The sequence below is a fragment of the Molothrus aeneus genome, chromosome 8 (genome assembly GCF_037042795.1).
Source record: "Molothrus aeneus isolate 106 chromosome 8, BPBGC_Maene_1.0, whole genome shotgun sequence".
Classification (NCBI taxonomy): domain Eukaryota; kingdom Metazoa; phylum Chordata; class Aves; order Passeriformes; family Icteridae; genus Molothrus; species Molothrus aeneus.
Genome location: NC_089653.1, coordinates 32,978,737 through 33,466,323, shown reverse-complemented (window position 1 = coordinate 33,466,323; position 487,587 = coordinate 32,978,737). Strand labels below are relative to the sequence as shown.

The 487,587-nt window shown below is 43.2% G+C and overlaps 7 protein-coding genes across 9 annotated transcripts; 5 read left to right on the top strand and 2 right to left on the bottom strand.

Annotated features, from left to right (window-relative positions):
• The first annotated feature begins 651 nt into the window (after positions 1–651).
• On the top strand, positions 652–77,141 carry C8H10orf90 (chromosome 8 C10orf90 homolog). Of its 3 annotated transcripts, none has more exons than XM_066554546.1 (9): positions 652–669; positions 44,887–44,981; positions 47,739–48,789; positions 62,380–62,652; positions 64,542–64,771; positions 65,753–65,948; positions 74,348–74,411; positions 75,924–76,023; positions 76,177–77,141. In XM_066554546.1, exons 1-9 carry the CDS (start codon positions 660–662, stop codon positions 76,213–76,215), a joined length of 2,058 nt encoding a protein of 685 aa, XP_066410643.1. In that variant the 5' UTR covers positions 652–659; the 3' UTR covers positions 76,216–77,141. The 3 variants fall into 3 exon arrangements, with proteins under 3 accessions (XP_066410643.1, XP_066410642.1, XP_066410644.1); XM_066554545.1 differs by lacking the exon at positions 652–669 and adding an exon at positions 14,200–14,275; XM_066554547.1 differs by lacking the exon at positions 652–669 and adding an exon at positions 39,774–39,864.
• A 13,252-nt stretch (positions 77,142–90,393) lies between these two features.
• Positions 90,394–274,586, top strand: ADAM12 (ADAM metallopeptidase domain 12). The gene is made up of 23 exons (XM_066555175.1): positions 90,394–90,523; positions 108,793–108,926; positions 138,368–138,441; positions 193,289–193,367; positions 196,865–196,941; positions 208,182–208,365; positions 212,226–212,291; positions 213,099–213,170; positions 214,659–214,828; positions 216,718–216,802; positions 221,540–221,688; positions 242,396–242,573; positions 247,827–247,916; positions 249,280–249,475; positions 257,200–257,308; positions 257,413–257,611; positions 260,125–260,202; positions 263,842–263,950; positions 264,438–264,573; positions 265,190–265,298; positions 266,347–266,529; positions 271,725–271,837; positions 273,286–274,586. Exons 1-23 carry the CDS (start codon positions 90,394–90,396, stop codon positions 273,344–273,346), a joined length of 2,781 nt encoding a protein of 926 aa, XP_066411272.1. The 3' UTR covers positions 273,347–274,586.
• Positions 274,587–301,176: 26,590 nt separating this feature from the next.
• DHX32 (DEAH-box helicase 32 (putative)) lies at positions 301,177–323,620 on the top strand. Its single transcript, XM_066554461.1, has 11 exons — positions 301,177–301,446; positions 304,622–304,812; positions 305,983–306,355; positions 308,845–309,090; positions 311,222–311,321; positions 311,438–311,596; positions 318,632–318,823; positions 320,334–320,483; positions 321,467–321,657; positions 322,478–322,659; positions 323,387–323,620. Exons 1-11 carry the CDS (start codon positions 301,177–301,179, stop codon positions 323,577–323,579), a joined length of 2,247 nt encoding a protein of 748 aa, XP_066410558.1. The 3' UTR covers positions 323,580–323,620.
• Positions 323,621–323,807: 187 nt separating this feature from the next.
• Positions 323,808–332,065, bottom strand: BCCIP (BRCA2 and CDKN1A interacting protein). Its single transcript, XM_066554462.1, has 7 exons — positions 331,796–332,065; positions 329,686–329,760; positions 329,106–329,186; positions 328,295–328,387; positions 327,624–327,811; positions 326,280–326,457; positions 323,808–324,173 (listed from the first exon to the last, which is right to left on the bottom strand). The coding sequence occupies exons 1-7, from the start codon at positions 331,934–331,936 to the stop codon at positions 324,003–324,005; spliced, it is 927 nt and encodes a 308-aa protein (XP_066410559.1). The 5' UTR covers positions 331,937–332,065; the 3' UTR covers positions 323,808–324,002.
• A 74-nt stretch (positions 332,066–332,139) lies between these two features.
• Positions 332,140–341,890, top strand: UROS (uroporphyrinogen III synthase). The gene is made up of 10 exons (XM_066554988.1): positions 332,140–332,362; positions 333,659–333,749; positions 334,491–334,574; positions 334,925–335,021; positions 336,245–336,319; positions 336,850–336,924; positions 339,392–339,475; positions 339,776–339,861; positions 340,428–340,526; positions 341,141–341,890. Exons 2-10 carry the CDS (start codon positions 333,687–333,689, stop codon positions 341,279–341,281), a joined length of 804 nt encoding a protein of 267 aa, XP_066411085.1. The 5' UTR covers positions 332,140–332,362; positions 333,659–333,686; the 3' UTR covers positions 341,282–341,890.
• Positions 341,891–342,731: 841 nt separating this feature from the next.
• On the bottom strand, positions 342,732–364,446 carry EDRF1 (erythroid differentiation regulatory factor 1). The gene is made up of 25 exons (XM_066554693.1): positions 364,292–364,446; positions 362,811–363,019; positions 361,368–361,434; positions 360,104–360,229; positions 359,490–359,614; positions 358,998–359,157; positions 357,655–357,756; positions 357,265–357,386; positions 356,426–356,537; positions 355,597–355,744; positions 355,414–355,522; positions 355,000–355,111; positions 354,124–354,384; positions 353,754–353,825; positions 353,489–353,639; positions 351,498–351,686; positions 350,293–350,493; positions 349,731–349,949; positions 349,187–349,410; positions 348,688–348,846; positions 347,722–347,871; positions 347,344–347,497; positions 346,965–347,080; positions 346,219–346,382; positions 342,732–343,851 (listed from the first exon to the last, which is right to left on the bottom strand). The coding sequence occupies exons 1-25, from the start codon at positions 364,355–364,357 to the stop codon at positions 343,692–343,694; spliced, it is 3,678 nt and encodes a 1,225-aa protein (XP_066410790.1). The 5' UTR covers positions 364,358–364,446; the 3' UTR covers positions 342,732–343,691.
• Positions 364,447–365,906: 1,460 nt separating this feature from the next.
• Positions 365,907–371,587, top strand: TEX36 (testis expressed 36). The gene is made up of 4 exons (XM_066554810.1): positions 365,907–366,008; positions 366,889–367,020; positions 368,679–368,759; positions 370,075–371,587. The coding sequence occupies exons 1-4, from the start codon at positions 365,961–365,963 to the stop codon at positions 370,345–370,347; spliced, it is 534 nt and encodes a 177-aa protein (XP_066410907.1). The 5' UTR covers positions 365,907–365,960; the 3' UTR covers positions 370,348–371,587.
• Positions 371,588–487,587: the final 116,000 nt, after the last annotated feature.

The following is a 487,587-nucleotide window of genomic DNA, read 5'->3' as shown; positions in this document are numbered from 1 at the left end:
TGTGTGTTTCACCAGGTTTATTTTCTTTGAGAACTGGGGATGATTTTGCATTTTGACCGGTTCAGAACAGTTTCATGCTGTGCTGGGGGAGCAGAGAGATGTGAACCAGAAAAACTGTGCTCAAAGGTTCCCAGTATCAGACCTGGAGACCCTCACACAGCAAACCATAAACACAGGTAATTCTGAATGATTTGATTCCTCAAATTTTCCTTCAAAACTGACAAATTATCCTCATTTAATTTTGCATTTAATTGCAACTGCAGCACTGGACTCATGTTAGTGATCTTAGATTGAAAAGGCTTCTATCTACACAAATTGGGTAGCACATCCTGCCACCCTATTTGCATCCAGAAGCAGGCAAAGATTTGAGATCTTATTAAACACACTTGAAGTGAAGTTTGAAGTGGTGAATCTGTGACAGGGATTTGTGAAGTTGGGAGCCCCGAGTGGAAAAAAGTATCTGGGTAGATAAAATAATTAGGGAAAAAGTGTCAGCACACGAAGCAGGGGAGGGACAGAATAAGAGAGGCAAAGCAAAAAAGCAGCTTGGCTGGGCTAGGAACACACAGCAGGTGTTTGGATAGCAAACAGGCATTAGTGGATGATTTTATGGCAAGCCTACAGTGAAATGAGGGAATGTTGCAGATGGAGGTGAGCTGATGGACAGAGGTAGGTGCCTTTAAAAATTAACATGCACAGGAAGAGGGAATTGGAGGCAGAGCTGCCATGAAACTGCAGAGATGGATGCAGAGGCATCGGCCAAGAGAAGGAGGGGACGTGGATCCCGGGCTCCCCGCGGAGACAGCGATTATCACTTCCAGATAGCTTTAATAGAGCGAGTCCTTGAGATGCTGTTATCAGGAGAAGGAGGTTGAAACGCAGTCCGAGATAAGGGGAGCGGGAGTTGTCGGGAGGGGTGTGAGAGCATCCAAGGCTCGGGCTGGGTCTGCTGCTCCTGGGTGCCATCCCCAGCATCCCCCCAAGGCTCGGGCTGGGTCTGCTGCTCCTGGGTGCCATCCCCAGCATCCCCCCAAGGCTCGGGCTGGGTCTGCTGCTCCTGGGTGCCATCCCCAGCATCCCCCCAAGGCTCGGGCTGGGTCTGCTGCTCCTGGGTGCCATCCCCAGCCTCAGCACCCAGCTCAGGCTGAGCTTGTGGCAGATTTTCTTTGTGTTCTCTGACTAAACTTGCCGGGTTTGCAGTTTCCCTCTGAAAAATGGGATTCGAGCAGGTGACCTGGAAGTGGTTCGAGGACAGAAATGTCCTGGGTTTGTTCTGTGCTTCTTATTTTACCTGTTTAGGAATTAAAATCCAAACTCTGCGAAGGTCTCTCCAAAACTCTTTGCCTTGCTTTACATAGGTGATTTATGTATCTATACACTTATATATACATATCTATACATATATATATATACACACACATATATATACATATATATAATTTTTATATATATATAATTTATATATATTCATATTGACATTTCTATATACATTTCTATATACATATATTTTATAACGGATATATAATTTTATAAATAAAAATTATATACTATAACATAATTTATACTATAAATACAATATATTTGTATTATAGAATATAATTTATTATATTAATATATTATATAACAATATAATCTATCATATAAATACAATATATTTGTATAATGTCACAGATTTTAGTATATTAATATATTCTATAATATCATCCATTATAATATAACTATTATATATTATATTATTTATAATATAAATAATATACTACTATAAACTGTGTTCTGGAACCTCTGCCCTACCATTTAATCCTCTGATGGATTTATTGCCTGTTTATGGTTTATTATGTTGCCTGTGGTGCATGTACTGCTTACTTCCCCATTCTTTTCTCATGGATATGATGAGCCCAGCTATTTTCTCACCTGTTGCAGCATTCATTTCTCCTCTCCAACCTGATGCATCAGAAATCAAAATCGTGGTTGGGAAGCAATCAGAGAGAAAGCCCCCTGTGAGCTGAAGGCAGGGCTCAGCCTGATCAGTGTGCTGTCCTCCCGTTCCTGGGGTTTGGTGTCCTGCAGGCTGTCCCCATTAGGAGCAGACAGTGCTGACAGAGCTGTGCCACCCTCTGATGAGCCCCTCTTTGTTCCCAGGGAATGCCCCCACTCCCATTTCCCCAGGCAGAGCAGGGCTGTGGGAGCCCCCTCACCCCCTGACTCAGTGCTCAGCACCAGGAACGTTTTCCTCCCTCTGTCTTTTCTGTGGCCCTGGGTGATGCCTCTTTGCTGCCTTTTCTTGCTGTTCCTTCCTTTTTGTCTTTCTTTCCCTCCCAAGACGCCTCAGAACTCTCTGCCCCTGTGTGTGCAGGGAGGCTGCTGCTCATGGATTGCTGACACAGCTTCCTGTGTTATTGCTCTAGAAGAGACTGTGGTTTTTTCAACGAAGGACATACCCAGAGTTAATCCAAGTGACGGGAATAACCTCTCTGATTTGGTACCTGATCATTGCACCTTGTTACAGGTGAGCTCCTAATGAGAGCAGAAGGGTTTTAGTGCTTCTTTCTTGAATTTCATACAACCCCAGACTGGTTTGGGTTGGAAGAGACCTTCAAGCCCATCCAGCCCCACCCCTTGCCATGGGCAAGGCCACCTTCCACTGTCCCAGGTGTTCAGCTGGAACAACAGCTCTGTCTCTCCCTCCTCCCCAGGTTCTGCCTGAAATGGCTTGATTATTTTGTATTTCTTTCTGCTCTTTCTTTGTGTGAGAGTTTGACAGTTGTATTAAGGAAAAAACAGCTCAAGGGTTTAGGTGTTGCAGCCAGTTCTGAATGTGATGAAGTCAAGGATCAGATGATCCTCACCTGGTGGTGATGTGTGCCAGGCTCCTGCCATGCTTTCTGCTGGGAAAAAAAATTAAAATAAAGAGGAAAAAAAAAGGAAAAGAAATGGTTGAAAATAAGCAGGCCTAAGCAGCTAGGAAGTTAAAATGCTCATTTTAAAGAGTGGCTCTCTGTTTATTGTATAACAAAGAGGAAGAACTCCTTTAATTAATATTAACAATTGAGAGCAGATTAGACAAAAAATGCCCTATTACCACTTCCTCTAATCCACCTCTAATTGTGTACCAAGCTATCAAGGAGCACTTAAACCCCAAAAAGCCTCAGTAAGAAGCAGAAGGCAATTGTCTGCTTCAGCATCTCCACAGTTGGACGTGGAAGTCATCCAGCTCCAATTGTCTTTCATTTCATCCTTCCAGTGCCTTCGCAGCCCTGCAACAGTTTGGGGAATTAAATGGGGTCTGTGGGTGCAGCCAAACACCCAAAACGCAGGAGCTGCCTCTGAGGAGGAAATGTATTCCAGGGGGGGAGGACTGAGTCGGTCCTTCCCTGGATTTGTGCAGAACCAGAACATCTTCCGAGGGTATTCAAACACTTGGCCTGAAAAAAAATGTGGATCTGATTACTGCTCGTTTGCATTCCTTTTTCCTTAAGTTTGGAGAAGGCAAAGCTCTCCAGTGAATTAATTAATTTCACTCCATTTTGACAGAGTGCTTAAATCAGCTCAGAAGTGCCACAGCTGAGTAAACCCAGCTCGCAGGCAGTGATTGCTTCTTTTGGAAGGCCCTGCTCAGCAGCAGCAGCAGCTGGAGCAGAGCAGCCAGGAGAAGCACTTCATTAGAGCTGTAACAACACTGCTGCAGCCTGGGCTGCTCCTACCAGAGACTGAGCCTTTCAAGAGTGATCAGGAATTTTTTTCTTTGTGTTTGTGCTTTCATGATCTGAGGGAAGATGTTCCACTGTGTCCCAGATCTGATCCCTCTTTAATTCCCCAGCCCTGTGTGCATCCACAGCAGGTTTGCGTCCCACAGACAGAAGTCTGCAGCTGTCTTTTCCCAAGGCTGGAAGTAATTTTGTTGGTGTGGAATTAAATTGAGATGTTTCATTAACCTGAAATGTTCAGAACTTGTGTGATTGAGGTCTCTCTCTCTCACACTTTGTATATTGATAGAACTATATCTTGTAATTATATATAATTTTTATATATCTTACACTTAGCCCTCCATGGTAGATTTCCCTCTTGAAGGTCCATCAGCCTTTCTTGTGACAGCCTGGCATGAACTTTGTCCCAAAGAAAATGTTGAAAACCTTCATTACAAATGTACATATCTGTGAGGTGACCTGACAGGGGTCTAGAACAAAAGTGTTTTCCCATATTGATCCAAGTGGACACTGCTCCTGTAAAATCTGGATTCCTTCCTTGCTTGCCATTTAATTTTTGTTTTTTAAGTGCAGCAGGATTTTAAGATGGAATCACAGATCCTTCTGCCTTTAATTCCTGCACCAGGTATTTTCATGCTTCATCGTGAGACAAAAATTCAAATGCAGTCCCCTACAGCTTAGAGATGGGAATTCTGTCATCCTTATCACTGCTGTGTTTTCCCAAATTCCAGCTCATAACCACAGCCATCAACCTGTTTAAGTTTTGATCTTCTAGAGACCTGCCCTCATTGTGACCTCTTCAGAAACAACACCCTCCCCTCTGCAGCCAGATAAACTCCTGTGGTCTCCCAGCTCCCTCTTCCCTCTTGAATTATTTACTGAGGTCATGAATTTCTTAGAAAATCAGGCAACAAGACACAGAGAAGTGAAGAGAGCCCTTTCAGGCTGGTGTTTGGGAATTAATTTACTGCCTTAGATTAGGAAATGGCCAGAGGGAAGACGTGAAACCCCATACACGACACGATGAAATTGCTTGTTGTTTCTCCTTGTTCCAGGTCAGGCAGGTTATTGTGCCTGGAAATTTCTTTTATACAAGACCTGGTTGCTGCAGAGCATAAAGTAATCAAAACCTTGGGAGCCTCAGCAATTTCCATGGAAAAGCAGAGATGATGTGGGGTCAGTGCCTCACACCTGCTCCACTCAGGCCAAGGCTGCACCCAGGATGGCTTTGAAGAGGTTCTGTCTAAAACAGACCCAAAGAAAGAGTTTAGCAGCAGGAAATTGTGATCAGAGGGGAGAGTGCACGGTGCAGTCCTGAGGCTTTGTGGCACCATCTGCATGTTCATAATCTTATTTGGAAAAAAAGAATAATCATTTCTGGGTTGAAGTTGTAATGGGGGAACTGAACAGCACAGGTAATTCTAAGGTTGTGATCCAATGCTATTCCATTACCTAGGCAATTCCAAAGTTCTAGGGGGCAAACAGCACATTTTAGCTCTTCTTCTTTTAATAAAATCAGATAGATTTGTGTTAGAGTTCAGTGCAGCCTCTCCTGCTGGGAAACTGAGGATTTCTGAGCAAAGCAGCTGGATGTGTGGATTTGCCAGGATGCAGGGCAGAGGAGCCGTGGGATGGGCTGCCTGGGAGCTTCTGCCATCCCTAACTTTGGGATTTCAAGGGAATTTCTGGGGGAAAATCCTGAGCCAATGTGTAGGGGTTGAATCTGAACCCTCTCAAGTCCTTCCCACTGGGGAGTCTTGGGATCCTGTGAACCATTTTATAGATATTATAAAGGCTTGCTGTTAATTCATGTGCGAAATTCATTCAACAATTCATGGGGTTTTTTCTGACCTCTGTGAGCCCTGAATGAACCCGTGAAAACGTGAAAGGGGAAAAAAAAATCCAATTTCTCCTGTCTGAAATGATCTATTTCTTTTGCTGTGGCTGCCAAAGTGAGAGGCACAGTCCCATCTGTCCTGCAGCCCTGGCCAGCCTTCCCAGCTCATCGGGGCAGGCACTGGGCACAGACTGCAATGGAGCAGTGCCAGAGAATTTATGGCTGAGGTAAAAGCTGGGAAAACGTGGGTGACTCTCAAAAAAGCTGAGGGAAGCACAAGGTCACTGTGAGGATCACAGGAGCTGTCCCAGGACTTCAGCTCCTGCACCATTATTGAGGTGTTTGGTGTTTTAGTCTCTGCAGGAGTGGCAGCAGAGGTGACCTCAGAGGAAAATCAGGTCTCCTTTTCGACTCCTTTCAGAGAGGGGAACGGTTTCAGTCCATTAAGCCTGGCATGGAATGCAATCCCAAGCAGGGAGGGCTGACCTGGCAGCAGCCAGGGCTGGGCAGGATGGGAGCAGGGCTGGGATCAGCCTCTCTGGGATGGTTTGTGTTGGAAGGAACACGGAAGAGCAGGGAAGGGATTCTGCTGGAGCAGGGAGCCAGAAAAATGACCTGTGAAGAAGGATGGCTGTCAGTGAGGAGGGCTGGGATCTGTCAGGGCCAGAGAGACATTTCTAACAGCCCAAGACAGAGGTTAATCAAGAGCAAGATGAGCACTTTGCAGTGTGCAGTGAAAAAGCAAAACCTGCCTAAGAATGGCCTTGGAAATGTGCAGGCAAATGCACAGAATTTGCTGCAACTCCAGCAGAACTTAAATAACATAAGAGATGGTGGGACCTGTCTCTCCTTTGGGGGCTGGAATGAGATGGTCTTTAATGTCCTTTCCAACCCAAACATTCTGTGATAAATCCAGATAACAGAGCTCCTGTGAAGCAAAGGCATTGTTAAATGATTACATCTATCTAAGAGATCAAAACTTCATCTCCCTCTCTTTATTCCCATTAAAATATTTGGAATAAACTGGTGGTGAGACAATACTGAGGATACAATCCCAGCACTACTAATCAGGATCCATGGACAGCACAGCCAGGCACAGAATCCATCTCTATTTTACTCCTTGAACCCAATTAATACCAAATGGTTTATTAGCAATTAAATAGCTGATGTTTAAATATTAAAAATGTTTGGGAGATAAATATTTGAGGAAAAAGAGGCCATTACAGGCACTTTCTCTTGGCACAAAATTTATTAATCTCTTTATTGGGAGAAACAAAAGTGAGGGAAGAAAGCAAAAGCTTTTTCTTAGTGCAAATTGGCCACAAAGTGAATCTTTAAAAGGAGGATGGAGCTGAGGTACAGAAGAGCCAATTGCTGCTGTCCAGGCTGGGCAATACAGACAAATCTTCACAAAAATCCCTGCTGCAATAACAAAACCCACAGTGAAGAATTCAGGTGTTGCAGCAGACATTTGGGAAAGAAACCCTTACCTGCAGTAAAATACTCCCCCAAGGCTTGGAGTTTTAAAATTCATGCAAAAAGTGTCTGAAGTTACCAATGGCTATTTATGTTCTTAAAATAAGGGATTTCACAGAACCATTTCACAGGACTTCATTTAGAAGTTTGGAGAAGCAGCTCAGTGATGAATAATGATGAGAAGAAACCATTGTGGGAAAAAGAATTCTAGAACAATTCCTGTCACTGTGGGAATGTTTTTTTAGGGAGACATTCACCACCCACATTTTCTTGATGATTGTGCAAAAATTGCAATGCCTTCTTTGGCCACAAATCCAATTTTTGCATTGTTTATTGAAGGTTAAAGAAATTAAAGAAGTTTCATTGAGATTAAAATAAGTTTATGGAAAGTTAAAGAGATTTTATCAGTCTGCTCAGGTGGGAGGTGTCCCTGCCTATGGTCTTTCAGGTCATTTCCAACCCAAGCCATCCTGTGACTCTGTGGCTGGAAAAGGGTTTGGAATTTGTGATCCTCAGTTGGGTCCACTGGTGGGAATTCATCTCTGGAAAACCCCTGCCTGTGACAAAAGGAATTTTTTAGAAATCCAGTGCTGGATTGCAGCCCAAAGGGCTCTGATATGTGTTGAAAACAATGCTGGGGCCCTGCATTTCTCTCTGATTTTGGTGTACTTGAATGTGCTCAGTATTTTTAGTGCTGTGTTCTACCACAGGGTGGGAAATCCTAATTAAACTCTATGCAGATATTTAGTCACTCGTGTAAAACATCTGAAATGTGAGACAGCAAACTGTCCCCCCCCCCCCAGTCAGACTTTTCCCCCTGACTTTCTAACTTCAATTATTCCCTCCTCATTGCACTGTTCTTCCTTAATTCATGGATTACATGATGGGACAGAAAAGAAGTTCTGGTTTATTTGAGAGAAAAAGCCCACAAGTGCTTTTATTGCATGTCTTTACAAGAAAAGCAGCTTCCATTCCAAGGTGTCTTCATACCCACTCTCAACATAGTTTTTTTTAATACAAAAACAGGGGTATTTATTAACATAACATTTTCTTTTCCTTGATCCAGTGCTGATGCAAAAAAACCCCATTTGCTCTTGGATTTAAATCATGCTTTAATTAGGTTGTTCTAAAATCATCTGTGACTTTATTAATCTGCACAAATAATAGTTGCTTCCTGTACCTGGTGGCTGGAGAATAGGGGTTTATATTTGTTCTAAACTGCTTGTTTTGTTAAATGAAGTGCTTGAGCTAATTAAAGACTTTTTTGGGGATGTCTCAGCTTTAACCTAATAAAGGAGAGGCATGAGAAGGTGCACACAGACACTTCTTATTGCCCATAAATCTGTTCTTATTGCAACTGTAAACTCTGGAATGGAGTTTTATGGCTCCCATTCCATCGAAAACTGTAGAGGCTGTTACTGATGCTGGATATTGGAATAAAAGCAATTTTGAATTTTGGGTTTGATTGCTTTTACTTGTGAATTACGCCAAAACTGCTGTAGTCATTATCTTAAAAACTATTTAATTAAATGTAAGTATGCAGCTGTGTGTATTTTCAAAGAGCCAAAGTGCTCTAAGATCTCCAGCAGAAGAGCAATATATGTATTTATGTATCACAGAGTTTGCAAAACCCTTCCCTCCTCAGTTTTCCTCGAATTTCCTTACTTTGGGATATTTCATTTGCAGCCTTAATGATTGGTTTAGTGTCTGTTTCTCGTGTGCAATTTGAATTTTTGAGATAATGAGCAGAAATGAAGGCCAGGGCTCAGCTAGCACGATCAATGTGCCTTGGGCAGAGGGAGGGGTGGGAGCTCAACCCTGCTCTGCCTTCAGAGGAGGGAGCCTAAAATGCCCTGACTCTTCTGCCCACCAAACCTGAGCATTTTTTCCTCTTGATTTTTCTTCTTTGGCCTCTCCCAGCCCTAATTGCATGTCTCCCTCTCTGAGAGACCATTGTTCTCCTGCCCCTTTCACTGCAGTCCCAGCTTTGTGCCAGCTCCATCCCAGATCCCCGGCCAAGCCTCTCTCCTCTCACTCCCTTTTGCTTTTGCCTTTGTCACAATTACCCCCTATTTTTCCTGTTTAAGTATCTGCCTTTCCCTGCTCACCTTTGAATTCATGTCTTGGCTCCTTCATCTGTCAGTGTCCTTAATCTTATTCTCCTCTGGGATGAGCTTATCTCTTCTCTCACCTCCCTTCCCCCACCTGATTTTTCAGGAAATCTCTTGATTTCCCCTCCTTTTTTTTTTTTATTTTTTTTTTCCCATTCCAGTGGCACCCAGCCCCTTCACCCAGCCAGTCCCAGTTCCCCTCCTGTATCCACACAGGAATCTGTGCTCCCTTGGATGTGCAAATGCTCAGCCTGTTCCAAACCCCAGCAGAGTTCAGCTCAGGCTGCTGCCCAGACTTCAGCCGTGCCTCCGAGTTAATGATGTGAATTAAGGAGTCAGCATTAACTTGGAATTTTCTGGCTTTTGACTTTTCTTCTCACAGCTTGACGTTTTTGTAATGCTCTGTTTTTCTGAGACTTCAAAAAAAAAAAAAAAAAAAAAAAGCCAACCCAGATGGGGAATAAAGTGCCAGCAGGACGTGTTTTGGCAGTTCTGCCACAGCTCCCTGGGACTGTCCTGGAGTGCTGCCCCTCTTGGTGCCACGGGCCAGAAGAGCCACATTTGGTGTCTCAGAATCCCAGGATTATTTTGGGTGGAAATGACCTCCAAAATGATTGAGTCCAAGCTGTGCCCAATCCCCATTTTGTCCCCAGCCCAGAGCAGAATGCCACAGCCAGGAATGCCTTGGACACCTCCATGGTTGGGGATCCCACCACCTCCTGAGCAGCCTGTTCCTATGCTTCCAGTCCTCTCCAGGAAGAAATTGCTCCAGGTGCCCACCCTGAGCTGCCCTGGCCCAGCCTGAGGCCGTTCCCTCTGCTCCTGTCCCTGTGCCCTGGAGCAGAGCCCGACCCCCCCGGCTGTGCCCTCCTGGCAGGAGCTGTGCAGAGCCACAAGGGCCCCTGAGCCTCCTTTGCTCCAGGCTGAGCCCCTGCCCAGCTCCTCAGCCCCTCACTGGAGCTCCAAACCCTTCCCAGCTCCGTTCCCTTCCCTGGACCAGTTCCAGCCCCTTAATTCCTTTCTTGAGTGAGGGACTCCTAAGTGGGGACAGGATTCAAGGTGCTCCTCAGCAGTGCTGAGTACAGAAGGAAAATGCTGAGGGTTTCACCCCAAAGTCAGCTCAGCCACCTGGGGCAGGTGCCACCATGGGGAGGTGGCAGTTGTAGGCAGGTGTCCCAGAAGGGAACACATTCCCTGCCAATGGTGCCAAGGAACAGTGGAAAAAAAAGGGAAATAAGTGAGGTGACAAGCTGGGAAACAGCCAGCAGGGAAGGGTGAGCCCCCAGGCAGAGCACGGAATTGATTCACTCTGCTCCCAGATGCATCTCACTGATTTCCTGCAGCACCTTGACAGAAAGCAGATACTACAGTGATAGCTAATTTAAAGGTATCAATAGAGAGTCACACTCCAATCTGCTGAATCCCAAACCTTTCCTGTGGCCACACCATCACACCACACCTCCCCAGCCACAGGATATGCTGAGGCTGGGTGATATGACACAAATCTGCTCTGAACTGTCACAGACTGGGGCCCTGCAAGCCATTTCCAAGGTGTGGCACAGCTCTGTACACCCCAGGAATGATTTCAGGCAGTCACATCCATGGATCCAGCTTTGCACACTGCATTTTCTCAGGAGCAGTATCCCACACTGTATCCTGCAGATCAGAGCAGGATATATCCATGTCCATGTCCATATCCATATCCATATCCATATCCATATCCACATCCACATCCACATCCACATCCACATCCCACCTCAGCTGCCTGGAGGAGACAAATGGCACCAAAAATGTTTGATTTGAACAGAATTCCATCACCTGGATTTTGAAAATGGAATGGAGCTTGGCCCTGGGATGTGCTTAGGGATGTGGTTTAGTGGTGGATGTGGCAGGGCTGGGTTAGTGGTTGGATTTGATGGTTTTGGAGTCTTTTCCAACATGAATGATTCTGTGATCTCAGGAAATAAATGATAACGTAATCAGGGGTTAAAGAGTTACTGGATCCCCCTGAGATGCAGACAGAGAGATACAATTCCTGTTGTGACCAGCACACCTTTAATCTAAAACTGTTTCAGAAGTTCCATTTGTGTGGATTTTCGCTCTGATCTGCAGGGAAGCTCCAGCCTGGGTTAATAATACAGTGGCAACACTTCACAATGCTCTCCACCATCCAGAAGTAGCTATTAAACTGTCAACAGCACTAAAAGATGATATTTTGATGGCAATGGATAGGAACCCCATCTCCCTGCCCGTGCTACTCAACATTTCTGCAGCTTTCAAGTGCAGTCAAGCATAATTTGTCACTGCCTTGCATATGTGACACTGTCTGAACAGGGACTCTCAGCTACAACTCTGTCAATCAATTTTTTTTTTCCCAGGCAAAACTCATGTAGCACCAACAGACAGCAATTCCCCTTCCCCACACCCCTTGCACTTTTTGGTGTTCAGCATCCACCTGCAGACCCCTGGAGGGGTGGCAGGAGATGACAGCTCTGGGGCTGGAGCTGATCTGGACCTGTACAATCCTCTGGAGGGGTGGCAGGAGGTGCCAGCTCTGGGGCTGGAGCTGATCTGGACCTGTACAATCCTCTGGAGGGGTGGCAGGACGTTCCAGTTTTGGGGCAGGACCTGATCTGGACCTGCACAATGCCCTGCCCAGCTGCAGCCAGAGATATCATTTAATGCTCACAATCAGGGCTGGGTTTGGGCTCAGAGTGTCCTGCTGGGAAACATTTCCAAGGGCTGGCTTGGCCAATATCTGTCTGGCTATCTTCCTCCTTGCAGCCTGACCTTTCCTTTCATGCTGCACACATCCTAAAGGACATTTCCAGCATTCAGTTCAGGTGAAAACACATTATTTTTTTTTTTTTGCCGTTGTCACAAGTCTGCCATAGGAGGGGGTGACCTCAGCAGTGATCTCTGTAATCAGCACCTCCAAAGTGCACCTGCAATCTGGAAGGAACAGCAGATCCTGGTTGGTGCCAAAATCCAGCAGATAATCACAAACCCTTCTGTCCCTGCTGCAGTTTTAAGCTGGTGATCAAAGTCTTAAAAGTCATTCAATCCTATCTACATCAAACACTGAATAAAGTTGTGTTTTTCTCACTCTAAACCTGTCTAGAGCTGGAATATTAGAGGCAGAAATAAGCTTCATTTATAATTCTCAAGCAAAATCAAATTATTTCATGTCCTTGTGCCCCAAGTTGTTTTTCTTTCTTATCCTAACTGGAATAATGAGAAAAAGGTGGGAGGAGAAGTGCATCCACCTGGGCTGCTCTAGAAAGGCTCAGCAGCAAACGTTTTGAAGTCTGCCATGAAACATTCATCAGCCTCATTTGCATTACAATGTCATGGTTCTCTGGGTGAAATCCTGAAATCATTGCAATTTTTCTTTTTTATTTATTTAAAGATTGCTAAAATCACCACATGCAGCTGATAGGAAGGTACTGGAGATCCAAGGAACAACATGAGCACGATGCAGCTCTAAAAGGATTTAAAGGAATCTGCTCTTACGTTCTCTGCATTTTAAGTTCTGTAAATTTTGTTGTTTGTTTGGCAAAAGCATATTTTCTAGAAAGGTATCTAAGAAATGCAGAGGTCACTGGTGTACTCAGAACATTTTTGCAGTATGTAATCACTGTCTCCAAAGAAATGTCTACCTCAGAAGTACTTCAAGGTATTTTCTCCTTGAAAAACCCTTGGTGCACTGTAATCAAATTAACTCTCAGTATCCTTTTGGACAGCAAACCAGGCTGAGTCACATGTTTTTCATTCTCCTTAGTGAGTTCAAATAATTTCTGAGCAGTTTTTTCTATAGTTCTATTTAGAATATGGATACTGAAATTAATGCAATATTCCAGTGCTGCTCTTAGCAGTATCAGAGAAAATGATGTCAATCTCTGTTTACCCCATTAAGGCATTACATAACTACACAGGTAAATGATTAAAAATCCTTCATTGTGTTCCATCATTAGTCTTGTGATCAATTATCAGAAGGATGATTATTAAATTGTTGTTATATTCAGTTACTAATGATTTCTAAATGGCAAACATCGAGGAGAAAAATGGTGCTACCACTGATTAATTTAAAAACTTGCAATAAAAATTAAAACACCCCGGTGGAAAATATCACCTTCAAAACATAATTTCAAAAACAACACTGCAATGGATTTTGGAGTGAATTAGGAATTTGCTGTGCTTTCCCCTCCCCCCTTTCATGCTTAGAAATGGAACATTTTGGCAAACGGGAACATTTTGGGAACGGGAACATTTTGGTGAACGGGAACATTTTGGCAAACAGGAACATTTTGGCGAATGGGAACATTTTGGTGGACAGGAACATTTTGGTGGACAGGAACATTTTGGTGAATGGGAACATTTTATGAACAGGAACATTTTGGCGAACGGGAACATTTTATGAACAGGAACATTTTGGTGAACAGGAACATTTTGGTGAATAGGAACATTTTATGAACAGGAACATTTTGGCGAACGGGAACATTTTGGTGGACAGGAACATTTTGGTGAACAGGAACATTTTGGTGAACAGGAACATTTTGTTGGACAGGAACATTTTGGTGAACAGGAACATTTTGGCGAACAGGAACATTTTATGAACAGGAACATTTTGGTGGACAGGAACATTTTGGTGAATGGGAACATTTTATGAACAGGAACATTTTGGTGGACAGGAACATTTTGGTGAACAGGTGTTCGCTATTTAAAAATCCGGGAGGTCATTACAGAAATACGTGCAAGCAGCAGATTTGAACATTTCCTCTTAACTTTGCTCCAGAACACTCAGAAGGAGGGACACAACTTCAATATTTAAATCAAGAACTGCTCCCAGCACCCAAGGGTGAGCGAGAGGGCACAGGTGCGACGCGGGCTGTCCCCAGCCAGCGCACCCAGCTTTTCTCTCCCCGGGGTTGTTAAATCCGATTTTCGCGGGACACAAAGCCGGCAGTGAGCGGCTGCCGGAGCAGAGCAGCTGCAGCGGCGCTGGAGGGTGAATAATTGATGTGCTGGCAGCTCCGGGCTGGTCCTGTCGCTGTCACCCGGCCGGGAGCGCATCCCGGGGATGCCCCGGCCAGCGCAGCCCTCGGGCATCTTCTGCACCCCGGGCTGGAGGGAAACGCGGCTTTGGGGTGAGTTTGGGGTGAGTTTGGGCAACTTCGGGGGGGTTCTGAGCGTCCTGCCAGCTCCTTTCGCTCCTGTGCCGGTCTTTCTGAAACCAGACTCTGTTCTTTTGGAGTCTGAAGTGAGTTTTAAAAAGCCTAAAAAGGCAGGAAGTACTTTTCTTTTTAACTCTAGGGAATATGTAAACAGCACCTACAGAACTGGCACTGAAGTTGTGATGAAGCTGACTGAAATTAGCTGGTGGTATCTAAGTTTTCAACCCCCCCCTCCCTCCCTGTAGCTAGCCCTGGACAAGCTACTAAAACAAAAGATACTTATGTTCCCTTTATGATTTTCCCAAACTAAGATTAATGTAATTTGGTGTGAAACGTGAGAGCTTGAAAGAAGTTTTGTTTTCCATAGAAAAAAAAGTTGGTTCCCTGTCGGAAGTTTAACTTGTGCTGTTGTTTTTATTCAGTTAGAGACATTTCTCAATGTCATTTCTCAGTGACCTGAGACCTGCATCAAGTTCTTAATTAATAACTCTGCATTCAATGCTCTATTTTACCTTAAAGTAGTGGAAAAGTAACCTAATTTTCCTAAGGATAGTGAGGAGATATATTTTATATATAAAGCACATGGTAGTGACGAACTAAAGCAACTCTCACCCCTTCTTTATAAGGCGAAAAACATCAAAGTATTTTTGTTCTGTTAATCATTAACAGCACCTACCTATAACACTTGTTCAACTGTCTGAGTTATTTTCCAGCAGCTCTCCTGCCAGCAGTGCCTGGGAGCTCTCAGGTAACTCAGTCCTTGGCACAGTTAAAAATTGATACAAAAGCAATCAGCTCCCGAGAGCAGAGGCCAGGGGTAGGAGCAGGGATGTGAGATGAATCATGAATAAGCCTTGATTGTGAATAACAAGTTCCCTCTCTTTTTATTTGTTTTTAATTGCATAGTGCACATTCTGCTGCTCCTGCTTTATTTCCTTTGTTTTGATCACAAAAGCATTTCTTCTTTGGCATCTCAAACCCAGCCAAATTTTGAAGGGATACAAGTCCAGCACAATGATATCTGGTGCTAACAGTAATTAAATGCCCATGTTAAAAAAAAAAAAAAAGAAAACAACAAAAAACCAAGAGGTGAAAAGAGGGATGTGTAAACACCAGGAGATATGCAAAGAATGGATGTAATCCTGCACTCCTTAACCATGGGAGTCATCCTTATTCAGGAAAATAATCTTGCTGCTTTCAATAGACATCAGTGGGTGCTGGAGCACCAGGCCCAGCTTTTCCAAGGAGATAACAGTGTTTTACCTGGGTTTTTTCTGCACTGCAATTTTAGCAACACAGCTCTTGCTGATGTGTTTGAATGCATTAGTGATAATATTAAATTAGGCTTTACCTGATGTCTGTTTTGCCTCTGCAAGTGTGAAAGAGAAAATGGGATAATGGATGAGATGTGGCAGGGAGAAGGTACAAACCCCACGTGTTTTATTGGCTACCCCTGTTCCCTGTGTTTGCAAATCACTTTTTGGTCCATGGGATGTATCAAATTTGCTTTTTTTGGTTTTTGGTTTTTTTTAGGATAGGATGCAACTTTAGCACCAAAAAACTTCCTGCTGTCCCTTAAAGTGTATTTGGATCTTCCTAAAATTGATGTTAATAAATATTGTCCATCAGATTTAAATACAAGGGGACTGTAATAATGTCCAGGGAGTGTTTTTTACTGCTGTGATGCTCTGTGATCTTGCAGGAATGACACATTTTTATATAAATGTGGTGGTTTTGTTGCCCTTTTCACCAGCCCAGCTCAGCATTTCTGAGCTTTGCCCTCCCAGGCAGCGTGGTGCTGCCCTGTAATCCAGGAGGGGGCTTGGGAGCACCTGAGTGCCCTTCCCCAGGCAGAGCAGCTGTTAATGAGGAAAACTAATTACCTAAAAGCTTTCAGCAGGATGGGGTTGTGAAGTATAAATAGTCATGAACTGCTCCTGGTGCTCTGTGTTTGTGCTGCTGCCAGCACTGGTGGGGTGGAGGGGAGTGACCCTTTGCAGTCACTGCTCTGTGGGGGAAAATTAGAAAAAAAAATATAAGTGAAAAGTTGAAATAGAAAAAATTGCAAGTGAAAATGCACTGGATGATGATCCCAGGTGATATTAAAAGCTTACTCTGAAGTGAGGTTGGCATTAAGTCTCCATTGGCTTTTTGTTGTTGCATTGAGCTATCAAGAACGAGCTGGTTTTCTTCCCTCAGCTTTCTTACATGGTGGTTTCTATTTAAACGTGAGGTTTAGTAGATTAACAGCATTTATTTGCTGCAGAAGCAGTTTAGGGCTGAGGTTACATCACTCTCAGAGAGCTGGAAGCCATAAAATGACCCCGGTGCCAAGGGCTGGGGGGACAAAGTGGTGGCTGCAGGAGGCTGCAGTGGCCCTGGGCAGAATTTCCCTTCTCTTACTCCATGCAGAGTCCCAGCAGCAGCATCAGCTCCCTCCAGGGAAGTCCCTTTCTGTCCCTGAACCCTGCCCATGGAGAGTTCCCAGTCCTTGGAGAACCCCACAAGCACTGGTTGTGTGTTAATTTGAACTTTATGAGTTTTGAAGGTGCATTTCTTGCATCTGCTCTTTTTTATTGAATTCTACCTATCAAAATCCAAACCACACATGCAGCAATTGTTATTTGAGGATCTCCTTCTGGCATTGGGCACAGGTTAAGTGCCCGTTTTAGTTTTTATTACTTTTTGAGAATTCCAGAGGTGGCTGTTCAAGCAAATTTCTTGGAAAGTTTTTCAATCTTGGCCAAAATATGCTCTGGAATGGTTCAGCCTGTTTTGTATCAAAAATTGTGTGTGCAGTGATGTAAAATGGCTGGGTTTGGGGTGCTTTTTTTGGTATAAATTTTGTATAGAAAAGCTGTTTTCTGTGATTATTGATGTGTCATTCTTATGTCTCTCGTTGTCATGGCTGGTACTTGTTCAGAGGTTGGACTTGATGATCTTGGAGGTAATTTCCAGCCTTAATGATGCTGTGATCCTGTGACTTTGAGGTCCTTTACAACCTCAGTTATTCTGTGATCTTGTGATTTTAAGTGGAAAAGCTGAGCTGGTGTGAGTGTACATGTTGTATTTCATGGATGACTACAGGCAGATGATAAATCTGCAATGCATATTTTTAAAATGAAGGTTTTCCCTTGTCCTCCACGAGTTCCTCTGCTGCAAATCCCAGCCTGGGAGCAGAGTTCCCAACCCCAATGTCCCCCCAGGGCATTTTCAAGGGCGTTCTTGTCTCCTGCGCTGCTGCTCCTGATCCATGAGACATTTCTGCATCCCTGGGAGAGCAGGGGACAGCCCCATTCCCACCTCTGTGTGTGGTCCCACCCCAAACCTGTCCCAGATTGCCATCAGTGCTGTGCATTAATCACTGAGTTAATTGGTGATGCTGTAACTCCTCAGTCACACACCTGGCAATCCACTGAGCAAACTCCTCTGGGGAATAAGCCCTGACCAATGCCTGTGACAAGGGATTCTCTTCCTCCCCTCCCTGCAAAGTACAAACAGCTCTAAGTGTTGGGTCCCCACTTGTTGATAGTGTGCTGCCATTAATAGTTATTAGGGTCCTGCACAGGCTTGTATCACAAGCAGCTAAAAATGTCTTTAGTGCCCATGGCAGGAGGTGGAACGAGGTATAGAAACCTTTGGTGGTGATTAAAGCCCATCAGTGCAGGGTTTATGAGGGGCAGAGGACAAAACAGTGCAGGAAACACACAATAGCCAGTGACAAAATCAGCTAATCACAATTACCTTGGCTGTCTTTTGGAAGAAGAATGGAATCAAGAGAATATGGACATATTTTCCCTTGTGCCTGTAGGATAAATAAAATGGAAAAAAGAAGTGTTTTGGCAGCAGAAGGTAACTCTGGCCACATGGCCATGGGTGCTCTGGGACACCTCTGGGACTGGGTTTCAGATCTCTTTGGGTTTAACTGATTGCATTTAGTTTTCTGCTTCTATTGCTCTGGATTCCTAGTGCCATGTGAAGCTGCCAGTATGGAAAATGGATTTGGGAGGTTGGGCAGCTTGGGGAGATACCTGGCAAGGCTTGGCCCTGCAATTCCCATGAGAAACAGGGCAAGGCAGAGCCCAGGGCCACACATGGAGAGCTTCTGCCTCTTCTGAAACCAGCTGCTGCTCTTTGGAGCATTTAAAATTATTTTTAAATTCCCTTTCTGGATAAAATCAAACTTTAACAGGCAAAGTTCCTGTGCAGAACAAGAGAACATTGTTTTTAATGTAATTTTGGTTAACAGGACACCTGTAAGAACAGATTATACTGAAAGCAAGGTTTCATCAACATTAGGTGGCTGGGGCTCACTTTGCTTAATTTTCTGGGGCTGAGCTGCCCATGAGATCCCTCACCTGCATGAATTGTCAGCTTTGCAAAGGCAGAGGAGCAGCCTGCAGGTGACTGCACCAAATCCCTCTGTTTTTCAAAGAACAATTGAAGCAATGTGGGTTTATTCCCATTTTCCATGCCTGGAGCTGGTTGAGATCCCACAAAGGGCATTGTCCCAGCGCGTGACACGCAGGGAGGGCACTGTGGGAGGATGCCCTGGCCGTGCACAATGAAATGCCCTCTCCATGGAAAATGAGAGAGTTGATGTCAGCCTTTGCCTGCTGGGCCCAGAGCTGAGCCACCCAAACTCTCCTTTCCCTGTTTTATCCTCTCAGTGTTACCTCAGCCTGACTTTCTCACTGCTGAATTTCCTAGCAGGCAAACACTGCTCACTCTGGGTTTTTCCCTTTCTTTCCTTGCCTGCACATTGCCTTGAACAACAGCTCCTGACCTACTTCTGTCTTTTAATTGCTGCTGCAATATGAATTTTAATTCCAGCCAGAGTCCAGATGTACTGAGGATGCACAGCACATGCCAGGGCCAGGCCATTTATCTCCCAGGCCAGTCTTTCCCAGCCCTTTGAATCCAGGGGCCCCTTAACCTTTCTGAAAAAATATCTGAAGCCATCATCACGTATTTCCCTGTTGTCTGCTGATGGGAAATGCAGATAATAACTGCTAATCTAAATGCTAATATGTATTTTCTCTGACAGCTTAGTTGGTTTTACTGTTCTTTAACCTTTGGCTGAAAATATTAATGGAGATGGATGTGAGCCTGGTGCTTCCATCCCCCAGTGCCCAAATGAACCTGGGCAGTGACAATTTATAGGTCAATTTATATTTTTATTGTTATACTGAGTACTTTTTGCTTCTTTTCATGGCTCTTTTTGGGGAATTATGGACATTAGAGGATGAGTGGGTCACTGAAAACTCAGAATTCTGGATCTGGGGAGATCACAGTTGATGAACAAGGAATTAAGTTTAGCATTTTCCAGAAGGGTTCTGTGAACTTTGTTCCCCCCAAAAAATATCCTTATTTACTTCTCTACACTTGAGAAGAAACACTGGCTACAGGTGCTGCATTTTGAGCATCTCAAGAATTTCCTCTCCTGGGGACAATGTTTTGCTTAGCTAAGATCTCCCTCTTTTTATTCCACAGAAATGGGAAATGAGGACAAGTTATCAATGTGCCTTCTCCTCAATTAAATTAACTCACAGAATTAAAACTGAACTCAAGAAAAGCTTTAATCTTAATCATTCTGTGGTTGTAGCTTGTGAAGGACTCGGGAATCCTTTGGGAGGGGGAAAAAATGTATTTAAAAACATAAGCTGGTTTAGCTCAGGTTTTTCTGGGATATACTAGATTTTAATTAAACAGGAGTTCAATTAATTATAATTAATAAGTAGAATACAGAAAAGGAGAGCTGCTCATACTCTGGAGAGTCAGAAAATGAGGAGAAAATTGGGGATACAGCCTCACACAAGCCCTGGGAATGCGGCTGGGAGGAGAAGTCCAGGGAAGGACGGCACACAGAGGAGGATGCTTCCCTCCACCATTCCAGAATCCTCTTTCCCATAAATATTTTCCAGCCCTTTGCTTGCTGGTCACTCTGCCAAGGGAGGATTTAACAGCACAGATGCATCAAATCATTATCCCAGTGATGTATTACAGGTACAATGTGTATTGCAACCTGTTCTCACAGCAGCCAGAACGTTAGTGCCTGATATTATTACTGATATTTGATGTACAATCCAACTCTATTTAATTAGTTCACTAAAATGCATTTTCTGCCAGAGATACAGTGAACAGGAAGGAAAATCACCTTCCTGGAGAAATGCCTGGTAGCAGGATGACTGAAAAAAGCTGATAGTAGAGTCTGAGAGGCAGAAATTGAGCACATCAATCCTGCAGATCCCCCAAAATGTGTGGAACCTCGTAGCTGAGATTTTGGAATACAAGCTGGCAATTTAGCTGTAAAATAAAACTCTTTAAAAGGAAACTCCCATGATGTTACCTATAAACACTTTAGAACAGCAGATTAATCTGGAGTTTATGGGTAAGATAGCAGAGAGATGCTTCTGTGCTCAAGGAAGTATTTTTATGTTTGCCTAAATGACCTCTTCTTCATCCAAAGAGCTGCAGCTTTGCCTTAGACACGAAATTGAGCTGTGGCCTGGGGAGTCATCCCTACCACAGCCACACTTGTGTTGTCTCCTTGGTACCCACGGTCACAGTGGCACCAGGGGATCATTAAGAAAGGTTTCATCTTCTTTTTGCATCCTCTGAGGAGGCAGGAGAGCAGGATTTTGGCATGAGCTGTGAGTTGGGCTCTGGGCTCCTCTGCGTGCTGGATGGCAATTTGTGCACTGCTGTGCTGCCCAAAGCCACAGCCTCCCTGAGCAGCACAGAGCCCTTCCCTGAGCACCTGAGGGGGCAGAAACAGCCTCCTCCTCCTTCTGTCCTGTGGGAAACTATTGTGAAACAGGGCCCCCGACAAACGAGGGAATGATGCATCTGACTCCATGTTCTCAGAAGGCTAATTTATTACTTTATGATACTATATTATATTAAAGAATATTATACTATACTAAAAAATACAGCAAGGATACTTACAGAAGGCTAAAAAGATAATAATGAAAACTTGTGACTCTTTCCAGAGTCTTCACACAGCTTGGCTCTGATTGGCCAAAGAGTGAAAACAACTCACAGCAGAGTCCAATGAAACAATCTCCAAACACATTCCACATGAGCACAACACAGGAGAAGCAAATGAGATAAGAATCGTTTTTCTTTTCTCTGAGGCCTCTCAGCTTCCCAGGAGAAAATCCCTGGGCCAAGGAATTTTTTCAGAGAATGTGAATGCCACAGGAAACCTGGGCTGGCTTGGTTGCTGTACGTGGGTGGAGGGTGCAGGAGCCAAACACCACTGCAGGTCCTGTTCTCCTGTAGGTGGGAAGATAAAAGGGCTTGGAAATGGATCTCTGAGCCCTCTTCCATGAAACCAGGAGGAAACCAGGGGATCTCCTCCTGCTCAGGGCTCACTGGGGGCTGTGAAAAGGGCTCCACTCGTGTTGCTGCTGCTGCTCTCCCCCTGTGGGGTTGGCACTGGGGTGGAATCGCAGCTCCTGGACCACTGGATTAGGGAAGGTGTCCCTGCAATGGCAGGAGCTGGAATCAGGTGACCTTCAAGGTCCTTTCCAACCCAAACCTGATTCCCACAGTGCCTGGTTGGGAATGGTCCCACTTCTAAACTGTCATTCCCTGCAAACCTCTCCGTAATCAGTGAGCTCTGGGAAGGGCCGTGGAAGCCTCCAAGGGAAGAGGGCTGGATGTGGGGTTCGTGGCTTGTGCAGAGTGAAAGAGCTGCTTTGGTGGCTCCTTCCACCAGACAGGCCAGAGAGATCCAGAGGGGAGAAACCTGAACAGTGAGCTGCAAGGAAACCTCTGCTGCTGCCTGTGTTCCTGTCTTGGTTTGAAAAGCCAGGTGTCTGCTAAGGAAAGGAGGAGCCTCTCTTGGAACGGAAAATGTAAACCCCCTCCCTCTGAATTATTGCAATTTTGTTTCTGCTCTCAGGCAAAGATATGGGAGCAGGAATAACAGTTCTTTATTAGGAAAACTAAAAATACAAATGTAATAGTACAAAAAAAATCAACAAACCACCGAGAGAGTCAGACCATGCCCTGCCCCCTGTGTGTCAGGGGGTGGCACAGCCCCATCCCATGGGGGCTCAGCCCTCCTGCAGTGCCAGCTGTGGTTCTGCTGGAGCAGGGATCCTGCACAAGGGGGGAGTTTTCCTCTGCAGCTCCAGGGCTGCTGGAGATGGGCCTGGGCTCCCTCTGGCAATGCAGGGCAGCAGAAGCTGCTCCTCTGGCAATGCACTGGGCAAAGGCTGCTGGGCTGTCCCAAACCTCAGATTGTACCCAGGTAGGAATGCTTGGCTCCTCCCCTGGGCGGAGCATCTCCCCATGGGATGATGGAATTGGACCAGCCATGCAGGGACACTCACTGGCCATGGACAGAAAATAATTAATAATTAATGACCCATGAACAGAAGATATCTCCTGGAGGGAGGATTGGTTGTGGGAGAGATAAAGAAAACTGCTCAATGAACAGCAGACAACTGCCCCAGCTCTGACAGATGGAAATAGAATACTCCCCTCCATTTCCAACCTAAGGCAGTTCCCAGGCTGGTAAATGGAGCCTTGCCCTGGGTCTGGCAGCTGAGGGAGGAGGGAGGGAGGCAGGAAGGGGTGTTTTCCCCTCATCCCAGGCCTGCCTTTCCGACCCTTCCAGCCTGGATAGGAATGGCAGGACACCATGGAATGATTCAGTCTTAATCACCTGTGCTCATTTCCTGTGTGGATCTGCAGCGAGCTGCTCTGCCACATCCAAATTCCACTTTATTGCTTCTCTTGTTCTTTCTCTTTCCCTTTGTACTCCTTAGGTAGCAACTGCATTTTAGCTTGTTTTCAGGAACCAGCAGTAATATTTCCTGAGCCAATTCCTTTCTTTAATTTGTTGTTGTTTTGGTGTCTGACACATCCAGAGCTCTCCCTGGACTCCAGAGTCTCTGTACAGTACAAGTGTCTTAAGCACAGTTTATTTTAATCAGGCCTCCCAGAATTCAGTAAATACTTCAGGCCAATTCCTCCAGTAAATCTGAACACATTCAGCAAAAACATGTGCAGCCAGTGCTCAGACATAATTGCCAACAATTTCACACCCACAGAATCCTCGCTTGCCTCTGACATTCCCAGAGCCCCATCTTCCCCATCGCTGTTTCCAGCAGGAACCCCCCAGTTGCTAAGGGGATAGAGGTTCTGATGCAGCCCTAAATGAAATATTTTGGGCACAGAGTGCAGAATTACGCATGTAGTTTTCTGGTTAATGTTCTCTGTGTCAGAGAGGAAGGAGCACGCTGCAGAGAGAAGCAGCTCTCCAGAGGTCTGGAGGCCAGGTTTGATCCAGGCACTACCCAGGCATTCAAAATATGAATTGAATCCGTGTCTGCTGCATTTAACTGGAACTCTGACAATTACAGGCTGTCACAGGAGACTTCCACTCCTCTTCCTGACTCAATTACCCAGGCTCACGCTTCTCCTAAGATTGAGCTTGACTTTATGTACCATTGCTGTAAATAAAGTCAAGCTCGTTTTCTTTTTTCTTTGCTATTCTAAGGAAAAGGGAGAGGCTGATTTTAGCACCCAGCATCCAACTGAGCCCAAGCCTCAGGGGGAGCTTTTGGCTGAATTGCAATTAAGTATTTATTTTTTTAGCCAAGTTGTGGTTATTGATGCACTGAATTTTAACAAACCAAAAAAACCCCACTTCCCATGTTTATTGCCCACTCCCAAATCTTTGCTATAGGAGTATCTATCATAAAGTCTTAAAATAACAAATATACATAATCAACTCAGGTCCCCTTAAAATTTTACAGACACCAATCATTACTAGGCAAAATACTGCAGCATTCCACTGAGTTATGTTATTTCCATTGTATTTTCCATAATATCCTGCTCCTTATGCAGCCTTGTTTTCCTTATTCCCCATTTTTTTTTGTGCTGAAAAGTTGTTTGCATTAATCTGTTCACAAATCCTGGTTCCTTTTGTGAGTGATCTGTTGATTGCAGCTCAATAATGTTTGAGAATATCGAATTATTTCTTGCATTTTGGTGGTGATCTGAGTGTGTCCCTGTACAATTCCTGACTTGTGTCCTGCTCTGGAGTTCATTAACTCTGCATGAGTCAGGCAGGCTGCACTTCCCACTTCCCCATGGAAGTGCTCCCCTTCTTCTGCTTCTCCCCTTTTCCCACTGGGATGGCACAGCAGCATTATGGGAATAAATCACACAGGATTATTTTGTTCATGGTGGTGGAAAAAAGGCCATTCTTTATTCACAGAACTCCTTTTTATACAGTTTCACAGACCTCGTGTGGGACTCCAATTGGTCAGGAGCTTTCTTGCCAATTACTTTATTGGTCAGTAACAAGTTGGTATTGATTGTATCAAACTCTCAGTGTATAAGTGCTGAAAAGTTGTTTGTGAGAGATAGTTTTCATTTTTCTATCTAAGGTGTAAAAGCAATTTATACAGGTGTTAGTTGTTTTTCACCCAGGAATATTTTGTTATGTTAATGGGCTGCTCACACCAGAATTGCTTTCACATGGGAACCTGTAAAATGCCAGCTTGACTAAGAAGAAATGACAGGCCAGCCAGAGCAGGCCTGGTTTTATGAGGCTTTTTCAAATAGTTTTTCTACCTTACTGCAACAAAGGATGAGCAGATGATCATCCATGGAAGTGCTGTCCCACAGAAATGAAATCCCTCTAAAGCTGGGAAGTGCCCACCACAGTGCTGTGGAACTTTGGATGAATTGCTCCCAGATGTTGTGTGGAAGTGTTTAACTGAGCTGAATGGGATAAATGCCTGAAAAAAATTCCATATCTTGTGGAAATTCCTGCTGTGCTCCCATGGTTTGAGTTGGAACGGGCCTTAAATCCCACCCAGTGCCACCCCTGCCATGGCAGGGACACCTCCCACTGTCCCAGGCTGCTCCCAGCTCCAATGTCCAGCCTGGCCTTGGGCACTGCCAGGGATCCAGGGCAGCCAGAAATGACAAATTGTGCCATTGCTGATGCTCTCATTAACTCCCCAGAGCTGCTTCAGGAGATGAAAAGTCTCCTTTTCACAGTGCAGGAGTTTTAACTGTGCCCTGGCTAAAGATTACCTCAACCTGCTATAAATTGAGATGTTTCACTAATTGCTTTCTTGGTTCATTAGCCAAATTGTGAGTCTGAGGGAAATGGAAAAGGCTCAGAATGAATTTCCCTTGCTATCCTTAATTTAAATGGTGAATAATAATTTAATGTTGAACAAAACATTTTGGGTGATTTGCTGTGCTGGAGCTCATTTTTTACCTTGGGATCATTTGCCACCTTTGAAGCTTTGTGGGGAAATGATGCTCAGCTCTGCTTCTTTCTGATGTGACACCAGGCAGCAAGGAATAATCATTATAGAATAATTGTAATAATCTCAAAATTTATTCAGAAGCACTTTTGTCATGGGAGGTCCCTCCTCAGATATTGTTTTAGGCAGTGAGATAAGAGAGATAAAAGGCAAAAATCTGTAAAAGTTTTGCTTCTGTGGATGCTGTGGCTCTATTTCCATTTCAGCCATGAAGGTGTCAAAACTACAACATGTCCCTGGTTTACTCCTTCCAACACTCAGCTGAAAATCAAAGATTAACTCTGAGCAGCTGCAGGTAACAAATTCTACTAATTCATCAAAGCCAACGCTGTAGAATTTAATCTGTTTTATGAAATTCCTCCCATGGATTGTTATGGCAGGGCTGTGGCACAGGAGGTCATTTGTGAGCTCTCAATTGCTGGTTGTGTGACAGTGAAAAAAGGAGGCCAAAAGAAAGGTTAAATTAAAGAAGCTCCTAGAAGCTATTTATGTGAGATGAATGTATATTATCTAAATTAATGACAGCAAACCTCCAATTAGCTGAACACTGATGCACAATTTGAGCTTTATAAGGTAAATGCATGTATTGTGCAGCCAAAGGATTGGGTGAGGAAGGTTTCACTGGGGTGGGGTTACAGGTAAATGAACATTTTCCTTTCTTGGGGCACAGTGACCTCACTGCTGCTGCTGACAAATCTTTACAATAAATCTGTCACTGTTTCCCAACATCAATAAGGAGTGTGAAACTTAGGACCTTTCCTTCTAAAATATCCTCCTATAACATGGGATGAGCAAAAACCTTGAATGTGCTGCTTTGTGTTTCAATAAACAACTTAATTTTTATTTTAGAGCAGAGATTTCCTCCTCAGACCAGTGCATGTTGGTTTGGCTGAAATAAACTTGTTTCTGTTTTGTTCATTTAGAGAATTCCTCTGTAAAAATACAACAAAGAGGGCTGCAGCTATCAACTCCTTCAAGGGATTCAAAGGAAATTTCTAATGGTTTTTGCAGTTTATACATGCTAAAATAATGGTGTAATGGAGTGATTTGATCAATTTACTCTTTGGGGAGGTCAGGATTTTGTTGTAGATCATCAGTTACTTCATTATCCTGATTATGGTCATTGAGAGTCAAGATTTAATTACATTTTGTGCAGAAAAACTCTATTTTAATGTACCCAGGAGCTTCACATCTCCTCATACCTCTTCCTATGCATCTTCTGAATTTTGTGATTTTAGGGAATCTCTACCCTATTACTTCTTTTTTTGACTTGCTAATGATTCCCAACTCATTTAGTGTCAGTATTTTGCAGTAATGTGCCCCTTTCAGGGTCATTCTGGGAAAATATCAATTCCTAGAGTACTTCTGCTCATTTAGAATGAGTTGAGGGAGATGTGGAAGCCCTACTCTATACTATTTGTTTATATTTTCTTTGATTTCTGGCTCTGTTGTTTTGTCACCCTGGTCTTCAGTCTTGTCAAGGTAATTTACGCTGGCTTTATATATTTTTTTCATATTATCATCTGATGTATCCTAATCCTATCCTAATTTTGAGATGCCTGAGATATCAAGATCCCTTTTTAAAATTTAAGCAGCACTCTGGGTTGCTCAGCACTTTTGTGCTGTGTGCTTATATTCAAACTCACACACTTTGTATTGCTTCAGTTGCTATTTTTAAGCTCCACGTACAAATTCAGCTTTCCTTGTTTTCACTGTTCTTTGTAAATTTTTTTGTTGTTTTTTTTTTGTTGTTGTTGTTTTTTGTTTTTTGTTTTTTTTTTTTAAGCTGAGATTTTCTCTGTCCATTCTGTCCAAAAATACAGAGGCTTTTATAAACAACTTTCCTTCAGCTTTTAGCTGGGGAGAAAAAAACCAATTCAAAAAAAATCCATAAAAACTCTCTCAACTTTAAAAGCATTAACTGCTGTTCTCTTCTGGAGAGGATGGAGCCAGGCTTTCTTTTCAGCCTCCTCCTCAGTCCCCAGGGTTTTCCCAGTAAAATTCCCTATTTTCCTTCTCTCCAGTGCCTTTTTCTGTGCCATTAGAGTGGGACTATTTTTCATGTGAGGGATTTTCTTTTGTTCCCTGTGTCCCACTCATGTTTCCCACTTTGTCTAAGTGGGATTGCTCTCTTTCTGAAAGCTGAGGGACATTTCTAACACACAGAATTGCAGAAAATTATTACATGTGTGCTTGACCCAGGTCACCAGCTGGTCACCACCCACCTTTTCCTTCATTTTTATTCCCCTACCTTTGATCCCAACTGCTGTTTATTCTGCATTTCTAGCAGGAGACATTTAGCAAAGGCTTTGGCTATAAGATGAATCCCCAAATCCACAGAGTTTCCCCATATTGTATTTTCACACTGAAATCCCCTTGAAAGGTCACTTGAAAGTTTGAAATACCAGAGCACTTTGATTGCTGTTGATTTTTCTCATGGTGATTGAGGAGCCATCGAGCTCATCAAGCTTTACTAAAAACACAGTCACTGGTTAAATTTCTGTTCTTGTAAAGAAAGAGCCCACTGAGCTTTCCCACACAGCTGCTGCTGGAACTGCATTCTTCAGGGATGGATATCCCCAGGAATGACACCAGGATCTGCCCAAATGGGGCAGAGAAGAAACTATTCCATGTACCTGCTGGAATTAAGGGAGAGCACAGCTCCACTTAGCCATGATTATGATGAGAAATTAATTTCCACAGCTCAGCAGTGGTTGAGGTACTCAGTGCATGGCCCAGAGCATTTGTGGCTGCCCCTGCATCCCTGCAAGTGTCCAAGGCCAGGCTGGACATTGGGGCTGGGAGCATCTGGGATATTGGAAGGTGTCCTTGCCCATGTGTCTTGGTTTGAAGAGACAGGTGTCTGCTGAGGAAGGAAGGAGCCTCCCCTGAAATGGAAACTGCAAATCCCCTCCCTCTGAATTGTTATAATTTTGACATTAAGGGGCTCTCAGGCAAAGATATGGGAGAAGGAATAACAGTTCTTTATTAGGAGAAAAAAAAAGAAAATATAAAAATAAAAAACCAGTAATACAAAACAACACTGAGAGAGTCAGACCATGCCCTGTCCCCCTGTGTGTCAGGGTGGTGGCACAGCCCCATCCCATGGGGGCTCAGCCCTCCTGCAGTGCCAGCTGTGGCTCTGCTGGAGCAGGGATCCTGCACAAGGGGGGAGTTTTCCTCTGCAGCTCCAGCGCTGCTGGAGATGGGCCTGGGCTCCCTCTGGCCATGCAGGGCAGCAGAAGCTGCTCCTCTGGCAATGCACTGGGCAAAGGCTGCTGTGCTGTCCCAAAGCTCAGATTGGATCCAGGTAGGAATGCTTGGCTCCTCCCCTGGGCGGAGCATCTCCCCATGGGATGGTGGGATTGGATCAGCCATGCAGGGACACTCACTGGCCATGGACAGAAGATAATTAATAATTAATGGCCCATGAACAGCAGAGATCTCCTGGGGGGAGGATTGGTTGTGGGAGAGATAAAGAAAACTGCCCCATGAACAGAGATAAGTGTCCCAGCTCTGACAGATGGGAATTTTGAATTGAATACGCACCCAGCTAAACCTGAGACACCATGGCAGGGGGTGGGATGGGGTGGGATTTAGGTCCCTTCCAACCCAAACCATTCCATGATCAAAATTCCTCTAAAATTAACTCAGAACTACACCCCCAGGGAGGTGTCCTCTTTATTTTTGGGGCTGGTTTGTAAGGGGTTTGTTGAGTGAATCATTTTTGGGATCATGCTAATAACAGGCTTTCAGTCACCCCATAGGCTGTAGATGTGTTCTATGAGATAATGTATTTATGGGTTTGTTCACCAAGTTTGGCTCAAATAAAGATTACTGACTTCACAGGTTTATAGGCAGTCCAAACAATGGGTAATGTCAGTATAAGTAGCAATGGATAATTTCAGTATAATAACAATGCATAATTTCAGTATAAATAACCCTGAATTCCCTCAGGAATGGCTGAATATGGTTCTTTTGTAAAAGCAGTAACTATAGCCCTACCACCATCAAAAATGCAAAGATCTAATTGCTTCTGAGACTTTAGAAAAATAATATTGAAGATTTTTGCCTAAATGGTGATTTCTCTCAGCATTGACCTGCCTGCCCATGAGTTTGATGCTGTTGTAGTTAATCTTTTTTAGGCAGAATGATGAAGTGTCTAAACTTCCCTGTGTCATCCCAGTGCCCTTTTCTCTTTGCCATCAGGATGTTTCTGTTGTCCCACTCTGAGTTCATGCCCTTAAAACACTTTTCCACTCACCTTCCAGGCTTTGAGGATCCAGCTCTGCACTGACAAAGGCAGAGGGCTGAATTATGCTAGAAAAATATTAATATTATACAGTGAAATTTTTTTTATCCTTGGGAGAAGATAAGATCATATAAATGAGGCAATCACTGCTGAGAAGAGAACTTAACAATCTTTCCTTTTTCCAGTACAAAATGCCAAGCCTTATTAAGGAAAAGGAAGATGGGAAGTGCTGTGTAGAGCTCAGTAGCAGAAATATAATAGCCCTGTGTACCCCTCTTTGAAAAGCTGCAAGTTGGTTTTTTTAATGAGTGAAAAAGTAAATTGTATATTATTTTTTACAAGGAAATTAGCTTTTATTTATGTAAGGCAATCAGTGTTTATTATAAGTTAAGCATTTGGAGAAACAGATTTAAAAAATCCCTACATTCTCTTGGATTTACAATGAGGGTTATGTGCTTGGTTTTCACCACAGCTGAATAAAACCTCATCCTTCCAAAAATCCTGTTAAATATTCTTCAATTCTTGTAAGTATCCCTGAATTCTTATTAAATGCTCTTCAATTCTGTATAATCCTGTATCATCTTCTCTTTGGCAGCCGCACAGCAGCTGTTGGCTCGCTGTCCCTTGATTAATTCTCTCCCTGTTCCAGGGTGGAATACACCTAGTTTGTTTAGTGAAAAGGAATATGGCTCATATTTAAAAATCCCTTTTAATGCAGTTACAGCATCTTTGCAGATTTAATTAGGTCTCAGCCCCTTCCAAATCGCTCAAGTCAAAGGTCCCATCTTACTTGTCCCTGAGGCACCGTTACACCGAGTCCCCAGACGGCGCCGAGTTCCTGAGCGATGACTTTGCCATATAGGGGCTAATTACTTCTAATCTTACACATTGATGAGCCTGGATTTTATGTCTCTGAGCCACTGGGACTGGAACTGCCAAATTATCCTCTCCATAGCACGGGGGTTGTTTCTGCATTAAAGGGACTGGCTCCACAAATGACAATCCCTTCCCACCAGGCGCTCGCGTTTGAAACCCTAATTATTGCTGGCACTGGCTGCATCCATGAGCTCCTGGTAATCCCTGTCAGGATCTCAGGCAAGCTGCTGAGCCTGGCTCAGCTAAGCCAGGGAAGGGTGAGCAGAGCAGCAGAGGGGAGCAGGAGCTGAGTCATGAGGGGACATGGAAGCTGCAGCTGGATATGAAACATCCTTGAGCTGGGCCTGGAGCAGCATCCCCGAGCCAGGCCTGGGAGAGCATCCCTGAGCTCAGCCTGGAGCAGCATCCCTGAGCCCAGCCTGGGAGAGCATCCCTAAGCCTAGTCTGGCAGAGCAGCTCTGAGCCCTGCCTTGAGCACTAGCTCTTTCATTTAATGAACAATAACTTCTACCAGGTCTTTAAAAGAAATGACTCAACACTTTCACCTTCTCAGAGCGGGAGGAAAAAATGTCTTTGGAGTCTATAATGCATGAAGGTGTTGGAAGCCTAATCTAGTATAAGCTGCCTTCAGCCAGGCCTTTTCAGCACCAGGGAAGAGAAATGAATGTCTAAAAAGCAGCAAATAGCTCCAATTGCACTCTGATTTCGTGGCAGTGTGTGCTGGAGGTCAGGAACATAAAGCTGTTTATTTCTCCCCACAAAGCAGAGGCTGTTATCATAACCTGCTGTAGGTGCAGGTATTGCAAACTTCTTCAGGGAAATATTGGATTTTATTACAGCATTACTTCACACCATGTAAGCTCCTTTCCCTGCTTCTTTCTGTTGTAGTCTTGACCTAGCCTTGGAGTTGTGTCCAAAAAGGAGGAGTTTTTTCCAGGAATCTGAGTGGAGTTACAGTAATTTGGGTTGAGCATTTACCAGATCTTTCCAGCTCTATTTACCAGATCTTTCCAGCTCTATTTACCAGATTTATCCAGCTCATTTACCATATTTATCCAGCTCATTTACCATATTTATCCAGCTCTGCCAATGGACAACCATGACATGGAAGCTTTGTTAGGAAAGGAGAGGGTTGGGAAGAGTAAGGTTTGGAGCTGGTGAAACTTTTAGTTGTCTATATGCAAGGAAATAAATAACACCTTGATTTAGCTATTGCTTTTTAAAAGGGAACAGGGAACTAAGTGGAAAAAACCCAAAACACCAAAAATCCCCCAAACCCCATGTTCTCAACCTTGGAAATCCTGGGAAAATCCTAATATTATCACAATACACAGCCAGAAACACCAATGTACACCCAAGGCACAGAAACATCTTGTGCTCATTTCAGTATTTTATTGAAATATAAAAAGACCATTATAAATTAGAGAAATCCACATAATTTTGACTTAATAAACTTCCGTTAACTGTTGAATGAAGTATATAAATCTACATTTATACATCGATCAGCATTAAATTTCTGGCCAAGGTGTTAATCCCAACATTCTTTTAACTAAGGCTAACTACATTTAGAGTAATAAGATGGTTTTAAGTCAATATGACATAGACAAGACACATCCTCCAAAATCATGCTTTCAGTTTAGGTTGTAAGAAATATTTTTGCCTTTTTATTTAAATAATGAGTGACTTGCTGGAATTATTGGGATTTTTTTTTAACATCATAGATGACCTTTATCCCACTAAGCACCAAAAAGTGCATAAAGTGCATGTACTTCTGAGAGTATTTGAAATTTTTTTTTTTGAAAAAAAATTTTAAAGGAAAAAATTTAAAAGCTTGGGTTTTAATCTGTTTAAAGAGGACTAACCTTTAACCCAATGCCCTTGCAGGTATCCCTGCAGTGTTTGTCTGTCCTGTTGGCTGCTGTTGGTTGGGTTTAATTTACAGTAAATTCTCCTGTTGTAAATATTGGCCGTTTTGCCTCCCTTGACTAATGCAGTGCTCTCTAGAGTGAATCCCTGTGTGTGCACATCTGTTTAGCATTCCCACCATCCAGATTGCATGGGTGGGTTTGAGGAGAGAAAATTCAGGATCACTGAGCTCCGTGGTGCAGAGTTGGAAATAAAACTGGCCTGTTTACTTCCTCAGGGTGGGACAGCTGCTGGAGTGCTCCCAGCACACATTTTTACCTGTCCTAGCAAAGACCAGGCTTTTCTCCATTTTCCCTTTGGATATAAGAGCCACCAAGGGACCTTTTTGGAGCGGATGTAAAAACACATCCATTACAAACCAAAAAAAAAAAAAAAAGCAAACAAAACAGACAAAGCCATGTCTCATCCTTAAAACCAAAAACCAAAAAACCAAAACTACACAAACCAAAAAACCCATCAAATTAAAATTGCAAATTAACTCTGTGGAACTAAGCCAATAGAGATATCTACCTGAGCCTATTGGTCCAAGAAAACCAGGATAAAAAGAAGATATGGGTGCAGAAAGGGTGCACTCAGTTTGCTGAGGGCTGCAGCCATGTGGGTTGGCTGTACAGTTTCATATCCACATTTCCAGCAGCAGCTTTCCCAGAATAAACTGAACCTTTCACCTGAGCTTTGCTGCCCTTGGCTTTGGGCAGATCCTGACCTGGTCACGTCCCAGCACAGGGCTGGGAGCTCAGGGTGCTCCTTGTTGAGCCTGAAAGGGCTCAGCCATGTCCTGCAGGTCATTCCCAGGGTTTGATGGAACAGGGAGTATTAATAGTGACCAAAGAGGTTTCTGAAAGCACATCCAGCAAAGTCTTATTACAGCATTACTTCACACCATGCAAGCTCCTTTCCCTGCTTCTTTCTCTAGTAGTCTTGACCTAACCTTGGAGTTGTGTCCCAAAAGCAGGAGAGATGTTTGGGATCAATTCCATCCCAAAGCACCCAATGGAAAGGCTGGATGTGGAGGGTTTGGCTGGGGGAAGAGTGCAGCTGAGTTATTTAATGGTTTGTGTGTTGGCTCTGGATCAGAGATTGTTGTGGAAAGGAACAACTGCAGGACAAACAAAGTGGTGCTGGTGGCAACTGTCCCCAGCCACCTCATTTGCCTTGGAGAGAGAATTGTTTCAGCATTTGGTTGTTCTGAGCTGCTCAGCTATCACTTCACATGGCATTATTCCAAGCATTCTCTGCAGTAAAATCTGGGAATCTGATGCTGAGTCTGTCACATTTAGGAGGGTGACTGCTCCAGCAGTGCTTTGCTCTGTGACTTCTAACAGTACAGATGGTTATGTCTGAGGTACCCCACTACCAGAGTCAAGCAGCTGTGGCATTATTTGATTTTCTCCAAGCCCCTCAATTTCCATAATCTTACCAGGAGATTTCCATATATTTTTAGAGAATGAAAACAAGAATGTGAAATGGAAAATGCAGGCTGACAAAAAGAGGCCATTCCATGAGAGCTGACAGAGCCCATGAGCCCAGACCCAAATATTGTTCCTCACTCCTCCTCATGTCTCCTTTCCCTTCCCCTCTTCCATCTGCCCCTGTGCCTGCTCCCATGACAAGGGAAGTGTCCTGCCTGAGTGGGAAACGTGTCCATGGATCCAACAGGGATTACCTGGTCAGCTTCTGTCTGTGGCATCCTCTCGTTCCCACAAATCCACTGATTTTCGTGGTCAGCTTGTTGGGACATCAGCTATCAACCCTTCTGTCAACTTGCTTGGAAGAGACCACAACTTCAAAAATCTCTGGTTGGGCATAAAGAAGGATAGGGCATTAATCAAATTCCTTTTGGAAATCAGGCTAAAAATGTGATCTAAGTAGAGGGCACAGTGCAAAAGTTGTTGGGTTTTTTTGTTGTTTTGGTTGGTTTTTCTTTTCCTTACTTGTTTCACATGCAGTGAATAATTAGGAGAAATAATAATTAGGAGAAAAATCAGGACTTCTAAACCACAGGGTCAGTTTTTTTCCAGGGAAATTTGTGTAATGCCCAAGAGAATGCAACAAGTTTTAAGTTTGTTCCTATATCACCCTTAGTGACATCATCATCATTAAAATGTAAAGCTATATGAATGACTTTATCCATGCAAGTAGCTCTTAAAGGATAACTATTACAAAAAAAAAAAACTATTCACATATTGAAATATTTTTCTGATTGGCCTGGCATTGGATTTGTTGGGGGGAGGTGTGTGTATTTTACAAACACAGCCTTGAAGAATGAGGAATTACAGGACAATGCTCTTTCTTACCCATCTGATGCAGCTCTGGTGTTGAATGCAATTATTGTTGAATGCAATAATTTGATATCTGAGCTTATTTTTGCACAAGAACTGGAATACACAAACAGGTTTGGGTGGTTGCTAGGCAGCAGCTCTTTCCCTCTCGGAAAAGCAGTCAGGGCTGCCTGGGCTGGGTGCTGACAGCCCAGCCCTGCTCCTTCCCATCCAGGTGACATCCACAGCCAAAAGAAAGCTGGAGAGAACTCCACGTTTCACCCCAAAAAGCTGCCAGGAGTTACAGGTTTGAGGGCTTTAACATTTAATCATCGATTCCGGACTTTTCTGCACCATTTCAGAGCTCAAAGCCTGAGTGATTAGAAAAGAAAAAAAAGGCAATGGCAAAGGCCAATTGTTTTCTGCTGAATCTGGTGATAAAACCAACAGCCCCCATGCCCTGTTTCATGGTCATATGACAACATTTTTGGTTTAATCTCGATTATTTAATCTCTATCTGGGTTTCTCCACCTGTTGCAATGGAATCCAAAAAGGGTAATTTCAAGATGAAACAAATGTGGGTGTGTAGTAAAAGCACGTTATGAATAGAGATTTGGTTTTCTGCTTTCCCTTCCAAAGGCAAATTCAGGTAATAATTCAACAACTGGAAAGTTTTACGTGGTGGAATAACTGCAAAGTTCAGCTGTTAGATTTCAAATAGGGGCAAGTCCATGGCAACTGAAATAAATTAGAGGGAGCTGCAAAATATTCTTAAATTTTGCAAAACAAAACTATTTGTCATCACACCAGCGACTTAGAAACTGAACTTTTGAGGCCTCATAGTTATTTAAATCTTGCCTATTGTGTTTTTATCCTGTGAAAGCTGATTTTTTTTTATCTTGGTTTTAGCCTCCTGCATCCCCTCTTATCAAGCAGTTTGTGATGTCTGTAATCACAGCAGTTAATGTGAGAGGTTTCCCAGAAAGAAAGAATAATCCCAAGTATAACACAAAAAATGAATGCTTCTATTGTACAAAAGCAACATGAAAAGTCTGTATTCAATCTGGCATGGCTGGAAATCTAGCAAGTTTTGTTTTGTTGTACAAATCGTTCAGTGTCAAATTTGGCTCCTGAACATCCCATTTCTTTGTTTTGGAAACAAAATGGGAGTGATAGAGATATGGGCTGGAGTCACTCCTTTGATACTTCCACAAAAACATCTGTACCCACGGCACACATCATTTTCTGGAGTCACTGCTGTTTTAAGAGTATTAAAAGAAAAAAAAAATCAATAAATACCATTGTTATGCCAAAGCATCTCAAAAAAACCCTGCAGCAGGACATAAATTGAGTCATGAAATGCATAACAGGCAGCACACTTGTCCTCTCTGAATTTCTCTTTCAAAAGCAGGTAAATGTAAGAAATATTGAATTGGGAGGCTACACAAAAACCTCGAGCTCTTATTATGCACAAGCAGCTCTGGGCAAATGTGTACATTTTGTAATTGCTACCAGTTCTGAGCAACACAGGCAGAATTTTTATTTACAGAATCCATTTGTGCCATCAAACTCTATGCATGTTGTGACCTTTACATAAATACTCATAATAACACTAAAATCACTCTTCATAAATATAATTTTTGGCTGCAGAACTGCTTTGCCTTTGTTTGATTATGCACTGTATTTGTCATGTTTACAGTCACTTAAGAATTTTCTGGCTGTCTCAGGCATTCCTGGACTTCCAGAAATGGATGTGGTCTCTAAAATGGGGTTGTTTTAATGCCAGGTTGGGAAGGGGATTCTGAGAGGGGTGAAGGAAACCTTCCATCAGCTCTTTATGGAATGTTTCTGCTAATTACCTCTTTGTTCTGAGAGGATATTGGGTGCTCAGGGTCAATAAACCAAATAATATGACAGTAGGTACTAATGAATCTCAGTGCAAGGCTCTGAACCAGGAATTGTCTTCAGAATTCCCTAAAATTAGAAAAAAATTGGTGTTGATGTTGCCTGGACACACATCCTTTCTTTGTTTCTGTCTCCTGGTTACTTTATTTTCTGTACAAATTTCTGGCACATCCAGTGTTCATATTGAAATATTGAATATTTTTATTCAGGTTGGTCTAATCCAAAAGTCAGCACTACAAATTTCTGACATAAAACAGCCTCCAGTGAGTGCCTTGCTTGAGGTTTTTCCCCTCTCTTGCTTCCCATGCCAGGCCAGTGACACCTCCAGGGCAAAACCCCTCCCTGGGATCCCTGACCCCACTGAAGGGTTTGGTTAAAGAGATATCAGCAGTTTCCCAAAAGAATAAAATGGTCACCAGACAGGAATTTGGCAAGGAACCTCCTTTGGTGTGAGCACCTCATACAGGAACCAGAATTTCCCAGGATCTCCTAAGGAGGATTCCTTTTCTCTGAGCAGAATTTGGGGGTTTTTTGTTGTTCCTGCTCCTCTCACTGCTTTGCTAAATCCTTTAGAAAAATGTGTCCAAACTATAGAAACGTATCTAAGTCCCAGGATCATGGTGAGATGTATGGATAATATTGGATTGCCCAACAGCACATCACTGAAAATTAAAAAAAAAAAAAAAAAAAAAAAAAAGGAATAAAGAAAGAAAACTTGAAGGAGAAAGGGAAAAGGGAGAAAGTGAAGAATTTTCTTAATTTTGTCTGTGTAATGGATGTGCTGGGGGTGATCCCTGTCTTTATATTATTAATTGGAGATAAAGAGTAACAGCAATGCATCATGAAAACACCATTTTTTTTCACTTATGCATGGGTTTGAAGATCTAATTCCTGTGCTCTTTCCAGCCCCCCCCGATGAGCACCTTGCTTCTAATAGCACAGATAATGAGACATTCATGACTTGTGGCTTTTTGATAGCAGACCAGAACCCATTTGTCCCTTCCATGGTGGATCCTGTAATCATCTCTGCAGGCAGCCAGCACAGCTCCAAGGTGTGCAAGCAGGGAGAGATAATTCACTTATCAAATCTCACTTGTAACAGAAGAAAATCCATCCTGACATGTTAAAAAAAAACAACAACAAAGAAAACTTTTCTATTTTGTTTACACAATGACTCCTTTTCAGGCTGCAATGATTTCAGGCTGTTAGGCTGGCTCTGATTTGAAAGCCTTCCCCACCAAGCTGCCTTAAAACACCATCATTTGGTGTTCAAGTGCTTTCTTTTGTGGCAGAGTGCTTGTTTGTGTTGGTTTGGCTTTTTTCATGACAAGAGAGGTTTCAAGGAAAGGGCTGGAGCTGCTTTCCCTGCTTTGAGCCCGTGTTGCTGTTTGACCCCTGCTGTCAGGATGTGCAGGTGACACAGGAATTAGATCTTCAAACCCATGCATAAGTGAAAAAAAAAGGTGTTTTCATGATGCATTGCTGTTATTCTTTATCTCCAATTAATAATATAAAGACAGAGATCACCCCCAGCACATCCATCACATAGACAAAATTAAGAAAATTCTTCATTTTCTCCCTTTTCCCTTTCTCCTCCAAGTTTTCTTTCTTTATTCCCTTTGTAAATTCAGCAAAGATGCTCTGAGAGGACTGAGGGACTGTCCCTCTGTCGGACTCTCTTGAGGAGCACATCCTGTGTGGTTTTTAGTGTGTTTGAGCTCTCAGGATGACTCCCTGTTCCCCTTTAGCATCCTGGTGAAAATTCCTTACACCAAGGCTGCTAAATGTGAAATCCTGCAGAGATTATCAGTGTAGCCCCTCCCCTCTTCCTTGAATTTAACATCACTCGGGAGGCTCAGGAGAATGTCTGGGAAGAACAACAAGAGAAGCTTCCTGGATCCCTGCAAGTGTCCAAGGCCAGGTTGGAAGGGGCTTGGAGCAGCCTGGGATAGTTGAAGGTGTCCCTGCCCTTGATCTTAAGGTCCCTTCCAACCCAAACCATTCCATGTGCCTGTGTCAAGGCTTGCTGGAGACACAGCACTCTCTCCTCTAGCAACTAAACACATTTTTTGGTAAATTCCCTATAAATCAATTTGACACCAGCAAGGACTCTGACAAAAGGTGGAATTTTCAGCATTCGTGTCTCTACTTTTCATACCAGGAATGTGAACTTTAGCTTTGCTGCTCAGTTTTATTTCAGGTGACACCAGGCTCTGCAGTTTTATGATATCCTCTCTTTATGACACATGAAGAAGAGCAGAAGACACAGGTTTGGTTCCGGTGCTCATTCCAGCTTGGCTTTCATCTCTGATGCATCCACCACGTCTGGGAGGATTTTTTGGATGACTCACCTCAGATCTGAAGGTGTAAACCATGATCACTCCCAGCCCTTACTGAGCAGGGAGCCTGATGAATCTTTAACCACGACACTTCTTTTTCCTCCAGGCTTCCACAGGTATTTGAATTTTAAAAAGCCACGAGGAAATTTAAACAGTTCTAATGTTTTAAACAGAGTCGAGTATAAATTACTTCCTCCAGTAAGAGTAATACAAAGGAAGAAAAGGCCTTAAAAAAAATGTTTAAGTGAGACACTGTGTTAGCAGAGTGATTGCTCTGATACCCCACCCTGCAGCTAAGCCATCCCTGTCCTTTAGCTCCCAGGTGCTAAGTGGGGAATTTGAGGAATTTTTGGGAATTTTTGAGTGCTGTAGGGATCCTGCTGCCATGGACATGAGTGGGAGCCCAACTCCTCTCACCAGTCTCATGGATGTTGAACTAAGATCAACAAAAAAAGTAATTTTTTTGTAAAGTGGAGAAGTTTCCTCTTTTCATAGCAGTGTGTGTGTTCTGCAATGCTGTTTGATGGTGTTTTCAGGGAAGCACTGGAGGTTCCTGGAGGCTCCAGAGTTCACTGTGAGGTGATGCTGATGGCTCAGAGGGGACAGGGGACGTGGTCAGTGCAGAGCAAGCAGGGCTTGGAGCAGAACAAGGGAGACCAGAAGTGCTGACACACATTTGAGATTTGTCAGCATGTGAACAGTAAGTGACTAAAATATGCCACTTTCCTGACAAAAACTGGGGATGAGGCCAGGGCCAGTGGTCTAAAGTCATTCCAGCTCTGCCTGGTGTCACTCTGGGTGTCAATCACAGAATGCTTGAAGTTGGAAAAGCTCTGAAATCATCGAGTCCAACCATTCCCCCTGCACTGCCAATGTCACCACTAAGCAATGTCCCCAGCTGCCACCTCCACAAGATTTCTGAACATCTCCAGGGGTGGTGATACTGCTGCTTGCCCAGGCAGACTGTTCCAATTCTTGAAAACCCTTTTGGTGAAGGAATTTTCCCCAATATCCCACCCTGAGCTGCCCTGGCCCAGCCTGAGGCCATTCCCTCTGCTCCTGTCCCTGTGCCCTGGAGCAGAGCCCGACCCCCCCGGCTGTGCCCTCCTGGCAGGAGCTGTGCAGAGCCACAAGGGCCCCTGAGCCTCCTTTGCTCCAGGCCCAGCCCCTGCCCAGCTCCCTCAGGGATTCTGCAGCCCCTGCCCGGCTCCCTCAGGGATTCTGCAGGCCCTGCCCGGCTCCCTCAGGGATTCTGCAGCCCCTGCCCGGCTCCCTCAGGGATTCTGCAGCCCCTGCCCGGCTCCTCAGGGATTCTGCAGCCCCTGCCCAGCTCCCTCAGGGATTCTGCAGCCCCTGCCCGGCTCCCTCAGGGATTCTGCAGCCCCTGCCCGGCTCCCTCAGGGATTCTGCAGCCCCTGCCCAGCTCCTCAGGGATTCTGCAGCCCCTGCCCGGCTCCCTCAGGGATTCTCCAGCCCCTGCCCGGCTCCCTCAGGGATTCTGCAGCCCCTGCCCAGCTCCTCAGGGATTCTGCAGCCCCTGCCCGGCTCCCTCAGGGATTCTCCAGGCCCTTCCCAGTTCCATTCCCTTCCCTGGACACCCTCCAGCCCCTCAATGTCCTTCTCACTCGTGGTTTGTCATCAAACAGTGTCCTCCAGCCTGGCAAAGACCTGAACCACTGGGAAATCAGCATTTTCCATGGTTTTTATGTGAGTCCCAGGTTTTGCACAAAACCTGAGCTGGCTCCGTGTGGGGCTGTCCTGGGCCTGCCAAACATTCCCAGGCCGTGATTCCTCAGCAGCTCCCTCACCTTTGTGATTCCTCAGCAGCTCCCTCACCTTTGCCATCGATCTGGGCTTCAGCAGCTGATTTACAAGCACATCTTTGCTGAGCCATTATCTGAGGCAGCTGCCAGTTGGCCCGAGGCAGGATCCAGGCACTCCAGACGAGGGGGGAGAATCGGTTCCAGCTGCACTCTGTAATTAGGAAAACCCTGGGCTGCAGCCGGATGTCCAGATGCCTCACAGAATTCACAGAATTCACAGAATCACTGGGTTGGAAGAGACCTTCAAGATCATCGAGTCCAGCCCAGCCCCAACAGCTCAACTCAACCCTGGCACCCAGGGCCACATCCAGGCTTTGTTAAACACACCCAGGGATGGGGACTCCAGCACCTCCCTGGGCAGCCATTCCAGAACTTTATCACCCTTTCTGTAAAAAACTTTTTGCTGATATCCAACCTGTATTTCCCTTGAGGCTGAGTGCTCTGGTTGTGTCAGTGCTGCTGGAGAAAGAGCCCAGCCCCAGCTGAGCACAGGCACCTTTCAGGAGCTGTGAGAGCGATGAGGGCAGCCCTGAGTCTCCTTTCCTCCAGGCTGAGCACCCCCAGCTCCCTCGCCAAGGAATGCAGCATTTGGTTCAACAAACAGGATTTGTGAGGGGAGAAAATTAAGAAGAGTGAAGATGTCACAGGACAGAGGTCATGTGCAAGCAGTTGCTCCTCTGTTCCTCATGGCATCTCCCATTTTTAATTGACTGTGGTGGGAAGGGAAGGTCTGGGGAGGTTAAACCAATCCTCAGGATTTCAGCTTGGAGTGAAATAAGTTTCTCCTGCTCCCCACAGAGACAGAAAGTACTTGAAATGCCATTTCTTTCATGTTTTCACACCAGGGAAAAAGTGAACTTTGCATTTTGTTGTGTAACAAGGGTTCCAGGGCAATGTGTTTTGTCAGCAGTGAGCATTTGAACGCTCAGTGTGGGACATGTCTCAGCTAAAGCCTTGTACTCCCTGTAGTGCCTTCATTGCAAACACAGATTCAAGCTATTTTTAAAGGTTTGGGGTTTTTGGGTTTTTTTGCTTGTTCTCTTAACATGAATTAACAAACGTGAAACTTCCAACGATAGATTTAATAATACTGTGATAAATGCCTGTGCTTTTGCCACCAATGCCATTTAATCTGCCTCAGCAAATACATTCAATGAGTTGCCAAAAGTTTGAGTGTTTTCCAGCTGTAGGATTCATATAGCAATATGAGAATGTCCTTGCACAGGATAGGGTACAAAACGCAATGCAAAACTCCACTGTGGATGATTTAGCTAAAGAAATAAATATTTCCTCTTCTTCTTCTCATCTCAATTCTTCCTGCCTCTTCTCCTCCAGAAACAGCTACTTTTTAAAGTTAGGCATAAATTTACCAATCTGTTCCAAGGGATCTGTGGGATATTGGAAGGTTGTACCCACAGATTATTGCTAATCATCGGAGGTTACTTGGATAAGAATAATTTGCCTGTTCTGTGGACTTTGACAACTTGTTCTTCTTCAACCCTGTAGTCCTCAGTCTTTCTCTGGTGCTGGAAATGCATTTGAATGAAATTCATGGAAGAATGAGACAATGGGATCTGATTTATCCCTGGACTGCCTCTGGATTTCCTTGTGCACCAGTTGAGATTCAGAAGTTGATGATCTCCTGTTGTAGTTTCCTCCTTAATCTGAGAACTGTGGGGTTTTTACTGCAAAGCATTTCAGGAAAATATTGATAACTTAGTGGAAGTTGTTGCTTTAATTACATAGGAGTTTTTATCAAATTTCTATTAATGTCCTACTCAATCCAAGATTTTCTTCTTTACCCCTCTCTGCAGGTTATTCCCCATTTAATTGCTTTAAAAAATAAATAAGAGCACGCATGGCTGTTCTTCACCATGAAGGTGCCCACGTGTGATTCACCACAGGTGATACACTGAAAATAACCTTTCCATGAGGCTTCCCCAGCAGCAGAGGAGGATTTTGTCCTTGGATCCTGTGCTCCTCACTGTGCACCATGGCAGGGTGAGGAGCTGGCTCCAAGGCATCTCACCTGTGTTTGGTGCCAGCAGTTTCCAGTGCTAGACCAGGTTCCCTGCCTTTGCACTGATGGCAACCCAGCATTATTCCTTTGCCAAAAACCATGGAGTGAGCCCTCTGCTCTGGCTGTTTGCTGGATTCTGGTTTTGCCCACACTGTGGCTAATGAGTCCAGCTGCTTGCTCTGTGGCTCTGGACTCTGTTGCTCAATGACAAAAACAAACCTCTTCCTTCATGCCAGCTAAGGACATACATGGTGGCATCTTGGAGATATGCTAGGGAAGCGTTAAAGTATATTTTAGTGTACCTTATTAAAACAAAAACTCATCAAACACCTTCTAAATGTTGTGGTGGGACTAAAGATTTCTTGAGGGATAGATATGATATTTTCTTCCTCTTGCCCTTCACCCAAGGAGATGAATTCTGTTGTGGTGGGTATGGTTTAATAAACAGTTCCTAAAGTGGAGATGATTTATATTCCTTTGTTAATATAATGTAACACATAAACTGAAATTCTGCTTAGCAAAAAATTTTCTCCTGTGGCAGCCTGCCTGGGTGGAAGAAAAATAATACAAAAGGTCTTACCAGTGGTGTGACATGTTGCTGTAAAACAACAGCCAGGAACGTCAAGAGATTTCAGTCCAAATGGAGAATTTCTGAAAATTAATTTTGGATGCTTAATACAAACTAGAAAGTAACGTAATTTCTGGCAAAACAGTTGACAACAGACGTAATGCATCAGTGCAATAGCCCAGACTGTGTTAAATGGAAATTAGCTCCATGCAAAAAGCTGCAGAGAGGGAATAGTGCTTGCAGAAAACAGCCCGTGACAAAAGCAGAGGTTGAGGTGCTGATGGAACAGTTGTCACTGAACTGGGAATGTTGTGATGTAATAGAATTTGTGGAAATGGTTTGGAATCACTGCAGATCTTTAAATGTGAAGGTTACTCAGTGCCAGTGAAATCCAGCTCATTGCTGGGCTGTCTGTGCTCCCCATTCTGCAGAGGGCACAGAAAGGGTGTTTGTTGAAATCTGTGGGAAATGGAAAGATAGAAACTTCCACAGACACTGAAGGGTTTGATCTGCAGCCTTGGAAGAAGCTTGGATTGATGTAAAAATACAATACACAGATATTAAGCAGAAAAATCATAAACTCATATTTCTATAGTTGTAAGTAAGAATATGCCTGAAGTAAGGGAGAAACTGCACTGATAAGGTGGTGAAGGGTTTATAATGTAGGGGTGGGGTTGTGTGGAATAAACTGAGAGTTCAGAAGTTAGAACAGAAGCAGATGTGTGCCTGTGAGACAGGAGCCCATTGGACAAAAGTATCCTCAGTGCAGCAGAAGTGAGTAAAGGTGATGGGTCAGAAAAGCAAAATAAACCCTGTGGCACCTGTCCATTGGCTTAGAAAGTTCTAGAGTGCCTTGTAACAAAGAACTTGTGACTGCTCTTGAGCTATGGCTGAATGCTTGCTCCTCTGAAATCTCAGGGACTCTGAGACTGATGTTTGTCTGAGCAATAAATCCTTCTTAGCCCAACTGTGGTCCCATCCCTTAATTAATGCAGGATTATAATAGAAATCCACATTTCCCAGCTTCCCCAGTCCCTCCACAGTCATGCCCAAAGCCATGAAAATCAAAAGCAGAGATAATGCAGCTTTGGATCAGCCCTGGACACAGTGTGGGACTGTCCAAGTCCCAGCAATAGAATCCCAGGGTTTTTCCAGAGCCTCTTCTATGCAGGGGGAGAAACAGATCCCAGGGCAATCAGATCATTTCCAGGACTCCTTCCCTCCTGCTGCACTCCATTTAAAAGCACATTTTCTAACTCATCTCCTCCAAAACACTGACAATAATGTTCTTTTCTCTGTGTTTTTCCCCAGGGGTGACACAAAAGCGCTGGGGCCCTGATGGTCAGAGGACATGCACAGGCCTTCAACGGGAGAGTGGTGTGTGGAGAAAATCCAGCCCTTCCAAGGTAAAATAAATAAATTCTGTTTGGGGAGCAGTCAGCAGAATGCAGGAGGGTTTAAAAAACAATCACTGATTGCTGAGCAGTATGTTTGGACTTGGTTTTGTTTAGCTAAGCTTAGCTTAGGCAGCAGAAAAGCCAAATATAACGATGGCTAAGTGTTGTGATTCTGTGTGCTCTTGGTGACAGGGAAAAATGGCATGTTTTGTTGAGGAAAAGAAGTTGTAAAAAACCCCCCACGAGGCTAAATCAAGCAATATCCCAAATATCAGTACAGTCTGCCTGATATGTCCTCAGGACAAAGCCTGAGGTTTTCAGCTCACCACAATTACTTTGTGTACGTGTGGATATTTTTTTCACAAGATGCAGTGAAGCTTGAAAGCTCCCAACGAGCACAGGATCAGCTGGGCAAGCTTTAAAGACCCAATTCTTTGCTAAAGATTGAGAGGAGGAAATAATACATATTTTCAACAGAAAAAAAGGAAAAGTAAATTATTTAAAATATTGGCACAGGAGTTTGTAGCTAATCAGGAGCGTTTCTGACATGCCTTTGGACTCTTGCAGGATGTCTCCATCTGTGCAGCCCTCAACAAAAGAAATAAATGTCAAATTAACTACTGGAGCATGAGAGATGCATCCAAAATAAAGTCTCTCAAGGAACATTCTTCTTTGGTGCCCTGTAGAAATCTGGGGGAAGCTTGAGAGTTTTGGAAGGCATGTAAAGGTCTTAAACCTGTAGGTAGAAGTAAATGAAGTGAAGAAAATATGAGGCAAATGTTGTTAGAAACCATGAAAGAAACAGAGGAGGAAGAAAATGCTTTCCCTGAGGCTGTGAAATTATTGAATTGTCCAAACCACAGGCAGCTGGTTTAAAGAGTTGATAAAATTTATCTGGATTTCACCTCGTTAATAAACTCTTGATCTACCTCTGCCCATTTGGGTTCCCAAGAGGCTCCTTCCCAAGGGATACAAAGGAGCTGTTTCTGGTGGTGTTTTCCCGCATGGAGGAAGAATAGAGGGGTGGTTTAATAGGAGCTCAGATCATGAAATGGTTTGAATTGGAAGAGCCCTTAAAGATCATCTCCCCATAGGCTCCAGTGTGGTGTCACTCTGATGCCTTGTGCAGGCTGCCCTAGGACAGAGGCTGGACAGAGCTCCAGAATAAAGCAGGGATTTATTAAAAGCATCTCCTCCATGGATCCACCTTGGGCAGCACCAGAGCCCAGCCAGGGCTGCACCCAAGATGAACCAAAATGGCCCCAAAATGCACGGCCGGGCACGGGCTCTGTCCCTGGGATCAGTTCTGCTCCATTTGCACCTTGCAGTTCATTGTCCCATTCCAGCTTTAGCCCCTGCAGTCCCACCCTGCTTGTTTTTCTCTCTCCAGCCCACGGGGTTTGTGCTCTGGGGCTGAGATTTGGGTCATTTGTCCTTGGTGCCCAGCTGGAGCAGGAATTGTTTTGTCTCCCTGCTCTGTGCACAGAGCTCACCAACCCTTAATATGAAGCTCAAAAGTGCACATTAAAGCAGCACAGAATCTGAAACATAGAAAAGCTAAAACCTGAGGCATCATTTTCCCCTTCCTGAGCAGGGTGACCAAGGCACCAGGAAGGTCGTAGCGCTGTCACCCTCACAATCCTCCTGGAGGAAGAACAGTATCGTATTTTGTGAAGCCCTAGTTGAGTCCTGGCATTGATTATCAGGTGATAGAGACACTCAGCTAGGATTGGGGTGAATTCCCAATAAGCAGGAGTTGATGGCACCTAAACACAGAATGGGCTTTCTTTAGGAAGCTAATCCTCAGATCCTGCATGCCAATTCAATGTTGTATTTGGATTTTTTTTTTGTTTTCTATTAGGATCAAGGGATCTGGGAACACAGGGCAGGAACAATCTAATCAGCCAATTTACAGCAGCAATGAGATTAGGCCAGATGCTTTATTGCATGGGACTTATGTGCCCAATGGGGTAGATAATAACAACAGGAGGCTTTAAACTCAGGTTTACTCTGTCAGAGAGCTGGAACATAAAAGCACCTCCTTTGTCACCTCAGGGGAAGTAAGGTGCGGTCTATCAAGATGGATGTTTCCTCTCATGGATGGAAAAATTAATCTGGGCCACCCTCGGTCTCTGGGCCACTGTCAATCAATCTTGTACATATGTGTTTGTACATTGTTGGCAGGTGTCACCAGGGAATCATAAGCAAGAGAGAACTAATTAATTAAAATAGTGCTCAGAGCCCTTGTGAGTAACTGTATCAGTTTTTTGGGAGTTTTTCATGCCTATAACTGGTGAGGTTGTAAAGCTGTCATGCCCATGGTGCCCACATGTCTTTTGCAGCATGTGATGTCACAGGGCAGTGATCCATAATATACTTAAATGCTTTCTAAATTCCAGCAGATCATCATGAAAGATGAATTTATAGTCTGCAACTGGCAACTGTCTTTGCCATGTCCATTTTTAAACAGCCTCCAATCCCATCCATGGTCATGAGTTAAGTACTCAAAATAATACTATGGAATACAGGTTTTAAATTTTAATATTTTTCCCTTCACCAGAGTGATAAAGTTTTCATTGAAGCCTCCCAGACAATTCAGAGCTGATTTCAAGAGCGTGCATTTTTAAATGACAAAAAAGTTATTATGAATAGAAAGGTAACAAGAGATCTTGAACAAAACTGTCTGCTGTGATAGATGGTGGACAAGAAACAGTTGCACACAGGATATTGGAGTATGGTGATAACTGGGAATCTTTTCATTTGCAGGAATCTCTGCCTTCCCAAAACACGACATTGGTTTCACCAGTAATCATTGCACAGATTGATGAGGAGAAGCCCTCTGTGCCTATGCAGGCCCTGCTCCCCCAGCCCAGAGCTCATCACACAGAACCATCCTTGCCTAACCAGGGGCCAGCCATCGTTAGCAGAACATTTCTGGTGCTTCCCAGCCGCTTAGTGATCCAGGCATCCTTAGAAGACACCATGTCACCGTCGGACTCTCCCAGCCCAAAGCAGTGTCCAGGCCAGCAGAGAGGCTTTGCCTCCATCACTGTCACAGCCAGGCGTGTTCCTGTGGGCTCTGGGGAGCTGGCAGGTGGCCCTGGGGCTGGCCAGGAGCCCAGCACCGTGTCCCCCGCGCCCAGCACAGTCCCCGCTCTCCTCGAGCGCTGGCCTCCCCCAGCCCACGCAAACCAACCTCCTTTAAAGGCTCCCAAGTCTTGCTCAAGATTAGGTGAAGAACCCCAAAAGCAGCTTTTTGACCCTGGAATCAAGGAGGATGGCGTGGGTCTCCAAAGCAGTGATGGGAGGGAGAAAATTCCACCTTCATTCATCTCCTGTGTCCAGCTGCAGGTGTGTGAGCCCTGTCCAAACACCATTTATTATCTGGACAGGTCACTCAGCGTGTGCATTGACCAACCTCGAGTTAAATGCCAAAAATTGTACAGATCCACGTTGTCCTTGAGCCTGAAGTGCAGTTTGTCCGGATTAACAGTAGATGGAGTAGATGGCATAGCTAATGGAGAGCCCATGGAGGAGAGCGCTCCAGGGAAGCTCCCAGGAGCGCACGGGGCTCTGCTCAGATCCCACCTGAGCACAGACTTCACGGGAAATAAGGTAATTAAGGAGGAGAAAACAAAGGAAGGACATTTGGGTCGTAAATACCCTTTGCAAAGTGTCTTTGCCTCGGGACTTCCAGCATTTGTGGATATTCCCAGAGGACCTCACAAGGCAGCAGCATCAGAGGAAGAGGATGAGCAGCCTGGCAGCCACCACACTGTGTTTTCCCTCCAAATTCCTCATTCAAGCAATGAGGCAGGTAAGCCATTTCCAAAAACCTCAGGCTGGTGGAGCAGAGGTTCAGGCTGGAGCAGCCCCACCACAGTGATCCTGTGAGAGCAGATAAGAGCAATTCTCACTTCTGCAGAGGCTCAGGGAGCTAGAGCACAACCCAGAGGTTTCCAGCTCCAGCACTGCCATGAATATTCACCATGGTAGTGATGTGTGCTGCTCATCAGCTGAAAGAGAGAAATCCCCCTGTGTTTTCTGCATTAAACCTCTTTTTTTAACCATTTATAACAGTATTTTTTTTTATTTTTCTCCCAGCAACCTGCAAGTGCTTATCCCCTGAAAATAATTAGGTTTATCTTTGAATAAGGGCTGAATTTCAAGGTGTGAATTTTAAGAAGGAGATAACTGCACTGAGCTTGGTTTTGTGCTCCTTGCAATTAAAAATGATCTTGTTTTCAGCTTTTATTTAGAAGGCTACAGTAATAAGCCCAGGCTTTTGTACTTAATGGAACCAGGTAAAAGGTTTGCAAATCTTGAACAAGTTTGTTTCCAACCTTTCCAAGCATTTTACAAACATAAAATGTTCTTTGCAGCATTGCTCCTTGGGGAAGGGAGAGAGGCCCTGGGGATTGCTTCCTGCCCAGAGTGGTGCAGTTCCTGCTGCACTGGGATTTCCCAGCACATTTGGATAACCACAGCTGAGTTTATTGCCTTTCCAGGAAGGGAAGGTGGATGGGAAGATTGTCAATGAGTGGAGTCTGTTTTTTACCAAAAGCACAAAGATTAAACTCACCCCCTCTGTATTCTGCAGCCTTGGGCTACATTTAATTGCAATTACCCTGTTCTTACATGGCCTTTTTGAGCTAAGGGTCAGTGCATGAACACGAGCCACTTCCTAAAGCTCCTTTGTAGCTTCATCCTCCCAGTGTGCCAGTGGAAGGAAACAGAGAGATGAGAAGGCTCACGCTGCCTCGAGGGCTGGGCAAGGTGCAAACTCCCCCGAGTCTCTGCTGCTCTCCCTTTTCCATGCCTGAAATCAGTGGGATTGTTCCTGCAGGGGCAGAGCCTGAGATAAAATATTCCTCTGTTTTCCTAAGCATAATCCAGGCTGTGTGGTGTTGGAGAGGAGAAGAACAATGGGGAACAGGAGAGGGAAGATGCCAACCAGTGGCACCAGCAAAGGGATGGCACCAGCAAATGCAACACTTCATTGTATACATCCTAATTTTAAATATTAAGGAATATCACTCCATGGGGAGTGTTTTGTATTCAAGGCTTTGTTCAACACCACCTAAGGTTTCTCTGTGATAAAGCAGATTTAAAACTGAGCATTCCCTGGACGTAGTGATGCCATGGTGGCATGGAAGAACCACTTTTACTAGAAATAATTAGAAAGTGAATTGAGAGGCTGCTCATGGTTCCATAGTTTTACTGAAAGGAGGAAATCAGTGAAGTAAGGAGCTGAGAAATACTGGTTTGTGATAAAGGACTTCCACCATTTGTGTACACAAGACTATAGGTGTAAATAAACATGGGAAGTGTTACCTTTTAACTGCTTCCACCTTTTGTGTGTGCCATAATGTAGAATGCAAAGATATACATTTCTCCTGCTCAGACCCTTTGTAATGTGTAAGGAGGTGTTTATCAGCTTACTACAACTTTCCTGTGTGAAATTTGAATAAACAACCAGAATAATGCTCCAAAACAACAGCAGGATAATCCAAGTAACGAGCTCGTCAACCATTAAACGGGACAAACCAGGAGAAACCTGGTGAAATGCATGGGACATCCACACTGGTCCTCAAAATGAGAGGGAATGGTGTAGTTTTAACCTGGGACACATTAAGAGCTGAGTCCTTTTTACTTCTGGACTGGGTGAAGTGAGGAGGAGAAGTATTGCTATGAGATTATCAATCATGGAATCATTTATGTTTGAAAAGACCTTTAAGATCATCCAGTCAAACCAGCCCCCAGCACTGCCAAGGCCACCACTGACCCATGTCCCCAAGTGCCACATCCAAAGGGCTTTTAAATCCCTCTAGAACTGAACAACCTTTTTGGAGAAGAACTTCTATCCCATTCTAGATTCTCAGTTATTTTGGATAGTTTTTTTTTCCTCTGCTGTTTACTAATTCAAACCTGTTCCTGTTAGGCTTTGCTCTGCTCCATGTTTATGCAATGAAATGTTTGTGAAATGAAGTGTTTAAAAAGAAAGGAAACCCAGCAAAGAAGGGACAGTGAACAAGTTTTGCCACAGTGTTCGTGCTTTAACTCAGTTATCTTATGGATGAGGTAACTGCAGAGAGCACTTTGTCCATTACATTTCTGATGACCCAGAAAGTTGGAGTTTATATTGGTTTGCAGCTGTAGGCAAGAGCTTCCTGCCAGCAGAAATACAAGTGGTAATAACATCACTATGCTGAGAAAAAAAAAAAAAAAAAAAAAGGAAAAATTACTTTCAAGGCTACACTTCTCTGTATGAAATCTGTAAATGCAGTTTGCAGGATGTATAGGTTGCTTTATTAGGATCTGAGTTGGAAGGAGCACCCAAATACTTCTCTGCTTTACAGGTGCTGGGGCTGGGTTTGCTGTTTCCTCTAGGCCCAGTTGTCTTTTTCCTAATCTTTTGTGTGACTTCACTGCAGTAATGATGACTCTACTTACTGTATTACTCATATTATTTCATGTCCAAATCCAACTGTTCAGGACTTGGCTTTACATAGACCTGGATAACTTAATCTAAGGCCCTTCTTTCAGCAGGAGGCTGGGCCAGGTAATCTCCAGAGTTATATATTTCCACCATGTGCCACATATGAAAAGGATGCTTTAGGATTATTAATGAAATGTAAATCTTGGGCTCTGCTTTTGGATGGGAATTACACTTGGAAATCCAAATCTCTGGGACTCAGAGTTCAAAGCCATGGTTCATGCTAGAGCACCCCAAGGATGGAATATGATATTTCCCCACTGTGGACTCTATCTTCTATTGGCTGCACTGCTTTGGGCCTTTACTTCCATTATCTGGCAAGAAATGGGATTGTAAGGGCTGGAAAATCCATGTTATACATGAAGTCAGACTTGAACCGTGGGAGGACAGAGCCGTGGGACAGAATTGGGTTTATTTTTAGTGAGTGGCCGACATTCCCATCCCCATCCCTTGGGCAGCTGCAGGAACGTGTGAAGGGTCCCACTGGGGGCCACACGAGCCACCCACCTCAGAGATGTGGCCAAGGGCCAGCCCAGGCCAAGCTCCACGAGGTGCCTGCCACGGGTGATGGATGTGCATCACCCTGCCTTTGGTCATGGCTTTTAACAAGCTGTCAGGACTTGCTAACGCTGCTCTTAGGCAATGCTGCAATTTCCTTTCCTGTCTGCAGCTGATGTCTCATAAATACAAGGTAAGTTAGAAATGAAAAGATTAGTCTTGTTTCTGCTGAAGACAGGAACATTTTTAATATTAATTTCTCACCTAGCTTTCATGAAGAATGTATTCCCCATGAATATCTAGTTCTCCATCCATCTTTCACTATCCATTACCCTACCGGGCACTGGGCTGAATTATTAAAAAGGAGAAAAAAGAAGAAAATGGGACAATTTTAAAATCTTTTTGACCTCTTGATTAAACAATATCATCACTTTTCTAGGGAAGATTATGAATGCCAACATCTAAATTTATCCATTTGAGCTTAGATAGCAGGAAACTTCACGCCTGAGCACCTTCACACATCTCAGCTATTTTCTAAACCAAAATATTTCCTGCTTATCTCTACACTTATGTTCATGTTTTGTTGTCATACCCAAAACTGATGTGGAGAGATATTAAGGAATAACAACTGAGCCGCAGAGTGAATCCAGTCTGGATGGTGGGTGCTGTGCTGGATCCCTCAGCCCTGAGCTGAGGTGCAGGTGTGCAAAGAGGGTGGGGGGAGATGACAAAAGGGAAAACCATTAATTACATTCCCATGTAAGCCACCCAAAATTAGGGACATCAGGGTTATAAGATAATCATCAGCCCTAGTGTGGCCATAGGACCAGGGCAGTGACAATATCTGTGCTGGGCACTGCTGAGGGACCTCAGATCCTGGGGTCAGCCTTGGACAAGAGAGACATGGAGGGGCTGGAGGGTGTGCAGGGAAGGGAACAGAGCTGGGGAAGGGTCTGGAGGCTCTGAGAGAGCTGGGCAGGGGCTGGGCCTGGAGCAAAGGAGGCTCAGGGGCCCTTGTGGCTCTGCACAGCTCCTGCCAGGAGGGCACAGCCGGGGGGTCGGGCTGTGCTCCAGGGCACAGGGACAGGAGCAGAGGGAACGGCCTCAGGCTGGGCCAGGGCAGGTTTGCGTTGGGTATTGGGGAAAATTCCTTCATGCAAAGGTTTTTCCAGTGGTGGAGTCCCCATCCTGGTGGGATTCAAAAGCCATGTGGAGGTGGCACTTGGGGACGTGGTGGCTGTGGCAGTGCTGGGAATGGCTGGAGCCAAGGCACAGAAGGTTCCAGAGTTCCATCTGGAAGGGTTCCATGGTTCCACACTGCAGTCAGCAGCAGGAGGGGATGGCACACAATGGGTGGCTGTGATGAACGTGCTCAGCAGAGCCCTGGGAGCTCCCCTGCCTCCGGGGTGTCCAGGGCAGCACTCCCAACGTTCCTCTTGGAGAATTCAGGGATGAAATGCTCGGGAGGGGAGGGACGTGGTCACAGCAGTGAACGAGACACCCCGGACACTCGGTAATGCCAATGCTTGCACCTTTGCCCAAAGAGCATGGCAGGTGACTCAAAAGCATAATTTGCTTAATTAAAACAACCCAAGGCAGTGAGTGAGGAAAACTGAGATGGGATCTGGGCTTTGGGTTTGTTGAATGGCCCCAGAGGATTACAGACTTCTGTTTCCTTCTTGAACTTACTCATAACAAGTGCTGAAGTCAGCAGCGTGTTTTTAAGGGGTAAATAACTAGACTTAAATTTGTTTCAAGATCTATTTTAATTTTTTGATGCATGTATGTATATTCCTCCTCATACTGGGGTAAAATCAGAACAGCTGGTGCTGTGGGACTTTGATAAGCTGCTACCTGCAAAGCAAAAATATATTTTTGTTTTAAATACACACTGAAGAGCTCCAGGTATTTGAGACATTTATGTATCAAGAAAATCTTGCGGGTCACCTTTAAACTAATTTATCAACCTGGTAACAGAATGTGATAATTAGGAAATCTGAAGGCTATGAGTAATATTTACTTTCATTAGTGAAATAGTCTTTGAAATGCTATGATGAACGAATGTGGCCCGTTGTTCTCACCTCATCTTCTGTTTATGGGAAAGTCACCATGCAATAAGCCAGAGTACAAGATTTGTACGTGTGTAAAAAATAAATAAATAAATAAATATATATATATATATATATATATATATATATATATACATGAACAAGATATAATTAGAGGAAAGCAGTTCCTGACAATATGGAATTTATTGTATAGAAACTTGAGCAGCTCCAGCTGATGCTAATTAACTCTCCACCCTGCAAATGTGTGCAGCAGAACTGGTGGTGAAGACAGGAGAAATATGAAATATGGCACAGGAGATTTTACTTATCTTGCACCTGCTAAGCACAAGGAGCCAAATCTTCAGCTGATGTCAACCAAGTGAAATCTCTGCCTGCAGAGGAGTGACACTGATTTACACCAGCCAGGAATCTGGCTGGGGATGTTACTGACTTGGCATTATGGACACAGCAGCTGGTGCTGACTTGTTAAGAACAAAGGACCACATGCCAAAAAGCCCATTAAAAGGAGCTCCTTTGATGTTTCACTTCATCTGGGATAAATTTAAAATGGAGGAGGCTGTCAATTTTCCTTAGTCTAGACATTCTGTGTCACTGGGTCCGTGTTACGCTGAGGTGTGACCTTCACGTGCTGCATCCCCAGAAAATGAGGATTCAATCATTGCAGGTGTTGAAAACTCGAGTGAGGAACTGCAAATCCTGTTACTCTGGAAGATGCTGCCAGCCTTTGAGACAGACCCCAGCCTGTGTGATGGGCCAGAGCAGTTGCCTCTCTTTGTCTTGGATCTTTTAATTTCATTTGTAGAAAGAAGGGGATGCCTTGTATTTTCTGGAGGGTCCTTTTGCATTTTTTAGAGTAGCAGCTCTTCAGCTTTGCTCTGTCTCAAAGGCCTGCTGCCTTCCCCATCATCTGGTGGGACAAAGGCTGTAGGAGAAGGAAGGGATCAGCAGGAGGGGTGTTCTTTGATATTACACTCCTTTAAACTACCTATTTATGAAATCAAAAGACAGATGTGGTGACCTCCTGTCCTGCCATATGGAGGCAAGGCTACCCCTGGAGATTGTGGGCAGTGATGTCAGCAGGGGAGAAGGGTGATGCTCAGGGCTGTGAGAGCCAAATCTGGCTTTCAGTGACAACGTTGTGATGTCACAGTGACCCTGGCTGAGATCATTTTCCTGTGGAACCAATTGTTCTTTATCAGTTTCTCTGTGGTTTAAGGCAACGAGCAGCCAGAGATGGTTGGCTCTTCTTGGGGTTTGTTTCTTTGCAATTTTCTTGTGGATTTTTTTGTTTGGTTTTGTGTGATCATAAAATGATTTGACTGGAGTTGAAGTTTCCTTCAGGAAATGCCCTTTGAGGATTAAAGGCTCAATTTTCTGTAATGGGACATAGCAATGAAGCTGTTGGGTAGGAAGGCCATTGTTTCTCTGGAAGACAGAAGGATGTCTGCCCTGTTAATGATGATACAGAATGTGTTTTTATGAGTGAAACTTGTAAATTAGATTTTCCCAAAGATTTTCGCGTTGTCTGAAGATCCAAGTTAAAGTTCAACATATGAAAACTGAGGGTTTGTTTCTTCCTCTCTTTTCCATTTTGGATTCCATGATTTAAAGGTCTTTTCCAACCTACACCATTCTATGATTCTGTGATTCTGTGACATTTCTGAGCTGTCAGCGTTGGTAAGAATGTGAGACAGTTTGAAGTGAAAGACTGGAGGGTACAAGTCACTCGTTAGCACTCCGGGCCAGCAGCAGGGCTGGAATACCAGAATCATTAAAATAATGATTAGAAGAGATGGGCTCTGTGGATTCAGCGACTGCATTATGCCACTGGAGTAAAGAGCCTCATTTTCCCCTAATTCACACTTGGTTTAAACTAGGAACGACTCTTGTACAGTCTGTGAAATGAATACTTGGCTCAGCCTGGCTGCGGTAAATTATCAGAAGGAGCTGAACTAGGTGCCTCGGACATGATGAGAATTCCAAGTGGCCCAAGCCTTTCTTACCCTGAAAATCACCATTTAAATGTTCTGAATCATCCTGAACACTTTTTTTTTCAAGTCACACTGCATCAGATTACTCCTTGAGTCACTACAATAGCGTCTGATAGCTTCTAGTATGACGTCCTGGAAATGCAAACATGGATTTTTAACTCGGAGGTTTTGGGTCTGTGGCTGTTACAGGGAATGTCTCGAAAGTACAGCAGTAAATATTTTTTTCCTTTCATCCTCTCCCAGCTCATAGGAGGAGAAAGGGAAAAATGCTAGTAAAATATACAAACACTGTAGTTGAGCAGCTGGATACTGGGAGCTCCCTGGTGTGAGCAGTCACCTCAGATTGTGTGGGTGGGTTATTAGCTGTCCACTCAAATATCCTGCTGCAATTATACCTTCTCACAATCCCAGGTGTAAGGTGATGTCCTGCAGGTGCCAGGCAGGAATGTTGCCTTATCATTAAGGTTGGAAAAAGTCCTCAAAGATCACCAAGTCCAACACCACCATGTCAACTAAACCAAATCATCAAGTGCCACATCTGCTACTTTTTGGAACACTTCCAGGGATGCTGACTCCACCTGGGAAGTCTGTTTTGGGGTTAACCACTCTGTCAGTGAAGAGATCTTTCCTGCTGCCCAACCTGGACCTGCTCTGGTGCAACTGGAGGCTGTCAAATTGCAGGATTTTCCTGCTGCAGCCACTGCAAATCCTCCTTCCACCAAAATTCTCCATGGCAGCCAGACTGGGTGCAGCACATTGGTCCCCATTCCCTCCCTGGAATAAGTGATGTTCCCTTGTTTAACACCACGGGAGAAGGTCAGTTAATTATTTGCAAAGTGCTTGGAGAAAATAAATTGGCCTTCAGCAGGGAGAGGCTGATTGTTAGGGGCTGGTGATTAGCTGGGTTTGGGATTGTTTGCTCTGAAGCCACTACAATAATTTTGCCCAAAGCCTTCTGTAAACAAGCTGTTTCTTGACATTAAGAAGCTTTTCCTACTTAGGACTGATTATAGGTTTGAAGCCTAACGGCTCTTAGGTACACTTTCTGTTTTAAATGATTACAACTTTCTACAGTCAAATATTAGCTTTTGCCAAAAGAAAGCCTCTTCCTTCTGAGAAATATGGGCACAGCTGTCAACATGGTTTAAAAAAACAACCAGAAAGAGGTAGCTAGGAAAAAGAAAAGGTTTTTTGCTAGAGATAACTTTTTAATCTAGACTCTTAGCTTGAGGTGTTATTATATAGCTGAGATAATTAAGCTTTATCCCCATCAGGCAAGGCTGTTTGAAGAAGCATTAATACAGGTGCAATGACACATTCATTGGGAACAATGGGCTGGCTGAGCCTCTCTCCTCAAGCCAGCAAAGTTACCTTGACTTTGGATCTTGACATTTCTGGGAATGGAGCTGAGGACAGGGCCCAGCCCTGCTTCTCAGGATCCAGCCCCAGGTTTTTATTGAAAGGTGAATCAAGACCTTGTTAAACATCACATTTTGAACAGGGAGTGTGGGCAGAGCCACATTACCAGGAATTCAGGTAGTTTCCATGGATGTTAATGCTGAGCAGCAGCTGATGCTGCCTCTTTCAAATGAATCATTTGAGAAGCATCAGGAGGCAGTTTGGGACAAAAGTCTCATTGCTGGTCAGCAGGAATTTTAGTCAAAACATGAATTTTGTGGCACCCCTGGCCAACTGCAGCTCAGTGACTGATCACAAGTGATGCCTTTTCTGAAAAATAAATCCTCCATCCTACCTTGCATCCCTTGACAAACCCTGGCATAACTAATAACGCTGTCATGGCTCTCAGTGTTTCCATTTCTCTGGGTTACCAGGCTGTTGAGATGATGTGCTCTGTTTGCTCACATCTAAGACTGCGTGGCTCAGCTGTGCCAACCCTTGATTCATGATAAGGCCTGGGCCATCAGTCTCTGTCAGACACAGGCTGGAGTCTTGCCTGGGATTATGGATGGCTGCTTGAGGCACGTGTGGGTCTCTACAACTACTGGGTCTAAATCTTGAAGGAGGCAGAAGTTTGTTATATTTGAGGAATGTTCATTCCTGCTCCTCTCTGCTTGGGATATTGGCAGCATCAGCTCCCAGCACAGAGGTCCGAGAGAGCTCAGCAGCTCAGGATGTGGGGATTTTATTAAATTAAAACAAACCCCCCAGCAGGTGGTCTGCAATGTACAGCTACCTCCAATGCTGATGTCTGATCTCATTAGGGACACACAGGGAATCAGCTCAGTGTCCCCTCCCCAGCCACCTCTCGGGCTGACTTGGTGGCCGGGGAGGATTTGCAGCCCTGCTTCTGCTAAAATGAACTTTGGCCAGTTTCAAAGGAGCACTTTGTCACAAATCATCAAAAATCCACACTGGAACTCTGGGAAGAGTGCTATATTCAAGGATGAAAAGCTGAATTATCCTGCTGTAAAGTGAAATGGGGGAAAAAAGCAGTAACAATGGAACAGGGGATGTTTGCCTGGATTGTGTGTGTCTCAAATTTAACCTGCTGTAAAGCAGGGTCACTTCCCGTTAGCAAAACCCCCTGAAGGGAGAGAGGGGGAAATGTAAAAAGATACTTTACAGTAAAACAATATACTTATTTTACTCCAAGATCAAGGATTCTTTTTTTTTTTTTTTAAAGGAGCTTTTGAAAACCTACCCTTGGTTTGACAGAATATTTTAAACTCCTCCTATATGGTATGGTTTTCACTAAGTCATTATTTAAAAATTGAGCTCTTGTCATCTTTCTTGCACAGGGCAAAAATGACTCTTCTCTAGATGTAATTATGACTTTATTCCTTAAATTTGCTTCTATAAGCAGCTGAACTTTTCCAACTACAACCTATACTGGCTGAATTTTATTAATGGAGTCATTCTGCTTTCTGTTTCTTTGAGTTTTGCTCTCCCATATCTCCCAAAGCATTACACTTGCATGTCTTTGTTCATTGGTTTTAAAGGCTTTCCTCAGCTGGGATAATAGAAAAAACATCTATTTCTGGTCATCCAGTTGCAATTCTGGCTATTCTCAGTGGGGCATATATATTTCAAGCTGGGTTGGTGGAGGGATTTAGATACACAATTCCAGATAGTCTTAATGAGAGTAACAGTCCTAATTCCCCACACAGAATATTAAAAACGGGTCCAGGGTGTACAGAGTGAAACGCTGTGATCTTACCTTTAAGTACCTTTGCCTTGTTCTTTTTTTTTTTTTTTTTTTTTAATTCCTAAATATCATTTGCATCTGTGTTCATTAAAGTAACTGAGAGCTGCTTTGAGGATGAGGGAGTTGATTTTTGGAGCCCCTGTCTGGTTTGCTTTGCTCTGTTTTCCTGGGGATTTGGCTCTACCTGGGTGCACCTTTGGAAGAGAAAGATTAATTCAAGAGGGAGCTGGAAGAAAGAATTTAGCAAATTGACTCTGTTATTATTCTGATTGCCTTCAGTGTTAGACAAGAAGAAGATGCACATTTTTTTATTGCCTTAATTAACTACCACCAAAAAAAAGATCCCCACCATACTGTGAATCTAATAAGGATTAAGATTCAGTCAGAATATTAGAACCAGATCCACAAGGAAGAAGCTTTTCATGCAGGAAGGACGTGTTGATTTTATTCCTGAATTTCATCAGGAATCATGGGGGGTTTTGAAATTCTTCCTCAAGGCAACCTTTTATCATAAAATGCTAAGAAGCATCCATCCCCTTTTTCTAATTTTTGGCCCCATTCTTAGTTTTGTTCATGCATTTCTTTTCCTTCTCTCCTAATCCTCATCTTCATAGGGATCCCCCAGGCCTTGTTGGGAGGATGCCACTGGTGGAGTTTCTTTCAGCAGGGAAGTGGTGCAGAGAGGAGAGAAGGTTTTCTCCATTTGCACAACGTGTAAGAAATTTCCTGGAGCTTAATTGTCCATTCTTGAAGGTTGCTGTACTTACACTTGGAAGCCAATATCCATGGAGAGCTAGTCTGGTAGTTAGGAGTAAATGGGGTGTGAATACTCCAGGCAGCTCTTCTTTCTTGTGTTCAGATCAATATTCTGAGTTAGAGAGATGTGTCTTGGAGCCTCCTCCTTCCCTCACTCTGGTCTCCACTGTTTTACCCTTCTCCCTTACATCCCATTCTGACCCCCCTGATGACTCCTGCTGATTTTGGGGAGCCCAGCAGCAGCAAACAGCCCCTCCTGTGGACACAGCATTGCCTGGAGCAATTTGACAGTGAAGCTGTTTGGCTTCACAACACACATTTGCTGCACAGACCATTTCTTGATATGAAGGCAAATTATCTCCCACTGTGATGCTGCCATGGATGAGCAGAAACTCTTTCCTCCTTTCCTCTTTCTTCTCTTCTCTGTTTACTGCTGGCCAGTAAACTATTTTAATTTAAAAGGTGATTTAATGAGATAATCTGTTTTCCATTCAGGTCCTTCCTGTGGCTTAGCTCCCCTCCTTTTTTCCCCTCTATCCATCTGATTTCTTGGCTGCCTGAGTGAAAGGGTTTCCTCCCCTGCTGCTCTGCAGTTACTCAGTGCTACCTGCTGCTTTCTTCATCTTCTCCTACCCCACTGCTTGTTCCTACCTCCTCCCACAGCCACCCTTTGAGCCCATGACCCCATTAATCTGTCCCAGTGGTTTTTTCCCCCCTCTTTGTGCTATAAGACATTTTTGTGTGACTGCAGGAATGGGATTGATCGGTGAACAGGTCCATGGATATGCAAGAGCTCTGAGGGGATGCACAGAAATGAGTCTGTCCAGTTTCTTGAGAGCATTTGCATCAAAACTATTTCCATCTGAGAAAAGAGCTTAGTTGTGACAAAAGATAAGGGAGATATTTGCAATGTATGAAAAGCACAGAGAAAAATAAGTTCTGTCAGAGAGCAGGAGAGCTTGGATGCTACCCCAGAGTTTGGGAGCTCTGTGTGCACCTCCTTGCTTTGACCAGATTTTCTGTAAGGCTCTGAAACTTTGGATGGGGTTCATCTCAATGAATTTAATTAAAAACAAGGTTTGTTTTTTTTCTGTTTGTGCTGATCTTCAGGGATCCCTCACTGGAGGATCCCCTGAGGAGCTGACTCCTTCTCACTGTATGGGCAGTGACAGGAAAGAGCTCAAGATGTTGTGGTTGGAGTCAATGATCTCAGAGGGCTTTGCCAACCTAAACAATTCTGTGGTTCTGAGCTCCAAGCTCTGATCTGCAGGGAAAGGGAAAACCAGTAAATGCTGTATCTTAATGCCTCTGATTTTCTCAGAAATACTGCAGAGTCAAAAAGATACATGAGTCAGTCAGGTCACTAAATTGCATAGGAGATCATCATTTTGTGGAAAAGAATATTTCTTATCTACTGTGAGTGGATTAAGGATTGGGAAAGTGAACTGCAAACTCCCCACAAGGCAGGATCTGATTTTAGTGAGTGACTCTGAGATAGGGAAGTGTCAAACACAGAAACACAGAATTATTTAGGTTGGAAAAACCCTTCAAGATCATCGAGTCCAACCATCACCCCAGCACTGCCCATCACTAACCCATGTCCCCAAGTGCCACATCCACAAATTCTTTACAAATTCTTTAAATCCCTGCAGTGCCATCTCACCCTTTGCCATGAATTGGCTCAAAGGAGAAAAACACTTCTAATCCTCACTCTGTCCTCAACCTGGACATGGCAAAGAGTCAGCAGAGAAAGAATTGTGTTAAATCTGCTTTTAAAAAGACAACAAGAAAGGTGAAGGAATCGTTACAATGGCCTGGAAGGACAGGACAAGAGGAATGGCTTTTCACTGCCAGAGGACAGGGAGAGATGGGTTTTGGGAAGGAATTGTTCCCTAGGAGGGTGGGGAGAAGCTGTGGCTGCCCCTGGATCCCTGGCAGTGCCCAAGGCCAGGCTGGACAGGCCTTGGAGCAGCCTGGGACAGTGGAAGGTGTCCCTGCCCATGGCAGGGGGTGGCACTGGATGTTCTTTAAGATACATTTCAACTGGAAGTGTTCCAGGATCCTAGGATTTGAAATTGTTTAAACCTCATCAAAATCATTGTTATGGGTTCAGTGGTGGCTCTGATGAAAACCAAGGCCTAGCAAGTTTTGGGATCATGGTTTTGACCCCTCTCCAGTGGAGTGGTTGCCTCAGAAGCATCTCCCACCCCCAACATTTCCAGTGCCCCATTCTGGCTCAAAGCCACAGCAGGAACCAGCACCCAAAAGGTCCAACTTGTACAACGCTTTGCCATTGCAGTTTTTGATGAGAAGAGCATTGCTCAGCCCCTAAAACTCCAGGATCCTGCCATGCCAATAAAAATCACACGGATTGGAGGGCTGAGGAAAAAAAAAATTCCACGTTATAGGATTGTTTTTCTGTTTTTCTCAGGAACACCAATGCTGTTGGGAAGCAGGAAGAGGAGCGGCACAACAACCCCTGGCTCCCTTCCAGTTGCAGCCTCCAGAGAAACCATTGCTGCTGCTCCTGATGGCTCATCCAACAGGGCAGATCCCTCCAAAGACACCTCCAAACCCAAAGAGATCCAAGCACAGGCTGTCCTGAAACCAAAAATGTCTGTCTCCAGCAGCATATGCAACATAAAGGCATCATCAGGAATCCTCTGGGAAGAAAATGTTCACAGGCAAAAGCAGCTCCTAAAAAGTAAGGTACAAATCCTACTGTGGTTGTCAGGAATATGGTTTCAATAATAAGATGAGATCAGTCTCAGAGAAAAAAAAGTGAAATAATGGAAAGTCAGGCCATTTTTGTCCAGCTTTAAGTGCTGAGCGTGAGTCATCTGGTGAGAGATCAATCAGCTGATCTGACTGTATACATTGCTATGGTTCATAGAAAACAAGATTAAAATTACCAAGATAGGCTTAGACTCCCAAGAAAATCTTGAAAATGCATTAAAATAGCAAAGTCAAGCAGCCCCAGCCTAACCAAGTAATACCAGTAGTGAGGTTATTTTTACAACCTTGTTCTGATACCTTTCTTTCACTCCTTCAACCTTCTTTTTTTTTTTGACACAACAACCTGAACTATGAGTATTAATAAGATTTCAGAGTGTAAAACATAATTTCTTTGGGTTCAGCTGTGTGTGGGATGTCTTACTTCCAACAATAATTCTCACAGCTAAAATGCAGATGACACCAGCAGCTGTATTCATGCACCAGGTATTTTTGCAAAAGACAACTGAGATTAATTTGGGTTTAGTATCCATATGTTTGTGAGAAACTTATTCCTGAAAAATGTTGTAATGGTGATAGAACCTTTTTTTCTTACAGCTGTGTTTTCTGAAGAGAATTTTTTGCAGGCAGGTAGGCAAAATTTGTCATCACTGGGCACAAAGCTACTGAATGTCACACATTTGGAAGCCCAAATGCTGTTTTCAGTGCCTGAAGTTAAATCATGGCATTCCCCTAACTGAAAGCAACTTTGTTTTACAAAAGTGAAGCATCCACTGAGATCTGGCAAAGCCCAACTTAATCCACACCTCTAAACCTGGCTTAGGGAGGAATTTAATTTCATGTTCACAGGTTTCAAGGTTTATTCCAAAATGTTGGTGAGAACAGTGTTAGGGAGGAAATACAGTTCAGGCTTTTATAAGGCAAATGTACCCAACACAGATCTTTTTAATATGTTTTTTTAAGTACAATATAATATGTACAATATGTCATAAAGAGGAAAATATTTTAAGTTTATTGTAACCAAAAATTGAAATGAAACAGTAACGGGCTTTATTCCCAGATATTTAGTTCTAGAAATCAAATTATTTGGCAAGGAAGGAGCACTCCATCCAGTGTGACTTTTCAAACAGTTCATATGGAGCCCTTCCGAAGTTCCTTTGTTATTTTGGATTCGTTCTGTCCTCTGAATGAGAATCTGATTTTTGAGCACACAACCTCTTTTGGTCCTAATTTGTGCAGGGAGTATCAGTCAGTGAGCATTAAAACTTAATTATAAGCATAGAAAATAATCTCTTTTTCTCAATGTGAATTGACAGCTTTCATAATAATGCCCTATAATGCACAATAACCTTTTATTGATTTTTTTTTTTAATGGAGCTTTTCCACTGGCTAATGGATCTGTAGGAATGACAGAAAGCAAACTGGATTAAAAACAAAGGAAAAAAACCAAAACCAGTGGTGCTGATGAAAGGCTCAGTGTGGTGAAAGGGAAATGATTTGTGGTTAAAGCCCATAACAATCTGGTATTTTCTGCAATAAATTGGAATGAACTCTAACTGCAGGTCACAGCAAGATATCCCTGGCTTTCCATGGTGCAGATTTTGGGAAGCACCAGCAAAGAGAGCTGAGTGTCCCAGAGTTTTAATTGTGATTTCCTTCCCTGTGAGGTCTGGATAATGTGAGAGACACTCTGGGTGTCACAGGGCAGCCACCATTAGAGCTGACCTCTTCTGCCTAATGAGGCCTATTAATAACAGCCTGGCTTTCTTATTTCAGGAATTGCCCTCTCTGTCTAATGAGGTGGAGAACCCAATAAAAAATTAGCCACGCGCTCCTAACGAACTTTTAAATCTCTCCAAGGCAATTACGAATTCCCTGCTCCGAGGGACAGAGCAGAGGAGCCCGAGGCACAGGACAAGCAAGGCTGGAGGGTGCCCCTGTCCAGGGTGCCACTGTCCAGGGTGCCCCTGTCCAGGGTGACACTACCCAGGGCTCACTCTCCAGGTGTGGCCTGGGAGAAAAACCTGCTCACCTGGCCAGAACCCCATTCCGAGCAGGAGAAAACTCCAGCAGCTCCATGGACACTGCGAGTAAAGCATCATTTTTTCCCCTTTTTCTCTTTTGTCCTGCTTATTTTTCTTTTCTTTTCCCTTTTTCCCTTTTCTCCCCTTTCCCGCCATGGATGGTGTTTGCTTCCTGGGAACTTGTTAAGGGCAGAAGTTCACATTCCTTGATTTTTCCCTTTCCAGTGAAGTTTTGGCAGTTTGTATCCACTGCCAGAACTTGCTTGGTTGTCCAGGCTCCTTGTTTTGAGCTGCAGCTGCTGTTCCTGTGGGGGAACTTGTTAAGAGTTTGGGAATTTACAAATTCGCAGTTTCCCAAGTACCTGGCACTTCCAGCACCAGCTGTAGGTGTGGACATGGCCCAGGTGGTACCTGCCTGATGGACTTCCCTGCCATTTCCTCCTGCACATGTTGCAGACCCATCTCTGCTCCTTTCCTCTGTCCTAAGACATTCCTAAATGTTGAAGCAGCCTTTGACTGGGAAGTGTTTTCTTTCTGGATCAGCCATGGCGAGATCTGACAATCTAAATAAACAGGAAAGTTTGTGAACTGCCAGTGACGAGTTGCTTCGGTGATGGGGTGAGAAAAGGAAACAGGCAAAACATCAAGAACTTGAATTTGGATGTAGAAATATGTAATTTGAAACATAGAAATGAGTAAGCTTGACAGGACAAGGGGGAATGGCTTCCCAGTGCCCGAGGGCAGGGACGGAGGGGATATTGGGAAGGAATTCCTGGCTTGGAGGGTAGAAGCTGTGAAGAGCCGCTGTGGCTGCCCCTGGATCCCTGGCAGTGCCCAGGCCCAGGCTGGACAGGGCTTGGAGCAGCCTGGGACACTGGAAGGTGTCCCATGGCTGGGGTGGGATGAGCTTTAAAGTCCCTCCCAACCCAAACCCAGACTCATTTTCACCACTTTAGCAACCTCTAACCAAACTCAGCCCTACGCCCACGACACATTTTCCTCCCTTTGAATCACGAGGGCATAACGCAGCTTCTCTGTCTCCTGCAGGAAGCCCTGGAGCTCCACAACCCCCAGTTCATCTCCCGCTCCCAGCAGAGGCTGAAGAGGCTGGAGCTCATGGTGCAGCTGAGGAGGGCCCAGCACAGGGAGGCTCCCCCAGGCACACCCCGAGCTCGGGCTCGCAAGTTCTCCACCTCCACCTCCAGCAAGAAGAGGCAATTCACCATCCCTGACCCTCTCAGTGGTGAGTTGGGAGCAGCAGCAGGTCCTTGGCTGCCTTTGGAAGTCCTGGATGGAATTTCCAAATTGAATTTGGGGAGGAACGGGAGAGCTGCTGTTCCTGGTTCACTCTCCAGTGTGGTATTTTCAGGGTCCCCCATGGCAGGAAGGAAATGATGAATCTGACTCCATGTTCTTAGAAGGCTAATTTATTATTTTATGTACTTATACTATATTAAAGAATGCTATACTAAAACTATACTAAAGAATAGGAAATGGATACTTAGAGAAGGCTTAACAAGATACTAATTAAAAACTCATGACTTCTTCCAGAGTCCTGATACAGCTGGACTTTGATTAGTCATTGAATAAAAACAATTCCCATGAACACAATCAAATAATCACCTGTTGGATAAACAATCTCCAAACCACATTCCAAAGGAGTAAAACACAGGAGAAGCAAGCAGACAATTATTGTTTTCATTTTTCTCTGAGCCTTCTCAGCTTCCCAGGAGAAGAAATCCTGGTGAAGGGATTTTCCAGAAAATATGTCAGTGACACTCCAGCATCTGTGCAGATGCTCCTGGCAGGAATTCCCAGCAGCTCAGAGAAGGGTTAGTGGGGATGAGGAGTTTCCTGTGCTCTGTGGCAGCTCCTTGGGGACTTTTTGTCCCTGTCACATGCAGCTGTGTTCTTCAGCACGGTGCAGCTGCTGCTGGTTGTGGGGTGATGGCAAAAATGACATTTCATCCTCTCCCAGCTCACAGAATGATCAGTCTGGGGACAGAGGTGACAGCAGGGAGGCAGGAGGGATTTGGGACAGGAGTCCCAGTTGCAGGTGTGGATTTGCCACTTCTGTCAGAAATCCCAGAGCTGGGGAAGAGCTCTGGTCTGCCCTGCCCTGCTAAATCAAGGCATGCAAACTCTGTGATTTCCTAATTTAACATGATTAGGTTGTGGCAAACAGCCTCAGCACCCAGTGAGGGAAACCCTTCTCTCCCTCACAGCCCGCACAGCACCTCTGTAAATGTTATCTAAGCTCAAGATGTTAAACAAATTGCTTTTCTTTTTCTTTTATTTTCTTTTTAATTGCCATCTGGATGTTAATTAACTCAGTTGACTAAAGAACAAAGATTTATTTGATTGATAGGCATTCATCTTTACATCTTGGTTTTAAATCTGTGGCTGCTTGAAGATACATTATTCTAGTGAAAAGTAAATTAATTGAAAGGATTAAACAAGCTAACAAAGACACCTGGAGGATGCAGGAAAGGGAATATTTGATGTCCTCAACCTGGGGAAACACAAACAGGTTTATGGCTCCCTGGTGAATGAGGGCAAGTGCAGGAGAGGTGGGTGCAGCCCCATTTCAGGGCTCTTGGAGTTTCCTGGAGAATTCCAGTTTCCAGTGGTCTGTCCTAATCAGAGCCCTACTGGCTTTTTATAGTGAGAGCTAAATACACATAAAGGAAACATGGCACAAAGCATGAATTCTATCTTAAAGGCTCAACAGAATTAATCCACCATTTCCACGATCCAAGTTAATTTACCTGGAATCAGATCTCTCGGGGCTGTGCAGTGGGAGGATTCTGTGAGCTCTGCCAGCAGACCATGAGTTTGTCATCTTTCTTAGAGGAAGTGGCAAAAATCTCCCACTTCTGTCTGAACATGGTTGAAAATCCCCCAAACCACTCTGAAAATAATTTATGAAACAAAATATGAAAGGCTAAACCTATTTCTCCTCAAATTATAATGAAATTTTAATCTTTATGCTTGTTTAATGAGTAATAAAATCATAATATTGAAATATATTCATTAATTATTGAAGTTAATGACTATTTCCATCTTTTAGTGGTTGGTCATTAATGGTAAATTTGTCTAGAGAGAATCTTTGGTTTCTGTAACTCATCTGCCTACGTGTAGTGTGGTTTTCTGTTTGTGAGACCTTAATATTTTTATAATGACAGAATGTCACATGTGTGTAATTGAAGCAGAACTGGAGTTATGCTGGAAATCCAAATCTCTGGGTGAAGCACAGCCCTGTAGGCTGCACTACAGAGGGCTCTTGTTGGAGCCCTGGCTGCTGAGAATTCCAGACTTTCTGTGCTGGCAGGCACTGACCCCCAGGAGAGCTCTGCATTGACCTGAGGCCGTGGAGAAGCTTCCAAAAGGGAATGATGGAACTGGGATTGTGGGTGTGGAGTTTGGAGAGAAGTGTGTGATATCACAGGTGTGTGATCTCAAACTACGCACTCAGAATCTCAGTTCTATCATTCCATTTTGGAAGCCTTCTCCACGGCCTCAGGTCAAATGCAGTGTTCTCCTGGGGGTCAGTACAGAAAGTCTGAAATTCTCAGTACCCAGGCTGGGGAGGGGTGGGTGCCTGCTTTTATTCAGGTGGAAATGGGGCTTTAACTGCAGCCCAAGGTGTTTTGAGCAGTTTGCTGCACTCACCTCTCTCTGAAATAAGTTTGGTGCATGTGCTTCTCTCTGCTCTTGCAACTTGGATTCCAATAAAATAATTTACACCCAAAGCAAAGAGCTGCAGAGATTTTTATCTCTCCCAGAGAAATTATTCTATCAGCCTAAAACATCTTTATTGATAACATGAAATTATTGACTAGCAGGGTTTCCCTGTGTTTTGACAGTGTTGTTGCAACTTCAGTTTCTTATAGGAGAAAGAAATAATTGGCATTCAGCATAATTTCCATATAAATACCAACATATGTGCAGTTCCCATTTACCTTCCCATCCTGCAAACCCCAAGTTGTTTACCAGTTTTTAATTGTCCTTCACGAGCGGAGGTTTTACAAAACGCTGAAAGTAATCTGAGGAAAATGAAAATGTTTATCCTGCACGAGATTTTATCATCACCAGAGCTCTTTGAAGGCACAGAACCTGCTCAGAACTCCCAGGCAGCCTTTGTGCTGGGTAATGGGCACTGCTAAATTTTGAGAGTGCTAATTAGTCCAAGATAGACAACTCTGCTGTTGACTGTGTCGAACAAATTAGGGATCCCACTGTGACGAGCTGAATAGAAACAATGTTCAAATAACTGCATTTAAATCTCCAAAACTGTAATGTAATTACTGCAGTGACAGGACTACCAGCTGTTTATGGGCCTTTAAATCTGCAGAATGAACAGCCCTGTGATCTTGGTGTGCACAGGGACCTGGGGAGGTTTCACACAATTTCTCAGGCACCTTTGGGGTTTTTTCCCACCTTTCCTTTTCCTGTCCTTTAAGGGGTTGGTTGTTCTTTGGGATTGGCCATAGGAGTTGAAGGTTACCCTTCAACCCCGCTGTGGAGCCTGCTGAGCTCCTCTGGGTTTGCACCCAAACCCTCAATATTTAATAATATCTTAGAAACAATTCAAATCCCCTCAGTCCTACTTCTAAACCTTCCCCAAAAGTTTTTTTTGATTGCTGTTTGTTTGGGTTTTCCGGGGGTGGGTTTCTCCAGCAGCCCTGTGCCAGGGAGGTTTTTATTTGGAGTGAGGGAGGGGAAGGTGGCAATCAGAGAATTTGCAATAATCCTGCAGCCACTCAGGTGTACTCCTGTGCCTTCACATTGGTGCTCAGCTGGGACTTTGTTTGAGTCATTTGTCACAGACACATTTTATGAAAAATCCTTTTGTTAGGATTTTTTCTCCTGAGAAGCTGAGAGGCCTCAGGAACAAAATGTAAACAATGATTATCTGCTGCTGTGGAATGCAACAGGTGCATCTTTGATTAGTCCTTGTTAGTTTTTTTCTAATTAATGGCCAATCACAGCCCAGCTGTCTCGGACTCTCTGCTCAGTCACAAGATTTTATTATCATTCCATTCATTTCCTTCCTAGCCTTCTGATGAAATCCTTTCTTCTATTCTTTTACTATAGTTTTAATATATAATTTTCTTTTAATATAATATATATCATAAAATAATAAATCAGACTTCTGAAACACAGAGTCAAAATCCTCGTCTCTTCTCTTGTCCTGAGACTCGGAAAACACCACCACAGTAATTTATTTTAGGTCATTTCCCAGTTCTCTTTTCCCCATTCAAACTTCTAAGAGTGCCACCCATTCTTTTGGCTTTTTTGGCTTGCAGCTCTGAATAAAGTCCAAGCTGCAGTCAGGTAATGGAATTAGGAAGAGGAATGATCTGTTTTGAAAATATCATTCAACTAATATTAACTCTGCCACACCTTATTCAAAAGCTGCTATTTTTGGGAACAAAAATGCTTTTTAGGATTATATGCGCTAATGATATTGGAAAGATTTAGGAAAGCCAGGTGAGATGTTAATATTTTTGTTTTTCTGGATAAAATCCATGAATATTTAAGTATCATTTGGATAAAGAGGACTGAAATCTCCAGCAACATCCCCAAAATTATTCTAATATGAAAATGTTTACGTATACCTCTCAACTTTACAGCTTTTTAGAGATATTAGTACTGTTTTCCAGAAAAACTAAAATATTGAGGAGGGTCAGAAGTCTCAGTAGTAGCAGGAGAGACCTGAACAGCTGGAAAACCTGGGAACCACCTTGTCACAGACATATTTTCTAAAAAAATCCTTTCACTAGGATCTTCTCTCCTGAGAAGCTGGGAAGCTTCAGCTTCTCCATGTTTTGCTACTTGGGAATGTGATATGGAGAACTGTTTACCCAGTGTGTGAATTGGTTTTAATTAATGACCAATCACAGGTCCAGCTGTGTTGAGGCTATGAGCAATCACAAGATTTTATTATTCATTCCTTTCCTTTCTAGACTTCTGATGTCTCCTTTTTCTTTCTTTAGTACAGTTTTAATATATCAATATATAATATAATATAATATAATATAATATAATATAATATAATATAATATAATATAATATAATATATGTTATTATATAAAATAATAATATAATATCATACTATATATAATATTATATAATATTATACTATACTATAATATATAATATAATATTAGATTATATTATAGTATTATTCATATATAATATATAATATAAATTATATTATATTATATTATATTATGTAATATAGTATAATGTACTATAATGTACTATAATATAATATAATATAATATAATATAATATAATATAATATATATTAATATATAAAATAATAATATACTATTATACTATATATATAATATTATATAATATTATACTATACTATAATATATAATATAATATATATTATATTATATTATATTATATTATATTATATTATATTATATTATATTATATTATATTATATTATATTATATTATATTATATTATATTATATTATATTATATTATATTATATTAATAAATCAGCCAGACTTCTGAAACATGGAGTCAGGATTCTCATCTCTTCCCTTGTTGAGCTTGCCTGCAAATTCCACGCCACCTCCCTATGGGTGCCCTTGGGGCAAGGAGCATTTCTGAGCTTTAGGATTTCTGTGGGCTGAGCAGGAGCCCAGGCAGCCTCACCCTGAACCCTTAAACTCAGGGATTATTGCATTTTGTGTAAATAACACCAGAACCTCCTGTGCTGGCTGCAGCTGGAGCAGCTCAGTGCAGGAAGGCACTGCCAGGGTATGTGCAAAGTTTGGGCAGCACCCCTGGGTGTTTGCTTTACACACCCTGGATGAATTCCCAGGAAAATGTGATCCAGAGCTCAACATCACATCCACATCTACCTTAGATTCAAGGCTAATTTATTTTCTAGGGGACTGCTGATTTTAAAAACCCCAGTGTTTAAAAAATGCTCTGTATCCTAGGATTTCTCTGGGCAAATGGGTTTTTGGTGCATTATTTTTTCAGTTCAGTAAAAGAGCAGTTTTTCAGTGAAATCAGAGATCCCCCAGCAGCAGTGTTTTGCTTTTCACACATCCTCAAAGTCACATTTTACCTCCTACCAAACTTTAAGAATTCACATTCATGTTAGAAGGAAATGTATCTATATTGTGTATACTTTGATAAATTTTGCCACTGTTTTTCTCTTTTAAGTGCTCCAGTGATTTAGTGGTAAATAGGAAGTCAGGGGCTGGTTCCAACACAATCATTTCATCTGTTCTCTGTCTAAATATTTACTGACTTCCCAAGCAGGAGAGTTACTCATCCTCTTGGAGGTGCAGTTTAGCATTAATTAAAATATATTACAGAGACAACCCATTTACCTTCATTTACAGCTTGCTTTAGTGCAGATGTGAGACCAGTTGTAAATGCCAGAAAGTCAGGAGTTTCACAAGGTGTGAATAAAACAAGGAGGGGACTCAGCCCTCTCTGTCTGAACCTTTATTTAACTGTGGTGCATCCCTGGCAATGCTGAAGGTCTGCTCTGAAATCCCTGCTCCAAAAGCCATCCAAGGCTATGAAATCTGATAAGGGGCTTTGATAAGGAACAGATAAAACACAATGTAGAGGCCTATCAGCTTGGGGAATGGTCTACATTTGATCTTTGCTTGGTAGGAAAGAGCTTTAAGTCTCCAGGATGAGCTCGAGGTTATTTCAGCTCTGAATGTTTGCTGCTTTTCCCCTTTTAAATGCTCATTCTTCTCAATGTCAAGGATTAACAACTATTTAAATCCACTCATGACTTTATTTTCTCATTTCTAGCAAATTTTTTTATTTATTTCTCTTTTAACTTTTGAATCCTAATCCTACAGTCCATCAAGGATTAGCCTCTATGATTGCATGTGATTTTTCTTCTGGTAAATAGCAAGCTGGGAAGTGCTGCAGCAATGTTTGGCCATGAGAATTAACCTCATGGCTCCATGGGGAAGTGGATTTATTTTCTTGGAGGATTTCCCCCAGAGTCTCTTTTGAGTCCATCCCTTCAAAGCCCTGCACAGCCACATATCTTGTTCCAGGGCAGGGATGGGTCTGATGCCCTTCTGTGCCAGCAGGACAGGATTGTTCTGGAGCAACAGCACCAGCACAGCTCCCAGCCTCCGTGGTGCTTCCCAGAAATTGAAAATAGAGGCCACTCTGACTTAAAGATTTACAGGAAAAATACATTTTATCAGTTTATCATGCTGCACATGGAATAGGAGGTGGGTCTGTAAATCCCTGGATGGGTTTTTCCTGTTCTGGTGGCTACACAAAGGTCTGGAATGTTCATGTGTCAGCATGCCCCATTCCTGGAGGATTCAAAGCCAGGCTGAAGGGGCTTGGAGCAACCTGGGAGAGTGGAAGGTGTCCCTGGGTCACAGACAAGCTGCTCCCTGCACTTTCAGAGTTATTTGGACAGCAGTAGCATCCAAGTGTTTATTCCTTTTAAGTGAATCAACATGCAAATGAGCGTTAGAACACTAATAAATAAAAGAGAAATGATGTTTTCCTAGCAAATCGAGCATGTGGCTGGTGTGTACTGAAGATTTAACAAGGATGATTAAGTGTAGACAACTGCTGAGGGGGGAAAGTCTGTCCTGAGGCAGAGGAGGCTTCAGAGCCTCTCTCCTTTCTGAGTTTGTGCTTTGGAAACTGCACCAGTTCAGAACTGAAACCACTGCAAAGCTCCCTTTGACTTTTGATTGGAAGGATGGAACATCTCTGCTATGGGGAATGGCTGAGAGACTTGGGATTGTTCAGCCTGGAGAAGGCTCCAGGGAGAGCTCAGAGCCCCTGGCAGGGCCTGCAGGGGCTCCAGGAGAGCTGCAGAGGGACTGGGGACAAGGATGGAGGGACAGGACACAGGGAATGGCTTTAAGCTGACAAAAGGCAGGGATGGATGGGACATTGGGATGGAATTCCTGGCTGGGATGGAATTGCCAGAGCAGCTGGGGCTGTCCCTGGATCCCTGGCAGTGCCCAAGACCAGGCTGGACAGGGCTTGGAGCAGCCTGGGACAGTGGGAGGTGTCTCTGCCATGGCAGGGATGGGAACAGGATGAGCTTTATGGTCCCTCCCAACCAAACAATTTTGTGATTCCATGAATTTTATACAGAGATACAGCAGTAATCTCATTTATTTCTTGGCTTCCCACCTTGTACAAATATCCCCCCTTCCCATTCAGGACTCATTTTTGCAAGGAAGGTGTTAAAAATCACCTTTTCCTGAGAACCACTAACTGCTCAGATCAGAAATTATTTTCCTCTATCCAGGGAAATGCTGATTGGAATTATCACAGATCTCTTTATACTTGATCAGGAAAGAGTAATATGATTTTCCTCCTTCTAAAGCTCAGATAATTGTCCACAGCCCTGGAAATCTGGTGTAAATTGAATCAGAAATGGCTGTACCAGGGCAGGCTCCTGACACACTGAGGAGCAGCCAGGAGCAGCCTGCAGGAAACTGTGAGGAACTTTTGGAGAGATTTGGGCATTTGGATCTGGCCTTAAGCCTTCAAAACTTTAACCAGAAATGGCAAATTGTGTCTCAGTAAAATATGACATTTGAGATTTCAGTAAAAGCAGACCCCTCCAGTATTAACTTTATTTTCTCTCTGCCAGATAACCTCTTCAAACCAAAGGAGAGAGTCATTCCCGAGAAGGAGATGCACATGAGATCTAAAAGGTACAAATCCCTCTGCTTTCAGTTTGTCTATGGGGTTTTTTTCTGCTCTATCAGTTTAGATTTGGGCAGCCCTGCCCTTTCAACACCATGGGGCACCCATGGCATGAAAAACAAACCCTCAGCAGGTCCCTCATGTTGAACACCCCAAAATGGAAGCATTGAGGTCACTTTGGGTTTTTTCCCCCCCCGATTATGGCACAGAGGATGGGAATTGCAGCAAATTATGAGGATTGTGGTATCTGATCCTTAACTGCATTGTACTTCATGCAAGGGAAGCTGCAGAAGCCACTGTGGGGAATTAATCTTTGTTTTCAGATGTGTCCCATTCCTCTTCTCCAAAATCCAATCATCCAAAACAGGCTGCTTCAAGAACTGGGAACTGCAAAATATTATGAAGAGAACCCAGAACTAAACAGGCTTTGTGCTCATGCTGATGCCTCAGGTTTCAGCTTTTCTATTTTCCCATTCTGTGCTGCTTTAGTGGGTGGGTCTGGGCTCACATCAGGGGATGCTGAGCTCTGTGCACAGAGCAGGGAGACAAAACAATTCCTGCTCCAGCTGGGCACCAAGGACAAATGATCCAAATCTCAGCCCAGGAGCACAAACCCCGTGGGCTGGAGAGAGAAAAACAAGCAGGGTGGGACTGCAGGGGCTAAAGCTGGAATGGGACAATGAACTGCAAGATGCAAATGGAGCAGAACTGATCCCAGGGACAGAGCCCGTGCCCGGCCGTGCATTTTGGGGCCATTTTGGTTCATCTTGGGTGCAGCCCTGGCTGGGCTCTGGTGCTGCCCAAGGTGGATCCATGGAGGAGATGCTTTGAATAAATCCCTGCTTTATTCTGGAGCTCTGTCCAGCCTCTGCTCTAGGGCAGCCTTCACAAGGCATCAATGCAAAACCAAGACTGTGCAGCCTTCTCTTCCAAATCCTTGGAGTTTATCACTGATTTTAATGGGAAAAGATCAGAAATCACCTTTTAAATGGCAACTCCTGTTACTTTTAGAATGGAAAGATTGTGTTGTCCTTGGTGGAACATGTTCCTAATGACAGTGAAAAAGTGTAAACAGTTTGCAGGCTTATTATGATGGTTTTCTTATATTTTAGAAAAATTACTTGAAAATGATTGCTTGATAATAATTGTGTGACATAAATACAAAAATAAAACCCAACAAAGTGTACAGCCCAGATTCTGATTTGAATTTTGTTGCCAGAAATTGGAACCAATTTCACTGAGCTCATTAGAATCTACTGTATTGAAATCACCTGATCCCATCACTTTCTTAATTTTTTTTACTCCAGAATTAGAATTTTCAGCAAGATTTGAAACCAGCCAGATTTCGTATCAAACCATGACTGTTAATAATTTATCACTCCCATGCCATAAATCAAATTTAAATACTCAGAGATGCCCATTAAAAGCATTGCATGGAAGGCAGCTATTCCCTACAGGAAAAATTAATTATTTGTGAGCCCCAGGGATGACATGAACTCTGCTTTCTGAATTCCTGACAGGATTTATGACAATTTACCTGAGGTGAAAAAGAAACAAGAAGAGAAGCAGAAGCGGATCATCATCCAGAGTAACAGGCTGCGTGTGGAGATGTTTAAAAAGGTGAGGATTTCCTGTTATTTCTGGAGCAAATGCAGCCAGTAAATTTGAAGTCTGGGATGCCAACTCCACCCCACCTCCTGTATCACTAAACATTTCTATCACCTCATGGATTTTAACAGCATTTTAAAGCATTTTTGCATTTTGTTTTTCTAGCAATTACTGGACCAGCTCCTCCACAGAAACACAGAGTGACAAAGGAGTCTCTTGCTCATCATCCTAATTGGATCTTGAATGCCTTTGACTTCTAGATAAGCCATAAAATTAACTGTTATCTCAATTACCTGGAGGTATTTTTCTTATCATTGGCTCTTTGTATAAAGAAAGATCATTTATGTTTCAATTGAAATTTTAAGGCAACTTTCATGTAATCAAAAACAGCCTAAAAGGGAGCACAGCTGTTCCAGAGCATCACCTTTTGGTCAGTTTACCCAGAGGAAATAATTTTAAGAATTTTTAATGCAAATACTGAATTACAGGGGTATTATTTATCTTAATCTTTTTTTAAAAAGCACACTTCTCTGTAGCAATAGCCCAGTGTTTATAATACATGGAAAACTTATTTCTCTGAAGTATTTTATTAATTGATTTCCTGTGAGTTAAATCCTTGAAGAAAACTGTTATTTGTTATGTTTAGGAACCAGTTGAAATAGCATTACCACATCATCAGAGCAACAGCAGTTTCACATTAATACTTAACATTCCAAAAGGGACCAATATTTCAGCTTTCTGAAGAGCTCCATTCCTGTTCATAGAGTGAAACTACCTAGCAAGCTCTCCCATTAAAAAAACAATATTTAAATATTTGTTTATAACACTTTTCCACGTTTTTGATTGTGACATACGTTTCACTCCACTTCTGTGAGCACAAAGTGTTTCTAGAAATGGCAGATGAAGGAGTGGTGCCAAGAAGGATGTTTGCATCAAAAACTTGCAGAACTCAAACCAGCTGTCATGTTTCCTCCAAAAAAATATTTAAATCTTTATTTGTACATGTTGGAAGTAAAAACAAGCAGCTCACAAACCAATGGAGTTTATTTATGGAATAAAGCATGAGGATAATATTGATCCAAGCGCTGTGTTTCTATTTGGTGCTGTTAAATAAAACAAAATTATTGAAACTGCCTGAGAAGTCGTGCCTTTGTACCCACAAATCCCATGGGGGAAAAAACCACTGCCCCTAAAAATCACTGCAAGTGTTAAATTCTGCTGCACAAAGTTTGAGCAGGGGTATGAATGCGGCTGGAATTTGGCCTTTGATGGTTCTGCTTTGTTTTCCTAATCCAGCCTGGGATGCAAGGTCAGGATTTTTTGGAAGAGGGATGTTTGTGAGCCACTGGGATAACCTCCAGCTGGGTGACCTGTGCTGGACACAGGGACCTGGGGTGTTTTGTGCTCTGTTTCTGTTGGATTATTTTGCCTTTTTGTGTTTCAGCTTCCCAGTTAATGTGGAATAATGATGGGAATTTTTGCTCACAGAGGAGACAGAGATCTGTTGAACAAATATATTCCAGATAGATTTCCTCAAAAACTCATCAACAGTTCAATCCACTGGGAGAAGATGCGGAAGGTAAGGTAGTGAGGAAGGACCTGCCAGCGTTTTTCCCTGAAAAACACCTTTATAACCAAGGAAGTCATTCTGTACTGGAAACCCAGGCCAAGGCTGGACCACAGATGACTCCAAGAAGAACTGAGAAAAGGGACACCAAGAAGGATTCTCTTTCAAGCTTTCATCCTGTCCTAGCTCACTATGGCCAGAGACATTTCCCATGGATCAGTGCCCGGATTCTCTTTTATTTCAGTAGAAACTGAACATTTTTCCCCCTTGAGTCCTCACTCTGATTTTTTGCCTTCAGGAAAATGCAGCTTTGGTTCATCAGGGTCTGCACCCTCAGGTGCATTATTTCCTGACCATCTGGGAAGTAGAAGAATGTTATTTACATTTCACCCTGCTTTAGTGTATGCCCTTAGGCCTGCCTGGAGTCTCACCCTAAAGCCACAGCAAGATATTCTGGCATGGGGAGAAAACATTTGGGGTTTGGTATCCATGGAGGACACAGCAAAATAATCACTCCCTGGGCTGGCACTGACACCAGAAGGGAGCCCCAAAACCTTTCCCACTTTTCTGACAGAGAGGAAGAGACAGGATCTTCCTCATTGGGAATGAGAGTGTTTTCCATGGAAATCAGGCATTTCTCCTGCAGGATACCCAGGAATTCAAGGGAGATTGATTCATCTACATAGTCACTTGATGAACTGTCGAAGACATATTTTATGAAAAATCCTTCTGCCAGGATTTTTTCTCCTGAGAAGCTGAGAAGCCTCAGATGAAAAGAAAAACAATAATTATCTGCTGCTGTGGAATGCCACAGGTGCATCTTTGATTGGTCCATGTTAATTGTTTCTAATTAATGGCCAATCATAGCCCAGCTGGCTTGGACCGTCTGAGAGTCATGAGCTTTTGTTCATTCTTTTCTATTCCTTTCAAGCCTTCTGATGAAATATTTTTTTCTATTCTTTTAATATAGTTTTAATATATCATTTTCTTTTAATATAATATATATCTTTTAATATAATATAAATATAAGATAATATATATCTTTTAATATAATATAAAATAATAAATCAGCCTTCTGAAACATGGGGTCAAGATTCTCATCTCTTCCCTCGTCCTGGGACCCCTGTGAAGACCCCCACAATGAACCAAAGCTGCATTTTCCTGAAGTCAAAAAATCAGAGAATGAGGACTCAAGGAGGAGAAACGTTCATCCACCAGCCATGGCATGTCCCTACTCCATGCATACATAGATTTACATTTATATGTAAATCAATGTAAATAAATATGTGTTTTTGACATGCTTCCCTCTCTCTGGCTGGGAATATCAAGCAGAGGAGCTGATCCTCCCTGGGAACCATGGCAGCCAGGTGAGGAAATTCCTTGTGAGGAAATGCATGATGTGAGCATTTCCTGGGAAGAGCAGCACAGGCTTCAGGTGGGATTTCACCCCTTGGCACCATCATGGATCACATGGAGCAGGGAATGACACCTCCACTGACCTGGTTTCCTCTCCCTCCTTGAGGACAGGGTACAACATTCACCTGCTGCATCCTCCCCTCCTCTGGCTCACAGCAAGAAGGTTTATTTCCAAATGTTTTTATTCTCTCTAAACATGATTTTTAAAACCTGCAGGGCAAATCTGTGGCAGTCCGAGGTGGAATTTCTTGTGTACAAATAAGCTAGTGAGGAAAATGCATGATGCAAATCACTGTCTGGGAATGTTTTACATGGTACAAAACCTGTGCTTCAGAAAACCAAAAATTATCTCTGTTGTAAACCTAATTTCTCTTTCTGGGCTTGAGGAAAAAAAGCTATCTGGTAATATATCCAGCAAACAATTCTGGCATTCATTTCAGCTCCACAATCCCATCATTGTGACAGAAAATGAACTGTGCAGGAAAATGTCATTTCAGGAAAACAGGAGCCACCCAGGAATAGCCCTGGACAAAGAGGCATCAGCTTTAGGAAGTTCAGGGTTAGGGAAAAAATGGTGGGATCTCCCTTTGGCCTTGCAGGCTCTTCAAAGAGCCCATTTTCCAGCAGATACCAGGAAAGTTGGAGGTCACCCACCCTTGTCAAGCTGGAATTTTCCTTCTTGTTGGAGAAATTTTACAGACTTGAGTTCAAGTTCTGTGGGTGTTGGTGCTGTGCCTTTGGGAGGGACACGTGAGGATTTCTAACAATGCTGGTTTGGGGGAGATTTGGGAGGGTTTGGGGGCATTATAGCACACAGCCTGTGTGGACTTGTCAGCACATGGCCTTGGCATTGTCCTTCCCAAGCACAAAGGGTTGGAATCCTGCAGGAGTGGAAATGGAGCACACATGGGGTGTTGGAGGTGTGCAGGACGTGGTGTTTGTTTGTTTGCCGCCATCATTAATCTCATCTGACAGAAAAACCTCCTTAAGGGCTGGAAGTCATTGTAATGTAAAGGACTGAGGGTTCCAATGTTCTGGGGATTTATTTAAACCCAAATATTTTCCTGTGTATGTGTATGCAAGCCATTAGTTACATCTTGGAGTTTACTCAGCTGCTCTGAGGGATGAGGAGAATGTCTGGGTAGGACTTTGGAGGGGTTTTATTGTTGGATATCTGGGACTGGTCCCGTTAGTGTAATGTTTTCTGGGACAGAAATCCTGATTTACAAGGAAAACAACACACAAAAGCAGGGATAAAGTTCCTGGCAGCCCTCTGCAGAGGAAACCATTGCCTGACACAGTGAGAGCTCCAGGGCTGCAAACCCAGCTTGCCTCATGTGCAGGGGTGTTTGCCCCTTTGGCTGCGGGCACAGAAGTGCCTGTGTGCTCTGAGGGGTGGCTGATTTCCCCCCCAGGAGCTCTGAGTGGCCACTTGTCCCTGCTGGAGCCCAGCAGGGCGCAGGGGTGTCCCCAGGGTCACATTTCTCCAGGCACTGTGACTGCAGCCTGTGTAGTTCGCTGCTGCTTTGGGATGTGGCGGATCCTGTGGGATCCCCCTGTCCTGGCCAGAGGTCAGCACCAGGAAATGGGGCTTGGAGAAATCCCAGCCCCAGCTGGGACCATTCCCCATCTGCAGCCCCTTGAATAAAAGGGCATTCATTTCAACTGAAATGCAAATTTACCTGAGCATAAAACCAGATCAGAATGAAAGAAGCTACAGGAAATGCATCCAATTTACTGTTGGTGGAGGAGAACAGTGCATGCATGGAAATATTTATTAAGATTTGGTTTAAATATGTGTTTACTTATGCCAAAATCACAAAAATCCTGGCCCAAAATCCTCATCAGAGAGAGAGGAGCCTGTGCTGCTCATTGTGTGGTGCCCCTCTGCCCATGGAGAATGAGGCTGGGTCCTGGAAGGGAACTTGTCTCCCACCTGGAGGTGTTTTGGGAGGTTATGGTTTTATCTCTTGCAATTTCGGTTTAGCTGTGAGAAAACCGTTGGAATAATCTTGTCATGTGAATTAGGAAGGAATTGTTCCCTGGTACAGCTGGGGCTGCCCCTGGATCCCTGGCAGTGCCCAAGGCCAGCCTGGAGCACCAGGGACAGTGGAAGGTGTCTCTGCCCATGGCTGGGGTAGCACTGGCTGGGATTTAAGGTCCCTTCCAACCCAAACCATTCCATAGTTCTGCATTAAACCTCATTTTTATGTTGAGAATATAAAGCATCCTCCCTTTTTTTAGGTCAGGAATTTTACTTTTCTGAGTTCTCCTTGGCTCTGTACCAAAGCTGTGGGAGGTAGAATGACTTAATACTCATTTTAGATGACCCAAAGAATAAGATAATGAGGTGTATCATCTCCCTACCAGCTGCAGAGTGATGAAAAAGTAAAAAGAAAAAGAAAAAAGGAGAAGAAACTGCACCCATTTTCTCATGGTACACAGAGTTACACAAAATGGCATAAAATAGGAGCAGTGCAATGAACTGCTTGAGGATGGTATTACCTAGATAGGAATTTGTAAAAGAGCTCTTAATTGCAGAAATTTGGTGGATATTTAAAAAAATATTATCACAGGATGTATTTTTAGACTTCATGTTTAAAATACTTTTATTTTCTGCAGTATCTTACCATGACTAGATTCAGTTACTATATAATAGATTAGTTAATATATAATTATAAGGTACAAACACCTATCACAGAGAGGCTGCTCCATGGTTCTGGAGTTATTTCAAGTCTGCAACTGGCTTGAAAAATTGGTATAAAATAGCAAAAAACTTTTTGGAAACAACTTTATCTTCAACTTTTTGCTTGAGCCATCTGCTGTTTCACCATCTGATGGGCTCTTGCAGCTGTGCTTGAATGGAGAGACATCCATTCCTATTTCATGTTTCTGTGGTTTTCCAGAACTTTTTGTGCCCTAAAGTGAGCACTTTGTATCCATGATGTGGGGAAGATTAATAAAAATCCTGACCAAAGGGTGGTCAGGGGAATTGTGTCCAGTCTGAATGTGGGCTAATTTTCTGATTGCCTGATAATGGTGTCTGGAAGGAAGGTCCCTCAGCAGTCATTTAATTTATTGTGATATATAACTGTGGCCAGGGAGTCAAACAAAAACCATATTGAGGACAGGAGTCTGGTTTTGTAACTGGGCTGTCCTCTGAAATTGTGTCACTGCAGAGGGAGGCAGGGAAATGGGCCGGAGACAGATTTTGCCTTGATTTGGGGGAGAAATGATGAGAAAAGAGCAAAGTTCTGGTTAAACCCCAGGGTGGGGTGGAAGGGACCTTAAAGCGCACCCAGTGCCACCCCAGCCATGGCAGGGACACCTCCCACTGTCCCAGTGCTCCCAGCCCCAGTGTCCAGCCTGGCCTTGGGCACTGCCAGGGATCCAGGGGCAGCCCCAGCTGCTCTGGGCACCTGTGCCAGGGCCTGCCCACCCTGCCAGGGAACAATTCCCAGTTCCCAATCTCCCATCCATCCCTGCCCCCTGGCCCTGGGAGCCATTCCCTGGGTCCTGTCCCTCCAGGCCTTGTCCCCAGTCCCTCTGCAGCTCTCCTGGAGCCCCTTCAGGCCCTGGCAGGATTTTAAGTTTTCCCTGGATCCTTCTCCAGGTGAGCACCCCCAGCTCTCCCAGCCAGAGCAGAGGGGCTCCTCCAAGCCCTGTTCCTGGAATTATTGGGGTTGGAAAGGCCCTCAAAGGCCATCCAGCCTCTGAGCCCAGCAGTGCCACTGAAGCCACCACCGAGCCACGTCCCCAAGTGCCGCCTCCTGCTCCCCACAGCCCCTGGTGACAGGGGCAGACTTTTTTTGGTAGATTTCCAATTTTTGGGGAGTAACCCAGAGCTTGGATGTCCCATCCACGCGAGTTGCCCGTGGGTAATGCTGTTCCAGTGAATTCCAGAGGAATTAATAACAAATCCCCACTGAGTGGTGCCAAACCTGGACTTGTGATGTTGCTGGGAGCTCATCTCTAATTTTGGGGTTTGTCATGAGGTGAAAAAATACAACTCTGAGGGCTCTAAATGGAATTATCTAATGGCCGAAGTCAAACTGTGTGAAAGATGGATAATTATGGGCTGCCTGCTCTACCTAACACCATCAGCTGCTGTTACAAAACCAACACTTGACTCCCATTTGTTTTACTTTTGAGAGGTTTTTGCTGTGTTTGGGGCTCAAAGTTGTGCAACAGAACCTAACAGAAAATGCCTGTAATAAAGAAACTCTGTTTCATTCTTCCCTTCATAAATAACAGGAGATTAAGACCTAATTGATTTCATTCTCCTGTGATAGATACCACAGTAATTTTTAATGATTTCTCTCAAGTTTCCCATTAGGAATATTTATTTTTCTTTAAAAAATGCCCCCAAATATGCTGTCTTCCTAATTTACTGCCCCAGCTTTTATGATGATGGATGTTGCATTGTTCTGTGGTTTGCAGAGGGCTAGACAGGAATATTAAAAATATACGACTTCATAATTTTTAGTCTGAGTTGAATGCTGTCCTCTTGTGAGACATGTAAAAATTTGTGGCTTTTTTTCTTTCTTTTGTTTTCAGAGAGACAGTGAAATTTGAGGCAACAGATCAAAGCACTTATTGTCTAGTCTGGAGTAAAAAAACCCAGACCCCCTCACATATTTAATGGGTTATTTGTTGGATTTAAAGGGATTTTAGCACAGGACACCTTCCTGACATCTTGTCAGGAATGTCCTGTTTGATATAAGGATCTTGCTGGAAAATCTTCACTTCTCAGTACTGAAATTTGTGGGAAAGCCTAAAATGATGTTTCTTCCCCCATGGAGGTTTAGGGCTGTGCAGACATCCCAAAGATTGTGTGTTTGCTAACTTGTTTGGTTTTATGGAGGTATTTGCTCGTGTGGTACTAAAGCAGAGCAATGTTCAGCTCATGGGGTTTTTTCCTCTTCCTGGAGGAAGGCTGGAAGAGGAAAATGGTGATGGGAAATCTCCTGTGGGGTAAAGCCAGGAGCCAGGGAATCACAGAAAATCCCAAATTGGAAGGGTCCCACAGGGATCATTGAGTCCAGCTCAGTGATCACCCCAACAACCCCACCCTGGGAATGATGCCCAAACCCTCCTGTGGCTCTGGCAGCCTCGGGGCAGTGCCCAGCACCCTCTGGAGGAAGCAGAACCTTCTCCTGATCCCCACTTTAAACCCCCCAGCCCAGCTCCAGCCCTTCCCTGGGTCCTGTTCCCATCACAGCCTGGAGCTGCAGACCCCCACGAGTTCTCCTCCAGCTGAGCAAACCCAGATGTTCCTCCTGTGGCCCCTCCAATCCCTTCCCCACCTTCATGACTCTCCTTTGGACCCTCTGGTAGATTCACAGCCTGAGCCCTACATCCCTGGGGTGCTGGGGCTGTGGGGTTTGGGGGTTTTGGGGTGCAGGGGTGGGGAGGGTGCTGGTGGTGTCCCTGCTCATGGAGAGCTCCGTGCTCTGACCCAGGGTTTGTGCTGCAGGAGAAGAACGTGTGAGCTTTGGGGCTTTGTGTTTCAACTGCTGAAGAATTTCAGGGTTGCTGTTGTTGCTGTTAAGGTCCTGGATCCTTGCAGGGGTGGATTTCTTTGTTTGCTCTTCCCTGAGCTCCTCTTGGCTTTTTCACCCCTGGCCCTGTGACAGCCGCCTGCAACGGGCTCTGTGCAGCCTCCCCACAAGGAACTGCATGAGCTTAATCAGCACTAAAGCACAGCTCACTCCCCTGCCTTGCTGGGGAAAAGGAGCTGCTTTCCAAAATTCTATTGCTCATGGAGGAGCAGGACAAACTGGGCAGGGCAAACAGGAGAAGGGGAATGTGATGAGCCCGTGGCACTCAGCATCAGCCCTGCTGTCCTTGTTCCAGCTACAAGCAATGCTGGCAGGGAGTGCTCTCCAAGCACAGCTGAATGGAAGGGGTTTGCTCTGTCTGAGTGTGTTTTATCCCTGAGACAGACTGAAAATCCTGCATCTCATTCATTAAATGCATCAAGAAATTCAGGATGGCTTTGTCAGTTTTGTTTATGCTTGGATTTATTGTTACAGTGCTTTGTCACTCAGACAAGGTAGGAGTTGGTTTAGTTGTTTTCTTTGTTAAAAGAAAAACTCAGTTTCAGTGTTTAACTGGATGTTATGTTCTGTTGATCTGCCATGGCAGTTCAAGGCTCTCTACAAAAGACCCTCTTATTCCAAACAGCTCCACAAAATCCCAGCTTCATAAGTGTGTCCTTTTTATTTGTGCAGCAAGGGAGAAACTTGAGTAAACCCTTGGTTCTCAAAGTCAGAAAATCCCAGAATGGTTTGGGTTGGAAGGGACCTTGAACATCATCCAGTGCCACCCCTGCCATGGGCAGGGCCACCTTCCACCATCCCAGTGTGCTCCAAACCCTGTCCAACCTGGCTTTGGACACTTCCAGGGATGGAGCAGCCACAGGAAGAGCCTGTCCCTGTCCCTGAGCTCTGCTGGATCCCAGCTGGGCACTGGGATGCTGTTCACCCTTTGTTTTGGATGAGCACCATGGCCTCGTGGCCAGTGAGGAACCAGCCCTGGCTGCTCTGCCCCCTCTTGCTGTTCCCAGCTGCATTGGCCAACTCACAGTTTTGGGACAGAAATTCCAGATGGATCCAATATTATGGGACCTTTAGGACAGGAAGGGAAAATCATAACCAGAGGAGGGGAAGGCAGGGATGAATTTTTGGGTAAGAGAACAGTGAGATTGCTGATCTTGCATTGCATATCCTGGGTGTCCCAGCGTGCTGCAGACTCATTGTGCTGCCCAGGGCAGATCAGCAGCTCCTCAAGGCATGCACAGAGGGTGGAAACCTGCCCTTGGAGACTGGGAAATCCACAGGATCCATCCCTCAAGCATGTGCAGCAAGCAGGATTTACAGCCAGGGTTTGATGTCAGAGCTCAGCCCTGGTGGATGCTGCTCCATGTCTGGAGGCTGGGACAGAGGTCTGCAGAGCAGAGCTCTGTGGCTAAAGGTCAGGCTGAATTATACTCTATCTATGCCTGTTAATTATAGAGGACTGTAATCTGCCACTGCAGTCACAATTCAGCAGGATCTTGATTGTACAGAGAGTTAATGAAGTGAGGGAGGACTGGAGACACAAAGTCTCAGCAGCTGGCTGGGGGACACACAGATTTCAAAGGGAAAAGCTTTTTTGTTTTGTTTTGTTTATTCTGAGAAGGAAAAACTTTAGCCTGGAGGCCCCAAAACTGTAGATCCCTGTAGCTAAGCCCAGACACGTCCTCATGCATTTTGGCACATAGGGGAATAATAAAAAAAAAATCTGGATACTACTCAATGCTGTGATTACAGTGAGGTTTCCTGGATATCCAAGAGGGGATCACAGCTGATCTGGGAAGATGTGAGAGCAGGGTTACAGAGGTGCTTTCTGCCCAGCTGAACCTCTTATCTTGAAATTGTTCAGCTCTCTGAAGTGGCTTAACCTCTCTTCATTTAACTCTGGCTGTAACAGAGGGATGCAAATCCTGCAGCAGACAGCTTTCCTTTTCCACCTTTTTTTCTTTTTCTTCCTTTTCCTTTCCTCATACTCCACACCCCACAGCATACCATAACCCATCTGACAATTAATATTAATTATTTACATTGCCTTGGAGCTAATGTTACCAAAGCATCACATTATCATAGCCTGAAGGATTTATTTACACTTAATCTATTATCCCTCCACTCCATATTTTTTTCCCTGTTGTCTCCATCAGTCACTAATTCCTTCTCAAAACTGCTTTAACCAAGTGGAAACAAATGGAAATTCATGTTTCCCTCGGTGCATCCTCCTCCTTGCTGGTGTCTGTGTGTTAAGCTTGTTTCCAGGTAAGTTATTCCACACTGCTCCCTTCCTCACTGCTCTCCTCCAGACTGACCTTTCCAGTGCCAAGCGAACTAAAGCTCCTCATGAATCCCTAATTCGATGAGCAGAGGCCCAGCCTGTGTTGCCACACAGACAAATATTCATGGTTTCAAATCACAAGTGCCCTTTACATCAGATTATTTCCATACCTAAATGTGAGCTGCTTTGCTGTGACCTGCGACAGTGACACGGTGACAGTCGGGGCAGGGGGAGGCAGGAGGGTCCTGGCCATGGAATGACAACAGGTAGTGATGAATGCAGGGCTCATTCCTGCAAGCATCCCCAGTTCTCACGTCCCCAGCCTCCAAAAGGCCTGAGAAGTGTTTCTGTGGTGGTGTTCACAGGGGTCCCAGGACAAGAGAGGAGACCAGAATCTTGACTCCATGTTTCAGGAGGCTGATTTATTATTTTATGATATATATTATATTAAAAATATACTAAAAGAATAAAGGATTTCATCAGAAGGCTAGCAAGGAATAGAAAAGAATGGAATGATAATAAAATCTTGTGACTGACCAGAGAGTCTGAGCCAGCTGGACTGTGATTGGCCATGAATTAGAAACAACCACATGAGACCAATCCCAGATGCACCTGTTGCATTCCACAGCAGCAGATAACCATTGGTTACAATTTGTTCCTGAGGCCTCTCAGCTTCTCAGAAGAAAAGATCCTAAGGAAAGGGTTTTTCATAAAACATGTCTGTGACATCCCCAAGGATTTTTCATAAAACATGTCAGTGACATGTTTCCAAAGCCCGCCAGGGGAAGCGAGCACTGCACAGTCCAGAGGTGACCCTGGCAGATCAGGGAGATCCTTGTCACCTTGTCACTTCATTCCTTGGACATTCCCCAGCCACAGGTGACACGGAGCTGCTCCTGCACACACCTCCAAGCACACAGGTGCTGGAGAGCCCCGAGAGTGCTGAAGAACAAAGCTTGGATGGATGGATGGATGGATGGATGGATGGATGGATGGATGGATGGATGGATGGATGGATGGATGGATGGATGGAAAAAAAGAAAAAAGGAATAGTGAAAGCCAGAAAGGTAAAAACACCCCCAAAAGCAGTGAGACACCTCCACACCCCCATCCCTCCATTTCTCTTCCCCCAAGAGTGCTGAAGAGCAAAGGATGGATGGATGGATGGATGGATGGATGGATGGATGGATGGATGGATGGATGGATGGATGGATGGATGGATGGATGGATGGATGGATGGATGGAGATCCATGGCCCATGGGAATAACCTGGACAATCAGGACTGTGGCCCCCTTTGAAGCAGCCACACAACCTGGATGCAATTTTCATTTCCTGCAGGGAAACTCGGCCTCGTTCTTCTGAGGTGGATAAACCAAGCCTTGTAAAACTGACCGTGGGAGGTGTTTTGACATGAGGAATTAAAAGGCCAGGCCTGGCCTCTCCCTGCACATCCCAGTGAAGCAGGGACACTTCCCATTACCTGCCCTGTGCCTGGAGGGTCCCTTTTTTCCAAGAGAATTTTGAAACGGAGGTGAAATTGTGTTATTCTCCCGTAGTAGCTGTAATTCAGTAGCATTCCTATGTGGATGTTGTTAATAAAATATTTGGGGCTCTTTTGTCATAAATTATTGATCTATCAACTTCAAGCCCATAAAATCAGTATGGTAAAAGGCAACAATTCCTTTTGGGGGGAGGAGGAGAAACTCTGATAATATCTACTTGATTCATGCTAATGAATGACCAAGATATAATTGGCTCCACATTCTCTGCTAGCAAATATTGTTACTCAGATAAAAGTACTACCACTGTAAAGAAAAGCCTTGTGGGATTACCAAAACCCTATTTAGAAGTCTTTAGCTCCCTTTAACTGATTTTCTTTTCATTTTAATGGGAAAAGTACCTTCAAAGACTAAAGATGTCTACATGGCTTTAATGGTGGCCTTCCACAAAGGATTCTTCTGTTTGAATTTTAATGTTTTTAACCAATGTTCTGTGTGGAGCACATATGTCCTTAATGAGAGAGTTGATGCAGTTCATTAGTTTATATTTGAGGGATGAAACATCACTGAGTGTAGCTGTTAAACTGTAATTGATAATGGCTGAGTTGGGAAAATTTAGCATTTGGCTATTTAAAGTTACACACAGGCTAATCCCTGACTGCTCCCAAGGAGAGGGGATGCACACAATGAGGAAAATGTGAGGTGAGGCAGAATTGTAGACAAAATTCAAATTTCAGAGCAACGTGAGGCGAGTCCGTGGGTCTGGTTTGGGCAGAGGGGTTAGAGGTGAAAGGTGCTTTTTAAGTGTGAAGCACAGCAGTTGATGAGAGCCCTCTGTGCACATTGTTCGTGATCCCAGCCCTTTTCCAGGTTTGTTTGTGCTGGGCTGACCTGGCATTACCACAGCTAGCCCTGGATGGCTCAGTGATGCTGCCAGGGCACCGTGCCAGGCTCCAGTTTGGGAGCCACAGAGGTTGCACCCCTGGAATTTCTGGCTCGTTTATCCCCAGAGCTGCTGAAAAGTACAGTCTGGATCACTGGGAATAATCAGCATCCTCTGCTCCAGAACAGCCTCAAATCTGTGCTTTCCAAACACCATTTTTCAGTGGGATTGCATGGCTCTTGTGCCTGCTGGCCTACAGACACATCTCAGAACACTTCTGCCAACTGTTTCGTGCACAAGGAACATGGAGCCAAGCTGCAGAACTCAGTATCAACATCCAAACTGTGAGATTTGGGAAGAATTTTAGTAAATTAAAGCTAAAAACTGCACAATAAAAGTCTGTGAGGATCTTCAGGATTGGATTCTTTTTTTTCCTGCTGCTCCACAGCAACATGTGGGCATTACATGTGTTTTGGTGGTACATTAAGGAGTAGATAATCTGCATTTGGTTATTCTCCCAGACAGTCAGTAATAATAATTTGAATGAGGGAGATTTTAAAAAATGCATCTGGCAACTCTGTGGGTGTGTTTTGTTGTTTGTTTTCTTTTTTTCTTTTTTCCCCCTTCTTTTAAAACCCCCACAATATAAAATAAGAACCAACACCAGAAACAACTCTGAAATAATTATGAAACCAATAAATAACCCCTGAGCTGTAACGTACACAGATGACTTTCCAGAGGAGGCAGGCAGGAAAAAAAAAAGGAAAACTCAGGGATGAGAGGGACGGGGGAATCCAGAGCCCCCCGGGGCTGGGACCCTGTGGAGGGGCTCAGATGTTCCAGGGGCGCAGGATTAAGTTTGGTCCTTGCCAAAACAACAACAACAACAAAAATACGAAATAACCGACACAAACCTATTTGAATAAGGGAGGAAAAAAAAATAAAGAGGAAAGAAAAAAAACCCCAACTCCTCTATTTTTTTTTTCCCCTAAGCAGCCGAGCCCAGCTCATCAGCAGCTGAGGCAGGAGCAGGAGGGGTTTTGGAGTTAACTGCATGCAGGAAATCTCTCACATCCTGAGTCCCAGCTCGCTCCTCTCGGTAACTGTATATTATGGGGCTGCTCTCCAGCCCCAGCTGATGAAAGTTTGTCTCTCCCTCAGTCTGGGCTGCGATGTCAAAGCGCCTCCAGGCAGCGCAGCCGCGCTCCCCCCGTGCGCTGCCCCCGGCCCGGCTCCCCGCGCTGCTGCTGCTGCTGCTGCTGCTGCTGGGCCCGGGCTGCCTGCTCTCCGCATCGCCCCGCGGTAAGTCTCACACAGCCCCGGGGCTTCCCCCGAAAGGATCCCGCTCCATTTTAGCCGGACGAGGAGCAGGGAGATGGATTCGGAGCGCCGCTCCCCCCCCCCCCCCGCCCCGCTGAGGGCATGGGGCGGGAGGTCCCGGCCGGGCACACGCGGAGCTCCCGCTCCTCGCGGCGGCTCCGCGGAGATTCCCCCGGAAAACTCCGCTGTGGGACCCCTGGCACCCTCAGACCCACCACGGCACCCCCAAACCTGCTGCTCCCTTCTCTGCACCCCCAAACCTGCTGCTCGTTTCTTTGCACCCCTAAACCTGCTGCTCCCTCCTCTGCACCCCCAGACCCGCTGGGTGCCATCCCCCGGCCCCCCCAAACTTGCTGCTCCCTTCTCTGCACCCCCAGACCCGCTGGGTGCCATCTCCCGGCCCCCCCAAACTTGCTGCTCCCTTCTCTGCACCCCCAGACCCGCTGAGTGCCATCCCCCGGCACCCCCAAACCTTTCCAAACCTGCTGCTCCCTCCTCTGCACCCCCAAACCCGCCGGATTCTACCCCATTCACCCCCAAATCTTTCCAGAGGTGCTGCTCCTTTCTTTGCACTCCCATCCTCCTGCACCCCCAAACCTGCTGCTCCCTTCTCGGCACCCTCAGTCCCCGGCACCCCCAAACCTGCTGCTCCCTTCTCTGCACCCCCATCCCCTGGCAGCCCAAACCTCCTGCTCCCTTTTCTGCTCCCCCAAATCCACGAAGAGTCATTCCCGGGCACCCTCAAAACTGCTGCTCCCTTCTCCGCACCCCATCCCCGGCACCCCAAACCTGCTGCTCCCTCCTCTGCACCCCCAAACCCGCTGGATTCTATATCCCATGGCACCCCCAAACCTTTCCAAAGGTGCTGCTCCTTTCTTTGCACCCCCGTCCCCCTGCACCCCCAAACCTGCTGCCCCCTCCTCGGCACCCCCATCCCCACCGCTCCCATCCCGGGGATCCATTGCCCCCGTTGTGTTCATTCGGGGGTGCCCCGCAGGGTCCCGGGCACAGGGTTAGGGGGTGTTGGAAATTCTCCTCCCACGCATCCCCTCCAAACAGCCCCCGGGGCTGGATTCAAAGGTCTGGGAGTCTTGTCAGAGTTCGGGCTCTGTTTCCAGCTGGGGAAAATTGCGCGGAAAAGCCAAATAGTGATGGTAAAAGCGTCCTGGCTGGGTAGAAGTTTTCTCGCCGCCGCTGTGTTCATTCAAAGTGAGCTCCGGGCGGGGATTCAGCTGTGGAGCGCTGTGCTGTCCGTGTTATACGGATGGGAACAGCCTAGGACGGGATTGTCCCTCCCTACAGCAAGTTTGGGGTTTATTCCGGAATCCTCAGAGCGCCCAGGTCTTCTTGTCTTTGCTAAGCAGCAGCTGACTGTATATTTATGTGAGAGAGGAAAAGAGATTCTCCTCTATGAATACATTTAACAGCACCGAGGGGTGCTGTGTCCCTGAGTGTTACTACAAACTCGTGTGTTTGGTCCTTTTTTGTCTTTTTTTTTTTTTTGTCCTTTTTTTTTTTTTTTCCCAATTGTAACTTGAAGCTTTGTAAATACTTGCTTATCTTCAAATGTATTGACAGCGACTTTCACTGGGACTTTGGCTCTGAACTTGCTAAGAGAAAAGATGGGGACATAGTTTAACACATGGAAATCCCAGGGGGGGAAAGGACAAGGTGTTGCCTTTGATCATGGAATTTATCTTAATGGATTAACAGGAGTTGAAGCTTTGCCTTTGGGAGGGGTCTTGGTTTCTTTTTTCCAACACTTGGATTTGCACCAAATCAGTGGGTTTGGGGTAAAGGCTGCAGAAGTTGCCTGGCAGATGAAGGGAAATAGGTGCCCTGTGGTTATTCCCTTTTTGTGGGGAAAGGAAGGGTTCCTTTGGGTGGGAGGATGGCTCCTTTCTCTGAGTGTGGGACCCACTGGCTGGCCAGCCCTCCATGGTTTGGAAGTTCACTTGCAGTTTGGAAAATCTGAGGTAAAACACTTCAAAGTGTTCATCCCTACAGTACCAGGAGGGCAAACTGTGGGTGACTTGGCTCTGGCACACAGAGGAGTGAGCAGAATGGGAAGAGGGGGTGGAAATCCGGTTCCTGGTGCTCAGAATTCCCTCAGAGCCAAGCTGAAGCTCTAAGGTTACACTCACACCGATGATTTAAGCTCTGTGTAAAGTTTGTGCCAGCTGCTCATCTCTATGGTGTCTTTATGGGTTTTAGGTGTCTACATTTGGGCAGCTGTGGTGGTTGTTCGCCCCTGGATTTGCCTCCCTGTATCTTTCTGCTCCTCTTCTTTCTGTACCATGTCTGTAATTTGCATTTTTCCACCCAGAATATTCAGTGAGCACCCCCTGCCTTAATTCCACCTTTTCCTGTGGAAGCAGAGCACAGCTTCAGCCCTGCCAGAGCTTGTGCTGCTTTCTTGGGCACGGAGGTGCTGAAAGTTCCAGGCACTCCTTTCCACACTCCCAGTGACACCAGGTGCTCCTGGCTGGGCTGGAATGGCTCTCACTGGGCATTCTGGAGCCCTGCAGGACATCCCAGTGCTGCCAGGACATCCTGATTTTTACATTAACTCCTGCTTAGTGATTAAGATAAGTTGGATTATGATATGTCTTGAGACCTGGGTTTGAAATGTGGCAATAATGTGTGTCTGCCTGAGTGACAGCTCTGTTATTAAACAGAAATTATCAGCTTGTGGGCTAGACAACTTCAAAGTAGCCTTGTTGCTTGCTTTTAGTATGTTTTCTTTCCATTTTTTTGTGGTTTTACAATTGCCCTCTTAGTTTTCAGTCTTGTGCTGGGTTTCTGCTTAAAGGAACTCGTGGACAAAAAGGAAAACTCAACCAGGCCAAATTAACTTTGTTGTCCTTGTGGAGTGGGTATAAAGTAGGATAAGATCTGATCTTCGAGTCTCAGTCAAATACCTCAAAATCTACACCTGTACAAGGTTTCTGTGCTCAAGGCTGTCCTGTTCCTGCAGGGCAGACAAAGTGATGCTGTGGTGAAGTCCAAATTAGACATTGTGTGTGTGTGCACAAACTTTAAAAATTCTTTTAAATACTGTTAGCTGTGTTAACTTTAAAATTCTTTTAAATACTGTGTTAGCTGGGAAAACAGAAGGGGAAAAAAAAGACTCTTGGAATGACAGAATGCTTTGGGTTGGAAGGGACCTTAAAAACCATTTTATTCCACCCCCTGCCATGGGCAGGGACGCCTTCCACCATCCCAGGTGGCTCCAAGTCCTGTCCAACCTGGCCTTGGACACTCCCAGGATAGAAGAGCCACAGCTTGTCTGGGCATGAAAAAATGCAAATCCTAAAACTGCAACCCAAAATTCTTTACCTTCAGTTAAAACCACTTTTATCTCTATTTTAATTTGCTACTGATTGCAGCTTCCTTGGGTCTAATGGAAATAAATTGCAGGAGAAGAAATGTTGCTTTGTCTTGTGCTCTAAACCTGATTTCTCCATCACCCTCTGTGTTCTGGAGCTCATTTATAAATCCTGTCTTCTCTCAAACTGCTCCAGCATTTGTGGCAGATATTTCTGGTGTGTGGATAATCACCTCCTCCTGGTCTGATGATTATCCCCTTCAGACAGCCTGGCATGAGCTGTCTCTGGCCATGGGGCTCCAGAGATCCATGCCAAAATCCCCCGGCAGAGGAATTTTACTGCCACTCTTCAGCAGTGTTTGCATCCTTCACCTCCAGCTCTCTGGGGAGCTGCCAGGTTCTTCACTGCTGCTTCCTTGGGGGCCTCATCTCCTGATCTGCTTGGGATTTTTGGAGAGGTCCTGATCCAGATGCATAGAGCATCCCTGAACCCATGGTTGCCAGGCTGTGTTTTGGGTGGTTTTGCATCCTGCTGGGAGCCCCAGGGGGATTTCTCTGGTGGCCTGAGGGTGACTGCGGCAGCCCAGGGCTGTGTTTATCTGTTTATCCCACTGAGGACACCCATTTATCTGTTATTCACTCCAAGGCCCTCACTCACCACCCATGATCATGAAATTCTGTTCTGAAAAGGCTCAGCTCATGTTGTGGGGGTTCCAGTCATTGGTTTCTCTGGGTCTGGACTGAAGGCACTTGAGAGGGCAGTTCATGTTCAGACTCAGGTGTTTGTTATTTCTTATCAGTAAAACAGTCTCACTACTGTGAGTTCAGCAGCTTTTCATGGAAGGCACAAAATGACCAACAATCTCTTGGTACAAGGCCTTTTAAGACTAAACTATCCAATTAAGAGCTGACACCTGGATTATTTCCCTTTTAACCCAATAACTGATCCCACAGAGCCCCCAGTGCAGACTTTTCTGCCCAATTACAAAATGCCACCCAAACCCATAGAGAAGAAGGAAGAAGAAGCATGGAGCAGAAACCCAGGAGGGCACCCTGGGCCCTCCATCTTGCTTCCTATCCACAACACACTAAAAATCCCAAAACCTCAATTTCTCACCCAGTGATCCACCTACACTGCTCTCTATAATCTATTTCACACTTTTGTGGATTCCAGTCTATCTTGAAGTCTGGGAAACTTTCTCCATGAATGAGGGTCAGAGTCAGTGCTGCCCTGGGGTCAGGGCACCCCAGAGCAGACACAGAAATATTCCCTGTGGTGCCCTGGGTTTCTCTATCATGTAAAGGTTTATTTATTCCTCCCCCAGCCTTCTCCATACCTCACATCTCCTCCTCCTGACACATTTATGCCTGATGCTTTCAGCTGATCTGACACTGCCAGGGCAACCTGGCCAAGGAGTCCAGCTGGGCTCTGGATTTTTTGTGTTCCTGAGCCTCCCTTTGTGCTGTGGCAGAGAGAAGGGTGAGCCCTGAGCTGCCTTGCTGGGCTCTTGGGGTGGGTTTCTCTTCACTTGTGCTGGGAGAGCTGCAGTAATGCAGGAATGGACATTTTCAAGGTGTTTGAAAATCTGGAATGCTGTCAGGTTGTCCAGCCAGGCTCTGCCACACCAGCAGGCTGCCCCAGCTCTGCCTCACACCATCCATCCTGCTGAGGATGCCAGGCTGCCCATATTGCAGGGATTTTTATATTTAATCCCTTTTTCTGGTGATTTTCCTTCCTCTACAACCTCTAATGCTTTACTGCACATGACTCTGGATCTCGCTCTCCCCACTGCCTGCACTTTGCACTTTTATTTCAAGCAGCTCCTCAAATTTCTCCCTGGACAAAAGCACATCATCTGCACAGTCCTGGAGTGCTCCATCCCTGAATCACACCTGCAGAGGCTTCTCTTAGGTCCTGCTGAGTCTCCAGGGCAGATCTATGACCCAGTAAATTAAAACCCCACAGTTTGAGGGCAGCAGTTGATTCCTCATAGGGCAGTGCAGTCCAAGAGCTCAATCCCTTTTGTTTCTGGTTAACACAGAGCAAAGTGCTTCAAATGTATTCAGTTTTTATCTTTTTGCCACCCCACTAACTGAGAGAAGGGATTGTTTCTTAGTAAAGCCCTGCTCCAGCATGTTGACCGTTCTCTTTTTAGGGTTCAGGCTGGATTTTGAGACTAATTTGGTATCAAGTGACTTGAACTGCATAATCTAATCAGAAATTAATCTGTTTAATCCCTTCAGGTTGTTCCACTAATACTTTACACCCCATACAAATGAATTTGCTGTTTTCCATGACCTGGAGCTAGGATAAGCAAGAGTTTGGAGGCAGGAAATTGTCCTTTCACAAGGTCAACTTGCTAAAAGCAGTGATTAGAAGAACAAATTCTTTCTTGTCCCAAATCTATGATGTAATAAGGCAAGAAGTGAAATGTGTCATGGCCTGTTAGCCATGCTGGATAATGCACATCAAGGCAGAAAGAGCTGGAAGCAGAATTTGGCACAAAAGTTTCTTTTACTCATTTATTTTGGGGTATTCTTTAAGAGGAACTGTGTCAGCCCATGGAAATTTAGTTTAATAGTATATATCATATGCATTAAGTGAAAAACCTTCTTCTGACAATGGTGGAAGTTTGCTGTTTTCTTGCTTCTTTTAAATGTTCTAATCTTGCAAGCAGCTGAAAGATAAACCTCATGTGTGACTGCTTACCTCTGAAAGAATACATGAAGATAGAAGCTTCAATAAAATCAAGTATTTATGGGATTGTTTTGCTACAGTTATGCAAAAAAGAATTTAAAAATTACAAAATCTGGACTTTATCATTTAGTAAAGGGATCATATGGGCTGCTCAGGAATGGAGCTGAGCATGAGCAGTTTTTATCCAGCAGCACTGAATGCAGTGATGGTCTGTGCTGGGGATCCCCTGCTACTTCAACAGTTAGAAGATGTGAGGAGGATAGTTCAGTCCATTTTATTGAAGTTTATATTCCATCCCTTTTCTGCCACTGAGAGCACTGTGATGATAGAGGGAGCTGGGAACAAATTCACTAAATCCCTCTGGAGCACACAGGGATGGACACAGCTCCTCAGCCATGTTCCTTTTGGAGCTGGAGATCACTAAAGGATCTCCAGGTTAAAATCTGCTCTTGCATTTTGATGTGTGCATTGATGCTTGAGGTGAGCATCCCAAAGGAATGAGGATTTATGTCTTCATCCCTTGCCTCCTCAGTAAGGCACAGAGACACTTTGGGTGAACACCAAGGTGAAAGTGTGGGATTGTTGCAGAAGAAATCCCACAATGGTTTGGGTTAGAAGGGACCTTAAATCTCATCCAGTGCCACCCCTGCCATGGCAGGGACACCTCCCACTGTCCCAGGTGCTCCCAGCCCTGTCCAGCCTGGCCTTGGGCACTGCCAGGGATCCAGGGGCAGCCCCAGCTGCTCTGGGAATTCCATCCCAGCCCCTCTCCACCCTTACAGAGAGGAAATTCTTCCTGATATCCAACCTAAATCTCTCTCTTCTCTTTGAGTTTAAATCTTGACACTTTAGGAAGAAGGAGCTATTTACTCTGCATGCTGTGTTTTCCTTGTTTCTATACCTGACCCTCCTTTGGGATAAATTCCCTCCTCTCCATGGACCTGACTCCTTTGTACAGCCTGGTGCTCATGTCCTGTGCTGGCATTTAAAATCCTTTCTGCAGCACCAGAGCAGATGAGCAGAGCTGTTGTAGTGACCTGGGGAGATATCCTGCCCTGAAGAAACCATAAAAATAAATGTTCTTTGCTCCTGTAGCTCATCTGCTGCAGGAATGTGAGAAAGTCAGGAGTTACAGAGCGACCCAGAGCTCATGGTGACACTTTCTGCAAGGTCACACTCATAAACCTAAGCAGCAGAGGTGGCTTCAAGAACATTAACTAACTCCAAGTTATCTTTTCATTCATGTTTTAAAAACCAGAAGAGAGATTCAGTGACAGCTTGTGCTGGAGCAGGTGCAGCTCATTTTCCTCTGCCTGCTGTTGTGTGATGTGAGGATCAGGTATTCCCCACCCAAACAGGAACTCCTGATGGATGTAGAAACCTGGACATAAACTCCTCAGCCCAGCAGCTCCTTTTCTAGGCTTGGGGAAGAGCTACAAATCACATCCCCTGCCTGCTCAGCTAAATTAACACTGCAGTTCACCCCAGCTGGGTGTGCTGTGTTTCCCAGAGAAATCTGAAAGAATAATCTGTTGTATTTGTGGGGCTCCCCAGATGAGGAAGGAATGATGAATCTTGACTCCATGTTCTCAGAAGGCCAATTTATTATTTTATGATACTATATTATATTAAAGAATGCTATACTAAACTATACTAAAGAATAGAGCAAGGATACAGACAGAAAGCTAAAAAGATAATAACAAAAACTTGTGACTCCTTCCAGAGTCTTGACACAGCTTGGCACTGATTGGCCAATGAGTCAAAACAATTCACATGAAACCAATGAAACAATCACCTGTGGGTAAACAATCTCCAACCACATTCCAAAGCAGCAAAACACAGGAGAAGCAAATCAGATAATTATTGTTTTCCTTTTTCTCTGAGGCTTCTCAGCTTCCCAGGAGCAAAATCCTGGGTGAAGGGATTTTTCCAGACAATATGAAAGGCACAGATCATTGTGGCAGTGAGGAGCTTGGTGCTTCTCTGTGCTGGTTGTACACAGCAAGGAACATCCCTCATTTCACTGTGCGAGGGTTCCTTGCACTCGCCGAGGCAGGTTAGTAAATCACTGCAGAGAGGGATTGCACTGCACCTTTTGAAAGAGCAAGAGGAAATTGTATTTTGGAGAGTAATTTGAACTTCACTCAGTGAAAGTAGCCTTTCATGAGGCTTTGGAGGGGAGGAGTTGGAGAGGAGCACTGGACCTGGATTTTCACGTAATTATGTGGACTCATTGCTGAGAAGTGAAGATATATTTAGTACCTTTTTCTCTGCCCTTGGAGCTGGGTGGATTCCTTGTGCTTGTAAAGCACAGGTTATTATTTCTCTGCCTCAGTAAGTGTTTTTGGCTGGTACAGAAGGGTGCAAGGCTGAGTTCATAATCAAAAACAAAGATCTGTGGGGCTCTTTGGGGAAGAAGCAGCAATTTAGGAACAAGCATATGTGTCCCAGAGTGGAGATGGGCCATCCTTCACTCTGGCAGCGTGGAGATACCTGTGGGAAAGGCACTGTCCAACTCTTGAGGATTTTCATCCATTATGAGCCCTGTCCTGCCTGTTTTTACAAGGGGGAAGGACTGGGCCAATTGATACAGTGTGGATCAGGGCTTGGAAAAGAAGCAGCTGAAAACAGGATTTGCAGCAGGGGGACAGAAGTTCTCCTAAGCTGCTGTGTCATGGACTTTCCAAAGCTCCTTTGGGTTGCAATCTTGCATTTCTGGCTTGCCCTCTTCTGTGAACTCCAAGTCCTGAGCTCTTCCATGGGGGGAGCCTCTCGATCCTCCCCCATGACCCACTCTGCTGCAATGCCCTTTCCTTCACTGCTTTATTCCTCTATATTTTGAAATGTTCTCTTCTAGGGAAAAAAAAAAAGACAGAACTCTGTCTTTGGACTGGTCCTGAATAGTAATTCCTCAGTCAAACATAACAGCATCCCAAATGAGGCTGGACAGCTGTTTCCCAAATATATCCCTGTACATATTCTATACACATCATAAAGCTGGGTTTGGGTTATTTGAAACGTTCTGCAGGCTCCCTGCCCCCTCCTGCAGTCAATGGCAAATGTTGTTCTCCCAACTCCACTTGTCACATTTTGTTCTGGAGAACAGGGAGGATATTGAGATATACTGGCTTCTCTCCTTGACTGCATTTCAATATGTATTTTGTATAATGAGGGCCCAAATCCTTCTGCCATTACTTATGCTTTAATCACACTGTGCTCTGCCCAGATTGCTTTAATCGCATTTGCATCAGCAGGAGCTGCTCTGTGATGAGCAATATTTCATCTGCAAACAGGGCAGACACATCTCAGGCACTTGAGGAGGAAGGAGCTGCCTGGCCAGGGTTTGTTGCAGCACAGCTCTCCACTGAGGGATGGTGCAGCATCCTGATTGGAGAAATAGATTTTCAGGAATTAGAAGGAACAAAGCTATTTTTATAGGTTGCTGGGTTTTTGTTTTGGTTTTTTTTTGTGATTATTATTATTTTTTTTATTGTGGCTTTTTTTGTTGTTGCTGTTTGGGGGTTTGTTTGGTTTTTTTTCATTTGTTTGGGTTTTTTTCTTTTTTTGGGGTTTTTTTGGTGGTTTTTCTGTTTTTTTTGTTGTTGTTGTTGTTTTGTTTTTAGTTTGGTTGGGTTGTTTTTTCTTTTTGTTTGGTTTTATTTTGGTTTTTTTTTTTGGTTTTTAGGGGTTTTTTTTTGGACCTGTCAAGTGTGATAGCTCCCTTTTAATTTTCTACTAAATGGCTTTTTGGCATGTGTTATCTGCTGAGAAACGCCCGGTGCAGAGCCATCATTTTGTACTTCAGCCATGACATTACTCTAGATGAGAACTGATAAGTTATATAGATATTACACCAATATATAAACCATGTGTGTTAGGAAGACAAGTTCAGTTTTGAAATATTTGCCTTAGCTATGCTTTTCACTTTCAATCTGTGCCAAACATGTGCTTGAATGACTGATGGAGTCATATGGTTCCCTGAATAAAGCACTTTATTGTGCTCAGACTTGGAGCCTTCCAACAGTTGTATTACAGAAGCTTGAAGATTAAGATGATCCAACTGCTTAGGGGGTATGTCCCACAAGGAACATTTTAGTTTTCCTTTTCTTGTCCCCCCCACTTCTCTATTTTTTGTCTTTCTCTGTGTCATCAGTTTGTTCAGCTGCTGGGGCAGTGACATTGACCACAGAGAGTTTGGTGCAGGAGAGCAGCAAAGTCACCTCCAGATTTCAGCTTTCCCTTCCGTGTCCACATTGAAATGCTGAACACATGACATATTCCAGGCATTTTATGGGATTTCTTGGGGGAGGGGGCAGAGGGCTGTTCCCTGTCACTGATTATTTCATCAGCAGAATCAGATTCAGGAAAGGAGTAACTGTGCATGAGCAAGTGATGACAGGAGGTAGATCTGAGAATTATAAACCCCAAATATTGAAAGCCATGTTTTTAATGCTGTTCAGTTAATGGGGATCAGGGAATCTCAACCCTCCATTCCTCATCCTGGAGCTGCCTGGTGATGCTGCAGAGCTCCATCTGCACAGACCTATCAAGCTGGAGGCAGGCTCTTTTTCCATTAGGAGCCAGAAGAACAGAAAATTAAATTCAGAAATGCATGGAGTCATCTTCCTACTGCCTCCTCTCAGGCTCATCAAAGACCTTTGCTGACTTTTCATGTTTGAAAAATTTTTGTACATGAGTTGTAATTTTTGCAGTGTGAGAAAAAAGGCAAAATTCCAGCTCAAGAAGATCCATGGAATTAGTTGCTTTCCAAGGGTTACTTGTGCTTAAATGCCTGAGGTCTTGGGTTTGGGAATTTGGGAGAAGGGAGAAAACAAGTAAAACTTTGTTTGTAGTTTTTCCTTTTTTTAAAATGGCTTATTTTCCAAGCAGGCCATGAAAGGACTAGTTTTCCTGGGTTTTGTAGAAATAATCAATGTACTTTTTAGAGGAGCAAAGGTTAGCTGGGAAAATAATTAATGATTTTGAACGAATAAAAACTTTACTGCAAGAGATAAGGGTTTTACTTATGCACAGTCACATCTTGCCCAGGCTTTTTGTGCTTATAAATAAAGGAGGGCAGAGTCTGGTGTTGTGCTGCCTTTTATGAGGGTGTGGAAGTGCTGGAAGTGGGATAATGGGAAGCACCTTATCAATGTGCTGATTTTTGTCCTTTCTTTTGAGAAGGGTGTCTGTGTCCTCAGCTGGTGGATGTAAAATTACATCAAAATTTTGATGTAAAATTTAAGCTGTTGCTTCTTTGACCCCGTGCAAGTCTCAGGGATGGCTTTGTTTAACCATTATGCACTGGAAATCTGGTACTGGTTTATTTTCTAGCATTTGCACATTTAGTATGAGATATAATTACAGTTTGTATATTTTTTTTCTATAGTAGTGCCCAGGGAGGTTGTGGATTCCCATCCCTGGAAGTGCCCAAGGCCAGGTTGGAGCAGCCTGGGGCAGGGGAAGGTTCCCTGTCCGTGGCAGGGATGGAATGGGCTGAGCTTTACGGCCCCTGCCAACCCAAACCACTCTGCAATTCTGTGATTTTATGAAGTACCAATTTGTTTCTCCTGTCTCAGGCACAACAGGCACCATTTTAGGTGGTTTCAGCCACATCTGTGCCTGGGTAATGTTTAACTTGGGTAATGTTTTGGCTTTTGCTGGAAGGTGGAGTGAAATAGAGGACTGGAATCACACATCCCCAGACCTTGGCCACAGAGTTGGATAATTGACACTTTTTTTTGGCATTATATGATTGACCCCTAATGTTGACAATTTCCATTTTAAGCAAGTTGGTTTTTCTTTTCTTTTTGCTTTCCTTGATGGACAAGAGCTGTCTGTGATCCTCTGTCCAATTCCATATTGGAATCCTACCCCACTTTATGTATAGGCACTTTATACTCCTGCCATCTCTAAATGTATCAGCACTGGCAAGAAAAATACCAAAAGGCATGGGGAGCTAAGGGACAATCATGGGTCCTGTCACCTTTGGTTTTCTACATTATATAAAATAATTCTTCTAGTTGCCTTCTTGTAATTCAGCCTTTCCACTTCCCTGCTCTCCCTGGCAGCCTCTCCAAGCCACCAGATCCAGGCTCAATTCATCTTTTGTGAGTGCAGGTGAGGAGAAATGCCCCCAGCATTCCAGATGTGCTTCTCACACCAGCTCTCAGGATTAACTTGGATCTCTGGTGCTCCCTGGAAACACCTCTTTTGAAGCAGCATTATCAGTGTTATTTATCCCCAGTACCATGTGTGGGTCATTCTGGTGTCACCTGCTTTGAAGAGCAGTGGTAGGAGCAGAAATCCTAATGATCCCTAAGGCTACAACTCTCCTGGGTTTAACCCCTTGCTCCAGCCTGCAAGTTATTGTGTTCTTTGTAATATTCCTGTCCTTCTCTGTGCAGTCATGTCTCACCTCTGAGCACTGGATTTCAGGAGGACTCTTGAGTAAGGGTTGCTGAGAAAAAGACCAACTGATCCCAATATCTTCTCTTACTGAACTGTGGTAAAATCCTTCCCTTGCCTGGTTGTGGGTGCTGTGTTTGTGGGAAGCTTCCAGTTCTTACCCTGTTTCATTTCCATAAATTTCCATAAACTTACCCTGTTTCACCTCCATAACTTCCTAAAGTTCTGAAGTTCACTTCCATCTTGAAGGACAAGGCTTGGTCCTCCCCTCTCAGTGTGTAAGTGTGGGATTCACATTCTCTGAACCTGAGAGAAGCAATGAGAGAAGCAGAGAAGAGAATGATCAAAACAGTCCTTATCTCATTGGCTGTGCCTGTGTTTGTGCACAAGTGGAATGCATTGTGGAAGATTGTTTACCTGAAGGAATTTGCTTGATTGGATTGGGCTGTGAGTGTTTTGTTTTCTTGACCAGTCTCTGAAAGCTGTTGGTCAGGAGACGGTCACAAATTTTGTTCAGTTGAGTGCTTGTGCAGTTTCAGTTTAGATGTAGTGTAATGTAGTGTAATATAGTATAATAAAGTAATTGATTAACCTTCTGATATCATGGAGTCCTCCTCATTATTCCTCCTGCCCGTTGGGGGCCCTGCTAATACAATTTGTAAGCTTGGGAGTTTTGGATTAAAAAATTCTGGTTGGAATTTTTCTGGAGGTGGCAGAAGAATGACCCCAAAGGAGAGAGAAGTCCCTGCTGGGGGGGATAAATCTCTTTACACCTGCTGGGCCCCCAGGCAGCAGTGCAGGCTCTGGGGGTGCCTCAGGAACTGGCCACAGCCCCAGTGAGGGAGAGCTGGGTGCAGCCAGGTGTAAATGCCTCCCTCCACACCCAGGTCATGGATGCCACAAACTGAGAGCTAAACTGAGGAAACTGAAGAAAATGAGGAGGGAAATGGATAAAGGATGTCCTTCCTGGCTTCCAGGGCATTGCCTGTGGCACGGAGCACTGCCATTAGCTGATTTCAGTTTGCAGAAAGATTACTCTGTTCCATTGTTCTTTCCAATCCAAAGATTATTCCAGTGCTTTGGGTGTTTTCCTGCAGAGAAAAACGAGGACAGGCTGTGACTTATGATTTAGAGTTGGTTTTTAGTAGGAAAGGTAACACAGGGATAATTTAATGTAATCTTTTTTTATTCCCCCACTTCTATAATTTTCATAGCTCAGCAGTAAGTGCAGGGGGGGACATGAGGGGTGTTTGGGGACAGTGTGAGGAGACAGAGCTCCAGTCTGGGATGGAAAAGGACACCCCACAGCATCACTGGGACTTTGGCTGGGCTGGGCTTTTGTGGGGCTCTGGGGCTGTGTCAGTCCTGGAGCACCTCGTGACTGATGGAATCCTGGAGCCTCTCCTGTGAGGACAGCCTGGGACACCTGGGGGGGCTCACCTGGACAGGAGCAGCTCCAGGGAGAGCTCAGAGCCCCTGCCAGGGCCTGAAGGGGCTCCAGGAGAGCTGGAGAGGGACTGGGGACAAGGCATGGAGGGACAGGACACAGGGAATGGCTGTAAGCTGAAAGTGGGTGGATTTAGATGGGATATTGGGAAGGGATTCTGGGCTGTGAGGGTGGGGAGGGGCTGGGATGGAATTCCCAGAGCAGCTGGGGCTGCCCCTGGATCCCTGGCAGTGCCCAAGGCCAGGCTGGACACTGGGCCTGGGAGCACCTGGGACAGTGGGAGGTGTCCCTGCCATGGCTGGGGTGGCCTGGGATGATTTGAAGTCCCTTCTCACCCAAACCATTGTGGGATTTTCTGGCCCATGTTATTCTGGGTACCCCTGTTGCTGTGTGGGATCAGAACAGGCCCATCCCCAAGGGAAGGAAGCTCAGCAGCACATTTGGCTCTTCTGTAAATTCTGTAAATTTACAGAAGAGAGATGTGTGTTAGAGATGGATGTTGTTTATAAACCAGCCCAGGTCTGACTCCTGTCCTGCTCTGTTCTGGGGGGCACTGGCAGCAGGGTTGGGCTGTGCATTGAGTGGGACATGCTCTATTTTCCTTGCACTTAATCCCATTTTATCCAGAGCTACTCAGCATTGGGTGTATTCACCTCTTTGTTTGTCATGAGCACAAATAAATGGCCCTGCCTCCCTAAAAGCTTATTAATTTTAAGTAAATGCAAATCTGGAGAGGGTCTGGGTTGTTTCAGGAGGCAGTGGCCGCTAAGCAAAGATGTCACTTTACATGCTCGGAGTTTATTTTGCACCCAGCTTGGAGGAACTGAAATAAAAAGCAAAAAGATGAAAACCATTCTTAACTCCTTTGCCAACAGGCCCTTGTATGATACTGTGCAAAGCAGAAAAGTTGTAGAAGTACATGGCAGATGAAAAATACTTAAGGCACACAAAAGTCACTGACAGGTAACATCTACTCATCTCACTATTTGTACAAAGTAGCTTTTATATTACTGGGGGGGGGAAAAAAGAGAATAAAGGGCGCTGCATCAGCTTGTGGGCTGCTTGTGGATCAAAAGCATTACCTTCAGTGCAGGCTGAAAATAGAAAACAGACACAACTTGTGAAGGTTTTCATGTGAAAAAGTGGGAGACGAGCTTGCGTCAGGAAGAGCTGGACAGAATTTCACTGAAATGGAAAATAAGTAGGTGAGTAAGGAGGTGCATGTGACACAAAAGATAGGAAACCTGGGTCTAATCTAACTTTCTGCTGTTGCAGATGGCCTGATTTTCTTCTCCTCTCGTGACACATTACCGAAATTTCAATTCTCTGATTTCAATTATTACACTATTTATACTGCTGTAGTTCCAGGAGTCCCTGTAGGGAAGAGGCCTCATTATTAATGGAACACAACTCTAATGGTTCAGCTTCAAAGAAACCCTCCTGAAAGTGGGGAAGGGAGGTGCAGAGTGGCAGAGAGGAAATTCCAGCAGGTCTGTGAGCATGAGGAGCTGCAGCCCTGGGAGCTGGGGGAGGTTTTTGGGCGATGCAAACCCTTCCTTGGTGCAGGTGTTGGGCCCATCCCACAGCTCCTCTCCTGGTGCCCCTGGGATGTTCTTTGGGAGGCTGGGTTTGTGCTCAGGGATGGGTCCCAGAACCAGCAGAGGGAAGCTGGGGATGGGTTTTGTTCAGATACTGTGCTGGGACTGGGTGAAGTGTCCCTGACTGGGATGGATTCCTTGGTGACTCCAACCCAGGTGAGGGCCAAAGGCTCTCCAGGGTACCAGGAACTATCCCACCTGTGTACCCACCTGCTTTTATCCCATTTCCCCCCAGGTTTCCTGCACTGTTTCTGCTTGATTTTTTTGGCCTGGCTCTCTCCTTATATTTTTTGTGGGGTTTTTTTCCTCCTGGTGTAGAATATTCCTCTCCCCATGTCCATGTGCCATTGCTCAGTGGCCTTTCAGAGCTCTCCTTCTCAGGATAAGTGTGGGTTGCTCTTCCAGGCTTCCCTTATTTTCTTATTTTCATAGATAAGATTATGATCCCTTATTTTCTGCCCCCTGTTCTTTGAATCAGGCTGCAGAAACCTATTTAAAGGATTTACCTATTTATCTTCCCCATCCTTTTTTTTTTTTTAATTTAAAGACTGGGTTAGAGTTTGTTTATCGGCTATACAGGTTTCTTTATTTTGCAGTCTTTCAGAAATGCACCCAGTCCATAAATATAATGAAATTTCATGAGAAAAACATTATTTGATATACAAAAGGCACCGTGCTGTGCTTATATCACACAGAGGGCAGCTGGGAGTTAAGCAAGTGCACAATGCATGTGCCCAAATTATCTCCAGAAAGAGGCCCAAAATTGGGCTGCACTGCTTCCTCTGCCTTCCACAGGAAGCTGTGATTTTTATCACACCCAATAATTTAAATAAAAACATTCAGATAAGCAGCCAAGTATCTGGCTCAGGGAAAGCAACTAGACAGAAATTGATCTTGTGTTTTATAAATGCTGTGGCTTCAGAAGATTTGCAAACCCTGAAGCTTGTCTGCTTTGTTTCCCCCCAAATAAATTATCTTTTCCAATAAAGATATAACTGCTGCCTATAAACCTGTCTTGATGTCTGTCTCCAGACTATCAACACTTCTGCACAATGAGCTTTTTCAGCAGATAAATAAGCACGTGTGGCAGATTAAATTTGCTCGTTGTAACCTTGCTTTGTTATGCACCACGAGCATCACTTCATTGGGATGGAAGAGAAGGAGGAGTGGCAAAACTGAACCACACTTTGTGTGGATTTTCCTCCCTTCTCCCGTTGTGTTTTTATAGCTGCTGCACTTCCAGAGCAGGCTATCTGTTTAGGGAATAACCCATCTGTGCAAAATGCTGATCCCCTCCCTTTTTTCTGCTGTTTTGGGTAATGCTGGGAAGTTCATGCTCTGCAGAATGGTCAGGGAAGGCCCATGGAGGAGTATCAGAGAGGCTTTGATGTTTCCTGAAATGACCATGGCAGCTCCATGGTGCAGACAGCACATCCATGGGAGGATAAGGATCCTCCAAGGGGCTCTGAAAACCTGGATCTCATGACACTTCCAGAATGCAAATCCTACAAAATAATAGAAGGGCCTGAGCCATTTAATCTGTGTGGTTGAGATTGCTCAAGTGGGCCAAGGAGAAAGGAGAGCAGGGCTGGAGCCAAACTTTTCTCATTTTGCTGAGATACGCTTCATAAATTCCTGTTCTGAGCAGGGAGCTTCCTGCCTGATAATGAGAATAAAGGCTTGGAGTTCTGTCTAGACCCTCCCAGGCTGATGAGATGGTGTCTCATGTGCCTCCCCAGGGGACAACCAAGTCTTGGGCCAGCTTTGGATCATCTCTTCTAAGGGCTGACACTGTGTCCTCCCAGCCCTCAGTCACTTGGGCTGCATTAAAGGGATGTAAGAACTCTGTATAACAAACAACTTTACTCTCTCCAATATATTTTATCTTTTTATCTTGTGAGGTAGGGTTTATTTTTGTTTGTTTTTTGGGGGGTTTTGGTTTGGTTTGGGTTTTTTTTTTGTTGTTTGTTTTTTTGGTGTGTTTTAGGTCAAGTGTGGTATTTTTAAAAACACATTGAAAAAGACCAGATTTTATTTCTGCTCACGTTGGCTTAGCCATAATGACAGCAAAGATGTTTTTAAGCTAATCCTAACAGTGATTAAATGGGGCTAATTCTGCTCAGAAAATGACTCTTCATCCTTCATGAGAGCATTAGGTGAGCACAGAGAGTGTGACAAACCCCAGCAGCGTTTTGACTGTCCTGTGGCACCTGGAGGCCATCCCTGTCTTCTCTTTGATTTATTCTCAGTTATTTTTCCAGCTCTTGTCCTGTGATATTGGTTTTAGGGCTCTGCCTGGACAGGCACCATGCCATTAATGTGTTTAGTGAGAGCAAAACCTCTTGCTAAATGCTGCATGCAAACAGCTTTTTGACCTGGTGGTATGAATGGAAGTCATCTGCCTGTGGAGAGTAGAGTGTTATTTCAATGAGTTTACATTCTCTTTCTCTTCCAGACCTTTTTTCCCCCACTAATGAGACTGTTCATCCTCTATGATGATATCCTTGCATCCTGATCTCCACTCTTAATGTGCAGTCTTTGCCTTCTGCTGCCACCATCTAATCCTCTCCAGCTCTTCCCCCTGAGCCCCTCTGATTTCACAGGTTCCCTCTGAAATTCCTGTGTGTTTTGACTCTGACATTACAAGTTTCGTGTTTAATCCTTTTCCTGAATGATTTCCTTTTGAATGTGCTGCCAAGTCCCTCAAGTACCAATGTTCCCCTTGCCAGATGCTCTTCCCAGCTAACCTGAAGTGCCTCTCCCTGTCCTTAGGTGAGAATGTGGGCAGCAAAGTGGAGTCCCCGAGGCTGCAGCTGTCCAAGGACCACTCCAAAGATTATGAGATAACAATTCCCTTCCTTCTGACTGGAGAGCAGTGGAGACCAGTGAATGGCATTTATTCAGAGGTCAGTCTTCATTTTGCCTATTTGTTTATTCTGAGGTGTGTAACAGTTTAAAGGCTGTTGGGGGAATTTAATGCACTTTCACCCTGCAGGTTATAAGAGTGTTTTTATATCGTTGTTGCCACGTGTCTGAAATTGCTGCTTATTTCATTTAAGGAATGGATAAGGGTTTTGGTTGAAATGATTACCTTTTTCCTGCAGAGATGCTTTCTTCTTTCTGATGGCAGAAATGAAAGTTTAAAGTGAAATAATAGCAATTTAATTGCTTGAGATTTTGTCATGCAACAGTAGAATGAAAATTAAGGAGGGGGGGAGGCAAGCACACCAAACAGGTTTGTTTGGTAAATACAGTCTGACAGCAAGGAATTTAGGGACCAGTGGAAATAATGGAATAAACCAGTGCTGGCTGCAGCCTGAGGCATTATCTGGGCTTAATTATCCCATGGGAGACCCCCAAATTCCATCCCTGTGCTGGATTGGGACTGAGGCTCTCCCTTCGCACTCTGCTTCCCCTTCCCTAACAAGGGCAGGATCTGCCCCTGGCTCTGGGATTGTTTCCCCCTCTTGACAGGCCCTGATAAGCTTTGCTCCTTTTTTCCCCCAGACGTTTGTGAATGATATAGGAAGCTGCACTTAGGAAAAAAAGGCTGGGTTTTATCTCCTTCTTGAAGTATGAGGACAGTTTGTTGTTTATTGTCACCAAATGTATCCTGGGAATCTCTTACCCAGCCTTTTAACTCAGATCTAGTTTGATTCCAGCTCACTTTTTATGTCATTCTTTAAATTATCTGAATGAGGAACGGAAAAAGTAAAGTTTTTAAATAGTTAAAAAAAAAAAAAAAGAGAGGTAGGAAAAAAACCAAGCAAAAACAATTCAAAAAGTCCAGAGAGCCAATTAGAAACAGCTTTTCTTGCTGGATTGGGAAAGAATTCCATGGAGAAATCCTGCTTGACTACTGCCACTGCTTGCAGGACGTGGCTTTGGATCACGTTGCTGATTGACACAAGTAGGTGTGAAAAGATATTCCCAAACAAGGGCTCTGACTTTCAAAAAAAGCTTGTCCAGATTAAAATTGTTCCTTCTTCTCCTCTGTCCCTTCCTAAATAGGAGAGAAGGGCCAGGCCCAGTTCTGAATCTGTGCAGTGATGAAAGGGATATCAGAGTGGGTGTAGAATGGCTTATCTTGGAGAGATAACACAGATGGCTTGGTCCTAGATGTATGTGCAACTCTATTTTTAGATTATTTAATTAGAAACAGGCATTCTCCATATAGAGAAAGGCCTTTTAGCTACTCACTGGAGCTCTCTGAGAGAGTTACAACCCAGCATCACTCTGTGAGTAATGATAATGTGATTTATATCGTTAATTTGTTTCCCAGAATTACTTTCAGTTTAAGATGAACACTAGAAAAGATTTGTGGCTTGGTAGAAAGATCCACGTGCTGTATCAGCACTTTTTTTTTTTCCCTTTGAATACTTCTTTTCCATGGAAACTTATAAATTAAATACACAAAAGTGCACATCAGGCTGTGGGAAGAACAACAGCTTCAGTGGTAGAGGAGAAGAGTAATGAATAGCTTGTCACATAAATATTGATCAAAAGCACAAAAGTTAAATACTGCTGTATTTGATGGCTAAATGAGATCTATTGTTCTTCAACTCGTTTCAAAGTGTTCCTCTGTTTTTTTTAATTGTATATGAAGTCAAAAAAAGTATGTACTTGTAAGAGGGGAATGGTATTGCAATAGGATATATGGTAAAATAAATAATGGAGTGGCTATAAAAATGCCAAGGGATTAAAGTTATTTGTGTACAGATAATTGCCTGGCAATGATGGCCCCATTCCCCAATCCTTTAACTGTAAATACTCCTGCTTAACAATTAGTCCCTGGGAAAGCACACTCATCATTTAGTGCAGCCTTCTCTCCCATCTTGGAGATAAAACTGTCCTTTTATTTACCCCAGGAGTCGCTGCAGTATCTGTTGGAATCTCTCACTTGGAATCTGTCAGCAATGATTATTAAGCTAATGACTTTCTCGTTGAGAGCCCATACACTGTGCAAAAAATGTGAGATAATTCACACAGTCTAATGGCACAAACACACAGGACTGCTCAGCAGCAGTGAGGAAATTCCATTTACTGAGGGGAAAAAAAGAAAATTTGCTTATCTTTAACCAGATTTTATTTTAATACACTTGGGATGTGCTTTTTCAAGTACATCTCGTGATTTAGGTGTTTAGGTGTAAACTTATGAAAGTTTAAATTAGTGACAGGCAAACCCCAATTTTAAATACAGATATGTAATTAAATTATATTTAAAGATTTTGGGGGTTCCCAAGTGTAAATTAAGGGGTTTGATCATTTACTGGGCAGGTCAGTTTTTCTCTCCACCTTCCCCAGCTCAAGTCAAAGCTCTGTGAAACCAAGGTCAGGATTTCATGGTGGCACCATTTCAGAAATGTTGTTGCTTTTTGCCTGTTTAAAAGATGCCTGTGCTGATGCCAACACTTTGTGTGGAATTATGAAATCCTTTAGGCTGGAAAATGCCCCCAGGGTCATTGGGTCCAACCTTTGGGCACCACCTTATCCATTAAACCACAGCCCTGGGTGCCCCATCAGTCATTTCTTTAGGGCTCAGGGATGGAGACTCCAGCACTGCCCTGGGGAAGCCTCATCCAATTCCTATCCACTCTTTCAGTGAAAAACTTTTTCCTAATATTCAACCTGAGCACAACTTGGAGCCTTTTCCCCTTGGCCTATCAGCATCCTAGATAGGGAAGAACATTTAAAAAATAAAATATAGACACTTAAGAGAAGCTACTGTGGAAATACCTCAATTTGTACAACTGTGTGATACTGTTTATTTAGTCAGGGTTGTTAACATTTCTCCTGGCATCTATTTTTTTTGTTTTTCAATTCAGAAAATGTATCATTTTCAGTGGGAGTATTTTACTGGTACCTAATTCTTCTATTTACTGCATATAATATTCACTTGCCAACCTTAGTGGCTGCTATTTTGAGTGCCCAGTTGTTGCTGTTGAGGAGAAAATGCTGCATTTGGGGCTGTGTGGCAGCAGGATCAGGCCCTGAAGGGTTGTGCAACATCACCCTGGGCTCCAAACAATGGCTGCCCATATTCCCTGCAGATGTGATTTCCTCCTTCCCTGAAATTTTGTGTGCATTACAGCATGTGTTGATAGGTCATTATACATTAGAGCTCCAGTTGTCCTTCCACTTCTCTTTTTTCATGTGCTCAGCACTTTGAGTTCTGTGTTGATTACCACCCCCCACCTCAGCGCTTGCTTTAAACACACAAGGGTTGGGTTCTATTTTCCTTAAATATTTCTAAGGTTTGAACAAAGTGGTTTCATTTTATATTATTTAAGTGCAGCAAAAAGAAAAAAAACAACCTTCTTTCCCCCCCCCCCCCCATATTTCCAGCTGAATATTTTTCTTCCAAACTTGGCTCGCGATCGACAAATCAAGCCAAGTTTGATGAGAGTTTGGGTAAGTGATGTTTTAGTACACAGAACACTTTAGGGAAGATTTTTTTTGAAGACCATCTGTTTGGCTTCAGCTTTTATCCTCACACCCTGTTAGGGACACAGAGGGCTTGGTGTGTGCCAGATGCCTGCAGCACAGGAGCTCTGGGTCAGGTAATATCAGCGGTGTTGTTCCAGAGCCTCATCCCTCCTCCTGGGGAGACAAGAGCCAGGCAGGAGATGTTTCACGTGGGCATTGAGGGCCTTTTGGCTCCATTTCTGTGCTCTAAAGGAATTTAGGAACCAGTGGAAATAACGTGGGGAAATGCTGCCAGCCATGGAAAAGCTGCAGTGCCCAGTGTTGCATTGCCCTGGGCTGGCACTCGTGTTCCCAGAGGGACACAGATTAGTGGAGCTGGCTTTGGACTCAGCCAAGGCTGAGTTCATGAAGTTCCTGAGAAATGGAAAGCGTTTTATGAGGGTTTGGTGTGATCAGCTATGCAGGTAGACCCAGAGGGCTCAGGGTGTGGCAGCAGTCACTCAGGTGTGGGGTTTTCTCTGCCCCTGTCTGTGTAGGACCTGCCATGCCGTTGCTGGCGCCTGCAAGGACTCAAAGAGAATCAGGACCAAGTGCTTTGAAAGATTTAATGCTCTCAAATTTCTAAAATCACATGGGCAGGTTAGGTGCAGCATTCCTTTCTGGGGGATATTTTGGACGTTTGATGGATCTTTTGTAATCCTGATCTCTGTACCTGTCCAAGTGCAGTATTAACCTGTTGGGTGCTCCAGTCAGGTTACAGCTGCCATTCACAAAAATAAATGGGCAGGTATTTGAGGACCTGCAGCCTGGAGCTGAGTGTTGTTCCTAAAAAACCCTATGACAAGCTGGAAAGCCCTGAGATGCTTGAACTTTGTTTGAGTTTGCAAGTTGCCAGCCCTGGTTGCTTCCAAATGATGGAATTTCAAACAGGGAATTTGATTTTTGACGTTAAATTTGGGGGATATGTGAATCAATGAGTAAATTTTGCTGTGTGACTTGTTTAAAATAATTAACTGTGGGGAAGTAGCTGTGCACAATCTACCTGACCCTGGGTTAGACCCTTAATCCACCTGGGTCACTGTGAGCATCACAGGGCTCTTTTAAAATACTGTCACTGACCTCAGTATATAAACATAGATTGGAAAATCCTCCTCTCCCCACCTTGCAGAGAGTGAGGCCTCTTGTTCTGTGGCTCCCCACACCGCAAGAGATTGGGGTTGTGTTGGAGTTAGGGACGAGCAGAGGAGAACAAAGAAAGGTGCCCATGGTGGGCAGAGAGGATGGAAAGACCTGCAGGATATTTCCAGCTCTCACTCCCCCAACACCAGCGACTTGGAAGTGCAAATAAATCAGAAATTCTTCTCCCCTCTAGGCAAGGGGCAGTGGATTCAGGGATCAGCAACACTGCTTTGCCAAGCTGGAGTGTTCAAGGCCAGATTCTGAGCTCTGAGTGTGAATCTGTTTCCTTCCCTTGCCCAGGCTGGAATAAATCAGGGCTGCAAATTGAAATCTTAAAGAAGGGTTTTTAAAAAAAGGGAGAAAGAAAGATGAGAAGGCAGAGTTCCTTTTCTTGTAGCAACACTCTTTTTTTCTTTCTTGGTGTTATGTTATGCTTTGAATATAAACTCTAGCAATGAAATGTGAAGATAAAGATGAAAGCCAGCTATAAAATATATATTTAGACCATATTTCTTGTGGTTTTTAAGTGTGCACTTGTCACAGCTCTAAGAGTGTGCATGTGAAGTGGCAGAGGATTACCATTTCCTGCTGCTTAGCATGCATTGCATCTCCCTTTGCTCCTGAAGAAGAAGCTTTTGCATCCCTGCCTGCCCCATTCCTGAGCATTGTGCCATGGATTGTATTCAGGAGCAAACATCAGAATCTTGGTTATTTGTGTGGAATTTTGGGCACTGATTACGTGAATCTCAGTGTGAAAATCTCTGCTACCTATAAAAGTATCATCAGCTCTGACAGTTGTTGGTTATCTTTATGATTCTCCAGATTTATCACATCCCTTGGGTGTTACACTGATGCTTTTCACCTTTTTGCATTTTTTAATGCCTTCACTCTAAGGTCCTAGTTCAACACCTACTAAAATTGGGATTTTTTTTTTTTGCCATTGAGATAAAATACTATTGGCAGGAAGAGAAGATAACTTTAAATTTGTTAAAAAGCCACTGTAATAATGCTGGAGATGGAAGAACACACTGGGAGCTGCAAAGTGGCAGAAGGGGCAAAGGCAGTGATAGCCAGGGTGTTATTCAGAGTTTTGGTCTCCACGTGAGTTCCAGATTTATTAGGAACTTATTGGGGCATCACACAGATTCCCAGAATCCTGGAATGGTTTGGGTTGGAAAGGACCCTGAAGTTTGTGTTTTTCCTCCCTCTGCCATGGGCAGGGACACCTTCCACCATCCCAGGCTGCTCCAGCCTGGCCCTGGGCACTGCCAGGGGTCCAGGGGCAGCCCCAGCTCCCAGGGCAGGTCTCTGTGCTGGTTCCCATTTCCCCTCTTTGCTGCACCCCCTGTGTGGCTCTCCCAGGCTTTGATACACGGCTGAGGGGCTCACTCTGTCAGATAATTAATTTAGAGCTCAGAGTTTTCAAGAGCAAACCCATTCAAGTTTATTTCATAACTGGCATAGCCTTCGTGCAAGTGATAATTGTTTATATTCCCTTCAACCGAGCCTCCTGCTGTTCCTTTTCATTTGAAATAATTACCAAAGTTTAGACTTCCAGACAATTGTATTAAGGGGAATCATACAGTGCTGCTTAAACAAGGCTTTGAAGGCTGAGAGGACAACTTTCATAGCTCTTTTACATGGTTGTTTTACATATCTTGAGAGAGAGAGGCATAACCAGAATTTATAGTGCTCTCCATATTTTTTATGACTCATGAGCATCGACTATAAGAGGCAGAGCTGTGCTCTCTCCACAAGCTGTGTCATCAGCTGGGAATGCAGCTTGGCACAGGCAGAGGAACAGCACTAATCCTCCACAACCTTCCCTGGGAGATCCTCTCCTTGAGCCTTTAATTAATAACCTGGAAGTCATTAATTTAATAGCCTGGTAAACAATCTGATATTTCTTTTGCTTTTCCTTATGCACGTACTCCTGCCTTGTAGGGCCACTCTGAGGAGTAATTAGTGCAAATATGCTCTATTAGTTAATAACTCTTGTGTGTTTGTTTCATTTGGAAGCAGCAGAAGTTTTGCAGGGACGCAGTCAGGGGAGGGAGCGTGGCACCTCCTCTGGCAGTCAGGGAATTTCTGTGTCCCAGGAAGCCAAAGCAGCTCAAAGCCACCCCTCTCAGCTCACCTCGTCCAAGAGGAGGAAAGCAGGTTCCCTTCCTCCCATCCAACCCCGTTTAACCATTGATCCATCTGATAATTTAATTCATGCCATTTTTCAGAAATGCTGGTGGGTGTGTCCTGGCTCCAGGGACTTGCTGGAGCTCAAACAGCAGCTCCGGGGCTGAGAAACTCCTGGAGCTGGGACCACCAATGAAAACTTGGTGCTGGTGATTGAGTGGGGAAAGTTCTTTTCTCTGTCTGCACTGCATCAGTGCCCTGGTTCCAGCTAGATACATGAGGATTCATTTCCTGCCCGAGCCACTTGGGCAAACTGGGATTGATCCCAGAAAAGTCCATTGCACCTTTAGCCCAAGTGATACAGCGTGTTCAGCTTGCAGAGCTCTGTGTGAGTGTTTTTGCTCAGGTATTGTTGGAAGTGCTGGGTGTTTTAAAGAACAGAAAATGGAGAGCTTTGTAGGAGCAAACCACCAGACACCTCCTGCTCTCCCTGGGGGTTTGCAGCTTTCCATAGGGTGAAATTCCCCTTCATCAGCTTCTGTCAGGCTGGGCTGCTGGAGGAATTCTGTCATACTTGGCCAGGGGAGATCTGAAGTGATATCATGGTGGGGAGCTCTGCCTCTCCCCCAGTACCAGGGGCTCTGCAGAGGGTGTGCTGGGGACCCACCAGCTATGAGGTAGTGTCTCAGATCCCAGCTCCAGCAATCCTTCAAAAGCTGATGGGGCTGGAGCAATCCACTTTAACTTGAGTTTTCAGGCTGGCATTTCAAAGGAGAAAAACAACCCCTCAAACAAACAGATTGTGCTTTCTGCAATTAAAAGGGAGGAAGGGGGGAATATTTTGATTTTAATGATGGAGTTCACATTAGCGACCCTTTAATGTGGGATTAAAATCTAAACCTAAGTTCCTGCTTTGTGCTGGGTTTGTAAAGTGCTTGTACTGAGGCATTTTCATATTGAATTAATTTAGCTTATACTTGGCTATTTCACGTCTCTTGCAACAGATCTTGCGAGTGTAAGGTATGAATTTCAGTGTTGGATTAAAAGAATGCTTTGCTTTCCAGCTCTGAGCATGTGATCAGTTTTGGGGGTTTTTTTACAGGCAGGAGGAGAATCTCCCTTGTTCTCAATTCCTATGGTGAGTGCCTTGGGTCAGGCTGAAGCCTAGACCAGAGCAGGCTCTGTCCCACCGAGCACCCCTGGTACCAGGAATGTGCAGCTCCTGCAAGGAGCCCTTTGTGGACTTGGAACAGCAGCAAAACCTGGGGCTTTTCCAAGGACTCCAATCCTCTGAGCAGGGGAAACCATGAGCTGCTGACATCTTTTGTGATGAGGACCCTTATTTCAGAAAGCCACAGTAAATTGAGTTGTTCTCAGTGTATATTTGAAGGGTGAAGAAGTAAATTGAGCTGGTCAATCCACTGAGTCCTACAGCTAACAAGCCCAGTGCCTTTGTTGTTGAATTATAATTCTATTTCAATGTGATTTACTCAAGCCCCAGTTGATTTGCCTCTTCTATAGGAATATTTCTCATTTTTCAGAATTGTAATGAGGAGTCATAGAGGTTATATGCAGTTTAAAGCCTGATAAAAAAATAATTAGGATTGATAATAAGGCTTTTTAAAATGCAGCAGGAATATCTTGACAATAAAAGGCTTTCAAGGTGTTGGTATTTTTCTAGAAATAAAATGACTGCCAAAAAACTCTGCCAGCTGCTTTCAAAAAGCTTGTGTAGATGAGTTAAAAATTATCTGTATCATTTTGGTATTGCAGCAGAAAGTTCATGTTCAGTTTTCATCTCGTGGAAATTGTGCGTCCCATTTGTGTGGTTGTCTTTCCTCAAGGACACAGCTCTAAAGCAAGATGGAGCTTTTGGAGCTGAACATGGCAATTTCCAGCCTGGCAGAGGTGCTGGGGTGGAATCCTTGTGAGATGCATTTCCACTGAATATTGTGTGAGGGGTGGGGCTGCTGCCAGAGCCTGCAGGGTGTTCTGGGCTGGATTGGGGTGTGCTGGGGCTGTTTCTGCCCAGTGTCACTGTAGCTCTGTTGGTGACACTGAATGGGGCTGTTTGTGTCCCCATAACTCTGTTGGTGACACTGGTATGGGGCTGTTTGTGTCCCCACAGCTGTGCTGGTGACACTGTCAGGGGCTGTTTGTGTGTCCCCACAGCTGTGCTGGTGACACTGTCAGGGGCTGTTTGTGTGTCCCCACGGCTGTGCTGGTGACACTGTATGGGGCTGTTTGTGTGTCCCCACGGCTGTGCTGGTGACACTGTCAGGGGCTGTTTGTGTCCCCATAGCTGTGCTGGTGGCCCTGGCTGCTCTGAGGTGTGTGTGTCTCTCCCTGCCCCAGCAGCTGCTCTCACTGGTGGTGGCTCTGTCCCTGGAGCCAGGGAGGGCTGCTGTCCCTCTCCCATGTCCCACCAGGATGTGTCCATGTATGTCACCAGCTCTGTCCCTGCCCTTGGATGCTGTGCCCAGCTCTGAGATGAAAATGTTTTGTTCCCCTGGAGCTGCAGTCAGGCTCAGGAAAGGAGGAGCTCCTCAGTCCTGCCCTCATTCCTCCTCAAGGATCAACTTCATTTGGCTTCTGCTGCGTGACCTTGTTCCCCCTTCCTCTTCTGGCCTCTCCTCCACCAGGGTGGTTCCTTGGCAGGTTCTTCTCCTCTTTTGTTCCTCCTCTCTCCACTGACCACATCCTTTGAGGAGCATTCCCTGCATAAAAATGGTCTTTTTTGGGGTGAACCTGCCAAGCCCTTCCCAGCCAGTCATCGTTGTCTGGAGCGATTCCTGGAATCACAGAATGGTTTGGCTTGGAAGGGATCTCAAAGCTCATCTCATTGCATCCCCTGCCATGGGCAGGGACACCTTCCACTGTCCCAGGGTGCTCCAAACTGGCCTTGAACTCCTCTAGGGATGGGGCAGCCACGCCTCTGCCTCCTTCTGAGGTGGCAGCATTTTGCCTTCTGAGTTAAAATGAAACCAACCTATAAATAATTTTAATATTTATAAGAATTTTACTAGCTGAGACCACCTCGTTGAGCACAGGAGCAAAGATTTTTAGCCAGAGCTGCTGCATGGGGCCAGGAGGGTCAAATCTTCCCAGAGCTGCCCATTTTTGGCAGATTTTTTGGTGGATGTTATTTTCTGCCAGTGCTGGGCATGGCAGGCTCCTCTGGGCAGCAACCCTGGGTGCAATCCCACCCTGGTGTCCTCCATTATTCACTTTATCTCCTCTCTGCTGTTTCCCTGTGAGGTACAGCCTGTCCTGGGACAGAAACGCTGCTGGCCAGGGAGACAAAAGCTCGGAGATGTGAGAACTGGGACAGCCAAGAGCCTCCCTGCCCCAAAAAAGGGCCCTTGCCCTGGCAGGGCTGAACCTGCCTTGCAAAGGAAGTTCTGGACATGGATCTGCTGCAGGAAAAGTCAACAAGAGGAATTCTGTCCTCAAAACAACTGCAAGCCTGTTCCTGTGTTAGCATTGCCCACTCCCTCCAGGAGAAAGAGTGGGATCCCTAAATTCAGTGTATCCAACAGAAACTGCCTCTCTCTTGGTTTCAGCAGACAGAAACGTTGTTGAAACCAGACTTTTTTTGGCATTTACTGGCATTACTAAGAAAGAGTTGGCCAGGAAAGCTGGCAGAAGGAGATGAGTTGGAGAAGCTTTAAAGATTTTTTTTTTCCTATAAAATGAATATCCAGAAGCTGTGTAAATGTAATTTTTTTCACTCTGAAAAGTGTATAGAAAGACAACATATACACATTTCTGACTGAAATACCATCTAAGCTGGCTGTACCCTCCAAATTCTTTTCCCTCGATTAAAAAGATGGGGGGGAAAAAAAAATAAAAAGAAACGACAAAACAAAACAACACCTCAGGAAATCCCTAGAATGTTTATTCAGGAACAGAGCAGCCTGTTACAATCATTAGCTTGCAAAGGTATTTCTGTTATAGTCAGAGGGCAAAGTGAATTTTAACCTTTTATTGCCAAGAGATGTCATGTTTTTTGTGGAGGAGTTATTGAGGTGTGTAAATCCCTGTGAATGAGTGAGTGGCATCTGTAAAAACCCCAAGCAAAGCCCCAAAGCACTCCCTGCAGTGGGAAACTAAAATCAATTTCAATGCCCACAGTTAAAACATAAAGTACTACATTTCATGCTTTATTGAGTTTCTATTTATTGCTTAATTTCTGCTTGTAAAAAAGGCTTCAATTGAAGCAAAAAGATGTTTCAAAATATTTGACTCCCTTTTTCCTTACGAGCTCAGTGTGGAATTGCCAACTGCTATGGGGTTTTGATTATAAAGGGAAAAAGAAGGGCTGGATTGGTTTAAAATGTGATCTGTGGGAACCTTCCAGAGCAGGATCTTTCCCAGGAACCCCAGAGGAGAGAGAAAAGAAAGGAAAAAGCAGCTCCAGGGAGACCCAGGGTCAGGAGCCTGGGAACACTGCTTGTCACAGGGGCAGAGTTAGGAAATGGATGGAAACTCTTGGGATTTTAAAGATGGGAACCTGGATTGTTTGCTCTGTGCAGTCAAACATCTCCCCTTTATTGTCCTGCCCCTTCCCATCTATCAAATGGGAATAAAGTTTAGCCCAGGCAATGGGGCATCGATTTGATTTTTGTAATTTTTCAGAGTAGAAGTGTTATTTGTGTTCCTGCTTTGGCTGTGCAACCTTTAGGAGCCAAGAATTTGCTGTTCTGGAAGAAAGAGGGATGTCTTGCACGTGTGGAAAAACCCAAATGTGCTGCTTGAACAAGGGAATAGATATTTTCAAGATTTTAGGTCTCAAGCAATGAAAGAGGAGGAGTGGTTGCAGTGCTGAGCATGAGGATTGTCACTGTTGCAAACTTGGAGGCAATTTGGAAACATCTTGTAAATATTGTGAAGAACATTAACTGAGATTTTTATAGGGTATGATGAGCCTATAACTCAGTCCAAGTTTAGACAATCACCTTTCTTTGATGGAGATCAGGAGGGACATGAAAACACTTGAAATTAAGAAATATTTTGATTATTAATATTTTGGTTTATTATGTATCTCTCATTTATATGTATATCTTTACTTCTTTCAACCACGCAATTTAATCACCAAGCACCCATTTGTTTTTAAAATTGCATTTATCAATATTATCCCACTTCCACACACACCTATTAACTAATTTAAAAAGAAACCTCAATGTGTAGAATGGAGATCAGCTCCAATTTCAGAACCTTCATGGAATTAGTATTTAGCAGTTTCCCTAAATCTGTGTGAGATGGAGACAACAACAGCTGGATTTGAGTAAATTCTTTTGCAGGGAGAACCACAGGGCTGAATTTTCCTGTATTTGTATTAATGGAGTGGATATATCTATATAGATCTATATATATAGATAGTTATCAATGTATGTCCAAATGTATATCTATATATATTGAGATTTCTATCTATACTTACACAGCTGCTCTGTTTCCAACCTTATCTCAGGATTCAGCTCTCAAACCAGGTTTTGAATTTGTTTTTGCAAAACTCTGTGAGGAAAAAGCAGCTGAGTAAGGCTACAGCAAGATGTGGCATTGAAATCAAATCAGAAAATCGAGCAGCGGAGAGGGAGGATGCACAGCATGGAGGGCAGCTCTTATCAGAGCTCTGCTTTTCTGGGACAGGTTATTAGGGAGGAATCTCATTTAGGAGCAGAGGGTTTATCAGCGTGCCCTTGTGGTGATGGACTCAGCAATGCTATAAACTTCATATACGGAGATGGAGTCATTCTAATTTTAGGATAAGGCAATGAGGGGGTGAACAAAAAGCATAATGTGAAAGAAATAAAGGCTATTCCAAGTGTGGATGTTATCTGTGCCATCACTGCACAGCCTCACATTGCAGGGGGATCAGCTGCTGCTGATATTTTGGCTGATGTGGATGAAATCAGTGTTTTCTGGAGATGCCCATTATTGTGTGCAATATTTCCTTTAATTCAGTTACTTTGAGGCAGGTATCAAAGGGAACTTTGATATTTCTGTGCAAAAAAATAAAAAAAATAGCATTTGAAAATTCTTCACAGCCTTATTTACTAAACAATTTAGACAAAGAGTCCAGTCTCTGTTTGAAGGCTTCAAAGGCAATGTTGGCTTGTTTTTCCAGCAAAATCTTTATTTTTCTCAGTGCAAGAAAAATCAATACAACCCTGGTAACACAAAGCTGTGGCTTACCAAGGTATCTTCCTTAAGCTCGGTTTGAATTCTGACATTGGCCATCATACTCAAGCCAAATTATTTGGTAATATCAAGATGTGCTTGGTTTTTTCCCAGCAGCCATGGTGTAGTTTTTATGGTTTTGCGTTCTATATTTTTATATGATATACAAAGATTTCCTTGCCAGAGCAATGAGAGTTTCAAAAGTTCCTCATGAACCACAGTGAAGTTGTTTTCATGTTCTGTCCTTTTAGTGTGCTGGCTGGCACCTGAGCTAGTGAGAAATTTGTTCAGTATAAAATAATGATAAATAAATAAAATAAATATAATAAATTAAATTTAAAAATATTCTATATTTTTACATTATATACAAATACTTCCTTGCCAGAGCAATGAGAGTTTTAAGAGTTCCACATGAACCAAAGTGAAGTTGTTCTCATGCTCTGTCCTTTTGGTGTGCTGGCACCTGAGCTAGTGAGAAATTTATTCAGCATAAAATAAAAATAAAAAAATATAAAATAATAAATAAATACACATAAAAATAAGACAATCTATATTTTTATATTATATTAAAAGGTTTCCTTGCCAGAGAAATGAGGGTTTCAAAAGTTTCTCATGAACCACAGTGAAGTTGTTTTCATGCTGTCCTCCATCCTCTGTGCTGGCTGGCACCTGAGCTAGTGAGAAATTTATTCAGTATAAAATAATTATAAATAAAAAAAATAAATAAATAAAAATAAAATATTCTATATTTTTATGTTACATAAAATATTTCCTTTCCAGAGCAATGATAGTTTCAAAAGTTCCTCATGAGCCACAGTGCAGTTGTTTTCATGCTCTGTCCTTTTAGTGTGCTGGCTGGCACCTGAGCTAGTGAGAAATTTATTCAGCATAAAATAAAGTCGCAGCGATTTATTGCTGTTGTTGCCTATCCCACAAAATCACTCCTCTGCATCCCTTGGAATGCACAAATTTGCTCCTTCAATTTTAGGGAGCTGGTTTATTGATGCAATGTCACCGTCACAGCCTTGCTGCAGGCAGAGGAAATAACTTGTATTTAGCCTCAGGCAAAGTTTGCGTGTTCAAGGTGTTCTTATCTGTGAATTTTGATTTGCAAACTGCAATTTGATGGAGTTGTTTGGGGGGGGTGCAGCTGCTGTAACTGCTTTATCAAATGCAGAATGAAAAGGATGTTTACTTAAAAACATGCTGGATGTAAAAACAAGTGTTTGTTGTCTGAGGGGAATACTGCAGCATCTCTCAGCTCAGGAATCCCTTGGGATGAGTGCACACAGGGCATCTCTGCTCTTCCTGATTCTTCCCCTAACTGTAACCAATTTAGTCAATCCTCAAATGTTTTTTTTTTTGTGCCCCTGGAGAGGTTGTTGGAGTTCCTCTCTGAAATTCCTCAGTCTCCTGGTGATCAAGGTTTCTCATTTAGCCTGGGATGTGGCCCTAAAACGCTCCTTCCCTCATCGCCTCAGGAAATCAGCAGTGGGGGAGCCCCTGCAGAGCCCTGCTCTATTGATATGCTGATGAGTCTAAGATTTCCAGAAATGCTGGATATACTTTTAAACCTTCCAGAAGGCTCTGCCTGGCTCCTGCGCTTCAGAGCCCTGCTCTGAGCACACCATGCTCGCTGATATTTGGGATACAACCCAAATTGGGATACAACCCAATGGCATCCCTGTCTGGGAACCACTTCCTACTTACAGGGACGCTCCTGAAGCTTTCCAGGAGCCTTTCTCTTTTTATTCTGCTAAAAAATATGCCTTGGCTGTATAAAAACCACCAATATGTCAACAATATGTTATTCATAACAGCAAACTTTTAGACACTCGTGTAGTTGGATGTTATTTAAATATGTAAGAAGTGCAACATTGATGCTTTTTTCGGTAAAGGAGTGGTAATTCAGTAGTTTAGGTGCATATCTCAGTGAAAAGCTGGAGTTGTTGCTGTTTGGAAGAACAAAGAGCTGTGTTAAATGGCTCAGGAGCAGCAGTGGGGTGAGACTTGTTCATTCCTTGAGAAGTGGTGGAGTCGCCATCCCTGGAGGGATTTAAACTTGAGTGGATGTGGCACTTGGGGACATGGGTCAGTGGTGGCCTTGGAAGTGCTGGATGAAGGGCTGGACTCCATAATCTGAGAAGTCTTTTCCACCCTAAAGGATTCCATGATCAGAGGGGTAATTTCCAACCTAACCCATCCCAAGGTTCAGTGGTTGATACTGGAGGACTCAGGAGTGCAGGCGGGAGGCTGAGGATCTCACAGGAGACTCAGCCCCAGGGACTGGAGATGTCTCATAACCTCCTCCTTGGATAATTCCTGGGAAGGAAAGCAGTCATTAAAATAAATGAGGGAGATAACTCACCTGGGAGGACACGGGAAGGAGAGGCAGGAATGGCTGGAGAAACCATGGCTGTGGTGAGGAGTGAGGAGCATGGAGTGTGGAGAGGAGGAGGCTGAGCAGGGCCCTGGTGGATCCTGCAGGCAGAGAAGAGGCAGTAATTAGTCTGTGTGACACTGTTAGATGTGCTCCTGTCTAGCAGGGACAAGAAGAATGGCCTTACAAGGCAGCAAGAGAGAGCTCAGTAATAAAGATAATGAGAAAAGGATGTATTTACATGCATATCATGAGGGAGGGAGGATAAAGGTCTCTGAGTGCGCTGGAGTTTCAGAAAAGCCAGAGAAAAGCTGCTAATGAGAATGGTGCAGTTGATCCTGACATGGGGCAGGAGCCTCTGAGGTCCCAAAAGCCACATTTCCTGTGATTGGGTGCAAAGTGGAGACGGCTCCTTCTGCTTCATGGGAACCTCCTTTGGGAGCTTTGACATCTCCGCTATACAAGAGGTAAAATTCGTATTTTTCTGGAGTTTTAGATACATGAAACTTCATAGGGAACACTTTTCCTCTGAGGTTCCTGGGCAGGAACTTCTGAGGTCCCAAAGTCTACGTTTTCTATGACTGGATGCAAGTGGAGGCCATTCCTTCTGCTTCATGGAAACCTCCTTTGGGAGCTTTGCCATCTCTGCTTAAACAAGGGATACAATTTGAATTTTTCTGGATCTTTAAATATCTGAAGCTTCATAGGGAGCACTTTTCTGCTGAAGGTGGGAAATGGGTGCCCAACAGCGTTTCTTTCTCTTGTATTTATTGGTTTTGTACAACTTGGACCCAGACTAAATAACACCTGAACAACGAAAACATTAACTCCTTTCTCAGATGGGTGAAGAGAAAGAGAATTCATTAGCAGAAGTTCAGCCTTTTGTTCTATTAAATTTCGGTTTTAATTCAAAGATAGATGCTGAAATCAGAGAGGTGGATCAGGATGCCATGGAGGTTGGGATATTTAATATTCCAACCCAGCTGGTTTAGGGTGGAAGCTGTGGCTCTGTAAGGTCTTGGTAAATTTTGTGTTGTGCTGCAGCTCTCTCCTACCTGTGCCAAGTCATTGGCTTCTGGTTTTGGGGATGGGAGCAGAAGTAGAGTAGGATTATACAAATAATGGAGTAAAAAGCAGGGGAAACAGCATAAATACAGGACTGAAGGGTGTGTTAGCAACCTGGAGCTGCCCATGAGGGTGGGTAAAGAGTCCTCTCTCAGGATGGGATGCTCTGGCAGCCCAGGTCTTGCATAGAAGGATCTTGGGAGCAGATCTGATTCCATAAAGAACAATTGAAATGAAGTTTTTAGTTTATAATCTACTTGCTCCTCATCTCAGCTGCAGGGCTGCTGCTGCTTTCTCCCATTATTCCCAGGTTCCTAAAAGTCAATTTTCCCTCATCCCTATGGACACTGGACACCAGCACCTGCTGAGCTGCAGAGTTCTGCTCCTGCTGGTTCTTTCTGGGATGCTCTGCTCCATGGGGCTGAGGGTGGGAAATGGAGATGTTCCCTGAGCCTTCTGCAGGGCTTTTCCCTCTTTCCCACCCCCGTGCAGTCAGCCCAGAGCAGACTCAGGAATATTCCTGTTCATTTGCACTCTGAAGGTGAGAGCAGACTTTTCTTTGTGCTTTTATCACGTGTTGCAAATGCCTTTGAGATGTTTCTTTCTTTGTTATCTCAAAATTCTGTGCTCTATTGATTTTTGGGTTTTCTCTAAGGGGCTGAAAATTTCATCAGTAACCCTGAAACCAACTGAAATAATTGATTATCTGTTTGTACCTCCTCTTCAGTTATTTACCTCGTGCCCTTCGATGGAGAAAGGCTGTCCTATTTCTCGATGATTTACTGTAAAGCAGATCTTTGCTGAGCTTTAATATCAATTTATATAACCTTGATCCAGGGGTTATTTTTTGAGAGCCACGGGTTTATCTAATATGTCATGGAAGAACTTGTTCTAGAAATATTTCTTTATAGCTTATATTTATGTAACAGATGGGTAATGTGAAAAGAAACATATTTTCTATAAGCTCAGATTGCAATTGAAAATACTTAAATTATCTCCAAGAGTAGCTAGATGCCTAATGAACTTTATAACAAATTTAGATATCTTAAAATACACATTATCCTGAATTGATACTTTTGAATACAGGGTTTGTTTTTTTTTTCCTTGTGTGGATATTAATGGTAACAACGTTTTTATCTGTGTTTTGTCTTTGCCTTTGTGGCAAGAAATATATTGGTCCTTAATACTTTAAACCTGGGGGTATCAGTCAGAAGACCACATGTGTTTTTGTTCCAGGATGAGCTTTCTGAGATATATTTACTGTGCTTTCCACACTCCTTCGTGCCATTTGTTTTCTCCAAGAATGTCACTGTAGAGGTGTGGTATCTCTGGGCAAAGTCTCTTTCTAATTAAGCAGAAAAATGTGAGATGCTGCCCCCAGGTTCCAGGATAATTTACTTTACTAGGAAATCTTCGGCTCCTTCTTTCTCTTAGGGCACATTCCAGGATATAAAAATGATTCATGTGTCTTGGAAGTACAGCTTTGGGAAGTTTGTCAAGTTATCTTGAGTAGCCCAAGAGTGGGGTGAAATCGCCCTTTACATTAGTTTAAAAAATAAGAATATTTTATCTGCCTTTGTATAAGGCATTCATCACCTTGGAAAGACCATCAGAGACAAATAGTGGTTTGAAAGAGTGGAAATCAGACCCCAACCCCTCAGTCCTGTTCTGCATTCCAGTGCTGGGGATGCAGAAGGGAACTGGAATCCAGAAGCAGATCGGCGAGCGCAATAACAAATTAGCGCAGCAGATTTAATCAGAGCCACAAAGAGGGAGAGATGTTTAGGGAGAGCAAAGCCTGAGCTCGCAGATCTTGGCACAGGCCTGGTGCAGTGCAACTCTGTGATGGGGGGGAGAGGGAGGCTCTGAAAGTGAAGAACAGCATATAAATTAAGCCAAATAAATTAAGTAATTCAAGCATTAATCTAGCCAACCCTCCGACTTCATTCAGAGAGGCAAAACATCTATCATTGCTTCTCTGGAGATTGTAGCATTGTTGAGAATTCAGTTTAGCCAGGACATTTAGACCAACCCTTGCATTAAAAAAAAAATCCTTAATTTTCTCATTGTCTGAAACTGATTGTATCTTTCTGCCTTTCAGTAAGTTTCACTTAGTTGCAATTACTTTGGCTTCAAAATCTTGAAATCGAATGAATTAATGAAAATGGAAAATCAGAACTCTTTCCTAATTAAGAACTGAGCTTTTCAAGGAATATGAAAGGATTTAATTTAGAGAGAGATGTTTGGAAAGCATGAAATGTGGCTTGAAGGAGATACATGTGCATTCAATAGAACTCACTGAGCCCAGCCAGATTTGTATTGACGGGAAACAAAAAGCATCTGAAACCCTCTTTCAGTGACAGGAAAATTTATGGGATTTCTTGAAGCTCTCCAAGTTGACTTCCAGTTCAGGGAAATGGGTGGCCACCTCTGTTTGTCTCAGTGGACACAATTCCTACTGAATTCCTCATTATTTCTCCCTGTGGCAGTTTGCTGAACCTTTGGAATGGGATTTTGGGGTTGATTTTCCATGGCTTTGTAACCCCTCCAGGTGGATGGAGGGAAACCTCTGTCCTGGCACTGCTGCAGGTGACAGTGAGGGGTGAAAGGAGTGGCTCAGGTAAAGACTCTGACATTTCAGAATGGATTTTATCTTGTATTATCCCTGAAATCCCATTCTGTTCTGCTGCTCCCTCAGCGGACACGCACACCTTGTGTCACAGCCCCTGTGACACCCGGGGCTCACCTGCTGCTGCCCTCCCCAGGCAGAGGAACAGAGCAGAGAGCACCTGGAGGCCAGGCCATTTCTTATCTTTGTAAATTCAGTAGTAATTATCACCATAATTCTCCTTCCCCACAGTGCACAGCATGTCCTGGGCTCCCTACAAGTGATGGCTGCAATAATTCTGTGTGGAAGGGGAGATGTTTCCAAGGAAGGTCAGGCTGGCTGCTCAGTTCCAGCTTTGTTCTGGAACAGTGGATGTGTGGGTGGGAAAATGCAGAGCTATTAGCTGGGAATACCCTCAGGAAGCATGGTGGGACAAAGGGAGTAAGGTGCAGAAAATATAATTACACTGGGTAATGAGCTGATGAAGCCTTTGACATGGTCCATGCTTGACCTTGGCTTTTTGAGCACATGGGGAAAATGTGATGTTGTAATCAAACTTCTGGTAAAAGGAGGTCACAGCCCCCAGTGTCCTGACAAGGAGGAGGAATTCTACTTTTCCAGACAGGAACAACCCAAACAGGATCCACTACATTTGCACTGCATGGTCCTCAAAGAACTCCACGTCCATTTCAAACTGGCAAATCTCAACAGCTGCTCACTCCCATCACAATTACCCAAATTGCAAAGGACTGTCTGCAGCGAGCTCTGCTCCATAACTAAGGCAGCCCAGCCCCAGTGAATTGCTTCCTGCCTGCCAGCACTATTAACTTGTGTTTTGTGACAATTTTCTCCAGCCCAGGCATGTTTGTTTTCTTTGCACAGCCTTGCACCAAGCATTGTTTAAGCAGCACATAATGGATTCCAACCAAGAGGTGCTTTCTGCTCCCATCTGTTTGATAGCACAGCAACAGTTGTGATTCATACGTGCAGTGTAAATACTGGGTAATGACTGTGCCTTTCCTTTCAGCCAATTCCAGGTTCTTTCATTCCTGGGCCAGCTTCTGGGCTGCTTTTGAGGCAGGGGAAAAAATGTCTGAACCCAGGCTTGAAATTTTCAGGTGTTAAATGTCTCTCTAACAGAGTGACCCATCGTGGTGCAGAGCTGACAGTAAAAACTGCCACGAGCAGGAGCTGCCATGAGCTTCTCAAATCTCTAAGGCTGTGTGGTGTTCAGTTGCCTTTTCTGAATATAAGGACACCCAAACACTCCCCCAGAAACTTACAGGGTATTTCCACTTCAAGCTTTTGGGGCAACATTCCTGGAATGTCCAAGGCCAGGTTGGACACTGGGGCTTGGAGCACCCTGAGACAGTGGAAGGTGCCCCTGCCCATGGCAGGGCTGGCACTGGATGAGCTTTAAGGTCCTTTTCCACCCAATCCAAGCTGTGATTCTGTGAATACAATAAGGAAAAGAAATATAGGGGATGATTCATTTTTTAGCCCATTTTTTTACCAGACTCTTCAACGAATTTTGTTTCGCTTTTTCCCCCCCTCTATTAAAAAGATTGTTTTTATTTCCAGGTCTTTCAAAAACTCAAATTTCTATTGGTGCAATCAGTCAACTTCCTGGCCACCCCCTCAGGATGTCAGAGGACAGGCAGGGCTCTGGCCAGTTTAGGGGATGGGATGGGATGGGATGGGATGGGGTGGGATGGGATGGGATGGGGTGGGATGGGATGGGATGGGATGGGATGGGATGGGATGGGATGGGATGGGATGGGATGGGATGGGATGGGATGGGGTGGGATGGGATGGGATGGGATGGGATGGGATGGGGTGGGATGGGATGGGATGGGGTGGGATGGGATGGGATGGGATGGGATGGGGTGGGATGGATAGCAAACACACCCTTCTATCAGGCTGGGATTCAACAGCTCTGCTGCTCTTGTCCTGCTTCCAAGCTGAGATCCTGCTGCTGGTCCTGCTGGGCAGGATGGGAAGTCCCTGCACTCTGTGGAGTCACTTCAGTACCTGGATGAGCAAATTTGGGGATCTTGGATAGATTTGTGGAAATGACCCTTGACAGAGATGGTGTGTTTGGGATACACTGCAGTAAATGAGGGCTGGCTAAAAGCACACGTATTTTATTATTATTTTTATTGCTTGTTCTTACTACAAAGTCAAGTTCACACTTCAGTGCAGTCATTTCCATTCAGTCAAAACCATATGCTGTTGCATCTTCCTTTCTTCACTTTTTTTTTGGCCCAAGGAATCCCCTCCCCCAGGTGCAGAGCAGGCTCCTCACAGGTCAGCAGGCATTAGGAAGGACAATAAATCCCCACCAAAGGCTGCCCTGGGCTGCTTTGCACCCAGGCTGCTGCAAAGCTCCAGGAAAGGCTCCCCTGCCTCCCCTGGCTGCTTTGTGTTCCAGCTCCATCCCTCTCCCAGCCCACATCCTGAGCTGGAGGATCCCAGAGCTCACTCCCCATCAGCTCTTTCAAAGTGTTGGCAGCACCAGTTCCCCTTTTCATAATTCACCCGTGTTTGTTCTCTCAGAGTTTGTTTTTGAAAATCTTTCAAAGATCTTTTTTTCTTGTTGCAAGGTTTGTACTGAAAAGGGAATACTGATTTTTGACCTGTTTTTAACTGACATAGTTCAGAGGATAATTGGAGGGCTGCTGTAAAAACCAAGGCTGCCCTATTTGCACTGCTTAGATTCAATAAAAAAAAAGAATTTATTTTACTTCGTTTTTTAAAGTATAAAGCTGAAAATTTTCTGCTAATCCCTTTTTAGCTGGTTAAATGCACCTTAATATATTTTAGTGTAACCTCAGTGCTTGATAATGAAAATGTGGTGTAAAGGCTGAATTCAGGTTTTATGCCTGACTTTTTATTGATACTGAATAAATTCACAACATAACTCAGCCTGACAAGGTGCAGATTTCTTTCAAACATCAAACCAATTATTTTGGATCTGCTCCTAAAATATTTGCTGCTTGGTGTTATGACATTTTAAACATGTTTTAGCCTGGTTAGCCTTTGATTTTTAAAAAAATGTAAATCAGGACTAGCTCACAGAAAGGATGTAGCTAAGTTGTAAGCATGTTTTCCCTTTCCAGGAGCAGTCATTAGCTTTGTATTCCTGCATGGAAAGCAGGAAATGGGGAGCTGGAGCTCTGTAATTTTATTGATTTTGGTCTGGCACAATGAACTTCTGGGTTTCCTCTTTCTCGAGCGTTGTTTGCTTGGATTTTTAACTCTGGATAGGGATCCTGGGGCACCAGTAGTGAGCAAGGAGCTGGGAATTTAAACACAGATGTTGGAGATTCACAGGGCCTTCAGCAGATGCTGCCAAACAACCTGATGGGCAGAGGCTGGCACTGGCACTGCTGCAGAGGCAGCACACAGAAATGTTGAGATTTTTCATTTTAATTGAAAGTGGTTTCAGCTTATGAAGAGAACTTTCCCAAATTAGGGTCATTCCCAAGAGCTCCTGTTTTATCTGCACCTCGTGAGCTCCATGGTGGGGTTTCTTGCCAGCTGGTGGAAGGTTTTCCTGCTCATTGCAGGGGGATTGGACTGGTCATCCTTAAAGATTCCTTTAAATTCCTTCCAACTGAAATCCATTGAATCATTCCATGATTCCTGTAAAGAAGCCAGGGATGGAGCAGAAAAGTTGCTTTAGGATCTCATCTGCCGTGGGTTCTGCCACATTGTGTGGGACAGAAGGTTTTAAACAATACGTATTTTTTCTATGTTTATATATTTATATTATATATATAAAATATATGTGATATATAATAAATATGTATAATATAACTATATACATACATATATATTTATAAATCTTCCATCAGTTTATAATATGACAGTATGGGGAGCAGGAAAAGGAGAGGGTGGAAAAGCCTGACTATCCCCAAGCTGCAGTTAAAATTTGCTGTAGGAGTTAAGAAAAGGAAGACAAAAATAAAATTTAAAAACCCCGAATTTAGCTATTGTGTCCTCCAGATAGAGGAATCTTGCATTTCTCTGTACAGCCAGCATGAAAGCAAAAATCTGATCATTCTGCTTTTACATAATCTCTTTAAAATAAACTTGGGGACAAACTTGCAAGTTCTTTGGTTTCCTACATTATTGGACTGGCTCAGCCAATTTGTTAAGGGCTTGGGAGTCATTGGTAAGCCATTAAAGAAAATAAAAAAACAACTGCAAAAGGCTCTGTTTGCTTAGTTGGTGCTCATTATAAGCAGCCACAGGGATACATCCTTCTCATCTGAGAGCAGGCAAAGCACAGCTGAATTTGCTGCCCCCAGGAACCTGCAAAAACAGAAGAATTAAATGTTTATGCTTTTCATGTCCTGCACATGAAATATTGCTTAGTCTTGGAGGTGTTTGCAGAAAACGTTGCACTTTGTGTTCACTCCTAAACTGAAGCCAAAAGAAAACCAGGAAATATTTATGGATTTAAAAGCATTGCATACAATTTACAGCATTTGTTGCAGGTTGTAATTATCTTAAATGTATATTTTTTGTAGACAGCTTGCATTTGTTGGATTGAGTTCCAGTTTCCATGGTAAGATTCCCTGAGTGACTTTATTTCTTACACATTTCCCAGCTTCTCCCTTTTTGTGTCTTATAGATAGTAGAGGAATAATATCAGCCCAAAGATCTGATACTGTAAATACACCTTTTAGCACTACTGCAGAACGTCAGTGTGTGATAAACGAGGGAAATAAAAGGTATTTTCATATAGATGGCAAAAAATGGCATGGAATTTTTCCCTGCTGGAAATAATGGAATCTTTCCCCAGTTATGCAATTTCTAATTCCTGGTGTTAACTCTTCTGATCCAAAAAAAAACCTGTATGTGTGTGTGCAATGTGACTACCTGATAAATCTCAAAGGTCCTTAATTTCCAGAGCTGTGTTTAGGAGATAATGATCTCACAACCTTTATTTTTTGTGCTGGAATTTCTGGTTTTAAGAGCATAGAGGAGAAAGTCAATAGGATCATGGAATCACAGGAAGGTTTGGGCTGGAAAAGACCTTGAAGGTCATATGGGGACCTTAAAGCTCATCCAGTGCCACCCCTGCCATGGCAGGGACACCTCCCACTGTCCCAGGTGCTCCCAGCCCCAATGTCCAGCCTGGCCTTGGGCACTGCCAGGGATCCAGGGACAGCCCCAGCTGCTCTGGGCACCTGTGCCAGGGCTGCCCACCCTCACAGGGAAGATTTTTCTCCCCCAAATCCCATCCATCCCTGCCCTCTGGCAGTGGAAGCCATTCCCTGTGTCCTGTCCTATCATTGTCACCACTAATAATGAAGGGATGGGACTATTTTCAGGCTAAGAAGGATTTATTGCTCAGACAAACATCAGTCTCAGAGTCCCTGAGATTTCAGAGGAGCAAGCATTCAGCCATAGCTCAAGAGCAGTCACAAGTTCTTTGTTACAAGGCACTCTAGAACTTTCTAACCCAATGGACAGGTGCCACAGGGTTTATTTTGCTTTTCTGACCCATCACTTTTACTCACTTCTGCTGCACTGAGGATACTTTTGTCCAATGGGCTCCTGTCTCACAGGCACACATCTGCTTCTGTTCTAACTTCTGAACTCTCAGTTTATTCCACACAACCCCACCCCTACATTATAAACCCTTCACCACCTTATCAGTGCAGTTTCTCCCTTACTTCAGGCATATTCTTACTTACAACTATAGAAATATGAGTTTATGATTTTTCTGCTTAATATCTGTGTATTGTATTTTTACATCAATCCAAGCTTCTTCCAAGGCTGCAGATCAAACCCTTCAGTGTCTGTGGGAGTTTCTGTTTTTCTGTTTCCCACATTGTCCCTCCATCCCTTGTCCCCAGTCCCTCTCCAGCTCTCCTGGAGCCCCTTTAGGCTCTGGAAGGGCTCTGAGCTCTCCCTGGAGCCTTCTCTGGGTGAACACCCCCAGATTTCCCAGCCTGTCCCAGAGCAGAGGGGCTCCATCTCCCTCATCACCTTTGTGATGGTTCTGAGGACTTTCTCCAGCAGCTCCATGGCCATGCCCTGCCCCAGAGCTGGACTCGCTGCTCCATGTGGGCTGTCTCCAAAGTGGGCCTTGCTCAGACAGCAAACATCTGTGGTTTTAGCACAATTTAAAACTGTGGATGAAAAAATACTCCCAGATGACCCCTTGGTAGAATCCTTTGTCCATCCAGTCATTGACTCTGGTTGGACTCAATGTAGTTTCTGTGTCCTCAAACTGAAGGCCAGGCAGGTAATTATGAAATGTGATCCCCTGTGAGGGGAGGGTTTTTATTTAGCTCCCTGTGGAATGTCAGGAGCCACGTTGCATACTACTAATTACAAGCTATAATTCTGCTCTTAATTAACATTTTTTCCTTCCTGTCTTACCAATTTTTGCCCATTTCAGCACTGCATAGGCCAAGGTGACCTTGGGCCCAGGCAAAGCTGGGCCTGCTGCAGGGCTGGCTTTAGCAAAGTTAATACCAGCTCTGGAGGGCCTGGAAACCACTTTGCTGGATTAAACAAACCTGCCTATTTCAGTCTGGCCCTGTCAGGATATAATTTAGAACTCGGAAACCAGAGAAGCAAAATGACCCCTTTTTGTTCTATTTCTTGTGCTGATCTCTATCCTCAAACAGTGAATTTAGACACTGGATACAGCTGAAAATGCATTTCTGTTTCCAAATGAATTAATGCTGCTGCTTTGAGTTCATTTTTACTCTTTTCCTTATCTGTAGATATTTCCCTTTATTTCTATTATATAATTGCTAGAATTTATTTAAAGTTGTGTGTGCTGATCTAACTCATGCATCTCAATCCAATAAAATATTATATTTTTATAGAGTGGGAGCTGCAAAGACAGATGTGTTAGGACTCTCCATTCCATCAGTTTTCTGCTTTTCAAATGTAATAAGAAATTACTTGGAGTCTTCTCTCCCAGTCCCAGGAGGGAAAAGCTCACAGCCCTGCAGTGGGATAACAGCCCAAAGGAAAGGGGGATCCAGCAATAATTAAGGTTTTGCCCAGTGACAAATCCTTTGCATTCAAATTTCAGAATGGGCATCCCACCAAGGTGAACAAATCTCCAAATGTATCTTCTCCACAAGTATTTCAGGAGTAGAAATGGGTTATTTTGTGGCTAGATATCATTATTATTAGACGGTATTCCAAACACCACCCCCACGTTCACAGGGGAAGCCCTTAATCCCTAAACTGTCCTTTCTTTTCTCTTTCTCAGTGAGGATCAATGTGATTTTAAAAGCAGAAAAAAAAGCAGTACTTATGAAACATGTACTAGTTAAAGTAGTTTTACTGCAAAACTTTTCTGACTCAGAAATAGGCTGCTGTCCCTTCATCTTCTAGTTAATCAAGTACTGATTTATTATTTTTTTAATCTGCTTAATCAGTGAGAATTCTTGCTTGACCTTGACTTAATGTTTCACTAATTTCCTTCAAAATATTGAGTTTATCTAACATCAATTCAGACCAAAGCCCCTCAGCTCCAAGCAAGGAAGAAGCAAATTAAGGGGCGGAAATGCTCTTCCTGTTTTTTTTTTTTTTTTATACATTTTGATGCAGATTTTGGATGCAAATCTTCTAAATAAGAGGGGAAAGTTATGGAGATTCCTACTTCAATCATCCTGAAGTTTGGCCTCTTAGGATATCAGGGAAAAGCTTGTGTGCACTGATGAAATCTTCTCTTATGCCACAAAAAAAATTACCAAAAAGGAAAAGAGATAACTGCAGTTTTAGGAGAGAAGTAGAAAACTTGAGTCTGTGGAGGAAAGAAACTAGAACCCTAAAAAATTCTTGATTATGGTTTAAATAATGCCACTCTCATCAGGTCCACTTGGCTTCCACAGTCAATAATTTTAAAGGGATCAATGTGGGAATAATTTGTGGCACCAGCATGGAAATATGTTTGTGGTTCTTAAGGAAGACTTAGAACAAGTGACTCTCAAACATTCTGAGCAGGAGGCTCTGTACCCCCACAAGGTGCTTTTTGATTATTCTCTGTGGAAAATAAAAGCTGTGCTCTAATATCTGTACTTATCATCAGTTCCATTTCACCCTGCTGACTCAGGTTTGAAAATATTGATTGTAAGGGGAGGGTATCACAGAGTTTCATGGGATTTAAAATGAACTTCTAGGGGATTGTGGCAAAAATGTGCAAAAACTTTAGGAAAGACTCCACAGCCCCTGCAAGAAAACCCCCCAGAAAAAGCCCCAACAAACAAAAAATCTGAATTAATTTCACAGGAGTATGGATTAAAAAAAGAGGAGGAAAAACCAAAGCACAAACCTCAAATGCCCTTTCTGAAAGAGACTCATTTTTTCTTTACCATTAGAAATTTATAATTTCAAGTGTTTCTGTTTGCAGTCACCCTAACACCTGTGCAGTGGGTAATTTTTGCTGTATTTGTGCTTATGAATTCCAGTCAGACTAAGAAAAAATATAGTCTCATCTCCTTGCAGATGGAAAAGAAGGAAATGAGCCATTTGTTTGAAAGAAAAATTGATGGTGAAGCAAGATTCTGAACCTGGGTCTGGTGCACAGCAATGCAGCATCCATAACTGGGGCCATTATTGTGCTCCATGAGAAGAAGCTTCAGCTTTAGGAATTCTCTGAGAGATGATTTTGTCTTGTAACAGCCTGTTCTATTCTGCAGCTGCTTTTTTAACTTTGCAACTTTACCAACATCCATTGACTGTCAAATAAGTACCACTGTGAACTCATGAATAAACATAGTTGTCATTTCCATATTAAGAGGGCCTTCAGCTGAAAAGAATCCATTTGTGCCACTGCAATATCTTAATTATTTACTGTGTTATATTGTAATTAATTGTGGTTTGCTCTCTCAAAACTCCATATTCTGTAGATCTCACGGGTTTTGGAAGCAATGCACTAATATTGAAGTCATAATCAACACTGCTTCTAAATATTCATGCCAAAAAATGACTCCCATGTGTTTGCTGAGTGCCAAGGATAGTCTGAAGCATTTATTTAGCATTCTAGTGGGATCTGGTTTCTGCAGAGTTCACAGAGATGCAGAATTTCAATGCTGTTGCTGAGAAAGCACGTTTGGATTCTCACGAGCAGGACACTTTGGATAGAGCAATGGTATCTCACTCCCAGCCTGGGCTCAATAAAGCCTCAGAGCACTGGGGAGTTCTCAGCTATTTCTCATTTGAACAATTTTGTTTAGTCTATGACAGCCTCCCAATAATTTTGCTTTTTAACAAACATCTCTAATTTTTCAAACAATTTGAAAATCACTGCATTCCAAGGACGGGGATGCTCTGTCTGTCACAGAGGCTCCACTGGGGCTCTGCTGCAGCAATCACAAATCCAGACACATTTCTCAATAAATCAATTAAACACTAGAATCCTAAAATGATTCTAGCTGCAATTGGCTGACACAAATCTCCAGAAAAGCATCTTGAGTGTACAGGGGAACAGCTGATTTATGGAGCTACTGCTGGAATTTCAAACAAGGAAATGCTGTCGCGCAATCCAGTGAGTTTGTTTAATGAAATGTAAGTTAAATGTAAACAGTTTTAAAAGATATTTGAGCTGAGTCTTTTGAATCAAGAGTAGCCAGCATATTGCAAACTGTGCTTTCTCCTTGGGAGTGCAGTTTCCAGAGCCTGTGTAGGTGCATTACCCCTTCCTGCAAGTCTTTAGGCCTCCATTGCTCCAGATCCCCTCTCACAGCTCACCCCAAAATTATTGGGTTTACCTTTGGATGCTTGAGATGAAAAAGAACTGGGGTTTTATAACCAGGGGAAAGGCAGTATGAAGATTGCACACAGCCATGATGGTGCTTGAAAATGCAATCCAGATGTCCTGATCCATGCTGGAGTGCAACTGGGATTTCTGTGGGCTCTGGTGCTGGTGTTCTGTTTAGAAAGTTCTCTTAAATACTTGGATATGCATAAATAACTTGTCTGTTGTTGTCACAGAAATACTTGATAATACTGTTGACCATATTTTTATTGATATTTCACATTTTTTGCGCTTGACAATCCTTATGTGTCCCTATCAACTCAGGATGTTTTATGCCCTTAATTCTGCAGCACCACTTTTTCTTTCTTTTAAGATAAAACTTAATTACGCCTTATGAAAAGCTTGAAATACATCTTAAAAATTTGAAATACATCTTGGATATTAGGAAGGAATTGTTCTCTGTGAGGATGCTGAGGGACAGTGGAAGGTGTCCCTGCCCATGAGAACTAAATGGTTCTCAAAACCCCTTCCAAGCCAAACCTTCCTTTGATTCCATGATGTGTCCATTTCCCTGGCAGAGCTGGGTGCAGGATGATGGGCTCTGGGTTTGGACTCAGCCAACTCTGTTTTCCATTTTCAGAACCACCCAGCAGTGCTGCAGTTTGTAATTCAAGCTGAAAATAAACATCTGGTCATCGATCTGGAGAGGAATGAGTAAGTACCCTGCTGCATGGTCACTTTGTACTCTTGGAGGAGGGTAATAATTTTAAAATTGATGGTTTAAAATTAACCTGGGGCCAGTTTTGCTACTGGTCCCCTATACAGAGTCCCCTAACAAGAGAGTTTTGTTTCAGTTTGGGTTATGGGTATTTGTGCATTGCTGATAGAGCAAGAATCTCTATGGTTGTGTGCATTTATGTGGGGATGAAAATGGACATGTTGCCTCTCAGGGTTTTCCTGTGTATTTCTTTTGGATATTTCCTCCTTTCCTGTGGTAAGACCTTTTATTTATAGTAATCTGGAATATCCTACAGACTCTCGAATTTTTTGGGGAGGACTCATCCCTCCTAATGCTGTCTGCACCCATGATCTGCTCCATGCAGTGTCCATCAGGGGTGAAGAGTCAAGGCTTGGGGATTAGCCCCTGCTGGAATGTTAAATGGAGCCCTCTGGGTCTGCTGGCAAGGGGCTGATGATGGGATGGTTGTGCTGTTCCTGCAGCCCAGGACCAACACTGGGCTTGAGCATCTTGAGCACAGTTTCTGTGCATCTTTTTCCATGTGCTCTTGGCAAATCCTGCTCATGTCCATGAGATTTCAGAGAGGGATCAGGGACTGCTGTAGATGTGATCCTATGGGCAGAGCTGTTAAAAACCAAAACAAGAATGAAATCACTGCTCTGGAAGTCCATGACAAATGGAAAAAGTCATCAAAGTCTTTGTCTACTATGCAAGTGTTCTGTTTTCCTCTAAGAGAATCTCAAGGATATATGGTGGGAATCCAGATGAGGACAACTGCATGCTGTTTGTCAAAGGCAAACCAAAGATCACTCTCAACCCAGGGAAAAGCTTTTATAACAGTTCCCAAGGATTTGTGAGTTCTGCAGGTTCCCCTGCTGCGGAATCAAAGCCACAAAGGTATTTTTTTCAGTTTAATAGAGAGAGCGTGGACGTGAGTGATGCAGTTGGATGCGTTAGGAGGAAGGAATGTGCTTGTGAAAGCAAATGTCCAGGGGAGGCTGGGGATGGACAACATCAATGGAAAACCATGGGGCACCTCTTTAGTCCTCTGGAGTAAAACAGTGCAAGATGCTTTTTATTCCCACTCATTTGGATGAACCCCAACATTTCCCAGCTGTGATGAATTCCAGTTCACTTTATTATTCAACATCAAGCCCAGATCTTAAGCTTCCTTTCTGTTATTTTTAATGCCCTTTAGCTGTTGGAAACCTGTCCTTGAAGGGTGTGTAGATCCCCCATGCACAGGTTGCTGTGTTCCAGTAACTAGAGGAGAATTTAATTCCTTTAGTAAACAGGGATTTCACTTTATATTCTCTTAATCTTTGTCGAAGGGTGTGCCTTCCTGCAGGAATGGGAAGTATGCAGCAATTGAGGAAACTATTTACATTCCATGTCAGTGATTAAAAGAACATAAAAACATAAAAAAACCATAAAACTGCTAATACAGGCTTTGCTGAACATACCAAACTCTCTTGTACCTGTAATAAAGTCAGATTTAGGAGATTGTAAGATGCAATCTCCACCTCTTTTAGAAGCAGGACAGGAAAATGCAATAAATTACCTTCACAGGCGTCTGTGTGACTGTGTGGATTTGGAGATGTTGAGATCTGCTCCTGAAAAAATACATTTATCAGTGATTATTTTTCAGCTGGGGTAAACTGGGATTATTTTTTTAGTGTGGTGGGGTGTCCAGCTGAAGGTTTGCCTTCTGGAAGAGCTGTGTGTGGTGTTGACAACATGAGGTTCCTCATCCCAGCAGGAGCTTTGAGGCAGTGTTAGGGAATGGAACAATCAGCCTTGCCTGGGTTTGGCATTTGTCACACAAGAGGCAGTTCACAGATCCCAAACCACCAGAAAAAATTGGTCAGGGTCTTGCAAAATCATTTTGCTCTTTTCTTCACAATTTCTGACTTTGATTTTCCTAAGAGATTATGGTCTGGGTGTTGCAAGTCCATGCAGAAGTTTTCTCAGTGTGTGCTTGTGTAGGTCAATTTTTGTTTCTGTAAATCACACCAGGCACTGGTCTGCAGGACTGGGCTGTGCTTCCCAGGGAAAACAGTGCCAAGCTCTTTGTGCTTGTCTGTGGAAGTTGTGGTTGTGTTTCTTCTGCCTGTAATGCTGGTGTTGTCTCTGGCACAAGAGGTGAAAGGAGCATCCTGCTCCTTCCAGGGACTCTGCAGGGACATGGAGTGGGAAATAATGACCAGGAGAGAAATGAGAGCGTGCATTTCTGCAGAGCAAACATCTGACGGCAGCAGGCCAGGCTGCACCTGTGGGTTCTGGACTCCAGAGGTGGGAAAAGCTCATCAAAAACCTGGGGAAGGGAGCAGCATTCCCATCCCTGTGTCCTGGGAATCTCCAAGGATGCAGATGAGCCCCTGCTCCCTCTTTCTGATATTCATGTGGAACATGGAGCTCAAATGCAAGCATTGAGACATTACTCACCTGCTGTAGGTAGGAGTGGAGAGAGAAACACAAACACCTTGTCTGGAGTAGAAAGGGGCAGCACAGGAAGCTCTGAGACGTGTGCTGTTATCTTTCTGTGGTTTCATGTAAGCATTGGAGAATGGTGGGGGTGGAGGTGCATGGGACCCCTAAATTACATAATTTCTGCATTGGGTCATGCAAAAAAAACCTGGATGTGATTTTCCTTGATTAGGAGGAACAGCTGCTTTGAGTAGTCTTGACATTAAACTCCATTTATTGAAAACCTTAGAGATTTTCCAAACCTTGAGTTAACTTTCAAAACACGATTCAGATACATTAGACAACCCCAAGTGGGGAGCAACGTGTGAAACCATCTGTTATCTGTGGAAATACTGAATGTCAGTTTGGTGTTTTCTGATATTTAGACCCATCAAAATGTGTTCATATGTACTGGGCAAGATGTTCTGAGTGACTTCTGGAAGAGTTACTGGTACCTGACTTGGCAGCCTAGGGTTTGAAATCTCGATGGCTTGCAGCTGTTGAGATTCCTTCTGTGGATATTCATTAAATACTTTGGTGATTAATTTCAAGGCACTGCCCATTTGTAATTGCAACCCCAAAATTATTTTGTGCTGGATTCAATTTGTCACAGGCAGTAAACCTGCGAGCGAGCTCACATTGCAAGTACATTCCTTACCATGATTTAGCTGCAAAAGATGATTGCACTCTTGAGAACCTTCAGCTCTGTAGTACCTTAAATGTTTTAGAAACACTTGTCATATGGAGAGATTTCCAGAATCAGCAAAGCATCCATCAGCTGCAAAATAAACCACTTTTTGGAGCAGCTGGCCAGGCTGGGGTGCATTACATGTGTAATACTGATGCTCTGCTGGTCTGCAAGGGACAGTAATGTATGCACTCAGAAATCCCTTGGAAGTTGATTGCAGCATGTGGGTCTTAGAGGGAAGCACTTAACGGCTGTGTCAGTGAAACAGAGCCCCTGTAAGATTAAATCTGAGCTGGAGAGTGGAACAGTCTGTGGCTACTGGCTGTTTGTCTGTGACTGGAAACGTTTTGCACTCTGTCAGGGCTAGGTCTGTACACAGCAAAGCTCCTCAGTGTTCTTTTAACTTCAAACATGTGAGTGACCCAGGTGAAGTCAGAGGAATTACTGATTTTCAAAGCTAATTTCATGCTTACATGATCTGCTGACAAAGGTCATAATTATGAATGTCAGAGCAATGTAACTGTGAACAGATGCTGGGGAACTTTCCCAGTGCTGACTCCTGTGGGTACCTGAGGCTGGGGATGTCACAGAAGGATAAAAAGCTGAGATAAGTTGAGGGCATATGAAGGTGAGGATGGAGGGAGGACATCAAGAACACCCCAGGTGTGTCCTGGACAGTTTCCTTCTGCCAGGATTTCATTGTCTAGCTTTGCAGAGGGAGCAGTGAGGGTGACATCAGTGTGCTTGTGGCTGGTGGGCCACTGGCAGTGTCCATTGGAACGTGGAAATGGAAAGAAAAAGCTGGAATATTTTAGAGGAGCTGGGTTCACTCTTCATTTTCCCATCATTTTATGCTCCTTTTTGTCAGGTTTATAGCCCAGCCTTAACAAAGCAATATAAAAAAGGCAATATATGAGGTTACATTGCTGCCTTTTATTCCCTCTGTAAAAATTTTTCCATTTTATCAGGAGACAAAATCCAGCTCAGGCCACGGTATAAGCCTCCATCTTATCTATAAATCCCTTAAGGTCCCAGAGGTCTCCAGAGGTTTAGGTCATCTCTGATTGTCCCCCCTGCACATTTTCCACATCTTCATGGAGACCCAGTACCCAGGGTGGGTTGGGATGTGTTGGAGGTCACTCTGAAAACTTTTCCCCAGCATTGAGGAGGCTCCAACAGAATTCCCTGGGCTGGAAATCAGGCAATAGCCATCTTCATGCACAGTGCTGCCATGACCAGCTCCAGTGAGGCTTCAGAGTTCAGCAATGTTTTGTTTCCTCTTTTTGGTTAAAAGAAAAGAAGTCGTTCTCTCCACTTTGTGCCCGACCTCCCTGAATGGGAGCACTGATTGGTGTGCAAGTGACATTGGAGCTGGATTAATTTAGCAGGGAAACAACCCATTCCCAGTGCCAAAGGAAATAGCTGACAGGATTTGATAATGAACTGACATGCTTCTATAGAATCAATGGCTTGAAATACAGAGAGAGAAACACATCTAAACAAACAAACCTCAAACAGAGAGCTGGGACCTGTCAGAATATACTTGCTATTGTAATTCTGTGCTGTGTCTTAGCCAAAAAACTGTGACCTCAGCCTGGTTTATCTGCAAGTGCTGGAGCTGGCAGCTGTACTGCAGCATTTCAGCCTCAGCTGACAGTTGGGATTCCACCAGAATTGAAGTAAAAAGTTTCACTTTCCTGGAAGGAGCAGATTTTCCCCTTCTGCAGTGGCACCATGGCAGTCAGGTGGTCTAACCCATACCAAAATATGGCAATTCAGCTACCAGAGCTACAGTAAATTTGGATCAGTCTGTGGCTCAAAGCTACAGGTATTTCCCACAGGTTTGTGGTTTAAAAATGCAATATTAGCATGGGGATTGAGAAACAAAGGTTTGTTCTATGTTTTTTAGCAATGGTAGTTGAAGTTGTGTGGTCAGTGCTACCTCTGGCTGTGTCATTTTGGAGTGAAAGGGTTCAGCCCCATCAGGAGAGAAACTGCTGCTTTCTTGGTCCATTTTTTTATCTTATAATCATGGAAAGTCTTGGGTTGAAAGGGACCTTAGAGATCACCTAGTTCCAACCCCCACAAACACGAGGAGTTCCCCAGAAGGAGTTCCACTCCTCGCATGAATACTCCAAAAAAAAAGGAAGAGTGAAAGAAGATATTTATATGCTGATATAACATGAGGATAAAAAGACTCAGAAATACAAATTCTGAGACATTTTTGTGGCTGTCATAAAGTCTATCAAGGTCAATCTTCTCTTCCAGTGCCTACAAATCAGCAGGATAATGGGGCTATGCCAAATCCCTGTAGAGAAGAGAGGGCTGTGTCCTACTCATATCCCAAACCCTGGTTTTGGGGGCACACTTGGGGTCAGGGGAGTCAGTGCTGCCCTGTCCCCACCCTGCAGCCTGGGCACAAGGGAAGGACTGAGGGATCAAACCCTTTTCTCTGGGAAAAATGAGATGTGGGAAGCTTCACACACAGTTGTGCGTGTTCTGCAGAACTACAGACCTCATTCACACAGCAAAAAGGATCAGTCTGGTGGGTGGGACAGGTGCAGGTTTCTCTGCACAAGTGTTTTCCTGAGCTCCCAGAGTGTCAGCCTGCTTTACTCTCTCAGAATACATTGCAGCAGTAGACTCCAATATTTTCTGAGCTGTGTTTTGACCTCCCTTTGGTGTGCAGAATGTGAGGTTTTCAGCACATCCCTTTGCTGTGGCTCAGCAGAGAGGTGGGGAGGAGAGCTGGCTGTGGGGAAGGAGCAGGAATGCTGTTCCCTCCCTCAGCCCCAGCGCAGTGACAGCGAGCACGGGCAACGTGCAATCCTCCAGGAGAGAAAATTCATAACAGGGGGGGAGACAGGAGATAAAAACCTTCTGGAAAGCTGGTGATCTGCTGCTGATAGTGCAGCCCACGTGGCGAGGAGCGCTGGTGTCCCAGCTCCCTGTGCAGGCTGGCAGGGAGGGGATGGGAGCGTCCCGCTGGAGCCAGCCTTGCCTCACAAACCTCCCAAGGCCTCCTCTCCTCACGTGGCTTTTCTATCTGCTCCTTGGGCAGGTTTCAGAATCCTTCTGCTTGTTGGGTTGTTTTTTGTGGTTTGTTTTTTTTTTTTTTAAATTTGTTCCTGACAAGAGTGAGCAGTGAGGGATAAATGCTGAGCTCTGCTCTGCAGCCTCAGTGCCCCGGCAGGCCCGGGCTGTTTGAGCTCCTCCTCACAACACCTGCACAGAGACCAGGTCAGATCCAGGAGGGTTCTCCTGACTTTCAGAAGCACTTGTGGATATTGTTTTCTGGCTTCTGAACCACAGGGAGGGCTTAAATAAGTTTTAAAAGCACAGTTGAGGGTGGGCAGGCCCTGGGTCCCTGGCAGTGCCCAAGGCCAGGTTGGACACTGGGGCTTGGAGCACCTGGGATGGTGGAAGGTGTCCCTGCCATGGCTGGGTTGGAATGAGGTGATCTTTAAGATTTCTTCCAACCCAAACCGTTCCATGTTTTTATGATTCATGGAATTTTCCCTTCCCTGAGTTTGCCCCCTGGGATTTTAGCTGGAGGTTGGATGTAGCAGAAGGGAGATAATAAGAGCAGGAGGAGGAAGACCTGGCAATGTGTGTCCATGTCAGAACAAACTGGGAAGAGATATCACAAGAGAAAAAAAATTCAAAAAGCAAGATGCAAGATTTAAGATTCTTTTTATGATGTCTTTCATTCTAATATTTAAGATTCATGTCCTCAAGTTTTTTCTGCTTTGCCACAAGTTTTTTAAAAAAACCAACAAACCAACCAAAAGCAAATCCCTGATAGTATTGTCACAGTCATGCTTAAATCCTAAGGTTTGGCAGCTTTGCTATGCTGTGGTCGTGGAGTTTAGATAAAAGCCTTCCCCTCACATCTGCCCCACATGATTTGTGTTTTGAGGTCCTGGGATATGGTTCTTCTAAGGCTGCATCCCTGCAGGGTTAGAAGAAGTAATTTGTATCACAAACTTAGTGTAGGGATTTTTTTTAAGGGGCTAAGGAGACACTGGTCATGCTGTTCTCATAGGATTTCATACCTCACTTTCCTTTAAAGATCTCAGTCAGGAACTGAGTGCAGGAGCTCCCATCTGAATGTTCATCTAGCCTGCCTCTCTTTTATATTTTTTTCTTTCTTCCTTCTTTCATTTCTTCTTCTTTATTTTCTCTTTTTTTTCCCCCGTTTCCAAGCTCCCTTACGAGGGATTTCCAGGTGTGTATGAATTTCCATAGGCACAGTAGGGCAGCCTTCAGCATTTCAAGCATTTCTTCCCTGCCAGGGCTGCAGGGAAGGTGGCCAAAGTGCACAGACCCCTCTCTAAAAACCTCAGGGTCCTCCTCTGCCACAAAATCCATGGAAAGAGGAGGGAAAGCAGGGGAAGGGAATTGAATGTGTGTCCACAGCAGAGTGTGATTCCTGGATGTTTCTCTGGGCAGGATCCGATTCAACATCCCTGATGTAAGAGCTCCTTTTCCATTTCTCGTGTGTGACTCAGGCTGCAGGCATGTCTGCAGAGCTGCTGCTGCTACAGCTGCCTCTCTGCACCTACCTCTGCCTCTTCAAAATGAAAAAGGGCAAGGAAAAGATAGAATTAAAAAAAAAAATTAGGGAAGAAAGAGAGAAAAAGGCAGGTGAAAGGGATTTGAGGACAAGATTTTTCTGAGTATGGGGCCGAATTCAGAGGGGAAGCAGACGCTTTGCTGGATGCTGAATTTGAGACTCTTTCCAGAAAATGTCAGTTCCTTTCCAAGTGACAGAGCAGTTTCTCATGGCTCCAAGGATGGCAGGAGGTGCTGCTGGAGGAATCCAAACCCATCCCTGCCTGCAGAGCGTGTGGGTCCAGGAGGTGCTTGTGCCCTGTCCCAGCCAACCCACCGCCCAGAGCCCCGCCGGGAAGGAGGGATCCCCACATTTATTTGTCTCATTTCCTCCCAGCAGAGTCTCAGGGAGGAATTTGTTCACATTTTGAGAGCCTCGAGGATGAGTCTGTTCACATTTTGAAGATGAAAAGCAGCGAAGTGTTGCGATATCAGCCAAGAGGGCTGATGCAAAAAGCAGAGTCTATATGAACAGTGGGGAGGAAATACATATATGGAAACATAAGCTTGGCAAGAAGGTGCTTTTTTCCCCCCTTCTTTGATGTCTGGCCTCAGTAATCCAGACAGATTCCTTCAAGAAATGGGTCCAATTTATTCCTCTGCTTTTATCTTTCTACCTGCTCCTCATTCATTTGAAGTAGCTGTGAAAAGTGCCTGGCTGTGTGTGGAAGGGTGCCTTTTGTAGGAATGAGGGAATTTGAGAACACTGGAATGATCCCACAGCATGGGACTATTTTTGGCAATTTGTGCTTCCCAGTCCTCCCAGAGCTTGCCTGTTCATCTGCCCCACATATTTGCAGCCTCTTGGTGTTGCTCAGTCCAGCAAAAGCTCTGTGTCCCCTTCCTATCTGATGCTTTTCCTTTCCCTAAGGGAAACAAGAGTTATGTTCAGTTTCAGCCCCAGTCAGGGTTTAGTTTCAATGCAGTCTTTCTCATGTTACATATTTTATCTGCCCAGCATACTCTGTTACAGATTATGTATTAAAAGGTCATGTTTTATTACAGTTTTTTCCCTGTGAAAGGAAAGAATAAGATGTATCTCCTGTGCTCTGATAATAAAACACGTAAACTTTTGGCTTCAGAAAAGCTGCATGTGACATTTAGGAATAAAAAAGCAAGCTCCATCACCAAATTAATCAGGAATACTTGCATACAGCCCACTCTGACTTCAGGGGAATGGCTTCCCATTCACATCAGAAATGAGTTTGATACATTTGAATGTTAGTTTTACTCTGGATGGTAGATAAAGAAAAAAAAATACACAACTGGATGGGAATTAGGAAATGGAAGTAGAAATATTTTTTCAACCTGGCCTGAAAACCATGGAAATGACAGTTTTCTTTACATTGCACACAGCCCTTCAGATGCAGCTTAGAACCTGTCAGCTGTGCCTCGTACTGACGTGGTTTGCAGACAGCTTCTGCCTTTTCTCCTCAGCACTGGGCCTTGCTTGCACTTTTTGACCTCCATCCCTCTCCCCCTCCCAAGCCACTGGTGAAGCAAACTCCACATCCCACCCCCAACCCAAACCCATTTATTCCTGCTCTAATTCAACACCAAGGCAGTAAATGCCTTATCAGTTTTGAAAAAAGCGGGCTGGATAATTCCAAGCAGATGTCTCCTTCTCCTCAATCACAACATCAGCTCTGTCTTGGTCACTCTTGATTAGCTGATTCTTACATAATGAGGAGCTGCAGTTAATGGCCACTTCTCTGTGGGCTGAACTTGCTGAAAAGAGCAGCTTTGGCCCTGGAGAACAAGAGGCTGATGAGGCAGTGAAATCAAGCTCAATGGAATGAGGCTGCATTATGAGTCATTAGGAGGGATGACGCTCTGGGAACAGATGAAATATCCCTGATGGAGACCAGTTGTAAAAGCACAACTCAGTGCTCAATAAATGTGTTGGGGTGACTCAGAAATCCAGGGGCCACATTTGTCTCTGGGCAGTGTTTCCTGTGCTGGATGTGTCTGGCCTTTGGAAGGGACACCCTTACACTCACTGCATGAAAGATGACTCTACCATTAATATGAAGAGTGATCAGACCCCTTGAATTTGCTGAAAAATGGGCAAATCTCCCATAAAGTGCCTGTTAGGTGTAGGATAATTTGACTAAATTGAAAACTCATCTAGTTGAAGACCGGATTGTTGGAAGCTACAGTTCCACAAGTTGCACAGACCAGTTAACAAGTTCCACAAGACCCCTTTAATAGCTTTTCATTGGACAAATAAAAATCTAACCTAGGAAAAAGGAGGGATTCTTGCTACACAAGGAATGAAAAATTGAATTTTTCATCCCTTACCCCTACGTAAGCAGAAAAAACCCCAAATACAAATAAATAATATCACATTATTAGCTGGGTGATAGTGTTGAGGTAGAAGTGATTGCAACAGAAACGCTTCAGAACCAAAAATATTTGGGGAGGAGAGGAGGGCATGTGCTAGAAAGATTTAATTGTATTATTAGAGAACTGGGTAGTTATTAGTGTCTTCTGAAAACAAAGCAGTCAGGAGCAAATAGCTGCTGTTTTCACTTGCTTTTGGGTTGGATTAATACAGTTTTTGTTCATAGAGGAGCTGATGATTTTAATCATCATTAAAATCCTCCTCACTTTGTTTTGTGGATGCAAATTGTGGCAAATTAATGTCTTTCCAAAGGATTCTGTGTATATTGTGGATAATGGATAAATGCAGGGCATGCATTTGACTTCCTTTGAGCTCAGAGGCCTGGTGATTTGATATAGAGACCTTTTTAAAAGGAAAACAAAGCCAGTTCTTGTTAAGATATTTTTACTTGGTAGCACCTGTTTGATCTTGTTAAATAGTAAGTGCTGTTATTTTCCAAAGAAGAGTATGGATTTTTATACTAATTTAGAGGAGTATCCATCAAAATTGTAGTAGGTCCTTGGGAAGAGTTGTGGGTGCCTCAGTGTAAAGATTGCTTTATGTTGATGGATTTGCCCAACTTGTCCTGCAAGAATCCAGCATTTTCCCTGAGCTTACCAATTCCTGGAAGAAAAATACTCAGCATTGTCTGGGCAGCATCAGAGGAACTGCTTTGTTTTGGATTTTCCTTGATGTGAATTCATCTGTTTCATTCCCACACCCCCTAATAATTTAATTCAGATCAATGGTGCAGTCCTTCTTGCTGCAGCACAGCTGGCATTGTTATGCACCAAAACCTCTGAGTAACAAGGAGAGACAACACTTGCACCTTCTTTTTCTTCAGAGCTGGTGCCACCAGCCCAGTGCCCATGGGACAGCATCAGGGTCTCCCCAGAGAGCCCCAAGGTGTTGGGGGCCAGCCCTGAGTCACCAGCAGCAAAAAAGAGCCAGCAGCAAACATATATATATTTTTTTATAAGTAATGAACTCACTTAGTAGGAAAAGGCAGGGTAGAGAATGAATTGTTTAACAGATTAATGTGAATGTCTTTTATATTTTATAAACCTCTTAATTCCCTGGTGTGCTGAGCCAGGTTTTGTTTATGTACATGGAAACACGAAATCTTTTCCAGTCCCTGTGCAAATAACACAGAATTGGACTTCATTACGTTGGCTAATTTAACAAGTCCTGGGAGGCTTTTTGTTACTGGGGAATCGAGGAGGAGCCACGAGCCCAGAAGTGCTGCAGCAGCACAATCTCTTGGAATGAAATAATCTGCCTTTCCTTTCAGAGATCTCCAGGAAGCCTTTGCCTGGGAGGCCTGAGCTCAAAGATTTGGGGCAAAACCCAACTTTTCCTCTGGGCTACCTGGGCAGGCAGGAGCCTTTCAACCCAGCTCCTGCTGCAGCACACTCCTAATGAATAAGTAATTTATTACTTATAAAAAACTAGATATTTGCTGCTGGTGACTCAGTGCTGGCCCCCAACACCTTGGGGCTCTCTGATGTTGCCCCTGAGGCACTGGGCTGGTGGCACCAGCACTGGAAGAAAAAGAAGGTGCAATTATTAACTCTCCCTATTATTCAGTGGTTTAGGTGCATAACTCATATTGGTTCCTCAACAGAGAGTTGGAAGCATCTAGTTTTAGTGGGGCTCTGAGCTTTAATGAAGGATTTGGAGGTCTTTTCTTTATAATGAAAAGCATTAAAATTCTAAGACTGGGAATTTATTTCTCTCTCATAACTAGTGGATAATCGTGGTGCTGAGAAGCAGGGCATTTAAAACTGCTGATATGATTGCTGCTGTGCCAGTTAAATAGAACTAATGCAAGCATTGCATAAATATTTTAATAGCTTTTTACTGTATTTCTTTAGAAAATGTTTAAAGAGCCACCTAATGTCAGGCAGAGATACTTCCTGAGTAAACACTTGTTAATTCTCTTTTAATGGCTTTATTAACATTGTGTAATTGAATATTGATACATTTAGCAGCCTTTTAAGCATCCTGTTTTATTGAGGTGTTGCACTCACATATTGATAAGTAGCACGACGTTAGAGCACTGATTAATGGCATCTTTGCTTAGTTCTCTTTGAACTGGTTCAACATGAAAGATGAAGCATAGGTACAGGAGAGCTGTCATTTTTATCATCTTGATGTATTTTATATGCATAGTTTGTACCACTTAATTGAGCTTCATTTTGATTCCCAGTCTGCCCAGTTAGTACAAGTATGATCACACTGCCAGAGATAGGAGAGTCTAAATTTTTTACTCTGTGAAATGTTGTCTTTTATCTCTTCCCTTATGAATAATTTACTTGTTGGTACAGCTTCAGAAGTGAATCCTGTTCTGCAAAAACATATATATTTTACTGGGAAAAGCAAGGATTACAGTGATATTAGCTTTCTCCTTGGAAACTCTCCTCACAATATAAGAAATCTGCAGAGGAGGATGCCTTGTCTTGTGTTCCTGGTCTTAGTTGCAGTGGTTTTTCTTCTTTCCTTCCATCAAAGCTCTGGCATTACCATTCATATTTAATCATAGCATGGCTGCTTTTCTCATCTCCAGTGTTCCCCTTTGCTTCTCTATGCATATTTTTCACACAGTTCAAGCAGGGTGAAAATTTATCCAAGAGCAGAGGGAGCATGGAAGATCATGTAGTGTCTGCAAACCACATCTCCAGGGCTTTTTCCAGTGCTGGAATTTGCATACGAGCTGAGGTGAATTTTCTAGGTCTTCCTATGTTTATTCTGAACCATTGTTAAGACAATTAGAAAGGAAAAAAAACCCCTCTTTTGTTGGCTTCCACGGAATCCTCTAATTAGGGGTTGTGGTGTGGTGTGGTTGGGCTCTGCTCCCAGGGAACAGGGACAGGATGAGAGGAAATGGCCTCAGGCTGGGCCAGAGCAGGTTCAGGTTGGGCATCAGGAGCAATTTCTGCCTGGAAAGGGTGGTTTGACATTGGAAAGGGCTGCCCAGAGAGGTGTCCAATGGACACCTGGATGTGATGGCAGAGAAAAGAAGCTGAGATAAGACACACACGCATTGGAATCATCTATGGAAAATCTTCCTGGGCCAGCAAGGTTGTACAGGAGCTGCTGCAAATGAGAGCAGAGTGATTGTGGTGAGCCCTGGAAGTCAGGAGATCACTTATGCACCCAGCTGGATGCTGAAACCTGCTCTGGTTTTCACTCCTGGAGGGATTCTGAGATCAGAATTTATCAGGGAGGGATTATTGGAATGCAGAGATAAGGAAAAATAAAGATAACATCTCAGTCTGAGCAAAAGATGAACGTCAGGGATGTGACTGACAGTATTGATAGGGCTAAAGCAGCATTCCTTTCACCCTGGCAGTTGCACACCTGGTATGAGGCTGAGAGCCCAGCTGGGATTGGAAGAAAAGGTTGGGAAGCTGTCTTTCCCTTCAGGAAATGAAGTCAGGAAAGAAGCATAAGGAAAATGATATGATATGATCATTCCTGACTAAAAATGGTACAGGAAGCATGGGTTGGATCATGGGGATACATTGATCATTTAAGGTCATCTTAATTTGCAAAGCTGTGTTAATGTCAGTGATGAGCAATTCCTGTGGCTTCTCCATGACAAGATTTTTCTGTTCTTTAAATGAAAAGATGATTTGGAAGAACAGTAAGCTGGGAGGAAGACAACTGGTGGAAATGGGAGAGACCACACTGATCACAGGAGAGATCCTTTGCTTGCAAAACTTATGGTAAAGGGAAAACCACTGGAAAATGCATCATAAAAGAGAATTAAACAAAGCCACTGGAGTGCTTCATTCCTGACAGAATTCCCTAAAGGGAGAGACACTTCCAAGGATGGGGCAGCCACAGCTGCTTTGGGCAACCTGTGCCAGGGCCTCCCCACCCTCTTTGGGAGGAATTTATTTCTCATCTCTAGTTTAAATCTACCCTCTTTCAGTGGCAAATGGACAAAGACTGGGCAATGGTGTTGGGTTGAAATTTGGTCAGGGAAAAAGTAGGAAATGTGAGTCTTAGAAAGAAGTTTAGGATGTGATTTAAGTTTAAAATTAGCCCACTTTGGAGCTTGGATGTCTTTGTGCTTTTTATCAGCTGTGTGTGTTTGGTTCAGAGGGGAATGGGAACTGCACCCAGACATGCTTAGAGAAGAACAAATGTTCTATATTCAGATATTTTAGTGAAAGTCAATTCTCATATATTTCCATGTATTACTCATGTCATTGCATGAATCATTGCGAAAGATATGGAGAGGAGAATAAAAAAAAAAGTTCAATTGGGAAGGCCTGGTATTTTTCATACATTGCCAGTTATGACATTTAATCTTAATTGTGTCTGAATTTGACTGATTTTCCAATTGCCTGAGTTTAGCAAGAGTTATGTTGTTGCTAGGACACAGAGACTTCATGTGATACAACTGTCATCAACCTAAAAGAATGACTTTAAAGACTGAATCTTAGATTTGCACTCACAAGTACATTTTGAGCAGTGCAATCCTAATGCAGAAGGACCACAACATCCTTACTCTGAGATAAAATCATCTGAGATAAAATCATTGAGCCGTGGTTAAGAAATGTCTCATTTTTAAATCTTTCTGTGGATAAATGGGAAAGAGGAGCGTGTCCACCCTTGTGGTCATTTCCTGTGGTTCCTTAGTCATGGTTTGCTTGGCCTTTTCATGGTCTCAGTGGTGAAGTTTGGTCTGTTTTGGTTTTGTTCTGTCCCATGAGATGTCCCTGCCCTGTCCATTTCTGCCACTGGTGTGCTGCCTCCTTTTGAAAATGAATAATTTTTTTTTGGGCACAGTCAGAACTCCTAGCCTGTATTTTACACAGGATTTTATTGTGCATTCCCTCCAAGGGCACCTCTGACTATCATGGCCTTGGGGAATTCAGTCCTTGTGTTCATGTGGGCCTTGAACCATCCATGCAGTAATTCCAACTCCCAATTCCATAGTGGTGACTTCCCAGGCCACCTCTGGGATGTTTTTATGGAAAGGTTTGAGGCTGTGGGTTTTGTGAATCAGCTGAGTGCCTTGAGCAGCAGCAGCACTTCCATGTCTGACCCTCCCAGCCCTAAAAGTCCTCAGCAGGATTTCTGTAATGATGTAGAGTAAGAGCTGTGGGGTCCTTGGCAGGTGTGATTCATGTCCCTAAAGCCACCAAAGCTCTGCAGGTGGCTGAGATGGAGAATTGCTTCCCCTAGATGTAGTAAATGAACCAAGTGCTAATTGGGTTGAGCTATTTATAACTGTGAGCCAGCTCTTACTGCAGGTCACAGCCCTGGCTGCATTGCCAGACCCAAAATGTTGTCCTGGGTGACCTGAAAGGTCCTTTGTTAATCCTCAGAGATAACTGGCATAGAAATGGACTCAGTAAGGCTCAGCTGTTAGTTAGGAATCTTCCATGGCCAAATTATGGCCATGTTTGGGTTCCAGTGAGTTCACATCACAGGATCCACTCAGCCACATTTATTATCTCTACATGGTCAGAGAATCTGTAGGATGGTAGGAGTGGAGCTGGGGAATCCTTTGGTTTCTTGCTCTTCTGTTCTGTAGACAGAGATATTTCTGGATAAAGGCACTAGAATATTGTTTTTGTTTGTTTGGGAAAAATACTTTGCAGGAAAACATTGTAATTTTTTTTTTTCGTGAAGGATTGTAGAGACTGGCATAACAAAAATGGGATTTCTGGACAAAACCCTCAAGCTAACAATTATTCAAAGTGCAGGGTATGGTACTCCAAAATAATCATTGATTTGAACTGAGTATGGAATTATTAAGGTTGGAAAGTCCTCCAAGATCATCAAGTCCAACCATTAAGGCCACCACTAACCCATGTCCCCAGGCACACAAATAAGAGATCCATTTAGACCATGCTAAAACATTTAATTTCCCAACTCTATAGAGAATTTTATTTTCATAACTAAAACTTTTGCTGAATATCAACTTTTTTTTTTGGTTGGAACTTCATATTTCAGCACAGGAACATGGTGCAAGGCCAAGGCCACTGCAGGGTGTGATGAGCACAGTTGGAATGTGATTCATCTCCTGAGTTCATGATAAACTGAAAGAAGTTTGAAATTCATGAGAGCAGAAGACAATGAGTATTTTACTAGGGCCATTTAGGACTGTCATTTGCATGAAATTAAAGATGGTCCCTTATAAATTTATGTATGAAGTTCTGACAATCCACATCATTTTGGAGACAGAGATTTAGAGGGTGATACTGGAATAACATTTGGTAGATATATTGCTAGATCAAAGTCTGTTGATATTAATATGAAATTTCAGTTTTCTTTATCTTTTACAAGGAACTTTTTTTTTGCCCTGAGGAGTCTCCAGTAATCAGTGGTTCAGCAGGATTTTAGCAGGCCCAGGGAAGGGTAGAACCCTCTTTTCGCACACTTTGCTGCTGGATGTCTTTAAATATTTTCTCCAAAAGGGCACTTTGGAGGTGAGAATTCAGTAAAAAACTCCTTTATCCAATGTGAAAGCTCAGCGTGGCCAAACCCTGATGTTTCATGGTGTCCAGAAAAGCTCTTGTGCTCTGAGGGTGGAGTGGGATGTAGGACAGATACAAATTCAGATGCCAGGGAAGAATGTGAGCAGGGATGTTGTAGGCCAGAAAAACAGGAATGGATGATGTTCTGCTGGAGAAATATGCTCATGTTATCACCCTTGGCTACCAATACTGACTTAGCTTGGGGTTTGGATTAATTGCTACAAATTGGGGGGGTTTGTGCTCACCAGAAAGTGCTTTATTATCACAAATACAGCTGACATCATGCAGCTGCCAGCATCACTTAAAATAAAAAATTCCATCCTCTTACCTCTTCTGTGTTTTAATGTTTGCATCAGCTTGCCAGGATATCAGATCATCTTCCCCAAGTGTCTGTGGCCACTGACCTGGTCATATCTGAGGATTTTACATCCTGACCTGGTCAGCAAAATGTGTTCCAGAGCTCCAGTTTCACTGCTTATCTCTATAGCTACAGAATGTATCTCTAATGAATCATTTCCAGAACATCTGGATGGCTGTGGATAATGATATCCAACTGGAATTTATCTAGTTATTTATGATTAATATTTTATCTATATGGTCATGGAATCACAGAATGGTTTGAGTTAGAGGAGACCTTAAAGCTCATCTCATCCCACCCCTCTGCCAAGGGTCCAGACCAGACCAGGTTGCTCATGTGTAGAAATGTTGTTTCAATAAAATCCTTTTTATTTATTTACAAAATACCTGTTTATCCTGATAGAAACAGAGGATTTCCCCTGTAAAACAGAGGTGGGTGAGTGAGTGCAAATATCTCCAGACGATTTGGCCATCCAGGTGTTCCCAGCTGTGAGATCAGCTGCTGATGGAAGGTTCTCGGACAGTGGCAGTTCCTTTGACTCTCCTGCTTGTCCTCCTGTGGCCCAGCAGAGTTCTGTGCCTTCCAGGCTTGTATTCTGAATGTTTTGGGATTATTATGAGGCTCTGGGAATTCCATAACCTCAGATGGACAGAGGAGTGAACATCTACTACCAGGTGATTCCTTCTACTCCTACGTTCTTGTGATTCCTTTGCAAACTATTAATGTCAGGAAATTTTATCAAGCAACACTGTAATTAGGTCATTTGAGGATGGAAATACAAAGATCAGGGACCTAGAGTATTGGGTGAGCTTTTGTGACCTATTTAAATTATATCTAAGCATAAAAAGATAAAGCTCCATTAAAGCAAAGTTACAATCCATTTTTTATAAGAGTCTTACCTGCTGGATAGAAAATATTCCTTTCTCAGGTGCAAATTATCTATAGATGGTGCTTTAAAAACACTTTCAATATTAACATTTTGGGGTTTTAACTTGGTTTGGACTTAATTTTTCAGATTACCCTTTAAAACCTTATGCATTACGAGCAAACACGTACACAAGACCTGATTCACATTCCACTATGGTTTAGTTAATGATGTCAACACAGGAAGATAAAACAGAATAAACATTAATTTATTTTTGTGTCCATGCAAGCCCAGTGTAGTGCAGTGACTGATTTCTTCAGGGAAAAAATATCTTTGACCATAGTGTTGGACCAGGTCCCTGCAATCTGTCCAAGTCAAGCTTTCAATATAATTTTCAAGCATGTTTCTTTGAAGAAAGTATTTGACCTAGTAAACCATCATATTTCACTGTCACAATTATGATTCCCTTGGGAATTAGCCATGTTTATCCAATTTCACATGTTCTGTTGTGCTATTCTTCACTGTTGGGAAGCTGATGCTTTGGAAATGCAGTTCTGGAAGGGAATTATGTGACCTTGAAGGACAGACATGCAGTTTATATCTACTTGCTCTTTTTTCAGTTTATATCTACCTGTTTCTTTCTCCAGTTTATATTGACCTGCTTTTTCCCCAGTTTATATTTACCTGCTCTTCCTCCAGTTTATATTTACCTGCTTTTTGTCCAGTTTCTATTTACCTGTTTCTTTCCCTAGTTTATATCTACCTGCTTTCCCTCCATTTTATATTTACCTGTTTCTTTCCCCAGTTCATATTTACCTCCTTTTCCTCCATTTTATACTTACTTGTTTCTTTACCCAGTTTATATCTACCTGCTCTTCCTTCAGTTCATATTTACCTGCTGTTCCTTCAGTTTATATCTACCAGTTATTTCCCCAGTTTATATTTCCTCGTTTCTTCCCCCAGTTTGTATTTACCTGCTATTCCTCCAGTTTATATTTACTTCCTTTTCTCCCAGTTTATATTTACCAGTTCTTTCCCCATTTTATATTTACCTGCTTTTCCTCCTGTCTATATCTCCCTTCTCTTTCCCCAGTTTCTACCTCCCAGTTCTTTCCCTAATTTATATTTACCTCTTTCTTTCCCCAGTTTACATTTACCAGTTCTTTCCTCCATTTATATCTACCTGCTTTTCCCCAGTTTATATCTCCCTGCTCTGTCCTCAATTTATATCTCCCAGTTCTTTCTCCAGCTTCTATTTACCAGTTCTTTCCCCAGTTTATATTTATCTCCTGGTCCTCCAGTTTATATTTACCAATTCTTCCCCCAATTTATACTTACCTGTTCCTTTCCCCAGTTTATATCTCCCTGTTCTTTCTCCAGTTTAGATTCACCAGTTGTTTCTCCAGGTGATATTTACCTGCTTTTCCCCTGTTTCTCTCTCCCTGCTTTTCCTCCAGAGGTCTCTCCCAGCTCCTGGGGACAGAGTGGGGAATGGAGCCATGGACAGACAATAAATCAGAGCCTTGCAGGGAGTTCTGCTCCTTCTTTATTCCAGGGAATCTGTGATGGGATCAGGGCTTGGAGTGCACAGCCCTGCTGAGGGACATGGGGATATCAGAACCAAAGGAGGAAACTTCCATGAAGGCTCTGGAAAGAGGGCCCTGATCTCAGTGACAGTTTTGTTATGCCTTAGGGAGATGCAGCAGCTGTAGGGGGTTGCCAGTCTGAAGTGGTTTGGGTTGCAGTGTTTGAGTTGGTTTGGGTGACGCTGCTGGGCTCCCAGGCATGGGAAAAGGCTTGGAAGGAAAGCTGGGGAACAACCAGCCTGACCCATCAGCTGTGAATCCCTCCTCTGACTGCAGAGGAAATGATTGGAGATGAATAAATGGAGCCTCAGGGGCTGGGCTGGGAGGGGTGTGGGATCCAGTCACACTTTCTAGGCAAAAACAAACTCCATCTGTAAATGGAGCTGAGAAACCTCTGAGTCTGGGCAGGACAGGCTGTGTCAAAACCTGATTTGGGCAGGGAATTAAGGGTTGATCCTTTTTGGGACAGACAGGGAATTCTTGACACTTGTGTGTCCTCCAGCAGCTCTTACATCTGTGTGTGACTTGTCACAGTGACTGAGATATCTCAATCTAAACTCTATCAACACTGGGCTCTTTTGGGTTTGGTTTTTTAAAAGGAAACTTGTTTCAGTGAGTTGGTCTGAAACACTGGGACAACAACAAAATATTTGCTATATACTAGCAAGTGTCACAGCTGAGATTTATGCTGTAAAGGGCTTTTCTACAGAGGGAGCAAAACCCCAGCCCAGGCAGCAAAACTTCCCTGCCTTGCTCGTGGAGATTCAGAATTATTCTTCTTTCTCTGGGGATCACAAGGAATCAGTGACAGAATATAAAGGCTGTGCATGAGATTTTCCAGTACTGACCTACTTCTTCTCTCATTAAAATCACTGTGAGTCTTACCATTGACTTTTCAGGCAGAGGCAGGCCAATATTGTGTGCTAATGAAATTGCTTTCCAAAAAGCTTCTCCAGTAGTTGTGTCCAACTGTTCCAAGGCATGGGTCACAATAGGATTTCAGAAGCACTGAGGAGACCATCAGCATTGTGAAACGTATTTCCTGGCCCTGGGTGGCTCAGATTTGCATCTCACAGGCTGTGGCAGGAAGGAGAAACCACACAGAAGGCCCTTTCTGGAAGAATCTCTTTGTGCTTTTGCCTTTGTGGTCTCCTCCTTCAGGTCTCCCCCATCTTGTGGAGGAACACACAGAGGGCTGAATTACCCAATATGCAACTCAGGGGTTGCATAAGACAGGTAGTGCCAGGGATTTCACTGCTTTATTATTTCTATCCTGTGAGCTTTTAACATTTACGGGTTTTTTTCCCTTTTAATTCTTCTGTAATTTGCTCCATAGTTCAGTGTTTCACACTGTCTGGACACTCAAGAGCCCAGAGAGCTCTGCCAGAGGAGCCCAGACACAAAGGAAAAGGATTTCCCTTGGGTTTAAGGCATTCCCATGAGAAGGAGCTTTACCTGGGTCAGGTTTTTCCTCAAGGAAATGCTGAATAAGCATAACAGCCCAAATGGATGGAAGCCTGATTTTCCTCATATTAGCGGTAGGATCAGAGCCAGGGATTTGGTTTGGGGCTAAAGGAACTGCAGGATGTAAAGCCGAGACCAAAAGAAAAACAGGATTTTAAACGGCGTGCTTTAAAGTTAATGAATAGTTACACTGTCTGGAGCACCGTGCAGGAAATAAAAACTCTGGGCTTTTTTCAACTCGTTATTTCAGGGGATTTTCCTTCTTTATTCCTTGCACAATTTAGCAGCCAGAGATCTACAAAAGGAAGATCTCAGCATTCAGATAATTTGAGGGGATCAATTTTTTTTTTTTTTTAATAGGAAAAAACGTTATCCATCCAAAAATCGTTGAGCTGAGGCTGTGCGAGGCTGCTACAGCAGCAGCATTGTGCCCTCCAGTGACAGGAGCTGCTACAGCAGCAGGAGTGACATTCCTGCAGGCTCCCAGGGGACTCCTGCGCACGGGGATGCTCGGAAAGTTAATATGAATTCATCAAAAAAATGAAGTTAATCCGGCATAAATGAAATATCTACATTCCACTCTCCCCACTTTCCCTTCAGCAGATGCCTGCCTGCTTAATTTACTCCTGATTTGCTGTAATCTCCATACCCCTGGACATTCCCAGAATTGTTTTTGGCTTTTAGACTAAAGCACACCAGAAAAGAATGCAGTCTCCACATCTGTAAGGAGCTGCCAGTTGTAATAATTTTATACTCTTTGATGGGTAGTCTTGCAAGAACATGGAGCTTTGTGGTGCACAAGACCTTGATTTTGCAACTGGGTTCCAGAAGGAAGCCACTGGTTCGGGGCAGGGGCTGGAATGAGGGTATAGAATACAAAGGGAGAAATTATGAGGAGGACTCCATTGATATCAGAAGGCAAATTAATTACTTTATTATATTATTTTATATTATTTATACTATATTACATTATATTTAAATTGAATTTGTATAAGTACTCAGCTTTACTTAATTGTTTAGAATTTTGTGATTGTTAGTTGATAGTTTTGATATATATATATTTATATATATGTGGATTTAATTGGCTAGTGAATTGAAATATTTATATTAGAATTTAATTACTAATTTTTTTTAGGTAAATATTTTTTTACAATGTATTTCACTTGTGAATAATACAGTAGTAAATGACATAAGAATTGGGGGTTTTTTTCCTGCGGTTCAGAGAATATGAATCTCAGAAATATTCTTGGGAAGTTGTGCCTTCCTTTTCTCTGTGAAGAGAAATGCAGCTACAGGAGGGTGCTCAGCATCCCGCCCCTCACTGAGCTGGAATCACTCCAAGGGCTGGTCCTGGAGGGAAATGTTGTGAGAGAGGAGAGAGAACCTGGCAGTGCCCAAGGCCAGGCTGGACAGGGCTTGGAGCAGCCTGGGATAGTGGAAGGTGTCCCTGCCATGGCAGGGGGTGGGATGAGATGATATTTAAAGGTCCCTTTCAACCCACACAATTCTATGTTTCTATTCTCTAATTGTGTCTTGGTTTAGTTTTCCAGCACTGGTGTGCCCTAAGGGCATCCCCTAAATGTGGGCAATCCAAAGGTCAAAAGAAATGTATTTCTGTAAAAATGTAATGACTGAAAACTGAGCCTTGTTCTTCTGCATGGAGAGGATAAAACCCCTGACAGGTCAGAGCCAAACTCTCTTTTATTGTTTGAGGTGTGAGATTGATGCAAGGCTCCCCTACCCTCCTTTTCTTGGGAGCAATGAACTGTATGCAGAGAGAGAAAGAGAAATCCCCTGAGCAGAGAGAAAAGGAGAAATCCCCTGAGCAGTCAGGGTCAGCTTGGACATCAGGAGGAATTTCTGCATGGAAAGGGTGATTGGACATTGGTAGGGGCTGCCCAGGAGGGTTTGGGATCCCCAGGCCTGGAGGTGTCCAAGGAAGAGCCCGATGCGGCACTCAGGGCTGGGGATTGGTGAGGATTGATCACAGATCCTTGATGATCTTGGAGATCTTTTCCCACTCCAGCCATTCTGTGATCCCAAAACAAAGAGGAAACCAAGAGAGGAGAATGAGGCCAAGGAAGCTGAAGGAGAGGCAGCATCTTTGAGGAGCTGGGTTGTGTTGCTGTGGGTGCTGTGAGCAGAGAGGTTCAGGGCTGATGAGCAGGAGTTGTCCTGGCACTGCTGAAGATCCCTGTGGATCTTCACACGAGGTGTGCCTGAAACGAGGGAAGAGGGAAATCCTTCCTCTCCAGTGGCCTGCTCATATGGAGAGCAGCTGTAATTGAATTAGAGGCTGATTTAATGAAATGCAATTAGAAGCGACACCGCCTTGCTCTGGCGTGGCAGCCCTTTGGAGCAGCACTCAAAGCAGCTGCCAGGTGGGAATCACCAGCTTTTAAACTCTCATTTCCTGGCTTTTTTCTCCACTTCTTTTTCTAAAGGGGAAAAGTACAAAGAGACCTCAGCTTGCACAGACGTGAGCAAGTTATCCTTTGCACAAAAAAAAGAGATAGTTTGAGAAAATAAGGGTTTTTTGGTCAGATCACTGTTCTACATCAACTTTCTGAGTAATATTTTTGGTTTGCACGTTTTTTTTCCATACTTCATGGAGTTTTGAGGGGAACAAGTTGGTTTGCAGAGTAGAAAAATTCGTTGGTTTGCAATAACTGTCATGGAAGAGAGAGTGCAGGTTCACAAAACCACCTCGTGTTCCCTGGGTGTTTTCCATGGTGGGGATAATAGAATTCATAACTTCATCAAGAATTAAATAATTTGATTTTTAATGTGTTAAATTCTCTTTGCAGTCATAATTAGTCTCCTTTTTAACAGGAGTCTTATATGATAAAGGAATAAACTTGGAGATATTGACTGAAAGCTCTTTAGGATTCTCTGGTTTAGTTTGTGTAGCACCAAGGAGAAAATTATTTTATATGTAAGCCATATTATTGGACTCTTAGCTTCAAAGTAATAATTAGTAATAATAGATTCCCACAATCAAATTTCTGCAGAACAGGAAAAATCAGTATTTTCTTTCTTTCTTCCCCTGGACCAAAACTTTCTTGGCTGTGATAAGGACAAGGAATTCTATTGCAATGGCAGCACAAAAGAAAAATTATTAATTTCTGTATTTGCTTTAAATTGAGCCATAGTACAGTTTTCTTGATTTAATCCAAAACAATAAGCAACTCTGTTTAAATGGATGCTGAAAGAAAATCAGAAAGCTATGAATAAAAAATGTCCCAGACATGATAGGGCTGGTAATTCCTGATTAGAAATCACTGCTGTGGTTGTTAGTGCTGTGGATCAAATTTGCAGCTGTCTGGAGGTGTTACATTTAGAATCGTCTCGTTTGTAAATCATTATCAAACTTTGAACACACTTTGGGACTTTTGCTTTTATTTTTTAAATTTTTTTTAACCTTATTTACAACTAGCTTGTTGAAACAGTTCCTATTTCTGCTCTTTGTGGTTTTCCTTCCTGTTTAGTTATTAGGGCAGCAGACTTTGAAAGGCAAATTTATTCATTACAGAGGAGGACCATGCATTATATAGAATTCATGCTGTTTATCAAAGCCTGAAAAAATAATTATGGACTTTGTGCATGAAGGAATAGAATTTACACGTGTTAGTAGGATGATATTGTTGTTTATCCACCAGAAAAAAATTTGTTTGCCTGAGGCCAAGAAGGTGTAGCATTTCACAGGACTCACTTATCAGAAGCCTCCTAACTTTGTAGGAATTATTACATGGATTTAACTGCCAGCCATCCTCTTGCCTGAAATAAAACAAAATAAAAATAAAATAGGAGCCTTCAGCCATTTTTTATCAGTGGTTTTGAGGTATTTGGCCTCATTCTGACCTTTCTGATCTGTTCAGTTTAGCTTGTCCTAGGGAAGGTGCAGCTCAGGCAGTCTGGGGCTGTGCTGAGCAGATTTTTGGGGGCTGATTTCTGTCCTGAAGGGAAATTACTCAGTTTTGGATCCATGAAAAATTTAAATGCATATTAGACTTGACTTAGTTTTCTGCAGAGGTTTCTGTTATGAAGGTTTAACTGCAGCTTTAATTTTATTGTCTCCATGAATCTGCCTACAGAAATTTGTCCTTTGAAGCCAAGTCATTTTCACTCAGTTGTTTTATTTATATTTGTAAATATTTCAGAAACCAAGGGTATTTCTAATTGCTTAAATCACAAATTATACAGCAGAAGGCTTTAGACTGAATGCTCATCTCCCTCCAAAAAATAAAATAAGCCTAGAAAACAATAAAGATAACAAATAATAAAAACAATAGTATAAAGCACAATAAAGTTAACAGCAGAACCCATGGTCGGCCGTAACTGCATGTTGTAGACATTGTTTTTTTCTTTGTAAATCAGAATTTCTATGGTGTTTACCCAGTAGGAAAAGTAGAGACAAGAGAGTCGCCTATCTGAAGCTCCTTCCCCTGCAAAACCCCACCTGGATAATTTCCATGTGAATTCAATCTCTGGAGGCTTTGGTCAGGATGGACATCATCCCAAATATATCCCTAAAAACATCAAAACAGACCATCAAAACCTCTCCCTTCAAATATTGTCACCAGCAAGGGACCTCCAAACTTCAAGCCAAATGTTTGCATTTCTTTGAGACAAAACAAACATACCCAACCTTCTAATTGCAGCACAGCTAAATTAAACTGAATGCAAAATGGTGTTTTAGGACTTATGGAGCCTCCTGCAGTTTCACAGAAAAAAAAAATTATATATGAAAAATATGTGCTATTTTATGCAACAGCAATTTGGACTGCTACAAAAATAATTACTTTTAAAATCCACACTGCACATATGCAGATGGTTAACAAACTCTGGCTCAGCCTCCAGATGAAAATGATATTGGGAAAATCCATGCTGCAGAGATAGTGCCATTCCATTAGAAATGTGCAAAGCATGCAAAAACATTACAGCCAGATTGTTCTCCAGAACAGCCTGGATCTCAGTGCCAGATGTTTTATTCTTTGCATATCTCCTTGTAACTTCACAATTGCTGCTCTCTGGGGTTGTCCAGCCTGGGAGAGGAAATGGGAGTTTTAGATGTGCTGACCAGTGCTGGTCTGGTGATGCCCTGTGCAGGCTGCACTAGAACAGAGACTGGGCAGAGCTAAAGAATAAAGCAGGGATTTATTCAAAGCATCTCCTGCATGGATCCACCTTGGGCAGCACAAGAGCCCAGCCAGGGCTGCACCCAAGATGAACCAAAATGGCCCCAAAATGCACGGCCGGGCACGGGCTCTGTCCCTGGGATCAGTTCTGCTCCATTTGCACCTTGCAGTTCATTGTCCCATTCCAGCTTTAGCCCCTGCAGTCCCACCCTGCTTGTTTTTCTCTCTCCAGCCCACGGGGTTTGTGCTCTTGGGCTGAGATTTGGATCATTTGTCCTTGGTGCCCAGCTGGAGCAGGAATTGTTTTGTCTCCCTGCTCTGTGCACAGAGCTCAGCATCCCCTGGTGTGAGCCCAGACCCACACACTAAAGCAGCACAGAATGGGAAAATAGAAAAGTTGAACCTGAGGCATCACTGGGGCAGACAGGAGGCTCCAGGCTGTTCATGTTTCTTCCAGCTCCCTCCTGGTTATTCCTGTTCCCTGACTCACACAGGGCTCGTTCTGGTTTAACTCCTTTGGTTTTCAACCCAGGTTTAACACATGGCTATGGTAACACTGCAGAAGCAGAGCTCTTGTTATCTCAGAAGAAATCTGAGCCAGCTGGAATAAATGGGATTTTGGGGCATGGAATGGCAGGAAAGGGATGAGTGAGCCCTGTTCTGCCCTCACTACCACACTCCCAAAGTCTCCTTACCTTTGTCCCAGTGAGTTTGTTGGGGATGGGAAAAACCTGTCTTTGAAAATGTCCATTATTCTATAGATCCAACCCTAGATTTTGTTGAAGTGAGATTTATAAGATTTTAAAGCAGATACGTTGTTGGATTTTTAGAGAATGTTGGTATTTATGTGTTCCAAAAGTGCCCTTCATAGGCTTCCACAGATCCTTCCCTTGACATGGGGTCATTGCCAGGGGCAGCAGGACCTTGGCACCTACCCATGAGTACCCTCAGACATTTACAGGTATCCAAAACCCACATTGTTTGGTAAAAGTCATTTGTTCAGTTAAATATGGCTGATAAACAGTAAATTTTCCTTTTTTCTTCCTTTTCCAGAACATGGTTTTCCCCAAAATTTCTAAAGCATGAGCGCTTTTCTGTAGTATAGAGAGAGATTTTTATCCTGAATTAAATCAATTTCAGTTGTCATCCTTTATCCTTATTACTGAGTTACTTAATTAGTAATTTCTGAGAGCAGCCATAACTGTCACAGATACAGTGGGAGAGTCATCAACACTCTGCATGTTGATATAATTGCAGAGTTTTGTTATTTTTCCAAGTGTTCTTGTTGAGCACCAAGTGCCATTGCCAGTGTTTTGCCCACAGTATTCCATGATTGCAGGAAATCCTTCTTTAAATCAGCATGGACTGCAGTTGTAGGAGCCTCCTAAACTGCAATCCAAGTTCTGCAGGAGCATGTGTCAGGAAAAGAATCTAAAACATGGCTTAACAAGCATGTGACAATAAATTAAGGAAATGCATTTGGATATGTGAGGAAGAAATGGTTTCCACAAAAATACTCATCTCCTCCCAGTCACAGCTGTGACTTTTGAATATGTATTAAGCTCTGCAAGGAGAGCTAAGCTTGGAATTTGGCAGTAATAGTCTATTCATAAATATACATGAAATGTGAAAAAAAAAAGAGTTTTTGGAGCTGGAAGTGAGTATTGGCCAGGGTAAGCACACATACCTTGAGATAAAAAATGCAATTCATTGTCAGCACATGAGGCCTCTGATTTCAGCTGATAAATGTAACAGTGCCATTAGATTTCCTCATCTATTCTGCATTACTTATAATTGAATAGTGTATTAACAAGTGAATGGTTGTTTAAGGGGAGAGAAGGAACCTTCTACCCAGGCAGTTTAAGGTTTAATATCTTCTCTCCAACAGAAACAACTCATTTAACGTTCAAAGAGAGATTTTGGCTTTTTGTCCTCCCTCACTTTACCTCCACAAACCAGATGGCAAATGTCTCACTGAAAGAGCCAGTGCAAACAGAGTTCTGCATCTGCCCATCCTCCTGTTTGCCCTGCCAGCAAAGGGGAAACAACGTTAAATTTAGGGTCTTGTATCAAACACTTGCAGCTACAATTCCATGTTTTTTCCCATTTTGCATTCTCACACGTCATTGAGCCAAGCTACTGACAGCTTTTACTCATTTTGATGTATTGCAGGGAATGAAATGTATTTATTGACATCCTATTTCAGGTGGCATCTTCCAACAATGAGCAAGTGTGCCTTTGACTGGTATTTAACATTTTCCTCTGACTAGTATTTGATAGTTTTTCACTTATATGTGCACAGAAATCTCCTCATTTCCAAGGTAATTGTCTGTGATTTGAAAGCAGGATTATCATGTAAATAGATATTTATATTTATATATACACACCTCTAGAAGCCTTGGTGGTGAAGGGGAATTTTTAGAAAGGAAGGATATTGGAACAGCAAGGGTAACATACCAAGAAAGCAAATTAAATTTTGGATTGGATTGTGTTTAGTAAGAGCTGCTGGTTGCACCTCACTTATTTTGTATTGAACAGGTTCTAGTTTGATTTACCAATTCTACAACATTTAAACTTCCATATTTAGGGTAGCCAGAAAACAAATCAGATTATTTCTCAGGTTCTTTGCTGCTTGCTTCACCACTGAGAACTTTCCAGAAGAGCATCACACATTGCCTTCAGATTTCTGGGGCTTTTCCTGTGCCCTGTCAGCCACTGAGAGTCAAGGCACAGGAAGAATGAAACATATGGAAAATGCTTCCATATTTCTCCCTGTGAAAACCTACTTGGCATTAATATTATCACATTAAGACTTTGGTTCCTGGCTGATGAGAGGGAAAACAAGGTAATAAATGATGATTTCAATGAGTTCATGTGGGAAGAGTAGGTGTGCTTTAAAGGACATGTTAAATTATGACAAAACTCTCAACAGTTACAAGAGTTTCTGGTCCAGGTTGGTGGTAAAAATGAGGGTTTTTTTAAGAAAGGAAAGATGTTTGAAGAGGAAGGAAAACCAATTAAATATTGAGTTGGATTGTGTTTAGCAAGAGCCAGTGGTTGCACCTCACTTAATTTGTCTTGCACATATAGATATTTTCTTTAACTGTCTATCATTTAACTTCCTCCTTGGTGAATATTGCAGCAGAGAGCTCTATTGCAACATGGCTTTAACATGAGTTTAAAATACTTCAGAAACCAGATGAAAAATATATTGTTAAAATAGGAAATTTGAAAATGATGACTGAGCAGTGGCAGAGCTTCCCTGGGCCTTCTTCTGAAAGCACCACTACTATTTTCACACAAGGGTGAGAAGAGGGAAATCAGATGTTTTAGATTACCCTTGAGATAGAAAATAGATGTGATCAGTTCAAAGAACCAGGGGAGATTTTGTTTGCATAAATTGCAGCTGCTCTACATAGTTAACCTTGAAAGCCTTCTGTCAAAGAAATGCTGTTTTGTTAAAGTGGTACCAAGTCTCCTGCTCTGTGATATCTCATTATACAGGAATACTCTGCATTCCTAGGCACTCTAAACACTATTATCTGCTACTTGTCCATTTGAAAAGCGATGCCTAAATTGCTTATGCAAAGGAAATAATGGTGTTTGTGGAGAATTCACATTAATTTAGAGCTAAAGTCCTCACTGGAAGTTAATACATGGACTGGCTGACTCATGGTGTTTTCACAGCAGTGTAATTTAAAGAAATATATATGTATTTAAAAAAAAAAAAAATCAGCTTTTCCTGATGCCTTTTTAAAGTTGCACCACAATCAGCTGATGGATGTGTAGTAATTACAGGCAACATGTACAGCAGTGCTGGAGCAGGATTTCATTAAACCCACAGAGGCAGGAGGACTCTGAGTGGGAGCACCCACCAGATTTATTGCCAGCGATGCTCCTGAGCTCTGTGCTCTCTGCAGAAGAATTGTGGAGCTTCCAGAGGGGCTGGGAGGACACAGGAGTGCAGATCTCACTATGAAAGGCTTTATTTGAAAATCCTGGTGTTCATCAGCATCCACAATCACCTTGGTGTTCTCCAGACCACTGAAATCCTGCTGCAGAATGGGCAGAGCATCCCACAGCCACAATTTCTAACTCAAAAAAAAAAAAAAAAGCCCTCAGAGCTGCTCAGCCCCTCTGTCTCTCCTTTGCTGCATTCTTACTCAAACCCAGCAGTGATCTTTATTAAAGCCATTATTGTTTTTTCCTTGGAAAACCCCATCCCTGTGGGATGGTTCCACAAGTGGCCCATTCCAGAAGAGCATCACACATTGCTTTCAGATTTCTGGGGTTTTCCTGTGCCCTGTCAGCCATGAGAGTCAAGGCACAGGAAGAATGGAGCATATGGAAAATGCTTCCATATTTCTCCCTGTGAAAATCTACTTGGCATTGATATTATCACGTTAAGACTTTGATTCCTGGCTGATGAGAGGGAAAACAAGGTGATAAATGATGGTTTCAATGGATTCATGTGGGAAGAGTAGGTAACTAGGAGCCTTAAATTAAGACAGCAAAGTCCTTTCTCCCTCATCCCATGAAATCCCTTCCAAGTTCAAGTAAGGTGTAGATTATTTGTTTACTTCAAAGTTGCTGGTGGCAGTGCAGAATAACACAGCAGCTGCCAAAAAAAAGCCTGTGGGATCCCACCAGGAGCTGAATCAGAGCATTCCTTGCTGATACTCATTTTTTGCCTTTTCCTGCTTCACTAATCCCTGTTTTATTTAGGATCTCCTGCCCATGGATCTCTGCTCAGCACAATACTGGGTCCTAACAACAATTTGAGCCATGTAATCATCTTTATAAAAGCAAACATGTAATTATATCAAGGAATGAAATCAGGTTTGCTTGGCATGACCTATTTTCCTCCAGCAATGCTAACAAAGATTAGGTTCCAAAACTTCCTTTGGCTTATAATTGTTTTATAGGCCTCAGCCTATTTAAAATGCAAATTTAGGGGGTTTTGTCCTGAATCCAGGTTAAATTCTGACATTCCCTATAGGGAGAGCAGCTCACAGTGAGAATCCTGCAGGACAAGTACTGCTCCATACAGTGGGGTAGGTGAGCTCTTAAAGGGGGTGACTCTTGCTTTTCTGTCTTCTGCAGCCATCTGATAATGGGGGAAGGGAAAAGGGGGGGATTAGAGATAAAAAATATGCCCTGATACGAAAATAAAGCACATGGAAGCCTTTTTGATGCTGCTTTAAGAAACATTCTTATATCAATGAGGTTTGGGATATTAAACAATAATGGATTTAATAAAACCCCATCTCAATTTCTCTTGCTGTTTGGATTAGCCCCATTAACATGGGTTATTTTGTTTGATTTGAAATACAATTTTATTATTATCATTCTGATTTCCCTGTAGCTTTTAGCCTGCTGGGCAGTGCCTCACCAGCTCAGCTGCACCAGCAGCTGCTCCAACTCTGAGCCTTTGGGTATCAGTGACAGAACTCCCATCACTTAACTCCCTTTCAAAATCTCAGTTTCCTAATAGGTGAAGCAAATGGGTGCCATTCAGGCCTAAAAGTGAATGTGTGAGTGACAGAAAGGCTGGAGTACAGCAAAATGCTGAATTTGGAGGCAGAGAGCACAATGGGCAGCTGAGGAGATCCCTTCAGTGAAGTGCAGCCAGCATCAGATCAGAGCTGGGAGGTGCAGGGACAGGCAAAGCCACTTTCTGTAAAATCATGGCAGAATTCAGAGCTGGAGAAATGGCCCTTAATAATGTAAGGATCCAGGTCTGGCTGCTTTGTGTCTCCTTTGTGCTGCTCATGTCTGCACCTTGCAGAGCACTTGAGAGCCTCATCCTCCTGGAGAATGGGGGATGATTTTAAATGTGCACTGGAAGTGCACAAGACAGGAAATGAGAGTTCTATTTTTCATGTATTTTAGCTGGTAATACTGAATTCCTCTCCAAGTTCTCCTTCAGACAACTAACTGGTATTGAAACCAGCAGTTTGCAGATTATTTTGTTGAAAAATAAGTGATTTTGCAATTATTTTAAAAATATGTTGAGTAAGAATAGTTTTTACATTTGAAAGGAGTCACAATTGTTATTTATCCATAACTCAGCATGTGACTCTGAGCTTTGCCTTTTAATGAAATGGAGCAAATATGATGGATAAGAGTGGGGATGTAAAAAATGACCTTTTTAGTTGAGGGCTTGTACTCTTATTGTGGCTGAGAACAAACCCGTGGCCATTTGCTGCCAGCTCTTTATCTGTGCTTACACTGTTCTCCAGTTGTTATTTCTGGCTAAGTAACTTTCTGAAAGTTAATTAATACTAACAGTATTAATTAGTTTAGTTTATTAGTATGAGTTAATACGACTAGTAATTATTACTATTTCAATAGAATAGGATAGTTGTTGAAAATAGTCTAAAACTGCTAAAACATGAACAGCTGTCAGCAAAACACAAGTTACAGACAAAACCTACATGTCTAACAGGATGACATTGGAGTCTTATTGAAAAGGTAAAATAGAGGCCCTGATTCAATTCTAGAATTCATTGACAATAGAATGTTGTGTGTTTTTATACAGACAGCAGAAAATGTGGGTTTAGTCCATAATTTAAATAATTTGGAATTCCATACATTAAGATGGATTATGGTTGCTATTTAGGAGTAGTTTTTGTTGTCCCATTTTCTCCCTCCTGGATCTGTTCTCTCACCTGATAATACAGTTTTGCCCTCTTTCTGAACTCTTAAGAGCAGAACATGTACTAGTCCTGCAGCCTTTCTCTAGTGGGGATGTGGTAATGTATTTTATGTTGCTAATTAATTGTAATCAGGCTAGGCTTTTCCACCATGAGAATATGATGGGGTCTTCTGTGGTCAGCTCTAATTTGCCTGTGGATGTAGCCACATTCCCCCTCTGGAAGTCATGTCTGAATTATGTTTCAGTTTTAATTAAGAGTTGGGTTTATCTCTAAGACCTTGCATTAGAAGCCTGGTGAAACCAGATGTGAGACACTTCCCATGGTGAATTCCTGGAGCTGTGTCTGTCCTGCTGCACAGCCCTGGGTGAGATAAACAGGGGAGACCTCCAGGTCCCACTGCCTCCCCTGCAGTGCTGGGGGTCAGACCATGACTGCGCTTCACAGCTGAGGAAGCCAAGGACTTGGAAGAGAATTCCAGAAGCTGCTTCATTATAGGAGAGTTAGAAGTAGAACCCAAGGGGTACTTGCTGCTTATTTTTCTCTTTTGTCTCCCTTACTGCTGCCTGCTCTCAAGTATTACAGCTCTTGAAAGGTGCCTGTGCTCAGCTGGAGCTGGGCTCTTTCTCCAGCAGCACTGACACAACCAGAGCACACAGCCTCAAGGGAAATACAGGTTGGATATCAGCAAAAAGTTTTTCACAGAAAGGGTGATAAAGTTCTGGAATGGCTGCCCAGGGAGGTGCTGGAGTCCCCATCCCTGGGTGTGTTTAACAAAGCCTGGATGTGGCACTGGGTGCCAGGGTTGAGTTGAGCTGTTGGGGCTGGGTTGGACTCGATGATCTTGAAGGTCTCTTCCAACCCAGTCATTCTGTAAATTCAGTAAATTATTTCAGATGCTTCTCTTTTAGCCGACCTTTAAATATTAGACTTCTCTTTCCTTTTCTTCATCACGTTAAGGAAGCTCCAGGGCATGTTTCAGGGGTGCTGGATACTTACCCTTGTAAGGGTTAAGCCTGTCCTGCTGCTCCTCAGCCTCATCAGGGCCTGATATTAGCTCCTTCAATTCCTTCAGCAATCTTCCCCTAAAGCAGCAGAACTTGATCCCCTTCACTCTGTGAGCATCGTGAACTTCAGGGAGCTGCGGGTGCTCAGCCTGCAGGAAAGGAGACTCAGGGCTGCCCTCATCGCTCTCACAGCTCCTGAAAGGTGCCTGTGCTCAGCTGGGGCTGGGCTCTTTCTCCAGCAGCACTGACACAACCAGAGCACTCAGCCTCAAGGGAAATACAGGTTGGATAGCAGGAAAAAGTTTTTCACAGAAAGGGTGATAAAGTTCTGGAATGGCTGCCCAGGGAGGTGCTGGAGTCCCCATCCCTGGGTGTGTTTAACAAAGCCTGGATGTGGCACTGGGTGCCAGGGTTGAGTTGAGCTGTTGGGGATGGGTTGGACTCAATGATTTTGAAGGTCTCTTCCAACCTGGTCATTCTGTGAATTCTGTGGATAAATGCCAGCCTGCAGTGTCTCTTATCCTCTGCCTGATTTCCTCTTGGACCATGGATGGATCCCTTGACAGAGCCTTGCCCCAGGCTGAACTCCCTCCCCTCCCACACTAATGGCCTTTGGGGCACTCTCTGCCTTTCCCTTCCTTTCCTCCTGTTTGCCCTGGCAGTCCCAGTGTGCCATCAGCTGCTGGTTTAAATCCATTTGCAGTGACTCAGCCCTTCACAAGCTCCTGCACTGGGCCCAGCATCACTGAGACACCCACAACAGGAGAGGGTGAACTCCTTAATCCTCTGTGTTTAAGTTATAATGGTTGGCTTGAACTGGTTATGAACATTTGGGAAACCACATGGAAAAGATGTTTTTACCCTGGAAATTGTGTAGCCACTGACACCTCAGAGGACAATTTGGACCACTTTTGTAGGGTAATGATCCTCCCTTGTACTGTAGCACAATTTCTATTGCTCTTCTGCACTGCTTGGCTCAGGATGCTGGAGAGCCTGAACATTTTTGGGATCTCTTGCTGGGATGGAAGCACCTGGTGTTGGCCTGGAGGACACAGACCAGTGAGGAGCTGTAAAAAACCCTACCAGTTCCTGGTACAACCTCCAGATTTTAAATTCCTGTAACTAAACTGAGAAGATTAGGTTGTGCTTTATATCTAAAGCTTCTGCAGTCTTCTGATTTTCCAGAGCCATAACCCTTGCCTCTTCCAGTTTCTCTCCATATATGAAAATTTCTCCAATTAATTTTCCTATGTTTCATTCTGCCGACAGTGCAGAAGTTGCTGATATTGGAACTGTAAATACCATGAGGGCTGCAGAGGGACTCTTTCCTGTAGTTACCCCTTCTTTTGTTTTAATGAAGATTTTTGTAGCTATTTCCAAACTCATATGGGGAATAATCAGATGTGAGGCAGAAAAATGTTGATAGTTATGGATGACCAGGAATACCTGAGGGAAGCAGGAGGTGGCCCTGCTTTTGAGATCCTTTCTTTAATGATTTTTTTTAATGAAAGCACTTTTTTTTTTCTCGTCCATACCTGCTGAATTATTTTGCTCAGTCCTCTGTCTTCATGACAGCAGGGAATGGCACTTGCCCACACTCTCTTCTCTTGGTGTTTGGTTTGCCTTCTTGCCCAGAGGAGCCAGGATCTTCCTCTCTGTCCCTGGATATCAGAGCCACTGCAATCCAAATTGCACACTTATGGGTACAGTGATGTTCTGTGGCTGGTTCTTTTGTCTCACAGCTGATTTATTTCTTTGTTAAACGGGCCACAGTGAAGAGTCACACTCTGAGTGTTCCTGTGCACAAATGAGGTGAAGGACAATTCTGGTTTTTGTTCCTGTTTGCTGCCTTTTGGCTTTCAAGATATGGAAACACCTTGGCAGAGAGTGCCCTGAGCGAACCTGGGCTTGCAGAATGCACAAGCCCCAGGTCAGACCTGCACACCTGAGTGCTGCTTCTCTCCTCAAGCACTTGTTTGCCCAACATTTACTTTTACCAAACGATTTTAAAAGAAAAACCACACAACAGAACACTTAAAAAGCTTCAGCTGTGTGCTTAAAGATTTTTCTGAAGAGAGCTGGAACTAAGCACGTGGGTTTACTGAAATGAGGGCTGAAATCTCAGCTGGATCCTTGCCATGATTCTGCAGTTTCTATTCAGGCCTGGTAGGCTTTGCCCATTGGGAAGAGGAGGAGAAGTTTGGCTAAACAGGAAAATGAAATTGTCCCCCTCACACGCCATTGGCAGGAAATAGAGGGAAGAGAGAAAACTTGAAAATAATTTTCATTACAATTTCAATTGCCTGAGCTTCATTTCCTTGTGTGCAGTTCACTGTAGGGATAGTTGATGCCTGTGCCCCTCTGGACAGACCTGATTTACCTCTCCTGTGTATTGTCTGTCCCTGCCTTAGATTGAATCCTGCCTGCTGGAGCACTCCCCTCTTCCTACTGCAGATAAACCAGATTTGCTGCGATGATTTGAGCGAAATACCCACTCTGATGAAGCCAGCTCAGGGTTTGACTGCAGCAGGGAGGTTTTTATCTTGTGTGGCAGAAAATGCCTGTGTGACCTGTAGCATCATCTGCAGCAGCCAAGTGTGAAATCAGCTGTGCCAGGCAGCTCCTACGCTCTAATGAGGGAATAATTCCTCTGTGGAAATCAAAATATTCATGCTGTGGCACACCTGCTCTTGGAACATTGAGACATCCAGTGGGAAAGGGGATTTGTCAGCCTTTCTCCTTCACTGCTACTCACAGCTGACACTTTACAATAAACCCACAGGAGGTTCAAGGCTCTGTTACAGCAAGAGCTGTGTCTCCAGGAGAGGACAGGATTTCAGAATACAGATGTTTGCAGAGGGATAAAAGGGCTGAGCAGCTCTCTGAGTGCTGCAGCAGGGAGTGCTGACCTGGGATGGTTTGGTACCTGTGGCAACTCTTTCAGAGAATCACAGAATGGTTTGGGTTGGAAGGGACTTTAAAGATCATCTATTTACAACCCTCTGTTGTGGGCAGGGACACCTTCCACTAGATCAGCTTTTTCTTCATTTTTAACCCCTGGAATGCCATTTTTTCCCTTTCTCCCCATCTTGGCTGCTTTTTGTTTAATAGCCATGTTTACATCTATACCACTGGAAAGGTATTGTTTCCTTGAGGATTCCTGTTATGTTCTGCACATCTGCAATCCCAGGAGCAGATAATTATGAGGAAGTGGCAAAGCTGAGAAAGAGCAGTGCACATTCCCCATCTCCCTGGTGGCTGAGGGCAGCTGGTCAGACTGGGCTGCAGAGCTTGAATTTCCGTGGCACTGATGCCACGAGCAAAAAGCTTTCTCCCTTCAGCTTTTCCACTGCAGCTCAGCACATAAGAGCTTTGATTTAACAATTTTACATGAATTTGCCTTTTGGATCAATCTTTGACATCTCAAACTTGGTGTTTTAGGGGAAAGCCACGCTGCTGGGGAGTGAATTCGTTCTGCTGTTGCAGTCGAGAAAATAGGCTCATGCCTTTGAGAGGCCAGGAGAGGAATATTCTGGGAAGCAATTTGAGCTGATATTGTTGGGAGGGTAATACTGCCTGACAGATCTGCTGTGACAGCTGAAGATGTGCTGGAGCACAAAATAGAAAAGGCAAAGATTGTTGTTAGGCCAGCGCCAAGATGAAATCCTACTACTTGTGACAGCTGTTGGCAGCATGGAATCACTGTCCCCCAGCTTTGCACAGAGCTGCAGTACTAGAAACTTCAATATCATGTTGGATGTGTGTTTCTGGAGATCTTGTTTGGGGTAATGCTCCCTGACAGCCACTAATTGGCAATGGGGATCCCTCAGATACCGACAGAGAAACAAAACCTCAGAGTGTTTGTGCTGATCCTCTCCCAGGTCACTGCTCACAGGACCCTCACTGGTCACTGCTTCCCTACTGGAAGCATCTGCAGCTCGAAAAGTTAAGAGATTTCTTGTTTCAAAGGGAAAAAATTGGGAAGAGGTATCAGCACAATTAAGCTCAGTGAAATGCAGAGGGAATTTGGGGATTTTGCCTTCTGTCTGTTGGGGTGTAGAGTCACGAGCCCATGTTGTAGAAACTTTTAACATCTTTAGAACTCTAGATTTCAGCAAGCTTTCAATGAGGGCAATCTCACTGAGAGCTGTGTCCCTGTGCCCTCCCCTCTCCAGACACACTCCTGGCTGTTTTCTTCCCACCCAGGCTTTCCAGGTACTTTTGCTGAGGTTCTGCCACCTTTCCAACTTTTAACCATCAGGAAGCTGAGACAAGCCAAGGAGTCTCTGCTTGGGTCTTGCTGAAGCCTAAAATGCCTTTTTGGCAGAGCTCTCTGTGTCTTGGCAGATCTGGGGCCCTGGAGCTGCAGCCACTCTCCTGTCTCAGTGACACTGTACTTGGAGCCTCTCATCCATCAGAAAGGCCAAGAAGTATTTCCTCTTAGGAGAGGAGATTTCTGGAATTCCAGTGCTGTGAATATTTTTTTTTTCTTCCCTCACCAGCTACAATTACTGTCTTGCATTGAGTTCAAAACTCAGCTTCATTTGGTTGCTGCCTGATGTTAATTCAAAGAGTCTCTTTTGCATTCTGGTTTTTATTGTTGTATCTCTTTCAGCTGACATGAATCACCATAGCTCAGTAGGAAATGATGAGGTTCTGCTGATCTGCCCTAATATTTATGAAATATTTCTTCCTGTGCATTATCTAATTGTGTTCAAAATATGCCCATGAAACCAAATATCAGTTCATCAGTTGAACTCCTTAAGAGTAAAGTTTTTAGCAGATTAAGGTAAAGAATTTAACAGCTGCACTGATGATCATAATCCAAGGAAAACCTCCCCATAGCTCTTGATGGTGGAAAAACCCAATATTTGAGCTGCAGAGCAAAGCTCTTCTCTTTTGGTGTGTTATGATAAGGAGAACATGTCTCAGGAGGTCATGAAAATTGCATAACGTTGCACTTCCCAAAGTGCAGCTGGAATATTCTTCCTGTCTGGAGTGTGACAAACTGGAGCAGACCAAGGGAAATCCAGGACCAAGCAGGTCCAAGGACAGAATCAGGAAATATTTCATTAATGGCATCTAAATCCAAGGCTGTGCCAAAGATTATCATGAAAGCCTCTGCCTTCCCAAAAAGCCATGGCAGGGGACATGTGGTTTATTGCTAAAATGAAAGCCCTGCTTGCAGCTCAAGATGTGAGTCCAATGAATATGGGTTTTTTAAGGAAACAACAACATCCCATAAAAACTGGTCAGGAATTGGAGAAAAGCATTGTCCAGGTTTTGGCTGGGATAGAGTTAATTTTTCCTTAGTATTCAAAGCACTCAAAGCAGTGGAAGGTTGCTTCAAAGCATTGCTGACACCTGGAAAATACCTACAAATATTAACACCAAAAAAAAAAAAATCTACCCATTTATTTGGTGCTTTTTGCTTTGATTTCCCTTATTTCTGTTTTCCTTTGTGCCTTTGATTGTTTAGCTGGCTGAGCTGCTGGGCTGCCATCCCTGGGCTGGATGAGCTTTGCATGCAGGAGGTGTCAGGCAGTTTCTCTGCACCTCTCTATGCTCTGCCCATTCCAGCACCTCAGCCCTGCTCTGCCTCCTCCCAACGAGGGAATATTGGGAATTTCTGCAGCATCTCCTTCCTGCTCAGCCTGAAAACAAAACAGGGAATTGGCAGAACTGAGGGGGAAAGGGGAGTGTGGCTGGACTGGGTCGATTGCACCATGATGTCAGTGTCTAAGCTCAGAGCAGCTCATTTTTTGCAATCTGCACATCAGCCATCAGTTAAAAAAAACCCAAAAACAAAACAAAAAAAGCACCAAACAAAAAAAAAAGAAAATCAATCAAAACCCTTTCTATTATTTTGGACAAGGATCTAATTAAAATCACAAGTCTGGAGGGGAACAGCTCAGGATCCTATTTCACATTTCCCAAATTGTTGCATTCCCTGCTATTTTGTTGGTGGCTCTGATTGTATCATCTGCCCCCTCACCTGCTGGAAGTTTTTTGTTCAATATTATTGAGGTCTCCCTGACAACCTGGCACCTCCCTTCTCTTGTGCTTCCTCTGCAAGCTTTGTGGACCAGGCAGACACAGGAGGGGTAGAAATCCTCCTGCCCCTGGCTGAGCCACCAGCAGAGCTCTGATAAAACCTGATAAAATCTCCTGCTTCTCTGCCATGGAGCATTTGTAGGAGAACATCTCTCACCAAATTAAACAGCCTCATTTCCCTGGGAGTATTGACCTGGCTGGAGTGAAAAAACCACCCTTTGTTTTAGGTGTGACATGTTTTATGTCTCTTTTTGGACATTTATAGAGTGAAAATTCAGCAGTGTGCAAGGAAGCAAAGGGAATTTTTTGGCGTTTGCCATGCACTGGATAATTATATGTTGATTACCTCGAGCCTAAGACAAGGAGAAATGGTTTTAAACCAAAAGAGAAGAGATTTAGATGAGTTGTTGGGAATAAATTGTTCCCTGTGAGGGTGGGGAGGGGCTGGGATGGGATTCCCAGAGCAGCTGGGGCTGCCCCTGGATCCCTGGCAGTGCCCAAGGCCAGGCTGGACACTGGGGCTGGGAGCACCTGGGACAGTGGGAGGTGTCCCTGCCATGGCTGGGGTGGAATGGGATGGGATTTAAGGTCCCTTCCAGCCCAAACCATTCTGTGATTCTCTTGTGGTGTCTCAAAGTTTTCTTTTGGAGGGATTTCCTGCAGGGCTTTTGTCTCTCTGGTTCACTCTTGTTAAAAGCAATCTCACCTCACCTGATTCTGTCCAACACCAAAACCTGGATGAACATGTCCTGGCCTGGGTGTACCTCAAATGAAAGAAAGAGAGGAGACAAAGCCAGAAAGCCTGACCCTGTGGTGTAATTAACCTTTCTGTTGAGATCCCACCTGTAACATTTGCCAGGTTTTCCTCTTGGCTGTGCTGGCACCCCCATGTGTCTGCAGGTCCTGTGGGTTTGTGTTTCTGCAGCTTGCAGTGTGCTGCTCTGGGACCAGCCTGGGCCAAGGCACTGCCTTGCCCTCCTGTCAGCAGCAGGAGACAAATTTAAGGAATAGGATCACACAGCTTCAACTTTTCCATGCTGCAGTCTCGGCTTGGGCCTGTTGGCAGAGCTTTCACCCTGCTGAATTCCTTGGTGATGAGTGTTATTTCTTTGAGTGATGTGTGCAGGCAGGGGAACATTTCTACATCACTGCCCAAACTTCCTAAAACATACTTAAATAATTTACATAAAATCCAAATCTGCGTGTGAAATACCCTCATGACTCAAGGGTTTATTCACTGTGAATCCATTCCCTGAGTGGGAGGAAACCTAAACTGTCTTGGATAAAATGGCCTTTATAAAATATAGATCCATTTCCTAATATTTATGTCAGATGCTTCTCATTATGGGTTTTTTCTTCTTTCTTATTTCAGTCTGAAACTGCCTCAGCAACCCCTTGCTAGCACTGCTTCATGTGGATGTTAACACTAAATCAGGAGAGTTTCTTCTGTGTCTGTCTCATTAAATATTATCTCTCTGATTTGCCAGGCTGGGTTACAATAGGGACATTAAAAAGGCATGTGTCTCTAATTGCTTTTTAATGCCACTGCTATTTATAGGTGATCTGAGTTTCAAAGTAACATGGAAAGTCATGTAAAAACATCGAGCTCTTGGTGATAAGGGGGTGCCAAGGAAAATTGATGACACATGAAGTTAATTAATTCAAGTAGTGTTAGGGATCCTAGGATGAAGAAGATTCCTGTGTGCAGGGTGTGGTGGTTGTGCCAGTCAAACTCAGGGTTGTACTAAATTCTGCAACCTGAGAAGCAGTAAAACCCCATCAGTTTTATAGTTCTGTATAAGCATTATTAACAAGAGTCATAGCAGTTCCAGGTATGACAGACATAGCCTGATCCATGAATAACAGAATAAAAAAAAAAGTTAATTCAGTTCTGTGTGGAAATACAACCCTACATTTATCCAGCAATCCTAATTTTCACTTGTGCATGACACAGTTCCCACTGCAGAGCAAGCCCAGCTAGCTCAGAAATCTCCTAGAGATCTCCTGAAGGGTTTTACATCACTAAAAACTTTCAATACATCAGTTAGACCTGAGCTGGGGCAGGGGGGCTCTCCAGAATCCTCTTGAATGGTTTCCCAAATACTTGTTTCTTCACACAGTTACACAAAACAAAGCAAAGGCTGCCAGGATTTCTCAGGTCAGCAGTAGTAGCATAAACTTGCTTCATTTAAGTGTGAATAAATCTGTGTGATGTATGAGGATGGGGCACCAGGTGCATATATTTCATAGAGAAACAGTTAAATATAAGTAGTAAATAAAATTCTGAAGGGATTTTTTGTGTGTCCAACTTGCCCAAGTGCTTTAGAGAAGACTCATTTTCAGGGAGTGGTTACCCAAGAGTCTGTAGCTCTCTCTGAATTGGCAATTCTTTTTTAGGACTGTTTAATGTATGTGAAAATGCATATAGGACTCCAAAGTTATATATATGAATATATTTGTGTGTGTGCACATCTAATTTCTGCATGTTTGACTCACATCTGGGTGTGTGAATAGTTTGCCTATAATCCTGTGAAACTTCATTTTCTGGCAGATGAGTCTATATTAATTCCTGAAACCCTGAGCAACAATGGAATTACTTTGCAGTGTTAGGGGGAAAAACATTACAATAAAAATGAAGCATACTTTTAATTATCTGTAGTCATTTGGATGAAATCTATAATGAGCTTGATAAATGCTGATGCTCTAGGCATCAATTTTTCAAATGACAGTAGAACCAGAAATATCTGGGAAGGCATTGTTAACTCAGACTGCACAATATTTTTGAGGTCTTGGTTAGTAGGAATAATTAAAATGACTTATGTAAGATAAGTGTCATATCTCTGTCAGCAACTAAATGTTAAATGTTATTATAAACTAATTACTTCCTGGAATTGAAAAGAAAATTATAATTTTGGGTCTTAACCACTAAAAGATGGTGTCTGATCCTTCTCTCACTAAACCAGTGACTTCAGTGCAGCCTCAGAGTGGGTGAGGAGCGAGTTTGGACCAAAAACCCCACTGCAGAGAGGAGTCAGAATCTGCTTTGACATGAATCAGCTCCTAAATGAGCACAGGGTGGAGGAGCTGGGGCTGTGGGGTTTCTCTCTGTGTGGTAGGAGGAGGAGGAGGAGGAGGAGGAGGAGGAGGAGGGATGGTGGCTCAGCCCTCTGCTGTCCTTCCCTCCTTCCCACGTCCATCTGCTCGGCCGTGGCTCAGCTCCCCAAAGCCACAGGCACTGCCCTGGTGCTCCCCTGCAGTCATCTGCTGTTGGATTGATGGCTTTAATTTGCTCATCAAGGGCTCTGACACATGGCAGAGTCAAGGAATTGGATTCAAGGGAAGTGCAGAGCAGAGAGAGAGGTGAAAAAGCAAAGAAAGACGTTAAAAAACTGATTTAACCTTCCTGATTTCACTGGTTATTCTTCCTCTGCTGCCTGGAAAACACCAGCATGGAGCCTGAGCTGGCAGCAGGGGTGGTGAGCAGTGTCACCTCCTTTAGAGGCCCCACTGATGCCACATCTTGTGGAGCTGGGCACTGACAGGTGCCAGCCTCACACCCTGCTGTGGTACCCACAGCTTTCAGGCTTGTTAAAGAAAAGCACCAGCGTGGTTGTGTTGCTTTTTGTGTTTTTATGTTTTTCTGTTGCTTTGGTTTTTTATGTACCAAGGAAAAATGTTTCTCCTGTTGAGTAATAAACCTCAGCATGCAAGAGGTGATGAAAGAGGCTTGGAGGGAATGATTCAGGGAAAAGGAGAGATGATGGAGAAAGATTAAAGCAAAATGCAGGGCATGTAGGAACATAATTAATAGCTAAGAAGGAGAAAGGAAGGAGGAATATTTCAGCCCCCATCCTTTCAGCTGCCTTCACCCTACAAACTCACTCATTGCTTGGAACCTCAGGCCCATGGTTTTGTTTTGAATCACCTCATCCGAATTTTAAGTCTTATCTGGAAGCAGAGTTAGTTGTAAATGAGCCATCATCTCCTGAGAGAATAGCCTGATGTTATTTGAAATATCCTGCAGGCTTTCCCAGGACACCACAGTGCCATATCCCAGCAGCTGCTCAGAGTTTGGGATGTGTTCAGGGGCTGAGGGTGGGGACAACCCCTGTCTTTGAGGATGTGCTTGTTTCCAAAGTGGTTCAGGTGTCATCCAGTGACACCTGTGTGCAAGAGATGTGTGCAAGAAATGTTCTGCTGGCAGAGCCAGAGAGCAGCTGTGGTGTTTTGGATGGGAGTGGTGCTGACAGGGGTTGACAGGGGTCCCACACAGGTAAGAACAACCCTTTTGCTCTAGAAAACCCCATGAGCACTCCCAGGCAGCTCCAAACAAATCCACCCAGGCTCCTGACACACTGGGGATGTTCCTGGCTGGTTTTCTGTCCCACTGAACTTGGGTTTTGTGCTGGGCACTGAAATCAAAGCCTTCTCCAGGGGAGCAGCCTCCAGAGCTGCAGCCCGGTCATGCTGCCAAATTAATTGATCTTCATGGAAGTCACTGCTTTAATTGGGGAGGAAGAGTGGCAGGAGACACTGAGAACACCCTTGTGAGCTTGTGTTTCATCTCAGCTTCCACCCTGCATTGATCCCTGGCTCACAGAGGACTCAGAGGCAGAGCAGGAGCAGGATTTTGGGGAGATGTAGAATATTCCTCCTCTTCATGAGTTATGTCCTTAGTACTGGCCACTGGGGGAGACAGAATACAGGACTAGGTACACCTTTGGATTGACAAGCTGCCATTTATTTTAGGGCTTTAGCACCTACTGAGTTTTAAGGCAGATTTACAGGCTTGGGGTTTAAACATAGATTTAAACACAGAGATCTCCTTGGGGTTTAAACACAGATTTAAACACAGAAATCTCCTTGGTTTTTAAACACAGATTTAAACACAGAAATCTCCTTGGGATTTAAACACAGATTCAAACACAGAGCTCTCCTTAGGAACTCTGCCCTCTTCACCCAGCCTTTTATAAGGTTAGTGAGAGGCACACTGAGACACAGGGCAAAATAAAGATACATCTCTGGAAATCCATAATTCTGCAAGTGAAATGTGAGCACAGCCTGCCTAGAGCAAATGGTTCATGCTGGTGGCAAGGAGGAAATTGTGGGTTTAGTTAAAAACAAAAATACGATTTCATGTTTCGACAAATTGGCAGAAATGGCAATAAAACTTCTCTAAAATTAAAAATGCAAATGCAAGCCTAGAGGCACACACTCCAAAGCAAGAATAAGGTACAAAAAGGATGTAATTGTTGGTTGGAGTCTAAGGATAAACTTAGGCTCAGTGACTTTTCATTACTGTAGGAGCTTGGCTTCCTAAAAGTATTGCAGATGCTTGCAATAACCTTTTGTAATCCCTCAGCTCTGTTTGCATTTTGTTGTATTTTAATAAGTTCTGATTTTTCATTGGACTTACTTAAATTTCTATGTTTATAAATTTTCCATGTTAAGAGCAGTTTTCTTGGATCTTTCAAGCAGAATTCCGTAGCAGTCTGAAAATGTTCAGCTGCAAGTACACCCAGACAGTTTGCCCAGTGACATCTGTTCAGCAGCATAATTTCACTCAGCTACGAGTGACATATTTTAATTAACTGAGACATTTCAAATAGAATTTGACAGCTTTCCAGCCCAGCATCTCCAAACTTACTACTTACTGAAAATGTGCCATCCTAGGAGTGCTACAGGGCCTAGGAAGAATGTTTTAGTTTTATGAAAGGCAGTGCTGGGATGTTGGAAAATAATGCATTTAAAAGATCATGTCTGCCACTTGTTGTGGATTTTTTGGGTCTTTTTTTTTTGTTTTTTTTTAAAGTTGGGATTAAATGTGTGAGATGGTATTTTCTTGTTTGGATCCAGATGTTTATTAGTTTTTATTTATATTATAGTTTCACAAACTGTGAGTTCTATAGTAATTTGCTCTAATAAGTTAAAAATTGAGTTGTATCTCTTTTTTTATAAGGCTTTTTAAGGATAAACTGTCTAATTAAGAAATTGCACTTAAATTATTTTTACTTTTAACTCAATAATACACAAGTAGTTAATAACTAACTACTTGTGTTCTGCACAATGCAGATTTTTTTATTTAATTACACAATACTGCCTAAACTCATGGAGAAGAAGGTGAAGATAAAGAAGGACTAGTCTCTGCTTTAAAATTTCTATCTTGTTTTATATATATTGCTATATTTTAAAACTTTAAACTCTGCATTTTACACTGTGTGATATTACACATTTCTATTCAAGCTACACACTCATAATGTTAGTTTTATTATTCAATTTTGGAAGTTTTCTCGATGGCTTCAGGTTAAGTGTAGTGGGTTTTGGGGGGGGGTCAATGTTTGTCAGTACAGAAAGTGTAAAATTCTCAGTACCCAGGGTTCCAGCAACCTGTGATGTTTGTGCCTGTGAGCTCCTGAAGCATCTCAGTGATCCTGGGGAGCCTTTCAAGCCTTGGTTTTATCCAGGGCTCCCTGCACCTGCAGCTCCAGCTCTGTACTGGGGAGGCAAGATCAGAATGTCACAAAAAGCTCTTAGATTATCCTGCGCAGGTTTTAGTGGAAGCACAACGCTGGGAAGCGTGCTTCCCATCAGCAGCCACAGCACTGCCGTGTGAGGAGCAGATCCTGGAGGGGCAGCCTTCCAGAAGCTTCCAGGAAGCTCCAGAGCAGTGTCAGTCTTTGGTCCAGCCCAGGCCAACCCAGAATTCTCACAGAGACTGGTCTGGGCTCAGCCTGCAGGGTGGCAGAGCCCATTCCTGCTGATTCCTGCCACAGACACTGCAGAGGAGCAGGAGTTCAGTGGTTATTTCACTTTTGGCACATTGCTGCAGGGTTCCACTGCGGCCATTTCCATGACCTGAAATTGAAACCACTCAGTGCAGCTCGAGCAGTAAAGTCTCCCCAAAGCAGGCAGCCCACAGGCTTTGCCTGAATGTACAGAATTGTGTTTTCCCTTCAAAAATCCATTAGCCAGTAAGCACCAGCACCTCTCTATTGCTGGCAATTTGTGGCTTGTGTTATTCTGGAGCCTTTCCTGAAGTGTTTGCTTTTCATGGCACCCAGCCCAGCTGACCCAGTGACAGGATTTCTGTTCATCCAGCACACAGGGAAGCTCAGGGAGCTGATCCGAAATATTCCTCACAAGAACAGCTCCAAGAGAGGTGCTGTAGGCTCTGGGATATCAGAACTGGACAGTGAGAAGCAGTCAGGAGGTCTTTGGGGTTAACATGGGAATGTTGGGACTCCAGTTGTGAGTTTGGCTTCTGGGATGTGTGAGGTTGATCAGCTCCACTCAAAGTCCATGGAGGAGCTGCCATTCCCTTTCCTGCTGAAGTTTTGCTGTGTGGAGACACAGTGAACCTTCCTGGCCTTCCTTTGATTCCTTCACATGTTCCCTGTGTGTTGTTTCTTCCCTCAATGCCCATCTGAGGTGTAGGGTCACCTAAACCCATCCCATTAGGGACACCCTGGACATCTTGACCAAGTTTAAGCCATTTTAGGGAAATAACTTGTTACCCATCTGCTTTGTTGGAAAAGTGTTATTTATCTTCTTTATGCTTTCCCCACACACTGGTTAGCAGTAGTCTCTTCATTAACATTTTGGAATTAGAGTGATGAATAAATGCTGGAGTTTTGGCAGGTAAATGCTGACAGAAATGTGACAGTGAGTGATGGAAGTGGGGTGTGCACTGAGGGCCCAGAACAGCACGGGAGGCCACCAAAATGCTGGATTTCATTTCAATCTTTGCCCATTGAAATCTGGGGAGGTGAAGCTCATGGATTATTTGCCCAGCAGCCAGGAAAGCAGAAATCTCTCAACCACTGGGTGATGGCCAGCCAGGGAGCTGTGTTCCTCCTCAGGTTTGTCGGCTCAGGCTGTTGGGTTTTCTGCATGCTGCCACCACATGCAGTGACAAGTTATGAGCACTGGGTGCTTGGGGGCTTTGAAAGGAGGATTTGTCCCTCTTCTCTCCTGTTCCCAGCAGGCCAGGGAGCAGCTAAGTGTGGAAGTGCCTGTTCCCACACCCTGTCCAGGGATCACCCAGAACATGGATCTCACCTGCAGCATGTGTTTGTCAGAACTGGCTCTCAGTGTGCCAGGCACTGCTCCACCCATTCCAGGGGATATATCTTAACATGGACTCCAATAGGCACAGGGTTATATGGATTTCTGCATCAAAAGGACTGGGTGCTAGCACAAAGACATATTTTCCAAATCTAGTGTATGATCTACTCAAATTGTCTATCTCCAGGCCATGTGAAATAGGCTGCAGGCTCCTACCATAGAGTTACTATTGAAACCTGGGATGCTTGGTTGGTTTCCCAGCTATTATGGTTTTATTTTACTCCCTTCTTTGCCTCTGAATTGTTGTGCTAATAAAGCTCACGAATTTCAATCTCTCAGGTTCTTCAATTATGACATTGCAGCCCCTCTGTGGCAGCACGCTGGAGTGTGGCAGATAGGATATTATGAAGTGGAGACATTCAATGGGAAAATGTCCAAAAACAGTTCAAATCACTTAAGATAATTAAACAAGGGAAAGAATGTGGTGTGTTTAGAGAATATGAGATGGTTTTGTGAATAGAATGGTGTTAGGTACCCGTGCATGAGAAACTCATTACCCATGCTGAACTCATTTTTTACATTGTAATGAGAAAGAAGAATTGAAAAACACCTCTGTGAACATCACTTTTGTGGGTGCTTGCACTGAGACCACCACAGCAGAGGCAGCAGGTTCAACAGACTTGTTTATTCCTCTGGATGTACCTGGGAAAAATGCAGCAATTGAGGAAATAACAACTAATTTCAGTGTAAAGGTCAAAATGACCCGAATTGAGATACTTAAGAATTAATGGAGTAGGCTGGTGTCAGCAGGCAGAATAAATGACATTTTTTATAACTGCCTGTTCACCATGCTGCTTCAGGCTCTTCACCTCCCCCAGATGCAAGAAAGGTTTCAAATGCATTGCCAGAGGGGTTTTAATAAGAGTTTGTATAACAGAGTGAGGCAGTGCTTGAGTGGGGAGAAAACAGGCACTTGAGCATTGGGAAAAAACTCTGAGTGAGGGTCAGGGTTGTGTGTGACAGCATCCCTGAGGGGAAGGGAGGAGCACAGCCACACCTGAGCCAGCCCTGCACCACCCCTATGGCACTGACTGCCATCCTTTACAAAGGCACAGGAATATTCAATGTTCTCCCTAAAACAGCAGTTCCTACAGCAGAGTGACTGCACAGAGCTGTGAATCAAAGGCAAGGGGAAGCAGAAGATCAGCCTTCAGAGCACACAGAGTGTTCTGTTCCTCTCCAGAGGTCAGTGGGGCACAGCACCTTGTCTCCACTACTGAGAAACCAGGTAACCAAAGGGGGGCATCCCTGTGATGCTGGAGCCCAGGGTCTGCTCCTGCTGAGATGATTGATGCTGGGATTTTTCCTGAGTAGCACTGACATGAGGAATGCACAGTTCTTGTCTTTTTTTACAGCCTGATATTCTGTACTTGGTGCCTGGGTGGCTGAAGGACAATTGGATAATAATCTGCACTTTTTATGCATTAATAATAATAATAATAATAATCTGCATTTACATGACTGTAAATGACAGATCTACCAAGAAGGAAAGCACTTGTCTCAGCTGGTGAAAGAAGTGGGCTAGGAAGCACTAGAAAGGCTGGATTTTGGGAAATGCATCATGACAGTAACACCTGTTGGAATGCAAAGTGACCTCCCCTGGAAGGTGGTGGGATCAGAACTGCTCCTGACGTTTGCAGCTCCATGGGGCAGAGCCTGGTTTGATCCATGGCACACTGGGCTTCCAGGAGGCCCTTGCTATGATCCACTGGGTTTTTTCCATCTCTGACTCCTGTGACTGTCTGTCTGACTTTCCCTGGGTGATGAAATATCATTATAACCTTTTGAAATAATGTATCGGTGCCTGGAGAGCAGAGACTGATTTTCCCATTTGCAAGTGAGAGGCAGTGTGTTAAATTACCACTCCTGTCATTAAATGGATTGAGGGGAAAAAATCTGATGTACTTGAACCAGGACACTTTTCCTCTCCCCAAACAAACCACCTCAGATTTCACCTGGTGGGGGGCCAGGAAGGTGAGGATGAGAAGTTTAAATGAAATTCATCATATTCTCTGAGGCTTAGGTTGCTTGCTTGACACCTGAAAATGTTTCAGCAAGTCTGACATGGAAGCTTTCTGCTGATTTACAGAGGATGAGGGAGCCTGTGCTGTGTCTGTCAGAGATCAGGAGGCATAAAATTTATCTTTCTGGGCCATGGAAGCTTCTACTTGTTCATTTGGCTCTGGGAAATTTGGTCCTGAACAGCCTGGTCTAGTGGAAGGTGTCTGTGCCCATGGCAGGGGGTGGAACTGGATGGGCTTTACAGTCCCTTCCTTCCCAAAGCATCCTGTGATTCTGTGAAGTGTGGAAAAATCACTGTGCTGATAAACACAGTGACCGAGTGTGTAAGCGATTGTGCTCAAGAATTGCACTCTGCATCTTTGAGGCATCAGTGAGAAAGTTGTGATGTTGTTCCAGCTGATTTTTATAAATCACATCAAGCAGCTGATGCAGTTCTTCATAGCATTTGTTTCTGTCTTTCATGCAGGGCAAAGTATTGATAATCATCTGGTACTGCTGAGCATTGTAGCTAGCAACATTTGAAACTCCAGACATGGTGATGAATTGCTCTGTGATATATTAATGTTATTTTGATCCCTGCTCTTTCAGAATTACATTGATCCAATTAGGTTAAGTAGCTTGCCATCTAAATTAATTTACTTTCCTCTATTAATCTCCTTTACTCTGGGTCAAAACCAGAAATGTAAATCAATCCATTGTATTGCATATCTTTGGGGGGTGGGAGGGTAATTAAATTACCTGATAGATACATATGCTGGATTGATTGTTTGCTGTGTTGAACATTATTGCCATAATTGGAAAGTGAAGTGGTGCACACTCAGTAGTGGAATTTGAGTGCTTGTAACACTTGATTTTCATAACCTGTCAAGAAATGCCTTGCTGTCCCTGGGTACCAACCCAGTGTGGTGGTGTTCACAGGGGTCCCAGGACAAGGGAAGAGATGAGAATCTTGACTCCATGTTTCAGAAGGCTGATTTATTATTTTATGATATAATAATAATTTCATTATTTATATAATTTATATAATATTTATAATTAATATTAAAAATATTTAAAATTTTAAAATTATTAAATTTTTATATAAATATTATATTTATAATATTTATATTATTTTATTATATAATAGTATATTATATTAAAAGAAAATTATATATTAAGACTATACTAAAAGCATAGAAGAAAGGATTTCATCAGGAGGCTTGAAAGGAATAAAAAGGAATGGAATGGAATGATAATAAAATCTTGTGACTGACCAGAGAGTCCGAGACAGCTGGGCTGTGATTGGCCATTAATTAAAAACAACCACATGAGACCAATCAAAGATGCACCTGGATGCATTCCACAGCAGCAGATAATTATTTTTCTTTTCATCTGAGGCTTCTCAGCTTCTCAGGAGAAAAAAATCCTAGCAAAAGGATTTTTCATAAAATACGTGCGTGACAACCCTACATACCCAGCTATGCAGATTTTAGGATATTGGACATTTTGCAAGTGGGGATAAAAGCTCCTTCCTCTGCCAGGGAGGAGCTTGGACTCCCTGGCAGCATCTCAGAGGTGCTCCCCCTGTGGCTGTGGGGAAAGCCTTTCCCTGCTCAGTGTCAGGCTGCCACAGCAGGGCAGGGCCAGCAGAGCAGGTGTCCCAGCCCTGATGTCTGAGGTACCAGCTGAAGGAGGGCTGGTGCAGAGCCCCACAAAGTTCTCCTCTTTTCCCAGTGCCATGTGAAATTTCCGTGGTTTGATATCATGGAATCACAGAATGGTTTGGGTTGGGAGGGACCTTGAATCCCATCCAGTACCATGGGCAGGGGCACCTCCCACTGTCCCAGGTGCTCCCAGCCCCAGTGTCCAGGCTGGCCATGGGCACTGCCAGGGATCCAGGGCCAGCCACAGCTCTGTGTCCCACACTGGGACATTCTTTTGCTTCCCTTAGGTCAGTCCCAACAGTGGGATTCCATCATCTTGGTGCTCTCACCAGTGTTTTACAGCTCACACTTGGAATTCTTCCTTTCAGCCAGTATTTTCAGGGTCTAAATCAAACTTTCATCCTGACAGGGACAGGGCTGACACCAGGAATTTGTTTACCTGCTATTTCCTCACTTTAGTGGGAAGAACTTTCCATGGAGGACTGAAACAAAAAAAAAGCTCTGATGTGAGGAATGAGATCCAACCCAGTGGCTGGGAACTGAATGTTGGCACAGTTAAAACAGATACAAAGTGCAGTGGGTTTAGGTTGGGCTTGGTTAAAATCCTGCCAGGTTTGTGATAGCTTCATCTTCATGGGAGATGAAGGCAAGGGCTCTTTACAGTGGGAAAATGGATCTGGTTCCTTCCCTGTCATTGTAGCAGAAGATAAATTTGGGTCAGATGAACCCTGCAATGGGGCAGGGCAGGCTGGTGATCACAAATCCCTTCTGGTGTTCAAACCTATGGATCTATGAAGTATTTTCTAAATCTGTGCCTCAGAGCAGAATGAACAGCAGCAGAAAGGTCACCTTTATCATCATTGCTGTCAAACACCTTGGAAACAGCAGAGCACAAAGCAAGTTGCTCAATCACTTTGCCCTTCTGCTACATCTGTTACCTGTACCTGTACTTTTGTCCCATTAAATGAAACTCACTCCCCTGTCCTGGATGGAATCCCATTTCCAAAAGCTGCACAGTGAAACTCTGTTGGCTTCAGCAACAGGATCTTGCCTTTACAAAGGCAATTAATGCCTGCCAAGTGCAGAAGTGAGCAGTGTTAGATAAATAATGATAATTATGAAAGCAGCTGCTCTTTGTCATAATGAGACGGTAGGAAACAGAGAGGGACTTTTTGCAAGAGTGTGTGGTGACAGGACAAGGGGAGTGGCTCCAAACTGACACTGGGTGGATTTGGATGTGATTTTGGGCAGGAATTGTTCCCTGGCAGGGTGGTGAGGCCCTGGCACAGGTGCCCAGAGCAGCTGGGGCTGCCCCTGGATCCCTGGCAGTGCCCAGGGGATGTTGGATGGAGCAGCCTGGCACAGGGGAAGGTGTCCCTGCCCATGGCAGGGGTGGCACTGGAAGATCTCAAAGGTCTCTTCCGACCCAAACCACTCCATGAGTGTTGGGTACAGGCCCCTGTGCTCCTGGCAGGGTTTGTGGGGGCTGCAGGCACAAGAGGTGAGGTCACCACTGCAGCCAAGTGTCCTTTGAGGCCCCACGGGTGTCCCTGTGGAGCTGCTTGGTGGGATTTATTATTGTGCATCTAAATCAACACGAGGTGTTTGGTTGGGCACCCAAATCCTGCTGTGGATGTGGTGCTTGCCTGAGATCCAGTTCCTACAAACCCACCAAATGCTGCAGTGTTTTAACATCCCATATCTATTAATTAATATGGTAATATTTCCCACAAGCTGAAAAATTTAAAAGTTAAATGTGAGAATCTCTGCTTGAGTGCTCACTATAATGTGTTGGGGCTTCATTTTTTTGCCTTACCACTTCCATATTTTCTTTTTTCCTTTTCTTTCTTAATTTTGGTCTTGTTTAATTTTTTTTTTTCCTACCTCAAGATAGAGGCTGGCTTTTCTTTTTCTTTTAAAGCTGGGTTTTCTCCACAGTAAGTGTTTGTAGAGCTCCTAGCACAACCAGATCCTGATGGAGCCACTGGATATTAATGTGCTGCAAATTAATCAGTAATGAAAATTAAATGTGTGTTTATACTCCAGTTATAATGTTTATACAAACACAAGAAGTATGTACCCCAACTGTGTAATGGTTCCCACCACAATATTTGCAAGGATGCAGCATTAACCAGCTTTAAATAAAAGTGCCTTGTTTGTTCAAATGAAGAACCCAAGGGAGAAACACCTCTTAGAAGTGGAACAGAATGAACATTGTGAAACACAGAGCCAGGGATTTTCAATATTCTGCGCTCTCCAGTTTTCTGAAGGTGATGGTGGCGTTTATCTCTTGGCTCCTTCTGTATTGTGCTTTTGCAGCTCACCAGAAATTTTGTCAAAACTCAAGGGTGTTTGTGATGAGGAGCACAACTCAAGACCTGTGTTAGGAGTAAATGTGAATGAGTGTTCCTCCTTCTGGCTCTGTCAGGAATGCTCTTTAGATAAGGAGTTGAAAGCAGATCAATAGCAACACTTTTTTTTTTTTTTTTTTTTTTTTTAAGAGGCAGATGCCTGAGATGAGTTCCCTACAAAAAGCGAAGTTTCTGTGGTTGTCACACACATGCCCCTCCCTGGAGGTTCCTGGAAAATGACAATTGCAAGTCCAAATTTTTTATATCCTTGCCAAAGGCAGGAGGGGAAGTGTGGAGAGAATGGGAACAAACTGCCTTGTCCCAGACATGATCTTGCACAGTCTCCTGTGGAGTTGTAATATTTCCATTTGTGAATATCCCTTCAGATGAGCAGGGTAAATCCAGTGCTGTAAATTCTGTGCTGTTCATGCAGTGTTTCCCTGGCGTGTCAATAGGAGGAGTTTGTTTCACTCCCCAAGTGCTAAATTAGTCTTTGGGTGGTCACTTGCTGATGAATACAACAGATTAGATGAAAAATAAGGAGCACAGGGAAAACATTTTCCTTTTCTACAAACCACCATTACTTAACAATTCTCTAAACCCCAGATCTCCCTAGATTTAACCTAAAATGTGTTGAAAATTACATGGAAGATTCAGCACTGAAATGTGCTGGCACAGAGTCCTCATTTGGAAGAGAAAACAGTCTGGAAACTTGTAGTCTATTCACAATTACCACAGGAAGTGTTCGTGTCCTGCAGCTTCAATATTTGGAGTTCCATTTTCCCTTATTCCCCGGAGCCATTGAATCCTTAATGCCTGCCTTTGAGCCTTATCTCAAACAGAACCACTGAAGGATAAATTCAAGGTGAGGTGGCCTCAATGTTCCCTGTGCTCTGTTTTTTGCAGGGGCCTGCTGGCCAGAGGCTTCACAGAGACCCATTACCTGCAGGATGGCACTGACGTGGTTCTCACACGCAATCTCACGGTAAGGCTGGGCTGTCCTGGGCAATTCATCCTTCAAATCCAAAATATCCTCTGCCAGCATCTGAGCCCTGGCATGAAACAGCTCAACATGTGGCTTTTTTTGTTTTGGGTTTTTTTTTTACTGTTGCCTTCAGTGTCTTTGTGACTGCTCTGATCTTACACATGAATTTTTAGAGGCAGCCTTTGAAGGCGAGCTCTGGGGTGAACCACGTGGCTTTTAACATTTGTGAGGTTTTTTTCAGCTTCTTGGAAATAGACCCATTAAAATGTGGTAATTATGGCAGATCAGTTATGGAGAAAAGGCCTGGTTCTGTTTGGGGGGGGGGGAAAAACCCCTAAATATCTGATTTCCAGAGTGCAAAAGTTCATGTCAAAGATTGGAAGGCTTGGGTGTCTTTCCTCACTGGGGAGGTCATGGGGAGGGTGTTGGTTGGGCTTTTTTTTTTAAATCCAGGCCATAAATGTGTTGTGGATGTACTTTATACTTGTATTTGTGTGTATGTAGATGTATATTTATGTGCATGTATAAATATGGATCTATACAAAATATGGCTTGTTAAAAGAAGCATTTAAAACTGCTTTTTACAAATAAAAACCCCTTAAGGCAGGAATGTATTTTGTCCTCTGACAGCATGAATGCCTTAATTAGAAATAATGCAGCAAGCCATTTTAATTACAAAGCTTATCTTTTATCTGCCTAAGTCCCATAAAGTATTTTCTCTGTTATGGTATTTACTCACTGACACTGTCAGCAGAGACACCATGCTTTGTGCTCCCATCCATAACAGGCTTTGCTGGGATCAGGGGAAGGAATTATTTCTCTGCATAACATCTTACTTCTGAAGAAGCATCTTCATTATAGCTGCAGACACCCCAAGTAAAGCAATCATTTCGAAAGCTTTCAGGGCTTTCATTTTGCTGGGTGCTCATATCTCCTTCCAAATCAGCTCAGGAGAAAATAGTCATTTGTTTTGGGAGCAGGAAGGCTGCAGAGACTCCTGAAGGAAGTAAAAGGAAATAAATGGAACACATGAGTCTTTCAGAGATTTACCTGAGTTAACAGGAGTATGTGTACAGCTAATGACAGGTTTTTCTTGCTAAAATACAATATCTGTTTGCAAAATGGCAAAGTAAGTCATGATTAGTAATGACAGTGCATTTTGCTGCCTAAAAAAGAGAGCTCAGTGCATTCATTTTTCATTAAATGCTGCAATACAGTTGAGAAAAGACAAGACTATGATTTTATTTTTATATCTCTTCTTCACTGAGGACATCAATACAGTCTGGAGTTGAAACCAAATCTGATTTTCCATTGAAAAGTTGCTTAGTCAAATTCTGCCTGGAGGTCAAGGCAGGTTTGTGGAGCTGTCTCTAGGGCAGTTCTCTAGCACACAAGTCAGTGTCTAGGTTATTTTTCAATTTATAGCACCTGGAAAATTGTCAAGACCTGCTATTTATTAAATGATCTCAAGCAAGTATAGAGTACTGTTTTAAGTATGATGGATCAGCCTTTGGTAATTATTTGTTTTTAAGGGGTCACCCATTTTATATACTAGTTTGCAGGAATAAAAAGATTTGATAGCAGAAAAAAGTCCTGCAATTCAGTGGAATTACTGAGCTAGAAATCAATTTTCTCCCAGTCCTGTTGCAGGCCATGCTCTGATAAGTTTACATTTTCGATATTGAACTTTGGCATCACATTGCTGGATCTCAGAGAAATTGTGAAATGGGCCACAACCAGGAGCTGAGAGTTAATAAAATGACAAGTTGTATGTGGAGAGGGAAAGAAATCAGGCCCTTTGCCATAATTCACTCTTAGATAAAGACAGCTGGACCACAGCAGCAGCTGTGCAGGGTGAGATATTGGCTCCCCTCCCCATTTCACTGGCCTCAGCTCTGGCGATGCTCAAACCCAAAGATTTCTTTCTCAGGAGCTCTGAACTTCACCTCATGTTTGCTTTAAGCAATGAGAATAAACCTATTTCATTTTTGCTTTTATCATATAAGAAATTCAGTGCTTGAGTGGGAGGTGTGTTGATTGTTCTTCTTCTATCATGGATGCATGGAACTGGTAACACTGAAATAAAGTGAAATAGTGCATGCACACGGAAAGTTTGACATCCATAGCAATTGTGACTGAAGTGATCACCCCAAAAAATTCAATCTGTGACTCCTTTCTATTATGGCTTTATCTTTGCTAATGTGTTACTGACTCTTCATGAGGATTGATGATAAAAATACCCAAGAGTAAAACACTCTCACCCTGTTTCTGTCATTTCTTTCACTGACAAAAGCTACTGAGATTTGTGTTTACAAAGTCAGAGCTGGCTGCTCAGTGTTCACTTGCTCGTGCTGGAAATCAAACAAACATTTTCTCTGGCACAAACTTATTTACAGAAAATTCCTGTCTGAATCATTCCATCTTGCCCAGACTGTTGCTTTCTTCACCAAAATCAAGGTGCTTTTTAGAAACCTGCTGTGAGTGAAAACCATGCCCCAGCCTGGAAAGGTTAATTAATGCAATAATGAACCAAGCCATGAGAGGCACAGGGAGATGACTGGAGTGCTGCAGCACTGATAACTTCCCTCTGCACTAATCAGATGGGAACCTTGCACAGCAGAGTTCTCACTTTCCAGGTGGTATTGAGAATGCAATATAACCTTTAGTCAACAATAAAATTAGCCTTGATTCCAGACAGATATGTGGATGAGCTTAGAAACCCTCTGTTGTGGGTGCCTTTTGCAAGCAGTGGATTATTAAAGAAATATAATAACCAAGGCACAAAATGAAATTGGACTGTTGTCTCTCAAAGTAGAAGCCCCCCCTTTATTCTTGGTTGTTTTTAATAACATGCAGCTACTTGGTTGGGTATTTCAATAAAAAATTTCATTTCCAACCTGTTTCCCTTCTCATTTGCTTTGTGATTTTTTATTTCAGGTTCTAAGGTTGGGATTGGCTTTTTTATGTTTCTCTTTTCACATACCTGCCTCCTATAGGGATACACAGATTTAAATGCCCTTAAATAAAAATAGGAGTCTATATAGAAAGGAGTAAAATGCAGCAGCTGATTTGTTAATCTGATTATTTTATAAAATATTAAAATAATATTAAAATATTAAAATAATATATATAATAAAGAGATATTAGAATAATATAAAATATAATCAAATGTTTAATTATTGTGGCTTTAAATACATAAGACAGAAAAAGGGGGTCAGTCATACAAATCCAACATTATTGATCCTTCACAAAATAAGAATACAGAACCAAACAAAAAACCTCCTATAACTTTTTGAGCTTTGGGAGCACTCAAGGTTTTTATTTAGGACTCTTTGGTCTGTTAAGCACAGAGAATATTTGGTGGGACAGGAAAGGTGCTGCCAGTGAGATTCTGAATGCTGTGGCCTGAGAGTGATACTCACCTTGAAATAAAAGGGCTGGAAACCCAGGAGCAAAGAGGATTTGTGACCAGTGAAATGTTTTCTCCTCCTGCACAGGGTCACTGCTTTTACCATGGCCACGTCCAGGGGTTCCCCGGCTCCTCCGTCAGCCTCAGCACCTGCTCGGGACTCAGGTGAGCCCAGATTTCAGCAGAGTTGGAGCTCATGAGAGCTGGGTTTGGCTTTTAATGCATGATCCAATATTGGGGAAGGGGCTGGAGCCCCAGGAGGGGCTGAGGGAGCAGGGGAGGGGCTCAGCCTGGAGCAAAGGGGGATCAGGGGGGACCTTGTGGCTCTGCTCTGGACCCTCGGGCTCTGCTCCCAGGGAACAGGGGCAGGAGGAGAGGGAACGACCTCAGGGTGGATATTGGGAACAATTTCCTCATGGAAAGGTTTGTCCAGGCCTGGCACAGCTGCCCAGGGCAGTTTGGAGTCCCCATCCCTGGAGGGATTTAAAATCCAAGCAGAGGTGGCACTTGGGGACACTGGCCTTGGCAGTGCTGGGAATGGTTGGACTCAGTCATCTTTGAGGGCTTCTCCAACAGAAATAATTCCATGATTCCATCTCTTTTTCAAATGTTGGATGAATCCCCACAAATAATTTTCCCTCTGGTTGCTCTGAGGAGAAAAAAACAAAGAACAGATAACACAGTTTTGGGGGGTTTTCCAAGAGCCATCCCTTGTCTCCTGCTGCCCATCCCTCTCTGTACCCGTTCCTTGGCACATTTTCATACTGGCAGGGCCTGGTGCCTTTCCAGGCCTCTTTGTCCTCACAACTGTTTCAGCTGCCAGCTGTGGAACCACTCATTGTCCAGCAGCCTCAGCACTAGGAGAGGTGGCTTTAGAAACCAGGGACTCAAAGGTTCTGTGATACAGAGAACATGCATGGCTGTGGAGCTCAGTAATTGTGTTTGTGGCAGGTAGGATGCTCAGCTTTTGGATTTTAGCTGCTTGTTAACAGCAGAGTAGCAGATTCCTATTGCTGAAAATCAAACCTCTTCCAGTCTGACAAAGGAATGGGCTGACAAAATTTCACATTCACAACAGACATAGTTCAGGAAACAATTATCTTTCTTACTTGGACAATCAGAGACTGGTATTTACTCACAGAGCTGTTCCAAATCACAGTAATTAACTGTAAATTGGCTCTAGGTTCTCCCTGGAAAACCCAGTTTTCCTGTCAGATTTCCAGCTGTCTCAGCCTTTTCTGGGTTTAATTTATCTACAAACAGCAGGAGTAGCTGGAATCTTTTCCCCTTGATTTTGCATTTTGTGCAGTAGTGGCATTGTCAAGGCTTCTGTAAGGGAGCTCTGGGACAGACAGCAGCAGAGAGAGCAGAGTTTGACCCCAGCACCCCTCTCCCTCTGGGAATGAGCCATTTGCTGTAGTGGATGGGATTCCTTTGACTCATTCCCACACAGAGGGGCTTTATGGGTGCTTCGCTATGGATCCAGCATCTTCCAAAAGTTTAATAAACCCCTTGCCTGAACAGTCAGAATTTATCTGTCATTCTTACTGTAAAACATATCCAGAATTTAAAACTGTTTATAAAAATCTAATGCAGAACTCTCAGTATTTTAGTTAAAGGATCACAATGCTGCAAGCTCCCCAGGAAAAATTTGTACCTCGTGGGACAGGGTCTCCATTGATGTCCTTGTTCCAGAGCTACCTGGAAATTAATCACTCTCAAGAGAAAATGCACATTAGAAGTCTTTTCTTTCTTCTCCAAAGTGCTCTCTTTGCAATTGTGGAGCTCCCAGAGTCCTTTCCCAGCTTCAGGTGGTTCAGACATGTCAAGACAGCAGATGCTGGCAGGGACATTTTCCTGGCACTGTTGCAGACAAGTGCCCAAAGTGCAAGCTGACAGGATTGGGCTCCTTCTCTGCAGCACCTTTTTCAGTACAAAACTGCAGAAATTTCCTTTGCTTTGTTCTAGTAGGAGATCAGACAAGGAGAAATCTCAGTTTCTGTGCCCGCTTCACTGCTGAGATTGATAAACAGAGTGTCCATGGGTGAGAACAGTCTGTGGTAAGAGTTCTGTGCCTGTTGATTCACTCCAAACCTGTTTCACAGCCCAACAACTGGGGGTTTCTCTGGGTCTGGATTGAAGGCACTTGAGACAGTAGTTCATGTTTGGACTCAGGTGTTTGTTATTTCCTATTTGTGAAACAGCCTCACAGCTGTGACTTTGGTAGCCTTTCATTAGTAAGGGACAAAATGGCCAACTATCTTTTGTTATAAGGTCTTTTAAGACTAGACTATTCAATTAAGAAATGATACTTAGATTATTTTCTTTTTTAACTCAATAACTGATCTCTTGAAACCTGTAACGTGGACTTTTCTGTGCAATTACAAAACACTACCCAAACTTAGGAAGAAGAAGGTGAAGAAGAACAACCTGCTTCTGCCCTAAAACCTCTATCTTGTTTCATATTTATTTCTATATTCTAAAACCCCAAACTCTAAGTTTTCTACCTTGTGATATTATATACTTCTAACCAACCACACACTTGTAATCTTAGTGTTATCAATCAATTTTTGAAGCCTTCTCCACAGCCTCAGGTCAATTGTAGTATTCTTTTGTGGGTCTGTGCCTTTCAGCACAGAAAGTTTAACATTCTCAGCATCCAGGATTCCAACAAACAACCAACAGCAACAATTCCCAGACAGAATAACTCCCACATATTGCCAGTGCTTGATCACAGAAGCACAGAATGGTTTGGGTTGAAGGGACCTGAAAGCTCATCCAGTTCCACCCCTGCCATGGGCAGGGACACCTTCCACTGTCCCAGGCTGCTGCAAAAAAAGCACAGTCAAGGAGAACTTCTTGGCTTTCTTTGCTGGCAGCTTTGCTGGCTTGAAAGAATAGATCTGGATGGGATGGGATGGGATGGGATAGGATAGGATAGGATAGGATAGGATAGGATAGGATAGGATAGGATAGGACAGGATAATGTACTTGCCACCAGCTTGCTGGAGCAGGGACTCTTGTTTTTCCAGAGCATGACAAAGACTCCAAGCTGCAGGAGCAGAGACATGAGGCTCTGTGTGGCCATGGAGCCCCAGGTGGGGACAGTCCCTGGAGCAGCCCTTTCACTTGCAGCAGCTGTTGGAAGGGAGGCCAAGTCTCGTTTTCAGGGTCTGTTCCTGGCTTTGTGACAGTTTCTAAGTGAATCAGACAAATCTCTCTGTCTCAGTTTCTCCATCTGTGAAATCCATTTAATGATTCTTACCTACCTCACACAGCTGCTGCGTGGAGCTGGGGTTCAAGTGCCTGAAAAATAATGTAATAATGTAATGAGAGGAAGTGCATGCTGTCAGCCCTCTGAAATCCTGGAGAACCCAGTATCTTCCCCCTCCCACCAGACAGGCACCCTGGGCATTGTTCCAGGTGTGGATAGGTGGGGGCTGTGCATTTTCCCCCAGACCAGCAGAGTCCATTAAAAGATATGAAACTACTCATAAAGAATAGGTCCCACATTTCAGTGTGCTCTGAAGGCTGAGTGCTCAGCAGCAGTCAGAGAAGCAAAAGGGATCACAGGAATTACTGAGACAGAAATAGAGGATAAAACAAGAACCCTCATTACCACTTTATAAATCCACAGAGCGCTCACATCCTGAGTTCTGCATGCAGTTCTTGTTTCCCCCTCCCCTGCTCCATCTCAGAAGAGGAAGAAGCAATATATCCAGAAAAGGTACAGAGAAGGGCAAAAATTTTGATCAAAGGTGTGGAGCAGCTTTTATCCAAGGAGAGAAAATAGACCAGGATTTGTCACTTTTGAAAGGCGATGACGGAGAAAAGGAGCATGATGAAACAAGGGTGAATGTCACACTGGAGAGGGGACAATCACTGAATATTCTTCATAACCTCAAAATTAGGAGACTTGAGAGCAAAGGAAAGTACTTTTTTTATTCACATAACGAAGTTGGAGCTGTCACAGGAGGGTGTCAGTGGATCAGTGACAGTGTCAATGGATTCCAAGAGGATGTGACAGTTTGGGAAGGGGAGCTCAGGGAGCCTCTGCAGGGCTGTAAAACCCTGAAATAACCCTGGCACTGCTGCTCTCAGAGCTGGGGCTGCTTGTTCTGCTCCTACCTCTCACCCCTGAGCTGCTGCTGATGGCCAAGGCCAGAGAGGAGCTGCTGAGCTGGAGGAGCCTTGCCCTGACCTCCCCCAGCCACCAAGGTCTTCCCTCCACGTGGCTGAGCAGTTGAGATGTGGTTTTAGCTCCTGAACATTTCATGATTGTTCTGTGATGAAGAACAATTGTGTGAAATCTGAATACTAAGGTTAGTCTGGTTTAAGTTTCTCAGGCAGGCAGAGGGGTGAGAGATGAAGAGGAGAGAGGAGGAGGCTCAGCTCTCTCAAGCACACATTGCTCAGCTCTGTTCCATCCTCACATAACATTCACACAACTCCTCACCTCACGTAGGAGCACAATGGCAGAAATAGTGGGATTGGCACTGAGAGCTGCCTAAAATGCAGGTTAGAGGAGAATATAATCATGCCTTAATCTGTATCCTGCTGGCTCCTCTGAGGAGGAGGAGCTGAATGGCAGAGAGGGCTCAGGAAATGCTGAGTGCACGGAATGGGAACAATGGCTAATCAGGATTTCTGGGTCCATCTGGATCAGAAAGCCAGTTAGACTGTCAGAGCTTGTGGGAAGATGAAGGTACGACAGAGCTGAGCCATTTCCTTCCTGTCCCCAGGAAATACCCTTCTGTTTATCCAGCTTGGAGGCTCTTCAAGTTTTTAGCAAATAATTTTGGCCTCTGGCCACTGCTCACATCTTCTGTGATAAATTTGTTTAGACTTGAATGATTTTTCCCTGATTACTTTCCCTGGGAGTGCTGAATCCACCCAGAACTGCAGCCTGGAGAAGGGCACGGCACAAACCTCCCTGGGCCAGGGGCTGCCAGGGGACTCTGCCATGGAAATGTGCAGCTCCAGAAGCATCTGCAGTGACCTCTTAGATGGGGGGAGCTTGAGAGGCGCTCCCAAAAATTCCTTGGGAGCCTAAGGATAGAAATCTCCCAGGAAGCCTTTTCCTTCTGAAACCCCAAAATGCACTTGAATATCCTCAGATGTTTTACCCAGTTGTTAGGTGATTAAGCCAGTCACACAAACAGAACGTGTTCACTCTTTGTCCAGCCTCATCAGCAGCTGAAAGATGCAGTGTCCACAGGGACGGGGATGGGGAGAAGGCCCCAGGATGGAATTGATGCTCATTTTTACTGGGATTACAGAGTTATGGTACCCAAGGCTGCCAATACCATTTTTCAAATGGTCTGGCTGAACTCACTGCAGCCCAGACACAGTCAGCTGAAGAGGGGATTTAAATGTGACACTCCAGACATCAACTGTTGAGAAAGGAATGGAAGTAGGAAACCAGTGAGAAAAAGAAATGTAAATTCCTCACGACCCCTCAAGCAGCATTTCCCCACAGAAGAAGAGATTTCATCCAAAAGTTAAGTTAGGAGAAAATCCCCATTGAGAAAAGCACTGGTTTGGATGTGAGCTTTTCCTCCCTACTTTCTGCAGGCAGAGCTTTTAGTTCATATAAACATCCTGCATGGTTTGTAATTTATCTGACCAGGAAACTCCTGGAGGATTTTGAGCTCGGCATTAAAAACCATTCACTTTCTGGGGTTTCATGGCTTCTGTTTCATGGCTGCCTGTTCCAGGGGAGCAGCTCCTGGCTCAGGGTCACCTCTGTGCTCTGAAATGAGCATCATGTCCAGCCTTGGACCATGGTGTGCACGAGGGATCACTGCCAGGACAGGGATGAGGGATGATCCTACCCAGGTGTTTGAGCTCCTTCTCCATCCACTCTGCTGCTGGCATTTAGTGGGATATGCAAGTTGGAATCTTCTTGTCCTGTCTCTCTGTTTGCTGCAGGGTGCTATAAAATGTGCTCACTAAATTGGTACCCATGCTAATGCATCTTTCCTTCTTCCTTTCCTTTCCTTTCCTTTCCTTTCCTTTCCTTTCCTTTCCTTTCCTTTCCTTTCCTTTCCTTTCCTTTCCTTTCCTTTCCTTTCCTTTCCTTTCCTTTCCTTTCCTTTCCTTTCCTTTCCTTTCCTTTCCTTTCCTTTCCTTTCCTTTCCTTTCCTTTCCTTTCCTTTCCTTTCCTTTCCTTTCCTTTCCTTTCCTTTCCTTTCCTTTCCTTTCCTTCCCTTCCCTTCCCTTCCCTTCCCTTCCCTTCCCTTCCCTTCCCTTCCCTTCCCTTCCCTTCCCTTCCCTTTCCCCTTCCCCTTCCCCTTCCCCTTCCCCTGAAATTTCCTTTCCATTAAATTTCCTTGAAATTTCCTTTCCTTGAAATTTCCTTCTTCCCTTTCTCTTTCCCCATCCCCACATGTGACCCTTTCTCTGACAACACAATTCCTGTTCCTTGCAGCCCAAATGCTGGACATTAAATCTCATTTTCTCCCCCCCCCCATCCAAGTAACTCCTTGCTGGAATTCCAGGAATCAGAGCTGCAGCTCGATCTGCACCCACCCTGGACAGATCTGTCCTGCACTGAGAAAGGATGAAGTGTGTGCTGCAGGAGGGTCTGGCCATAATTCCATTTTAGAGAATATATTTTCAGGTCCATGAAAGGCACTGGCTGGAGTGGAAGCTCTGTGAGTGATGATGTGTCTGTGTGGGAACACCTCCACCACTCCTGTGAGATGCAGAACCAGTGGTGCTACTGCTTCCACCCCCTTGGAGAGGCTGCCCTTGGCTGATTTGGGTCAGATTTGTTATTTTAATAGAATCCTCCTGTGCAGTGTACTAGGATAATGGGATTGTTTTTCTTTCCTATTGTGCTCTTCATCAATAGATGAGTTTTTTTTCTGTGGATACTAAAATTTTCTCTGTTTTAGAGGTGAGGAGTTGTTGCAAAAAGAGGTGACCAGAGGCAGAGACAGGAGCACATCTGCTTTCAGACTCCTGTTCTCTGCATTTCCCAGTCTCTTAAAGCTAAAGAATGACCAAACCATTTGAAAAATATCTAAATATCAGCTCTATTAGAAAAACAGTCAATAGATCATCCTGCTCATTTATCCCCACAGTATCCATCTGCAACTTATTAAAGCAGCCTAAAAGTGAAGCCCTCATTCACCACCTCATTTTTCTTTCCCTTTTGTTTGTTTGCCTGCTTACTTGCCTGGGAATTTGTTATGCAGAGCCCTGGGAATGCAGAATGTACAATAAAAATAAATAAAAATGCCCTCTGAGTGCACAGATCACCCCTGTTGAGCAGCCCTGCACTCCGGGCTCACAGGGCTCCAATTCTGGAACCTTTTCACCCAAAACTCCTTGAAATCCAGGGAAGAGCTGTGGGATCAGCCCCTGCCCCTGGGGGGCTGTGACATTGGTTGTGCAATGAGGGACCTGGAGGTTTTCAGGTGGCACAGGAGCCCTGCAGTGTCTGTGGGCAGGCACAGACTTTAAATGAATATTCAGTGTGTGAGCAGGAACTGCCCTCTAATTAATTTCTCACCAACTCAGGACATCTACATTCCTCTGCCAGTGGAAATAGAGCTTTTTATTTTTATTGTTTAGAAATAACTTTGAGCTTCATTAAAACCAAATGTTTAATTGCACTCACAGATCTCAGGTTTATCAATTTACTTAATTTCCCCTGTATAGTGCAGCAGAATAATATATAATAGTTTCATATAGTGCTGTCCCAGCCAAGTTTTGCTTCAGCATCACAATTTCTCAGACAAGTATGTGTTGATGGTTTATGTTGGCAGGACCTTTGCTTCTGCTGACAAGTCGGAAAAGAAAAATCCCATTTATATTTTGAGATTTCCTTAAGCCTGTTGATTTATGAAATACGACTGGCCTCGCTTTAGGTTTTGTTTTGGTTTTCCTTTTTAAGAGGGGAAAAAAAAATTCTATTTGATTTTATCGACAGTTAAAAAAGTGGAATTATTCCATGAAATTGCCTTTCCCTGATTGAGAGAGTCCTGGCAATGTGGAATTGTGTGAGTTTTAATTTCTGTTTGAGGCAGGGAGAGCTCTCCCATCTCACACAGACATTCCCAGGTGTCCACAGGGCTCAGAGGGGAGGACAGGAGGCAGAGCCCCGTGGGTTTCCCACCTCCAGGGGGTCAGCAGGGATCTGGAGGTGCTTGGGCTGCTGCTGGCCCCAGGCATGAGCAGGGACCAAACCCTGTGCAGAGCTGGAGTCAAATTTAGGCCAGGCTCAGGACCACACTGGAGCTGCTTCCAGTTGGCCTGGAGCCTGGGAGCTGCTGTCTGGACGTGCTCTTGGGATGGATATTTTCCCTCCCTCTCTGCTACCAGGGATGGAGGAGACGGGGGGAGAATTTCAGGTAGGTTGGGGTTGTCTCTTGGCTTTCCTGCCTGCCTCTTTTGTAAATCTGTCTGACATCCCAGCATCTGAAGGTTTGGGACTGAGGAAAACCCAGAATTAGACACCTGACACTAAAATTTGAATAGTTCATATTGCTTTTTTTCCCCTCCAACGTTTATAATCCTGGGAATTCTAGTAGTCCTTTGTCTGATAGAAATCCCACAGACTGGTCTTAAGGACTTGCTGAAATCTCTTTGGGGTTCTTTGTGCAATGTTTGACTGGGAATCTGTAGTTTAATGTGCCATTTGCCACATTAATACTTTATTAATCTGTGGAAAACACAAGATTGTTTAGCATTAATGGCTGCTGAAAAATAGAAAAGTTTGTGGGAACATGGGCTGACTCAGGAGTGTGGGAGATCCCAGGGGGAGACACAGAAATGCTGGAGGAGTAACAGAAGCCTCTTGGAGACACCTGAGGAGAGTGGAAAGAACCAGTAGCTAGAGATTTATTTTATTTGCCTCTGAATGACTGGTGGGTATTGTTCACACACCCAAAAAATAAAAAAGAAAGGAACCATAACTCTTGACTCGTTACATTTTTAAGGTGCTGTGCTTGGCACTGCACGATGGGGGAAAAATGCAATTGTAGGAAAAGAAAATTAGTCAAAACCGGAGAGCTGGCCAAGAAAATTCATATTTGATATTCATTATCTTATTACAGATGGTCACAAGCCAAGTGCTGATATCCTGTAGGCAGCACTCAAGGGATAAGTGTGCTTTAAATGAAAAGTCTGGTTTTCTTTCTGCCAAATCTGCAGATTTTCCTTCTCCTGGGATTGCTCCATAGGCAAAGGGAAACTGGTCCTTAAAGGCCCATGCTTCCCTTGAGATGGGAATCAGATGGTGTGCTCAGGAAAAACCCAGATGAATCATTCTGGGATCTGATCACTTGTCCATACCCTCAGCAGCTAAAGGAAATGAGGGGTAAAGAAATGGTTATGTAGGTCTTTTTAAAGAAATGGTTATTTGGTTCTTTTAGATAGAGGTTGGGTACATGAGGGATACATTGGCAATGTGGCATTGATGTGGCACATTTTGGATATGAACTCCTGAAAACAAGATGCTCACTTTAAAATATTTTTTTAAAAAATTTAATTGAGAGAACTCAACTTAGGATACAACTAAATCTCTCCCTTTGTAGTGTAAGTAATTAAAGAAAATTGATCAAGCTTCTAATTTTGAAAGTGAACATTCTAAGAAGGGCAAATTTAGCATTAAAAATAAACCCCTGCATGCTTTTCTGTTGTTTCTGAGCTGTCAGCACAGGGAGCTGGTCAGGCTGGCCCATTTCAAACAGTGACTAATGGACTCCTGCCTCCAAAATTAAATGATTAATTGCACAAGGCCAAGACAACAACCCTTATTTGATTGTGCTGATTACAGGGCTGCTGGTTTTTGGAGTAAAGTGAATATTTTGTCCCCATTTCCCCAATCCTCCAAGGAGTGAGGCAGCCCTGACAACAATTCAGAGCCCGAGGTTACTGAAATCAGGGGTGACCTGCCCGGGGTGTCCCATATGTCAGGAGGGCTCTTGGGATCCTGGCTGGAGCTGCTGGGATAAATCAGCCCAGCCCTCCCAGCCCTGACCCATCACTCCCAGCTGCTGGGGGATGCCTGGACGTGTCTCACCTGCTCTGCCAAGGGGGCTGAGGGAGCTGCAGATGAATTATCAGACCCTGAGCCTTGGTTCAGGGCAGTAAAACAGGCTCCTGGGATTGCTGTTAGACAGATTTTGATATCCTGCCTTTCCAGGCTGCTTTTTTCTCTTGGACTTTTAGCTGTTCCAGTCCCCAGGAAAGTGTCTGTTGGCTTGGTGTTAATGGTGCTCTGAAGCAAAACTGTGCAGCCAGCTTGGAATTAATACTTCAGTTCATTTGTTAGCAGACCAAAGACTTTGAGTTTCTTCATCATATCTTCCTAATAATAGGATAACTAAGGTACCTTCTCCAAATAATTATCATTTTACTTTTAAATCGATCTTCATAGTATCATTAACCTGCTTTTGGGTCCTTTTTCTCCTATTTTATCCTTCTTTTTTGTAACTTTCTGGAAAATTGTACAGCAACACTGGCCTCACAATGGCTGTTGTATTTTACCTTTATCACAGCAGAGACAGAAATAAAAGGGGCAGACACTTCTAAAACTCCAAAAAGGTACACTAAGATAATAAAGTTGCTCCATTCCTTGTCCCAAGTCCCTCTGCAGCTCTCCTAGAGCCCCTTCAGGCCCTGCCAGGGGCTCTGAGCTCTCCCTGGAGCTGCTCCTGTCCAGGTGAGCCCCCCAGCTCTCCCAGCCTGTCACATATTCACCCTTTTGTCACCCTTGCTTTGCTGTGGCATCTGGGCAGGACCCAGCACAAGGACCCTCTTCCTTTCCTCTTACAGTCTGTAGCTTAAAGAGCTCAGCAAGAGAGCTTTCAGTGCCAGATCTGTGAGTTCCTCAGGGAGCAGGTGGCATTGCTGTCAAAATTATTCTTTTGGGCAGTAAAATGAGCGAAACAGGAACGCGCTCTTCCCGTGTCTGAGCTTCCCTCTGCTGCCCTGCTGTGCAATATTTAATAATCCATGCTGACACCACGAGGCCTCTTTGATCTGGCAGGGTTTGCTTTAGCAGCTCTAATGGAGCTGCAGACTGGAATGGATGTTTTCCCACTGTACCTCCTTCCCAAAGTCTTTCTCTTTTTCTTTCGTTTGCCGCGGCTCCGGCGGCATCGGCAATGCATCACTGGGAGAATGGAAAACAAATAAAGCACAAATATCATTTTGCTCTGCAGTGCAGCACTTCAGAAGAGACAGATTTCTGTGAGCCATTGGTTCTTTTAAAGTATAGTGTGTGCTGCAATGACAAATGTACAGCTTTGATGTTTCCTGCTCCGCTCGCCTGTGACACTGTAAATCACTGTTTTGCTTTCTCATACTCCATCATTATTAAACTTGGTGTAACTCTGGTGTAGACAAGCTCCTGAAAACCACGTGTCTCACTCTGCTCTCCTGTGTCCCAGGGGAATTATTGTGTTTGGAAACAAAAGCTACATTCTGGAGCCATTGGAAGGTGCTACAAGGGAACACAAGATCTACCGAGCGGAGAACCTGAGAGCAGCCCCGGGCTCCTGTGGCCACCAGCTGGACATCCCTGCCATGGGGGCTGCTGCCACTGCCACATCACAGCATCCTCCAGCTGCCAGGGTAGGTGGCTCATGTGCTTTTCTGTGTCTGCTTGGCAGCATTTCCATATTGCTGCCCACCACAAGGGTCTCCACTGAGCAAAACCTTAACCCACACCACCGCCTTCCCTCGGTGCCGTCTGCTGAAGTGCAGATGAAATTATTTGTTAAAGCTTTATTACTTTTCCTGGACTCTCCATGCATAGCTTGCTTTTCACTTCCTTTTCAACACAGAAAAGTTTATGGGTTCATATTATGGTTGTATATTCTGGTTCTTGTATGGTTAGAACCAGAATTCGAGGCTCCCTGAGAATACTGAGCGATGTCTGGAAAAGTTCTTGCCCTCCCAAGATGAAAGAGAACATGATAGCTGGGATACTTTGCTAATACCAGGTTTGGAACCTCTGTCTTTTAGTAGCAAAGTCTCTTATGCAGACAAAACAAATTCTCAGCATATTATTTTACAGCTGTATTATTGGAGTTGCTGTGATGTTGGCAGAAATGTACTTCATGTGAGATTCATCTAGCTAATGGAAATTAGAAAATTAAATGAGCCAAAAACTAGGAAGAGGAAATGCTGTAACAAATTCCTCTGCATATTGGACAAGGGTTGTAGAAAAGGCTGGGTTAGGAATTACAGAATGATACAAATCTGCCATCAGCATTTATTGAATGTCACATATGGGGATTTGTACTTGCATGTACGACTCAGGCTTTGCCTCAGGTCCATTGTTAAGAAAAGCAACCTAAGTGACATCTCTAGATAGAATTATGCAATGGAATTAATTTATTTTACATTTTTAGGAATATTGCATCCAGAGCATTAGCCTTTGCATGTTACTTTATAAGAATTAAGTGTATTTCTAAAAGCATGTGTGTGGGTGGAAAACATTGGAAATACAACTTTATTAAGTTTTCCCCAAATTCTTTGTGACTTTGAATTCCACTGAAGTAGTCAGTGTAATGCAGAAGTAAAATGTGTGCATGTAGCAAACTGACACAACCAAAGCCATTTTATTATTACCCTTATGGATCTTCCATTTTGCTGCTGGCTTCAACTACATCTCAAATTTCACTTTAAATATCTGAAAAATATTTTTGCTGTGGTTCACTGGACATAATTATAAAACCTGTCAGCAGTCACATCATATGGATAGGTACAATATATTTAATGAGTAAGTTGGTTAAGCTTCTAATGTAGGAATTTTGAAAGCTGTCAAATGTCATGTGTGCAGTGAGTTTTCATATTTCAGTGTTGTCATTAAGCAGTCTGTCAGTGGGCACATCAAATAAAGATGACCTGCAAAGTGGGGAGACATGAAGCTGCTCCAAGTCACACTGGGTGACAGAATTAAGCAGAAATCTGGTCTAAGGTTCATGGGGATGATTAAAATATTTGGCTTCTTGACAGGTCTGGGGGAAGATTTTTGTTTGGTTTTATCTGCTGACTCTCCACTCAACCTCCTACACGAAATTCTCATTGAGCAGAGCTGAAAAGTGAGATCAGTGCATCACCAAGGGCTCTGGTTAGATGCAAGCACAGGTGAAGGATGGCACAAGCAGCAGCCTCAGCTCCCCAGACCCAAAGAGGAGCTGCAGTGGAGCAGAGCAGGAGATGCAGAGGCTGTCACTGACAGCCTGTGCCCTGCTGGAGCGGGGTCTCTGTGAGTGCTGGGTCATTTCCTGACTCACTGGACCCTCAAATTGCACCAAGGAGCATTTTCCAGCTGAGCTCCATTGAGACAGGACCCTGAAGAATGTCTGGTGTGTAGGACACTCCCTGCAGTAGGGAATTTTCTCTGTAGCCACAAGGAAAAAAAGCCATTTTGGTGATGGCGGTGACCAGGAGCAGGCAGGGGATTTTTTAGATCATGAGGAAAGAGAGGCTGCACCACTGCAGTGTCCACCCAAGCCATGCCAATTGCCAGGCAGGGAAGGCTGAGGAAGGGGTGGGGCAGCAGGTTTGGGATGGGATCAGGTGGGGAAGAAGCAGAGGAGAGAGACCATGGTCAGAGGAACAAAGCCCATTGTCCCCCAGCTCTCACGGCTGTGTCATTGACTCCTCATTTCAGTTCTGAAGGATTAACCCAGCAAAGGGGCTGTGCAGTGATGCAGCTGGCTGCAGAGAGCAAGCTGAAAGAAGCCATAATTAGGTATATTTCATAAATAAATATTGTATCCTAGGAGTTCACATAGCCTTTGGGCAAATCTCAGGAACAGATTTGTTATGCAAGTCAGTCACCAGAGGCTGATGTGATTTTTATGCCTGCTAGCCAATTTCTCTCCAGCTCACTCCAGTCCAAACAGTTTTACTCTTGGTGAGAGGGAAATGTTTTAAATTGACTGATGTAACAGAGCTCTCCTTGCTCCTTTGAACTCAGATTTTCCTGTATCATCTTTTCTTCTTCTCTTGGAGGAGGATGAGAGGCTCCTTGGAGATGCATCTCTTTAGGACCTCATAATAAATTTCAGGATGGGAGAGTTTCAGTGTCTGAGAGATCAATTCCATCACAAACAGCAGCCACATGGCCATTTACCTTTTGTGGCACCTCACTGGTGTCTGAGTGGCATCACACCCCAGTGCCAGAAGTTTTAAAAGAATCTACCTCAGCTCATTTGCCAGAGCCCCTAAAAAGTGTAATCCTGTCAAGTGTTTGCATCCTTGATGTTTAGTTCATTAACAGCAGCTTTTACTCCTCTCTCCATCCATAAATATGGTCCAAATTAAACTTTTTTTTTCAACTTATTGGAGTTTGCAGCACTATTAAATATTAGGTTGAAAGTCAGATACTAAAGATTGCATCGCTCACTTTTCCTCTAATTCTTGCAAAACATCAAATCATCAATCTGCAGAGAGTGAAGAGGAACAGTTTGATAATGTGAAGAAAACTTTGTGAAATCTGGCTGGAAGGAGTTGTCCAGCTCTGGCTGTGCTTAGGGGATCTCTCAGTTTGCCTTGGAGCAGTTTTCCTTGGAAAGCTTTAGTCATGTTTTAGGTTAAAGAGCTTTGCTGCAGCTCAAGACATCATGGTCAGTTGTAGGTCAGACATCTGTTTAAGCCTTCTAAGTTCTGGCAGGAAGATCAGATACTCTGCTGAGACCTCTTTTCCCTAAATGTCCTGGTCCAGACACAAGGAAGGAATGATAGGATAGATGCTGCTGCTGCTGCTGTAAATCACAGAACTTCTACAGGCACTAATAGGTCACTGAAATTTAGGGTAACAAAGGAGCTGTGACATGGTTTGTACTCTTACAAAATCATTTCTTCCCTGATTTTGTTTTTTCAGTAAAGCATTGTGATTCTTTTAGACCTGCATTTTATATGAATTTGCAGATGCAGAATTAAATGTGTGCCTTCCATTTTTCAAGTATTAATTTGCTTCCCCAGACACCAACAGTTGGTTCTGCTTTTTTTTATTTTTGGGTTTTTCTTCCTACATAATTTATCAGTTGACTGCTTGACCTCTTCTCTGCTTCACTCAATATCCCCTTCTCTCTCATTTTTCTTAGTAACCAGTTTGTCTATCGTGTGAAATGTTTGTTAGAAGTTACCTCATCTCTCCTTTAAAAGTGCCTTGGAAATAGCAGAGGTCTTTCTGCTGGAGGGGATATTCTCCTGTGAGGAAAGATAACTCAAATGTTTCAACTGCAGAAAGCTGAAAAGTTGAGAGAGACTTTACACCAATCTCCTGCTTTCTGTGATCAAACCCTGAGAGGTTTTGTAAGGAAAATTTCCATGAGGAGGAGGAAGGCACTACAAATCTGTGTGTAGTAAAATCGTAGTAAAATGTAGGAAACCTGAGACACTGTGTATTTCCTCTTGCAAGCACTTTGTTGTATCAGGGCTGAAAACAAAATAAGACTTTCATGGTTTTTTGACAGTACAAGAGGGAGACTCTGAAGACAACGAAGTACGTGGAGCTCGTTATTGTGGCGGATAATCGCGAGGTAAGGAACTGCAAAATAAAAACTTATGTGAGCAGCAAAGGGGCAGCTCAGCTCAGTTACCATGGTGCTGCAAATGAGGTGCTTCAGACAATATGATGACAATAATATGATGTTTTCTGAGGTAAACCATCCTCCCTAATTAGGAATTATTAAGATAGGACAGCAGCAATACTCAGGTGTGAAATTCCTTACAATACCTCAGAAGGAGTTTGACTCTGAAATAACCGTGTCAGTATGGAAGAAGAGGCAAATAAATATTCATTCCTTGAGCAAGTTAAGTCCTCACTGCCATTCCCAGTGCCCTCAGTGGGGCTGTCAGGGTTTCTGGAGCAGTGCTTGGCCATCACATTCCATGGAGCACGACTGCCTTCCTGAGGTGTTGCAAAGGGAGCTTCAAAGTACCAGCACTGGCTGTAAAAATGTTCCAGTGAGCTGAATGGCAAAGATCTGAATCCTGGCTTAAATTATTTTGCTGCCTTTTAAAATTTTTTTCTGGTCTCCTTGAACACTGCTACTCAGACAATTGCAATCACTCTTTGCAAGACCTGCTAAGAGAAGAACTATTTCCCAAAACATCAGTCCTGAAAAGACCCCTATGTAACACTTGGAGATTTTAAAATCTTTCCACGACAACCAAAATCCTGTCCCACAGTCTGGGTTTCTTTTGGGGCAGACTGTGGATCCAGCAGGAGTCTGCTGGTGGATTTTGGCTGCCCCCTAATTCCCAAAGATCCCTGATGTGCTGGCTCTTGGGGGGAAACTCTGTGACATTTGTGCTGCTGGTCCATTGATCCTTTACATTCCAAGTTTCAGAGACAAGGCAAAGATGTGGAAAAAATTAAGCAGAGGCTGATAGAAATTGCAAACTACGTGGATAAGGTAAGAACACGAGGATTGTTTCCCTTTTCCCAACCTTCCCACACTTTCTGTAGGATGCTGAAGGAGCTAACCCTGCAGATTTGCTGGTACTCCAGTATTTCAGAGCAAAGCTCCTGGAAAAGCAAATTTAAACCTTTCATTTGCCTTTTGATAAACAAAACCATGAGCTCTGCTATGCTGCATATGGAATGTAAAGATCTATTCCCAAGAAAAAGCCCAATTTAGCCCTAGGATTTTATTCACCAGGGAAGAGGGTGGGGATAATCACCTAGAGAACAGCCTATAGAAAAAAAAGAGGATTATTTTTAAGAGAAATTTGGAGAACAAAGTCATTTGTAGCAACAAGGGAAGGTCCAGTTGTAAGGCCAACAAAGTCCCATGAAAACACAGTTAATAAGATGTGTAATCCAAGGAAGATGGCAGAATTAAAAATAAGGAAGCAGATTTGATGGCTGAGTGGAAGCAGTAAGAAAGGGATATACACTGGATTTTTTAGGTCTTGAAATAATTCCTTGACAGGAAACAATAAAGGCTAAGAATCCTCTAGAGTGGTTTTTGAACAAATTAGAGTTTATTTTTGTTAGGCTGAATGGCCAGAAAATATTAGGACTCTAGTAGTGAAATTATAACTGAAGAGTGTCTTAATTTATCTGAGAATTTATCAAGTGATACTTCAAGGGCAGTAGCTCAAGGAGAAGCATTCCTGATTAAAAACAAGCTGCTGAAGACACCTCCACCTCATCCATAATTGTCTTGCTGACTTATTGCCAGAGGACAGGTGTTTCCATGTTACCTGCTCAAAATTAATTTTGCATATTGTAATCTATTTTTTGTTTCATGCTTAATTTATGCTCAGCAAACGCTGGCGTTCTACAAATGACTGGAATGCATAGAAACAAGACAAAGATCTACTGGGTGTTTTGTCAGCCTGTCAGGCAAATCTGGACTTGATCAATCCCTGACTCCTTCCTTACATTACTCTCACATTGGAACTGTTGCCATGGCTCTGCTGATCTTGCTCTGCCTCCCCCCTTGAGGCCAAATGGCATTTGCTGGTGGGGAATGGATAAAATTACTGGGTTTTATCTGCTCTGTGCAAGGCTGGGTGAGCCTGGCTGGTTTTCAGCTGTTACTGTGATCCACAGCACAGTTCCTCTGCCTGTGAAATGGGATCTGTGCAATCCAGGGTGGGGCAGCCCTGGGAGACTCATCTGCCATGGCCTGGGGTTTCTTCAGAGCTGAAGGACATGGGCAGGGAGTTCAGGGAGAAGCAGGAAATCCCTGGATCTCTTTGAATGCCTTATGGGTATTGTGTTGGGTCAGAACTGTTTTCTGGGAGTCTTGGAAATATTTTGTCTGAGTCCTGTCAGGTGTTTTGCCCTGAAGAAGAAACTGTTTTAACCTCTACACACTATTAGGTTTTTGTTGAAATATTCTAGTCTGAAATATTTTTTAGACACATATTTCCTACTTTTCTCTTCTCCTTAGTTCTACAGGCCCCTAAACATCCGAGTGGCCCTGGTGGGAGTGGAGGTGTGGAATGACATGGACAAGTGCTCCATCTCCCAGGACCCTTTCACCAGCCTGCACGAGTTCCTGGACTGGAGAAAGCTCAAGCTCCTCCCTCGGAAAGCCCACGACAATGCCCAGCTGATCAGGTAGGCTTGGCTCTGCATTTGATACCCACCACCAGGATCTGGGGGATTTGGGGGATTTCAGGATAGCTGTGCTGAGTTCTGCCCCAGCTGCTAAGCTCTTGGAAGGAACATCTGTGCTCCTGAGGGTTTGCCTTTCCCCTCTGCAAGCATCAAACCCAAAATCGCTCTGCAGGTGCTCCAGGTGAGTTTCCTTTCCCAGCCCTGGGGCTCAAAGCCTGTCCTGAGCCTGTCTATAACTCGTGTAGAGCTGAGGGTTGGGGGTACTCAGCTGCTGCATGCTCAGGGTGTGAATTTACAACCAGTTTAAACTGCCCTCAGTCTAAATTGTCACTGGAAAAGACAGTCCTGCTCTGACCCTAAGTGAAGCCTATTTCTTGATGAAAAGACCTCAGTATGCTTTAAAATGCTGTCTAATTTAGGCAATTCATTTGCATTCAGGATTTAAAAATTAAACCATAAACATATTTTACCCTGCTGCTTTTTCTTGGAATAAAGGAATTGAGTAAAGGTCCCTGTCAACCCAAACCAGTCTATAGTTCTATAAAAGTAAAAGCACTCTTAAAAAAAAAAGGGAAGAGGAACATCTCTTTGTTGAATAGATATTATTTTGATCAATTGAGTATTCTTTATACTGAGCAGATAAACACAACTGATGTCTCAGTAATTAAAAGGAGTTATTTACTTCTTACATTACCTGAATAAGAATAAATTGAGCCTTTCCAAACTGTCCCCCCTGAGATATTTGATTGCTCTATATGTATAATAACACTTTGTTTGAAATTATTACACTCAAGGCTGTGCATCATCACAAGCAGCACATAAACTTCCCCCTGCATTACAATAACCCTGCTTTGAGTCAGAGGCTCCATCTCTATGCTTGTGCTCCTGTTCCCAACCTCAGAGACAAGGGAGGGGGAGAAGGGTCCTGTGGCAGCAGTGAAAACTGAGGAGGGTGATTCAATGGGGGTGATCCAGTGGGGGTGACCCGATGCAGGTGATCCAATGGGGGTGATCTAGTGATGATGATCTATTGGGGTGATCCAGTGAGGGTGATCCATTGAGGTGATCCAGTGGGGGTGATCCATTTGGGATGACCCAACAAGGGTGATCCATTTGGGGCAACCCAATAGGGGTGATCCAATGGGGAGGATCCAGTGGGGATGACCTAATGAGAGTGATTGATCCATTTGGGGTGACCAGTGGGGGTGATCGAGTGGTGATGATCTATTGGGGATGATCCAGTGAGGGTGATCCAGTGGGGATGATCCATTGGGGATGATCCAGTGAGGGTGATCAAGTGGGGGTGATCCATTGAGGGCAATCCAGTGGGGGTGATCCAATGGGAGTGATCAGTGGGGATGATCCATTTGGGGGATGATCCAATGGGGATGATCCAGTGAGGGTGGTCCATTGGGGATGATCCATTTGAGGTGATCCAGTGAGGGTGATCCAGTGAGGGTGACTCAGTGGGGGTGATCCATTGAGGGTGATCCAATGGGGGGGATCCAATGGGGGGTATCCAATGGGAGTGATCAGTGGGGATGATCCATTTGGAGAATCATCCAATGGGGATGATCCAGTGAGGGTGGTCGAATGAGAGTTGGGATGATCCATTTGAGGTGATCCATTGGGGGTGATCCAATGGGGATGATCCATTGGGGGTGGCTCAGTGGGGGTGATGCAATGGATATTCCCAGAGCTGGGGCTCTGTGGTTCAGTTCAGCTCAGGCAGCACAGCCCACCTGGGCTTCCCACTGCTTTAGAGCTGCCAATGCGAGGGGCAGAAACGGGGTCTGTGTTGGAGCCTGGCAGAAATCCAGAGCTGGAGAGGACAGGGAGGTGTCCTGGCACTGACTGGTGGCTCTGTGTCTCCTCTCCCCCTCCTGCAGCGGGGTGTACTTCCAGGGGACAACCATTGGCATGGCTCCCATCATGAGCATGTGCACAGCAGAGCAGTCTGGAGGGGTCGTCATGGTAAGTGGGGGAAGCTCTCAGCCACTCTCACTGGCCCAGCTGGGGTGACGCCACACCAGCCCCTGCACTCCTGCCTCCTGAACCAGCCCCATTTGTCCCATTTTCCATCTCTCTGTTGTTCAGATTGCTTGTAAATGACAGTTCCCATAGTGAAAACAACCAAAATATTGCATTAAAATATAGCAGGGCCTCTTTGCAAGGAGTTTATTCTTCTAATTGTTATTGAACCAGGTGCTGAGGTGCTGTGAAGAAGAGAACCAGAAGATGTATTTGTTACACACTTGGGTATACTTGTGTTACAGGCAGCAGCAGTCTATCCTGAATCTTTTATTAGATTGATTTTATTCTGTATTTATAGAGTTTCCTGTGTTAGGCCTTATTTTCCATCTTTGCAGCAGTGGTTTTATTGCATTGCCAGACAGAGAGAACAAACAAGGGCAGCATTTATTCCAGCTGAGTCTCTCCCAGGGCATTATTGTTGTTGTTAGATGCAAGACATGGTGAACACACAAGCAAACATCTTATCCAATCTCTGGAAGGAGTCCTGATGTACTTTCTTTCTGATTTTTTCTTTTTTTAAATTTCAGTTTTGCCGTGCTTGTGCTAAGATGGAGGGAAGAAGCTTTAAACTAGAACAATCAAATCACATAATTCGGGAAAAGTTGTGTCAAAGTTGTAGAAAAGACAAAGGTTTCAGGCTCTTGATAGCTTGAGAAGCTGAGTCTGTAATTGCTGACTGTAACAATTATTCACTGGGTACCTGGGAGAGAGAAGTACAAAAGGAAAAGGAGGAAAAAAAACGAAGAAAGAGCTGTAGGAGTGTCCTAGTGCACCCCCAAGTCTTGGTAAAGGCACAGATGAGGCAGAGAGCCCCATTTTACCCCTTTACTCAGCCCTGCAGTCACTGCTTTGGCTTTATCTGCAGTCAGAGATGCCTTTAATGATGACTTTTTGTCCTTTTAATTTTTAGCATAAGGTTTAAAACACTCCACAGTGTAATTTACAGCCAAGTCAGTTTTCTTTGCTCTGGAAGCTGTCAGTTTAAAGAGAAATAATTACTAATAGTTCATTCCAGTAACAAGAAAACAAGAATCAGCAATTTCCTTAGAGCATTCTCCTAGAGAGGGGACTGATTTATCTGTCCAGGACAAACCCAGGCTCTGTGGAAGAGTCCTGGCCCAGGCTGAAGCTTCTGTGATAAAGGGGAGCAGGATTTTACCCAGAGACTCAGTGAATTTAGGCTTTTGAGGTGCAAATTAATTTGAAACTTGCACAGAATAACCAGAAATGTTCTCCAGCTCTTTAAACAAACCCCTAAAAAGGAGCCAAATCCAAATGAAGCAAACACTCACCCCACAACCCAAAAGTGCAGCTGCCCAACCATCCCCTGAGTTAGCAAAGGCAGATTCAGGCACAAACAAAACACATTTATATGTATTGGTACCTGTATCCTGGCACAGCTGCCCAGGGAAGGAGTGGAGTCCCCACTCCTGGAGGGATTTAAAAGCCCTGTGGAGGTGGCACTTGGGGACACGGGGCAGTGCTGGGGCATGGTTGGACTCCGTGACATTAAAGGCCTTTTCCACCCTAAAAGATTCTGTGCTCTCTGAAAGAATGAATCACTCTCAGCCTGGGAAGGTCAGGGCTCAGGTGTCTCGACACTGCACAAATGAACATTTGGCCAACCTCATAATTCAGCCAATTTCTCACCCATCCCACCCCCAGCACTCAACACCAAAAGCTCCCACACTCTAAAACCTGTTCTGGAAGAAAAGACAATGAGAGACTGCGTCAGAAATGACATTTGAATACAAAATCTGGAGTGACTCTTGTCTGATGTGATTTTCCTGCTTCTTTCTGCAGTTAGTCAGCTCTACTTTATGATCTAAATTCCTCTGTCATGCCTCCCTGGGAGCCTGCCTGTCTCTTTTCTATAGGGCTGAGCTCTCTCAGTGGGTGACACCCTGTCTGCCATTAATTTTCAGAGGAACTTAAAGCAGGGAGAGCAGCCATGTGAGTGTGAGCAGCTTTAACAAGACCTTTATCATTTCATTTCCCTGTGAAGTTTCTGTAGTGTCACAGAAAAACCAAAGAGAAGTTGACATTAAAGCAAGTGTTTGACGTGATTCAGTCTTCATTCTTCTGTTTCCAAAGGTTGCCCACTGAATTCATGGATTTAAAAGTAAAATATTTCTGAGAGAAGAGGAAAGTGACTTTTTATCTAGGCAGACAGTGATGGGGCAAGGGAGAAGGGTTTAAACTTACAGAGGAGAGATTTAGATGGGATATTAGGAGGAAATTGTCCCCTGTGAGGGTGTGAGGCCCTGGCACAGGTGCCCAGAGCAGCTGTGGCTGCCCCTGGATCCCTGGCAGTGCTGGACAGGGCTTGGAGCAGCCTGGCACAGTGGAAAGTGAGCTGGGACTGGATGATTTTTGAGGTCCCTTCCAATTCAAACCATTCTGTGACTCCATGAACAGAGTGAGCACACTGAAAATACCAAGAGCAGGGCATTTGCCTGGTGGAGCTGTAGGTGACAGCATTTAATGATTAGGGTTTGATTGAAATCCCAGTGGAATGAGGCAGAATTCAGCTGAAAGAAGCTGCATGTTTTGTGCAACAGCTTATAATGCCTTAACAGTAGATGGTTGCTTATTCAGTGGTTGTGAAATGTGTTTGGTAATGACTTTTACTGCTCAAGTTAACTTTGAAGGACCCTGGTGGAATAAATCAAAGTCACATTGCTATTCATTTCTTTAGTCCTTGTGATTCTTAAACGGTCTCAGTATCAAATGGAACATGTCACTGTTTGTTTTGATAATCTTCACTTATGCTGTCTTCAAATAACCTCTTGTGCTGAGGCATCACATTCCTCCTTCTGCAAACCCTCTCTAGAAGCTGATAAAATTGCATTCCAAGTGGATCTGAGCAAGTAATGAGAACCGCATGGGCTGCAATAATTGTTTGCCTTTTCAAGTCCCAAATTACATTTCACATCATTTGTTGCTCCACTTCTGGAGTGGACTGTGTGAATCCTTGGTTTTAGTTTTAGTTGACAGCTTCAGAGTATTCAGGGAAATATAATCACTGCTCAGTAAGTGGAGGAGGGAGATGCTGGAAATACAAAGAAAGTCTGAGCTCAATTTGCTGGGTGTCTGTAGCTCAGTGAGGACTCTCTGCCTTGACCAGATAGCCTGAATTTCAAGGCATCATCCAGTGAGTCAGTGGTACATTACATGGAATTATTTTGCTGTTTTCTTAATCTTCAGCCCTGCATTTTTTTTCCATTTGAGTGAGAGGTTGTGCTCTTTTTGTGACATCAGGTTCAATTACACTCAGTTCTCTAAGTATTCCATCAATTACTGTGTGCACAAAGATAAACCCATCTGTATCAGAGCAGTATCTAGATAAGATATCTCATTATTTAAGTGTTGTGCAGGACAAACTGCCTGTCACAAGATTTTTATATCAAGATTTTAAAATTCAGTTTTTGTTGTTTTGTTTTTTTTTAAAGAGACATTTTACAAACAGATAAAATTCTTTTGAGTTGATTCCAATTACAGAAGGAGCATTTTGACTTTTTCAGAATGACTGTATTCTCTTCTTAATTTTGTTTGCTGCTTGAGAAATGATTTACTAAAAACGTTAGCTCAGACAGATGAAAGAAGAAACTCTTAAATCTACCCCAAGTCATGTGTTAAGGCCTCCATTAGTACACAGATAATGCTTTAGACAGTTTTACCTTCACTTCTTTTTAGTCTGGAGTTTGGCTCAGATGATGCTGAAGGAGTTATTTAAAGTGAATATATTCATGCCAGCTTCTAGAGCAGGCAGCTGTACACAGTAATTCCATTTACTGACTGATAAATAGTGGATCATGCATTTATATTACATGTTTATGCCTTCAGGGAAAGCTTTCTTACAAGTGTAGTGGATTTTTTTTTCCCTCAAGGAAAATGATCAGTGTGGAAAGGTCTCTTCCTTGTGGTTAAGCCAAAGCATCATTCTGATCAGCAGCCTGTAATCAAATCATGCAGTGAATTTCTCAGAAATTATTGTCCCAACAATCAGCATTTAAACATGGATTAGTGTTAAAATTTCAAACTGGCACTTTCAACATTTAGAGTATTTATAGGTTAATAAGAGGCCATGGAAGATTTTGGCTTGCTTTGGCCTTTCATTTTAAAAAGGAGATTTTTAACGGTTCTTGGTTTTTTTAAAAGGATTGTGAAATCGTGGCATTCTGATATTAAAGAAACAGTCTGAAGCAAATTAAATAGACTGAGTAAAATCTCTTGCTGCATTTTTAATTTGCCTCCTGACATGAAGGACTTCTCACTTGTCCCTCACCACACTCATCCTCACCCATAAATTATTGCCCTTTCCAACACTCCATGTCTGGTTTGAGCTCTCTCTGCCACTGCTGGCACCTGGGGGTTTGGGGGATTTCTGGAACAGCAGAATTTTAAGCCCAAATAAAGAGATGTTCACAGCTGCTCAATGGTTTCAAATGGCTGATGGGAAAACTGGATGGCCAGAAAGGCTGTCCTGAAATTCCCACTCTGCCCTAGACAAGGATGAATTTAAAAGTGAGTTTATTTAACAACAGAGTAACCTCAGCTGCTAAACTTATAAAACATGTCAAAGGACAGGCAATGGGACCTTGGAGGGGGAATGTGTGCCTTGGGTTGGGTTTGTGTGCTGAACTGACTGGTTCTCCTGTGGGTTTTGTTTTGAAGGATCACTCAGAAAACCCTCTGGGTGCAGCAGTGACGCTGGCTCACGAGCTGGGCCACAACTTTGGGATGAATCACGACACCCTGGAGAGGGGCTGCAGCTGCAGAGCTTCCACTGAGAAAGGGGGCTGCATCATGAACCCCTCCACTGGGTAAGTGCCAGCCTCAGACTGGCAAGCTGCACAAGCCACAGCTACACTGGGACAGCTGTGGCTTCATTTTGTGCCTCAGGAACATTGGAAGGTACAAAAAAAGTTACAAAAGGTTTTTCAACACCTGTTAAATCTTGTTGCAGTTATCCTCCTCAAGCTGAAAAAATTAAATGTTATCAGAGCAGGTGTACTATTGCACCTTTCTATTTCCAGGTTAACAGTGTGAGAGACAAAAATGCTGTAAGAAACTGGGTAATTAAAAAAAAAAAAAAAAAAAAAAACAAAAAACAATCCAGAACCAAACAAGCTGTGTTGCAAGTGTTAAATCAGCATTTCACCTCCTCTCATCTTGCCAGCTGAGCATCAGTCACAGTAGGAAATGAGCCAAGACTGAGATGAGTGGGTAGGAAATTCAGTAATGCAGGAAATGCCCTCTCAGGCTCTCTGCAAACTCTTTGTCTCGTGCAGAGCAGGTTTTTAACTCTGCACAAACTTTTTTGTTGCAAGTGGGGAGCACTTTCAGCTTGTGAGAAAATGAAATCTGCCAGGTCGGTGGCATTAAGGCTGTTCTGTGTCCAGAGCGAGATCTTCCAAGAAAAGAGATTAGAAATGTGGGAAATAAAAGCAGTGAAGCTGTGGTCACTTCTGTGGGTGCCAGCAGCTGCACTCAGGGATCCTGGTGGGTCCCTTGCAGCTCAGGAAATTCCCTGATTCCCTGTCAGAACTGAAGAGGGGCTCTGCTGCTGGCAGAGGCACTGTGCCAAGCACAAGAGTGTTTTGTAGACACTGGAATTTCAGGCACCCTGGGCAGAGTGAGCTGTCACTGCTTGCAGGGGTGTATTTTATGTTCCTGTTGAAACTGAAGGATATGAGGAATGAGTTCTCCATGTCCGTGTTCAGACTAGGACTGAAAGGATTAAATTGAAGTATGATTTGCCAATTAAACTGCCTGTGACTGGAATCCAGTAAGAACCAGTGAGGCAAATATCTGCCAGCAGTGCAGGTACAGCTGGATGTGCCTTAGGACAAGAGGATGCTCTGGCTGTTCTCTGATGTCCCTTCCAGCTCCAGTGTTCACTCACTCTGTGTGCCTAAAGTTCATCTGTTGCTTAAAAACCTCCTCTGGGAACTGTGATCAATCCTCCCTGTGCCTTTTCCAAGACTGCAGGTTTCTGGGAAAGAAGGGAATCAATGTGGGAGAGGCCAGGGAGGGTTGGGCAGGGCTGTTCCCTGCTGGTCAGCCCAACAGCAGCCTTGGAACTCCTTCAAAGGCAAAGCTGTCACCCTCCACCAGGGCAGAAATCAGGGCTGTGGCCAGAGGCCAAGCACAGCAAGCTGAGACACAAACAAAAGAGAGTTGTGAGAGTGGGGGAGAATGAGTCTGGGAAAGAAAAATAACTCAGCTCTTGTGAGACAATGGGTGGTAATCATCCCCCTGGAATGCATCCTGCACTGGTCAGGGCTCTGTCACACACAGAATGACATGGGACAGGGCTCTGAGCTGAGCTGGGCACTGGGCTCTGAGCTGGGCACTGGGCAGGGCTGGGCACTGGGCTCTGAGCTGAGCTGGGCTCTGAGCTGAGCTGGGCACTGGGCTCTGTGCTGGGCACTGGGCAGGGCTGGGCTCTGATCTCCCCAAGGAAACATTCCAGCTTGGGCCAGCTCAGCTGAGTTACTGGTTCTGCACCCAGCTGCTCCACATGGCAATAAACACAGGGATGCTCTCAGGACAGAGATTTCTGGGCACTTTCTGAACTCATCTGGTGAGAGGGCCATTAAATAGCCCCTTGTTCATTCTTCCTTCACCCTGGAGTGCTTGGGTGTGTCTGACCCTGTCCTGGGTGCTGGATGTGCCAGTCCAGACTGGCACTGGGCTTGGGCTGGCTCAGGGCAAGGTCAGAGCAGGGGTGTGCCCACCCAGGGTTGCTCAGGACACGAGGAGTTGCAGATCCCATTCCTCATCCCAAGCAGCTCAGCTCCCCCACTGGGGTTCCTGCAGAACCTTCCAGGTTGAAGGTTTGGGGGATTCTCACATCCCCCTCTTTGGATTTTCACCAAACTCTGCATTCAGCTCGTGCCTGAGGAGGAGCTGTGGCTGATTGTTTGCACTGATTATTGATTCAGAAATGGAAACTTCAGCTTTGGGTTTATAGCCTTAGGCTTTATCTCCACACCGTGCTGTCAATCTGTGACAAATATTCCTGGAGCACACTCCATGCCTTGAGTCAAGCTGCCTCTCACCCATTTCAAATTAACACTTCCAATATTTAATTACCCAACGTGTCTCACCAATAGCAATATTCCCCTGAGCACCATTATTGAAGAAACACTGAAAAGTTTTTCTCTCTGGAAGTGTTTTTCTGTTAAGGAAAGGCCAAATGAATGTTCCTTATCTCAAATGCACTCTGGAAATAGCCAAAAAATCAAAACTAAGAGAATCTCATGTCCATTTAGAGAGACAGTCTGCTCTCAGTGTACTCACTGCATTGCCTCTGTGCTTTGCTAATTGGTTTAAGGTAGATTTAATGAATGGAATAAAGAAAAATCTAGCTGAAGTTAGTGTAAAAAGCACTGAGAAGTCCTTATCTGATGTCTACAAAAATAGGAAATATCCAAGTTATGCCAGAAAGGCCTCTGAATTTCACTCTGGAGTCATTGGTGTGGTCATGCACAAAAGGGAATGTTTTAAGGCTGTTGACTTAAAAGAGATTTCATCAATTACTGTAATTTCTTTCTGTCCTTCTGTTTCAGTCTTTGAAGAGGTCTTGGAAATTATGTCTTGGTGGGAAAAAACCTCCAGGGATCAGGGTGGAATTTAAACTCTGTTGGATCTATGCTTTAATCAGCTTCCTATAGGTTTTATTCTTAAAAGATACCAGCAAGATGAGCATCAGTTGTGTGTGAGATACAAATGTCTAAACACCTACTACTTTAGCAAAATGTATTTTTTCTAACATGGAGTCAAGCACAAAACCCCACAAATTTGTGTTAATACAGAACTTTAAGAGATTCAAATATCTGCTATGAAAATCACATAAATCCTTCTGTAGAAACAGGGGTGGTTCCTATAAGGATACTATCAATAAGGAATATTTAGTACTAAAATGAGTGTTTAGTAAAACAGATGTTAATATTGAAATATATTTAATATTGATACTAGTCATATCAGTAAGGAATATTTAACACACCTTGTCCTCTTTTTTATACATCTATTGTAATGATATTCCTCTCGTTTTTTTTAAATTGTCTTGTACATTAACAGTTGCAAGTGCCAAAGAAGGAAAATTAGGGATATTTGTGAATCTTTTTACTGAGATCTTATTATCTGGAAACTAAGGGACTGGCCTGAGCCAGTGAGGCCACTTCAGTATTCCACTTTTTTTCCCAAATATCTCCCTAAAGTGTGGCCTCTTAGGACTAAAAATATTCCTCCTGCCAGGCAGATAAATACCCAAGAATTCTGGTGCAGCCCAAGGCATTGGGCTGCATTTATACCCTTGCAAATGTGAGCAGAATTTAGCCCTGCAGAGCAGAATGCTGCCAATTAGCAGCGCTTGTTTCTTTAATAATTCTGGAAATGCAGTTTTTACACAAATTTTTACTTCATCAAAATTGAGCACAGGGCCTTCCATGGGGTTTGAAGCCGGGTGAGCTCCCACTTAGGAGTTGAAATATTGACTTCAGATATGTCTGAGATTTTTTTGCCAGCCTTAAGGGAAGTAAAATTTTGATAGTTGGTGTTCTCCCTTCCTGTGAACTCAAGGGTTGAACTTCCCCTCTCCCACTTTCCTGTGTCCTTGAGTGCTGTGCTCTTTTAGCTCCACACTGGTGACCCATACAGGGAACTTGTCTGCAGGGAAATTTGTTCTTCCCTCCCTCTCAGGGAGTGCTCCTTGATGCCTTTCCATTTCCTCCTCCTGGTGAGGTTAATGGGAGCAGGAATCCTCCCAGGATGGGCAGTTTCACCCATTCAGATGCTCATCCTACAGCTGGTTTTTCCCTTTAGGATGCCAAATTCCTGCAATAACCAAATACCCTTTTCCCTTTGGGATGCCCAATTCCTGCAATAACCAAATACCCTTTTCCCTTTGGGATGCTCAATACCTGCAATAACAAAATACTCTTTTCCCTTTGGGATGCCCAATTCCTGCAACAAACAAATACCCTTTTCCCTTTGGGATGCCCAATACCTGCAATAAAATCCATTTTCACTGGCCCCTGGTGGGAGCATTTTCTCTTCTCAGGTTCATTTCCTGTTGCTGGATCATCCCAGCCAGGGCTGATGGAAATGGTTCCAAGGACAGAGCCATTTGTTCCATCTCTCTTTGCCTCCCCACAGACACAGGCTGGTGGAAAATGGGGAAAGGGCTGCTTTGGAGTGTTCCCCTCCAATCCCCTTTGCACCTGGGTATGGGAATGGTGGAAATTTTCTCAGGTCTGTCCCACTGCCCTACCCCCCATTGCTTTCTCTGTACATTTGCTATGAGATGGAACACCTCACATTGATCTGGAAGGTTCTCCTCAAAGCCCACGATGGAGAGAAGATTAAATAAGTGCAAAATAACTTAAAATACTCAGGAAAATATAAATTCTGGGTGGGCTATTGTTTCAGGAGAGGTAATGAGTGTAGATGTTCAAGAAGTGGAAAATGTGATGTGTGAGAGAGCATGGCTATTGATATCTGCTTAACAAACTTCTGAATGAAAGAACATCTCTTGGGAAACTTATTTCAATTTAGGCCCCTATCAGACCTGGCTTTTCTCTTTTCCAAGACATATTCTGATTTCCATCCCTTGATGACACACAGGAAGGTCTGGGCCAGGGAGGAGGAAGCAGCTTCTTTAGGATCCTTCCCTCACAACAACTCCCTTTGTCCTGTTCCTTCTGTGTGATGCTCCTTTTCAAAAGTCAAGAATGAGCTGAACCCCTCTGCCTGCCTTTTCCCCCCCCCCGTTCCTTATCTTCAATCTTGTGTTCCCATTTCCAATTTTCACAGCTAGGATTTAAAATCACTCTGTTTCTCTCTCAGATTTTAAATTGAATTTACTCAGATAAATATGACTGTAAGTGTTACAGGGAAGTGGGGCCTGGGCTGGGACACTGCGGGTGGAAATTCCTGTTTTGTGTAGTGATGACCATAAATAGAAAAAAAAAAAAAGGAGAAATGAGATCAATTTAACCTCTCAGCTATAGATTATTATTTTATTATTTCAGAGGATTTTTATGGAATGGTGCCTCACATGAAAAAAAGAAAGCTAATTTTGAGTAATTGCCTTTCAGTACACAATTTCACTTTAATTATTGAGTTTTTGGAGGCAGGGTTTGGGGGAGGAGACCAATTAGGAACGCAGAAAGAGGACAGAGTAGGAATCATACATAGAAAAATATGGGTTAATTTATTGTTGTAATTTGGAGAAGACATTTTTCTAACCAGTCCCAAAAAAACCTCTGCTGTTATCAGTAAAGTTTTAAGTAAAATTCAAACCTTTATGTTAGAATTAAAGCAGGGAGACAATGGGAAGCTGCCTATTTGTGAATGAGAGCGAGAGCAAAGGGGATCTGTTAAGACTCAGCTGAGTGACAATCCCAAATTAAACTAATTGCTCCAATTAAGCACTGCTGAGGAGAAATGGGGGAAAATTAACCATGGGAAGGACCATCAGGTGGGCTTCTTCCAGGTACCACTGAAAAAGAGCCTGAGTAGTTACTGGGTTTTAATTCCCTCCAGGAGCAATTAGATATTCTGCACTGAACACTGAGTACATCAGCAGTAATTAAGGTGAGATAAAATATTTAAGTGGAAACAGAGTGGCTTTTTCCTGAGCAGTAGTACCAGATGTCTGTGGGGAGCTCCAAGGGACACCAAGAGTTGCACAGGAGATGCAGCAAATGTGAACATTCCTGTTTGCCTCCCTGGGGAGGAGCTGGGCCATGGATCTGCTGTAGAAGTGGTCCAGGCATCCCTGGATGAGCTTAGGAAACATTTGCTATCCAGAGGCCAATTCCTGTGCTGTGGGATCTGGGAGAAGTCATCCTTGAAAGGCAGCTCTGCTGTGAGGAGTGTTCATTTGATGCTTTGCTTTCGTGTGTTGTCTTCACTGAAGGGGTGTATCACACTTCAGTTTGTGCTTTTTCTGTAAGTAAACACCCATTTCTGCTGGCAAGGAAAAGCTGGTTTTATTGGCTCCCCTCTATTGACAGCTTCTGTGGTAGCAAATAGATTATCAGGGACAACTTAAATAGCTTTTATTTGTTTTCTCTTCCTGCTTGTTCCATACTCTGGAAAGTCTTGCTGATTTTCCTGGTGTAAGGGCTCAGACTTTGAAGATTTCTTTGGAGTTTGTGCTCAGTGCAAGGGCAGGGCTGGCAGAAGCTTTGGCATTCAGGTGCAGCTGTAATTGCAGGAGTCCAGCAGCAAAACTCCCTCTTCCCAAACTCCTGGGCTCCAAGGATGCATCTGGAATGTTCTCCTAATGCCTTGTTCAGTCTGACCCAGAGCAGAGGCTGGACAGAGCTCCAGAATAAAGCAGGGATCTATTAAAAGGATCTCCTCCATGGATCCACCTTGGGCAGCACAAGAGCCCAGCCAGGGCTGCACCCAAGATGAACCAAAATGGCCCCAAAATGCACGGCCGGGCACGGGCTCTGTCCCTGGGATCAGTTCTGCTCCATTTGCACCTTGCAGTTCATTGTCCCATCCCAGCTTTAGCCCCTGCAGTCCCACCCTGCTTGTTTTTCTCTCTCCAGCCCACGGGGTTTGTGCTCTGGGGCTGAGATTTGGATCATTTGTCCTTGGTGCCCAGCTGGAGCAGGAATTGTTTTGTCTCCCTGCTCTGTGCACAGAGCTCAGCATCCCCTGATGTGAAGCTCAGACCCACACACTAAAGCAGCACAGAATGGGAAAATAGAAAAGCTGAACCTGAGGCATCACCCAGAGCCACTGAGGTGTCACAACCTGGATTTTACTGAATCCTTTACTATTCCTTAATTAAGAGTTAGGTCACAGGTGTGTGAATTGTATCTGTGTCCACAGTCTCTGTCCAAAAGCATCTGATATTTCTGGTGGAATTATGGGTTTGGGAAGAGAAATTGGCCTCTGCACACAAACCCCAACCTGGTTCGCTCCTGTGCCACAGTTTGCTTTCTCCTCTGGTGAGCTGGAGCAGTGTTTCTGGGAGAGATGTGAAAATCCAGGTGATGGGAGCCACGCAAATGAAAAGCAAGGTTTGTGGAGGCAGGAGGGTGTGCAGGAATGAGGGTTCCTCAGGGATCTGCCTCTCCCCCTGGAGCTGGGCTGGAGGAGCAGCAGGGATGGCTCAGGCTGAGGGGATCCAGCAGCTCCTGTATTCCCCACCAGGGCAGTGTCTGGGGGAGCAGCACCCCGTGATTAAAGTGCTCCCAAGTGCTGTCCTTTGATGGTGAGGGAGGTCTGTGCTCCCCTGTGGATCCCTCATTACCATTAATGAGGTTCAGGGCTGCACATCAAAAGCAGGCCAGTGGCAGCAATGCTGATTTTACACTGCACAAGTGAATATTTGCATCTTGGAGGGCTCCTGGAGAGCTGCTGGGCTCAGTGGGTTTGGGTCTTAAAGGGTTTTTTAGGAGCCTTCTTATTTTGTCATCTGCTTTTGTTTCATTTTTGAGCTGCCACGGGAAAAAATATTTATTTAACTACTTTATAAACATGTAGTTAAATAAATAAAACATAGTGGAAACCTCTTAAGGACAAGTTGGGAAAGTACTAATCACTTGTGCCATTTGTTGTATTAAGTATTGGTTTCAATCACTTTTCTCCTTTTTGAAAAATGATCTCAAAGAAGCAGAACATAAGGTCACGCTCATTTTGGTCATTCAAAGGCAGAACTGGAGTCTCCAGATGTGAAAATACACACCCTCTAGAGATACACAGCCAGGTATGCCATGAAAACAGCATCCACTTGAAGGGAAACACACTTTTTCTAGCACTTCTCCAAATTTAAAAAAAACCAAAACCCTCAAATAAATAAATGAATAAAGCTTAAAAAAAAAAGACAAAAGGTCAGGGTGAAATGGGAAAGAAATCAGAAACAGAGTGTGGGAAAGGACACTTCAGTCTAGTGAGTGGTTCTTTGTTTTTTCTTGTAGACGTCTTGCAGCATCTTGGAGCTGCAGAGCTGTTAAATGTTAGATAATCAAACCATCAGTAGTTAGCACAGAATTCCCTGACCCCTCTCAGTTGGTTTTCAGCTGTTCAGACCTCACTTTGCATTTTTGTCTGGCAGCTTAGAGCCATTAAACTCTAGAGTCAGCAGAATTATCTGGAATTACCTCTGTTACAATTTGAGGAAAATGAAATTATCTTTCAGATGTAAACAGTTTCTAATTAAACTCTGAAGCTGTTTATGTTCCCAAACCAGTCTGAGCTGAGCTCGGCACAAAGACAGACTTCTTTGTTGTCTTTTTCTTTTTTTATTAAGGTTGATATACTGATGTAATAAATTACTTGTGACAGAGCTAGGTCTGTTGTGCCAGCAGTGCAACTGCCTTTTTTTTTTAAAAAAAACCTTAATCAACATATCCCTCTGCCCCAGTAATTTAGCACATTGCATTCTGGTCCTTCCTTTAGTAGGAAACAGCCACGAGATTACAGAATAGATTTATGTCAGTCTTTCCCTTCACTCCAAATAGCCCCATGTCTGCAGTGCATTTGGCCTTCTTTTTTTTGTTAATAATTTCCATGCCTGGCAGATATATTTAATTTTTGTGCTAAATAAGATCTGTGTTGAAGAATTAGTAGTGTTGGTCGAAATCCATTTAATTTTCCCCAGCCCTTTGCAGGAGTGGGTCACTGTTAACAATTAGCACACAGAACTGTGGGGCAAGAAAAAGAAAAAAAGATAATTGCTTTTTATTTAGTTTAGTCTTTCCCATTACAGTAGATGTGCTGTTAGGAGGGAAAATAATTGGCTTTGCTGGTGTACTCTGAAGGAGAACTCCCAGATTGACAGCCTGACTTTGCTGTAAGTGAAGCTGACAAGGAGAGAGGTGACTTCTCAAATGAAAGCACATTTTACTCCTGGTGTGATTATTTATAGCAGATACTTAAGGACAAGCAGGGGTTTCTGCCACGAGATGTATCCACTTTTCCTGGCTTGGATGCTGGGATGAGAGAGCTCAGCTGCCTTTTGTCTTGTTGCTGTAATATCCATAGGAAATATAGCTCTGAGAGGGACATTTTTCTCCTGCAGTGCTGCTATTGCCATGACCCACAAGAACAAATCATATCAGGACATTTCCCTTTATCTTGGCTGTTTCATCAAAAAAAAAAAATAGAAAAAGAAGAAAAACCAAACCCCAAACTTTTCAACCTGCAGGGATAAATCTGCAGAGCAGTACATGGAGAATTAAGCACCCAGTGTCTAGTTTTAATTGGTGTTAATGAATTCCAAATTCCTGGCTTGAAAATGGGAACATACCTTAAAGGGCAAATCCTTCAGGTCACATGAAAGCTCCTTTTTGAACATGTGTTGTGTGCCCAGGAGCACTTGAAGGAGCTGCTGTGGCCTTGCAAGGCTGAATCCCTGTCAGGAACTGGTGCCCACAGCTGCGCTGGCCACAGTTGTCATGGGAATCACAGAGCCCTTTGTGCCTGCAAAAGGTTGCAGATTTTACCCTGACAATTCCTTCCTGCAAAGCCATTCTTGATCTTTTCTGATGTCAGAGCCTGCCAGGGAGGGCTGGGCACGTTCTCCTGGTGGCAGCAATGCAGGGAGGCTCCATTTCAGTCTTTGTAAATGGATGATGCAGCCCCAGTGATGGGTTAAGATAAAAAACCACCTATTTTAGAGTAAAGGCACTAAAAATGAACAGGTGAAATAACTTTGGTGTCCTGGAGAGCCTTTCTCCAGCCTTGTCGGCTGAACATGAGCCAGCAGTGTGCCCAGGTGGCCAAGAAGGCCAATGGCATCCTGGCCAGTATCATGAACGGTGTGGCCAGCAGGAGCAGGGAGGTCATTCTTCCCCTGTACTCAGCACTGGTGAGGCCACACCTTGAATATTGCGTCCAATTCTGGGCCCCTCACTTTAGGAGGGACGTTGAGATGCTTGAGCGTGTCCAAAGGAGAGCAACGAGGCTGGTGAGGGGCTTAGAACACAAGCCATATGAAGAGCGACTGAGGGAGCTGGGGTTGTTCAGCCTGGAGAAAAGGAGACTCAGGGGTGACCTTATCACCCTCTTCAACTTCCTGAAGGGTAGCTGTGGTGAGCTGGGGGTCGGTCTCTTTCTCCGGGCAACAACCGACAGAACAAGAGGACACAGTCTCAAGCTGCGCCAAGGGAGATGCAAGCTAGAAATAAGGAGGAAGTATTTTACAGAAAGAGTAGTCAAATACTGGAATCATCTACCCAGGGAGGTCGTGGAGTCACCATCCCTCGAAGAGTTTAAAAAAAGACTGGATGTGGCACTTGGTGCCATGATCTAGTTGAGGTATTAGAACATGGGTTGGACTCGATGATCTTAAAGGTCTCTTCCAACCTAGAATTTCTGTGATTCTGTGATTCTGTGATTCTGTGGCCTCTTTCAGCATGGAAATTGTGTTCATCTCCACCCCTGGCAGCCAACCACCCCCAGGTGAGAAATCCAGAGTTGGGATGAAAACTCTCATGGGTTTCAATAAGACCAGGATTTCATCAGGATCCATGTGGGGTTGTTTTAGATTTATCAAAAGCCTTTCACTCCTGTGAGTGAAATTTTAATTTGCTCATTAAGGATCCCTAAGTCTTGGATCATGGCTGGATCCATCCTGTCCTCATGGCTTGAAATAATTAAAAAAATACAATGTGGATGCTAATTTTTCTTTGTTCCAGCTCTGTGAAAAAGAAAGAGGAAGGTAGAAAAAAGGATTCCTTGTTATATATTTATATAACAAGGAATATATATTTAGGATTTTATATATGTTATATATTTAGGATTTCTTTAAGAATTCCATTTCCACTCATCTGAGGTGTTTTAGGTGTTATGGGGTAAAGAGCTTTTTTCTCATAGCAGAAGAAGAGAAGGTGAGAATGCTGGGGAAATTCAGACTAATTTCTGGCGCTGTTTTTCCCCACTTATCTTTCCTTTGGATCTTCCCAAAGAACAAGAAATTGAGCAATGATCCTGCTGTCTTGGAGTCCTGATTTATTAAGAGCCCGGGTAGCAGAGATGCTAAGTGAAATCAATATGAGCCTGTCCCCCAGGTATTTATTGTTCCCAGCTTTTTGCAAGCTCAGATTCTTTTCTCCAGCACCCCCATCTCACCAAGTGGCATTTCCATGCACTCCATTCTCTGCTCCTGCTCTTCCCAGGGAGCAGCTTCTCCATCCAGAGGGCTGATCCTTGCGGTTTGTCTGTGCCAGGAAGGTTCTTGTGGGTCCCTTCCAACTCAGGATTTCCTATGAATTCCCTTCTCCCTGGCCTGGGTTTCTCCTCATTAGGTTTAGCCCTATTTTGGATCCATTTCCCTTAACTTGGTGTCATTTGATCTGCTCACCTGATGTCCAGGCTCATTCTCACCCAAACCCATCTCTGAGCACCATCTTTATGACTGGTCTTTCCATCAGTCTGACACCCAAAATCAGATTTTTGTTTTTTTCATCCCTGTCTGCTCCTGGCCCATTGAAAAAAAATCAATTCCAAGGTTTTTCAAGGGAGAAAATTAGAATGTAACAGCCTGGAACAAAAGCAGATTGTAAAATCATGTTGGGAACTAACCAAAGCACCTTTTCCCTAATCAGAAATCAGCAGGAAGCTGATCTTCAGCTCTGGTTTGGACCATTTGTCTTTATTTGCTCGTCACATGCTGAGGATGTTGTGTTTTGTGTGACAAAATTTAAACTCAGGGCGCTCTGCTTGTGCTCCTTATCCAGATTTTCCCTCACTGCTGGGAGCTGCTGGCAGGCACAGGGTGTCTGCATCCTGCTGTTCCTTAGCCTGGGACCAGACCTGACCTGGCCTTTTCATCCCTCCCTCTGCTCTGCCTTGCTTTCTGACTTTTCCTGCAGTCAGCATTGGATCAGCCTCAAATTCTAAGCAGTAGATTGTGAAACCTGAACTCTCAGCAATCCAGCAAATTTTTATTAATGAGGTAGTGGTCTAAAAGGAAACAGAGCAAAAGATGAGCCAGAGGCAAATTCAAACTGATTCCAGCCCCTTGCCTTGGCTGTCTGGTTTCCAACAGGAAGAACAGTTGTCTGAGTTCAATTCCCATGGAGCTTTTGCAATGCAGATAACTCCAGCACAGAGTCAGGATCCTGTCAGGGCTGATAAATTGGTTTAGTGTTGCTTCACCCCCAGAACACAAAGGAAAGTCACAACAGGCCTCTCCTCCAAGAAAAAACTTCTCTGACCATCTATTTGTCAAAGGGAAAGTAACTGCTAATAATGTTTTATTTGGCAGTTTTGTGACTGCCACAACAATCTATGCTGTATAAAGCCATTAAGTGTTGTTGCCTTGCAGAATGGATTTTTGGGAACCATCCAGGCATTTGTTCTGCCCTGAAGCCCCCCATTCAGAGTTGTAAATCTGCCTTTTTGAATATTCCAGGTAGTTAAAATTGCACCTTCTGTGTGAAGGGAGAGGCCAAGCCTCAGCTGGGGCTGTGTCAGTCCAGTCTGGGCACCTGGAGGGAGATTGCTGGAATTCATTCTGGGAATCTGCACTATCCTCAGGGGAAAATTAAAACAAACTTAAGGCATTTGTGTGCAAAGCTTAAACGCTTCCTTGGAAAGGCTTTCCTTCCAATAAGCCTGGAAATTCCACTGTAGCACAACAAGGCTCCAAGCAGACATCAATTAAATGAACACCAGTGTGAGATATCCCAGTTATTTATTGGAAGGGTGAGCAGCCACCACAGAGTGAGGGTGACAAAAGCTGCAGGAGAAATCTGGGCTTGTTTTGAAGTCACTGACCACAAACTCAGACAGAAGAGCTTTGATGTCATCTCTAACTACATGGCCCAGTTCTGTGCTCTACTTTATCGATGCTCCAGGGATTAAAAATCTAAAAGAGGAGCAAGGGAGTGAAAAATAGGCTAGAAAAATAAGTGTGGGTTGTCAGACGTCCTCTACCTTTTGAAGCAAACATCCTGTTTAAATGCTTTATCTGTAGATAAAACCACTCTTCCTTTTTAGCTAAATCCTTCCAAATCACCTGAAAAAGATGTGCCCCATCAGCTCTGGGACTGATATCTTGGGTACATCTGCTTTCAAGAGCCCAAAGGCTCCTCCAGCTTCCTCCCTCCTCCTAATTTTCCCAATTTGCTGTTTGCAAAAGCTTTAGGTGTGAAACAATCTGCAGATACCTTTAACTCCCCTTTTATTGTGCTGGTTGGGTCAAAAACTGCATTTGTGCCTTTCTCCCTCAAAAGTACTTAAAAATTAAGACATTGTTTAAATAATGGATTAAAAAGCCCTCCCATATTATGGCACTTGTCTAATTAATAGATTAAAAAGTCCTTCCACATTTTGGCACTTGTCTAATTTGAAACAATTGCTACTAAAACGTGAGGTGTAGGAAATAACGTGTAGTGACAGAACTTGATACATGAAGGGATCTGTAGTATTTGAACACCTATTTCAATATCAAAGAAAACTGGATTTTATCTCCTGCTTGACACCTAATTCTGTGAAGTTCTTTATGCTTACTAATTCATTAACATACTTGCTGTACAGAAGAGCTGGAGTGTCAAAAAATGTCATCTCATAGCAAATTCACTTTTATTCTGGTAGGCTCATCTCTCTTAGGAGCCCATAAAAAGTTGTTTTCAAAAGGTGGAGAGCAGTAATAAAATCTAGAAGGTTAAAACCAAGGGGATGCTTCTGAGTGCAAAAGAATTACGTCAATTAGATCAGGACTTAAAAGGGGGCTGGAAAATTGTCACAGTTCCTTGAAATCAACACCTCCCTGGGTCTAGAAACATTTATGCTGCTTGAGTTTCTGCCTTCTAGAGGTTTATTCTTGGGTTTCTCCCTCTAGTGCTGCCATTTTTCTGTGGAAAAGTCAGTTACACCTGTATTACCAAAACCAGCCCTATCTCTATTCTTTAATTTAATTTCCACCCCTTCATTTTTATGTTCTTATGTAAAACTGGAATGTGCAACAGAAAATTCACATATTTCTGTGTCAGGCATTTTCTAGAGTCTGAACAAGGGTGAGCTCCAACTCCCATCTCCATCCTCCAGTAAAAGAGTCTGCACTGCTCATCCCCTCCAGTTGTGAGCCAAAATTCAGGAATTTTGGAGATTAAGGAGAGTAAATATTCATATTTTTGAATCTCAAAGGGTCCTTGGGTTGAGAGAGACACAAAGTCACTGTGGTGGTCAGTTCAGACAAGGTGTTGTCATGGAAAACGTTGGAAATTCAGGTGTTGGACCAGGGAAACTTCAGACTCAGCATCTCTCTTGTCTTCAAGCACCTTCATGCTCCTAAATGCACAGCTGATGCCAGAGCTATTTCCAGCTATGGCCTCTCAGGTTTGGGTTCTCAGGAATTCTGGGCAAAGTTCAGTCCCAGTTTTCTGCACCTTTGGCAATTAGCTAGCCAACAGTTGTTTCCATAAGCATGCTCAAAGAAAAAAAAAAAAGTCCCTTTTAAAATTAATATAATCCCCAATTATCATATTACCTCAGGGAGGGAGGTCTGGTGGTACTTAACAGAGCTCTTTGGGGCTCTTGTGCATTTTAATTGAGTGAATAATTGTAAAACACTTCAGGGTGTTTTGGTAAAAGGCTCTGTATAAACATTGCCATAATGCTGAATAATCAGGTTGTGATGTGAACTGGAAGAAATGAACCCTATAAATAGATGTGTTGAACCCTATAAATAGATGTGTATATACATATAGTGTCTGTCTGGGTGTGTACACCAACATTTGGGACAGAACAATGCAGTTCCTTTAGAAAAATCCTGCAGCTCTTGAATAAGAAATAGAAAGTGAGATTGGCTAGTGATAATCATAATAATCAAAATGATTCTAGGATATGGTGAGCCTGTAGTTTATCCTGCTGTGCAATGGATAGAGAATTCCCAGAATTATTGTGTTACCCCTTGAGTGCTTGGGAAACACAAATCTGTGGTGTTTAATGGTGCAGGAGCTCAGGGGAGGTGGGCCCAAGGTTCTGAGGTGTGGACAGACAGGATTTGGAGGAATCAAAGGAGTTCCACCTTTCCTGAGGTGCTGCTGCAATGCAGCTGGAGGGGTTTGGGTCTCCTGCAGCTCAAGGCAGTGCTCCTCCAGGCATATTCCAGATGGAGCAGTGGGGAGGGAGGAATGGGAACATCCCAGCCTGAGCAGGGGGAAAGACAGGAATGGGAACATCCCAGCAGCCTGGGGAGGACAGGAATGGGAACATCCCAGCCTGAGCAGGGGGAAAGACAGGAATGGGAACATCCCAGCCTGAGCAGGGGGAAAGACAGGAATGGGAACATCCCAGCCTGAGCAGGGGGAAAGACAGCAATGGGAACATCCCAACAGCCTGAGCAGGGGGAAAGACAGCAATGGGAACATCCCAACAGCCTGAGCAGTGGAAGGACAGGAATGGGAACATCCCAGCAGCCTGGGGAGGGCAGGAATGGGAACATCCCAGCAGCCTGAGCAGTGGAAGGACAGGGATGGGAACATCCCAGCAGCCTGAGCAGTGGGGAGGGTGGGAATGGGAACATCCCAGCCTGGACAGTGGGGAGGGTAGGAATGGGAACATCCCAACAGCCTGAGATGGAGGAAGGACAGCAGTAGGAATATCCCAGCAGCCTGAGCAGGGGGAAGGACAGCATTAGGAATATCCCAGCAGCCTGAGCAGTGGGGAGGGTGGGAATGGGAACATCCCAGCAGCCTGAGCAGGAGGAAGGACAGCAGTAGGAATATCCCAGCAGCCTGAGCAGTGATCACAGATCTGCTGTGACCTGCACGGATCAGCAGCCACTGCCTCTCTCCTCAGTGCTCTGCCTGTCTCATCTCCTCAGCCTGTAATTTTCTGGGGCAGTGGCTCAGTTCCTGTGCTTGTACTCTCCTGTCATTCAGCCCCTGAGGAAGGGGAATTCCTCTGGAATGGAGATGACAGAGATGAGCTTTTATATTTCATAAAAAAAAAAAGGAAAAGAAAAGAAGCCTGTGCTGGGCAACGAGGTGCTGGTACAAAGAATCCTCTCTTCTTAAATGGGACTTGACAGAGTGCTGATGCCACTTCACTTAGTTAATGGAAGGAGCCATCTAATACAGGCTAAATGCAGAACTGCCTAAAGGAACCTGGCATTTGGAGGGCTGCAGTACTTGAAATATAAATGAATGGGACAAGGCCAGGCTCTGTTTCCCAAGGAATCGATTACCAGGGATCCTCTGACAACTGTGAAGGTCTTATTTGCAGGAGCAGGCAGAGCTATTTTTGTTGGAAACTGGGATATTTGTTGCTGGGGATTAAACACATCTTTAAAGCACCAAGGAGACACCAAGGAATGCTGTGGATTCAAGAGGGGCAGAAAGACTGAAGTGATTTTCCTTGCTGCAAAGGCACTGAGGAGACTGATGGTAGTGCTGGGAACAATTTGAGTTCTGTTGCGTTGTATCCACAGCCAGAACAGTTTGACAAAATGATCCATTGTGTATTAAATCTCCAGATTCAGACAGTGTAAAAAATGCATGGGACACAGCATTTTGGAATAAGAGTGAGGCTGGACTGAGGTGTCCTTTCTCTTTCCAACTGTAAAAAGAAATAAGGATCTGTAACAGAAAATGTCTTGAGTGGAGATGAATGGAGCATAAAGACTGCTGATGAATTTTTCACCTCTGGAATGTTCTCCATGGCATTTATGAGCTGGTTTTCCAACAGAGTAAGTGTCTGAGCTACCACAGGAAGCACAAAGGTCCCTGTTTAGGTATCACTGAAATCTTGGAGACAGATCAAGGGCTGACTACACTGGAGACCCCATTTCCTTCTCCCATCCTAAGGCAGCTCCTTCCAGGTGAGATCAGAAGCCTCTTTACAGGGCAGTGGGAGGAAGCTCCTGTATTTGTTCAGAGGATGAATTCTTTTCACATCCCCATCCCTTCAGCATTTTTCACAAGCTCCAGATCCACCCAAACATTGGTTTGAGCACTGCTGACATCTGATATCTGTGACTTCCCTTCCCATCCCATCTGCCAGGCATTTCATTCTTCTGATGAAACAGCTCTGAAATTGCAAAGACAGACAAAATACAGCCTAAAATCACAAAAATCAAGTGCTGTGACTGTTACATGGAACTTTATTGGTCAAGAAAAGAAGACTGGTTGGGTATCAGAGTACCACATTAAAGATCAATCAAGTTTCCAATGAAATACCAATTGGCACCAATTGATGTGGAACCTTCTTCTGCATGGTGTGGTTACCCTGAAGTTTCTCTGTTTCCACCAGCTGGGTTTATTTCTGGGTTTTTACTGCTTTATTTGGGGATTACTTGGTAAAGAAGTGTTTCAGGAAATGTCATCATGTGCCATGTGCTGCACTGATGTCAGCTGAGGAAATCAGTGTCAGGAGCAGGAAAAGCCAGGAGATGAATGGATCTCTGGGTTCAAAATAGGAAACAGCTTGAATTTCCTTTGGGGGGGGAACATAAAGCTCATTCATCAGCAATGGCACAATTCCACCTCTGGCACTGAGAGAGGACTCTGCCCTCCTGCTGGTGGACAGACACGCCTCACATCCATGCCAATGATCCTGGGAATGCAGGGGTGCCAAGGAACTGCCCTGGAACAGTGACAGTTTTGCCTGGGGAGCTGTCCTCATGACCTGTGTGTGGCTGAGAGGTGTCACATGGAAATCTGCATTAATTGTGCTCCTGAGTGGATTTCATGCCCTGAGAGGTGTCTTCTTGTCTCACCCCAGTGGATATCAAAGCTGTGCCACTGAAGAGCAGGATCTTGCCTGGATGATGCAGTGTTCATTTACTCACACTTTGATATGAGGGCCCTGTCTGATCAAGCCCTCATCAGGGTTTATCAGTCAGGTGTATCTGGGTTTCTTTGGTTTCTTTGGTTTTTATGCACCCATCTGCTTGTTCACAGTACAAACACAGAATTTTGTGAGGTTTCTTCCCGGTGACACTCAGGGTAGGACAGAAGTTTGTGGTGCCCTGTTGAGAACATTGCCAATTGCTCAATATAAAATGGTCAGTAGTTTTCTAAGAGCCTTTATTTTCTGTTCCATTACTCCAAGTACCTTCCCTGTCCTCCCTTGGGGCCCAGCTAGCAGCCTGGCTCCTACCTCCTGCTATTCTGAAATTTCTTTATTTATCTTAGACTCTGTCATTTTGCTGAAACATTGATATTTTCCAGCAATCAGCTTATTACATGGAGATGCCTATTAGCTTTCTGAAGTCATATGTCAGTGAAACTCAAAACTGTTTAGTTTAACTTGACAAGCCCTATAGTGATATTGGAAAATTATTTTCTTCTTCAGACTCATGTTTATGTTCTTTTCCAATGAGCTGGCTGTTTTATTGCAAAAGAAACTGTAAAAGAGGTAATTTTAACTAGGCAAAAAATATATTCTGTTCTGTAATGTATCTATAACCTCCTAGAAGATCCTAATTAACTTCCTTATGTCAGCATAGGAAGCTCTATTGCATTTGTAGTTGCCAAACATTTCTTTCTTTTTAATAGAAATTATCCCTTTCTAAGACCTAGGGGCATCATCATTCCCAAAACAAGCTTTTCATCTGAGGATATCAGAAACACCAGGAGATTAATGGAAGTCTGAAGTTCAGCAGTGCAGAATTTCTGTTGTCTTGTTTGTCTGCAGAGATAACAATCCTAATGACACGTGGGTGACACAAAGCACTCAGTGAGTAAAGTGGAGTTGCCAGGTTGGCTCCTGAGCTGCTGAAATGTTGAGTTTCTGCTGGACAAAGGTATCAGTCTGAGGGGAGAAGCTGTTTTACACCGTGTTTGTGACACAGGTTCAGTGTAACTCAAGGTGGACATGAGATATTTGGGGAAATTGTTTCCTTCAAGGTGGGGAGGCCCTGGCAGGGGTTGCCCAGAGAAGCTGTGGATGGAGCAGCCACAGGAGGTGTCCAAGGCCAGGCTGACGGGGCTTGGAGCACCCTGGGGTAGTGGGAGGTGCCCCTGGAGGTGGGATCAAATGGTCTCCAAGTCCTTTTCCAGCCCAAACTGTTCCTTGGCTCTGGTTCCATGACAGCACAGAGCAGTCCCAGCAGGATGACACCTCGGGTTGGAGTTTTTCTGTTCTGTTTTGGTGGGCAGCTTTAGCTTTATTTGCAGTGTTACTGGGATCTTTGCACAGGGTGATGGAGACAAAACAATCCTGTTCTAGCTGGAGACTCCAGGACAATCTCCTCAAACTTCAGGCCCAAAGCACAAACAACATGGAAAGAGGAGGGTGGGCAAGCAAGCAAGGAGGATGAAACTTCATTATTTGAAGCTGTTAATTGGACAGTTAACTCCTGTATGCAAATGGACTAAAATGTGAGATCTCATGCCCAAGCTCTTTTGCTTCCATCTTGGAGCCATCTGGGCACTGCCAGGGTGTGGCCTTTGGAGGCACCTCAATAAATCTCCACTTTATTCCTCTGAACTCCCTCTGGCCTCTGCTCCAGCACCCCAAGGCATCAAGGACACCATGCCATCAGCCAGGCCCTGGTGTCACTTGGTCCCTCACCCATGAGGCAAACTGCAAACATTCCTCAGCAGAAATGGAATTGAGTTCTGCCAGAGAAGAACAGCAATTACCTGCTGGCATTTGTGCTGCACTGGACTGTTCTGTTCTCACTGTCTGGGTGTTCTGCAAAAGGAGTGGGAGCTGCTACATGTCTGCACAGCAGGGTCCAACCTGCACTCAGCACTGGGAATTCCAAACAGGAATATTTTCAGCCTGCTGATTTGAAATTATTATTAAAATATTTATAATAATATAATATGATACAATATGATATAATATGATACAATATGATATAATTTAATGTAATTATATAATGTAATATAATATATACCATAATATAATATAAATATAATAATAATATTATTATATTTTAAATTATTTACAGCCCTGCTGATTTAAAATAAAAACTGTCTTTGCTTTAATCATGCAGTTCCCAAGCTCAGCTTTGATGAATTGCAGAGGCAGGCTCTTATCAAGTAACAGTGGGTTTTTCTTTAGTCTTTTTTTTTTTCCTGAAAAGAGCAGGAAGTTTGCCATTCTACAGAGCAAGATGAATGAATTTGCCATTTGAGGCTGAATTTTCCAAGAAGGATTAGGATCTTTTGCAGTCCTGCAAATGCAGGATACTACTTGCAAACCCAGCATTTCTCTAGGCTCATAATCATCATTTGCATTATAACTCCATAAGCAAAAGAGGGAGAAGGAATTTCAAATGTGAACACTTCCAATCCTTAACAGCAGCTACAAATTGAAGTGAAAAAGTGAAAATTCCCTTGCTCATAGTCAGAAAGTATCATTATTATTATTATTATTATTATTATTATTATTATTATTATTATTATTATTATTATTATTATTAATGGGTTGAGCTCAATTTCACAGTGAACTGCTGTATCTCAATTTTGTGTGATAAAAAGTGAACACAATCTTCTGGTTGAGGCACAGATGTGCTGAAATGTCACCAGTGTGACAGGAGAGAGAGGTTTTCACCTGATATAACAACCTTCCCTTTGTCTCCACGTGGTTTTTCTCCAGCTATCCATTCCCCATGGTCTTCAGCAGCTGCAGCAGGAAGGACCTGGAAAACAGCCTGGAGAAAGGAGTGGGGATGTGTCTCTTTAACCTGCCTGAGGTCAAGGAGTCCTTTGGTGGCCAGAAGTGTGGGAATGGCTACGTGGAGGATGGAGAGGAGTGTGACTGTGGGGAGCCTGAGGTAAGACAGTGTGGTGGGGTTTGAGGGTCCCCAGGACGAGGGGAGAGATGAGAATCTTGACTGCCATGTTTCAGAAGGCTGGTTTATTATTTTATGATATATATTATGTTAAAAGAAAATTATATATTAAAACTATACTAAAAGAATAGAAGAAAGGAGACATCAGAAGGCTAGCAAAGAATGAATAATAAAAATCTGTGACTCTCAGAGCCTTGACACAGCTGGACCACAATTGGTCATCAAGTAAAAACAACTCACATGCAACCAATCCAAGATGCACCTGTTGGTGAACCATCTCCAGACCATATTCCACAGCCATCAGATACTCATTGTGTACATTTCTTTTCTGAGGCCTCTCAGCTTCTCAGGAGAAAACTCCTGGCAAAGGGATTTTTCAGAAAATGTGTCAGTGACAGGACACCACCTGGGAAAGGCTGCTCATGTCCTCCCTGCAGGATTTTGGCAGTGGAGGCTTGGTTTGGTGGGCTTGGTGTAAAACAGAGCTCTCACTTCTCTGCTTCTGTCCCATCAGCTCGAACCCCAGAGTCTCAGAAGAGCAGGGAGCCTCGAGTGCATTCGAGATGGGAAAGTTTAAGCAGGGCTTGGGTTAAGAATGTGCTCAGTTCATCCTTAGAGAGCAAACTCTGGCTTGTCCAGCGGACTGGCCATGACCTCCTGGTCCTAGAAGTTCCTTTCAGCATTAGCTAATCAGCTAAACTCAGAAGTTTGAGAACTTGGCTGGAATTTCTCAAGCAAATGTCAGTTAGTCGAAGGTTTGTTTCCGTCAATAAGAAGCCACTCTTATAGTTATATATTTATGTTCATATTTATATTTTATATTTGTGTTCATATTTATATTTATAAAATTCTTGAATTGTATTTAAATTTGTATTTATTTATATCTATGTCAACATAACCACAGAAACTGTGCAGTCATAGAATGCTTTGGGTTGGAGACCATAAAGATAATTTCATTTTCCCCCTGCCATTTCACTTATTCACTATCCCAGGTTGCTCCAAGCCCTGTCCAACCTGGCCTTGGACACTTCCAGGGATCCAGGGGCAGCCACAGTTTCTCTGGGAACCCTGTGCCAGAGCCTCACTATCCATATCTATAGAATTATATAAATAGAAATATTAATATTGGCCAAGTATTTTTCATTGCAGCTTCAGTTTTTAGGTACAAGACCTTTCCTCCTTCCCTGTAGGATTTTTCTTTCCCTCTAGTCAGTTACCTCCCAACAGAAAGAGCCCTCACTGCCTCCCAAACAGATTGCTGCTGCTTCCAAGATTGTTCCATTTAGTTTAGTGACTGTGTCAGAGGACTCCTCAGATCAGCAGGAGATAGGCAAAACCTGGGGTCAAATAATATCCGAGCTGGCATCCTTATCCCTTTCACATCCTCTCCTCATTGGCTTTATTGAACTTCTCTCTGATTATGTGAATTAAAGGCAGCAGCAGATCTGGGATTTGTTTCCTGTGATAAATAGGGACCTACAGACAAAAGAGATGGGGGCAGTTAAAGCAGCAAGATATTGCTGCATCCTGCCTGTGGAGTGCATTGGGCTTGTCCAAGCCTTGAGGATTTCCTGACAGTTCCTTCACTCTTGAGGATAACAGGGTTGGAGGAAGCAGCCTTATCTCCATGTTTAAAGTCAGTAGAGTGCAAGCAGCTTGCAAATGTCTTTGTAACCCTGTTATCTTTCTTGTTTTCATTTCTGAACGTCAGTGATACCTTTTCAAGTCAAAGCCACTTAATGTCAGCAAGCACTGCCTTGATTTGCCTCTTCTTTCTGTCTTTTTTGCCTTTTTAGTTATATTGGAAAAAATGCAGCTTGGGTGCAATTAAACTTATTTGGGATTTACTGCTGTGATCTGAGTGCTTCCAGAAAACCTGTGTGATTAGTTACTAATGCACTGCCCACTCATTTGTACCAGCTGAGTTCTGTCCATGGTGTTGCAGCATCCCAAGAATGAGTGATATTAGGATTAAATTCTTCTGTGAGGGTGGGCAGCCCTGGCACAGGTGCCCAGAGCAGCTGGGGCTGCCCCTGGATCCCTGGCAGTGCCCAAGGCCAGGCTGGGCACTGGGGTTTGGAGCAGCCTGGGACAGTGGGAGGTGTCCCTGCCATGGCAGGGGTGGCACTGGATGATTTTTGGTCTCTTCAAACCCAAACCGTTCTATGATTTTATGATCCTAACAATTTTTGTCTATATGACCAAAAATGCCTGATGTGCTGCAGTGTCTGTGGAAGGAGGGTTAATGTAAATTATAGATAGAAAGATAAAAGGATAAAGAGAAGTAAAAATCTTCAGTCCTTGAAAGATGAAAATATGTCTTTCATAACCAGCTGCAAGGAAGAACAGAAAACTACAAATTGCTAACTCAGAAGTCAGACAAATTACTTCCAAATGTAATTAGGGGTGAGTGCCCAAACAGCTGTGACATGCCAGGGACGAGTCAACACAGCTTTTGTGCCAGGAACTCTTGTCTTACAAAATCGTGTCTTACAAATCCATCACAGAGCTCTGAAGGGCTCAACAAGTGGATGGAAAGGGACAGGACTGTCACTGCAGCCTGTGAGGGGCTCAGAGAGGCTTTGGGCCAAACCTTTCACCAAAGCATCTCTGGGAGATTGAGCAGCTGTAAAGGAGAGAAAAGTGCACGGGCAAAAATTGGGTTAAAAGATGAGAAATACAAGCAGGTCTAAATCACCCATTTCATGCAGTGGTAGGAGATCTGCTGTGCTGCATCCATGAGATGTGTCCTGGGACTACACAACTCAGCATTTTCATAAAGAGCCTGGGAGGAGGAATAGTCTTTAATTTGCTGATGATATTAGTTAGGCTGCTAGAGATGAAAACTGGCTGTGAAGGACTGCAGAGAAACCTTCTGAGGCAGCTGGAGCAGGCATTAGGATGAGAAATGGGACTCACTGAGGAGTGATGCACATTCCAAAAACACAAAGAAGATGATGGACTCTGAGCTGACTCTGACCATGGAGGAACAAGACTTCATATTGCAATAAATAGTCTCATGAAAATGTCAGCCCAGTGCTCAGGAGTGGTCTAAAAGGTAAATAGGCTGTTAGAAAGTACTAGGAGAGAAATAGGAAAACAAAACAAAGCACCAGCAGACCTCTATAAATCTGCTGTGCCTGAAACTGCTTGTGCAGGTTTTCCCTACCCCTCCCTGATCCCAGGGAGGATAAAGCAGAGTGAAAAAAGATTGAGAGAAAAGCAATAAGGTGGTTCAAAGTTTCCAAAGGGCTCTGGCTGGAAAAAAAGAAAATGAAGGGGAATGCAGCATAAGCTGATAAAATCGTGAAGGGAATGGAAAGGGTGAGAGAAGAGAGATCAACAAATGAGCAGATGAAGTTAGAAAATGGCAGGTTCCAAACAAGCAGAAGGAGCTGCTGCCCTGACTGTGTTGGTTACCTGTGAGTTCCTTTACTCTGACTCTTAGAGGTGCTAAAAATGCCCATGGAGCCAAGGGAGAGCCAAGGGAAAGGCAGGAGAATGGGAAGGTGTCAATGTCCTTAAACATCTGCTGCTGGCTGCTCTCAGGGGGACGCAAGGACAGAGGGGTTATGGGCTGACCCAGCGGGGTCTGTCCTGTGTTCTTAGAGAAGAGAGGGGGAAATCCAGGTGTCCTGTCCACAGGACAGAGCCTGACATCTCGTAGGTGGTGCTGGAATTGTTCTGGGGTTGGGCTGCTCTGGTTCCTCTGAAGAGCCAGGAGAGCCACACTGAGAAACCTCCTCCCATCATTGCTGTTGTTATCAATAATAACTAATAATAATAATAACAACAAACTCCAGCACAGCAGTACTTCCAGGTGGCAGTCTCCATCCTCCCAAAACCTGGTGAGCCTTGCTTGTTTTTTCACTTCTTTAAATCATTCCTGACAATTTGATAGCCCAGGCACAAAAACTATTTACCAAGCTCATTCCCTACAATGAGCAATAAGTGAGGCAGCAATTGGAAATTTCAGAGGCTGCTGAAACACCACTCCAAGAGCTGTGTCTTTATCCCAGTCTGCCTGTGGAATGCTGCTGTGGGGCCAGAGGATGGGGTATTGCAGCTGACTGCTTCAAAATGACCTTAATGGGACTGACACTCCACCCTGCTTATCTCAGATTATTTCTGAGGTGAATTTAGAAAACGTGCTTCTGTGCAGAGGAATGTTGCTCCTGACATGCAGCAGCTGCACAGGAATATTTCTGTAGCCTGCTGCTTCCCGGTGATCAGAAATAGGAGCAGGAAGTTGTTCCTCTGCTTCACAGCACAGTTGGCTTTGTACATCCAGGAAGATAATACCTAAAAAACAGTGAAATGCTGAGAATCCTTCTGGTTTGTGCTGGTGAGTCAGTTGAGAAGCTTTCAGAAGCCAGGGAAGTAACAAGAGACTGAGAGCATCACTCTAACCCACTCATTCCTCCTGTGTTCCCTCTATTGTCAGTGATCCCTTGCTAAGTCAAACAGATTTAACACAGCTGAAGAGCAATTTTATCTGCTCCTATTTCTGTGAGAGAGATGAGATTCCAGCTCAGCTGGTGTAACTTGCAGCTTGTGGGCATTATCTTGGAAAAACAAATCCATTCTTTTCTGAGGCTCCTTACGAGCTCATTCTACTGACAATAAAGTTTGCAGAAGCCCACACACGGCACCATCTAATCCACAAGTGTGAAATTGGGATGTATCAGTGAGTGAGGCTGCAATTCATGGCCATTCCATATCTCACAGCTCTATTACTGGTGTGCTCTGATAAGGGATTACATGGAATCGTGTGCGTTGTCTTCCTCTGTGGCAGCCCCAGCCTGCATCCAAACAGGAGCCTGGCCAGCAGCTAGCACAAAACAGAGCTGTGGTCGTGATGCTCAGCAACTGCAGCAGCTCCTGGATCCTCTCTGGAGGCACTGGAATCATTCCACTGATTCCTGTGGCAATAAAACACCCCAGTGCTCTATCAGGGTTGGTGTCAGCACGCTCGGGTTGTTTCTGATATTTGGGATTAGATCCATAGCTGGAATAAACCAGCCCTCCTCAGCAGCTCCTCTGGTTTTACTACACTTGTTGGGCTTGTTGAATCCGAGGGCAGACAAGGCTGTTTGGATCAGGTTGTCGAATTTCATGCATAATTCATGATTTCATGCCCAGCTTTTCTTGGCAGAGCTATAGGCAGCCTCTTGATTTACAGCTCATGGTGACTGCACGTTGTCTGCTCTAAATTTACCCTCCAAATCCATGCAGGAATGTACAAACCCGTGCTGCAATGCAACCACCTGTGCCTTGAACCCAGGAGCAGTGTGTGCACATGGGCTCTGCTGCGAGGACTGCCAGGTGAACCTGGGGAAATGTCTCTGGGTGGGGTGGGGAGGGCAGAATTCTGCATTTTTCCCTGCTTCAGTGCAGTAAGCAACGGTGGCGGAGAAGTAAATTGGTATTGATGAGCATTAAGACACTTGCATGTCATGTGAGCAATTAGATAATTCCCAAAGCAAGGATGGAGGAGAAGTAAATTGGTATTGATAAGCATTAAGACACTTGCGTGTCATGTGAGCAATTTAAAAATTCCCAAAATATAAATTATTGAAGGAGCAGATCAACAGATTTTTTTAAATTGTCTCTGTGCTTTTTGTGGCCCCTTCAGTTACTCATGCAAAACTTCTTTTTCATGAACTTTTGTGTGCTTTAATTTTTCTCATTCTTACTCAGCAAGCATTCATTAAATGCTTAACCCTCTTTTTTGGGGGGAAGGTCCTTAAATTATTAACTCTATCAATAGCATAATGTATTTTTATCAGCAGCTCATCAGCTGTTGTGGTCTCCTAACACTCTATAAAAGCCAACTTACCACAGGCATTTACCTGCTTGAATTCTCAGACCATCCCTTGCCTGTGGGCTAATAAAGCACCCAGCAGGTTGTCTGTGGCAACCTATGAGCTTGGAGCAGCAAGGGATCCTCACAGCCAGGAATTGCTTTTTAGCAAAATCAATCTATCTTCATGTCCTTTGCTTTTTACCAAAGGCAATGTGATTAAAATTCAGCGCTGCTCCCAGAGCTCACCCAACTTTCGTGGCTGCTGTTGAGATGTGAATGTTCAGACTGGCACGTTCCAAAAAAAAAAAAATCATTTTCCATGGAAATTGGCACAGGACAAACAGTTAATCTTGTAACTAAGTTTGAGGAGATCTTGATGCCCATCACAACAACATTTCCATGAGGAAATGTAACTCCATAGATTTATTAACGTTCAAGATCTATTCAAGATCTTTGAATTGAACCTTCCAAGCTGTGAATTCTTGGGCATCTGAACCCACAGCCAAGTGTGCTGGTGGCTTCCTGAGCCCTAACACAGCACAGTGTTCTGTGATCAGCTGCCCTGGATGGAAAGGTCTCTGACCTGCCCAGTGCTCCGGATCCTCCTTTCCAGAGTTCTTGTGCTCAGACACGATGAAGGAGCCACCTGCAAACATCAGGGCTGGGGTTGCCTTCTGTCTTGAGTCATGTGTGCAGCTTCATCTGAGCCTCCTTGCTGCCAAAGCCTCCCAGCATGGCTCGGATCCGTGCACTCAGAGCTCTGCCATCCCTGCCCTGTCCTCTGCAGCCAGCTGGGGCCGGGCCAGGGGGAAATCTATCTGCTCCTGTGCTGCAGGGCTGACCAGGCACAGCCCAGCCACTGAAGTTCTGTTTGTTTTGCAGCTCAAAGCAGCAGGGATTTCTTGCAGAGAGTCGAGCAATTCCTGTGATCTGCCCGAGTTCTGCACGGGGGCCAGCCCGCAGTGCCCGGCCAACGTTTACCTGCATGACGGGCACGCGTGCCACGGGGTGGATGGCTACTGCTACAATGGCATCTGCCAGACCCACGAGCAGCAGTGCATCACCCTCTGGGGCCCAGGTGAGTGCCAGAGAGGCCTCAGGTTTGGCTTTTCTATTTTTCCCATTCTGGGCTGCTTTAGTGTGTGGGTCTGGGCTTCACATCAGGGCATGCTGAGCTCTGTGCACAGAGCAGGGAGACAAAACAATTCCTGCTCCAGCTGGGCACCAAGGACAAATGATCCAAATCTCAGCCCAGGAGCACAAACCCCGTGGGCTGGAGAGAGAAAAACAAGCAGGGTGGGACTGCAGGGGCTAAAGCTGGAATGGGACAATGAACTGCAAGATGCAAATGGAGCAGAACTGATCCCAGGGACAGAGCCCGTGCCCAGCCGTGCATTTTGGGGCCATTTTGGTTCATCTTGGGTGCAGCCCTGGCTGGGCTCTGGTGCTGCCCAAGGTGGATGCATGGAGGAGATGCTTTGAATAAATCCCTGCTTTATTTTTTAGCTCTGTCCAGCCTCTGTTCTAGGGCAGCCTGCACAAGGTATCACCAGCACTGGGACACAGGTCTGACAGAGGCTTGGGGGAAGGAATAAAGATCTGGAGGGTGCAGCACCAATCTGTAGCTGTTTGAATCATGAGGGAATCTCTGGGTGATTCATTCCAGCCTTGATTTGCTGTCGTGTTCATGTCTTGCAGCAGGAGGTAACGAGGCTCATGCAGCAACAAGCTGCAAATGGATAGGTGAACTTAGACAAATCATTTCCTCCTGACTTTGATATGGCCTGATGTCACCCCACAAGGTGCTGAATGCTCCTGGCAGGTTGAAATCACAGCCCTTTTCAGGCTGCTGTGTGAGCTTCCTCCTGTGCTCTAAACAGCTCATCTGCAAAACAGATGTGTCTGCTCCATCCCCAGCCAGGGCTCAGCTTTTGACACTGACATGAGACTCCTGGATCACTGTGTGTATTTTATTAACTGGTGTCACCTGGAAACTGCCTCCTGACAGTGCTTTTAGCAGGGTGTGCACTGAAGCAGAAAGGGGTTTATTCTCCCGTGGGAATTTGCTCCCTTTTTGCAGAAATCTGTTAACATGAGTTCTTGAGTTGTTCTCAACATGTATCCCAAGAAAGCTGTTCACCTTTCTATAAAGCCCTGTGACCCTGCCATTGAAATGCAAGTATTAACTCAGAATTTTGGTATGAATCCAAATCGTGTCTCCTTCAGCATCTCTGACCTTCTATCTCAAATTTGAAAAACTCTCTCTCCTAAGAAGAAACATTACTTAGAAATAGGTGTAATTATTTCTTTTAAACTAATATTTCCAGCCTCTTTGAATTCAGCATCTCTAACTCTGCTCCAAAACCTCTGTATCAGTATAATGGCACACAGATGTTTCCCTTGGTCAAAGCCCTCCCCAGAATACTACTGAAGAATTTCTCTGTTTCCTTCCCAGAGAACGTGGACTTTTTGCAATCTCTCTTTAGAAGAGCATTAAAGCATCTCAGGAAGCAGCCCCAGTAGTGCAGACAGCAGGTCATCTTGGCCATGTGGGTATCAGAGCACGTTCAGGAGGGGTTCCAGCTCAGAACTGAACTCCTCACATGGAACAAAGCGTGCTGTGCTCCAATCCCACGCATGTCCTAGAGCTGATGTGAGCTCATAGAGCCATGGACAATTATAGCCTCCAGCCTGAGTCAGACTGGGACTTCTAATCCCTGCATACAGAGACATTTCCTCTTGTAGAAAGCAAAAATCTCCTCCTGAACCAGTTTCCCATGCTGTGGAAAGTTACTTGGTCAGGCTGTTTGTGGTGTCAATGGCTGAGAAAAATTCCTCTAAAGGTCAGGGAGCTGCATTGCTGCAGCTCTTTGCCAGGTCTGCTTCCTAACACAGCAATTCCACCACGGCCCTGGGATCCCCTAATTCTCTCCTGCCTTCCTTCTTGGGACTGTTTGATATGGGCACTGGCAGGCATGGAAGCTCCATCTCTCTTTATGAGACAGATGTGTTAAGAACAGAGCTCAAACAGATTTTGGCAGGAATACCCCTTGGTTTTGCCTTGGGAAGGCCCAAGGAGAAGGATTTTAAATAGGGAGGAAGGGACGTGACCAAACCTGAACTGAAAGTCTTAATTCTTGCCACGTTTTTGGAAGAATAAATTAAAAATAAACGCAGATTCCCAGAGGGGTTTGGGCTGGAAGGGACATTAGAGATCATCTCATTCCACCCTTGCCATGAGCAGGGACACCCTGCACTAGACCAGGTTGCTCCAAGCCCTGTCTAGCTGGCCTTGGACACTTCAAATAATGCCCATATTCTGGATTTAAAGACTAGGGATGTGAATATCCACTGCTCTCTCACACATCTGGCTGAAGTGTGAGCTGGCAGATTTGGGGTGGAATGAGAAGAGGGGTGGGTGGCTCATGCAGTTGGAAAAATTGTACAGATCGTGGTACAGATTAAAAACCTACACGTCTTTCCAGCCTTGCCTGCAGCACAAAGAGATTTGACATTCTAAGATGCTGTCTCTGGACTTTGTACCAAAAATATACATTGGAACCTTTTCCCAGGTTGTTGTGTCTGATCAGAACTGTTTTTAACAACTGCCTGTGTTGCCTAGTTTTGTGTTTAAAAAAAAAAAATTCCCCCTCTAAAGGAAAATCATATTACAATTCATTTTCATTCTCTCCTTATTTTCTTCTTCCCACTAGGAGGAATCCATGCAGAACAAAATACAATAACTTTTCCTAAAATAATATTCGGTATATTGAATTCCTTATTAATGTCTTCCCTTGTACATCTTTCTTTATTCATCAGGTTACAGATGTCCAGAAGCCCAATGATAAATGTCAATCTTCATGTTTTTAGATCTATTTAAAGGAAAATGATGAACACTGTCAGAGCTTGTTTACATTAGGCTTGAGTAGTAGGAACCTGTTTCCAGAAAAGCACTTGCATTTCCTTGGGGTTGTTTTTGTTTCTCTCAACACAGTGGCTCAGATAAAATAGAGGAATTTTTTTTTTCTTCTTTCTTATCTTTGTGGAAAGCTTGGTGGGAAGGAGAAGGGAGGAGCTCCTGGGGAGAATCTCTGAAAATAGCCATGAGTTCCTCTCAGAGCCCAGGTTGATTCCAGTCTGCTCCCAGAGCTCTCCATTCTCTCTCTCTCTCCATAATTCATGTCATTTTTATCTTTGGGGAGCAGGAAATTCTGGTGACCTTTTTTTGGTCCATATTCAAAATTATCAGATTGTACTGATCTGACCTATTGATAGCAGGGACATCAATGGTGATGCTTTGTGTGGTGGCATTTTCCAGGAGAAACAGACACACAGATAGAGCTGCTCAAGACAGAGAAATCATTGATTACCAAGGAACAGAAGATTCTCAACTTTAAACTCATGGCTTTTTCTGCATCGACAAGAAAATGATTCTTTAGGGAAGTTTGTCAGTTTGTTTTCCTGTAATTTCCCCAAGTGGAGAAAAAAGCAATGATTTTGGGGAGCCAATGGCAGGCATTGATTTAATAATTAGAAGACATTTAAATGTGTTGCATGGACATGGCCATTTGTTTAGGCAGGAACATTCTTAATTTAGATGTCAATATTTGTTACTGAGTGAGAACTTTGCAGGTTTTGCCAGGTAGAACCCTACAGACACAAAATAAATGGGCTGCCCGCCTCAGATACCTGACCCAACCACTGCTGATTTGCTTTTGGAAAACTGCTAATTGTCCAAGCACTGCAATTTCCTGAATTCAGTGAAATCAAACTATTTTGACCATCACAGATTTGTGGCCAGGCCTTTTTCTTCTGGAGATAGGAAAGATATTAAATCATATTCTCAGGGGTGGTGACATCATCCTCCTTAAATGCACAGAAATGCTCAACCCCATCTTGCTCTTGTCCAGACAGAACAGGGATCACCAGGATGGGGAGAGAGGCCAAGGACAGCTCGTGGAACTTTTGCTTTGCAGCAAAAACAAAGTTAATGAGCTGAAACCCAGATCACACGACAGAGAACTGTGGTTTTTATGCTTATATTTACTTGCACAGTTATTCGTGGTGCTGGCTGGCACAGCCTGAGCCACAGAACTCCAGCCTGTTACTCAGAGGTTGTTTTTTTCCCCTCTCCCCTCCCACAGACAGCTGGGAGCTGAACTGAAATATCTTCCTTTTCTGCTGTCAGCCTGATAGAGCATGTTTCTTGTGTTCATGGAATCAGCACCATGGTCAGAAATTTCCCTCATTCCTTTCAAGAGGCTCTGTTGGTGTTTACCTATGGCAACAGGTCTGAAATGACACAGCATTTCTGTGCCCTGCAACTTATATTTTTTTATTTTTTAATTTTTTTGCAACTGCATAGGGAAAGAAGTGGGCTCATCAATATACACATTTGGAGAAAAAACCCCAACAATCTCCTGGCTGGCAGCTGCAGGGGTGAGCTTTGACCTTCTGCAGCTTCCAGGGGCTGATTTAATCCCTTGAATGAGGCTTGGCATGGAAGGGCTGACAGGACCTTAATTAGCGGGTCATGATACTATAATTACCAACAGCAAAGTGAAATAAACTCTGCTCATCCAGCTCAAACCACTTAATAACCCTCAGAAATCCTTCACAAATCATTTTGCCTCTGCCTGCAGAGGTAGAAAATAGAGGAAGACAGGACTTTCTGCTTCAGTTTACGTGGTGCAGTCATGATAAATGGGTTTCCTCCAGAAACACAACATTACAATTCTCTTCCTTAAGCATCCTCTGAAAACCTCCTTTTAACTTGGTAGCTCCATCTGTTCAGCATCTCACACTCTGATGTGTTTTCATCCATAAAGAAGTACAAATATTGTGAGAAGCCAGTGGGGAGAGGGAACAGCCTTCTGAATCCCAAGCACCAGCATGTCTTGGGTGGAAACCAAAGGCAGAAAGTGAAGCTGGGTTTTGGTTTCCAGGCTGCAGATGATCATTGGGTACCAGGTGTTTCCACACACAGACTGCTCCCAGCCTGGCAGGGGAGTGGTTGTTTGTGCTCCACAAGATCCTTTTTCTTGTCAAGTGTTATTAAAGCTGGAGTTAAAGCTCAGTGTCTGAGCCCTGCAGATGTGTTTTCCTTCCTGGGGGCTGCTTTCCATCATCTCTGCAACGCCAGGCTGCTGAATTCAGGAAAAAAATCAGCCACACCAAAAAAAAAACCCAAAAACTTCCACCAGGTGAAAGAGGAACACCTTAAACTCTCTCTGTCTTCAGTGAGTGCATTCCCTTTTAAAAACCATTTTTAGAATAAGCCTTAGTTACATCCCTTGCAGTCAGAGCACAGGACATGAGCATTCATTTGGCTTTTGGCAGCTTTGGCACTGAGGGGACAGTACTGAGTGGACAGCGTGTCTGGGCTCTGGGCTGTGCTGCCACAGCTCCAAGGGAGCATCCAGCCCCTCAATTCCATGGCAGCAGCTGAGCTGGGCTGAGGCTCCTGGCCAAAAACAACACCCAGAGCAGCTGCTCACAACCAGGGCTGCACAAGCTGGTCCTTGCACATGTGGGAGAAAAAGCAGGTTTAGAAAAAACCGTTTTAGAAATAGCAGGTTTAGAAAAAGCAGTTTTAGAAAAAGCAGTTTTGGAAAAAGCAGGTTTAGAAAAAGCAGTTTTAAGAAAAAGCAGTTTTAAGAAAAAGCAGGTTTTCTTGGCCTCTTGCTCCCAGAACGTTTCTTCCCTCCCCAGCCCTTCCAAAGCTGCTATAGAATTTGCACATGGTAATGTTTGTCTCAAGCTGAACACTGAGTGTGCCCACCCTGGAAAGATGAGGAGGCATCTGCATGCTGAAAATGGAAATTTAACTTTTGCTTTTTCTGCACAGCGCCTCGTCTGGATGCTTTTGTTGATTTTTTTTTATTATTATTATTGCTTGAACTTTAATGAAAAAGAATTGAAAGAATTCTGTGTAGGTCCCTTTTAGGAGTTCTAGATTTGAAAAAATATTCTGAACTCAGCAAGCTTGATCATAATCTTCCAAAGAATTTCAGGCTCTTGTCCTTCTCTCCAGGGAACTATCAGCTCATATTCAGTTCCTTCTGTGCCTTTCTTGCTGAATTTTCCAGTTTCAGCATGTTAAAATGTTAGAAGGAAAAGAGGGTGCCATCTTAAGTCTCTCCAAGTTTTAATATTTTGTCCTTAATAGCATTAGATTGCTGTTCAGCAGTATATAGTATTAGTCAAGCTTCTGACTATGAAATGCAGATAATTAATTGAAGTTTTAATCTCTGAGTTTTTAGTGAAAAGATCCACACTGGCTGGAAGTGTTACAGTCATATTTGTATTTTCTTCTCCAGGAATCTGACCCCCTTTTTTTTCTTTTAAGAAAAGAAAAAAAGAACATTTTCCTCTTTGAAGGCTTTCAAATGAAATCTTCAGTCTGGCTCAAAGAAATGCAATGTTTTACCCACAGTTAGAGGCATACACACTTGAAAGTGACTCAAAACATTTGACAAAATGTAGCATTAGTTGAAATGTTCTGTGTCTGGTAAAGATCAGGAGCACTGTAGAAATGGGATATTCTCAGCCTTTGGGCTATCACATCACTTGCTGCCAAGTTCTTTTTGCTTTGGTTTGGCTGATCTGTCAGAAGCACAGAAATGCAGGTAGCAGGTCTCTGGTCTCAGTTTTAGCCAGAGTTTCTTCTCTGCTGCTCAAAGCCAGTCTCCCTGTTGGAGCAGTCGAAATGTTGGTGGTGACTTGATGGTGCTGTTAATTATTTTCATGGAAAGAAAATACAGAGTAGTAAAGAGCCCTAACAAAGGGCCTCTTAATCTTGCAAGAAGCAGCAATTATTGGCTGGAAATGAAAGCCACACTTCACTGTAGAACAAAGGGATTAAATTCCAGTACACTGACTAATGAATTGTTGCAGCAGTCAAACCAGGGAAGCAGATCCTTCACCTCTTCAACATTCCAGATGAACGGATGCATCTTCCCCTAGAAGATATTCTGTAATTGGTTCTAATCTGGAGGGAAATGAGCAGGAGATTGTGTGTATAAAACACTAGAAGAGATGTTCTAATAGCGCCCTTGAACTTCTGAAGTGCAAGGATTAATTATCTGCCTGCACAAGCTTTTCCAGCCCTACTCCCACCAGGGAAGTTCCTTTGCCATTAGGATATGTCTTTATCAGAAAAGATCACAGCAGATAAGAGCCAGATGCTGCCTGAACTCCCATATTCCCACTTCTACCACCATGACAGAAATGCCCCTTCTTCCATGTCACTCTTCCTCTCAGGAGTGGGTGTCCTGAGGGTTAAGGTGGGATGGGCTCCTTTCCTCTCCCCAGTCCTTCAGCCTGAGTTAATAGCAGCTCATTTCCCTTTGCCATGCCAGGTGCTCACATCTTTACACTCAGTTTACAACTGGATTTTCTCTGTTGGCTTGTTCTCAATTGCAGTCAAACAGGCCTTTCTTGAAAAGAATTTTCTTTGGGATGTCACTAGAACATGAACTCCTGCAAAAGAAGAGTCAACTTTCCAGCTGGCCTTTGTCTGTCTGGTATTTGCTAGAAGTTTTTGTGTCCTAGGAGGATTGGCAAGAGGGCTATGAGCTGAGAAATCCTGGAAGAGAAGGAGTTCTGCACTGCCTGTTGCTCAGAGACAAACTCTGGCAATCCCACCCATCCAAACCCTTCCATTAGCATGCACCGCTGTCTTGTCGCCTCATCAACATTCAGCTCACATCCCCCCTTTCCCCTAAAGCACCAGCAGAGCTCAAAGGAAATTATTAAAAACACCTTGTATGAGATGAGAGTTCTGATTAGGTTTTGTTTCAGGTGCAAAACCCGCTCCTGGGATCTGCTTTGAGAGAGTCAATTCTGCTGGAGACCCTTACGGCAACTGCGGGAAGGACTCCAAGAGCTCCTTTGCCAAATGTGAACCCAGGTAGGGCCTCTCCCTGCAAACACAGCAACAGGTGCTGGCAGAGGGCTTGGAACATTTCAAATGATTCACCTCATCCTTGCTTGTGTTGTGTTTATTTCCATCAGGGATGCAAAGTGTGGAAAGATCCAGTGTCAAGGAGGAGCAAACCGACCTGTCATTGGTACCAATGCAGTTTCCATAGAAACCAACATCCCACTCCAGGAGGGGGGCAAGATCCTGTGCCGTGGCACCCACGTGTATCTGGGGGATGATATGCCTGACCCTGGGCTGGTGCTGGCAGGAACCAAGTGTGGAGATGGAAAAGTAAGATTCTGGAATGCTCCCAGACGAGGGGAACATCGCTACTGTCACTCTGCCAAGTGTTTTGTACTTCTTTTTTCTTTGGATTTTTTTTTTTTCCCCACAAAATAATTGCTTCTCATGCTTAGACTGAAACAAATTTTCCTCCCTTCTGGCCACTGTTCTGGATTATGGATTTTCAGATGCAAATTTGTGCAACCTGATCTGGTGGAAGGTGTCCCTGGCCATGGCAGGGGGTTGGAAATAGATGAGCTTTAAAGTCCCTTCCAACCCAAAACATCCTGGGATTCTGTGCAATGCAAGTTGCTTAAGTTTATGACTGATTTTTTGAAGACAGTCCCAATTATCTGCCCACGGAGGCTTGAGGTTTTCTGCAAAATAAGTGCAGCAAAATACATTACAGGCTTATTAATGAATTCCTGAGCTCCATGTGTTCCCTTTCCCAGCATCTCTGGCATTGCAAAATTGTCATTAACTTCACTTGAGGTTTCAAAACGTGTTTTATCTTCTGATTATGACTCCCCACTTCTTTTTTTTCATGCAGGAAAACCTATCTCTGTATGCACTCTTAGAAAACTATAAACCCATTGATGCTCCGCCACCAAAACTGATTTTAGTGTTTGTGTTTTGCAAACTTTGTGAGTTACCCACTGCAAATGCAGCCCAGATTTCACATGGCTGTGAAAAAACTCATTCTAAGTTTTCCTTTTGTGAGGAAAGCAACTGAGAAAGATGGGAGGCAGCCATGAGTTTACAGGGGAAGGAGGAATGGAAAGCAGTCCAAGATCTATTGAAATGAAGGAGGTTTCCATACCCTCAGTGGGTTTGCTTGCAAAAAGGAGGAAAAACAAGTGCTTTGATAATTTGTGGTAAATTGAAGTAAGCCTCTGAATTTCTGAAAGCTTTTGAATTACGTTGTATTATCTCACTGTACTGGGAACAGGTTTGAAATCCATCCCCAGTGAAACCACAGCTCTGCTACAGGAAAACAACCCTTACAACATTTCTAAGTCAATCTGTTCTAAAAAGTCTTTTCAAAGGCAACTCAGCACTGAGAAAGCACCCCATTATGTTTTACTAATGAGTATTTAATCTTTCTAATCTATCTAATCATACACATCCACACTATAGAATACACAGGCTAATACTTCTGAAATTGTATGTTTTACTTTGAGGACATTAGTGCATTTGTATTATGGATTAAGAATATGAATTTAAATATTCTTGGGTTTTCTCAACTGGAGATGCACAATTTGAAACGCAGCCATTTTAATGTGATCAGAATTCTGGGAGCTGCTGCACTGTGAATATTTGAATTGTGAATAGTGCTGTAATCAGACCATATTCTCTCCATGCCTGCATGTTGATGCCAATTCACTCTAATTTCCTTTCCATTTTTCCTTCTCCCCAGGGCATAAGTGCCCTGATTAAGCATCCCTGTCGCCTCCTTCAACACCATTCCCAGCTTAATGCTAATTATTGTGACTGACTTTTAGTACTACTGAACTGCACTGCAGTTAAACATGAGCAAAATGTGCAGTGTGGGGCTTTTTGACCTTTTTTGTTGTCAACATAGCATAGGAACTGTTATTCTAGTCCTAATTCCTTCTTTTTTCTGTTTGGAGTAGGGTAACTTCTCGTTACAGACGTGCTCATCAGTTGTGTGGGTGTTTGATGTTATTATTGCTCAGCACTAATCTTGCTTAACCTCAATTTTCAGCTCCATTGGCAGCGTAAAGTTTATCTGCAATGAATGGAAAACAAAAAAAAAATTTTTGAATTTTATTCCTCTGCATATGCTATTTGTTTACTTCCATTTCCTATAAATATTAAATGTTAAATAGGGTTGGTTTATATTTGACACAAAAAAAAGTTATTTAATGTGGAAAAACTTGGAAAGATCTTGGTTTTCCTGGAAAACAATGATGAGCCCATAAAAATCAATGACCTCACTTAAATATTCACTACTATGGGTCCACATTCTGTAGTGGAATGAAAAATGTTTCACTATTAATATAAACAAAACTCTGATAATTTACACCATGAGGATCCAAAGCTTTGCTCAAGGAATCATCTGCTGTGGTGAAGATAGGAAGGAAAACAGAGCAGGAACCTGAAGGAATCCTGCTCAGTGCACTCTTAGTCCTGAAAAAAAATGCAAATTACTGATTTTTAAATTGGCTTTAAAAACTCCCAAACCCCAGGGTCTCCCCAGTAGTTCCACCTGAGTGGATCTGTGAGGGTTTTCTTGCACAACCTCACACTGTGAACTGTGTGTGTGGAGCCAGGGCTGGCCAGGAGAGCACAATTCAACTTGCTCAGATTTGGATTTCAAAGATTTAAAAGGGGCTGAGGGAAATAATAAGAAGACACCCAATCCTGGTGTCCTTTTTGTCCATATAATGATATATATTTGTGTGTTGGGAATATTTAACTGCTGAAAGAAGGGATAGAATGCCCTGGGAGCCCCAGCAGCTCTGTCCCTGTTCAAAATCTTTTTTTTTTTTATTTTGCAGATTTGCCTGAACCGGCAGTGCCAGAACACCAGCGTTTTTGGGGTCCATAAATGTGCCACCAAGTGCCATGGACGGGGGGTAAGCATCCTAGGAAAACATTTTTTACAATCCCTCAATAACCACTGGACATGAAATCACTTTCTGTAATGGCTTTGAGATCTATAATTGCCTGCCATAGATCAGTCAGAGTCACTGCAATACATTTTATTATGTATTTCCATTTCCCCTGTGCCTTATATGAAATTGTTTTTATTTGACAAAGAAATGTTTATCAGGCAGTAATTATCTTGTTCTTAATTGACAGCCTGTGATACAAAGGAATCTTGTAATCCTCAAAGCAATTTGAAGTCTGACCCCCATCATGAAGAATTCCCCTTAAAAATCAAAAATGCAATTTCTCCATAGATACAAAGAAGTTGAAGTTTTTGAATTGAGCATTGGAAACATTGGAATTGAGAGGCAAATGAAACAGCATTTCAAAAAACATTAAAAAAAGTAAAACCATATTGATGAGTTTTGTGGCATGAAAGTGGCACAGAATGAAAAATGTGATGACATCATTTAATAATATCAGTGGTTTGAAACCCAGTTTATATTATGATAATGTTAATTATGTCAAGCTTTGCCTTATTAACCTTGATGTGCTGATGAGCTGTTTGTTTCTCTGAAAAGCTGTGGCAGCCACATTGGAAGAGCCATAGAAACTCACTGTCCTCTCTGAGGAAGGATTTTAATTTGCTTTAACTTATTTTATCACCCTGAATTTGCAAAACTGAGTGTGTTGATGGTGCTGCCTCTTATCATTGAGGACGGAATGAGCAGAGGCTTGGACTGGCATTTTTTATGTCTGTACAAACAAGAACCTCTGGTGACTCCTCAGTGGCAAAACTGACCTTGTGGAATTGTAAATGGGAATTCCTGTGGTGCTTTAATTTAAAAAATAATGCTTAACAAAGTATATAACAAAGTATATTTTTAATTATCTTGCTGTCTTTGAAATGTAAATTTTTTTTTTTTCAATTTTACATGATCACAGCCAGTCTGAGCTCTCTGAATATTTTAGTGCTCTGCAGACACAGGGAGCACAGTTTCTGAAAGCCTGCCAAGCTGACCTGGCCAGAATATTGCATGCTCAGAATAACCCAAACTCCTGTGAACTGATTTGTGTCTTACTGAAAACTCATTTATTAATCTGTGCTGTGGGCTCTCCATGGTGGTGGCAGATCAGTGATGGTTGGGGTTAGCACAGAATTAAGGACCTTATTGACAACAAACCCTAAAGCCCAAAATCTTTTATTTACACATTGATTTGAGCACCTAAATATGACTTCATATCCTGGGGTCAGTTTGGATCCCTCAGGACAAGACATTGAGGGGTGGAGTTCAGGGAAGGCAATGGAGCTGGGCAGGGGCTGGAGAATCCCTGAGGAGCTGGGAAGGGGCTGCAGAATCCCTGAGGGAGCTGGGCAGGGGCTGCAGAATCCCTGAGGAGCTGGGCAGGGGCTGCAGAATCCCTGAGGGAGCTGGGCAGGGGCTGCAGAATCCCTGAGGGAGCTGGGCAGGGGCTGCAGAATCCCTGAGGAGCTGGGCAGGGGCTGGGCCTGGAGCAAAGGAGGCTCAGGGGCCCTTGTGGCTCTGCACAGCTCCTGCCAGGAGGGCACAGCCGGGGGGGTCGGGCTCTGCTCCAGGGCACAGGGACAGGAGCAGAGGGAACGGCCTCAGGCTGGGCCAGGGCAGCCTCAGGGTGGATATTTGCAAAAATTTCTTCATGGAAATGTTTTTCCAGCCCTGGTACAGCTGCCCAGGGCAGTGCTGGAGTCCCCATCCCTGGAGGGATTTAAAATCCATGTGGATGTGGTGGCACCTGGGGCCATGGGTGGCCTTGTCAGTTCTGGGGAATGGTTGAAGATCTTGGAGATCTCTTCCAGCCTGAGCAGTTCTGTGACTCCATGCATTCTGTCAGGCCAGCAGGGAGCTTTAAGCTCTGTGTTCACCACACAGCAGCTGCCTGAGGAGTAGCAGGAGGAGATAATGAGGGTTTGGGGACAGTGGGGAAAGCCCTGGAGCTCTGGCTCCTGCCCTGTGTGCAGCAGGGCCAGGCTGTGCTGGTGCTGAGCTCCAGTCCCTCAGAGCTCTCTGATCCCACAGGGGTGGTCAGGCCTCACCAGCTGTTCCCTCATCCAGGTTAAAACCACCCCAGCACAGAGCACTGTGTCTCTGCAGCCAGTGCAGGTGTGGTATTGTCCTGGTTCAGTGCAAATTTTGGAGAGAACCCCCAAAGGGGCTCCTCTAGGAAAGCAGATTCAATCGGCTCCTCACCCAACTGGTTTGGGAGAAGATACCTCCTTGGGGACAAGTGGAAAAAAAACCTGTTTATTAAACAATAAAACCTAAACAACATTAAACAATAAAACCCCTTGCTGCTCCAAAAGAGATGACAAACTGAGAAAGTCCCTCCCCGGGTTGCAGCTCAGCTCACTCAGGCTCTGATCAGTCCCTCAGTGCTGGAAATGTCACAGGCCAGGCCCGGCCTGGTGGGCCCCAGGTGGAGCTGCTGGTGCTCTGCTGGTGTCCAGTCCAGAACAGGTTTAAACAGCTCCAAAAAAAAGGAAAAAAACCCCACAGTCCAGGGAACTTGTTTGCCTCAGCAAGCTAAAACTAACTAAAACAACGGAGAGCTCTGTCCCGCTGTCTGTCCATCCACAGACAGCACAGGCCAGGAGCAGGAATGTGGAGGAGTGAGTGCAGTGTCTGAAAACAAACTGAGCTTCTTCTCTGCCCCCTTCACTCTCTGGAACAAGTCCTAAAGTGCAAAACTTATTATTGAGCATAAACAGAACACGACAGCTGGGGATTAAAGCATCATATAGTCAGCCTAGGACAGGTATCAAAGCTCCCTCAGGGTTTCCTCAGCCCTGAGCCCATTTCACAGCTTACTCCAGCAACTGGTTCATCTTGGAGCCATGGAAAAATCTGTGCTGGGCTCAGTGCAAGCCCTTATGGAGAGGAGAGCTTGGGGTGTAGTAATTACATATCTTCTGAACAGAGAGACATGGCTCTCCCAGGAAAATCCTGGGAAGCTGTGTAGAAGCTGTGAGAAACTTAGATGGAAGAATTCAAACAATTATTAACTCTCTTTCTGTAACCATTGTTTATAAATACGGTTTTCTAGAGTGTGCTATTCATATTCACCAATAGTGGGAGAGAAGATTCCTAAAGGTCTTAGGTCCACCATTGTTTCTATAAGAACTGTAGATTTCTAATAATCAAGCGTCTTTTCATGCCTTCTAATAATAAAGTCTCTGTATCACCTTTGGTTGTCCCCAATACCCCTTCAGTAATACCTGGGGGGCTGACAAAGCTCTGCTGCTCCTGTGCAGGCAGGAGGAACTGAAGTTACCAGGCAGATAATGCTGCTGCTGGAAGCAAACAGAGAACAAGACTTAAGAGGTGTCTGATTATCCTCATATTATTGATGTTGTCAGCTGGGGCAACTCCAACGATTTCCTGCCAAAGAAATAATGGTTTTTAGGATCCTCTTCCTCCATGGCGAGTTGCTCTTTGCCACCTCAGTGTGCAGCAGGCAGCTATCAGCACATCTCCTTTCTTCTCCAAGTTTTATTCCTCTCTGATGTGTCACTGTCTGATTAGAAGCCCTTATCAGCCAGGGCTGCTCTCGGGTGTTTTTCATGTTAAGCCATTTGTCTTGTTTTGCAGGTCTGCAACAACAAAAAGAACTGCCACTGTGAGGCTGACTGGGCCCCCCCCTTCTGTGACAGGCCAGGCTTTGGTGGCAGCGTGGACAGTGGGCCCATCAGACAGGCAGGTCAGTGGGAATTCAGGCTCCACCTGTTTTTTTTTTTACAGGAGAAAGAGTGGAAACTGGTCAACCTCAAAAAGAATTATTTCTACACTTTGTTAATTTTACAGGATTTCATTATTCCATGCCAATTTTTCCCCAGAGTGTTGGAACATTAGTGACCTCAAAGATGTTTCTGGTTTATGTCTGAGGACATTACAGGGCAAGCAGTCTCCTCTCAAGTGGATGTACAAACTAAATCTCAGTGGGAAATAATGTCTGCTTTCATATGAACAATACTGTTCTAAACCAAAATGGATCTCTCCTCTGCATGCCAGATGCTGCAGTGGGTGGCAATAGTGAAATTATGACAGCGTGGTTATTTCCATGACAAAGCTTCCCATCATGATTTCACTGCTGAAAGATTTTTGTTTTTTGAAGATAGCAAAGAAACCCTGGCCAGGCAGTGAGCAGGCCCTTGGAAGAAGTTAACTCCATGTGATTTTTTTTACAGACAATAAGAGTTTGACCATAGGAGTGTTGATAACCATCCTGTGCCTTATCTTTGCTGGATCAATCATGTACCTCAAAAGGAAGACTTTCATGAGGTGGTTGTTTACAAGCAAGAAGACAACAATAGAGAAATTAAGGTATGCCCATTTTCCCTAATTATATTCCAATAGCTATTAAGGAAAGGAAGCAGTAAACACAGCAATTCTCATCACTGTGGATGTATTAGGAAGAACCAGCCTTGACAAAAAATATTCAGCATTATCAGCAGTGTTTTCCCTGGGTTGGTTTAATTTCATTGATAGGCAGTAAATAACACAGGTATTGGTTTGAATATATCCCTCTTTCCTTTTGGGATGAAAAATTAAGCAGCGATGGAAGTATTGTCTTTATTTCCATTTGCCTGAAACAGTTTCATTACACTGCATGGCCTTTTATCTAAACTCAGCTGAGTGAGCTGAAACTTTCCTATTTGAGGTCATTACTGTTTAAATGTTAGATTCATTAGAATAGTCTCCTGGGTGTTACAAAGCTGCATTTCCACAGATTGCAGAAGCTAATTTAACAGACTACTGGTTTCTAAAAAATCAATATTTATTTTTATTCTTGCAGGAGTGCTAGACAATTTTTACTTTCCTTGTTTACTATAACCAGGCAGAAAGTCCTTGCAAAATCCCATCCTGAAAAGAGGCTCCTGTTTAAGAAAATGTTACAAAGCAGAACGTTGTGTTCAACAATTAAATGTTTGTATTGCAGGTCTGTGAGTCCAGCAAGACCTTCCAGTTCATCTGAGCCAAATCATGTTCATACCATATGTGTTAGTAAAAACCTCATTGTGAAGCCACAAAATACAGCCATACAAAAAGTGAGTCCCTAAATATTTTTTTTAAAGTGGGGGAAAACCAGAAAAAGGTCTCATGTATTTTGGATCTCAATTAAGTGATTTATTATAATACAATAATTACATGAACTTAATATCATGTAGGTAGGACTAACATTAAGTAAAATGGGAGAGGATGTAAGCTTCAAAATTCATTTGTGCCTTCCACATTGAATACAGGTGGAGCTGTCCAGTGCAGAAAATAAATAGTTTTGTCTCTAGGAGAGAAAAGCAGGGGACTCCCATGGATTTTAAAGTAGCAATAGGCCAGGTTTGATAGGGCTTGCAGCTCCCTGGTGGGAGGTGTCCCTGCTCATAGCCAGGGGTTGGAACATGCTGGTCCTTCAGATCTCTTCAGACCAAACCATCCTGTGATTCTGTGCCAGCCCTTGAAATGTACAACTTTGGTTGGATTATTGAAATGAGTAACTTTGGTGGAAGATTTGTGTAAATGTGTGACTTTTGTTAACACCAAAATGTGTAACTTTGGTGGATGGTTGAAATGTATTACTTTGGTTGGATTATTGAAATGTAAAACTTTGGTTGGATGGTTGAAATGTATAACTTTGGTTGGATTATTGAAATATATAACTTTGGTGGAAGATTGAAATGTATAACAACTGGTGGATGGTTGAAATGTATAACTTTGGTTGGATTGTTGAAATATATAACTTAGGTGGAAGATTGAAATGTGTAACTGGTGGATGATTGAAATGTATTACTTTGGTTGGATTATTGAAATGTAAAACTTTGGTTGGATGATTGAAATGTATAAGTTTGGTTGGATTATTGAAATATATAACTTTGGTGGAAGATTGAAATGTGTAACTGGTGGATGGTTGAAATGTATAACTGGTTGGATTATTGAAATATATAACTTTGGTTGGATGATTGAAATGTATAACTTTGGTTGGGTGGCTGGAATGTGTAACTTTGGTGGATGATTGAAATGTATAACTTTGTTTGATGATTGAAATGTATAATTTTGGTTGGATGATTGCCATTTCTAACTTTGGTGGATGGTTTTTCCCAGAGGGACGGCCCCAGGCGGCCGCTGCCGTATCAGATCATCGACATCAGCGACCCTGTGAAGACACACGAGGTGCCACCATTAAAAACACCCCAGAGGGTCCTGCCACCCCTTCCCCAGCTGCCAGGACACCAAGCTGGGCCTGAGAGACCCCTGCCAGCTAATCCTTCACTGAGGTTCACCCAGGTAACCGTTCTCTTTGGACCATTGATTCTCTTCTATGTAATATTTACTCTGTGAGTGTCCGGAGAAATGAAGTGTTTTGTCATCTTTCTTGCTGCCCTTTTCCCACAGTATTTTCTTTATGTTTTGTGTGAGTTCAGAACTGTGCTGTAGAAAAATTGCCTTGTGGCTAGTGGGGCTGTGATCCTAAAATTTTGGATCCTGAACTCTGCCTTCACCACTCAAAAGACAACAGAACAAAGACATTAGAGGCAAACACATCTCTGCAGCTGCCCAGCCAGGGGAGAGCTGCACAGTTTGTTAGTGAGCTGCCAGACACAGAGAGAGAGTTTAGGGAGTCATGTTGCAGATGTGATGTGCAAGAGCAAAAGGTGTCTTAGCTTGATGTGCTTCTGCCCTGCCAAGGGCTGCATGAAGCACAGTCTGGTTTTCCAGGGCACAGACCCAAAAACCACTATTTCATGCAGACCCACCTTTCACTGCAATGTTTAAGTGGAGATGGTAATTATTTTTTATTTTTTATTTTTGAATAAGATGCATCTGAGGGCGATAGACAGGGTAGATGAAGCTGTGTGCATTAAACAGTGCCTTTCCTTGTCACTGGCTGCTCCCTTTTGGTGGCACTTTGGAGCGACTGTTTCTGTGCAAAGCACCCAGGCTGTTCCTGTTCTGGCTGCGGTACAAGGTTGAAATGGAGTGAGTGTTGTTAACACCAGGCTCTCACCTGCAGGAGCCCTGAGAGCTGCTTGAGACCCTTTCCTGGTGCTGGATAGGAGGAGACAGCTCTGAGACAGTGCTGGAGTGCAGGGCTTTGAAAAGGGATTGGAAAAATGTCAGAAACAAAGAGGGATGAGAGAGGCTGCCCAGAGAAGTTGTCAGGGAGGGTGTCCAGAGCAGCTGTGGCTGCCCCTGGATCCCTGGAAGTGCCCAAAGCCAGGTTGGACAGGGCTTGGAGCAGTCTGGGACAGTGGGAGGTGTCCCTGCCCATTGTGGCAGCAAATAAATGTTTCTAGATTTAATTTTTTCTAAGCCTGAACATTGTATCACTCAGGTTAGACCAACTTTTCCAAGTGCAATCTGTGTTTTATTTGCTTTTTTACCTTCCCTTTTCCACATTCCCAGTCATTTTCCTTTCCAGAGGAGTAAGGAACGCTGATTCTTCTAAAATAAATTTTATAGGGAGTCAGGAGCAATATTGATTCCTCTTGCTTGTCTTTAGCTCCAGTGGTCTTAGTGTTCATTTTCTCATTTTCTCTAACATTCTGCACAATTCACAGTGGTCATAGGGAAGATTCAAGTGCAAGTGCTTTTCTGCTTCTTAAGCAGAATATGGATGGAGAAAAGGCTTTCCAAGGAAAAGGAAAAGGAGCCATTTGTCATTCTGATACTGCATCTGCACCTGCTCCAGCCTCACTGCACATCACAACAGCCCAGTGCTCCCCTCTACAGCTCATGTTCCTAAATCCTTGTGCTCCAAACGTCACCCAGAGTGCCAGGTGGAACACCAGACCTGCAGTACCACCACTAGCAAAGACTGACAGATCTGAAACTGCCAAAAAGCTTCTCAGCTTGGCAGCTCAAATTCATTGTGACAGTTCCTTCATCAAGCAAAATATCATTGCACCATTTTCAGCCTCTGCATGGAACACAAACAGGGGATCAGCTCAAGGCAGCCTAAAGAATGAGCAAGAATAGATTCTTTCAAAATTAGATCATAACCTCAATATTGTGAGAAACAGCTACTTTTTATGTCAGAAGGACCAAAAAACACTGTGTGGGGAGAAAATCTTTCATTCCTAAGTCAATTTTTTTCCCCTCAAATCTTGGAAGAAGTAAATTAGCTTCAGAAGAGTTTGGGATAATAAATATAAATACTGCTTCATGTATTGCTTCAGCTCTCTCTTGGAAGCACATGCAGAAGGGGAGCAAGAGGAAGGACTTGAAAAATCATTGCTACATTCAGGATATCACCCAGATGCTCAGTGCTGCAGGATGGTGCTGTAAATTATATAAAATTGCCTTCAGTTGTAAGTAAAATAGTTAAAAAACAAAGACAACACGAAATAAACCAAACCAATCAAGCAAACAAAAAATCCTCAGCGAATTAGCTCTTGCCAAGTTTAATATTTAATTATCTTTTTGACTGAAAAACAGCTTTTCCTTCTTTCAGATGCTCTTGCAAGGCAAACAGTCGTTATTTATGGGCCAGATTCACAGTCAGTATAAATCAGCAGAGCCCCATGTGAATCAAGGGAACAGTGCAGGTTTATCCTAGCCATGGGTTCAGTGCAGGCATTTGGATTTGATCTCTTTCCCCTCGATTTTGGTGCTTTTAGCATTCAGTTGCTGCCTCTGACACTCTCATCCTCTTGTTACCAAAATACATCTCGTATTTTACAGCTCATCCTAATGCCAGGGAATAGAACTTTTTTACTTCAAAATTTTACCACTTAAAAAAGTGGTTTTACTTGTTCCTCAGTAAAACCAAGCTCAGCCCAGCTCTGCTCCTTCTGCCACAGTTATCCTGGGAAATCTCTCCTGTGACACCTCAGCTTGGCTGTAATCACTGAGGGTTTTCACTTTCTTCTTCAAAAATCAGTGGAAAAAAGCTGGAATTTCATGCACCTGATGTCTTTGGAGCTGCTCAGTATGAGAATTGTGTTTTTTCATTCCAATATTTGAAACAACACTTCCCCAAGCAGGGCCTGAATGCATTAAATGCCAGGTTGTGGATATAAAATGGACAAAGAAATCCATCCATAAACGCTTTGTGAGGAAGAGCTGAAGCTTTGTAGGGGAAGGAGTGGAGGAAGGAATGAGGGAAGCAGAGCTGTGGTGGTACCCTGAGCTGTGCTGCAGATTCCCAGCACATCAAAGGCTCTGCAGGGCCCCACACGAGGTAACACACAAAGTTTGGATGCTCCTGTGGCACAGAAAGAACAGAGAAGACCCTTCTGTAATCAGTCTGGGGGATGGGATTTATTTCTTCACAGAGCTTTTCCTCTGTTCCTTGGGTTGTGTGTTCCTGGTGGCATCTCCTTTCTATCAAGTGCTGCTCCATTTTGCTTTATCTCAGCCACCATTTATTCTCCTGCTCCATTTTTATCAGAGGTCCCTTTTCAATTTTTTTCTTTCATTTACCCTTTCCTAGCAGCTTGCCACCACATTACACTTCCTGTCAAAACACTTGGCTGCTTCCTCCTTAAGGATATTTTAACTTGAGGACATTTTGAGTGGAAAATGAATGAATAAATAAATCAGGAGTTGGGCCTGTGTACCTATCAATACTAGTACTTGTTATGCAGAGAATTAAACAGAGGGTGGACATTACATGCAACTCTAAAATGTAGTTTGTGGCAAATTTAAACTTATATATGAGATTTACTTAAGCTCATGTATTTTCTTCCTTATCAAAATGCCTGTGGCTAATCAATCTGCATTTCCTTCTTGAAAGAGCAAGTATTTGCCATGGAAAGTAAAAAAACAAAAGGATGCTCAAAACAAATAATGAAAGTTGGACTTTATTCAGGAGCAATTCATGCTCTGATTGCTTGGATCACATCTTTCAAAGGATCTTTAATCAGATTATGCTTGTAAGCTCTTCTTGTTTCCTTTAACTTTACCAATGATCCTTAACTAAAAATAAGGAATAAAATTCCTTGGGAAAAGCTTGGCTATGCAGCTCCAGTAGTAGAAAGATCTGAAGTGAGTTTGGGGATAAACTGGAGAGATTTGTGTGCCCTGAGCAAGCCCCTTAATGTGTCCCAGCTCCCCATAACAAGGAGCACAAACAGCCACGTTTCCCTGTTTGCAGGGACCACCCAGAGGAGCCACTGGCCCAGCCTGACAGCAGATGACTTCTGTTCTTTATTAATGGAGCCTTTAATTCCACTGAATGAAAGCACAGCAAAAAAAATTCCACAGATGCTCCCAATCCAAACCAGACTGGGGCACTTTGGTTTTGTGGCCATCTGAATTTCCATTTTAACGTCATGTCGAGCATTCCCACCTTTCTATAGAACTGCTTCTACAAAGTTGTGTATTGAATCTTTGCTGTTTCCATTTACCACCAAGTAAGCATTGAGTCCAGTAGAGATGCACCCTGCATTTCTAGAGCAAGGAATCAAAAGTCATAAAATCATGAAAATATAGTATCAAATCTTTGGTTTAAAATTAGAGTGCCAGCTTGTTAAAAATAAGTTACTTTTTACTCATTTAAACTTACCTGGTCATAACATATCTTCAGTTTAGGTTTAGATTAGGTGTTAGGAGGAAACAGTGAGGGGGGATGAGGTGTCAGTTTTACCCAGAGTGGTGGCTGCCTCCTGGAAGTGGCCAAGGCCAGGTTGGATGGGGCTTGGAACACCCCGGTGATGCCTTAAGTTTTAGCTTTCATATTTTCCACATCCTGTACTGCATTAGTGTACAACTCTGAACTTCATATGAAGTGCCAGCAGCTCTCCTCACAGCTCAGGCACACAGAACAATCCTTTTCCAGCCCCAGAACCAAGGACACCGCTGCAGCTTCAGCCCCAAAAAAGTGCAAATAGCAGGGAATTGAGGGAAGCAAATTTGGGAGGATGGGACTTCATAACCTGGAGCTGGGATTGGACAATCAACCCCAGTATGAAATGGACCAGAATTTATAAAAGTGTGAAAACTCGTGACACGCCATCCATCTTGGGTCCATCTACATAAAAATAGAATCAATATAGTCTCCATATTTTAGCAAAAATACTGCACAAAGAAACTTTGATTAAACTCCTGGCTGTCCATTCCAGGCAGATATTCTGAAAGCAAAAATATTTCCACATTAACCCCAATATGGAAATGGACCAAAACTTACACAAGTGTGAAAACTCGTGACTCATTGTCCATCTTGGGTGGAGCCATGGCCAGGCTCTTGAACTGCCCAGGGTGTATCTGTGAAGGCCTTTTAAGAAATACCTGCTTTATTCCTTTAAGTGCTTTATTCTTTATTCCTTTAACCCTGTTCTCAGCAGCCCACCAAGGCATCACTGGGACAGTGGAAGGTGTCCCTGCCCGTGGCAGGGGTGGCACTGGGTGGGCTTTACGGTCCCTCCCAAGCCAGCCCAGCGTGTGACTCCCCAATTCTATGGCCTGACATGAGCTGTGGCCGTGTGGTGGAGGGCGTGCTGTCCCCTGTGAGAACTGACAGGAGCTCGTGTTCCCTGCAGGAGCCCCCCAAGCCCAGCGCCCCTCGGAAGCCTCTCCCCGCGGACCCGCTGGGCCGAGCGCGCCAGGGCCCCGCCGGACGGCCCCGGGCTCTGCCCCACGCCAGCCCTGCCAGGTCAGTCCCATCCTCGTGCCTTAGGAGTGCAGCTCCTGTGCTTTCCATCTGCCGGTAATCCTGTAACTCAGCAGGGTGTAACCCAAACTCCACGCACCGTGTCAGCTGCTGCTTCCCCATTTTAGGCAGACACAACAATTCTCCTCCAGGCCTGGCAATCAAGGACACCTCACTGCCTCAGGGCCCACAAGTGTAAACAAAAGTGAGTTTGGGGGGAGAAAACTTGAGGAAAATTACTTCATTAACTGAAGCTGTAATTGGAAGATTAACCCCCAATATGCAAATGGACCAAACTTTAAAAAGTGTGAAAACCTGTGACCCACCATCCATTTCTGGGTGTGGTCACTGGGGAACTTTGTCTGCCCAAAATGTGCCTGAAGTTCCTTCAATCAATATAACTCCTTTTTATTCCCTTAATTTTCCCTTTTTCATAAAAGTATGAAAACCTGTGACCCACCATCCATTTCTGGGTGTGGTCCCTGAGGAGCCTTGTCTGCCCAAAATATACCTGAACGCCCTTCAATATATATATAACCTCTTTTTATTCCCTTAATTTTGTCTAGCCTCTGGTTTTAGGCAGTCCCAAAAAGGTATCAATCCCAACACCTGGATTTTAGCACTTCACAGCAACATGGCTACAACAGCTCAAGGAGCTGCTGCAACAACCACTTCCAACATAATTTCCATCTCTAATTTTACTTATCATGCTGCTTCTCACTGGGAGTGCACCAGCACAGTTGCTCTGACTCCCACAGAATATGAGGATTTATAATACCTGTGAAGGCTTGACTGTAAACACCTGGCTGTATATTTACAAAAATAACCAATAAAAAATGAATTTTCTCCACAGTTCCTCCCCATCTGAATTAGGCTGAGAACTGAATGCTGTTAAAATCAGCCACCAAAAAAGTGATTTCCTCATCACCTATTTCCCAAGGAAACATCAGTTGACATCATCTGAAAATTTCACCCAAAAGATTCAAAAAGCATGGAAATTGTGCACTTCAAAAGTCTAATGTTTGAAAAAAATAGTCAGGAAGTGGAATAACCACACCCAATGTTAGTGAGTTTAGTCAATGCTGTTTTCTTACCCAGTATTCCTCAGTTTCCTGTGAATAAAGTGAGCTCCAAGGAAGATAAAACTGGTGTTTTAAGCTACAAGAATTCTACCAGTAAAGCACTTCAGTGCTCAGAAACATTAAAAATAGAACCAATATTGTCTCCTATATTTTAGCAAAAAAATTGCACAAAGAAACTTTGAGTAAACCCCTGGCTGTCCATTCTAGTCAGAAATTCTGAAAGCAACATTTCAAGCTGACTCCTACAGCTTTTGGAGACCACCTGGAATTCTGCAACATTACTGACATTTTTGATCAGGTACAAAATTGATGAGCACCCAAAGAAATGGAGATTAAGTAACAATACTCTGTTTGCTTTCTTTCCAACAGGCCTGCTCCCAAACATCCACCACAGGTATCCAGGTCCAGCAACACTATGGATGTGAAATGAAAATCTGACACCTTTATTTTAAAAAGTGAAGACAGAAGTTTGCACTATCTTTCAACTCCAGCTGGAGTTCATTTCTATGACAATACTTAGAATTTTTAATGTTTAAAACAGCATTATTTTTAAGAATTCTGAGCTACTGCCTTTGGTGCTGTGCTGTGCTATGGTGCTCTGTATACTTGCTCAGGTACTTGTAAATTATTAATTTATGTTGAATATTTATTACAGTGCAGTGCACTGTAGTAGATATTTTTACCATAGCTGAGTTTTCCTAAAAAGGAAACCTTTTTTTTGTAATATTTCACTGAACTTGAATAATTCTGCTCTGTTGGTCCTATGTAGATTTCTTAGTTTTGTTCTTTAAGGGGTGCTGATGCAGATCAATGAAATGTGTAAACAGCTCCATCTCAATGGTCCTTACCCAACTTCTGAGTAAATATGGCAGGGTGAAAAGACAAAATCTCTCCTGGAACTGGGTGAAATGCCCAATACCTGCACACAAGGTGTGACCTGCATGTAACCAAAGGCTCACTCTGTGTCTGCAGCTGTACTGTAATCTCAATTTTCACCTTACTGTTTGAGACCTCCCAGAAATCTCTGTGCTGAAAGAGGATATATCCACCTGGGAGAAGTCCTCTCACTGAAGAAGTACTGTACATCACCAAGCTGTGGTGGTTTTAACCTCATTTTCCTCAAGCACAGCCTGCTCAGTCCATATTAATGCAGATATCAGGCCTCCCTGTGCCATCTCCTTTTTGATGCTTTGGTAATTAAATTCCACCATCTCATTGTTGTCCTGATTAGACTGGCAGTGCATTATACCCAGGGCTGGGGGGAAGCCATGGATGACAAAGAATTACATTTAAAAATCAAATTTTATATTATTTCCTTTTGCCTCACTGCTCTGCTTATCACCTGTATTTTGCATATTTACTACTGTTTTGTATTAAACTTCTACAAGGTTGCTCCAGGTTCCTTAATTCCCAAATCAAAATGTGTATTTTAATACATAGACTTGGATTATCCAAAAAATAAAAAAAAAGTTCATCTCTGCTCTGTGATTACACCTGATCTCTTCTGTGCCTTCTCAGTAGCACTGCTGAACACAGTTTCACCTGTAAAAACAGCAATTTTTAATTATCAGCTGAAGCAGAGGGAGAAGGGACCATCACCTTTAATGGTTTCCTCATTGCTTGTGGTTTTTGTTTCCTTAAGCAAAAATAAAAGCATTGATAGAAACTCAGACCTGGCTTCAGGGAGTGTCATTGTATTTCATTTTCCCAGTTATTCCCCCTTGTAGCAGCACAACCTTCATGTTTATGGAGAAACTGAACAAACCAAAATAACCAAAATACACCCCAGCTCAGTTTGGTGCTCAATAGCAAAGGAAGAGCTTCACAAATGTATTTCAATTCTTAAAGCAGCAACAGGGCTTTGTGTGTGGAGAATCACAACAGAAGGTTTGGGGAACCAAAATGATGCTTTTTATGTACTTTACATATTTCTGTATTTAAAATACTAATTTTTTTGTATCTAGAGTAGGGGGTACCTCCATTTGAAGCAGCCACATGAGCTCAGTTTGCTTTTTGAATGCTCCCATTTTATCAGATTCCTTCTGCAAATTGCTGAAAACCACAAGGTGAAACTGTGGGTAGTGAAAGGTGACATGAAATGACTAAAAAGTGTCTGTTATCAGCATCAGGAGTTCTGAATTTAACAGGAGCAGCCTAGGTAAGACTTGGCACGTGTATAAACTTAAATACAACCAGCCTAGGCGGGCTTTAAAATATAGAAAATAGAAATATCCACACAGGGCACCCAGCTGTGTCCCTGTCACTGCAAGCAGCCACCTCACCCACACCATGTGTTAAATTTCTTAACTATTCCCACTAAAACAAGCACAGGTATCCAGGCACAGGGAATTTAGTCCTACAGTTAAGAAGAACATATTATCTACCAGACTTACCATCTAAGACATGGCTAAACTTTGAGATTTCTAGATGTCTGGGGGAAAAAAACCCAATTCTCTATCTGAAACACAGGTAACAAAACCCAAAGATCCTGTAAAAATTAATACCATTATTGACACCAATAAAAGTTCTTACTGAATAGTACAGGGTGATTTTTTTTCACAGCAAAATGTGGGTGAAATGTAGGCAACAGCCATAAAATGTAAAATCCTTCCAGTCAGCAGTTTGCAAATTTTATATTTTTTTATATTTCTTTTATTTATTATTTATATTTTTATATTTATTTTATTACTTATATTTCACAGAACTCACAGAATGACTAGGTTGGAAGAGATCTTAAAGATCATCGAGTCCATCCCATGCCCTAACACCTCAACTAAACCAATATATTTATATTTATATTTATATTATCAGCTGCAAAATTCTACAGGCAGAAAAGGACCTGTAGCTTGAGTGGAATGGGACAAGAAACAACACCTGACAAGAAGAGATGACACCAAATGATCCATCAAATCCTTCTTTTCTTTTAGGGACTTTTATCAGTAGTAGCTGGTTTGAGGTGCCTTCCCACCTAATTAGTGCCTTCGTGATTAGAAATGCAGATGGCATGGAAAATTCCACTGTGGAGAGCAGGTGAATGGTTTTACATCTGTAAGCAAATAAATTCCTGTGGGATACAGCAGGGTGTGAAATCCAAGGTGTGCTCCTTGCACCAGCCCTGGCATAATAAATTCAGTCCTGTCATCATAAATTCCTCCACCTCCCTGCTCAGCAAATCACCTTTTCTAAATCACCTTTAATAATTAAAGGTTAATAATTTCTAAATCACCTTTAATAATTAGGGTTACACCAACCTTTAAATCCTCAGTATTTTATGGGTCTCAGTTTATCTTGGTGGGAGAGATTTTTTGGGGCTGATTCTTCCTTTCTGTCCTCTCCCACACCCCTGGAATGCTGCCACAGCCAGGCTCCCTTTCCAGAGGGAAGGCAGGAACAGAGTGTGCTCTCCCTAAAGCTGCCTTTATGCTAATCAATAGAACAGAAAGTACAAAACACCAAAGAAAATTAATAAATAGGCAGTAAACAAAAGGAAAATTGCATATTTACCATCTTTCTCCCCATCAAGTCCCTTGGGTTTAGTATTCCCAGATTGTTTGTAAATGCTAGCAATTATCAGGGTAGCAAGATTTATCTCCTTTTAATTTCATGGAATATTTTAAAAGCCTTTTCAGAAGCTCAGAGTATAAAGAGATAACAGAGCTTCCCCCTTTGCTTCAATTCTGGTTTCTTCTGATCATTTGAGTATGCAATATTCTCTTTTATTAACTTCCAATCAAATAACAGCAGTTTCCAATTTAACTGTAAATTGCCATGTAACAGTAAACAAATTCTTTCTTTATCTCACTCTGCAAAACATCATTTTCTGAACTCAGGAAGGCTGAAACTCGTTCTGCACAGGGACCATCCTTCCACAGAACGCGACCACACAGAAATACTCCCCACAAATTACAGACAGCTGCCCTTTTCACACAACACTTATAAGAGAAATTAAAAACCTGGAGCACATTGAACATTTAGAACTCTTGGGATTCAGTTCATTCAGGAATTAATATCCAACATTATCATCATCATCATGACAAAAGATACTTTTCATTTCCATGACGCTCTTTTATTTTTTTAACCAGTGTACAAGACCACGTGTATCTGTAGAGGTGAGCAGTACATGTTTCTGCTTTATTTCAGGCCTCAATTCTTACATATTTAAATTCATTGCTTTTAATGCACTCAGGAACAACTGGGGAAGGGTCTGGAGCACCAGGAGGGGCTGAGGGAGCTGGGCAGGGGCTCAGCTTGGAGAAAAGGAGGTTCAGGGGGGACCTTGTGGCTCTGCACAGCCCCTGGCAGGAGGGGACAAGGAGCAAGGGACAGGAGGAGAGGAAATGACCTCAAGCTGCAGCAGAGAATGTTTAGATTGGATATTGGGAAGAAATTCTGCCCTTAAAGAAGGAGGGTAGGAGAGAAGAGCATCTTCCTGCCTGTGTGTTCTCACTGCTGCAAGAACCCAGAGCAAAAATTAAAAGTTCTATCCAACAGATTGCCTTTTGTGTGTGCCATATCTTAGATTATGCTGGATTTGCAGGAAAGGACTGAATTTTTTCTAATTTATTTTAAGCAATTGAATTTTGCATTTCTCAGTGGTTTACTCTGCAATCTTGATGTTACTTGATATAAAGACCTCTAAAACTACTTTTTAAACCCCCAAACCATAACCTTCAGGAACCAATCTGAAAAGACCTCAGATCATTTATATACTTAACATATATCACTTGCTTTTATTTAGCAAATATACCAGATTATTTTACTGTTAAAACTGTAAATTACTACTTAATTCTAAAACCCAAAAACTAAAATATATCAACATATATTTTCTACAAAGATTCATTAATTTGTCTAATTTTCTGTAAGAATTTTAGACACCTCAGCAATCTGAACATATTTTTCACTCCTAGAGCTGAAGCTAAATTTGTTGCACAAGCAGCTCATGATTTGAGGTAAAGAAGCATCTCCTTGGAAAATTTAAAGATGGGTATTAACAAGGTTGGGTAAGAAATGCTATTTTTTTGTTTACTGAAGAGACAGTCATGAAAGAAAAGAGGTCTTGAAGAAGAAAAGGAAGCAGTAGAGAAGAAAAAAAAAATCAGTATTTAATTTCCAGCAGTTTTGTAATATCCTCAGGGGAATGCCAAAAAGTATCTTGTTTATTTGAATTTCTTGCTTTACATCTAACTCTGTGCAAGAGGGTTCTGTAAGGATTCAGTGTCTGTAAATCCCATGGATGCACTTAAATGCAGGAGGAGATGCTGAAGAGGAGGCTGAGCTCCAAAATTTACAGTGCCAAGGACTCAGAAATCTGAATAATAGAGGTGAAACAGGCAAGTTACAGCATTTGGGGCCAAATATTCATTTTTGCACTGTCTTGGTAGAAAAAATCAAAGTTATCTGAGGCATCATCTCCAAACTGGGGAACAGCAGTTTTTCTCTTTGTTTTTCCTTCTTGACTTCTAGCAAATTGTCCAAGCTCCAAACAAACAAAAATCACAACAAATCCAGAAGGAAATATGTTTTAAAAATAAACTCAGAGGCAGAAAACCTCTATATAGGGATTATTTAGACCTACCTGTGAAAACTTCCAGTCTTTTGTAATACTGAAAGGTAAAGAGAAATGGAAAAAAAAAACCCCAAAAACTGAACCAATAAAGTCTGGGTAACTCCTCCTGCTGCAGCCCCAGCAGCACCACGTGGAAAAATCACCCTAAATCCTGTTTGAAAGGTGGAATCTCCATCCTACACCCATCTAATCCGGGCTGTTGCTGCCTGGAATTAAACTATCAAGTCAGGTTTTAACAAAGCATCAAGGACCAAAGTGCTTGAATGCCCCTGCTGCTCCTTGCAGCCCACACAAGGATGCCAAGCAGAGCCCTTACACTGCTAGAGAACCCATTAATTGCATTTCAGCACTAAGTAAAGCATTAAGTAAAGCCCAGTAACATGGAAACTGCAACAAGTAGATGGTTTGGGAGAATTTTTAGGCAGTCTGCACAAGATATTCATATTGAAATTAAAATATAGGTCAGGGACAGCTGAGAAAATTCATCAAACTCCTTGTTTATCACGAGCACAATTTTGGAGTGCATTAGGAATGTATGAAAATTTATTCATTCAATGAATACATTCAGTTTGTAGAATATTTTTCCCTAAAAATGTGGTTTGGGCACATTTTGGATTATCCCTTCCTCTCCAGTTACATTCAAGCTATTACCTGTAATTAGTAACCAAAAGAACAGCTCTGAAGACAGAAAACTGTGTGGATTTAAGACAGCAGGGAGATTTTATAGAATTCCAACATTCAGTAAGGATTCAGTAAGGCATAACAAACTACAAGGCAATGGCTTTAATGTCATTTTTATGTTTTAAACTTTCTGGAGATGAAATTTCCAGTGTCAAGCAGGGCTGGCCTTCCCCACAGCCAGAGGGGAAAGTGCCTGGGCTCAGAGGTCTCTGTTTTAGCACTAACCCCAGAGCACTGCCTGCCCCTAAAAAAGCACATTTCCTATTCAGTTCCCTTCAAAAAACTCTCTGAAACCTTTGCCCTTCCACATCCAGCAAATCCTCTCTTCACATTTCCCCTCTTTATCACTTTGGGGTTGTTTTCCTGCCTTTCCTTCCTTCTTTTTGTCACATCCCCTTTGTGCTCTTGTGTTGTTGTGGGTCTCCCAGCCAGCTTTATCTAAATCTCAAACCTAAAGGTGTTTACAGAGGAAGATTTTATAAAAACCTCTCCAATCTTTTGGAGAAGTTGGAATTTTTTTTTTTTTCTTTATTTTCTCCCCCTTTTTTGTGTCTGGTTTCTGTGATGAAGCTTTGCAATCTCAGATGAACACTATAAACCTCCAGGGGCACCACCATAAATAACAGCAAAGACAGTTAAATGGATTGATTGGAATAGATGAATCACACTGTCAGGATGTTCCCAGTTTGGATTTCTCTTCTCCTACAGCTTTGATTTTTCTCCACAATTGAAATAACCTGAGATTTTCTCCATTCTGTGAGGTGGCTCCACCTCAGCACTCACTGGTTACATCCTCCCCACTCCTAAAGTTTCCCAGGGCTGTGACAATGCCTTTTTTGTGGGTGGTTTTTCCAACAGGAGGTCTGTTTGCTGCTGGAATTTTAACCTTATTCACTTCTCCTTTCACCACTTCAGCTAATGCTGACAATTCCCCAAAAACTACAATTGCAAAGCCAGTTCACAGCTGCTGCCCCTGGACTTTGCTGTCCATAAACCCAGGCAGGAGCACAGGAACAGCAGCCAGGACAGCTGGACATGAGTGCACCCATCCCACTTGATAAAGCTCTCTAAAGCCCCAGAGGTTTGGAATTCTCAGCTGGAAGAAGAGTCTGGGAGACCTTGGCCATCAGTTGCCATGGCCAAGGACCTCTGGTGTTTAATGGGCTAAAATGTCTCATTGTCTGCTTTATTCTCAATATTTACCTGCCATGCCTGGTGCAGGGACCAGACTTGGCAAAGTCAGGAGGGTTTCAAATGTTCCAGGTTGTTCAAAAGGCTTGAGTTAATAATAACTAGGGTTTGTAAAGACAAATTGAGATTTAAGAAGAAGAGCCCTTAATTTCATCTTAGTCCCTTTATTCAAATAAAAGTCACAGGACTCTTCTGTCTTCTTCTAGCACTTGTGGATTTTCCTTACACACTCTGGAAAGGAGATGAAAAAATTCAAGAGAAAAGGCTCTCAGCCTTTTCTGAGACTGCTGAACAGAAATTTTTTCAAATTTCACCTCTCAGGATGTGTTTCCCTCCAGCAAAGCCTCCCAGAGAACTGCAGGTCCCAGTAAATAACTTTGCAGGTTTTTCTCCTCTCAATCCATAAGCATGGACAGCAGGCTGTAGTGTACAGCAATGCACACACATTAAATAATAAAAAATTATATCATTTCAAACACTTCAGCCATGGAATTCCTGGAGTAACAAACACCCAGCAGAATTAATTTATGAAGACAGAAACTCTGGAACCTCCTGATGGCTGGGACAGCAATGCCCACTAAGTGAGAATAATTGTGCTCCATCCTGCTCCCCAGAGCTGATCCTTTGCTACCAAACCTCCATTCCATGGTTTTCATCCTCCTTCCCTCTTCCAAAGCAGCATTTCTCCCTTCCCTAAGGGGAACCAGTTCACCATAAGCCCAGGCTAATGTTGGGAGTAGAGGGACACAAAATTCCATCACTACTCACAAAACCCCAACAAGGCAGCACTGGGAACAGGGGATCTGTCAGGGGAGAGGAGAAAGCACCCTCAGTTCCATAAAATAAATTCAAAACTAAATTCTATCCCACAAGTTTTAAGTGACACTTTAAGTCTCATACTGCTGTTGCACATTATCCTGACCATCTTCATGAAAAACATTAGAAAAACTTCAGCTTATCCAACATGCCCAGCCCTCTCTGGCCCCTTGCACTCCTGCAGGAGCCTCCATCAAGCTGATTTTTTTTTTTTTTTAATTTCAGCCTGTTTTACAGGTCATCAATTACATTTCTCCATGCTTCAGGTGCTCCCCTCTTCTCAATTGGGATAACATTACATCCATCAATTCTTATCTCTGAATCTTCAGCTTCTCATTCAGCCACCCAGCATCTTGATCAGAGCTTATCAGCTGCAACCCTGTTTCTTTAATTGCACTATCCATTTGCTAATATTTACTCAGCCATTACTAAATATCTCCAATTTTGTTTGCTAACACACATCCCTGCCTGGTGTGAAACCAAATCTAGGCAATCATGCCTATCTCCTGTTTCATGGTAACCTGCAAATAGAACTGAATGTTGTAGTTGGATTAAAAATGTGGATTAGAAGCAAGGAAGGCTCCCTATTATATCCTGCATCAACTCCTAATTTTCTGACACCATGCCCCCTACGAAGGAAAGGTAAAGGGAGAAGGTCTAATTACAAAACCACTACCATGGAATCTTCACTGCCCTAAAGACTTAGAGATCATTCCAGTTATTGCTATAATATCAGCAGGGTTTTATCCACTCCTCTGTCTTCCAGCCAGAATTACACAATTCTCCACTTTTCTGAACCCACTGCCATCATTCTTTTGGGCAAATGAGTTTCCATTAAGCAAGAGCCCGAAGGACTCAGGAATGTATCAGGGCAGAATTAACATGAGGATAAAAATTACCTGCTCACTTTTGGGACAATGCTGCCTTCTCTGCAAACTGTAGAGATAAAACTCTTCCATTTCAGCATCATCAAGCACCAGGCAAGAGCAGGACCTTGTCCTCCACCTGCAGCCCTGAAAACTTGTGTGACCTCCCAGATCTTTGCCTTCTCAGAAAGCACCTGGTGAGCTCAAGTACTTAATCATATCCAGGTGACCAGCAAAAGTAGCCAACATCATCATTAAAAGTGGAGAAGAAAAGGAAATTAATGTGCTACAAAATCAGGACATTATTATCAGTATTTAATAAAAAATCAATTAAATGTTCAATGCCACATCAAATTCTGAGCAAGAATGTGCCTGTGGTAACCCAGCTCTAACATGGGAGACATCTGAAAATGTCTGACCTCTTGGAGACAAGGAATAACACCATAAATATATTTTAAACCCTTGATGCACTCCTAAGAGCTCTCTGAAAGCTCTGCCTCACGTCAGAGGAGGGTAAGAGGCAGACAGGCACAGAAACAAACACTGAGAAATCCACATCCAAATTCCAATCCTCCTGCTGCCTTCACTATCCATTAGTCCATAGAAAGGGTGTCATTACACCCATCTTTTACTCCAAATATTGTTTTTCCTCTCAATTAACTCCCAATTCCTGAATTGCTGAATTCCCAATTCCCACTCTGGCACAAGAGTGTGACCTTTATGTTTCCAGACATCAGCTGGAAATTACTGAAATCTAAAGGACCTGGACTTACATCTCTGTTCCAAAACAGGCAGTGTGTGGCTCTGAAAATATGTTTCTCTCCCTTTGGGTAAATCCTTAAAGCACCTTTTTTTTACTTAAAATCCAAAGGTAATTCAGATGATTTTATTCTGCAGAGATTTGTCACCTGTTGCTCAAGGCCAGTGTCTTCCTTCCCATGCTGTAACACTGAGCTGTGCCCTCCAGCAGCTCCCTAATTACCCATTATCCCCAGCACAAATGGTGAGATCTCCTCTCTGCACATTTTCTTTGGTGAATTCTGCATCTGCCCCAACCACAGCATCACAAAAGCAGCAGGGAGGGCTCCAGTCCCACTCCTGCTCCCAGCAGAAATCAGGGATTTCTCCAGGCCAGAGCTGGACAATGAGGGATGGAGGGGAGGCAGAACCCTCTGTGCTCCCTGTCCTGCTGCTTGGCACAGGAGCCCTCCTGGGAAGGGCTTTTTCTCACAGCCTGCCAGAAACCTCTCCTGCCCGAGTTCCTGTGTGCTGTCCGCTTGTCAGGGCACTCTCAGCACCCGTGGGACCAGACAGAGTCAGGTTTGGGACTTTTACCAAGCTTGTGTGGTGCCATTCTCACCCTTCCTCCCTTTTGTTGAATCCTGTCTTCAGATGCTCCATGCCCAGCAATGGTTCCTGGCTGATCCACTTCCTCATTTAGTTCAAAACCCCTCTGGTTCTCCAAACCTTAACTAGAAATGGGAAATAAAAAAGATACAAGGATTTGGTAATTAATAAATCAAACAAAATAAAAATAGTGGCAAAGAACCCTGTAATATGTTAGCCCTCCACCTAAAGAAATGGTTCATAAGGATAATTCTTTTAGTTCTTTCTCAAATGAAAAGAATTAAAAGATCAGCTCACTGTGCTCTTTTCAGCTGACATCCTGTGTCAGTGTGATTCTCCTGTCCCTCAGGGTGGTAGCACAGCATCTGTCACATCATATTGCATTTTACATCTTTTATATATAGTTATATACATATCTATCACAGAATCCCAGGATGGTTGGGGTTTGAAGGGACATTAAAGATCATCTAGTTCCAACCCTCTGCCATAGCCAGGGATACCTTCCATCAGCATCTTAAAATTTATGAATGCAGGACTTAAAAAATCTTCCCAATTATCAAGTCCAGCCTCCTGCTGTTGCAACCAACCATATTATTTTATGCCTTTCAAAAACTTAGCACAGAGAGTTCTCAGTGTAATGAGAATTTTGCCCCTGCTAGCTGGATAGCTATCCAAAAATCTCCCTGTGCTGTGTAGAAAACCTGTTTGTACTGAGGCAGTTCTCTTTTTTTTGGTTCTCTGCTTTACAGTCAGACCCAAATCTGAGAGGTGATTAATTATCTGTATTTATCTCTCAGAGGTTACAATTAACAAAACTGTAGGAGTGTCTCAATTAATGAGTCTTCAATGCAATGCTTGGCCAAATAACAGTCAATCACATCAAAACCAAGTTCCAGCTCTGTTTGTTTTTTCACTTCTAAATGAGAAATAATTTCTATTTATCACAGTGCTTTTCCAAACACTGGGATGTGTTTGATCCCACCAGCAAGCACAGCAACCCCCAGGGAAATGTGGCAGTGACACTCTGGTTAAACTCACATTCAAACCTTGCTGTCCTGGAAATAACAAAGTATAATGTCATTCAAAACACAACATTTTATTGCCTTACCCCATCACTGAGGTAATAATACAATACCATATCAATACATTTACTAAATGTGTAGGAAAAATGTAAATGAAGCAAATTCAGCTCAAAGCAGGGTTTCAAACCCTGGCTCCTTGGTTGCAAATTTCTACTCTGACAGAGGTGAAAACATGACACAAAACTTGGGTTTTTTCAAGCAAAGGCAGACAATCATAACATCCATTACTTCAAGAAATGCAGAAGAAATCCCACACATTTTGAGACAATATAGACATAGCAAATGTTCACCAGTGACCCCAGAGGTTCTTGGAATACATTCAGCAGTTCCACAACGATGGACAGGCCATGAACTAAGCAGGACACACCATTCCCTTCTGCACAAATCACCAAATTTCCAGGCAGGACAGCAGAGCTGCGTGTGGGGCTCCAAACTGCCCAGGACAAGCAGCACTGGTTACCAAAATGCTGGGAAAATCAGCAGAAGGCATTTGATAAACACGTGGATGCTCCAAGGGGAAGAACTACTGAAATTGTGTGGCTGTCCCAGCACACAGGACAAAATTCCAACAGCTACAGCTGAAATTCCAAGCTACAGCTTGGAGAAACAACTTCTGAGGATGACCAGAGCCTGAGAAAGAAAAAGCCAAGAGAGTTAAGGAAAATGTTCAGTGGGAATTCAGGTGTTCAGCAGGGATTGCTGGAGGCCAACAACAGTTTGATCCCATTCCCTCCTTCCTGAGCTGGGTGATTGCCAGCCCCGGGGCTGGATGGGTGTCAGACAATGCAGCAATCAGCACACGAGGCTTTTCAGGGACTCACAGCTCCGGGAAAAGCAGCTGCTGAATCCCAAAAGAAACCTTTGTGCTGAGGTTCTGGGACTCCTGCGCTGCCCTGGCTGAGCCCCTTTAACCCCCAGGACGGAGGTTTGGTGACAGCCTAGAAATTAAAGGCATAATTACCCACTAGAGAATAAAGTGACATTATTGGGATGGTCTGCAGAAAAGTCCTTAAGTTCTGAAAAGGAAAAGCAGTGCCTAATGCAGGTTGATTTAATTCAGAGCCACTTTTCCTTCAGCATTCTGCTTCAAGCAGAGCTGCTGCACACCGAACTCACCTGCCAGAGCTACTTAACTGCAGCTCTTTAATCCTTCAGGAAAAGGGACTTTAAACCTGACCCCACCAAACAGAGGCTGGCATTTGACTACAGTTTGGATTTTCAGTGAAAATGGCACAATTCCAGCTCCAAGGGGAGATAATCAGTAGGATGCAGAGCAGAGTGTACAGTGAGGTACAGTGAATCTTTGCTTTTGAATACAGAGAAATGGGCTTTCTGCACAAAATTCACATGAAGGGGAGAGGTCTGACACTGGAAAGTGCCTGCTGATTACCTGGCAGTTAAGGGAAGTCTCAAAGAGTTTAGCTCAGGACGGACTGGTTTAAATAAAGATAATAATTCTGTTTGATTTCTTTCTTTGCGAATCTAAGAATACATGCGTGGATTAGTGAAGGGAAAAATATCATTATTGGGTAGAGCCAAGTCCCTCCAGACCTTCAGAAGGACAAAAAGAACATCCAAAGACAAAGTCTCCTCTCTTTAGATAAGTTTCTATGGCCTTTCTATATCACATAAAAAAATTCTCAATATACCTGTCCTTCCCACTTCCTGTATTCTCTCCCTTTTAGCTCACTATGGATGCCTGCAGAGTGAGTTTTATCTAGAATTTGCAAACACAACAGCTAAGCCTGATATAAAAGAAGATACACTGATAATTGAATTTTGGAAGCACAATAGCATCTCATTGATGGTATTTTAACGTTGTAATAGCAATTATAATGTAAATGAAATTTACAGAACATCGTGTAACACCATTATTAAAACATTTAAACAACATAATAAAGCTATTTAGCATTTCTAAATCTGTTCTTTCAGACCAGAACATTTTCTTACCCTCCTTGAATTATGTTTAAAAAAATGCCTCTGCATTGTAACAGCCAATGGAATTGTTCTCCATTCATTGCTTCTCCTATGGTAAGCAAAGCACAAAGTATTTTTTTCTAAAAAAATAGTTGGAACATTCATTTTAGTTACACAGCATTAAACCAGTGCTGTAGAAGATTAATCTTCATGTTTAATAATACAATGCTCTGATATTTCATTTTACTTCATTATTTCAACAACAGAACCCCAGTTCTCAGTTTGCTGTTTAATGTGGCAGATTATTCAAAGTTCTACAAGATCTGGTATCATTATTAGGATCAACTATTTCAGATATGGCCATCTTCAGAGACTTAGAAATGGCTGCAGAGCCTGTCTTAAAAATACCTTTTAAAGGAAACAGAACAGGATCAAATTAAGTGTTTGTATCCTTTGAGTTGACAAATTTTAAGTTATTTTACTTATTTAACTTATTTTAACTTGAATTTTAACTTATTTTTACTAAAAACAAACAAACAAACAAAAAAACAAACCCCAAAGAAAACAAGCAAAAAAAAACCAACCCAGAGCTGTTTGGATCTTCCATTTAGTAAATGTAAAATATTTAGATTTGACATCTTTATGGTTCTGTTTATCAGCCAGATAAAGGAAATACTAACCCAGTATCAACCCAAAGGAAATGTTTTCCAGGTAAAAACCAGCACTGGAACAGTCCCAGGATGGTGTGGAGAACCCCAACCAGCCACACCACGGATGGAGAGGGGAAACGAGGACAAGGAAGGCTCAAAGAAACAAACTGCAAAACCAAAATACAAAGAACAAACCTAGAGGCAAGGGCAAAACAAAAGATAAGAACAGAACAAGTGAGCACAGCTGCTGCAAAAATTACTTACAAGGAGGATAAAAGGAAAGGGGATACAGGAGGAAACAAGAGTGGAGAGAAAAGGGAGGAAAGGAGAATAAATCCTTTGTCAAGCTGAAGTTTTGTGTTTCACTCCTGTATTTCCCTGGAAGAGTTTGCAACTCCACTGCAAATGATCAGTCAGAAAAGAGGGAGAAGGGCAAAATCCCAACCAAAAGTGGAGCTGTAAATGAAAGTAACAGAGAGGCTGTGGAAAATAAAGAGAAATAACGAGGAGTTCTGGAGGAGAGGAAGGAAAGAGATGATGGAGAGACTCTTCCCCAGATGCACAGTGAAGGACAGATGGAAATCACCCTGGATGGTGGGAAATTCTGACTTGGTGTAAGAAAACAATTTATTTTACCATGGAGGGAAAAAAATCTGGAACACAGAGAAGCTCCAAAACCCAACTGAGCAAGACCTGGAGCTGGATCTGACCTGAGCCAAAGTCTGGGACCCTTGAGGGTCCCTTGCAGCCACAGGAACCTGTGGTTCTACCCCAGAAGCCTCTGGAAATCTCCAGAGCTTGGTATCATTCCTAACAAGAAATGAATCTTTCAGCCAGAGGGATTAAATTTGTTTTTCCCTTGGTTTGACACAAGAGATGCGACCTTTCACAGGAAAGGTGATTATTAGATGAAAACAATGGAGCTGGGAGGGTGAAGGTCACATCTTTGTCTCTTGCAATAAATTCTTCATGTACAGTCTGAGCTTCTCAGTCCCAAATGTGCAGGCAGTCCTACTGCAGGGTGCCCACACCTTTATTTCAGCATTGAAGGCAGTGAATAAATGATGAGTGCATTGGTGGAGACATTCACCAATTAACCAGCAGCAGCTGTTTGTCTTCTTTTCTTAGGGTACAATTGATTAAAATTGCATGCTTCATTGAAACAGAATTCTCTTGTACTTCACCAAAGGGGGAGAGCAAACTTCCATTCTGATTTATAGAACATTTTTCCAGCTGAATACAAATTAGAAACCTATTCTGCCTTGTTGTTTATAATGTGCAGACATGATTTGAAAAACCAAAGGTAAAATATTTTGAGTGTTAATCAGACATTGACTGTAACAAAGCCCAGTTGGTGCAAGAAGTTATTTCAGTCTTGGACCATCCTTCTTTTCCTATTTATTCCATGTGTGGATTTACACAGACCCACACACCATTCATATGGGATTGATGGATACATGAGATATCTACAGCCAAATTATTTAAGGTATTCATATGGGATATATGGATATATGAGATATCTACAGCCAAATTATTTAAGATATTCATATGGGATATATGGATATATGAGATATCTACAGCCAAATTATTTAAGGCATTTAAGGTATGTGCTGGTGTGAGATATAAAAGCTCGAATGCAGTTGAAAAGTGTCCAAAGAGGGGCAAAAACTGGTGCAGATCCCTGAGTCCTTCAGTGTAAAGCAGAGCAGAGATGCATTGACTGAGCTGGAACAGAGGAGATTCATCCCTGCAATCATTTCCCTTCCACTGCAGCCACGAGCAGGAATTTGTAAAGAAAACTCAATTTTAGGTTGTGGCAGAGGTGAGGTGCTGCCTGGGATGGTCTAAGCAATATGTTCAATATTTCTCAACTAAAAATCATTTTAACCAAGCTCTGATTACATGTGAAGCTGAAGGTTTGTAGCAAATGCATGAAGAAATAAATCTCAGCTTTGCAAGTTCTGCTTCAAAACAAATTAATCTACTTAAGCTTTCTTTATTTCACCTAAGTCTCAAAGATTCCATACAACATCATCAGTTTAAAATAGCTGTACAAATAGATATTCACATTTTAGGAGAGCTCTATTTCACTGTGGGAAAAACTGCAATTCCAGCTTGGAGATTCAATGAAAAAGGCTCCTGGTAAAAAACTGATCCCTGAAGCCATTGCAGGTGTTACCTAAAAATATGTAAAACTCCTGAAAAACTTGAGAGTGAGTTGGCTGTTCTCAAGCAGATGATATTCAAGCCTAAGAATGTCTTTTTTGGGGGAAAAAAAGGCATTTATAATTTCCATTGTCAAAGATATTCACACTGTTCTGGTTGCTGAGCATCCCCCACTGCCAGGAGTTACTCTGGGTGCCAAACTCCTCCTGTAATTGATCTCAGCCCACTGGACACCTCCAGCACCTTTTTTCACAACTTCCAAAGTTCTTAAGAACATATTCAAGGCAAAATATTCACTGAGCCATGACTCAGACACCTGAAAAGAAATGCAAATATAGTCCCACTAAAATATTCTAAGAACATGCATGTCTAGAATTGCACTGATAGAAACCTGAGATCACAACCATGTTCTTCCTCAAGGCACACAAAAATCCAGACTTGCTTCTGCACCTGCTTACCTTGGACAGCCAGCAGTTGGCTGAGGAAAAAATTGTTTTAAAAATTTAAAATAAAGGAAATCAAGCAACATTTTATTCATTATTTTAAGAACTATGTCAGGGAGCATGCTAGAGAATTTTATAACTATAATATAATCTACAGAATAACTTTAGTCCATATTAATTACCCTGAGTTATTAATTAAATTAAAATATATTATATTAAATTAAAAGATATTATATTAAAATTAAAGTTAAATTATATTATTTTCCTCATGCCTGCTCAGACACATTTCTTAAGCTTTTCTGTTTGGTTGGTTTGGTTTGGGTTTTTTTGCTTTTTAAACATATAGACGGAAGGCTTGACTTAGTAATTTAATTATAATTTAAAATCTAGGCTATTTTCTGGTAGGGAACACAGGGATAACTGGACCATAGTGACGGACCCTTTGGGGCTGGTGACCTTTAATCCATGACTGTGGGACTCTCTTGGCTCACAACCTGTAGCACATCCCTGAAAATGAAATTGAAATTGTTCCTTCAAATATCCCAGAGATTTCAGCACCCAGCAAGTGATCAGAGATGTCCCTCTCATTTTTTTCCCAAACATTTGCTTTATCCCTCAAAAGAAAATCTCTTCAGGTTCTGCCTGGCTGCTCCATCTGTCAAATCCAGGCACCAAAATATTCCAGGATTGGAGCTCCAGGATTGTTTTGATGGAATAAATGGAGAGCAGAATGAAAATGCCAATTCCAGCAGAGTTTTTCCAGTTTTACCCATGTCCCCAACCAGAGAGATTTCAAATTAGCCCACACAGGAAAAATCTAATTTGTAACATCTTTAACTGAGGCTGGGAATTGAGGGTTCTCAAAGGAAAAATGGCATTTAAAGTCAAAAAAAAGAGCCATTTTCACAATAAATACCTCATTTGCCCATATGGGTAAAGCAGTATTTGAATATTAGACACCTTTGGAAAACCAACATGTTTTTATTTACACATCATTACAAATTTGAGTAGTAAAATACTTCTAATGCTCTATCAAAAAGGAGCAGCTTTTATCCCAAAGGGAATATTGATGAAATATTTCAGTGATTCTGGAGTCCAGCATGGTACACCTGCTATTAAAAAAAACCTCATTAAAAAAATTAAATTTATTTAATGTTAATGTTTTTTTAAGTTATTAGAATGGATTGTAATTGATTAGAATTTATTGTAACGTGTTGATGCTTTTGAATGCTGGATATAATCAAAGGGGTATTTAGGGAACAGAGATGAGTGAATAAATCCTCAGCAATGCTGGCACTAATACAGTCTGATCCTGCCACCTAGTGACGAATTTGCCTTGGAAAAATCACTACATTTCCCCAGAAAATGCATTTTTCTGCAGGAAAAACAACCAAAGTGTGGGGCCTTTATAACCAAACTCTGAATTTTACCAGTATTTCATGTTTAATTCAAAGGAAAGAGAAATGGACTCAGGAATTATTTGGGCCAGTAGCTAAAAAGTGAATTATTGAAGCATTTAAGTGAATTATTTGAATTATCTATTTATTTATGTAAAATACTGGTTTGGTACAAGTGGTTCTGGAGTTATCCAGAGCTAATTTTGAGAACAAATTTTATCTAACTTTACATTTTACCTCTGACATATACATTTACAGCAAATACTCACCATTTCAACCCCTCCCAGATTTAAAGTGTTTACAAATCTGAGGAGAGTTCCCCATCAATTTTGCACTTCCATAATATCTGACTCCATTAGGATGCAACATTGGAGCTCCTGGAATATCCCAATTATTGTCCTTATCAGTCTCTTTATCTGCTTTGGAGCCCAAAGCTGAATATAGGGCTGCAACAATTCTGTAACAACAGGATGTGGTTTGTTGATGGGTCTTTTCCCTAAAAATAAATACTTTTTAAAACTAATGTTATTATATATTTTATTTATTCATAAATATTTTTATTTTTATATAAATATCTTATTATATCTTATTATATATTTTCTATTTTATATTTTATTATATATCTTATTATGTATTATAAGTTTTATTATATATTTCCTTTGTATATAATATATATGAGAAGATGGATTTTGAACATTGAGTAAATTATGTTATTGTTTGATATAGCCCTTGGAGAACAAACTACACAGAAATACAGACAGAAATTATTTTGCATCTATATCTAAGTACCAGAATCAACTTTGCAATTCACTGTTTCATGGAGGAATTATATTTAAAGTTATTTTATTGAAGAGCTTTATGGTTTCCATACTGAGCATTCAGCTTTAGTGCAGCCCCTGTTTTTCACTGTAAATCTTTCTGTGCACAGCACAAAAAGATTGACAGGGAAAAGAAATTCAGTAAACTCTGAAATTTCTTTTGATCAAATGTTAGATGCTACAGGCAGGCTTTGGGCTGCTATATAGATATAAAGATAAATATAAATACAAATTATAAAATATAAAATATAAAACATAAAATATAAAATACAAAATATAAAATATGTACATACATGTAGCTTGAGTCACAAAGCAAGCAAATCAAGGAAACAACAAAAAAAACCCAAGAAAAACAAAGAAAAAATACCAAAAATTTGAAATAACACTCTAGAAGCTCCCTTCTATTCATCTATTTTCTTTGAAAATATGTTTATCTATTAAAAATATAATAAAGTAATAAATTAAGACATATTTAAAATCTGGACAAAGTAAATATTATTTTATAATGTTTTATATTATGTATTTTCTATTATTTATTTTTCTCCTATGACAAAAATGCCTTTCAAATGTATTCTTAATGTGTTATTAGTTAATTAACAGCCAAGTTAATTATAAATAATGATTTTTTTTTAAATTATAAAGAATGAAATAAAAATAACTCATTAATCATAATTTTTAACAAAATAATATTTAGAATAATTATTAATTATTTGTTCTATAAAATTATAACAATTAATTAAATGAAATAATAAAAAATAAAGCAGGAATTTTTCTTAATCACCACATAAAATTATTTTTGTTTCCTTGTAGAGGTGAACAGGAATTTAAGGGCAAGAGTTGCCTTGGCTGTGGAATTTCCATCCCTTCTGCCCAGGGTGACAGCAAAGCTGGGGGGGTCACAGGGGGTAACGAGGCTCAGCAGCCCCAGAGAGCATTAATTAATTAATTAAGCAATTTCATGTTCTCTACCCAGGTGGTACCAATGCCTCCAGCAGGTTTTACATCCCCTCTGGGTCAAACTTTCCTTTTTCAGGGCACATTTGAGAGAACACTTTTGTTTCCCTGGTGAAAATTTCATTGCAAAGCCATGAGCAGCGGTTAGAGCAGGAAAAGGCTGGGGTGGGAAGGGACCTTAAATTTCATCCTCTTCCACCCATCAGCCTGGCCTTGGGCACTTCCATCACTGCCAACCCTCCTGGGATGCCTGATCCTACCTAAAGCCACTGAAAAATTCAGTATTTTCTGAAGGATTTTCAAATCCATATTTGTATGACATAATCCAGGTTCCCCATCCAAAAAAGCCAAAGCTCATCTGCACTCAGGTTTCCAGGAGTGGGATTTTATTGCTTTAACTATTATTTCTTAAAAGCTTTTCCCCATCACCCCTTGACTTGCATCCCATTTGTCTCCTTTCACTGGTTTTTCATCAAACATTGTTGGTCTTCATTAAGCAGAAAAGCACAAAAGAGTGCTTATTAATTGATAGATTTTACCTACAGAGAAAGAAACAAACAAAACCCCCTCCTTTAACTTCCTAGAACCAAACTGTGATTTATGGTCCCACTTGTACAAGGTTGTTCTTAATGATTTATTCAATAAAGGCCATGACTGGAAGTAACTGAAGACTAGGTGAATTTGAATATTCAACACCTCAACCAAAGCTCATGAAAACCTGTGTAGTCATTAAAAATAAACAATCTCATTTATCCCATCCAATTATAATCCAAAGTGGAAAACAAAATGCACCTACAGAAGGTAAAGATATTATCTTCCCTCCACCCCCCATTTCAGTGGCTCTAAAAGGTTTTCAATCTCTGTATTTATTATTAAAAGGTTTCAGGTTTCCTTCATAACCAGGTTTTGTTCACATGACCATAAAGCCCTTCCAAACACATTACAGAAGATTCTCGTGCTGCAGTTTGCTTTAGCACTAAACAAGCAAAATCCAAGTTATCCTCCAGGAGACTTTCAAAGGGAAGGTGAAATAAAAGGAGAAGTGGATTCAGAAGAAACAGCAGAGTTACTGGGAATGAAGAAAAAAATAATAAAGCAGGAATTTTTCTTAATCAAGATGTAAAATTGTTTTTGCTTTCTTTTAGAGGTGAGCAGAAATTTAAGCTCAAGAGATGACTTATCTACCATTTGCTTTTTTGCTTGCAGCTGAAAACTTTAACAAAGTTTGACCCCACACTAAGGGTTACACTACCTTGATAAAATAAAATGCATTTCCATAATTCTTTAATATGGCACAGACATATTAACAACACTTCTGAAAGAAAATCTGGGTTGATTTTTATAGATGCAAAAATTCCTGTTAAATTTTAAAAAAACCCTGAAAATTAGAACTAATTAAAAATTAGTTCTGCATCTGTGTTGGAGCAGATTTTCATCCTATTATCTGCACATATCCCAACAGGCAGGGCTGGAACTGGCACAGCACAGCCCTGCCAGCTCACATTGGCTCCCCTGATTTTCTGCTTTGAGGGTAAAAGCCAAAAAGTGGAGACTGACTTCACTTCTGTCAGCAACAAAACTCCCACTGACCTGGCCAGGGTTGGAATCATGTAATAAAAAAGGTGTCCAAAGGCTCAGGGTGGGTGTTGAGTTGATGGTGACATTGTGACAACAGGTGAAAGCCAAAGGTGACAGTGCCCAAATGCACAGAGGGACACTGAGCCAGGGCAGTGTCACATGAGACATCTCCAGTGGCCAAAGAAACCAAAATGTTATTCCAGAGCACACTGAGCTGTGCCAGATCCCTGTGACACAGGAGAACAGCCCTGCTATCAGCAGCTCACTTCAAACAGTAAAGGCAAAAAATGGCCAACCCCAGCAGGCAAAGTCCATCCTCCTAAAGGAAAAGTGCTCACCCTCCTAAAGGTAAAGTTCATCCTTCCTAAAGGAACAGTTCATCCTTCCTAAAGGAACAGTCCATCCTTCCTGAAGGTAAAGTTCATCCTTTCTAAAGGAACAGTTCATCCTTCCTAAAGGAACAGTCCATCCTTCCTAAAGGTAAAGTTCATCCTTTCTAAAGGAACAGTTCATCCTTCCTAAAGGAACAGTCCATCCTTCCTAAAGGTAAAGTTCATCCTTCCTAAAGGTAAAGTTCATCCTTCCTAAAGGAACAGTCCATCCTTCCTAAAGGCAAAGTGCTCACCCTTCCTAAAGGCAAAGTTCATCCTCCTAAAGGCAAAGTGCTCACCCTCCTAAAGGCAAAGTGCTCATCCTCCTAAACAAAAAGTTCTCACCCTTCCTAAAGGCAAAGTCCATCCTTCTAAAGGCAAAGTGCTCATCCTCCTAAAGGCAAAGTGCTCACCCTTCCTAAAGGCAAAGTCCATCCTTCTAAAGGCAAAGTTCATCCTTCTAAAGGCAAAGTGCTCACCCTCCTAAAGGCAAAGTCCATCCTCCTAAAGGCAAAGTCCATCCTCCTAAAGGCAAAGTCCATCCTCCTAAAGGCAAAGTCCATCCTCCTAAAGGCAAAGTCCATCCTCCTAAAGGCAAAGTCCATCCTTCTAAAGGCAAAGTCCATCCTCCTAAAGGCAAAGTCCATCCTCCTAAACAAAAAGTTCTCACCCTTCCTAAAGGCATCCTTCTAAAGGCCAAATTCTCCTCCTTCCTAAAGTCAAAGTTCTCATCCTCCTAAAGTCAAAATTTTCACCCGTCCTAAAGGCAAAGTCCTCCTTCTCCTGAAGGCCAAGCCCTCATTCTCCTGAAGGCAAAGTCCTCACCCTTCCCAAAGGCAAAGTTCTCACTCTTCTCCCCGTTTTTATTTCCAGCACTGTCTTGTGTAGGATTTGTTTATCAGAAACATCTGTAATGTGCAACATTTTCACATCTCATGCTCCATTAGGTAAATTATTAAGTTACAAGTTCCTTAAAAGTTAGCACAGAGAAAAAACTACTGCTCAGTGAACCTTGTGGGTCCCTTCCAGCTCAGCATATTTTGTGATTCTTTAAGAAATAAAAATCTTTAGAACATGAGAGAAATCAATAACATTTGTACTTACCATAAAGGAGCCACCAAAAAAAATTATATATAATAATAAATAATTTCTGCATGTTTTTCCATTCTGCAGGATCTAAAGCATCAGGAATCCACACCCACAGAGAAAGGAATAAACCTCAGTGCAGAGAAAGGCAGACACCTGTGCCATAAAAACACTTTGGGAGGTGTGTGTAATATATTTTATTGGGCAAATAGAAAAAGCATTCACGTTAATCAAAGCCTAAAGAGGCATTTGGAAGACCTTAGAACACAGAAAAATAATTCTGGAGTACAGAGGCATCTCACTCCAGCATCCATCAGAGCAGCAATGAGCACTCTCAAAGTTCCACGGCTGCTGCCAGGAGCTGTAAAGAAAACTGAAGCCATGAATCCCCCAAAGCAGAGCTGAGCCCTGCAGCTCTCCTCTTTCACCTCCCTCTTTCCCCAAAATCCACAGATTCACCTGCTCAACACCCCTTCATCTCCCCAAAATCCACAAATTCACCTGCTCAACACCCCTTCACTTCCCCAAAATCCACAAATTCACCTGCTCAACACCCCTTCATTTCCCCCATATCCACAAATTCACCTGCTCAACACCACCTTCATTTCCTCAAAATCCACAAATTCACCTGCTCAACACCCCTTCATTTCCCCCAAATCCACAAATTCACCTGCTCAACACCCCTTCATTTCCTCAAAATCCACAAATTCACCTGCTCAACACCCCTTCATTTCCCCCAAATCCACAAATTCACCTGCTCAACACCCCTTCATTTCCTCAAAATCCACAAATTCACCTGCTCAACACCCCTTCATCTCCCCAAAATCCACAAATTCACCTGCTCAACACCCCTTCATTTCCCCCAAATCCACAAATTCACCTGCTCAACACCCCTTCATTTCCTCAAAATCCACAAATTCACCTGCTCAACACCCCTTCATTTCCCCCAAATCCACAAATTCACCTGCTCAACACCCCTTCATTTCCCCCAAATCCACAAATTCACCTGCTCAACACCCCTTCATTTCCCCCAAATCCACAAATTCACCTGCTCAACACCCCTTCACTTCCCCAAAATCCACAAATGCACCTGCTCAACACCCCTTATTTCCCCAAAATCCACAAATTCATATTCCAGGCTGTGAAAATCTTTCTGCCTGCACAGCAAACATCACCACATCACCAGTACTTTCACAAACACAGTTCCTAACTTGCTCCAGGAACCTCCCAGAGAATATTTCTCATCAGTTTTCCCAGCAGCTCTCTCAGACAGCCCTATGTCTCTCGATTTCCCACAGTTTTTGCTGCTGCCCCATCAGACATTTTGGCCCCCACCCAAACTCCTCATCCCTCATTGCTGTCATGTGGAAAAAACTGGACTAATACCATCCTAGCTGACTCTTCATCTCATTTTAATCCAAATTTAAAATAGTTTTTATTCTCTTCCCAATGAATTCTCTTTATTTCTCCCTCCTCCTGCAGCTTTGGAAAGTGTTAACTCTAGCACACATGAATATTGTATTTATGGACTGAAAACAAAGCTGGTCTTGCTTTTCTGAACAACAGAAAGAGAATAGAAAACAGATTAAGATATCCCATTACATTAAAAAAAATTAGAATAAAATCTCATTTAGGCCTCCTATCATCTGTCTTAAGCTGTCTTGGTGTTTAAATTGTCCTTAAAGCCATTCTCTGAAACAGCCAAGGAAAAAATGTACTTGCAAAAGGCACACAGAGTTTGCTTTTGATGTCAGCATTCAAATGGAGAATAAAAGCCCAGATATGCTGCAGGGCTGACAGTTCTGTGGGTGCTGTCCTAACCCAGCTTTACAGCAGATAATGAGATAACCAATGGTTTTATTAAGCAAATGCTGGTGAGGAATATGGTAATACATAAAGAAAACTTGGTTTGAGCTGTCTTTTGTTTCTGATTATGAACACTCAGGGCATTCAGACAGTGCTCCACACCAAACCAGTCTAGCCCAGTCCTTTCCTGGAGCTGACCTGGGATTGAATAACACCCCAGCTGAGTGTATTGGATAAAATTGCACAATTTCAGCTCAATTCTCATAGTGTTTCCATCCAATACTGGCCAACCAGTGAGGTAAAATTAGAATTTTTTTTTTTTATATCCTGACTTGAAACACTTTGTTCTGCACCAATCCATCACTGGCTGTCAGTACTTTTAAGAGCAGTAATACAAAATATTTTACCAGACAGCAGGACCTTAAGTGGGAATTAAAACACAATAGAAGTGTGACACATCTGTGTGCTGGTGTCTCTCTCACTGGTGAAAATCCTCTGCTTTAGTTTTACACTTTGCTCAATAAACTGTAATTTAGTTACTGTATAAGCAAGGTTAAATGCTGCTGTCTGTAGGCCAAGAGAGAAGTAACAGAGTCTTCAAATGAGAGGACTTTTTTTCCATTTATTTGCTGTCTCTTGGCCAGGCACCAAGCTTTCATATTCATAGCAGCATAAAAAGCAACCAAAACAACAACAACAAGAACTCCTGCTGAGACTATTAAAGTGTCATTTTCAGCAGCAGGACTCCATAAATCAGAGAGACATCCTCACCTCAGCTTCTGCCCCTGCAGTCACTGCAGCTGCTGTGCTCACACAGGTGACTGGATCAGCTTTGTTATGTGCAAGGAGAGCCCTGGCCCAATCCCTGCTCTTGGCTCAGGAAACATCTTCCATGAGGATTTCCTGTGCCAAAATGCAGCTCTCACCCAGCTTTCCTCCTTGCATGCCCTGCCTTGGGCTGTGCACGCTGAGCTGCAGCTCCAGCTCCAGCCTGGGCTCGCAGCCCTGCAATCCAACAGTCCCAGGTCATGGAGAAACAGAGGCTCAGCAGGATCACCCAGTCCCAGGGAATAAACTCAGGTGCCTGGGCAGGTAAAACACAGCCCTCGTTAGGAAAAACAAAGGTCAGGTTAATTCCCAGCAGGGGAGACACTGGGTCACAGATCAACCACACAAAGATAAAGAGGAAATAGCAAAAAACACCAGCACACATCTTTGGGGGGGAGGTTGTGTTAAAAGGGAAAATTATCAAAGCCTTCAGGACTAAAATAATTCAAGGTTAGGAGCAGCCCCTCCACTTCCAGCTGCAAAGATGCTGTTCCACATCCCACTGGAGGGATTTGGCATCAAAGAGCCTGGGCTGGGAAAGAGGATGGAAGGAGGAACTGCTCTTGACAGCATCTGCTGGTTCTCATTTAACAACAATAAACTGTAATTCTGATGTGAACAGGCAGGATGTCTCACTTTCACATTTCACAGGCTTTGTTCACTACATTATCAAGTAGATTTAATCTAAACCCCTCAATTTAAACAACATCCTCGGGGTAAAAAAAAAAGAAGCGACACCCTTAAATTCCCATTTCTATTGTAAATATTTCTGCTGAAATGGGGGAGGAAAAATGGGGGAGAAAGTTCTCTGCAATGCCACTGATAGCACAGATCAAATTCTTTTAAATTACACACAGAAAATCCTCCTCTCCTGAAAGATTTAATAGCAAAGCTGCAAAGAGTAGCTGTATATTAAGGAGCCTTTATTAAATATCCAGAACATGTTGTGTGGTATTTATTCCTTTCCTAGAGTGCATTATCATCAGCACTTGCACAACAATATATAATTTATATCAATAGCAAAGTTCTTATTGATATCTTTGAAAGCAGCTTATACCTAATTTACTAAAAGCACTCATCTGCAGAGAGTGTTTTGTTATTTATTAGAATTAATTAAATCCTTCTGTGTTATGTTAAAGCACACATCTTGTAAGTCCTTGAAGGCCTGGCTGAAAAGAAAAATAAAGTTTTACAGGCTCTCTTTTAGAAGAGATAAATAAAGTCAATCAGTCAACAACCTGGTCTGTTAAAACATGATCACAAAAGGAAAACTAGTTTCAAAATATTTCATTTTCAAATAGTAAAATGTTCTTCTTGATTTGGTAACATTTTAATCTGCTTTCTTGTATTACACATACCAGAAAGGGAGAACAAGAAAAAATTGCCATGCTATGACAATTCAAATTTGTTCAGTGAACCAGGAATATTGCTGTCCAATTCTCAGTGTTTAGGAGATGAGCCTGTACTGCAAATGAGGAAACCAGAGTGTGCTACTGCTTCTAAATATGTGAAAAACAAGGAAAATGCAGAATAATAGCAATTCACATGTTTGCTTCAAGATGTTTTAATATTGATTTTACCCTGAAAAATCCTTAATGTTATTTAAAGATGACTTTTAGCAAAAAAAAACCTTTTGTGGGATTGAACTTCCAATCCCCTTGTGACATTTCTGCCTTATTGAGTAATTTGGGGCCCATTTGGGAGAGGCAGAGACCCCAAAGGCAGGGAGTTTGTAACAACAAGCAGGGAGGGATGGAACACAAAATGAGACAAACAGGGCGGATTAGAGGGACCCGTGAAGGTCAGAGCAAAAGTGGAATCCAAATGCAGCAGAATGGCCTAACTGAGCATGAAAACTGGACATTAGCAGCCTCCTGGTGATAACTGCCCTCTGGAGCTAAAATAAAAAGTGTTCTTTCATATTTGTCTTACAGTACAAGATTAGGAAGCTATTTTGCTACTTTTGAGTCCTCAGAGTTGGAGTCACTTTACATCAATAATTTTTTTTCTTCCACCACCTTCCAAGGCCACTTCTGGTGCCCTTGAAGGATTAGAACTGGGATTTTTTCATGTATCAAGTGTACTTTAACTGCAGCAAAAGCTGCTAAAGCCTCCCAAGACCTCCAGGCTCATCCACAGAGTGCAATAAAAAGAGTTTTTGCCGGTGTGACTCACTGGAGCCCTGCAGAGAGCACAAAGGCAGCACCCAGGGGTGCAGCCTTTGTGCTGGGATTAGCTCCCACATGCCAGCCCTGCAATCACAGCCACAGCTCCAGAGCCTCCCCCAGCAGCCACAAAGGTCAGGCTCAGCTGCTCTGCCCAATTATTCCCCGGCTTGGACAAGAGCAAACACTGGGACTCGTGGGCTGGACTCAGTGCTGAACTGCCAAATCTGCTCAGCTTCTCTTTCTGGTTCCACTGCTGCCATTTGGAAGATTTTTGGGTGATTATTATTTTTTAATATATTTTCTCCAGGCTCACTGGGGTTGTTAAACCACCCAGAGTGAGACAAGCAGACCACAAAGGCAGCTGGACACCGAGCCTGGACTTTTAAACCCAAGAGCTGTGAAATACTAATCCTGGAGTGAGGAAAAATGGATTTGCTCAGGTTTAGGGGGCCTAAATGATCAATCAGCACACAAAGGAATCCTTCCATCACTAATGTGCTTTTGCTGGGAATAATATATGTAAGAAAAAATGGAGTTTTTAACCTTTTCTCCAGAGAACCACTGCTTTTCAGAATTACTCGACGGCAGTGACGGGGATGAAGAGGAAATTCTTGTCTGTGGAGAAGATTTAGAGCTTAATCCTTTTGATGGCTTGCCTTACTCCTCCCGTTATTACAGACTGATGAAAGAGAGAGAAGAGCTTCCAATATGGCAAGAAAAATGTACTTTCATGGAAACTTTGCTTCATAATCAAATTGTGATTGTGTCAGGAGATGCTAAGACTGGCAAGAGCTCCCAGGTCAGTACAACAGACTTGGTTGGGGTTTTTTAATGTATTTTTAGAACATTTAATGAGGTATGAATTTCAGAGTCACTGTAACTATTGTAATCCAAGGATTAAGGGCAGAAAGGGAAAGTGAAATGCAGAAGGTGAAGAAAGATTAATGCAGTCAAGTACAGATTTAAAATATATTAAACATTTTAATAACTTTCTTCAAGCACTCAAAAATTTTTGAAGATACTCTGTGTTTTGGTTCTGGTTAATGCTGTATCAGGAAAGAAATCCAGGAGATTTGTCATAAGATAAAGTGACAAAACATTCCCAGGGAATGAAGGATTGAAATCAGCAGGGCTGATTCTCAGGGAGAATTAATGGTCTTTCACCCACCTCAGCCAGGAGCAAATGTTCTCTCCAACAGCACAAAATTACTTTACAAAACTCCTGTTAAAAGCAACCACTGAAGCCACAGTCTCAGCTGAGTCTAAGCACACAAGTATCAGTCAGGACTATGAAATTCTGCTTTACCCATATATAACAACCCAGGTCTGTTGTCACAGAGAGTAGAAAAGAATTTTCAAGTAAGTGCTATCAGCCAAAATACTGTTGTTTATGACTGGGATCAGGAGAAAAATTTCTTGCAGGTAGAGCTGCAGGATAATTACTGTTACAGGGCACCTCATATATCCTACAGACTTCAGTGCTGGACACTTCTAGAGATCACATTTTAAACTAGACACATCACACCTCTCCCTGAAAATTCCACTGTTCCCATAAAAATGATTCACACCCAAATAATTTTTGGAGTGCCAAGTTTTTACCCCTTGTTATTGCCTGTAATTTACACACAAAAATTTTTTGTAATAGTAAACAACTTGCTAAGAAATGTTAGCTTTTAAAATGTCCTTTAACAAGGCAAATTTTATTGAACCTTCAATAAGATGTAGCACATTGCTGGTTGGTTTTTAAACATTTCTAGAAATGCATATAACCATACAGAAATAAATTATATGTGGCTGATGCACCTAGGTTTAGATATTAATTAAATGAAGGATTTGAAACCTAATCCATCCATTAAAGTAATATTTTTAATGCAACTTTAATTTCTCATAACAACCCATGGATATTCTCCAGTGTTGATGTTAGTAAATATATAAATTAAGGAGCTGCTGTGTAAGTTCCTGGAGCAGTTCAGTTTCAGTTATGTGTTTGCAGAGTAATTCATCTGAAATTATAGATATTGGCTGTGGCATTTGTCAGTTTGAAATCCTGGGATATGTTCTCCATGGATATGATCCAGAAGGGGCAGGTTTGCTGCTGAGCCAGCCCTGAACACAACTGCACTGACCTTGCTGTGATGCCTCAGGTTCGGCTTTTCTATTTTTCAGATTCTGTGCTGTCTTAGTGTGTGGGTCTGGGCTCACACCAGGGGATGCTGAGCTCTGTGCACAGAGCAGGGAGACAAAACAATTCCTGCTCCAGCTGGGCACCAAGGACAAATGATCCAAATCTCAGCCCCAGAGCACAAACCCCGTGGGCTGGAGAGAGAAAAACAAGCAGGGTGGGACTGCAGGGGCTAAAGCTGGAATGGGACAATGAACTGCAAGGTGCAAATGGAGCAGAACTGATCCCAGGGACAGAGCCCTGTGACCTGCTGTCCATTTTGGGGCCATTTTGGGTTGTGCTGCCCAAGGTGGATCTATTTGAGGCCTCTTAATGAATCCCTGCTTTATTCTTTAGCTCTATCCAGCCTCTGTTCTAGGTCAGCCTTCACAAGGCACCAGCTGGATCCATCAGCCGGATCCATCAGCATGTGCTTGCAGTGACCCTGCTGTCACATCCTCCCCAGAGGCCCCTTCTGCAGCAAATTCCAACCTGAGTCCAGCTGAGCAATTCCCAGACAAACCTTCTAATCTGATGAGAATTTAGGAAATTCCAAGAGCTGACATGGGCAATTCCTGTGCATGGTGCAGGCCCTGGCACGCAGCGAGCGCTCAGCTTGGTTTTGCTGTTCTGCACTGCTGAGAACATTGCAGTTGTTCAGAATTCCAGTCCTGGAATAAGCTCCTAACAGGAATTAGCCTATTGGAAATTAGACTAATAATAAATTAGTAATTTCCATTATAATCTAATCAAACACAAACCCCACAGTTTGTACACCTCACCCTCTTCAAAATAAACGTGTTTAGTCCAGAAAATACTTATTAGTCTAGGGATAATGGGATAAATCCATTATCCCAATATAAAGGATTGGAAAATGTTATCATTGGCTTTGCAGTATATTAATTTTAATTTCCTTTACTAGGCTCTTTCACAGAATTCCCAGAATCACTGGGTTGGAAGAGATCTTCAAGATCATCGAGTCCAACCCATCCCCAACAGCTCAACTCAACCCTGGCACCCAGTGCCACATCCAGGCTTTGTCAAACACACCCAGGGATGGGGACTCCAGCACCTCCCTGGGCAGCCATTCCAGAACTTTATCACCATTTCTGTGAAAAACCTTTTCCTGCTATCCAACCTGTATTTCCCTTGAGGCTGTGTGCTCTGGTTGTGTCAGTGCTGCTGGAGAAAGAGCCCAGCCCCAGCTGAGCACAGGCACCGTTCAGGAGCTGTGAGAGCGATGAGGGCAGCCCTGAGTCTCCTTTCCTCCACGCTGAGCACCCCCAGCTCCCTCAGCCGTTCCTCTACAAAAAAATGAACGGGGAAAAAAAAAATTCAATTAATGAAGCACTTTTGATAACATTGATTCGCTCAGCTCATAGCTTTGGTTTCCAAAGGAGCTGAGCGTGCTGATGACGGCGGTGCCGTGCTGTCCCCGCAGGTCCCTCAGTGCCGTGCCGAGCACTGCCTGGCCCTGCAGGGGTTTCCAAGAGCCCGTCCACCCTCACCCTGGTGCCGTGCTGTCCCCGCAGGTCCCTCAGTGCTGTGCCGAGCACTGCCTGGCCCTGCAGGGGTTTCCAAGAGCCCGTCCACCCTCACCCTGGTGCCGTGCTGTCCCCGCAGGTCCCTCAGTGCTGTGCCGAGCACTGCCTGGCCCTGCAGGGGTTTCCAAGAGCCCGTCCACCCTCACCCTGGTGCCGTGCTGTCCCCGCAGGTCCCTCAGTGCTGTGCCGAGCACTGCCTGGCCCTGCAGCCCTGCGGGGGTTTCCAAGAGCCCGTCCACCCTCACCCTGGTGCTGTGCTGTCCCCGCAGGTCCCTCAGTGGTGTGCCGAGCATTGCCTGGCCCTGCAGCCCCGCGGGGCCGTGGTGTGCACGCAGGTGCTGCCCCGGGCCGCCGTGGCGCTGGCCCTGCGTGTGGCCGATCAGATGGAGCTCGGCGTGGGCCATGAGGTGGGATACTGCGTGCCCTTCGAGAGCTGCTGTGGGCCTGACACCATCCTCAGGTTGGTGCCAATCGCGGTTTTTAAAAATTTAAAAGTAACGAAGTGGTTATAAAAATAGTAATACGATTAGAGTAATGATAATTTGGACGATTTGAATTAGGACAATATGAGACGATAAAAACAAAGAGTTACGGATGTCCGGGTACCTTTTTCTGGGCAGCATAAGCCCAAAAAAGGACCCACGTTAACAGAGGATTAACCCTTAAAAACAATAACCTGTTGCATATTCATACACCTCATACATGATGCATAAATTCCATTCAAACACAGCAACAACAGGAGAATAGCATTGAGGGGGATTTTTGGGAGATAAGAAATGCACTTAATGTAGCAAGTGCAGGCAGGTGACAGCAGGAACACAAGGATTCAGCTTTTGAGCCTCCCAGAAAGTTATGAGAGTTATTTTCTCTGGTTCCTTAATATGGGAGGCACAAAGTATCATATCTAGACCGCAATCTTTTTTCTCAGCCACCAGTTTCCAGTGAAGAAGAGGATGCCCACCACTTCTGAAAATCAATTTCCACCACTCTTCCTCTTGCCTGTCCTTTCTCTGTCTGTGGAGAACTCCTTAAACCTCATCCTGCAGCAGAACTTCCTGCAGCTGCTCCTGTTGAGAGGGAGATGAATCCCTCCCTCTCACACATCAAAACCTGCCTCAAGAATTCCAAGTCCTGCTGAGCAACACAACAAAAATAATATCCTTTTAAAAACCTGTCAGCAGCAGGGGTAGAAGTGAGCAGGGCCTTATGGTATAAATGAATTGCTCATCTTGGTTCTGGCTCTGCCTCAAGTGCACCTTCTTTTCCTCATCCAAAGGGATTTGTTCCTAGCTCAGGAATTGTTTATGGCATGTGATGGAAGATGAAGAGATGATTTCAGGGCAGGAGGATTTCTGGTTTTGCCTGGGGCATCCTTTCCACCACTGTGTCTCAGAGTGTCATTGAATCACATCAGGTTTGTAGCTGCTAAAGGAAGGATTTGAACATGTAATGTAACTGAGACTAAAAATACTCCCCGTTCTTATCAAACCTTTCCTGTTGGAACAGAAAGAACCAAGCTGCCCCCAAGACACTGAATTCATTTCTTACAATAATAGCCCAAGACTTCTGGTACTTTTGGTAGCTTTTTTTTGGTACTCTGCTGGTAGAGTGTGGTGTGCCTGTGTTGCAGGTACTGCACGGATGAGATGCTGCAGAGGGAAATGATGTCCACGCCCCTCCTGAGCTGCTACAGTGTCATCGTCTTGGACGACGTGCACCAAAGGACGGTGGCCACAGATGCCCTGCTTGGCCTCCTGAAGGGGGTGTTGGCAGCCAGGGCAGAGCTGAGGCTGGTGCTGCTGACTGCCCCCCACATGTGCAGCACCCTGCAGGGTTTCTGTGGCGGGGTGCCCGTGCTGCGCGTGCGGGGCAGGCACCGCGCCCAGGCCGTGTTCTCCTGCAGCCCCCACGGGGACCCCTTCCTGCCGGCCCTCAGGCTGCTCCTGGAGATCCACCACACCAGGGAGAAGGGGGACATCGTCGTCTTCCTGGCATCTGAGCAAGTAAGTTGTTGAACTGATGCCTTAAGTTTTAGCTTTCGTGTTTTCCACGTTCTGGGCTGCATTAGGAAATAATTCTGAACTTCATATGAAGTGCCAGCAAGTTCTGCTCACAGCTCAGGCACACAGAACAATCCTTTTCCAGGCCCAAAAAGTGCAAACAGAGAACTGGGGAGAGCAATTTGGGAGGATGAGACTGCATAACCTGGAGCTGGGATTGGACAATTAACCCCAGTATGGAAATGGACCAGAATTTATAAAAGTGTGAAAACTCATGACATGCCATCCATCTTGGGTCCATCTACATTAAAAATAGAATCAATATAGTCTCCAGATTTCAGCAAAAATACTGCACAAAGAAACTTTGATTAAACTCCTGGCTGTCCATTCCAGGCAGATACTCTGAAAGCAACAACATTTCCACATTAACCCCAATATGGAAATGGACCAAAACTTACACAAGTGTGAAAACTCGTGACTCATTGTCCATCTTGGGTGGAGCCATGGCCAGGCTCTTGAACTGCCCAAGGTGTATCCTGTGAAGGCTTTTTAATAAATACCTGCTTTATTCTTTAACTCTGCCTAGTCTCTGTTCTAGGTAGCCTCTCTAGGAATCAAACCTGTTCTCTTTCTGATTTTAATCAGGAAATGTGGGGTTTTTATCTGACCTGTAAATACCTTGCTGTCAGTAGCTAAGACAGCAGATATGCCACCAGGTTTCATAATTTCAGGGTTTTCCTTCAAAGAAGTCATGGCATACATAATGACATGGCATACATATACTGTGTTTTATACACATAGAATATCTATATAACACAGAAATACTGTGTAGGAAATATATATTTTTCTGTAGATTTAAAGACAGGCCACCATCCTTTAGTGTGGTGCAAAAAGCTGTAGAAGCAGCACACAGGGGCACAGGCCACAAGGGCAGGGATTTAATAACCTGTCCTGGCACTGGGCATCCCAGAGTTTGTGTTATCCCTGTGGGGTGGGAATGGACACATGGACACAGGTCCAGCCTCCAGCAATGCCCTACAGCATAAGGGGGTTTTTACCTTCAACCTCCCAAGGAGATTTTTCCATTTGGATTCTTCTTCCCAACCATTTGTGTGCACAGCAGCAGGAGGAAAAAGTCACTCCAGAGGTGTGAAAGAAAATCCAGGAATCTGCACAGGCTTGGACGTTCCAAATAGTGACACCTTTGAACCTCTGTAGACAGCAGTGGTTCCCTAAATTCACTGCACCAGCAGGTCCTTTATAGCTGTCAAAGTAACCTGACAATCAAATAAATATTTCAGTGTTTGTGATTATTATTATTATTATTATTTTCCTGATAATGATCCCTGATCTTCCACTGTGTACCATTAAATCTGCTTTAGAACAACCATGTCCCCAGGAAATAATGACTTTTCACAAGCAAAGATAATTTACCACAAACTACCCAGGTAGTGTTTGTTGCTTTTCACTGTTAAAAGGGGGATGGATATGAAACACTTTTAATTATGTCAATAATCAGTTTTAAACCTTATAGACACCAATTTTACAAATGATAAAGTGATGAATTCTCTGTGGTCATCCCCATATTTACCATAGATAATGTTAGAGAAAAAACACACTCTCTTTCCATTTCAAAAGTTTCATTTCATTTCTGCTTAAAAGGGTTTTTTTTTGACAGGTAAATTCCCCACAAAACTAGAATAGGAATTTCTTTCTTGCCTAGAAGAGATCACTCATTTTTCTCTCTCACAATGAACAGAACACTCATTATGAACCAGAACATCCCATGAATTCTTGTTTAACTGTGATTTAAAGTTTCATAGTGGTAATGGTCCACTGTTCCCAAGCACTCAACTGTCTTTTAAACTAAACAAAAATATGAGTTAACCAAGAACATCAGAATTTATGAGCTGCCCTGCTGCCAGCCTTGCTCTTAGATGTCACTCTTGTATCTTTATAACAATTTTTATGGAGCACTTTCAACCTATAACTGCTGGAAATGTGCTGCCACTCTCAAAGAGAAACTCAGGCTGGCTTTTCAATTTTGCAAAACCTTTGCTAATAAAAATGCTTTTACAAAAATTCCCTTTCAGACTGAGGAAGGCCATGAATTATTTTTGTATGCCTTTTCAAAAAATCGTGCAGAACACAAATGGTTTCTTATTAACCCCCTCCAACAGCAAAACACTAAAACAACAACAAAAAGCTTTTACAATTCATATCCAACCTCTGGATGTGTGAACTCTTTTAAAAAAAATGTGATGTTCCATCAACAAAGTTAGGGACATTTTATTGACTTTATTAAATCTTTATAGGGTTTATTAATCATTGGGGGAAAAAAATTGAAACCTTTACAATACTTAAATCTACTCAAATATAATAATTAAGAGAAAGTAGGGATGTTTCTGCATATTTTGATCATTTTATGTGTTGCAATTGGACTAAGAATATAGCAGTTTTGTAAGGAAAAAATGTATTTCTCTTGATTCCAGGACATTGAAAAAGCTTATCAGATGATCAGACAGGAACAACCCAATTTAAACCCTGACCTTGGAGAACTCATCCCCATCCCTTTGTACCCCACAAAACAAGACCTGACTCCCAAACTAATTCAAAACAAGCAGAAATGCTGCAAAAAATACAGGAGGAAAGTGCTACTCACCACCAGCTCTGGAGAACCTCTGGTCTGGACTAAAAATGTGACTTTTGTCATCGATGTTGGTGTGGAGACAAGAAAGGTCAGTGAAGGGAACCAGAAGCACTTTGTCCAAAATAAACTCTGCAAAAGGGCTTTTCAGGCAGGGGAGAGGGAATTGTGCAGCTCAGATTAATGCAAATAGTCTCTAGAGGATCATGTGGTTTTCTCTTCTTTCACAGCACAGGTTCCATGATATTTTTAACAGGCAAATTAATGGAATTTATATCATTTTCATGGGCATTTCATGTGAAAACCAAGCAAGAAATCACAGTTACTTCACAAATTCAATCAGAAATTGAATTTTTGAAGTTTCTAAAGCCAGATGAACACTTGCAGTTGCAACTGCCACTCATTTGGGCACCAAACCCATGACAGGTTGGTTGTAAAATAAATCTCACTTGACTTCTGGCCTATCAGTCATGAATGTCTCTTCAGTATGTTACATAAAGCAAAATACAATCACTTCTTAGGCACCTATTGGCAGATCTCCTGGTTTAGGAGATTATTCTCATCCCTTATTTAATGATTTAGTAATTGCCCACACAGGGAATCTCTATTTTTTTCGACATGTGTTCCCATCCAAATGCTGCAATTTATCTAATTGCATTAGAAATAATTAGATAAATTAACTAAATAAATTGATTTATCTAATTCATACTTAACCTTTTCCAGTTCATTCTAAGTTTGGCCTCATTGTTTTGTTTTCCACCCTGGGAAGGATTAGTGCAGCTGCAAAAAAAAAAAAAAAATCCCATTTATTTCTACAAAACTGATGTCCTAAGTAGGAGGAACATGAACTGGAGAGCTGCACTACTACAGGTTTTGTAACTGTCCTGGTTAAAATAAAAATTCCAGTAACAGGCAAAAGAAACAATGTAATATATTTCCTTTCTATAGTACAAGGTGGAATAGCCAAAATTGGAGTTAAGTGTTCCTAACATTGTGGAGCAGGGATCATTAATCCTGATTGGCCTTGCAAGTATTTCAGGGAAAAGCTTGTGAGCTACCAGTGCTTGTCATCTGCATTGCAAAAATCTGCCATTTTAAAAGGTTTTTAACTGGGAATTATGAACTAACTCGGTCTCAAGGCAAGTTTAAAAAAGTTACAGTTTTGTGTGCAAGGAAGAAAAGCCCAAAAGCAGTTTTCAATTAGACCATGCTTATTTCTTAAACTTATTCCTACAACTGCAGTTTTCTTGGATGGCAGAAATGAATTTCACTGCCATGGTGACCTGAAGCCCAAAGTACAATTCAACAAATTACAAATGTTGTGAATTTAAAATACAAATCATTGGGAACAAACCAGATCCAACAGACCTGATGTCTGTCAAATCATCTCTATCAGGGATGCAATTTTTTACCTTTAAATTCAATTCTTTTGTTCAGTCTTATGATATTCCTCCCTCACCAGTTCACATTCCCATTCAGGCAAAGTCAGCTGAGCACAGAGGGAACAGGAAAAGTTCAGTGCAGAGCAAAATCCCACCTGGTCCTTGCAGCTGAGGTAAATCAGCAATTCACCTGCAGGAAAAGAAATTTGTGCCCTGCACTGAAGGATTTTTTTTTTTTAAATTTTGATCTTTTTTTTGTCTGCTCAAAGCAGATAGAGTTGACTCAGAAGGCAGGACTAGAGAGCTGCCTTATCCTGGCAGTTTTATGTCTTGCTGGACACCACAGGCTTGTGGCCAGAGCAGGGAGTGAATCAGCTCCTCAGCTTAATCCAAATAAAGCATAATTAAGATAACTATAAAACATGGCATCATATATCTCCAATGCAGCCCTCATCCCCTGGAATTTCAGTATTAAGGCAAAAATCTGCAGTTAGGGAGCAAAATGCTGTCAGAAAATGTTGGGATTCTGTCACTGCAAGAAATTAATAATATTTTCTGATGTTTTTCTTGATGATACCATTTTCTGCTTCAGTAAGGTACATTTCTTCAGGGGGAAAAAAAAGACATTTATCTCAGAGCACACTTTAGAGTGACTGCAAAACATCTGTCAGTTTGTCAGGGTGCTGAGTGCTCTCCTTCCCAAGCTGCTGAAACAACAAGAAATGAAAACTGTTCCTACCCTTTCTGTGAAATGACCTAGAGAGAAATTCAGTACAGACCATTCATATTTTTGCAGCCCTTGTGTACTTGTCTGATGCTTGGTATCTCTTTCATTTAAAGGTGTACAATCCTAGAATCAGAGCAGACTCTGTTCTAACCCAGCCTATCAGCCAAAGTCAAGCAGAGGTGCATAAACAAATTCTGGGCATGTCTCCATCAGGTAGAAATATTAGCTCAAAATTTCAATCCATTAGCTCAAATTTATTAATGCAATCAACGTGGCAACATGAGGTGGAAGCATGTTAAAAAAGGTAATTTTCCTGAATTCTCTTCCAGGGAAAATCTTCTGCTTGTACCCTGAAGAATTTACACACAAGGAAATGAAGGCAGAAATCCCAGCTAAAGTTCAGGAATCCAACCTCACCAGCTTGGTCCTGTTCCTGAAGAGGATGGACATAGCAGGCTTTGCACACTGTGACTTCATCAGCAGCCCAGGTAAGAGGATTCACCAATTTCTCATATTTTTATCATTATTTTAGAAGCTCTTTCCAGGTTAATTTTACCCTGTCACTCACAGGATTGTTTTTTTATTTAAAGACTTGTAATAATATCACCCTGCTTTTCCCACTTACCTGCTACAGCAACAGCACTTAGAAAAAAGACCATAAAGTATCTGAATGGAATTGGAATGCTAAAAAAAAGTTCAATATTCCAAGTATCTTCTCATCTAGGTTACATATTATTTTCCTGTAACCCACAAAGAAAATTTGTGCCCTGTTGTACAAGGTATTGTACAGATATCCAACAAAATATATTCCTTTAATCAAAAGTTTACAAGCCAAATAAAGCACTGTTGTTACCTGGGGGATGTGTGTGGAGGAAATGAGCTCCCTCCTTATCCTCCAGCATCTCCCACCTCAAATTTACAATGGGCTGTTCCTTAAGGACAATATTCCTTGTAAAATTAACCCAAATATGCTTTCAGTACCAGCCAGGGAAAACACAGGGATTTTGAGGTAAGAGAAGAAAGGAAGTTGCCTTTGTTTTCCCCCTGACTTCATAATTTAGGTTTTTTTCTATAGGATATTTTCCTCTATTCTGGCTTATCACAAACCCCAAGTGCCACTGCAGGTTCTGCTGAGGCTTTGAAACACATTAAAGTGAGGGAAATAGCCCTGATTTCATTGGTTTGGGGATTGCTGGCTTCATTCTTGAAAATTTTCCAGTGCAAACAGGAAAATAATATGTAGAAAATAATTTCTTATATTATTCTGCCTTTCCTCGTGCACATGCACATACACAAAATTGGAATGATCTCTTCTATGTGTTGTTCACTGTAATTAATCAGTAATAAAGTGCTAATTCTCACTGTTGGATGTTGCAATAGATGGTTAAGTGGAATTTTTAAGAAAAATTTATTCTAATTTTCCTTTGTGTGTCTGTTTAGCAGAAGCATGCCTAAAGAAATAGCAAAAACCTTGACCAGTCTGATGGTAATTAATTCAAAACCAATGAGAATTGGAGTATTTTGGCCTTGTGTCATCTCCTGTGCTGAACCCACAAAATCTGCATGGAAAATGTTTATGGAATAGTTTGCTCCCACTCAAATTTAGAATATATTTTACTATTAAAAAATATACTAAAACATATGAATGCTTTTCCTGGATATGAAGAAAGTTGGTCTTGAACTGTAGAAAGAATTAGCAGAATTATATGAGGGAAGGCATTTGGCATTTTTGGGTTTAAAGGCACAATGGGGACAACATTCAGAGAGCATGAAGTGCTAGAGGCACATAAGGGTTTCACAGATACAGGAATTCCACATTTTGGCTGTATTTTTGGATGATGCAGCTGAAGAAAGCATTGTCCTGATGTGTAAAAACTTGTGAAGGTATTTGATGAGTGAAAGAATTGGCTTTACTTGGATGGACATCACGTATGGCAAAGCTTTTGCTGACTAAATCAAGAGTGTCAGGTGCAGGTACTGAACAGTTTTAGGAATTACTGAATTATTGTCCACTAAATACAGTGGACAAACTGGCTGAACAAAGGAAAAATCCCACAAACTTCTTGAACAAAGGAAAAATCCCACAAACTTCTTGAACAGAGGAAAAATCCCACAAACACTGCAGGGGTGCTCTGAAAGGAGGGGAGAAAGGGTTGCACAATTTCCTTGGCTGCTTCCTGCCTTACACAATTAAACATTTGAGACACAGCTTTGATGATCCAGCACAGCTCTTCCTTTAACCAGGACACATCACACATGGGCTTTCTTTCCACTTTGGAGCAGACAGGGAACTTTTTTCCTAGCAGCACTTGGATTGATCCCTACAGAACCCTCCAGAGATGAGGGCAAAGCTGCCACAGTCAGAACAGAGTTTGGAGTGCCTGCTGGGAAATTCTCTGAAAGAAACTGGAGAGCCCAAGGGAGAAATTTGTCAGGGGAGTCAATTCTTGTGTTGGAACAGCTCACAGAACTCAAAACACATCAGGCTTTCAAGCACACAAACCCAAGGATGCTTTGGGCTGGAAGGGACCTTAAAGATCACCCAGTTCCATCCCTGCCATGGGCTTGGCTGTTCCATGGCTCTTCCCCTCCTTGGAGCTGAGTTCCCTTGGAGGAAGAGGAGTAAAAACATTGCAGCATCCCCTGGGTGCCACAGGCTTCCCTCTGCTCTGTTTCTGTCCAACAAACATTCTCACCTGGTCTTGGCAGCTGAAACACAGGGAGCCTCTAGGGGTTCTGAGAGGTGCTGGGGTCCCCATCCCTGGGGGTGTTTAACAAAGCATGGAGGTGGCACTGGGTGCCAGGGTTTGGGTGAGGGGTTGGGGCTGGGTTGGACTCAATGATCTTGAAGGTTTCTTCCAACCCAGTGATTCTGTGAATTCTGTGAATTCTAGGTGAATTTCTCCTAGAAAAAAAATAGCAAGTTTTCACTGAGATGACAGAGTAAGACAGGGCATGAGCTGGTGAACAAACAAATCAGAAGGACACTGGAATTCATAGCAAGAAGTACTTCTCAATCTGTCTCCTGCACATGGAGAACGTGCAGCAGATAAGAGACAAAAGATACATCAGTAAAACATTTTACATTTTATTTCTGCTCAGCAACAATGTGCACAAGGGATTTTTTTTTTTCCTGCTGCTCTTTGAGGAGAAATAAAAGCCTGGATTAAGTCTGACTCATTACTGCATTATGAAAGCAACAAACATGTCAGGCTTACAGCTGCTGCATTTAATTCATGCCATAATCGAGAGCAGCAAATGCAGCAGAGCTCGTTCCCCTTTCTGGAATTCATGAGCCAGAGGAAAATGAACCTGGCACTGCAGCTCCAAAGTGCATCAGAGGGGTTTCCTGTACCCCTAGAACAGGGATGTGTTTGCATTCTGATCAGTAAATCAGATAGATCTTTGCTGGGGTTTATAATGGGACAAAAGAATTCCAGTCCCATAGATTGCAGCAACACTGAGTACTTTTGTGAATTACTGGAAAATCCTTATTTAAACTAAGTGAATCATTAGAAAGAATAAGCCATGCAAAATTTCTCTCTGGGATCAAGGGGAAAGCATTTGCAGATTCTGCATTCATTCAGAATTTCCCTAAACAATTTTCAGATTAAAGGATGTATCAATGGTCATGACCATGACATTGAGAGCTATGCTTTCACAACCCCCTGGAGAATATATTTCTGGAAAATCCAGAATAGCAAGAGTTGTATACATAATTTCAAATTGTTTCAGAAAAATTAATTGTTGGCATATTTTCACTGGAGACTGTCAAAGTCAGAAACTCAATCCACCATGTAAACTCTGCTCAGCAGAGATCACTTCAGGGCAGATTTATTATCTTACATTTACTTGTGAATTCTTTGTTGTATTAAATTCTGGATTTCATCAATTAAATGATGTGTGCAGACATTATTCAGTATATTCTGTCAGGACAGGGCAGGGCAGGCCCTTCCTGGCTGTCCCTGCTGGCAGAAAAGCACAGCAGGGACCATCACCAGCCAGACTGGAGGAGTGATGAAGCAGCATGAGGGGGAATGGAAATACTGCAAAGTGTGAGCTTGGGGAGGTAATTTTTAATGATCAACTATCATTTCAAAATAATAGTTCTAACAGCAAAACAGACACATAAAAAATCCTGACTCAGAAGGTACAGGGGGAAAAAGAGAATCAGGACAGAGAAACTTGTGCTTGCAGAAGAAAAATCTTTGCATAATTTGAGGAAAACTTGGCATAGACTCCTCCTTGTTCTCAGTTTGCTGTCCAGGGAGCAGTGTTAGAAAGCAGGCACAGCAAACACCCTTCCCCAGGACTGCTCTGCCTGCAGGAATTACTTGGGCAATTCTTTCTGCTCTTCAGCCCAACAGAACCTGCAAAACCTGGGGTGTGCCAGGCAGAGCATCAGCTCCTTTAACACAACATCCCTTCACCACCTGACATCCATGGCAGCTCTTTTTTTAAGTTATTCCTCTGGAAGGAAAAGATCTATCCAAAAAAAGGTATTTTACATCCTCAGCATTTGCAGATGAGGCAACCAGAACACAGGAGCTGTGGATCTCCAGAGAAGCACAAGAGAGCAGTTAAATGGACTATTAAAATCCCAAAATTTAAGTTTCATTCCTATCTCTAATATCCACTTATTACAGACCAAATCCTTAAATCACTTGCTTCCTAATGCAACAAAAATAATACTTTTTAATTTATTTGCTCACACCTTGAGCACTTGGCATTTCAGCCATCTGGGATGTGGTGCTGAAGACTACAGGTGTAGCTGACTTTAGAGACAGAATTTACTCTGTTCACATCAAAGTCACAGAAATATGAAACCAAGAATATCATTTCAAGTAGCTTGAAACTCTCAGATAAACTGTTCCAGTGCCAACAATAACATTAAGTTATAGATTTGCTTTCCTAAGCCTAAGAAGGATCAAAAGCAGGATCTGTATTTACATAAAACTGGTCAGATCTCCTGAAATGAGTCCAGAGCAGCCAAAGAACACAGAGCAGGGAAGGAAAATATCATGTTAGGAAATACCTTTTAAAATTCCAGGGATGTGACAGCTTCTTGTTGAAAGCACAGGACACATCTTGAGAGGTTTTTTGAGCTTTGCTGCTGTGAAAGCAGCAGTGGAGTCACAAATCCTCGTGCTTCACACCTCAAGGCACCAGTGGCTGGTGCTGGCACGAAGCCCTAAAAAGCCCCACTCTGTTTTTTTATTTTTGCCTTCTTACTGTTCCTTCACCTGCTCTAATCCACCTTTACTGTCTTGTCCTTTTTAGAGCAATAAAACTCCAGGAATCTTTTTTTTTTATTTTTTATTTTTATTTTCCAGAACACTCATAGCAAGACAGGGAAGTAATTTGTGCTTATAAATCTCAAGACAACTAACTCTAGGGTATAAAAATGCAAATTACTGATGCCATCAGGGGGTTGAAATTGGCAGCCATATAAGCATGTATTTTGTGAGCTCTAGCACAAACTACCTTGTTGAATTCTGGAAAATAGCTTTCCATGATCTCCTAGTAATTACTACACATCTGACTGACCCTTTTACTACCCCTGATTTTCAATCACTGATTTTTATTTCCTGTCACTGACTCATATTCATCATCAGCTGCTACTTCTCATTTCTTTAAAACTCCTAGGTATTTTCTTCTCAGATACTTCAGTTTTTGCAAGGCCTCATTGTTTATCCCACTAAACACCACATTTTTTATAATAAATGTGCTCTCTAGAGAGAATTTTTCAGGCAGAGGGAAGAACTCTTAAGACTGAAATGAAGCAGTTTCATAAGGAATTTGCAGGTTCCCAAGAGAATTTGTCTGAAAACTGGGTGTTTTAAACTTAACCAAAGTCACATTAGGAGATTGAGATGCTGGAGAAGTTCTGGAAAAGCTCATGAAAGGGGAATTAATAAACTATTTTTCCCCTTCAGACATAGCAGAATGAGGTTAAAAGCAACAGGTGCTTGTTTGCTTCCCATTTTACTTTTTCCTTGACTCTAAGTGGTTAATTCCAGAGAGATGGCAATAAACAATTCACTGCCAATGAAGTCAAAACCTGACCTCAAGATTTTCTTGCAGAATGTGTGGGGAAAGTGTGGCAAAATGTGACCTAGCAACTCATTACAGCCTTTTAGTCTTGGTGATGCCATACACATTCCCACTCTTAATGAATGCAAGAAATTATTTCAGTCATCTACTAATGAAGATCCAAGTGCAGATGCACCCCCTGCCTGTGTGGGCAGCTGTGCTTGTGGCCTGGATATTTTATTTAGGGATTTTTTTCCCCATTAATGTACAGACTGACAAATGGCCAGTGCAGCTTCCCAGGGCTGGGGGTGAGGCCAAGTCCTGCTGCAGTGGAATTTCTGCCACCAGCTTCAAATTTAACTTGTTATCCATAAAACTGAGAAAATATCAACCAGATCCTTAGGCTGGAGTGAGGAGAAAGTTGCTGCAGTGGTTGGAGAGCAGTTGTGAATGTAAATGAACTGCTACCCATGAAAGATATTGACCATTCAATATAACCTGGAATAGAAATCTACCTTGGAAAAGAGCTGGGAGGAAAGAACCTCAAAGAACCTTCACACTTCAGGAGTTCCCAAATCTCCACCATGTTTTTCATGCTCTGGAAACAAATTTTTTGGAGTGTAGGCCTGACAACTTCAACTTGAGGGTCCCTCTTTCAACCTTCAGAACTGGAGCCACAAAAAGCTCTTCTATGCTTGTTTGACCTCCTGTTATCACCATCAGATTTCTTTTCAGACCTGCTCAGTTCCTAATTTTAAGTGTTGATTTGTTTAATCCTGTCCTCTCAGGATATTTTCTTATGTTCCCTCATTATTTTTGCTGCCTCACTGTTCTCACTTCTACTCGTGGAGGTTGTAAGGAAGTTATAACCCACACTAAGGAAGAACTGAACATTGAATTTTGTGGAGTGAGGAAGTACAGACAATTGCTATGGAGACATTTTCCTTTTCTACATTCCCATTTTTCTTCTGGCTTTATGAGAATCTATGTATAAAAGTATAATAATTAAAAAGACAACCAAGAGAACTCCAAATACCTGGAAGAATAGCAGTTATAACTTCTGTAAATATCAGAATATCTCCTCTGGTTAAAAAAGATCCTGTTCTGTATCTTAGCACCCCTCACATGTAACCACCCCTCTTAAAAAAAGAATAAACATAAAAAACCCACCTGAAATCTGCCAATAATGGAAGCAGTTTTGACAGAGTCTGGGAGCATTGAGGATTGTGTCCAGGCTTTTGACAAAAATTGTTCTGACATTAAAAGTATCAAAAAAGTGATTTGCAGCTCTGTGATTGTTACCTCTTCTTTGCTTCCTCTAGAATTTTCTCAGTCTTTCATTCATCCATTACTTTTTGTTCTTAATCACTTATTTTTGTTCAAATACCAGAAGTATCATTTTCCCACAGCTGAACTATTATAATGAGAGTTCAGACATTCATTCCTGTGCACCACTCTCAAGAACTGGAATTCTCTTCCCTTTTCCTTAGCTCCTGAAAGCCTGATGCAGGCTTTGGAAGATCTGGATTATCTGGCAGCGCTGGACAACGATGGAAACCTCTCTGAATTTGGGATTATTATGTCAGAATTCCCCCTGGATCCTCAGCTGTCCAAGTCACTGCTGGCTTCCTGTGAATTTGAGTGTGTGGATGAGATGCTCACCATTGCAGCCATGGTCACAGGTACTCCTGATCAGCTCTCACTGCAGGCCTTGTGCCACCTGCCCAGTCCAGACTCCTTCCCTATCTATCCACAAAAGCAAATTTTTGTTATTCTCATCCTGCTTACTTCAAGTAAATGAATATATTTGGCTGTTCAAGTTTTAACTGAAAGGATACAAGGAAAACTAAGTAAACAATTCCCACTTCCAGAATTCCATTTCCAGGCTTCAGCTGCCCATTGGCTTTCTCCCTTTTGTCAGAAACATCCCTTCAAAATGAAACTTTCTCATATTAATCTACATTTGTGACAGATCAGTGCAGCAAAAATAAAGGAAGTTCTAATTAGAAAACATTGAACTGTTTACCTACAAACAATCACTTTGTGATCTTGTCTCTCTACTTCAAATATTTTATAAAGCTGACATAACCTTGTAGTCTTGAGCAGCAAACATATGAACCACAAGCTATCAAGCTGCATGAGTTGTTCTCCTTGTAGGACAACTTTTTATGCCCAAACTGGGTTGATTTTTAACTTGTGATGGTTTTTCTAAAGTACATATAACAAATGTAAATGTTTGAGCATAGGAACAATTCCATTTTAGAAAAGCTCAAAAGACACAAAAGTAAAATGCACTGGAAAGCACAAATTTCAACACAGAGGGGCAAATTAAGGCATTACACCAAAAGATGTCTTTTTATAATAAAGAAACCATTTGCTGGATTCGGGCTGAATTAGGTTGTGACATTAGGAAGCTTTTTTGGCATCAGTCTGGGAGAAAGCTGCTCTTTTGTGTTTGCAATACATATTAACTAAATAATATCATTGTTGCCTCTAGAAATGAAGGGATGGGACTATTGTCAGGCTAAGAATGATTCATTAGTCAGAAAACATCAGTCTCAGAGTCCCCGAGATTTCAGAGGAGCAAGCATTCAGCCATAGCTCAAGAGCAGTCACAAGTTCTTTGTTACAAGGCACTCTAGAACTTTCTAACCCAATGGACAGGTGCCACAGGGTTTATTTTGCTTTTCTGACCCATCACCTTTACTCACTTCTGCTGCACTGAGGATACTTTTGTCCAATGGGCTCCTGTCTCACAGGCACACATCTGCTTCTGTTCTAACTTCTGAACTCTCAGTTTATTCCACACAACCCCACCCCTACATTATAAACCCTTCACCACCTTATCAGTGCAGTTTCTCCCTTACTTCAGGCATATTCTTACTTACAACTATAGAAATATGAGTTTATGATTTTTCTCCTTAATATCTGTGTATTGTATTTTTACATCAATCCAAGGCTGCAGATCAAACCCTTCAGTGTCTATGGGAGTTTCTGTTTTTCTGATTCCCCCAAAACAAGACTGGAAGGACACCCACAGAATAAACCCTTAGTGAATGCAGCAGGTTCAGCTCTTCAGCACTGTTCCAATACTGGGGCTTAAATGCAACTGAGGAAGGAGAAACCCAAAAAGAACAACGGGTTTCGTGCATGCACCTCTGTGTTTTCACCACTGGCTTGGTTTTCCCTCAGCTCCCAGCTGCTTCCTGCACGCCCCTCCTGGCACAGAGGAGATCGCTCGGAGCCGCTGGCGCCGCCTCTCCCACCCTGCAGGAGATCACTTCACCCTCATCAACGTCTTCAACGCCTTCAGGGCAGCCACTGCCAGCCCCACACAGCCAGGCAAGTGTGCCCGAGCCAACAGCAGCCCACTGGCACCACTGGGGAAAAAAACAAACACAAAAATCTGGTGGTTCTTTCTAGAATTGCTGATATGTGGGGAGAAACCTATGGGAGTAGCTATTGCTGATGAATATTAATTGACTAATTAATTAAAACCGTCCTAGGACAGCATCTCTTACCCAACAGGGATCCACAACCACTATTCCAACTGTCCTTTGAAGTGGCATTGTGCAAAACCAGAATGATGGTTCCTCCTGTAGAAGCACAAAATCCAAGTTTAGGATGAATAAAAGCTGTTGAGGAGGGCCTCAATTCCCCCAACAGCCCAACACACAGCTAAAAAACTTGTGAACTGAATAGGATAGCTGTGAACTGAAAGGAAAATTTAAGGGACAAATGGAAAGCAATAAAGTCCACATTTGCAGGAGCACAAATAAAAGCCAGGAGGCTGCAGAGCAGCAGAAACTCTTCACTGCATTTTCCCCTGCTCCAGTTCATTGAGCCCCAGTCCAGTGCTCAGACAGCAGAGGGATAAATTTGCACACACTGAGTAAAACCTTGAGACAGGGAAGCAGGATTGTCTCCTGTTCAGTCGTGTGGAATGCTGAAGAGAGCTCCAGGAGAACCAGTCCTGTGCAGCACCAGCACTGCAGGTGTGATTTCATCTCCAGATCCTGGCCTAAATCCACAAGGCCTGAAAAACAGAATTGCTACTCATTCTGTGGTGAGCTTTACTCAGAGCTCAAAAAGAAGGGGTTAGATTGAGGAAGAAATAGCTGCAATTCTATAAAACTGACTGAGGATATCCAGTATTGCCCACTTACTTGGTGAGCTGAGCCTGAGCTGTCTGTATGGCTCACTACCAGAATTTTGGACATCATCTGCAGCAGTGCAAGAACATTTATTAGCATTTATTGCACAGAGCAGCACCTCTGCAACAGTGAGATTCTGCTTTAAGCCAAACCATTGTTTTCTCCCCACAGACCTCAGCAGGGAGCAGTGGTGCTGTGAGTATTTCCTGAGCTGCTCTGCTCTGAGCATGGCAGAGATGATCAGAGCCGAGCTGGTGGAGATCATGAAGCGCATTGAACTTCCCATCTCAGAACCAGACTTTGGATCAGAAGCAAATCTGCTAAGCATTAAGAAAGCTCTTTTATCTGGTTACTTCATGGATGTAAGGAAAAACACTGTGGTTTCATCTTCCTGCACTGTTAAATTATGTAGAATGCTTTCAGAAAACTTAAGTTCATTAGTGAAATCTCTTGATTACCATAAAAGCCATTTTTTTCCCAGTCTATCAAACACTTCTTCTCATTTTCATCCTCCTTTTCTCTGAGGTTCATCTCTCACTGCATGGAGTTCACACTCTCCATAGCAAGAAAAAAACTGCCAATATGCCTTTCACTCAAAGAACTCTTACACCTCAAAAAATCCTCTTGAAATTGCAATATTCTCTCAGGAATTATCTCCTTTTTGAAGGTGAAAAATTGCCTGGAAATAGAGAAATGACTTGGATATATTTAGGTGTGCATAACAGACAGCTTGCCTCATCTCAGGAAGGCATTCTTAACTGTAATTGTAAATGTAAACTAGATTGATTTATTCCCACTTGAATCCCCAGGCTTTCCTTCACATCCCTGTGCACAGTTTCCACACAAAAATTACCTCTCCCAGCTGCACATTTCATGGCCTGACACATTGTATTTAAAAGTGTATGTGCTATAGAATACATGTTTGAATGCCTTCACACAGACCTGCAAAGCCAAACTCTGATAGTTTTGTACTTCTTTGTTGCAGCTTCCTTTCAAATACACAGATGAACATTTTCTTTAAGTCTCATTTCATGGTATCCACTCCCAAGCTTTCCCACAAAAACTTGGGAAGAGTTTCCAGTTGAAAGTATCTGGAGGGAAGTTTAATTTCTGGTTGAAATCTAAAAGGCACTGATCAATTAAATAATGGATAACTCTCCACATTGTTATTTGTTTTTTTAGATTGCTCGTGATGTGGATGGCTCAGGGAACTATTTAATGTTAACACACAAACAAGTGGCCCAGCTCCACCCCTTCTCATCCTATTGCAACACCAGGAGGATTCCAGAATGGGTTTTATTCCATGAGTTCAGCATCTCAGAGGGCAATTCCATCAGAGTTGTCTCTGAGATCTCCCCCCATCTGTAAGTGAACTGTGATGCAACTCTCCTTCACTCCTGAAATCATCACTTTGGGAGGATAATAAAAATAGAAAGGGAAGATCTGTGATCCCAGGCCCTCACTATTCTCAGCAGTTGCCACTGTAAATGTAATCAATTAAAAAAGCCCACATTATGAACTGCAAAAGTTTCTTACAAGGTAAAATATACAGAAAAAAAATTCAATCAGAGTTAACAGAGCAGTGTACTCACACATGAATCCAGCTGGAAAGGTCTTTGCTCCCTGAAAAGCTATTTTCCAGCAAATCCTTTTCTTAACATATTTTCTGTACCCAGCCAGCTGAATCATGGCCTGTTATGGATTCAGGGAGAGACCAGAGTCCTCCTTCTGCAAAAATCTCTTTACACAAAGAATATACATTTCACTCTCCCATCTTTTGCATTCCCCATGTTTATAGGAGAGCTGTTTTCATAATGTTATTGAACCATTCTGCTCCAAAGCAGGGAAATTCCTATTTAATGCAGCCTGCAGCACTGGGAACTGCACTGCAGCTCAAGTGCAGGCTGAGGATTTTCAGTGCTACTGAAAGCACAAACTCCTGCTACATCTTGCAGAGAATCTTGGATTCTTGCAGAGTTTTGGGCTTAAATATCAACTCTGTAGTTCTTTTGGATATGCCTAGAAATAATTATTCAAGTATTTGAAAAATCAATTACAAATGAATAATGTTTTGTGTGATTTTCTCCCCAGATTTGCAGAGCTGGTGCCTCAGTATTATTTCAGCAATCTGCCTCCAAGTGAAAGCAAGGATATTCTGCAGGAAGTGATCAATCACTTGGCACCTGTTTCAGCCACAGAGGAGGAACAGAAAACTGCCAATGACAGCAAAGAGAATGAAGAATTTCCCCAAACTCCCACTGAGCAGAGATGTGTTATTCAGTGAATTTAGACTGAACTCTCACATACTGGACAACAATAAATAAAAGCAATATATCCAAACCACATCCCCACCTTAACCTATGTAATTATTTCAAACTTTTGACATAAATACATTTAACAGAAGAAATAAAGAAAAAGCACTTTTCTCAACAAAAGGAGATTGCAGGCATTATTTTGGAACAAAACCACCTGATTTAGCTTTGGTTAAAAGCACATTGAACAGATATTCAGGTTTTCTTTTGACACTGTTTTTTTATTGACTGCTTCATGATGATATCAAAGTAAAATAAGATGCAGTATTTAAAAATATTCATTTGGTGATATTTTTGTTGGTACAAAACCGTTGACTCAACAGCAGTTCTGCAAATATTCTGAGTTCACAGTCCTGCATGGCTGCTCTGTAAAAACCTGGTGTTTGTAGGGGAGCTCAGAGGGAGAGATAATCTTTGAGTTTATCCATAATTCCATGGATTCCATCAGCTGGAACTACAATAACTGTCCTCAGAGGCTTCATGGGCACATCATCAAAGGACCATCTGCCACCCAGACAGGTGTCACTCTCCTCTTGCACAGAGTAGTTGAATTTCAGAAGGGCTTTCTAAACAACAGAAACAAAAGCATTCAAATTAAAATGTTTAATTAGCATGAAGATAATTCATCATCCAAACAAAGTGAAAATAATGAATCTATTATGCCCATGCTTATTAAGAAGTTTTTTTCCCTCTCGAAGTGTCCACCAAAAAGAACAACCAAAAAAATCCACTATCTGAAGTATTTTAAACAAACATTTTATTTTCACAGAATTTATATATTTCATATTAAATTCTATAATGATTAATACCATTATAGTTTGGGATAAGAGAAATAACCTAGGAGGGAGGGCAAAAAAAATTAAGAAAAAAATAAATCCATGTTCTGAGGCTCTCCTGCTTTCAGGGCCTACTCTTGAAACTGCCCAGAGTCCTAAAAATTAACAAATCCGTAAGAATATGAGTAGGAATCAAATATTAAGGGGATGGGCCCCAAATGAATCCTGAGGAGAATTTCAGAAAGGTCTTGGAAAGGTTCCAGATGGCTGCAGCAACTAGAAGATGTATTTATGCCTCTCCAAACAGGCAGGTGTCTGGAATGTGCATGATTCCTTTCAGGGACCCCATACAGAAAGTCCCTTTCCATCAGCTTTCCTAGACAAAATTTCCTGGTCAGAAGAATAACCTAATGAATGTTTCCAGCTCTCCCACAAGTCAGATGAAGAACTCTGAGCTGAACCATCAAGTAGAAAAACTTACCTGATTCCTTCCCTTTGAAGGAAAATTTAGATCCACTCTCCTTTTAGGTTTGCTCTCCACTAACAATATATCAAGGCTTTAAATCTCATTTTGGATGAATTCCCACACTAGCTGAGTGGCTTTGCTCAAGAACAATTGGAGCACCTTCAATCAATTGCAGGTCTGGTTAAAACTGATTTTCTGGTTCTAATTTTAAGGAACAGAATGAAGCCCAGGGTAGGGCCAAGTGCAGGAAAAGGCTTCTCTCAGTTTGATATGGCTCCAAGTGCCTCACCACATTTAATGCTATTTTATGGCAATCTAATTAACAGTATGTGTGATCAGGGAGGACAGACACTCAGCACTAATTTAACACACATTATTAAGTACAGAGAGACATTTCATTTAATACCCTCCATAATGTTTAAAATGATTTTTTTTAAACACTGAAAGACTGTTAAAAAGAAAAACATGCTCAGTTTCAGCTGGGAATTACTGGAGTTTAGATGAAAGCACACAATTAGCCTTTAATAATTAACAAAGCTGAGATAAATAAATACAAAATGGGTCTTCTACAACACAACAGCCATGGACACATGAGCTTCACAGGCTTCTCCCCAGCAGCTTCTCAGTAACATTTTACACAGAGTTCAGCTTCAGCATTTTCAGCTGCTGTGGCAGGAACACAAAAACAAAATCCACAAGCTGCCATTGCACAGAGGCTACAACACAATTCCTACAGCTACCAGTGAATTCCCCCACTTACATTTCTCTCACTCTCAAAAAATAAAATTACAGCCCTATCAGAGCCTCTGTCAGAATGATTACACACAGGAACCTTTGCCATTAACCACCCCATGCATGTGCAAGTCCTTTGCCCTGCAGGCACTGCCAGAAATGAAAAATAACAGCCTCTTGACAAAGTAATGATATTGTATAATAGTGGTTTTAAAGCTTTGGGAGCAAAAAAAAGAAGCCATGAAAAATTCTTTGCATTTCAAAGCACATCTTAAATTTAATTTCCTGCATTTTGCCCTCACCTGATCTGGCTTGGGACCAGCAGAACTGTGTGGCCAGGTTACCTTAGGAAATGGGAAGTAATATTTTCATCTCAGTGTTTCACCACTTTTCATTAATATACTTGCCCTGAGTAGAAGAGAGACAGAAAAAGGAAGCAAGAGCCACCTCTTAGGATCTCCTTAAGTTTTTATTCTGAGCATTTTTTGCAAGTAACAGGTACCCATGAGGGAACAGATAAATCAATACACACAAAGAGCTTGACTGCTCCTCTCTCAACACTACTGCAAAACACCCTGGATTTAATTAAAAAATATGTGTGATCATCATGCTAAAAGCTCCCCTTGAATTTAAGGTGAAACATCTCTTGTTGATACGTAAAGAAAAAAGAAGGGTTTTAAATTAAATACTCATGTTACCTCATGAAAGAATTCTTCCTCTGCATTTGCAAACATCAATTCCTCCTTTGGCTGATTCCTCCCTTCCTTCCTCTTAGAACTGCTCTTTGTGGCTTCTGTAAAGGTCTTGCTGATAAGGAGGTAATAGTGGCACTTTCCACAGGGTTTGTTTGTCCTCTGTGCCTCAGTCAGCTCCTTCCTAAAGAGGAAGAAATGTTTACACAACTTAAATCCTAAACAAGCACATAACCACACCTCAGAATGTAGTGGTATAGAAAGGACATTCAAATTGCAGCCTATTCTTTTCTGACTACCTCAGAAAATCAATTTTGCAGATGCATTCCTGGTACTTAAACATGCTATTTGTACTTGAAACTATAAAAATATGGATTTTTTCCACAGCTCACAGGACAACCCTTTTATCCCAGAATTCTGTTCATGGTAATGTCTGTACAATGATTCTCAGTGCAACTCTCCTTAAAAATACATCACATTATCACTTCCTTGAAGACTGTAACTGAAAAGACAGAAAATATTCTTGCTCACCCCTGTGTTCAACATGTTGTCACTCCAAAACCTTAAGACAAAGAGGCTGAGATGTGAATTTGAGCTGTGACAAGTGCTGTATTTGTGGTGACCTCAATCTGACTTCTAATCTCATCTCACATGAGAGGAAAGAAGGCAAAAATGAAAGAAGAAAAAAAGATGATCTCCATTCTGTTACTGGTTCCTTATCCAACAAAACTTCCTTGTTCCCTGTTCTCAGTGTGACACCAGAATAATGCAATGCTGTGTTTCAGTGGATTAAAACATTTACATTCACCCAGCTCTTGATATAATCCATGAATTAGCAGAGATCAAGCAGCACTTCACCTGCATTTTCATTACCTGAAACTAATCAAAACACTGCATATTTACATGGGTCAAAACTACTTCACCTTTTAATTAAAATTCTGAGATTCCCTCAGTCCAAATCTCCCATTCCTGAACCAGCCATTGCCACAGAAACACCCAAACTGCTAAAAGAGTTCTCATTTTTGAATTTTCCTAGATCAGTGTGAAAATAATCTGCAATACAAGGATAAACTGCAACACAGACACAGCTATTTCTGTAGAACAGCACATACTCTCAAATTGTGTTTGCTATAGAATTTGAGAAAGTTTTGTACATTTATAAAGATATAAAAATATTTTTTAAATTAACTAAAGGCCATATATGAGATAATATTTATTTTGTTCATGCTTTACTCATATCTACAGTATCAACTGTCTTAACACAGCTCTATATACATAGGAATTCTGAAAAATAGGAAGAAAAATACCATTCAGCATCATGCAAGAAAAAAAAACCATAAACAAACTTACTGGAGCTGCTGGTGCATGGGCAGAGCAATCTGTGGGGGGACATTGATGAACCTTTCACTCAGGATGAGCCCCACAGGCTTTGTGCTGTCGTTGAGGAGTTTGCTCAGCTGCTCCACCACCTGCTGCCCACAGCTCTGCTCACAGCGACTCAGGAGCAGCTCTTTGATTTGCTCAGCACACTGGGTGCCCTGCAAGCAAAGGTGCATTTCCTTTACCTGATACAGCAGCTGTTTACACAGGAAAACCCTGAATGTCACCTTGCAGGGAACCTCCTACAGGCCAGGTGGCAATTTCCCTCAGCAGCCTCTAAAGCACTGCACAGTTGCTGTGAAATCATTCTCCAGCCCTAAAGCTGAGGGCAAACAAAGCTTGGGAAGTGATGGGAACAAGGAACTGCAAGAGCACAGCAAAACTCCAAACTGCAGAAGATCAGAGGGAGGAAGTACAAGAGACTGACAGCTCATTTATGCTGGAATTACTAGGCCCAGTTTTAACTCTCTGTTCCATTCTCTGCTTCCCAAAAAAGCTAAGCCACTTCCAGTTTTATCACCCCACTCCTCCAGAGTGGAATTCCAAATCCTGTCCAGCTGTCCAGACCTGTTACACAGGCTGCAGTCTCATTTACTACTGATGCTAACATTCATAACCAGATGTTACTGAGGAATACCAACCTTCCTTTCTGTTAAGTTCAAGCAGCTTATAAAACCAAATACTTCATCATCATCTTCTTCGTCATCAGAACTGTCTTCCTGCACTTCTGCTTGCTGTTGGATGAAAGGAAAAGCAACAGCTCATGCTGACATTGTATTTCCACTCTGTAGCAAAAGATGTTTTTCTTTGCAGGTGATATCAGCAGATGAAAACCATTGAGGAAATCTGCACAAACACACAGTGCACATTCTGCTGCATCACTGAGCACCTCAGTGTGCTCAGAGCCAGCTTAGAGAGGGCCAGGTCGTGCATCCTCCACAGCAGAGCCCTCTGAAAGGCACTGAAGGCTGATAGCTCACGTTTAATAAGCAGCAGCTCGGCCCAGGGAATGGCAATATCTTAAACAAAACCAATTTCCTTCAGTTTCTAATGCAGTAAACCTGGAATGTCTTGACAAGCACAGAGCACTAAAGCTTTGACAGGGAGGGGGACAAAGAGCTGTGTCTTTGTAGGAAAGTCACAAGCTCCTACCTCTTATGGAGATGGTAACAAACCTCTCCATTGCATTTTCAGCATTACTACACTGAAATTCGGGGGGGGGGGGAAGCTTTCCATATGTAAAAACAAACCAGCAATAACAGCAAATCAAATTCATTCTTTGCTTGAAAGAAGGCATGGAAAATTTCAGTTCCCATAGAAAAATTATTCTTAAAGCAGAAAAAGCAAGAAAGCACACAATAACAGACAGGATCCCCTTCTGAAATACAGAAATAATGTCATTTTAACAAAGAAAGCATTGTACTTCGATTACTAATATCCTATCTGTCTTACCTTGATAATACTCCCAATATGGTTCTGTTGTATTAATATATCAGTTAATTCAGCAGTGTTAACAGCAGCTTTTAGAAACAACTGGAAGACAGAAAATAAGTATTACATTTCAGGCACTGAGAGTAACTCCTGGACCACTTAATAGAAAATAAAGTGAGATTTTTTTTTAATTTATCTTCCTTCATTATAATACTGCAAAAACTAACAACCAGCTGCTGGAGGTGCTTGCTCCTGCACCTTCCACATGCTGATATTTTCACATTGGTACCCTCTGGAGTTTGGTATGATCTGAAAACTGTGGCTATTCCATCCCTGGAAGTGTCCAAGGGCAGGCTGGATGGAGCTTGGAGCCATCTGGGATAGTGGAAGGTGTCCCTGCCCCTGGCAGGGGGTGGCACTGGATGGGCTTTAAGGTCCCTTCCAACCCAAACTACTCTGAGATTATCTAATAAAAGGAATATAAAAGTGATATATAAAAGCTATAAATCAATACAGAGAATGTGAACTGATGCCTTTGCACAACTCCTTAGGTATTATTTATCAATGCAATATCAACCAAGCTGACAAGCAGCCACAGTACCTGCTGTAGCAACTTCTTTATCCCATTATAGTCATTGTCTGATATGGAATGTGCTTCAAATTCAACATTCACTTCCTGTGGAGGAAAATAGAGATTATCACACACACTTGGCAAGAGGTTACATCAGAACAAAGCTAAACTGTAAGAAACTTGAAGACAAGTAATGGCAAAGAGCAGAAACAGACCTTATTTCCACCTTGCAGTAATCTCAGCAATTGCAATAATTTCTCCTGTGACCTTTAGAGAACATCTGTGAAAGTAACTTTTTAAAGCTGACCCACCAATTGTGCCACGAACAAACCTTTAATGCTTTGCTCCTGCCGTCTGGTTCACACAATTACAGCTGTTGTAGCCACAGATTCTTCCTGCAGAGAGGCTTGACCCGGGAAGTTAAACCCTGGCAACTTCAGCACTGGGGTCTAACACCTTAGTGCAGATTGCTGCAGACATTTAAGTAATTACACCCAAACCCACACCCCTCCTATTTCCCCAAATCCTCCTGGCATCATTAATCCCACTGTGGAACTCTGCAAATGATGAGGCACTGCACAGCCACAATGGGAACTGCTGCTTCTCCTTCCAGAACAAATGCTGTGTGTCTACCAACATTTTTATTGGCATTCAAATTTAACAGTCACACCTGCCAAGGTTACTCTGCCCACCTATTCCACTGTTCAAGATCATTCAACTTTTAATTGCCAGTTTCAATTACACCTCCTGAATAACCTCAACAACTCTGCCTTACTTTTGCCACTATTCAGCCTCAGAACTCTCTCCAGTCCCACATGGAGGTCATGGCCTTTGCTGTCCACTGGAAGAACAGTGTTAAAGACCTGTTTGCAATGTAGAACACAGGCACACGATCCCTTGGAAGCCAATAAAATTCAGGAGGCACTGGCACAGGCTGCCCCTGGATCCCTGCAAGTGCCCAAGGCCAGGCTGGACAGGGCTTGGAAAACCCTGGGACAGTGGAAGGTGTCCCTGCCATGGCAGGGGGTGGAACTGGATGGGCTTTAATGTCCTTTCCAAACCAAACTACACTGGGATTCTACAATAAAAGGGAGCAAATCTATTTTTATAACAATAAAACATAGCAGAAAATAATAAAAGAGCTAATGCTCTGTGCTGACAGCACCATTTCCAAGCAGCTGCCTCCAGCCCCACACCTGAGCAGACACACCAAAGGCCAGGGGGCTGTACAGCTGAGACCTCGGGGACCCAACGCTTGAAAAACAGTGAAAAAATTAAAAACTTTCAACAACAACGCAGCGAACACACTTTGGGGCGCGTTCCCTGCGCTGCCACAGGACACACACCCAGCGCCGGCTGAGCCTGGCAGGGGCACAAACCCTTCCCAAGCCCTTCCCGAACATCCCTGACAATAATCCCTTCCCGAACATCTGACAAACCCTTCCCAAGCCCTTCCCCAATAATCGTATTTTCAGGGAACCCCCGACAAGGGGAGAGGAATGATGCTTCTGACTCCATCTTTACAGAAGGCTAATTAATTACTTTTTTATACTGTATTATTCTGTATTAGATTACACTACATTACATTACATCTAAACTGAATTTGCCAAGCACTCAACTATGCACACACTGCACAGAACTCGTGACTGTCACCCTCAGTCCCGACACACACTCACACACACCTGGCCCCGAAAGGCCAAGCAAACAAAACACCAAACAAACAATCTCCACATTGCATTCTACTTTAGCACAAACACAGGCACTGCAAATTATAAGAACTGTTTTTCCTTTCTCTGATGTTCAGAGAATGTGAAACCCAGAAGTATTCTTGGGAAGAACTGTGCCTTGTTTTTCTCTGTGAAGAAAAACGTGGCGACACCCGAACATCCCCTGACACCTTCCCAAGCCCTTCCCGAACATCCCCTGACAACCATCCCTTCCCAAGCCCTTCCCGAACATCCCCTGACAGTCCCTTACCGAATATTCCCTGACAAGAAGCCCTTCCCGAATATCCCCTGACAACAATCCCGTCCCGATCCCTTCCCCAGTATCCCCGGACAACAATCCCTTCCCGATCCCATCCCGAACATCCCTGCCAACCCCACCCGTGCGGGAGCCCTGCGGGGCCGCTCCCGCTCACCTCAGCGATGGGCTCGTCCGAGTCCGAGCACCCGGAGCTCTCGGAGCCGCTGTCGGAGCCCTCGGAGCCGCTGTCGGAGCCGCTGTGGGATCCCTGCTCCCCGGCGGGGCCCCGCGCCCGGCGCTTGGCCGGCGTGGCCATGGCACGGAAGGGCGGTGTGGCCGCGGGATGTCGCCGAATGTCGCCGAATGTCGCGATAGAGAGCGGCAGGCAGCGCCCGCTGAGCGCGGAGGGGCCCGGGCAGCCGCGGAGGCTGAAGGGGGAGGCGCGGCCCGCACCGCCCCCGTGGCCGCGAACCCGGATTTCCTCTCGGTGCTGTGGTGTCACTTCCTTGCGAAGGGAATCCCTTCACGGGCATGGCTGTCGGGGGGTAAATCCGCCTGCCCAGGGCGGTTTGCAGTCCCCGTCCCTGCAGGAAGGGCTGGAGGTGGCTCTCAGGGCTGGGGACGCGGCGGGGATCGGGCACTGCTCGGGCTCGGTGACCCTGGGGGCTTCCCCAGCCTCAGGGATCCTGTGCTTTAAAAGGAACAGAGTGTCTGAGCATCTCCGACATTAGCAAAAATCCCTGTAAGTAACAACCAGCGTTAGCGAAAATTGCCGATTAAAGCAGGAATCAGGCTGCTCGCTCTAAAAATCGTGTCCCGGCTTCCCCCGACCCAAATTCCCTGGATAATTCCAGGCAAACCGCACAGAAGGGTGACAGGGAGAGCGCAGTAAGCACAACGTGATCCTGGGCTTTATAAAAAATGCCAGTCGGGAACACGCGTTCAAATGCCCTAAACACTGAAGAAATGCTCATTAATGATCAAGCCTCGCTTATATGGAACGTGTTCCATTTAACGCTTTGTGTCTAATTAATGAAGAAATGAGCTGTTAACGAGGCCATGGGAAGAAGAGCAGTGGGCACTCGCTGGTGCCAGCCAGGAGAAATGCAAGGCACAGAGCCCTGGGATGTAATTCCAGCTTTATAAATGTGCTTCAAGAAAGCTCAGATTTTCATCTTCCCTTTAAAGCCTCAAACTCATCTGTGGGGGTTTTTATTTTGTTTTGGTTTGGGGGTTTTGTTTGTTGGTTTTTCTGGTTTTGTTTTTTTGTTTTGTTTTTTTTAAAGCTGTGTTTGCTCTGGGAGCAATCAGGTCGTTGCCAAAATTTGAATGCTGATATCCAGGGAAAGAATTTAGAGGAAGATGAATTTTCCTATGTGTGTCATCTGTCAGGAAAATACCACACTGGTAATTGGGGTAAATATGCACTTAGAGAGTGGATTTCTGTTTGTATTATTTGCTTATATGCTTACGTTTTGTAACTTTGAGTTTAGCACAAAGTTTGTAAGGAACTGAGAAGTCTCATCTTTTTTCTTCCATTTTTATGGCAGAATAGATGTTTTCAGTCCTGCCTTGTTTCCTAGACTATCAGAGAAGACATATGAAAATTATCTATATTACTATAGATGTATAAATATAGACACACATATATTAAATAAAATCAATCTTTGCATACTCGTGGGTGCATGGAAATTAATAGAATAAATAATCTTTTTGTAGATAGGAGCTGATTAAATTGCAGAACGTGGTGGGGTTGTAGGACCTGTTACTGCTTTTACAGAATATTCTTTAAAATGTGTTCCCCTTGATGAGTTTACCAGAGCCTCTCCTTTGAGCAGTGTTATCTAAAGGCAGCATATTATTTTCTGCCCTTATCAGGGTGGGTGTTCCTGCCTGGAGAATGCACAAATAACTGTTTACTCACTGTGTAAGAGCAGTACAACTGCTAGCAACCCCCTTCTTGGAGCTGCTAAAGTCACTGTTAGAGTCAAAAACTCCTCTAGATCTAACTAAGGTAAATTCCATTCTTGCATTTCAGGGTTCTGCTGTGCTTCCTTGGGTGAACAATGAAGGTTCTGCTGCTGAAGGATCCCAAAGACAAAGATTCAGGACCAGATCCTTATACTGAAGTGAGTAAACGTTGAGAAAACTAAAAAACAAAAAGTGTCACTTCTTTATTAAATGTGAATGCAACTATTTCAAACAGGGGCTTGATCAATATTAGAAGAGGGTGTCTGAAATTATGCTGGGAGAAAAAGTATCTTGGAAAACAGCCCTTCCTGCAACAAATTGTGTTAATTATGGGAGATTTGTACTGAATTCATTGTAAAGCTCTTAGCAAAGTACTGATATTAAACCAGCTCCATTTGAATTAATTAGTATTGATATGTTTATTTGGATAGAATAAAGATAACAGAAATTCTTTGTGTTTTTACTGGGAATGTGATGTGAAATAGAGGCTACCTGTTGCTGGGGTCCCTTCTGCTCCTGCCCTGGATCATGTGAGTAAATCTCACTGATAAGAGGAAGCATTCCTGATAAAGGAGGATTATTTCTTCAGGAGAAACCCACTGACAGAATTACAGAAATGCACAGGGATATTCACAGGACCGGGTGGGCACTTGGGGACTTCAGAGTTATGTGCTGGTGTCTCCTGTACCTCAGAAGGTCCCACAGCTGATTCTTTAATTAAACATTGTAATATTAAATAATTAACAAATTCAAACTAGATTTACCAGGGAAAGGAAATAAAATGTCTTTTTATTTTGCTTTAGCAAAGAGAAATGCTTGTGCTGACTCAGTCAGCTCTTTGAAAAAGCAAAAATGCTGTTTTGAATTTATTTCAAGAGCTGCAAACCTTTTCTTGATAGGAATTAGGATCATACAACTTGGAAGCAACCTTGATCCCAGTTTTGTCATTTGAATTTACCTCTCTTGACAGCTTATTTGAGAAGGTAAGTTTGAAACTCTTTCAGTTGTCGTATTTCCAACAGGATTTGGTTGCCAAGATCCCATTTAATCATTCTCTGTGTGGTACCTCTTTCTGTGTTGCCACAAACCAGCTCTGTACAGTAAAATTTCATGCACAGCATCAAGGAGCTTGCCCTTGCTTGTTAAAGAATTAAATTGGTCAGACAGAACCCACATTTAAATTGTAAATTGTCACAAGTGTTGGGGCATTTCAGGCACTTACTGAAGCTGTTCTGTTTGCCACAAGGTTATAAATAATTGATCAACTGATTTTTTTAAAATTAATTTATCATTAATTTTCTTTTTACTTCTTAAATTTACTGTTTCTAAATAGCTTTCCCATCCAGAGTGCTATGGAGGCCTAGTTTTTACCAGCCCAAGAGCATTAGAAGCCATCAAGATATGTTTAAAAGGGAAGAGTAAAAAAGAGGGTAAGTACATATTGATATTCCTTGGTCTTTTCTTCTTCTTGACAGTTTCTCTGTGTTTCTTATCTATAGAAAAGGTAACAGCATCTTGTGAAGTTTGGATTTTAATTGATTTTATTTCACCCACCAGTAGATATTTGGAGCATGGTTTTTCAAAGAAACCTGAATTTCATCATTCTTTTAGAATCACAAAGGGCTCATGCTACACTGAGCTTTTAAGGGTTGTGTTTTCCACACTGGAAAATGAAGGAAAGGAGTTTTTGGTGCAAATTCCTAATTAGTGAGGGCTTTGCCAGCTCTGCTTCTCTCTTGCACAAGGGATTTTTGCTGCAGTGCCTGGTTTGCTTGCTGGCTGCTTTCCCCCCTTAAAGAGAAGATCATCTCATAGAGACTGGCCACCACTTCTGTGCCTGTAGGATTCATATGGAATGCTGCAGAAAAAGGGAGGGAGTTCTCTGTCTTGAAGAAGAAATTTCTCAAGTGAATTCATTATTAGCTAAAAAATGGTGAAGAAGTGCTGAGGCATCAAAGCCAGGAGATGAGGAGTGAGGAAGAATCCTGCCAAATAGAAATACCCATCACAATGAAATGCCAAAGCCTTATAAACTCTTCCAAATTCTTATCTTGGGTGGTTCTGGCATGGAGTTTCTACTTTACCTGCTCCATTTTTGGGCTGTGGACAAATCAGTGTCCTGTGAGTAAGGTTACACCCTTCAATGTGTAAATGCACTGGGACCCTCAGCTATGGTAGCATTTGCAGCAGCAGAGGACAATATATTAAGATTTTAGGTCAAAAGTAATCTCTAAATTCCATCCCTAACCTTGATTAGGACTTTTGGAAAATAAAGATTTTAATAATAAAAATGAGTCTGTAGTTCCTATTTGGGTTCCTCTCAAAGGCAATAAATCCTTGGGTTTTTACTTCTGATTTTATTTTTACTGTTGTACTTTGTATTTCTTTTTTCACCCCCAGCAGTCCCAGAAAAAAAAACTCAGTGTCCTGTGCTGCTCTGGTGAAAACAAGACAATAAAAAACTTGGAGTATCTATTTTTGGTCCTTTAGGATTTGTACATCCAGGTTTGCTGAATGTGTAGTGGAATTTTAGCTATTATTATCATTTTGCTGCATTTGTGGATTAAAGAGGTCCAGATAGTTATTTAGCATTCACATTCTGTTAGCATGTGCTTAAATTGCATTTAATTTAGTATCATTTAATGTTTTTCAGCCTGGTCAAAATCTCTTAAACAAATGTGGAATATCAAACCAACTTATGTGGTAGGAAAAGCTACAGCCTCTTTAGGTAAGCTGGGGTTTAAAAAAAGAAAAAATGGCTAAATCTGACTTGTAAGTACAATTTTTAGAGGAGGAGCTGCTCTTCAGTGGTGCTGAGAAAGAAATTTAAGTTTTAAACTGGTAAATTTGGAAGAGAGGTAATTATGTAAACATTGGAATTATCCATGCTCCAGCCAAGGATATCCATGGATCTCATCCAGCCTCTGGATTTCTGCTACTTTTGTTGTAATCTGATGGCCACTGCTTGAAAAACTGGGTCAAAACAGGAAAAAAAACCCCTTTGTTCTTAATTTGAATGTGGTTTTGTCATTGCTTTTGGAAGTGAAATTGGATGAAAAGGATTCTAACCTTGCACACAATTTATTTGTGCACAAATTATTTGTGTGCCTCCCTTTCTATCCCAGGCTTCTGTGGCAGGAAATCTGAATTGTTCTCATTGTTTTCCATGGTTTTTTCTTTGCTGCTTCTGGTTCTGCAGGAAATCTGGATTGTTCTCATTGTTTTCCATGGTTTTTTCTTTGCTGCTTTTGGTTCTAGTGGAAGAAATTGGTCTTGTTCCACAAGGAGAAATGGCTGGAAATGCTGAGAAATTAGCTGAATATATTTGTTCAAGTAAGTGGTTAAAATGTTGGAGTTAAATTAAAGTAATCCTAAATAAATTAAGGTCCCTTCCATCATTTCAGAATTTCCTTGAGGTAAAATCAAGTGCACAGTGAGACAAAAATACTTCAAAATACATTTACAAGATATTAATCTACATGTAATCTTAGACCCTCTAGTTAATTAATAAATACTCTATGAGCCAGCAGGAAAAAAATTATTTTTACTGGAAGATCAGAGCTATAATGATTGGAAATTGCTGCTGACTTTCCCCAAAATTACCTTGTGGTATCAGAGGGATCTGGTTTTCAGCACCAAAGCTGAGTGGATTTGAAGAAATTAAACTGATGCTTTAAGTTTTGTTTAATCATTTTGTTATGGTTAAATCTGTAACTCTTCTCAACCTATTATCAGAATTATTGGGGAAATTTAAAAGTCTATTTGCTGACTTCTTCTGCTTTTACTCTTAAGTTGTTAAAATTTCCAGTAGCAATAAGGAAAATTTTTAGACTTAGGAGCTTTTTATTTTTTCCAGTGGATGGCTCAGTAGGATCAGTGAAAAAAAAGAGTTTTTGTACAGATGTGAGAGCTGCTGAGCAAAGTCTGCCCAGTAGCAGAGATTTATAGGGAAAAGGAAAATGGGGTGGGAGCTGGAAAGGATTGTTTTTGCTGGCTCTCTAATTCACAGGCAAATAAAATACTTCAGCTCCAGGGAATATTTAATGATGAAAATGGGAGTTGCCAACACAAGATCAAATAATAAATTCTGAAAATTAAAAATGCAACATGAATATGTCATGAGTGAAGAATAACCCATCCCCTCTGTTCTAATAGCAAATGTATTAAAGCAAAGAAAGGTTTCAGCTGATTTTTAGTGCTGGAAAATCAACTTCTGGCAGTGAATTAATATTTGCCAGGGATTTTTTTGAGCAGAAAGACAAGAGAAATACCTGTTTATTGTGTTATATGAAGGTGAAAGAAAATTACCCAAGCAGTGAATTTCAGTCACTGGAGCCTGTTTGTTGTTGAGACACAGAAATATCCTCCAGGATTTATTGGGCTCTGCATATTTAAATGCTCTCAGCTGATCAAGAGCTTTATATCAACCTTGGAAGTACAGATTAAATTATCTCATGTTCCCTATTATGTATAAATTCATTTTTGTTGGTGCATGAAGAAGTGAATTAAAAGAATAGCTCTGAATCTTCCTTGTATCATGAGAGGTTATTGCCAGAATAAAAATAAAAGCTGAAATAATGAGATTTTTTTTGTTGTCACCTTTTGTGCTTTGGTAACACAAAGGGATTCATTTTAAGGGATTGGGAAATAAAGGGATTTACTCCAAGACAGTCTGGCTTTACTCTTCTCAAGGCAAATATTTGGCTACAGAAGCAGGAGATCCCAGTCCTTGTTGTGTTGTCCAGGCCTACCAAGGAATTTTTCTGTGCCAAAAGAATTTGGTGTTTGCTTACAGGTGTCACACTGACTCTTCACACAACTGCCATGACTTGCAGGAGAATTGGTGCTGGAACATTCCAATTTCATCTAATTTTAAAATCTTTTTTACATTCTGAGCCAAGTTCATTCTTCCTCTAATTTTTAATTTTAATTTAAGAATATCTGGTTTCTAATAAAACCTCAGTGTGCAGTCAGAGCACTCAGGTGTGTCTGGGTTCACTCCTACAGGGGTCTTCCCATTTGATTTTCACCCTGCTGCCCTTTTTGGTTTTTATCCCTGAAGAATGTTTGCTTGCATAAACCAACAATCTCCTTCCAGCTCTTAAAAGCATTTCTTCTCTAGTAATTGTCTCTTAAAAATGTATTAACAAATCTGAATTAGTAATAAAATAATTTAATTTCTTTGGAAAGCTGAATGCAAAGCTGTACCAATCTGTGTAGAATTAAATCTTGACATTTTCTCTGTGTTTCTTATCTATAGAAAGGGTAAAAGCTCTGCAAAGCAAGTCTGCTGTTAAATTCCTAATTTGACAAAAGCAGGTGAGGATATCTACTCCCACCCCAGCAGTGCAACCAGAATCCTTTTTCCTTGGGGAATTAAGAAAATGGAATTGCAGATAGATCAAAACTTTTCCAGCACAGTATTGTCCTTTCTTTGTCTGCCTGAATATTCTTTTCTAGAGAGCTCTGTCATTTATTGAGTGGGACAGATTTTAAATACCAAATTGAGGCAGGTTGTGCTGAGGAGGAGATAAAGTGCACTTCTATTCCCCTTGCCCTTCTACAAAGGAAGTTATCTTTTTAGCCAAGATTTAAATTCTAGTTATGGAAGATTTTTAATGTTCCTGCTAAGTAGCCTGTCCTGTGAATTGGGGCTGCAGATGTTTTCAGTTACCTCAGAGCTGTGTCTGTGGTGAGGCATTTGATAAATCAGCATTTGATACCTTTAAAATGTATTCAATCACATTTACTCTTCATTAAAGGCCTGAGTTAATTAAAGTTCTTGTTTGTGTGTTTACAGGAGAGAAACCCAATTCCTCAGCTCTCCTATTTCCTTGTGGAGCCCTGAAAAGAGAAGTACTTCCTACAGTGCTTAGAGAAAAAGGTTGAGCTTCCCCTGGAGACCCATTTTAATTAGTCAGTGATGAGAAAAGTTGTATCTAATGCTTGTGAACCAAATTGGAAGAAGTAAAAGTGGAACTTGCTGAGGAGAGGACAGGAGTAAACACTGGGAGCTTGGATGGCTGCCCACAGCTCTGGGACCTGCAAATCCTTCACAGAACTTGCATGTGTCTTTTTAGCCTAAAATAGTTACACTTCAGTGCAGTTAGGATGTTGTGAGTGCTGAACTGAAATAATAGAAATTAATGAATGAATTAATTATGACTGCATGTCCTGATTGCAGGCATACCCCTGGAAAGCCTCACTGTGTATCAAACAGCCCAGCACCCTGATCTGCAGGAATCTTTGAGCAGTTACTTCTCCCAACAGGTACTGGACACTGAGGTGGTTTGGGATTTTCTGAGGGAGGTGACAATGCCTCCCAGAATATTCCTGGTTTTGAAGTAGTGTAACTGAAATACCACTGGGAATCTGCTGTGCATCACAAATCAGAATCCAGGAGTTATCTGCCCCACATAGTTTGTGTAAAAGTAAATCATTGCTTTTCATTTTTCAAGATTGGCCTACTGGTTTTCCATGGTAGGAGCCTCCATCATAGAATTACAGAATCATGGAATGGTTTGGCTGGGAAGGGAACTTAGAGCTCATCCAGTGCCCCCCCTGCCATGGTAGGGACACCTCCCACTGTCCCAGGGGCTCCCAGCCCCAGTGTCCAGCCTGGCCTTGGGCACTGCCAGGGATCCAGGGGCAGCCCCAGCTGCTCTGGGCACCTGTGCCAGGGCCTTACACCCTCCCAGGGAACAATTCCTAATTCCCCAAATCCCATCCATCCCTGCCCTCTGGGCTAAAGCCATTCCCTGTGTGCTGTGCCCGTGTGCCAAGGCACTGGCACACTGCTGGAGTGAGCTGTGCCAGCCTCTGCTTCTTTCACCCAGGGCATCCCTGCCAGCATCGTGTTCTTCAGCCCCTCTGGTGTCAAATTCTGCCTCCAGCACATCCAGAAGCTTTCAGGGGATTTGATCAACCAAGTCAAGGTATCTTCTCTTACAAATGCTGGAATACGAGAGGCAGTAAATTTGGGGTGGGCAAATGAGATAGAAAGGCTGTAGCAAACACTGCAAACCTTATCTTTGGTTTGTGTTTATTTCTCTGAAGAAAACCCCAGTTCATAACAAATACAAATTATATTATACAGAATTATAGAATCCCAGAAAGGGTTGGGTTGGAAGGGACCTTAAAACCCATCTTGTTCCAGCCCCTTGCTATAGGCAGGGACACCTTCCCCTACACCAGGTTGCTCCAACCCCATCCAACCTGGCCTTGGGTGGATTTTAAAAAAGAAATTGTTTTCACCTGCAATGTTTTCCCCATCCAATTCCCCCATCTCCACCGGGATAGACTTCATTTTCCCTGAGTGATCCATGGTGTGAGGAGTTGTTGCTTGCAGCAGGCTGCACCTGATTGAAATTCCTCTCACTTTTCCCTGTTCCGTGGGACTCAGAGCTTTCAGTGTTTGTAATGGCGAGATAAATACTCATGTTTCTGAGTCCCTGCTAAGCAGCTCCATTGACAGGTGCCTTTTAATGCTGCAAATCTTCAGCCTGAGCTGGGAGAGCTGGGCCCTGACAGTGCAGTGTTGTCCCTGCAGTTTGCTGCCATCGGCCCCAGCACAGCAAAGGCCCTGCGAGATGCCGGCGTCGCCGTGAGCTGCACTGCAGGGAGCCCCACGGCCCAGGACCTGGCTGCTGCCATCCACACAGCCCTGCAGCCACCAAACTGCTCCCACTGACAGCCCAGCCTGCCCAGCAAGGCGCTCCAGGAGGGCTTTTCCAGTCTGCAGACCCGTGGGTTTTGGGATTGTGAAGCACTGTCCTGGTCAGGGATGGGTGTGAGAAAGTTGCACTTAAATATCTTAAGAAATCTGGGATCTGTCCAGCATCCTTAAAGCATCCAGCTCTTCCCTTTCCTCCTGTGTGCACTGTGAATATTTTATCCTTGACAAGCAGCTGTGAACACTGAGATTCTGCAATCAGCCCCACACCTCACCTCAGGTATCCCCCAGCCCACAGCTCAGGTTGGATTTCTCTGTATGATCAGTTCTACTTGCACATCTTCTTTTGTAGAAAAAAACCCCATATTCCAATGAAGTGTTTTCTTTTGTAAACTTGTTTGCTTGTTGTTCTGCTTTTCAAATATTTGTACAAAATGTTAATTGTAGATTCTTAGTGGAACAGGAGAATTCTTGCTGTGAAGTTGCTCTGTGTGGGGCTGTTGTCAGTTCAGGTCAGCTCTTGCCCCTTGTTACCCTAACAGGGTCTTCAAAATTAGCTTTTGGTTTCTGTTCCTGTAATGAAGGATTTATGAACAGGGAAATAAACTGGCTTATCAGAGTTAATAATGGTGTTGGAGTTGTCTGTTCTGGATATGGTTTATGCTTTAATTGTTTATCTCTGGAAGGCGAAAAATAATCCTATTTAGCACTAACACTCCCTCCAGCTAATGCCAAGGGCTTCACAGGAGATTTGAATCATAATATACTCATTTATAATCCTCCTGAAAGTCATTTGTGTTGTTAGCACAGTGCTGAGGTTCCTGGAATAACAGAGAAAGCCTCGTTTGCTGCACAGTGCAGGTGAAGTCTGAGGATGGGGCCTGAATTTCCATCCAGGTGAGAGGCTCCACATCTGGAACAAGAGGGAGGCCAAGTTCTGTTCCTGTCATTCCTGTGATGAGTAATTGCAGAGTGTGGGGGCATCAGGCACACTGGGCACAGCAGGACAGTGTTTGCCCTGTGAAGCACTTCCCTGTCTCAGGATGAAATGGGATCTCAGGAGGGTGCAAACTGCTGCAAGATCACAGAACCCCAGCATGGTTTGGGTTGGAAGGGACCTTAAAAAGCTCATCTAATTCCATATGAATGCATGTAAAACCCGTTTCTACCTTTCTAAAACGGTGGTTGATACTGTTATTATGCAATAAAGAAGCACATTTATTTGTAGAAGAGCATCAAGACATAAAATGTTATATTCTGGATAATATTATCTTCAAATAACACATATTAGCAAAAAAACCCAGAGTCCTCACGTGCTGAGGTAAGACCCCACTCAGTGTTTGACTGGAGTTTAAAGATTTTCTTTCAAAAAAATTAAAAATTTGTCTTTCATATAGTTTTAATTTTGTTGGGCAGATTGCTGCTCTGAGGAGGGTCACAACCAAGAAAAACAAGGCAGACTAATGTGTTTATATTTAATAAATAAATTTTTATTGAAAAATATCCTCTCATTTATTCACAGTTTCAAGTCTGAAAAAGATAATACTATTCTTGATCAATTCCAACATAGCTGAAACCATTCACTTTCCAAAACAAAATCGCAGAGATGGCTGATAAATTGCAAGAGTCACATCAAAGCTAGAAAGGCACAGGTTTTTGTGCAGGATCCTCCCTGGGATTAAGAAGTGCATCCAGAAATCTCCTGGTACAGCTTGGGCTGCCTTTAGCAGTGGAAGTGCTCCAGAGCAGCCCTGCTTACAAAACACATTTTAATAAATACCAAACCAGAGCAGCTGTGAGGTTACATCTTTATGCAAAACACAGATTTCACTGCAAGAGAAGAAGCAGCAATTTCCCCACGGTGCAAAAGTTCCATTTTTACCTCCAGAACTCCAAGCTGGCCTTTCAAACAAAGAAACGCCGCGAGCCGAACAAGGAGAGCTTTGTGGGGATAAAGAATCCCTGTGCTTTGCTGGAAAGGCTCCAAGGGAACAACAGCGGTGAGAGCTCCCCCTGAGTGAGCACAAACAGCCCACGGGAACACCCCCGTGCTCCCAGCAAGGCACTGGTGCTGCAGGCCTGCAGGGCTGCCCTCACTGCAGGCCTGCAGGGCTGCCCTCACTGCAGGGCTGCCCTCGCTGCAGGCCTGCAGGGCTGCCCTCGCTGCAGGCCTGCAGGGCTGCCCTCGCTGCAGGCCTGCCCTCGCTGCAGGCCTGCAGGGCTGCCCTCGCTGCAGGCCTGCCCTCGCTGCAGGCCTGCAGGGCTGCCCTCGCTGCAGGCCGCCAGGGCTGCCCTCGCTGCAGGCCGCCAGGGCTGCCCTCGCTGCAGGGCTGCCCTCGCTGCAGGCCTGCAGGGCTGCCCTCGCTGCAGGCCTGCAGGGCTGCCCTCGCTGCAGGCCGCCAGGGCTGCCCTCGCTGCAGGGCTGCCCTCACTGCAGGCCTGCAGGGCTGCCCTCCAGCTGCTCCAGCAGGCTCAGCAGGAGCTCGCTGCGCTCCAGCAGGGACAGCCCCTTGTTGGCAGTGGCACGGAGCAGCAGGGAGTAAACCTGCTTGTTTGTCCTCAGAGCTGCTTCCTCCTCACTGCTGCCCCTGCAAAGAGAGCACAGAGCCCAACTCGTAACTGAGCACAGCGCTGCCTTCTGCACATCACCAACAGCATTATTAAGTCATGTTAATGATAGTATTAAGTGTGAGTATCCCAACTTGTTGGAATTCAGGAGATCCCTCTGGCTGGCCAGGACCCCTGCCAGGGGGCTCAGAGACCCTGGCACAGAGCCCAAAACTCCTGTGGGTTTGATTATGACCCATGGAGCAAGTTACCCACCTTAGATGAAGACCTGCAAGCCACAACAGTTTAAGTAGAATATTAGTGAAGTTATCACAGGGTGGAAAAGTAGATTTTGGGGTTTTCCAGAATGGGGGTTCAGAGGGCAAGATGGAGGGAACTGGGCATGTTCAGCCTTTCTCCTTCTCCTTCTCGGCCTCCATCTTCTGCTGTGATGGTGGCACTTTTAGATTGGTTTAGAGTAGAAGCTCACTGTCTAACATAGGTGATAGGTATTGGGAAGTAATTGTAAATATTGTACAGGTAGTTTTTAGTATAAAAAGATAACACTGCCCTGGGGCAGGCAGAGTGCCTCTGTCTGTCCTGCTGAGCAGACCTTGGCAGGCCAGGAAAAAGAATTTTATAGATAAGGAACAATAAACAACCTTGAGACTGAGACCTGAAGAGCTCTGACTCCTCCTTCGAGCACCAGGCTGGGAAAAGAGACTTTAACACATCTCAGGGTCACTGTGAGCAGCGAGAGACCCTGAGACCAACTGGGTACTGGGGACATCCTCTCCTTCTACCATTCCCTGCACTGCAGTCAGGGCATTCTGTTTATACTGCATGCAGGAACATAAAACATAAATAGAATAGAATAGAAAATGTACAAGCAGCAGTCAGGTTAATTGTAAGCGCTTCAGGAATGACTGAGAAAGGTTGAAGCAAATTAAATTCATCACACACTTGGCAGGAATCAGGTTCATTTATTAAACAGAACAGGGAGTCAATAAAAAGCCACTGAAATGCAAAGTATTTCTGGGATAAGTTACAAAGTTATTCCCAGAACAAAGAATTACTTTCAATTACTTTTCCCCTCCAATTTGCACAGCCAAGTTCTGTTCTGCTCATGGTTCCACTTTGGGAGGGTACAACTGATTTCATCCACTTTGACTGCCAGGCTGCAAGTTTGGCTATCCAACACTGATTTCACTGCCTGTTCTCCTGGTTTTTGCCAAAGTGCACCTGAGACCCCCAAGCACCATTTGAGCTCCAATTTCCCCCCTTTTCACCCCATTATCAAAGCAGAGGGCAGAACTTCCCCTCTGCAGAGCAGAAGGGAGGAAATGCACACAGGATGTACAGAAGGCACAAGAAAGGTTAAATCAAAGATAGTTTCAATCTTAGCCTCAAAGTTTCAAGGAGTTGAGATTTTAAGAGTCCCCTGACACAGCATTCAAACTGTAACAAGTTCCCTGTGTGGAATCTTCATTGCAAAACCTCATAATGATGCCAAGGTAAATGGGGGGGCAAAACCCCTCCAAAACAAAAAATGAGGAGTTGCTCATGTTATGAGACAACAGAACTAACCCATTTACTCAGTTAGCTGTGACATCTGCTTGATAACATATAAATTATCCTGTAAAAATCCTCTGTGTTTCACATATTCAGATTGCCACCTTGTGGAAGCTCTTTTTTAGGAGCTGAAAGCTCCTAACACTGCCTGAAAAACAGCTAAAAATGCACCCAGGCTGTTTTCTCTTCTCATGTTTTTTATTTACCAGTCTCCCACTACCAAATTCCTGGGCTCAATGAACTCATTTCACAGTTTACTTTTAGCAAAACAGCTCTTCCATCAGCAGGGCTTCAATCCCTAAAACTATTAACCCAACTTCCAAGCCTAAAAGAATCCTCTAAAACTAATGCCACATTTTCAGAACTTCACTTTATGTAACATTAGGAGCAGCTCCTGCAGTCACACGCTTGCTGCAGGGGGAGTAAAAGGCATTTTCTGAGTCCCAAAAGGAACACCACACACATTCAGACCAAAGCAACAGAAGGAGTGGGGGAAGGAATTTGCTGCCACACCAAATCTCAACATCTCTTCCAAGTCAGCACAAAAAGAACTCAAGTTTGTCCTGAATGCCAGCAGCAGGACACAAGACTCCATTAGGAGTTAGTAAATTCTCTGACACCAGTGCACATGTCCCCACATCCATCCCTCTCCTTGCAGCATTACTGATGTGCCTGAATTTCTTCTCAGGTGTTCTGCCTGCCAAACTCCACTGACATTTGATCAGAAAGGTGCATCAAGAGACCAGCAGCACCCAGCAGCTGCTCCCCCAGAACTCTGCTCAGTCACACACCAATGTCACTCCACTCAGGATAAAGGACACCAAGTTCCAACTTACCCAATCTTCTTTTTGCTTGAAGCTAACAATTTAATGGACTGGAGGAGAAGGAAAGACATCCTGGACTCAAAAATCCCGAGCAGTTTCAAGACTTCCTCTTTGTTAAGGCCTGCAGAGGAATCGCTCACTGACACGCTCTCAGCAGGACTTTTATCCTTGCTGATCTGCAGGAGACAAACAACCCAAAACAATTTAACTGAATTCCACCTCTTAAATACAGGGAGTGATTTAAAAAACCCTTCTTGCAGGTGAGCTGACTTTTGCATGTGTTACCCAAACTGCCAGCAAGGGACACACACATCAGCACATACTGCAAGGGATTCTTGTCTGAGGCATCAGGAACATAATTCACACTGGCTACAGACAGCCCTGCACGTTTTAATATTTCAATTATTTAATATACCAGAGACAGAGAACTTTTTTTATTATACACAGATTCTGAAGTTCTCAGAGAAGACTTCTAAGGAATAGCAGAGTTGCACAAAATCAAGTCCATTTGCAGAGTCAGGCAGTCCACAACTGTACAGAAATATGTTTTAATCCACCTCTGCATCATTTCTAGAGAAACTTTTTTTATCCACTTCCCGGTTAAGTGAGAGCTGCAATACATCTAACTGTCCACACTCTTTAAGCCACTGGCTCTATGGAAAAGTAACCAAGGAATATTTTAACTGCCAAATGCCCCTTCATTTGTGAAGGCACAAGCCAGAAGGGAGCAGGTATCACACCACTTGAAGCTCCTTTACCTGTTCAGTTTCTGCCACGAGCTCCTTCCTGATGAGCTGAAATGCACTCTTGGTCTTGGTCATTATATCAAGGGCCCCAGACAGAGTCTTCAGTTTCCCAGCACTGCTGTTCTGACCTAAAAAAATGAAGTACAAAAGTCTTATGTTACAGACTGTATTTTTCTTCTATCCAAAGACTTCAAGAGTTAGGAAGAAAGCCCTTACTGCCCTAGTCAGCTGAAAAGCAGCAAGATAAAAAGCACCTTGTCTCCTTTCTTGAGGAAAATTCTATTCTGAGCAGCAGATTGCTCCTGCTCTCCTATAAATTTAGGTATCTAAAAATGAAACTAAGTAGGCAGTGGTGGTTTGGAAAGCTGTTGAAAGGCAGAGCTGCACTTACTGGCCATCTGGAACTCTGCAAAAGCCACTCTCTCCAGCTGCACACGCAGCAGCTCGCAGGGCGCATCCTTGAGGAGCTGGAAGAGCCGCACGGCTTTGCTGTAGTGGAGATCAGCCAGGACACGGTGCTGCTTCCTCAGGTGCTCATCACCAACCTGCACTCACAGGAGGGCACACAGTGAATCCCCCTCTCTGCATGCTCATGAGGAGCCACTGCACAGCTTTGCTTGGAGAGGGCTGGGAAACAGCACTCCTTCCTTTGGTCAAGTAATTGAAATAAATATATCCCAGCTACAGGTAGAAGGATAAATATCAGCTCCACACATATTGAGCATGTTAAGGATGGAATTTAGAAAAATCAAAGAGCCTGGAGCAATACCTGGTTCCTGAGGCAGCTGTGGTACATGGAAGCCAGCCTGTGGTGGATGGTGGCAGCTCGGTACTGGCACAGGGGCTGTCGTTCAGACACTGTATCAACATCACAGTACTTCAGGGACTTCATCATGGCTTCACTGACCTCCTTCTCTATCTACAGCACAAATAATACAAACGTAAGGGAAAAATCCCTGAAGAGGTGGTGTTGTTCTATTTCTAGAGTCCCATACTGTTGTATTGTTCTTCTATTTCTAGAGTCCCATACTGTTGTATTGTTCTTCTATTTCTAGAGTCCCATGCTGTTGTATTGTTGTTCTTCTATTTCTAGAGTCCCATGCTGTTGTTATCAGATTTCTAAAGTCCCATACCTCCTCGGTGCATTCTCATGGCTGCAGATCTTCAGAGCACAGACTCCTTCTGCTGCATGTTGTTCTCTCCCAGTTCAGGGCTCCTCCAAGGCTCTCCCTGACTGGCCAACCCATCCCCTTTTATCCCAGTTATCTTCATTGGTCACAGCTGCAGCCCAATTAAGGACAACCGGGACCTCTGGGGCAAAGTCTCTATACAGATATTCAAGTACAATACTTCTATTTTACTAGGACCTCTACTATAAAGAGGGGCTTTTCACAACAGCATGTAGTGTAGGACAAAGGGGAATCAGCCTTAAGCTGAAGGAAGGAAGACTTAAATGGGATTTTGGGCAGGAATTGTTCCCTGTGAGGGTGGGCAGGCCCTGGCACAGGTGCCCAGAGCAGCTGTGGCTGCCCCTGGATCCCTGGCAGTGCCCAAGGCCAGGCTGGATGGGGCCTGGAGCAGCCCAGGGCAGGAGTGGAACAAGATGGGTTTTAAGGTCTTTTCCAACCCAAACCATTGTATGATTCTACAATTCCAGTATCAATTTTGCTCCCTGTTCAGTTTTTCAGGATGCCAACAATGCATTTTTTCACACACAATGAATGCCCTCTGTTACCTGCTCCTGAGCCTTTCTGGATAAGGGAGCATAATCCTGCTGCAGAGTTGCCATGGTGAAATAGGTTGTAGACAGCTCCCAGTTCACAGAATCCCAAACACCTGGATGCACATCCCTCTTCCCCAGAGACCTCAGTGCCTTCAGGTAGTAGTCAATAGCCTACAAATGACAAAATCATGCACACAGTTACTGCCTGCATTTCTAACAACTACAAATCAACTTGCCTTGACTCAAAATATCTCTGAGCCTTCTTCAGTATTTCCCATTTGATAATCACTTGAATTTTGACCATGCAATTCTTCTCCTTTGTGTGTGTTCAATGTCAGCATGTGAATGTCACAGCAATCAGGCCTCAACACCACCAAAGCCCTCACAGCAAGGATTAGGGTGGTGTGGAGGCAGGACAGCCATCCCAGATTATTCCACCCAAATTTCAACATATTTACCAAAGTATTCACAAATACCTCACAGCAGAAGTCATTTTGGGGTCTGGGGTTACCTTATTGTAATAAAGGGCCTCTTCTGGGGAAAACTCCCTTTTGAAGTCCCCTTCAGCCGCACAGTGGGCCTGGGCACAGATCCTCATCAGCCTCCCCGTGTTGCACAGCAGAAGGGCAGCATTGGTGGCATCATCAATGGACTCAAAATTCTGAATTCCCTCTTCAAAGCAGGAGAAACTTTTCTTCCAGAGCTGCTGCTCTGTCGTTGAGACGTTTTTACTCACTAGGGTGAAAGCACAAGGCTTAGAGACTCAAACTCCTCAGAGTTTGAAGTTTTCCCTGATGGCTTTTTGAGATTATTCTACCCATTTTAAAGGAATTTCTCCAAACTGAATATTCCATTATTCAATTTAGGCTCAATTAACTACAGTTTACAAGCCACAGTGATCTACTGTAACCAAATAATCACAGTGGACATTAAAAAACTACAAAAGTCATTTACATGTCCTCTTTATACAGAGAAATTGATTTTTCATCCAATTAGTGAACTTGATCACTGCTGTAGCTCCATGAAATGGTCAGGAATGGAAAAAGGATACTTGCCCACTCTCTCAGTCTGCACTGCAGCTGCCTGGTTCATGTAGAACACTCCAATCTCATTCCTGATATTGCCCATCCTCTTGAGCACCTGGATGTGCTGCTCTGGGTTTTGACTCTTTAAGTTACTGAAGAGTAGGATTTCATAAGCTGCTTCATAGCATTTACAGCTGACAGAAAGCTGGTATTCCAAGTCTGTGGATAAATCTGTAGCCCAGGCAAACACTGGAAAACAAAATGCAAAGTCTTTGAGTCAAACAGTATTTCTCTAATTTAAGTCTAGGGGAAAATGTCCAGGGAAAGTGCAAGACTCATGTCAGGTAGATTTTGTTTATCACTGAAGCAGTTACTGCCTTTAGTTGTTTCACAGCTTCAGGCCATGTCATACAACACCTTGCCAACTCCCTTCTGTATGACAGGCAGGATGAGCCTTCTCTGAAGAAAGCAGAAGTGCAATAACCCCTCTGCCACAAGCTCTCCTAGGGCATGGTTTTGAGGAAACCCAGTGGAATTATTTATGCCTGTCACGTATCCAAAGTCTGGCACTTCTCCTGTATCAGAATCATACCTTGGCACCTGGATTCTCTGTGAAGGCTGTGTAATATCTCCTGATCTTCTTTAGTCTGGTAATTATATTCTTCAAGGTAAGCTGCTCTGTTGCTTGCATTCTGAGCCAGCATTAACTGGATATCTCCACAAAGGGTTAAGCACTGACACAGGAACACCAGCACCTCGGGCAGCATGCTGCCACACAGACAGCAGTAGGTATCTGGTGGGGAAAAAAACAACAGGGATTAGGGAGGGGGAAAGACAAGAATCACACATCAAAAGGCTTGACACAGACTGACAAGATAATTGGGTTTTATGTTACCTGTCTGCAGACAGAGAATAAGTGTGACAATGTGTTATCCTCAGAAGAAATAACCTATTTTAAAGACAGACTTGCTCTACACAGCTGATGGCTTCAAAAGAGCCCCTATGCTGTCCAAGATGAGCAGTCACTCTGGTAATTACAAATGTTAGCCTCAGAGTTGACCAAGGGAAAACCTGACTTTTTGCAGATTGACTCAAGGGAAATACAGCCTGAAACGTTAATTTCCAAAAGGTAGAGTTTATAAAAGACTGAAAGCTGCAGAGCTCTGAGTTATTGAGAGGTCTATTGATGCTTTGTGCTAAGATCAAGTGGGTTTGCTCTATAAACCTCCTCCTGCCCTAAGACAGGAGCCTTCCCTTATGGCAGAGAAATAGCAGCACTTTAGCACCAAGCTACTGGCATTTCCCAGTTAATTACTCTCATTATGGCACTATTAGTCTAAACAGCTTCATTTTACTTTTTTCCTTTTCCTCAGTAATACTTCAAGATGTATTCTATTTTAGCATCCAATCCAGCTGCTGAAGAGGTTTAGTATTTCTCAAAGATACATTTAAATAACATGGGAACCACCAGGGAACAAACACCAGCTTGCAGCAGCATCACTTGGAGCACAGGACACTGTCTTGGGACTCTCCCACATCCAACTGCTCTGGAGCTCCAATGTGCCCTCAAGTTCCCAAGCTGTCAAAATGGGATCATCTTTCTATCGGTCAGTGACAGAAATTATCCTCACTTCAGACTTCTGCCCTCAATACTGAGCTGGACACTGAGTTCAGTTGAACACAAGCTTGTCACACTTGTCACTGCACACCACAGGGAAAACCATGCACAGCAGTGTCTGATGTGGTGGCAGGTCTCTCCAGCAGTGGCACAGGTGACAGATCACTCAAGGAACTCACCATGGCACTGCAAGGCCAGCTTGATGTAGCGCAGCGCTCGCCCGTACTTCTGCAGGACCATTGCAGCGTCAGACAGGACATAGTAAGCTCTTGATGATTTCAGGATGAGCTGCAGTTTCATCTTATACTGCCACGACCCAGGAATCATTCCTGACTGACTGGAATGCTTCCCCTTCTGGAAGGAGCCCACTGTGAGAGGAACACAACCCCATCAGTGACTCTCCCCTCACACACATGCCAGAGGCTGGACTGGACTCCATCAACACAGGCAGGATGGGAACTGCCTGATTACAGCCCTGCACAGGCAGAGCTCTGCCACTCCAGTGCCATCTGCCAAACACACCCAACACGTGGCACTTCTCCATGCACTGCTCCTGGCAGCAGCATGCTGGAATCCAGTGGGACAGTGACAGTGCAGGTGACCTCTCTGACCTCAGACAGCTTGTGGAACACAAGAGCAGAGGCCAACACTTCTCCCTCAGGGAGCAACAGGAAAACCACAAGAAAGTCACAGGCAGAATTTGTCATGTTCTCCACCACATCCTTAAGATAAATGCTCAGTTTCTGTATGAACAGTCTCAGTGGGAAAGCTTCCATGTGTGGGTTTAGCCTCCAGCACACAAGAACCTGGATAACCTGGTCCTTCCCACAAGGAAAACCAAGCACTTTCTCACACTTATTTCAGGATATCCTCTGCATAAAGTTATGATGCTTTTCTTTGATGCTGCAGTGGTTATGGAGCCAGAAAGAACAGATCACCATTCCTGATTTAAGGCCTGTCCCTACCAAGGGACAGAATTTTGCCCTGACAGTATTTGCACACAGAAATGAGTGGATTTACAAGGCCTGACTTGTAATCCCACTATCTTAACACATTATATAAATATATAGTAATTAAATATAATAAATCCTTAAGCAGTACATGTTCTCCTAGGACAAAGACCAATCCACAACAGTAACACCCTACCCAGCTAAAGACACACACACTGCACAGACCCTGTATCCATCCATTGTTCACAGGTAGTTCTCTTGAAGTTAGAAATTGCAGCATTTAGAGCACTTATCCTTTCCATATGTACATAAATATGTACATGTGGCAAAGAAAATACAAAATTCACATCACAGAGAACAAACCAATGGACTGGGAAACAGAAGTGAGCAAGCAGCTCTGCTGCTGCTTCAGGGATGGACTCAAGCACAGATCCAGGAATGTCTGAGTGTGAATAACACAAAATTGAACTGGCTTCTTATTCAGAGAGTTTTCAGAGGCAGAAGGGAGGAGAAAAGAAAGAATAAAGAACTGCCAAAGAGGCAAGATCATTTTTTTTTCTGGGCTATGCTTACAGGGCTCCTTGCCCTGCAGAGAACTCCACTTCTTTCAAACAAAAAGTCCTTCCTGGAACTTGTTATGTTGCTCCAGAACAAAATAAAATAGAGAGACTGTAGTCTGAAATTTCAGGAGTTTGAGCATTTAAACAAACAAAACATCTTTCTTTTGCTGCTTCTTTTCACAACTGTAGAGGTACAGGAAAAAACCCAAAATCCTAGTTAACATTTTATATGCAATTCAAGCACCTAATGTAGGAACAAAACCTGCCAGAAGGGAGAAATTCTTCCAGAAAACATCCAGGCCACACACACATAAAGAAATTAAGGCTATTTTTAAATCAGCCCACAAAACTTACGGTGCTGCACATACCAAACCTCAAAATACCAAACCTTTATGGAAGTCATCTGAAAGCCACATCTAAATAGGGTCCAGTAAAATCATGTGTTGACTAATAAAAGATTCTTTGCTATGCAAAATAACTCAAATGAGCTCCTCTGTTCATATTTAAAAAGGAACAGACTGTTCTCTAATTCTCAGTGCACTTTTCCTTAGGCAATGCTGTAATTAGTGATTTAAGCACACTGTTTTGACAATCAAAATAAAGCAGCAGCAGTTTGTGTTGGGACTGGAAAGGTCTTATTTGCACAACAATACAACTTACTTTTGTCTAGAAATAAGGCCATCTGCTTTTCCAGAGACTCAGGACCACCACTGGTGGATTCATCCTCATATTTCAACGGGATTGGAGTGCTGGGGTCAGCTGCAGGAAGGTCACCTTCTTTTTTCACACTGCTGTCAACAGACTTCAAACCCTGCAAAAGGGAGAAATCCTTTCATTCACCTTGAGAGCAATATTTAGCAAACAGAGCAGATGAAGGATTGGGGTGGGAGGTGAAGCATCCTCAGGAAGCTGGCACTGAACTCACCTCCAGGACGTGGTTGAGCACCAGCCTGCAGCGCTCCTCGGTGCCATGGCAGACAGGGAAAGCACAGCTGGGCTTCAGTGGGGCACCAGGGAGGGAACAGAGAAATGGTCAGCACAGGAAATACAAAATCACTGGCCAGAAGATGCAAGTGAGAGGTACCATCAAAACAAAGTGCAACATGGAAAGGAAAAAAATCTACATGAAGCTTTTACCATAAAATTCAAACACCTCAGATTTTATGAGCAGCTCATGAACTGTTTCTTTGCCCACTTCAGTTATCCTGAAGGCAAAACTACCAGGGAACAGAATTTCAGTACCCATGAACTGAATCATCCAGGAAAACCCTGAAACACCCCCCAGTGCCACTTACACGTATTCGATGCACAGACTTGTACTTCTCTGGTACTGACAACTCCCCAACAGATTTGATGATTGCCACTGCTTTATTGTCATCTGGGGGATCAGAACTGTTGCTGTAGGAACCATTTTCATCACTGTCTGGCATCTCTTCCTCTTCCTCACTGTAACTTTCATCAGAATTTCCATTTATAGGGAAGTCTGCACTGTCTTCTTTTTTAGGTTCATCCAGCTGAAAAAGCTCTGATAACATGTAGTTTGCTGAAGCAATAATCTTTGCAAAGAAGAGAAAAAAATTATTCATTCTCAAGTTAAATTTTTCTTTTGAGAGGCAAGAATATAAATTATCTCAGAATAAGGAGGACAGAGGACATGCAAAGAGGTGTTTGATAACCTGCAAATACAGCCTGAGCAAATTCCCTGGAAGGGAAAAGGATCCAAGCTGATCAAGTTTAGAAGAGAACTTGCTCAGAACTGTGTCCAGCTGGGCTTTGAGTATCTGAAAAGATGGAAACTACAACTTCTCTGGTTGGCTTGACCCAGTTTTCAGCCACTCTCAGAGTAAAAATGTTCATATATTCACATTTTACGCTTTTTATCCAGGATCTGTTCCCAAAGGGCTCTCTGGCAGCAAGAAAAACAGACTGAATGTAATGAGAAGTTCCTTTTTAGAGCAGGACAGAAGATTTGTGCTGTAATGAGGGGCAGCAAAAAACACTAATTTTAAAAAATAGCATGGGGATTCTTTAAAAATAAAATCAATTTTTAAGTTTGTTTATAAATTTAAATTCTCTCCTTCGAGAGGAAGAAGTAACACACTATTTATTACCAGGTTCATTATGATTACAGCATATTTACACAAAAGTGCAAGAAAACTTTGAATTCTCACTTGAGGATGTCTGCCATTGTCCAACAACTTCAGACAATTCAGGAGCAACGTTCTGATTGTGCCATAGTGTTTCTTGTTCTGGTTTTTCTTCAACATCATATTGCAAGCAACTCTAAGAGAAAGTTGAACAAAACTGTGAAATCCCTGGATAATTTCTCTGTGCTAGAAAAAAAAAGAAGCTTTAAACAATATTCTACAGCTACTGATCTTCCAAACTTTATGAGTCTACAAGACTTTATCAGCAAAGAAGTTTACATGGAGAAATGGTGAAAAGGAAGAAGTCTGTTTTGATCTGGTGGGACTGAGATTTAGTGAGTTTGTGTGTGATTGTCATTTGATCATGATCTGTGGCCTGTGTTCTGAATAGAACTGCACCAAGAATGAAGTACTGCAATAAAAATGACAAAAACTCACTTGTACAGCAGAATTGCCACTGGCATTGTAAAAGGGTTTTGGTATTTGTCTTCAGTCTCTTCACAAAGCGTGGTGAGGTCATAGAGCTTTACTATGTCACTCCCACTTGCTGAAAAGGAAAATTTTTCATTAATCAACATCACATTAACATCAATCTTTTCAAACTACTCTAAACCTTCTTACCTTTAAACAGCCAATAGGTGTGTCCTTCTTTGGTGCAATTTGATTTCAGAAAAGATAAGATATTTTGAGCAATATCTTTTATCACTTTGGTAGAAAAATTGGAGTTTTCCAAATTGGGAATATCTTCAGTCTTGATCATTTCATATTTCTGCAAAGAACAGAAATTAAGACTCAAGCTCAGGAAGGTTTTGTGACACCAAAATGAATGTATATCAGTGTCTCCATCAGCAGCTAAAACAAAGGCTGCTATTATGATAAATTGAGTTAATTTCTATGATTTACTTTAAGCAAGCACATCTTGACAACACTACTCAAACAAAGCTTTAAGAAGGATCCATTTCTGTCACAAACATGGCAAATGGAGAACAAAAGATGAGGAAAAATAAGGGGGAGAAGGTACAACATCTGCTACTTCAGCAAACCTAGTCAGCCTAGGAAAGAACTCCAGGCTACCAGGTAGGACAGAACCAGAACAGCTGGTCCACAGTAAAAGAGCAGAAACATTCAAAAGCTTGCATCTGTCTTGGCAAGGGAACACTGCAGACTTGAAGAAGTAAGAAACTGATTTCTGCAGTTGCATTTTTTATTTTTGCCTTCACTCAAGCACCAGGGGAAGAAGGAATCTTGCATGCATGAAAGGGAAGGGAAGAAAGAATACACTATTTTTAGATGACTGCTGCAAGCTGTCTAAGATGCTTCTCATTCTGCACCACAGGATTTTTGCCATCTTTGCTCAGAACAGTGTGAAGGATCTGCGATAACTGAGGCAATTTTAGAAGATGAAAAATGAATTATTATTTTAAGGCATAATGCAAAGAGCCAGACTTACCTGAACAATTCCATTGACATGAAAGCACATCACAAGCTCTGGTACGTTGCATATTAAGTTGTCCAACCAATAGTCAATCCCTGTTAGCACATTTATTGGCTTGTTGTTATCCCTAAAACAAAGTATTTGTAGTGTTACTTAAACCTTTGTTTAGCCTTCAGAAAACATTAGGAAATTAGGAACACATTCAGGAAATATTAGGGATGTTTATTAATGGAATTTAGGTTTAAGTCACCTGAGAGTGGATGAAGACTAAAACAATTATTTGTGAATTGTATTAAAGAGTTATAACAAAACAGATGTGCTGATCTCTCCAATGGAATATGCTCACATTCCATCAGCAGTTTGGAGTTTTTGCCTACATTTAACAGGCTTCAGATGTCACACTATTACCAAGATAATAAGTACTTGAGAAGTTCTAAAGGAATAGCATCTTTTGCTGCAACTAATTATAGCACAAACCTACTCCCAGACCTCCCAAAATTCCTTGCAGAGCAAGGTACTGTTAATTCTTAAATGTGTCTTTAAAAGATGACAAATACACCAAATCAGCTTCAAGGTTTTGCTCATTCTTTGCCTATTTAGAGGCAGCAGCAGGATGAGTGGTAATGAAGGGACTGACATTAAATTGGGACTGGAATAGTTCTGTCTCACTGCTCAATAATATTTTAAGTGCTTATGCCCAACAAGCAGCTACTGAAATTCAGACTCCCAGGAAGAGAAATGTTACTTCTCTCTTTTTAAAAAAGAACAAAAAAAAAGCAGATAGCTAACTAGGAAGCAGAGTAACAAACCAGTCAAGGCTGGTATAAACAATATCTTTTCATTTCTAAGCTCACCTGAGACGCAGGCTCACAGCAGGGTATCTCCCACCTCCAAATATTGGCATATTTGATCCCACCAACATGTGGATATCTTCAAAGGTCCACAGGATGTTACGAACAAAGTCATTTTTAAGTCCCTTCATTAAGAGAAAACAGAATTGGCCAGTAAATCAGCAGCATAACACTTGTTCTCCATGACATTCTGTGGAATTCTGAGACAGCAAGAAGCCAAAGCAGCAAATAAAAGCCAGCACGTGACAAACCCGGCGCGTTCACAGGAACTTAAAATTGCAGATGCCACAACAGCTACTGCCAGAGGGACTGAGGTTTGGCCTTGGCTCCAGTTTAGGCCTGGCTTGGAGGCGCTGCTTTCACCTGGGGGTTCAGCTCTCACATAAAGCATACCTGACTGTTCTCCCCGTCATTGAACAAAGGAGTCAGGTTTTGTTCTCTGGGGGCTGAGGCCACGTGCCCCACTAGATATGAGGGTTCAAGAGGCACATTTCCCTGTGGAGAGCACAAGGATAAGGAGTGATTCTGCTGCTGAGGTCAAGTCAGCCATTTCAAAAGAGATGAACAACAAAAGCACGTGAGGGAAAAACCTTTGCCTCTAACATCTTTAAATAAATCTGCATAGAACTGCAAAAGGCCTCTAGGCAGTGACTAGAATGCTTCTTTTCTACAGTTAGTGCCAAAATGTTGTGTTTTGTAATATTCTCAGAGGCTCTGGGAAGAAACCAGGAAGTATTTACAAGAGCTCCTTATTAACCAGGGTCAACACCACATTATCAGTGTCCAGAAGCAAAACCTCTATTCCTGCTGGTTTATTTATGAACTCAAGAAAATGGCACTGTGCAAATGCACAACAGATTCTTTATGATCAACAGTCTGCTGAATGGGGCAATGGTTCCTCCAAAGGGTTGAAGAGAGAAGGAGCCCTTTTTCTAAAAGCTTTCAAGCACTGAAGCATTCCTCCACTTCACACAACACATGCAGTTACAATTTTATGGCCAATGTAGGTTAGAAACCCCCTAAATTTGGCAGATCAGTTGGTAACATTGTGCAAGCACAACTGTAGCATCATTATTATATGAATGCAGACTGAAGACAGCAGACCTTTCAACCTCTCCAAAATTTAATCATTTCTGTTTTATATTACTCACAAAAACCACAGGAATGAACAGTTTTCAGAAATAAGTTTAGCCAGAATTGAAACCCAGAATTAGGGCCTGATACTAATCATAGCTTGTTGCATAATTGCTGTAAACATCTCCCCTTTCACTTGTGTAATCTCATGGCAAGTATTTTTAAGTACTGCTTAACTGTTTTCCATTTTCAGAAATTTTCATTTTCCTCTTCCCCTAATGAATTCAGGGACACCAGAAAATGGATTTTAATGGCAGATTTAAAAAGAAAGGCTGGGACTTTAAGGTTCCAAACACATCTTCTGATTACGAGCATTTTCCAACTCTTGGGTAAAGGCACTGATGAACACTCTTAGCCAAAGGATTTGTTTCTCAAGGATACTGGGATAAACAGCAATTTAGTATTACAGTGACAGAACAAATATCTGAATTTTGGAGCTCAGAACCACTGGCAAATCTGGAACTGCACCTCCTGCCAAGTTCTCCTCATGCCTTAGCTCAGCTCTTTCAGCAAAGGGAGCTGCAGCAGCACTTCTGAGAACCTTTCTCCATCTGTGGCTCTACAAACACTGTGGTGCCATGTAAAACATTCTTCACACCAACCTGGTTGGAGGCACCTGGATCTTCAGAGAGCGAGGAAGGCATTTCAAAAGGAGCTGGCCAGGAGGCCCTTCCTGCCTCATCACTCTCACCTGCAACAGGACCCTCCTGGTGCTGCTTGGAAGTGGAAGGAACAGGCTGAGCAGCTCCATCTCCATTAATGCTGACAAGGAAACATTTACAAGTTCAGCTGACAAGATGCAAACAGATCCATTTTTAGAGTTGTTATGTTTGATGCACCCTTGCCAACAAATGACTTGGCTGATATGCAGTTAATTAAGTCATGCTGTTTATTTTATTCTTTAGTATTTCAATTTTAAAGTAAAATACTTCAAATTCCATGAAAACATTTCATGTTTCAATTCCCTCTGTTTAAGGAAAAAGCAGTAAATAAATCAGACCATAAAGGAATTTTAACATTTACTCCAAGACCAAAAACCAAGCAGAGCTGGTGCAGAATTCAAGTTTCATGGAGACAAAAAGACAAAAGGTTACCTGTAATATAAAAACTTAGAAAGTATTGCCTTCTGGTACCAATGTTCTTTACTCTTCTTTTTTCTTTGCCATTTCTGATCAATCAGCCTTTGATAAAATTCTTTGAGCCATGTCCAGTCCCCTGTCTGGGCAACAGAAGAAATATAAAAATAATGTCAAGAAGCATCTGCCAAGTAAACCAAGTGCCTTATAAACTTACAAATACTCCTCCACAGGAAGAAACCAAGAAAATAACATCAGAGTTGAAGTCCTGAATTGGTCATTTATTGAAGATACAGCTTCTAGGAAAGTTATGTTCTTATTGATAATTTGACTTAATTAGAAAATCAGATATTTAACAGGCTACATAGTAAGAAATATGTATTGCTTATAATATCAATCAAAGGGTATAACAATACTGAAGTAATTACACAGAAGTGAGACACAGAATATTAACCTTACAACGCCATAAACACAGGACATCAGTGTAGTTTGTGGGTAAACTGCTGCAGAACAGAACACCCTTGGCAGCCACATAAGATTTTTAGGGATTTCCAGACATTTTCTTGCTACTCTATTCCTGAAATAATGCATTTTGCTCACATTGCACAGTTATCAAGAACAAAATGGTTCACCTGAGACGATCTCATGAAGAGCTCCTGGATGTCCAACTCATCCAGCAGGAGTGTCCTCCCAATTCTGTGCACTGCCATGCTCACATGGGACTTGCTGTAAGGGATCTTCAGGAGTTTTTTGATGTTCTTGCAGAAGGAAAGTGAAAAGAGAAAGTATTTAATATAAATATGCTGCATGGGAAGACAACTGTCAGGAAACTAAGGCCCCATCATGTGTAACAGTGACTTGGAGAAACTCCAAGCCTAAACTCCACCCCTCCAAACATTCCCCCTTCCTTCTTCTTCCCCCCAGCCCCCTTTGGTCAGGCAGGGTCCCCTGTCCTGGCTGGGTCCCTTCCCAGTTTTCCATGCACTCCCTGCCAGCAGGGCTGGATGGGAGCAGGAAAAGCCTTGGCTCTGTGTAAGCCCCACTCAGCAACAGCAAACACATCTCTGTATTATCAACCTGTGCTCAGGACAACCCCACAGCAGTCCCTTACCAGCCACTGGGAAGAAAAATCAATGCTACCCCAGGCCACATGGCCAAACAAAGCCTGACAGTGCCAGGGATTTGAAAACCATCCCACAGGAAAATGTATTTGCTGAGGACAGAGAACACAAATGACACTGATAAAGAGAGTAGGAACAACACTCATGGCTTAAACACATTCTCTGATTGGATCACCATGACCAGGTACCAACAAAAATGACAAAAATATCCAAGGGCATGATTTGGATTGTAAACCTTTATTTTCACAGCATGAATATCAATTCTTTGCCAGGTGTCCAAAGCAATCCAGACAAAGATCTAAATCTGAATACAAGTCTGACAAATATTAATATGAGCATGCTTCCTCTTCTGAGTAGCCTCATCTGAATTCTACAGATATTACCAGCACCAAAAGAGCTGACAAATTGACAAAAATCAAATGAAAAGAGAAGTTGGAAGGGAGCTCTCTCTTCTAGACAAGAATAGAAAAGAAACATCTTGAGAGTAACAAGTTAGCATCAAAATAACTGATTTCAAACACAAAAGACTGATGTGCTGCATTCACTAAACTGCACACTTTAGCTGCAGATTACCTGTAGAACTCCAGAGGAAATATGACTTTTCTCTCTACATTTCTTATTCAGTGACCACAATTACTTGGTGATCTGTGATTCATTAAGGGATCTTTCCTTTTCCCCAAAGGACACAAAGATGCCAGAAGCCATCACAGTATCTTAAAATAAAAGTTTATGCAATGTAAGAATTTGAATGAGAGAATTTAGGATGTGTCCATACCTCTGAATCAGATACAACATCCACATCATTTCCAACTGAGTCAATGAAGTCATAGGCCATCCCAAAGCTATTAAAAAAAACCAAAACATTAAAATTAAGACAGTTCCAGTGTGACATTACAGACCTGGCTTTTATATCTATTTAATCTTTGAATGGCTTCATAAAATTAAAAAAAAAAATTGTAATTTCATCTTCAGATTCTGCAAGTTTTTCAAATATATCTTTGAAAGTGCTTAGATCTAATTCCAGGACATTCTATAACACTTAAAGTTTTGTGGAAATCAAGAAAAATCAGAGAAAATGAAAGATTCTTTCTAACACTGAAAATAAGAAGAGTTCTTCAAGGAGTTTCTCTGTAAGGCATTAAGCATATTAAAGACTTTAATTTTAGTAGCTGTAATTGAATTTTACCTCTTGTTCACATTTTCCAGAACTGCCCTACATGTTGTAACAGACACATTGTCTCTTCCTCCACCCTCGTTAAGGAAATTACAAAGTACTTAAGCTGGAATATTTCAATGTACAGATCATTCTTTAAAACAAATCCAGATACCACTAAAATCCAAAACATACGTGATGTGCAAGTTATACTTTTGTTACCAGCTTTTTAATACTGACACTAGAGAAAGAGATTGAACTGCCAGCCTCTATTTGACAATCAGAGTATCTAAAATAAACATGAAACATTCATAAAGCCCTGAAAAATATATTACTCTGCTCTGAAAAGCACAGCTCCTAAAAGAGATAATGAGGATATAAACACAGACCTTGAACAAACTGTTAAATTTCACTGACTGACTGACTTGGTGTGAATTTGCTTGTTCAGCACAGGATTTGAGCCTCCTGTTTATGAACACTGTGAACTCAACTCATTCAACAGTTCAGCAAACATCCACAATGAAAGGCAACACTGCTGCTTGGGTGTGCCCCTCATTTCACCTATAGTGTGACAGAAATATGAAATCCTGCTAGAAATACAAAATTTGATTTGTATTAGTCAGGTTCAGTTTCTAAAGATCCAGAAGAGCCATAAATTGGTTTCCAAGAGGAAGCAACCACATGTTCTATTTCACCTGTTATCAAAGGCAGGAGGGCTGGCTGAACCAGTCCAATTTGATCTGGGCCAACCAGGGAGGAACAAAAAAGTCACTTTGACTGTCTGAGGCAAGGTGTTAACATGCACGTGAACAAACAAACCAAACCATCTCTGTATGTTATGTAAATAATCAATATCATCAATCATTCACTAATGAGACAAGATCAGACCATAGAAGCAACAGCTCAAGATGAAAAACTAGAGGGAGAAGGGTTAAGACAAAGCAATATGGAGTTGCTATGGTAAAACCTGTACTTTCTACTTGAAGTGGTACAGGATCAAAGTTCACAATCACAATTATTCTTAAAGGCCTGGAAAAAAAAAAAATAGGGGCTGTTGTTATTTACCTTGAGAAGGGTTTACTCTTTTTGCTGTTGCCCAGAATGGTTGTCCCTGCTGGTCCCAGCTTGGCACTTTCCCGTAACCAGTTGGCAGGAGGCAGCTTCAGGTCTGTTTTCTCCTGCAGACGGGCAAAGGCTGCCTGAGGAGGGGCTGAGGAGTATTTCACCACAGCACAGCTCTTCACCTCATTGCCTCCGAGGAACAGCACCGAGCCCTGCTTTCCAGAGAGAAATCAGCCTTCTGCTTAAGTGCTGGCAATTAAAACTATCAGGCTTGTTCTGTAGTAAGTTATTTTTAAGGCTAAGTGAGCAAACTCCAGTCCTATAATCACTCACCTTTCCCCAGCACATACAGTTTTCCAGTTATCCCAATTCCAATTCATGTCAAGCATAAGCTTCACTTTACAAATTATCACAGAATCATTTAGGTTGGAGAAGACTTCCAAGATTATCAAGTCCAATCTGTGATGGACCAATGAACAGCACATCCAGTCCTTCCTTGGACACCTCCAGGGATGGGGACTCAGTCTATTCCAACGCTTGACAATCATTTATTTCCATGAAGGAATTCTTCCTGGTGTCCACCCTGAGGCTCCCCTGGCCCAGCCTGAGCCCATTCCCTCTCCCCTGGGAGCAGAGCCTGACTCCCCCGGCTGTCCCCTCCTGGCAGGAGCTGTGCAGAGCCACCAGGTCCCCCCTGATCCCCCTTTTCTCCAGCTGAGCCCCTTCCCAGCTCCCTCAGCTGATCCTGGGGCTCCAGAGCCTTCTCCAGCTCCATTCCCTTCCCTGCACACACTCCAGCCCCTCAATGTTTTTCCTGACATAAAGCCCCAGAACCAAACCCAGAATGTGAAGCTGGACCTCAGCACTGGGACACACAGGGGGACAACCCCTGTCCTGTCCTTTGGCCACACTGTGGCTGATCCAAGCAGGTGACAGTGGCTTCTTGCCCACCTGAGGTACGAGAACGAGGTGCCACTAAGGTCAGCTGCCCACACAACACACAATCAGTCAGAAAGGCTAAAACGAACACGACTCCTCCCACTGAAGTTTGTGAAAGTAGGTGGTTATTAACACCAAGTGTTCCCTAACACTAACATTAAAGCTAAACAGGCTTCTACCTTATTATTATTAAATAATAATAAATTAAATAAGCTTGGTGTTTGCCTATTTCTTTTCGAACATGCAGCTGTCACCCGTGTGAGAGGAGCTTTGAACTAACACATGTCGCGGGAAAAACAGCTCCACAGGACACCACTTACATAAATACAATGCACTTAAATACAACAACAGCAACACCGCTCGCAATTAACGCTTAATCATAATTAGCGTGTTCCCTACAGCACTCCGGCCCTGACAAACTGGAAAGAGGATCAAAAACACCGCTTCAATTAAAACACCACTAGGGGTTGTGTCTGTAGGCACCGCTCGACCCCCCCTCAGCCCCTCTACCTCACCCAGCACGGCCCCCCCTCAGCGCCGCTCACCTGCTTGGGCTCCTCGGCGTCTCCCCTCAGCGGGGCAGCGGCGCCCGCGCCGCAGGGCTCCTCCATGGTCCGGGAATGGAACGGGAATGGAGCGGGAATGGAGCCGGGAGTGGAGGGGAATGGAGTCGGGAAGGGGCGGCGGGAGCGGAGCCGCTTCCCGGGGGCGTCCGGCCGGGAACCTCCGCCTCTCGCGAGACTCTTCGAGAAGGCGCGGGAAGGGCGGGCTCTGGGGGCGGTGCCGTGAAGGGCGGGAGGCGGCGGCGCTGGTTCCGTGAGGGGCGGGTGTGGCGCTGCCGGCGGGGTTAGAGAGGTTATGACTTCGGAAAAATGCATGGCTAATCTGTGAGCGATCCCTACTTTGTCAATTACACCGAAGCACGGAGTGTCACGTCCTGAAGCACCTCCAGGGATGGGACGCCACTACCTCCCTTGGCAGCCCCTTCCAGTTCTTGGCCACTCTTTCCATGAATAAATTTTCCCGAATCTCCCGTATAGATCTCCCCTGGCACAGGTTGAGGCCATTCACAGCTGCGCCAGAAGGTCCCCCCGAGCCTCCCTTTCTCCAGGCTTGTTTGACTGGATAACTGGGACCTTAATGAAACACGCAAAAACTTGGTGGTGGGGTACCTCAGCATGGGAGAGGATTGAAAATTGCAGTGTCCTGCCCTCTGTACACTGAGTTCAACAAAAGCTGAGCTCTGATGGCTTCAGTAAGCAAGTAATTCCTAAATAGTGCCCATGGGATTTTTAATATTTATTATTTTCCGTGTAGATGGTATTCTTCATTCTCTAAACTGCAAGAGGCAGTACGCTTCATGACTGGTCAGGGAGTACAAATGCTGGTTGCCTCATAAATTACATCTATATCTGTATCTATATATCTTTATATATATATATATATATTTATATGTTTACACACACAGAGAGATATACTTAATGGAATCACAGAATGGTTTGGGCTGGAAGTGAACTTAAAGATCATCCAGTTCCACCCCAGCCATGGGCTGCAGCTTCTCTGGGCACCCTGGGCATCCTTATTCTCCCAGGGAACAATTCCTTCCTAATATCCAATTAAATCTAGTCTCTGTCAGTTTGAAGACAAAAAGGACACAAGTGTCATACTCTTTCCAGTCTGTCAAGGCCAAGGAGGCAAAGTCTTGGTTTGTGCTACAGTGGCCAAGTGTGCTGCAGTTAAATAGTTGGGATGTTTTCAAGCCGGCACTTAAACTCAAAAGAAAAAAAATCCTTAAGACGCAGCCAGGTTTTCTGTAAATATTGGGGGTGTGTTCAATTAAGATGTGTATATGTGGAAAGCCATTTTCAAAAGAGGAGGAAATTCCATCTTAAAAATTCTTTCTCTAACTTCCTTTGGGTTTTCCTCAAAACCAGCTCTCCTTTCCCCACCCGTTCCTATTCAGGCAGTCAAGTGTCGCTGAAGCGATTGTGCAGAACTGATTTCTTTCCAGCATTCAATCCTCCGAGGAGCTGTTATTCCCCTCTGCCCTGCAGCACAGGAGCAGCAGCAGCGCTGCTCCCGGTGGTGTGGATCTCCGGGAGGGCTCTGAGGTCACAGGGGAGGAGGTTCCACAGCCCGGCCTTCCCCCGAGCGCGTCTCCAGGGAACCGCGGTGGCGCTGGCAGAGTGACCGCAGTGGCAGTGACATCGAGCCATGGCTAAGGACGGGCCGGAGCACAGCGGGGGCCACAGTAGCGACTGGGTAAGGGCCGAGCAGGAGCCCCCGTGTCCCCCACAGGGCTCCTTGATCCCTAAACTCTCAGAAAAAGCACCGTGCTAAGGGTGGCTTTGTCCTCTAGTCAGGAATGAGTCTTCCCATTCCTGAGGTTTACGAGGAAAGTGTCCTACGTATTCAGTGTGCAAAAGTTCTGGTTTGTTAACCAACCCTGGCTGGATTTTTCATCCCCCCCCCCCCCACACACACACAAAGTTTTCCAGCAATGCTGGAGGTCTCTTATTTGATAGTTAGCCCTGGTTGATTTACCTTCTCTTCTGGAGAGCTCCAGCCAAGGTTTGCCTCAGTTCTCGCCTCCAGGAGAACGCTGTGATCCCATCAGAAACGCTGGGCTGGGACATGTTGGCATCCCAGGGCACTGTGACACTGCTGGCACAGGCTGCTCCTCACTCTCTGAACCCTTTGGCCTGATGTTGGGTTGAGCTGTTCCCAAAAGTTTTGTGCTTTCAAACTTGTACTACAGCAGGAGTAGCGTGGGGAAGGGGGGTTAGAAGGTCGTTGTTTTCCTTGGTGGTTATTGCTGTGTGAACAGTTTTCAGAAAGTTCCTGGACATTCTTGTCTTGAAGATTCCTAAAATTCTTGTCTGGTTGTTTTATCTACGTTTGAACGTCTTTATGGTAGCGTTTGTGTTGTGTGTAGGAGACTCCTCATTTTTCCAGGCGCCACTAGGTGCTGCTGCAATCCAAGTAATAAAAAATAAACGGGAAAATACCATTTTGCCCACATTTCTGATCAGATTTATTTGTTATTTGGGTTTTGTTTGTTTTGGTTTTGGTTTGTTTTGTTGGGTTTTTTTTTCCCAGCTGGCTTTTATTTTAAAGGCTCATAATCTTCATTATTTTTTAGTTCACTCACGACGGACTGGAGCTGGGCGAGCTGGAATCAGTAACAAGCGCTTCACTAAAGCATGTCCTGAACTCCGTAGCCGCTGTGGGCCAGGAACACAGGATGCCGCTGCAATACAAAGCTCGGGTGCAGGTGAGTTCCTGTGCAGCACAGCCGATTTTCGGAGCTCTTTTGCAAGTTGTCACTCGCTAAGTTGTGAGTAAGAGCAGCACTCGGGGTCCTTAGCGGAGCAGTCACAGCGGGCTGGCAGACTTTGTGCCTCGGGGGATGGAGTGATTGCTGCCTGTGCGGCGGAAGAAACATATTTCCCTGTTATTCACTCATAATTTTAGTTGCTCCGAGTCCTGCTGTATTACTGCTGATTTTTATTATTGAGACACCGAATACATTATGATCAATCTCAGCCCACAGCCTGTGCGTAAAGAAGGTTTAATGGACATTTGATCAGCTGTTTGGCAATGAATGTTGGAAATTCAGTATATTCACACAAAGGAGTGCTCTTTTTGATCATTAAAAAGTTGGAAGCTCCTCATTTCAAACATTTTTAAGGCTTGATTAAAAATGGGACTTATGAAAAATTTTGTGATGAAAGGAAATACAGTATTTTTAAAAATCACAAGTATTTAAAAAGTTGCAGTGTTGTAAGCACCTTTTCATGTCCTTATTTTATCATCACACTGAGCTTTGCTTTACCCACTCGCTTTGGGCACCGAACATTTTCTATTTTCATTTTCTATAAGCACAGCAATTACAGTGGGTTCATTTCACTGGTTTTGCTATAGTGAAGGGCAGAAATGAAGGGCTTGGAAGGAATATTTAAAAGGGAAGCTTGGGACTATGAAAAGGAGATTATACTTAACATGAGTATATACACTGTGTTAATATTACATCTACCTTTCTGTGGAACATCTGGCCTTAGCCACTGCCTGAAAAGGGTAGGTTTTATCAACTGGTAAATATACCTTAAAAAAAGGGAAGAGAACCTGCCTAGTAAACCAATTATCCTGAGATCTGACCATGGAGCTGACCCTGTGCAGGCACATTTTGTGAATCTTCTTGCTGGATCAGGCCTCCAGTCACATTGATCTTTAGAACTCATTCAGGTTCCCCTATTCTTGAAACATTTCTTTTAGACTGTGTCACATTAAAACTTCCTTTTCTGTTTGGAGTGGAATATCACAGTTGGGATATTGCACTGATAACATTTAAAAAGTCAGATATGTTCAGTATTTCTAAAATAGCACTTTTTGCAGTTGTCTTTTCTTCTGAAACTCTGCTTTCATTTAGAGACTGGATGAACATTATGTTGTTAAAGAATGAGATTATAAATTAGTTAAGTAATTAATACCTCTTCGGCTTCCCCTGCAACAAGCAGTGTCCATGACATTCAGTTCATAAATCACAGACTAATTCAGTTTTGAGGTCCCTTTTGTAGTTTATTTTAATTAGCTCTAGGCCTACTGCTAAATCAAGGAAGGCAATCCTGACATATATCTAGCATTTTGCTGCTTTGCAGACAGAATGTATCATTTCTTATTTGAAAATTCGCACTTTTATATTAATCATGTATATATTCAGCAAATCCTCCTGGTCATTTTATTACAAAAAAAAATTAAAAGTCCACATTATGGCTATAAAATCATGTGCAGGTGAATATTTAATATAGGAATATGACTTCTGTTCTAGAACAAAGGCAGCTGTAATCTCACAATATAAGAATAAAGACTAATAGACTCCAAACAGAGTTTAAAATTCTCTTCTTTTTTTTACTATAATTTCTTTTCTTGCAGAAAGCAGGAAACAACAATTTCCCATTCTCTTCTCATGACAACAGACATGACATATGCAATGCAGTCGAGTATTTTGACCTGGTGAGTACCCAGCACTGTGACAAATCAGGCAACTTCAGATCTATTGGTCTGCCAGAGATTAAACACAGCATCTTTTCTGTCCCCTAAAAAAAAAAAAAAAAAAAAAAAAAGAGAAAATAGATGCTAAAACTGTGAGAAGAGAAAAATGTAAATAGCAAAGAAAAATACACTTTTTATTAGTAGAGGGCTGGAACATCTGTGGGACTGTCACAGATGTGCAGCAGCACATACAGTCATTGAGAATGGTATGATTCAAAGGGAAGCAAAAAGCCATGATTTGGGTCTCTGACATTTTCTGATATTTTCTAATATTCCTGTTTTGGTTTTGTACCCAGTTAAATGTCCTATTAGTCTGCTCTAAGTGATTTGCCTTGCAATGAATTTCTGTAGATATCTCAGCAACTTCTAATTTGCGGTCCCAAATATTTGGTTCAGACTCATCTTTATCATAAATTTAAACAAAATCCATAGGATACCCACAATATATCTCAAGAATGCATTCTTTGAATTCTTTACAATACACCTGTTTAAATGTATGCTGCAGAAGCCACAACTTTGACTAGAATTAAAATTTTTTTGGGGCTTTTCTCTGTGGGCAACGCTTCCATTCCCCTTAGATTGTTGGTATTATTCCAGGCAGCAAAAGAAATAGTGCAGTTCACAGGATAATGAGTAAAGGAGGAAGCAGTGAATCGTGATATAGGGAGTTTGTCTGATTTTGGGCTCTGTCAGGCCTAGACTTTTTGGAATTCATTATTCACTGAGTAACCTCAATTTCTGTGCACTTTGGGCAGTGTCTCATTGTTTTAGAGATACTGATCAACCATAATTCCAGCTAGATTTCCTGTGAGCTGTGGAGTATGAAAATCAGGCTCTGTCTTTCTGTGTTTGGACACACAAGGGATAGCACTGAAGATTCAGATTTCATGGTCTGTATCAGTTTCTTTATTGCAGTCCAAACCTAGAATTATTAACCTATTTCTTTGGGTGCCTCTGAAGATTAATTTAGCCGAGCTAAATAGCCTTGAGTAGCTGGTGTGCTACAGAAATGCAAAGTAAAAGTGGTTTATTAGCTCTGAGAGGTGGAAGGTCAGCAGATTTCCCATTATATATGCAACCAAAAATGTTCATACAGGCAAGTCTGACAATATTATTTTTAACTTGCTAAAGGTCGACCGTGAGTTCTTGCAGTCACTGCGGTAACAGCTTCGTTCACTTCCCAGTGGGGCAGTGACTGTTACAAGATTCATCTGTGAAGCTGTGACTGGAAGTCATATGGTTGCATGAATTTTAGTTTCCTTTTTTTTTCCTGCAGGGCATGGGCGTGAGGAAGCTGGACCCAGAGAAGCAGAGACAGAACTCCCATAACTTCTTTGAGTGGTCTCGCGCGCCGGGCCGGAGCAGCCGCGAGGGCTTCGTCACCGTGTACCAGAGCACGTTTGTGTCGGGCCAGAGCCCCGGGAAGGAGGAGCAGTCCCACAGGCGCTACCCCAAACACCACTGCCAGAGCCACAGCGACCACAAGCAAAGCTCCAGCAAAGCTGCTCCTGAGGATGAGAAAGCCCTGAAGCCATCCCAGACATCTTAATCAGCAGAACACCTCTGGAACACCCACCGAGCAAATGTGAGCTGTTCACCACTCAGACCAACGGTGGAGGAATAAACATTTGAGTGAAGTGCACGTGGCAGTACATTGAGAGTTCATTACCTGATATTACTCTGAGAACATATTTCTAGAAAACCTTTAAAGAAGAGGAGCATTACAAGGAAAAACAAGATTGTGCATACTTTTAGACATATGTCTGCTAGAACACAGATAGGGATTGTGCTTGTGTTACCTGATACTGGTTGACCCTCATCTTGACACAAAAGCTCCTTCAGCTTCTGAATCAGTGGCAGGGCTGTACCTCAGGCAGCTGACAGCACCTCTACTGACACAGGAGCATAATGGACCTGGATCCTTGAGGGGTTACCACAGCAGGGAGCCAAACCCCTGTGTGTTCAGGCAAGAGAGAAACATTTTGGAAAGGTTTCATGGCTGAGAAGGCAGGTGACCAGCCATTAGAAAGAAAGCAGATAAAAAAGAAGCTGTGCTTTAGATTGCTGTGCAAAATCAGTGTCCTGTTTGGTAAAAGCACAGCAGTTGTAGAAGTGAAAAAAGAAGGAGTGCTGTGAACAATATTTGTGCACTTAAAAATTTGATTCATGGATGTAAGGGGGAAAAAAAGTTGAGCTGAAGTGAAAGGCTGCATGGAGGTTTGAGTTTGGGGTGGACTGGATCTTAAAAAGAGCTCATGATTTTATAGTTGCATGTCCCCAAGGAAGATAATTCAAACCCAGTCCTCCAAGCACTCTTCTCCCAGAATATTCCCTGATGTTAGGATGTGGCAGGCAGTTGAGTCACACCTAGAGTCAGACCTCCAGATGATGTGTTTTCCTCTTCTGGATCATTTCCATTAATATCAATAAAATAATAAGCTAAGCTATGTGTCCTAAAATATCCTACAAATAAGCTTGTTGCTATGCAAAATAAAGTTGACTAAAAAAAAAATCATAAGTTTATGAGATAATTTCCTTTTTTTACAAGATAAATGGAAAAAATAAACCCTGGACCCTTAGAATTCCCTGCATTGTAAGAGCTGCCTTGAACATGAACTCAGTTTAAAAATGACATTTCTGCCTTTCAGTGAACAGATGCATTTTTTGCTATCAGCATGCAGTGGCTGAAGGCCTTTTTGTGTGCCATCAAAATAGATGGGATTAGATTCCCCAAACGTGTAGCATGTTTATTGGCACATGTTGAAATAATAAACTCATTTTTTTTAATGGAGTTCCCCCTCTTAGAGTTCTTGGGGTGCTACACAATACATCAAAATCCAAAACATCAATGAACAATGTAAAACCAAATAAAAAGCCAAGTAACATAGTGCTATTAAAAAGAATTGCATTTTCTCGAAGTAAAGACAGCCTGCCTGACAGCTCCAGAGTCAGAATTTCCAGAGCTTTAGCCAACAGTTTCATCCCCAGACTGATTCAGAACTGCAGTGTGTGCCAGTCACATGGTGAATGAAGTGCCCCATGCTGTTTGGCAAACTCCAAAGGGCAATCTTGGACCTCCATCAGAAGGAAGGAGCACATTCTTGTTCCATTAGTAATGTTTATCTGTGGTTTAGCATTACAACTGGATGTGGTGAAATAAATTGCTGGAGTTTGTTATGCCTTAAGACACCAATAAAAACACTCCAGATTTCTTTTTTTCCCCTCTTTTTTTTTTTTCTTCCCATTTTTGGTTAAAATGTGGCTTTTAAAAAAGAAAAGAAAGTACCTGTGTATTAATACATATTTTCAACTATATTGTAATAAGGATTGCAGAGGAGAAACTGAAGAGAGCATGAATCCCTTATAAACTGAAATAAACTGTGGTGGGTTGAATAAAGCAGGTGATTCCCACATATCTTATGCTTTGCCAGTGTTTCTTGGGTAAATAACAGGATACACAATACACTGAATTTGGAAATGAATCATGAATTCCTCAGATAAATTTGTGTACTTTGGTTAGAAACCACCAGTTTGTTTACTCTTGTGATAATACTGTCTCTGTGAGGAAGGTCCTGTTGTGTTAAAACAGTTTTGAACATACATTTTCCTTTGTTTGTTTCTTTGGGAATGGAAGAAAATGAACTAGGGCTGATAACTCCCCTGAAATGTTCAGGTCAGTGCAGGACAGTGCTCTTGGCTGGGAGCTCATTGGGATCAGATGGGTGTAGGTAGGCTCAGCAGAATGATCATTCTGTGGCTTAAGTCAGCCAAATACTGTTCTAAGAGCTGCTGATAAGGATGGACCTTTTTTTTTTTTTTTGCATTGTTATATTTAAAAAATCAAACCCAAACACCCTCTTTGCAGAAACAACAGCCTTCATCCTCCAATCCTTTCCAAGGAGTATTGGTGTCCTCTGTTTTTTCTCCCGCACCTGCATCAATGTAGGGACAGCCTATGCAGCATTTTTAGGAAATCTTTTTTGTGTTAATTTAAAAGTGTTTCCAGTGTGTTACTTTAATTCACAGAACAGAAACAAAATCAATTTTAGAAAAGTTAAACCAGAGGGCTGAACAGGCTCCCCAGGGAATGGGCACAGCCCCAGGGCTGTCACAGCTCCAGGAGGGTTTGGACAAGGCTCAGGCACAGGGTGGGGTTGTTGGGGTGTCTGTGCAGGGCCAGGAGCTGGACTGATGGTCCTGTGGGACCTTCCAGCTCAGGATATTCTGTGATTCTGTGATTAGAAGAGCTGAGCTGAAGAGTTTCAACGTTGCCACTGAAGTTTCGATGCCCAGCTGAAGCCCCTTGGTTCTCAGGTGGCCCCTGGAGCTGTGCTAGTGACAATCTTGTGCCTGTTCACTGTGTTATGTTCACTGCTTTAAACTGTGCTTGGTTTTCTTTCCCTTCTTTCTCTCCTGCCTCCTGGTGAGGAGATGTGAGGACATGGTCTCCCTCAAAGCTGCTGTTGCTCAGCCTGTGATGCCCCTGGTAAGCTGGATGTCCCCTTCTATAGCTGTGTCACTTGTGAGGTGTTGTGACCAATGAAAAGCTGTTTACAATCATTAGAGACCCTGGTTCTATGAGGGCACACTGGCTTTGGTATAATAGGAGGCAAAATGGAAATTTTGTCTTTTGTTTACTTGGTGTCTAAAGACTTAAAGAAGTCCTTAAAGCTGGGGCTGTGGGGAGCTCTGGAAGGGGGAGTTCTGCTGCTGCTGGAGATGGTAATTCACTGGGGATGCAGCAGTTTGACTTCCAAGTCATCTGCTTTAATCTAATCACTGTGTTCATAATCTAATCACTCCATGTAGCTGAAATGTTGTTCCTTAGCTTGTACTCTCAAGGTTAAAGTGAAGAAACTTGGTGTGGATGTGGCACCGGAGATGAGTCCATTTCCTTCCCTGTGCTGCACAGTTTCACAGTGACAACTCTGTTCCAGCTCTGCCTAAACCCAAAGTTGATGCTCATTTATTCACAGGGATAGAGTTCATGTGTGGATGATATTAAGCTTCTTTAAGTACTCTTTTGCTGGTCTAACATTTCCCTAACTGAGGAAAATATTGGTATAACTGTGGTGGTGCTGATATTGAACCAAGAGTACAGACAAGCCTGTATCTAAAGGAAGTGTTTATGTTGATACACTGACCACACTGGTTGGCAAGAAATGAAACTTCTGAAATTAAGTAGAAACTTCTTGGGGATCTCTATCTTCAAGCCACAGTACTCAAACATCTTTATTATTATTATTATTATTATTATTATTATTATTATTATTATTATTATTATTATTATTATTATTACTACTACTACTACTACTACTACTACTACTACTACTACTACTTCTACTATTATTAATTTTCCTTAAGACTCCTGCTGCTGATACCTTATCTAAGGAGCAGTAGATGGCAAGGACAGAGACCCATTCCATTCTGGAGTGGGAAAGAACTATACAGAGCTGCCTCATCCCAAATTTTTTGGTTTATTCCTACTTCCCCAACAAAGTAATAAAATAACTAGCTGTTAAAACATTGTCTGTGGAATATCTAATTAAAGGGAAGTCCATTCAACGGGGAAGCAATCATAACTGACCTTAAATTGGATGTTTAGCCATAGTGGGTGTGAGTGAACCAGTAAAATACCCAATTTATTTATGGCTTGTTCAGCTGCTTTTATGAAGATCATGTTACCTCTTGTCTGGTCAAGCTTGTTATTCTTCAGTACATTCACCTGAAAGTGAAATATTTCAAATTGTCATTTTTGAAATGTGATGTATTGAAAAAAAAATGTAGTTTGAAACAGGTAAGTTTAATTCAAACAGAAGGAAAGAAGTGCTCAGAGGAGACCTCTGGGACTGCAAGGACTGGAAGTCAGGAATTCAGGAATGCCTGCCCACAGGTGAGTGCCCAGCCCCCTGAAGCAGGGAAAGCCCTGGGCTTTCTCACAAGGCCAGTGTTCAACTGCTGCTAACAAAATGCAGACCACGTAGAGGGTGGTGGTTTTCCAGGTTGCCTGAACCAGTTCAGGAAATCAGAAGAGTCTTAGGAATACCTTTTCTTTTCATTCCTTGCTGTGGGATCTGTAGAAATAGTGCTCACAGAGCACTACTCGAATAGCAACATGTATGTCTGTGATCCTTTTCAATATTCCATGGAATGACAGATTTTGTAAGTGAAACAATTCCATGAAAGTAGATTTAAAATGAAGGTCTCCCATCCCTCTCTCACCCCATTGCCCCCAAAAAGGAAGGGATTTTGTTCAGGCTGCCCAGGACATTCCAGCACCTACAAACGGCAATGTTAATGTGCAAACAGAGCAGCACAAGTGTCAAGTCCCGTGCCTGGATGTAAACTCTTGTGGGCTCAGGCCCTATGGTATTAACCAGACACTCCAATGGCATTGTAGGCATGCATTAATGACCCTAAGTGACCCTCCTCATCTTATTGCTTAATTAATTAATGGCCCTGTGGCTCATTGGCAGGGCTCTTTTTCAAGCTGTGTCTTCCCTCACAGGGAAATCAGATGCTATATGGCTCTGTCTACTTATGGGAAAGGCAAACCCAATAAACAAAGTGTAATTTCCTGATTCCCCTGGGATATAGTGATTCTTTTAAACAATGCTTCTTCAGTTGAGTTGAAATTAAAACCCAGCCTGACCAACATATTGTGGAATATTTCATGGTTAAGCACCAGGTTTAAAGACTTAAAAAAGAAAGAGGACTGGAGGGGAAGGCTGTTGATGCAGAAGCAGAATATTTTCCATCAAAAATGCCTAATCCTATCTTTGTTCCTGGTGTTAATCTGTACACTTCCAGCTTTACATCATTGCTATGAAGATTTTCAGTGCATGTGGGATGTTAATTTTCATTCTGAATTAAACGTGCTATCATTGAGACAAGAATTAACATTTGATCTTCAAACTCTTTTGTGACCTGCAATGCATCTTGGTTCCATAGGAGGGCAGATGTGTTGAACAGCTTGATTTTAATATGTGTTGTATCAGTGTAAGAGCTACAGTTGGGAGTTGAATTATCAGATTTATACTGATATCAGTGAGCTCTCAAATTGTGTCAGAGAAATGCAACAACTTGATTCCAGCATAAATAGAAATATCTCATGGGGTTTGATGCTTACAAAGTTCAAAGGTTTTTCAATACTTATTTATTTTATTTTGTCTCAGAGAGCCTATAATCTGATTACAATTACTTATTTAATCACTGGCAGTATCCAGCAAATTCACAAAATTGGTTTTCTGGTTTACTACTTGGATTTAAACCAACTTTTTATTTCTCTAGCATCAAGTTTTCAATATGTGCTAATTTATGCTAGAGTTTTCTTTATGCTTCAAGCTAAATTCAGTCTTAAATATAAAACAGCTTTAGCCTTTGGGTTAAATAATTCCTTACAAAATTTGAAATTTCAAACCATATTTGCCTTTTCAAGTGAGTTGAAAAACAAGTGAAACTTGTTTTTTTGGAGGCAGAAATGTGTGTGTGCCCTCATGGCTTGGCTGATCCCTTCTTGCACAGCACCTGGGAGGGAAGCAGCAGTTCCTGTGCCCTGTGTTCAGGAAATAGCAGGGATCTCCCCAGTCTGTCCTGACTCTTATTCCTGACCTGAGGAATTCCAGAGGGGATCCCTGTGGAGCCCTGCAGGCTGGCAATGCTGTGTTCTGTCAGTGCTGGCCAGCAAAGGCTTTCCATGGGCAATGCCATTTCTTCTGAAACTGGAGGGAAGTTCCCAGCAGCTGGAGCTGGAAGAGCAGGGCGAACATTTCATCTATTTCATGGAACAAAGTCCTTGAAGTAGAAGAGGGGTTATTAACCAGTGAAGACATTAAGAGCTCAAATTTCCAAGAGAAATGCAGTCCCTCAGCTGCAGGAATGGTGGTGAGGCAGCCTGACCTTTCCTTGCTGTGCAGCTGACCCCTCCTCTTCCCTCTGAGCTTGACTGGGTCTGTCTCCAAATACACAGGAGCACCTGGAGGAGGGATTAAACCAGATTTCCTGCATCATGGAGCAGCTCTGAACTGCTGTGGAAGCAAATACTCAGCGTCAGTGCAGGGTGATGGGAAGGTGGTGTTCTCTTGGGGTTCTCTTGGTGTTCTCTTGGTGTTCTCTTGGTGTTCTCTTGGTGTTCCACTGGTGTTCCACTGGTGTTCTCTTGGTGTTTTGTTGTTGTTCTCTTGGTGTTCTCTTGGTGTTCCACTGGTGTTCCATTGGTGTTCTCTTGGTGTTGTCTTGGTGTTCTCTTGGGGTTCCACTGGTGTTCCACTGGTGTTCCATTGGTGTTCTCTTGGTGTTCTCTTGGGGTTCCACTGGTGTTCCACTGGTGTTCCATTGGTGTTCTGTTGTCCCCAGCCCCCACAGCCCACAGAAGGCAAACAAACCCCACTGCCCTTCAAAAAGAAGCTGTCAGAGGGTCTCTAAGCAGATGGGTCAGCCTTGCTTGCAGATGTGGACACTTTTGTTCCATATCCTTCTCCTACAACACAGCTTTGGACTACTAAGTTGTCAAAAAAGAGTATTTGGGAGTTACAACTTAAGGAGGAGGATTTTCCTCACCTCTACTCCCTCACTTATTCTCAGGTTGCTCTTATGTTCAGACTCCAGATCCTGACCTTGCTGCCAAAGCAGATATCAGAGGCCAATATGGCAGCTGTCATACAGGCAAAGATCCTGCTGAGATTTGTGAGATAATTCATGTGTCAGAACACAGGCCAACTGATAATTTTATTTATCTTGATGTGCAGATGTCTGGTTGGATAAATTCAGAATCATTTCAGTCCACTGCCCAGTGGATGGTCTAAATGCTGGTGGTAACTAAGGCAGGAATAGAATCTGTCACAACTCTTGATGTCCTTAGGACATGACACATTGGGAGTCTGTCCTCACGTTTTCCTTGCACTCTGATAATGAGTATCTACAGCTGCTTTGTCTGGTGGAAGCCTCTCTCCCCCTTTCTGGACTGGAGGCAAACATGCCAACATAGCTTTTCCAGAAATGCAAAAACTTTTCCAGCCAGCTCCAGATTGTTTTTTGTTTTTCACTTCTCCCTTGTCCCCTTGAACTTCCCCAGCAGGATTTTTTGCAGTCCATTTCTAGAAATATTGCATTCACTCTGACACAAAATAATATCTTTGGCTGTGATAATAAATTAGGCTCAGTGGGAATTGAAGCTTGTTCTTTTGTCCAAGGTGATATAATGGGAGCCATTCATAATGAAGAAAAAAGTAATTGTTATGCGGCATTTTTGTATTAAACATGCCTCCCCAAATTATCCAGAGTATAAAAGAGAATGTTTGGAGAGCTTTGTTACAACCATGCTTGAGCAAAATGCATGTGAATGTGCTCTTATTTGCATAAAAAGGATTTCTTAAAATACAAAACATTTGTATTGCACTGAGCTCCCTCAAGCCCTGCTACCTTACAAGAAGGATCATAGTTTTATCATTAATCAAAACAAAGCCAAAATCAATAAACATGCATAATCAGGACTCTCTGATTCCAGTATGCAAATACACTACATATTGATGAAATGTTTCTGAATCTAAAATAGTTTTCCTCTCTTTTTTCCCCTCAGAAGTCCCTAAGCCTTTTAATTTTAATATTTTATGCACTGCAATGCAAACAGTATAAGAATGAGTTTGTGTATCAGAGATAACAAGTTAAAAGATAAATGTTGGATGAATCTCCTAATAGTTTTTGCTTGCTCTGCTGGCTCTAAAGGCAGTTTATGCCTCCGAAGGGCTGGTAATTACTTGACCTTTCGAGTCCCAAACCTGCCAGAGCAGTTGCTCTGCCGTGCTCCTTCCAGCCGGTACCGGAGCAGTCGGGGCCCGGGCCCTGTGCCAAGGCTGTTTGTTCATTAGTGAAAATCATTTGTTCCTCGTGTTTAGGGTGATGGAAGGGTTACCTTGCAGGGGGATGGAAATGGTTTCAGGCAGGACAAGTTTGTGTCCTTGGTGTGTGGCTGAGGTGGTGGTGGGCACCTGCAGCTCCTCGGATTGTCACCCCTGTCAGAGCCCAGCTCCCTTCGCACACACACAGATCATGAGGATAATTCCTGATGCATATTCAGTGCTGCCTCCTGGAGTTATAAATTCCTTATCACACTTACATTCACTATGGTACAAGGCACAATATCATCTGATGCTTCCAAAGGTAAACATTGCACCAAGAGTGTCAGTAATTCCATACATTTCAGAAGCATTGCACTGCCACAGTTAAGAACCTCTAACAGTGCATGGCTGAAATTAATGCTGCAAATTCTTTTACTCTGAATCACAAATTTCTGACAAGTGAGCTGTGAGGGGGGTGAATCTTATCAGCAACTACACTTACTCAGAAGCTGTGCATATCTGTGGCAGGTATGAAACAGATCCAAAAAATGGGCACATCAACAACCAAAGAATTAAAATAAAACAAAATTCTGCAAAGGCCATAGTTAAAGGAAAAGAAGGATGAAAAAGATCAGCATTAGAATAGCTAGGCTGCAATTAAGTTGAAGAAGTTCCTTGTTTGCTAGTCAAATAATAAGCCATGTCAGAGCTCTAGAATTGGCTATTCCAGCATAATTGCATCTCTTGTGTATCTGTGGGACTCTGCTAACCACAGGCATGATCCTCTCGTGAGAGTCATCCCCTCCTTGCTGATTTATCAGCCCTGGGAAAAGTTTAAAGGTGTGACGTTTATTTTATATCATCATAAGCTAAATGTGGCAGCCATCATAGATTAGGAAGCCCAATTTCAAACTGTGATTGTCTTTTAGGCTGATTAATTTGCTGGGGGGGGTTTCACAGTGAGTCTGTCTGTTTCCCAAGCCATGCTTATTTACATTTACTCAGTGCTTGCTTCCATAACCATGGAGTGTCTAAATAAATAAATAAATACATTTCTATAGGTAGAAATAGGTGCTCACCTGAAGAGAAATGGTAGATCCTATGTGTAACTGCACTACTTAGAAGCAGCCTCAGCCAAGTCAAGAGTGTCATGGGTTTGTAGAATAGGTATAGATAAATGTGTAGGGTGAGAGGTGCAGTGAGCTCCTCAAAGTCAGTTACTGCTTGATTTTCATTTACTATGCAGGTGCTTTCCAGGAAACTTTGTACTTTTGCTTTTTTAATCGATTCTTCAGTGATATGAACTGAAACTTTTCTTTTAACAATAGGATGGGGGTTTAATTTTCATGGTAAACACTTACACAAAGCTACTTGACAAAGAGAAAAGTAAAGGTTACTGCAGAAATGGGTTGATGATAGGAGGAACTGATATTCCTCAGCATCTCCCTCACTGCTCAATTTTCCAAACCAGCAAAAAGAGTGAGAACTTTTTCTCTTTGTTTCAACCTGTGTTTGCACAGCCTGAAACAGAATTTTGCCTCTGCCCTTTTCTTTGCAAATTTTGGTAGTTGCAGTGCATTGCTGCTGGACTGTCACAGTGTTACAGTGACTGTGGCTGATTTGTTACTGCACTACATCCATGAGATATAATGGCAAGTGTTCTACCTGTGCTGATTGTTGATTTTAGCTGTAACTTGTCATTTTGGCAGGTCTAAGGCAATTGAGTAATTGATATGACCTGGTGTATTAAAACAAGTTTGACATTAAATCTTTTTGTACTCAGTTATTTTCAAAAAGGAGAAAGAAACGGAAATCTCTCTGATTTTGGCAAGAACGGTAAAGGAAAATACAACTGAGTCCATTTCCTTATTGCTTGTGGAAGGTGTTCAAATAAATAAGAACCTGGACAGAATGCCAGTAGTGATGTGAGGGATTAATATTTTTAAAGCTCTTGGGTTTCTTTGGCTCAGCCTTTCTGCAGAAGGGTGGAGTGTTTACATGAGCCACCAGCATCCATCTCCAGGGCTGCCAGCCTGGCACCTCACTCTGTTTTTGCATTAAAAAGGAGAGGGGAAAACTGAGCAGGTGATCCTGCAGGAACGCTGAAGAGGGTCCCAGGCTGGTGTGAAGGACAGCATGATCTTCTCCTGCAGGTCTGAGGGCTGCAAGTTTTAATGTCAGTGTGTACTGATCCTCCTTGCGTAATTAATCTCTGGCTCCATGGGCTGCCATTTGCATTTAGAGCCTTGCAACGTTTTGTGTTTTCAAAATATTTTTCACATGAGGCTTCTGAAGTGCATTGAAGAAAACAAATGGAGCTCTCTCCACCCACAGGGTGTAATTGACTGCTTGGCACAGCCAGGACTGGAATGACAGAAACCCCCTCGCCTTGATCTCCTTACCCTGCTCTAAACATTTTCATGACCTTTTTTGGAGAAGTCTGGCAAAAGTAATATCAAACAGGGGACTTTTTTCCCATGTCCTCCTCTGTTTTGTTGCACAGTGTGGTCTGTTTTAAATAAGCTCCACAGTGCAGTCATTTAAGGGAATGAAGATATTTCATAGCACGCTTAGCATTTGCATTTGAATATAGGCCACCCTGCTGTTTGATTAAACTGGAGTTTAAGAAAACTGTAAGAATTGAGGTTCATGTGCAGTGCAGTACTTCACACTCGGATTGCAAAGGTTGTTGAAGGAAAAAAAAATGATAATATCCTTGGAAGTACATGACTAATGAGAATATATATAGCACTTCTGAGACAGCTCAAATATATAATTATTGTGAGGATTTCACAGACACATAAATATAATGATCTTCAGCTAAGTAAATTGCTACCTACCAATGAAATAAATATGGTCCCTTCAGAATTTGAAATAATTCAGTGCTGTAGGTGGTGGGAAATGATTCACCTTAGCTGTTATCTCTGGAACAGTAATATAGAAATATATCTGCCAGTACTGTTACATTTACATTGTTCTTCATATCCTGTGGAGTTTGTCAGAAGATCTGCAGTCCCTGCTGGGTTTCACCCCCTTATTTTGATAAGGCTCCTCACAGCATGGCTCAGCCATGGGTTGGAGCAGCTAATATTGTTTACCACAGCAGGCATCCCAGCCATAATATTTTTCCAAGAAACACTGATGTGTTTAAAGGTCAGGTTGATACTGATTTGACTGCTAAACATGAATTCATTTTTCTGGGAGTAAAGGGGTGTACATGCCTTGGGATAAAGGTTAAACTGTTGTTTATGCACTCGATAGGTGGAAAACACAAGGCTTTAATACACAAATCATAATAGCCTGGTTGGTCAGGCAGGGAGAGATGTGGTGCTTTACATGGAAATGGAAGCTTGGAATCCACAGGCATTTCTGACTGTTGCTGTAGAAAAAAAAATCTCACTGATAACTTCGAGGCTTGCCTAGAATTTGTAACGAGTTTAAACTCTTTTTTGGGCACAGCAGGCCAGAATTCATCCAGGTCTTTTGGCAGCACTGATAAAATTGAATTTTGCTACCCCTGATGAGGTGTCAGGGACTGGATCCTGCTCCTACAGCCCAGGGAGAGAAAGGAAGGCAGGTGGGAGAGATGGACAGTCCTACTCCTTTGGATTAGCTGGTTTTGCCATCTCTGCTGGGGTGGGAGTGATGTGGTGGTGTCTGCTATGCCAAAGGCAGCTGCTCTTCTCCTCCTTAGCTGCCCCCTGTCCTTCAGGTGCCCCTTGCCATAGCAGTGAAATCCAGCTTGGGAGGGCTGGCTTAGCCTCAGACATGTCTAGGAGGCAGCTGCAGTAAACATCTGGATTTTAAGGAGGGTGTGGTGGGTTCTGAGAGCTTTGCCTGGGCTGCCTGGGCTCCCCAGGGAGCAAACCTCAGCCAGGACCTGCTCAGCTCCCATTTCCTAGAGGTGCAGCTGAGCTCTGCCTGCAGAGCCCTCTGCTCTCCTGCTCTGGTGCCTCCAGGCAGCTGAGATCCCACAGCTGAGAGGAGCTCAGAGACCAAGGATATCTGAGCACCCTTATCTGGCTTCTGTCTGCCAGCTACTTGTTCCTATTTAAGCACCATTCCTTCCAGTCTGTAGAAAAATGATGCAGCTCCCAAGGGAGATTTTAACCAAACCCCACACTCAGTTTTGTGGGAAGTGGTTTTGCTTCCACCAGAGCTGTTCTTTGCCAACACCCTCCTTAGTTCCTTGCTCTGTGTCCATGTCAATCAGCCCCTCCTTTCCCATTCCTCTCCTGTTCCCTTTTTCCAGCCTCTCAGAGCCTGAGACACCTCACTTACCCATCCTGTAAATCCTTTCCTTCCAGCTTTCTCCTCTCTTTCTGTGTCAAGGAAATCTTTATTCTCAGGTTACAAAGAGGTGGCTGCAGCCATGTAGGATCACATTATGTATTTCCTTAACTACACCTTTTGGTATTTTGGGCTTTTGGAGCCCTCAAAGCCCACCCAGGGCTGTTCCTGTTGAATTATCTTATAAATGTTTTCTAGATTTGCTGTGGCATTTATTTCTACAGATTTTGCCTCTGCAAAGACTCCAGTCCTGGCACAGCAGCTCAGGTCACTCCTTTGATGTAGTTTTCAGTGGGATGTTCTGACACCTTGACCATCTTGGCATTTGCTTTGAGAACAGATGGAGGAAACAGTCCATAATACTCCTGTTGGCCTAAAAGCAGAGACTGCAGTAGTGCCACGAGCAGCTGGCTGACATCAATAGCACAGGATGTGTGTTTGATTAGCTTTGCTCTCACAAGAAAGACCCACTGTATTGTTTTGAAGAATGTGTTCAGTTGTTTTAGCAAACTTAAAAATCCCCCGTTGCTCCAGAAATAGAACATTCAAGTGAAATGTCTCCCATGGCAGGGATAAAAAGCCTTGCAAAATGTTTTGTCTACAGATCACCCTTAATCCTGAAGCTGTATCAGTTCAGAAAAACTTTAGGATTTCTTTTTTCCCCCCCCATCTCCTGAAGACACATAAATCTAGAAACCCTGCAGGAGGATTTCTGTCTTAGCAAACAGTGCTTGGCTGCATTTTGGGTTGGTATTTCAGCTCAACATTACAAATACTTGTGTCAAAGATCTTGGCTGGAATCCTGGAATTATTTCAGATGTGATGGTGTGATAATAAGAAAAAAATCCTCGCTAGGCTTTCGTGCCTGCCTCTTATTTATGCCAGGTTGCCATTGCTCTCTTACTGAAGAGAAAAAGCTGTAAAAATTACATTGTATTCCTGAGGTTTCTCACAGGAAGATTATTCCTGTGGATGTTTGTAAGAAAACTGGTTTGCTGTTTTTTCAAAGGAAAATGTGGTGTAGAATAAAGAAGGTTTGCTTGAGGAAAATCCAGCACTGACTGGAAAGGAGAATTCTCATTTTCTCTCTGTTTTTCTCCTTCCACCCCTGTTCCTCACACTCAGGACTCCCATGCCTTGTTTTCCAACCTTATTATCAATCATTCCTCTGCACCTCTTTGACTTCCTTGTATATGGTGCTTTATCCCTGAAGCATTTAGCAGGAGTCACTTGTTAGCTTAATTCCAGGTAGATACTTTTACAGGGGTAAGACCACATTCCTTTAATATTTTAATAAGTATTTAAAAATACTATAAAAATAGATATTGTATTTATTATCTATACTTGTTTGTGCAAGGAATTTAAGTGAACGTTTATATGTGGCTGATATTTCAGCAATATAATCCCACAGATTTTTCTAGAAATCAGAAAATTGAATTAAAACTCCCAGTGTCTTTGCAAGAATAGCACAAACCAAACCTGTAACTATGAGATAGTTTATATTTGAATAGTTTATAGTCAGATAGTTTATATTTAAATAACTATGAGATAGTTTATATTTAAATATAAGTTTAAGGCCTATTTAAATGTAAAAGGAAAACAAACAGCTCAGAATTAAAAAAAAAAAAAAAGAAAAAAAGGGGTTCTTGTTAATAGCAAAAGGCAAGGGTTGTGGACACCTTCAGATTAGAAAAGGCAATTAATATTTATTTCATATCAAAGTAGATTGCTAATTAGGGCTGTGCTCTTCCCATCCCCCAGGGAAATAATCAGGCAGTGAATCTCATCTGGAAAGTTCATGTATGGCAATGAGGAGCTCATCAAAAGCCAGCACAGACCTGGCCGACCTGATGAAATGCTCAGGCTGCCTCACAGGCTGTGCTCTCTAATGGGGTCTAAAAGACCTGGTATTAGTGAATTTATTTTCTGGTGTTCTAAAAGGCCATGATTATATATAGCTCAGTCACTTGTCAGTGTCCTTTCATTAACGTGCCTAAAGAATCTTAATTGCTCAATCAGCAGCGCAGATTTTTGGTCTGCTGGTACAGTTTAAGGGGTTATCCAAGCCAAACAGAGAAAATGGAAATCCTGCCCGAATGGATCCTACAGAAAGAACAAACCATTACAGGAAAAAGTCAAGCAAGACTAAGAAGGGAATTTGAAGAGCAAACAACTGAAGATGGAAAGATAAACAAGAAATTATTTCAAATATACCCAAATCAAGAGTGGCAGGGAATAAGGAACAAAGGCAGGGCTGGGTATTGGTGTGTCAAAAAATGACAGAGCTGAAATAAACCAAAAAAACTGAAAAACAACAGATAAGATGGAATTAACTAGATGGAATTCTTTGAACTATTAAATAACACTTCCTTTTTGACAAAATCTTGTCTGTATCCAATGGAAAATTTCAGCTCTTGTCAGCCTTCCCAGCAGCATCATCAAGGTCCTCTCTGTTGAAAATTGAATGGTTGGGGTTTGGATGAAGAGTTCATATCTTTATTTAAAAAAAAATTAAAGAAGATGATGGGGAAAATTCCTGTTTCCAACCAGATCTAATCTTTACTGTGCTGTATGATTTTTATTGGAAAATTATAGCTAGTATGAAAACCATGCCTTTCTGTTCTAGCAGAATTTTTTTGTTATGGTTCACTAGTTCAGATAATAAATTTGGATTTTCAAATGTCTCTTGTAAGCTGATAGAGCAAGTAAATTGTCAGGGGAGAGCTAATTTTTCTTCAGTTTTGTAATTACTTTTTAACCTGAAAAAAACCCTTGAAACATCAGAACAGTCAACCACTAATGTGATAAAAAATTCCAGAAATGTATCCCAAGAATTATTATTGCATCTCATTCAATCTTTTAACAGTGAGGATACAGCATGAACAAATAGATGTTAAAATTTACAGAGGAAATTAATGCTGAAGAGGGGTGGATGAAATGAGGAAACCAGTTTATGTTGGTGTTTGGACATCATGAAAGAAATGAAATTAGGTGTTAAAGTTGCATCAAAGCATATTTGAGAGAATCATTGTAACTCCCACATGGATGCAACACTGGTGGTTTCTAAATTCTTTCCAGACCCTCAGGAAAAAAATCCAGAAGTTCCTGTAAGAAGATAATGGATAAACTTTCAGATGGATAACTTTCAGGAGTTAAATGTAAGACTATTTTCAGAAATGCATAAAAGGGAACTATTTTACTGCCTTGTGTTGCTTCTGTGCAGAGCAGCAGCTGAATTGCTTTCCTTAGTCTGATCAAGCTGTATTAGAAAGGGTTTAGTGGGAATGGAAGAGCTAACACAGATGATTACAGCAATTGGGAAAAACTTCCCCAAAGAATTTAAACAATGAATAATAAACTTAAGCAAAAAGCCTCCAAGATAGTTCAAATAAAACCTGGGAAATTCAGTAAAAGATCTGTGCAATTTTCATTATGTTTTCCTGTCTGGATGTGCATTTAAACTTCTTCAAATTGATTCTTTGATGTTTTGTAGATTGTGATGTGCTTTGAGGTATTTGTGTGAGGAAAGGGGAGCAGCCAGGATTTTTCTGTCCCTTCTTTAAATGCCCTGTTTGCTATTTCAGTTTTAACTGAATGGTAGAGGTTGTCTCCTAGAAGCTTAATGTTATTAAATCAGCAGCAAGATGTCTGACATGGTTTGCCATTATTCCTAAAAAAAATAATTAGCCAATGTAGTGGAGTCAACCCCAGTGGAGCACAGGTATATCTGCTTTATAACCTTCCAGACATGAGCCCTAATTACACCCTGGCAGAGTCACTTTAACACTCGAGTCCATTTTGCTGCATGTTGACATTACTGAATTATTTCATGTTCAAAATGCAAAGTAGCTGATTTTTTCCTAAATGCATTTCTTGGCAACCAAGAGATAAATTGGTCTGGTTCCATTTTTAAGAAGGGCTTTGTCCTTTAATGGTCCTTAAATTAATCCTGGTAATTCCACCTGAGAGGATGGCACTTCTAGAAAGCACAGAACAAAATTGTGCATTGTATTGCTTGCATGCATTTACAAATATTCTGTAATCTGTTCACACTGGAAAGAGATTTCTACAGTTATTTAAGAAGTGAGATATAAATAGATGAATGTCATTAAAGATCAGCCTCCCTGCCTTTGAATTTAATGGCAGGGCTTTAGATGAAGTGAAGGACAGTTTGTCCTAGAAGATTGCAAGTTCATTTTCAACAGAACTAAAGCCCTTAGATTAGGAGATGGGCACATGTTTATACATATACAGCATAAGAATTTTTAATACATCCCCTACATTTCTTAGTTAATCTAAATTATTTGACTGATCTTTTGGAATAAGAAGCTGTTAGTAATTGTTTTATTTAGTGAAGCTGTAAGGATCAGTGTTTGGGAATCTACATCCCATAGCCTTTGCTCCTTTACAATAAGACATTATTTCAGGCACAGAAGTTCAGTGTTCTGAGATTTTTTTTTAAGGGTGTTTAGGGGGGCCAGAGCAGAACCCAAGCCTGTCACACATTTCCAAGGTCTCTCTGGAGTTTTGTTTTAAATCTGTGATCTCGTAGTGCTTTACAAGTATTACTTTGGAGAAAAGTGGATCCTGAGTTCACCAGGAGGGAAACCAGAGCACAAGAATCTGAAGAACCAAATGTGCAAGGTGCCAGTGCTGAGCTGGGCTGGGTGTTCCACACCATCCACTCCTCTCAGTAATCATCTGTGGGTTCTCTGGGTCTGGACTGAAGGCACTTGAGAGGGCAGTTCATGTTCAGACTCAGGTGTTTGTTATTTCTTATCAGTAAAACAGTCTCACTACTGTGAGTTCAGCAGCTTTTCATGGAAGGCACAAAATGGCCAACAATCTCTTGGTACAAGGCCTTTTAAGACTAAACTATCCAATTAAGAGCTGACACCTGGATTATTTCCCTTTTAACCCAATAACTGATCCCACAGAGCCCCCAGTGCAGACTTTTCTGCCCAATTACAAAATGCCACCCAAACCCAAGAAGAGGAAGGAGGAAAAAGAAGCATGAAGAAGAAACCCAGGAGGGCACCCTGTGCCCTCCATCTTGCTTCCATCCACAACATACTGAAAACCCCAAAACCTCAATTTTTCACCAAGTGATGCACCTACACTGCTCTCTATAATCTATTTCTATTTTGTGGATTCCAGTCTATCTTGAAGTCTGGGAAACTTTCTCCATGGATGAGGGTCAGAGTCAGTGCTGCCCTGGGGTCAGGGCACCCCAGAGCAGGCAGAGAAATTCCCTGGGTTTCCACAATCATCTGTGTTAGCTCTTCCATTCCCACTGAGCCCTTTCTAATACAGCTTGATCACACTGAAAGAAAGCAATTCAGGTGCTGCTCTGCACAGAAGCAACCAGCCAGGCTTTTCCTTTCCTCCTGGGACACAGGGATCCAGCTGAGCACATCCCCAGCCCTCAGCTGCTCCTCTCAGAGCCTCCCAAGGCCCTTCATCTGTGGGGGTGACAGGGTTAGGATGGTTGGGATGGATGGAGATGAGAGATCTCTGAAGCCAGGTCTTGGAACTTGTGGTTTATTGCAAAGGGCCTGGGTGCAGGGCCCTGCTTGGAGCTGCCAGCCACAGCTGGAGCAGAAAAGAGAAGTAAAGAGAGTGGGAAAGAGAGAGAAGGCAAGAGTGTGGTGAAGAGGATGAGAGAGTAAAAGAGGTACAGAGTAAAAGAGGATAACAGAGTGAGGTTCCCGTTCCAATACAACAAATCTTCTTCTGTGCTGAATATTCCAATTCTCACTAACCAATCTACTACAATATACAAATCCTATAACATTTACATACAGCCTATAAGAATCACTACATTACCATCCTGTGTTACATTTTAAACCCTAAAAACTCCTCTTTGGGCCCCTTCTGCCAAGTGGCGGGGTCTGCTCTGAGCCTTGGGCCTGTCTGAAAGCAGAGGGTGTTGTTCCATCAAAAGGGTGATGAAACACCTTTTACCTTCAGCTGGCCACACCATTGTTTTCCAGTTGTTCAGTAACTGAGGGATCTCAAAGCTTGCTTTCATTTCAATCTCGCTTATAGTTTCCATATTCTCAAAATCTTTTGCCAGGCAATCACATGTATAAGTCTTTCCTGTTTCATCTTCCCCAGCATCCATCCTCATTGCCCTCCTCTGGACACTCTGATAGTTTCATCTCTTTATTGTACTCTGGGAACTCCGGGACTGGAGGCGCGGGCATCTTTGTCCCCGGGTGGCCGCGGGCGGTGCCGCTCCTTGGGGCTTTGTCAGAGCTTCTCCTTCCCCGCTTGGGACCTTGCCGGAGCTTCTCCTTCCCTCCCGAGTGCCGGGACGGGCTCTGGGTGTGCTCGGAGCCAGGGGCTGTCCGGCAGATGGTGCTGCTGTAACCCTCGAGGAGCCGCGCACAGCTCAGCCCCCAGCCCTCGGGGCACGCAGCGAGGGCAGCTTGAGCCTCTCCACGCGGGCTTTGGGCACGGGTGTTCATCGCAAATGTCCCAAGGAGGCTTTTCCGGCTGAAAAGACTCCAGGAAAAAAAAAAAATCTCACTTTACTTAGCGTAGCATAATGTGTTTTAAACACCCTAATTATAGCTACATATGGCAATTCATAAATAAAACAATGCAAGAAGTTGTTCAGCCATGTACCAGCTCCATTATTTAAGGCCAGGGAGACATCAGTCTTGGTACCTTCAAAGAAAGAATTTTTTTACTGACTAAAAAAAACAAAAAACAAAATCTATATAAACTATTAATAAATTCTGTAACAGTGTATCAGAAAAAAGATAGGAGTCTGCCTGCTCCCTTTGGCTTGGTTCTGGTGTTGGGAAATCAGTATTTTGTGGTGTACAAATTTTTTTTAAAAATAGAGAACTTGAAGGGTCTTACAATCCTTTTTGGTAAAGTAGGGGACTTGAAGGGTCTGCACTTACAATCCTTTTCAGTAAAGGTGATTACTTAAAATTCTGGATTCTAGGCTAAGACAAAAAAGTGAGGTTAACAACAGTAGTTCAAACCCTCTTCCAAATGCTTTTTCTCTAAAAATTCAAATAGCAAATTTCCATCTTGGCCAGACGAGTAATGAGGGAGGAAAGAGCTTTTAAAAGAGTTGAACTTTCGATTCAGTATCTGAACCTTCCTCTGAAAATCTAGGCCAGGGACTGGAGGTGTTAACACTGTCTTTAATCAGCAGGATCCTGTTCCTTCAAGAGGCCTCAGAGAATCTGGATTTGAAACACGGAAGTATTTATCAGTTCAAAGATTAGTAGCAGATAAAGTGTCCCTTGTATCAGACTTTTGCAGTTGCTGCAGATAAAGTTAGTACAATATGCTACTTTTAAATGGATACAGCCAAAGTCCCACCATCCCTCTCTTTGAACAAACTTCCTGTCAGCAATGGAGCTGGACTTTCCCTCTCTCCTGCCATGCCCATTGCAATGAGGGCAATTCAGTGAAAAGCAAAAGCCACAATATTATTTTCACCCTTGTCTTCCTGATTTAAAGTTCTGCATTGGTTCCTTTGGGAATGAGAGATTTTGTATGGAATGGCACCAAGACCTGCCAATAACACACAGAGATGGGCAGAGTGGATGCTCCAGAGAGAGACATTTTTGTGTGTGTGTGTGTGTGTGTGTGTTTGTGTCTTCCTACCTGCCTTTGATGGGATCAAGACAATATCATAAAGTAGTTCAGAATGTATTTAGCAACTGAATTAAGTTTCAGTCTGAGATGCTGCCAAAGGGAGGGTCCAGGCTTTCTCCTGGTTCTCAGACTCATGGTCCTGGGGTGTCCCAGCACTGGCAGTGGTGCTTGAGGGATTTTGGAGTCACTCAGATCAGCAAGGTGATGCTGCTGAAAGCACACTCACTGGGGAAGGGAACGTTTAGTTTAGATTCTTGCATGGAGCACTAAAGCTGAATCTGAAGAAGAACAGAAGCACTCAGGGTGGAGATGTCAGGATCACCCCTCCAAGAGTTCACATAGTCTTAAGTACCCTTCAGCTGGCTGCCACACTGTACCCTGGATATTAAGTAAAATTTGCTGCCTAACCCAAAAATGGAGTTCCCAAAAATTTCAACTTCCTGGCTGTGTGGACTTGAAGATGTCCAAGCTTTAAGTGCTCCTGTTCCTTACCTGTGTTTGCCAGCTGCCTGAGAATTTTCCTCAGGCTGAGTATCAGCTTTGACAAGACCAAGTGAAGAGCTCCAGGCAGAACTCAGAGCTGATCCCCAGAACTGTCAGAGCTGTAGCTGGGGAGGGTTTGGAGGACAGCAGGAGGAAGGAAGTGAGCTGAACACTAAAATGCCTTTTGAACAGCTGTGATCAGACAGCTATTGTACTTACACAAGGAAATGTAATCTGTTGCATAAACAGATGTATGTTCCATCTCCTCCTTTGAATAATGAAATTCAAATCTCATCTCTCAGGTGAGGTGAGTTCTAGATGGATGGAGCAGGAGCCTTACTAATTTTTCCCTTTGGTCCAGTGAACAGCAGTAGGAGCAGGAGTCAACAACCAGTACATGGAACACTCAGTTTGAAAGGGAAGGGGCTGAGTGGGATCTGTCTTGGGTCCAGTGTCTGTTTGCTTTGGCATACAGGGGAGGGATGCTCTAAAGCAAGTCTGAAACCTATTATGTATTGACTTGCAGCATCCCTGGGAAGTTATCAGGTCCTACTAATCCTAAAATCAGGCCTTAATGCAATTTACTGAGGGAGCAACTTGTGCATTTATCTGCTTGTCAGACTGTGTGCAATATGGAGCTCAGTCTTTTTATGACCCTCAGTGGTGGTGAGCCTCTGGACAAAAGAACTGCTGTAGGTGAAATCTCTGCTGCTATGTGGGAGTGTTTATGCTGCAGATGAGTTCCAGTGGACCTCTGGAAATCTCAAGTTTCAGGCAATCCGTGTGAGAAGAGAGTGCAAATGGTTTGGGTTGATTCTGCTGAAAGATTATTTGGTTCAGATTGAAGTGTGCCTTTTTTAAGACCAAATGTGCTTTGGAAGCATTCCCTCAGAGACTGAGGTTAGAGGGTGGTTGGGTGGTGGGTGGTTTATTTATGTGGGTAAAGACAGAGGAGATTTTGGAGGGAATGACTCTATGTGCATAATGACATTGATTTGAGTAAAAACAGACTCTGCCTCTCCTTCTGGAAGATAACAAAAAATGGGACTTTTCTCCCATAATCGTGATTAAATAACTGCCCTGTGGCTGATTTTCTGGTGTCAAAATTAACAAAATATATTTTGCATTGCTTTTATTGCAACTGGCAAGTGAGCAAGTCACTAATAGTAGCAGAGCCGTTGTGTAATCAAGGCTAATCCTTACTCATGGTAGGAATCAGAGCCAAAAGCCTAAAATCCTACTCTAGGCCACATTCCTCTGCGGTTTTCCTCTTAATATCTCTTGCTTTTTGTTCCTTGAAAACTGTTTTCTGTATTTTTGGGTTAGATTCTTGACTTAAATTTTGTATTACTTCTTTTGAGGTTTTTCTTTTCATGGGGAAAGTGTTCATTGATTTTGCCTCGGTGCCCTCTTCACTGCACTGCAGCCTGCCTTGATGTCTCCAAAGGCAGTCACAGCACTGCTGCATTGCTCACATTCCAGATTTTTAGATGTCTGCTTTATTTATGAAACTCTCAGATTTTATGTAGTAAAAAAGAGGAAATAAAGTCTTTGTGGCTGTGGAGAAAGGTCTACCATAAACCATTTCTCTCTGTAACAGAGAGAAAAACAAAAGACCTTCAGATTTTGGAGACCTGACTCAGAAGTTTTGAATAATTCCAGCTGAATCTCTTCATGTTTGTTTTTCACTGGATTGTGGATAAGAGGGACGTGGTGCACATGCACACGTAGGTGTTTGCAAAGGCTTCTTTGCCTCTGTTGAACAAGTTCTGGAGTCCTGTGCTCTAAACTGCTTCTGATAGCAGTTGCTGGAGATTAATTATAACTCTAGTATCTGTACATGCCAATTTCCTGATGTAGTGGGTTTATTGTAATTAATAACTGACAGCTGTTCTGTGGCTTCTTGCACAGAGTTATTTTCTTGGAATAACTTAGATCAGTTGTTGCTCCCAACTTTCATCTGCAGCTTCGGCCTGTGGATCCATCCAGTTTGCTAACAGCTATTCTCCCAAACTGCAGGAAACTCCCGGGGTATTCCCCAGCTCTGTGCCTGGCTCTGTGGGAAAATTCTGCTCTGAGACCTGTGGGTGATCATCTTACAACCTGGAGCATGGGAGTGAATGGTCCCTTTGATCTGGGTTTGAATGGGCTCTGTCAGAGGTGGGGGAGTCCCCCGCCCTCCCTGCCCGTGTGCCTGGCCTGGGCCAGGAGGGCTCTCCTCAAAGGCAGGCTCCTCTTTGGGAAACAGGATCCCAGGAAACCGTGCAGAGCAGCCAGCCCAGGTGGGTCCCACTGCACTCTGCTGGCAGGGGATGCTCAAGGGGAGAATTAGGAAAAGCCTTGTCTAAACTGAACTTGAACATTCTCCGCACAATTTTTTTCTTCTTGCTTTCTGTGTCTGTGCGTCCCTGACTGATGCAGGTACCAGGAGATACCAGTCCCAAAGTGGCAGCACATCAGCAGCAGCAGGGTCATGCAGCAGCTGAGGCAGGAGGTGCCTTTGGAGCCTCTTTGGTGCATCCGATCCCATTCAGCTGTCAGATCCCTTCTCCCGTGCCCTGGAGCAGCCCCTGGAGGTTCTGCTCCAAAGCACAATCATGAGCCTGTTCCAGCCCCTTCCAGCTGGGAGGGAGATCCCTGGAGAGGATCCTTTGTGCAGGGCTCCATTCCTGCCTCTGGAGGCATTGGCTGTTGTCATTGTTCCATTTGGGCTTGCTGGACCTTGTTCTGTGGGAAGAACACAAGTGCCACTCAGGTTACCCCATCACCCTGGAAGTTCCCAGGTGAGCTTTGAGCAAGAACTGATGGATCATGGATCATGCTCTAGGCAATGCTTCAGCCCTTCTAAAATCACCAAAAATCAATTTATTGTTTTCCTCTCCTGCCTTTCTCCCTTCTGTTTTCCTCATAAACTACTTAGAATTGCTCATCTTCAGGTATTTTTCATCTCTGAAATTTTATATAATTCTTGCAAATATAATCTTGGGGATTGAAGGACAGTAAAAGGAATCCCAAATCCCTTTCTAGTGAAAGAAGAGCCAGCACAAGAAACAAAGCTGTGTTTAGATCTTTTTTTCTGCCTAAGATAAAAATATGTTTTAAACTAAGGGGAGATTGCAACGCTATCAATTATGACTTGAATGAGGAATTTTATAGCTGGACATGTACTGGTCATTAATTCAATCAGAAAGCATGATTTATGACCAGTCTGCAATGTACTCATCCTGCTTTAAACTGTATTGAAATGATGTGATTTTGTATTAAATTTATGTAATGCTGGTGGAAGCAAGATCAATATCTGTTTCAAGTTTGTTGTTTTTCTTTCAGTTGTTTCAGGTGGAAGTGAAGAGTAGAAAATCATTAATTTATGAAGTTTTGTTCCTGTTAGAGCTTCAGGCACCAAACTCCCTATTGGATACAGTGCCATACTCATTCCTTCACCTGCAACGATCAACACTTCATTATCACTTTATAATCTGGAAACTTAATTACTGCCGTTAATTACTACCACTGCACAACAATTTCCCACCAATGCAGGTACTAAACTCCGTGCTCAATGTAGGAACTAGGTAGACATTTTCCATGGAGTCTCAGGCAGTTATTTGGGATTTGTCTGGTCATTAGAAGTGTCTGGAATGCTGTGTAGTGTTATCTGTCACCTCTTCTGTTTCCAAATAAACTGTGCTAGTGAAGTGTGAAACCAAAACCACTTGATCCTTTGCATCTTGAAGTCACAGGGAATTAAAATGAAAAGTTGCTTTGTCTAGCAAAGAATTCTTATTGCTTGTCATCAGCAGCAATGAATTTCTTCCTTGCTCTTGGAGTTAGGAAATCTCTGCCAGTGCACAGCCATGAATGAAGAGTTTTTACATAGACCAGTTCTTTTTTTCCTTTTTTTTTATTGATAGGAGTTTTGTCTGGTTTTAAATGCAAGACTTGAAGCTTTGTTTTAAATCATCTTAAATCTAGAGGAGTTTTACAGGACAAGAGGTAGGCAAGGTTTTGAAATAGCTCTTAGAGACAGGTTGTGGTGTCTCCATCTAGGTTGGCCTCAGAAGTCATTGGGTGTCATGATCCTGTTTGTGCCGTGGGTTGAAACACAAGACCTCAAAAAGTCCCTCAAAATTCTATGATTTTCTGATTAAGCAGGAAGTTTCCAAAGTTTGCTCTCACATTTATCTTGTATAAACCCAGCTCATTCCACTCCGATGAGATTTATTCCAGGAAGTTTCAGAAGCAGATTAGGAAGCCCTGGAAGAATCCAATGGCAGTTGTCTCTTCTGGCACCACATTTGTTTTTTGACTCCACAATCCTAAAAGGCAATGAAAAAAAAGAAAAATAGAAGAGACAGAGCTATAAATAGAAAGACATCAGAGGAAGGACTCAGTGGATGAGTGTAATAAATGGCAAAAGATGGTTCACAGGGAGGAAATGTCAGCATATATTACACAGAGGGGACAAATAGCTTCCTAAAATCAACAGTTTATTTTGCTGAACTTTCCTCATGGCAAACATGCAAGTTGAAGGATCAAAAGGAGTCAGGATGCACTCCATTTCTGGTGGTCTCTGCTAATAAAGATTGAGTTGGGGAACATTAGGGTGAGTTTCCACCAGTCCAGCCCATTCCTTGTCCTTTCCCACATATTCATTTTCTAAAGTGTAGCAATTCACTCTAGTGATCCTGAGCATTCCCTTGTTCCTGAAGTTTTAAATACTAACCAAGGTTGCATGGAATCCATCTTTTGTGCAAGGGGAGCAATAAACATCTTCTTCCTGCTGTCAGGGCCCTGTGATCTGTCTTTGCCCTGTAACTGCCCTGCTCTTGTGGGGCTGGAGATGGGAATTGGTGTTTGCCAACTCCCAGGGAAACACCAGGACCCAACCTAAAACGAGAGCTCCACAGAGGCTCTGCAGCATTTTGCACACTTTTGGTGGTGCAGGAGGGTGGTTTTTTCTTTTCCAGCTTTCAAGAAGTGCCTGAAAAGTAATTTTTTGTTTAAACTAAGTAGATATTTTAAACCAGCTAAACCACTTTATCTGTGAACATTTGTGCCTCCTGTCCAACCTTGCCCTCCAATGGACTTGCAATTTCCTGTTAGCTATCACACCTTTGCAGCAGGTACAGGCTCCATCTGGCTACATCTGCCAAATCTTTTCCTAGATTTAAGTCAGAAAGGGTCATTCAATCTAGTTTAGTCCTGCAGGTAACATCTACTCCAAGATTTCACCTGGCTACTTTATTTTTGAATGCAATTCTTTTTCATTGAGCAGGAAGAATCTGAGTTTCATTTATTAAAAGAGTCTTTGTTCTCTTGTAGGAGGAGAATGTAGTCAGAGATAATCTTTATCGCCCAGTCTCCTGATAATACAGAAAAGCAGCTATCTTGAGAGCTGGCTTTCAAGTAGAATGGAAAAACCAGGGTTTTTTTCCTTGTGAAATTTCATTTTTAATTTTAAGTAATTGAAAAACAGGAACAAAAAATAATTGGCACGGTCCCTGCATTTGAGATTACTGCAAATAAACTTTAAATAAATTACAGATGGCTCTTTTATTTACAAAGTGCTCAAAATGCCTCAATTGACAAATATATTTAGCTGGAGTGTATGATGAAGTGATAAGCAAGTCAACAAAGCCAACCAAAAATAAGAAATTATTCTCTTTTTCTAGGATGCCCACAAATGGCAAGTGTTGATAGAGAAGCACAGTCATCAGAACCAGGGGATTAATCTGCACATAATGAGGACTGGGCTCAAGCAGGAGGAGAAGTTTCAATAACAACAATGGGAGCATTGTTGGGGAAAAAAACTGCAGCAAACCCATCTGCTGGAGCCATGTGACAGAGTCCCACACAGAAAGGCAGAGCAGAGCTGAGCATCCCAGGAAAATCTGGTGCTCAGCTGAGAGGAGATCCGAGCTGGAGCTGCCTGGAGCTGCCTTGAGAACACCTTTCTGATGGGGACAGAAAATAACAGCACACTGCAAAGAAATTTCAAATAAAAAGTTCCCACTCGCCCAGTTGATGGAGTGACCTTTCCAGAAACACGAATTTCCAGCCTCTGAGTCCTGGGTTTGAAATATGAATTTAAAAGGGAGGGGGGTCGGTGGGAGAGGGAAGAGGTAGATGGGTAGTGTGTCATTTCTTTTGGTATTTTGTTTCCAGCTCTATCCTTTGATCTCTGCAGCAGTGTAGTTCAGACAATCTGTAGAAATATTGCTAAACCAAGTTACTTTGTTATATTTTACTTCAGCCATTTGTCAGCATATGCCATAAAAATTTTAGTTTTCTCTCTTGATCTTTATCAGAGATTGCTGTTTCTCTTTGATGTCCCCCTCCTTATTTGACATTTGGATCTGGTTTCCCATTTAATTATCTAACTCTCTATTGCTATTTTAGTTTAAAAGTTCACTGCAATATTTCACTCCTCCTGTTTCTCAGTCCATTCCTCTGTGCTCCAGCTGAGACACAAGAAAATGATGAAGGTATTCACTGTCTTAGGGGGATTTGTGCCCAAGTCCTCCTGTGAGCAGAGGGGAGCACAAGCTGTGGTCAGTGAGTGTGGGCAGTAAACATGATGCTGGGGCATGCTGGATCTCCTAAATCAAAGTATCCAGAGGCCATTCTTTGATTAAAGGGTAAATATAGCCTGTTTCTTGTAGGTTTGAAAGTCTGAAATGTAAACAGCCATGCAGTCAAAATAGCTGTAAAATGTCATTTAATACAGTCCCAGTTCCTACAAACCTGCTTATGAAAACACCATCCTCACTGCTTAGCTGTGTCAGAAAACAGAAGGAATTCCTCACATTTTGTAGCCCAGAGGAGGAGATTTGCTCTCCAGAGAGACAAGCTGAAGCACAGAGGACATTTCACCTCCTTAGTGCAGAAAGCTGCTCATGATCCAGGAAGCTCCTCAGGGCAGCTGGTTCTTGGGATGTTCCACAAGCCATCAGCCCCTGGATGAGGTGGGGATGAGCAGGGAATGGCCAGGGCCTGCTCTGGGTGGTTTATTGCTGCACAGTGTGGCCATGTCCCTGGGATGCAGGAGGGACAAGTGGGAACCTGTGAGGTAACTGTGCCACATCACTGATGGCATGAAATCCTGCTGAACTCCGACAGGAACACAGAGATTTCAGGTTCATCCAGAACACAGCAAGTTGGACGGGGAGAAGTCTGGGCACTACTTCTTCCTCTGGAGTTCAGGGCAGGTTAGAAGAACCTCCCTATGGGTGCTCTGAGACAAAGGATCCAAATGTTTCCATTGGTTGTTGTTCAGAGCAGAACTGGAGGCGAGCACAGCCACGGGTGAGGCCTGGCATATGGCTGAGGGGCTTCAGTGGAGGGTGTGCAGCTCCATCTGGCAGGCCCAAGGGAGCAGATCCACTGGAAGCCACAGCAGACTGAACATATTGTGCTTCTGGCTGGGTGACCTCCTCCCCCAGCCCAAATTTGGCAGCCAGACTAAAACTGCGCAGGAAAATACAACATTTGATCAAACCACTCTTTTTTATTTCCTTTGTAGTTTTTGTGTTTTGTTTTTTTTTTGCTTTACTTCCACTTTTAAAATGGAATCTTTGAAAGCAAAGAGAAGGCCAGGGAAGTGGTGATCCCAACCTGCCTATGTTCAAGATGCTTGTCTAGCATGAAAGCATGAAGCAGACCTAAGTTCAACCCTCTCTTCTGCCTGGGAAGTCTGGAATTTGCATTCCCCTTTTCACTAAGAAAAATCACCCAACTGCTGAGATATGGAGAGGTGTATTTGGATATATGGAGACATTTCTGTGGTTTTTGCCATGCATGTTTTCTGTGAAGCCAGTTCCTCTTTGTAGGCAGTACTCAAATATTGATGGAGCAGAAGAGAAGGACTGTGAGAGGGACTATCTGATATAACATTTCCAGCCAAAAATATGGAGGTAATTTGCTTCATTTTCTGCTCTTTGCACTGCAATAGCTATTTTTGCCTGCCAGATAAGGCACTTCCCAAAGGATGGTGTTTGGAAATGTGCTGCTTTGAAGACAGGCAGAAAATATTCTTTCACCTCTGGATTCCCTGGATATGGCCAAGGTTTGAAACCCCCATGTACCACGTTTGAAGCCTGTTGTGAGTAAATTTGCTGCCTGCATGGAGATGAGGCTCTGAATTTGTCTACCTTGCCCTGATTCACCTTATCTCCCAATGGGAACTGGGATTTAAGAGCAAAACAAATAAAATGCTTAAAACCCAGACTAGATTTTTGGCAACAAAACCTAAGTAAAATAAGAAATTGTATGATCCTGCTTGGTAATTGAGAGGAAGCTGTTCCCAAATCTTCCCTCTGTGTTTTTGTGGATATTTCAGATAAGTTTATCTCCTTGGGTAGTACAAGGACCTTGATCCCAAGGCATTGGATTTGAAGGACAGTCCTCTTGTCTTCCCATGAAGTTTTATTCTATCTGAAGTAATTCAAGATTTCTTGGGCAGTTTCCAGCTTATTCTTCAGTTCAGTGTTCAGGGGCTGGGGTGCAGAGTTGCCTCTGTTAATTAGGAAGAGGTCAGGATTTTATTGAGCATTTTTCTAAATACAGGAAGGAACCTGGATACTGGGAGAGGTGATTTGCAGTAATAATTTTTGGTTTTAGTAATATTTTCTTTTCCTTGGTGTAATTCTGTTCAAGTCAACTTTCAGCACATATAAAAGCCCTCGTCTCTACTGGGCAGTGACAGTGATACACCAAGGACTTGGGAAAACACTGCCAGGTCCCTGGCTCTGCCTTTGGCAGCTCCCTCAGTGTGCTCCAACAGCCAGCACAGAAAAAATGAAATCATAGAATCACAGAATGGTTTGGGTGGGAAAGAACCTTAAAACTCCTCTCATTCCACCTCCTGCCATGGCAGGGACACCTTCCACTGTCCCAGGTTGTTCCAAACCCTGTCCAACCTTGGACACTTCCAGGGGTGGGGCAGCCACAGATTTTCTGGGCACCCTGTGCCAGGGCCTCACCCCCTCACAGGGAACAATTCCTTCCCAAAATCTCATCTAACTCTACTCTCTTTGAGACACTTCAGCTCCAGGGTTGTATTTACTTCCTTTGTGCTTCTGCATGGAAAAGGGAGTTTTTGTTTGATTTCTAGCCATGCACTGATCTAAAAAGACCATTAATATGTTTCTAAGTTTCCTTTCAAAGTTTTACAGGGTAAGAAAGAGAGCCAAGGCATTAAGGTCTTTACATGCTCAGAAGGACAGCAGCAGAAAAACAAAGGCACTTAATCTGGGATACACAAAGCAGGAAGGGGGGCAGCATGATGTAGCTGTAATGAGAGACGGCGAGATTGACGTGGAAAAGATGGGACAGGCAGCAGAGTATAAATAGAGCTGCAGTTTATTTGTAACTTTAATTTTTAGGTGGGGATGATTGACACATGGATGGGCTGGATGAAGGTAACCTCCCTGATCTTTAACTTGCAGGTCACATGGAGAAAACTTGGAGAAAATACTCCAACATGTAGATGTCAGATTGAGTGACAGCCGCGTGTGAGGTGAATTGCATTTCCTGGCTTTTTTACATGCATCACTTCACAGAAATGATGGCTGCCATCGGAACAAAAAGACGTCCTTCCTGACCGGGGTCAACAAACTGACAGTGCCCACCCATTAATAGAAAACACTGTCATTTAAAATAAAATGCTATGGAGAAAACTTCAAAAATCTATTAGCCAACAGAGCAGATAGTATCAGTTTCTGCCCGTGAATTACTGTATACCGTTCCAGTGTTAATGTACAGCGCAGTGTGTGGTAGGATTTTCATCTGTAACAATATATATAGAATGCCATATGGCTGACAGCATGCACTACACATGTCAGGCTCTTCTGTTTTCTAGCTCTGTACATCTTATTTGCTTCTGTCTAATTATCTTGTTCTGTGGAGGGGAGGGAGAGAAAATAAGAAAAGCCAATGGGAATTCAAAAATCAAGGGTAACAAATAGTGCCAGTTACTTAATTCCATTGTTAATGTGTTCTTGTGTTTCTTAAAATGCAATGCTTTTTAAAGGATGCAGTTGGACATCCATTGCTCGGGGTGGAATGTGGGGCTGTAATAAAAGCTCTATTTGTGGCATTTAAAAAAAAAACACCAAAAAAACAAATCAGAAAGAACAGCCCTGCTTTATGCTGTCCACTTATATTGGTTAATTCTAGGCATAATTTTTCCAGCTGCTAGAATGTGCCCATATTGCTTTCCTATTCCTATCTGTCTAAAAGAAATGCCTGTTTGTTTGTTGGGTTTTTTTTTTTATCCCAAAAGAAACAAAATAGTCCTGAAAAGAATTGCTCTAAAACTGGACTCCTGGATCTGAAATGTTTTAAAGAGCTCCTCAGAAGTTTAGCCTTGATTTTTTTTTTTTTTTTTTCTGAGGGATTTGGTATTGTTTAAAGGTCACAGCCCCAAGATTTGTCTTCAGAGATTTAGTCCTGGCTTATCTGTCAGTCACTTTCCCCCCTGTAAAGGCCAGAGGCGATTGCCAGCACTTCCCTTGCTGTGCTCCCCTCTTCCTGAGCACTTGATCCACAGGGAATCGGGGAACCTGGACTAGAAGGAAGCTGCCATCTCTTCTGTAATGGAAAGTGGAGAGAGAGAAGGGGAAATTTGGGCTGGCACCTATACTCAAGGATCCTAAATGGGGCAGAGCTGCTATGAGTGCTGCAGCCTTCAAGCTTTGCATCCCCGCAGGGCTGAGAGGCAAAACCCTTCACTCCAAGGGTGGAAGGGATTGGTTGGCCCACCATGAGCTTAAAATAGTGTCATTTTTGGATCATTAACTTCTCCTGGCTGCTGCTCTGGAAATGAAGCTCAGCGCCATGCTGAAAAGTCAATATAGCTAGATTGGAATTGTAAAATTGGTTGGGAAAAACAAATGGCACAAATGAGTGCCTTGGTGCAGCCATGGGCTGGCAGAGGCTACATAGGAGTGTTAACATTGGTCTGCCTTTATAGCAGTTCAGGAGTGAGGGGCACAAAGTGAACTCTGGTTTTAACCTGCACTGCATGCTCCTCTATCAGGAAAAGAAAACTTGATCCATGAATGTGGTGTTCAGAACCACCCTGATGCAGTACCTGTGCTCTGTGGAAGTGGGATGTTCCAAAAGGGGGCATTCTTTGATCAGGAAGGCAGTTTTTTCCTTAATGTTTGCAATGGCAAAATGATTTTTATAGTAGAGATCTCATTGAAAATTCAGGAAGCAGCCAAAGTTAACAGCAGTCTGCTCTGTTGTATGAAGATCCCTTGCCATATTTGCTCTTAAACCTAATTAAACATGACCATCCATTTAGGAAAAGACCCTCTAGTATAATTTTCCAAAAAGTTTTCTTAATTCAATACATTATCACTTTATACCATGACATTTTGCTCAGTGATGGGGCCATTTCTGCTAAAATTATGGCATGATTGCAGCTGGAGTTTGCTGTGTGTTCTTCCTGTGAGCTTTCATGATCTCTGTATGAATTCCAAATACATGATCTTTCATTAACACACATTTCTTCTTGTTCATATTTTTGTTGATCTTGTCAAATTCCTTCTGCACAAATTCTGTGGTAATTATGAAGAAGAACCATGTTCCATGCTCCCTTTTTGGTGTGAAACCTGTTCCAGCAAATGGCATTTGATTCTTCTTTCCCAGTTAAAGTGGAGTTTTCATTTTCACACCAGAGGTGTCTGAAATTCCAGAATAGGGACATAGCGCAGCAAGGCAGAAATAGAAAAGTTTTAACAGGGAAAATACAAATTTATTACAGTGAAAACCAAAAAACTGAAACTCTTAAAATACCTCTCTGAACAGTGTTTGAGTAGTTTTTGCAAAGCTGAGAAAGAGATCCCAACAGCATTGAAATACTTTGGGGGAGGAAGGAATGGCCTTGGGCAGAAAAGTGAGACCAGGGTGGCCCTGGAGCTGCAGAAAGAGAAGTGAGCTGTGCTCTCCCACGTGTGTGCTCACTCCAGGACATGAACAGGATTGGCTTTGCTCTACACTTCTGTTTTCCCTCCAAAAAATAAAGCTATTTAGAAAAATAAAAATATTAGTACATGAATCTGAGCATCTTACTGGAAAGCCACGTTGTTATATACATACTTCTATAAATCTTATATACCATGAGTTAATTTCAGCTTTCACCCTTAGTCACAGAGATTCAGCCTTTCCAAAAAGAGCTGTTAACAAAGATGTGGTATGAATGGGAAATAATAGCTCATTTATCCATGGCAAATTACAGGACAAAGTTCTCCTATGTTTCATTAGTGCAATCCATAGTACTTCACTTATTTGACCATCATTTGTCTGGCTTTCTACGAGGGCAACAAAAGCCATGGAGCATCTAATGTCTGTCAGACTGATCAGACTGAGGAGGTTTTTGCTATTGAATAATTTTTTTTTTATGGCATCTTGACAATAGCACTGAGTTCTGTCCCCCTCCAGGCTCAGGCAAATGAGACAGTTGCCTGGAGCAGAAGAAGTGAAATGGCCATGGCCCTTTCCCTGTGCTACAGCAAAGCCCCTGCATGGCCAGAGCAGCTCCTGCTGCTGGGCAGACCATCATCCTGGAGGGAAAACAGGGCAGGTTCAGCCACCAGGAACAGGGAGAGGGAGTCTGCCCAACAGCAACAGGAAATCTCTTCCTTTTCCATGCCATGGGCAGCAGAGAGCCACACACACTCTGCAGGGTCCTTGCTCCCCCTCCTACCCCAGTTCTCCGTTTCAAATACGCCCTCTGCCCTTTTCCTTCTGTCTTGCTCCTCTCAGCCACGGCCCAGCTGAGCTCTGGCCAAACCCTGTGCTCCTGTTTCCAGGATACAAACATTCCACACTGTTGTGCTGCTGGGAAAACTGACATACACCTGTGATGGCCAGGATGTCTGCTCAATGGCCATGGGGGCCACTTTGTGACAGCAATATCTCACTGAACTGATGTGCAGGAATAATAAACACCACCAGTGCCTCTCCTGGAGCTTGTACACATTCCTCTTGTAGTGAACACTAAATATTGCCCAGCTGGACCTTGCCCACCTGCATATTCCCTCCTTGTTAACTGATCCTACTGGATTCCTCCTTCCCCTCAGTCTGCTGCTGTGAAGAGACTTTACAGGGCATCTCTGCTCCTGTTTGAGAAAATGACTCTGTGTGTTGGTCTTTGGTTAAGGACTGGCTTCTGGCTAGTATTAATCATTAATTTTAATAAACTTTGAGGTTTGGGCCCCATTTTCATGTTAAAGTTTTACATAGAACATTTACATTCTTAGGATGAAAGGTCCAGAATAAACATGAGGTAAAATTGTACTGGGTTTGAATAGCTCCTGTATTGAAACCAGCATGAGTGATTAGCTTTGCCTGTTTGGTCATTAATTTTGGCTACAGGCACTTTAAAGAAAGCAGAAAGCCCATGGGGAAGTCACACCAGGCCTTTGCATCTGCCCTTTCCACCAGAAAAAGCATTCCTGTTTCCTCTCCTGTGTGACCATGGGGCCTATCCTGTGCACCTCACTTGTGCCAGGGGCTCCCCATTTCCTGGAGCCAAACTCCAGGTGAGCAGTGGGCTCTCTCTGTGTTGTCTCCTCTTGGCTTTGGTTGCATGTGAAAATTCAGCTCTCTCTGGTTTACTCCCTCAGGGACTTGGGTCTGTTTGGGGACAGGAGGTGTATTTAATTCTCTTTATCCAAATACCGCTGTGTTTCTTCTCCTTTTGCTAACTTTTAACCTGCTGTTGGATCTGCCTATCCCATGGTAATATTTCCAGCCTTGTGTATCTGGCTAGTCAGTGGGGAAGACAGTTCCCAGAGCAACTGCTGCAGTAAATGCTTTTTGGCATCCAGATGTGTATTCTGTCATTTCCCATGCCGTGCGTGTGCTGTCTCTCGCATCCATGGATCAACAAGTGTGGACAGGTCTGGAGGCATCTGGTGCTGTTATTTCTGCTCTCTCTATTTCTGGTGCTGTTATTTCATTGCTGACACTGAGGAGGTGCTTCCTCACCAGAAACAAACCCACTCCTGTGTGACACCTGTGTTGTTACAAAGGGATCTCGGCAAAGTCAGCAGCAAATCTGCTTTTCCCTTCAATTTTGACTGCCTTGCAAGTGGGCAATTTATTCTCCATTTCAGCCTCAGATATAGCTGGAATCATCCCACCAAAGAGGTTGTTTGGATGCACTGTGCTATTTAAGAGCACAATTCCCAGACAGGTACCCCAGGATGGGAAGCTGATCCTGCCATGACAAACCCAAGCTGTCATTAATCCTGCTCTGTGTTGGATCTCTCTTCCAGAGTTGCCCTGGGTGACAGAAAGTGAATGCACAGGAGATCTGGGATTCTTGGTGCTGCTTTATGCCTTGCTCCTCTAACTGCAGAAAACATTTAATCCATTTTATTCCAGCAAAATGAAATTTAGATACACAATTAAGAAAAATGCCTCCCATGGGATTTCCTGTAGCCCTAATAGCTGGATTTGCTTTCTGCCATTATGAAGAAATTGTACAAAGGATCTACAGATTCAGAAGCTATAATGGGTAACTTTCAGCTCTTTGAATTATTTAATTATTCTTCTTCTATCTGTACCATATGCTAAATAATGCTGTTAAATTTGACTGATTTTTATTGTTTTACAGCCTTGAAACATTCATAATCTTGGCTAATCCTAAAAGTGTTTGCTTGGGAGCCTTATTCATTATTTAGGCCAAAATATTCAAAAATGTCTGTTGACTCTGGGGCCTTGTTTTTTTCTGAGTTTTAGTTGGGTTTTCTGAACTTTTTTTTGCAGCAGTGCAGAGCACCCCCCTTCCACTGGTGAGAGCAGAAGTTTCAGAGGAATATTTCTGCTTCCTTCAGAGGAGTATCTCCGTGCTGCACTGAGTAGCAGGTGCATGGTGGGGCTTTTCTGTAGGAGAAGTGATTTCTGGTGACTGCTGGACACTGGGCTGCACTTTAATTAAAAAATTCAGCTGTAGGGATGTGGAGGGAAGGGGGTGACACACAGGCACCAAACAGTGTCTGAGCAGGAGTGCAGTTGAACACCAAAGAAAGGGGAGAGAGCAGAGGACAAGTGAGAGAAGGAGAGAGCTGAGCCTGGGTCTGCAGGAACACGTTTGAAGTGAATCACAGAGAGCAGTAAGAGCCCTCTTGCCTGTCCCAGAGTGCCATGGCAAGGAGAAGGTGCTGCTGCTGGAGCTCTAGGTGCTGCTGCTGGTGTTTCAGTGCTGGACATGCAGCAGTGCTGCTCCTCACCTCTCCCATGGTACCTGGTTCTTTTTGCCAGCACAGCTCTGCACTGCAGCCCCTGGGCTGAGGTTTCCATGTGCTTTCCTTCCCCTGCAGAACCTCCTGCAGAACATCTCCCTGTGCTGCTGGGATGTTAGGTGCTGCCATGTGTATCCAACACTGGAGATTAATAAACCTGAATAAGCACAGCCTCTAATGACAGCAATCTGACCAACCAACCAGCCAGCTTTGGGAAGCAAACTGCATTTGCTTCCCATCCTCAGCTCAAAGTGTAGCAGTGATCCTTGACATTAATTATACAGACTTTCACACAGCACATGTACTTGCAGAGGAAGGACATCTACTACAAAACTTGTGCGCAGCCAAGCCTTCCCATGCTGGTGATGAATATTTATGCCAAGAATGTGGAGTGCAAGGTGGCATCTTCCTTGATGAATTGGGGGCTAGATGCTATGACTACATTATTTAGACCACTTTATTATAAGGGTTACAGTTTTTATTGCCTGTTGCAAAGCAGAGAGATACAGTAGATCTTCCCAAAGATCAAAGTGTGTCTCTAGGGCAGCCAGTAAATTAGTGGAGATTATAAATGAGTGCATAGTCATTGATGTCTTGAGAGCTCGGCTCAAGAGATCAGAGAGTATTCTTTCCCCTTTTCTGTTCATAAGTGTCTTTCCAGAACAGATTACTTTTTTTTTACACTTAAAAGCAATATTCATGGACTTCATAAGAACAAGCATTTCAGTAGGACATTCTCTGATCACATCACTCCCTGTTGTATATGGACTTATTATGGACTGCTGCTTCCCTGTAATGCTGGCTCCTGGAGGCTGATGGCAGGGATGTGTGTTCGGAGGATCGTATCACTTAACTAATGTCATCATATTTTACAGCAAGTACAGCCTCTGTAGGAACTCTCTCACCAGAGTGGGAGCTCTTCAAAGCTCTGTTACGAGGAGCAAAGAGTATATGAAGCAAAATAAAAGCCAATTAGAGAACACTTCACTATCCTGAAAGGGGAAATTATTGCTATGGTGGGGAAAAGTAAATATAAACCAAATCACACTATGCCAAAAACTGCAAATAAAAACCCCCAGAATAAACATCCATTTCATGAAGGGATTTGAAGTTAACTTTTAATATCCAAGTTGGGAGAGAAGTCAGAATTGTGTCTTTGTGCAGAAGATGGAACAGAGCTCTCATTTACTACTACAAATCTAGAATCTGTATATTGTAAGAACAAACTCAATCTCAAACATTTAAAAACTTTTTTTTAAAAGTTTCTGTATATCCCATAAAATAGAAAGACCCAATAAAAAAATCTCAAACCATAGTTTTCTGGACCACTCAGCTTTAGGGAAATGCTTTGTGGGAATCACCACTGCAGAAATAAGTGAGTAGGATTACATGATCAAGTTTTAAGGCAGTTATCTGCCTTAGTGGAAACACCAGCCTTAGGTTTTCAGGGATGGCTTTGATTAACTCATTCCTCCCAGTGCTCTGTTAGAGGAAGCTCCTGCTGCCCTGCCAGTGGATGCTTTGTGCTGGTCACTTTGAGAAGTTGAAGCCTGGTGATAGTTCCTTGTGGAAGAAAAGACTCATAGTGCAGTAGGGACATCAATGAGCAGATCAGTCCATAGTGCTTTTCCACCAGTCCCTCTGCTCCTGGAGTAAAGTGAATGTCTCAGATAACATAGCAATAGGTCATTTTTCTGCCCTTGGGCAGCTGAGTCAGCTTTTGTCAGGAATGTGCTACCTTTTCCTTCAGGTGTGTTCTGAGCCACGAGCCAAGTTCCTCTGAGCTCAATAAAACAGACCTTTTGCCTTTGCAGTGACAGGAAATGGTCAGTGCCATTAGTTTTATTGCTTGTTTAAATGAGGATTGACCGGCATGAAAACACCATGCAAGGGGTCAGGTACAGCAAACACAATTTTGATAGGTTTGGCACTCAGAATAGTCTGAGTATCTGGTTAGGTGGAGAGTTTAGTATTGATCTTCTAGTCTTGGCTTTGTGTGATGGGGCCAGGTCCTGTGCAATGCAGATTTCATGATTGACCACTGAAGCCTGTGTGGTCACAGGGTACAATGTTACCAGCCCTCAGCACTATTTCCAAGTGACCTGTACGTTCTCTTTTCTAACTTTATCCATTCCAATTACTCAAAGGAAGCCAAAGATACCACAAAGATGCAATAAAACCCAATTTGACTGAAAAGAACGAGATGGAATGTCCATGGCAAGAAGTAGCTTCTTGCCAAGGACAGGTTTGCCAAGATGAAATGTGCCATTGTGGCACAGTGCTGAAATGCTTCACTCCTGACTGGAGGGGTTTTGGATGTGCCTTTGCCTTTAATCCCCTCTTCCCATGACTGGTAAGACTGATGAGGACTGGCAGCCAGCACCAGCAGAGCAATGGATTTTGTTCTGAAGATCAGCCTGTCTTGAACTGTGACCAAGTCACAGATTCCTTGAGCTGAGGCATTGCTACAAGTTGTAGACATCCCTTGGCCGCTGTAACTGCCACAGGAAAATCAGACATGGAAGTTTAGAAAGCAGTATCTCTTTGAAGATGGCACCATTCTGATGAGGAAACCCAGTCTGGAAGACATCCCTGATGAAACCTGCAGCTGTGTAAATGGCGTGAAGTAAATCTCAGCTGTAAATAAAATGGTGTGGGCTGTGTTTGCTGTGTTGGCACTGGAGCTGACCTCGATGAGTGACAAACCATGGGGTGACATGGACCGTGCTGTCCCCACTGCAGCACTAGTGCAGCTCAGATCCTGAGGGCTCAGCTCTGTTTCGGTGAGCAGCGTAAGCTGTGAAACATCTGCTCACAACTGCAGCAAAAATGATGGTATCAGTTCTTACAAAAGGAAATTCCTGCTCCCCAGGTGAATTCCTTTGGAATTTGTTTCCCCCTCTGGACACAGAGGATTAGATGAGTGACAGAATGCCATGTCAAGAATAGGTCTGATTGTTGATGCTTTTTCATATGGAGAGGAGTGGGTTTGTTGGGGAATTTCTTTGCTTGAAATGTGGAGCCTGTTTTCTAAGATGATCCCAGAGGGATTGAATTTTTGTCGTTATGGCCTTGTGCTTTTCCACCTACCCCTATAAAATACAGCATTTTTCGAAACTTGATACTTTCTTAAATGTCTGTACCAACTTTGATGACATCTTTTGCTGCTTTCACAGAAACTCCAAACTCTTTAATTCCCTGTCTTTGTTCAGAGGCCTTGATTACCCACTTTGGTTGTTACACAGTGTAGCTGTTTGCTTTATTGTTAAGATCCATCTGAAGACAAGTGAGGTTGAATGGCCAAGGCAATGTAAACATGTGCGACTAATCCCTCTGATCTGGTGCTGTTTGGGCTTTAATATTCTGGGCTGAAAGATAATGTCTGAATGCTCCTGTCAGACGGGCTGGGAAAGGAATAAGAAACAGCTTCCTTTGGATCTGAAGAATAATCTTACAAGGCTGTAAGGTGGTAAATTGAGATTTGGATCATTAAAATATGTTTAATTGTTGGGGGGGGTTGTGGTGTGATGAGTGTCTAAGACAACCTTTCATTCAGGTTTGAGTGTTCCAGATATGCTTAAATAGCTCAATTACCCCTTTCATGCTTCTGGACAGAAGGGAAAATACACTTAAAACATTTTAGCTTTGAAAGTATGTGGGAAAAAATTCTGTCCCTTTCTGCTGTGATGGAAATGTGTGGGAATCTTACCTGAGTTATCTGGCATGACATGTTTTCTCCCTGTCACTGGATTGCTACTCTGGTTTTCAGTTCCTTCTGGGTGAGGAAACTTCTACATGAATCACAGATTGCACATCAATGTTTGTCTTCCAAAACCAGGTGAATTGACTCAGTAAAAATCACTTGGCCTCAGAAATGTAGGTGCTGCTCTGTTGTAGCAAATGCTGTAAGAAGTGATGGGAAATTCAGAGATGTTTGAGTCAACCATGGATGAATCCTTTTCCTCTGGGGAATGTAGTATTGACCAAGTTTGGACAATGCTCTGAGACACAGGGGGGATTGTTGGGGCGTCCTGCACAGGGCCAGGAGTTGGATTAGCTCGTCTCGATAGGTCCCTTTCAACTCAGCATAATCTGTGGTTCCATGATTCTAGGGTTTCTCCTGGAACCTGAGGGAAGCGATTGAGTTCAGAGGATGTGAAACACCGTGTTTGCAAAACAGTGAGAGAACAGACAGAGCGAACAACAACGTGTTTATCTCCGTGCAGGGCGCTGCCCCTCGGACAGGTCCGTGCCCTGAGCCGGGCCGGGCTGGGCAGAGCACAGCTCAGCGGTGTCCGTGAGGGCAGGGCCGGGCCGGGCTGGGCTCAGCTCCGCCGTGTCCGTGAGGGCAGGGCCGGGCTGGGCTGAGCTCCGCCGTGTCCGTGAGGGCAGGGCCGGGCAGGGCTCAGCTCCGCCGTGTCCGTGAGGGCAGAGCCGGGCCGGGCTGGGCTCAGCTCCGCCGTGTCCGTGAGGGCAGGGCCGGGCTGGGCTCAGCTCCGCCGTGTCCGTGAGGGCAGAGCCGGCCGGGCTGGGCTCAGTTCTGCCGTGTCCGTGTGGGCAGAGCCGGGCTGGGCTAGGCTGAGCTCCGCCGTGTCCGTGACGGCAGAGCCGGGCTGGGCTGGGCTGAGCTCCGCCGTGTCCGTGAGGGCAGAGCCGGGCCGGGCTGAGCTCCGCCGTGTCTGTGAGGGCAGGGCCGGGCTGGGCTGAGCTCCGCCGTGTCCGTGCGGGCAGGGCCGGCCGGGCTGTCGGGGCAGGGCCGGCCGGGCGCATCTGCAGGGCTGATGGGCCGTGAGCTGATTGCCATTGATCGGGATGCTGCTGACACCCGCTCCGAGCGCCCGCTCCATCGCCATGGCAACCAAGAGCCCGAATACTTGTCCACATACTTTAGGAACCTCATTAAATCAGGCAGCAGGACAGCAGCTGTGGGCTCAATGTGTTAGGCTGACAGCCGGGGACTCGGTTTATGATGCTCAGGTGATTTTTGGCCCTCTCTAGGCCAAACTGTTGAGAATGCGGGGCTGGTGGGACAGATGGCAGAATAAATAAATATTGCCAATATGTTTAATGTGCACACATCTTCTGAGAGGTGCAAAGCAACCTCGCTCAGTCTTATCAATTCTGGTGATTTTAAACAAAGCATAAATAAAGGATAAAAGAGCTGAACTGAGACGAGGGTTTTCTTAAAAATTTATTTAAGAAGATGATTTTAAGAGCAAATGGATTGAACTGCAGGCTCGTAGCAGATCTCATAGCTACGGGCTTGTAGCAGATCTCATAAAATGTTGCATAGATATAAGCAATTAAAGTTCTCTACCTTGACATATAATAATGGAAATTCAGCTGTGCAAGGCCCAGATCTTGAGAGGTTGATTCCATTTTTACCACTTCCATGAGACTCTGCCAGGGGTAACATCAGTGGAATAATATCCAAGATTTCTTCATCAGAGGAATTTCTCATGCTCCAGCAGAATTAAATACTCCAGTAATCCCCCCCCAAATTTGGCTTTCATCAAGCTCTGTTGCACTCCCCTGAACTGGGGTTTGGAATTATTAGCACAAAAGGGACTTCATACCATGAGGCTAAGATAAAGATAGATTTAGCCCAAAACCACTCTAAAATCATATTCAGTGCATTTTATGTGATAATGATTGCAATTATTCCATATTCTTCATAGTTCACCTACTTTGACTTAGGGTGTTAGGAAGCAGTAAAGTCAGAATGTAATTAGACACTTCATGTCCTGGTATTTTGCATAATTCTGAGTTGGTCTGGGCTTTCACATTATTGCACAAATAAAGTGGGAAAATGGTGGAGTTTTCTTTCTTCTTTTTAATGCAGATAAAATTGGTTGTATTGCTGAGCAATGATTCCTTTTGGTCCAAGGTGCTCACCCAGAGGATATTCGTGGTTCCTATCATTTCCAAAGGATCAATGAAAGCAAGGAAAACACCAAACTATATGAAATAAGCATGTTACCAACTTGAAGATCTCAAAACTGTTATGCTCAACAAGAGCTGTAAAATAGGAATGCTGTCATCCAGGTGCTTTAATTTTTTGTGATAGGGAATGACAGATGCCTCAGACCCTGAACTATAATTTGTAGATTCTAAACAAAGAACCTCAATTAGTAAAGCAATTATTAATATTGGCCGGAATCCATTCTGCCCAGGGTCTCAGACTGAACCCAGTCCAGTTGGCTGCCCAGGACTGTCTGACCTGGAACTTAAATTAATTTGATAATTCCTTACATGATTTGGAATTGCTCCTGATCCTTAACCATAGAGCCAGGACTGGGTCCTTAGTTTTGAATTTGGGTTTTTTTGGCAGCCATTGATGGTGACATTTAAAATGGTCACAGATCATAGGGCATGGGCACCAAAATGTGAGGGTTTCCACCTGTCTGGCTGGTGTGTGGTGTTCAGTAGGGAGGAGATTTTCTCTCAGCTGGAGGACGGTTGATGCCCACCTGCAGGGACCAAAGACAGAGACCTCTCAAGGTGAGCATCTCCTGGAGAGGACTTCTTGTGGGGCCAGTTTGGCTGCCCTCAGTGCCTACCTGTCTTTGGTCCCTAGACTGGTTTGCAAAAGCAGAGAATTGCTGTTGCTAATCTGGTGGATGAGTGCTACTGGAGATGAAGAGACCTAGAAAACCTGGAAGAGGAAGTGGTGGAGTCCCCATCTCTGGAAGTGTTTAAGAAACATGTGGATATGGCTCTTAAGGACGTGGTTTAGTGGTGACCATGGTGGTGGTGCTGGGTTGACTGTTGGACTTGATGATCCTAAAGGTCTTTTTTCAACCTGAATGATTCTCATTCTGAGATCTGAATTTAAGGTGGAGAATGGCTCCTGAAGGTTCATATTGCTTCCTATGGCCTCAAAGAGACTAAGATGCATTTTCTCATGGAAAGGAAATCCACTGAGGGATTAATAAATCCATAAAACCAACCTCACGCTCAAAGAAATCTTTTGTTTCCAAATATTTACTGGAAATAAATATTTTGAGTGGTCTGGCCACTCTAGAACAGAGGTATCACCCTGAGATGAGCCTCTGGTCTCACTTCAAGCATGACCATTCTTATGCTGAATTTCCATGGATTGGATTTCTGGCTGGAGGCACAGTTACATTTTGGATATAGCTGTTGGGAAGATGGGAATGCAGGCATGGGACAGAGTGGGTTCTCTCTGTGGTTCTGCAGGATCTCCATTAATTGCATTAAAGATTAAGCAGTTCCATTGGATGAACCCATCTGGCTTTGCCCACTGACCACAGTGCAGGTACCTAAAATCTCAGTCAGTCAACAATTAAGGTGTATCTGTCAGGGGGACTGTCAGGATATGTCCTTTAGAATAATATTTTCAGACTGCTCCAGCCATTTTAGGAATATGATCTGTACTATGTATGGAAAATTGGATCCTTTCTTCTTTTGGCAGGTGTATTTTCTCATTCACCGTCTTTAATTCTTTTGTGTATTTGGAATTCCAAATAAGTGCATTGCTTTATATAATTCATGATCAAGGACACTTGTTATGCAGCTAATTTTATTCCATCCATTGAAAAGCAAAATGATACAAATACCTTTCTTGACTGTGTGAATAAGATGAGCGAAAAGAATCTAAATTTAATGACCAAATCTGGGTTGCTTTTCTCCTGCAGTAAACTCCAGGGAATCTGCTTAAGTAACCAACGTGCACAGAATCAGGGTTTAGATATGGCTGTTTTACCTGGGAGAACTGAAAGATTGACTTAACAGCATTTTCCATGAGTCCTGCACAGGAGAGGAGTAATGCCATGACATCTGCAGGTAATATGTGATTGTCAGGTGCAGGCAGTGGGTGATAAAAATGGTTTTTGGTCTCCAGCATGACCCATAAGAGCTCGAGAAAAGCTGCTGGGGCATCCCCTGCCCAGTGTTGCACATCAGCACTGATGAACAGCCTCTCTTGGGGCCAGTTGTGCTCTGCCAAGTGCAGCACGAAATGTCTGGGACGCGGCTCTGTCAGCGCTGCTCACCTCAACTGCACAGGGCACTGGAGGCTGTGTGGGTGTTGATCCTGGGAAAGTACATTGTAGTCCTGAGTTCTGATAGAATAAAATTACTCTCTGAGTCATACATGAAGTGCTTTAATGGTTAGTCTGTACAAAAAATATCAAAAGTAATGTCATACAACGGAAGGGAAAATCTTATTTATAACGGCCAATCATTAGTAAGTGACACAGAAGCTGCTCATTTCATCCCTTGTAGTGACACCTTTATTCCTTTCTCATATTCATTTTATGGGTCCTCACTTAACAGATAAATATTTTCACTGTATAATTAAAATGAATTAATTTTAAAAATGACTAATTTAAAATAACTTTTAGTAAAACCAATTAAACAGCAAATATTAGTTTTGCTTTGTATCAGTAGTTTAAAAATGGCTTTTTAAGTTGAGCAGTGAAATACAGCTCAGTGAATGCACCTGTATTTCTAATTAAGCAATCCACACAGAAAAAAATAACAAGAACACTTTCAAATGATAGCAAGTGAAAACCAATTCAGCTTCCATTTTAGTATTTATTGTGCCCAAAGATAATTCTGAAATCTCATCAACTCCTGAGACTCCAGCAAAGTTATTAAATTTCTGTCTTTACTCGCAGACATTGCTGAAGAGTTGGCTTAAATTAAGGTCCATGACAGGCAGGAGTCCCATGGGAGTCAGCAGAGTAATATTAGCACGGGAGAAAATCAGCTGTCCTGGTAAGCTCTAATTTATTTTTCCAAATCCTGTAACAAATTCCATTTCATTATGCACCATTAAAGCAGTTCCATGATGGGACTGATAGGTTTCCTTCTCCATGTGGACACATGAGAGAGTCCACAGACCATTTTAGAAGAATTACCTAAAACTTCTTGGTCTTTTTGTCTCAGAAAGTTTTAGTTTACACTTTAAAGGAAACCCACTGTGAGATAAAGGCATCCAGTTGGGAAGAACCATTTCCCAGGTTTTTCTGGAAGCATGTGGATTTTTGCATGCTGCAGACAGACACCTCACTTGTTCTTAAGTAGAAATGACCATTTCTTCAGCAAAGAATTAGTCATAAAAAGAAAACTGGTCAGTTTCTGTAAGACCAACCAAATTTCACATAAAAATTATGTTTCATTCTGTATTTACTAATTTTTCTTCTCCCATGCTGACCCCATGATGATGGCAATGAACCATAGGAGATTCTGGTTCCTGCTGGTGTCTGGTGTGACTAACTCAGACACTCAGAACAACCCAGCAACGCCCTGCCAAGTGTTATAAGGTCGATTTCCCTCACTTCTTTGGAATAGCAGAGGATAGGGTCTGGAAAGGAGTGTGCTGTGTGGGGGGTCTGCACCATGGGGAATGTGCTGGAGGAGCATCTGCTCCCCTGAGACCAGGGTCATCCCACCAGGGCTTCATCTTGGAGATGTTGCCTGTGAGGGACCTGTCCTCATGTGCAGGAAGGGATGAAAAGCAGGTTCAGGTTCAGTTTATTCTTTCCAGAGCTTGTGTGACTGGGTAGATGATGTCTTTGGCTCTCTGCTGGCCCAGGGCTGGTTTGCACATCCTATAGGAACGGGGTTGGCCACTTGGCAAAGTCCCTTTGTGAGCCAGCAGTTTGTCAAATAGCCTCTCCAAACCTCATTAGCAGCAGCACGTGGACTGATCTGTCCATAAGGAGGTGGAGCTATTCTTCAGCAGCTGTACCATTGTACAGATTAGTTTTCTGCCATACTTTGAAAATTAATCTCTTTTAAATGAAATGTTCATTTAAAAATGATGTTTAATGATGTCTAATGCATCCTGAGATGCTGGCAGGAAAAGGTTTGTTCTGCAGCTGACAAAGGAGGGCAGGGAGCTAATTAACAAAGACAATCAAACTTTCATTAGTATTACTAAAGCCTGCACCTTAAAATGTTTTGCTGCAAACAACTGCTATTTATGTTTCCAAACCCCATGCTTTTCTATCAGTGCTTCCTTTAAAGATGCTTTATTGTGTGGCTTTCTAGGTGACACCACATGTAATAGATTTCTTGGAAATAGGGTTTAACCATTAACCATGAGGATGTGTGTCATTATTTTCTTCAGCTAGTGCCTGAAGGTGAAGCTGAGTGAATTTAATGCATTAAGAAAGGTAATTATCAGATAATCTTGATTGCCAAGGTTCTTCCTTCTCCAGCAAAAACTGATGGTGGCATAATCTGTGTAAACGAGCATCTCGTTTTTCCTTTCTGACTTTGATTTAGTTCTGACAGCATTATACAGCATTGTTTCTCTTATTTTTGCATTTTTTCTGCTAATATTTCTTCCATATATCTCATCTGTTTCCTTGTTCACCCTCATAAATTACGCTTCTTTTACCAACTCCTTTCCTTTAAGTAATAATTATATGGTCAAATGGATTGCTTTGCATTAAGGGCTAGAGGGGAAAAATTGGCAAATTTTCCAGTAACAGATTTTTTTCTCCTTTTCTGAAAGCTGAGGTGTAAGTTTGTCACAGCCTTCACAAATTTTCTTTCTCAGCAGTCATGCATCAAAGGCTTAGAACTGCAAATGAATTATTTTGATTACTGCTGCCTTGGGAAGATCTCCAGGGATGGGAGGTGGTGGGCTTAGCTACTGTCCATCCCTGCCGGGCCAAATCCTGCTCCCAGGGGAGGAAGGCATTAGGAATTTTGCCACTGACTTCAGTGGGGCTAGGATTTAGCATGGAGAGCACATTTTTCTTTGGGGGAGGAAAAAAAAAAATCAGGCTTAGGCTCCTGTGAGGTTGAGTCCCCAAATTTGGTAGAATTTAGTGTTTTCCTATATTTAGCCAGTATTCAGCTGAATGAGGGAAAAGAAGACAAAATGTAGGACACTTGAGGATACAACAAGAAATAAAATGTAAAAGAAAAAAAATCTTTCCAGATAATTGCATAATCAAAGGAAGAAACAGCACTACCAATCAAAGGAAGAAACAGCACTACCAGGCATGTAAGGTTGGTTTCATTAGGTTTTTTTGGTTTTTTTTCCTCCCCTTCATAACTGGAAAGGGAGAAAGCTGGGACAGGAGGAATTTCTAAAGCCTCATCTCTTCTCCCCCTTTCCTTTGTCCTTGTCCTTAGGACAAGCAAACCTGACAGGAGGGGGCAGCCAGGTGGGGTTGGGCTCTTCTACCTGGGAACAAGGGACAGGACAAGAGGAAAAGGCCTCCAGCTGGGCCAGGGGAGGTTTAGGTTGGGTTTTGGGAAAATTTGCTTCACCCAAAGGTTTGTCCAGCCCTGGCACATCTGCACAGAGCAGTGGTGGAGTCCCCATCCCTGGAGGGATTTAAAATCTGTGTGGATGTGGCACCTGGGGACATGGGGCAGTGGTGGCCTTGGCAGTGCTGGCAGAGTTGGACTTGATGGTCTTACAGGGCTTTTCCAGCTTAAATGACTCTGTAATTCCATGATTCCCTCTCCTTTTTCAGTCTGGATGTCCCTGCCTCACCCGCTGTGCAAGGAGCTCTGCTGTCCCCAGGTTTGTCACTGCCCATGTCCATCACTGAGCCAGCCCAGCTCTGCTGCACTGCCTGCTCCTCCCTGAGTGACCTGGGGATGCTCAGGCAAAGTCCAAGAGCTGGGAATCCCCAGGGGAAACTGCATCTTAAATCACAAAAAATCCATGAAAAGTATTTACATGGTGGCAGTAGTGGATTTGCCAGGTAGCATGAGGCAAAGTTCTTGTCAAGGAGAGCAGATAAAATAGTCTCTTATTTTAATTAATTATTCATGGAACTCCAGATGTTAAAAAAAAAAAGAAAAAGAACAAACCCCTTTGCCTAACAATGAATAGCAACATAAATTGCCTGAGTTCTCTGTGTCAGGACAATGGCTCCACTAATCAATATATCTCTCCAGTTTTATAAAATAATGTTAATAGCTATTGCTATCAATACTTCTATGGGAAATAATTTAATAGAAGATTATTGTCGATCTATTACTTTTTTTTAAAATCCTATTCATTAGAATTATATCCTTCTGTTGTCTGAAAAAAAAAAAGGACTCTGAAAAGGACTCCCTGCTGTACTAAATTCTATAGGCCTTCAGAGGAAATTCCATAGAGCTGTATTACATTTCTATAGATTTAATTCCTGGTGCTTTCTGTGGGAGTTTTTCCCCAGGAGGACATATGTGAGAGATCTAATGCTCTATTTGTATGTGCTTGGGTCCTCGGTGGTTTTCATCCTTTTTTTGTTTGTGGGCTACCAAAAAAATTTCCACTGGAACATGTGGGCTCTTGTGTATTGAATTTGCACTCAGTGACCGTGGGCTTCACTGCTTTATGTGGGAATAACTCCAGTGAATCTGTGGACAACAAATTGAGAACCACTGTTTTATTTATTTCCTTTATGCTGTCCATGGAATAGAAAATGAAACCACCACTCCATGTGTCTGGGAGCAGCTGAGAATACTCATAACACATTACTGTAATCATCACTATTGTCATTTATTAATTTACACCAATTCACATCTGCTTTTCCAAAGTGAGGATCAGGCTGGAAATACCCCTGAAGTAAGGAAACAGGAGCAGTTTTAAACTACATTCAGTATTGCTGCCATGGTGTTGGTTGTTAGAAAAGGAGCAGTAGGGGAATGGAGGGGATACTTGAGGAAAGAAATATACCCAGGCTGCTGGGAAACTCAAAATATGAGAGAGTGCAGTGAATAAAAAACCTACAACCACAGCAGTGAAATTTAGTTTGTGTTTGAGTGTGTCCCGTGCTTGTTTCTCACTGATACTCATTAAAATATAAGAATCAGTGGCCTATTCTTTCCAAGACCAGTATTTTACCCCCATTTAGATGTTCAAAGACGAAAGCAGAGCCTTTATAATATTTGATAATTAGATTTCTTGACTTCTAGGCAGTGAGTGTTTGCTGTTGTATCCCTCTCAGTGCACAAGGCAGACAAATCTGTTGTGAAAGTGTTTCTGGCTCTGAGAAATCATACAGATGAAGGAGCAGAAGTTTTAAATTATCCTGATGTAAAACAATTCTTGAGTCAGAGTAAACTTTTTTTTAATGTTTTAGGAACTTTACAAATCCCCATGAATCAGTGCATTTGGAATCTTATGGAACAGGTTCAAAAACTGTCAAAAAGGTCTATTCAATATTGAATATGCTTGCACTGTGAATAGCAGAGAGGAAAATCCAATGTCTGCCAAAGGAATGTAAAAAGGATTGATAAAACAAGCAGAAATCAGTTCTTTCAACTCCACAAGGTTTTGTTTCTTTTTTCTTTCTCTCTCTTTTTTTTTTAAGTAAAAAAAGACATAAACACAAAAGCTGCAGTTGACAGTGTCTCTTTGACAGCACTTTTGTAGCCATTTAAGCAAAACAATGCAAAGCAGCTTTCTGGAGGCCGCTGGCAGAACATACTGCAGCTCTCAAACTTCACACAGACTGCTGAGAAATGAAATGTTTGACTGAGAAGCTGATGTGGGTTTGGCAACATTGCTTAATTGATAGTGTGAAAAGAAAAAGGATTCTGCTTCCACCATCTGCAACAGTAACAGGGACCAGCTCTTTGTCTGACAGCATCTGTAGCCTTCCTCCCACCTCTGCCTCACCAAAACAGGGGAATTGCAAGGAAACAGGGCAGCATGTGCTGCAGGATCAGAGTGTGGATTTCCTTTCAGGTTTAATTACTGGTGTGAAACTCCTCTTTGGCCTTGCCTTATTCCTGTTGGCAGAAAGGTTCTTTGGAGCAGGAGCTGGCTGTGCTGCATTGGCCCTTCCAGGCTCACAGGTTGGTGTAAACCTCACCTGAGAGGAGTGAGGGGATTTAGTGTAGGATTTCCTTACTTAGGACTTCCAGGGCCACTTGTGCATTTGGGAATGGGATTGGGATCTCCTGCTAGTTACAAATTTAAAATAATTTCCAAGCCACTTGTGGCTCTCCTACCAATCCTTGCTCCTCCTCTCTGTCCTTCCCCTTTGAGAAAGAGCATTTTCTTGGCTTTCCTTGATGGATAGAGCATGGCCAGATTATTGTAACAGCCTGTCTCTGGCAATGGCCAGTGCAGGGAAAATGCAAGAAATATCACCAAAGCCAGTTAATGGGCAAGCCAGACCAGTGCAGAACACTTCTGCCCAGTATTTATAAATCATGAGCTAAATTAAGTCCTACAAACTTTTAAATCACTCAGAAGAAACCCCAAGATTTGTTTTCAGGTAACAAGAGTGGTCTCTTGTGCAATTTTCCACACTTTTTAAGCTCCTTTCTTGTTTTCCTTTTTAATATGGGAAGGGTCCCATCTAGTCCTGATGTGGCAGAACTTAAGCAAAGAGCAAGTTTCCCAATTAAATAACATGAACACCTGTCAGATTTTGCAATAGTGTTTGGTTGTCAAATTTTGATATGAAGGAGACTTGCAGAAAGTCTCTGGTAAGCATAAAAGTTTTATCACAATGGGATTTCAGTTTCTGTAATGTTTAAGAGAGGAACTGTAGGGCAGTTCCTGCTGTAGTATAATCATCTGTGAAAATAATTTCATGTGATGAGAGCATTTGTGACTAAGAAGTTGCACTGTGCCTTGCCATTATTGGTCTAATCCTCCTCTGTGTCCATCCATCTGAATTCCATTCCCAATCTGCCTTCAGGCATGTTATGTACAATTAATAAATCATCCTGACTAACTCTTTTTTTCCATATATGTAATTTTGGCTGAATTGTTTTCACTAAGGAGGACAATATGATGCTTGGTCTGTCTTTGTAATATCTCCTTTATTTAGTAGCATATATCATGTTGCTCAGACAAAGTTGGAATCCTAATAAATCTATACCCAGAAGTAGGGACCATGTGTTGGTCTACCAAGCCAATGGCAGATCAAGTGAGGAATACACTGAAGGTGAATGTAAACAGTTCAAAAGCAGGATAAAATGAGTGAAATTTATTGAAAATCTATTTTCAGGAACTTTATACCCAGCTCTTATTTGGACCCCTGAGCACAAAGCTTGTCCTCCTTGCTCCTGACAGCATTCCCACAACGATTTCCTGGCTTTCTCCCAGTGCTGCCCTCATTCCAACTGCAGTCCAGCCTCAGTGCTGGAGTGGTTCTTCCCATTTTTCATAGAATGGTTTGGGTTGGAAGGGACCTTTAAAGCTCATGTACTCCAATCCCTTCCACTAGAGCAGGTTGTCCAGAGCCCCATCCAATCTGAGCTCAGGTGTTTCCAGGAATGGGGCATCCACCACCTCTCTGGGCAGCCTGTGCTGGTGTTTTACCACCCTGAAAAAATCCTTGATCTAATCAAAAGCAACCCTCCTTCAGTTTAAAACCATTCCCCCTTGTCCTGTCACAACCAGCCCTGCCAATAAGTTTGTCCCCATCTTTCTTCTAGGCCCCTATAAGTACTGAAAGGCTGCACTGAGGTCTCCTTGGAGCCTTCTCTTCTCCAGGCAGAAAACCCCTGTTTTAGGAGTTACAGCTCCTAAAGAGAAGGACCAGGCTAAAAGCTGGTGAAGTGCTCTGAGTCCATCAGCAATACTGGGAACGTTGGTTCTCTTTGGAAATGGGGTGGGATTGTGGAAGGAGAGAATCCCAGCAAGGCTTTCACTCAGCCCACCCTCCAGCTCTCTGTGGGAATGAGCAGAGCCTCTGGAGATGGCTAAAGCCATTCCCTGTAGGAGCATCAGCACTCATGTGACATTGTTTTTTGTGTAGCATTTCAAGATATAATCCTTAAATACAAACAAGTATCTCTTAATTTTTACACAGACTAGCTGCAACTCAGACTTTTCCTAAAATGCAACTTCTAAAATTCATACCTTGAAAAACCTGTTTGCTGACTCAATTTATTTATTTTTCTGGGGCTGTAAATAGACAAACACATTTTCTTGTAATGGTGTAACCCGGAGGGAGGCATTCAAATGTCCTGGCCTCAGAGGAGATGACCCCTACTCTTGTGACTTGTAATTAAGAGCCTCTCATTGAAACTGCCAGGAGTGTCTGCTCATTCTGTCACTTGTTTTAACTCCAGCTGGCTAACAAGAAAAAAAGAGTTTTCTTGCAGGTTTTTATCTGCAGAAATCACTGCAACCTGTTGTGACTGGTATAGATCTGTGAGAGAAATTATAGCAATGTTTTGATGTGTAGTGGTAATACTTCTGTCATCGACACCCGATGCTGAAGGCAGAGATAACTTCAGCAGGAGAAGGATTAGACAAAGTAATCTGCAATAAATAAATTTGGTCTGGGCTGTAAATCACTTCAGAATTCTTCACAGCATTTTGTCTTCCTCACTGGCCTTCAGATATCTGGTGTCTTCACTGCACTTGACAAGTGTTTGTGTCTCTTCTCTAATGAGGAATTTGAGCAGGACAGCAGTTGGGAAGGTTCTGAAATATGAGTTTAGAGTTTTACATTGAAATTTTAAGGGTTTTCCTCCCCAGATACCTAAGAAACATTTTGGGAGTTACTTGATAATCAGTAAGGCAGAAGAAAAGACTTCAGGGAAAGCAGAATGTGATTCAATGGAAAGCTTTCTGAAAACTTGAAAATTTGATTTTATTTTAGTAAAACAAATCTAAAGTTTTGGGAAAAAAAATCCACTGAAAATAAAACTAAATTTTCTTTCCTTTCAGTTGACAGTGTGTTGTCTTTTAGTAGACAAAATTCTGCTGCTATCACTGCTTATGTACTGTACATATGTGTCACTTCCCAAGTTGTGTACAGTATTTAAAGCCATGCCTTTCTTACCACTTTGTAATAGAAGACAGAAGAACAGTTCATCACATTTTAAAGTGGTTTTTTTCCTTCCATGGGACAGAACAATGTTTCTGAAGAAGAGGTTTGTGTGTTCATGCTACCCAAGAGCTCATGAGGGGCTGTGAGGCGCCAGAAGCAGCCTGAGGAGCCTGGAACAAGCTGAGCTGTGCTGTTTGGAGCTGCCTGGCTCTGCCTGGCACAGGCAGCACCGTTATCACCTCCTCCACTGATGTGCTGCTAGGGGCACCCTTGGGAACTGCAGCCCAAGATGCCTTTCCCAGGATACCCAGAGCCCTCCCACAGCTCCTGAGCCAGGCAGCACCTGCCCCTCCTTCCTGGGACACCCCACGGCTCTGGCCAGGCTCCCTTCCCTTCCCTTCCCTTCCCTTCCCTTCCCTTCCCTTCCCTTCCCTTCCCTTCCCTTCCCTTCCCTTCCCTTCCCTTCCCTTCCCTTCCCTTCCCTTCCCTTCCCTTCCCTTCCCTTCCCTTCCCTTCCCTTCCCTTCCCTTCCCTTCCCTTCCCTTCCCTTCCCTTCCCTTCCCTTCCCTTCCCTTCCCTTCCCTTCCCTTCCCTTCCCTTCCCTTCTGTGTTTTCCACTTCACACTTGGCTAAACCTCCCCTGGATACGAGCGTGTCGCCGTACATTTCCCCACTCCTCATGCGGCATGCCTTGCAGTTAGCTCATTCTTTCTGCTGGATAGAACCTCAATACATTAAGAAAAGGATTAGTATGTGCAAAGCACAAAAAAAAAAAAAATCAGAATACTGGAGAGTACTTAATTGGCCAACTGCCGTCAACCATTTCAGCACTTGCATCTTCCGAGCTGCTTGCACCGTATTGTTAGAGGAGAATAAATCATTTGACACAACTAGGTTTTCGAAAAATATGTGAAAACCATTCAGGCAAAAAATCAGTTGAAATGTATGAAATTTTCCATCTGAGTGCTCTCTGCTAAGAGAGAATATTTCAGTGAGGCGCAATATTTAATCTTGTTTTAAAATAAATAGTTTACTATATAAAATCACTTGGGGTGTGATTTTTTTAACACGCAGTGTAATTTTATTTTACTTTTAAGGTTTGTACTGAGGGATGCTGGAACATGACAAATAAGGTCTAGGAAAAGTTGTGTGTTAGAAATATTCCTGCTGCAGCGGCTTGTGTGAGGCACATGCACGGATTTAAATCTATGAAACATTTAAACTGATAGAAATCTGTGAATGTGGCTAACACATGGCACAGCCCATCCTTGCTTTTGTACAAAGTGGGACTTCTGCATCTCTACAATGCATGACCTGGGTGAGAAGTTTTTCCTTATCTGTTGCATTATCCTGTACTGTTGGAAATGGTGCATTTCACAGAACCACAGAACAGTTTGGGTTGGAAGGAACCTTAAAGCTCATCTCATTCCACTCCCCTGCCTTGGGCAGGGACATATTCCACTATCCCAGGTTGCTCCAAGCTCCATCCAAGTGACCTTGGACACTTCCAGGGATGGGGAGTCCACAACCTCTCTGTGAACCCTGTGCCAGGGCTTCACCACCCTCACAGGGAAGAACTTCTTACTAATATCAAATATAAACCTTCTTTCCTTCAGCCTAAAGTCATTCCCCCTTGTCCTGTCACTCCATGCGCTTGTCCAGTGTCCCTCTCCAGCCTTTTTGCAAGCTCCCTTTAAGTATTGGAAGACTGTTATAAGGTCTCCCCAGAGCCTTCTGTTCTCCAGGCAGAACAGCTTTGAGAAGGAAGCAGAGCCAGTAAATGATGGACTGGATGTCTGAGCCCATGGAGCTGCTCCCACATTCTGCCAAAGGCTGGATGGTGCTCACTGATCTCTGGGGCTTCTGAGCCATGCTTAGAGTATGGCATAAAAGGACAAAGCCTGTGGAAGATCACTTTGTGCAAAGGTTTTATGACAAACTCCATTTTTTGGACTGAGATTTAAAGTATAGAAAAGAGTGTGTCATACCTGAAGTACCACATTGAAAATGCCCACTACGGAACATTTAGCTAATTAAGTAGCTTATTAAAACTGCAGGGGTTTTGCAACACATGCATGGGTATGAGCCAGTCATGGCTCATTGAAGTCCTAATCCTGAAAGCTGCTGAGAACAGGAGACATTTCTCTGAACTGTGCAATCTTTTGCTCTGAAGTTTTATGATCTACGGGAAAACAGTCCCGGATCTGCCGTCAATACACGGCCGATACAATCAAACCCTAAGTGGCTCCACATGCATTCTCTTAATTGTTAGCTGTCGTATTGAGATTAAATTGGGCATTAAATTAAAGGGAGATTAAATTGTGACCTGAGGTGTAGGATTCATACATGCACTTAAGTATAAATCCCATTGTTTATTGGGAATAAAAGAACTCACGTTGCTTTGTTTGCAGTGTTCGGTTTATTCTTCTTAATATAGAATAAGGAAATTTAAAAATATCTTCTGACTGTGTAAGTCTGTGTTTATTCTCTCAAAGGAAGAGCAAAAGGAAAAGCTTTAGGGTGAAGAAAGCTTTTCTATCACCCTCCAGCTGCTTCTGCAATTCTCTCCCATCCTCACAGGTAGTGATCAGGGAACCTCCTTAGAAATCCTCTGCACACAGCTGGGCATCTTCAGTTTTATGCATCCTAGAAAATGAATTTTATTCTTTCTTTCTGAATGTATAGGGGAAATGTGTATTTTCTTTGACTTTGTTGTTGCAGGGAGGATTTTTTTAAATTGTTTTTATCATTGCTTTGGTGATTTGACCATCAAATCTGCTTTTTGGCCTTTTAGGGGGAGGGTTGGCAACTTGTGGAGCAGGTGCTGAGAGGGTAGTGGGCAGCAGGTCCACACAGGCCGAAGTTTGGGAGCTGCAACATCTGAGGCTGCTGCAGATCACTGCCCCCATTCCCTGCTGAATTTGGGACAGCAGTGGGACAGGCAGCCCTTCTGCCCCACAGCAGCAAGGCATTGCCAAGCAGCTGCTGGCAGCTTCTCTGTCTTCCAACTCCCACCAAACCCCTATCAGTGCAAGTAATCTGTAATTGAGAGGAGAGAGATGCAGGCTGGCACACAGCTCCTGAAAGCTGCTGATCTTCACATTAACAACCTCATGTTCATTTTGTTCCTGCTTGTGCTCTGCTTGATGGGTTCCTCCTCTCTGTATTTTGTTATTTCCCCAGGTTCTTCATGTACATCAATCACTGCCCAGCTGAGATTTCCAGTGGTGACTGGGAAGATGGTAATGAGCAATCATCCAATGCATTTGGGGCTTTTTGGGACTCTTGTTCCCTAAATGACTGCCTGAGAATGGCAAGCCTTGGTGTAGGAGATAGACCTGGCACAATTAAGCTCCAAACCCAGTGTGCCATTGCCCTGCATGGATGAATTCTTCTGACCATGAGGCTTGGAGAATTTACAAACAGGATGATCCCAGACCTAGGAACAGGAGAGAGAAATGGGTCATGCTTAGGCTGTGCTTGGCTGAAAGTGGCAGCTGAAGATCCAACCCATTCTATTTTCTGTTCTTTTGAGGCTGAGAATACTGCTGATGTGAAATGGGACAAAAAGTCAAATAACAAAAATACAACAAATTTGGATCTTTTAAGCACTGTCTAGCAGAGAGCTGACCAACCTCAGATGAGATTAATAACTTGCCTGAGACAGCAGTCTCAAGCTGGGTCTAATCAGGAATATCTATTGAAGGTTTCTGGCTTCCTGTCCAATGCTCAGCTCATTAGATCACACTTCAAATAAGCAGTTCTACAGTTTGCTCATTTTAAACCTTTTTATTCCCACTGCTCCATTTCTTATTTATAAGAATGTTAAATTAAGCATTTACCTTAAATTAAATCCTGTAAGTCTATGATATACTTCTCCTCTTATGAAGTATTAAGTAAACCTTGTCATATAAACAATTAAACCAAAGAGGAAATTCAGACACATTCTAGACCTTGAGCTGTCAGTGAATGAATGAAATACAATGCAATGAAATGCAATTCAATTCACAGAAAAATAAATGATGAAATTACATAATTAAACCCCTTACCCAACCAGAGCCAAAACACATGAGCTGATCTATCAGAGCTCCATGAGATCAGTTCTCAAACTGTAGATCCAAAGAGAAGATGATACAATGGCTCTCACAGCAAAAACCTCCCACAAAAGGGCACGAGCTACAGGCATGAATTACTGTAATTACAATTCATTTAGCAAAATTAGGCTCCATATTACTCATAGATTTGAAAGCAGTATGAGTGTTAAAGAGAAAAGGTGATGATCCCGTGCTCAGGGGAGTGTAGAATGTTCTTGGAATTTCCTGGGATCCCCAGGACAGCTCCTGGCCATCCGAGCTTGCCGACGGCTCCAGCGTGAGAGCCTGGCTTTAACTGACATGAGGTTATTTGAGATTTAGATCATTTCTGTCAGCTTCTGAGCCAGATCCTGGGCTAATCTGAGCTTTGTGCAAATCCATGAGCTTGCAGTGTTGAAAATTAGAGCCAAATTGGATCATTTTATGCAAAAAAGTACACGGTAGTGGGTGATGTGTACTTGTTCTCTTCACTTCTGTTGATCATGTTTTTCTGGGATCTAAATTTGCTTACTCCATCCTCCACTTAATTGCACTTGTACAGCACATAGATTATCCTGCTCCCAGTTGGTTTCTACAGCCTTCACTGAAGGTATTTTTTTCTTTCCACCTGAAGACTGAATTTCATGCTGTTTTCATAGAGGTTTTGAGGTTAAATGCTCCAATATTTCTATTGCTATTTCTGGGCTTGGAGTAAAGTTTTTCTCTGCTGTTTCCTCACTGACCTTTTTAGAAATTGAAATTACTTTGAGCTCCCTGTTATGTTTGCAAAAGACTTCTGCATTCTCCCCCTCTGCAGTGGCATATTATAAATATTTCCTTTGATGTGTCTTTACTCCATTCCCTCCCACCCTCTCCTTTTCCAGAATGGTGTACTGTTCCCTTTTCCTTTTCTTCCCCACCAGGGCTGCTTATCTGCAGCCCAAAGCGAGGAGGTGGTTCCCTTTAGCATGTAAATAAAGCAACATTTTTTTTTTTTTCCAGCAAGCAGCTCAGGCTGGAATTCCATGCCAGAAACTCTCCTCTACACAATGATGAGTTCAAGTTCTGCATTGTGCCAATGGTTTTTTCTTTCACAGTAGGAAAGGTGATCAGTCTGCAATTAGTCCTCTCCTTCCCCAATCTTTTGTAACTCCGTCTTTGCTAATTTCTCATCTCCCAGGACCAAAGGCAAAGGTAACTTTTGGGAATCCATTTAATGTGACAGTGCTCCCATCATCCAGTTCTGCATAAAATTAGCCTGTCCTCCAGCTGATGGTAAATGATGTGGCATTAGAGCAATATTTGGAAAGATGTGCCTCGAGATCTCTATTCTGGTCAGATGAGCGGGGAACATGCTTTTGCATTTTAATTTGAAATTCAGTGAATATTTTGAATGCCACAGCATGTCTATAACATTATTTAAAAGATCCTGTGCACTCAGGCATGTAATGATTGACATTGGCTGTAACTTGATGCAATGTTGCACTGTTTTAATTCTTTTTGGGGCAGTGTTATCTTTGATCACTTCATATTCACTGGAAAAATCCCACAATTGCAATCCCACATTATGTTTCAGCGAGGATGCCAAGTTCTCTATGGTGCGTAGCTATTCAAGGCACTTTGTCCACCCTCAGGCTGCTCATTAAAGTGATGGCAGTTTCTATTTTAATGAATAAGGTAGAGTGCAAATTCCCAACTTCATTCATAGACCTTGAATGGTCAAAAGAAGAGGGTTCTTTTTTCAGTTCCCAACTTCTTTGTTTTCTTGGAAATTGTGTAAATGTGTTCATAACCATGGCCACAACTCCATGTACATGCAAAACCCATCAAATTACAAGTTTTTATCTTGTGCCTAGGGCTTGTATTATTAAAACTTCCTTTTGTGACCAACATCCCCCGTCCCAGATTTCCTTTCTAGACACAGTTACATGTCCATATTGCAAAGAGGTAAGAAAAGGGGATGCCTGACAAGACCGACTTAGCTCCCTCTTTTAATTCCCTGCTATTCCCTCGCTAATCGTCAGTCCAGTGCCAGAAAGCCTTCCCATACAGCCCAACATTCCTTGCTTTCAGAGGCTGCCATTTCAAAGGCTGCACTTGCCCACAGTTACACAGCAGGGGCATGAAAGCTGCTGCACGTTCCCTCTCCAGTTGAAAGGCGGCACTTTAAGGTAAAGCATGAACGAAGTGCAGCGCTCGAGTGCTGCACAAACGCGAGCACTCGGCGGCAGGGAGGGAGGCAGAGTTCCCTGCTTGCTCTCCTGCCTATTATCCACGTGCCATTCAAACCTAACAGCCTGGACGCCTTCTTTTGGCCGCTCTCGCTCCCAGTTTGCTGTGAAAAACCCTTTTTTCCTGCCCTTTCCCCAACGTTTGGGAATAGCCGTGGCTGCCAAGGAGAGGTTTTTTTGAAGGCGGTGCCGAGTTGCTCCTCGAAACTGGGTTAAGGATTTTATGGCTGTGCCCACATTTATTCTGAACCCCCTGCCAGCCAGAGGGAAAGGCATTTTGGGACGCTCGTAGCTGTCCTGGTGGATGAGATTATCCACTGGGGAGGCATCGATGCAGATTTGGAGCGCCGGGCTCACCCTTGGGTGTCAGCCTGGTGGGGCAGGTTTGGCTCTGGGCTCTGCTCAGCTTGTGCTCAGACTCAAGGAACGAGCAGCAAAAGCTGCCCAAGGGCCTTTGCAACCCCCCAGCACTCTGGTGAAGTGCCCTTTGAGCTTCCCAGAGCAATCCCAAAAAGTGCAGGTCCTTCCCACAAGGCCAAGCCATGGGGCGGTTGGAGACCCACCAAGAGAACTCTGCCTCCATCTTCCCCTGCCCACAGCTCCTTGGACCAGATCCATGTTTTCTGCAGAGACTTTGGCTTTAGCTGGGAGGTACAAGTTCCTTTACTTAGCGCACAATAATTTTTAGTTGGTTGTATAAAATCAGAGAATCAACTACGGGCGCCTTTTAATTTTTTTCCTTGAGAAAAACTGAAGATAAATATTGAAATGAAAAAAGGGTTTGCTATTTAATAGTATTAAATCACTGCACGCAGTTGCAGGAGACTAAGGAATTATTTTAATATTGTTTCCATTTGCATATGTTCCTCCAAAATCCTCTTGCTGAGGCACGCAGTTTCAGGGGAGACGCTGGAACATTTAATCATTTAATAAAAGCAGCTCTTGCCGTGTATTTGTTATAGTCGTGGATTTTACACACCAGAGGATCTTTGTGGTACAAAAAGAACATGATCCAGAAGGGAAAAGTCCTACCTCTTTTCAGCTACACTAAAATCAGTTTACTCCTTAAAAATCTTCCCCTTCATTATCCATGGGGCTTAGGGCTCCCCAGATGAGGAGTTGACTTTAATGCCAGGGACTGCTCACCTCATCATTGTGTTGTGATAGAAACTATATTTGACTGGAAAATGTGATTTAAGGGAGTAGAATTGGTTACACTTGGGCCATGGAATGCTGACACCCCTCATCCCAGACTCCTCCATTGGCAAGTCAACACCAAGGACAGGAATCAAATAAAGGGGCTCTTTACCTTGTTCTTCCCTCTCCCTGTCTGTGGAGCCTGGAGTTTCCTTCCCAAGGCTCCCAGCTGTGCAGAAGAGAGTTTTTTACTAAAACTTGCAGTTTTGGTAAGGTTGATGACTGTTCCCAGGGAGGGAGCACTGAGCAGTGGTGCTGCCTGGCAGGCAGATGTGTCCCAAGGGAGCTGGGCTCACTGCAGAGCCTGCATGGGGAGATTTGGCTCTCCTCAGAGAGATTCCATGGGATAAATCTTGATGACTTCAAATCTGATGAAATTAAGATTTAAATAACAGGTTGGTTTGGGTTTTTTTTCCTCCTTAACTGGTAGCTCTGTGAATTCAACAGAGAAAGCCACTCAGTGGCCTTTTTGCCTTGAGCATCCTCAGCACAAAGATTTAGTGTTTGGAATTTAAATTATGATCTGATGATTTTCCATGTGCCACAACAGATATTGCTCACTCTCCTAGAGCTGCAGGAGCTGAAAAAAAAACAACCCAGAGAAAAAGCAGGAGGGCTAAACAAACAAACCTCAGCATACAGAACTTGAGCTTTTTAAGGAGCAGACACCTAATGCCAAGGACTTTGGTCTTAGCAGTGTGTGACCCCTAACAAGCAAAAGGAGTAGATCATTGAATTAAAAACGAGCCATTTTCCAGAATGTAATTGCACCTTAAGGGCAAATAAATATCTTCTTGCTGCTTAGATTGGTAGCGTTTCTTCCCATAACTGAAGCATCAGGAATAATTATGCTAAAAGACACTTAAGCTTGTAGAGAAAACACATATTGCATTTTATGATGCTCTTGCTGGGCTTCTTGTGTAACATGAGAGAGATTATATTAACACTGGTGCTACATCGGTGTAGAATTACACCCCCGTGTTGGTCTGAACTGCATTGTGCAGCTTTCCTCACTTTTTATAGCTCTATTAATGGTTTTCAAAAACTGTGGGCTAAAGGAGTATTAAAATGTCTTGGCAATGTACAGTCACTCAATCTTTTTACTGTGGGATTACATATACCTTGTTTCTATTTGATTTTGATTGCTTGCTTGGCCTAGATTCCCTGCAAGCGTTCGGTATGACTGAATAATTTTTAGTTGTACTTTCTTGCCATGCTTTATGCTAATCTGCTGATGTTTTGCAGCCGCAGCACTGCCAGTCAGTGCTGCAGCCCACAGTCTTTATCCTTTACTGGATTTTTAAAAGGGTATTTTATTGCCTGTCATTACCATTCATTGTGGCTTTATGGACTGTGCTCTGTGCTCGGCGCTGCGGCTGCCGCTCGCTCCCCGCTGCAGCTCCCGCGCCTTTGTTCTGCCCAGCACAAGTTTTCTGGGGGCCCTTCTGCCTCCCGCCCCTCCAGAGGGCCTCAGATAGAGCCCCCTTTCCATGGGGCAGATGGGGGAGTGTCATTTCAGCTCTGTGATTTATAGGGAATGGGTTTTTTCCCCTGAATATCGCTGGGGAAATGTTAAATGCAGGATGTGAAATGCACTGGGCTGCGGGAGTTTTGGTACCTCTCAAGCAGCTTTTTATGATGCTAATGCACACTGGAAGGAAATGCCTCTGTTTCATCCAAATGACATAATTCAATTAATAATTACTTATTAAGAGCACATTAAATTTCTCATGCCTTGCTTATGGGTATTTCTCAGCTTTATTTAATAACATGTGGGTGTAGGTAAGGATCAAACCCATAGCTGCAAACTGCAAACCTATTGCCTCAAAATTGGTGGTTCACATAAAGCAGAACTCAACTCTAAATAAAATTACTGCACCTTGAGGGCATTCTTCCAACTCAATGTTCACCTTCTTTCATCTCTAGTAGGGACACAATTTTCAATACTTTCTTTAGGTTGGAGTTGCTTTTGGGACAGTTAAGTCAATAGGAAAATATTGAGGCTGTAGGAAAATAGAGCTTTGTCAGTTTAACTTTCTGGAAAAAAAACACAAATGCAATGAATCAGAATAATTTTTTTAAGTGGATTGGACCTCATGCCATGTTCAGTCCTGAGATCCATTGGGAAATGTGCATGGACATCCCTCTGGTCTGAGATGGGGCAGAGGGGGCTGGAGCTGCCAGGCAGGTCTGATGTTACCTGTGGTGCATCAGTTTTTCAGTTGTTGTCCTGTGAAGGTCTGAGATCATGGAAAGGAGGGAAGGCTGGAGATTTACTGGTTTGGATTTAGCTAGATTTGAACAGAAGAATTTATGTATGAATACAAATATTCATAAATCCTTGCGTGGCTACTCAGCCAAAGGAAAATGGATAGTTTCCTGTAGCAACACTTAATGTTTTGATTGGTGTCTTTAAAGTAAATAAATCACTCTGTACTTTTTCATGAAGTGATTTATATCCGTAAGATGCAGAGCAGGCTGATGTTAGATGGGGATGTGCTGTGAAAGCCCTGCTTCCCTGCTCGAGGATCTGCAGTGGCTGTTAACCACCAAGCTATCTCCCCTGGGCTGCACAGACACACTCTGGGAAAAGCCTGGAACACTGAGTTCAGTGGGAGCTGAGTGCTCAACACCTCCCAGGATTGGACCTCAAATACTTATCTGTAGGAGCTTTCCATTATTCATTCTACAAATGAAACTGGTTGTAATGTAAATTATAAAATGAATCTTTCTACGGCTTAAGATCCTGTAACTTAAACCTCCTAGGCTGCTTATCTGCCTTCTGCCACCTACCTACAGTTTATCCAGTGCACTTGGCATTCTTGATTGTTCAGTGCATATAAATTTCAATCATACCCACAGGGTCCCTCTATTCTATAATAGCTTGCATTGTGAGCAATTTAGCAGAGAACAGCTCTGCCCAAACACTGAGTGAGACATTTGCTATTGGGAAAAGCAAAACCCTTGGGAAGTACCATGCATATTCCTCACATAACGCTGTAATAAGGCAATTGTATTGAAATTAAAAAAAAAAAAAAGAGATTGAGAGATTTATCTCCCCTTTCAGTCACACGTATCATGGAGCTGTCCGGGAGCCTCTGAGCGAGGCAATCCCACATCTGCAAAATCAGTCGGTGATTGGCTAACGATGGCTTGATACCTTCTACCAAAGTCATTAAAATTCCTCCTTATCTCAACAGAATAACTTCTCACTGTAATAATCTTATTACAGCCCAGTTGTTCTGTTCCTCTGCCAGGCAGGTTGCACACAACGCCTGCCTCTGGGGTGCCGTGCCTGCCTCTCATCCCGCTGGGTGTACGGCCCCAAGCCAGCCCCTTCCAGCAGTTTCTCCAAAACACCACAGATGTTTGTCGCCCTGATTTTTTTAAGATTTTCTCAGCCTTCTGATGTTTACATTCTTATAGCAAACTTTCTCACACACTTTCTGTAAATAACTTATTGTTTTGCATTCTTTTACGGAGGCGAAGAAATTTGATGGACTGTTAGTTTGTCCAGTGCCATTGGAGAGGTGGCGCTTTCAGTCTCCAATCCACTGTCACTTTTGGAAATCTAAACATGTTGGAGTCAGAAAATAAACTTCCCTTTTTTCACCTTGAGAGCAGCAGTGCGTGAGCTCGTGTTGCTTCGTGTCCTATAGTGACAGACGTTGTTGCACAAACTCCTCTGCCACAGGAAGGAGTGAAAAATGGTCCCTGGCTGTGGGTGCCCAAACACAGTGGGCCTCTCAAACCCCAGCATGGAAACCTGAGTAGCAGAGAGAGTGTAAAGGAAGTCTGTGTGCTGGCAGTGCTTTCCAGGAGAGGCAGTGGGGGACTCCATCCTCCCCCTGCCCTCACTGTCTGTCCTTGGCATATGGGGATAAGAACAAACACAGAGAAGATTATGATGCCTTAGGGAAATGAGGTTTGTGTCTGTAGGCTGAAAGTGGAATGAGTCTTAAAGCCCAGAGGTCAATGAGAAAGCCTAAGGAGATGGAAAAGGTGCCATTTGTATGGTCACAGGATGACAGAAAGGTTTGGATTGGAAAGGACCTTAAAGAACATCTTGTTCCACCCCTCTGCCATGGGCAGGGACACCTTCCCCTATCCCAGGGGGCTCCACGCCCCAGAGTCCAGCCTGGCCTTGGGCACTGCCAGGGATCCAGGGGCAGCCCCAGCTGCTCTGGGCACCCTGTGCCAGGGCCTGCCCACCCTCACATAATTAATCCAAATAATTTCATCCCAATATCCCATCTAAACCTACTCTCTGTCAGTGTGATTCCATTCCCCCTTGTCCTATCACTACTTGCCAGTGCTGTGATTTGTAGCAGTCCTTAAAGTCTCCCGAGAAGACTTTAAAGATGTCCTTTCTTAGTGAATCCTGAGAAGTTTTGACATTTTTGTTTGTAGGATTGCATTTAACTCTATGTAGTTTTTAATTAAAAAAAAAAAAAACTAGCAACAAAACCCTCTTGTAGAGTAACAAAACAATTGCCATTGTGATTTATCATCTTGTAGTACCTTGTAGTAGCATGGTCAGAACAGAGCAGTTTATTTGGAGACACCACAGGGGATCCACAGCAGGAACTGTTTCAGGGCACTATAGGCAAAGGAAGTCCATGAGAGTCTTCATGGGTACCTAAAATATGCATTTAGTGGTTCCTACCAATATTAAAAAACATCAAGAAGGATTATGCTTTAATCTATTGCAAGTGATTTCCTTTAATAAAGTTAAGGAGATTTCTCTCCATAATACTCATCATGTTGCTCTTGAAGTTCATTCTATTGTCATCCTCACTGGTAGTTCCATGAAGTATAAGTTCCTAACATTTATGAGATATGAGAGTTTTGGCATCAGGTATGGAGGGGAGCATTTTAGGGAGGAAAGCCACTTTGTCTGGGGAGACAGTCCCATGGCAGAGTGCTAGTTTGTCCTGCTGCCAGCACCACAGGAAGAGAGTGAAAAATGTATTTGCCAGCTCAACAAAAAAATAAAAATGCAGTTAACTTCTTTAATGTTTCTTTCCAATCTGAAAGAAACATTAGTTTCTTATTCAGTTTTCTCACTGAATAAGAACCAAAATCATCTGAAATACGTTTTTTGGGTCAAAACTGGAAGAGGTTGAGAAGGTTGAGAAGATATCTCAGAAAATCTGTGCTCTCCCCCCACCCCTTCTTCTGACAGCCCTCCCACCCAGGGTACTTGGGCTCAGCCAGAAGAATCAATTTGCAGAAACAGAGAGACTTTGAGGACTTTTACTGTGGCCCTCATTTTATGAACTGTATGAAATAATTCTCTTCTTTGGCTTCACTTCACCATCTGTAGAAAAGTGAGAATACCCTTTGTCCTGATGTATCCTTTTAAACACAGACTATTTTTGCATACATTTAAGAGAGAATCTTTTTTAATAAAACTTTAAGGAGTGGTCAATTTGTTATGTTTTAGCTGACATTTGCAATAATCCCCTGGACACGCACATGAATATTTGGACTATATCTAACTTACAAGGAGTTTTAGAACATAATACAGAGGACTGAATAGCATGGCCACAGCATGACTCCTCTGTCACCAGTGCTCTCCAGGTAGTCTGGAGTCCCAGTGTGAGACATCTTACAATCAATAACAGTAAGAGAAAATGAGTGGCTGAAGAAGCTAATGGTCTAGAAATTAAAGAAAAAGCAAAAGCACACTGTGTGTTCCACATGGTCACACGTGGGATTTCAGACTCACATTGAACAACTGATCCTGGGGCACTCCTGGAGTCTGTGCCAATCTCAGGAGCCAAAGCCAGAGCTTCTACATTTTAGTGCTCCGTGCCTGCTCATTTCTTTCTCCAGCAGGTAGAATGATCAGCATTTCTGGAACAATTTCCTTACCCAGCTCGAAGCTCCTGTGGAGTTCAGTGGGAGAGCTCCTGGCTTCATGTGGAGCACCAGCACAGCCACCATGCGCTGTAAACACAAGGGGGTGGTAATTACACCCATTTCTGTGCTGCACATCTGTGTAGAACTTTCCTCTGTCTTTGTCCCAAGAGCTACAATATGTCTTAAAATCAATAAAGTCGATACCTTTAAAAAAGATTTGTTGATGTTTGGACTACACATAAAATTAGATCCTCTGATTAATGCCACAACAACGTGACAGCATCATTGCATTATGGTTCCTGAAGCCCTGCCTCGTTCACCTACTAACAAATAACTGTACCTTGCAATAATAAAGACTAAAAATTACAGCTAAAAAAATAGTTATTGACTCTCAGAAATAAACTGCAAACTACTCCCATTGTGCTCCCTTCCATATGCATTTTATTGTCATTTATTCACGTCCCTCCTCACCCTGGATGTCAGAGCACTTAACAAAGAAACACTTAACAAAGAAACACTTAACAAACAAACAATGCAGTCCCACCATGGGGTTTATGTGGCAACTGCTCTGCTGTAAATAACAGCCCATCATAACCAGCCCCTGGCCTAGTAGCTCCTTGGAAAAACACTGATGGACACTTTGGAGCAAGAGCCGTCTGCTCCTCTGGGGCTGCTGACCATGTGAAGCTCCAAAAATTTAACTCTCTGCTTATAAATACTGGAGTTGAGGATTTGTTTGTCTTTTAAAGATTTATCTAAGTGGTAGGTATTTTTTTCCAAACTTTTCCCAGTTTCATCTTCCTCCCCAGACTCTCCTAGGCTGTCTTCGTAAAAAGGAGAAAAAAGGACAAAACCATGAAAGCTGGAGAAGGATTTTTGACACGGACATGGGTGATGAGTGAATGGCTTCAAGATGAAATAGTGTATTTTTTGTAGATTGATATTGGGAAGAAAATCCTTATTGTAAGGGTGGTTCTTACACACTGATGCCTTCAGAGACAATGTCCCTGCAAATTGGCTTTGAGTTCTCCATCCTTTCCCTTCCTGCTGCTGTAGATGGGCCACAACCCAAGGAATTTCTTCTCCAGTGTCCTTGGGCTCTGGGAGTGCTTCTGGGATCGAGGAATATCAACTGGGAATGGTTTGCATTCAGACTGGGTTGCCTGCACAGCTTAGGTTAATTAGATCTATGTCTCATAAACTTTTGTACCATGTTACTGTAGACTCACCTCTCAGTAGATTGGGTTTAATTGCTGTGCAGTCTCTCTGAGTTTTGTTATTATCAAATGTTCTTGATATTTTAATTGCAGTTACAAACCTGTAGTCCCTATAAGCTCAGTCTTGATGATATTTTCCTGCTGGAGTAGCCCACGTTTCTCTTCTGTCTGTGTAAAGAGAGACTTTGTTCTGTTCCTTTTGAAAATAATTATTTCTGCCCCCCTGACTTTTCAATCTTAAATAACCATGTCAAGGTATATTATTTTTTAAAGCCTTGATAAGAAGCTTTTTTATTACTCTTCAGATGAGCAATCAAAGTCATTGGAGACTAGTGAAACAGAAGGAATAACAGGCTGGAACGAAGCCCTTTTGGAGAGAACAAAGCAGCTGATAATTGACTGCATTGTCCGAATTTGGTTGTTTGGTGGGAGGAGGTGCCAGGCACTAGGGGAGGCACCCAGCAACAGTGGTGGTGTAAACTGGAGCTCATGGTGTGTCCAGTGGAAAACCAGGAGAAGAAAGAAAAGAGGGAAAGAGGGAAAGAGGGAAAGAGGGAAAGAGGGAAAGAAAGAGAGAAAGAGAGAGAAAGAGAGAAAGAGAGAAAGAGAGAAAGAGAGAAAGAGAGAAAGAGAGAAAGAGAGAAAGAGAGAAAGAGAGAAAGAGAGAAAGAGAGAAAGAGAGAAAGAGAGAAAGAGAGAAAGAGAGAAAGAGAGAAAGAAAGAAAGAAAGAAAGAAAGAAAGAAAGAAAGAAAGAAAGAAAGAAAGAAAGAAAGAAAGAAAGAAAGAAAGAAAGAAAGAAAGAAAGAAAGAAAGAAAGAAAGAAAGAAAGAAAGAAAGAAAGAAAGAAAGAAAGAAAGAAAGAAAGAAAGAAAGAAAGAAAGAAAGAAAGAAAGAAAGAAAGAAAGAAAGAAAGAAAGAAAGAAAGAAAGTTGGAATAAAGGGTAGGAAGAGCATGAATGATATCAAAAGCCTCACATTGCAAGTTGCACTCAGTTTTACAGGAGAAGACAGTGCCAGAACTGACAATAAACCTGAGATCTTGACCCTAGCTCCAAAACCAATCCGGGGGAGCAGCAGCAACTGTGAGTGCTGTCCCAGGCAGGGGAGGTGGGCATGGGAGGATTGTTCAAGGATCTCCAGAAGTGCTTCTTACTTCAGTGATTTGCTTTGCAGCAAGAGACCCAGGGCTTGTTCTGTTTGTTTCTTCCTCTCATGTTGTAAATTAAAATGGAAGATTCTTAACACGGCTTTATAGCTTGAATTAGGAGTCAGTATGGCCATGTGAAACACTTGTTAAGATGGCTTTGAGCATCCTCACACAATTAAAACACTGACCTGGAGCTGTCCTCTTGTTTTGAAGGGGCTAAGTGTTTGTCTCAGAAGTGTATCATATTTAATTTCATTTCATCACAGCATTGAGTGCAAAAAAAAAATAAAAGAAAAAAGACAATTTCATTTGTTTCCACTCAGTATGAAAATAAATAGAATGTATGAAAATTGAGGTTTTCTAATTAAGGTCTGCAACATCAGGAGAAACAAATACATCTGTGAAATGCGTGCTGGCCATGAGAGGAAAAATCCAATTCTGTGAGATAATGTGTGTGCACAAATATCAATATTTGTGTGCTTTATGTACGCTCAGGCTCTCACCCTTCTGCGTGTTTTCTGCTGAATATTGCCCTTCACAGCAGGTCTCTGCCAAGGAGCCCCATGCAGACCTGGCTGTGGAGGTGGCGTTTGCATGGAGTTGTTGGAATGGGCATTGCCTGTGTTGTGGACAGGTCCCACGTTTGGAGCAAGCTGCTGTTTGCTCACCGTGAGAGTCACCTGTACCTGGGATGCTGGAAGGAGGAAAGGGACCCATTCTGCCCTCATTTTTGTGCAGCTGCACGGGGCTTTGCTGCTGCAGGGGACAGCCCAGGGCTCCTGAGGCTGCCCTGAGCACTTGGGTGATCCCATCCAGAGGGCTGGGCAGAACAATTCAGATTAAAATAAGAACCGACTCCAAGCTTTGTCTGCATGGTCAGTTGTCCTTGATTTTGGATGTTCTGGAGATGAGCAAACCCAGCAAGGTTTTAGGCAGAAGTAGAGAGACAGACTGAAAAATTTACTGCAGCAAAACTTCAGATCAATCTCTATAGCAAGCTGTGCCCCTTATTGAGTCAACTGGTCCTCATTATACTTATGAATACTTAAATTTGCAGTAAAATTCTTGATAATAGGAAGATGGCTGTTAGGGGACCATCCACTCATTTAATTATCCTACATATGTGTCAGTAAGAATGGGAATACTTAAGAGTATTTAACAAAACTCACAGATACTCAGCAAGGTGTTTTTGTCTTGTTAAACACTTATTCCCTCCTTCCTCCCTGTGAGCTGCACAGGAAGGCTCTGAGAGTTCAATATTCTTACAGTTCAGATGACAACTGAATCCCTCCTCTTGTTCCATCCAGACTTAATTAGCATTTTCATGTGCATTTCCTTGTTCTTGCTGAAAAGCCTGAAATGAGAGTGAAGATGTTCAGTAATTAAGTAATTATGAAATACCCACCTCTTTCTTTGACTACCCCAGGGAAATTTGCCAACTCACTACCCTGTACTGCTTTGTAAGGTGCCCATTCAAGTGCTCCTGCTGTGCCAAGCCCAGTTGTAATCTCCTGGAGAAGAGAAGGTTCCAGAGGACTTTATGGAATCATGGAATCATAGAACAGCCTGGGTTGGAAGGGAGCCTGAAGACCATCCATTTCCACCCCCTTGCCATGGGCAGGGACATTTTCCACTAGAAATGTCCAAGGCCAGGTTGGATGGGGCTTGGAGCAACCTGGGACAGTGGAAGCTGTCCCTGCCCATGGCAGGGGTGGGATGAGTTGATCTTTAAAGGTCCTTTCCAACCCAAACCATTCAGTGTTTCTGTGGTGTCATGGTCATATTTTCTGGAAAAATCCCTTGCCCAGGATTTCTCTCCTGGGAAGCTGAGAAGCCTCAGAGAAAAATGAAAACAATAATGGTCTGGTTGCTTCTCCTGTGTTTTGCAGCTTTGGAATGTGGTTGGAGATTGTTTATCCAACGTGTGAATTGTTTTGACTTAATGCCCAATCATGGTCAGGCTGTGTCAGACTCTGAGGAGAGAATCACGAGTTTTTAATTATTATCTTCTAGCCTTCTGTCTGCATCCTTGCTCTATTCTTTAGTATGGTTTTGATATAGTATTCTATAATATCATATCATATCATATCATATCATATCATATCATATCATATCATATCATATCATATCATAATAAATTAGCCTTCTGAGAACATGGAGTCAGATTCATCATTTCCTCCCTACAACAGGGGACCCCGAAAATACCACACTGTGGAGTTTCAAAGCCCAGGCTGGTTCTTGGTACAGGGAGATTGGTGAAGAGATGTGTGGGAGTGTTTCCTGCCATCTTTGCACGACACCACACTGACAGGAGGAAAGGCAGCCCCTGCACCAGGCTGGAGCCCAGGCAGGGATCAGATTTGTGCAGGGTGATCCACTGCCCATCAGGGGCTGGATGGGTCTCCAGGGCATCCTCAGCACAGGGATTTTTGGATGGTGCTGCCCACATCTGAGAGGGGCAGCAGAAGCACATCAGTGATCCTTGTTGGCTTGGGCAGCTTGGGTTTTGCTGCCCTTCCCCTGTGACTGGCAGCCTGGGCACATTTATGGCGTTTTCATACCTCCCTCCAAACACTGAAATTAGAGCTTTAGCTGAAAGACAGCCAAAGCATCTGAAAGGCTCATTGTTTCCCAAGTAATATTTTCAATACAAATTGAGCTGAATGGTTCTTGAAAACAATTGTATATTAAACTCCAGCAAATATCCGTGCTGCTCAGGCCCACACAGGCTAATATAAACGCCAGCAGAGCTTGATAAAAGCACAATGAAAGGTTCTATTTTTGTTAGTGTCAGTGACCTTGCATGGCTGTTTAAGGACTGTTCAATCTCCTGTTCAGGATGTATAAAATTAATATACCTAAGGGGGAGGATGTTATTAGGAGTTAGCTCGGAAATGCTACAGGAAATGCTGCAGATAGATGGCTGAAATTACCCTGTAGACATTGTTCAAACAGATCTGTGTTTAAAATTAAACTTACAAGAAAATCCTTTTACTAGTTAGTTACCAACATAATAAGTATCTTTTGATTGCATCTCCATTTGTTACATCTTAATAAAAGAAAGAGTTTTAAAACTACATAAAAGAACAAGGGGGGGAAAGAGTGTTGGAAGTGTTATTAACATATTAAAAGATAACCACAATGGATATAATAAAATACATTATTCACGAGGCATGATAGCAAAACTCGGTGAGAGTGTCTTTGCCCCTGCACGTTCTTAACATCACTGAAAAGAATTATTTCTCTTCATCTATTTTCTGCTGCCTCTGCTTTACCTCAAAAGCCATACATTATTCCCCCCATCTATTTCATTGAGCAAGATAATTATCTATGCATGGATGCTTTAGCATTAAAGACATCTCCCAGGAAGTACAACTTTCCCATTTATTTATTTCATTTTATTTTTTTTAACAAAAGGGCTGAAAAAAAAGGTGTGTGGGAGAAGGAAATAAGGATCAGTGTTTAAAACATAACTAATGACATGCTAATGTGCCCAAATGAATATTGAAAGAACTCAAACACTGCTTTGAAATTAATTATAGCACTCCCTTTGTCCTGTAGAAATGGGAGATTAAAACCTGTACGTAGATGTTTACTATGTTTAATTTTCAATTGTTTCTTTGATGTAACAGATAGAAAGGTTTGCACCTGCAAAGTAAAAAGGCTGTGAACAGATTGCAAACATTCTGCAAACACTTCATCAAGAATTTTAGTTGTCAGCCTCCCCAAGCACAAGGGAGCCTTGATGATATCTTTGTGTGCCTTTGACTCCTTTTGATTAATAAATGCAAACAAATTTCCCTCAGTAACCTCTGGTTGCAATCCATGCATGTCAATTAGGGACAACCTCTGGTGAAGGGAGGCACTGAAGTCTGTTCTCCCTCCTTCTCCTACACAACAAATAGTTGATCTTTAATGCTTTTTGACAATTAAAGAATGAAATCTCTTGTAGCTACCCTTCATTATTTTGTTCTCAGCAGTGACAGATCTGTGTTTGCTGTAGTATTACAGTGTTTGGGTGGATGAGCTAATTCTTTTTTTCCTTCCTTTTCTTTTCCTAATGCTACTTCATCCCCGTATTGAAACTTGGAGTACAAATATTGCTTTTTTTTTTTTTTTTACTGAACAGCCTTGTGAGTCTCATCAATACATGGATTTCAGGAACAACTCTTCAGAACCTGCACAAAACCCAAATAAATTATAATCTGACTTGGTGGATCCTCCTCAAATATAGTACTAAAACTGTCTTAAAATGGTAGGGAAAGTCCCTGAGAACTCGGGCAGGCAGCAGAGCCTGTGTGAGGGCTGTGCTCCTGTTCCTGCACCCCTTATTCCTGTGCAGTTGTGTGATAGCAGGCACAGAGGCCAATTCTGCTCCCCCTTGTATGTGGCAGGGGCTTATCAGATGAGGCAGATGGTTTCAGAAATGAATTAACTGAGCTGCTTTGTAGATGGGAGCAGAGGCACAGGCTGAGGCTGCATAACTTGGGGTTTTTTTATAAATGTTAGGTCCTGGAAATATAGTTAGGTACTTGAGGGAATTCAGGAAATGTAAGGATAAAATAAGTGAGAAAACCTCTGCCAAAATAGAACTTTGCAAGGAAAATTATAAGAGATATCAAAGCTTTCCAGGGGGAAGAGGACAGGATCACAGAATCACAGAATAGTCTGAGTTGGAATGGACTCAGGAGCATCAGTGAGATACAAGAAATTAAGACTATACAGAGAGGGTTGTGTGAAAATAATCAAGATAAGACTCCAAAAATGGGTTTTCAAGAAAAGTGTGGGACAGAGGCTGGATGGCTACAGGAATCGAACTGTAAGAATTTTCCTGATCTCAAGTAGAAACAAGATTCAAGGTTCTCAGTGGGCTCAGACTAGGAAGGGTTAATGTACCTGCCCAGCTGGAGACAGGACAAGGGGATGGACAACATGCTCAACAGCCAAAGCCTCATTTTCTGATCTCAGATGATATTTGGAGAAAGAACAGTATGTAAAACTTCAATTACATAATTTGAAAAAGAGGATATAAATGAAAAATAGAATAACACACTTCTTTTTTGTCCAATGCTTTCACATGCCACGCTAGCCTGATCTCTTTCTGTGACAGGATAACTGATTTTCTTGACAAAGAAAATGCACTAGGTCTCATCTTTATGGACTTCAGTGAAGCATTTGATATAGCACCACATGGGAAATTACCAGGGAACGTGGAGGCAGTGGAGATTAGTAGAAAACCAGAAAGGTTGATAAGGAATGAGCCACAGGTGGAAATGAAAACAGATTGCATTAACAGGAAGGACATGGTGTTAGGAGGAGGTTACCTGGAGCACTCCCCAGAGACTGCTCCTGACACTATCCTCTGCCAGATTCCAGGGAATGGCCCTGGGGAGGAGCACCGTGCTAACTGAGTTTGGAGATAGCACCAAATTAAAAACATCATCAGCACGAGAGGTGGCTCTGCTGCCCAGATGGAATTTGGGGCTGGAAGAGCAGGACAGGGTAAGATGGAGCAGCTGCCCTTTGGGACAAGCAGAGATGGTTTCTGGGATGAGCTGAGGCTCACAGGTTAGGGGTACCTTGGTGGAAGAACACCTGAGCCATGCTCAGCAATCCCAGAGGATTCTGAGCCATGATGTGGTGCCAGGAAGGTATTTGGGAATACCTAGTGATATATAGGTATTTCTAGTGAAATATCTAGTTCTGGTGATAAGGTCTGTGTGTGGCCATCCTGCTGCACCTGCTGGCCTTCCAGGTGTGGCTCTGAGCCTGCTCATGAGGATACAAGAACCTGGATCATCCAGGCCAGCAGAATAAATGCTGAGATAATCTGATCATTCACTGATAAATGCTGAGGGAATGTACACAAGTGAGGGGAAAAGAACTCACGGACAACGTTGACACAAAACCAAATGGATGTAAATGAACTTTTATAAATTTTCTGATCTCAATTGGATTCACAACCCTCAGAGTCCCAATGGGCCTTTCAGCAAGAAAACCACATGGGAAAAATATAAGTTTTTATAAGACATTGCTTTATCAGGTTATTTGGTGTTAAGGAGAGGTTTAACAGTTTCATCCCATCTCAATGTTCCCATTTCTCTCTGAGCACTGGATTTTGACCCCTTCCTGTGCCCCAAAACCCCATCACTTGCTGGCAGTGCTGCAGGAAGGTGGAGGGGATGAATGGGAACCTTCCCCAGGGTCTCAGGGGTGTCAGTCTGAGGTGACTGATTACAGGGCTGGTCATCCAATCCCAAAAGCAGAGAGGAGGCAGCAAGGCCACCTACATTAGGGTAGCATAGGGAACAGAGACATTTCAGGCTCTCCCTCAACCCCCAAAAATCCCTCCTGCCTCCAGACCATTGCCAAGGCTGCAGTGCTGGAAATGCAGCCATCCCTGCACATCCCAAGACAGGACAGGTCCTGATCCCACATTAACACAGAGTGTAGTCTGCCCTCAAAACCTCCCAGTTTTTTCTTTTCTTTCCTTATTTTTAAGCCTTAGTTAGGAGTGGTGCCTGCAACATTTGCCAGACTTCACAGGGAAGCAGTAACACATGCTGAGAGCCTTGTATATCTCACAGATGTATAAAATATTTCCACCTCTAAAACCTCCAAATGTTTCCCTACCTTCCAGGTGACAATAGCTCTGTTCCACAGATCTCAGTAGGGATTAGGGATTTAAATGAGATTCACAGTTTACATCAAGTCAATTTTAATTTACAAACTGGCTAAAAAAAAAGGTGGAATAATTTTCTAAAGGTGAAGCATCAATAGTTTTCCCAGGTTCCACAAATCTGTAATGATGAGTCACTGGGAATTCAAGCATTGAAAAGCAGTTTTTGGTAGGCAGAAATAAAAATTTAGCTGGGAAAGGTTTTCCAGGGTATTGGAGGTAATGAGGTGGAAGACTGGTCATACACTAGGACCAGGCTGTTGACACCAGTCTTGCAGGAACATCTCCTGACTCTTTAAGTCACCATCAATCACCCTATTGCCCCAGAATGATCCCAGTATCTCAGTATAGTTCTCTCTCTTTCCTTTTTCTGGAAAATCCTGAGATAAGAAACATCTACAGTGGGTGTGAAATGTTTATGTAAGCAGTGGGAAAGATTCAGAAAATAATCAAATGAAAAATTTCCTTCACATTTGTCTAGTTGTCTCCTAACTGTTCTTGGTGTCCTCCATCTCTCCATCCCCTGTGTTATGGCCTAGCCCAGGACAGCTCCCAACAGGAAGATGCTAAAAGAGACTCTGGTCCATGTGTGCAATAGTTATGGAGAAGGGACCTGGAGGTGGTGCCCAGGAATGTTCCTGGGTGATGCACACTCAGGATAGGTTGTTTTTTGTTTTTTTTTTAATGCAGTTTATATACAGTCCTCTACATCCAACTCTTAATAATGCCCACTTTAGTAGTGTTGGGGCAGATGCATTGATTCCCTGTTATTTAATACCCAGCTAAAGGCTTCTGGGGCATTTAATGAGTTCTTAAAAAACAAATCCAGTGAGCCACACATTCTCACACACCCCCAGCCTTATTTCAAGTGCTTAATGGACTCCAGTCTATGCTCTGGTAGTTAAAAATCTTCCATTTCTATCACTGCAGCGTTTTTACTGCTTTTTTTTATTTGCTCAATCATTTCACAGTCCAGTTGCTCAGTTTTGGTCAGGTGGGCTATAAAATATTCCTGTAACAAGTTTAATCTCTGCAACATCTCTGGCCTCCATCTATAATGACTTTGTACCTATGGTAGTTTTCTCCCAAATCACCATTTTCAAGAACTAACAAATCTTTTTTTGCAGACAAATACACATCCCAAAAACACACACCACCTTCCCAGCAGCTCCAAAACTGCAGCAGTGTTTAATACACTTGGTTATTCTGCCCCATTGGGAAGATTTAATTTAAAATTATCTGGATTTGAATAAAAGAAAACTTTTAGTGGCTGAGCACCAATTCACCTGACTACCTCCCCATGCTGTTAGGCTGCTCTTGGGACTGCTGGTCCATAATCCTGTTTTGGGGTTTGGGTGTGTTTATTGTGCCCAGACCAACCCCAATGTCCATGAGTCAATCAAGGCCAATGAGTTCCAAACCAGATTCAGGCACTTTCTGGGGGTCCTTGTTTTCTCTGCAGGCTCTGAACCTTTAATGGACACAGATTCCTGGGTGTTCATGCAAGAAATAAGAACTGGGAGATTCAGTAAAGGATACGTTAGGGATTTGTGGTGAAGGTGTGACACTGTGATGGGAGAAAGATATTTGTGTGGCTTGGACACACCTGGCCTTCCCTCCTGCCCTGTGGCACCATTCACACACTCACAGGAAGGGAGATTTCAGCCCCTTTCTCAGAGGTTCTGCAGTTCTGTGCCTGCTGAGGAGGGCAGTGGGAGGGCTCAGCCTCCAAGACGTTGAGCAAGGGAAGTTCCTTGGCTCGTGTCTGGCATTCCAATAGTGGCATTCCCCTGAGCCAGACCTGCATCCCAGCCTGCAGCTCCTGCTGGATGGGCTCATTGATTTACTCCCTGTTGTAACTCCATGGAGTGGTTACAATATCAAGGGGGGTTCTGCTGCAATCCTCTTCTGCCTGCCTGGCTCCCATTATCTCCCTCCCTGTCTATCATACCAGTCAAAATCACTTTCCAGTCCTTTCCCACAGGTAAACATCATCTCCAGCCCATGATGCATTTTGTATCTCTCCAGAAAGTAATACCTATAGAAGTCAGCACCTCAGTGATTTATGTAATTAAAATATGATGGATCAAGTCGTTAAAATTCACTAGCACTGGTACACGTGTTCACAAGTGCACAACTTGTCTCCAACTGTGCCTGCCCCATCATCCCACCATGACCTTGTCTTATTATTTAAGCTTTTACTCTGTATCAGAAAATTATGAATAGCAGAACAAACTGAAGGGTGGAATTAAAACCAAGAGCGCCTGGTATATTTCTCTGCTTGTGTTTACTTTGTCACTTCAGAATGACAGGCTTGAAATTCCTGCATGATCTTCAACATGTTCTAAAAATGACAGCTACTATAATTCAAATTTACTGCTGTATTTTTTTTTACTAGTAATGAAGTTGTAAATGCAGCATTTCTTTCATTACCTATTCATTAAAGATATGACATGAAAACAGAGTTACCATGGAAATGGCTCTGTGAATTCTGAGTACATAATAAGAATTTCATTGTTTACACTACAGCATAGATAACTGATGGGTGTTGTTGTTGCTGGTAAAGTCTTATTTAGCCTCGGGAATGCTTGTAAGGGGAAAAAGGTTGTGCAATTGGTCTTCCACTAAGTGCCTGCATACAAGCAAAGCTCTGTAAAATCATCAGTGCAAAAGAGTTTTATGATGAAAAGCACCGAATATGTTTCGAGCTTTAAATCTTTGAGCATCATTTGGAAGTGAATATTTAAACATTCAAAGTGGAGATAGCCTAGCTGGTGTGTTACTAATAGTCTCATTGCAGGGCTAATGTGCACACAGCTCATATAAATAAATTAGCATAAGGAGAATTTAGGAGTTTTTATACTTCAGCTGAAAACAGTACGTTTTGGTAGCAGGAAAGCATCAGATTTAATAAATAACAGTGTCAACAGCCGTGCCTAAAGGTAAAGGTGTTTGAAGCCTTATTTTTGCACCAATTGCAATTTCAAATAAAATCAGGAGCTGTGTTCTCTACCTGTATAAGAGGGACTGCATTTTGTGCTACCTTGCACCTCTGAAATGGGCCTGCATTCGTGCACAGTGGAAGGTCTGAAATGGGCCTTTTTTATGCACAGTGGAACCTCTGAAATGGGCCTGCATTTGTGCACAGTGGAACCTCTGAAATGGGCCTGCATTTGTGCACAGTGGAACCTCTGAAATGGCCTTTTTTATGCACAGTGGAACCTCTGAAATGGGCCTGCTCTTGTGCACAGCGGAACCTCTGAAATGGGCCTGCATTTGTGCACAATGGAACCTCTGAAGTGGGTCTGCTTTTATGCACAGTGGAACCTCTGAAATGGGCCTTTTTTATGCACAATGGAACCTCTGAAATGGGCCTGCTCTTGTGCACAGTGGAACCTCTGAAATGGGCCTGCATTTATGCACAATGAAACCTCTGAAATGAACCTGCATTTCTGCACAGTGGAACCTCTGAAATGGGCCTGCATTTATGCACAATGGAACCTCTGAAATGGGCCTGCATTTGTGCACAGTGGAACCTCTGAAATGGGCCTGCATTTGTGCACTATGGAACCTCTGAAATGGGCCTGCTCTTGTGCACAGTGGAACCTCTGAAATGGGCCTGCTCTTGTGCACAGTGGAACCTCTGAAATGGGCCTTTTTTATGCAAAGTGGAACCAGGAAGGTTCTTAAATGCCCAAATGCCAGGGTGACCCTTTGGCAGATGAAGTCACAGTGCCCCTCAGCAGCACTCCTTCAAATGGAAAGGTTTTAATCTGATTCTGCACAGCTCTACAAAACCCAGGGAAAAGGCTTGAGCTCAGCTAAGAATCAATGAGTCAGGATTGTCATTTGTGCCCAAAAGCCCTGAATGACTGTTCCTCATTTGCAAACCAGTTCATTCCAGGGAATGAGCCATAAAGAGAAACATTATGGATACTGTGTTATAAAACAGAGTGATAATGAGATCGCTTTTGTGCCTTAAATAAACATTGAACTGTTCCTAGTCTCAAGCAATAAAACACATACATCTGCACAAAGATGAGGAATCTGAATGTGACTGGGCATGTCCTGAGCCCTCTGATGTCTGTGACAAGATTCCTGTGGTGATAAAGGCACAGAATTGGGGTGTCTGATGTACATCAGTGCCCTCCTGTTCCAGAGTAATTTGCACCAGGCAGAACTAATCACTCCTAATAGCAATTGACTGGCAGAATAACAGTAATGACATCCCCGAAGCAGCCTCTGCCTTCATCTTCCCAGGTCCTGTGCAGAAGAACTCTTTCCTCCCAAATCTCCCAGCTGATGAGATTGTGGGGAGGGACTGTCCCAGGGAGCTGCCCAGCAGTGATGGGTACAGCCCTGGAAACCAGGTGTTCCCATTCCCAGCCCTGAGCCAGGAACCCCTGCTCTCATTTCAGTAAAATGTGGCAAGTTTGGGGAAAAATTAGACACAGCAACAGTCAAACTTGACAGGTTAAAACAATACCTCTTGAAAGAGCATTGGCTGGGTCACCTCCATGCATAGAGCAGTTAGTGCTTTCTGCCATGAGCTGGTCTGCCACAGTGCAGTGAGAACCATATTAACCCTGTCCTTATGAATAATTTGATACTTCCAGGATTCTGAGGGACAGCCACAGACTGCAGTTATTATTCATAGTGTGAATAATAATTTTGTAGGAAAGGATTAGAGTGTTATTCCTTGACACAGCTGAAGCTGAAGAGATTTAGGCAGCGGGGGGAACGTGTGTTAGTGCCACAATGTCGGAATTCAGGAGATCCCTCTGGCTGTCCTGGATTGCCAGGACCCCTGCCAGGGGGCTCAGAGACCCTGGCACAGAGCCCAAGATGCCTGTGTCTTTGACTATGACCCATGGAAAAAATTACCCACTTTCTATGAAGATCTGCAAACCATGAAAGTCTAAGTAGAATAATAATTAGTTCGTCATGGGGTGAAAAATAGATTTTTTTGGGTTTTTTAGAATGGGGGTTCAGGGGGCAAGATGGAGGGATCTGGGCATGTCCAGCCTTTCTCCTTCTTCTTCTTGGCCTCCATCTTCTGTGTGTGTGTGTGATGTTGGCACTTTTGGATTGGTTTAGAGTACAAGCTCACTGTCTTACATAGGTGATAGGTATTGGGAAGTTATGGTAAATATTGTACATGTAGTTTTTAGTATGAAAATATAACACTGCCCTGGGGCAGGCAGAGTGCCTCTGACTGTCCTGCTGAGCAGACCTTGGCAGGCCAGGAAAAAGAATTTTATAGATAAGAAACAATAAACAACCTTGAGACTGAGAATAGAAGAATTCTGACTCCTTCTTTGACCACCGGGCTGGGAAAAGAGACTTTTAAACACATCTCAGGGTCACTGTGAGCAGCTAAACCCCAAAACCACCCATTCACCAGTAACTTACAGTCTGCTTTGAGTGGGAACAGACAGTTAAAATCAGGTGTCTCACCTGCTCTGGGTCAGAAATATCTTCCACCTTCAGGGACACTGCTGTCCACATGCTCACCTGGTGAATCTCCTGCATCCCCCTTGCCTGTGTTCTGCTGGCACCTTGGGATGAGCTTTGCCTCTGGCTCAGCTGGGTGAGGTCACAGCACAGCTGATGGGCAGCCAACAGTGTGTGGCACAAGGGGAGAAGGATTTCACATCTTGCTGTTGATTACCAAATGAAACCTAACTCAGCTTGCTGGGGCTGCTCAGATGAATGATCTGGTGGTGTTTTAACTTTGCAGAGCATCTGTGCCATATGTGATCCCACCAGTGTTTGCTGGGCTGAATCACTGCTGTGACAGAGCAAAGAAAAAATGTTTAAATCATATTTTCTGTTTGAACCAGTAGGCAATGTTTTGTTTTTGGGAAAATTCATCAGGTACAAAGAGAATATAAAAGGAAAAAGGAAATCTATTTGAATAATGAGCACACTGACCATCACATGAAATATAAAGACTGACACAATAGGTTACATTTTGGACCTCAATTATTTATTTGAGTCTGTTTTGGTTTAATTCTTTTTCTTTTCTTTTGCAGTCTCATGAACTATTTTTACTAACTTTTTATTTATGGTCAAATTTTTCAGATTAAATAGAAAAGCACAAAGACAAAAATGTTCTCCATCTGCATCCTTAACAGCCTGATGTGCCACAGCCCAAAATCTATAGAAGCTATGTCTTGCTTTAAAGAGTTCACCTGGCTCCTTGCACAGAGTTTTCCTCTGCATGGTAGCAGAGGGAAAGGATGAGCAAGAATTTCAGCCCCCCTAAAGCCCTTTAAGGGGTTTGGGTGCTCCTGGTGTCCCATTGCTGAAGGGTGTATCTGTGCTACATCCTTTATTCCCCATCCCTGGAAGTGCCCAAGGCCAGGTTGGATGGGGCTTGAAGCAACTTGGGATAGTGGAAGGTGTCCCTGCCCATGGCAGGGGGTGGAACTAAATGAGATTTGAGGTTCCTTCTAACCCAGATAATGATGGAATTTTATGATTCTGTGATCCAGCATCAGCTCAGCCCACATTTAGCTGCTGCATGGGATCCACATTAGTGTCTGGGGGCCCTACATGCTCTTCATCACAGAGAACTTGCTGCAGGATGTATAGATGAGACTGGGGGTATACAAATAACACAGGTATTGCACATTTTAATGCATTTTCCAGCTTTTGGTTCTCCGGGCTTATTTCCTCCTCAGCAGGGGCAATTTGCACATAATATCTTTGCTGCTGGACTGTGAACATTTATGCTAGGTGAAGTTAAGCAGCTGGTAGAAAGCCCTCAGAAATGGAGCTTTGTGAGAAGTGCTGACACACTTTTAATTGGAGTGCTGGCTGCCGTGGGAGCACTGTGCCATAAGCCTGGGTAGGTAGTTAGTGTATCTTATTTTGCAGCTTGCCATGTCCAAGCTATAGGGCATGACTGGCTTCATTTCTAATGCAAATTATAGCTGATTTCCAACTGTTGAATTGCAGGTACTGGGAGCCTTTCTTGCTCTTAAAACTATGTATTAGTAATTTGATGGAACTGGTTATCAGAAGAGTAGGCAGATCCTTGCAGGCAGGGGATAAACACGATTGTTGGCTTTCTGGGTGGTTTGTTTCTTTCAAACATTTATTAAAAGTGCTAGAAACCATGCTGGCTGGAAGTGTAGTTTGCAATTTTCTGAGTGCTGGATGTCTCTCTCAGAAAAATTCATTATAATAACAGAGTCACTGGGTTGACTCTATTTGTGTAAAACAACAGACTCTCTGGAGATACTAGAGGGGTAACAAAACAAATGTACAGTGTCCTGATAGAAATACAAGTATTGATCTGATGAATATTGCAGCCTAAAGACTACATGTTATTAGGGTGTAATGAAATCTTGTTGTTTTGGCTTCAGAGCTGTAGCTCTGCTGCTGGTCACTACAGCACTGAGTTATTCAGAAATCACATCTTTGTTAATACTCAGAGGCTTTAGAAGATGCCATCAGCCTCCTTGTTTCCTATTGTCCCTCTCTCCCATCCAAATGTTCTTTCTTGTCTCTAAATATTTTATAGATGCTTGAAATAAAGCCTTTCCCACTTGGTTTTGCCCTGCTGGACAGAAGCTGAGGTTGTGGTTTATCAATACAGTAAATCTGGCACTAAGACTCTTGGTATTGGATCCAAAATGCCACAGGCAAGTGATGCAAAGTGCTGATTCAGTACAAACTGCCTCTCAGAGCTCAGATTTATCTGAGAATTTTTGATAGATTCTCACATAGGGCTTTCTGCTGAGTCAGGTGGTGTCTGTACTCCCACTGCTGCAATAAAGTTGGCACAAAAGCAGCATGAACTTCATCTCATCTGCTCTGGCTCCTTCCAAGGAACAGCGCCACGTGCCCACTCCTGTCACAGATCAAATGTTTGTGCTGGCAAGGCCAGGGCTCTGCAGGTTGGAGTCACCAGCAGCAGAACCTCTGCCTGAAGTGAAACCTCTCCTGTCACAGGGAACAGAACAAGAAGAGTGTTTGAGGTGCCAAATCCAATGTCAGACACAACTTATCCACGGAGCGGCCATTCTGCCAGGGATGCAGTGGTGTCAGATAAGGTGGGAGCTGAGCTCTTTGGGTGATCAGCCCTTCCCAGTGCCCTCAGTCACTTCCCCAGAGTGCAGCTGATCCCACAGAGGGTTTGCTGCTGGCACAGCACTGCTCCTGTTGCTCCACTGTGCTGGGCACAGCAGCACTGCTCCATCCCTTTTCCCTCAGCTGGGCTGCAGTGGAATTCCTGGCACTCAGAGCACTTCCCAGCTCCACACTGACTTGGGAAATTCTCACATTTCCCACTCTCAGAGGAGTGCACCTGCCCAGCAGTCCAAGCATGGACTTCCCTCCCTTGCTCCTGGCCATGAAGTTGGGCTTATGCACAGCTCTATCCACAGCTGTGCCCAATTCCACGTGTCAGGCACACAGACAAGACCACCTGAAAGTTTCAGAGGGAAACAGCCCATCCAGTGCTGCACATGATGTCTCCCTACCCTTGCAGCCGTGCTTTATTAACACAAGTGTCCTTCAGTGCTCTTTCAGTGGAAATCAATCTCTCCAGTCCTGATTGCTCTGTCACATTCCCTCTGTAGGCAGGCTGGCTGAACACTTTTATCCTGCTGCCCGCAGGCAGAGTGGTCCCACAAAGAGCCCTCCAGACTGAGCTCAAGGTCACAGGTCCTAATAGCTTCCTTAGGATGCTGCATACTCTGCCACAAATTCACTTCCAACCTCACCTTCCTGTGGAATTAAATCCCACTCAGTTTTAGCACTGGTGACAGATGTTGTCCAGAGCAGACCATTGCTTAAAAAGGTTTCTCTGGAGCTCTGGTTCTTCCCTACAGGGAGTAAGTTCTGGCATCAGGGAAACTTCTGCTTCTGGAAAACAAACACACAAGCTCTGTGGTGAAATGTTCCCAGTTCAGTGTGAGCACACATTTCTATTCCTGAGGGGTGTTTTTGATCCCTCTCACCACTGCAGGCAGTGATGCATCCACTGCAGCTCAGCTGCTGAGCCACAGCTGCCCTCAGGTCAGCTGCAAATACCCAAATCTTGGTTGCCAATTACATCAAACCTCGTGGGCTTCATTTAGGAGCAATACACAGGATGCTGTTCCCTCAGAAGTGGAGTGGAGGAGAGATCCTCCCTGTCCCAAAGTCAGCAACTTGTGTGCAGAGGATGGGGGATGTATGTCTCTCTCGGGTCACTGAGAGGATTTGCAACAACTTTGGGCCAAACTTGCAGCAAAAGACAACAAAATAAAGCATCATGAATAACCTGTGCCATGGTGGAGGTATCAGAGTGGCACCTGTGGCTCTAAATCAGGGATTTGTTTGTCTGCCCATCTAAGATGCAGGTACTAATGCAGCCTTTGGGGTCTGACTTCTCAAGATGGTATTTTGGAGCTGGTGGTCCTGGCAGCCAGACAGTCTGGACTCCCTCCTCCATCCCAGGCTGCCTTGAACTGTTGGTTAAGGGGCTCACACACACATCCTATAGGGCAGTCACAACATATTTGTGAATTAATGCTGTGCTCCTTCCACTCGTTGCATTTGATTCACTCTGAGTCGATTAATCCGCTTCCAGAGAATCCATCTTTCTTTGGGGAAACATTGATTTTTAAAAATAAAACAATTTAAACATAGTGCACATCCTGGAGTGGATAAAAAGGGTCAGGCTGGTCACTGAATTTCATAGGAATGAAGTAATGAGTGGAAGTTGGACTTTTTACACTGTCCCTTAGAGCACCTGTGTAGCATCACAGGGAGCAGATCTGCTCCAGCAGACCTCACTCCAAGATCCAACCAGTTCTGGGCTTGCATGTCCAAGGAGATCAGTGGCACATCAGGATATTCCTCCATTATGATTCTCTCCCCCCCTGCTAATTTGGTGTGATTTGTCCCTTTGTCTTGGCTGCCTGTGTTCAGTCCCACTCTGGTTATCTCCAAATACACTTCACAACAGGTTGTCAATCTGTTTTATCACACATCTTTGTTATTGCTTTTGTTTTTGTGTGTAACTGTCAGATAAAGGAAAATAGCTTGCATTTATCTCTGGAGGACTTTAGGGTATTATTGTTTTATTATACATATAGCATTATCTTCTTGTTGTTTGGGGTCATTTTATGATACAGTTCACTTCACTTTCTGTTCCTCACCTTCTGAGCTTTTGTGTGTGACCTTTCAACAGCAATGCAGAGAGAGGCTTCAGGAGCAGATCCACTTGTGCTGTGCATTGTTCACCTTGAGCCAGGCTCCTCCCGTTTGTGACATGGTAATTTTCACAGGAACACTTTCCAAACAGCATTATGCAAATGAACGTGGCACTGCAGCATCCCAGCACCACTCACACAAAGTTAAGTAGTTGCTTTAATGGAAATGTTGCAGCAAGGAGGTGTGAGGGAGAGACAATAGAGAAAGATTTGATAAGTGTTGTGTGTCAAGACAGAAGAATGACTGATATAGGATGGCAACATGGAAAACAAACAGGGAACAGAGCCTTTGAATATTGGATTTTTCTGGTTTGGTGGCCAAGGTACAGGAAACACTATATTAGTTTAAGTAATTATCAAAGAATTTAATATTAGATTTTTGTCAAAATGAGAACAAACAGAAACAAATAGCTGAGATTAACAATGTTTTGGTCAAGCTGCAGGAAAGAGGTTATATATTTTCCAAATTTAATGTAAATGCTGTTTCGGGTCCCTTTCTACTGTTCCAGATGTAGTGTCTCTTAGAACTCTTTCTTTTAAAGAAAATATTAATTCTCTGAGGCCAAGGAAGGTGGATTAAAATATTGAATGTACAGTGGAGACTGTATATAGTGCAACCTAGATCTTCTAGTTTGAAGAAGGGAAGGAACTAATTTTAGGTTTGCTACCATGGGTACTTATAAACACAAAAGCCCATGAGAAGGCTCTCAGCACCTTCCATTATATTTTGATTTGAGTCATGGAGAACTGTTTGGAGAAAAACTATTTATAAGACCATATCCTGAAAGGACAAGGGGGGGAATAGATAATATAAAAAAATTCTAGACTGTGAGGGTGGGGACAGGGTGCCCAGAGCAGCTGTGGCTGCCCCTGGATCCCTGGCAGTGCCCAAGGCCAGGCTGGACACTGGGGCTTGGAGCACCTGGGACAGTGGGAGGTGCCCCTGCCCAGGGGGTGGAATGGAATTTAATGGGATTTAAGGTCCCTTTCAACCCAACCTATCCTGAACTGCTACAGGATGTTAACATCCATGCAAAAATTCTCACAGAGAGAACGTAGGAGCTCTAAGTCCTGAAGCAAAACATATCAGAGAATCAACAGACCCATATGTAAAAATCTATGTTAAAAAATGTCAGGTAAATTCAGTCACTGCCAGTGCAGCCATTGACTTCACAGTTATTCTTGCAGCCAGATTACTTTCCTGTGTTAGATGCTTTACATATTAAGCAAAGTTGCTAAGTGCTTTCCTGGGTGCACTGTAATCTTGCTTTGTGAGTTGGAAGGTAATTTACTGTTTTAAAACCATAAATGTTTAAAAATTACATTGCTTGAAAAATTTAGCTGTTCACGTTCCCTCTGAATTACAAGAGACTAATTGCCTTATTTTTCATAACACTGTGGAATACCCTTAATATTTCTTCTGGAGTTGCCTAAATTGGAAAATCTGTGGCAGGCCAAATCTTTCTCCATCAAAGACAAGAAAAAACTTGTGGACATGTAGGGTCCTTAGTCAAGGTACCTCCATCAAGTACCTGCAGCCTGAGGACGGCTCAGGATAACAGCAAAGGGACTTTTCCCTGGCACATCCTCAAGCCTGGGGTACCTGCATTTGTAGTCTCTCCCCGTCTGTGTCCTTTGCAGGGCAGGGGCTTGCTGCAGGTGAGGGTAAAACCAGAGAGGTGAAGTGAACTGGAGCAATGGTGTGTTTCCTGTGCACACAGACCAGCTGATGGATGGTAACTCACTCACCTGATGTAGTTTGTGGTTTGTGAGCTGCAGCCCTTGTAGGCTGCAGTAATGAGGTTTTAAAAAGACAGATGCTGCCTGTGCTCCAAGGTCTCTTGGAAATGTTGTGTGTTTGTGATGTCTCTTTTCAGAGCAGAGCTGATGTTTCCTGACCAGTTCTTATCACTGCTCTCCTGGGCCCAGCTCCACCTGACTGTGTCTGGCTAGGGCATAGCAGCCACCCTTTTATTTCCGGATTCATTCTCTGATGCATTTTGGGGGACAAAACCCTTTCTTGGGAATCTGAACATTATAATGCTTTTATTTGTGCTGGGTTTGTGTGTTTAGCTGACACGCAAAGGGCACTGCCATGGAAGGGCAGACAGCTCTTGTGTCCCCCCAGCAGGACAGGCCTGAGCACCCTGTCAGGAATTGTTTGGTCTCTTGTGATGCTCCATCAGCCTGGGGGTTGGATATTGTGTGTACATCCCCATACTCAGCAACTTCTCCACCCTGGGGTTTGTAAGAGTCAAACCTCTGGGTTTGGGGATCCAAGGCTGGAGCCACCCCAGCTCCCTTCCTCCACCAAGGACCCCGTGTAATTCCATGCAGGGTCACATGGGATGCCAAGTTACTGATGTGGGTGCTGGCAGCAGGGCACCCACAGGGCTCATTCCCTTGGAAGGAGACCTTGTTGACATGGCCAGGTATTTGTTACCCTCTGGATAAAATCTCTTCAGGGACAGCCACGTCCACAAGCCCTTCCTCACACAGGGTACTGCCCTTCTGCAGACCCTTCACCACCTGGGAAGATGGAAGGTGATGGCCCCACCTTCATCAGTGAAGATGGAGATGATGAAGATGATGGTCTCACACTTCAGGCCCCCCTAAATCTGATGGAGAGAACAATGCCCTGCAGTGTAACTGAGCTTGAGAGGCCTGGGCTGGGTGGGAAGGGTGTGTTTTATACTTCTCTTCTTTCCCATATTCATTTCAAGAAATGGAAAGCACATTGTCCTCAATGCTGGGTTTACCACTCTTCCACCACTTTTAGATTCATAGACAATCCTGACTTGGAAGGGACCCCCAGGGATCATCAGTCCAGCTCCTGGCCCTGCACAACAATCCCACCCTGGGCATCCCTGAGAGCATTGTCCAAACACTCCTGGAGCTCTGGCAGCCTTGGGGCTGTCACCATTCCCTGAGGAGCCTGGGCAGTGCCCAGCACACTCTGGGAGAAGAGCCTTTTCCTGAAGTCCAGCCTAAACTTCCCCTGACACAACTTCTTGGGATTGATCCTACCTTCTAAACCTTTTGTGCCATTCCTGGAATCAAAGGACACAGAAAGACTCCTCAGGAGGGGCAGAGACATCCAAACACCTCATCTTCATCCATCCATCACTCAAAACATGTCAAGGGGCAGCAGTGTTGTCTGGAATGTTCTCCTTCAGTATGGACATGTAAGATCCAGTCACAGGCTGAAAGGCAGAGATCCAACCCAGAATATTTGGCAAGTTTCTCTTGCTGAAATATGTAGTTACAATGGATAGACTTCCACGATTTATTTAGTAGTGGTTTGTTTATCATTCTTTTTCTAAACTCAACCCTTTTTGCTTCTGCAGCACAAAGGAAGAGTCAAACTGACTACTTAACCAACTGAATACATCACTTGGGATGTTCAATTCTGTAAAAACCTGGGTGGGTTTTTTTTTTCAAATTATTTACACTTCAGAGTGGAAAAATAGCAACATTACTATAGCATTAGATTAAATTTCCCCAGGTTAATGGGCTCAGTGTCAGGAGTGAATAATCACAAGTGCGTTGCCAATGGAGAGACCATAAAGGCACATTCCTTTCACAATATATTCTACCCCATGAATATATTAAAATATTTTTCTCAGTATGAAAAGAACGGAAATAGCCTTTTGTTTTCCTCTTTTCATAGCAAATGCTCCTGTCATTCGCAGCACAATGAATTCCTTGAATCTGTACCAGTGAGTTTGTATCCTTCCTTCAACACCCAGAGGCCACTGGAAAAATCTTTCACATGGCTAAACTTTGCTGAATATATTTAACCAGTAAATTATTTGTCTTCTGAACTAGAGGAACCACTACTCATTTATGTTCTAAAAATGGTTTGTTTTACTTACTTTATGAGTTGGATCTGCAACAGTAGCAAAGCCAAAGGACATTTAATTAAGTTATATTTACTTTTTCCTGATCTTTTAGCTTTAGATTATAAATCATTAATCAATGAGTACTTAATTTCCTCATATAGCATTAAAAGTAATTGCTTCATAAATTTGTTTTAGTAATCCAAATATTTGCACAGAGTGCAGCACAAAGAAGTTGTTTCATTGATGAGAGTTCTCACTTCCCTTTCTGCTGCTGGAGGAAAATGGGTTTTTGCTCCTTTGGGGTCCAGTCCTTCATGGTGCAAAGTCTCTGAACCTCAGGGGTGGTATTGTTATGAATTACTGATGTCACAACATTTTTTTTGGCCATTGGTTTCGTTGACACTTGAATTACAGTGACCTTGTCCTGAATCTCCAGTCTGGCAAGCAGAATCTTGTGAGTGGGTCCATGACCCTGTGCAGGACCATCAAACAGTCTTTAGCTACAGATATTTCTGCTTTCTCCCCAGAATCCAAGCCTAGATGTGGAGAGGTGCTTCGATCCTTCTGTATTAGACATGGAATCTTGGAATTGAATTCCTGCTTAGTAACATGGGGCAGAGAAATCCTTCCTGCACCCTCACCTAGTGATGAACCATCTGTATTCAGAACCAGGTGCCTGAGAAGCTGTTCCCTTCTAAGCCAGTGACAGGACCCAGAGAAGGGGTCAGGGGGGGTTTAGGTTGGATATCAGGAAAAGGTTCTTCCCTCAGAGGGTGCTGTGTGATGGTGTTCACAGGGGGCTTAGGATGAGGGAAGAGACGAGGATCTGACTCCATGTTTCAGAAGGCCTGATTTATTATTTTATGATATATATTACATTAAAACTATACTAAAAGAATAGAATAAAGGATTTCATCAGAAGGATAGCTAAGAATAGAAAAAGAATGATAACAAAGGCTTGTGACTGACCGAGACAGTCTGGACAGCTGGACTGTGATTGGCCATGAATTAGAAACAACCACATGAGCCCAATCCCAGATGCACCTGTTGCATTCCACAGCAGCAGATAACCATTGGTTACATTTTGTTCCTGAGGCCTCTCAGCTTCTCAGGAGAAAAAATCCTAAGGAAAGGATTTTTCAGAAAACATCATGGCTACAGTGCTGGGCACTGCCCGGGCTACCCAGGGAAGGATCACAGCCCCAGGGCTGCCAAGAGCTCCAGGAGCCTTTGGACAATGCTCTCAGGGGTGCACAGATGGGGTTGTTGGGGTGTCTGTGCAGGGGCAGGAGCTGGACTAGATGATCCCTGTGGGTCCCTCCCAGCTCAGGATACTCTGTGATTCCAAGTTTCTATGATGCACTGCATGTATGTGTTGGGTCCTGCTTGAGTCTCATGATTTGTTATCAGGCATTATTGGGTTACCCAAGTGAAGGATTATTTTATTGACTTGTGCTGAAAATGAGGGTCTTTCAAAAAACAAAATCATAGAACCACAGAATAATCTGAGTTGGAAGGGCCCAACAAGAATCATCCTGTCCAACTTTGAAGTGAATAGACCATACAGGGATCAAACCCACAGCTTTGGCATTATCAGCACTGTGTCACTGTAATGCCATGATCCACACTGGATGCAGCTTCATCAGGGTCACTTTTCAATTAAAGGTTTCATTTGAATTTAAAAGCTTTCATGAATTGTTTTTTGATGGAAATAATAAAAAAACCCTGCATAGCTGCTGTATGGGAAAGGCTCAGCTTTCCTAGGACCTAAAAGACTTGACTGGTGCTTGGTGCCATACCTTGAGCCCCTTTCAAATGGGTTTTGGTGGGCTTTGCATTTCTCCTCAGCCACAAAGGTGGAAGCAGGGAGCTGATACAGCTGGAACCATGCAGGGGCACATGAAAAGCACCTGAGCTCCAGCATCATCTGCTGGGTGGTGCTCCTTGGCACGGGAAGAGGGAGGGCAGCCCAAAAAGCAGCTGTGGAGTGGGAAGCACACCTGAGGTCTGGCTGGTGGGATCCAAAGCCCCTGCTCCAACTGGAGCTGATGCCATTTCCTTAATTCCTCATGCACCCCCACTCAGCAATTCCAAGTGGGATATGGCCAACAGGAAGAGTTTCCCTAGCTGGACTTCCAAGAGTGTCCCTGTGCAGCCATCAATCAGGCAAAATCTCCAGGGGAGTGAGAAGTAGTCTGAGCAAAGTAGAGGGAAAGGGAGGAGGATGGAGGTAAAACAGGAGCTGCCGTGGCCACAATTCCCCAGTGTCTGATAAAGGTTTTGAGAAGGAAGTGTTTTATTTCTTTAACAGAGATGGGGGTGGCAGGGAAGGGTCAGAAAAAGAGGCCCGGGGTTAGAAGCATCTCTTATATTGGAAGAAAATCTCTGCTGGAGTGCAATGGAATAATCAAGATTTATTTATAAAATATTGCTATTAAATAAACATTACAGAAACTTTGGAATATCAAGCTTATTTATAGCTTTAGGCGTGAAAACCCACATTAGTATGTTGAATTATATGAGTTCACTGCTGCCTGCTAGCTGACAGCACGTCAAATTATTTGCAAATATTTTCTGGAACAGTAACCTTGAAGGATGCCAGCACCATTCAGTGTAACCTTATCACGAGACAGGAACCAAGTGATGAGATGAGGACTGAGGATGCAGAGTTTTTAGCAGCAAGTGACCTCTGACTTGCTGCCTAAAAGCAGAGTTCACGTGCTCCCTTTCCTCAGCACAGAAAGATGCTTTCTTGTCACTGACATTTGCACTGATTCTGTGCAGGGGTTTTGGAAGATGGTGTGAGTGATGTCGAGATGGGAAACTGCTCAGGGCAGGAATTTGAGAGTACATTGGTCACATTTAAGTGGGTTTATCTCCTCCAGCCTGCAATACCCAGCTTCTGCAAAAATTATGTAATCATTTTAACAAAGTGTTCTGTAATTGACATGAAAAAGGCAAAGTAAAATAAAAATGAATTACTCTGTAAGCAGAAAGGTTCATTCATTTTAGCTGCAATCTGTAAGAGGGAAAAGGGAAAAAAAATCCCAAATGCAGGCTTTTTATGGAAATTGTGGCCTCGTTGAAATTATAAGCTTTCTGCTATTTAAATGAATAATGTTCCCTAACACAGACTATTTTCTCATTTAAAAGTCTGTTGGGGTATAATTTCATCCTTTTACTGTCTGCTGTGTTTTAACTTACAGCAGTCTGACTAAATATTGTATTTTCCATCCATCAAAAATTGTCGGTACAGTTTGTGCAACAAGCAGCCCTTGCTCAATTAGAAGGCTCTGACTTAAAACTGTAACATTTCCCATGGAGTTTTGCAGGGTCCTTGTCACATGGGAAGCAGGTGACACTAAAATTTTGTTCCCTGGTGGTGGCCAACAGGGATGATAGTGATGATGTTTTGGTGCCCAAAATGTGGGAGGGCAAAGCAATCCAAGGGGATGCTCATCACCTGTGGGCAAGGTGCAGAGAGTCAGGCCCAGTGCCACAATGTCCTCCCTGTGAGGAGGGACAGAGGGGACAGGGAGGACGAGTGACCAGCTCTGACCCTGGGCAGAAAAGCCAATCTGAGCAGTCTGAGCAGCTGTGGCTTTGTTGGCACCCTGGAAGTGCTGCAGGGCTCCATTGGGTGCCAGGTGCTTCTTCACACCAGCAGATCCAGCCCAGCGTGGGCAGCCAAGTGCCTTACAGCCAAAAGCAATGATTTGCATATCCCACATGCTCCCAAATCTGAAATCATGGCTCCCAAACCCCATCTAAAGATGAGACAGTAGCAAAGACAGGCACTTGCATTTGTGTGACAGGGGTTTTAGGATGAGGGAAGAGACGAGGATCTGACTCCATGTTTCAGAAGGCTGATTTATTATTTTATGATACATATTACATTAAAACTATACTAAAAGAATAGAAGAAAGGATTTCATTGGAAGGCTAGCTAAGAATAGAATAAGAAAGAATGATAACAAAGGCTTGTGGCTCAGGCTCTGTGTCCGAGCCAGCTGGGCTGTGATTGGCCATTAATTACAAACATCCAACATGGGCCAATCCTAGCTGCATCTGTTGCATTCCACAGCAGCAGATAACCATTGTTTACATTTTGTTCCTGAGGCCTCTCAGCTTCTCAGGAGGAAAAACCCTAAGGAAAGGATTTTTCATAAAAGATGTCTGCGACACATTTGACTTTCTGTTCTTCAGGCCATTTACTATCGACTCAGGCCACATCCCATGGTTTTATCCCTAGCTGTGATGTCAGGTCACTCCAATGTTAAAACAAATGCTGAGGTTCTGGACTCACTTGACTGGGAGTTGGGGCTTTTAAAGGCCCACCATGGGGCTCATGATGAGAGCAAGAGAGTCACAGCATAAATTACCTTCCATCTTTGGAGGGCATCTTGTTTAGCAGAAGGACACAGCAGTGAAAGATATTTAATGACAACAAAACTGCCTTGCCTCAAAGATGCAGTTAACCTTGGCAAATAAGAATGAATCCTCTGAGGAGCCATAAAAGTGCTCTGCTGGTTTATGTCTGTCAGTCTGTCGTTTGGATGCTCTATCAATTCTTACAGCACGTCCAGTGGCGAGGCCAAGTGGCTTATAAAGTTTTACATGCTGTTTGTTTGCTGAGAGAGTTACAGCCACGGCACCTCTGCTGCAGCAGGAAAGGAGCTCCCAGGGGCTGCAGGTGAAACTTGGGCTGTGCAGAGCAGGTGTTGGGAAACCAGGATACCCAGAGTGGACACAGCCTGCCATTGGAAGTGGGAGCTCCACCAGCAGGAGGGCCTTGCCCTAAATCAAAGTTTAATAGCAGCTCCCAGGAGCCCCCTCAGCTTATTTTCCAGTGAGGAACACCTGGATATCTACCCACAGTTTAATAATGCTGAACTCCTTATCCCACCCACAGGAACTTCCCCAGATGAGGCCAGAGCCCTTACAGGCTATGTAATAAAAATTAGCAGCTCAGAAAAACCACTGTGCATGAGGTGAATCATCAGAACCACCAACAGAATGGTTTGGGCAGCAAGGGACATTCAAGATCCTCGAGCTCAGGTCCTCTGACCCTTCTGCAGGGGCATCTCCATTTGTGAGTGGACACTGGGGGTGATTTATGTGTGAGCTTAATACTTGTCTAATTGTTTATATTTCATCTCACCCAGCAGTCTCAACACTTCTCTGGCCACACATCCATCTTGCTAATGCACTTTTTGTGACTCCTGCTCTGCAGAGCTGCAGACATGCAGTGAGAGGTGGGAATGAGTTTGCCTTTCAATTGCCACAACATTTTGCTTCACAGTATTTACTCAGCTCCTGCTTGAAATCTTATTCTTCTCCTGCTTATTGTCACTAGTCCCAGCAGTTTGTTTCTCCTTTTATCTCACCAATGTGAAGTTTGAGCAAAACCTCCTAAGAAACAGCCAAAGTATGTGAGAAACAGCAGCCATAGGAGGTCACAGCCAAGGATTTTCAATTCTTGCCTTTTGTATTTCCCATTGTTTTTACCTACGGATACATTTTAGACTCTACGGGCCAATTCCATCCTATTCCAATGAAGTTACCTCAGAGACACACTTGGCTCTGTTGCTTTAAAAAAACCAGATAATCCCAAACAGCAGGATAATTTTATGACCACTAATTGCATTTGTTGCTATGCAAGCTAAGATAATGATAAGAGTAATCGTATCTCATGCTTCAGGGCATACGCTCATCACCTGTGGACATCAGGAAGGAATTTTTCTCCCCATGTACAGCACTGTTCAATTAACTAGATGGATTGTGGTGGGTTTGTTTTCTCTGTGTTTTCTTCCTCTGAAGGATCATTTATTAGCTGCAGCCGGAATAGGTATAGCAGATTGAATTAACTGACAGCCTGATCCAATATGGGCATTCCTAAATCCCCACCCTGGGAAGTAAAATCAGCTGTGGAAAATAAAGAATATGTAATCTTTTGTAATTTGGAAACTGATTGTTTTTCAAATGCCTGAATATCCTGCCCATAACCAAAGTTGTGAATGCAGCAATATTGAGCTTTGGGCTGCCATGTTGCACAAAATCTGTCTCTGAGAGTGTCCCAGTCTGAGGAAACTTGGAGGCTTGCTCTTCTCTTTTGACTCTGAGTAGCATCTGCATTCGAGCACCACTGGGTCCTGCAGATTATGTTTGTGGCTACCCGTCACGTTGCATTAGAATAGCCAGCCTCAGCCAGAAAAGCAATTGAAAGGCATTGGAAATCTGCCTCACTGCCCACATCCAGGGAATAAGCTCTCTGATAATCCTAATAGAGAAGATCAAATTTGCCAAGAAAATAGAAGTGACTGCTTGTATTTTGCTTCATTCTCCTCAACTATCTTTCTGCTCCTTGCAAGACTTAATCAACAGCTAATAAACCTCAGCTTTTCAGCGCACAACAGAGTATTGTCTTTCTAGTACTTGTGTTGGGACTGGGATTTATCTGTTATTGACTTCATCCCTTTCCTATCCTTTCCTTTTGTTTGGTCCCCATTCCCCTTTTCTCAGTAGCTCTTGCTTTATTTTTATCTCTAGTAAAGCAGGTCTGCCATTTAATTAGCAAAACTGGCCTCTACCTGAAGCCAAATGAAATGTAATCTCCTGCCGACCTGAATACAAGGTAGAAATTCCATGTCTGAAAGATTTCAACATTTGTCTTGGCTTATTTCTGGAGAAAAGCAGAAAACTTCCAGGTTTATTTCTGGGAGAAAATTCTGAAAACAAAACAGTGTGAATTTGTCAATACTTATTGGGCATTCTTTTAATGCTAATAAACCAGTTAGGAAGGAGCTGTTTCACAGCAAAACAGGAGCAACTCTGCATTGATTCCACTGGCCTGAGGTAGCAAAGACCTTCACAGTATCATGCTCAGATGCAGCTTGTGGTGGTAGATGAGAGAAGGACTCACAGAGCTGTTAGGATTGGAAGGGACCTCTGGAGATCCCCCTCTGCCTAGGCAGGGTCACCTGCAGCAGGTGACACAGGAACACATCACAGTGGGTTTGGGGGATGGCTCCCTGCCCTCCCTGGGCATCTGGAAAGATCAAACTGCTCAGAGAGGAAAGCAGATCTGCCCTTTGCTCTCAGGGTGGTGTTGTGTGCAGTTCCCTCCTGACTGGGGTGGCTGGGAGGAATGGGCAGTGCTGGGATCGGTGTCCTCGTGCCAGGCCATGGCTCTGCCCTGTCCCTGCCATCCCTGCTGCTCCCCAGCAGGTCTCCTGCCCAGCTCTGGCAGCAATGATGAATGGCAATGATGAGCTATGGCTCTCCTTAACCTCTAGACACACCTCTGTTATTAACCATCCATAAAACTCCACGGCCTTTTAAAACATCCAGCTACTGTTATTCAATTCTCCCGACTTGTGCAATAAAAACGAGATGGGAGAGGATGGCCAGCACCTCCCTGGGAGTCAGCCCCACAAATACAGATCTCACAGAGCACCTGAGCTCCTGTGGTGCTCAGCATCACTGGGCATTGAACCAACATCACCCCAATAAACCCTGGTGACTCACTTGAAGAAGAAAATTGTCATACAGTAATCAAACAGCTCGGGTCAGTGTGAGCAGTAACAGCTTATTTTCATCCTGAGCTGCACTGCACAAACACCTATCTGTCAGCACTCCACTGGTTTAGTTCCAGGCAAAATGACTTGCTTGCTCTCCAATCTGGCGTGCTGGCAGTGCAGGAATGCAAACAGCCAGCCCTTTGTGTTCACCTGCAGCTTTATTCCCTTCATCAATAATTGCTAAAGAGACAAATGAAATTTTTCATACGTTGCTTCTGGAATTATATCACAGCGGTGCTTTTGTTTGATCAAAATTGCTAAATGTTTTCTCTAACTTGGAACAGCATAAAAATTGCAGGCTTGAAAATTACACATATGCCTCATCCTATCTCGAGGAATTCCAAAAGCTTCTTGGGAGACAAGAAACGCTCACCATATTCCTTTGGAGTTGTCCAGATATAGTTGACCAAGCTATTCTGATTCCATCCAAAGCAATGGCATAATGCTCAGTGCAGTTGGGAACACACTGCTGTGATGCAAAATTCTCCTTTGAGTTTTGAATTTAAAACCCAAGACCTAAACCTTTGCAAAAATTAAAAAGACCATTCAAGTGCATTAACAAGACAGAGCATGGACCCATCAGTTTTATCCTTAGATGCACAGGACAAGAAATGCTGCTGTTCCCAGAGGCTTTGGAGTGGGAGGATGCCCTCAGTCACAGAATTATAGAATTTTTTGGGTTGAAGGGACCTTAAAGATCACCCAGTGTCACCCCTGCCATGGACAGGGACACCTTCCACTGTCCCAGGCTGCTCCAAGCCCTGTCCAAGCTGGCCTTGGGCACTGCCAGGGATCCAGGGGCAGCCACAGCTGCTCTGGGTTATTCCCACCTCCGACAGAGCCTGCCAAAGCTGAGGGCAGCTGATACCAGGGCAGTTGATACCAGGGCTGCTGATATGCTCAGCATTTTGCACGTTGGCTCTAAGGGAGGAGTTGCCTGTTTCTTTGGGTTTTTCTCCAAGCTCAAAAACATCAGAGCTCCACACAGTTCCCTTGATCTTTCTCAAGAATTCAGAACCAAAACATTGTTTCTGGTGCAGCCTGAGTTTTTCAGAGAGCTTTGCTAGCACAGAGTGGGGAGTGAGTGGTGGCACATGGAGAAAGAAGAATTGTTGGAGGACCAGAAGAAAAGAAGAGTAAATCTGGAGCTGGAAGAGAGGTGACACGGAAGAAAATTAGGTTATCTCTGCAACATCACACATGAGGAAAGACTTCAAGGAAGCAGAAGTTCATGTGATCAGAACAACAGGGTCTCACAATTTCAGCAGTAGCATTTCAGCAGTATTTCAGAAAAGGGGTGGATGGAAAATAAAAAGGACACACTTCATGGGCTTTTCCTTCAAAAGGTAAGGGAAAAGTCTGGCATTGGCATTGGAAAGAGAAAAAAACCCTGAACCTACAAACTGGGAGCTCCTCAGCTCACAGGGAGCAGAAGATCCAGGATTAAAGCTGAATAAACCCCAATCTATTTGCATGTGGCAACAAACAAATATCTGAATGGGAGCTGGGGATTCAGTTCTCCTCTCCTTATCCCTGAGAAGTGGCAGTGCCCAGACTGAGACACAGGGACAGAGGCTGAAGTGCTAAATGGGAATTGTTGGGTACTGGGTTCCTGCTTGCAGCCACATTTATTGCAACCCAATGTTTAATGTTCACAAACCATTAGATACATGTATATTTATGGTTTGATAATCAGCTGTCATTAACAGATGAGTAAACAACATAATGTTCATATTTAGGAGGAATATGCAAACTAAAGAGAAACTGCCAACTCCTAAGAACATTTATTTTCTCTACACTTAATGGGGGGAAAGGAGGCGGAAATACTCTGTAAATTAATTATGGGATATTGGCAATGCCTCCACTACTGTACAACTGTAATTATCCCATCTCTGTGCGTGGGACTGTAGCTGTGCACCCCCCGCTACTCTCATCCATGGCAGTTAGGAATTTACTCATCGTGCACATTTCCTAAGTTTAATCATTGTTACTGTGTCTCTGGACTCAGAAGGGCAGGCAGACCATGATCTCTTCAACCAGTGTCATACCAAGGTGGTGAGGCCTTCTGCCACACTCCCTTCATGCAAATCAAAGATGTTTCAAACTTCAGGAGAGGATGGAAACTCTTCTTTCCTATGGGAAATGCCAGTCCAAGAAGAGCTGCTTGATCTGATTGAGGTTTTCAGGCAGTTTTGCAAAGCTCCTTGATTTTCTTGAAGATTTGCTGTTTTACATCAACTACAAGCAGACAAGAGCAGGAAAACACATTTTTGACTCCTCCACAAATATCTCTGAGATAAATATGGTCCAATGTATTTGTGACTCCCTGGTTATATCTTGAATCATCCCTGACAGTGTTCTGCATCCAAAGACACTTTATTAAATGCATCATTATCCTATTTTTATGGATGAGAGAAACTGAGGCCCAAAGCAGGAGGGGATTAACCCAGGGAGGAGGCAAAAGAAGTAGGGAATTATAAGGAAAGATCAGGTCTGGAAAGGATGAATTTACAGCAATGAGAAGATGCTTTATTAGTCATGGTTGGGAGAGCTGGAAGAAATCAAGTGTCCAGCCAGGGATGAGGCTGGGAACAGAGTCCAGCATCCTGACTGTCACCTCCCCACTCTCCCACCAGTTAGGCCACGTGCTTGAAAACTGATCCATGTATTTATAACCATGGATATTTGACAAAAAGCAAATGAAAATTAACAGGAGTTTCCTGGACAACGTCACCAACTTTCCCCCTTAGCTGATCCTTCCTCTGCCTTACAAAATTAGAAAATTTTGCAATCCGTTTTGTAGATGGAAGCAGATCATGTACAGATGCAGCAATTTGGCAGGTTATCACACCAGGATTTTCAGCCTGGGATAGCACAGCCTCTCCAGCTGCTAAGGATCAGTCCCCTCAGCAAACCAAATTCACTAATCTGGTGCTTCCTCCTGCCCATAGCCAGGCTTATTGGGGAGGATTAGCTCGTTGTCCAGGGGTAATTTTCTCAAATAAATGGGTCAAAGCCTGTGCTGGCTCCCCTCCTGCAGCCTGCTGAGTTCAATGGCTTTGCTCAGAGCACAGCCTGGTTCCTCATTTCCATGAGATCCTTGGGCCGTGGCTGAATAACGAGAAGTGGCAGGTGAAGCTGAAGGTTTTGGCTTTGTTTTTTGTAAAGAAGAGAGGAGTGCAGCAGAACAACATATGGTACAGTGCCTGGCTAAAAATGATTTAGTGGGAAACTGGTGCTTAATTTCTGTCTCTCTGCAACCACATACACTAATGTAGTGGTGTAACTATTCATCTAATAAACTGCTAATATTTATTATTAATTGAACCATTTAATCTAACAGTGGATTAGGGGAAGGCAAATGTAGGGTTTAATGACTCTGCTGATTGGTATAAATTTTAACAGTGAGCTCAGGCTGTATAATACAAATTGTGTTGCTGCTGCTGCTGCTAACTCTGCCCAAGCAAAACTTGCACTGGCTATCAGGAGGTTGGGTTATTTAAATCTTTTAGTGAACACTGTAGGACTTAACTCCAGAAGATGAGGTCCCTATCACCAGTGGTTTATTATATTAATGGCAAAGAAAGTGGTTATTAGTAATGTCTGCTTAACTTTAGAGGTCATCTTCCATCCCAAATAGCCCCTGGATGGATGGTTTAGTGCTGCTGTGATAACTGAAGTGCAGGATAACAAACTGTAATTATCTTGCACTTCTAACCAAATCCCCTGTGTTGGCTGCAAATCTATCATTGCCAGGGCTCTCTCCAGCCCACCCACTGCTCTGAATTCCTGCTTTTCTGGAACTGGAAGCAAAGACACACCCACATCTTAAGGAAGACAAATTTCTGCTTAGTGCTAAATCTTGTTTCCCAGACACTGCTGGATTCAGGGAGTTTAGGGATATTCCAGTTGGGACTGGAAAGATGCTTCAGCTCTTTACATTTCAAGCCTATGGAGCCAAAAGCAATGTCTCTATCCCAGGGAGAAATTAATGGAAGAGCCCAAAATTCCTAATGGCATGTATCTTGCTCTAAGCTCTGGGAGGACCTAAGGTCCTAGACTTTATCATTGTGACATTATGGGCTTTAGAGAAGCTATTTTTAGAGGTTTCTTTAAAATTTGATCAGTTATCATTTTCCCTTTATGGTTATAATTTTCCCTTTATGGTTAAAATTTTCCCTTTCATGAGAGCTCTGTAGCTGAGACAGTAACTCTTGGAAACACAGCAGCACCCTTTCTAAGTGGGGTATAAAACCCCTCCTAATTGGAAATATTCTTTCTAACATTTGCACGTAATTTTTTGATTTTTTTGTTGTTGTTGCACATAGGACATATGGTGATGTTGTGTGGCTCTCAGGCATTTGAACTTGCATGAGTTATTGCAGCAGTTCCAAATTTCGTGCTGAGAAAATTCGGATGCCACCTTCCAGGTCTGATGAAAATTAAGGACATGTTGTCATCCTTGGCTACCCTACCTTAGGTCTCCTTGAAACTTGATGTTATCAGAGAGTCTGGTTCAGTCTGCAACTTGTAGAGCAGAGACCAAAACACAGAGGTCACCTTCCATTTGGTGTTTTCCCTCCCCTGCTTTGCTCTCCATTTTCTACAGATGAAGGAAACATGTCCTGTGCTTCTGCTGTGAAAGCAAGGATGTGTTAGAGAATCTGGGAAACCTATTTTTTTTTTTTTTCCCCTTTCATCTATTTCTGGTAAGTGAGCTGGGAGAAAAGATGTTTCTTACCCTCATGGCCTCTGGAAGTGAAGAGAAAGAGAAATGGAAAGAAAAAAAAAAAGCTGAGGGGTGAATTGGAAGAAAATAAAGAATAGCTGAAAAGATTGAAGCAGGGGAAAAAGAAAGGAGAACCTCTCCAAGAAAGAGATGAGCTCACAGTTTGCTTACCTGTTGGAGACAGAAGTGTACAAGGAGTTTTGGCAGAAGTTGCTTTATAAAGTTGCCTTTCTTAGGGGCTCTCTTATCTCCCTACAGCCACCCTACTGACACAGCTACACCAGCTCACATTTCCCACTGTTATCCCACACCCTCTGCCCTCACACTCCCAAATCAGCTGAATCTGGAAGAAAAAGCAGCTAAAAGGTGGAAACCAATGGGAATTTGGCAGTGGCTTTTCCCAGTGGGAAGAGTGAAGGGAAAGAGTACAGCAGGACAAAGACAATGCAGAGAGAACTGAAGTCAAAGAAATTGTTACAAAAACCTAATCAGGATTTGAATATGGAAATCTGAAAAAGGAAAGAGTCAGCAGAGTGTCCTCCATAGCAAGTAGCAGCTGTCAAATTGTGTTTTCTGGGTGAGCTTCAGGAAAAGCCAAGAGGTGGAACACACTGGGGAAGGTGTGGGTGCTCAGGGGATGAATGCTGGTCAGTGCTGCTCTGGCACAGCCCCAGCTCTGCTCTGGACACCTGAAAATCCATCCTAAGTGTGAATTAGGATGTGAAATCCATCCTAAGTGTGAATTAGATTAGTGAAACTCTCCAAAGCAGCCCAGAGCACATCCCTGGCTCAGCCAGGGCTGCAGTCCTGCCATGAGGAGCAGTTCCCTGGTGCAAGGGAAGCAGCTCTGAGAGAGAAATCTCTCACCTGGGATCTGAACTACAAACCAACAGCTGCACACTGAAGAAGAGAACACAGAGGCACGAATGTATGCTCACGTTGTAAAGAGCAGTGGCTTTGTGAAGTGATTGCCAAGGTGGAGATGAAATGGGTAAACAAATGGATCTCCAAAGAAAATGGCAGAAATTTTAGCAAATACAACAAAATGATTGGCACAGGGAGCAGGAAAATACAGGTTTTTTGTTTTGTTTATGTTTTTAAGGCAGATTTCTGTATTTCAGTGTGACATTGTTACAACAGACAGGGCAGAATTTAATATTTTCCTGTGCCCTGCTGAGCACCCTATCCCAAACAGCAATCCATGTGAAACCTACTGAAGTGGTTTTCATAGCCCTCATAGCTTGGAAATCAAGCTTAAATAGTCAAATCTGATGACATCAACACTCACTTTCTTACACTAAACATACTGAAGCAGTCGGCCACTGATGCTCCTGTCACAAGGCTTGTTTTGTACAAACTCCTCTATTGAAGCTTTCCCAAACACTGATAGAGTAGGAAGGACTTGATGCTTTTTTTTTTTGGTTTTTTGTACTGCAAAATAGGAGCTGGTGAGGTTATACATTTTGAACTGATGAAGGAAACTACAATTCTCAGCTGGTCCAACACCAGAAAGAAGCCCAGCAGGTTTGGTAAGTGCAGATGGAATTATCAGGGTACAGGTCAGAGCCTGCATCGCTTTCACCCACAAAAATTGCCCAAAATATCCTGACCTCCATGGAAACACTCTGCTTTGCACTGTGCCTCCCTCTCAGCTGGTTTTGTTCTTCCTTCCATTAGCTCTGAGTGGTGTTTTACAGGTGTTCTCTTGCTCCTGATGCTCATTTATGTTGCCAGGTTGCTTCAGTTCCCAGTTATTCTCCTGCCCAGCAACAGAATGGGGCCATAAAAATTTACTTTCTTGTTTACATTCACTCAGCAATTTATAGGAAGAAAAGTGGGGAAAACCATAAGCAAAGAATCAATGCTGCATTTAATACTTCAACATAAAAGTCATTCTTAAACAATATTTTTATTTCAGTTTTAATGAGAGACCAGAAATACCACTTCTGGGTTTTTAAGGCCCATAAGGTGTTAGTACTCTTGTTATCTCTGATGTTCATGGTCTCTTGCACACCATTTATGCTGGGCATTATTTTTGACAATGCAGTATGGCAAATGCCTGGCCTGGGATTCCTTGGGATGAATAAAAGATTTATAGAGGAAATTCTACAAGTAATATCTTGTTATAATACATTTTTGTGCTAACTGCAAGTGACAAGTGATTGCTCAAACTTGTTCCTGCAGCTACCAGGTTTTCCTCTTTAATCCTATATTAGTTCTACAGAAAAAAAATGAAATACAAGGAGAGCTGTCTTTTCATTTATTTTATCTCGCCTCTATAGGAATATTTTCATGGTAAATTCAATATACTTTGTCCAAAATGTAAATGGAATGTTCAATATATTTTTAACTCAAGCACTGTTTAAACATTAAAATCCTCTTTTGCAAATGCCATTGTGATAGAGGTTCAAGATTCTGCAGGGGCTTAATGACTTCCTGGGAGGAAAAGAGGCCAGTTTGGTAGTCAGGACTTGGTTTTAAAGGCTTCACTTCCTCTCAGTTCTGCAGGATCCCCATAGGGCTGGGGCTAAGTTAGGGATGTCTCTGTGTGGCATTTCCCCACCTGTGCAGTGGGTGCTCTGCAGTCTGTGGGGCAGGGACACAAAAGGAAACATGAAAAAAGACAAAGTTAGGAGAACTGCAAATGGGCATTGATGCAAATCGAAATAATGTAATTGGAAATCTTTCATGTTTGTAATGTGACCACATCTTGGGGGCATAAACATGCAGCTTGGTGTAAATTAGGGCTGTGATCATCTACATGAAGTTACCAGGCAGTGTTTGAAAGTCTTTACATGAAAGAGGAAAACACCACTGGAGTTGGGGCTGGTGACATGGAGCTGTGTCACTGCAGGTGGCACAATGTTGGTATCTGCAGAGTAAAACCAAAAAGGTTGTGCTGTGCACAAGCCATGCAGACACACTGCCCCACCACACTGCAGTGTTTCACTTTGGATAGAATTCCAAACTCCAGGGACTGCTCATGGACCTCCTCAAGTGTCAATTATCAGCAAACTCTACCCAGAGTTTCATTCCAATTTTCATTCCAATTCCCAGGCTGTTTTGGCAGTTTATGTCCTCGAGGTTGATTATGCAGCCCTTCCATCCCTTTTTACTCTCTAATCTAAACACAGGATGTTATCTTTATTGCCTCTTCTCAAAACTTGCACAGCATTTTATTTCGCTCCTGTGTGAGAAGAAAATGAAAAGAAGAGAGAAGCTGGCTTGGGGGTTTGGGCAGTAAAAGCAAACCTGAGAGGCACTTTTGGGAAAGATGAGGAATGGTCTCAGGTGCTGAATCATTCAGAGAGCAGCAGCTCAGTAATACCTGGCTCCATGCTCTGCTGCCCTCAACAGCCCTCTGTGTTCTGGGCTAGGAAAACACTTTCCAATTCAATAGCCAGGTTCTTAGCTGAGGTTGCCAAAGGTGCCCATTTGGGTCCTGGTGATGCTCTGTGTATGGATGGCTGCTTCCCAAAAATCCCATTGATAACACCTGCTGTGTCTGTCAGCTTTTATTTCTGCCAGATGTAATTGGATTTAAGGGATAACACAGGAGTATGAGGCAATCTGCCTCTTCACATGGGATCTTCCGGACACAGCAAAAACTTCTGAGCCTTGGTCTGTGCTTTTGCTAATCACCCTTTCAAGATTCCTGTCTTTATTTTGGATTTCTCTGGTTTATTCTCACCCAAGCCTGCTTTGCCAAGCATGCAGCTCACATCTCCATTTGTTTCTATTTCCTCTTTTACATTTTTCTCGTCATATTTGGTACCAAAATTTTCTTCCAGCAGAAGTATTTCAAGAGCCACTGGCTTTTCCTTGCTGGCCTCACTATGGCAGGAGCAGGTCATATCCTAATTGTGTCCTCATGTCTACACCTAAAAGCTGAGCTCTTTGCTTGTACAGATCTCTTGGTTTGTAGCCAAAATCAATCTGTGCATATGTTTGTCATGCTGTGACACAGTTCCTGTTTTTTTTTAAAGCAGTAGTTTCCCTGACAGCTTGGCTCAGTGTCCTCTGGATAACACCAACCTGCTGTAGGTACAACTTCCCATGGATTCCAAACGCTCCCAAATCACCGGAGTCAGGGCTGGGGCTGGGGCTGGGGCACTTCCCTGCCCCCAGGTCTCTTCCCACAGCCCAGTCTGCAGTTCAGACACAGAAACAGTGGCGCAGATTTCTCCCTCCCTCGTTGTTTCTGCTCTCCCCTTGCCATCTCACTCCTGCCTTCCTGCAGAGCCAAACAGTGCAGGCAAAGCCATGGAAGGAGTTTCACCTCACTCCCTCCCCAGGGGCTGCACAGCAGCAGCTTCCCCAAGCAGCAGAAATTATTTCATCCCCTTTGTGCGTCCATGGCTTTGTCAATGCTGGAGTGTTGAGTATATATATATGTATAAATTTTTTTTTTTTTTTTTTTTTAGGGTTGAGATAAAATGTGTGAGATGGTCTTTTTTGTTTGCACTTAGATGTTTATTCGTTCTTATTTATATTACAGTCTTACAGATTGTGAGTTTTATAGAATTTTACTCTAATAAACTAAAAAATGAAGGGTTTTTTAAGGATAAATAGTTTAATTAAGAAATTATACTTAAATTATTTTTATTTTTAACTTAATAACTAACTATTTGTGCTTTGTAATGTGAATTTTTTAATCTAATTTACATAATACTATTTAAACATATAAAGAAGAAGGATTAGTTACTGCTTTAAAACTTTTATTGTGTTTTATGTATATTATTGTATTCTAAAACCTTAAACTCTAAGTTTTCTACTATGTGATATTATACACTTCTACTCAAACTATACACTCATAATCTTAGTTCTATTATTCAATTTTGGAAGCCTTCTCCGCAGCCTCAGGTCAAATGCAGTGGTCTCTTGGGGGTCAGTGCCTGTCAGCACAGAAAGTCTAAAATTCATCAGAACTTTAAAATTAATCAGAACTTGAAAATTCATCCTAACTTGAAAATTCATCCTAACTTTACTTCCAGGTTGGTTTCAGTGAGTGCAGCAGGAGCCACCCTGCAGAGGACCCCCACCAAGGGCCACCTCCATGAAAGAGAATTCCATGGGGAGCTTGGTCAGCTCTGCCTTGGCTTCTCAGAGACCTTCCCCTGGGCCCCAGCCTCCTTCCCCAGGCAGGTGCTTCTGAGCACCTCAAAATATCCTTGTGGTGGATATTTCTCTATTTGTTTGGCTTGGGAAGAAGGCTGAAAGCGTTGCTAGAAATACACTTCAGCCAAAGATTGTTTGGGTCAATTGTTCCTTCTGGTATTAAAGTTATGAATCATCTTGGCATCAAGGTGTGACCTTTCCTCTTTATGCTATTATGTCACCAAAAAGGAGGCAGAAATGGAAATAGGAAGATGATTGCAATAAATTTCTCAGCACTGATATAATGTCTCGTGCTCACCAGGAGTATTAGACTCGTAAACCTCATCTCCCCTGGCATGGATCCACACTAAACTTTGTTTCTACCAACAAATTCCAACATTCCTTTTTCCTGCAGTGCAGCTTTCTCAGCATCATAAACCACCTGCTGGACTGAGTTCTCTGAAGTGGCAGGGCAGAGATTTCCATCCAGAACTGTTCCAGGCAGTCTGAAAAGCTGCTCTCCTGCAGAGCAGAGTCCCCACAGGAATGATCCTTCCAAACCTAATGTTTTGATGATGCTGGTCCAGAGGAGATAGTGAATAAAAGCATTTGAAAAAAATCTAAAGTGTGGGTAACAGTGAGGGAATAAATGTCAATTCTTGATCTGTATCTGCCTAGGAAACAGTTACATTTGCAGAGCAGAAACTCAGTGCTGGTTATTTTCTACAATTCTAATTGCTCACTAAAAAAAAAAAAATTATATATATATCTATTGTCCTACAATGAAAATTCTTGAAATTAAATTTGACTCTTCAGAGTCTGAAATAAACTCCATTTCAAATAAAATTGTATCTTTATACAATTTTAACAATATACATCAAAACAATATACATCAAAATTGGAGGGAGATTATGATAAGATTAAGCTGTTTCCTGTGCAGAGCAATAGGGCTGCAGCCCTGTCAGGAGCTCTCCTCCAGGATAATGCAGTTGTTCTCCATGAAGCAGAGCTCCTGGAAGATGCTATTCCCTCTCCAACCTGCCAACTGGAGTAGTGTTTAAAAAAATGATGCTACTTGAAGCTTGTCACCTCTTTTTCAGTTTGTTTTAGTTTCCCTCAGTTCAGGTGGATCGAGTTACCCCAGGCTGGGTCTCCCAGCTGAAGAGCCACCCCCAGGGACCCAGCACCAGGTTCTGGTGCTCATGGGGCTTCCAGGAGAGGGAAAGGAGCTTTGGGGGACTCTGCAAGAGCACTTTGCTCAATCTGAAGGGCAGGGAGGGTGAGAAGGGAGGCCTGGCAGCTGAAAGGGTTGTCCAGCTGTGCCAGAACATCTGGATGCAGTCAGTTGACCCTCAGTTTGGGAGAGCAAGAGCTCCCTGTCACCTTCCTCCTGTACTCCTCAGACACCTCCTGCAGAACTGGTGCACCAGCAGGATTTAATCTGTGCAAAATCCTCCTCTGTCTTGCAAACCCCTTCTCCCATTAATCCAGAAGATTTTACAGCATCTCTCTCCGAGTGTCAACCAGCCATCAAACCAGACATGTGAAATAGTAGTGGACTGCTTGATTTAAAAAGAAGCTTGTGTTTTTCCTCTGCTGCTGTGAGAGCTGCTGGGAGCACAGTGAGCAGCCAGCTTTGTCCAGCAGCAATCCTGCTGTCAGTGCTCCCAGACCTCAGCACTGTTTACCACCAAGCTTTTAAAGAAACCAAAGTTGTGTCATTCCTTGGGAGGGAGCGGGGAGTGCCTGCACGGTGGGACTGGGAGGATCAGTGTCCTGGATTGCCAAGCAAATTGTGCTCCATTTGCCAACTGGATGGCAGCTGTATTCTGTTCATTGGGCAGTTGTCCTCATCTCTTCCACACCCACTCCTCCCTCCAGGGGGATATCTGCTGATAGCAGCTATTGAATGTCACTGCATGGCTGATAAGAACTACAGCATCCCACTGGGAGATGTGAGCCCAGAGGGAAGGGCCAAGCATTCCTACCTGGATATAATCTGGAGATTCTGGAACACCAGCCAAGCATTCCTACCTGGATATAATCTGGAGATTCTGGAACACCAGCACAGCTTCTGCACTGGATTGCCCAGAGGAGCAGCTGCTGCCTCTTGCCCTGGATTTTCAGAGGAGCACTACATCTTTCTCCAGGATCCCTGCTCCAGCAGAACCACCCCTGACACTGCAGGAGGGCTGAGCCACAATTCCAATGGTTCTGCTGCCAACACCCTGACCCCTAGGGTATCAGGTTGTGTTCTGACTCTCAGTGCTGTTTAATTTACTGCATTGTTAATTTTATCCTTTTTCTTTCTTCCCTAGTAAAGAACTGTTATCCCTGCTCCCATATTTTTGCCTGAGAGCCCCTTAATTTAAAATTTATAGCAATTCAGAGGGAAGAGGTTTACATTTTTAATTTCAGGGGATGCTCCTGCCTTCCTTAGCAGTCACCTGGCTTTCCAAACCAAGACAATGAGCTGTCCCTGAGGTATGCAGCAGTGCTGACAGCACAGTGGCCACATCTCCCGAGCTGAGCTGGCTCTGGTGGGCAGGGGATGCTTTTCCTGCACAGGGCAGGAGGAGCCACGCTGTGCTGGAGAGCATTCCTGCACCAGCCTGCCTTGCAGTTAGGAATAGGAATTGGGCTTTCTTCTCAGCACTGGTGAAATGTTAAATCCCCCTTCTGTCTCTGCTTCCCACATGTCAATATTTTGTGCTGTTTTATTTTTTGGTAGCATTATAAACATGGCTCACCAGTCCAGTGTGAGAAAAATCTGAGAAGTAGATAATTTTGATAAAAGAAAAAGAACTAAAACAGGCTTACTTTAATTTCTATTTAACTATTTCTATTTCTATTAGTAGGGGACTAATTACTGTGAACTTTTGTATCATGGTTTCATGTAACTTGTTTAAAAATATCTATTTATAATCTTACTCTTCTATTTTGACTAACCAAATCATTTGCAGTAATTAATTTTCAGGATTAATTAAAGTAAAAGGAAGAAATAATGGGAGACCAGCTCCATATTTTAGGCATGCATCAGGAACTGCTCCCATTTGCATTTAACTTTATGTTCAGTTTGTAACTATTTGTTGTGGATGTCTTGTCCCTGGCAGTGCCCAAGGCCAGGTTGGACAGGGCTTGGATCACCTGGGATAGTGGAAGGTGTCCCTGCCCATGGCAGGGCATGGAATGAGATGATTTTTAATCATCTTCCAACCCAAACAATTTATAATTCTATGATTTCTGGGATAAAATTAACACATAGCAATATTATTAATATCTTGAGTTTTTGATACACCCAAATCCTCCCTGGCCTTTTTCTTCTCCAATCGAATTGGATTTCTGCCCTGCCATCCCATGAGAGCTCCACCTTGTAAATCATTAAATTGTCACACAAATCAAGATTTCCCCTCTCCAGATCATATGATCAGCTGCATCTCAATTCTCAGGCATCACTTTTAACTGTTTCAGAATTTATTTCCAAAATACTTGATTGGATTTGAGCAGACAAGTGGTTCTGTTGAAATCAGCTGGTACAGTGGGAGTTGCATCCTCAGATAAAAAGAGATTGCTGAATTCCATCTGTATTCAGTGATTGACATTCTGGATCTCTGTTTGCTATTGATATGATCAATATGTTTTGTGTAATACTCAGAGATCCCATCTATACCTGCCCCATGGAATTTACTTTCTAAGCAACAGTTGTTAGTGGATTCAATATTTGCTGAATTAATTAAAACCCATGTTAGGTTTGATCAAACAATCTTCCAGTTGTGGAACATGTGTAGAGATAATAGTTTGTGGCTCTTCAGGGTCACCTAAAGTGGCTGCTGAGGTAGAGGTGTGTGACTTCAGCCCAAGTCTTCAATGAATATGTACAAGACAAAGAATCATCACGAGGATGGTTTGGGTTGGAAGGGTCCCTGAAAGTCACCTCATTCCAACCTCCCCTCCCAGCCCCTTCAGGCTGTTATTGCAGCCATCAAAAGGCCACGTGTTGTTGTCACAGAGTGACAATTGTTTTGTGAGGAAACACATTTAAAGCTTCTAAAGTAAGATCATCTTATTCCACTCCAACATCTGAACCAGTACAAATATTTATAAATTCAGTAGAGCTGGAAGAAAGAACATCCAAGTGCTTGAAATAAAAGAGCAGGAGTGGCTGGCCCTGATCGTGGGGATGGTTTTACCCTTCTGAGTGCTTTCACCTGGTACACTGAAATCCTTCTTGCAGAGGAGAGAGGCCTCCTGAAAATGCCACCAGCTGTCATTTATATGTGGTTCCTGTATTTTGTGGGCATTGGCATGACAAGGCCACTGCTCATCCTACTTCCAACACGTCGTTTTCCCAATGAATCCAACACAAGTTAAACCATAAAGATATAAGATTTGTCATGGCCCTTCAGACCAAAGATTCCCACAGCCCCATATCCTCAAATCTGCTCTATAACTGTGGCCAGCACAGGATGTTTGGTGAACAAGAATAAGTAGAATAAGAATGAGCAGCGCTGAGTCATCTTTCCATTGGAATATGCTCCCAGCTCCTAGGGAGTTTTAGAACTTCCACAGTCCTACTATTAAAAATTATAGTCCTAAATCAATTATTTTCATGTCCTACAGGCAAAAGAAATCATCTGTTTTCCATTTCATTATTATGTTCCACTAGAGAGAGCAGAGCAATTATTATTATTTTAGCAGAGTCTTGCAGATAGAAGGTGCTATTGAACTGCAAAGCTTTTCCTACCAGCTGGTGCACATTCAGTGGCAGCTCTGCTCCTAAGAAAGAAGTTGCAGTCTTTGCAGGGCAGTCAGTGTTTATTGGCTCCATTTTTCCAAAGAAATGGAGAATAGCTGGCCATCAACATTTGCCCCAAGCCCTGCATGACTCGTGAGGCTGTGTCATTCCTTGTGCCTCCCCCACGCCCTGTATTGATGCACTTCAGAGTGTATTAAAGGAGATGAGTAACATCCCTCAGATGCTTTCTTTCTCCTGTCCTCCCCTGTGGAAGCAGCCTGGTGTTTTATCTGGAAAAGGTTTGTTTCTGTTCCTAATGTGTGCTGCTGAGCCTTGGTGATGAGGAGGCAAGTTCAGGAGTACATCTTGTACTTTCACTGAAGGTGCTCGGGTTTCTGATTGCTGTTATTTCCTGTGGGAGCTGGCTGTCAGAATTATCTGCCACAGCATTATGTAGTGTCTTGCAAAGATATTGTACCTGGGACTGGGGATGTTACCAGCTCTGCTGGAACATTGGTGTTTTAGCAGAAATGGTTGGGATAGAGGTCATGTCTGAACACCGGGGCACGAATCAGAGCCAGCCCCTTGTCTTCTTCCATACCAATCACTTGTGCTTAATTAGGTATAACTTCTCACCCATTAAGCTCCATAAATTCCAGGAACAGGTTAGGAATTAGTATCCCAGATTTACATATGGAAATCCAAACTCATGGAGAATCCATTATCCAACAGGGTACAGGAAACAGAATACAGATTTCCTGACATCCACGAGGGCGTCCTCTCAGCCAGTTATATAACCCTGGGTTGCATGAGCATTAATAGAGACAGTGATGGAATAGGATTGATAGCAAAGTTGCCACTTCCTACAGCAGAAGATTCCCATAAATATGCAAAGGAGTACCAGCTCCTCGTGTCCCACCCTGGGCAATGCCTGCCTTGGGGAAGCCAGGAGGTTACAGGCAGTAATGAATGACCAGGAGCAAAACTTCACCTTAAAGACAGATTTTTATCTCACAGGTTATGAACTGATCCATTCCAGTTGTCATCTCTGTTCCCTCTGCACTGGTTTGTACAGATTCACATTGCAAGGAATGTGCACAAGGTACAAGAGGATTTGCACTCCTGTGCAGGGGAAAGCAGGAGCTGTTGACTGAGTGTCAGCCCCCATAGGGTGACATGGCCAAGTGGAGAGGAGAAGAGGTTGTAACAGCAAAAAGCAGGATATCAGAGCAGGGCTTTTAATCCCAACTGAAATATATGGAGTGATCCTCTGCTTACTTAATAGGCCCAGCAGTTTGATGAAAGTGAGACAACCCAGAAGAGCAGCAATGATAAAAAACACCTGTCTAGATAAGGAAATGAAACCCCTCAGAGGCAGTGAAGTGCTTCCCCTGCTCTGTGCTGTGCTGGGAGGGGCAGAGCAGGAGAGAGTGATCACCTCAAGGAGCAGAGCTGATTAAAAGTACAGTTCCTTTGTCACCCTGGGTGATATTGGGAACACATTTCCTCAGACCCTGTGCTCTGGCTGGAGGCTGGAAGGCTGCTCACTGAAATCCCTGAGTGCCACTTGTAACGGAGCCAGCCTGGCAACAGAGAGGTCCATAAGCGTTGGCACCCTCCCTCCATTTTCCAGTGGAGACACAGCTACATCCTAAAATCCATGCTAGGTCTGTGACTGGCACTGACCTGGGCAAAGAGGCTGATTTTGGAGCTGTAGCAGAGGCAGTGCCCCCATCCCAGCCCTGGTCTGGCTGCTCCCGGGCTGGAGTCACCGTGACAGGGTGGTGGGAGGAAGCATTTATCCTGAATAATTACCTGCTTGTAACTACAGGCTTTGGTCTCCTGAGCTATCAATCTGCAGCCTTTCAGCAGCATTAAATTAACTGGGGAAGGATCTGCAAGAGTGTCTGGAGAATATATAGGAAAAGTTCAAAAGTTTAGCCTGCTGTCGAGGCTGCATGTTCACACAGAGAGAAGGAGTCACAGAATCCTTTAGATTGGGGAAGAGCTCTGAGATCATTGAGTCCAACCATTCCCCAGCACTGCCAAGGCCAGCACTAACCCATGTCCCCATGGGCCACAGCCACACAGCTTTTAACTCCTTCAGGAATGGTGATTTCACCACTGCCCTGGGCTGCACAACCCTTCTGGTGAAGAAATTTTTGTTGATGCTCAACCCAAACCTCCCCTGGCCCATGTTGAGGCCATTTCCACTCATCCTATCACTTGTTACCTGAGAAAAGAGACTGATTCCCACCTTTCCAAAAAAACATTTAGTTCATGGAGAGAAGCTTCTCTAAAAATGAGACATTTCTGAACCACCTGTTGGCAAAGAAAAAAGACAAAGGAAGCAGAATGGTGATGCTCCTTCTGGAGCCAACCCTTGGGTTTGCTGTGGGACTGTACAGCCTAAGTGCCATTGAAAAAGTTGTCTGATTTCTACTTTTTGTCATCTGTGTCCAACTATAAAGGGGACAAACTTCATATAAGAATTTTTAATAATTGTTGGAGCAGGAGTAAGGAAAGATGAGGAAATGTCAACAGAATCCTTGCTCTCAATATGGTGTGTCAGGATGGATTGTTACATTGTCTAACTGTAGATCTTTTTAAAAAATATATTTCAATAAGAAATGAAGTTCATTTCTATATGGAAGATCAAGTGTAAGATTTTTCCAAAGCTCCTGCAAGATTTCTACGAAAAATTGTGTGAAATATGGAGTCTGAATGCTGACAACTGAAACACCAGAAACAACTGAAGCCAAATAACCCCACAGCACTTATGCAAAACTCCAGTTTGAGTTTTGAGACCTTAAAAATAAGTCTGGTAGACTTAATTTTACACCAATTTCCTTATCTAGAAAATTATTTATTTTTAATTAAAGATAGTGTGGGTATGCACTCTACATGCACAGAAAGTACACATCATTATTTTTTGTAGAAATTCACTTTTAAAGGTTCATTGTACTTTGTTGTGCTACAGATGCCCATTCTGGACATCAGTAAAAGAATTCACAGTCACTATTTTACAAGCCTGATGATGCCTTGAGGATCCTGCAGTGTAGAGGATGACTTGAAGAGAATATCAAACCCATGTAGGGTGAAGAGACCTTGCTGTGGTCACACAGGGTTTGTGGAGTAAGGAATAAGTGCAAGGTTCTACTCCCTGCTCCAGACAGCACATGTTGGACCGTGTCAGGCAGTCCTTGGGCACCTTCCTTTTGGCTGTTTGTCTTGTACATTGGCTCTTTGTTCTTTTTGGGTTCTGCAGGGAAAGCCCCAGAGCTCCTCTTCCATTTTAACAGTGCTGCTGATAAATGTATTCTGATGGACCACTGGGTTTCTCACTCGTGGAGATATTTAGTGCATTCCTTTAATGGTTGGTGATGCACAAATCGGTTTTACTATCAATAATGAACAATTTGGATGACATTCAGATTCAAGATCTGCCAAAAAAATTTGCTACATGTCAGGATTTATGGAGTACAATACACTGAGGTTGCCAAAGAGGCTGGAGTTCCTTCAGCAGAAAAGCAAACAGATGGTCCCAGGAAAGTGAGCACATTCTTAAACCCTTGGATTGCATTTGGACAGAATGGAGCCACATCTGCCAAAGCCTGCTGGCCAGAAGCATCAGAAGGGAAGGGAGCCATCAGAAACTAATGTGACATTCTTCAAGCTCTTTCACTTCATATTGATATTAGTAATCCAGCAGGAATGTTCCAGAATTGCCAGGTGTCCTTCGGGTTGGCCAGTTCAGGGGAAGGAGACATGATTAACAGTTAGTAACTGGATACACACATGCACTCTGCTCTGGAGTGTTCCCTGCTAAATATATCCTTCTAGGTCATCCATGTCCACCTGGCCTGGAGATAAAATGGTAGGAGCTGCTCATTTCAGATAATCTGTTTCTGATTTCTGCTGCCACAAGCCAAAAGATAATCTTGCAAATGTGCCTGTCCCTCCAAACAACTGGCTGTGAGATAAGATGCCAGAGCTGGGAGTGCAGAGCAGAATTATCCCAGAGATCTTCTCAGGCTTAGCACAGCCCTGGGTTCAGGATCAGAGTTCAGGAGGTAAAAAGGGCAGGTTGTGTCAGGAAATATAGAGATGGGATGAATCCTAATGGATTTGTGCTTGTGCAGTACTTTGTAAAAAGAAACTGCTGCATAAGGGAAGGGACTGACTTGTTCTTCAGCTGCATTTAAACAGCAGAGTGGGAAATCACCCAGGGTGGTTCTGTATGGGAGGGAGACACACCCTCTGGTCCAAACAAACCCTTTTCAGAGATGCAAGGTGAGGTTCCAGCTCTTGACCTAGCTTTGCAAAGAGTAAAAATGTCACTAAGTCTGCTCCATGGCTCAGCCTCCCATCATAATTCAGGGATCATGTAACACCTCACAGGACTTTTACAGATGTTAATTTATCATTAAGTAAGAAATGTGAGGTTCTTGTGTGAAATGATCAGTAGGAATGCACTGACTGGGCATCACTGTGGATCACAGCACTGGTGTGGTGGAAGGTGCTGTCTGGAGAGCAGGGAGTGTTTGAGGTAAGACACCACCACACTCAGGGAGTTATAGATGGTGAAATGTTAGAGAAATGTTACAGTTCAGGTTGAGACTGGCCTCCAAAGGTGTGCAGAGGAGGCATTTCAGTAAATGCACTCATACAGAGTTTATTCCTTCTTGCATGTAACAGTAAATCTCACCCAGGCCTGAGTGCCAGCACTCCTGGTTACTCTGTTCTTGTGCCTTGACTGCCACAGAGGTATCAAGTGTTTTTTAGGATGCCAGCCACTGCCAGGCCCCTTCCCTACCTCTGCATGAGCCTTTTGTGCCTAGAACAGGTGAATTCACCCCCCAGTCTGCTCTCAGAGCTTCCCACCCCAGCCTGTGCTCCCCTCACTGCAGAGAGCAGCAGCACAGCACAAACCCTCCAGGGGGAAGCCCTCCCAAGCTGGGTGCAATGAGGCCTTTCAGCCTCCATCTCCATCCCTACAGAGCCAAATGCAGCATGAACAGAGCGAGCAAAGCCTCCCACTGCCATCAGGGGCGAGGGGAGGCCTCCCAGCCCTTCCAGGGTACACAGAGCATCTTCCCACAGCAATTCCAAACAGCTCCCCTGCTATGGGAAGGGAATGTAACCTTGCAGTCCATCAGCTGGGTGTAATGGGTGAAATCCTCTCACCCTGTTTCTGCAGGAAGTCGGATTATGATGCTAACAGTCCCTTCTGGCTGCAAAGTCTGTGAGCATCCCTCTGAGCTTACTGGGGTGTTTCATGCACACGTGCTGAGCCTATTCCATCTCTGGGTTAACTCTGCTGACATCAGTGAGCTACACCAAGGATAAATCTGGCCTTGTCACTGTGTTTGGTACTGTAATTCAGTTCCTCCTTTGTTTAAAAGTTTTGGCAGCTTGATGTATTATAAGTGCCACGTAAGTATAAAATGCATTTCTTTGAGCAAAGAAAAATATGCTAATATGCATATTCCTATTTTGTCTCTTTCTTGTTACCAGTTAATCAATCACACAGAATGTTTGTGACACTTATTAAAGGGAATGAGTAGATAAAAGCACATGGCTTTCATTTATGAGACCCTGATAAGTTGGAAATACAAAGGATCTTACCAAAGGGAGTCAGTGTATACTAATGGGTAGAACAAAGAGCTGATAATGAAAAAGACATTGAATGTGAATCCCAGTTCTATTAACTCCCTTTGTGATCTTGAGTAACTCAGCTATTCCCCACACTTTGTACATGTGACCAGCTCCAATCTGGAGGCCATGCTTCAGTTGAATACCATTAGGCCAATCATTCTTTTAAATAAAATACTTCTGTGCTGTCAGCTTTTAATTGCTATCAGCCAGAAATCCAGATTAAAATCCTGGAGCCTGGATCTGGGAAGATTATGTTTTTAGTCTGTGTTCAGATGCAGCTTCAAAAGGAAAGCAAATCCCAAATGCAGTGAATAT

What these genes read in the sequence shown, in the direction of transcription:
- C8H10orf90 (XM_066554545.1), top strand. Translation starts at nt 14,209, where the DNA reads ATGCCCCGGCCAGCGCAGCCCTCGGGCATCTTCTGCACCCCGGGCTGG. An exon ending in GAGGGAAACGCGGCTTTGGG is followed by an intron (nt 14,276 to 44,886) that starts GTGAGTTTGGGG and finishes GTTTTTCCCCAG; the next exon opens with GGGTGACACAAAAGCGCTGG. An exon ending in GCAAAAGCAGCTCCTAAAAA is followed by an intron (nt 62,653 to 64,541) that starts GTAAGGTACAAA and finishes AATCTCTCCAAG; the next exon opens with GCAATTACGAATTCCCTGCT.
- ADAM12 (XM_066555175.1), top strand. Translation starts at nt 90,394, where the DNA reads ATGTCAAAGCGCCTCCAGGCAGCGCAGCCGCGCTCCCCCCGTGCGCTG. An exon ending in TTCTCACACGCAATCTCACG is followed by an intron (nt 193,368 to 196,864) that starts GTAAGGCTGGGC and finishes CCTCCTGCACAG; the next exon opens with GGTCACTGCTTTTACCATGG. An exon ending in CCAAGTGCCATGGACGGGGG is followed by an intron (nt 260,203 to 263,841) that starts GTAAGCATCCTA and finishes CTTGTTTTGCAG; the next exon opens with GTCTGCAACAACAAAAAGAA.
- DHX32 (XM_066554461.1), top strand. Translation starts at nt 301,177, where the DNA reads ATGGAGTTTTTAACCTTTTCTCCAGAGAACCACTGCTTTTCAGAATTA. An exon ending in TCTTCCTGGCATCTGAGCAA is followed by an intron (nt 306,356 to 308,844) that starts GTAAGTTGTTGA and finishes TCTTGATTCCAG; the next exon opens with GACATTGAAAAAGCTTATCA. An exon ending in TGCCAGCCCCACACAGCCAG is followed by an intron (nt 320,484 to 321,466) that starts GCAAGTGTGCCC and finishes TTCTCCCCACAG; the next exon opens with ACCTCAGCAGGGAGCAGTGG.
- BCCIP (XM_066554462.1), bottom strand. Translation starts at nt 331,936, where the DNA reads ATGGCCACGCCGGCCAAGCGCCGGGCGCGGGGCCCCGCCGGGGAGCAG. An exon ending in CCCATGCACCAGCAGCTCCA is followed by an intron (nt 326,458 to 327,623) that starts GTAAGTTTGTTT and finishes CTTCCTCTTTAG; the next exon opens with GAAGGAGCTGACTGAGGCAC. An exon ending in AGGAAGAATTCTTTCATGAG is followed by an intron (nt 324,174 to 326,279) that starts GTAACATGAGTA and finishes TCTGTTGTTTAG; the next exon opens with AAAGCCCTTCTGAAATTCAA.
- UROS (XM_066554988.1), top strand. Translation starts at nt 333,687, where the DNA reads ATGAAGGTTCTGCTGCTGAAGGATCCCAAAGACAAAGATTCAGGACCA. An exon ending in AGGGAAGAGTAAAAAAGAGG is followed by an intron (nt 335,022 to 336,244) that starts GTAAGTACATAT and finishes AATGTTTTTCAG; the next exon opens with CCTGGTCAAAATCTCTTAAA. An exon ending in AAAAGCTACAGCCTCTTTAG is followed by an intron (nt 336,320 to 336,849) that starts GTAAGCTGGGGT and finishes TTTTGGTTCTAG; the next exon opens with TGGAAGAAATTGGTCTTGTT.
- EDRF1 (XM_066554693.1), bottom strand. Translation starts at nt 364,357, where the DNA reads ATGGAGGAGCCCTGCGGCGCGGGCGCCGCTGCCCCGCTGAGGGGAGAC. An exon ending in ATCCAGGTGCCTCCAACCAG is followed by an intron (nt 357,757 to 358,997) that starts GTTGGTGTGAAG and finishes TGCTCTCCACAG; the next exon opens with GGAAATGTGCCTCTTGAACC. An exon ending in TCGTGGCAGAAACTGAACAG is followed by an intron (nt 346,383 to 346,964) that starts GTAAAGGAGCTT and finishes TGTCTCCTGCAG; the next exon opens with ATCAGCAAGGATAAAAGTCC.
- TEX36 (XM_066554810.1), top strand. Translation starts at nt 365,961, where the DNA reads ATGGCTAAGGACGGGCCGGAGCACAGCGGGGGCCACAGTAGCGACTGG. An exon ending in GGGGCCACAGTAGCGACTGG is followed by an intron (nt 366,009 to 366,888) that starts GTAAGGGCCGAG and finishes ATTATTTTTTAG; the next exon opens with TTCACTCACGACGGACTGGA. An exon ending in AATACAAAGCTCGGGTGCAG is followed by an intron (nt 367,021 to 368,678) that starts GTGAGTTCCTGT and finishes CTTTTCTTGCAG; the next exon opens with AAAGCAGGAAACAACAATTT.